This window comes from Acinonyx jubatus, chromosome A2, assembly GCF_027475565.1.
Source record: "Acinonyx jubatus isolate Ajub_Pintada_27869175 chromosome A2, VMU_Ajub_asm_v1.0, whole genome shotgun sequence".
Classification (NCBI taxonomy): domain Eukaryota; kingdom Metazoa; phylum Chordata; class Mammalia; order Carnivora; family Felidae; genus Acinonyx; species Acinonyx jubatus.
Window position 1 is genome coordinate 129535117 of NC_069383.1, and position 499383 is coordinate 130034499.

Sequence of the window (499383 nt, forward strand, 5' to 3'; positions counted from 1 at the left end):
ACTTTAAGGAAAATTTAAAGGACACCCTTCAAAGTGTATATGCTACCTTGCTATCTCAGAGAGAGAGAGGAAGGTGAAGAATCAGGAAGTGCTAAGACTTGGCTGCTGAGTTTTACTGTAATTTGGCTTTGGAGAGTTTTTTCATTGGGTGAGGTGAGCACAGCGATTAGCTTGCCATTTACCACAGTAGAGAGCGGGCCTCTGGGAGTCCAACCTCCTGTGCAGGGACCTGGAATTTCACTACGACCACCATGATGACTTTTGCCATTTCAAGGATTAGAACTTATCTTTTATGTTCACAACTAATTATCACATCATTCAGCTCTGCCCTCTAAGATATATAGAAAATTCACAAAGATAGTTCAGAGATAAAGGGCAACAGCTATAGTGTATAGTCCCTTCGTTTTTTTAAAAAAATTATTTTTAAATTATTCTTTATTATTATTATTATTATTATTATTATTATTATTATTTTACTGAGAGAGGGCATGCAAGTGGGAGAGAGAGGCAGAGGGAAAGAGAGAGAATCTTAAGCAGGATACACACTCATCGTGGAGCCAAACACAGGGCTAGATCCCATGATCCTGGAGTCATGACCTGACCTGAAATCAAGAGTCTGACACTCAACTGACTGAACCACTCAGGTGCCTCATAGTCTCTTCATTTCGTAATGCTGAACAGTGAATTTTCAACATGAATGGGGAAAAAGTGTGTGTGTGTGTGTGTGTGTGTGCACACACACACACACATATACATATGTACATAAATATATGTATTCCAACAAGAAAACCATTTATAAGCTATCTGACGTGAACTATTTCCCACCATCTTTATCTTCTCCTAGTTATATTTATGCCTCAAGGTCTTTGTTTATTGCAATGCACAATCCTGTGTTAGGTGCAAATTTTTGTGCGATCATTACTTATGGAAAGTGTTTTTCTCTTATCTGTCTTACTTAAAAACGCAAGATGAAAATGGTGAATTCGAGCATGTAGAGTTGAGAGTCTTGAGGTCCAATAACTGTCAACTGGAAAGTATGCTGTCTGTTGCGGAGAAATCCCCATATTGGTGACAATGCATTGAGGTCTGTGAAAGCAACCAAAGAAGCAAAAGTCAAACAGCTGAAGGACAAAGCAGGCATCCTTGAAGAATTCTGTGAAGGAAGAAAAGTGGCTATAGAAGAGTAAAGTGTTCGTGTGAGAACTATCACAAGTACTGCTGTATGCATGAATGTGACGGCCAGTAGAGATAATTAAAATTCTTTGCGAATTTTTTGCCAAATGCACTCAGAATTGTGCCTGTCCTTCTTACCTTGCTTTCTGTCACCCGCATCTTCCTTTCTGTCCTAAGTGCTTGTCACACATTGTGTCATGTATTTGGGGTGGAAGAGGGAAGGTATCAGCATTAATAACATTGATGTCTGGATCTGCTTGGGATCCATTTCCATTGGCGCATGGGTTTCAGTCCCATCACGTTGCCCTGTCATCCAGGAAGTAGGTCATTTTTGTTCAGGACCCCACATGGGTCAAGAATGTGTAGGGAAAAAATCAATGATCTGCTGCAGAAACCACAGAAATTTATTTCTGGAAAGTGGGTAGGGGCGCCAGTAGTACTGGATCCCCGCATCAGTTCTGCTAGTGAGATTGTTCACAGCAGGCCAATCCCTAAGGAAGCTGAGTTCTTTCCTGTCCCCCGATCTTTGAAGTGTAACTCCTCTGAGTCTTGACCAAAGCCCGCAGCTTCACTAGGGCTCATCTTTGCTGGCCGCCTCTGAACTACACACGTTTCCTTCTAAGTCCGTGCCCATAAAGTTGTTCAGCTATTTTGCAGTTCAGTTGTCTGTCCCCAAGTTCATTGATGAGTCCTGGGGAGATTGGTTCCCACTGCCAGGCTGGCTTTGTCCTGGGCTCCCTTCTTCTCCATCTTGGTCACATGTGTCTTCATGGGGTCATTAGAAATTTGGTGCATTCGCTCACATGTTTCCTCCTTTGTACAGTATTTCCTTTTGTTCTCAGGAGGAGATCAGGGCCTTTAGAGTCCCTCATTCACACTGAAAAGGAAATACTTCCTTCTCTTCCCTGGAGACTCAGCTTCTGTTAGTCCTTCCCACACCTGGGGTGGAGCCTGCTCTGTCTCACTGGCATCTTGTTTTTATCATTTCTAAGCTCTTTTGGGGAGCACGTACAGCACCCTGGCCACCTTTCTATTTTCAATCCCTTACAACAGAACCACTACATTCCAGCCACTCCAGAAAGCATTTGTTGAAGGACTGCCTGAGATGCCGGAAGGAAATGCATGTGCCTTTCTCTGTCTAGAGGTTTGGTGTCAGTTTCTAGGAGTCTTTCAATTTTGCATGTGACTCTTGAATACATCCAGTACCAAGTTGAAACCCTTTAAAGCAACACCATGAACAAAATAGTCTGAGGGCAACACAGCAAACCAGCCTTTCTAAGCATTTCCCTTCGCTGCCTTCACTGTCAATGAACTGAGTCTTGTTCAAGTACATTGGCTCCATGAAGTTGATAGTTTTCCATCTGAAATCTGTTTCCTGGAGATAAACCCAGACTGTGTGACAGTTCATATCAGGTTCTACCTCAGGTGATGTTGCTGCTCTAAGATTGGCCTTTTCCTCCACCAGGATATGTGAAGGTGGACGCAGGGGTTGTACTCCTGACTCTAGCGATGTCTGGGAGTGAGCTGCAATGTTGGGGAAGCCATATCCTGGAAGGTCGTCTTTCAGGGTGATTGTCTGTGTCAGGGTACAACTTCTGGACTGAGAATCAGGGCTCCTCACGGAGGTGTGAGACTAGTGATGATCCCTTGGTTCATCCTAATGGGTATGAGTGGTCAGACAAGGTTTTTGACACAGAACTTAAATGAGCCTTCACCATCTCAAACCAAAGTCCAGCTCTGGGAAGGCACAAAGTGCAATGTTATTTGATGATTTTTTGATGAAGGAGAGGAAACAGGTCTGAGAGCAGAGACATGGCAGCAGACAGAGGTTGAATTTTCTTTAACTTAAATGGGGTGTTCAGTTCATTTCTCTTACTGTGTTGTCAGTCTGTGCATTTATGGGTGAGGTGGGGGAAGGGATATTTGCATCTAGGCCTTCAAGAGTGCTGGGAGGTAAAAGGCAGAATTTGTGGACCTTGGCTCCTGGACTGTGTATATGTCTTTCCCATCTTAGGAAGCTGAAAATGACACAGTGTGAACTGGCGCCAAAGAAGAATCAGCTGGCAGCTGCAGGGGAAATGTGAAAATAGCTATGAAAGAAATAAACAAGTACAAGTGAGTTCAGCTACTAATTACCAGCAGCTCATGAAACCTCTCTTCATTTCTTTTGTTTCTAATCTTATTACAAGGTTAAAAGTCTATGTTTAGACTCAACATACTAATATAAACAAAACTTCAGAGGACATATGCATAGAGTATTAACAGATAAAAAGGTAAGATTTAGAAAGAACAAAACAATTAACTTCATCAACATTTCCAGATTTCAAGCAATGGCCAGACTGTGTGGAAACTTCATCCATGCCAACGTTCCTGGGGGGTGGTGTCAAGTATCATAATCTGTAGGAAAGCAGTGTGTCTTAGAATGAATCATACCATCAACATGGTAGTGCCATTTCATGGCCCTGGTCTTTGCAACCCTAGGAAACGTGGTGAAGATCTAAGTGAAAGGAGGGAAGAGCTTTATGATGAAAGACACTTGTCACATGATGAATTAGGGCACAATTGAAAGTGGGAAGGAATTATGTGAACTCTGAACCCTACGGTCATGGAATGAGTTAGGAAAGGATGGAACAACAGTTTTGATCCTATTGTACATTTTCAATCATGTGAAAAGTGTTTCATGTGTAAAATTGTATTAGGGGACACATAGGAGGAGGATGAGAACATGGGCAGATTATTGAAAATCATACCCAATATTGGGCCTTATCTGACAAAAGCAACTATAACTCACAGGCAACAAAATGGACAAAGACAAGAACAGCTGCAGCAGGCAGAACTCACCTTCAGACACCAGGTAACGTGAGTTCTGCCTGACATATGGAACCCTTAGTACCTCATGTGGGTGAATGTAGTGGCCCTTGGAATTCCTAAATATGAACTTTTCATTGTTGCTTTTTCAGATCGCAGGTCATGAGAAGAATGCTCAGGACAACTGGGTAAGCGTTTCCTTTTTTCCTCCTCCCCCTCTTTGGCGCACAGTCTGGCACGACTGAAGGTGGATGTGTTTTTCTCCCCCAGATCAAGCCTCAGATCTGGGAGAGGGAAACGGCAGAGCAGAGCCAGGAGGTCGCCCGCTTGAAACACAGGTGTGGGAGCGTGACATGAGTTTTTATGGGTGTTTTGAGGGATGACAGCGGTGCTGTTTAGTGTCTAGTCAGAGGACGTGGCATTGCAACTCTTATAGAAGTCCATTCTTTTTCTGTATCCAAGACTGGATGGGATGGAAGGAAAGAGGCTGCTTGAGGGATACGGGAGGCGGAGACCAATGCCTGGAAGTCCAGAGACACAGAACCCTCCGAGGAGAGGTAAGGAGCATGTGGTGACGTGCAGCAGCCTAATTTCTGCGGCAAAGCCTTTTCCTGTGGGTGATCATCGTGTGTCCTGGACAGAACCACAATTACTACCTAAGGATAGCAGGTGGTCTGAAGGGGTGACAGGAGGGCGTTCTCCTCTGGTGCCCCAGGCAGCGGAGCACCTGTCCCTGTGACTGGTGGAGCTCAGGCCCCTCCCCTGACTGCGGACCCTCCCACCTCCTCCAGCATCCCCTAGCTAAAGAGAGGATCCTGGAGGGGATGACGGGACATGGGCCTTAGCTTTCTTCCCACCTTGACACGATGTGAAGACTTTATTTTAGTTTTATTTCAGGAGTTCATTTCGTTACTATTTTTAATGTTGTCATTTTTATTTTATTTTTTCTTGAACCATAGCCCTACGTTCGTAATTCAGGCTCCATATAGCTTCGTCCTCTGATGTTATCAGGGCAAGTCTGCGGCTTCACTGCTAAATACCCATTGTTTTCCTTTTCTCGTTTGTATATTAGTGTAAGTACATTTCTAATCAGATATAGTTATATAATAACTTCCCATGGAGAAGGCAGCTTATAGATAAGCGAAAAGACTGAACAATCCACCTGGAGCCTGAAGAAACATACCCAGGTTGAGCATTCCCTGATGATATATATACCCCAATCAGTATGCTCCATTTACCCTTTTTTTAAGCTCATTTATTTTGAGAGAGAGAGAGAGAGAGAGAGAGAGAGAGAGAGAGAGAGAGAGAGAGAGTGTGTGTATGTGCGCGCGTCTGTGAGGAGCAGAGAGAGAGGCGGGGGGAGAGAATCTCAACACCGTCAGGGTGGAGCCGGATGCAGGGCTCGAACTCACAAGCTGTGAGATCATGACCTGAGCCAAAATCAAGAGTCAGATGATTAACTGACTGAGCCACCCAGGCATCCTTATTTTTATTCTTAATCTGTAATGAAATGGTGATTTCCCATAATGTATACTGAGAAACCTCTGTTTAGGTGATGACTTCTAGATTGCTAGTTGAGCCTGACCTGTCTACAGTTATTTGATTAAGAAAAACATGAACTAGGGCACGGTGAGGTCTTTATCAAGGTGATGGGATTGTCCCCCTTGTCCTTGGGGGTCACCTGAGGCATGTGGGATATCCTCTGCCTGTGGCCAAGGACCTGTGTATAGGGAACAGTTTAAGATATTGGAGGAATGAGGTGAGGGCTTCTTTTAATTTCACACAGTCCACTAAAGTAGAATAAACCTCTATCCCTTCCAGGGTCCTTAGCAGATCCAGAAACTGGTGCAACCTCTGTGAGTTACAGCAGCTCTGACTGTATGAAGAATGCAGACAAGGACAAGGTAAATCCTGGGACCATTCTCAGTTGTTAACACTTTCGGGAAACCCTCATCTGTCTGTACAGCACGCTCTCCTGGCCTAGTCTCGTTTTGTGTGTTGTGTGATATGCCTCCTTGTTATTTGTTTTCCAAATGCACACTCTTAACCTAGGAGCCTACAAGCTTCTCTATTTTCAGCCTGTCATCTTTTTGTGGTAAGTTTAGAAGCCCAAAGGGCTTAGAGGCTGAGTACCCTAAAACTTTACCATGTGTTTCTGGAAATAACGAGAGGAGGATGACCCCATATTCCAAACAGAAGTCTCCTGGCCTGGGTCACCCCTTCCAGACCTCAACTCTGTGGGAACAGTGTGGCTGCTGTGTCTTCCTTTCTTGATTCTGGCTAGGAGATTAACCTGCTAGAAAGTCTACCGTATTGTTTAAAATTGAAAAATGCAAAACCCCATCATTACTCCAACTTTTTATTTTGAGCCCTGTGCAATTTAATAATTTTTTTAATGTTTATTTATTTCAGAGACAGAGAGAGACAGAGCATGAGTGGGGAAGGAGCAGAGAGAGAGGGAGACACAGAATCAGAAGCAAGCTCCAGGCTCTAACCTATCAGCACAGAGCCCGACGCGGGGCTTGAACTCACAAACCGTGAGATCATGACCTGAGCTGAAGTCGGTCCCTCAACCGACTGAGCCACCCAGGTGTCCCTGTGCCCTGTGCGATTCAGAGTGGTCTTAGACAAAGTCATTATCATCACTCATCACCTTCCCGTCTTTGTTGGTAAATGAGTTGTCTGGAAGCCTTCCAGCTATACCTTAGGTAAAAATAACCTGAACATTGTGTCCTTCGATTGTGTTCATATGAGCAGTTTGTGGTTGTGTCCCCAGTCACTGTTAGAGCTGATACAGTCTCATGACACATGCCAGGAGTTTTATACCAGAAATCAAAACACACTTGAATTAATCCTGTCATGTGAATTTTTACCTCTTGTTTTCTGTAGGACTTAATTACTCTGTGTCCTGTAGTATGCTTAAAATCAGAATTCCCTATGAATTAAGATGAACACATCTGAGCTTTGGAGACATTCACCACAAGTCACTTGTTCCTTACAGAAGACTCTCATTCCCCTGCAAGATCCCAGGCATCCTCCACTCCCCAGAGGTCTCAGAGGCCTTTGACACCACTTCAAGAGGGAAGACTCTTTTCAGGGAGAGGAGCAGAGGAGGCAAAGTGAGGGTCCGGCTGCAGACCTTTTCGCCAGGAGTGGCTGTGATTCCACGAGCAGAATAAGAGCCATTTATTTGCACTCAATTTGTTGTGTTCCTAATATACCAAAAACAGAGCATCAGGAGTCACTGCAGAGGAGGCATGCAGGGTGAACTGGGACATAGATGCCTGCCTGTCTGGAGAATGCTGCTTCATTACTACGTAATTACTTCTGTTACCCCTCTAGGACGGGACCCTTGCCATTTTACTTCCGCAGACATGGGCAGTGATGTGTGGTGACAGCAGTTCCTCCTCTTGCATCTACCACCCCAAGCTGTAGGTGGTATCCAGTGGCAGGGACAGAGTTTTCAGGTACTGATGTTACTCTCTTGGATCCTGGTGGCAGAGAAGGTGGCAGGTGCTGACACGTTCTTCTCTGGGTTACAGCTGCTTTGGGTATTGGTTCTCTTGTCTGGCATAGGCACATAGCTGTCACTTCTGTTCTGCAGGACAGTGTGGATCCATGGGGACCTCCTCCATTAACTGGAAGATTCTGCAGACAAGGTCCCTAGACGCACCCCCATGGGCTATTCGGCACATCCACCTCCTGAACCATGGTGGCCCTGGGGTCACCCCAAACCCTCCACCCGCAACACTTGGTAAGATGATCTGAGCGGTATGAGTTGACTTGTAAAGCACACTCATTTTTGTTGGTGTTAGGTCTTTGGCCAAGGTGCAGAGGTGGTACCACAGACCATTATGATGCAAGGGGAATGTGTCTGCCGCCATTACCACATTCCTTGTGTTTCATGATCGACATATCTTTCTGTCATTTCCTCTACTCTGTGTTGGTACAGGTGTCTCTCGTGGAGAAGGAATGGGGCTGTATGCAGAAAAGCAGACATAGCGGTTCAGCAGAAATGCCCTGCCCGCGGGCTGGGCTCTGTGAGGCATGAGGCACAGCCTAATGTATATCCATGTACTCAAGCCCCAGCCATCCATCATTGTTTGATGAGTGATGAAAACCTCTGAATCAAGGCTTTTACAGGTCTTCATCAGGGTTTACAGGATGGGTCTTCCACTTCTTGGGGATCACCTGAGGGATGAGGCACACCCTCTGCATGTGATTTGTGATCTGATTGGAGCAAAGAGTTTAAGTTGTGTGAGGAATGTGAGGAGGGTTGTTTTGTTTTGTTTTGTTTTGTTTTGTTTTGTTTTGTTTGTTTGGTTTGGTTTGGTTTTTAATCCCCCAACAGTCTACTCAAATCAGAGTAAATGTCCATCCCATCCAGGGCCTTTAGCAGATCCAGGAGCTGGTGTCACCCCCGTGAGTGATACCAATACTGACTCTACCAAAAGTGCAACAAGTACGAGGGAAATGCTCTGGCCATTTTCAGTTCTAAGTCTCTCCTGACACCCGCATCTTTCTGTACAGCACACGCTCCTGCCAATGTCTCTGGCTTCTGTGTCGTATGATATGTCTGCTTGTGTTTTTATGTTCCAAACGCACAACCTTTACCGAATAGTCTACGGGCTTCTCTACTGGCCACCTGGCATCTCTTTGTGTAAGTTTACAAGTTAAGTGTGCTTAGGGGTGAGGACCTCAGGGCTTTTCCAGTGTGTTCCTGGAAATAAGCCAAGGTGGATGATCCCACACTCCACTTGGAAGTCTCCTGGCTTGCCTCATTCTTTCTGGATCTCCTCAATGTGGCATCACTGCTCTTGCTGTTTCTTCCTCTCCTGTTTCTGTCAAGGGTTTTAATGTGTTCAGAAAATCTGTGGATATCTCTACAATCTGAAAATGCAAACTCCCTTCACTGCAACTTATATTTTTGCATGTGTCATTTAGAGTGGTCTTAGACAGCATAACTTTCACATCCATCAGCATTCGATCTTTTTGTGGTAAACATGCTGTCCAGAATCCCTTCAGGTGTGCCCTGGGTATGAACATTCTGAACTATAAGAGGTGACATACCTGTTGTAGAAAACACGCACTGAAAGTTAAGTTGTGAAGAGAAAAAAATCCAAAATGACCTGTGTGGCAAGTCCCCACCATGGTCTTCACTTGGGTTCACATGAGCAGGTTCTGTTGTGTCCTGTGTCACAGGTACGGGTAAAACACGGAAATTTACACCAGAAATCAAAGTGCATTTGTGTTAATTTTGTTAATTAGAATTTTAGCTTATATTTTTAGAGGACAAAAGTACCCTGCAAATTTTACTCTACTTAAGCTGAGAAGTACCTCTGAATTAAAATAAATTAGCTGAGCCCAATTAACATGTATAGGCGAAGTGTTTCTCTAAGAGCATGCTTTTTTCCAGGTTCTCTGCAGGACCTCAGGTTCCCTATCGCTCCATGTGTCTCTGTGCCACTGGATAGCACTTCCAGAGAGGAGGAGACCCTACTGTCAGGAGAGCAGCAGATCGGGCACAGGCGGGGGCTTAGAGGCAGAGCTTTGAGCCACAAGGGCTATGATTCCCTGGGTGGAAACTGGGACTGTCATTCCTTCTCATTCTGTAGTTCTTCACATACACAATAAGCAGCCCTTGTGGCGGAGGGGGATGAAGGGTGGATGGTGACCGTGGACTTAGATGTCTTCCTATGGGGAGTATGCTATTTTATTAATTTAGTATTCACTCCATAAATCCTCTAGGAAAAGAGCCCTTTCTCTTTCTGCAGTGGTCACAAAGAGGGGACAAAGGAGCTGGGACAGAGGAGCTGGGTGGCGCCATTTCCCTCCTCTGCCCCCCAGCATAAACATAGAGCCGCCTACTGGAAACAAGGGAATTCCCACACTGACTGCCTAACCTGCTTACACCAAGCCCCACCTTCCTGTGCTCTGGCGAGACTGGCCTTCTAGGTCAAGCTTGCCTCGGTCCCAGTGGAGCTGAAGACCAGCAGAAGCCCCTGACCATACCACCTCTCTTGACCAGACAGTTGTGCAGGGCTTCACTTCTCGTGGCAGTCGTTCCAAGTCTCATTTAACAAGCAGATCAGAGCAGACCTAGATAAAACGCACCACATTCTGGCCAAGGACCATACATTGCCCATACAACTGGCCTGAAGGATAGTGCAGCCAGAACACAAAACAGTGCACGCAACACACACCGCAGACACTCCCTGATGTGCCTGGCCCTGGACACTAGATGACATCCTCTTCATAAAGCCATTTATCTCACAGGCAGGTAACATAAGGAGCTTTTGGAACACAGAGAAGGCAAATACTCAGCCAAAATGCCAAGACAAGAGGAATGCATCCCAAATGAAGGAACAAGATAAGCTTATGGCCAGAGAAATGGAAGGAACACTTCCAAACTCATTCTATGAGGCCAGCATGGTCTTGAGTCCAAAGTGGACAAAGATTCCACTAAAAAGGAGAACTACAGACCAATTTCCCTGATGAAACTGAATGCAAAAATTCTCACAAAAAATAAGCAAACCAGATCCAACAATACATAAAAAGAAGTATTCACCATAATGAGGTGGGTTTTTTTCCTGGGATGCACAGCTGATTCAATATCTGCAAATCAAGTGATGTGATACATCACATTAACCAAAAAAAGGATAAGAACCACATGATGCTCTCAATAGATGCAGAAAAAGCATTTGACAAAATACAGCCTTCTTTCTTGATGAAAAAAACCCTCACGAAAGGAGGGATAGAAGGATCATGCCTCAACAGCATAATGTCCATATGTGAAAAGTCCCAAAGCTAATATCATCTTCAATGGAGAGAAACTGAGAAGCTTTCCCCCCAAGGTCAGGAACATGACAAGGACTAAAACATAAATTAAAAAAAAAAAGAAACAGTACAAGAGATGAAGATGGACACTATCTCATAATAAAGGGGACAGTCAAACAATTAAGATCCAGCGATTGTAAATTTTTATGCATCCAACATGCAATCACCAGATATATGAAAGAATTAACAACAAACATAAAGGAACTCATTTATAATAATGATAGTAGAGGACTTTAACACATTACTTACATCAAAGGACACATCCTCTAACAGAAAATCAACAAGGAAACAATGGCTTTGAATGACACACTGGACCAGATGGGTTTAACAGATATATTCAGAACACTCCATACTAAAATGGCAGAATACACATTCTTTTCAAGTGCACATGGGACATTCTCCAGAATCGATCACATTCTAGGTTACAAATCAGGCCTCAACAAGTACACAAAGATGAGATCAGACCAAGCATCTTTTCTGACCACAAAGCTAGGAAACATGAAGTCAACCACAAAAAAAGGGGGGGGGGACCACAAATAAAGGGAGGTTAAACAACATGCTACTAAATGAATGGGCCAACCAGGAAATCAATGAGAAAATACACTGAAACGAATGAAAATGAAAATATACTGGTAAAAACTTTGGAATGTGGCAAAAGCAGTCCTAAGACAGTATATAACAATACAAGCCTACCTTAAAAAGCAAAAAAAAATCTCAAACAATCCAAACTTACAATTAAAGGAATGATAAAAAGAACAATCCAAGGCTAAAGACAGCAGAAGGAAGGAAATAATAAAGATTAAAGCAGAAATAAGTGATATAGAAACAAAAAACAGTAGACCAAGTCAGTGAAACCAGGGGCTGGTTCTTTGAAAACAGTAATCAACTTGAAACCTCCTAGCCAGACTTATCACAAAGAAAAAAGAAAGAATTTAAATAAATAAAATCACAAATAAGAGAGGAGAAATAACAGTCAACACCACAGAAATACAATTAGAAGACATTATTATGAAAAACTAAATGCAAACAAATTGGACACTCTGAGAGAAATGGATAAATTCATAGAAACACATAAACTACCAAAACTGAAATAGGAAGATATAGAAAATCTGAAACCAGAAAGAAATTGAATCAGTAATTTAAAAAATATCTCCCCAAACACAAGAGTTCAGGGCCAGATGGCTTCACTGATGAATTCTACCAAATATTTAAGGAAGAGGTAATATCTATTCTTCTCAAATTATTACAAAAAATAAAAAAGAAGGAAAACTTACAAATTCATGTTATGAGACCATCACTACCCTGATACCAAAACCAGATAAAAACGAAAACTGGGGCGCCTGGGTGGCTCAGTCGGTTGAGCATCCGACTTCGGCTCAGGTCATGATCTCACAGTCTGTGAGTTCGAGCCCCGCATCGGGCTCCGTGCTGACAGTTCAGAGCCTGGAGCCTGTTTCGGATTCTGTGTCTCCCTCTCTCTCTGACCCTCCCCCGTTCATGCTCTGTCTCTCTCTGTCTCAAAAATAAATAAATTTTAAAAAAAAATTTAAAAAAACGAAAACTGCAGGGGCACCTGGGTGGCTCGGTCGGTTGACTGTCCAACTCTTAATTTCTGATTAGGTCATTATCTTGCAGTTCATGGGTTCAAGTCCCACATTGGATCTGCGCTGACAGTGCAGAGCCTACTCAGGATTCTCTCTCTCCCTGTCTCTCTGCCTCTCCCTCACTTTTATGTACTCTATCTCTCTAAGTAAATAAATAAACATTTGAAAATATGTTTTTAAAAATTTTTAATAAAAGTGAAGGCCAATACCCTGATGAGCATGTATGCAGAAATTCTCGTTAAATACCTTCAAATGAAATTCAACAATACATTAACAGAACCATTTCCCATAATCAAGTGGGATATATTTCTGGGCTGCAAGGGTGGTTCCACACGCACAGATCAATCAACATGATGCACCACAGTAAGAGAAGAAAGGATAAGAAAAATAAGATGCTTTCAACAGATGCAGAAAAAGCAACTGGCAAAGTGTCACATCCATTCATGATAAAAACCCTCAGCAAAGTAGATTGAGACTCAACACACCTGCACATAATAAAGGTCATCTATAAAAAACCCACAGCTAATCTCATCCTGAATGAGGAAAAATTGAAGGCTTTTCCTCTAAGGTCAGGAACAAGACAGAGATGTCCCCTCTCACCACTGTTATTCCACATAGTACTGGAAGTCCCAGCCATAGCAATCAGACAACAAAAAGAAATAAAAGGAATCCAAATCAGCAAGAAAGAAGTAGAACTTTTGCTATTTGTAAATGACATGATGCTCCATACAAAAATCATGAAAGAATCCCATAAAAATTGCTAGAATTGATATATGAATTCCACAAGTCACAATATACAAAAATCAATGTACAGAAATCTATTGCATTTCTATAAACGAATCATGAATTAACAGAAAGAGAAATTAAGGAATCAATCCCATTGACAGGTGCACCAAATACCACAAGATACTAGGAATAAACCTAAGCAAAGAGGTGAAAGGCCTGTACTCTCAAGGCTATGAAACGCTGATGAAAGAAATGGAAGAGGACACAAAGAAATGGAAATACATTTCATGTTCATGGATGGGAAGAACAAATATTGTTAAAATGCCTACTCTCCTCAAAACAATCTATACATGTAATGAAATCCCTATGACATTATCAAAATTTTTTTAATATATGAAATTTATTGTCAAATTGGATTCCATATAACACCCAGTGCTCATTCCAACAGGTGCCCTCCTCAATGCCCATTACCCACCCTTCCCTCCCTCCCACCCCCCATCAACCCTCAGTTCATTCTCAGTTTTTAAGAGTCTCTTATGGTTTGGCTCCCTCCCTCTCTAACTTTTTTTTCCCTTCCCCTCCCCCATGGTCTTCTGTTAAGTTTCTCAGGATCCTCATAAGAGTGAAAACATACGGTATCTGTCTTTCTCTATATGGCTTATTTCACTTAGCATCACACTCTCCAGTTCCATCCACGTTGCTACAAAGGGCCATATTTCATTCTTTCTCATTGCCACGTAGTACTACATTGTATATATAAACCACAATTTCTTTATCCATTCAACAGTTGATGGACATTTAGGCTTTTTCCATAATTTGGCTATTGTTGAGAGTACTGCTATAAACATTGGGGTACAAGTGCCCCTATGCATCAGCACTCCTGTATCCCTTGGGTAAATTCCTAGCAGTGCTATTGCTTCGTCATAGGGTAGGTCTATTTTTAATTTTTTGAGGAACTTCCACACTGTTTTCCAGAGTGGCTGCACCAGTTTGCATTCCCACCAAAAGTGCAAGAGGGTTTCTGTTTCTCCACATCCTCTCCAGCATCTATAGTCTCCTGATTTGTTCATTTTGGCTACTCTGACTGGCGTGAGGTGGTATCTGAGTGTGGTTTTGATTTGTATTTCCCTGATGAGGAGCGACGTTGAGCATCTTTTCATGTGCCTGTTGGCCATCTGGATGTCTTCTTTAGAGAAGTGTCTATTCATGTTTTCTGCCCATTTCTTCACTGGATTATTTGTTTTTCGGGTGTGGAGTTTGGTGAGCTCTTTATACATTTTGGATACTAGTCTGTTGTCCGATATGTCATTTGGAAATATCTTTTCCCATTCCGTTGGTTGCCTTTTAGTTTTGTTGGTTGTTTCCTTTGCTGTGCAGAAGCTTTTTATCTTCATAAGGTCCCAATAGTTCATTTTTGCTTTTAATTCCCTTGCCTTTGGGGATGTGTCAAGTAAGAGATTGCTACGGCTGAGGTCAGAGAGGTCTTTTCCTGCTTTCTCCTCTAGGGTTTTGATGGTTTCCTGTCGCACATTCAGGTCCTTTATCCATTTTGAGTTTATTTTTGTGAATGGTGTGAGAAAGTGGTCTAGTTTCAACCTTCTGCATGTCGCTGTCCAGTTCTCCCAGCACCATTTGTTAAAGAGACTGTCTTTTTTCCATTGGATATTCTTTCCTGCTTTGTCAAAGATTAGTTGGCCATCCGTTTGTGGGTCTAGTTCTGGGGTTTCTATTCTATTCCATTGGTCTATGTGTCTATTTTTGTGCCAATACCATGCCGTCTTGATGATGACAGCTTTGTAGTAGAGGCTAAAGTCTGGGATTGTGATGCCTCCTGCTTTGGTCTTCTTCTTCAAGATTACTTTGGCTATTCGGGGCCTTTTGTGCTTCCATATGAATTTTAGGATTGCTTGTTCTGGATTTGAGAAGAATTCTGGTGCAATTTTGATTGGGATTGCATTGAATGTGTAGATAGCTTTGGGTAGTATTGACATTTTAACAATATTCATTCTTCCAACCCATGAGTACTGAATGTTTTCCCATTGCTTTATATCTTCTTCAATTTCCTTCATAAGCTTTCTATAGTTTTCAGCATACAGATCTTGTACATCTTTGGTTAGATTTATTCCTAGGTATTTTATGCTTCTTGGTGCAATTGTGAATGGGATCAGTTTCTTTATTTGTCTTTCTGTTGCTTCATTATTCGTGTATAAGAATGCAACGGATTTCTATACATTGAATTTGTATCCTGCAACTTTGCTGAATTCATGTATCAGTTCTAGCAGACTTTTGGTGGAGTCTATTGGATTTTCCATGTATACTATCATGTCATCTGAAAAAAGTGAAAGCTTGACTTCATCTTTGCCAATTTTGATGCCTTTGATTTCCTTTTGTTGTCTGATTGCTGATGCTAGAACTTCCAACACTATGTTAAACAACAGCGGTGAGAGTGGACATCCCTGTCGTGTTCCTGATCTCAGGGAAAAAGCTCTCAGTTTTTCCCCATTGAGGATGATGTTAGCTGTGGGCTTTTCATAAATGGCTTTTATGATGTTTAAGTATGTTCCTTCTATCTTGACTTTCTTGAGGGTTTTTATTAAGAAAGGATGCTGAATTTTGTCAAATGCTTTTTCTGCATCAATTGACAGGATCATATGATTCTTATCTTTTCTTTTATTAATGTGATGTATCACGTTGATGGATTTGCAAATGTTGAACCAGTCCTGCATCCTAGGAATGAATCCCACTTGATCATGGTGAATAATTCTTTTCATAAGCTTTTAAATTCGATTTGCTAGCATCTTATTGAGAATTTTGGCATCCATATTCATCAGGGATATTGGCCTGTAGTTCTCTCTCTTTTTTTTTTTTTTTTTTTTTTTGCTGGGTCTCTGTCTGGTTTGGGAAACAAAGTAGCACTGGCTTCATAGAATGAGCCTGGAAGTTTTCCTTCCCTTTCAGTTTTTTGGAACAGCTTGAGAAGGATAGGTATTATCTCTGCTTTAAATGTCTGGTAGAATTCCCCTGGGAAGCCATCTGGTCCTGGACTCTTATTTGTTGGGAGATTTTTGACAACTGATTCAATTTCTTCGCTGGTTATGGGTCTGTTCAAGGTTTTGATTTCCTCCTGTTTGAGTTTTGGAAGTGTGTGGGTGCTTAGGAATTTGTCCCTTTTTCCAGGTTGTCCAGTTTGTTGGCATATAATTTTTCATAATATTCCCTGATAATTGCTTGTATTTCTGAGGGATTGGTTGTAATAATTCCATTTTCATTCATGATTTTATCTAGTTGGGTCATCTCCCTTTTCTTTTTGAGAAGCCTGGCTAGAGGCTTATCAATTTTGTTTATTTTTTCAAAAAACCAACTCTTGGTTTCGTTGATGTGCTCTACAGTTTTTTTAGATTCTATATTGTTTATTTCTGCTCTGATCTTTATTATTTCTCTTCTTCTGCTGGGTTGAGGCTGCCTTTGCTGTTCTGCTTCTATTTCCTTTAGGTGTGCTGTTAGATTTTGTTTTTGGGATTTTTCTTGTTTCTTGAGATAGGCCTGGATTGCAATGTATTTTCCTCTCAGGACTGCCTTCGCTGCATCCCAAAGCGTTTGGATTGTTGCATTTTCATTTTCGTTTGTTTCCATATATTTTTTAATTTCTTCCCTAATTGCCTGGCTGATCCATTCATTCTTTAGTAGGGTGTTCTTTAACCTCCATGCTTTTGGAGGTTTTCTAGACTTTTTCCTGTGGTTGATTTCAAGCTTCATAGCATTGTGGTCCAAAAGTATGCATGGTATGATCTCAATTCTTGTATACTTATGAAGGGCTGTTTTGTGACCCAGTATGTGATCTATCTTGGAGAATGTTCCATGTGCACTCAAGAAGAAAGTATATTCTGTTGCTTTGGGATGCAGAGTTCTAAATATATCTGTCAAGTCCATCTGATCCAATGTATCATCCCGGGCCCTTGTTTCTTTATTGACCATGTGTCTAGATGATCTATCCATTGTTGTAAGTGTGGTATTAAAGTCCCCTGCAATTACCACATCCTTGTCAATAAGGCTGCTTATGTTTGTGAGTAATTGTTTTATATATTTGGGGGCTCGGGTATTCGGCGCATAGACATTTATAATTGTTAGTTCTTCTTGATGGATAGACCCTGTAATTATTATATAATGCCCTTTTCCAGCTCTTGTTACAGCCTTTAATTTAAAGTCTAGTTTGTCTTATATAAGTATGGCTACTCCAGCTTTCTTTTGACTTTCAGTAGCATGATAGATAGTTCTCCATCCCCTCACTTTCAATATGAAAGTGTCCTCAGGTCTAAAATGAGTCTCTTGTGGACAGCAAATGGGTCTTGTTTTTTTATCCATTCTGATACTCTATGTCTTTTGGTTGGCGCATTTAGTCCGTTTACATTCAGTGTTATAGAAAGATATGGGTTTAGAGTCATTGTGATGTCTGTAGGTTTCATGCTTGTAGCGATATCTCTGGTACTTTGTCTCACAGGATCCCCCTTAGGATCTCTTGTAGGGCTGGTTTAGTGGTGATGAATTCCTTCAGTTTTTGTTTGGGAAGACCTTTATCTCTCCTTCTATTCTAAACAACAGATTTGCTAGATAGAGGATTCTTGGCTGCATATTTTTTCTGTTCATCACATTGAAGATTTCCTGCCATTCCTTTCTGGCCTGCCAAGTTTCAGTAGAGAGATCCGTCACGAGTCTTATCAGTGTCCCTTTATATGTTAGAGCACGTTTATCCCTAGCTGCTTTCAGAATTTTCTCTTTATCCTTGTATTTTGCCAGTTTCACTATGATATGTTGTGCAGAAGATCGATTCAAGTTACGTCTGAAGGGAGTTCTCTGTGCCTCTTGGATTTCAATGCCTTTTTCCTTCCCCAGATCAGGGAATTTCTCAGCTATGATTTCTTTAAGTACACCTTCAGCACCTTTCCCTCTCTCTTCCTCCTCTGGAATACCAATTATGCATAGATTATTTCTCTTTAGTGCATCACTTAGTTCTCTAATTTTCCCCTCATACTCCTGGATTTTTTTATCTCTCTTTTTCTCAGCCTCTTTTTTTTCCATAATTTTATCTTCTAGTTCACCTATTCTCTCCTCTGCCTCTTCAATCCAAGCTGTGGTCATCTCCATTTTATTTTGCAGCTCATTAATAGCATTTTTTAGCTCCTCCTGGCTGTTCCTTAGTCCCTTGATCTCTGTAGCAATAGATTCTGTGCTGTCCTTTATACTGTTTTCAAGCCCAACAATTCATTTTATGACTATTATTCTAAATTCACTTTCTGTTATATTGTTTAAATCGTTTTTGATCAGTTCATTAGCTGTCGTTATTTCCTGGAGGTTTTTTTATGGGGAATTCTTCCATTCCATCACTTTGGCTAGTCCCTGGAGTGGTGCGGAACAGCAGGGCACTTCGCCTGTGCTGTCTTGAATAACTTGCATTGGTGGGCGGGGCCGCAGTCAGACCTGATGTCTGCCCCCAGCCCACTGCTGGGGCCACAGTCAGACTGGTGTGTACCTTCTCTTCCCTTCTCCTAGGTGCGGGATTCACTGTGGGGTGGCGTGGCCCGTCTGGGCTACTTGCACACTGCCAGGCTTGTGGTGCTGGGGATCTGGCATATTAGCTGGGGTTGATCGGCCAGGTGCACAGGGATGGGAGGGGCAGGCTCAGCTCCCTTTTCCTTTGGATATCCGCTTCGGGATGGGCCCTGAGGCACCAGGAGGGAGTCAGACCCGCCGGAGGGATGGATCCGCAGAAGCACAGCGTTGGGTGTTTGCACGGTGCACGCAAGTTCCCTGACAGGAACTGGTTCCCTTTGGGATTTTGGCTGGGGGATGGGCGAGGAAGATGGCGCTGGCTAGCGCCTTTGTTCCCCACCAAGCTGCGCTCTGTTGTCCAGGGCTCAACAACTCTCCCTCCCATTGTCCTCCAGCCCTCCCGTTTTCCGAGCAGATCTAACTTATAACCTTCCAGATGTTAAGTCCCGCTTGCTGTCAGAACACACTCTGTCCAGCCCCTCCACTTTTGCAAGGCAGACTCAGGGGCTCCTCTTTGCCAGCGGGCTGCCCCTCCACCCCGGCTCCCTCCCGCCAGTCCATGTAGCGCGCACCGCCTCTCCGCCCTTCCTACCCTCTTCCATGGACCTCTTGTCTACGCTTGGTTCCAGAGACTCCGTTCTGTGAGTCTTCTGGCAATTTTCTGGGTTATTTAGGCAGGTGTGGGTGGAATCTAAGTGACCCGCAGAACGTGGTGAGCCCAGCGTCCTCCTATGCCACCATCTTCCCAGAAGCCTCCAACAAAATATTTTTCACAGAACTTCAATGAATAATCCTAAAATTTGTATGGAAACACAAACGACCCCAAACAGCCAAAACAAAACTTGTAGAAGACAAGCAAAGCTGGAGGCATCACAATTCCAGACTTTAGGTTTTATTACAAAGCTATAGTGATCAGAACAGTATGGTACTGAGGGAAAACACACACACACACACACACACACACACACACAGATCAATAGAATGGAAACCCAGAAATGAACTCACAAGTATATGGTCAAAGTGGGAAAGAATATCCAATGGAAAAGATAGTCTTGGGGTACATGGGTGGCTCAGTCACTTAAGCATCTGACTCTTGCATTCAGATCAGGTCATGATGTCAGGGTTCGTGAGTTTGGACCCCACATCAGTGCAGAGCCTGCTTGGGATTCTCTCTCCTTCTCTCTCTGTCCCTCCTCTGTATTCTCTGTCTCTCTGTCTCTGTCTCTCTCTCTCTCAAAAATACAGATGGCCAACAGGCACATGAAAAGATGCTCAACCTCACTCATCATCAGGGAAATACAAATCAAATCACACTGAGATACCACCTTACACCAGCCAGAGTGGCTCAAATGGACAAATTAGGAAACTACAGACGCTGCTGACAAGGATGTGGAGAAACTGGAACCCTCTTGCACTGTTGGTAGGAATGCAAACTGGTGCAGCTCTCTGGAACACAGTGTGGATGTTTCTCAAAAAATTAAAAGTAGAGGTACCCTATGACCCAGCAATAACACTACCAGGAATTTACCCAAGGGATACAGGAGTGCTGATGCATAGGGGCACTTGTACACCAATGTTTATAGCAGCACTTTCAGCAAGAGCCAAATTATGGAAAGAGCCTGAATGTCCATCAACTGACGAATGGATAAAGAAGACGTGGTTTATACATACAATGGAATACTACTTGGCAATGAGAAAGAATGAAATCATGCCATTTGCAGCAACATGAATGGAACTGGAGGGTAGTATACTGAGTGAAATAAGTCAGAGAAGGACAGATATCCTATGTTTTCACTCATATGTGGATTGTGAGAAACTGAACAGAAGACCATGGGGGAAGGGAAGGGGAAAAAAATAGGCACAAACAGAGAGGGAGCGAGGCAAACCACAACACCCTTAAATACAGAGAACAAATTAAGTGTGAATGGGGGGTGGGGGAGAGGGAAAATGGGTGATGGACATTGAGGAGGGCATTTGTTGGGATGAGCAGTGGGGTTGTATGTAAGCCAATTTGACAATAAATTATATTCACAAAATAAACAAACATAAAAAAAGTCTTTAACATATGGTTTTAGGAAAACTAGACAGCAACATGCAAACAAACACGGAACACTTTCTTACAACATACACAAAAATAAATTCCAAATGGATAAAGACCCATGTGTGAAACCTGAAACCACAAAAACCCCAGAGGAAAACACAGGCGGTAACTTATTTGACACTGGCTGTACCAACTTCTTTGTAGATACGTCTCCTGATGTAAGGGAAACACAAGCAAAAATAATGGGACTTGATAAAAATAAAAAGCTTCTATAACAAAGGAAACAATAAACAAAATTAAATGTAACCTACAGAATGGAAGATATTTGCAAACAACAACTGATAAAGGGCTGGTATCCAAAACATATAAGGTTATACAACATGCAAAAAATGAGAAATCCAATTAAAAGTGGGCAGAAGACATTAAGAGACATTTTCCCAAAGAAGACACACAGATAGCCAAGAGACTCATGAAAAGATGCTCAACACTGATCATCAGGGAAATACAATCCAAAAGTACAATGAGATACCACCTTACATCTGTCAGAATGACTAAAATCAATGAATGACGAAACCACACGTGTTGCCAAGGATGTGGGGAAAGAGGAACCCTCTTGCATGGCTGGTAGAAATGCAAACTGGTGCAGCCACTCTGGACAACATCATGGAGATTCCTCAAAAAATTGAAAACAGAACTACCTTACAATCCAGCAATTTCACTACAAGGTATTTACACAAAGAATACAAAAATAATCCTTCAAAGGGATACATGCACCCTGATGTTGACAGCAGCATTTTCTACAGCAGCCAAATTACAGAAATTGCCCAAGCTTCCATCAACTGATGAATAAACTGAGATGTAGTATATGGGATGGAACATTATTTAGCCATAAAAACATGAAATCTCATCATTTGCCACGAGGTGGATGGAGCGAGAGAATGTTATGCTGGGTGAAATAAGCCTGTCAGAGAAAGACAAATACCAGGTGATTTCACTAACACATGGAAATGAAAGAAAACAAAGGGGGGGGGGGAAGGAGACAGTAACGAACAAACAGACTCTTAACTAGGAAACAAACTGAGGGTTTCCACAGTGGGATGGCAGGGGCGGGGGGGGGGGGGAGGCGGGAAGGAATGGATGAAACAGGTGATGGGGATTAAGACGTGCACCTGGGATGAGCACCGGATGACGTGTGGAAGTGTTGCTCTATATTGTACACCTGAAACTAATATTACACTCTACCTTTACCAACTGGAATTTGAGCTAAAAAATAACATAAGGTTAATGACACCTACCTACCAGGTTTTCTGTAGTTTTCAATCACTTCCCTATGTGGGAAAAATAACCATGAAATTTTTTAAAAGCATGTATGATGTGGGGGACAGTTTGTGCCCTTACCTCGGTCTCTGGTTCCAGCAGGACTCGGAGAGTGGGTCCCAGCTCATTCTTCTAGACGGTCCTGAGACAAGTATTTCATGTTTTCATGTCTTAACTGAATGCAGCTCCCATTCTTCTGAATTTCTGTCAGGATTTCTCCCCAGAAACCAGCCTGAATCTGGAACAAACCATCCATGGCATCTATGATGTGATGTCATGAGACCCCTCGATCCACGGGTCCTTTAGTAAAATACGTCTTGTTCAAATACTGTCTGGGAAAGTGAGGAATGAAACTCGGGAACAGCCCACAAAATGCAAGGGTCTGTGCTGCTGACCGACTGGCCAGTGCCCAGGGAAGCCACCCAGGGCCCTCTCCTCAACACTCAGTGCAACAAGGCAGCTTCTCTCTGGCGACTCAGGAGACACCAAGTTGCTGCAAGGCTCCCAAGGTCTCCCCTGGAGAGGGCGGCAGAACCTGCTGGAAACGCAGCTCTGGTCTCTGTCCTCAGGCAAGGGCAGAGGCCCTGAGTGCTCTGGGAGCAACAGAAGCCCTTCCTGCTCTGAGGTGCCCTGGGTCAGAAAAGCTCATGGGGCGCCCTCTGCCGGCTATCACCGCGCATGGAGAGGAACCCGCCCCTCCCGGTTTGTGGTGCTCGCACGCCCTCTGCTGGCCACCATGGGAAGTCCTGCAATGCTGAAGGCCATGGCCGCTCAGCTGAGGCATTGAAGTTGCTCTGGGCAACTTAGCCTGTTCTCCAGATTGGGATGGATCTTAGTGACAGGGCCTGGGACACAAAGAAATCTTTTCATTTTCCTTTCTTGCAAGTGAAGAATGAAACCAAATTTATTAATAGAATGACATCATTTGTAATGCTTTAAGCAATGTTCACAGAAAAATAGCCCACCTATTTACACATGCTGAACAAGAGGTAATTGTGCTTACCACCAAAATACTTAGGTTAGATAAACAAATTGACACCTTTGAGAGAGAGATACTGGCTTCCATCTATGGAACGAATAAGTACTAGGGATACAAGGTAGAGCCAACGGAATAGAGTCATTCCTGCAAAAATAGTGTGGCACGCTTTCACGTGATAGCTACACTTGTGGTTACATACAACATATTTACAGACATATGGAATCATGAGGATGTATGCCTAAAATTAGTACAAGAAATGTGTCAACAATATTTCACCCAAAAATGTGCCAATGGGGGGGTGCAGGCGTGCCACCCCTCCATCACTGTCACGCCTGCACCAGCCCCCAATAGCGATGGAGGAGTCTCATGCTTGCACCCCTTCATTGGCGATGGAGTTGCGATGCCACTATCAAATCTGATGCTTCCTGAATGGCTCTTTTCACTTTCACAGCTGAAGAAGCCAGCATCTGTTAGGATTGGGGTCAGGGGTTAGGGTTAGGGGTTAAGGTTAGGTCACACTCGTGCCACCCCATCGTTGACGGAGGCGTGTCACGTGTCACGCTTTCATCTGCAACCCATCATTGGCAATGTAGCAGTGATGCCGCTTTTAAATCAGATGCTTTCTGCGGCGCCTGGGTGGTGCAGTGGGTTAAGCGTCCCATTTTGGCTCAGGTCATGCTCTCTTGATATGTGGTTTCGAGCCCTGGGTTGCCCCTGTGCTGGCGGCTCTGAACCTGCAGCCTGCTTCAGATACCGTCTGTCTCGTTCTCTGCCCCTTCCACACTTGTGTTCTGTCTCTCTCTCTCTCAAAAAAAATGTACCTAAAAGCATCTTAAATCAGAGGTTTCCCAGATTGCTCTTTTCCCTTTCATTCCTGAAGATGCAGGCATCTGTCTCACCCATTGTTCTTTTGTTATCTTTGGGATAGGTGACGACATACACCACATTTCCCCAGCCAGCATCGGGGACATGCAACATTTCTTCTACCGGCCGGACGCCTCTCATCCACTGTGACACTGCATTCCTCCAGCTCATTCTACATCCTCCCGGAAACTGGACTCTAACTCTGGACAGCAGCCCCGTCCCATCGTCTTCTGGTGGTATTTCAGTAGGCTCTTCATTCACATCTTTGGTTACCTGAGTGTCTTCTGATATCTTCTCTTATTTTTCCACTGGGCCACTGCTAGGACGCCCGACAGGGAACCCGAAGCAGCGAGGGATCCAGAAGCAGCCCAGCTACCGCTTGGCTCTCCCAAAATGGTTGCCTTGGAACTCTTTATAGAAGAGGAGAAAACACCACTGCCAGCGTCACCATTTAATAACCCTGGACTTAATGTGGAGCAAACAACCACCCACCCCAAAAGGAAACTCTGGCAGGGTACATGTATAGTACCTACGGCATTGATCAAGTATTTTGGATCAATAAGTGAGGTTGTACTTTTGACTGGTAAGTGTAAATCTACATCCCTCGGAGCAGATTTTATTCTCCGAGGTCACCCCAACCTAAATTTTTGGCCCATGGGGAGATTTGTTGTCCCTATTGGTCGTGTTGGTGTAGGCTCTTTGGGCCAGTGAATTAAAGCTCCATAGGGCTTTCTTGTCTTCTCGTCCTATTCTTGCTTCTTCACGGGAAGGTCAGTTTCACAGGTTGGAAGTAACACACAGTAAAACCCTCATGTGGCCATTCTTACTAATCTCTATTTAGGGAACAAGTGATTTGCAGGTCAGGATACCAAGGCCATTTAATGAATGTCCCCGGGCAGGCAGTGCCTCTAACACTAGAAATGCTAGAGGTGATGTTTTTGGTGAACAGGCAGGGTTTGTGTTTGCTGAGCTCCTTTTACTTGGTTTAATCTTTCCTTGATTGCATACCTATGTTGGGTCAACAATTGGTTTGATATTTAGTTTACAGTTAGGTTATTTTCATTTTATTGTTAACTAGCAGTGGTTATCCCCTCTGATATAAGCTTATGCAAGGAGAAATATTTCTTGTTACTCATACTAGCATTATTGCTTCTATTGTCAAAGTAACCCACTATTAAGTTAGGAGTTGGGCACATATTTTTGGTTCTAACATCTGAAGATGGTATACCAATGCCTGAGCCCTACTACAAGAGCTCATCACCACATCCCTAACAGCTGCCTACGGTATGCCAGTCATATTCTTTGCCCTTCTAGTGCAGCCTTGTTTCAATTCCTTATACCCTCTCATTGGTGAGGTGGCGATGTAACGCTTGCACCCCCCTCATCGGTGATGGAAGGGTGTAATGCTTGCTGTCAGCACAGAGCTCACTTTAGATCCTCTGTTTCCCTCTTTCTGCCCCTCCCCTTCTCATCCACTCACTCCAAAATAAACATTTAAAAAGATCAATTGCCATTAGATACATTTGTGCCATCCTCACAATCCTGTTGGCTCCTGACACTTTAGAAACTACTTTCCCCACCCTTCCCCCCACAGTAGCCATTGGCCACACCCAGCCACAATCTATCCCAGATCATCCTCGTTTGGGGAGGACAGAAGAGGAGTACAGAGCGTTCTGTTGCTTAAACCAAGAAAATAGGACTCTCCTTGTCCATTCTTCATGGACCTCTCCGGTGTCCTTGCCTGAAATAATTCTTTGGCCCTTCTGAGATAGGAGTCCCAGCCAGAGCTGACAGTTGGTGGTGCATGTACCGCAGAGAGTCTGGCAGCGCTGGGGAAACACCACGTGGTTCATCCCAACAATGCTGAGTTTGCCAGAGGGAAAGTGGCCGGGGCTCTATGTCAGAACTAGAATACAAGAGCAAATGGCCTTCGGGTCCTCTGTGCATTCTGAAACCACTGCTGCTCAGCCCAGCAATGACTTGCAAACAGCAGCTGGTGTCAGTGGCCATAAGACAGATGAGCCTGCTAAGCTGGCTGGAAGAAATGACAGGTCATTGTTCTCTTCAGTGTTGACTGTGCACAGAGCAAGTCACCCCACCAGAGGCAAGGGTGAAGATAAATAGTTCTAACCGGAGTATCAGCTGAAAAGAGCAGGGAGTGGTATGGGAGAAGCAGAATAATTGTCAGGGATAGCATGTTAAATGTTGACAGTAAAACACTTGAACATTCTACTTGATTATTTTGTCTGGTGCTTATAGTTTAAAAAAAAAAAAAAAAACCCAGCATTTAGTTACCAAAGGCTTTGAAAACATCTATAAAAATTTGGTGCACGAGCAAGCATGTCCTTTGATGTGAACGTTCTAAAGTAATATAGATAGAAGAGGAAGGAGAAAAAAATCTCTTGAGCACCAGCTTTGTACTCATCACACTATAGCCACTATTTAGTTAGCCTCTACAACAACCCTGTGAGGTACGCATCGCTATCCTAGTTTTACAGAAGAGAAACTATGCTTACACAGGGTAAGTCTCCTAAAAGCATGCAGCCCTTGAATAGGAACTAGAATTCGAATCCATGTGTGCTTGACTGAAATGCCGTGATCTGTCCTTCAGGCACGCAGCCTCCAACCCACAAAGAGCGTTAGGGAAATTTTAACAGGAACCACAATTCGAGAGTCAGGTGATTTGTTCTTGTAATAATGGATTGTCCTCTTTCCTACTGCTTCTTTGTTTTCCTGTCCCCGTGGTTGCTAAACAGTAGTCTGCAGACGAACAGAGCTGGTTCCAGGGAGGAGAAGCTGGAAGGATTATATTGTGCGTGTTCACTGTTTTCCAAAGGGTTTCTTCAAGATGCATGCCATGGAACAACCATGACTGGGGAGATAAAAGCTTCATCACGGCCTATGTCACCAGCAGAGACTTTGGGGAACAAATGTTCCCGTCCAACATAATTAGCTTGGCCAGTCGGGACTGCAACTGTCAAATATGGGCGACTGTTTTTTCTTTGCCAAATCAATGAGTGAGGATCCAAAATACTAATTACGGTGCAGAAACTACCCACCACATATTACACAAGCTTGTGAAGACTACCACGGTTATTCCATCTGTTTGTACCACACAGCCATGAGACATGTCAAAACAGAAGAATAAAAGCCGTCAGAGTTTATGAGCTGATGTTAACCCATCCAGCTACATGTCTACTATAGTGTATTATGGGTGTTATTTCAGGCAAGTAGAGGTTATAAGCCCTATTCTCATTAGAGAAGACAGCAATGGATAATTTGTACCTACAAAGGTAATTGAATGTTGCATATAATTTCCTTGAGAGCCTGTGGCAAATGTATATAGAGTCTTTGAATAAAAAGCTCTTGTGGGTATTAAAAGGTTGCCTTTGGGTTAGATAATTCTATAATACTAATTCTATTGGGTCAGCCTCATTGTTTAGCGGTAATAACATAAAACATGCCCTTCAAAACTTACCTAAGGTCAAGGATTTTTTACAGAAAATAAAGTTTTAGGCTTTTTGAGTTTAGAGTGTAAGGTGTCCGGGGACGTGAAGCAAATTTTATATGTCTTGTCTTCCCTAGGACCTGGTACAGTGCATGACTAAGGTGGGCTTTTAATCAATGTTTATAGATGATTGGGCCAACATGCTGGAGAAGTAGGGGGATCCATACTTCCCATGTCTCTCAAACAAAGAGGTGCAGAAGCCAAACGACTTTGAACACCAGAGCCTGGGAGGAAAAGAGATTGCATCTACTAGGAAGAAAACGGGAAAGCTGGAGAAAAGATAGGTGGGTAACTGTGAAATGGGGGAGATTTAAAAAAAAAGGCTGCGTGGGCATGGAGGGGAGGGACTGCCTTCTGCAGAGAGACAAAGGGAAGAGAAAGAGATGCTAGGGAATTGTAGGACCATATCTGGACAGGATAAAGACCTTGGACTGAGACTGAGAGGGATCTGATCTCTAACTGTGGGGCTTTCTTCAGACTGGAGCCGGCTCCCTCTTCACACACCTGGGGAGGAGGGGAGCCAGCCTGGGTGTGATGGTAGGTCAGGGGCTCAGTCTGCAGTTGGAAAAAGTGGTTCCCTTCCTGGAGCTGCGCGATAGTACAAAATCTGCCTGTGTCCACCACCCCTAGGCTCAGTGGCTGGGTGAGGGTGCAATCTGCAGGAGGAAAAGGCAGATATCTCCCTGGAGTGCTGTGGGAAAAGACAAAGCCTGCCTGAGTCCACCGTCCACCACCCCAGGGGCTTGCGGGGAGGGCGGCGGCTCTTGGTCCACAAGAGGAGAAGTCAGTCCTCCCTGTAGTGTGGTGGCACAGACAAAGCCAGCCAGGACCACATATCCTCCCACTGAGAGGTGCTTCCCCAGTGCCAGAGTGCATGGAGCGGGACTTTGAATCCTAGCCAGCCCAGGTCAGGGGAGTTGGTGAAACGAAAAGGACCCGCCTGTCTGCCCCCGCGGTGCAATGATGATGACTCAAATGGAGTCCAGCGGTCCAGCTCCATGGAGAAGAGACTGGGGATCACCATTTCCCACCACCACCACCACCACCAAAGCGGGGCCTCAGGGATTACTCCCGGGGCCCACAGTGGAGGTGGGTCCAGACTACACCAAATCACACCCCTTTGCACTGGGTAACTGTGTAACTACCCCAGCGGTGCACACCCTGTGGAAAGCCCCTCCCGACGAGGGATGCAGCATTGTCTGGATTAAATCTAGGTCAATTCTGGATATATAGATATATTCTCCCCGCCCCCATTTCTCCTCCTTATCTCTTTCCTCCCCTAGGCTGGTTACTCTGGTTATTGGTCTGTCTAAACAGACATATTTAATCCATTGTCTTGATACACATTCTACACCATCTTCTTTACACTCCTTTCTCTCTCTCTGGAATAATCAAGCCATATAGTTTCTCTGTGTGGGTAACTTTATCTTCGTTTTGTTTGCCCTGCCTCCTTCTTTATTTTCCTCTCTCTCTCTCTCTCTGGGTTAAGCCTTTTAGTCTCTCTGCCTAGTCAATGTTTATTTTTTCTTCCCTCCCCCTTCCCCCACTCCTCATTTCTCGCTTTGTATGTGCTCTTCCATCAGCACTGCCTCCACCCTCTTCTTTACTTGTAGTTGGTGTTTTTGGGTTTTTGGTTTTAGTCTTCAGTTTTTCATTTTTGTTTGTTTGTGTTGTTTGTGTGTTTGCATGTTTTTGTCTCCTGTTTGTCTATCTGTTTTCCTTTACAGGACTACTCCAAGGAGCAAATCAAAGCACATCTGGTGGAGGGTCCAAAATATCACTACAAGTAGGGTAATAAAATAACCAAAGTCACAACAATAGAGAGCAAGTAACAATCTCCGAAAAAACACCTCCTGAAGGGCCAGGCCCTGGACAGTGTATGATCCTCCTTTAATATAACAGTGCTCACAGGTGCAGAGCACACAACAAGCTTTTAAAACACATAAGGGACAGAAAACTAGACAAAATGGCGAAAGGGAAAAATTCAACTCAAAAGAAATTCCAGGAAGTAGCGACAGTTAATGAATTGATCAAAACTGCTATATTAAGCAATATAACTGAGGAAGGATTTAGAATAATAGTCATAAAATTAATTGCTGGTCTTGAAAAAAGCAAAGAGGACAGCAGAGAATCTATTGCTACAGAGATCAAGGGGCTAAAAAATTTTCATGATGAATTAAAAAAATGCTGTAAATGAAATGCAAAATAAAATGGAGGTGGCCACAATGCAGATTGAAGAGGCAGAGGGGAGAATTGGTGAATTAGAAGATAAAATTATGGAAAAAGAGGAAGCTGAGAAAAAGAGATAAAAAAATCCAGGAGAACAAAGGGAGACTTAGAGAACTAAGTGATTCAATCAAATGGAACAATATCCGTATCATAGGAATTCCAGAAGAAGAGAGAGAGAGAGAGAGAGAAAGGGGCTGAAGGTGTACTTGAACAAATCATAGCTGAGAAATTCCCTGATCTGGGGAAGGAAACAGGCATTGAAATCCAAGAGGCACAGAGAACTCACTTCAGACGTAACTTGAATCGATCTTCTGCACAACATATCATAGTGAAACTCGCAAAATACAAGGATAAAGAGAAATTTCTGAAAGCAGCTAGAGATAAACACACTCTAACATATAAAGGGAGACCAATAAGACTAGTGGCAGATCTCTCTACTGAAACTTGGCAGGCCAGAAAGGAATGGCAGGAAATCTTCAATGTGATGAACAGAAAAAATATGCAACCAAGAATCCTTTACCTGGCAAGTCTGTCATTCAGAATAGAAGGAGAGATAAAGGTTTTCCCAAACAAACAAAAATTGAAGGAATTCATCACCACTAAACCAGGCCTACAAGAGATCCTAAGGGGGACCCTGTGAGTGAAATGTTGCAAGGACCACAAAGTACCAGAGACATCGCTACAAGCATGAAACCTACAGACATCACAATGACTCTAAACCCATATCTTTCAATAACACTGAATGTAACTGGACTAAATGCTCCAACCAAAAGACACAGGGTATCAGAATGGATTAAAAAAAAGTAAGACCCATCTATTTTCTACAAGAGACTCATTTTAGACCTCAGGACACCTTCAGATTGAAAGTGAGGGGATGGAGAACTAGCTATCATGCTACTGGAAGTTAAAAGAAAGCTGGAGTAACCATACTTAGACAACTAGACTTTAAATGAAAGGCTGTAACAAGAGCTGGAAAAGGGCATTATATAATAATTACAGGGTCTATCCATCAGGAAGAGCTAACAATTATAAATGTCTATGCACCAAATATGGGAGCCCCCAAATATATAAAACAATTACAAACATAAGCAACCTTATTGATAAGAATGCGGTATTGCAGGAGACTTTAATACTCCACTTACAACAATGGATTGATCATCTAGACACAGGATCAATAAAGAAACAAGGGCCCTGAATGATACATTGGATCAGATGGACTTGACAGATATATTTAGAACTCTGCATCCCAAAGCAACAGAATACACTTTCTTCTTGAGTGTACAAGGAACATTGTCCAAGATAGATCACATACTGGGTCACAAAACAGCCCTTCATAAGTATGAAAGAATTGAGATCATACCATGCACACTTTCAGACCACAATGCTATGAAGCTTGAAATCAACCACAGGAAAAAGTCTAGAAAACCTCCAAAAGCATGGAGGTTAAAGAACACCCTACTAAAGAATGAATGGGTCAGCCAGGCAATTAGAGAAGAAATTAAAAAATATATGGAAACAAATGAAAATGAAAATACAACAATCCAAATGCTTTGAGATGCAGCAAAGGCAGTCCTGAGAGGAAAATACATTGCAATCCAGGCCTATCTCAAGAAACAAAAACCCCAAATACAAAATCTAACAGCACACCTAAAGGAACTAGAAGCAGAACAGCAAAGACACCCCACACCCAGCAGAAGAAGATAAATAATAAAGATCAGAGCATAAATAAACAATATAGAATCTAAAAAAATAGTAGAGCAGATCAATGAAACCAAGAGTTGGTTTTTTGAAAAAATAAACAAAATTGATAAGTCTCTAGCCAGGCTTCTCAAAAAGAAAAGGGAGATGACCCAAATAGATAAAATCATGAATGAAAATTATTACAACCAATCCCTCAGAAATACAAGCAATTGTCAGGGAATACTATGAAAAATCATATGCCAACAAACTGGACAACCTGGAAGAAATGGACAAATTCCTAAACACCCACACACTTCCAAAACTCAAATGGGAAGAAATAGAAAATTCTAACAGACCCATAACTAGTAAAGAAATTCAATCAGTTATCAAAAATCTCCCAACAAATAAGAGTCCAGGACCAGATGCCTTCCCTGGGGAATTCTACCAGACATTTAAAGCAGAGATAATACCTATCCTTCTCAAGCTGTTCCAAAAAACTGAAAGGGAAGGAAAACTTCCAGGCTCATTCTATGAAGCCAGTGCTACTTTGTTTCCCAAACCAGACAGAGACCCAGCAAAAAAAAAAAAAAAAAAAAAAGAGAGAGAACTACAGGCCAATATCCCTGATGAATATGGATGTAAAAATTCTCAACAAGATACTAGCAAATCGAATTCAACAGTATATAAAAAGAATTATTCACCATGATCAAGTGGGATTCATTCCTGGGCTGCAAGGCTGGTTCACTATTCACAAATCAATCAATGTGATACATCACATTAATAAAAGAAAAGATAAGAACCATCTGATCCTATCAATAGAGGAAGAAAAAGCTTTTAAAAAAATACAGTATCCTTTCTTAATAAAGACCCTCGAGAAAGTCGGGATAGAAGGAACATACTTAAACATCATCAAAGCCATTTATGAAAAGCCCACAGCTAATATCATCCTCAATGGGGAAAAACTGAGAGCTTTCCCCTGAGATCAGGAACACAACAGGGATGTCCAGTCTCGCCACTGTTGTTTAACATAGTGCTGGAAGTGCTAGCATCAGCAATCAGACAACACAAGGAAATCAAAGGCATCAAAATTGGCAAAGATGACGTCAGGTTTTCACCGTTTGCAGATGACATGATACTATACATGGAAAACCTTATAGACTTCACCAAAAGTCTGCTAGAACTGATACATGAATTCAGCAAAGTCGCAGGATACAAAATTAATGTATAGAAATAAGTTGCATCTTTATACACCAATAATGAAACAACAGAAAGACAAATAAAGAAACTGATACCATTCACAATTGCACCAAGAATGCACAATCCCAATTCACAATTGCAAACCAAGAATTAGGTTTAGGAGTAAACCTAACCAAAGATGTAAAAGATCTGTATGCTGAAAACTATAGAAAGCTTATGAAGGAAATTGAAGATAACAAAGAAATGGAAAAACATTCCATGCTCATGGATTGGGATAATAAATATTGTTAAAATGTCAATCCTACCCAGAGCAGTCTACACATTCAATGCAATCCCAATCAAAATTGCACCAGCATTCTTCTCCAAGCTAAAACAAGTGATCCTAAAATTTGTATGGAAACACAAAAGACACTGAATAGCCAAAGTAATATTGAAGAAGAAAACCAAAGCAGGAGGCATCACAATCCCAGACTTTAGCCTCTACTACAAAGCTGTCATCATCAAGACAGCATGGTATTGGCACAAAAACAGACACATAGACCAATGGAATAGAATAGAGACTCCAGAATTGGACCCACGAAAGTATGGCCAACTAATCTTTGACAAAGCAGGAAAGAATATCCAATGGAAAAAAGACAGTCTCTTTAACAAATGTTGCTGGGAGAACTAGACAGCAACATGCAGAAGATTGAAACTAGACCACTTTCTCACACCATTCACAAAAATAAACTCAAAATGGATAAAGGACCTGAATGTGCAACAGGAAACCATCAAAACCCTAGAGGAGAAAGCAGGAAAAAACCTCTCTGACCTCAGCCGCAGAAATTTCTTACTGGACACATCTCCAGAGGCAAGGGAATTAAAAGCAAAAATGAACTATTGGGACCTCATCAAGATCAAAAGCTTCTACACTGCAAAGGAAACAATCAACAAAACTAAAAGGCAACCAACGGAATGGGAAAAGATATTTGCAAATGACACATCAGACAAAGGGCTAGTATCCAAAATCTATAAAGAGTTCACCAAACTCCACACCCGAAAAACAAATAATCCAGTGAAGAAATGGGCAGAAAACATGAATAGACACTTTTCTAAAGAAGACGTCCAGATGGCCAACAGGCACATGAAAAGATGCTCAACCTCACTCATCATCAGGGAAATACAAATCAAAACCACACTCAGATACCACCTCACACCAGTCAGAGTGGCTAAAATGAACAAATCAGGAGACTATAGATGCTGGCGAGGTTGTGGAGAAACGGGAACCCTCTTACACTGTTGGTGGGAATGCAAACTGGTGCAGCTACTCTGGAAAACAGTGTGGAGGTTCCTCAAAAAGTTAAAAATAGACCTACCCTATGACGAAGCAATAGCACTGCTAGGAATTTACCCAAGAGATACAGGAGTGCTGATGCATAGGGGCACTTGTACCCCAGTGTTTAGAGGAGCACTTTCAACAAGAGCCAAATTATGGAAAGAGCCTGAATGTCCATCAACTGACGAATGGATAAAGAAGATGTGGTTTATATATACAATGGAATACTACTTGGCAATGAGAAAGAATGAAATCATGCTATTTGCAGCAACATGGATGGAACTGGAGTGTATTAAACTAAATGAAATAAGTCAATTAGAGAAAGACAGATATCATATGTTTTCACTCATAGGTGGATCCTGAGAAAGTTAACAGAAGACCAGGGTGGAGGGGAAGGCGGAAAAAAAAGTTACAAAGAGGGAAGGAGACAAACCACAAGAGACTCTTAAACACTGAGAGCAAACTAAGGGTTGATGGGGGGTGGGGGAGAGGGGAAAGTGGGTGATGGGCATTGAGGAGCGCACCTGTTGGGATGAGCACTGGGTGTTGTATGGAAACCAATTTGACAATAAATTATATGTTTAAAAATAATAAATAAATTAAAAATCAGTGTTTATAAAATGAATGAACAAATGAATGAATGAGACATTTGTGACTCTTTGGTTTGAGTTTATAAAATTAGTTCAGTAGGTACTGCTTATTTCTACCTAAATTATTAAATCGTATTTTGTGCATTTTCCTCTAACTCACAAAATGCTTACACCTCTTTCAGTGATGTTTCTTATATAAAGATGTCTGGATACTGAAGGCAAAAACAAGCTGAGTTAGGAATGGCATATATATGCCATTCCTCTCTTCTGTATCCATGGAAGACATTTTTGTTGACACCAATTTCTCCCTCGCCTCAAGACCCTTCACAGTCTGACCACCCTGGCAGCTCCCAACAATTGCCTGGATCTGGCATAAAAGATGAACCTACTGACCCTCCTTAAGCTGGGATTTCCTTTTGGTATGGATAACATGAGAGATGATCTCAGTGCACATAATAAGACCAATTGGTGAATTTAGATTTCCTACCAAAGAGGTGATTCTACTGGCAACGCAGTTTTCTTAGAACATAAATCTAGTTTTGCTCTTTTGTTTTAGGAAGAAGACAAGGTTAGAAGAACTGTGGGGTCTGCTTGGTCCATCCAGCCTCCTGCTTAGCCAGCTTCCAAGTGGTCCTGGGTACTTAACATGTAGTTGTCCCAGCTCGTGAGTGAGGCATTTCGTGAGATATGAGAAATAAAGTATACTGTAATGATTAGATGCTGATATTTCTAAATATGCAGTCCACTGCATTGCAACCAGGAGATAAAAAAATAATATAAGAATAACTTAAGCATTTTAGAACTGAAGGTGCCTTAGCAATGGCCTCATTCAGCAGTTCTCAAACCCTCTTGGCTTCAGGACTCCTTTTCAGGCATAAAGAAATAATCTATGTCAGACCAATGAGAGCCTCCTGGGGACTTTGGGAACAAATTGATTGGGAGACATACCCCATCTTCCTCCAGGATTGCAGACTCAGAGGATCAAGTTGCCGTGAGACAACTCTTCCGGCTTCGGAGAAAACGTCATCTGTAGAATGGATCCAACTTTCTGAGGAAACCCGAACGGAATGCTGTGGACAGAGTTTCAAAGACCCCTGGACCTATGGTCCAGTCATGCCTTAACTTGGACGTGCTAGACAGCCCTGACTGGTTCACCTCCCAGCAAAGTGACTGAAGGGATACACTTTTGCTTATACTAGTTTTTGTGAAGATTCCCTTGCAGTCAAGGATCCTTATTTACACAAATACCCACACTAATTTTCAGGATTTGGTCTAATTTATGCAAACCACTTAGCACAAAGTGACAGGCTCCATGATCATTATTGTGCAGCTGATTGCAAAACTGGTCTTGATGCACCACCACCTCCAATAGCCACGCTTTTCTCTTTGTCGTCTGTGTTGTGTCCCTGCTCCTTCCTCCGCTCTGACTTTAGGCTGTGCTCTGTGATTGGTTTTTGTAATGGGATTTAGCAAGCATGATCCAAGAAAAAGTTTAAAATGATCTTGGGCTACCGAGGTTGCTCTCTCTCTCTCCGCTATCACCAGGGGAAGACAAAAGGTAGTTTCTTAAAGATCAGTTTCAATGAGGAATCTGGAACCTGATCAATAAAGTTTTTATATTCCATTTCATTAAAATTGGTCTAACGTGAACTTTGAACAGTTCCTTTAGCCATGAGTGATTTCGTAACATCATGGATCAAGCATTTGGAAGATACTGGTTCCCTGAGTTGTACGGATCTTCCAAATGTCGCACATTCCGTTGAAATATCACAAATCACATATGTCAATATTCCCACCAACCTCATTAGAAAAACTCATCATGTCATGCTCACGGAGGTGCTTATAAAATTTTCCACAGTTCCCATCTGTACATGAGACTTCAAATTCTGCAGTTGGTAACACATGCTGTCAGTTGTTTTCCTCAAAGTGATGGTCTCCCTTTGCTCATTTTGAAGAAACTGTCTTCCAAATATCCAAAACTGAATAACCATAGTTTGTCTGTAGGTAGTTTTTCAAATGGAGATCCCACCCTATGAAAAAAAGCGGTTAGTTTAGCTCTTAACCCAGTTGTCCACAAGCACTGTTCCTCAAGACAGCCAGAGTACTTCAAAATTCAGCAAAAATGCTTCCTGGATGCTTTCCATTTTGTCACACAGAAAACCGAGGGCTGTTATTCAGTAAAATTAATAATTTGGTTCATCAAGGACACTCTTCATGAAACCGGCATTTATTTTTACTTTTATTTTCAAATGATTATTTGTCCCTGTGAGTGCCTATCAGTGAAAAACAGAACGATGGCTAGAAATTCCATACCACTGCCTGGATCTATGCTACAGCCCAGCAGTTTGGCCCAAAGTTGCTTTTGCACTAGACATGGCAAATGTCAAAACCATTGTTCCACGATTAAATCATGAAGTGCAAAACATTATTCAAAATTTGAGTGTTTCAGCACTTTTTTTTTTAATCTGTTGCTGAGGATTCATGGAAAAAGATTCTATGGGATAGTGAATCGATGCTGATAGGGGCATGCAAGCAAACCAGCAAGCCCAGGTCATCTTTAGATTCACTCAGATTTGCAGGGCGCCTGGATGGCTAAGTCGGTTGAGTGTCCAACTTTGGCTGTCATGATCTCATAGTTCATGGGTTCAGGCCCTGTGTCAGGCTCTGTGTGGATAGCTCAGAGCCTGGAGCCTGCTTTGGATTCTGTGTCTCCCTCTCTCTCTCTCTCTCTGCCCCTCCCCTGCTCATGCTCTGCCTCTCTCTCTCAAAAATAAATAAATGTTAAAAAAATTATTCACTCAAATTTGCAAACTGTAAGTACAGTTTTGCAAGTGAGAAATTAATGCGTTCTTTATATTTGCAGCGAAATATTCAAATCCATGAATTACTGTTATCTCTGGAAAATGCCACTGTTGTTGTTCTTTTGACTGACTTTTCATGCAGCAGGCATTCAGCAATGTCAACAGTACAGGATTTATTAGTTTAGCAGCTCTTCTGTGTGCTTCTCAAACCAATGAAATATTTAACCTGTGAGATGCATCAGTAGCTGCTTTGTTTCTAGCTTGCAAATCTGTATCAAACAACTTTTGACTTTTAAAGAGTTTATCACATCTGTGGTTAAAATACTCAATTCTTTTTTTCTTTAAACTTTTAATGATGACTCTCAATGGTATCTCAATTGATACCACAATTTTGCACACAATAATATTTGAAAATATTCTGTTGCACAGACCAGTAAGGTAATTGTTAGCATCTATAACGATGGCTCACATTATATATTTGTTATTTTCAGCTTTGCCTGTTTTGTTTTTTGCCATCTATCCTTCCCTTCCGTGAGACAGAATTCTCTGAGGTATCTGTTTTCTCTTTCAACATCTTCAACATTTAAGCAAGCCATTTTAATCTTCCTGTTATAAGCCAATGAACCATCTTTAAATATAAAGAGAATATCTTTTTTTCATTTGAGAATAAAATATAAATCCTAAAATAATTTTGATAAACCTTAAATGGAGTTTTTTGAAAAAAAAGTATAATATTGCAAAATGAGACAATAAGGTATACTCCCATTTAGTTGTGTCTTTGTGTGTATACAAGAAAAATTCATGGATTTCAAAATTTGTTGGACGTCAATGAGATTATGAATGTGAGGGTACAGTAGAAGTATTGAAAATGTGTGAGTTCATCTCTGGAAAGATACATACTTACACCTTAAACTTACTACCTCTGACAGGTGCAGGCACCACAGGAATATTCAAGCATATATTCAATTATCCATTAAAGTGATGATGTCAACACTTGTCCTGTAGTTTGGAGAACTATTTGTGAGGGAATGACTGTAAAAGACAAATGTGTTTTAAAATTACTGTGAAAATCAGAGCTTCTGGGTGGCTCAGTTGGTTAAGTGTCAGACTCTTGATTACAGCTCAACTCATGATCTCGGAGTTAGTGACATTGAGTCCTTGGTAGGGCTCTGCACTAACAGCACGGAGCCTGCCTGGGATTCTCTCTCTTTCTGTCTCTCTCTCTCTCTTTCTCCCTCTCTCTCTCTCCCTCCCTCTGGCCATACCCTGCTCATGTGCTCTTTCTCTCAAAATAAATGAAAAAAATTGCTAGGAAAATAGTTTCGAGCTCCTAGACCCCCTACAAGGCTTGTAGGAAACTTACAGTTCCCCTAGACTGTCCTCTGAGAAGTAGTAAACTCCTTTATATTTTGGAGACAGAAAAAGAGACAGACAAAAAAAAAAAAAAAAAAAGCACTTACTTACAGTAGCTCAAAGGTAGAATTATCATGTAAATCTCCTGCCTTCCACTACTATAGAGTGCCTTCTCTGTCTCTCTGTCTCTCTCTCCTCATCCTTTTTGTCCCAACATTCCACTGAATTAAAAGTCCCAAGAAGATAGAAATCTTCATATTCATCTCTGGGTGTCCCAGCACTTACCAACTAGAGCAAATTGATACCCAGTAACTGATTTGTCGTTTGGGATTCAAGATTTGGTGATAAGAGATTGCTTTTGTATGCTCACATGAAAATCAAGGCTCAGTTAAAATTACCATGACTTTTAGAGATAAACTAAGAGTTCCTCTAATTTAATCTTTGGCCATAACACAATCTTTCTGTTTTTGTTTTTAGTAAAAATGGCATTCAATTACTAATGAGAAAATCTAGCTGAGCTAACTTAAACCACAAGTTAGGGGGACGTGGGTGGCTTAGTTAAGCATCAGACTCTTGATTTCGGCTTAAGTCATGATCTCACAGTCAGGGGATCCAGCTCAGCCTGAGATTCTCTTTCTCTCTCTATCAAAAATAAATAAACAAACATTTAAAAACAAAATAAAAAGTACTCACAAGTTAGTTCATAGGCTTAGGTAACTAACTATAAGTCCAGTGATGGGTTTGGCTTCAGGAACAGGCGATTCCAGGAGATCAAACAATATCGCCAGATACGACCACCGGTCAGACCTCATTTCTCTTCTCGTGGCATTTTGGCTTTATTTCTATAAAGATTCCTTCCACCAGTGAGGGAGGAAAACTTCTAGCAGCCCAAATCTATATCTGTACAGTCTATAATTCAAAGACAGAGACATGCTTTCTCTCTCCTAACATTCATTTGTCAGTCACATGAAAGAACTTTTATTAATGTTTCCAGGGCTCACACGCATATCTCTGGAAGAATTAGGAGGTTAGGAGGATGGGGTTCTATGATTGGCCCAGACTTTAATATGTGCTCACCTCTGAAGACAGAGATAAAATAGACCACACTTGTGACTCCCCTTCTAATTTTTCATGGAGTGAAAGTGGGTACTAAAGAAAAAACTGCTGCATTTTAATTTACAATATTTTTATGACCAATATACATATACTTCATAATACCAAAAAAAAAGGAGCATGAAAATCACCTGCAATGCTACCATACACAGAGATTGCAAGAGAAAAATGCATGTGTATATTTTCAGTTTGGAAATAGGATTGAAAAAGGAAAAAGGTACAAGTTTTTAAGTTCAATATATATTTGGGGTGCCCGGGTGGCTCAATCAGTTAAGGGTCTGACACTTGATTTCAGCTCAGCTCATGATCTCACGGTTAGTTAGTTCAAGCACCACGTTGGGCTCTGTGCTGACAATGCGGAGGCTGCTTGGGATTCTCTCTCTTCTCTCTCTCTGCCTATCCCCGGCTAACGTGTGCTCTCTCTCTCTCTCTCTAAATAAATAAATAAATAAACATTGAAAATTTTTAATAAAATAAATTAATATATAGTCAACCATTTCCTCCCATTGCAAAATATTCTCCATAACCTAACTGTAATGACTGGTTCAAAGAGCAATCTTGGGAGATGCTCACAAACTTTCCTCTTCCATAAGAGTAATTTTGATCTTCTTTTTGTAGGTGAAGTTACTATTTTCTCTGCAGCGTGCCTTGGTGTTTAGGTAAGGCTATAGGGTGGACGCTGAGCATCTCATGGAAAGCCTTTACTTCCCTATGCCCCCAAATAAATTCATATTCAAATATTGAATCTGGGGAAAGATTACAGACATACCAGCATGTGCCCGGACTTGCAGAGGTTTGAAAGAAAGCTTGGCTGGAGGCCCGTCTCGCTCCTGCCATGTGGCTGAGCAGGCTGTGAGGCTAGAACCTCACACGTGCATGAATGCCGGAAGCGGTGAGCATGGTGAGCAATATCCTGACTTGATTATTTCAGATTCTTGTTACTTGTTAAATAATGGAACAGGAACAATCCACAGCAGGCGTCCTTGAAGTTACAGGGAGCCAGTCATGCCTAGGAGAAAAAGTCTGTGAAAATGTCCTTCTTTCCTTGCACAAATACAGCCAGATGCGAAGACCTTCAGTGAAAGTCTTCCCGATTGAGCTATGGAAATGGATGCGTAGCATGTGCTCCGTTGTGAGACAGGATTCTCTTAAGCGGTATGCCGGTAAATGTTCAGCAACAAAATAAAGAAAACAAAACAGTATTTCTAAGCGTTTGCCAATATCTATGGTATAAATACTCCCGCAATGTTTAGTTTTCAATTGTCAACCTGACATCACTGAATGTGGTTTTAGGAAGAGAATCAGGCATTTGACTTCGATCACTTGGCAAAAGCGTGCAGCAGCACAACATTGATTCAGCCCTTCCCTTCAACCACGTGTTTAGTGAGTTCCTCTGCGGTGTCAGACCTGGTGCTGGCCTCTGGGGGTTCAATAGTGAGCAAAACACACACATAGTTCCCGCTCACTTGGATTTGTAACGTAGTAGAGAAGAGAGACGTGAATCAAACATTCACTAAAATAAAAGTCACACTAAAGCAGGTACTAAGAGGTTGTTACCTTGTCTGGGATCAGAGAAGACTCCCCTGACTGTTATTTGTCTGCATGCCAGGGTAGGATACTGGTTTCAAGCCAGAGGGAAAAGCAGCTTCTAATATCTGGGCGTCACCCCTTTTCTCTTGATAACCAGATCCTTGTATTAAATCCCCATATCTGAAATATCTAGGGTGGATTCTCTTTTCCTGACTAGACTCTAGATGATGTACTGAGGAAGTACATTTGAATTGAAATCTGTGAATATCTTACATTGGCTTTCTCCTCAAGCATCGAAACCTTGAGACAAGGATTTGAAGAAAAAGTAGGGGAGTGGAGAAGTAAGACAAGGGACAGAAGGAAGTAATTAAAGCATGCGTTATCAAGCAAACTAGCACCGTGAGCATCTTGAGCTGAATTCTACCTGGGACTCTCAAAGAGTGTGTTGAAAATGCCCCTCAGACTTATTTAAGGAGAGAGACAACTCCCACCAGCCATCTGTTGAGGGCTGCTTCTGAGGGGTGTAATTCCCCAGCATTTTTGGCATGCAGTACAAATGGAAAGTGTGCACACTTGTGGCCAAGGAAGACCACAGGCAAGGAGACTCAGGGATGGCATTTCGAAGTCGGGTCAACTGGATTAGAAATGGTCAGTGCCAAAGGGATTTGTGCAGGGCACTGATAATGTCTGCTACAAATAAGTAAAAATAAATTGGTGTGTGTAGAACCATGTGAACACCTTTGTAGAAAATGTATTCAAAGCTGTTGAGAGTTGGCTCAAATACTACAAGTATGCATAAGTAGTTCATCATTCTATACCGGGCTTCAGCTAAATATGTTTGGACACCACTGTAATAATAGCAGCCCTAAACCAACCTGAGTTATATTGCTACCCACAGATAGCTCTTGAAATTTCCAACCTTTGACCTTTGAAAATGTGCAGTTGGTAAGGATGTGTTGTATTAATATCATGTGTCAACCTTCTCTCTGACATTTCCCTCTTTCACTAAAGCCTTTTATTTTGTCTCCAAACTACCTTCACTTCCTCTGCCTATACGTTTTCACAAACTCTTCTACCTTTCTAGGATGCTTCTGCCTTCCTCCTCCACCCTCCCCCACACGCAAAATCACACAATCTGTCCGGTGAACCCCCATTCATTTTTCCATACCCAGGTCCAGCATCAGCCCCTCTGTAAAGCTTGCTCTGAGCCTCAGGATCAGATAAGCTTAGCTTTCCTACACTCCATTTTACATAGCAGCATGTGGTCAAGAACAAGAACTTTAGAAACAAACTACCCTCCCTTTTTATTCAGGTAAAGTTGATGGGACACAAAATTAACCATCTTAAAATGTGCAATTCAGTAGAATTAGTACATTCACAATGTTTTGCAACCATCATCTCTAACCAGTTCCAAAACATTTTTAACACCCTAAAAGGAAACCCTGTACCCATGAAACCAGTAACTGCTAAGAGTTCATTTATCCTGGATATTTCTTAAAAATGGAATTATACCAATATGCAACTGGCGTTTGTGTCTCACTTCTTTCACTTGGCATGTTTTCCAGGTTCCCCCATGTTGTAGCCTATGTTAGTACTTCATTTTTATGACTGAAGAATATTCCCTTGTATGGATATGCATACCCTTGTATGGATTCCCTTGTATGTATGTACAAATAGGTTTGAAAACCTATTTCCAATACTTCTGGGTATCCACTTAGGAGTGGGATTTCTGACTCACATGGAAATTCTATGTTTAACTTTTTGAAGAACCATTGAACTCTTTTTCACAGTAGTTACACCATTTTACATTCCCAACTTCGAGGTAAGAGGGTTTAATTTCTAGAACTGCCCAGTCTTGAATATCGGTCCAGCTGCATACTAGCTGTGCAGTCTTGGGCAAGTTACTTTCTGTGCCCAATTTCTATCATAAATAAAGAAGAGTAGAATTGTACCTACCTTATATGATTGTTTGAAGGATTGATTAAGTGTATAAGTGTATGTAAAACACCTAAATACTGCCTGGTCCATAGGAAGCACCAAGTGTTAGCTATTTTAGTTATTTACTGCTGTTAGAGCACTCATTATTCTCCATGAAAACTCAAAACATATCTCCACTTTTTAGCAGCATACCTAGCAAACAGAATATAGTCAACAAGTGTTTGGAGATTGAAATGGATGGTAAAAGCTAAGGAACTTTTCAAAAATAAGTAGGTAGAAATTTAAGCCATATTAAATATTGAAATATATAGCAACAAGTATTTAAACTGTGTGATACTCACATAATAATAGATACATAGATATGTATTTTGTAGGTAACAATCAAGTGGTCCATGATAGACCATACTATATAAGTTTTTTTCTTCAAAAAAAATGTTAATGTTTATTTATTTTTGAGAGAGAGAGAGAAAGAGAGCAGGGGCAAGAGAGGTGCAGAGAGAGAGAGAGGAAGACACAGAACTCAAAGCAGGCTCCAGGCTCCACACTGTCAGCACAGAGCCTGATGCAAGGCTGAAACTCATGAACTGTGAGATCATGACCTGAGTCAAAGCTGGATGCTTAACTGACTGAGCCACCCAGGCACCCCTATAAGTTCTTAATATATGGCAGGCGTATGATAAATTATAAAGAAGTATGAATTATAAAAAGTTCTGTATCTAACACCATATACCAGGGTCAATCCAGATGAATGTGAATTTTTATTTAAAATTAAATTACACAAAATTACAAGAAAATTTAGGCAGGGGCACCTGGGTGGCTCAGTTGGTTGAGCATCCCACTTTGGCTCAGGTCCTGATCTCATGGTCTGTGAGTTCGAGTCCCAGGTCGGGCTCTGTGCTGACAACTCAGAGCCTGGAGCCTGCTTCAGATTCTGTGTCTCCCCCTCTCTGCCCCTCCCCCCTCATGTTCTGTCTCTTTATCTCTCTCTGTCAAAAATAAATAAACATTAAAAAAAATTTTTTAAAGAAAATTTAGGCAAATATATTTGTCTCTCTACCTGTGGAGATAAAAGTATGGAACAAATCTCAAAGGAAGAGATTTGTTATTATAACAGAAAAAGGCTCTGCTCTTCAAAAAATAAATGAAATAAAAAGGCAAGCAAACAGAAAAAAATAACATAAATATTACAAAGTGTTTATATCCTTAACATAGAAAGAACTGTTATAAGTCATTAAGGAAAACAGCATGGTAGTAATAGAAAAATAGGGGAAAAAGTAGTGTTTTAAAATAATTTCCAAAGGAAAAATAATAACCAAAAAACAAATTTAAAAAAATCATGAAAATGAAAATATCTTATTTTATTAAGAAACAAAGAAATGTGAATTAAAGGAGAAGGCATTTTTACCCAATAAATTAACTGGACTTTAGACACTGATAAGCCTCAGTGACAGTGTGGGTACACTGAGATGGGGCTGTCACATATTGCTGATCGCTGTGCAAATTGTTGCAAATTTTCTGGAAATTCTAGAACTTCTTTTAATACAGTCTTATATTCTTGTTTATGCCTGGTTTCTTCTACAAGTTTAATGTTTTTGAGATTCATCCATGTTATTGTGTATATCAGAAGTCCTTTCTTTTAGTTGTGAAGCAATGTTCTGTAGTGTGAATACACAACAAATTGTTTATCCATTACTATTGGTGAACATTTGGGTGGCTTCTAATTTGGGGCTATTACAGATAAAGCCCGTTATGAACATTCTTGAACAACTCCTTATTTGGACACATGTTTCATTGGGGGGGGGGGGCGGTAAATACCTAAGAATGAAATTGTTATATTGTATGGTAAATATACATTGCAGTTTATAAGAAACTGTCAAACTATTTTCCATTTTCTGAAATATTCGACTAATTTATATTTCTACCAATAAGGTATGAGAGTTGAAGGAGTTCCATTTCTTCACCAACACTTAGTATTGTCAGTCTCTTAATTTACGCAATCTATTCGTTGTGGGTTTTTTAAAATGTTTATTTAGTTTTGAGTGGGGGGGAGAGAATGCGAGTGGGGGAGGGACAGAGAAGGGGAGACAGAGGATCCCAAGTGGGCTCCACGCTTACAGCACAGAGCCCAGTGCAGGGCTCAAACTCTTGAACCATGAGATCATGACCTGAGCTGAAGTCAGGGGCTTAATCGACTGAGCCACCCAGCTGCCCCAGGATTTTTTTGTTTTAAAGTAAGAATATTTTTTGGGTGGTGTTGTGTTTGTCATATTGCCTCCCATCTTGGCCATGATGTCTGGTTGTTTCATTCTTAACAGACTAAAGGCAGAGCAAGTTCAGGTGGCCAAAACCTTATCTTTCCAACGTTTCATCAATTGGTTCATCTACTGAAGGCCTTTGACTGAATCAATTATTTTATTAGGGAGTACAAAATGATAATTTAAAAAATTCTCTCATTCTTTCCATATTTTTACCTAGAAGGTTCCCATAAACCACAACTTTCACATACTGACCATAGCTATTTTGTTGCCCTGAAAGAGCATCTACACAGGAAACAGGAAAAATCCTTATCTTTCTCTTAAGTTGCCAATAAATGGAATTGTCAATAATTTTTTTGAAGAGTTTTCTCTTGACTTGGGAAAATGTTCACAATCTAATGTTGAGTAAGCAAAGCAGGATAAAGCTATATTTAGTAAGAGCATTCGTTTTCTCTGCTTTATGGGATTATAGGTAGTTCTTATTTAAACTACACTTACTATATTTTCCTAGTTTCAATAACGAGCAATACTTACAAAATCTGTCCAAAAAAGTTATTATAAGTTTGCTGACTTATTCGATGGATGGCTGGATCAAGTTTTTTCAACATTTCCCATTTTCACAGCTGTTTGAGGCTGTGTAGTGCACATATTATAAAGGGAGTGAAGAGCATTAGACAGGGAAAAGGCAGAGGTTCCATTAAGCCAGCTCTTGAGTTTCTCCGATCTAATCCATTTTCTTCCTTTAGGTCCTGACATCTTTTAAGAAGTGAGATAGAACGGGCTGGACTATAAATAAAACTGCTGCTGGCAAGAAGAAAACATGAGGGGTTGCTACCATAAAATCCCACCATGAAAACTTGAAAAGAAAAATGCCTCAGGTAAAAGGCCTATGTTCCTGCTTGTTGATAAGTAAAGATATTTAGAGACATAACATCACCTCTGATCTCTCTAATGTTTTTATAGCTCATGCTGATATTTAGGTATTTGGGATATGTCAAAATCCTATTCTGTTACACACTGAATCGGTCAACATGCTCCAAAGAGTGCCATTTACTGTTGTGTGTGTGCCTTTTAAGTGTTCAAATCTTTGCACCAAAATGAATTCCACTTTATAAGAAAACAACTCAGTGAGGGATCTTTATGCGAGACAAATACTGATTGGAAAATATGGCTTCCTTTGATCCAGGCACCCAGGTCTTCCCTGGAGCCATGGCTTATTTATGGAAGTTGAAGGCTAGCATTTTCACCTTTAGCATTTGATTGTCAGAATCTCAGCCTGGCATACAAAAATCTGAACTCACATTTTTTCCCCCTCTACAGGCTATTTGTTCTTTAGTGCAGCTTTCATTTCTCTTTGGACACATTCTCTTTGGCCGATTCAGCACCATTAGACTACAAAATGCCTCAAAGCATCAAATGATGTTTATTGAGATTGACAATCTCTGGGAAGCAGGCTTTCATTGTGGTTTGACTGAATTGAGTATTTCCCCCATGACAGTCACCCATGCAATTATTTGATCAGAGAGAGGCTTCATGCTGTTTACCAGCGTGGTGATCCCAGAAGTGAACATCATGAAAGGATTTCTCATTTTAGAGAAAAATACTGATATTTCAAGTGGCTACTATAAGCTAGACTTTTTTGTTGTGGCTATTTGTTTGTTTTCCTCCAGCAACCATATCCAGTTTTCCTCTAAAGAATGAGCACTCCACATTTGTAGTCATGAGGTTTAGGTATGACTGACTTCATCTTTCTGGGGATGGGCTTCCATAGCTTTCAAATAAATGTACTTCTTTTCTCTTACTATAGTGATTGATTTGAGAAGAGGCAGGTAAATAAAGCACACTGATTCCAGGTACTGAGAGAAGTTATCTCCTTCTTCCATGGAAACCACCAGAGGACAGAACTTTCTTTTGGCTAGACAGTAAAGCATGAGGATGTATGGCCTAGAACTTCCTCAGCAATTGTTGAAAGATGAGGTGAGCCATTCTGGGAACACGGTCAATGCCCAGAGGAGGCACACGACACAGAGGTAGATTACTCGTGACTCCATAAACTCTGGACCAAAGCTCCTCCGGATGTTTTACAGTGAGTGAGCCATTAAATGTGTCTATATTTCTTAAGCTAAGTTGGATTGAGTTTCCTGTTGTTTGCAATCCAAGATTCTTAGCTAATGAGGAGAAGTCAGTCTAATGTTGGCTCCTTTGGCAAGGCCAACACAGGAGTTCAGGCTACTGATTGTGTTTATAAGGAGTTCAGAATCAGGAAAGACGAATACTTGGTGAAAGAGGTAAAAATATTAGTTATATCTTGGGGAAAGGCACAAGGGAGCTTTCCGGGTGGCTGGAAATGCTCTGCATCTTGACCTGGAGAGTGGTTACACAGGTGTAGACATATATAAATATTCATTAATCTGTACACTTAGCATTTGCACATAATATCACTGCATATCACTGCACATATATTATACCTCAACTTAAAAAAATCTTTAGCTAATTGAGAAAGAATATTTGACCAAAAATGGCGGCCAGACTGAATTGTTGTTGTAGCTTCCAATAGTACCAAGAAGCAAATTGCTTTATCAAACTTCAACAAAAAACCATGTCATCAGATGCATGTCTGGCAGGAGGGTATCTGTAGATGCATGACATAATTTAGATGCACACACTTTGGGAAAAATCTCTGTATACACATCCATACATACATCCATATACAATACACATCTTAGGTGCATATGTAGCCTGTATTATATATGTGCATGTATATGTATAAATGTACATTTTTGAATCTATATGCTCCTAGTATGTGTGTATGTGTGTACATATATATACACATATGTATATACACACATACACATACATTTTGAGGAATACACACACAAACACACATGTATACACACATATACATAATACATTTGAGGAACATACAGAGTCAAACCAAGATGTAGTGACCAAAAAGAACTGTGCTATGAAATAATTTAGTGTTCACTCTTGAAATCATTTTTTTTTTTTTTTGGTCAAAGGGCAGGAGTAGATGTCATAACTTTGAGCTTGTATTGTTTCCAAAAGAAAGAAACAATACAATTCACTGGCATACTCAGTTGCTTCCAAACAAGGCTCGCCTCTGACAGACAAGTGACTCACAAATTCATCTTTTTACATGAAATTTATGTTGCACTTAATTTTTCTCAGGGCCAAAGCTATAAATAGAAATCAGGTCATTGTATCATGACAATAAAATTATGATTATTTATGCACATTGGAGATGAGAAAGCGACTTGCCTTCATAAATTACCTTTTTTCCATGATTCATTGAATTCTTCCCGACCCATGAATAATGAGGTCCCTAATTTCCTACAAAGAATTGGAGAAATGAAGACAAATTGAGGGTGGGAGGAGCCCGGAGGAAAATTATTAAATTAGGGATTTACATTTTTACATAGTAAGTGTATGGAGAATGTTCCATGGCCGTCTGTACTAAATCGATGCTGCGTAATGTGGAAAATAGCAGCCTGATGATTCTTTATTTCCCTTGACAAGTGTAAATGCTGTTATTCTAACCATGGCACCGAATACTTTTTTGGAGACTGCTTGTTATATTAAAAAAAAAAAGCCTCCTTTAAGAAGCTCTTATGTTAGTAGCATGTGCAATCCTACCAGCTTTCATACACCCTCAGCAAAAGTCTGTTTTGCCTGTCACAGGCTCTCTTTGCTCCTGACTGCAAAATAAGCATTTAAAAATGGGGTTTTTATTAAAATCATGAAATGTTCAAATAAAATTGGACTCTACTCTGTGAAATGCAACATTCACCACTGGAAAAAGTCCATGAACAAGAATAGTCCAATGTTATTATATAACATCATGGAAAGAAGAAAGAAATGTTGACCATTTTTCTTAAACTATGTACCAATAAATTCCTTAAAATGTAAGCTGCCGGAGTCATCCTCTGTCTCCTCTAGAGAATGAGAAATAAGGATGAAAAGCATTAATAGAAGAGAAATGAGTAACACTGTTATAAAATAATATCACCATTTTATTATCCCAATAAATTCTAAAAGTGTCATCATCATTTCCAATTTTATAGAAGGGCTGCAGTGTGATAAAATACAAAACAAATATGAGATTTCTTTCATTTTAAAAGTACTATTGGATCCACTATAGATAGAATTTTATTTTTTTTTCTCCAACAAAAGGAAAACAGTAAGTGCAGTGAAACGGAGATCCTTGTTTAATTAAAAAAAAAAAAAAGAGGATTTTCTGCTCTCACACTGTAAGATCTTTGCATTTCAGACTCTACTAACATGACATTCATCATCATTTGGGTAAGTACTTAGTTAAAGTCTTCCCTTGTGGCTTCAGACTGAGAACAGCATCTGATCAGCAGCCTTGGTTTCACACTGGCACAACTTCTCATTAAAATACATATGAAGACGTGGTGTGAGGTGAAAAACCAGGGCAATAACCCAAACTAGGACTGATGGCCAACCTAAGCCAATATTTTATATAAATTCCCACTTACTTAGTAATGCCTTTTTAATAGGATGTGAATGACCTTTATCTGTCAGACCTCTCTGAAATACCAGATTAGACATTTTAGTAAACTAAGCTATGTCCCCTGCCTCCACCCTACAGGTGTTCTTTTGGAAGCAGACATTGGTGGCATTCTCCTTCCGTTCTTTCTAGCTCCCTCTCTACCCCAGTAAGGTCTCTCTCTTTGACATCGGATAATAGATGAAAGCTTCCAGCAATCAAATGGGAGAAGACAAAGGAAATGCCCCCCTGGTACTAGCTGAAAATTGTACTTGTTCATTTATTTCATGAAACACTTGGCAGTGGTAATAGGCTAAGATCACATCGTGCTGCCAGAGATGCACTTGATGCAGGCATCGATAATGGAGCTGGAAGCTGTACGTGTGAATTTATTTTCCCAGGTTATATCTTAGTCCTTCATCAAGGCTATTCACACAGAATAAGAGCCTGTAGTAAGACACTCATATGTTGAGGCACCTGGCTGGCTCAGTTGGTAGAGCATGTGACTCTTGATCTCAGGGTTCTTGATCTCAGGTGAGTTCGAGGCCCATGTTGGGTGAAGAGATTACTGAAAAATACAATCTTAAAAAAAGACCCTTGTATGTTTATAGCATACAACCGGGAGTATGGATTGAGTGGCAATCCCTACACCCTGGTGAATAGCAAACAAAAGATCAGATGGACTCTGTCATTCCTATAGGCAAAAAACAGACAACCTCAAAACCCCCCAGGAATTTATGAAAAATATGGCAGGAAAGGAAAAGAAACCATTACCCTAGAAACTCAGAACTAGCCTCTGAAAATGATTCACCACAAAAGCAGGGTGAAAAATTTAGAAAATCGGCATCCTTACTTGAACCACAAGAAGTCTGCCATGAGGAAATCATACTGAAATGAAAATAAGATGGAACACAATGAAACATGAGATTAAGGGGCTAAAGAGGGACAAGGAGAAAATTAAAATTGCAATGGCAGAATGAAAAACTTGTGAGAGGATCAAAATGAAGATAGTCACTGTTGAAAATTAAATCATTGTGGGGGGAGATGAGGTTAAGACACTCTTCCATTCTCAGAAGCAAAGGACAAAGACATTAAGACAATTCAGTGAATTTGGAATGGAGATTATACTTAATCATTTACAGGTACTTCTGAGGAAAGAGCCAGACTATTTTGAAAAGAAGAAATCCTGCATAAGTTTAAGGAAGTAAACCTTCTATGACTGAAAGAAAACAACCAATAGCGAACCCTGTGTATAAAGCTGTGAAAGAGGTTGCCATTGTTTAAGTTAACCAGCATGTGCCTGGAGACTTTTTGAGTTGCAAGAATAAATATATACATCCTAAGAGAGCCTAGCAAGGTAGTGGGATGAGGTGGGGTTGTGGTGGGAAGAGGCCAAGTACAGGTAACACAAAAATTGAATTTAACACCAGATGTCTCCTTAGCAGGAAATATGAATGTCTGTAGTATTTTATAGAGAAAATATTTTAATACAAAATTGGCCCTAAAAGGGTAACATATATCTTTATTAATCATTTCTTCAAATTGTCTTTGTGACCCGAGAAATATCTAGGGAAAGGCTATTTTATAGAACTGCTCAACCTTCCCCTGAAGGCCAGAGGTGAGGAAAAGGGCAAAGAAGAGAAGGCCTTTGACTTTTTAGAGATGTCAACCAATGAAAGACAAAACTGCAAGCTGCAAAATAAAATATGTGCCTTGGGACACCTGGGTGGCTCAGTTGGTTGACGGGCCAAATCTCGGTTTCAGCTCAGCTCATGATTTCATGATCTGTGGGATCAAGCCCCGCGTCAGGCTTCAGGCTTTGCACTGACAATGTGGAGCCTGCTTGGGATTCTCTTTCTCTTCCTCTCTCTCTCTCTGCCCCTCTCCAGCTCATGCGTGTGTGTGTACTCTCTCTCTATCTCCAACTAAATAAACATTTTTTTATAGTGCATTTATTTGGGGTCTTAAAGATTGCAATCCAAGAGGGGCGCCTGGGTGGCTCAGTCGGTTAAGTGTCCAACTTCGGCTCAGGTCATGATCTCGCGGTCCGTGAGTTTGAGCCCCGCGTCAGGATCCGTGCTGACAGCTCAGAGCCTGGAGCCTGTTTCTGATTCTGTGTCTCCCTCTCTCTCTGACCCTCCCCCGTTCATGCTCTGTCTCTCTCTGTCTCAAAAATAAATAAACATAAAAAAAAAAAAAGATTGCAATCCAAGAGACACAGATTCCACTGAAATCAAAAGCATGTTCTGGGGTGACAAAGAGGTTAGAGCTTTTGAAGAGCAAAGAGGAAATTTATATAAGTTGTTTTGAATGAAATGAAACAGGTGGTGGTATAGCTACAGTTACACTAATCTATAGGTGGCTGGTTGCTAGGGCTAGTGTCAGGTGGAAAGTTCATTTGTGTCCATTCTTACCTATAGCAGATAATCTTGGCTTTGGGCTGAGTTCAGAAAAATTTCTGAGAATTTGAGATGGAAGACATGTATAAGTCCCACCTCCTCAATGTCCTCCTGGCTCCATTTTAAATAACCCTCTTAGCATTGCTTACTCCATTTTTTTCTGGGTTGTCAAAGAGGACAACCAATATTTTCCTAACAGTTCCGTGATGATTAATTTTATGTGTTAACTTGAATGGGCTAAGGAAGCCCAGACAGCTGATAAAATATTATTTCTGGGTGTATGTGTGAGGGTATTTTAGAAGAAATTAACATTTGAATAGCTGAACCAAGTACAGATGGCTCTCCTAAAAATGAGTGGGTGTCATCCAACTTGTTGAGGGCCTAAAAAGAACAAAAAAGTGGAAGGATGGTGAATTCTTTCTGCCAGAACTAATACATCCATCTTCTCCTGGACTGGGACATTGGCAGTCCTGGATCCCACCCTTTGAGACCTGAATTCTTAATCATTTACAGGTCCTTCTGAGGACTGAATTCTACCATTGGCTTTCCTGGTTCTTCAGCTTCCACGTGGATTTCTCAGCCTCCATGTTTGCATGAGGTTATTCCTATAATACATCTCGTCTTGTATGTATGTATGTATCCCATTTGCTCTTTGTCTCTAAAGAACTCTGAAAAGAACTCTGAATTGAACAAGTTCTATAACGTGTTTGGTATGGAAGTTGCAAGGGGGTGGGTGGGGAAGAGAATTCTTTCTTTTGCATTATACAAATGCCAACACGTGGTTTCTGCTGTCTCAATGTTTTCAGCACAAAGACCTGACACTCTCTATTTTCACACTCTTTAATTTTTGAAAAAAGGGTTTGGATAATTGGTAGTTTTCTCCTTAACTGTTTCACAGAAGGTAACAGTGAAGCCTTCTGACCTTAGGCTTTTCAACATAAGGTTTTTATTCATCAATTTGATTTCTTTATGTAGGTCCATGAAGATTTTCTTTTTTTCATATTTTTTTAATGTTTGTTTATTTTTGGGGAGAGAGACAGAGTGCAAGCGGGGGAGGGGCAGAGAAAGAGGGAGACAAAGAATCTGAAGCAGGATCCAGGCTCCTAGCTGTCAGCACAGAGCCCAACACGGGACTCGAACCCAAGAACCACGAGGTTGTGATGTGAGCTGAAGTTAGACACTTAAGAGACTGAGCCCAGATTTTCTATTTCTTTTCAAGTCAGTTATGATCACTTGTATCTTTCTCAGAATTCACCAATTTGTATACAGGAGTACTGATGCATAGGGGCACTTGTGCCCCAATGTTTATAGCAGTACTCTCAACAATAGCCAAACTGTGGAAAGAGCCTAAATGTCCATCAAGTGATGAATGGATAAAGAAATTGTGGTTTATATACACAATGGAATACTGCATGGCAATGAGAAAGAATGAAATATGGCCCTTTGTAGCAATGTGGATGGAACTGGAGAGTGTGATGCTAAGTGAAATAAGCCATACAGAGAAAGACAGATACCATATGTGTTGACTCTTATGTGGATATCCTGAGAAACTTAACAGAAACCCATGGGGGAGGGGAAGGGAAAAAAAAAAGAGGTTAGAGTGGGAGAAAGCCACAGCATAAGAGACTCTTAAAAACTGAGAACAAACTGAGGGTTGATGGGGGGTGGGAGGGAGGGGAGTGTAAGTGATGAGTATTGAAGAGGGCAAGTTTTGGGATAAGCACTGGGTGTTGTTTGGAAACCAATTTGACAATAAATTTCATATATTAAAAAAAATAAAAAAATAAAAAATAAAAAAAGAATACACCAATTTCTACAAAGACAGAGTTGTATTTAACAGACTTATACATGGAATTGTACATAACATTCTCATATAGTCTTTTAATGTTTGTAGAGTAGATAGCATGACACTTCTTTCATTTCTTATTTCGATCATTTTTGTCTCCTCTCTTCATCTCTTCATTAGTAACTAAAGGCTTATCAATTTTGTTAATCTTTCTAAAATGCACACTTTCAGTTTCCTTGAATTTCTTTATTGTTTTTCCATTTTCTATTGCATTGACTGCTGCTCACTTTTTCTTTTTGTTCTTCTTTTTTAAATTTCTTAAGATGGAAGCTTCTATTATTGATTTGACACCTTTTTTATGGGTTCTGTTGTATTTTTTTTTTTTTTGAGAGAAAGTGCGCATGCGTACGCATGATGGGGAAAGAAGCAGAGGGAGAGGGAGAGAAAGGGCCCCAAGCAGGCTCCATGCCTAGTGCAGAGCCAGGTGCAGGGCTCCATCAGACCAACATGAGATCACAGCCCGAGCTGAAATCAACTGACTGGGCCACGCAGGTGCCCCCTTTTATAAGCATTTGATGCTATAAATTTCTAAGTTCTCCCTTCTCTGCACCCACAGGTTTTTGATATTTTATACCTTTACTTCCATTCAGTAAAAAGATTTTCTAATTTCTTATGAGTTTTTTATAAGTATGTTATTTAATTTCTAAATATTTGGAGATTACTCAAATTTCTTTCTGTTGAGTTCTTAAGTGTAATTATTTTGTAGTCAGAGTATGTACTTCAAATGATTCCTAACATTTAAAATTGATTGAAACTGTTTTAGTCCTTAGCATATGGTCTATACTAGAAAAGGTTCCATGTGCACTTGAAAGGAATGTGTATTCTTTTGTCGTTGGGTAGCATATTCTATAAATGTCAGTGAGGTCAAGTGCTTGAAAGTGTTCAGATTTTCATTATTCTTGCTAACAAGATTTTCTGTCTTATTCTATTAGTTATTTACAATGGGATATTGAAATCTCCAACTATAACTTTCAAAGTTTTGGTTCCTCCTTTCACTTCTGTCAGTTTTTGCTTCGTGTATTCTGGACATCCTTTGTCAGGTACATATACATTTATAATTGTAATACTGTCATCATATATTGACCATTTTACCACTATTAAACCTTTCTTTTTATCTCTAGCAATATTTCTTGTCTTAAAGTCTATTTTGTCTGATATTAATATTACCACTCCAGCTCTCTGATGGTTACTACTTGCATTCAGTGTTACAGTGACCGCTTTATTCAATCTTAAATTATTTAAGAAGTTAAGAGAAAAATCTACCCACATCATCTTTTATATTTACCATTTCTTGTGCTTTTTTTTTTTACCTTCTCAAGGATTTGAATTACTGCCTGAAGGTATTTGCTCTCAGCCTAAAGCACTTCCTCTAGCATATCTTGTAGAGCAGGCCTATCTCAATGGATGCTCTCTGCCTTTGTTTACCTGGATTTGTTTCTGTTTGGCCTTCATTGTTCAAAAACAATTTTAGTGGATGTAAAATTCTTAGTTGATAAGCATTTCCTCTGAGCAGTTTGAGGCCTTCTGGCCTCCATTTTTCCTGATAAGTAGTCAACAGTTAGTTGGATTGTTTGACTCTATGTAATGAGTCCTTTTATTCTTGATGCTTTTGAGAACTTTTCTTTGTCTTTCTAGACGAGAATTTCCCTGCTAATCTACTTAGAGCTCCTGGCAAGTCTTGGATCTATAGATAAATACTTTTCATTAAATCTGGAAAGTGTTAGGCCATTATTTCTTCAAATTTTTTTTCTGCCCTTTTTTACTTCTCCTCTCTCTCTGGGGTACCCATTTTTCACTTGTTAATGCACTTGATGTTGTCCCATAGATCTCCAAGGCTTTCATTTTTCTTCAATCTTTTTTCTCTCTGTCTTCTAGACTGAATCAGTTCTACTGATTTTTATGCAAGTTCACTTTTTCTTCTGCCTTCTCAATTTTGCTATTGTGTCAATTTGGTGAGTTTTTCATTATGATTATTGTATTTTTCAACTTTAACACTCCTACGTTTTTCTTTTCTTTTTCTTTTTTTTTTCAAGTAGGCTCTAAGCCCAACATGGGGCTCAAACTCACGTGACCCAGAGATCAAGAGTCACATGCAGTCACATGTTCAGAGCACCCGGGTGGCTCAGTCAGTTAAGTGTCAGACTCTGGGTCTCTGCTTACATGGTTTGTGAGATTGAACCTATGTCAGGCTCTGTGCTATTAGTGCAGAATTCTCTCTCCTCCTCTCTCTGCCCCTCCCCTGCTCTCTCTGTCTCAAAATAAATAACCATTTAAAAAAATAGTCACAAGCTGTATTGACTGAGCCTGCTAGGTGTCCCTCCATTTGTTTCTTTTTAATAGATTCTGTTCCATTGTTGATATTCCCTATTGTTGAGTTATGGTCATCACATTTTCCTTTGTTCTTTAAACATGGCTTCTTTTAATTATTTGAACATACTTGTAATAGTTTCATTGAGTTAATCCAGCACCTAGACCCATGAAGAGACAGTTTCTACTAATTACTTTTTGTCTTGAATATGGGTCACCCTCTCCTGGTTTTCTAGTTCTCACAATTTAAAAACTGGATATTTTAGATAATTTATTATAGCAACACTGGATTGTAATTTTCCTTTTTTCCTATGGTGAGTTTTATTTGCTAATGTTTGTTTCTTGCTGTTTAAAGCAACTTGCCTGTACTTAATCTATAGAATTAGATTATTACCTCACAATGTGCAGCCTCTGATGCCTCTGTTCAGTTTTTCTTTATTTTCTTTGTTTAGCTTATGTCTACATAACCTAGCGTTCAACCAGCGATCGGCCAGTGGTTGTGCCAAATATCTTAAGCTCAAAAGGCTTCCACCATCTGCTTGTGGATCTGTGTTTGGTTTGAGGCAAGCATTCAAAATGTAGGCAATATTCAAGTCTGCCCTAACATTTGCTTTCCACCGACTCTCAGTTCTCCCATTGTGCATAAGAATAGGCTCCCAGACAGCCAGTGATCTGTAGAATGGTTATTAAACCTTTCAATGGCTAACTCATATCCCTATTAAAGTTTTTGATAGTCCTTCAGTCTATCATTCCCTTCCCCCCAGAGGGACTGAAATCCTGGGCTCAGAGAGAGGGCTCTAGCCCTTTCCCATTCACCCCAGTTGCCAATTTTCCACTCTCTGCTCGCAATCAAGTTAGCCTGCTCCTCTTGCAACAAGGCTGTCAGTTTTCATGGTCAGTCTCATCTGATAGAATTGGTGTGCTGGCCAATCTGGGGTGGGGTGTGGGAGTAGCCACAGGCAAGAAAGCCACAGACTTCTACTGTTCTTACTCGAAGGTCAGCAGTTTTTCATGAATATATGCTTTTCAAATTGTTGTTTCCTTTTGGTCCATTTCCAGAGCCCCAAAATGACTGTTTTTGACAATTTTGCCTAGTTTTGTAGGTTTTGTTGTTGCTGTTTTTGAAAGAGGATTTATCAAGCTACTCACTACTTCAAAACCAGAATCTACACAACCTCCACCTCCCTGTGTTTTTCAGTCTTTGCTTCCAGGCTACGCTTGACCATCGCATTGTCAGAGCAAATCCTAGGACACACACAACTCTTTCTAGGGCAGATTCTTAGTTGAAAACCTTTTATTGTCACTTGTTGATTCCCAAGTAATTGTGTAACCCGTATGAGATCCGCATCTTCTCCAGCCCTCTTAGTTTGCCCTTCCCTGCTTCCCCTGCACAAGCAAATGTCCTACTATCCCCCAAACAGAGAAGAATGATGGAACATTGATGAGAACCTTCTTAGGAAAGATTGTATAGAAGATTTTTTTTTTTTAATCACACACCACTCAGCAAAAAGCCATAGTAAATCCTCTTTCACTAGTCAGTTCTAATCTCATCAAAGTCCCACTTTGCAAGACTGCAGGGGGATATTCCACCCTCACCTTTTCTCTAAATAGTGTTGAGTCCTGTTACTACTCTTCTCAAGATTATCCATCTGCCAACACATACCAGATCTAACTTCTTCCTTCCCTTAATTGTGCAGACTAGCTTCCCTTTTCCTTGTGAAAACTGGACTCAAATTCTAAACCTAGATTCAAAGGCTTGCAATTGGTTTCATCAAAAAATCTTCTAAAGACTGTTGGATCTCTCTCTACAGAGATTTTGTACCACAAGATCAGTACATAAAATGTTTTCAAGTGTTAAGTTATTTTAAATTTTTTTTAACGTTTATTCATCTTTGAGAGACAGAGACAGAGCATGAGCGGGGAAGGGGCAGAGAGAAGGAGACACAGAATCTGAAGCAGGTTCCAGGCTCTGAACTGTCAGCACAGAGCCCAACCTGGGGCTCGAACTCACAAACTGCGAGATCATGACCTGACCCAAAGTCGGACGCTCAACCGACTGAGCCACCCAGGTGCCCCTAGTGTTAAGTTATTTTAAAAATCACATTCTATCACCTCATACTTGGCAGACAGTCCAATTCTTAGTTTGTTAAGAAGTTTGAGGTCATTTGACCTGAACCCCTTCATCTACCTGTCAGCTTGTGATTAACACCTATCCCTTATGCTTTCCTTGGGTCCCAAAGAAAGGAAAATGGCTCTCTACATCAATGTTTAGAGTCCCTACCTACATACTGGTTAATGTTCTTTTAGTTTCATTTAACTTACTGTACCTCTGGATAGTTTAAGCAAAGACTGATTTATACAAGAATGTCAGAAAAAAGAAAAGAAAGACCTACTAAGGACCTCGGCAGTAGAGCATGTGGTTCTTTCCTCAGGGATGGTGTCATAAAATGATGGAAGGAAGTATCTGCTTAAGTTTCAAATCTCAGAAGAAACAATCTGATTGGCTAGCTTGTTTCAGAAGCCCTTTCATTGACCAATCACAGTGGAGTGAGATGAGGTTGGGGTCTGTCACTGAAAGAAAGGGGAGCAAAGGTGCTGGATAGATAAGGGTAGTACTATAGTAGAAATAGACCTAGAGGGTGTTGAGCTAGGTGAAATAAGGCAGAGAAAGACAAATACCATATGATTTCACTTATATGTGGAATCTAAAAAACAAAACAAATGTACAAACAAAAACAGAAACAGACCCATAAATCCGGAGAACATACTGGTGGTTGCCAGAGGGGAGGAAGGGGGAGGAATAGGCAAGATAGAAGGGATTAAGAGGTACAAACTTCCCATCATAAAATAAATAATTCATAATGATGAAAAGTATGGCATAGGCAATAGAGTCAATGATATAATAACATTGTGTGATGACATAAATACACAATAAATACACTTATTGTGGTGAATGTTACATAACATATAGAATTATTAAATTTCTATGTTGACCACCTGAAACTAATATAACATCATATATCCATTATACTTCAATAATAAAAATTTTAAAAAATATACAACTGCAGTGATACTGACAAACTCTTCCCTCCTGACTTTCCCTCAATCATCAGTGTCTCTCTTTCAATTGGTTATTTCTTCTTGTCTTCAAATAAGTGCAGATACCCCTTAGCTTGAAAGAGAATTTTTCTAACTTTGTAACCTTCACTTCTCATCTTATTTTTTTCCCCTTCTTTTCATCAGGTTCCCAGGCAGCTGATTTACTCTCTGAAGAAAGCTTGCTTATATTGTTCCTCTTCACCTTCTTTGCTATCTCAAACCCTCTCTTTTTTCCAGAAAGTCTTCAGAAAGCTTTTCCTCCATCCCTGTTGACCCCAATCAAAAAATTCTAAAACACCATTTGGTTTCAGCAACATTATTAACTATGTTAGATGCTGTTTATTTGAATTTTTATGGATTTTATAGCTTGTTTTTAATTTTACTTGTTTTCTTTTTTGTTACTGTTTTTTTTTTAATTTTTTTTTTTAACATTTATTTATTTTTGAGACAGAGAGAGACAGAGCATGAACGGGGGGAGGGCCAGAGAGAGAGGGAGACACAGAATCTGAAGCAGGCTCCAGGCTCTGAGCTGTCAGCACAGAGCCTGATGTGGGGCTCGAACTCACGGACCGTGAGATCGTGACCTGAGTGAAGTCGGACGCTCAACCGACTGAGCCACCCAGGCGCCCCTGTTACTGTTTTATAGTTAAGAATAATAGGGAGTTTATAACATGCTTTTATGTTTGTACATATTTAAATAGTATTATAGTAAAAATAATTCAGGTAAACCCTGGGAGTCTGATAGAACACTTTTCTTTAAAAAAGGTCTTAAGTTTCAGGAAATGTAGGTCTATGGTGTCAATTTATTGCTTAATCACAGTATTTCCTGGTAGGTTATTGAAACTCACTTAGTGATAGTCCCCACAAAGGTACTATAAATTCTTCAAAGGTAGTGAAAATGAGGTCTGTATTTCTTTGTGTATCTTCCTCGAAATATCTAGCAGCATCTCAAAACCAGATTTTATTGAGTGAACTCATAGAAACTTTGATTCTTAAGAGTAGTTATGAAATTTTTTTAGTGATAAGAACTATCTTTTTTTTTTTAACTTTTACTCATTTCTTTGAGACAGAGAGAGACAGAGCACAAATGGTGGAGGGGCAAAGAGAGGGAGACACAGGATCCAAAGCAGGCCCCAGGCTCTGACCTGCCAGCACAGAACCCAACCCAGGACTTGAACCCACGAACCACGAGATCATGACCTGATCCGAAGTTGGGTGCTTAACTGACTGAGTCACCCAGACTCCTCAAGAGATAAGAACTATCTTTTACTGAGTCCTGCCTTTTATTCAGCACCAGGAATTGTACTAGTGCTTTAGACTATCTGAGTCTTCACAATGAACAAATAGAATAGATCTAATGAAGATAACCATTTTACAGATGAGAAAACTGAGGCTCAGAGAGATTAAATAAATTGCCTACGGCCATATACCTAGTAAATACTAGAGCTGCAATCGCATATGAAATGATTGTTAGAGAACTAAGTGCAAGACTCTTACAGCATAAGTCTCATGATAATTTAAAACTATATTTTGTAAGATTTATATTCAGTCCTTAGTCTGTAAGAATATAGCTACGTTTCTTTTTTTCACTGAATACTTGACAAATGGTAAAAACTTAGTCTGTGTTTATATAGTCATGGATGCATTTCCCCTCACTACATTTTGTACTCTTACTACCAGAAATTTATTTATACTCATTTAGTCAAACAACTTTGTTTAACTTTGCACTTGATAAGAGGATATTTTAATATTTTGGGCTGTATTTTGTAATACAGGAAATGCCATGCCAACACATCATTAACAGCACATTTCTGCCCATTGACTTTCCATCTGGAGCAAGGAAATATGTGTTGTGGTAAGTACTGTACAGAGAATCAATGTTGCTAATATTTCAACCAGTGAGTAGCCATATAAAACACTGTAAACAGAACCTTAGTGTAAATGGAATAGGCATGTCTCAGCTCAATCTTTGCCTGATAATTGCTGCATGTATCAATTTTTAAGCAATTATACATTATAAAAAATCATTCCCAAGACTTTAACTCCAGGACTTTAAAATCTTGATGACTTTGTTTCACATTCTCAATGGCACAGATTAGCTAATCGGAGGAAGAGAGGGCTTTGTGGTTAGTGCACAGTAACGTATAGCTTGGCCATGGTTGGGTTGTCCACTCCTTATGGCTGTATTCAAACATGTGGTCAAAACCACTGCGCCCCATCAATGATGCTACTCTTGCTCATTTTTGAAGAGCAAGCTTAAGAGTTAGAGTAACCCTTATTCTAAAGAATAAATATTTAAAGAGGAGGCATTGACCTTTCATGGTGTAAGAAAAAGAATCCAAAATTCTTATCATGGTCTAGAAGTTCCTGCTTACTCTAGACCAACCCGGGTAGCATTCTTGGCCTCTCCTTGACAACCTATGTAAAAACTGCTGTTTCCTCTGCCTGAAGCTCTCCACCATTCCTCTCCCTGTCCCCTGTTATCCCTACTCATTCCTCAGATCTCAGCTTAAGGGTTACTACCTCAGAGAAGCCCTCCCCAACTAAGTCTAGACTCTCATCATAGACTTTCATTGCAAGCTGAACTCTTATTTGGTAGCACTTATGAGTAGAATTAGATACTTATTTTGACAGCAGGTGCTTTGTCTGACAAAAGATCAGATGTTCTCTAGGATCTACCTGGAGAGGGAGAGAAAGAAGGGGGGAGAGACACAGAGACAGAGACTTCTTGAGAAGGGGAAAGGAGAGGGAGAAAAGTATGGAATAGCTGTGCAGGGAGAAGAAAAGACAGATAGATGACGGGCCTCAGAGAGGAAAAGAAGTCTTAGCTGCTAGGGATCCAACCCATTAATTAATTTTGTGTGGTCCAACCTACATTTCTTGCTTATGACAGAGGCTGCTACTGTGTACCAGCACCTTCATTCTCCTCTTATTCTGGGCACACAGTTAGCCTACATTTCTCAGCCTCCCTTGCTCTTAAGTGATACCATGTAACTGAGTCCCAGCCAATGGGATATGGACAGAAGGGATGTGTATTTCCAGATGTGGCTCCCTAGTACTCCATTGGACCTTTCCAGGTCCTCTCTCTTTGCTCTTTGATGGGTAGTGAACAGAATTCATCAGAGGATGTGAGACCTAGAGCAACTCTTAGCTAGAATGAACCTACGTCCCTGAATCAACTTGTGGAAGGCCACCTAGTGAAGACCCAACTGGTCTATGAAATGAGTGAAAAACAAACTTTTACTTTGTTAGGCCACTGAAGATTTAGTGTTTGTGTTAGCAGCTAACTTTCACTTCCATAATACACCTCAATATTTTCATATAATATACCTTTCTTTGGCTTATATTAGTTTGAAGCATCCTAATTATTACCAAATAGCAAAAATTAACTGGTAAAATACTTATAAAGCTTTTAATCATTACTATCAAGATAGCTTTATATTTATTACCAATATATAGGCTTACTATATAATATATGTAATTATATATATAATTTTGTATAATATCTATATGGATACATATATATATATATATATATATAGAGAGAGAGAGAGAGAGAGAGAAATATTCCTGTTATGTATTACTATGGGAAAGACAAATTTAGAATCAGTGATACTAACTCAGCAAGAGTGAAACATAAAATCTATTACTGTGTAACTGAAAGAAATCAAAAAGCCAAATTAGATGACCAGTAAAATAGTCTGCAAATACTTATTGAGCTATTATACGTGTGTGTGTGTGTGTGTGTGTGTGTGTGCATGTGTGCGTGTTTCTAATACACAGCCAGGTTGGGGGCCATTGATCCACAAGGACACACACCAAACCATTGGCAGTGTTTATTGCTGGGGAGGCCTAGAAAGGAAGAATGCTTGCATTCTTCTGTTATCACAACTTGTATTATCACATGGTTCTGCATTCTTGTTCCAAAAAGCATGTTCCTAAAATTAAGTTTTTGCTTAGGTAATATTTGCATGTGAGGCAAAATTGAAGATACAGAAGGGTTGTACTAAGAAATGAGCCTCTCTGAGCTCTCTTGTTTGTAAGGGACCCATTTCACCTTCCAATCTGAACCTCAGCAAAAGCTACTGTTATGAGCTATATTTATATGTATATAAATATATACATTTATAATTAAATATACAAAATATATAATTGCATAAAATATATTAAAGATATAAATTAACATGTGTTATATAAACATGCTTTCTTATTTTTAATATTATATATTTATATTTTATGTATGTATATTTCCACATATACATAAAAAAGGTTCATTTTGAAACAGACAAAACAGGAATGACTTTAAGTTTATCTATGTCTTGAATTGTAAATCATTCTAATTAATCTAGTCTGATTAGTATAGGATTTATATCACAGTGGATCTCTTACATTGAATTCATTATATTTTGATATATCCCAACTTAATTTCAACTCTCAGGATACCAATTAGAGATACCTTTTTTACATTCTCTCCCTTACCTCCTCCTAGGCATCTTTTGTGCTTCCAAACCCTGCCGATTACTCTGCGGGCTCCTGTGTGCTGTGTGTGTGTGTGTGTGTGTGTGGTGAGCACGCAAACGGCTTCTGCGGGAAGTGACCCCAGGGAGCAGGCATGAGAGACAGACGGGGAGTGCCACAGCGAAGGTGGGACAGACAATGTAAAGTCACTGCTCCATGTGACCATTGCAGCATCCTCTGGGACCTCCCAAGGAGCCTTGTGAAATGCATCTCAGAACCGTCTGCCAACTGGGACAAAAGGCGGAGGTATTTCTCCTGAGGCACCCATCGCTCATTGTGTACCATTCACTTTTGGATTTGCTTCTTAATGGGCCTGAGGCAAAACTGTCTGGTTGCACAGATGTTAATTATCCGAGACTATTCTTAATTAGTTGTGTGAGTTATTCGTTCTGGAACCACGACAAAACCCTCAGACGCTTTGGTCCCTGAAGACATAACCCCGGGAGCTTTCCAGGAGCTTGGTTTATGACCCCTCCTCCATGTCTCTCTCCCGTTTTGAACCAGAACATTTCAGCTTAGTCAGGCTCACAGAGGCCACCCCCCATGGGGACCTTTAAAATTAAATTCTCGAGATGTACATGATTTTTAAAAGCCCCTTGCACATACAAGCTAAAAGCTTCAGTGCAGCTGCCGGTGAGATTATTCAACTCCAGATCAAATGGCATTGTGGATGACCTGGTCTTCTCTAACTGTGAACTGACCATTCATTTTCCTTGGACTTGTAATTTCCCTCGCTCTGGTGATTTGTGCATTGTGCTGTACAATGTATTAAGCATGTTGGCTGCCTTCACGATCATCTAAAATAATTAAAGCTTTATTGAGGAGAGCACTGTACAGATTAGTGTATTAAATACTAATCTGCTTGTTCATTACAGCCTCTTACACAAAATTGGGAGGTGGGTATGCCCCAGCTCATATGAAATTACCTGTTCCTCAGAGAATACTCATATGGACAAAGATGGTTGCATAGATGGTCATTTTGAAAGGGTTTACTGGAGGACATTGCTGGTCCATTCATCTGGGAACCTACTTTTTCCGAACAGAACAATTGTTAACAACAAAGCTTCCTTCACGCTGAAGACCAGCTCTGGGCAGCAAGAAATGAAGCACTCCAGGTAATAAAATATATGCAAGAGAAAAATGATTTCCACTGGAGATATACCAGAGGGGGAAATAGAACGGTGCTCACGTTGAAGAAGTTCAGAACCAGCATTCTTTTTATGAGCCTGGTAAGAGTGTTAGACCTGCATGGGTAAAAAGAAAACATGACCTATTGGAATCACAATTTAAACTCTTCTTTACAAGATACACTGGATCGTTAAAAAGGATGAAGCAGTGTTTTATATAACACTGTGGAAAGATACCCATGATATGATAAAAGAACAAACAAGTTAAGGAGTAACAGGGTAATATAATCTCATTTGTATAAAATGAAATTACTGAAAACCTTATATATAAAACGTACATATATTTATAAATATGTCAAGTAATGTTTGAAGGATAACAAACCAGCTATTTTTGTGTTTCTTTTGGGAGAAGCAATTTATATTAGGGGAGGGAAGGGAAAGCTTTTGTTTGTTCTATCACAGCAAAATTTTAAAAATAAATGAGAGACAAATACCTCAGCAAAAATTAGCTGAAGAATTTTATTAGTGTAAAAAATTGTTTTTACAATCAAGCTAGAGTCCTAAAACATTTGGGATCAAAGGAATGGTATAGAAGATTGGTTTAGATTCCATAGTTTCCAGGAACCTTAGAGTGTTAAACTGAGGACTTGAAGGAAAGTATGTTTTTCTAGAAATCTAATTTATTTTCCCCACATCTGTCAGAAATATTTTTCCTACATAAAAAAAAAGCAGTGCAGTAATTTAAAAGGAAGCAGGCATGGGGTTTGGAGTCAAAGAGAATGATGTTGAAATCCTGCCTCCACTGCTTATGAACTATGTGACTCAGAGCAACACCCTCAATCTTTCTAAGCCTCTGTTTTCTTTCCTGTAAAATGGAGAGAATAATAAAACTAGAGCATTATAAAAATTAAGATACTATATATAAAAGGCTTGGTCTATTAGCTGATATAAACTAAGCACACAATAAATGTTAGCTACTTGTAGGTGCTATAGAATGTATTATTGTCCAGAATACCCTGTTTACCTTCTAAAGAAGGTTTATGTGTCTCAACTCTGTTGAACTCAAGAGTAGCCAAATGACTTGCTTCTGCCCATGAATCAGAGAGAACTATGGCTTTCAAGAAGACGCATTAAGAACCAACCCGTTTTTCACTATTTTTCTCTTTTGTCTTTCCCATGACATCAACAACGTATCAGATAGAAGCTGTTCCAAGAGCCTAAATCTTGGAGTGAAGACAAACATGGAACACCAGCCAATCAACAATAGCCATGGTGTGTAACAGGAATGAAAAATAAACTCTGATGGTGTTAGTCAGTGGGATTTTAGATTGTTTGTTACTGCAGCAAAACTTAGCTTCCCTGACTGATAGACACACTTTCCTCTTGGCTAAAAATTCAGGGGCAGGATTTTTTTTTTTTTTTTGCTATCTACAGCTAGAGTTATTAGTTGTAAACACCAGAAGAAAATATCAACTTCTACTTTGGGGGGACACAAACTCATAAATAGAATATTCCTCAAACACAGAAAAAGTGTTCAAATTTTAGGGATGACAAAAAGCAATAGACAAACCTGTACAATGTAGCTCTTCCAAGAAATGCACAGCTTGAGGGGTGCCTGGGTGGCTCAATTGGTTAAGTGTATAACTCTTGATTGTGGCTCAGGTCATGATCTCACAGTTCATGAGATTGAGCTCCGTATCAGGCTCTACACTGACAGCACGGAGCCTGCTTGGGATTCTCTGTCTCCTTCTCTTTCTGCCCCTCGTCCACTTGTGCATGCACTTGCTCACTCTCTGTCTCTCTCTCTCCCTCCCTCTCTCAGAATATTAAATAAACTTTTAAAAAATTACCACACAAAAAAAGAAACACACAGCTTGCTATGGTATAAAACTGCATGATTTAAGGCAGTAAACCACTAGCCACATGTGACTATTAACATTTAATTTAAGCAAAGTAAAAAATTCAGTTACCCTGTCTCACTGACACATTGCAGTCATCCATTGCCGCGTGTGGCTAGTGGCTAATGTATTGGAAATCATGGGTATAGAACATTTTCATCATTCCAGAAAATGCTCTTGCACAGTGCTGATACAGAGAATGGAGCTTGATGTTTTGAACTAATCTGCAGTGTAGAGAGCTGGCTGTCCAGTGCAGTGAGGGGAGTGCTGGTGAGGGTCCACAAGCTGGGTTCCAGTGACTAACCACCCCTTTGTGTCTTTAGCCTTTTCAAGACTTGATTTTCACATCTGTCAAACAAGGGCATGGTAACTGTCATGGAATCAGTCCCCTCAGGCAGCCCCCAAACAAGACTCCGTAATTGGCTTCCTGCTGACACTTGTACTGGGAAATTTCTGGATCATAAGGCCAGGTAGTGATGAGGAACGGGTGAGGGGTGGATTTCTACTCTAGAGGTGAATGCTTAAGGATTATAAACTTGGCCCCTTTTGTCTTTCAGGTGGGTACCTTCTTATCCATTTCCCCAGCATTATTTTGACAAAGTGTGAAGGAATTTTGAGGCCACAAGTTCAGGACTGTTAGGATAATTATCAACCACCATTTCATGTCGTATGAATAACATTTCCACTTTCTGGTGTCCTTTAGTTAGTTTCTCACTGCCTTTGAACAAATTGATGCCTTCAGCTTCTAACCTTGTTCTTTCTTGCAGAATCACCCATCCTTCGGTCCAAGGCTAAAGTCTTCTTTTTCTTATCCTCCTTTTCCAGCCCTAGAAGTCAAGGCTTTTTTGTCTCTGAGTATCGTTTAGCAACAAGACTCTAGGTAAAAACAAGAGCCAGTTCTTTCATCTTGAATCCATTTACTTCTTTCCATTTTCACTGCTACCTCCAGGTCCAAGCCACAATATCTCATTAGATTGCCTGCTGGCTTGCCTCACTGATTAATGAATTAAATAAAATCTTTAACAAGTACTTATTTTAGGGGCTCCTGTGTGGCTCAGTTGGTTAAGCGTCCGAATCTTGATTTCCCAGTTCGTGAGTTTGAGCCCCACCTCGGGCTCTGTGCTGGCAGTGTGGAGCTGGCTTGGGATTCTCTCTCTCTTCCCCTCTCTCTGCCCTTCCCCAGCTTGCTCTTGCTCTCATAAATAAATAAATAAATAAATAAACAAACCTTAAAACAAAACAAGTATTTATTTTATATCTGTATGAGAGTCATGACTTTTATCTTTTTTGACAAACCTGTTTAACACTACATTCCAGCTACTTAGATGTTTCTACACCCCACAGAATTTCCTTCTTCACCCAGCAGCCAAAGTGGTCCTGATTAAACTGGTAAACAGAACATGCCTCTCCCTGACTTTAAAAATGTCTCATGGTTTCCTGTTCCCTTTAAAATAAAGTCGAAAGTCACTGTTTGGTCCAGAGGCCATGCAGGATCTCAGTCATGACTACTTCTGTCTCATCTCCTATTACTATCCCTCACAATCAGACTATAGGAGAAACTTTGCGCTTCCATGGAAAACAATACATTATCTAATAGACTTTACAGGACGTTCTTCCAGGATATCTGAGTCTGATTCTATGGAAGCTATTTTCACAATTCTGTAATTTGGCAATGCAAAGTAGTTCTTGTCTCTAGACATGCAAATCTATTCTGCCCAGAAGATCAATTGACTTCCCTCCCCTACGGTAAAAGAAGCTAATTGTGCCTCCCTTTGCACATTCGATATTCCTTTACTCCACATAAATATGTTTTGTTGCGACTTCTTTGAAGCATTGATAACATCTACCAGGTTCCATCACAGATAAATAAAATCCTTACCAAATGTTTATTTTATATTTATATAAAGTCATGTTTTTATCCTTTTCTGAAAATTATCGTTTAGTATTCCATTCTAGCCACTTGGGTCTCCTTTTTTTCTCAACTACTCCAATTTATTTCTGCCTTGGAATCTCTGTATTTGTTGTTTTCTTCATCCCAAATTCCTTGCTCTAAGATTTTCCCATCGCTGACTTGTCTTTATTCAGGGATCAGCTCAAATGTCGCCCCCTCAGAAAAATCTTCCCTTGACACTCCCATTCCTGATCACTACCAGTTCCTCACAGTTGTCTTCTCAGCAGTTTAAGCTGAAGGGGTAGGATCATTTGGGACTGACCTTCTGCCATCAGAATTCTGTCTGGCATATGTTTCTCACCCTTCTCTACTCACCCAAGGTGAGGCCACCACTTTCCACTCTTCCCAGGTAATCTCTGCAGTTTCTTGTTGCAGCAAGTTCCTACTTTTTATCCTTCTACCGGTTGTCACTTCTCAGCTCATCCTCTTCCATGGACACCTGACCCAAAAGGTGTATTATTTGGGAGTTAATAGCAAGGGCTCTGAGATCAGAGGAAATCTGGATTTGATCCCAGCTGTGCCACTTATTATCTGTGTGAGCTTAGGTAAGTGTTTTAAACTCTCTAAACTTAAGTCTTCTTATCTAAAAGAGGACCCTACTAACACCTTTAACTCCAGGATTTTCCTGAAGATCCAAGTACGATAATGTGAAGAATTTAGCCAATGAGTGGCCTACAGGAAAGGCGCAGTAAATTAGGACTGTTGGCTTTCCTTTATTCTACATTGATTCTTGAATGTTTCACTCCTTCTTCATCTTCTCTCTGGCAACTTTACAAGGAAATTACATGAGATGTCATAGAAAGTAAGGCTGTTGAACTTGAAATGCCAAAGTGTTCTCTTTACCTGGGATGAATAACTTATATTATCCCTTCCTGGGAGATGCCAACAGAGGGTAAGTGGGACACTTCTCTCTCTCTCTCTCTCTCTCTCTCTCTCTCTCTCTCTCTTTCCAAGGAAACTCCCTATCCCTAGGATAGGGCTGATGCTCTCTTCCTTGGGAATTCTTCTGAGGTCTTCTATTTCTAGGCTTCTAAGAACTAAGGCAGTATTAGTATGGGGTAGTGGGTAAGATAGAAAGGAGTTCATTTTAATTTTAACTTCAGTAGAAAATATTTGTGGAAGTAAAAGGACATTGACAAATGAGATAGGAGGAAGTTTGATGAAAGACAGAGGAGTTTAGCATTTGGAAAACAGCTTGATGGGGTGGGAGAACTGACATCAATTTTCATTTCAAAGTGAAGGATGGAATTAAATATGCTGTAAAGCCATCCTTTGCTCCCTAGCCAGCATATTGACTAGCAAAGGTTGTGCTCCTAGAAAAGGAAGCATATGGTCACGTTCCCACTCAGAAAAACCTGATGGCCAAGACAAATAAACGTGAACCTTATGTCTGCAAGTAATACATGAGAGCCGCCATTTTTCATTCTTTCCGTACTTACAATTCTCAAATAGAATGCGAATTCTACAGTCCTGTATTTTTGCTCACAAGTGCCCAGTTCAGGTGAACATTTTCTGTTAACTTAGTCTTTATTTCTCATTCGTGGCATTTTCTCTCTTAAGATTCTTCACAGAAAAGGTTATGGAATGCACGTTTGAATTTCATTTGCTGGTAAAATATGACCAAATCCATGTACTAATGAGCTGGGTTTAACAGGGATATTTCTGTCTCCATAAATGGGTGGAATATATAAAATATGTTGCATGTGTGTTTATTTTCACCCTTTTGTACACAGAACGTAATTGTTTTAACGATAAGAAATTGGAGAGGGTGGCAGATTGCGGGGATGAGAGAATAGAAGATGCCATTGAACCCAAGGGGATCGCTGCCCACAATTAGAGGTATAAATGGCACACACCTGCTACTGACACGCTGAAAAAGAAAAGATAGGCACCCATCTTGGTTGCTCTCTCTGAGCCACCATGATCTTGAACCACATTTGTTGGAAAGAATCCTGGATTGTTTGCAGTAGAATTCTTATACTGGTTGTGGTCCCTAGGATAAATCCTACATTCTCTGCACCTCCATTTTTTTCATCTGTGAAACAAGAGAAAGAATCAAATTATCTCTTCATTTGTTTCAGCCCTAATGCCAATTCTACATGCTGGCTAACGTTTGCTTACTTAGATAGAAAAAAGAAAAATGATTTCACTAACATTTGAACCTGAATTGGAGGGTTAGAACAAGGAAAGACTTTTACATTACATTATTTTGTTTTAGATGTGATGGAAATGTCCAACAAAAGAACAGTGGTGGCATCAATCATAGTATAGCTACAAAATGGGATATTATGCAATCATTAAAAGTGACACTTGTAAAGAGGCTTAGCGGCCTGGGAGAATGCTGTCTATATAATGTTAAGTAAAGAAAAGAATCAGGAAACAAAATGGCATAAACAGAAGCATAGCAACGTTGAATATTATAGAAGATCCGTGCCCACATTATTTTAATGTTTATTTATTTTTGAGTAAGAAAGAAAGACAGAATGCAAGTGGAGGAGGGGCAGAGAGAGAGGGAGACACAGAATCTAAAGCAAGCTCTGAGCTGTCAGTACAGAGCCTGACACTGGGCTCAAACCCATAAAACACAAGGTCATGACCTGAGTCGAAGTCTGACTGAAGTCTGATGCCTAACCGACTGAGCCACCCAGGTGCCCCCAGGTCCATGCCCACATTTTAACAGTCCTTGATTCCTGTTGGTGGAATTATGGCTGAAACATTTTCGAACTTTTTGATGTTTTTTTTCTTTTTCTATACTATTCTATATATTAAATATTCTTTTTACATGCTGTTCATTTCCTACAAGGAGCATGTTCTGTTTTCTAGTCAGAGGCATGTGCTTTAAACAGTTTTCCCTAGCCATTGGTGATGGATTTCTGTGTCTGGAATCTACAGTTATAATAAGTGACAAATGGCAGGAATCTGAAAAACAGCCAGCCAGCTGTTGAGGACATAGCCTGTGGTCGGTCACTCGACAGGGTAAAGTATTCTCAACTAAACAGCTATTGAATCCCTGGCCTTGGTATTATTAAGGCCATGCACCACCCAAAGGAACTAGCTAACAGTAAATGACTTTCGAAGTATTAAAATTGAATAGGTCTTCCTGCCGCTAGAATTAGGTCAATGACACTATAGGTGGTTAGGTTGCAATTTAGATGTTTCAAGGAACTTATTTATGATACAATACTCTTCCCCTATCAAAGGGGAATAGACAGTGCCAGAGTAAGTGTCATTTACTGGATGTGTGCTTTGTGCCAAGGCTTGTGCTAAGCCCTGAGGATATAGGACAAATAAGATCCAGTTCGGCTCATCAACTTGATACAGAAATCACAACAAACAGCTGGGCTGCCATGTGATGGGAGATGATGGAAACAAGCACAGGGCATTGTGGGAACTCAGAAGGGCACATTAAGTTCGCTAAGAGATGGGGAGGACTATGGAGAACTCTCCCTAGAGGAAAAGGTCCTTGAGCCGAGTATACCAAATGCACAGGAATTGGTCTGGTACAGAATTTAAGGAGAGAAAAGCACACCAGGCCAAGAAAACAGCATAAGCAAAGTCCAGAGGCAGGAAACAGCATGGAGCAAGACCTTGCAAAGTGGGAGGCAGATAGCAGTGAGAAATGAGACCAGAGAGGAAACCGAGGGGCCAGATCAAGCAGGACCTCGTGCACCCCATGAGGAGAGTAGACTAGACCAAGGGAAGGCAAAGTAGGGCCTGATAGCCAAATTTGGGCTCCTACTGGTTTTTGAACAACCCATGAGTTAAAAATAACTTTCGTTCTCTTAAATGACTATATTTTATGTATTTATATAAGTGCTTACATAATGGCCTCAATTTTGCTTAGGTCTGCAAGGCCTAAAAGATTCACTAGCTGGTCTTTAAGAAAAGTTCCCTGGACTAGACTATACCCTGAAACTGATAGGAAACCATAGAAGGGACACGGGCTTGGGGGTTAGCTTGAATAACAGAACTGGAGTCTGGGAAATAGCTGGAAAGCTGTTGGAGTGAAAGATGAGACCTGTCTTCATTATGGCAATGGTAAAGAGAAAGTAGAAGTGGATTTCTGAGAAGGATCCTGAGTTCAGTTTTGGTTGTGTTACCCTGGAAGTGCCTAGGGACATGTGCCTAGAGAAGTCTGCCAGCTGTTGCATATATAAATTTGAAACGCTCTGAACAGAGGTCAGGGCTGAGCTCTAGTCCTAAGAGGCATCAGCAACTAGCTGGAAACTGGAAATTTGTAAGTGGATGAGATCATTTGGATTAAGTATGTCAGTTAAGTGAGGAAGTCAGAGGGCCATGGGCAGAATCTTGGGAGCCACCATATTTAAAGTGCTGGAGATGGATGATGAAATCACAAAGCAGAAAAGAATGAGTGGGCAAAGAGATGAAAGGAGAACAAGGCACATGTTTTCATGGAAGCCAAAGAAGTAAAGAATTTCAAAAAGGTTCAGGTGGATCAACAAATATTTTCAAAGCAGGAAAGACTTCCAAAGTGCTAAGGACTGAACAAATGCCCAATTTAGCAGTTGGGATGATTTGGTAAAGTTAACAGAATTTTTTCGTAAAAGAGATTGGATTTTCTTAGAAGAAAGGTTGGATGAAATTTTCCCACATAATTTCTAGATGTCTAGATTCCTCAAGTCACTTGATGATCCTCAGATTTATAGACACATGGGATTTGTTCATTGTCATTTGTAAGAAACGTTCAAAACGCAGTGTAAAAGGTATTAAAACAACCTGAATTAAGTTAATGGATCAAGCGTTTGAATCATTATATCTGGATTAGTGTTAAAATTATTGTCCAGGTAGATGTAATAGATACCTCATACAAAGATATTATGACTTGCCCAACGAATAATTAAAGACAACAACACAACTTTAAAATAAAATAAGCAGGTGGTGTAAACAAGAAGACTAACAATGAACCTGGAATCTACCAGCTGTAAATCCCTTGAGAACAAAGAAACAACCAAGATTAAGAATGTAATGATGTATACGTTTGTGGAAAAAAATCAAGGCAACAAAGCAAAGTACTGGTGAAGAAATATGTTTGAATATTAGCAAGTAGATGAGTTTTACAAGCAGTCATTCTTTTCCTGAGCTAGGCTCCCCTTCAGATGTAAATCCGAAACCTTCCTGCTGGGCAGCTACCCTTCTTTGACTCCCTGTGGTTCAAAACAAACGTGCCATTAGCAGCTCTAGATGGAAACACCCCAACTTCCGGCCCATGAGGGCCCTCATCTCCCTCTCTACAATGATTGGCCCAGAGATGGACTACCGACTCAGCCTGAGCCAATGAGCATCAGGCTTGGGTGTTTTCCCTGGCACAGGCTGGAAAGAGCCATTCCTGTTGCCTTGCAAAACCAACAGGGTGTTGCCAAACCAACAGGGTGCACACGGAGAGCCGAGCCCGCCGGTGACTGAGAATAAAACTTCCAGAGAGGGAAGTGGAGGAGAGAGAGAGAGAGGCACTTTCCTGAAGACATCATTTAAGTTACCGCATCTAGCCATGCCAGAAGCAAGCCCTGGACACTTCATTCTAACAACCAAAGAAATTTCCCTCATGCCTTTAGGCTGGTTTGATTTCAGTTTGTACCATTTGCAGTCAAAATAGTCCAGACTGATAGGCCAAACTAAGGATATTTGGGAATGGAATGTAACTCACTGTAAGGTAGCCCAAAATTGTAACTTTTACGTGTGCCCCAAAATATGGTCATTAACTTAGTCAAAGGTTTTTTTGGTTTAAAGCAGGAGAAACAGTGAATTTGCACAAATGAAGAGGAGTTCATTGTATCAAGTTAAGGGTCACTCACAAAACCCAAGGGCAGGAATTAAGGTCAGTGATCACAAAGGAGAATAAATGACCTCTGCAAAGTCATCAGAAGTCAAGAGAGCTATTCACTCTTCTCTCTCTTTCAGGATTCAGAGGATATGTCTTTTGCTCCATAAATCTGTTCTTTTCTCAGTTTACCTGGTCCCTAAGAAACCATCCTAATGTGACTTCATTCTTTACTGATGTATGCACATAAGTTCAACACCTGAGGATAACTGATCCAACCTTTTCAAGTACCAGTTCTGAATTCTTGGGGTGGGGGAGGGGAAAACAAATTTGATTAGCCTAATCCAGCCTAATCTAACCGTTGATCCAATCAGCTGGGCTACTGGCTCTATTGCCCAAAGGGTGAAGCAGTTATTACCTCCGAAAATCAGAAAATGAAAAAGACATGAGGAAGCCCTGGGGAACAGTGGGAGAGCCTAGAATACGTAACTCGAGTTCTAGGCAAAACTGACTGAGTGGTTTTCAGTGGTTTACTCCCCTTCTTGGAGCCTTAGTGCCTCTACTATGCCATGCTTAAGCTCTTCATACAACCACCATTATTGAATGAGATCATGTGCCTGAAAATACTCTGTGAAAAAAAAATTGGTTATTCAAATCAGTACATTCAAAACAAAAGTTCTGAATGAATGCACAGAGTAGAAACAATGAAACTTTGGAGTCAGGTATATGGACTCCAAATCCCAACAGGTAATTCACTTCTAGCTATGGGAACTTTGGCATGCTCTCTGAATATCTTTTCATCAACACAGAACAAGGACAATAATACCCACCTTACCAGGCTAATGTAAAAATGAAAGTGTCCCCAGATATGAATTACCTAGCCCAGTACATATGGCACTCAGTAAATACTAAGTGTCATCATTCTTCATTATTAAGGCACATTATTATTATTTATCCCAAGATGTTTCCACCCTTCACCTAAAAACTCTTTCATGGTAATGCTTCAAAGAAACACTTCTGTTGGAAAAAACTCTGTCAAAAGCATCCCTTTAAACACTGGTCCTTAACCATTAGAGATACCTGGAGGCCTTTTTAGAAATACCAATGCCTGAGTCCCTCTACATACCAGCTGAACCACAATCTCTGAGCCTGGCCCACAGTGAAAAATAAAAAGCTCAGTGTTTGTGGAATGAATGAATCAATGAATGTGCGAAAAAAACAAAGGACTGAGACAATCCTCCAATGAATGCAGTCCATTTCTAATAAATTGAGGCAAAAATGTTACATTATGTACTCTGATTTATATATATATATATATTTTTTTTAATGTTTTTTAAAATGTTTATTTTTGAGAGAGAGAGAGAGAGAGAGAGCAAACAGGGGAGGGATAGAGAGAGAGGGAGATACAGAATCTGAAGCAGGCTCCAGGCTCTAAGCTGTCAGCACAGAGCCCGTCGTGGGGCTGGAACTCACAAACCGTGAGATCACGACCTGAACCGAAGTCGGCCCATTAACCCACTGAGCCATCCAGGAGCCCCACTCTAATTTATATTTTAAAAGTAGATTTACAGGGGCGCCTGGGTGGCTCAGTGGGTTAAGCGTCCGACTCTTGATTTCCACTCAGGTTATGATCTCATGGTTCATGAGATCAAGCCTCAAGTGGGGCTTGGTGCTGACAGCATGGAGCTTGCCTGGGATTCTCTCTCTCCCCCTCTCTCTCTGTCCCACTCCCTCTGCGTGCATGAACACTCTCTCACTCTCTTTCTCAAAATAAATAAACTTTAAATAAATAAATAAATAAATAAATAAATAAATAAATAAATAAAGATTTACACACAAAGAGAACCCTTAAAGCAACCGCACCAAAGAAACAGTTCTGGTGGTTATATCAAAACACAGCTGCTTGTTTTCTGGTCATGTTTGTGTTTTCTTCACTTAGTTAGATCACTGTTGGCGAGCCAGATGTGGTCGGTGACAAGCGCATTACCACAATAACACATGGAACTGTATGAAAGTGCTGTGCAGAGGACGCAGGCATTTGCTTCCAGGATGAAAAAGCCTCCTCTTATCTGCTGCTGCTTTTGCTTTGCATTTGTTTCTCGGGTTCTCATGCCTTCATAGAGATGGAGCTGTTGACAGACAGCTTGGGAACACCCCAACCAATTACACTCCCTGAGCATTTCCTTCTTCTCCCCGATAAAGCTCTTGAGTTTTTGACTTTCACTTACGAATGGCACGCAGACCACTTTTTTTCAAGCACTTAATCCACCAAGTACTGCAAGTCAAAATAAAGGTACTTGTAAGGAAAGAATTCGAGAAGGGAAGAGCTTTATATAGACCGCTCGGCTCCGTTTAACCCATAAAAGGTCAGAGGGAGGAAAAAAGTCCTCATATAATGATGAATCAAAACTCTGAACTGTGAAGTACAATTGATATGCCCTGGCAGTGTGGCTCAAAACTACAGGTTGGGAGAGACTGAATATTTGAAGGCTTAGCAGCATGTGAATTTCAGAAATGGAGACCCTAAGGAAATAAGCAATGAATTAAAAGGATTTCCAGTTGAAATATAACATAGCTATTGGAAGAAGAAAAGAAATTGGTTTCATTTTTGGTGAAAGTAAGTTAGTCTGCTAGAGTGATCTAGAAAATAAGGGATAATAGAGTGGTAAATTAAACTGCATTCATAAATCAGTCTTTAAAATGATCACATGAATGAGTGGAAAGGAAGTGTTCTGAGGAAATACACAAGGATGTTAGACTCAATGTTACACATTGAGACTCAAATGGATCAGACACACCACTCATCAGGGGTCATGGGGTCAAATGTTTACAGGGCCTTTGAATGGAGGGGTTTGTGTATAAGACAAAAGTGAGAGCAGGAAACTTAGGCAAAATGGAGTGTGAATACAATATTATAAACAGTATCCACCACTTAGTATCAGTAGTGTTGCCATGTTGGATATAAGTCCCCAGCCTCTTATCTTTTAATGAGAATTTAGAAATGCAGATTTATTTTTCATGTGAAGATCTCCCAATTTAAATGTTGAAAACAAAATCAAATATTTTAAGTATGCCAAATTAGCCATGAAACATGTCAGTGAACTGGATGGCCCATGGGCTACTGTTTTGAGAATTTTAGGGTATGGATCGATAGGTATTGGTGTTGTACCCTTCCAGAACTGGGTTTTAATCCTTTCCACCACAAGGCAGCTGTGAGGACCGTGGGGGAAATGAATGACTTAAACGTTCAAAACAGTTGCTTTATCTGTAATAAGAGAATACTAACACTTTCCTTCCCTGGCTGCTGTGAAGGTTGTATGTGAGCACAGGGTCCAGGAGCATGGGTGACAAGGCACAGGACAGGAGAGTGTAAGCTACTCTGGATGTGTTACACTGTGCCCCCCCCCATCCACGGAAAAGGCCTGTGAATCCAAGGAAAGAAATATTCTTCCAAAATTTCAAAACATGAAAGAATCATTAACATAAGGGTCTATGAAATAAGATATACAAATGGGAAATTTTGAGTCTTCATTTACGTGATAATGATAAAATAGATCAAATTTTATCACATTAGAATGTATAAACAACAAACAAAATTTACCCCTCTCCCAATCTCCCAACCCCCCCCCCCCACACACACACAAAAGATCCCAAAAAAACAACTTAGAAGTTAGTGATCTCTTAGAGTGGTGTTTCTCACTCTCTTCTTCATTACCTCTCCCACCAAGGAATGATTCAAGATGTTTATTGTTTCTAACCACCACTCTCCATAAAAATTTCATACCACAGATACACTGCATATCTGTTTATGTATTGTATGTGTTCCCATGCTTCATATACAAAAAGAGTAATTTTCTTAATGGATTGGAATACTCAATATTGTTAAAATATCCATCCTACTCAAAGCCATCTCTACATTTAGTACAATTCCTATGAGAACACCAATGGCAGTTTTTAAACAGAAATAGAAAACACAATCCTAAAATTCATATGGAACCATTAAAGACCCCAAATAACCAAAACTAGTTTGAGAAAAAACAAAGCTGGAAGTATCCTTCAGCCCAATTACAAGCTATACCACAAAGCTATCATAATCAAAATAGTATGATACTAGCATGAAAACAGATGCAAACACCAATGGAACAGAACCCAGATCTCAGAAATAAATCCATGCATATACAGTCAACTGATATTTGGCAAGGGAACCAGGTAAGTATTCAATGAAGAAAAGAGAGTCTTTTCAATAAATGATGTTGGGAAAATTGGATATCCACATGCAAAGGAATGAAACTGGTCCCCTCTCTTATACCTCTCACAAAAATTAACTCAAAATGGATTAAAAATTTAAGACCTGAAATTGTAAAATTCCTAGAAGAAAACATAGGGAAGAAGTTTCCTGTCACTGGGCTTGGCAATGAGTTTTTGGATATGACACCAAAAGTACAAGCAACAAGGACAAAAATAAGCAAGTGGGACTATATCACACTAAAAATCCTTTTTTCCCTATGCAGCAAAGAGTCAACAAAATGAAAAGGTAACTTGTAGAATGGGAAGAGATAATGGCAAATCATGTATCCGAGAAGGTGCTAGTATCCAAAATATACAAAGAACTCATACAGCTCAATAGCAAAAAACAGAATAATCCAGTTTAAAAATGGGCAAAGAACCTGAACACAGATTTTTCCAAAAAAAGACATCTGACTAGTCAGCAGGTACATGAAAAGGTGCTCCACATCACTTATCATCAGGGAAACACAAATTAAAACCAAAATGAGATATCACCTCACCCCTGTTAAAATGGCTATTAGCAAAAAGACAGGAAGTAGCAAATGTTGGTGAGGATGTAGATAAAAGGGAACTCTTGTGCACTGTTGGTATAAATGCAAATTGATGCAGCCACTATGGGAAACAGTATGGAGGTACCTCAAAAAATTAAAAATAGCTCTACTATAAGATCCAGCCACCCTTATTCTGAGTATATACCTAAAGGAAATGAAATCACCATCTTGAAGAGATATCTGCACCCCCATGTTTATTACAGCATTATTTACAAAAGCCAAGATGTGGAAGCAACATGTGTGTATGTAAGTGAATATTATTCAGCAATAAAAAGAAGGTAATCCTGTCCTATGTGACAACATGGATGGGCCTAGCATGATCTCACTTGTATGTAGAATCCAAAACAAAACAAAACAAAACAAAACAAAACAAAACACCCCTCCTAGTAACAGAACAGATTAGTGGTTACCAGTGGTTGGTGGGGTTGAGGAAAGGGTACAAACGTCCAGTTAGAAGAGGAATAAGTTGTGAGCCTCTAATGTATAGCGTGAGTATAGTTAACAATCCCATATTGTATACTTGAAAGTTGCTAAGAGAGTAGATCTCAAAAATTCTTAGCACACACAGAGAAATGGTAACTGTGTGAAGTGATGGATGTCTTAACTAACCTTATCGTGGTAATCATTTTGCAATATATACATATATCAAATCATTGTGTTGTACACCTAAAACTAATACAATGTTATGTGTCAATAATGTTTCAGTAAAGCTAGAAAGACAAACAGAACAACAAAAAGAGTTAAGTTTCCCTCACCCCCAGACCAATACTCATCTCTTTGGGAATAATAGTCCCACTGAGAATGCATATTTTAAAAAGACCCGCAACACAGATTGAGTTCTGACGTTTTTGCCCCACTTTGGAACTAGAGATAATGGATATAAATCTTATTATTCAATGTCTGGAACAGCATAGAGGCATGATAAATTATGACTACTATAATAAATGTTAATAAGATACATGGAGACATAACATGTAACAGGATATTTCTTTGGAGCACTGAGTATCATAAGATGTCCAGAGACATGTCTACTTTCTATGTTTTATTGCCTTGCTCCCAGATCTTTATGAAGGCAATTTTATAAGACATCAGAAACTCTCCAGCAATCCCTCTGGAGATATCACTTCCCAGGAAACCATATTCTCTAAAGAATATTCGCAACATTGCTGTTCTTTGCAATACTCTGTGTATTTGTAAAATGCAAGGGGAAAAATACTCTCAGCAAATATGTCAAATAGAAAAATCACCTTTGCTTAAACTTATCTCTGGTCAGTAACAAACTATCATTTGTTTTACAGTCAAAGGTCACTCTTTTTCTTTTTCAGCCTGATGAAATCTAAGCCCCAAAGCCCTGATATGTAGGACAGGGTTCCTGGGCTTGGTTTCATGTTTTTGCAGCAGCTTCGTTGGTACATTCCTTCCAGGCCTCCTCCATGGTGTTGGGTTATTAGCCAGACTCCAGAGAGAAAGAAGTACCACTGTATTGTAACCTCTCTGTGGCCTCACCAAAGCCTAATGCTTGGAAGCCTAACAAAAGTATAAATTTAACTGTGAGGACATTACGAAAGCATACCCCAGGAGGAAATCTCTGCGGATGATGTCAGAACAATTAGATATTAAAAGTTGCAGACTCCACGATTATTAACAAGCTCAGGAAAACTAATTAAGAAGGGTAAGTAGATGCTACCTGGCTCGCTCAGAAGTGTAGCTTGCCAATGAAGATTCTTTACCTGGAGATTTGGTGAGTTGCCTAGGAGTTTCCAAGTGTCTAATAGCTGGGGGCTAGAGCTGAGGACAATGCACAAAGAAAAGAAGCTCAAGAAATTATTATTCTGGGGATACTTCTATTAGAGCTCTCATCTGGTACTTTAATCATTCATTCACATTTCTATTTTTTTTTTTTTTTTTTACAGCCTGAGGACTCGAGTGTGGCAAGACCGTTCTTTACCACCTAATTCACTGGCAGGAACATACCTCTCAGGAAGAGCTTCTTATCATGATTATTATTATTATTATTATTCAAGGAATAATGAAACTTTCACCCTGATAAGGGGTTAGTTATATATATTCCCTCCAAAGAATGTATGCTTTTAAGTCAGATGGATAAGTTTCAGTTTCGGTTCTGTTATTTATAGGCATTGATTACTATATATATTTATGAGCCTCTGTTTTCTTATCTGTAAAATGGGAATAATTAATACTGCTGGGCACTTTAGAGTTACTGGGAACATCAAATAAGCCAGAGCATAGGAGTCTCACACTGTAATATGTTTACTTCAGTGTTTAACACATAGAAGGTATTGGATAAATGACAAGTATTATTGCTGTAATTGTTACTATCATGATCATTTTTAACAAGTTTCAGCTTTGAAAGTCATGAAATAAACCAAAGAAAATCATATATATTCAAAATTTTGCCAGAAGATCCATTAATTACCCTTAAATCAATAGAGCTGGGTCTCCAGGAGGATCAAAAACCAAGAATTAACTTAATTTTATTTGTTTTGCCTTTTGGCTGTGGCTTCTCTCTCCCTGAAGCATTGGAGGCCAGAGCCTAGTTTGTGGGGTGAAAGGGAGGAGACGTAAATCAAAGGATGTTTTTCTTTTGGCCAAAACTCACATAGTCGAATATGAGTAAGTGGAGAATGTGTATGATGTGAGCCCCTATTTTATAACTTGTGTTTCTTTGAATGCTGACTTTGAAACAAGTTGGAGTCTCCACACACAGAGCAGACCTGGCTCATAAGAGAGTGAACTATCTGATAGAGAAGGCTGTTAAATCAAGGTAGATAGGAAGCTCCATTGCCATTTGTAGGTCTCTTATTTCATTACCATTCCCAAGAACTTCGAATGACAGATTTTCCAGTTTCGTTAAGTAACCACGATCAGTTGTTTTTGTCATAAGGTCAGCTGTGAAATCACCACCAGCTATGGCCATTTCCCTCTCAAAAATGTCATAATAAGCAGACCTAATCGTCTCCACCATTCAAATAACAGATCTAAAATGTCCCCTGGCACCTGTGTCAGCTGTGACCCTCATTATCAGAAACAATGGATTGTCTTAGCAATAGGGAACTGGCCCCTCTGGTCCATCAGCCCCCCAGTATTCTAGGAATTGAAGAATTGAAGAAAGAAGTGGAATATCCGCAAGACCAACATGGACCTGGGCTCTTTCAAAAGCCGGAGCCCTGAAAACTGGTGGTTCACAGACCAAAGTCACCCCACAGATATTTTTTGTTGGGTTCACACAGTGTTAATTCTTTTTTTTTAATTAGCTGCCAGTATTTAAAAATCAGGAGGTATTTCTTACATTTTGTAATTTCTGGTTTCCCTTGAAAACTTCAAAGATTGGGCCATACTGGACCTGCCTTCCCACGTGGTTCCCATTTGGCCTCAGCTGAGTGACAGATCAGGTACACTTCTCCACTTTGCCAACATCCTAAGCACTTACCATTTTTCCTTTGTTCTACTTGTATTACGTATGTAACACTACTGTTTCAACATATTATGACTTTTCTTATGGTAAAGACAAAAATAATGTGTTCCCTGTACCCATGTTTCTACCCAAAGCAGGGAACAGAAATGACTATGTGACTTAAGACTTTTACAAAGCTTGGAACACCTGGGTGGCTCAGTCAGTTAACTGTCCAACTCTTGATTTCAGCTCAGGTCATGATCCCAAGGTTGTGAGGTCAAGCCCCACATCAGGCTCTAGGCTGGGCATGTAGCCCCTTTTAGATTCTCTCTCTCCTCCCTCTGTCCCTCTCCTCCCCTCTCTCACCCTAAAGTTTAAAAAAGTATTTAAATCTTTTATCTGTCTCCATTCATGTAATATTCAGTTGATGCACACAAGATGGGACACTACTAGTTTTTCAAATAGTGAAGTACCTCTCTACTAGTTGGAAACAAACAAACAAACAAACAAACCATTGTCCCCAACTCTTCTGTATCTTCTGCTGCCATAACCATCACAACCCCTCCCTTGAATCCCAATGGTGGAGGGTTGATGCCAGCCCCAGCAGAGTGCCTTTAGGACCCTTCCGTTGTTCTGGGTACCCATAAACACCATTCATCTGGTAAGTTGAGAGTGGCAGGTTCCTTGGCCTATGTTTGTCCTTATTTCTGCCACTTTAAGACATCTCATCTCTGGAAACATTCTACACTGATGATGAAACCCATCATGCCCCACCTGGTCTCAACCCTCCAACCTAACAGGTCCCAAAAGCTTCCTGGTCCTCATTGCTACACGTGCTGGGAAAAGTATAAACGCCTCCCCAAAGGATGGTGTTCCCAGGAAATATTGCAATGTTGTCCTGGGCTTCAGGGAGGGAAGAGCCTACAAGTATTTGCTTAAAGGGTCACAAGTGAAACACATGCTTCCTATTCCTCCACTATGTTTAGTTTCCAAAGTGTCAAAGAGGATGCCACCCACCTTGGTGCCTGTGCCAAGGACAATCTTCATGGCCAACCCTGGGCTCTAGACATCTCACCAAGCTAACTCATTCTCATCTTTCAAGTCTCAAACTCATTATGTTCTCCTCCATGATCATTTCTCCAGGCTGTTAGGTGTCCCTCCCACTGTGGGCTCGCCCCCTACTCCCGCACCACGCTGCCCTCACCGATTTGCTGTGCACATTTTATGTGCACCATTTATTTCCAGCTCACAGCACAGCTCATGGCACACAGTGGAGATTCAAAAGGTATTCACTGAATGAGTGACTGACAGAATGAAGGAAGATTTCAGATTCCATAAACTGTGTGTGCTGCAGTGCAAGTGGCAGGTCCCTATTCCCACCAGCGTCTCCTGCTTGACTCTTCACTCTTCCCACATGGGACTGTCTTCAGAGGAATGCCTTTGGGAACTGCAGCCCCTTCCCTGGAAAGTCAAAGGACGTGGGTATTTCTTCCCTCCACCCAAAGAAGCCAGTGACTGGTAAAAGTATAGAAGCAGCAACTCTTCCTCCCGGTGGGATAAGGTCTGAGGTACAATTTCTGTTCCATTGCTCCTTGCATGGTCATGCAGGTTATGGGGCTGGACCTGAAATCTCACCTTTGTTCCCTTTCCTCCACTCTACCCCGCTTCTTCAGCTCTGTCTAGAGGGAGAACATGATTCTTGGGGCAGGACTGCCTTTGGGAGAATCCACTGTGGGACAAATTGGCCAGTGATCGTTTATCAAGCACTTCCTGTACACAAAACACAATTATTGGGTAACACCAGGAAGTAGATTGACTGGTGCTTCATTCCCTTCAGCCCTCATCTTTAGGGATAGTACAGTTCTAAAAATATTCAACCCTCAATGATACCATTTCAGCCAGCACTTTGTTATTTTGGCATTTTTAAAATAAAAACTTACCACAACAGTGGGTAGCCCATTTTAAAAAAATAAAGGATGCTAGAAAATCAATAGCTTTTACTCTAAAGTTGTAGAGAAGGTTCCAACTCCGGATTTTCTGGGATGATTCTTCCAGGGGAACTTGCACCAGCTATAATCACATGGTTTTCCCAGATACCAAAATAGAGGAGTTATTTTGAAAGGTCAGTAATGGAGTCTTGATGTTGGCAGTCTTGAGGAAATCATTGATTGCCCCATTAATATTTTAACCTGCATGAAAGATAAGTAAAGGCTAATCTTGTTTTAAAAATACTCTACTAAAACCCATCTATCAAACAGGTCCACATTTGATTCCATTAATGCTAGTGATAAAAATCATAGATCAGGGTTTCTCAACTTTGGCATTATGGACATTTTGGGCTAGATAATTCTTTGTTACGGGGGCTGTCTTATACACTGTGGGATATTTAGGAGCGCCCCTAGCTTCTACCCACTAGATTCCAGGAGCACATCTCCATCCCCACCCTGGCCAGTTGTGACAACCAAAACATATTTCCAGGCATTGCCAAATGTTCCCTAAAGACAAACTTGTCCCTGGATAAGGACCACTGATCATAAGTGGTAAATTCCAGAGGTTTGAGGTTCAGGGGCAGGAGAGTGGGTGTCAAAAGAGAACTCTCATTTCTTTTCCTTTCCTTTAAGTGTAATTGTGAAGAATAAAAGATGTCATCTGGATTCTGGAGATTATAAATAGAACCCCCTATAAATGGGCACTGAAGTGAATAGTTGAGGTCGGCTTTAAGACTGATACAGAGCATTTTTACACAGTGTCCTTCTTTAGAAAAGAGGTTCACATAGTAAAGAAGATTGTTTAAAAACGTGTGTCATGATTTGTCTTGATGATTAAAAGACTATCTGGGAACTTGGTAGATCAAATCTAACTACTGATTAAACAGATTTCTCCCTAACACTTTTGGGTCAGCTTTTCTTTCCCGCTTGAAAAAAAGCAGGTCGCAAACATCTGTTTTGAGTCCTTGGAAACTTGAAAAGATTAAAATCAAAAATAAGAAGAAAATAAACAAAGTTTCTGTTACCATCTGTCTCCTAACGGTCTCTCACTTCAAATTATTGTGGTTGTAGAGAAGGGCAGACATTTTAAGTCTTTTGAATCCCTAAAGTAAGGCAATAAGGAGGCCTTTGTGGATAACTTTAAAGACAGTGAGGATTACAGTAAATCTTTTTTTTTCCTTTAAATCCAATTCAACGCATGTATTTCCAGTCTCTTGGTGATGTATCTGTTTGAATGAAGCACATTGTCAGCCAAACAGTCAATGCTACATCAAGCCTCCATCAACTTAGATAGACTCTGTTAGTGAAAAGTATCCAATCAAAAACTGAATCCTTGGATATTTTGAATACTTATTAAAAGCATTCTGTCAGATGGAGGGATGTTGTTTTATGCATTTTATGCTTAGGTCCTTCTGGAATCAATTTGCTTATCCCCTCATCAATACCCGAAGCCAAAGGTATGACATGTCTTACTTATAATAAAGCCACTGCAAAATTCTTTCATGTGTTCCTATGGTTGAACATTTTATATATTAACACTTGAGTACTTTCCAGTATTTGGCTTTTTGTATTTTGGAGTTTACTTCACACGCTCTGTTAGGCACAGTTAAATGGTTAAATATCTACTCTGCTGTGTTTCTACCAAAGAGAACTAATGTTTGGCTTCTTTCTAATGTAATTCCTTATCAGCTCCATCTAGGAACTGGCAAAGTCAACAGCTAAGTGAGCTGCCTGGTGGTCCCAATTTTAAAGTGGCTGGATAAAGTTTCATGGGTTTTAAAACCTAAATTCTAGTCATTATTTTACAGTCTAGTAGGGGAGTCAGACATTAGGCAACGAGTTACACCAGTAAATGTAAAATTACCAATTTGTTTAAGGCAGCATTTCTCAACCTCAGTAGTATTGACATTTGGGGCTGGATAATTCCTTGTTGTTGAGCGGCTGACCTGTGTATTGTAGGATGCATAATAGCATCCCTGGCCTCTACACACCTGGAGAACCTCACACCCCCTCCCCTCCAATTGTGACCCCCCCCCCCCACAATGTCTCCAGACATTGCCATATGTCCTCTGGGGGACACAACCATCCCCAAATGAGAAGCAAGAAGGTACCAAGAGGACCGAGAAGTTCATGGTATTATCCAGAGTGTACAGCCAGTGATGTAGCACAGCCTGGATTTTCTGGAAAGACTTCTCTGAGGCTATGATGTCTGAGCTAAAATCTCAATGGTTAACAGGAGTTAACAAGGCAAAGTGGGGAAAGAAAGCATTTAATTCATTTGTTCATCCAAGAGATACTTAGTCTTAAAAAAGTAAGACAAAGTTGGAGGAACCACACTACTTCGTGTTAAGATTTACCATAAAGCTGTAGCAATCAAGACAGCATGATATTGGCTAAGGGATATACACATAGATGCATAGAACCACATGGAGAGTCCAGAAATACACAAAAATGGCCTGTGGAGTTTTCACAAAGGACAAAGACAACTCAAGTGAGAAATGCTAGCCTTTACGGTAAGTGTTATTAGAACAGTTAGACATTCAAATGTTTTAAAAAATTAACCTCTTGGGACACCTGGGTGGCTCAGTCGGTTAAGCATCCGACTTCAGTTCAGGTCATGATCTCACGGTTTGCGAGTTCAAGCCCTGCGCCAGGCTCTGTGCTGACAGCTCAGAGCCTGGAGCCTGCTTCAGATTCTGTGTCTCCCTCTCCCTCTGCCCCTCCCCTGCTCATGCTCTGTCTGTCTGTCTGTCTCTCTCTCAAAAACAAATAAACATTAAAAAAAATTAACCTCTTACCTAAACCTCACACTTTATAAAAAAAATTAACTCAACATGAAATGAAAAACTATAAAACATTTAAAAGAAAACAGAGTCAAATTGGCATGACCTGGTGTTGGAAAAAGAGATCTTAAAGATTACACTAAAAGCATGAGAAGGAGGAGGAGGAGAAGGAGAAGAAGAAGAGGAAGAGGAAGAAGAGGAAGAAGAACTCCTTGAATGCCGGCTCTATGTCACTTCTGTTCTAGGTGCTGGCGATACAGCAATCAATGAATCAAAATAACAGCCATGCTTTTCGAGCTTCTCTTGTAGTAGGGAAGACAGTTAATAACCAGGCAAAACAAGAGACAGGTGTAGAAGGCTATTTCATCTAGAGTGGGCAGGAAAATACTCTCTGACTACGTGATCTTTTTGCTGGTTCCTGGGTAATGAGAATAAGTCAGCCAAACAAAGACCTGGGGGAAATGAATTCTAGGCAGAGATAGTAGCAGGTGCATAGTGACCACAGGAGAGAGTCTGAGAATGTCCGGTACCAAATCTCCTTCCCACCCATTTGAAATCCTGACCGTGAGATTAAGAAACTAAAACCCAGAGGTGTTTAATGGCTGGCTAAGCAGTTGCTTACATGATGACCTATTTCTGGAGTCCATTTAGGTACAAATAGACCAGATCACCATTGGCAGAGTAAAAATCAAAGATACATTGTTGGCAGAACCTGCATTACTCTATTTTTCAGGACAATCCATCCAAGATCACACTGTTTGAGTGGTCAAGAGAAGCCATCATTGGATGTATCCATTCTGTGGCTAAGAGAAAGAGCTCTTAATATGGCATTGGCTATAAATCTAGCCCCCTTTCCTGAAGACAAAATTTACAAGAGAGATAAACAGCCTCCAATTCCTGTTAATAGAGTCTACAAGATTGCTTTATAATGAGGAAGGCAATTGACAAGATCATTTAAAAAGAAGTGATGTGGCAAATGCACCCAGAGGCTATGTTTTCTAATAAAAAGGTTGCTTTCAATGACATACAATATTTAGCAGAGCACTTTCCTGTGTTTATTTTTCCCAAAATAGCAGCAGTTTCCAAATGCTAGTTCCCTACCCCCATCCTGATAATTCCCCAAGGATTCAGATTCTCCAGGGATACTGTTGAATTTTAGAGCTATAACTATCTAACTATCCCATTTTACAAAGAAAGGAACCGAGGCCCAGAAGAACTGAATGAGTCGCCAAGGTCATAAAATAATTTGTAACATTGCCAAGAATATCCTTTTCTAAGTATTCCAGTCCATGTTTCTTGCCCTGCATGAACTAACGCCTTTATTTTGCATAGATTGCTCATTAAACGAAGTGTGTTATGAACTGAAATCCACACTTCCCTTTGTCATTGCCTATCACACTAAACCAGGGGTAGAGTTTGCCCTTCATGGGACATCTGGCAATCCCTGGAGACGCTCTGGTTATCACAACCTGTGACGAAGAGTCTACTAGCTTCTAGTGGGTAGAGGCCAAGGATGCTGCTAAACATCCTATAATGCATAGGAAAGCTTCCATAGCACAGAATTTTCTAACCAGATTGACCATAGTGACACATTTGAGAAGTGTCGCCCTAGGCTTTGCATACTGCCTTTCTTCAGTAAACTTTCAGGTCAGTGAGATCGGGGCCTTTCCTCATTTACTCTTGTCTCTGCTTCTGGCAATCTGTCCGTGCTGCTGGCAGTCAATGCATTCTCAACACTTAAATGTTAAATTAAATTAAATTAAATTTAAGACGCAGTGAAAGGCAGCAATTCCTTCAAAAACTGCTGAGAGGCAGAGGAATTGCAGAAACCAACGATTACTTCCCATAGTTAGGAAACATTTAAAAATGACAGTTCTTCATCTTTTGGAGAGCACACATCTCTCTGAGAATCTCACAAGAGCCATGGATGCTTTCCTCATAAAACTACCATCCTTAACAAAATTTCCATACAACAGGACCAATGGACTGACTCCCTGACATACTACAGGGGTCAGAAGTTCTGGGTCTCGAAAATAGTATAGAATATTTTTTTACTTCTCCTCACCCTTTGGATAGGATAGTAAACCACTGGTTCAATAATGACTGTCATTCTTTTTTTTTTTTTTAATGTTTATTTATTTTTGAGAGAGAGAGAGGGAGACACAGAATCCAAAGCAGGCTCCAGGCTCTGAGCTGTCATCACAGAGCCCAACACATGCTCAAACTCAACGAACCATGAGATCATGACCTGAGCTGGAGTTAGACGCTTAACCGACTGAGCCACCCAGGTGCCTCCCCAGGGTGACATTTTTTTTAGGAAAATGGGTTCCTACTTTAAATATTTTAAAATAAAATGATTCAAATATTAGAAATGGCCTAGACGACCATTCACTAAAAAGGACAAGTGAAATGTAGAATATCATACTGGATCCATACACCTCAACCTGGATAGACTTTGTAAAAAAGACTGGATATTTAATAAAACACACAGGCTGTGATAACTTATGTGTGGTCAGATATCACACATGTAAACTTTAAGACACAAATAAAACAACACTATGTAATATTCATAGATGCCTATATCTCTATGGAAATTTGGAAGGATTCATGCAAATTTCATAATAATAGTTACTCTTGTGGAATTGGAGGTAAGAAAAAGTCTCCGGTTGGGGTGCCTGGCTGGCTCAGTCAGTGGAGCGTGAGACTCTGTATCTCAGGGTCGTGAGTTTGAAAGCCCCATGTTGGGTGCAGAGTTTACTTAAAAAAAAAAAAAAAAAAAAAAAAAACAAACGAAAAAACAGGGACTAGGAAGCACAAGGAACTTCACTCTTCTGTAAAGTTCTATTTCTTCTGATTGAAAACAAAGGACAATGGACAAACGTGTTAAAACTTCCAATCCTGACGGGTAGCTTTAGGGATTTTTGTTATATTTTGAGATAGTCTGTATTTTGAAAACATTTCTGAAAAAGGAAAAAAAAAATCTCAGATTTACAATGGAGGTTTCCAGTTTCTGAGACTCTTAGAAAAATTATCTCTACTCCTTCTCCAAAGTGTACTAAGGTCCTTATAAGTTTACTGTGTATTTTGTTTGCTTTGGCAAAACAAGCAAACTGCACCGACATGCTCTGTATGCACGGCTTAGTTTTTACAGTTGCCGATTCACAACTGTATTTTGCTTTTCCTGCCCAACTAGTTCTTATGCATGGTAGAGAAGTCAACAAGGTTCCTCTTAAATATTTTACTGTTTCTCTTTCCTTGGCCAAATTTAGTAAAGAGATGCGGGGAGAGAAAATGTAGAGGAGTGGAGATGCAGAAAGTTTCCTTAGTACATGAATGTAGTAGAATTATACTGGTCTTCTATAAATGTTAGAACCAATTTAGATTATATGATCATGTGACTGAAAAGCCATTTATTGGAGTACAGATTGTGTGCTCCAAAGACAGTGAGTATCATCTTCATTTTTTTAAACAACATACAGCATTTGAAATCATGTAATTAGGAACATCATTTAAATGTTAGCAAGAAAATAGAAGCAGATGTTTGTATTAGAAAAGTCCTAGGCCATAAGCCAAGCAGCCAAGATTCCACTTCCTGTTCCACTATTAAATGACCGCGTGTTCTTGGGCAAATCACCTTGACTGTCTGAGCCTCACTTTCCTGATCTGTGAAGTAAAAAGGCTGAAATGGATCAGGGGTCTCCAAGTGGGGGCCCTTGAGTCATATCAGGTTTACAGATAGGTTTTGTTTGGCCAAGTGCTCAAATGGTCCCAAATTAGTCGTCAACATTTAATAATCAAGAGGTTTTGCTAAAAATCCAGGACTCTGTCTTCTCTTAGAAAGAAAATCTGGCAACACTATTCCCAAAACATTATTACTGAGCAGTGAGGGCTACCACGGGACAGGGCGTATACTTTCCAAAGTGCCACAGTCTTGTAGAGAGCAAACATTCTCCACTGTTAACACTTGAACAGTTGCGCTCATTTATCTTCTTGCCTGGCCCCTCTAGGCGTTTCAGTTTGTAACTCCTGGACCAGAAGTTCTCTAAATTCCTTCAATTTTTATCATTTCTTGCTGCTAAGCAGAAAAGGGGTTGCCATGAGTCAACTAGGCACCCAAATCGAAACAGACATATGGAAAAATGAAACTGGATGAGTTTCTATTCATTACTGGGGTGGAGAGGAAAACTATGTTGAGCTAATGGAAATTTTGTTTCCTTGTTTTATTCATTTTTTAAAGAAATCATGAAATCATGAATTTTTAATGAAATAATCCTAGAAGCATGGAAAGGACGTAGAATTATTAGAGTGGCCAGTCTATGGGGGAAAAATTGTTACATCTAGAATAACACTTAGAAATATCCTTTTAGAAATACTGTATTAACATCAAATTGTACAGGCTGGATTTTGAATCTTTCCTGAAAATACACTCAGGTACACCCACACATGAATCCAGATGTTTATGTTAATATTTCCAACTTTTAATCTCCAGCAAGTCAGAAAACACCATGTCAGTTTGCAACCTCTCCAGTGAAAAAGAGTCCTTCCCAAAGTCACTACCAAAATAGCCGCTCTAACAAGACTGGGATCTTTGTGATTAGGTAACATGGCTACAAACTAACTATAAAACATGGGTTTTATCTCCCATGGAGTGTCCTTGCCCTTTGGAAGGAAAGACGATACTCTCTGAACACTTAGATTTAAGATTCCACTGGACTCACACTATTCACTAAGGGGTTGGACTACAACACTGGCCTCCTTCCAAGGTGTTTTAGTTCGTGACATGCCAAAAGAACATTATTAAAAAGCATTTTCACGTATAAAAAAGCTTAGCGATATACCCTCAAAAGACAATTACGTATGTATCATCAGGAGGTTCCCATTCAATTACATTACTTCTGAAATCTGCAAGCAAGCACAGTTAGCCTAGTGACACAGATTCATGTTCACAGCTAATCATCAGCAACCGCTTCATTTGAGGCTGAACCCTATGAAACTGCCGATATTTGACCTTTAATCCCAGAAGGCAATTTCCTACGATTTAACTTCGTATCAACCTGTGTTGTATTTAAATGTAAGTACTTAAGTTTGTAGTTTGTTTGTTTGTTTCTAATTTCAGGACATCAAAACTAGCACACTTACAATAAGGCACTGATTTTTTAAAATTTTTTTTAATGTTTCTTTATTTTTGAAAGAGAAAGACAGAGCATGAGCAGAGGAGGGGCAGAAAGAGAGGGAGTCAGAATCTGAAGCAGGCTCCAAGCTCTGTCAGCACAGAGCCTGAGATGGGCTTCCAACCGACAAGAGGCGAGATCATGACCTGAGCTGAAGTTGGTTGCCTAACCAACTGAGCCACCCAGGCCCCCCAATAAAACACTGATTTATTGTTATTTACATCATGTGACATAGGCAAAGATTGAAGATAATATTCTAGTGCTTTTGCGCTACATTTGAGAATAAAAAAAAACAGTAGTCTTGGTTGAGTGGTGAAAGAAAAGGCTTTTAATTTTTATCTCGATATATGTGCAAAGGCCATGGGGTTAAATGAAAAGGCGAGGCTTCAGTCATAATAAACAGTCTCCATGGAAGCGTGAAGTCGCAGGTCACCCTGTTGTTCTTTATGTGTTAAGTGCTTTCGGGGTAGAGGTGTGTGTCTGGGGCTCACATAGAAATGGATAATGCTAAAAAAAAAAAGAAAGAAAAAAAAAAAAGAAATGGATAATGCTTTGGTACCCTTTAAAAAGGGGCAGACTGGGGCACCTGTGTGGCTAAGTGGGTTGAGCGTCTGACTTCAGCTCAGGTCATGATCTCAACGTTCATGAGTTCAAGCCCAACATGGGGCTCTGTGCTGACAGCTTGGAGCCTGGAGCCTGCTTCAGGTTCTGTCTCCCTCTCTCTCTCTGCCCCTCCCTGCTCACGCTCTCTCTCTCTCTCTCTCTCTCTCTCTCTCTCTCGACAATAAATAAACTTAAAAAAAAAGGGACAGAGTAACTTGGAGTGTACCAACTGCTGCCTGTGATTCTCATTAACAGTTCTTGGTTATCTAAAGTGTGCTTTAGAAAGAACACACAATTAACCTTGGACAACCAAGTACCTGCAACTATGGTTGTTGATTGGTCTAATATTACTGTGATTTAATTTTAAAGTCCCTCTTAAGAACCCTGGAAATCAGTGCAATCTACCTAAGCCATTTTATTAATAACAAAAGTACCAAAAAAGCCTGGGCCTCCTGTATGGTGGATGAGGCTTCCATTCTCAGAGTCAGAAAGTCCTGGGATCAACTGTTAGCTCCTGACTTATTGGCCATATAACCTCAAGCAATTCATTTCCCCTCTCTGGGCCTCAGTTTCCTCACATGAGGAACAACAGGGCTTTGCTTCATCGAGTGACCAACTAAGTGAGACCTCAAACAGAAAGTGCTTAACAAACATGAGTATGTGTTCTTCTTATTACAAAATTAATGAACATTTGCTCACTCACAAGCTTTTAGCTACAAAATATGCAAGCAGTATTCGTGTTCTTATTCCCAACCTGAGTTTTCAGTGGGAAATTATTAGGAAGCACAAACTCCTTTTTTTTTTTAGTCTTTTTTAAACATTTGTTTTGAGAGAGAGAAGTGGGGGAGGGGAAGAGAGAGAGAGAGGGAGACAGACTCCCAAGCAGGCTCTGTGCTGACAGTGCAGAACTGGATGCTTAACTGACTGAGCCACCCATGCACCCAAATGCACAAACTCGTTGAAGCTGTGAGGACCAGGATGCTGCAGGGATGGTGTGACTTCTTTTTAGATCTGGTTTTAAAATTGTAAATAAAGCCAAAAAAATCAAAGAAGCCCAACTGTTCACCAATACATCAATAGGGAATTGGGTGTTCTGAAGCGGGCTCTGCTCTGACAGCAGCAAGCCTGAGGTGGGCCTTGAACTCATGAACTCAAGATCATGACCTGAGCCGAAGTCAGACACTCAACCAACTGAGCCACCCAGATGCCTGCCTGCGTGTACGTTTTTAAAAGCCTAGGAGTATAAAGAGTTATAAAGGTGCTCATTTAGGGTGGTGAACTTACGGCTAATTTTCAATTTCTATTTTTCGTATTTTTTGTGTGGTCAAAAACTTGCCTAATGAATATATATCCATCTTTAGCCTAAGTAAATAAGTACATAGATAAAGAAACCAATAAATAAATCTGTTTTAATTTGGAAATAAAATATTCCTAAAACATGTTCTTATTAATTCAGTAGCTGAATCTCATGGTGCACATACTGAGACATCCTCCTTGGAACTGCACAGAACTGAGATAAAGAGCTAGAAGGTGGAGGTCCAAGCAATTCCTAGCACCATTGTGCATCAAAAATCTGGAGAGGCTGTCATTTGTCACCTGGAAATTCTCCATTTCAGGATAGAATTGTTTTCTCTTTTGCTGCTTGTTTTTTTTTTTTTGTTCATACATATTTGTCTCATCTCACCAATTATTATGAGTTTCAGAATGGCAAGACCCATTTCTTTTATTTCATTTGTTGCATGATTTCTGCACAGTGCCCAGCCCTGTGTTAAGTATTCACTAGTCATACGGAAAGTACAGGAATTGCTAGTCTCTGAGTGTGGTTCTTCTAGCCAAGCCCATGGTGGAGATGATAAATGTACAGTCCACGGGTGGATTTGACCTGCTGACATGTTTCATTTTGATCATAGGATATTTAAAAATGGTTAGTTGCTTGCCAAGGTGTTTTGAACATGGGGAGATCATGCCAAAATCCAGGTTTCCAGCTTTTCTTGGTAAATCAAAACATCTGATCAATCAGATCAATACTCCCACATGGCACAGTGTGCCAAGCACGACAGCAGCTGCCTCCTTCAGAAGGGGAGAATATGTTCTCCATTTTGCCACAGTCCCTACCTGATTACTTCACATCTGTTCTACTCTACTCCTTAGTGTTACCTACCAGGCCCTTGAGTAGGACACTTTTGAGAAGTTCTTGGGCTTCACTGCTTGGTCCATACTTTGTTCAGCCTTCTGACCATGCTCTCTTATAAATGGAGTGATTTCTTTCAGGAAAGCAGCCTAGCAGTGCTGCATTCTTTGTGAAGCCGTTTCCAGATTCCCTCTTCCAGATGGATCCTTTAAGCACTTGTGTATAGGTTAAGCACTTGTCACGGGTACATTGTACATTGTAAGCACCCCAAACACCCTAACCTTATTATTACACCTTTTTGTGTTCCCGTCTTTTCTTTCAGATCATAAACTCCTTGCTAGCATAAAGGGTGTCACTCATCTTTAGACCCGGTTGTAGCAATTGTACAAAAAAAATTGTACAAAATTGTACAAAATTGGTGCGTAATAAGCATTGAATTAGATAGGAATGCACGCACAGCACTGAATTCATCATGAGAGTGTAACAATTTAGGGTGGAAAAAAAAATCCTGGGTCAGTGAGGTTGGGTGGGCAACAAGGGATGTGGAGGGAAGAGCAAAGCAGTATTTCTCAGGTGGACCCCTGAAGAATTTGTTAAAAATGCAGTTTTCTGATCCATGAGCCTTCTGGAGCTGGGGTCTTGGAATGTGAGGTTTTATCAACCCCAACCCCAGAGATTCTGATATAATTAAAGAAATTCTGATATAATAAAAGAAAAGTAAATCCACCCTTCTAATATGTATCCAGAATTAGTAATTCTATACTACAGTAAGAATAAAGAAAACAAGTTTTGTTTCTTTGTTCTCTTGCATTGTGCTTTTTTATTTTGCTATTTTTGTATTTTATAAACATTTATCACAGATTGAAGTTGGAAACAAAGCTGTCCTTTCTCCTTTAATAATAATCACTAATATTTATTAAGCATTCACCATGTGCCTGACACTATTCCAAATGCTTTACAGGTGTTAACTAATTCAATCCTTACAACAACCCTATTAGGATGGCCTTATTATTATCCCTATTTTAGGTTGAGTAATGGAAAAGTTGGGTTTCAAACCCACATATGACCAACCTGGAGCTCCCATTGTCAAGCAGGGGCCTCTTGGCTCCAAGAAAATGCAGTAAATATCCCACATCTTGCAGAAAACTCTCTAGACTACTCTGACTGACCACATCAACCTTAATGACAACGCTTACATTCCATTTTCCATATTGCGGTCTGCATCTAGTTTCCCCTCCCCCCCCCCCCAAATATATACCAAGCACTTTTTGGATGGCCAGCCTTGTGCTATTCATTTCCCCTGCACTGTTCCACTTTGCTGTACATTCCCTGGGATGTTCTCTAGTGCCTTTGGTATGTGTATTGACTTTCTCTCCAAGGACATTACGTGCACTTATGAGGGCAGAGTAAGCCATTACTCTCTGCACTGCTGCCTTACCTGGGGCCCTTTGCTGCTGTCTACATGGAACAGACAGTATTGTGCAATGGTGAGGGAGTCTTCAGATCTGAGTTCAAAGACAGGTACAACCACCTCTAGTTTCATATTCTTGGGCAGGTCAATGAACCTCTCTGACCCTTAGGTTTCTCCTCTGCAAAATGCAAGTCCATTAACTCAACAGACATTGAATGAGCTACTGTTGTGTGGCACGGGCTGATCAAAGTCGGTGTAGACCCTGAGCTCATGGGGCTTCTAGTCTTCTCCCTTTTCTCCCAGGAGAACTAAATGGGATAATACCAAGTAAAGTGCTTACTCAGGTCAGGTCTTGGGGGCATGTAATAGCTGCTCAACAGATGTCAGTTATTCATTCAATACAGTCTATTTAATTAGAAGCAAGCAGTCCACTCAACACCAGAAGAAAATTTAATTACTTCACACCACACAGATGTAATATTATACACCACTCCATCTCAAGCCTTTACTATTCAGTTCTTGCTTTGCACTTCATGTCCATAGCAGCTATGCCAGGGCCTGGGAAAACAAGTGAGCCTTCCCTCCCCAACCCTGTCCCTCTTTTGTAGGCTGGTGATCTGTCAGAAGGAGAAGGAGGAGAAGGAGGAGGAGGAGGAGGAGGAGGAGGAGGAGGAGAAGGAAGAGAAGGAGGAGAAGGAAGAGAAGGAGGAGGAGGAAGAGGAGGAGGAGGAGGAGGAGGAGGAGGAGGAGGAGGAGGAGGAAGAGGAGGAAGAAGAGGAGGAGAAGGAAGAGGAGGAAGAGGAGGAGGAGGAGAAGCAGAAGGAGGAGGAGGAGGAGGAGGAGGAGGAGGAGGAGGAGGAGGAGGAGAAAGAAGAGGATGGAGGCACCTGGGTGGCTCAGTCAGTGAAGCCTCTGACCTCAGCTCAGTTTGATCTAGGAGCTGATGGGTTTGGTGGGTTGGAGCCCCCCCTCCCCTCCACATCGGGCTCTGTGTTGACAGTTCAGAGCCTGCTTTGGATTCTGTGTCTCCCTCTCTCTCTCTGCCCCTCCCCTGCTTATATGTGCAATAAACATTTAAAAATTTTAAAAAAATAAAAGAAGAAAGAGGAGGAGGAAAAATGCCACAACCAGGGTTAGGGAACTGGTCTCTTTCATATACTGACATTGATGTATCAGCCAAACTTTCAGCAAAGTGCAGAGGTATGATATAATTGTGTAGTCTCAAGACAATTATTTAAAAAAATAGATTTAGCTTTAAAAATGAATTCATAGCATATAGAGACGTGGTCCGGCAATAGGACGCACATGCAAGGGTGTTTGGGAACTATTTTTTCTCAGTGCCGACAGCGCATCTCCCCTCCGGTGCGCTACTCCTCAACTCATTTGGAGATGCTGTGACAATCCCAATAGCAGATCCTTCCTGAATGGTCCCCCCTTCCTCCTCCACCCTTCTCTCGTTTGCCACATCACACTCGGTATCAGATCAAGCTGCAATCTCTGTCTTGTCACTTAGCAGCTATTTTGAGTTAACCTCTGGAGTTTCTGCAGGAGTAGAGCAGAATAAAACTCTCCTGAATCAGGACCGTTCTGGAGGGAAAATGCCAGGCACGGAGTAGCCTTTTATTCTCTTTTTTACTCTACCCACCCCCCCTTCTCCTTCCTTCTTACTCTTACTTCCCTCTCTCCCTTTTTCCTTCCTTCTTCCCTCCTCCCCTCCTTTCTCCTTTTCTCTTTCAAGAAAAGCCACCAGGTTCGCGGGAATCTCAGAGGAAGTCCTTAGCCAGACCCACTCCCGTTCCAGATTAGATCCCCAGCTTCCCGCGGGCGCCCATGCCTCATCCCCTTTATTCTAAGGTCAGCGAGGGCTTGGGATGTTTGAAGCCTGGGAAGCGAACAGAGTCCCTCCCCGCGCTTTTCTGACTCAGAGCCAGAGATGGAGAGGCGCGGGCTCGCGCCCCCTCCCTTTCCCCCACTTTCGGCAGCGCCAGCCGCTCCGCGCCCCTTGGCACCAGCGCCTTTTCTCTGTCGGGGAAGGCGAGCCCAGCCCGCAGCCGCGCGGCGGGGGCCGAGGGCGCCTCCTCCCTTCCTCCCGCTCCCCTCCCCTTCCTCCCCTCCCGATACAATGACTGGGCCGGAACAGCGCATCAGCCGAGTCTCATTGGCAGCGGCCGCCCCAGCCCCCGGAGAGGCGGCGGGAGGGGGCAGCTGGGGAGAGAGGAGCCGGGAGCCGGGGCTGACAGCGAGGGCGGGCGGGCAGGACGGAAGGACGGGAGGACGCGAGGCAGGCGGCCGGGGCACAGCTGTTAAGTGTGGATCAAAGCGAGGACGCGCGGCGAGCGGCGGCGGGGGCGACGAGCGGCCCCGGGCCGGGGATGCGGCGGACGCCGGCGGTCCAGCGAGCCCGGGAGTCGGGCCGCGCGGCTCACGTGCTGAGCAGGAGCTTGGGCCGAGAGGAGAAGGAAGAGGAAGGCAGGCGCCCGGGAAGGCGCTGCGCAGGGCGGAGTTGCTTGCACAGCTGGCTCCGAGCCGGTCGCCAGGTCCCGCGCGGTGAGCCACCGAGACAATAAAGTAGCGGTCGGCAGCCGCAGAGCGAGGAGGCAGCAGAGCAGGTAGGGTGGCGACTGCCAGGGGTGCCCAGCTTGCTGCGGGGGGTTGGGGGGGGGGTGTGCGACCGCGAGCGGCGGCCACCTCGGGCGCTGAGCGTGCGCCTCGGGCGCAGCGCGCGTCCGGGGACCCCCAGCGGAGGTACGGGGCTCCGGCGCTCGCGCGGGCAGGAAACCCCGCCCACGGCTCCTGGGCTCCGGCTACCTCCGCTGGAGGCTTCGGAGCACTTGGCGCGGCGCTTTGAGCGCTTTGGTGGTGTGGGGCCAGGAAGTTTGGCGGTTTCGAGGCGTTGGCGCTGGTGGGGTTTGTAAATGCGCCGCCAGGGACCATGTGCTTTGGTTGTTGCGCGTTCGTGGGAGGTGGGAGAAACGCTGATGAATCCCAGATACTTTCAAAAGGCAGGGAAAGGACTGGCGTTAGGAGAGGATACTTGGGGTTTGTCTGCCCCTTTTAACTAGGCGTGTCTGATCCTAGCCGCTTTTCTGTTGGAAAGGCTGTGTGCGTGTGGATCGCCCTCTATCAATTTTCTGGAGTATTTCACCTTTCACCTTCGTGTGTGTGTGTGTGTGTGTGTGTGTGTGTGTGTGTGCGCGCGCGCGCGCGCGTGTCGGGGGAGGGGACAAAGATGATGTTTTTGGGAAATGCCATTCGGTTTGGACTGGAAGGTAAACTTCCTTTGCATTGAATGCCCTATGCTCCGAAAGAAACTACTGAGCAGTGGTTGGTGTTGTTGACAAAAGGGGTGAGAGCTGGTCTGAAATCTTCCCCGAGCCTGAGAAAGCAGCCGCAGGAGGAGGTCTCTCGCGCTCTCCTTTGTGTGGACGCTTCCTTCCAGATGTGAGAGGGTTGGGCTGGGCGCTCCTGGGTGGGGTAATAATTATCCCGAACATTCCTGCGATCTGCTAGGACTTGTAAACATACCAGAGCCAACTCCTCTGAACTTTTGCAAACCAACTTGGTCTGCTTGCCGGTGCCCAGACGGCTGCGTCTGGAAGGTGGCCCCTTCAGAAGAAAGACTGCGGAGTGCTGACAGCAGCAGGCTTTCCGGAAAGCTGGTGGATCCACAAAGGTTAGCTAGTGTTTGCCCCAGAAATTGACCAACCAATTTGGAGGATGTGTGCAAGGTTTTAACGCAATCCCTGACATGCTGCCTCCCGTCCTCAAGAGAATGCATCTGTGGAGCTTCCAAATCAAGTATCTGGAGGAGAAGAAAAGCAGCTTCACCTTACTTAACCTCCTCAGGCGGCACTTTCATGTGCCATACACATGCTGTTAAGAATGGTGGTTGACAGCTTATTGTGTGTCGGGCATCCCAGTGGGCACGTTTTGGGCATTATGAATAGTCCATGGAGTGGTAAGCTGAGCGCAGAGGGAGGTTAAGTAGCTTGCTGTAAGTCACACTGGTAATTTGGAGTTTACAAGACATCTGATTCCAGATGCCGGGCTCTTAACCATGACAATGCCTCTAAAGGGGATGTGCTGTAATGGCATTGATGATGACGAAGAAAATAATAGTAATAACAATAAGTCCCTCATATATTTTTTATTAGATTACATAACATGATGGTGACTGACCTACAGTAAATACTCAGTATATATTTTGGTCTCTAAATTAAATGTCACAAACTAGGTGATGGTTATATTGATAAGTCTATGATGCTTTTTTCTTTTTTATATATCTGAGAATTTTGTAATAACAAGTAAAGCACAACTACACACACACACACACACACACACACACACACACACACGTTTGAACAGTGCTTACATTTCTTAAAAGAGGGCCAGAAGAATTCAGGCAATTCCAAGGACTTATTGCCCAGGAGAGGTTAATCACTTCTTTATGACATCTGCAAATATTAATCAGACACTTTGGTTGCTTAAATTCAGTAATGCAGGTGGAATGTATTTGAAAAATATAATGAGGGAAAATGAGGAAATCTACCTAAAATGCCATTTTAGTGAGGTTTGAGTTTCATTATTGCTGGGAAAATCTCAGAAGTTGCTTCTCCTGGGTTATGCAAGTGATTGCCTTAAACCTCACCCTGCTTGGAGATGAGTAAATTTTCTTCTTAGTGGCAGGACAGTTCTTGACTTCTCAAACAGGCAGACAGTTGTGCTTGAACCTAATAATCTAGAATAATTTCGGGGGAGTTAAAGCTACAGCCACTCCAGAGTGTAAAAGCAGCTAAAGTTTTCTCAGTATTGTTTACTGTCATCACTGGCCTGTTTCTAGCCAGCATGAGAATCCTTGTTCTCCATTTGATTTCACAGATTTAATCAAGATTCTGCATTGCTTTGAGCAGACAAAAAGGAAGTTTTGGCGAACTGACAATATAAATAAGGTACATGGAAAACAGTTAAAAAAAAAATACCCTGTCTTATACAGCCTGCAGTGATTGTCTAAAATTTCAGGAACTCTTCATAGTTATTTTACACACAGTACACACATAAGTGAAGGGTTGAGGCTTGCACTGCAAGTGACCTCCCTCTCTCTCTCCATCTCTTTCCCTTCCTCCCTCTCTCTTCCTATCTCCCTGCCTCCCTCTACATCTGCCCCAGAGATCTGATCTTATCATGAACACATTATTTTTACATACCCAGTAAGTGCTGAGGCTCACTGGAATTACTATCTTCAGCCTATAGATAAATAAATCCTATAACTGAGCTCACCAGTTAAGACTTAGGTGTCTCTCTCTCTCTTTTTTTCTCAATGTATCTCTCATCTCTCTCTTTTTAGATACGATTTTTATTTTGTTTTAGAAGATGCTTTTTTTTAAAAGTAGTTTATTTATTTCTGGGTCATTAAGATTTCTCTTTCCTCTTCTGGTAAACATGTGCCCTGGGTAGTCAGAAATGGTAAGGTAGCAGTTTTCTATTGCTAGATGCTTGATTTAGGGGCCAAATCCTATTTTCCTCAATGATCTGATTGACCAAAATTATCATGATGTTTCTTATCTCATTTTTTTCTGGTACGATCCTTTTTTAAGCTAATCGCACAAGGCAGTGTTTTCTAAAATGAAGATCATGAGGGCCGCCTGGGTGGCTCAGGGGGTTGAGCTCTTGGTTTCAGTTCAGGTCATGATCTCACGGTTCATGAGTTCAAACCCCGCGTCGGGCTTTGTGCGGGTAGCACAGAGCCTGCTTTGGATTCTCTGTCTCCCTCTCTCTCCACCCCTTCCCCCGCTAGCTCTGTCTCTCTCCAAAATAAATAAACATTAAAATGAAGGTCATGAAATCGATTTAGTGGGCTGCAACCAGTATTTTTTTTTTAAAGTATAACAGGACAGAAAATATCAGCATCATCATATGTTAGTAAGTGTTCTGTAGTTTCATGAAACTTTGAGTCAGTTCTGTAACTGGGGCTGCATGCACATTCTGGGTTGCAGTATAAAATGTAATTCTTACCATGAGTTGCTGTCTAAAAGGTGGAAAGCTACTGCCACAGGGTGTATTTTCATAATAAGTGACAAACACCCAATTCAACTGGAATTAGGAGATACATATCTATACAGATATGTATATAAATATGTATGTAAATTTTTTTCATATATACAGGTTCAAGTTACTGAAAGATACATACTTAGAACTGGCCCCAAGTGCATCTTGCTCAGGGCTAAACAATGACTTCAGAATCTGATTTCTTCCTTTGGGTCTTCAGCTCTGTCTTCCTCTTTTTTCCTCTGGGTATAGGGTCCCTGTCGGGTGACTAGCTAACTATAGCAGTGGCTAGTTTACACGATTTTCAGTTCAAGTCCAACAAAAAAGGATAGACCTCCTTTGCCCAGGTGTTGAACAAAAAGCCTCAAAACTAGTTCTGACTGGCCTGATTGGCATGGTTTGGAGGGAAGCCCTGTGCCAAATGACTTCTGCAGAGGTTGAGGTCTTTGCCTTGTGGTGGAATCTCACCCAGACCACATGGACTGTGGGTGGCAGAGGGCTGGACCTCCAGATAAATACAGTTGCTGGATAAAGGGGAAATGGATGCTGAGGAAATCAAATACACATTTGTTGAAACGTACATGTGTCTGACTCAGTGAAAGGGGATTTCTGTTCTCTGTGATGCCCGAAAGAATGGAGGCTGAACTGAATTATACTGAGGCACATAGGTTATCAATATGACTTCTCATGTATACAAGGAAAGCCTTAGCTGTCACTTTTAACCTAGTCAATACCAGGACTTAGGAGATCACAATGCAGAACAGGTCAAATTGATAGCGGTTGCTCTGCTTCACAATGGCACTGAGGGAAAAAAAAGGCAGATATATTGATTAAAAATCCACTACAGACCCTAAACCTCTTGCAAGGGGTGGTCTTGACCCTTCTTGCGTTTATGTGCGAATCTTGGAAGGCGGCGTTTATTTTAATCACTTGGCTGCACTAATGTGGTGAAAGTAGTTGTTGAAGTGGTGTCTTTCAGCAAATTGTCTGAAGAATACACCTCCTTGAGGGCCAAGGCCAGTGAGTTTTCTGCTCCACAGCTCGTCAGCCTTGAGATATTTATCTGGGTCTATGTTACTCTGCCCTTGGGGATGTGCTGCTTTTAATTATCCTCTGCCACTTCGTGTACAATTATCCAGCGGGTAAGGGGGCCCTAATTGTGTGCGGCTGTGGAGATAATGTGCACTCACAGCAGAGGTTCCCTCAAAGTAGGGGACGGATCATGCTGGCTTGCCCGGGTCAGTCCTGGTTAATGCCTCCGCCTCCAGTTTGGATGATAAATTATATGGTCACCTCACATAGACTATTTTAGGGGACTGTGATTAGAGGTCTTTTTAATAGATAAAGAATTCCTTTCACCAGGCAAGATTAAATGTAACATTTAAGGATGGATGCTTGTGTGGTTAAAGTAAAAAGGAAAGCAAGAATGTGGTTACCAGAAAGGTCATGATAGTGTAGTGATTCTTAACCCAGAATGATTTTGGCCCCAAAGGAACCCTTGTCAATGTCTAGAGAAATTGCTGCCATTTATTGTTGCCATTTGGGGAAGGTGCTGTAGGCATCTAGCATGTGGAAGCCAGGGAGGCTGCTAAACATCCCACAATGTACAGGACAACCCCCAGAACCCAGAATGTATATAGTGTTGAGGATGAGAAAGCCTGGTATACTAGTTATATTTGAGGAGGAGGGAGAGAAAGTGTCTAGGAGCTTCTGAGGCAACAGAGTGATGGATACGTGGCTGTTTACGTGGAGATTATAGTGAGTTGTGTAGTTCCATTTTGTTCATTTTTCATGTATGTCATACTTAAGAATAAAAAAAAAACTTAAAAAAAATAAAGAGATGCTCACCATAACTGCAGGATAGGATGGACATCCCGATGCCTATTAGGGTCCTGTTCAGATGTGAAGGCTCAATAAATAATAGTAGAGAAGAGCTAATGGTAACAAGACCAGCTCAGATTCCCTAAGCATTCACCTGTGCTGGGAATTGCTTTGCCAGGATCCCATCATATTTGTTGAATTGACAAAGTCTATGTGTTGACCAGTATTTTACAGAAAGACAGAATGAGTTTGGGTTGGGGACACTGGCTCTCTAGTCAGATGACCTGCCCTCAAATCCAGTTGCACCACCTATGGAGTGTAGGACTCTGAGCAAGTGGCTTACCCTTTTTTGTGCCTCACTTCTCTCATCTATAAAATGGGGAGAGTAGGAGTTCCTACCTCATTGGGTTATTGTGAGGATAAAATGACAGTGTAAAGTGCTTCATACAGTGCCTGCTACGTATTAAATACCCCATAAATATTAGCTATTATTATTTTGGAGGCCAAGAAAAAACATTAATAGCTATATTTTTTTATTGGACACTATGTGCTAGATTTCAGTCTAAGCATTTTTCAGCCATCCTTTTCTTTATGCTTGCAAAAATCCTCTGATATAGGTGTTATGTACGTTTATCACTCCCATTTTATAGATGAGGAAAATGGAGACTTGGTGAAATTAGCAAATCATGGAGACTTAATTTCAACCCGAAGTCGTTCTGACTGCAGAGCCTCTGCTCTCAGGTATTATGTCCTTTTGTGAGATCTGAAAGGGAAACTTGAGATCAGCTAACCCACAAAAAATCAGCTAGTCCCAAAGAGAGATGTGATTTGGCAAGTTATTAAGGGATGGTGCAGGGCCAGAACCCAGGTTTTTTGCCTCCCACCATCTTCCAAAACCATCTGTGTTTTGCAGACAAATGCATCTACCTCACAAGGCAACTATGGTGGGTGGGAGCAGACCCAGACCAGGGACACAGGGTCTGGAATTGTGGAGATGTCTTCTAATTCAGCTACAAAGTAGCCCAGGGCTGTGTTTGCCGAAGTGGGCTAGGTGTACCCCTGGTGGTGTCTGAGTTAATTTTAGATGATAGATGGAGAATTATTTTACTTTGTTGGTTGCTTGTTTATTTTAATGTGCACCAACATATTTTTTTTCCACTTAGAACTTCAACACTTATTAAAGAATGTATTTCTTTCTGCCTTGCTGAATAAACTATTGACAGACTGCATATTACCGCTTAGGATAAGGTTTAGGATATGACATTTACATAATGTCAATGTAAAATAATTTTAAAATATTTGTTAGTAACAGAGTGTGGGTGGTGCTGAAAAATGGCTACACCCCCAAAGGGAATCTGCCAATGATGGAAGTCTGGGAAATACCAGACTAGAGAATGTGTCTCCAGCATGGTGCTCTTGAATCCCTTGGGGATCAGATTCTGATTCAATAGATATTGGGTGGGAGCCTGAGAGTCTGACGAGCTCTCAGGTGATGCTTCTGATGCTCATCTGTGGACCATACTGTGCCTAGCAAGGGATCAGAGAACCTAGAAGGTTCGTGGACATGTGCTGGGTGTTGTGGGAGGGTCAGAGATGGGTAAGGTAATCCCCTGCCTCCCAGGAGCTTAATCTAGTTGGGGAGAGAGGATGTGAGTGGGCCAGGGAGGTCTGCAGAGAAAGCTTGGCGGGAAGGGAGAGGTTCAAGTACAGGTGCAGGTCTGCCCAGAGCCGCTGCAGCAGGATGGCAGGAGGGGAGGAGGGGGATGTTTCCCTTCGGCCTGAAAGATGTGTGGCAGCAAGTGGAGAGTTCCAAGACAGGCTTGCCAAGCAGGAGGAAGGGTGCGAATAATAAGGAAGACTCTAGAAAATGCCTCTATATGCAAAGTGGAGATTTCCACAATAATGGGATCAACACAGAATTAGTCTGGAACGTTCAGTTAGAATAACCTGCCTGGGGACATCTGAGTGGCTGTCAGTTAAGTGGCTGACTTCTCTTCAGGTCATGATCTTGTGGTTGGTGAGTTCAAGCCCCACGTTGGGCTCTGTGCAGACAGCTCAGAACCTGGAGCCTGCTTCAGATTCTGTGTGTGTGTGTCTCTCTCTCTCTCTGCACCTCCCCTGCTCACGATCTCTCTCTCATTGTGTCTCTCCAAAATAAATAAACATTAAAAACAAAAAAGAGAGAATAACCAGTTTCTTCAAAGAATAGGCCCCTGCCTAGAAATAGTAGTCCCCCTTTTCTTGAGTCTCCAGAAGTGCCAGGCATTTGCCATGTGCTTTTTGTACAGTGTGTGGCACCCATCTCCATAGTGACCCTCAGTACCCCGCACTTTACAGGAAGAAACCAAGGCCTGGAGGGGCTGTGTGACTTGTTCAAAATGCACCCAGCTGGTAAGTGACAGACCCGGAATTTGAACTTGGAACAGAGTCTGGGCTGTTTGACACAATCCTGCGAGAGACTCTGCTCTTTGTGATCCCTGACAGTTTCAGCCTGAGAGGTCTAGCTTTCTCTCCTGAGAGCATACCTCCCAGGAGCTTCGTATGGCCCATCGTGCTTCAAATGAGAGTATTGCCCCCTGAGACAGATCCTCAGCAAACATCCAACATTGTCAAGTGGTGTATCCTTCATTGTTATTTATACAAGTTTATTTTTCTTGCTGCCTTGCTAGATAAGTTATTAACAGACCAGAGTTTTTGGCATTGTGACCATAAATTAGAAATAAGTTCAAAAATGCATCCCTCCACCCAAATAAACACTGGCTGTTTTGTTACAACAAGGAGGCACTTTCCTTTGGAAATCACCAACTAGCCTAGATAGACAGTTATTGGAAATAATTATGCCTCCGCCACAGTGTGGGGCCAGTCACAGCCCCGCCTGATTCAAAAGGTCTTTCTGGAATACCAGCATCCATCTTCCAGCTGGTGCTTATAACAGCCAACAGCATCGGTAGGGGACCCGACAATGGACGCAGCCCGAGGATTGTTTCCAGGCTTCCCTTGTTGGACCTGACCGAGCCCATCCCATCAATACAGTCATTGTAAAAGAGCAGGAGGACCATATGCAACCCGAAAGGGAGGCGCAAAGCTCACAGAGCCACCGTGGTCCTGGTTCATCCAGGTTTAATACATGGTACAATTATGCCAGATGAAGGAGGAGCTGGGGAGAAAAAGGGGTTGAGAAACAGGAAGGCCAGTTCTAATCTCATCTCAGCCGCCAACTGACCTGATCTGTGTTAATTAGCTGTCTGAGTTTGTCAAGTGGCTGGTGACACTTGAGGTTGCTTCCATCCTAACCCTTTACACTACGAGCCATCAAATGTGTGCCCCGTGTGCCTTATCTGCCCCTGTTGTATTATTCTCATTTTTTAAATTGTTTTAAGTCCCAGATAAATGTGTTTAAAATAAGTGCATTTACAAAGGGCTTCCTTATCAGCAGTGTGTTGGTGGAACAATTCAGTAAAATTATTTGCTGTGCAGTAAAAATAATATTTGGCACAACTTGTCATCAAGTAACCTTTCAGTATTGAGGCAAAGATCAAAACATTAGGGTAGCGTAGCTGTTTTGAGAAGCTGGGAAAGATAAGGGTATTTGAGGCCATCACAAATGAACTAATTGCATCCATTTAAATGGACAAGTTGAAATGCAAGATCCTGATCAAGTAATGAATACCATGTGCCCCTAGACTGGGAACAATGTAGAGCCTCAGCCCAGTGGGGCCATAAGATGTAAATTGAGGACATAGCAGGGTAAGTTGCTCCAACTGTGCTAAATTAATTCAATGCATTTTGAAGTGAAAAAAAAAGTGTGTTATATACCTTCCCGTTCTCAATCCAGCTGAATTGTCACTGCCTACAAAAAGGGGAGTGTCCCGTTTTCTCAAGGCCGAAGTTTGACTCAAACAAATGAAGAGTCAGAAATAATTTTTTGCAGCGATTCAGCTGCTTTGAGCTGTTTGGATCATGAGTGGTTCTTGTACTTTGTATCAGGAAGGCTTAATTACACCTGGAAAAAGCATACCAGAAAACTATCGCTAGTCTTTTTTTAGACCTCAGTGAAAAGATTTGAAAATGATCAAGATAAAGGCTATTTAAAAGTTGATAGATTGTCGACAAGTGTTCATACTATTCGGTAAATACTTTCACTATAATGATAAGGGGGGGCTGTGCAACTGTGTCCTCTTTCAGAGTATACAAGGCAAACTTTCTTCTTCTCACTTCTTATACAGTTTCATTTATCTGGGGTTGTCAAGGAATAAATAATCTGTCTCACTAAAGTGATTTTTCCAGGTGATTACAGCTTACCTCTGCCTACCCACATTATTTTTTTGCTTGAACTATTTTTGATGAAAACATGGCACATGCTTTTTTACTTTTTTTACACGGAGTATATAAATGTGGGTAGATGGTTCCCGGATTTGGGCTCCTCATGGCAAACACCGCGTTTTGTTCCTTGCCATCATCCTGTTACTCTTTGACAGCTGAATTGTGGAGCTGAGTGCCTCTGTATAAATAATCACCGATTTTTATTCTCTAACAGTAACTGGTAGCCCTAATCACACGGTTTCTCCGAGTAGTCGGCAAACCCCACGTGGGGTGCTAGGAACTTCATGTACATTATAGTCTTGGCTAATCTGCCTAACCCCCAAGAAATGAGATTATTCTTCCTGTTTTACAGGTGAGAAAATTGAAGTTTAAGAAAGTAGTAGTAAGCAGTAGGGCTGGGATTTGAACCCCTGTCTCTCCATGAGGCATGCTTGTTGATAGCTCTTATGAGAGTTGCCTCTTGCTCTCTTTCTCCTCTCTGCCTCAGTTTGGGTATTTGTGTCTGTCCCCTTGCTTTAAAGACTTTCGCTGAGTTAAGTATGCAAGATTAGGTGTCTACCTTTTTTACAGGTATCTTTTTCCTTAAATGGGGTTCTGAGGGTACTTTTGCTGATTCCTAGATTCCCAGATATATTCTGCACAGTTGCAGTTTCTGGAACTCTAACCTGTGAATTCACCATTGTGTATGCTAAGGCTTTGGGGGGATTAGAGGATTTTCTGCATTATGATTAAGCAACATAATCAAGAAACCTGCCGTCAGGAATGCTTGGCGAGTCCAGAATGCAGGGGTCAGCAAACTTTCTGTGAAGGGCCAGGGACTAAATGTATTAGGCTTTGCAGGCCATATGGTCTGTGTTCACTTACTTAACTCTGTCTTTCTAGGGCAAGAATTGTCACAGACAATACATAAAATAATGGGGGAAGCTAAATTCCAGTAAAACTTTATTTAGAAAAACAAGCAATAGGCAGGAGTTGGATGATGGGTCTAGTAGTTTGCCAACTCCTATTATAATGGGGGAAAGGACCACCAGTCAGGATATTTTATTTATTTTTAATTTTTATTTTTATTATTTTATGTAAATATTTTTTAAAAGTTTTTTCATTTGTTTTGAAAGAGAGCATGAACAAGGAGGGGCAGACAGAGAGGGAGACAGAGAATCCCAACAGCGCAGAGCCCGATGCAGGGCTGAAACTCACGAACCGTGAGATCGTGACCTGAGCTGAGATCAAGAGTCAGACACTTAATGACTGAGACACCCAGGCGCCTCCCAATCAGGATATTTTAAACGCCTAACTAGGTAGGTAGTTCAGAGACAGTGAGTGTAGAATGAGTGGTGGTTAGGCCCATGGACTCTGGAGCTAACTGCCTGGAATTTGTCTCCTCGCTCTGCCACTAACTGTTGGAATGCAGGCAAACATCTTAATCTCTCTGTGCCATGGTTTTCTTTTAAGATTAGGAAAATAATGGTCCTTACATCATAGGGTTGCTTTGAGAATCAAGAGAATTATATATAAAGTACTTAGAAATAAGCACTGTGTAACTTTCTGTGAAGTTAAGAATCGCAAGGAATCTGATTTCTCTCTAGTGATACTAAGTATTGTAATGAGTTGAGGGAAAGAACAAGACTTCGTGTGCTCTGAGTGCAGTGGAGGGCAGCGATCAGGCTGCGGCCAGTTGAGGATGGACGTGTGGAGGGAGGAGGGAAGTTTGCTAGTGAAGGCAGCACAGTGGGTCAGGAGAAAACCTGGGCTCCTTGGCTGGCAGTTACGGGGAACTGGGTGTAGCGGTCTGGTCTTTACATCAGTTCCGTCTAGGGCGCTGCTTTCCCCATCTGTAGAATAAGGGGGTTCACCTGGGTTAGTGCCTGTGAATTGTTTGCTTGCAGGTTGAATTCTGCCTATAGAGAGCTTAGTTAGCCCCTAGAGCATTTTAAAAAATATTTGAATTAATCATCGGCAATTACGAATCAGCAGATTCTGCAAAAAAACCTTTGGATTCCAGGTTTCTTTTAAAAATTCAGAAGCTCTAACAATACTGGCTGCATTCCCTCCTGGCAACAGTTGGCTAGTTCTGAGTGATGGCGGCCCATGGGTTCCATCGTTGATTACTGCAGCAGGTGTCACTGGTGCCCAGCCCATAGACTTGCCCTTCCATTTCGGTGCAGGCCAGCCTGACCTCCAGCTGCCAGCGCCTCCATTCATCTTGCTGAGGACTCTCTCTGACTGGGGGTGAGTGCCAGGGATTTGATGCCCACCTTTCCAATGATGATGGGTTCAGTGCACAGACACCTGAGCTCCCTTGCCCATCTGGTGAGACAACTGAGGTGTTATTCTACACCTATTTCGAGAGTTTTGCCGTAGGGTTCATCTCCAGTCACCCATAGCAATAGTTGACTTAATAGGACACTCCCCTTTTTATGGCGTTTCATTCCTTTTCTCATTTCCCCACTCTCCCACTGGTGGTCCCTGGGATGACCTCTCAGAGAAATACCTTAGTTGCAGGTGAATCCTTGTGCAAGGCCAGCTTCAGGAGGAAGTCAGAGTAAGAAAACCGTGGCCTTACCACTGAGGCCAAATGAGAATTGCCCTTGTTTTTCATCATGCTTGGGCAGTTTTCTTCCGTAGAGAAATAGTTGTCCATCCCATGACTATCAAAAGAGGGAGGGTTAAGGACTGAATGGGCTGTAAGCGTCCAGAAGAATGGGAGTATATTCCTTGTGTAAGTAAAGAATAGATGGAAAGCTTTTGTGCAAATGACCTTTTTCATTCACTGAAGTCTTGCCCCATAGGTGTCTGAATTTCTGATTTCTTCAATAGAAGATCCTTATGGATTCTTAAAGTGGGGACGATTTAATGGGGTATTCTGCAAGAAGCAGTCAGAACCCCTGCAATGTGATGGGTGGATTGATTTAAACTGCCTGAGGAGATGCAAAAAAAAAAAAAAAGGAGATTTGAGAATCAAGCTTGTTTTCTAATAGGTGACCAACCAACCTGGTTGACTCAGGGCTGAGAACTCTCCTGGGATGTACTAAATCTGGGAAAATCCCAGGCAAACCAGACTAAGCTGGTCACCTACTGTAGATACAGGTCACACCTAGGACCTTTCAAACTCTAACCCCTGAAAGTTTATGTCCTATGTATGTATATATATATATATGTGTGTATATATATATATATATATATATATATACACACACATATATATGTATATATATGTGTGTGTGTGTGTGTATGTATGCTTATGAGTATATATATATATACACATTTAAATAAAATATATATGTATAGATTTTAAGTTTCTTTATTTTGAGAGAGAGAGAGAGTGGGGAGGAACACAGAGAGAGAGAGTGAGACAGAGAGAGAATCCTGAGGAGGCTGCACACTGTCAGCACAGCGCCCGAAGTGGGACTTGAATTCACGAACAGTGAGATCATGACCTGAGCCAAAGTCTGATGCTTAACTGACTGAGCCACCCAGGTGCCCCAATGAAATCATATTTTTTAAATGACCCCAAATTTAAATGCATGCTGAAAGAAAATAACTCCTTTCTAGATTTCTAATTATAAAAATCTGGGTAAGTTTAACAGCATGACTTCAGTTTTCCTTTTTGTCTGTGCCTCTGCTTTGCCACTGTGTGGACTTAGCTGGCTGTGGGGTAACACAACACTGTTAGTTAAAGGAGTGAATTTGGAAATATTCAGTACCTCTTCCCTTTCAGGGCCTCCACTCTGTCATTCAAGCAGGGGCTCAGCAGCGTTGCCCCCGCATTTGACGCTCTGAGTGCTCTCCTCAAAGGTAAATAGGGAAAATGGAGAAGGTGCCTCACTTGTGTTTGAGGGTAAAACACTTCCTGGACATTTGCTCTGCCTTAAGTTACCCATCATCTTTCTTCCACTGGGTGTTTATCTATTTTTAGTCACACTGTTCTAATCAGAAGTGAACTTGTAAAAAGCTTTATGCCCAAAGTAGAAGAGTGTCACAGCTGGATGAGGGAGGGAGAGCCATGCCCCCAGACAGAGGACATAAATAGCAAAGGGTGTGAATGGCACTAGAATGTGGGAATCTCTGAGAATCAGAAACCAGATGTGTTGTCTGCATAGCACAGCGTGGAAGGAAGACCTGGGCATTTGAAATTTAGCAAGATTTTTGGCATCAAGTGAGGAAATTTAGACCCTGGCGTAAATATATAAGACTCAATGGGAAAGTTATAAGTAGATTTGTAACCAAAAATATATTGTGTTTGAACCCAAGATCCATCATTTAACTCCATTTATAATCTCATACAAGTTAGGAAACCTTTCCTGAGCCTCATTGTCCTCATTCAGAACACGGACCTGAGAAAGAACAGAAGCTGACTCTTAAGTGCCAGTAACGTACTATCACCAATGCTAGGGATGTTAGAGGAACTGCTTTATTCAAAGTTTTACAGTCCTGCAAGGTTGGTATAATTAGCCCCATGTTACAGATGAGGAAATGGAGGCACTCGCAAGTCCAATAGTTTTCCCAGCATCACTCAGCTAGTAAGTGATGAAGCCAGAATCCAAACCTGGGTCCGGCTGACTCCAAAGCCTGTGCCAGCCTGTTGTAACTTACCTCTCACAGTGCTGGCCTTCCTTGCGTCCGTCCAGAAGCATATCCTGAGGTAGACTGCAAGCAGTGTATTTGGAAAGTGCAAGAAACAGCAGCAGCGAAGTCAGGAAATGAGACAAGGAACAGAAGGCCCACAGAAAGTGTGTTATCAATCCAACTGCCACCGTGGGCTAGGAGAGCTCCATCCCACTGTGGAAACTTGGAAACCAGCACAGTCCCTACATGCAGCATAGTGCAGCCCAGTGCAGTGGTCTCATCCAACGGGTGAGGGAGCTGGGGTGTTTATACACCCATTTGAGGTGTATAACCTCACCATTTGAGGGCTGCTTCTGGGAGGAAGAGTGATAATTCCTACAGGCTTCCCTTGTATCCTGTGCTTGGCAAAGTAGGACCATCAGCCCGAGGAAGCCCTGGCAGAGAAATAAATGCAGGTGTGGTGGTTGGGAGCAGGGCACTGTAGCAGTAAGGAGAAGTAAGTCCGGAAGCAGTAAGGAGAAGGGAAAGAGTGCTGACAGCAGCTGCTACGTGGATGTTAGAACCAGTCAATATGTGTAGAGGCAGGCCTAGGGCCACCATTTATGGAGGGTATAGTATGATTGTGTACATAATTAACAGTGAGAGGACTTTTGAGGGCTTAGTCTGGGTCTTGTGAATCCTTACTTGACCTAGAATTGTTCCCAGGCACCTAGAGGAAGGCCTAAGGGAGCTCATCTTTCAGGTGTTGATCATGAATTCGGGATAAATGCCAGGCCTGCCTAGCCCTCCACATTGGGCTGTTTCTTTGGTGGCTCCAGGCATCTGAGGTCCTTTGAGATATCTACTACCCCTGGGTCTGGGTCCAGAGGGAAAAGCTGCAGTGGGTGCTTCCACACAGAACCAGCCACCACTTCCTCCATTCAGAAACCCAAAATTTACCAGCCCTGTGTTCTCTGAGGAAGGAGGGTTTGAAAAAGGATTGTGAACCAAAAACAGGAAAGGATAAATGTAGCTTGGGTGACATGATGAGCCAGGACTTATGTTTCTCTTATGATGATAACAGCTTGTTTTCCTGCCACCTCTTAAGGTTTGCTTTTCTTTCCAAATGTAATTACTGAGCACTACAGCTGTTATAGTTTTGGGTTGTCCCACTTCCAACCTTCCCTCGGTCCATTGGGGGGGTTCCCCATTTTGTGTGGTCTTGGTGGGGGCAGTGCCCATCTCTCCCTCTGAACCAGAAGATCAGATTGTTCCTTTCTTCATGTGATGCAATCCAGGAATATGGCAGAGTCTAGTTTTTGTTCCCTTCCTCCTATTAGTAACAACCCCCACCCTTTGGGTTTTCTCTGGGCTTCTGGCTGCCATGGTAGGGACTACATTTCCCATCCTCCCTTGTGTCTGGTATGGCCATGTGACCAAGTTCCACCTAATCCACCTCCATGAATGGGAGAGGAAGTGGTGTGTGCAGGTTCTAGTTGTTCGCATTAGAAGGAAACGCCTTCTATTTGTTCTTCTCTCCTTGCCTTAAGCTCTGGAACAAGGAAGAGGTAATGAGCCATCTTCAAACATGGGGATGAGGGCAATAATCCAGTCGTTGGCTTGCAACCTTGGGAGTTACCCAGGTGAAATTCGAAACTGGCCCCCTTAAATGGAGGTCAAGAAGAAATGGAAGAAGGAGGCAGACCACTGCACCCTCTGAAGGCTGAGTCCTTGAAATGGCTCCTACTGAGGGAATGCTAGGCAGAACGTATATTCCAAGGACAGTGGCGGTGAGGGGTGAGAGCAGGATACTTATGGAGCCACTGATGTTCTGGGTCCAGCTTAAGTGTCACCCAGCAGTCACATCCTCTCTATGACTTCCAACACCAGGAGATGGCAGAGCATGAAGGTTAAAGAGGTCCAGGTCCCTCCCTCTCTGTATGGAGCAAAACTACACTACCAGCCCCTGCCCCTGCCCGACCACCCTCTACTTGAACTTGAATTTGAACCAGAACTTAACTGAACAACTCTTACCTGGTCTTTGTTAAAAACCAAGAACCTATATTTTAACTGATACAAAGGCTTGACACATGACTTAGCCTAAATCAATGGCAGTTACTAGAAAAAATCATGGGAGTTGGTGCCAGGAAGACCTGGGTTTACCCTGCCACTTACTAACTGGATGATGTCAAATAAGAGATTAATCTAAACATTTTCTGAGGCTGTGGGATGCATTGTCATATTTAATACTCCAAAGCAAGTCTCTGGGGGGGAAAATGCCCGGCACAATGCTTGGCACATGGTCAGCAATCAATGGAAGATGGTTATTGATGTTATTGTATCATTATTAATTATTCACAATGCTGAATTGTTGCTGACCACTCAGGCAGTAAGGCAGTATTAGTAACCTTATACCTGCTGGCTCTGAGGTCTGCAATTCATTGTCCAAATTTCTAGAGAGTTTGGGTGATCCGTGGTAAATTAGCAGGTCAGCAAAAACTGTATGTTCCCTCAGACCACTGTGGGTAGCAGGCACTCACTTACCTCAAGTAATTAGTGGAGCAGAGGGTACGTCTGATGATGACGTGGACAGACCCCCCTGGGGTGGTGCCTTTTGATCCCTCACGACGCACACCCCGGGTAGGTGTGGAGAGTAGCAAAGCAAGTACAGGCAAGGTGTGCCTGTCAGGGGAGACTGAGTATCTTTCTTTCCAGCACTCTTCCCCGGGCTAACTGGGAAGCCGCATCTTTCGTGTCTGTGACCACTGCCAGTGGTTTACCTGATTTCCGCCTCCTCCATTCTTAGTAACAGACCCCCAGTTTTCTTTGAGGCGGTAGTATGCTTTGCTGAGAGACTACCTTTCCCTTTCTCCCGCCCTATTCAATATGGCGGTGGGAGCAAGTGCTGGCTGGTGAAGTGTACGTGTGTTTTGTGGAGCTTCTGGGAGGGTCCCAGTTGGGAGCTGACTCAGACGGGACGCATGCTCTTTTTGCCTTTCTGTCATCCTTCTGCCGCTGCCCAGAACACAGGTATGATGGCTGGAGGGAGCTTCAACACCACTTTGTGACTTCAGCAACAGCCATGGGCTCAGGATAGCCAAGTAGAAGGTATAGGGATGTGCTTTCTTCTGGAAATGGCTACCCCACACGAATACTTGAGTGCCGCCCAAAGCTCCTCCCCCTCTCACCCCTCCCCACCATTTCAGCTTTATGTGTATTAATTGGCTTTGGCCTTATTTTACCTGAAGCATTTCAGTAGCCTTGAAGGTTCGAAGCACCATGCTACAGGGCTACGAAGCTACCTCTCTCATCTTCTTGTGGGGCTGGATTCATTTCTTCATCCTTTTTGCAAATGCCCAGTCTGCCTTCTCAACAGAGTAATCTAATACCACCATTCTGCCCACTGAACTTACTCATGACTGAACATTTTGGTGCTTAATTATTCTGACTTTTTTTCGTTTGTTATTTTATGGACTTTGCTTGCGGTGGAAGGTGTTTTCTTTTTTTCCCCAAATACAGTAATGCTTCTTGTTTTCTGCTTTTCTGAATATGTGGATGGATTCCTGATGATTGTTTCCACAGAGGAGGGATCTTGGAAAAACTAACCTGTGAGGTAACCTGAGGTTTGCAGCCCCTTGGTAATCTCTGTTGAATTAATAAGCTCGACACATATGGGGCGCCTGGGTGGCGCAGTCGGTTAAGCGTCCGACTTCAGCCAGGTCACGATCTCGCGGTCCGTGAGTTCGAGCCCCGCGTCAGGCTCTGGGCCGATGGCTCAGAGCCTGGAGCCTGTTTCCGATTCTGTGTTTCCCTCTCTCTCTGCCCCTCCCCCGTTCATGCTCTGTCTCTCTCTGTCCCCAAAAAAATAAATAAACGTTGAAAAAAAATTTTTTTTTAAATAAATAAATAAAAATAAAAAGCTCGACACTCTGCTGGTTATTCATCTTTTTAATTAAAAAAAAATTTTTTAATGTTTATTTATTTTTCAGACAGAGAGAGACAGAGCATGAACGGGGGAGGGTCAGAGAGAGAGGGAGGCACAGAATCTGAAACGGGCTCCAGGCTCCAAGCTGTCAGCACAGAGTCCGATGCAGGGCTGGAACTCACGCACTGTGAGATCATGACCCGAGCCGAAGTCGGATCCCTAACCGACTGAGCCATCCAGGCGCCCCTGGTTATTCATCTTTTGATTCTCATCTCCCGGCCCATCTTCCTCTCCTCTGAACTGGGATGCGGGATACAAGTCTACAAGCTACATCTGTCACCCTCACTTTTAGCTGGCTTCTGATTAGGCTGTGTCAGTGGGAGGTAATGGCTGGTGATGGGGATGCAGGAGGATGGGGAAGGGATTTATTTCTGCTTCCAGCTCAAGTGTGTCTCTCTCCAACAGCAGCAGGTATCAGTGGAGCTGTAGCCAGGAAATGTGTACTTGAGTGGAAAGACCAACCCTAGTCTCTTATTTACAAACTCCTCTTGCATCCGAAGAATCTAAGTGAGAGAGTAGCTCAGAATAATAAGTGAAGTAACTAATGTGCCCCAAACATGTACAAATTTCACAACCTGCAGTTGGGTTCATTCATCCATTTAGTCATTCAGGAAACATTTGTTAAGTGTCTACAGCAACTGTGTGAGTGACCCTGGGGATCATAACGTAGGTGATTGAGACAGTGTTATTTGGAGAGGGAGTGTTACTTTGGATTAGCTCTGGAAGAAATACTGTTTTTGGAGTCTGTCTTTCAGCTGAGCCAGAAGGCCAAGAAGGAGCCAGCCATGTGAACCTCTGGGGGGAGAGCATTGCCAGGCAGAGGGCATGGCTAATGCACTTGCCAGGAAGTAGGAGCATGCCAGGAGAGTTTTAGGAATGGAAAATGGGTGGGTGTGGCTGGAACTAGAGAGCAGGGGAGGGCATGATGAAGCAAGATTATATTATGGAGGGTCTTGTAGAAGGTTTGTATTTTATTCATTTTTTAGAAGTTTTTTTGTATTTTATTCCTTAAAAAAATTTTTTTAAGTTTATTTATTTTTGAGAGAGGGACAAAGAGAACGCCTGGGGAGGGGCAGAGAGGTGGGGGGGCGGGAGAGAGAGAGAGAGGGGGGGGGGGAGAGGGAGAGAATCCCAAGCAGGCTCTGCACTGTCAGCACAGAGCCCTATGTGGGGCTTGAACTCATAAACCGTGAGATCATGACTTGAGTTGAAACCGAGAGTTGGACGCTTAACTAAGCTACCTAGGTGCCCCTGGTTTGTATTTTATTCTAAGGACAATGGAAAGCCAGTGTATTATTATAAGCAGAGAGGTGACATGATCTGACTCACAATTTTTTAAAAAGTTGCATGAGATATTTACTAGGTGGAGACTAGCAGTAAAAGCAGCATGTTAGCTAGGAAGGTGTAACCAGGCTTCAGGAAATGGTGATGGGGGCTTGAAGTAGGAAGAACATTCTTCAGGCAAACCAATTAAAAGAGAAGCGAAGGGAGGGGGTGAGGGCAGGGCTTGGGTGGGGGGATGGGGCAAAGAAACCAACACAAAGACCGGAAGAGGCTACTGGGAAGTTTATCTGCCAAGAAGTTTGTTGTGTTATGAAGCCACTGAGGGTCTCAGGCAGAAATCAAAGTGCCTTCTTCAGCCTTAGGGCCTGGCCTGACCCCAGGAGTGGGTGAGCATCCATTGTGAGGGAGGGTGGAGTGCCCCCACCCCGCGCCGGGTGCCACTTGCTGCTCTCAAAGCCTTGGGTCATTGTCCAAAGGAGCCGGCTTCCCACACAATCACCTACGACTTCATCTAAGTCATCTCTGTCGAGCTATACTCAGGGAACTTTCATCTGACCTTGAACACAAGCAGGATTTGAAGTGCTGATCTCCAGGGTAAAGTATGTGCTGACTCCAGAGAGAACTAGGAGTCTAGAACCAAGTGGAAAAAGTGAGAGTCCTGGGGGCCCAAACGAGCCCCGTTTACATTCCAGGTAAGAAGACCAGGAGGGGGTGACAAGCCCTTCTAATATTTTTTTTCTGACTTTAATTCTTCTCTTTCCTCGTTATGGCTGTTTGCCTGTCATAGCTTGGGCTTCCCCTACAGCAGAGAAGACAAGGGTGTCCATGGTTTATTTTGGGAAGAGGTCTCCATGAGCCTGAGCGGGGATTGTGTGACTAGGGAAGAAGGGTGCAGACCATCACCTGTGGGCAACCGGATCTCTGTCCCACTGGGGATGCTTTGAGATGCCATATAAAATGCACCTTAGAATTTTCTACCTGTGGGGAGGAAAAGGGGAGTCTTTTTGTCCATGGGCTCTTGTCCCCCTTCGAGGCCAGGCTGCCTCCTGGATGTCTGCACCCTCACACTTCCAGGCTTTCTCAGGTCTCACACAGAGTGGCTCCTGGCAGGCATCCCATGCCCAGTCCTAGGGCTGAAAGCCCAAAACTCTTTCCTTGTAGGCTTTTACATTACATGCTCTTTTAAAATGCTGGGTTTTGACTCTAGAAAGGTCAGAGAAGTTAGAGAGAAAAAGGGTCTGAGAGAAAATAGAAAATGGCTGCCAAAAGCCCTCGAGATTGCACTTAGGTCTCTCGCACAACTCCTCCCCCTCCCTCCTCCCAAGCCCCCGCCGCAGCCTTGCACACCTACGCACTTCACTTCCCTGATTCACTCTCATCACCGAAGGCGCACATCTTACTTTGTGTCAGGCTTTTCTTAATTTCCCAAATTTGGCGATGTGCAGTGCCTTAATTAGAGCTTTTTGATTCTAAGAACCAGACCCCCAAGAAAGAGGTTTAAGTTAGGGGTTCAGTCGATTGCACGTCCAACTCTTGATTTCGGCTCAGGTCATGATCTCACGGTTCAGTTCGTGAGTTCAAGGCCTGCGTCAAGGTTTGAGCTGAGTGTGGAGCCTGCTTGCAGTTGTCTCTCTGCCCTCCCCCGCTCGCTCATGCTCTCTCTCAAAATAGTCTGTAATCTACAGACTACTCACATCAGGATCACCTGGGTGTTTTCTGCAAGCCCCCATCCCTACGCCATGCCTACCTGCTTTACCAGGAGCCTGAAGGACTGGCCAGATGATTCTTCTGCACATTTGCAATTGAGAATCACTGCTCCAGGAGACTCCCAGGGCTCTGTGGAAAGGGTACACACAGCTGGGCCTCCGAGGAACCAGAACCATGTCGGCCATCTGCCTAGGTCTGCAGGACCTTGGTCTCTTGTTTCCCTGCTGGTCTCCTTAGTTATCCTGCCTTGCTTACACGTGGCTCCCTCAGTCCTAAACTCTGTGGCTCCTACAGCCACCTGGCTCAATGTCCAACTCCCCATCCCAAACACCTGGACCGATTCAGCTTGGGGTCAGGGGTCGCAGTTGCTCCAGTCAGCTGTGGCCCAGGGGATGGAAGCTGGATGGTGCCTCATGTCCCCTTCTCTGCCATGACCGTGGACTAGGTAGGTTTTTTAAAGAAGAATGGTGATCGGGAGAGAGTGTTAATTTCTAGTGGAATCTCCTGTGAGGCTTTGATTTTCTCCTATTCTACCATTTAGTATATAATATTGTAATTGGCAGTGAACTTCTTGGCATGTAGGAGAAATTTCAGGATCATTTTATATCCCCATATATTCCCAGAATTTACCGGAGTGCATGTCACCAAGAAGGGACTCAATCAATAATTAATGAATTACGATTGACCAGATATATCACTGCAGATTTATAGGAGCACATGATTCCATTAATTTTTAGAAGTTTTAAATCAATTTTATTAAAGCATCATTTACACACAGTAAAATACACTCATTTTAAGTGGACAGTTTAATGAGTTTGACAAATGTATGCACCAGAGTAAACATGTGCCAATAAAGATATGGAACATTTCCATCACGCTGGAAGTCCCTTCTCACAGACTCTGGTAGCACTTCCCCAAAGTACTCGGAGAATAGCAGCAGCTGCATCTGCTGGGACCTTGCTAGAAATGCGCATTCTTGGGCCCTACCCTGACCCACAGGATCAGAAACTCTGAGTGGAGCCCAGAAATCTGTGTTTCAGAGGTGATGCTGATGAATGCTTAAGTTGGAAAAGTTAGGTCATCTGGGGTTTCTTAACAATAGGCAGCTGGGGCGGAGCCAGATGCAGGATGTAGCACCTGAGGGTCTACCCTGGGATGAAAGGAGACCCCATCGTGGCAGGAGCCCATAAAGTGGTGCCCATCACTGTGTGGGGCCCGCAGGACGGATGTGAAAGCAAACAGTTGGAGTCTGGAGGACAGGCTCTTTTTGCAGCATGATTCTGGAAGACCGCAGTGTCACTGTAGATGTATAGGAGCACATTACCCCATTACACGGAGCCTTTGATAGCTTTGGGCTCCTTACGCAGTGAGGCCTTTGAAATGACATTATCATATGATGAGATTTGGTATTTGGGCAGTTTTCCCCCGCTTTGGAAGGATTCAGGTCAAATCTCTACTTTGCTCGTGCTACTTTGATTTAAAATTTTTATTTCCTCTGTTCAACTCTTCCTTTGCCTTTATGAGGTTCATTTTAGAAATTTATGTGTGTGACTTTGTACTCTTTTTTCCACAAGGTTGTGAACAAATCAACCCCAGTCTAGCTGGGCCACTCATCATGGAGGGAGAGTAGAATGAAGAGAGTGTGTTTATATGTACTGTATGCTACTTCAGAAAACCAGAAATATGCACCTACAGATTCCAGCTTCAGGAATGATGCTGTCTGATGTCCAGACTTGGTTTCTAAAGAGATTTTTGAAGGACAGGAGGAATGGAAGTATGTGGGTTCCTAAGAGCAGAGCAAAGAGATGTTAGGAAAGGTTATTCAAAACTTGAACATAAAGCAGAAGGATTACTATTTGTATTTTCAACATGATCTGAAAGCACTGTCCAGTCAAGCCCACCCAGGGGTCAACCCAGCTCTCTAGGGGAAGGAATTTTGACTCACAATGAGAGCCCAGATTCTGTAAAATTAAATGCTACCTTGTAGGAAACTGATGAGAGCCAAATATGTTCCCTTTAGGAGAGATTCTGTCAATTTCCTATTGCTGCCAACAAATTACCACAAATTGAGTGCCATAACACGACACAAATTTACTGTCTTACAATTCTGGGGGTCAGGAGTCCTAAATGGGTTTCACTGGGCCAAAATCAAGATTTGGCCAGGCTACATGGGTTTTTTTGTTTGTTTGTTTGTTTGTTTGTTTTTAGAGGTTCCAGGGAAGAATCCATTCCCTTTTGTTTTTCAGCTTCTAGAAGCTGCCTACCTTTGTTGGCTCTCAGCACCTTTCTCCATCTTCAAAGCCAGCAGTGTAATGTCTTCCAGTCTCTCTAACTCTGATCTCTTGCCTTCCTCTTTCTCTTATAAGGATCCCCATGATTACATTATAGCCCACCTGGACAATCCTGGATAATCTGGCCATTGCAAGAGCCTTAAATTAATCACACCTGCAAAGCTCTCCCTTTTGCCCTAAAAGGTAACATGTTCACAGGGTCCAAGGATTAGGACACGGACATTTTAAAGGGGCCATTATGCTGCTTAACTATAAAAATGCAAGTGATTTCATTCATGAAAGAAGTTAACTAACCCCAAAAGTTATGGTTTAATTATAGTTTTGGAAAATTATACTTGACCACAATGAAGGGGAGGGGTATAGCAAAGTGACGCAAGAGCCAACTGAAAGAACTCCCAGGGGTCAAAGCTGGGACAATTTGAGCAACAAAATAAATAAAGTAGTATTGGATTATAACCCAAAGTGGAAAATATCCATGAAGCAGTGGTGTAACCAATATGGCTGAATAAGATAGCCCTGGCTGGTGACCTTCTCTCAATAATAGCAATTTTGAATTCATCCACAGACAAAAGTGCCTTTGAGGTAGCTGTAGGAAATAGCACCACACACCAGGTAACCTGGGAAGGAGTCTTGCCCTCCCGTGTGCCGCGTCATAGCCAGTCAGACCTCAGTTCCAGCTGTGGACCCTACATCAGCCTGTGTTCATCCAGCTTCTCTTGGCTGTGTCCTGGAACCTCTGGAAAACACTGCCTTTGACAGTCACCCACGGATGAGAGAGCCTTGTGGAAGTCCAGGTTTTCAGCCCAGAGCTTCTAGAACCCCACTACCACAAAAAATGTGAGTGTGGACACTTTGTAAAGGGTAAGAGGAACAGTTTGTCTCTACCTGCGTCACCCCGCCCCAAGGCAGCACAGCTCAGTGCCAAGCAAGACCTTCTCAGCCTGTGATTTCTTCCTCTGTAGAAGTGAGACTATGTCAGGGACCACCATCTTCCCCGGCTGTGTCGGATGTTGCCAAGGAGGCCCGTTTTGCTCTCACTTTCCAGTGTACTGATTCACGAACTGCATGATGGGGGGTAGGATGAAGATGGGAGAGCAGCAGATGATAGGACTGTTAGTGGGCATTAAAGGGATGTGGATCCTACCAACTGTGTCACAGATTCCATCAAGAAACCCACCCACAAGCCCTTGGGACACGTCTCTTCTGCCCCCAACCAGCCCAAGCACCCCCACCACTGCATACCTCATCCACACACATTGCTACTGTGGCCAGCTCTCTGTGTGCACTCCTGACAGTGATGGGAGTGAGTTTTGGCAGTTGGCTACTGAGCTTTTGTAGAAAGCTGTCTTCAATCTGTGGGCCAGGAAGAGACCACAAATTTGGGAAAGCAAAAGGGAGTATGTTGGCAGGCCGTCTGGTGCACTGCCAGACTGAGAGAAGGCTTACAAGCTTAAGAATTCTGCCACAAGAGGGAGCAAGAAGTGTGAAATAGGTGTATCCATAGAAGCCTCAGACCCCCTAGCAGAAATGATGGAAGGTATTTCTCTTCCAAAGTCAGTTGGTAAAGACTGGAGAAGGTGACTGATATTACAAATGGGGAGACAAAGGAAAACTGACAAAAGATTGAAATAACTAAAATCAAGAATGAAAAAAGGACATCACAACTGATACCACAAAAATACAAAGATCATAAGACACTATTATAAACAATTATATGCCAACAAATTGTATAACCTAGAAGAAATGGATAAATTCCTAGAATCATGAGGAAATAGAAAATCTCAACAGACTGGTAATAATGAGTAAGGAGATTGTATTACTAATCAGAAACCTCCCAACAAAGAGAAGCCCAGGACAAGATGGTGTCCCTGGTGATGTCTTCCAAACATTTAAAGAGAAATTAATGCCTATCCTTAAAATCTTTCAAAACTTCTAAAAAATCAAAGAGGAGGGAACACTGCTGAGCTCATTTTACAAGGCCAGCATTACCTGATACTAAAAGCCAAATAAGGACAATACAAGAAAAGAAAACTACAGGCCTATATCTCTGGTGAATATAGCTGTAAAAATTCTTGACAAAATATGAGCAAACTGAATTCAATAGCACATTAAGAGAATCATGCACCATGATCAGGTGGGATTTATCCCTGGCATGCAAGGATGGTTCAATATACACAAATCATAAATATGATACACTACATTAATAGAATAAAAGACAAAAATCATATGATCCTCTCAATAGATACAGCAAAAGCATTTGAAAAAATACAGCATTCTTTCATGATTAAAAACTCTGAATAAATAGGATATAGAAGAAACATACTTCAACATAATAAAGACCATGTATGACAAGCCCACAGCTAACATCATACTCAATGGTGAAAGGTTGAAAGCTTTTCCTCTAAGATCAGGAGCAAGATAAGGGTGCCCTCTCATACCACTTATTCAATACAGTACTAAAAGTTCTAGCTAGAGCAATCAGGCAAGAAAAAGAAATAAAAAGCATCCATATCTGAAAGGAAGAAATAAAATTGTCTCTGTTTGCAGATTATATGATCTTCTATATAGAAAATCTTAAAGACTCCACCAAAGAACTGTTAAAACTAATTAAATTCAGTAAGGTGCAGAATACAATGTCAACATATAGAAGTCAATTGTATTTCCATACACTAAAAACAAAATATCTGAAAAATAAATTAAGAAAATAATTCCATTCACAGTAGCATCAAAACAAATAAAATACTTTGGAATAAATTTAACCAAGGTAATGAGAGAACTGTACAGAAAAAAACTGTAAGACTTGGATGAAAAAAATTTGAAGGCATAAATAAATGGAAGGATATCCTGTGTTCATGGACTAGAAGAAATAATATTGCCCAAATGTCCAAAGTACCCAAAGCCATCTATAGATTCAGTGCAGGATTCAGTGAAGTCTATTTCAAAATTCCAATGGCATTTTTCATAGAATTAGAAAAAAATATCCTAAAATTTTTATGGAACCAGAAAAAAGATTCAGATATCCAAAGCAATCCTGAGAATGAAGAACAAATCTGGAGATATCTCAATTCTTGATTTCAAATGATAATAAAAAGCTATAGTAATCAAAATAGTATGGTACTGTCATAAAAACAGACAAACAGATCAGTGGACAAAATCAAGAGCCCAGAAATAAACCCCCACTTATATGGTCAACTAATATTTGACACAGAGCCAAGAGTATTCAATGAAGAAGGGATAGTCTCTTTAATAAATGGTGCTGGGAAAACTAGATTATCCACATGTGGAAGAATGAAATTAGACCCCTATCTTACACCACTTACAAAAATTAACTTAAAAAGAAGTAAAGACTCAAGCATAAGTCCTAAAACCATAAAACTCTTAGAAGAAAACATGCAGAAAAAACCTCTTTGACATTGGTCTTGGCAATATTTTTTGGCTATGGCATCAAAAGTACAAGCAATGAAAGCAAAAATAAACAAGTGGGTCCATGTCAAACAAAACAGCTACTGCACAGCACATGAAAAAAACAAAATGAAAAGGCAACACATGGAATGAGTGAAAGTATTTACAAATCATATATCTGATAATGGTTTCATGTCTAAAATATGTAAGAAACCTTTACAAGTTAGCAAAACCAATGAAAAAAAAATACCCACACTGATCCATTTAAAAAATGACAGAGGACCTGAATAGACATTTTTCCAAGAGAAGACATAAAAATGATCTTGAAAGGACCTACAGGTACATGAAAAGATGCCCAACATCACTAATCATCAGGGAAATGCAAATCAAAGCCACAATAGAGACATCACCTCACATCTATCATAATAGCTATTATCAAAAAGATGAGGTAAGTTTTGGTGAAGATGTGGAGAAAGGAAAATCCTTGTGCATAGTTGGGTAGGAATGTGAGTTGGTACAGCCACTATGAAAAATAGCATGGAAGTTCCTCAGAAAATTAAAAATAGTACTACTATATGATCCAACATACATCCATTTCTGGGTGTATATCCAAAGGAAATGAAATCAGGATCTCAAAGAGATAGTTGTACTCCTTTGTTCATTGCAGCATTATTCACAAAAGCCAAGATATGGAAACAACTTAGCTGTCCAATGACAGATGAGTGAATAAAGAAGATGTGGGGTATATATACAATGGAATATTATTCAGCTATAAGAAAGAAGACATAGCTGCCACTGTGACAATAAGCATAGATCCTGAGAGCATTATGCTGGGTGAGATAAGTCAGACACATAAAGACAAATACTGTATGATATCACTTATATGTGGCATCTAAAACAACCAGAATTACAGAAACAGTACAGTAGGGGGGTGGGTGGAAATGGGATGATGTTTGCCAAAGGGTACAAACGTACAATTATAAGTTCTGAGGATTTAATGTACAGTGTGGTGACTGTAGTTAGCAATACTGTCTTATATACATGAAACTTCCGAAGAGGGTAAATCTTAAGTTTTTAACCACAAAAAAGAAATGGTAATTACATGAGGTGATGGAGATATTAATAACCCTACTGTGGCTATTATTTCACAATATATAAATGTATCAAATCACTTTATCATACACTTTAAACGTAGACAATGTTACATGTCAATTATATCTCAATAAAGCTGGAAAAAATAAAAATAAAATACCCATGAGTCTATACTGATAGCAATAAGTGACTAAGTAAGATGGACCAATATCCCTTGCAAAGAAATTACAAATAATTCATGTAGATACTCTACCCTCAAGTGTAACTTCCCACTCCTTGAAGTGTTGGCTGCATGTAGTGACTTCCTTCCTAAGAGTACAGTGTGGAAAGGGGAGGAAGAGAATAACTACATGGAACAACATGGCAAGACTACTTCAGCTGGCTGATCAAAGTCAACATCAACAGTGATGTTTTTTTATCGTTTGTACCCTTGGTATATTGTGATAATGATGACACTTTGTGTCATTGGTCTTCCTTCCAAAACACATAACTATAGTCTAATCATAAGAAAACCACAAGATAAACCCCAAGTGAGGGACATTCTATAAAATGCCTCATCATTACTCCTTAAAGCTGTCAAGGTCGCCAAAAATTAAGAAAGTCTGGGAAATTGTCATAGCCAAAAGGAGCCTTAGGAGACATGAAAACTAAATGGAAAGTGGTATCCTGGATGGAAAACTAGAATAGAAACAGTATGGAGGTTCCTCAGAATTTTTAAAATAGAATTAATTACCGTGTAATCCAATAATTCTACTATTGAGTATTTATTCAAAGAATACAAAAACCCTAGTTTGAAAAGATATATGCATCCCTATGTATATTGTAGCATTGTTTACAATAGCCAAATTATGCCATGCACCCAAGTGCCCATTGATAGATGAATGGATAAAGAAGAAGGGGTATATATACAATGAAATACAATTCAGCTGTAAAAAAGAAGGAAATCTTGCCATTTGTAACAACACGGATACATCTAGAGGCGATAATCCTAAATGAGATAAGTCAGCCAGAGTAAAACAAATGCCATGTGATTCCACTCATATGTAAGATTTAAGAAACAAAACAGATGAACGAAGAAAAAAAGAGACAAACCAAAAAACAGACTTTTAACTGTAGAGAACCAACTGGTGGTTACTAGAAGGGGGAGGATGGATTAAATAGATAAAGGTAATTAAGAGTACACTGATCATGAGCACCGAATCATGTAGAAAATTGGTGAGTCACTAAATTGTACACCTGAAACTAAATATAACTATTTTATAACTAAAATAACATGGTATGTTAACTATACTGGAATTAAAATTCTAAAGTTTTTACTTTTGATGAAATATATTTTATCCTTTTTTTTTTTTCGTTGCTGTGCTCAAATGTCATACCTAAGGAAACATGGCTCAATTCAAGGTCATAAAGATATACCACTAAGTTTCATAATTTTAGCTCCTACCTTAAGATCTTTCATCCATTTTGAGTTAATTTTTGTATTTAGCATGAGATAATAGTACAAGTTTATGTTTTTGGCATGTTAATATCCTATTTTCTCGGAGTCATTTGTGGAAAGGACAGTTCTTTCTCCATTGAAAATCCCTTGTCAAAGATCAATTGACTATAGATACATGGGTTTATTTCAATTCCACTGATACATATGTGTGTCCTCAATTCCAATACCACATAGTCTTGATTACTGTAGCTTTGTAATAAGTTTTGAAATTGGGAAGTGTGAGCCCTTCAAATTTGTTCTTCTTTTTCAAGATGTTTTTTGAGCTGTTCTGTGTCTCTTACCTTTCTGTTTCAATACAGCCTTAGCTTCTGTAAAAAGGGAATTGTCTCCCAATCCATGAACATGAGATGCCATTCCATTTATATAGGTCTTTAATTGTTTTCAACAATGTGTTGTAGCTTTCAGAGTACAAATCTTTCCCTTTGTTTGCTAACTTCATTTCTTAAGTGTTTTATTCTTTTTGATGCTATTATAAATGAAATTATTTTCTTAATTCAATTTTTGGATTATTCATTAGTAATGAATAGGAACCTACCTGATTTTTACATGTTGATCTTCTTGTATTCTGCAGTCACTCTAAAATTTATTTATTGGCTCTAATAGGTTTTATTTTGATTCGTAAGGATTTTTTATATACAAGATCATGTCACGTACAAATAGAGGGAGTTTTACCTTTTCCTTTTCAATCTGGATGCTTTTTTATTTTTGTTTAGTTTCCTTACTTGGTTAGAACTTCCAACACAGCATCGAATAGAAGGGATCAGAGCAGACATTCTTGTCTTGTTTCCGATCTTAGCAGGGATTGTTTACTTTTTTTGTCCACAGTATCTAGCAGAATACTTCTTAGCCTTTTTGGGATCATGCATCCTTTGAAGGATCTGATCAAAGTTATGGTGCCAGTTCTAAGAAAACCACAAGCATAATAAGTACATAATATTTCACTTATAATTTTTAAAAAAAATTTTTTTTCAACGTTTTTTATTTATTTTTGGGACAGAGAGAAACAGAGCATGAACGGGGGAGGGGCAGAGAGAGAGGGAGACACAGCATCGGAAACAGGCTCCAGGCTCCGAGCCATCAGCCCAGAGGCCGACGCGGGGCTGGAACTCACGGACCGCGAGATCGTGACCTGGCTGAAGTCGGACGCTTAACCGACTGCGCCACCCAGGCGCCCCAATAATTTAAGAGACTTCATAGCCTTAGCACAGTGCCAAGAGTGTAGTAGAAATTTTGTGAAAATATGTCAAATAGCTGAATTCATGTGGTATTTTAATAATGATGAGGCAAACATACCACCTTTATACTTTTACAGTACTTCGATATTCTCTATCCCTGTTGATCCTCACTGTGATTCTATGGTTTGATTGCTGAGATACTGGTAACGCCATTTATGAGAGATTAAACATAGACCCTGAGTAGTCAATAAATTAGTGATGGAACTAAGACCACCAGCACTCCATCAGAGCACTGTTTTTATAAAACCTATAGAATATATACTCATTCTGTTTTACCTCTCTCTTTCTAGCAGCTTCTCTTTGAGATGATATTTAGATTGGGCAGGAGTATAAAATAATTATAATGATAGCTAATAATTTTAGAGTGCTGTTATGTGTTCATTATTATTATTATTACCCTCAGTTTTACAAATGAGTCTGAAAAAAAGATCCCACAGCCCCTGTATTTCCCTGAAATGTATTTATATTGAAAAATAAATTGATGCTCAAAGAGTCACTTGCCCAAGGTCACACAGCTGATAAGATCTGTAGTCAGGATTCAAACTCTAGCTGCCTGATTCAAGAGCTGCCAATAAGCCTGAAGCCTGTCCTGTTATTTCTGTCATGTATTTAATTTTTAAATACTGCGGGCTTTGGGAATCGGAAAAATTTGTGTTCATTCCCTAGCTCTGTTACTTATGAGCTGCTGTGTGACCTTGGATGGTCTACACAAACATGATTGTCTTAAGTTTCCTCATCTGTAAAATGAAGATAGCAGTTACCTCAGTGGATTGTGGTGAGGAAGATAAAATGTGATAATGTCAAGTTCATAGCATGATGCTTGGTGTTCAGTTCAGGGCAGCCCCTTCCTACGATGGACACATCCCACTACTCCTAGGAATAGGTAAACACTTTAGCATAGTGAGAGCCCTTTTGTGATTGGACCCCTCTGCAGTGATATTTCTCAGCACGTCCCATCTCACTGTAAACTCTTACCATGTTGAACTGTTTTAAGTTCTGCAAAATGCATCATGTATTCTCTTGCTTCCAGACATTTGTCAGGAATGCCTTGGCCTGGCAAATCCTGCTTTTCTCTCGTGTCATAGCTGAGACAGCCCTTCCAAAAAACATTCCCTGACTATTCCCCTTTTGCATGTCTGGGATGAGCAATACTCTTGTTTGATTCCATTGCCCTTGCACTTTGCTGAAGCTCATTTCTTGCACTAAGTTGTAATTATCTGTCTCCACAATAGAAGGTAAGCTCCCCAAGACTGTGTCATATTCCCTATTGTATCCCTGGTGCCTGGCACCATGTCTAACTTGGAGTGGGCACACAGTGAATAAATAAGGAATGAATGAAGAGAGTGTCACTGTGCCCCACTAGCTGTCCCTATGTACCTGTTCTCCCTTTTGTCCATTTTTTGTAGTTAAGCTGTTAAAACTTTAATTTTACGCATACACCACACACACACACACGACTACAAATAAAGTGGAGAATCCTGAAAGAGATTGGTCAATAAATAATTGGGTAAGGGGTGCCTGGGTGGCTCAGTCGGTTAAGCATCCGACTTCAGCTCAGGTCATGATCTCGTGGTCCGCGAGTTCGAGCCCCGCGTCGGGCTCTGGGCTGATGGCTCGGAGCCTGGAGCCTGCTTCCGATTCTGTGTCTCCCTCTCTCTCTGCCCCTCCCCCGTTCATGCTCTGTCTCTCTCTGTTTCAAAAATAAATAAACGTTAAAAAAAATTAAAAAATAAATAAATAATTGGGTAAGATTAATGTCAGTATTCTAGTTGTGCTATTATACTATGATTTGCTCCCCTCCTTTTATAGCTTAAAACACTGTGGTAAAAAACACATAACATAAAATTTACCATCTTAAACACTCTTAAGCGTATATAGTTCAGTAGTGTTACATGTACTCACATTGTTGTGCATCCCATCTCCAGCACCTTTCATCTTGCAAAGCTGAAACTTTATACCCATTAAACAACTCCCCTTGCCTCTCTTCTGCCAGCCTCTGGCTACTTTCTTCTCCCTCCCATTCTACTTTCTGCTCTGAGTGTGACTGCCCTAGGGATCTCAAGTAAGTGGAATCATATGGTCTTTGTCTTTTTGTGATTGGCTTATTTTACTTCACATAATGTCCTGAAGGTTCATGCATGTGGTAGCATATCACAGTATTCCTTTACTTTGAAAGGCTCAGTAATACTGCCTTGTATGTATATACTACATTTTGTATATTTATTCTTCTGTTGATGCTCAGTAGGGTTGCTTCAACCTCGTGGCTACTGTGAATAGTGCTGCTGTGAACGCGGGTATGAAAATATGTCTTCAAGACCCTACTTTCAATTATTTAGGACATATATCCAGAAGTGGGATTGCTGGATCATGTATGGTAGTTTTATTTTAACTGTTTTGAGGAACCAACATACTGTTTTCCACAGAAGTTGCACTTTTACAATTGCACCAGCAGGGCACAAGGCTTCCAGTTTTTCTACATCCTCATCAACACTATTCTTTTGTTTGTTTTTATAGTAGCCATTCTAATGGATATGAAGTAATACTTCATTGTAGTTTTGATTTGCATTATTCTGATGATTAATGATGTTGAGAAGCATCTTTTCATGTTTGTTGGCCATTTGTATATTATCTTGGAGAAACGTCTATTTAAGTCCTTTGTCCATTTTTAAATCAGGTTATTAGATTTTTTGTCATTGAGTTGTAGGAAGTCGTTATATATTCTAGACATTAACCCCTTACAAGGTGTATAATTTGTACGCATTTTTTCCTATTCCATAGCTTTCCTTTCCACTCTGTAGATTGTGTCCTTTGATGGGCAGAAGTTTTTAAGTTTTAAGTAGTCTCATCTGCCTATTTTTGCTTTTGTTGCCTGTGCTTTGATGTCATATTCATTGTCAAGTCAAATGTCATGAAGCTTTTCCCATATGTTTTTATCTAGTTTTTAGTTTAGGATTTTATATGTAGGTCTTTAATCCATTTTAAGCCTTTCTTTCTTTCTTTCTTTCTTTCTTTCTTTCTTTCTTTCTTTCTTTCTTTCTTTCATTTGATGTAAGATAATGGTCCAACTTCATTTTTTTTCATGTGGATATCCAGTTTTCCTAACACCATTTGCTGACAAGACTATCCTTTTCCTATCGAGTGGTCTTGTCATCCTTGTTAAAGATTTTTTGACCATATATGCAAAGGTTATTTCTGAGCTCTCTATTCTATTCCATTGGCCTTTATGTCTGTATTTATTCCAGTACCACACTATTTTGATTACTATAGCTTTATACTATATCTTAAAATCAGCAAGGAGCATTCTCTAACTTTGTTCTTATTTTTCAAAATTGTTTTGGTTATTTGGAGTCCCTTCAGATTTTATAGGAGTTTTAGGATGGATTTTTTTTATTTATTCAAAAAATTTTATTGGGATTTTGATATGGATTGTATTGACTCTGTAAATTGGTTTGGGTAATGCTGACATCTTAACAATATTAAGTTTCCCAATCCATGAATACAGAATGTGTTTCCATTCATTTGTATTTTCTTTTATTTCTTCCAGCAGTGTTTTGTAGTTTTCAATGTACAAGTCTTTCACCTCTTGGTTAAATTTATTCCTATGGGTTTTTTATGTTATTGTAAATATAACTGTGTTCTGAATTTCTTTTTTGGATTATTCATTGCTAGTGTATAGAAATGCAGTTGGTTTTTGTGTGTTGATTTGTATATTTTTATACACAGAGAGTTTCTGTGTGTGTATGTGTGTGTGTAATCTTTAGCTTGTTCTAGATACAAGATCATGTCATTTGTGAACAAAGATAATTTTACTTCATCCTTTCCATTTCAGATGCCTTTTAATTCTTTTTCTTGCCTAATTGCTTTAACTAGGACTTCCAGTACTATGTTAACTAGAAGTGGCAAGAATAAGCATCTCTGTTTTATTCCTGATCTCAGAGAGGAAATGTTTTTGTCTTTTATCATTGAGTATGATGTTAGCTGTGAGCTTTTCATATATGGTTTTATTATGTTGAGGTAATTTACTTCTGTTCCTGGTTTGAATGTTTTTATCATGAAAAAGGGTGTTGAATCTTGTCAAATGATTTTTCTGCATTGATTAAGATGATCAAGTAGTTTTTGTCCTTCACTCTGTTAATGTGATGTATTATATTGATTGCTTTTTTATATTGAACAATTCTTGCATTCCAGGAATGAATCCTACTTGTTCATGGTGGAGTAATTCTTTTAATGTGCTACTGAATTTGGTTTGTTAGTATTTTGTCGAGATTTTTGCATTAGTATTCATCAGGAATATTGGCCCATAGTTTTCTTTTCTTGTAACATCTTTGTTTTCCTTTGGTGTCAGGGTAATAGTGGCCTCACTGAATGAATTTGGAAATGTTCCCTCCTCTTCAGTTTTTTGGAAGAGTTTGGGGGAAGATTGGTGTTAATTCTTATTTAAATGTTTGGCAGTATTCTCTACATTGAAGCCATCTGGTCCTGGGCTCTTCTTTTTGGGAGATTTTTGATTACTAATTAATTCTTCTTACTATTTATTGGTCTGTTCAGATTTTCTATTTCTTCATGTTTCAGTCTTGGTAGGTTGTATATTTCTAGGATTCATCTATTTCTTATAGGTCATCCAGTTTGTTGGCATATAATTGTTCATAGTAATCTCTTATAATCCTTTCTATTTCTGTGGCATTGGTTGTAATGTCTCCTCTTGCATTTCTGATTTTAGTTATTTGAGTCTTATCCCTTTTTTTTTCTTAGTGTTACTAAAAGTTTGTCAATTTTGTTGATCTTTTAAAAAAACTAGCTCTTAGTTTCATTGATTTTTTTTCTATTGTTTTTTTATTTAGTTATATCTGCTGTAGTCTTTATTTGTTCCCCTTCTTTGCTTTAATTTTGGGTTTAATTTGTTCTTTTTCTATTCCTTGAGATATAAAGTTAGGTTGTTGTTTTGAAATCTTTTGTCATTGGTAAATATGTCTTTACAAATACATACTCTCTTAGCACTGCCTTCAGTGCATCCCAGAAGTTTGGTACGTTGAGTTTTTGTTTTTATATGTCTCAAGGTTTTTTTTTTTTTAGTTTATTTTGAAGGGGGAGGGACAGAGAGGGGGAGAGAAAGAAAATCCCAACCAGGCTCCACACTCAGCGCAGAGCCTGACACAGGGCTCAATATCATGAACCTGTGAGACCATGACCCGAGCTGAAGTCAAGAGTTGGACGTTCAACCGACTGAGCCATTCAGGCAACCCCTCAAGGTATTTTCTTAACTTCCCTTTTGATTTCTTCTTTGACCCATTGTTTAACTTTTGTTCTTTTAATAATAGAACACTCCTTCAAGTTTTATGGGCATGTGGGTTTCCAACTAGAGACTAATTTCCCCAGCCTACTTTATAGGCAGCTGTGTCCATTCTCCAAATTTGGGCCTATAGGATGCTCTATTTTTTCCTCCCTCCATTCCCAATGATGAGAATTGGGGAAATTGCAACATCTGGAGCTGCCATGTTGGAAACCATTGTGAAAGATGGCAGCACCAACCCACCATCATGCGTCCCAGTGTGATCCAACAGAAAAGAACTCTTTAGACTCTTAAATACAGAGAACAAACTTAGGGTTGATGGGGGTGGAGGAGAGGGAAAAGTGGGTGATGGGCATTGAGGAGGGCACTTGTTGGGTTGAGCACTGGGTGTTGTATGGAAGCCAATTTGACAATAAATTATATTAAAAAAAAAAAAAAGAACAGAGCTCTTTACCTGCCTTAGACAACCTGCTTCTGTGTAGACCATTATATAAAAGAGAAACACATGTTTGTCTCAATTAAATTGTATTTTGTAGTCTTTTGTGATAGCACCTTGGCCTGTACCGTATTAATGCTTTAACTTTACCAAAAGTGTTACAATAACCTGAGGAATTATGCAGAGTTGGCTTTGTTCTTTGTTGGCCTTCCTTAGTAAGACATTAAAACTAAGTGAGTAAATAAATTCTTATGAAAAATTAAATGGGGCCCTGACCTACACAGCGTATTTCTTCTTAACTCTAGCACCATATTGACCTCACTATGGAGAGCAGGAATGGATATTTTTATTTTTCTCTCTTTATCTGGTCCTTGTCCACTTCTGTACCTTCTTCTTCTCATTCTCTCTCTGTCTCTCTGCTTTCTATTCTAGGCAAAGCACCTAATGTTCTTTTCTTCCTCTCTTCTTTTCTTTCCATCTGGACACACTCTTTCCTGTAACTGGAGGACCTTCGCACATGCTCATACATATCTGGAATGCTCTTCTCTTCCTCTTGGCTTCAGTGCATTCTTACAGTCATATCTCGGTTAGCACCTCCTGCAGAAGTCTTCCCTGACTTCTGAAAATTGGCGTGTTCCTCTCTCATATGCTGTATTAGTTCAGATCCTCTGAGAAGCGGATGTCAAAAAGCGATTAGATGTGCCAGGGATTTTTTAGGGGAGGAGGCAGGAGGAGCTGGAGAAGCAGAAATAGATGGAGAGAGCCTTCAGACGGTGATGCAGGTCGGCTTCTGTGAAAGATGAAGGAGAAGTGGGAAGGGTCTCAAACTCTGCACAGCTCCAAGAACACTTCAGGGAGACCAATAGAGTGTCCTCAAGCACAAGCTGCCTATTGGAGGCACAGAATTCGCCCACCACGCTCAGCCATTGGCCAAAGGATCTGGAGGAGCAGCAGCCAGGACTCTCAGTGAGCTACGCTCCCTGCAGTCAGAGATGCACGCGGTGCATTGTCATGGCCACTATATATGGTCTCTGAGCGCCCTGCCTGTGGTTACACAGGCTTGTGTGACCATACATGCACATTCTCCCTGCACTATCCACTCCATGAGGTAAAGGACTGTGTGTGTTTTGCGTGATACCCCCGGGGCCTAGCGAGTGTCAGGCGCATTTTAGAGACAAAAGCCACTAGCACACTTTTAAAAATTAATTTAAAATTCTTTTAAATTTTAAAAAGATTTTAATTCAGTCTTAAAATTTTCTTCGACCTGGTTTAAAGGGGAAAGTGCCCTAGGGGGAAATAATATCAAAATACATATAATCTGTAATTATGGCGATATAACTCTGAGAGCATGAGCCTGAAAATCTCTATTCGATGCAATTTAATGAAATAAATGGCCTTATGGCAGTTGATCAGGTCAAGTGGTAGAAAGAGCTAATCCCAAGCAAATCTTAAACCTGAAAATTTATTCATTGTTCCTGGAAAGATGGTGTGTGTTCTGAGATATCTTTATGAGTTTAATAAAATACTCTATTTATAAATGATTCCACATGTAAATAAATGCTTTATTGGTCTACATGAGAAAAAGAAGGTCAGATTTATTGGTCAACTATAAAAATGTAGATGATTCTCCCAGGCTCACTGCTTTGAAGTTAGGCAAAGAGCAAATGTCAGCAAAGGGCAGGCATGAAATCTGGGCACTATGACAGTTATGCATGAACATTCTTGATTTCCCCTATATTTTAACTGTTAGTATAAATGTGGGTGGCCTGGAAAGTGCTTTACTTATAGTATAATGTGTGGGAGTGTAGGGCCCCATGTGGCATCACCACGTGTGAGCCTGCCTGCTGTGGTCATCAACACCTTTGGCTTTCCTGCTGCACCTTTGAGCTCACTAGTCCTGTAGTCCTGGATATGTAAATTTAGACCTATAATTTACAAGTGTGCCCATGGTGCTGGGCTTATCTCCTCAGAGGATGCATGAAATCAAGTGTTTGAGAGTAGAATCCAGTTTTGCCCTTGATTTATGGTTTCAGATACATCTGAACTTCCTCTAAATTTCTTCACCCCAAATGGAAACTGCTTTACTGTTTTATCTGATGCTAAAAGTAATATTAAAGCAATTCAGGATCAAGGGGGAGAATAAAATGAAACAACTGTAACTCCACCACCAGGGGAGAAACTGCTTAACATTTTGTATAGACACTTCTGGACTGACTTCATGTCTTTCTTTCTTTTCCTTTTCTTTGTCTTTTTTAGTTTATTTTATTTTGAGAGAGAGAGAGAGGGAGAGAATGTGTGCTTGCGCATGAGCAGGGGAGGGGCAGAGTGACAAGAGAGAGAGAGAGAGAGAGATAGAGAGAGAGGGAATCGCAAGCACGCCCCATACTGTTAGCACAGAGCCTGATACAGGCCTTGATCCCACGACTGTGAGATTATGACCTGAGCCAAAATTCAGAGTTGGATGCTCAACTGACTACGCCACACACATGCCCCTGAACTGACTCCATTTCTGATCTTCATTTGGCCATGGCTTCTGATACTGTCCTTCTACGTTATGATATGATCTATCTCATTTTTTAGGAGTTCTAATCTAATAACAAAAATATGATCAGTGTACTGCATGCTTTATGGAGATTGTGTAATTTAATCCCTCAACCACTCCTTGCAGTATGTAAAATTATTCTACTCTTTTTATACAGTGGAAATGGAGAACTTGGGAGGTATTAATATTAGCTAAGAAAAACACTGACATTCTAACCTGGCCAAGTTCTCTCCGATTGGAGAGGTAAGAAGTCCTTTATTTTACATCTCCTGGCTGTATTTTATGGATTATTACAGGCTATTTGTAAATTCTTCTGGAACAAAACATGAGATAAATCCCATACAAACATACATATTTGAAGCGATTCAGGGACCTTGCTATGTGAATAAATACATGGTCTGACCTTCTGTTTTCCTGGAAGAAACCGTTTTGTCAAGGAACTGCTCTCCTAATTTATCTGACTTGTAATTTCAGGGTTTCATAAAGCAAAGGCCCAAGCGTAATTACTCTGAGTGCCCCCATTTAAGCCGTCATGTTTTTTTTACAAACTCTGATGCTTGGCGACCTAACCTAGCATGTCCGTAATGTCTTGTGTGTCTGCTTAGTTACTCACAGGCTTTCTAGGTAGGCCTTCACTGCTTTATGGCTGTTAAATATTCCCAGCTACAGTTTAGTGCTCTTGGTCTTTTAAATAGGACATAAATCCTATGTTTCATGTATGAGTGCTTCCAGTCTGAATACCCACCTCTGTATCTCAGTCTCAGATGCTCCCTTAGGATTCTCGAGTGAGTGGCTGAAGTCATTATTGAGGCAAGAGCTATTACTTGAAGAGTTGGCAGACTTACATTCTTCTACCTTGCAAGCAGCCAACGATGTGCTTTCTTTCATACACACTTGTGTATTTATCAAATTGAGAGGGAGAGGATCTCATCTATTGCCTCAAGTATTTTGAGGATTGAGTCAAGAGTTACAAAATTGAAATGCTGGTAAGGGCCAACCAGGCGGATTGCATAAGTGTACAATCAAAGCTCAGTAGAAGCAATGGGGAGGGAGGGGGCCTGGAGCAAGCTGGAGAACTATGCTCACTTGAATTATTTTTTTAAAAAATATTATGTTGGCCAAACAACACACACAAAAAGCTGCGTTTAGACCATGACGGGCTCCCATTTGAAAATTTCTAAGCACTGTAATGGAAGATTAGTACACGATAGGGAAACATTTTAAGGTCTTAGAAGTTTGACCACTGTGTCCAAGTGGATCTCTTTCTCTTTTTATCCTATTTTCCAATAGTCACTCTGTTCCCTTTTGTAGTACTTGTAACAGTCTCTGTAATTAGTTTTTGTTGTGCATTTACTTGTTTATAATCTGTCTCTGTCTCTCTCTCTATCTCCCTCCCTCCCTTCCTCTTAACTTTTAAGCTTCACGAAGGCAGGGACCGTGTGTATCTTGCTCATGGTTGTAATTAGCAACACTAGCCACGGACAGGCACATAACCGGTCCTCATAAAAATGATTGAGGGGGTAAGGCAAAGAGTGTGATACATCTTATCATCATGCGACATATCTTATTCACCTTGGTACTTCCAGCACTTAGTACCATCGTAGTGATGCAATAAGTATTTGTTGAATGAAATTGTCGGTGATCTTGGTTCACCACAGATGGTTAGCCACAGCAAAGTGGTTTACATTGGGTGGGGCCAAGGTTTAGAAATAGATGTGGTCACTAGGCTGAGGATGCATGGGCACTAGACCCAGCCCTGCAAGGAAATTCAGTAAGACAGAAAATAACCAGTTTTATGGATACTAATCAGGCGTGACTGGTAATCTGAACAAGCTGTGCACATCAGGGATGCCTAGTGATGGATAAAAATAGGAAAGCAAGGAACAATCTGTGTTCCCACGTAGAGGTGTGCAGTCTTGCCACAAGTAAGCCAACAGATGATAGAACTAAATCCATAGTAGCTGAAGGCTCAGTTCCTATGGTGGTAAAAAGGGAATGAGGAGAGAAAGGCCCAACTGAGATTAAGGCGCTAAGAAACCCTCTAGGCATCCAAAGCAGGTTTAGGATTTTAAATTTCCAGAAATGGTTGCAAGGTATAGACTCAGCCTCACCATTCATGCAGAACAATCTCTGAACCCCAGGTCAAGCTCACAGCAGCAGTAGTGTTAGTTGGTGTTGAGTTGCCTAATAAATTCACCCCCACTGAGGATGCCATTTTGCCAGTAACTGAGGGGCTAAGATCAGCACCCTTGGCTATAGGGAGAAGAGCTCCCAGTACCACCTTTCGTCCTGAGTGTCCTATGATCCTAGAATGTTTAGTTTCCAGAAACGGAGAACCCATATGGGTTAATGCTTTCACATGATAGAGCAATAAAGACTTTGGTTGTAAATAACAGAAAGATCATTCAAAGTACCTTAAGGGGAAAGAGGAATCTACTGGTTCGCACAAACACACCGTGTAAAGGCAGGAGCAGAGCCAGCCCTAGGGTTTCTGCTTTCTCTGCCTGTACTGCTGTCTGTGTGGCTTCAGTCTCCTCTGTTGTAGGTGGGCTTTCCCTATAGAGATCAGTGTAGCCTTGATGGTCAAGAGCATGAACTTGGGTAGTCCCACAGTCCAGGTATGCCCCTCATCTGTGCCCTTGACCTTAGACAAATTCTTTACTTGTAAAATGTGCATACTTAATAGCATCTATCATAGGTTATTGCAAGTGTGAAATAGGTAAACAAATGTAAAACCCTTAGCATAATGCCTGGTACCTAGAAGGTACTCTGTTGTAATTGGTGAGCAGCAGCTCTGGCTCATAACATAACAGCTCTGATGCCAGAGGGGAGAAAATGATTTGGTACACCAGTTCTGCTTAAAGACCTCTTCTCTAGGAAGACCTGTCATTAGTTCAGCCCTCGACAGAGATACTGTCCATGTGAGGGGAGGCAACTTCTATCAAAAGGGGGGAAATTGAGAGATGAGGCAGAGATGCCTCTATCTACAAAAATTTGCAAATCCCCTTCCATACGGTTGGTGCTAGGAAGTGGCTGCCCAGCCATGGACTGTGTTTCCTAGCACTTATCCCCCCTACGTGGGGGTGGGGAGGTGGGAGAACATACCTGTGACTGGTCCTTGCTTGTGTCGGGTGAGTAGAAATGCTGTATAAAAGCCAAGGCTCTGAAGAATTGCTTGGGTTTTCTCTGGGATTTCTTTAGGATGTAGTTAATGATGTGGACATTGGTTCTCAATCCTCATTACACACTGGAATCACCTGGTCATCTTTTTTTTTAAGTATGAAATTTATTGTCAAATTGGTTTCCATACAACACCCAGTGCTCATCCCAACAGGTGCCCTCCTCAATACCCATCACCCACCCTCCCTTCCCTCCCACCCCCCCCCCATCAACCCTCAATTTGTCCTCAGTTTTTAAGAGTCTCTTATGTTTGGCTCCCTCCCTCTCTAACCTTTTTTTTTTTCCCTTCCCCTCCCCCATGGTCTTCTGTTAAGTTTCTCAGGATCCACATAAGAGTGAAAACATGTGGTATCTGTCTTTCTCTGTATGACTTATTTCACTTAGCATAACACTCTCCAGTTCCATCCATGTTGCTACAAAAGGCCATATTTCATTCTTTCTCATTGCCACGTAGTATTCCACTGTGTATATAAACCACAATTTCATCAGTCCATCAGTTGATGGACATTTAGGCTCTTTCCGTAATTTGGCTAATGTTGAGAGTGCTGCTATAAACATTGGGGTACAAGTGCCCCTATGCATCAGTACTCCTGTCTCCCTTGGGTCAATTCCTAGCAGTGCTATTGCTGGGTCATAGGGTAGGTCTATTTTTAACTTTTTGAGGAACCTCCACACTGTTTTCCAGAGAGGCTGTACCAGTTTGCATTCCCACCAACAGCGCAAGAGGGTTCCCGTTTCTCCAAATCCTCGCCAGCACCTATAGTCTCCTGATTTGTTCATTTCAGCCACTCTGACTGGCGTGAGGTGGTATCTGAGTGTGGTTTTGATTTGCATTTCCCTGATGAGGAGCAATGTTGAACATCTTTTCATGTGCCTGTTGGCCATCCGGATGTCTTCTTTAGAGAAATGTCTATTCATGTTTTCTGCCCATTTCTTCAATGGATTATTTGTTTTTCGGGTGTGGAGTTTGGTGAGCTCTTTATAGATTTTGGATACCAGCCCTTTGTCTGATATGTCATTTGCCAATCTTTTCCCATTCCGTTGGTTGGTTTTTAGTTTTGTTGATTGTTTCCTTTGCAGTGCAGAAGCTTTTTATCTTCATGAGGTCCCAATAGTTCTTTTTTGCTTTTAATTCCCTTGCCTTTGGGGGAATCACCTGGTAATCTTAACAAAACTAATTACAGGCCTAGTTTTAGACCATTGGTTCCTAACTAGGGGACCTTTTTGCCCTCCCACCCACAAGTGAGCATTTGGTAGTCTGAGGACATTTTTGGTTGTCGCAACTTGGGTTAAGGAGTTCCTGGAATCTAGTAAGTTAAGGCCAGGGATGCTGCTGAACATTCTACAATGCACAAGACATCCTCTCCTAACAAAGCTTTGTCTGGTTCAAATTTTGTCAAGGTTAAGAAAACCCTTTCCTAGCGGTTGGAGAGCCACAGGCTAAGAGACCAGATTCAGGCTGAGTGCCAGAATTACTGTAGCAAAGGGGAGCTGCCCGTCAATCTGGAACACCCACTGTGGAGAGTTACCTTAATGAAGAATAGAGCTTTCTTGTCTTAAACCATCAACCATTGAAACTTGGGGTCTCTTGGCGACAGTAGCTAGTGTTGCTGTAAATAACAAAAGAGGAGAAATGTGCTAAAGACATTGTAATTATTTAGTTTATGCAATGGACAGATATCATATTACCGTCTGCCCAGGTAGAAATATTAAATTGTGGACCACTGTTTTGCTTAAAATTTACTGGTAATTCACAGCACAGATTTCCCTAATTAAAATCTCCCAGATTAGTATGCAGTGATTTTTTGTGGCATGGTAATGGAATAGGAGTATTTGCTTTGTATCCTGGATGGCAGACATTTGGGTTTGACCTTTCTAAGTAGGTTAGGTTAGGTTTCAGCTCAAAATTTGTTTTATTTAGTATTTCCTCTGTTTTAGTCAGTAAATGTTAAGTTAATCTTTCACATCATCTTATTCGTTATTGTTTGTAATGAAGACAAGTTGGATTTGTGAGGCAAGAGAAGAAAAATTGTTACAGATGGCAGCTTTAGTAAATATTGTAAAAATGCCAATCTCTTGAATCTGTTTGACTATGCAAGTCACTGTGAATGTTTTGAAATCAGATAATATTGACACTCCTCAGGGATTTTGTTATTTCAGGAAATTTAGAAAAAAAGAGGCAATACTACTCTCAGTGTGAGGGGCTTCACTGGGGCCCATATCTGCTCTAGGAGTGACCCAGGGATAGATAATAAAACACTGAACCCTCTGGCCATGTTGACTGATTGGTACCCAAGTTGGTCCAATTAGGGCCAATCTTGGGACCTGTTCAGGATCTGTCAGAAGAGGACAGGTTTCTTTTTGTTGGTTTGGAGCTCTAAGGCTATCAGCCGTGAGCCGCGGGCAGCTTGCTTACTTAAGGATGAAGCCAGCACAAAGAAAAGCATAGGTAAAGATGAGGAAAATGAGAGGGCGTAGAGAGGACAGATAGATTAGGTTCTAACGACATCATTTCATTTGAGTGTCTGGGCCCAGGTATCAAACCCCACCTCTAAGTCAATGGCACTTTCACTAACCCAAGCCAGTAAGTCTCCCTTTTTGCTTAAGCCAATTTGGGTTGAGTTTTTCTGTTGTTTATTTCTATCTACTTTCAAGTAGCATGGGTGGGATGTGTTAATTATATCTGACCCTTAGGAGCTTCCATCTTCATTTGTTTTGGTAAATTATATTATTACTACTGATTATTGGGCTCCTTTCCCAGTAATGAACTTGCTCCTCAGTTATTTCCATGAAACTGGCATTGCCTATCTTGTGAAAGGAGAATACTTCTCTAACTCATTGATGTCAAGTCTGGCCATGCCACTTGCTTTGGTTAGTAGGATGTGGGAAGAAATGACGGGTGTCATGTCCATGCAGAAGACTTAAGGGCTGTCACAGGGTTTGCCATTCCCCCCCCACCCCTTTTTTTTTTCTCTGCCAAGTGGCCGTCAAATCCCAGGATGATACCTAGAACAAAGAAGATATTTGGAGCAGAGCCTGAGCTGACCCATGGTGGACAAGTAACATGAACAGGAAATACATTTATTTTATTGTAAACCACTGATATTTTGGATTTGTTGTTACTGAAACATAACCTAATAAAAGCTGACTAATATACTTACTATTTTTTAAATGCTTGCCAAAGTTTATAACTGAATAAAAATCTAGAGCACCTATAATGTTGTCATTTATATCCTGCAAGTTATGAAAAAAGAATTTGGGATGACTCTCTCTCTCTCTCTCTCTCTCTCTCTCTCTGTGTGTGTGTGTGTGTGTGTGTGTGTGTGTGTGTGTGTGTGTCTCCTTTTGGTGTTCATAGCCCTATTATATGCAGTGGTAATCAAGAACATGGGCTTTAGCTCTGTGATTTAATAACTGGTAAGTTCTTGGGCACCTGGCTGGCTCAGTTGGAAGAGTGTGTGACTCTTGATCTCAGGGTTGTGAGTTCAAGGCCCACAATGCATGTAGAGATTACTTAAATAAATAACACGTAAAAAAAGCTAGTAAGATCCTGAACTATTCTGAGACTAAATGTCCACCTTATAATAATAATATCTTCTCATAGGATTTTTGCACATACAGAGCTAAACACAGTGCGGAGTATGTAGTAAAACACTGAGTAAATAGTAACTCTTATTCTCATCATTCATTGTAGAAGACAGGGCCCCCGATGAATGCTTTTTTTCTAAGCTTATTTATTTATTTTGAGAGAGAGAGAGAGAGAGAGAGAGAGAGCAAGCTGGGGAGGGGCAAAGAGGAGAGAGAGAATCCCAAGCAGGATTTGCACTGTCAGCACAGAGCCCAAAACAGGGCTTGAACTCACGAACCAGGAGATCATGACCTGAGTCAAAATCAAGAGCCAGAGGATTAACCTGCTGAGCCACCCAGGCGCTTCTTTTTGATGATTCCCTTGGGTGGGGTCCAAGGTAAACTTATTAACCAGTATTAAACACCACTCCTTAACAGATGGCATTCTGGGGAGGCCCCCAAGACATTACTTTGAAACTTGCAGCCATGCCATTCCAGGAAATCTTAAGTGGGGAGAATGCTTTAGAGAACGTTGGATGGGTGTTGAGGTAATATCCTGTGAAGTGGGATAGCCATTTATTCCCTGAATGTCTTTGTGCTCTGAATTTAAATGAAACAACTGCAGAGCTGGTCCTTAAATGAGAACTGAGGACACCAGAATCTAGTGGGTGCCCTTGAACATTTTTCATTTACTAGTGGTATTTGGCAACTTTGTTTTGCTAGAGTGTAAAGATTACGTTGGTTGAACTCCTTTAATGTTCTTGTAAAAGAGGATGAGGAGTTTTATGACAGCAGTAATTCTTAGGGCAAATATCTCTGGGTAATGAAAAGTAGGTCTTTTGAGTGATTTGGTTGAAGTGTGTGTGTGTGTTTGACATAGAAAGTTCCAGAACATGAGACCTTATGAGGAAAGGAGAAACTGAGCTTAGGACCTATTTAGGAATTGTGGCTAGTTCCAGTGCCAGAGTAAATTTATTTAATTACTTAGTTAATTAATTAATTAATTATTTCAGCAAATATTGCTCTCTCTGTGTTCAGGTATTGAGTCAGAGGCTAAGAATATAGAGACTCCTTCATATTCATCAGCAAATACTTATGGAGCACCTGCAATGGTGCCAGGCACTGTGCCTGACAGTTGGGGATAACAATAGCAAGTGAGGTCAGGCAGTATCTGCGACCTCATGGAACTTAAAGTCTAAGAAGTAACAGAGGTGATGAAGTCATCACATAAATGTGAAGTCAGGTGAGGATAATCACTTGAAGGAAAGGAAAGTGAGAAGAACTGTGAAGATGTTTATCAAAGGGCATGCCATCCTGTCTGATGGTGTCAGAGATATGATATGGCCAGATTTGTGTTTCAAGTGAGTAGTCTGGTTTCAATGTCCAAATGGAGATGTGACAATGAAGGCAGAGAACCGGTTAGGGGGCCGCCGCAGAGGTCCCCAGCGAGAACTGTGGATGGCCCAGACCAGGGAGGTGATCATGGAGACAGAAGTGGACTGATATCAGAAACCTTCAGGAGGTAAACTGCATTGAACTTGGTGAAGAATTGAATGAGAAAGAAGAGGGAAGCGAGGTCGAGAGTAACGTCTGGGGTTTAAACTTCCCTCCCTGGCCTCTAGAACCTGATAAATGCACCATGAAAAACAATATGAAGTATATGCCCCAGCATAAGCAAAATTAGGGCAGAGTTAAATGGGGTGTGATAAAATGTCTCTGGCAGCCTCGTGTTTCAAGATTAGAGTATAATGTGTTTGTTGCATAGTCCATGGCCAAAGTCAACACAAGCACCCGGATTGTAATGTACCACTTGAGGATGCAATTTGAATATTCCAGCCCCGGGTCTAACTGTGAAGTCAAGCTGTTGTGTGGTCCTGTAATATTCTCCATCCCATCCCACCCCTGAAAAAGCTCTGTGCTCTTTTCTTGTCAGAGCTGTTTGCAAAGCCTGAGGGATGTCACATAACAGCATGCTCTTCAAGGAATTAGCTTTGCAATTTAATGAAGAGAAACTTTTATGACTTCAGCTGGCTCAGTGTTTATAGTTTCTCAGACTATACTATAGTTAAAGCTTGGTTATAAAAGCATACACGTAGACTCATGTAAGTTATATAACTTATAACTCTACAATATATAACTTGTAACTCTTGTAAGAGTTAAAAGAGTAAACACTAGGCACTTGTTAGTATCACTTGTGAATTAGAAAACAGACTTAACAAATATTAACTAACTTGTTTATGGACTCTTGGGGACTCATTATTGTTCAATGCTTATATTTATACCCACAACTTGTTCCTTTGACAAATATTTATTGAGTATTTACTGAATGCTATGACTGTTTCAAGTAAACAATATAATAAGTTTCTGGTCCTCACAGGGCTTATGCTCTATTTGGGAAGATAACAAAGCAAAAACAACTAATATAGTATATATACATATTTATAACATGAAGAATAAAACGGGGTGAGGAATGTGGTAAGGCACATTAGAAAAGCTGCTTGTTCAAGAAGTCCTTTGTGAACGGAAGATATTTGAGCTGAGACAGGATTGATGACAAAGGATTTGGGGGGCAGAAAGCATTTGGGGTGGGGGAAACAGCAAGTGCAAATGCCCCGAGGCAGGAAACGGCTTGGCACACTTTACAACAGGAAAGAGAAAGCCATGTGGCTGGAATGTCTGAGCCTAGGAAAGAGGAGTCTCCTTGGGGGGCAAGAGATTAGAGGCTCTTTAGAGCCCCAGTGAAGAGCTTGGATTTTATTCTAAGTGCAACGGACGCCACTGGAGGGTTTTAAAGCAGAAAAGTCACGTGATCTGAGTAGGCGTTAAGAAGATCCTTCTAGTTCCTAAGTGGCAGGTGAGTAAGGTAGGTACCCCAGAGTAGAAGGAAAGTCTGGTCATTTGGGCCCTCATTTTAGAAGAGAGATAACAGAGAAATGGGTGAATTTTCTATATCTCTTGGATGTGAGCTGACAGGGCTTGCTGGTGAACTACATACAGGAGATTAAAACAAACAAACAAACAAAGAAACAAGGGCAACTTCTGGGTTTTTGATCAAAGCGATTAAATCATTAAGCCCTATACTGAGGATTCAACCCAGACCTCCTTAACATTCCAGCAATCTCTTTTGAAAGGCAAGTATCTAATTGCCTGTTCTGGTGAGGAATTCTTCCTTTTGAAGTGTTATCTTATTATTCTATCTCCAGGAAGCAGGAAGAAAGAGAGATTGATATTTATAGGGTGCATTTAAATTCAGGTTTGCCTGCCCCAGATGTCTGCTCCAAGCCTTCTGACTAGGTTAGTAATAGCTGTGGAGCACTCCCTCTGCCACTGATAGGGTCTGCCTTAGTGTCCAATTCCTTAGCTCTAAAGGAAGACAAAGAGGTTGACAGTTTTGGCCTGACTGGCCTTCTTGCGGCCCAGTGCTGACTTTCGTTTGCCGTCTACTTCCTGGATCTGGTGTCATGACTTGCCCAAGAAGACTTTGCATACATGCTTGGTAGCATGTGTTGACAGATTGGCTTCCAGAAGGGAATCTGGACTGTGTTCAGGGGCGTCTGACAGTCCCTAGAGCCCAGAGAATGACGGTCTGGCCCCTTTGTCTCCTTGCTTTCTGCAGTCAGAGGCCAGGCCCCAGCGCTCAGTGCTGCGGTGGAGCTGGGTCACCACTGTGGTTTGGACAGAGAGCGAGGTGGGGCGAGCTGTCCTCAGGCTGCTCCGGAGTTGGCTTTAGACAAGAGACTAAGGTCAGGCATGTGGTCGAAATCACACATGTGTTCCTGGCAGAGTTCGCATCAAGCTTTATGAAAATATTTTTTTTATAACTTCATCTGTGCTTAACAATGATCAGTTTCTTGGTTGGAGATGCAGGGAAGGTCCTTGGGATATATTCTCACTGGGGATGGAATTCTGAACTCTGACACTGAGTAGGTCAGCTTTACCCCTTCAAATTTTGTAAAGTCTCTTGTTTGGGCCTAGAGGAGAGTGTCAATCAGTCAGGATCCTGGCAGGAAACAAGATTCTCCTCTGATGGTTCAAATGTAAGAAAATTAATGAAGGAATTACTCTCAGGTGTGTGGGCAGGACTAAGGAAACAAATAGGGTTGAGGTGCCAGGCTAGCAGCAGGGTAAGCTGTCACCAACCCCAGGGCGAAAAGGGACCAAGGGCAGAACTGTGGTTACCTGAGCCAGGTGGGACCAGAAACCATTGAGCAGGAGCCCCCAGTAGGGGATGGAGCCCCTGAGGGAGCAGTCACTGCAAGGGAAGTAGCCCAGAGGTGGGAGGGAACAAGAAAGAATTACCCACCCTCTCCTGTCATCACCTGTCTGTCTGCCAGGAAATGGAGGCGGATGGATCATAAGGAGCAAACGAAGACCCACTAGCAAGAGACGAAATGTCATTCTTCACGCCAAATCATAAGATTGGCACTGTCTTTAAACACACGCACGCATGTAGGCAGGCACACCTCCTCCCAAAAAGGAAGTCCAACTTTGTATCTTCTCTTATTATTTGGAAATATGTATGTGTAAGACACAGTTATATTTTCGGTTATGTATCTTCTAATTAAAAAAAAAAAAAAAAAAAAAACTTCCTTGGGGCACCTGAGTGGCTCAGTCAGTTAAGTGTCTGACTTCGGCTCAGGTCATGGTCTCATGATTTGTGGGCTCAAGCCCCGCGTTGGGCTCTGTGCTGACAGCTCAGAGCCTGGAGCCTGCTTCAGATTCTGTGTCTCCCTCTCTCTCTGCCCCTCCCCTGCTTATGCTCTCTCTCTTTCAATAATAAGTAAATGTTAAAAATTTTTTTAAAACTTCCAGCAAACTACAATTTGCATATTTACTTGTAAATTGCTTGTTGTACACAGTAGCATGGCAGGTAAGAGCTTGGGTTCTATAGCTCAGGTTGCTGTGAGCATTACCTGAGCATCTACAAAGCCCTTAGAAATGTGCCTGACGCAAAGTAAGCAAATGGGTTATGTTGCAGTAGAAAACATGTCCCAAACACAAGCTTTAAGGGTGAGACAAAAGTATATAAGCAGAAGTTTAATGAGTATTTCTGTACTCCACCTTGCACACGTCGTTGGGGGTGTATGCTCTCCACCTTGGAGACCAGCAGTTAAGACTTAGTATTTGCTACCTAGCAGACTGTGCTACCTTGAGTAAACTCACCTCCTGCAACCTTACTGGCCTCATCTGTGAACTAATAGCAGTTAATAGTGCCTGCTTTATAGGGCTGTTGGAGGAGTAAATGCAGTACATCCGGTCACTTAGCCCAGGCCCTGCCTGGCACATCATGAGTACTCAGTAAAATATTACATGTGATTATTGCTGTGAAAGTCATGGTCATTGTGTTTAAATTGGCAAAGAGGAAACAATTCATCCTTAATCCTACAGATTCATATAAGATCACTGTAAGAAATATGTTGGCATATTTTTAGACCTTTTCATAAAGACTCCCTATACATAGACATATTTTACCTAATTGAATCATTGTACATTCTTCTATGGACCTATTTTTTTTTAAATTTTTTTTTAAACGTTTATTTATTTTTGAGACAGAGAGAGACCGAGCATGAACGGGGGAGGGGCAGAGAGAGAGGGAGACACAGAATCGTAAGCAGGCTCCAGGCTCTGAGCCATCAGCCCAGAGCCCGACGCGGGGCTCGAACCCACGGACCGCGAGATTGTGACCTGAGTTGAAGTCGGACGCTTAACCGACTGAACCACCCAGGCGCCCCTCTGTGGACCTATTTTTAGTGGCTATGTAACATCTTATAGGCTCAGAGTAATTTATGCACCCAACCCTATTGTTGGTTATTTATGGTTTCTTTTTTCAATTTTCTTTTCTATTTTAAGCAACACTGTGATGAGTAATATTTTTAACAGCTTTATTGGGATAGACAGTTGACCCTTGATCAACACATGTTTGAACTGCACAGGTCCACTTGTACGTGGATGTTTTATAATACAGTACTATAAATGCATTTTCTTTTCCTTAGGACTTTCTTAATATTTTCTTTTCTCTAGCTTGCTTTAATGTTAGAATACAGTACATAATTCATATAACGTACAAAATATGTGTTAATTAACTATTTATGTTATTGGTAAGACTTCCTTCCAATCAAACATAGGCTGTTAGGGGGGCCTAGGTGGCTTGGTCAGTTAAGCATCCAACTTCAGCTTAGGTCATGATCTTTTGGCTCGTGGGTTCAAGCCCCTACATCGATTGGGCTCTGTGCTGACAGCTGAGAGCCTGGAGCCTGCTTCAGATTGTCTCCCTGTCTGTCTGCCCCTCCCCCTGCTTGTGTTCTGTCTCTCTCTCAAAAAATAAACATTAATTTAAAAACAAACAACAAAAAAAGTAGGATTTTAGTAGTTGTGTTTTGGGAAAGTCAAAAATTGTACTTGAGGGGCACCTGGGAGGCTCAGTAGGATAAGCATTGGACTCTTGGTTTCAGCTCAGGTCATGATCTCACTGTTTGTGAGTTCGAGCCCCATGACAGCACGGAGCCTGCTTGAGATTCTCTCTCTGCCTCTCCCTTGCTCACGTGCATTTGCTCTTTCTTTCTATCTGTCTCATAATAAATAAATAAACTTAAAAAAAATTGTACTTGGATTTTTAACCTCGAGAGTTTGGCACCCTCAACCCCTGCATTTTTCAAGGGTCAGCTATAATTTACATACCATAATATTCAACCATTCAAAGTGTGCAATTTAATGGTTTTCAGTGGATTCAGAGTTGGGTAACTGTCACCAAAATCTAATTTTAGGGTATTTTTGTCACTCCAAAAAGAAACCTATACCCATCATAGTTCTCCCCCTCTCCACTCCTCCTCGACCCAGGCAGCCATTAATCTACTTCTTGTATCTCTAGGTTTGTCTAAATTCTGGACATTTCATACAAATGACATCATATAATATGTTGTACTTTGACACTGGCTTTATTCACTTAACATAATGATTTTGAGGTTCACCCATGTTGTAGCACTATCAGACCATCATTTCTTTTTATTGCTGAATATCCCATATTATGGACACATTTTATTCATCCATTTGTTAGTGATGGGTTAGTGATTCGGGCTGTTTTCATGATGCATGATGATCTTATAAATTAATCTTTGTACACATCTTAATTATTTCCTTTGAATACATGTCTAACTATGAAAATGCTGGTTCAAAGATTATGCACATAATTTCTAAACTTTCAAATATCCAACACTTCTGATCCAGTCTATCATTTGAGCACATTAATTACTTCTATTGTCCATTGAAGGGTCACTGCTCTTCATCTTTTGAACTACAAAGCTTTTCTTTTGTGTTCCTGTGACACCTGGAAGTATTTGCTACTCCTAATTCTCTACAGAACAATCCCTTGTGGATTCTATCCTCTTGGGTGCCTGAGACTCTCGTGGGCAGTGATATTCCTAAAGGGAGCTAACTGTATTTACGTGTATCAATCTTTATCCTTTTCTTTTTTTAATTTTTTTTTTTTAGCATTTATTTATTGTTGAGAGACAGAGACAGAGCATGAGCAGGGGAGGGGCAGAGAGAGAGGGAGACACAGAATCTGAAGCAGGCTCCAGGCTCTGAGCTGTCAGCACAGAGCCCGATGTGGGGCCTGAACTCACGAGCTGTGAGATCATGACCTGAGCTGAAGTCAGATGCCCAACCGACTGAGCCACCCAGGTGCCCCCATCTTTATCATTTTCAACTAGAAACTCCCTGTAGTGTGGCATTAATGAAAATCAACAGAGACCCGTCAGTGGCAGATAGCCTCTTTAAGTTGTTTCACTTCGCCCTATTTTTAAGTAACTTTCTGTCACTATGAACCTCTTGAAAGTGGTTAAAATCCAGAAAAATTCTTAAGTCAGTGGAATTGTGACCCAAGGTTTCACAGCACACAGGCAGCTGAGTATCGTTAAGCGCATCATCTTATTTCACCGGGCTTTTCCCATCCTTTAAGAATTTGAAGATAAGTGAAAGTTTGTTTTCTACATACTGTGGTTTTTAATCCAGCATAGCTGTTAAACTCTTGGGGTGGCCACCTGGGTAAAATCTACTCACGGTTTTCCCTTATTATGTGAACGGATCCTGCAGCGAAGCAGCTGGTGAATAAACACCAAGCTTAAGCCTTCGTCGGTGTGAATCCTGGATAATGTTTACAAAAAGAATGGTCTCTGCAGCAACCAACTAGCAGCAGATAAGAGAGCCACCTCATTTATAGCTGCGTTTAATCTTTCCAAAGCCAGAAACATATTTATTGAATGATGGTGAATACAACAGCTTATTACAGCCTTCACCCGTGGAGTCTCGTTCTCTGCTGACCTTTCTGGTCACAAGCAACAAAGGTGATTAAGATACTTCGTTCTTTGTACGAAGACCCATTGACGGCACTCCTCCAGGCTCCCGGATGTTCTTTTCGGGTTTACCTTCATCTTTACCCCACTGCCTCTTGGAAACAGCCCCACGTGTGTATGAAACTGCTGGCCTAGAAGAGAAGAAAGTGTAGCAGGTACTAGTAAGTGTTTGACTTCTCTTACGTGTCACTTAGGACAGGCATTTTTATACAGGCTATCTAATCTCCACCTCACAAGCCCCGCCCCACGCAGCAGGTGCTGTTATACCCATTCTAAAAATGAGAAAGTTGAGGCACATTTGCTCCCTGTGTCTTGGTCGCTGAAGTGTGAAAAAGTTCTAATTCAGTACAGACTTCCTATGATTTTGGCATAGGAAGTGCATTCATTTCTAAGAGTAAATAAAGGTGACCTGATTTGTTAAATTCTTTCCTGTCAGAGATAGTGCCTGCCTTGGTGGCCAAAGCCTTTTAAAATAAATGCTGCAATGTTATATTTGCCAGGATGAGGTGTTCAGAGATAATGCCTCTCAAAAAAAAAAAAATGGGGAAGTCCTATGATCAAGAAATTTGAGAACTTTGAGGTTAAACTAAATGACACAAGATTCTTGATTGCCGACCTTCTCAGAGACTCGAATATAGCACGTGCATTGTGAGTCACCAAGGTGGGTAGAAGATAAATACTTTTTTGTGGGACACCAATTAGCATTTTATTTAAACATTTTTTTTTATGTTTTTATTTATTTTTAAGAGAGAGACAGACAGAGCATGAGCAGGGGAGGGGCAGAGAGGGAGGGAGACACAGAATCTGAGCTGTCAGCTCAGAGCCTGATGCGGGGCTCAAACCCATGAACCATAAGATCATGAGGCCATCTGAAGTCAGATGCCTAACCAACTGAGCCACCCAGGTGCCCCACCAATTAACATTTTAAAGAGCTGGTTTTTGTGATGCACACAGGGTCAGAATGAACTTAATGCTCATTCCTTTTGGGTTTAATTTTTTTAATAGAGGCAAAGCACACAAAGGTATTTAGTGAAAAAAAATATTTCTCACTGTAACCTTTGCTTCGGAGATTCTCTTGAGAGACAACCATTGATTTCAAGTCTGAGATATTCTATGCATGTGCGACCATGTTTGTATGTATTATGTGCATGTATGTCTGTGTATGTTTCAATTTTGAGCACTCTATATACATTTTTCTGTGCTGTGTTTATTTTAAAATGTTTATTTTCTGAGAGACAGACCATGAGCAGGGGAGGGGCAGAGAGAGAGGGGATCAGAGGATCCAAAGTGGACTCTGCACTGACGACAGTGAGCCTGATGCGGGGCTCGAACTCACCAACCATAGATCATGACCTGAGCCAAAGTCAGACGCTCAACACTGAGCCACCCAGGTGCCCCTGCACCTTTTTTTTTTTTAATTTAATATATATTAGAAGTCATTCCATATCAGTACATATAACACTGTGTCATTTGTTTTAATATCCACATAGTATTCTATTATATGGATGTGCCCTAATTCCTTTAACCAGTACCCTTACTGATGGACGTGTAGAATATCATATTTCTAATTTTTCCTACTGGAAACTGCTGCAGTGCGTGCCCTTGTACATATGTCTTTGTCACCATGGTGCTTCTTGTATCAGCCTTTGATAAAAGCCAAGGGAATAAGAATGTAAAATAATAACAATAATAATTATAACAAATGACTCTGTGAAGTCAAAATGCCACATGTTTTCAGTCTTTTGATCGTCTGGCTTGATCCAGAAGTGTTTAGAGAATTTAGAGTTCTGGAGACTGTAGGTCCAAGCCCTAAAAGAACATGTTGTCTGAAGTTGTTTAAAATAGAAGAAACAAAAGATAGATGACTTTTTGAGAGAGAAGAAAAATTCAGGTTTTTGAAAAATTGTTTCTCTTAGACAATGAAGAGGTTGGGAGTTAATAATTGTATGTGTGTTTCTGCTCATGGCAAAATGAAACTTGAAGCACGAAACGTCTAAGAACAGGGATTTCCTACATGCATAACCTTTGAATTTGATTCAAACCTTACAGCAGACTGCTTTAGTCACATTGGTTCAGAAGCATGAGTTTTGCTTCCTCACTATCTTGTACTGGATTTCATTTCTGCCAAAGAGCATTTACCTCTCAGTCCTTAAGCCTTGTTTTTCCTCTTGAACATATTTCTCCCTTTTCTTTTTTGTGTACTGAGTAGAAAAAAACAACAACAACAACATAACAGAGAGTAACTTCATGTAACAACAAATAAAATATTTCTTCTTAAAATGATGTGGAGTCTAGTTGGAATTATGCTATAGAATTTGATGCAAGTCCGTCTATGTTTTGTTAAACGGCTCTATTGATCATGCCCTCCATACTTTTTAAATCAGCTTGAGCAACGGGGTTCAGTCTTAGAGCATGCTGGGCAAATTGCCTTGAGGCCAAATTGCTATTGGGACATCAGGTAATTTAAATATATTTCACATCAGCTGGTCCTCCTTTGGGAGAGCACCAGTATGCTATAGCCCCTAGTCATCACAAAGTGCCATCACTGGAGGTTAGGCACTCTGTGTGTGGTATCTGATCATTTATACAATATGTTCAGCATCATATGATCCTCTATTAATAGGTGGATCCTGCTATTATCCCCATTTTATCAATAAAGAAACCAAGGGACAGGATAAAAGTAACTCCTTCTGCACCGTCCAGCTGGGATCTTATCGAGCTAGAATTTGAACCCATTGTTATAAAAATCTTGCCCAAATTAGAGATGGCCTGAATCTTTAGGTCTTACTTGGATTCTTTGAAGGCTGAAGAAATGTAATCAACTGTAAGAGAAGAGGTTTTATCCCTCCTCCCGTCTAGTTATACCAAGCCGTGTGGATGGTCCCCAGTGCTCACAGCCCTGTGCGCAGAGCAATTTGTTCTCCTACATATAAGCAGGCCTGGCTCCAGAGTTGGCCCAGCTCTCTGGGTCAGAGGCCGGAGCAAGCCCAATGACACAGGTGACTCTTTCAAGGAAGGAGATGCCCTGACCCTTTTGTTAACTCCCCTGGGACAGAAGTCATCACTTGCAGTGATGTGCAGTCAAACTTGCAAGTCAGTTAGGTGGGCAGGCCCCTCACCATGCTCTAATAGAAACAGTCCCCAGAATTTTCCCTGGAGAAGTTTTACAAACATTAGCTGTTCCCTCTCTGTGTTCTCCTTTGTTGGAAATGGTTAGAACGCTAGAACCCAGCGTAACAGTAAGTTTCCGGATTTCCCCTTTGTGTCAAGCGGCCCATGCAGCGTCATTAAGTAAATCCTGAGTATTAAGGCGTTTTCAGATCGTAAAGAGGAATTTGACCAAAGGATTCCCAGAAACACAAATCTCATTTGAGTCTTAATGCTGTGCTCCTCACCACTGCCATGCTGTGGGCATCTGGTCATTTGCAGTTTGTCCTTTGGGCAGAGTAAACCCTTCTACTGCAGGAAAAATCTCAAAAACTTCATATAAACAGAACAACACCTATGGAGTGCCAGGAACTGCCAGATGCTCCATATCCCCATAAAGACAGATTCCTGGCACCGTTTCACCAAGGACACACTGCCAGCTGCCCAAACTCAAACCAGGATTCAGATGCAGGTCTTGCACACCCTTGCTTCTGTATGTGGCCATTGCCCCTGCTCAGCTGCCTCCCCAAACAAGCAAGATGCAGAAATCAGAGACCAGAGGGAGTCTTGATTGCCAGGTTCAGGTTCCTGCCAAGGCAGGATGTAATTGCAGGGCTAAGGCTAGAGCCTATGATAAGCGGATGCTAAACTTGTTTTTGGCAGAACATCTGGGATGTGTCAGGGTTAGGGCAGAAGTGGGGGAGGAAGAGGCTTAGGTGCAAGGATCCCTTCGTGATCTCTGGTCTCCTCTTGCGTGAGCATGAGGACATTTCCTGAATGCCAGTCCTCAATATTTGAGCGGTTGGCTCAGATATGCTCTGGGTCTTTAAAACGTTCAGGCCCAAAGACATGGTTACAATAGCATGAGCTTTTTTGCTGTGTCTGAACTTGGTCTTCATCTCTCTGGGGACCCTGGTTTGAGTTACTTGGATGTGATGTCTTTCATGATGGAACAGCTAACTTGTAAAGAGGCTGCTGACGTTTTTCCTATTGACTATGCTGTTCGCCAATACTGTCCCAGGTTAGAAAGGCACCAAGCACCAGTTGAATGGCTCTTGTCTTTGTAACTTTAGCCCTGTTTTCTTTCTTTTTTTTACAGAAGAGAAATCAATAGATATGTTACTTTTATATAAAATTTCTTTCATTCCTATCATTTCCTTTCTTTTGATTTTCTTATTGTCCGGAAGAATGTTAGGTGAAGATATACTCTTATGTTTACAATTTTTTTCTTTTTTCCCTTTCTTTCTCCCTCTCCCGACCCAGCCACCACCTCTCTTTCTCTCTGTATTTCTTTTCAAAGATTGAAGGGCTTGATGCTTTGTGGCTACCCGCACAAAGGCAGCTATAAATTTGAGAAACTCCACAATCTGCCATGCTTCATTCTCCTCCTTTGTTTCCCAGAGTGATCATCATCGTTTTCTCTGGGTAATCGCTAACGGGAGGACTCCAGACTAAAAGGAGGAACACAGCACAACACTGGGTGGCTTCCTGACACCTATTGTTGGAGCCCAGCTTTGATTTTCCTTTGCTTAGAAGTGTGGGCTAGCCTCTGTTATTTGCTTTTCTCTCCTCTCATCAATCTTGCTTGAGACTCTAGTTTTACTGAAATATATTGCCATCAAGCCAGCCAGGTGAAAAGGAATCCATTTTCCTGAAATCATTCTTTTGGTGAGAGGCTTTCTGTGTAAAAAGATTGTAGAGTAAATCCTTGCTGCTTTTCAGGGTAACTAGGGGGTGAATGAGGGTAGAGTTTTGGAGAGGAGGAAGGAAAGCTTTCCTTTTTTTACTCTATTGTTTCCTGGTGAAATGGGGAGACCCTGGGCCCTAGAGCCTTGACCCAGCCCGTTCCAAAGCTGTCATCGAAGGTTCTTGATCTCCTCACTAGAAAGAATTCAAGCACAAACACAGCACAGCGAACGAGGGACACAAGTGGAAAAGTTTATTAAAGCAAAGTACACTCTCCAGATGTGAGAGCAGGTGAGCTCAAGAAGGAGAGAGAGAGAGAGATGTGCGCCCCCGGGGGGTTAGGTTTTTACCTTTCATTGACAGTTGTTAACGAGGGGGTGGAATATTCTCTACTTAGGGCAGATATTTCTTGGAAGCAGGGTTTCCCACTTTTTCTTCCTAATTTGGTCAGGGGTTTCCCGTCATGGTATCTGCCATGTTGGGCCTGTCTGGTGTGATCCACCTTCTCATGGAGTGCTGCCAGGACAGGCCTCTCTGACTTTCCCAGTAACTGGCCATGACCTCCTTGTTGCTGGCCTCCAGGCATCAGGTTAAAACCTAACTTAACTGCTTACTCTGACATGATTACAAGGGCAGAACCAAGCATCTTAATGATGGCTACATCTGTCTTAAAAGTTGGGTAGCTAGCAATTCTTAATTACAGACTTCATGTGGTAGAGAAAGCGAGGGCCCATCTCCTCCCCTCAGGGAGCATAACCTCTAGTATATCCATAAACAGACAAACAAACACAGCTATGATATGGAAATAAACACAGAAGCCAGCTTAGGGACAGACGCATGCCATGAAGCAAAACGGGTGGAAGGTGGTAACTGTGGGCTGCTTGGGCGAAAGATACCCAAGTCTTTGCTTTTGTACTGAACCAAAATGGTGGGAAAGGGGCAGCCTGGTAAATATCTGGGAGAAAAGCGTTCCAGGAAGGAAGCATCACTGCAAGCGCCTGAGACATGAACAGGCATGTGTTTTGAGAGACAGGAACATGGCAGCTGTTCTGAAAGATAAGAGGGGTCAGTTCATGGTGAACAGAGTGAAAGCATTACTGACAAAGGGAAGGATTGGTTCAGGGACCTAAAGAAAGAAGACTAAAAATAATAGAAGTCCCTGTTTGGCTAGTAGCACTATATGGTGCAGATGTACTTTTTAAATAGCTTTAGTGAGATGTAGGGGCGCCTGGGTGGCTCAGTTGGTTGAGCATCCGACTTCGGCTCAGGTCATGATCTCACAGCTCGTGAGTTCGAGCCCCATGTCGGGCTCTGTGCTGACAGTTCGGAGCCTGGAGCCTGCTTCAGATTCTGTGTCTCCCTCTCTGTCTCTGCCCTTAACCCACTCGCATTCTGTCTCTGTCTTTCTCAAAAATAAATAAACATTAAAAAAAATTTATATAGCTTTAGTGATATGTAATTTACATTCCAACATCCCATGGAAAATGTTTATACATTTGAAATGTTACCAATTTGATGTATGTATGGTGACAGTTCGGTGACATTTAGTATATATACAGAGTTGGGCAACTGTTGCCATAATCTTACTTTAGAACATTTTCATCATTCACTAGAAGAAATCTAGTGCCCATAAGCAGTCACTTTCCACACTCTCAACTCCCACTCCAGACCTAGGCAACCACTAACCTACTTTCTGTCTCTGTACTATTCTGTCTCTTGCCTATTCTGGACATGGGATCATACAATCTGTGATCTTTTCTGACCTCCCTAGAATGACGTGTTTGAGGTTTTTCTATGTTGTAAGGCTGTAAGTATTTTATAATATTCCATTATATGGATATACCAATTTTTAGATAACCGTTCTTCAGTTAATAGACATTTGGGCTGTTTCCAGTTTGGGGCTATTACGAATAATGCTGCTGTGAACATTTGTGTACAAGTTTTTGTGTGGACGGATGTTTTCATTTCTCTTGGGTTAAATACCCAGCAGTAGAATTTCTGGGTCATGTGGAGACTCTATGTTTCACATTTTGAAGAACTGCCAAATTGTTTTTCACACTGACCATGCTGTTTCACATTTACACCAGCAATGTGTGAAGGTTACAATTTCTCCATATTCTTGGTAACTCTTATTACTGTCTGTCCTTTTGATTACAGCCACTCTAGTGAGTGTGAGGTAGTATCTCATGATTTGAATTTGCATTTCTCTAATGAGTAATAACACTGAATGTTTTTTTCATATGCCTATTTATTTGGGGAAATGTCTATTTAAATCCGTTGCCTATATTTTCGTGGGGCTATCTTTTTATTATTATTATTGAGTTATAGGATTTCTTTTTACATTCTGGAGGTACGTTCTTTATTAGACATATGATTTGCAAATACTTCTCCCAAGACAGCAGGTTATCTATTCACTTTCTTGATGGTACCCTTTGAGGCACAGAAATTTTTAATTTTAATGTTGTCTGATTTATTGAAATTCCCTTTTTTTGCTTTTGCTTTTGGGGTCATGCCTAAGAAATCTCAAGGGCACTATGATTTACCACTGTATTTTCTTCTAAAAGTTTTAGAGTTTTTATTTTAAATTTAGATCTGTAATGTACTTTTAGTTATTTTTTTGTTTATGCTACAAGGTAGTGACCAAATCCATTATTTTTCATGCAGCTATCCACTTGTCCCAATATCTGTTGAAAATATTATTCTTTCCCTACTGAACCATGTTGGACCCTTTGTAGAAAGTCAATTGACTATGAACATTAGAGTTTGTTTCTAGGCTTTCAGGAGAATGCATTTTTAATGCATGGCATCAAAAATGATGGCATTTTTCTAACATGGGGTGAAGCCTTCAGAAAGCCAAGCTCTGGTGGGGGAGTAAAGCAGCTGGTAACTGTCAGATAAATTCTGGATTGAAGGGGCTTCATTTTCTATGGCTATAAAATGAATTTATGGATGAAGACTCTGGTATTTCTTACTTACAGTACTGGAAAGAATCTTAAGCCAATTCTTAGACCCTTGATAGGACTATATCTTAACCATTCTTGACAGGGCGGTATCTATTCTACAGTTCTTTTTTTTCTTTTCTCTTTCCTTTTTAGTCTTAAAATATAAGCTGGGTTGAAGAGATGAGATTTAGAGATTTCAGTACACATGTCAATTGGGTGATATATACAACAATGTGAATAGAATAGAATAGAATAGAATAGAATAGAATAGAATAGAATAGAATGTGTAGATATTTGAGATCACTTGATCACACAAATTCAAGGGCAAGGATTTTTCAAGTTAGAAAGGTTTTGAAGTACGCTGGAAGAAACATAGACATTGGGCATTCATCCTCCAAGATTCATGCTCCCCTCTAAAGCCTTTCCCATGGGGAATTTCTTCCTGGACCATTCCCTTGTGGGATAAACACTCCAAAATGCATCAGTGTCCCTGGACTGTCTCCTAAACTCAGGCTCCAAATGTCTTCCTGGATATTTGCACTAGGACACCTACTAATACTGAAGATCCCAAACAGAAGAGTCATCTCTGGCATCTTCTAAGAGGAAACAGTTTATCAGTCTTGTGGATTTATCCATTGCTGCAGGTCTTATCTCATCCATGAGATTTCCATTCCTCTGGCCTCCAGCTGAATCTCCTGACATAGGGCGGTAACTTTCTGATCAGACACTTCCCGTGGAATTTCTTTATCTTCCAGATAGATTGGGTTAATTTTGTTGGAAAACCTCCTTGATTGCCTCAGTCTCTGGGTCCCTAGATCTTCATTGCCGATAGGATAACACCTAAGCTTCATCGCTTAAACTTCAGGGTTTTTGTCCACCTGGTCTTTCGTTTGCTTTCCAAGCCTGATCTCTGACTTCTTCCATACATGAGTTTGTCTTCTCACCAGACAAACTTATTCATTGTTTCCTGGACATGCCTTTACCTTTTTTGCTTTGGGGTTTCATTCACCCTTTGCCCTCCACATAGTATATTTTTTACTCTCTTTTCCTTCTCCTTATAGAAATATCCCCTTTCTTTCAAGACAATACAAATCCTCTTTCTTCTGGTTAGTTCAGAGTTCAATGATGGGTTCAAATCTCAAGCCTTAATGGCTTAGTTACATGGTGGAGATTGCAAACTGGCAATCCATGGGCTGAATCCAGTTTACAGATGTTTTCTTTCATCCATATGATGTTAATTTTTTTTTTTTTAATTAGTTGCCTGCAGTTAAAAACCTGAGGTTTTACATTTAGGAGAAAACAAACAAACATACAGATTTCCAGCCAACTCGGAAAAATTCTATTCCCACGTGGCAACTATGTATGTTTGCTCTCTTGAGCTGTCCCATTTAGCCAAGATGTGTGTGTGTGTGTGTGTGTGTGTGTGTGTGTGTGTGTGTGTGTTTATGCCAGCACCACTGCTCTGTATTTGGTTCCAGGCCAAACCTCCTTCACTGAGGTATATCCCCCACCCCAGCCTCTATGGAAAGTTGACTGGGCACTTAGTACTGTAAAGCCTTATGTTTCTTCTTTAAAGAAGAAATCTCTCTTCCCTTACTCTTCTCTTTTTGTGTATTTGTCTTGGACCCTCATTAAAATGAAATGCTCATAGCATAGTACCTCCCATGAGATCTTGTCTGTGACAGATACTAAATAAAGGCAGTAAGGTGATTTTTAACCTCTCATTTCTTGCTCAGAATATCCCACCCTTTGCTTAAATGGATTTAGGTAGTATTTTTGAAAGACCTGTACCGCAAGGGTATAGAAGAGGAATCCTAATGAAGAATTAGGACCAAAGAAAAAAGAGAATGCAATAAACATGGTTGCCATGATTTCATATATAAAGAGAAAACAGGGCTAAAATATATTTTATTTCAAGGAGAACCAAATCTGCAAGCTGAACCCACAAAAGGCTCACTGAGCAGTGTTGTGGTTTCATTATTTATGTGTTGGATGTAACTGGCTTTTATTTTTAAATGCATTTTCTTTCAAATGAAATAATCAATTCAGGGCTAGCAATAAGGTCATCATAATGGAAATTAAGTCTTCCATTTTATTTCGGTTGATTTTAAAAATAACTCTGCGGATCCACAGTTGGCTAACATTTATTGCTTTTATTTTTAGGAGTTGGCAAAGCAATCCTCTATTTTTCCACCAACAGTTTCCAGGTTTTCTTGTCTTCTCCTCCTCATGAAGCTTACCAGCATGAAATGCAGGGCAGTGCCCCTTTGGTGAGCAGTTCCCAAGACGGTCTCATATTTTTCAGTGTTTCATCATTAATGTGAGGTGAGGCAGTTCTACAATCCATTTGAGGCTTTCCATTAGTCCAGCACAGATACTTGGCAGACTTTCCTTCTACTGTGGAGTCCACAATATCCTCTTAGACTAAAGATTTTAAGAGGAAATCTCTTTAGGGCTCTAAATCCTTATAATCATCACTGTCATTAATGGAAGCACTTCATAAGGGAAAATGTTGCCCTGAAGAAAAGAAGCTCTTAAGACTCGAAGCTGACAGAGGTCTCAGAATACCGTGGTGCTCTTTCCCACCCAGAATATTTGACTGTTCCTCCCACATTGATGTGGATTAAGAACATGGGATCTCTTTTGACCCAGGAACCTCACAATCCTACATGCTTAGTCACTAAAAGGGTACGTCCTGTATGTTTGCTACATCTGGTACTACCACTCATGAACTTTTTCTTTTGCTGCCTTTTTTAAACTCAAAAAGAATTTCTAAGATAACTTTACATAAGTACTATAAAAGGACTACCAATACTCATACCCTACAATTGAACATTACTAGAGTATTAACGGCAATGAAAACACATCAGTATTATTCAATTCTGTCCCAGTCCTCCTGCCCACCAGAGGGCTCTCCTTTCACTGTGTACCACAGGGGATAGACTGGTTTTTGAGAGGGACTCAACACACAATAGCACCAAACTGAGACTGCCTGAGGGCTATTCAGAGGGGTTAAAAGACGATCACAAAAGAATACATTTGTTTTTTCTAAATGTTATTTATTTATTTGAGGGGGGGAGGGGCAGAGGGAGAGAGAAGAGAGAGAACCCCAAGCAGGCTCCATGCTGTCAGTGCAGAGCCCAATGCAGGGCTGGATCTCAAAACCATGAGATCATGAGCAAAGCCGAAATCAAGAGGCGGATACTTAACTGACTGAGCCACCCAGGTGCCCCAAAAAGGATAACTTTTTACCCTGGGATGCAGTGTTGTTTAGGGGCCCCTCTGGGGTTCCCATGACGTCATCTCAAGCAGTGACACAAGCCCCACACTTGAGCAGTCCCTGAACTGATTTCGCTGTTCCTGCCACCGCTAAAATATCTCAGAAAACGTTGGTGAAAGCTTTTATCCTTAAGTTAGAAGAAAATTGCTTTCAGTGAGCTTCCAAAAACAAAAAAAACAAAAAAACAAAAACGCCACTGTGAAAGGCTTGCATGGAATTTGTTCTTTAAAGAAAGATGTTACAGCAGTGCCCCAGAACAGACTGGTTTAATTTTCCTGCCTCCTTCCTTCATTTTTCCCCTTCCTACTTCCTTCCCTTTTTCGCCCTGTCCTTTCTTTCTCCCTTGTCTTTTCTCCCCTTTCCTGCTTCTCCTCCTCCTTCTCACTCCTTGTTAGTCATGTTCCCAGAACACACACCTGTCTGTGGGAGTGTGTTTTTGATCATTAAGCACAGGAGCAGACACACTTCACATATCTCCAGGGTATGACCTTTAATTCCCAGTTTACCTAATTCTGTGATATTCTTAGGGCTGCAGAAAAGCTCTTAGCAACAGTGTTTCTTTAGGGTGTTTGTCAAGTGCTGTATCTCACTGCAGCTTTTACTCATCTCATCTTCTAAGAAAGCAAACTGAAGTCTAAGGAATTGAACTGGGGCATTGAACTACAGGTTCATGTGGCTATGTTGGCGTGAGCAAAGCCAATATATGCATGCTCAGTGATTTCTGAACCCCATATGGTGTTTTTCACCTAAACAGAATTTCAGCTTTTATTTTTTTTTATTATTTTTTTTAATGTTTTTTTATTTTTAAGAAACAGCGTGAGCTGGGGACCGGCACAGAGAGAGGGGGACAGAAACGGGGATCTGAAGCAGACTCTGTGTTGACAGCTGCGAGCTTGATGTGGGGCTCGAACCCACGATCTCATGTGAGATCATGATTTGAGCCAAAGTCAGACGCTCAACTGACTGAGTCACCCAGGCGCCCCCAGAATTTCAGCTTTTAAAAGAATTTGTTTCATTTATTCAATCAGTTGTGTCTTCGGCATTATTTTAGAGAAGCAGTTTGCATAAAAATCTAGTCAACATTTGTTGGATTTTCTACTCAGCTCTACTTCAGTCTCCTTCTTTCGGGAATTGCCTGGCCAAGCTCTATTTCCCTATTTGCTGTAGGAGCAACCACTGTATACAGCTCCCTATTTGCTGTAGGAGCAACCACTGTATACAGCAGGACCCTGTCTCTTTTGACCCTTGGTTTGTCCAGGCACCTGACTCTAGGGAGACCACCTGGAACTCTTCCTGGGTTCCTTGAACTTGGTACCCTGAAGGTTGAGGTTTTTCTCTTTCCAAGGACTGAAGTTATAAAAGGTGAAGCTTGGGAGCCCTTGTGTTGTTTGATACGATATAGCCCTGTAAATTTATTTTTCTTTCTATGATTCTCTTAACATTTTCTTTTCTGTAGCTTACTTCATTATAAGAATATAGTATGTAATACATATAACATGGAAAATACGTATTACTCAACTGCTTTTATATTATCAGAAAGTCTTCTGCTCACCAGTAGGCTACTAGTAGTTAAGTTTTGGGAGAGTCTAAAGTTATCTGTGGATTTTCAAACGTGTGAGGTGGGATTGGCGCCCCTAACCCTGCGTTGTTCAACAGTCAACTGTAATAGTCTCGCCCCATATTACAGGTTAGGAAGCTGAGTCCCTGAGAAGTTAGGCAATGTTCTCAGAATCACCCAGTTAGTAAAGGGAAGAACTGGGATTTGAACCTATGATGGTCCAGCTTATTTGTTTTCCCAATTTCACCATTATAACCTCCCTACTGACATTTCTTTGATTTTCTCTTATTTGTGTTAGTTGCTTTTTGTTGTAAAGGATGGACTGAACATCGACTAAAATGACTGGCAGTCTCTTTCAGGATTTATAAAGATGGAAGGAACCAGCCAGGGCACCTGGGTGGCTCAGTCAGTTAAGAGTCCGACTTCAGCTCAGGTCATGATCTCACCGTTTGTGAGTTTGAGACCCTGCATCGGGCTCCGTGCCGACAGCTCAGAGCTTGGAGCCTGCTTCAGATTCTGTGTCTCCCTCTGTCTCTGCCCCTCCCCTGCTCTCACTCTGTCTCTGTCTCTCAAAAATAAATAAACATAAAAAAAATTTTCCTTCCTGGATGGAAGGAACCTTCCAGATTAAGTTCTCCAAACCCTAACTTATTTTATGGATCAGGAGCTATAGCCTAAGAAGAAAGGGTACATGCCCAAGGTCACCCATGTGTTCTAAGGCAGTCCTGTAACTTGAATTTATCTTCTAGCACCCAGATGTTTGTTCTTTCATTCAAACACATTCTTTTGGTCTAAACTTAAAAGCCACTTTCTTCACAAAACCTTTCTAATCCTTAGACTGGCTGAATTGCTTCTGCTATGGGATTTCCTACAACCCCCTCTTTCTCCATTCATAGCATAACATTCCTGGCTCATGTGCTTCTTAAACAACCCATCTGCCCCATGAGATAGTAGCCTCTGTGAAGGCAAGAACCCTTTGTGTCTTGTTCACTGTGGCCTCTTCAGTGGCATATGCTTAATGTGCCAAAATGGCAAATCACTGCATAAAAAAAAATAGCACATGAGACCTGCAGCAGTGTTCTGGTGTTGAAGACAATGGAACTATATGGTATTAGAATATATCTTCCAGTTGTAAATCTTTGGTTTTTGCTATGTTGAACATTTGCCGTTGTAATCACGTGTGTAGCATTTAAACTTGTAGCTTTGGTGTCAGAAACGCTGAGATGAATTACCAGGAACCGTATTTCTTTCTTCCTTTCATATTAACTTCGGTTTGCTGGTTCAGGGTTCTGTCACATGTATGTAGTAGTCCCTAGCAGGTACATGAGCCAAGACCACACTAAACATGAGAAAGCGAGAGGAGAGAAGGTAATTCCGACCATTATATAAATTACCGGTGGTCTTTAGCATTGCGTATTGGAAGAAGACTGGAGTGACCCAAGTGAAAGGTTGGAAACAAAGAAGAGAAGTTATATGGCAGGATGGGAAAAGCCTAGGGAGAGAAGCTGGCCTAAGGGCTCAGGCTTGAAAGATCAATAATATTTTGCTGTGGGTGTCAATGGAAAGAGCAGCCTTCTTTTTGTTGAATTGAATAGGTTTTCTCCCTTTTGACTAAACCTTGTGTTGGATAACTCCTTCAAATCTTTTGCCTAGAGTTCATCTTCTTTTTCCCCTAAATTTTCATGTCACATTCAGCAGTATCAAATTTTCATAAATTAACAAGTTTTCAAACTCATTATTAAAAAATACTCCACATGCCCGTGCAGCTGGATTACAAACCATCAGTTGAGTTTCCAACAGACACAAAAACAGAAGAGTTTTGGAGAAATGGAAATGTATGTACTGAGATGACTCTAGAGAAAAAGACAGATATGGCTGGGGAGGCAAATTAGGGTCACATGCAAGATGACTCTGTGAAAGCAATACCAGGTGTGGGGTTTGCAAGAGATTATCATATTTCAATCCCTCCAAGTTCAGAAGGAGGAGTGAGGTGAGGATCAAGACACGAGCTTTACTGACAATGAAGCCACGTTGTAGACATGAACCAAAATGGTCTACATTATATCCCATCCCCATACCTGGGCTTTGGAGCCCAAATTTGGGAAGAGTTGAGGTGGTATAGTGGACTCTTACCCACTAGTCCGATTGAAGATTGGAACTTGCCTCACCCCTGTCAAGTCCAAGAGTAGGACAGGGAGGGAGAATATGCACACTTGTTGTCAGTATGCAGCTTAGGAGTGGAAAAGGTGAAAGAGAGCTGAGGCTGTATATTAGTGGTTGGTCTTCTCCCATTCTTACTAGGTAAATTACTCCTGGAGAGAGAGTCCCAAGGTTTTTCCTCCAGCCTTCGTCTCTTTTAGGGAGCATCCTTTCTCCTTTACTTAGAACCATAAGCAATGGTGTTAGTGAGAACAATCCCTCAATAAAGAAGTCAGATCCCAAATTGCTCTTATTTTTAAGATAATGTATGCAAAGGACATTAGCCAAAAATACAATTTCCCAAAGACTCCCTTCAAGGCTTGAAAATGCGAATACAGCCACTAACGAGTATGGGCAAAACTTGCAGTCCATTTGGCGCTCTCTATTCCTGATGTGTCCGGTATGGTAATGCGGTGGCCATCTGACCCATGGCAAGTTCCTAGTAGACATCATCTTAAAATTTGGCTGGTAATTTGAGGTAGAATTTTCAAAATAATGTCTACCTATACAAATCTTTTTCCAAGGAATAGCGTCATTTGAAATGAAAAGCCAAACCAAATGATTTAGTATTTCTTACAAGCTCTTTAGGAGCATGCTGGAGAAAGAGACACATCTTGGCAAAACAATAGCCTCCCCTACTAATGTAAATATGATTTCCATAATGAGCCGCGTGGTGGTGCCTTCCTGATGTAATTGCAAGAAGCCTCTTTGGCCGTGTGGAGAAATTTTATTTGCTACCACAAATGATAAACTTGTTTTCTGCAAAAGTAACTTCTTTGGGGAATACACATCAGGAATATTCCCATCATTTGGAGTCTTTAATGTGTTTTGCAGCTGAGCATCTTGGGGTATATTTCAGCAAACCTCTGAACAAGATTTTCTGATTCCATCCCACAGAGAGCTGTGCTGCACTGCTATTAATCTGAAACATTTGCTGCATCACAGCAATTTGGTGAAATTATAATTGAAACATGGTGCTTGACCCGGAGGGGACCATGGAGAAAGGGATTTGCTTTGGTGGCTTCTCATGCATCATTTAAAGCCTGCTGCCCCGGAATCAAAGTCTCGCTTATATCTTAACTATATGAACGCTTTATTGACAGCTGCTGCAGCCCGGCTGCAGAATACTGTGCTTCTTGCCAGCCCTGTCATTTTGTTTGGTTTGTCTGTCTTTACTTTTCCATAAATTGGATTACTCTGATTAATAACAAGATTGTGAAATAAGAGCTTGTTATGGGATTCTGGTGACTATCAAGCAGAATATAATTAAACCACAGTTATGCAGTCTAATTGAGGAAAAGACATTTGGAATTAAGGGAAGTTGGCAATGTTTAGTTATTAATTTCATGTGTACAAGGTAATAAACTGGACCGGCATAGGATTACTGATTGTTAGAGTCCTTCTGAGCTCAACCTAAAAAGAAGAAATGAAAGGGATGAAGTAAATAGATTCTGTTATGTCATTTGGGGGAGTGATCAAGAACGTGTCTTTTAAATCCTGTTTACATTCTGAAGTCGTTTTAATTAAAAATTGTCAGTTGAACCAAATCAATTAACCCTCCCTGTTTCCGTAACAGAGGCTGCTGGCTGTGCCCCAGTAATTCCTTTTCCTTTTCCTTTTTTTTTTTAAGTAGTAATAGAACTGGACATATGGCCACTCAGAATCCTGTCTACATTTCTCAGCCTTCCATGCAGCTGGTTGTTGCCATGTGACTATGTTCTGGCCAGTGAGATGTGACATGTGCGATTCATTTGGGGGTTGTATCTTTAAAGGCATCGAGTGTCTGTATCATCTCTGCCTTCTTCACAGTGGCTGGTGGCCGTCTTCTTCCTGAGCAGCTGGCTGAGATGAGATGGAAGCTGTGGGCTAGGGATGGCAGAAAAAACGTGGTTCTGATGATTGTAGGGCCACCTTAGCCGGGACCACCTACGCAGATTCATCTATGAGGAAGAAATCAAGAAAGAAATCAACTTCTTTCTGGATTAAGCCAATCTCTTTTAGATTCCCTTTGCACACCATCCTAAACCGATACCTTCCTCGGCCTTCAGAACCCAGACTGTGTAGGTCATAGGTCTGTATCGATGGAAAGTTAAGTGCTTCCAGCAGCAAATAGGAGCAACCCGGGCACACATGGGCTTAAACAGTGAAACAAATTTGTAACTCCCAGAACATCAAGTTCAGAGGTAGGGCACAGTTTTTGTGTTGCATATTTAGCAGCTCAATAATATCATTAAGGCGTCAATGTGCTTCTCCCTGTCCTCTGCCATACCTGATATGAGCTTACTCTTCAAGCCAGCTGCAGATAGGAGTGTTCCAGATCTGAGCATCATGTCCAGACAGGACAACATTCATAGGGAAAAGAGAGACCATTTTTTCTGAGCTGCGTTGGGAGGGCCTAAAATTTCCCAGACGTATCTTGCTTCCCCAGCAGTCTTCCCTTCATGTTTCAGTAGCAAATTTTGACTCACATTCCTGACCCGGGCACTGACAAGGAAAATGAAATTATCCCTAAGGCAAACGGGTGCGCCACAGGGGCTTGAGTAAGGCCTGTATCTCTAGCTGTGTAGAGGAAGGGGTTGAGAAAAAAAAGAACAAACCTTGGAGGTTATGATTGAGGAAATGGATGATGGTCAGGCCACCAACAGTGTGCACTACAAAAGGAAACATTATAAAAGGATCTGGAAAAAAGTATGAATGAAAAGGTTTATACCGGAAATTTGCCGCAAAATAAGATGGGAAAGGGGATGTGGTTGGAGTACAGACAAAACAAGGCTATCCATGAGTCAATAATTGTTGAAGTTCATGGGCGTTCGTTATACGTTCTTCGCTGCTTTTGCATCTATTCGAAATTACCTGTAGTTAAAAAAAAAAAAAAAAAGACTTTAAAACAAATAATCCAAGCAAAGCAAGAAAAGAAAGAGCAGCATGAGAAATTTTACCTATTTTCATATTAGCAATAATGGGATCTAACATTTAACTGTTTGCTCTTTGACAGAACCTCTAGTGATCAGCATAGAATGGCATAGGCTAGGAAGGTAACTTATTTACTGGTGTGGCTGGCACTTGCAGAAACAACTTCAGCCTTGGTACGTGCATCCTTTGGTTGTACTTCTTCCGCCTGTGGGCTCTCTTTGTGTTGTGGTCCCATTTTGTCAGCATCCCTCCCTTATCTGCGGGTGATACGTCCCAGGATCTCTAGTGGGACAGTAACAAACGCGCCATCCTCTATGTTTTTTTTAGTACATACCTCACTAGGATAAATTTAATGTACAAATTAGACATAGTAAGGGACTAACAGCAGCAATGATAAAATAGAACGACTATAAAAATATACTCTAAAAAAGGTTATGGGAATGTGGTCATTCTCCCAAAACATTTTATTGTACTGTACTCACTCTCCTGGTGATGGCGGGAGTTGGTAAGATGCCTACGCAATGAGATCAGGTGAGAGTGAGTGACGGAGGCACTACCCTAACCCTAACTTCTAACCCTAACCCCTAACCCCTAACCCTTACCTTAACCCTAACTCCGTAGGTTTCGGTTACTGTTGACTTTCCGACAATATGTCAAGAAGATCATCCACTTCAGGACCAAGGCTGAGTGCAGGTAACTGAAACCTCAGAAAGCAAATGCGGAAGATGGGGGACTTCAGTAGTGGCAGCAGTAAGTCCCACGCTGGGATCCCATTGACGCAGTGTGAATCCCATACCCATGTCTAAGCCAGTCATGTCCAGGAGAGTGTGGTGCTCTGAGAGACCAGTCATATTCTCCCCCTGGAGCTGAGAGTAGTCTCATTCCAGCTCAAACGCCATCGACTGGGAGAGACTAATTTCCTGTAAAGAGCATCAGGACAGCATGGATACTGGGCAGGTGAAAATACCAGGTGGCCATTGTGCTTATATTATTGTTTTTATTCCTACTGAAACCCCTGGGCACCTACTGTGATTACCCCCATTTTACGGAAGAAAACCCTGAGGCTTAAGAAGTCAAGTGACTTGCCCATGACCACGTTTTTAATGATAAAACTGGGAGTCAAAGAATGAGAGTTTGATTTAGGGACCACGTGCCCTACTGTTTACAGTGAACGTCTGGCTATAGGTTTCCAAAGTCAACTGGCAAACAGTGAGATCTCATTAGTGAGGATGGTGCAGCATAGTGGTTCCAAGCATGGGTTCTGGAGTTAGATGGATTTGGGTCCAGACCACAATGCTCGCCACTCAGGTGCTGGGTCTCTTAATTAGTGCTCAAGGTAGTATTAGTCTCGTGCCAGAGATGGGGCAAGTTGAGATCAGACGTCCTATGTGATCTGCCACGATGCAGAGCCAGGGCTCTAGTCCCTGTCTCACTGGCCCCAAAGCCCAGAATCTGCCCCACCAGTGTGATTCACACTGCATCCACCACTGCAGGGGAGAGGGGTGAAGGCCAGTAAGGCACGTTCTAGGTCCTTAACTTTCACTTTTCCCGGGAAGTAGCAATTTAAAAACCTCTTTTCGAGCCTGGAATTCTACATCAGGTTTTGCTTTTTAACAGAGTTCTCTGCCTTTCTGTTTATTTGTTTTAACTTTGAATTATGGAAACGCCCAAATACAAAATCCATATATCTTCATCTGTGTACAACAACAAAATCCATATACAAAAGACAACATATACATGATGGGCATCCCTGTACCCAATCACCCAGCTCCAACTTTATCTCATGACCAACTGTGCTGTCTCAGTATTTCCATTCCCCCCTCATTGTTATTTTGAAGCAAACCTCAGATAGAAGGTCATTTATTTTGTAAATATTTTAGTGTGTATCTCTAGAGGGTAAGGTCTCTTCTTCCACAATGCCAATGTCACCTCTTTAAGTTTAACAATAATTTCTTAATGGTGTCATACATCCAATCAATGTTTCCTTTTATGTTTGCCTCATGGATGATATATAATTTTTTTGTGGATTGTTTGAATCCAGATCCAAGTAGCATCAGTCCATTGAGATTGGTTATGTCTGTAGGGCCTTTTTTTTTTTTAATATTTTTTAAATTTTACATTTATTGATTTTTGAGAGACAGAGTGAGACAGAGCATGAGCAGGGGAGGGGCAGAGAGAGAAAGGGACACAGAATCTGAAGCTGCCTCCAGGCTCTCAGCTGTCAGCACAGAGCCTGATGCAGGGCTCGAATCCACGAACCGTGAGATCATGACCTGAGCTGAAGTCAGATGCTCAATCGACTAAGCCACCCAGGCGCCCCGGGCCTTCTTTAATCTGTCAGTTTCCCCTCTATGTCTTTTGTTTTCCCCTTGCAATTTATATGTTGAAGAAAGTGAGTTATTTGACCTGTAGAGTTGCTCACTGTCTGGATTTTGCTGATATCATCACTGTAGTATAATTCACTGGGTTCTTCTGTTAATTGGTCATTGGTTATTGGATGTAGGGGTTTGATCAGATTCTGGCTCAATTTTGGTTTTTCAAGAGGAATTTATAGATACAATCTTGTTCCTTCAGAAGCCTCATGGTATGGGAGGGGTCACTCTGTAATGTTGAAAGACATCAGAATAGTGGTTGCATAGGAGTAAGAAGAATGGAATGACCAGGAAGGGGCCAGAGGAACTTTCTGGGCTGATGGACATGTTCTAGATCTGGATGCAGGTGTGGGCTACTTAGATGTTTGTGTTTGTCAAAACTTACTGCAGGTAGATTGTGCTCAGTTACAAAGTAAAAGCTTAGGTGCTGACACTTTATTGGAAAGTTCAATCCCAGGGACCAGGGGTGAGGCAGGGAAGGAGAGAAGGTGAATACAAACAAGCCGGCCATGGCTTTGTGACAAGCTGATCACTTGATCTCACAGGGATGTCCTTGAAGAAGAAATTACCATGCCTCAGAATAGTACAGGTGGAGGGAGGAAGTAGACTTTGCCTGACAGTACCCTGAGAGGCCAAGGGGGATCCATGGTCATGAGTACCTCAGCCTGTGGCTGTGACAGAGGCAACAGCACCTCGCTCTGCGGAAACTTTGTGAGCCATTGCAAGGGCCACTCAGACCAGATACAAGACCCCTGGGTAGATATTGGGTGATGCATAATTGACTCAGGGGTAGACACACAGAGGTCATTTGCTATGGTTAAGGGTAAACCCTCCAGAGCCAGATTGCATGGGTCAAGATTCTGTCTCTGGCATCTACCAGTTAGGTTGCTTTGGGCACGTGACCTAATGTCTCTAAGCTTCAGTGTCCTGGTAGCAGATGCCATTGGTGCTCCGGGGCACACACTGACAAAGCTCTTTGTGTCTTTCATCTGAGGAAAGTCATTCTCTAGTCATAGGAATGTGCTCCTGTAACTGTGGACAGGCCACATATGCAGGAGGGAGAATGAGTATCTCCAGGCATGACCCTCAACCAACACGGGATGGGAGGTATGAGATAAAACTGCTGCTTCCTTGTTCCATTGAGGGAGAAGTCGGAGGCATGCTCACAGAGCCTCTCAGAAAGTTCCCAGAGATTTTGAGCCCTGCTTATTCACAGCCATGACCAACTCGAAATGCTCTGTGTACTGGCTTCCTTCCTTTTCCTGCCTCGCTCCCTCACTCCCCTCTCAGTGCTTCTGGGAACATGTTCCCCCCCAAAACTACTTATCCCCACTTCCTTGTCTTGGGGTCTGCTTTTGGAAAAACCCAACCTCAGATCATCAACCATCAGCAAAATATTGTAGTGATCAATTGGAATAATATAGATAAAGCCCTCAGAGCAGTGTTTGCTTCTTAGTAACTATAAAATAAATGGAGCAATTATTCTATTTTCCTTCACGGTCACCACCAAGGATGACCGTTCAATTTATCATCCAGTTGAGACATGTTAGAGATGAAAATGAGTGCTATGTGAGTTAGTAAGAGACAACAGGTGGAAACTGACACTATCCCTAGAAAACCAGAAGGTATTGTCATGCGACAGCCATGACCTCAGCAGAAAGGAATTCTCTATACAAAGGAATTATAGCGCAAACACTGTAAATGCTTCTCAACTGAATTGTTTCATAATTTCACATTATTATGTATTATCCTTTCTTAAAGTGAAGGCTCACCTGTATTGTATCACTTTAGTGCCCAGAAGGGATAATATTACATTTCTCATTTGCCAGTTAGCAGTAGAATTGTCCCTTACAAAGAACTGACAAGGGATGTCATGCACAGGAAGAAGTGCTTTAAGATCTAAACACGATGAAAAGAACTGTTCAATCTTCTCCTAGAAGAGAATTGAATTTTGAAAGAGTAAAAACTTCATATGTAGGAAGCTAATACCCAAATGTGATGCGTTTGAAGGAATATTAATATTACTGTCTAAATAGCATTGACTGAGAATAGCTACTTCTCACAGTGAGTTAAGAAATGTAGAATCACAGCCCCCAGTAGGAGCTGGAAGGGGCCTTGTTGCCATCTAATCTGATGGTTCCCTTCTAGGTCATTGGGAAGAGCTTTTGTAAATATGCAGAGAATTGGTTCTTACCCTACGGAGGCCACACGTGGCCTACAGCGGGAGTCCTCAAACCGTGGCCCCCAGGCAAGCTGGCCATATCCAGCTATGATCATTTGCATATACATCATGTATGGCTGCTTTGACTACACAATGGGGGAACTGAGTATGAGCAGTTGGAACAGAGATCATATACAGCCTGCACGGGCTAAGATATTTGTTCTCTGGCCCTTTATAGAAAAAGTTGGTTGACTGCCGGCCTAGAGGATTTAGCTTTCCAGAAGCTTCTGGTGCACAACCAGGGTTAGGAATTACTGATGACAATTTGTGTCCTTCATTTATAGAAACAGTAAGCTGCAAGGCCCAGAGAGGTGAAGTGACCTGCCCAAGGTTGCAAAGCCAAGACAAGACTGAGAAGCTTTTTACTGTTTAAGCCCCATTTTCCTAGCACAGAACCCTCTGTCTCTAATGATAATCCCAGCTTCTGTTAAAATTCAGCCTCTTCACTTGACCACTGTGGAGCTCAGCTGACAACAGTTTCCTGGCCGACAACATTTGATGATGAATAATACAGTGAATTGGCTCGTCATCTGGCATCGTAACTTTCCCTCATGCCAGAATGCTTTCCTTTGTCACTGGTACCATCTGGATAGAAAACTGTATGGAATTTCCAACAAATGGCATTTGATAGACATGTGCCTGCCTTGGAAATCTCTGAAGTGAAAGTCTTGTCTAGCGTGACAGGGTCATATGTCCCGAAAGAGAATCATTTATTCATTCGTTCAAGCAATCAACAAAGCATTTACTGGGCACAATGCCGGGCACAGGGAATTTAGCGTCAGTCTCCATGGATCCTATAATTTGATGAAGGAGGCAAACAAACAAACAATAATAGACAACTCATTAACTAAATAGATAAGTATGTAGATAGAAATTGATGACTGTGATCTCTGTGAGTGTTGTAGATGAGACACACTACAATAGTAACAAAAAAAAAAGGCAACAATTATAGTGCTTATTCAGCTCCAGGCACTCCTACCTGGTTTGTATGTACTGATTCATTTCATGTTCACAAAAGTCCTGTGGTGGTAGCTGCTGTAATGTCCCCCGTTGTACAGAAGGGGAAACTGAGGCACACATTGGTTAACTGGCTTGTCCAAGATCTTATAGCTAAGAAATGGTGAAGCCGGGATGTAACTATAGACAGTCTAGCTCAAGAGTCCCTAACTACTGTGTTCTGTGCCCCCCAGTAGAGGGATGCAGACCTAAGAAAGCGCCTTTTAAGCTGATCTGGTGTCGGGGCACCTGGGTGGCTCAGGCGGTTGAGTGTCCGACTTCGGCTCAGGTCACGATCTCGTGGTCTGTGAGTTTGAGCCCCGCGTCGGGCTCTGTGCTGACAGCTCAGAGCCTGGGGTCTGCTTCGGATTCTGTGTCTCCCTCTCTCTCTGCCCCTCCCCCGTTCATGCTCTGTCTCTCTCTCTCTGTCAAAAATAAATAAACATTAAAAAAAAAGGCTGTTTTAAGCTGATCTGGTGTCTTTGGCAATGCTGGGCGCATAGATAGTGAACGTATGAATGAATTAATTAATGAAGGTATAAATATATCTATATACATATATATGTATGTTCATAAGAATTATGTCTGGCATAAAATGAACTGTTTCGAGACCTGCATTACCCGTGCTCATTTTCTTCCTTTCGGAGTGTTTGAGCTATTACCAACTATTTCAGCCAAAACACTCCTGCACTCTCATATGAAAGGTGAAATGCAATAATTAGATAGAGCTCATTAAATCAGTTAAACTATTCTGAAGTAGGAACCAGAGAACCATAATTTAGTAAAATGTTTGAAGTATTAGTATGCAGTGAGAATAATAAAAATAAGAAGTCAAACTTACAAGATTGCTACAAGAAAAAAAGGCGATCAATCATAAACAGAAGCCCTGAAACTGTATTTATTGCCTTTACTTTGCATACACAGCATTGTGCAAAAGTGCATGCATTTGGGAGGAATTGAGCTGATTCAGATTCTTGGGGAGTGCTCATGCCCTCAAGGTTTCTAAGGTTCTGATTCTCTGAGGCTACTTTGGGGGAACCAACAGGCAGGCACTCTTTAAACCAATTTCAAGTGGCATCCTTGTGAAACCAAAGCTGTGGGTCTTTGAAGCAAGTTAGAGTGCTTTTGCCACCGAGTAGAAGAGCCACACTGTCCCTGGTTAACAAGAACAGATTCTCTCAGCCTCTGATAGCAAGGATGTTTCTCGGAGCCATGTTTAAATCTTTATGGCCAGCTTTGGTCTTCTCAGTAATCAACACCCCGAAGGTGTCCAATCACCTGCTCACTTCTGGGGATATTTAACTCAGATGAAACGAGAGAGTGTTTGCTGAACATGTATTTTTTGAAATCTTCAAACCTTTACCGTGGTTTGCCAGCCGAACACATCTCCACCTTCCTTGTTCTGTCTTCGCAAACAGCGAGGATCAAAGCCTTTTCCCTTTCTTTGTCTAACTCCACTGTTAGGGCCCCGTTTACACGGTGTCCTCTCAAAAACCTCATGCTGAATCATCTCAGACTAGGTTCGTGAAGGCCAGCAGAATATGCCACCCCCAAATATGCTGCTTTGGTATGTTAATTATTTTTGAGCTGTAGGTAATTGTAAGGCAGTGGATACAGGGAGAGGCTTTCTCTGAACTGCCCTTACCTGCCTTAAGACAAGTTCTCTTGAAAATTCCAGCTGGCATAGGTGCTTCCCTGGGAGTTTCACCAACCAGGGAAGATGGTCTTCACCACTGCAGAGAATGCAGAGGAGACTGGAGGTCAACACCACACCCATATAGACTTTGTCACAAACTCTCATACCTCCTCGTGAGACTACCTCATACCTTCTAGGCACCCATTCATGTTTCCTACAAATTATTTGTTGTTCCTGGAGGAGCCTCCATGCTCCGCCCCTTTCCCTACTAAGATGATATTTAAGCCTGAATTCTAAGCTACTTCTTTGAGTGATTCGTTTTTCCCTGGGTACCTCCCATGTTTGCATGCAGTATACCTGTTAATAAATTCTGCTGGTTTTTCTCCTGTTAATCTTTCATTACAGGGGTCTCTGCTAAAAATTCAGAAAGAGGAAGATCGTTTTTCCTCCCCAACATTAATCCTTCTTATATTTTCCTATACTCTCATAGTATAGTGGGCTTGGTGACTGTTGAGCGTCTTGTGTCTTCCACGGGTATAGGCTGTGTTTCTGCAGTTCATTTTGCACCTAGCGTGTGTGTGGCCCAATGTAGAAGCCTACTAAATAGATGTACGATGAGGGAATGTATTCTAGAAATGTATGAACTCTGTTTCACACCATCTTTGAGAGCTTTCTGGGGCTCTGTGGTATAATTCTTTTTATTGGCTTTATATTTGCTTATGCGCTCTCTTAGTTTGAGTTCCTCTGAAGCAGAATCTGAAACAAGATTTTGGGTGCAGGAAGTTAATTTGGGAGGAGATTTCCAGGAAGAGGGAGAGAAGGAAGAGGGGAAGAAGGGAAGGAGAAAGAGCCAAGAAAGATGGCCTCTCTGGGCAATTGGTGTTCATCTTTGCCGGGATGCTGGGACCCAGAAACTGGGGCATTTATCCACTGATCCCTCATTGTTGAAGGTTGTCCCCAGGGGCGTTACCTTCTGCTACCTACTTTGGAGGCAGAAAAGCAGAGAGGTATACATTTGATGAATGAAGCAGGAGCTGTCAGCATTACCAGGAATGTCCATCTTGGCTAAGACTAAAACCAGGGCAATGTGATCGAGGTGGGAGACACTACAAGTGTCTGACTACTAAGTCAGAAAACCTCTTCCCTGAACACATTTTGTAATCTAGATAGAAATGGTGCACTGTGCTTTGGAAGGAATGAAGTGGATTATTGAAAAAAAAAATTTAATGTAAAGAGAAACTATCTAGATCACAGTGGGGACCAACATTAATACTTTTTTAAGAAACGTGGCCCTGGGTACTACCCTCTCTGCCTTGGCCATGATTTGGTTTTACTGGAATGCGGTAATAATAGGGAGTGTGCTGAAAGGGGTGCACCCTGTGACACCAAGAAGATGTCCCCTTGCCTGGTGAAGCCTGGGAAACAGGCTGCTGCTATTTATGTAGACTGGAACTTTATTTTTGCTGTCTTTCCTTTCAACATCACTTATTTTCTGTTTTTTATTATGTAAGTAAAGCATGTTTATGCTGGAAAATTTAGAAAATGTAACAGAGGAAAATAGGAAACAAAAGCCATTATTATATTTCCCTTGCCTCAATACAGTGAACCTAAACCTTTTTTTGCATTTCTCTTTCAGTGATTTACCCAATCATTACAAAAATGTAACCATACTTCATACCACATTTAACATTTTTCACTTATTGTGGACATTTTTCTTTTTCCTTTTTTAAAGTAGTTTTGTTTTCAGTTTATTTGGAGAAAGAGAGGGAGAGAGAGAGAGTGGGGAAGGGGCAGAGAGAGAGAGAGAGAGAGAGAGAGTCTCAAGCAGGCTGTGCACTGTCAGTATGGAGCCTAATTCCAGTCTCAATCCCATGAACCTGAGGTCATGACCTGAGCTGAAATGAAGAGTCGGACACTTAACCGACTGAGTGACTCAGGTGCCCCTCTTTTTCTTTTTTTAAAATGTTTACTTATTTATTTTGAAAAAGAGAGAGAGAGAGAGAGAGACAATGAGCAGGGCAGGGGCAGAGAAAAGGAGAAAGAATCTCAAGCAGGCTCCATGCTGTCAGCACAGAACCTGATGCAAGGCTCGATCCCACAAACCGTGAGACCATGACGTGAGCTGAAGTCAAGAGTCAGACTCTCAAACGACTGAGCCCCCCGGCACCCCTGTGGAAATTTTTTTATATTGATAAATATGGATAAGCAATTCCTTCCTTCCCTCCTACTCCCCTTCATTCCCTCCTTCCTCCTTTCCGGCAATCCTTCCTTTCTTTTGTAAAAATAATTCTGAGTTTTGTTTGGTTACAAATATAATTTGTGTTCAGTGTAAAAAAATTGCACTTATACGTATATGCATGCACACATGTATACAGACAGGCACACACACACAGATACACACATACATATATGTATGTTAGACCACTCAGAAAGAACTACCATCTAGACCAAGGGTCGGCAAACTTTTTCTTTAAAGGGCCAAATAGTGAATATTTTCAACTTTTTTTGGCCATGCAGTCTCTGTTGCAACAACTCAACTCTGCATTCTAGTGCAAAAGTAGCCATAGCTAACATGTAAAAGAATGAACATGGCTGTGTTCCAATAAAACTTTATTTACAAAAACTGGCCACTAGTCCAGGGACTGTAGTTTGCTGAGTTCTGCTCTAGGGAAAAATAGTAATAACATACTGCCAGAAATACATGTCTTTTTTTTTTTTTTTTTTTTACCAAAACAGAATCATACTACATAAGCTATCTTGTATGTATTTAAATATTTATGGGTGTCTGTTATGTGCCAGCTCATGGAAAGTAGTGTAGACAGTGGTGAACAAGACAGACCAGAGACTCTGCTTTCATGGCATTTATTGCAGGGGACACACTGTGAACGCAGTAAGTGCTCTGAAAGTCATGCGGGCGGCTGTGTTAAACGCTTTTGTGTATCATAACTTTTGCTACAAATTCCCTATTCATGGGTGTTTAATTTCCTTAATTGCTTCTGTTGTAGATTACACGGTCATAAGAATTCTTGGAATTAAATCTTTATGAAAAACCATCATTTTTTACTTAGGCTGAATTCCTTAAACTGGAATCGCTGAGTCAAAAGGCATACAATTTTTTTTTTTCAGCCTTTATTTGCTAGGCATTGCCAAACTACTTTCTAGAAAACTTACACCAGCTTAGACTTTCACCTGGGCTGACCTTTTTTCTTTCTTACTTCCTTTGTGCAACAAATTGAGTTTCATGAATCGACAAAGTAAAATGAAAGTGGTGTAAATCTAAGCCATGAAACAGAAATGAAGAGATAGGGAATCGTTTGAGGGAGAGGAGCCCTCTTTCAGATGTTTTGTCTCTGGGGACATCCTGTGATTTGATCCCTATATAATGGTTAGAATTAAATCTCAGAGGTTCTTTAGAGCTAGCGGACATCAGTTATTAACTGCCTTCACGATGTGCCAGAAACTATGCTCAGCCCTTCATCTGCCTGATTGGAATTAAGCCTTAGAACAAAATCGAGCTGAGAAGCTACAAATGGCCCGATGGTGGAACAGGACCATGACCATATCTCTTTGAACTAGAGGAGAAATCTCGAGCTGGCAGCCTTGTGGTCAGTTTTCTTTGGCTCACACAGTGTGGCCCCGTACAGTGTGTAAAATTTTGTTGACATAGCTCCAACCATTTTAAAACTGGAAAATGTCCCATAAAATCCCTTCTCAAAACTTTGCAAAACTTACAAGATCGAGGCACACCAGGGTCCCATTCCCGCTTGCTGAAAGTTGAGTGTGTCAGAGGGTTTACTCCTTCTGCACTGGGACTTACATTCTGGTAAAGATATTATTGAGCTAAGATTAGCAACCCCTCTGAATTCCATCCTCTTTCAAACCAGTAGTGACTTTACTGTTGGGACAGGGCAGAGGTGTGGGGACAATGCGTGTCCTGCCTCCTCACCCAATCCACTCCTCTTGTGTAGTTGATTGCCTGAGTTTGTGGTCGTACTGTTAATCACTGGGCTGTGGAAAAAGACAGGACTAAGGAGATGGAGGCTGATGTAGGTCCAGCCACCACTGCGACCCATCATGGGCCCTGGTGGTGGGGACACTTGAACTGTTAGGTGAGGGCACACCAGCTGTTGGGGGACAGTGGGCAAGATGACTCTTAGTTTCTCGGCTTCTGCCTCTGTCCTCTTATGTACTTCTTTCCCATTTGTGCTTTGTTCATCCTCCAGATTTTTTGTCATATGTGTCACCACCATACTTGGCCACGTGGAATAGGTCTCTCTACTCCATCTCACCTTAGAAAATAGACTTGGCCATGAAGGGCACACAAGGAGTCAGACCATCGTCTCCTCCCCTTTCCTCTAGTATCTCTCTGCCAAATGGCACTCCCCACAGCCGGGCCCTGTGCCCACCTGTCCCCTGCTTGGAGCCCAGGCACAGACTGGTTTCCTGCTAGGAGTGGTTCTGGCATTTGCTTAGCTCATAACTCTGTATGGATGGAGAAAAACTGGGGCTCTGCAGGCCTCGTGGCTCTGGGAGCCAGAGCTGGGCTGTCTCAGGTCTTTACCTGGCATTGTATTTATTTGTATGTATCTGTATAGAGCCATATTGTGCAAAGAAGAAATTGCTGTTACATATATGTACTTCCCATACCCTAAGCAGTGTGCCAGGTAAGGGGGTGCCAGGAAGGAAAGGACAATCTGAGAGTCTGAAGGTACCAGCAAAGAGTAAGAACCAAATCTGAGTGCGGTCCCTGCAATAGCAGGAAGTAGATTTAGGGTCTCCCTGGGGCCAAAGGAGCCAGGAGAAGGAGGCTTCTATACGGTGCTGCAGCAAAGTCTCTGTGCCAGGAGGGGGCACATTCCTGCCCCACTTCCCCCATGAGCCCACCTGGCAGCCTCTGTCTTCAGCAAACTCTCTCATCTCCAGATTTCTGAAACTGCGCTCTCCAGTATGGACGCCATTTGCCACGTGCAGTACTGAGCACCTGGAAGGTGGCTAAGCCAAGGTGAGCTGTAATGGAAGTATAAAATACACAGACGGCTCGAAGACTGTACGTGCAAAATATCACATTGATAAACTCATAATGGTCACATGTTGAAATGATCATATTTTGGCTATTTTGGGGTCGTATATGCTACTAAACTTGATTCTGTCTGCTTCTTTTTACTTTTATTAAGTGGCTACTGACATTTGAAAATTACCTATGTGCCTCTCCTTTGTGGCTCATGTTCTGTTTCTGTTAGACGGTCCTATTGTACAGCGCTCCCTGACTCAGCCATGTCAAATGTGCTTCTTTCTGGCTTCGCTCTGTATTTGTTACACGCAGGCACACTCACACATATGTGTGTGTATATATGTATAATAGAATAGATACTCTCAGTCTCCCTAGGTATAAGACAGGGCTCATGTCTCCTTACTCTGTGTTTTATCACTGTCTGCCCAGGTGCCCCTTTTGCTATTAGACAGCCAATGCATGTTTCATAATGATGCTTTCATGCATTTGACAAATATATATGGAACCACTACTCTGGGCCAGGCTCCCCTGGGAACTTAGTAAATTTTAACTCAATATCTGACCTCATTCCCACAGGGTAAGAGTTATTAGCTTTGTTTCACAAATCAGGAAACAGAGTAGAAAGTTGGAAGTGACTTGCTCAAGATCACCTACTGTGGCAGGAAACAGGATTCCAACACGCTTTGGTCTGGCTCCGAATCATGTCTCCTTTCCACTTGAACATGATCATACTGCTGAGGATTCTTTAGGCCAGGCCACCTGCCCCCTAAACCCTGTCTTCTTATGTGTCTATACATACCTATTACATGCTTGTTAATGGTCTGTCTTTCCCGGGAGACTTCACAGGAGGATAGAAACTACTCTTCTGAGCACTGTTGCATCCCTGGGGCCTCGCTCTCTTGGACATATGAAGGAATAAATGATAGTCCCTTCTCCTCCCCACCATTACAAAACTCATGCTGATTTCCGTTTTCCCTGGAGAGGATACAGATAGGCATAAAACTCTATAGCCCTTTTTGCAGCAACTGTAATGTTGTAAACATTCATTTTGTATTTTATTTATTTAGAGCTCCATTATGCAAAGAAAGAATCATTTATGTGAGAGTCTGGGGAAGTAATCTCTCTTTCCCTGCTGGTCCCTCTTTCTGCACGTTACGTTATCTCAGACCAACATGACAAAACCCAGGCACGTGTCTTTTGTCAAAATGGAATGTGCATCCTCACAACAGCTGTGTGTTAGATGTTGCCAGAGCCTTGGTACCAACCTAGGACTGTGGGCTTTTCAAATGATCTCGGCATAACTTACTCATTATGGAAGTGGCGAATGGATTGTAACACGCCAAGACCACTTAGTGGTGGTAAGACAGGAAACCATCCTGCCCACCAGAGAAGAAAGGCAGCCAGGCATGAAGAGAGGAGCATCAAGCTGTAAACCATAGGAGTGGTCACTGGTCTCAGCTTTGCCTTTGACTCTCTCCCCGACCTTGGATGAGCCGTGATTCCTCATGTTGTGAACCTTAGTTTTCACATCTATTAATTTGAGGACATTAAAATAGATCAGAAAGGATAGCAATGTCTACATCTACCCTGTGTAACTTTTGAGAACAGGAGGAAAAAAAAGTCTTGGGCAAAAAAATCATAAGACTCTGGAGTCTGAGTCCGAGATCTGAATTTAACACCTGGCTCCTCTCAACTGGTTGTCTGACCTCAAACTGGTCATTTCACTTGTCGGGGCCTTGATTGCCTTTTCTTTGTGTAAAATGTGATCATTAGACTGAATGACCTTTTTTAAAAAATGTGTATTTATTTTTGAGAGAGAGAGAGAGAGATAGGATGCTAGTGGGGAAGGGGCAGAGAGAGAGAGCAGGAGACACAGAATCTGAAGCAGGCTCCAGGCTCCGAGCTTTCAGCACAGAGCCCGATGCAGGGTTCAAACTCATGAACCATGAGATCATGACCTGAGCCGAAGTCAGGCACTTAACTGACTGAGCCACCCAGGTGCCCCTGGACCGAATGATCTTTAAGATTCCTTCGTGGTTGGAAATATGTACATGTATTTGGGTAGAGATTAGAGGGTGGATTTTGGTAGATGCATTCACTAGCTTTTGTCCTTCCTAGGAGGGGACAATTATTTAGGAATCAGAAAATTTTTTAGGGTCACATGGTGTAAAAAATGTACAGTGATTCCTGTGTGAATGCTCTGGAAGCAAATTAATCTCCTTTTCATTAGAGCCATGAGTTCCTCTAAACAAATGAGTCAGAGCAAAATTTTGGTTGTCATCATCAGAATCTTAATGCACAGGTTGACCTTCTATATACAGTCCATTTCTGTCATGTCTGGTTGTCTGGTCTACATTGAGTGGTTATGTAGTGTTGAGGTTGTGTAGGTTATGTTAGAGTTAAAATACATGGTCTTTTATTAAGTTGGTTTCATTTATAGATCTTGAGAGGCCTTGGGGTGATAAAAATCTGAGTTATGCATTGCATTAAGCAGAGTTATATAAAGCCTGTTGAATATTAATTTTGTAATGATTCACCTTACAGTTTTATGAGACTAGATATAAAAAGATACTGTGAATAATTGAACTTATGGTCTATAAAATGAAGTCTAGAGAAGAGAGAATAATTAGAAGTGAAGAGGGCCAAGCCTTTTCCTTCTTTGCTGAGATCAAGTTAATTTAATCTCATCCCCTTTCTGCAGATTCAGGCTTCCTGGTTTCTTAGAGCATTAGATGAATGTGCGGTATAGAATACAAAGCTAATAAAATGTGGATCTTTTCTACCATGTTATTGTTTTCATTAGTTTTAATGTGTCCTCTAAATATATTTTAACTTTATAGTCTGAATATTTTATATATATCCTTCTTCAGGTTGCGTTTTTCAAAACTGCTTCTAAAATAAGGCAAGTTCTTGCACATAAGAGATAGAAGTACTTATATTTCTTATCTTTCAAATTGTATTTTGTGTAAGTTATACAAATGGGCAATAAGCATGTGAGAAGATGCTCGATATTATTAGCATCAAGGAAATGCAAATTCAAAACGCAATGAGATACCAGCAAATACCTATTAAAGTGGCTAAAATTAAAAGACTGACAATACCGAGTGTGGGTGAGGACGTGGAGCACCTGGAACTCTCACACACTGCTGGTGGGATTTAAAGTGGTAAAGCCATTTAGAACACACTTTTCAGTTTTGCTAAAATTGAAAATGCCCTTATTAGAAGACCCAGCCAGTCCACTCCAAGGTATTACAGGAAAGAAATGAAAATATATGTCCATGCAAAGGTTTGCCCTGGAGTGTCGATACAGTTGCCTTTTTTGTAGCTCTAAACTGGAAACAATCCAAATACCCATCAGCAGGTAAATGGATAAACCGTTTGGGGTCTAGCCATACGATAGAATACCGTAAAATAAAACAAGATAATTTAAAAGAAGAACAAACTATGAGTATGTGCAACAATATGGATGTAGCTCAAAGATATCATGCTGAGTGAAAGGAGCCAAGCACGCAAAATTTAGACTATAGGATTCAACTCCTATGAAATTCTAGAAAAAGCACACTAATATCTAGTGACAGAAAGAAGAGCAGTGGTTGCCTGGGGCAGAGGTAGGAAGTAAGAGGGAGGATATCGTACACAGGACCATAATGGAACTTTTCAGGAGATAGAAATGTTCTATGTCTTGGTTGTGCTGATAAGTACAGAAGTGAATATATGTCAGCATCTGATGAACTGAACACTTAAAGTGGGAATATTTTATTGTATGTAAATTATACCTCAGTAAAGTTGATTTAAAAAAAATTTTTTTAATGTTTTTTTAATTTATTTTTGAGACAGAGACAGAGCATGAACGGGGGAGGGTCAGAGAGAGAGGGAGATGCAGAATCTGAAGCAGGTTCCAGGCTCTGAGCTGTCAGCACAGAGCCCCACACGGGGCTCGAACTCCCGGACCGTGAGATCATGACCTGAGCGGAAGTCGGACGCTCAACCGACTGAGCCACCCAGGCGCCCCTAAAGTTGGTTTTTAAAATGCCTTTTGGGGCACCTGGGTGGTTCAGTCGGTTGAGCGTCTGACTCTTGGTTTCCGCTGAGGTCATGGTCTCTGGGTTCCTGGGATTGAGCCCCACGTCGGGCTCTGTGCTGAGTGCAGGGCCTGTTTATGATTCTCTCTCTCCCTCTCTGCCCCTCCCCCACTCATGTGTGCATGCACACTCTCTCTCTCTCTCAAATAAATAAACTTTCAAAAATAAAAAATAATAAAATGCCTTTTGCAATATCTTTCGTTGGTTTATGAGTATACTCCCTAAACACTGATCTTCCAAGATTTTGATTCCAAATCAAGTTTCAGTATTTACTCATTGTGAGATGGAGTCTGATACACACACATACAATAAAATCGGTGTAACAAGTATTTGACCAACCTTTAGAATTGCCCCGAGAAACAAAAGAGATGACAAACTGGTAGAAATGATTTATAAATCATGATACTGTGCAGAAAATTGCCTGTTGCTAACCCTCCGTAGTTCACTCTGCCAGTCAGAGTGAAATTACCTTGGTATGGGGCGCATGTAAAATTAGTTGAATCTCTTATCTGGGCCCCAAATGAGCTCCCCCCGATTGAATGCCTGGCTAGTGTACAGACTATCCTAGCAGATTTCCTTAGCATTTTAAAAATATCCACCTGCCTCAGGCCATGTGACACAGTGATCCACCCACTCACACTGTAAACCCTTCACTTCCAGCGTTGACAAGCTACACAATCATTCCTCCAAGTCAAGATACACTGTACGAGTCAGCTTGTCAACGAGGTTTTAAGCTTCATCTGACATCTCCCAAGAATCTTCTGCTTTCAGAGCAATGAGCTCTAAGTTGGAGGCTCTAACCTAATTGTGGGGTAATGATGAGGTTGTTCTTGGAGAAGCATAGGTCTCTTCTGCACATTAACAACTTGTAGCATGGGCAGGTAATTGTGTTTTGATTCTGAATGGACAGGGAGCACTGAAAAGTTGGGTTCTGCTTGAATCTAAAACAACACATACATTCATTTGACAGAAAGTCATTTAAAAAAAATTTTTTTAACGTTTGTTTATTTTTGAGCAGAGAGGGACAGAGCGTGAGCAGGGGAGGAGAGAGAAAGAGGGAGACACAGAATCTGAAATAGGCTCCAGGCTCTGAGCTTCAGCACAGAGTTCGACGCAGGGCTCGAACCCGTGGACCGTGAGATCATGACCTGAGCCAAAGTCGGACGCTCAACCGACTGAGCTGCCCAGGTGCCCCATTGACAAAAAGTCATTGAGTACTGTGTGCATTGTCCTGGACTCTGAGGGTTCGGCAGTGAATAGGACAACCAAGGTCAGTCTCCTCGGGGAGCTTACGTTCTAGTGGAGGGGTGGGTAGCCATCAAGTAAACAATGTAATTTCAGGATTATGTGGGAAATACGCAAGGGTAGAGAATAACACAAATGCAGGTTGATACCATACAGGATATAGTGGTCAGGGAAGATCCTGCATGCTGAGTTGGGAAGATGAGGTGGAACCAGCTGCGTGACAGTCTAGAGAAACAGTAATCTGAGCAGTGAGGACTGTAAGTGAGAATGAGCTCGGCAAAGTAAGGAAGGAAAAGGAAGCAAATGTGGGAAATATCAAGGGTGGAAGAAGGACTGTCGTGAAATGACGCTTCAGAGGTGGAGAGCAGATAAAACTTAAGTTTTATTCCATGAACATGAGAAGATATCGGGGCACCTTGGTGGCTCAGTCATTAAGCATCTGACTTAGCTCAGGTCATGATCTCACCGTTCATGAGTTTTAGTCCCACATCGGTGTACTTAAGCCCCACTTTGGGTGAGCAGGATTTCTGCTTTGAGTGAGTTTGAGCCTTGCTTTGGGGGAGCCCCACTTCTCTCTCTCTCTCCCTCTCTATCTCTCTCTTTCTCTGCATCTCACCAACTTGCACCCTCTCTCAAAAAAATAATAATGATAAGAAGTTATTGAAGGGCTTTAAGCAGGGGGAAAAATTATCTGATGTGTAAATATGGCCACTACGTGAAGAAGGGATTGTCTTGGGTCAAGTGGGGAAATTAATAAGAAGACTGTTGAAATAGTCTAAGGGAAAGATGATTGTGGCTTGGACTGGACTGGTGGCATTAGAAATAAGGAGATAGGAACAAATCGAGGGGCGGACCATAGTGGTAGTGCTGCGAGGGTTGGAGCAATGGGAAGTGGTGGGGAAAGCATCCATAGTTTTATGGTCTGAGCAACTAGTAGCTAATGGAAGTCTTTATTAGGAGACCACCTACAGTGATTGGTTATGGTGTCTGTATCCTTGCTTTGCCTTTGGGACACTGACCAAATGACTCTGAAGATTGAATAGCAGTTAATTATTTGTAAACATCCTGTGAATGGAACTCAGGTTGCAAAGACTCTGTTATCTCTCATCTGTGATTTTCCAGACATGCTAATAAATGAGTGCTGGAAATGTCATGATTTTCTAATCACAACCTTCTTTTCCTAAAAGCCATTTCAGCCAACATCCGTCATCAGTTCAGAGCAATATCCAAACTATTTCTAGCTCTTGTTTACTGCTGATATGCCACTATTCCCAACACACTCACTGCCAAGGAAGTACTTTGAGGAGTTTACTTGTGCTCTGGAAAACTTTTGGGAAGGTTGCCTCTTTTTGTTAATTATGGCTCGGGGATTGCTTTGTCAGAAACTCAGAAGCCCAGGAGTCTATAAAAATTACAAGGTATTATTAAATATTTAAATATTGCTCATTTCTCCATGTAGTATGAGATTTGGGCTGAGATTGAATCTTGGGCTGTTTCGTTTCCATGTTTACTATCTTGTATAGAGTCACAGATTCAATTTTGCCTATTAAGCAAATTTTAAATTTGCTTCAAACAAGCAAGAATGGCATTAAATTGCCTTGACCTAGGCGCATTGAGATTTTGTTGTTTCTCTGTATTCATGGAGAGTAGTGAACATTAGCACTGAAACAGAAGCATCTCAGTTTGTGAAAATGCTGTTGGAGTAACGATGAGAAAAATCTTTTTAAATGTTTTGGATTATTTTCTTTTGCATTATAAAAATAGCCTAAGCCCGTCCTAGAAAATTTGGAAGGTACAGGATCAAAATCAGCCATAGCCCAATCACAAAGAAACCCATGTGATGTTAAAGTTTCTCATAAAATGTTAGTGTGGAAAGGGGCTTGTTGGATTATCTGGTCCAACTTCTCATTTTGCACGTGAAGAAACTGAGGTGCGGGGCAGTGTGGAGTTTAGAACCCAGGTTTTCTCAGTTTTGAGCTGTTTTCCTGATTGCTGATGTGGCTTCACAAGCAGTCTAGATTCTTGGGGTCTTAATGGAGGCTCAGTATCTGCCACACCCTCTTTCTGAGCAAAGGGGTTGTGACATCTTAACACTGGGCATGCACGTGGCTCCATCTGCCCCCTAGTGTTCAGGAGGATGCATGGTCTTAAATAAGGATGGTGTTAAATGGCCTTGACTTGGGGAGCATTTCCCAAAGGGTGGTTTTTGAGCCACCTGCATCAGAATTATCTAGGATGCTTGTCGAAAATGAAGATTTCTGGGACCCACCCCTGGTTTGTGAAATCAGAACCTCTAGAGGTGGGAGTAGGAATCTGCTTTTTTAACAAACTCAGATCCATTGAAAAATAATACTTTGTCAGTAAGAATAAAACTTCCCATATTGAGTCATTCAAATTCTCTAACCTGTGATAGATAGACGATAGCTAGATACATACATACATACAAGTAAATGGGTAAAAAGTTTCTGACTCCACACAAAGAAACTGTCGATGGTTATCTCTTGGGAGTAGAAATAGGGTGAATGGGAGAATGAAGGCTTCTCTGTTCCATATAAGCTAGAAACCTGGATTTTCAGAACACAGATGTGTTTGGAATTCCCTTTATAAGTATGCCGATGGTCAAGCTATTTCTTTGAGAGACTAGAAATGTCTGCAGATTATTATTTATTTGCTAGTATGTGGCCAGTGGGAAAAAGGGAACACTTCGCTGATATAAGAGGACATAGAAGGATCAACCAGGGGACAAGGTGAAATCCAAGTTCGTTCATTCATTCACTCACTTGTTTATTCAATACCTATTCATTGACTACTTGGTGTGTACCAGAAACCATTTGAGGTGCTGAGGACATGGGAGGGAATAAGACAGTAGGGTCCCAATTATGTAGAGCTTACAGTCTATTATGGAGAAACACCAATAGAGTTAAACAAGATAATTTTAAATGGTGACAAGAGCTGTGTGAAGAAATAAAGGAGCTATGCCATTATGAATGATTGAAGGGCTATTCTCTAGTGGGAAGGGACAGCCTGAGAGGTGACATCTGAGCTGAGGCCTTAGTGGCAAGAAGAAACCAGCCATGTGCATATCTGGGGAACAAGTTTCCATAAAAGGAGGCTGCAAGGACAAGGTCCTGAGGAGAAATTAGCTCGATATATTTGGCATGTATAAAGAAACAAGATTCAAGTTAAAGTTCAAGAGGAAGACAGGGCCAAGCCACATACTGTAATCATGCCACAGTAAGCAGTTTGGATTCTATTTTAAGTGTAATAGAAAGCCTCAGGAGACCTACATTCAGGGAAGGACAGTTGATATCTTCAGATTTGAGGTTTTTTTTAAAAAAAAAAAAAACTACTTCAGCACTCAAAATTATATAGAAACTGGGAGTCCAGTTTTAAGAAAATGTGCAACTACTTCAGGAGAAAGTTACTGGGAACCACAAAAGAACTAAAGAAATGGTAGGATATACCATATACATGGAAAGGAAAGACCAATATTATAAAATGCTGATTTTTACCGAAGAAAGGATTTATAAATTCATTGAGGTTCTGAACAAAATCCCAACAGCATTCTAAAATTGAATGGAAATGTAAAAATGCAAGAATTTGGAGCACCTGGGTGGTTCGGTCAGTTAAGTAACCAACTTAGGCTCAGGTCATGATCTCATGGTTCGTGAGTTAAAGCCCCATGTCAGGCTCTGTGCTGGTAGCTCAGGGCCTGGAACCTGCTTTAGATTCTGTCTCCCTCTCTCTGCCCCTGCCCCCCAAAGAATAAGTAAGCATTACAATTTTTTTAATAATAAATAAAAATAAAAATTCAAGAACGTAATAAGGGAGGTTTGCAAAAGAAGAAAGAATGAAGGTTTCCCCTAATTATCAAAATATTTATAAAACCATAGTAATTAAGACATTATGTTATTGGTATAGCGGTATTGAAAAATAGATCAGTGGGACAGAATAGAGACTGAACAAATATAGACCCTTCCCTATAGACACAGGAAGCATTGAAATTCAGAATGGAAAACATAGAATATCAGAAGTAAATGAGTATCAGAAGTAAGTTATTTCTCCTTATGGAAGAATAAGTTTCCAGATTTACACTTTGTACAAAAATCAATTGAGGTGAATTGAAAACCTAAGTATAAAATGTAAAAGTTCAAAACCTGTAGGGAGATAAAAAGAAAGTATCTTTATACCGTTAGGATAACGTAGATTTTGTAAGCTAGAGACACAAAACCACTCAAGAATGATGAAGTTGATGGATTTCACTATGTCAAAATGTATAACTTCTGCACAAAATAATGCCATAAAATTAAAAGGCAAGTGACAAACCCATAGAAGATATTTGCAACCTGAAATAACTGACAAAAGCCAGGTTTCTAGAATCTCTAGCAAATTCCTGTAAATCAATAAGGAAAAGTCAAACTACCCAGTAGGAAAAATGGGCCACTTACTAACAGTCCGTGTCTTGAGGGGAAGACATGAATGAGTAAGAAAAATGTGAAAAGGCTTTCCACATCACTGATAAAAGCAAGAAATGCCAGTTTAAAATCCCAGGATAGCATTTTATGCCTGTCGGAGTAGCAGAAATTCAAAAGGTTGAATTAGACAAGTAAAACTTGGCAAGGAATTGAGATAAACAGCACTTGGAGAATAAGTTGTCATCCCCCAGTTGCACTTGAGAATGCACATATTCCACAACAGATTTTCCTGTCGACAGAAAGTTAGCAACATTGTTTCTCCAAGGAGGGGCACTTGGTATTTTGTGAGGGGCAAGTCTCTGTCCCTCGAGACTTTCATGCACTGTAGAAATTTAGCATCCCTGCTCTCCTCCACCCCCAATTCACAAAAGAGCTCTCTTGCATTTTCAGATGCCCCCAGGAGAGCTGGACTTAACCAGGACAAAGTGCTGCAGGTATACACAGGGCTGCCACAATACTAATGAGCCGGGACAGCCTCTGCCACTGAACAGAGGGATCTGGACTCTGGAGGAGGATTGTGAAGGGTGTCCATCGGAGCATCCTTTGTCATGATTGGACCCGCCCAATAGCCATCAGTCCAGAAAAGGAGAATTAAACTATGGTATGGTTGTATTATAGAGTGCCATACAACAGTCAATGACCTAGATCTGTATGGACCAAAATGAAGATGTCTCAAAAACAATGTGGAGTACAGTGTAATATACAGCATGCTATACCTTATAAAAACTGTAAAACCTACACTACTGTAGGATATGTTGTTTTGGACACACACACACACAGGCATATCCATGTGTGAACTGGAGGGGTTTAAGTTCCATGTGGTTCTATCTCTCAAAAGAGTTAATGAATGCGAAGAACAACATTAGTTCATTTTGAGTGACGGCACAGTGACGCGGACAGGAGTTTGTCACATCATCCTTTGCGTAATGCTGTATTTTCGCCAGCACTCAGGCTGCTGAGTGGACAGTGGATGGGGCGAATGGAAGGGTGAGCATGGGAGTGAGCATGGGGACAAGGGGGCAGTGAGGTTGTGCTGGAAGAAGACTCGGGCCCGGGAGGAGCCAAGTGAGCACCCCAGCGTCCCTGCCAATACTACTTTGAACTCCAAGGGCACGTGACCGCTTTTCTGCTTCATTTCTCTATCACCTAAAGGTCTTTCTGGAATAACACTTCCCTTTATTGCTTCCTCTGTCTTCCAAGCTATGATGTTGTCACCTAAGCAGGCCAAAGATTTGTTGGCTGCCTTTTTTTTTTTTTTTTTAGCAGAATGAGACATTCTGTATGAACAATTTAAGCCCTCTCTATCCCCATCCCTGCAATTACGCTCCTACATTTCTTTTTTATTTTTTTTCTGGAGCATTTTTTATTGTGGTAAAATATACATAATGTAAATTTTACCATTCTAGGGTCACCTTGGTGGCTCAGTTGGTTAAGTGTCCAACGCTTGGTTTTGGCTCAGGTCATGATCTCACGGTTTGTGGGATGGAGCCCTGTTACGGGCTCTGCACTGACGGTGTGGAGCCTGCTTGGGATTCTCTCTCTGTCTCTGTCTCTCTCTCTGCCCTTCCCCTGCTTGTGCTCTTTCCTCTCTCAAATAATTTAAAAAAAAAGTTTACCCTTCCGACTTTTTTTAAAGGTGCCGTTCAGCAGCGTTAAGTACATTCACAGTGTTGTAAAACCTTCATGGCCATGGGTCTCCAGAACCTTTTCCATCACTCCAAATTGAAACTCTGCGCCCATTAAACAATCACTTCCATTCGTCAGTCCCCTATGCTCTGATAACCTCTGTTCTACTCTCCATCTGTATGAATTTGACTACTCGAGGCACCGCATGCAAGTGAAATCATGCAATATTTGTCCTATTGCATCTGGTTCATTCCAGTTACCATAGTGTTTTTAAAATTCATCCACAATGTAGCATGTATCAGGATTCCATTCTGTTTAAAAATGGATACTGCTCCATTGTATGTATATACCACGTTTTGTTTATCCATTTATCTTGTCAGTGGACACTTGGATTATTCCTGCCTTTGGGCTACTGTGAACAATATAACATATAATGCAGCTATGAACAGGTGCACAACCGTCTGCTTTCAATTCTTTGGGGTATGTACCCAGAAGCAGAATTCTTGTATCTTATGGTAATTTTATGTTTAATTTTTTAAGGAGCTTTCAAATCATTTTCTACAAAGGCTGCACCATTTTACATCCCCATCTGCAATGCGTTCTAACTTTTCCTCATTTTCACCAACATTTGTTATTTTTCACTTAAAAAAAAAATATCCCACCTAATGGGTATTAAGTGGTGTCTTATTGCGGCTTTGTCCTACACTTCTTTTATAATCAGTGTTAAGAAAGCGTCATACATGTCTTCTGTTCAGTTGATTGGTCCCTAATACCCATGTATTTTAGTATTTCTGCATTTCTTTAAATGCATGCCATGAAACACAGGTCCTATTATAAGCTTCTGGCACTGGGGGCTTGGGGCCTGAGATGGGAGAGGTTAAATTGGGAAACAGTGCAAACAACAGCAACAACAACCACCTCCTGCAAAGTCATAGCGAGTGCATATTTAACTTTGGCAAATTGAAGACGTTAGTGTGAGTTGGTATCCTGACCCTCCTGGCAGTTCTCAGTGTCTTCAAGCGTCTTACCATGCCGAGGGCGATTCGTAGGCATGTTTTTATGCAGGGGCCCGTAAAGAAAGCCAACTCTTTCATGTGGTGCTCAAAAGCAATTTTATCTGTTGCAACTTTGAAGGAAAACCTGGCCATGTTGATGATGACGTGCGATGGTAGACTGTATGGTGTGGCACTTTCCCTAAGGGATTCCCAGTGTTCATTCTGATCATTCACAGTTTTCAGTTTGAACTGACTTTAGAAATTACTTCCAATGCAAGATGCAGTTTTACTGTATATCCTTCCCTTGAAGTTTGAAGCATATATTTTCCAGACCCTGAAAAGTCCTACAATAAAACAAAAAACAAAAACCCTGACTACCATAGATTAAAGCAGGAGTTGGCAAACTATCTCTGTCAAAGGCCAGATAGTAAATACTTTTGGTCTTGGGTCTCCGGCACAGCTATTCAGCTGTGTAATTGTAGCTCCGGAGCGACCAGAGGCAATCTTTAAATGACTGGATGTGACTGCGTGCCAAAAAACTTTACCTGCAGAAACAGTCAGCAGGCTGGATTTAATTTGTAGGCGATACTTTTCTGACCCCTGGTTTAGACCGTTGTGACCAAAGGTTGTTGAATCATGACCTTTCCCACCTTTATTTTTTAAAATTTTAAACCTGTAATAGACCCTTAGGGGCCTGAATTCAAATAGTAGAGGGCTTCGAATCTTTATGGGTGACGCTGAATGTTGATGGCATGTAGCAGGTTTGTTGTTTTTCTAGTACCTGGCTTTGCACTGCTGTGGCAACAGAAATAGTTACTGAGTGGGCAGTATGGACTAAATTGTGTCCTAAGATTCATATGTTGAGGCTCTGACCCCCCGATACTTCAGAATGTCACTATATTTGGAGAGAAAGCCTTCGAAGAGGTAATTAAGTGAAAATGAGACCTTTACAGCAATCTTCGAAAAGAACAAAACTGGAGGTGTCACAATCCCGTATGTCAAGATACACTACAAAGCTGTTGTAATCAAAACAGTATGGTACTGGCACAAAAATAGACACGTGGATCAATGGAACAGAATAGAAAGCCCAGAAATAAACCCATGATTATATGGCCAATTAATCTATGACAGAGGAGGCAATAATATCCAATGGGAAAAAGACCTTCTTTTCAACAAATGGCATTGGGAAAAGTAGACAGCTACATGCAAAAGAATGAAACTGGACCACTGTCTTATACCACACATAACAATAAAATGGACCAAAGCCTAAATGTGACCCCTGAAACCATAAAATTCCTAGAAGAAAACATAGGCAGCGATCTCTTTGACATCAGCCATAGAGACATTTTTCTAGATGTTTCCTTTGGTAAGGGAAATAAAAGCAAGTTAAACTGTTGGGACTACCCCAAAATAAAAAGCTTTTGCACAGGAAAGGAAACCAGCAACAAAACGAAAAGACAACCTGCTCAATGGGGGGAGATATTTGCAAGTGATGTATCCAATAAGGAATTAATATCTAAATTATACCAAGAATTTCTACAACCCAACACACAAAAAACAAATGATCCAATTTAAAAATGGGCAGAAGACATGAATAAACATTTTTCCAAAGATGATATACAGATGGCCAACGAACTTGTGAAAAGATGCTCAACGTCACTAATCATCAGAAAAATACAAAGCAAAACCACAGTGAGATATCACCATACACCTGTAAGAATGGCTAAAATCAACAACATGAGAAACAACAAGTGTTGGCAAGAATGTGGAGAAAAAGGAACCTTCGTGCACTGTTGATGGGAAGGCAAACTGGTATAACCACTGTGGAAAACAGTATGGACGTCCCTCAAAATATTAAAAATAGAATTACCATATGATCCGGTAATTCCACTGGTAGGTGTATACCCAAAGAAAATAAAAATACTAATTCAAAAAGATACATGCACCTCAGGAGAAATCAAACCTTGTTGCCACCTTGACCTTGGACTTCCAGCCTCTAGAACTGTGAAGGCTGTTCAAACCACTCAGTATATGGCATTTGTTATGACAGCCTAAGCAAAGAGGTGATCATATCTCAGGCATCCTAACTCACTGAGACCTGGAACTTATTTGCTCACCTGTAGGTTCTTAATATGACAAGTATCCTTCACTGAATTTTATGGGTGAAGTTACATGATATGTTCTAATTGCATTTGCATATTTGGTATATTCAAAGATCTTAAGACATTTCCCTCCTACACATTAAGAGTTGAATTGTTGAATATACTCCCATAGTGCTTTTAACTTATGTTTCCTCTGTTCTCTTCTTTAGTCTTCTTTAAAACACTATCCATTCCGTTTCTATTCTTGGGATCTGGAGTTTTCAAATAGATGCATATTTCCTGGGTTTACAGTTGCTGCTCATTACAGGTAGGAAGTCAGAGTATATCGGGCCATGGAATCAAAGAACTTACTAGCGATTGTAGATAAGGTTGCTATAAACATAAGGGTGCATGTATCCCTTGGAATTAGTGTTTTTGTATTTTGGGGTAAATACGCAGTAGTGCAACTGCTGGCTCATAGGGTAGTTCTATTGTTAACTTTTTAATGAAACTCCACACTGTTTTTCCAGAATGGCAGCACCAGTTTGCATTCCAAGTGTCCATCAATAGATGAATGGATAAAGACATGGTGTGTGTATGTGTGTATATAAAATGGAATACTATCCAGTTATAAAAAGGAATGAAATATTGCCATTTGCAGTGACATGGATGGAGCTAGAAATTACAATGCTAAGTGAAATAAGTCATTCACTTTCGAATGTCCCCTCTCTGTCAAGAGAGATTTCCTGTTATTCTTCCTTTCTAATCTTACTCTAATAAACTTTTACCTGCTGCTAAGAAAGAAAGAAAGAAAGAAAGAAAGAAAGAAAGAAAGAAAGAAAAAGAAAGAAAGGAAGGAAGAAAGAAATCAGTCAGTCAGAGAAAGACAAATACCATAGGATTTCACTGATATGTGGAATTTAAGAAGCAAAACAAATGAGCAAAGGAAAAAAAAGAGACAAATTAAGAAGCAGGCTCTTTTTTTTTTTTATTAGTTTTCTTTATTTTTGAGAGGCAGAGAGAGACAGAGTGTGAGCAGGAAAAGGGCAGAGAGAGACGGAGACACATAATCGGAAGCAGGCTCCAGGCTCTAAGCTGTCAGTACAGAGCCCGATGTGGGGCCGAACTCACGAACCGAACCGTAAGAGCATGACCTGAGCTGAAGTCGGATGCTCAACTGACTGAGCCACCTAGGCGCCGGAAGCAGACTCTTAATAAAAGAGAACAAACCGATGGTTACCAGAAGGGAGGTAGGTGGGGGGGATGGGTGAAATAGGTGATGGAGGTTAAGGAGTGCACTTGTGATGAGCACCAGGTGATGTATAGAAGTGTTGAATCACTGTATCATACACCTGAAACTATTACAACACTGTATATTAACTGTACGGGAATTAAAATAAGAAAACAAAAACAACAAAGAACTTACTAGCTGTGTGTCACCTCAAACAAAGTATCCTCTTGCCGTGACTCAGTTTCCTCATCTTCATAAGATAATGATTCCTATATGATTTTCACAGTTCCCGGAAGCATTAGCTGCAATGTAAGTGCTATGCCCTGGGCACTAAATGGCTTATGGTGGGCACTCAATAAATGATTGCCTTTCTCTCTCTTCTGCCCTGTGATCCAGGCTGCTTGTTATATCACTATTTACAAGGTCTAACCCCGAGTCCAGGAACTTATGTAACCTGGTGGACACATGGAAGTTGTAGTGAGACGTTTTGATAAAGCAGAAAACGTACGGAGTCACGATGCTGCCAGTTCTCCATGTGGTTCTACTGCAGGTCCCCTTCCCTCTCTCGAAGCCTCAGTTATCTTACCGTAAAGTGGGGGCTGGGACTACACTATCCCTCTCGTATATTCTATACCCAGTATTTTCCCTGGAAGCCACGGGGTCTAAGGAGATGGCTGGATGTGAGAGGTCTTCATTCTGATTTCATCCTACCCAAACCATTACGGCAGTCCCATGGCTACACTCTATCAACATTAGATCCCACTATTTAAATTTAATTTTTTTGTTAGCATTTTAATATTGAATTTAACACACCTCACATAAAATTAGGGTCTTACTGGCTTTAAGATTCAAAGATAAGTAAATTAGTTTGTTTCCTAAAATCTATTTTTGTCCTAAAAGGATACTGCAAATATTGCCCACAAGAAACTCCCAGCTGGGGTACCTGGGTGGCTCAGTCCATTAAGCATCCAACGCTTGGTTCTGACTCAGGTCATGAGCTCATGGTTTGTGAATTCGAGCCCTGCATCAGGCTCTCTGCTGACAGCGCAGAGATTCTCTGTCACCCTCTCTCTGCTCCTTCCGCACTCATGCTCTTTCTGTCTCAATATAATAAATAAACATTAAAAAGAAAAGAAAAGAAACTCTCAGCTCTCATTGTGGTGGAGCCCCTGGAATATCTCGTTCCTGTTAGAAAAGATGGGTGTATCATATGGCATCAGTAAGGAGACAGGAGCAAAGGTGCTGATGAACAAATTGTCCTGAATTCTTTCTGCTTCCGGCCGCCATCTTCCACTTCACGCCTGTGTCCATGTCCAGGGAGAGCTGAGGCTCAGGTGGAATGGGGAGGTGCAGTGCGGGATGGTTGGACAAGTCGAGTTTTATCCACTCACACGGCAAAACAGTGAATGCCACACCTGCTGCTTCCGCCTTCTTGTCCACTTTTTACACTCTCCTGGGTGTGAAACAGTTTGGCCCACAGCTGACAAGAAGCACACTTCCCGACTTAAGGAGAGCTTCCGAGGGATAGCTGTTTCCTTTTCTTTTATAGGAAAAATGACAAATACATGTAAATGAGCATTTTAGGGCGCAAGACACACACTAAATTTCATCAGTATTCATGACATGTGCTTCATTCTCTCCACAACTGACATCTGTTAAAAACGAGATTTCGGAGTGCTATCCTGGTTCCAGTAATTCTGTAACATGGATTCTGCAGTGATGCTTTATTGATTTCTCCCACTTTTGTCACCCTGAATTTACAACTACTGTAGATAACTTTCAGCCCTGCGGAATCTCCTTCTACAGAGACGGTAACACTGTCTATTCAATGAAATGCATTATGTAAGAGGCCAAATCACTTAGTTGTTGAGAACAGCCTCAATTTCATTTGTATGTCGAGATAGCTCTATTTTAAATCTCGTTAGGTAAATTTCTAAAACGGTGATTAAACCGTAGCCAGCCAAGGGAAAACTAGAAATAAATTAGAAGTGTCACTGATTTGAGAACTCTAGTTCTTTCCTGCGTGCCTACAGAAATTAAGGAGCGTCTCTTTTCTGGGTTACAGGCTTTGGTGAGAAATCCGGAAGAAAGAATGTGTGAAAGAAAAAGATGACAACTATGCATGGCAAACAAAATCCGAAGATTATTACAGTGAAAGCAAGAGGAAGTCAGAAGAATACCTACTACTAAAGGTAAGTGGACACCTGTAAATGCTGAACTCTGATGCTGAACAGGAAAGTGGGTTTCTACACGTATGTGTGTGAGTGTACAGAGACTTACCAAGTGGGGAGAGGAGAGGAGAGGAGAGGAGAGGAGAGGAGAGGAGAGGAGAGGAGAGGAGAGGAGAGGAGAGGAGAGGAGAGGATACATAATATGATCTACCATCAAAATATCTGTGTTCTAGAAATGAGGAAGAAAATTAGTAAATACAGTTAATTCCTTACTCTCAAATAAAAGCTAGCTGCCCAAAAGTTGAAAAATAGACTTACCTTTTACAAAGGGGTTCTCTTTTCAGAAAGCAAAACAAACAAAAGCCAAAATAACCGATGTACTAACTGTGCTGTGCCATTGACACATTTCCTACAATATATTTCCAATATTTTATACACACAGTTGTAAAGTTATTATCTTTTTGTTCTCAGTTGAACACTGACCGGCTTAAGTCCAGAGGACAATTGAGCAAGCTAATAGTTGATTATTTTTATACATGCAGTGATTTTCATCCTTAGCTTTCTTGTAGTACAGGTGTGCTCTGTACCTTTAGTGTTAGTCCTTTGGGTCTTTCCCCTATTTTCCATGGCTTTTTACAATAAAATAAGAGGGAAATTGAAATATTTCAGTGGCAGCCCAAACTGGAAACCAAACTGCCAGGCTCATGGGCAGTGCTAGCCTATGATGTCTCAGGATGTTTCTACATGAGGTGATCTCAGAAATCCATATTTGACACAGCCCATATTTGATTTGAGGGAGATTGATGTATAATGTGAAAAGTATGAGTTGTATCCAAGCAGAATGTACAACAGTTCAGGACAGCATTTACACAGTCTCTCAAAATGCTTCCTTGAGTGAAATAAACAGGTGGATTGCAATTTCCATGCACCAACCCGGCTGGAGAGGACTATCTTTGAGCAGTCAAAGACATGGACTCAAGATTCTTGGTCTTCCACTGACCACTTCTATGACTGTGGTCAAAATGGCTCATCTTCCTTCGCCTCCGTTTTCTTGGGTAGATGAGGATACGTGGATGAAATGAGTTAATATTATACAAAGCACCTGGGAGAATGGTGAGCACATAGAAAGTGCTCAATAATTAGTGGCTGATTTTATCCTTGAGTAAAGTGTCCTTCAGAGATGGAAATCTCTGTTGTTTTCTGTGGAGCAGAGAGGTAGAGGAGCCTAAAGGGTGCAGAGGAAGTGAAGGCGGATATGTCTCACCCTGGGCGCGTATGCACCGTCCGTGCTGCTATCTTGGGAACCCACGGGCACTAGGAAGGATAAAAGAAAGCTACAGGGGGCTCAGTGTGTCTCTCAAACTCGTAGTCATAGGTGCTTCGGGAACAATTGGAGAATATAAACTTAAGTGGTGTAGGATCTTAAATTACAAAGCAGGTCATCTCAGACTCTTGGCTGCAATCTGTAAGGCACGGTGTGATCGGCCCTAGCCGGATTTATCTCCAGCCTCTCCCACTTGCATTCTGGGCTCACTCATACCTTGTTCCTGACCCTTTCAATCACAACAGATCCTTTGCACACACTACCCGTGAGCCTTTGCACACACTGCCCAGTGCAGCCTGTATACTCTCCCTCCCTGCACCTGACTCCTTTGCACTTTCCTTTCCGTCTCAGACCTGTCTACTAAGGAGAACCACCGCCCCCCCATGACACTGTCTTCCAAAAATATCACTGTTACATTTGTTGTCATTCTCATCAACACTAACTTTGAGGGTCTTTTTGTCCATATCCTTGCAACAAGGGGCATTCAAAAATTTTCTCATCCTTGCCAGTCTGACAGGCGATGAGCTTGGCTATTTAAAGTAGGTATAAGTGGGGTGCCTGGGTGGCTCAATGGGTTAAGCGTCTGACTTCGGCTCAGGTCATGATCTCACAGTTTGTGAGTTTGAGCCCTGCATCGGGCTCTGTGCTGACAGCTCAGAGCCTGGAACCTGCTTTGGATTCTGTGCAACACCCTCTCTCTGCCCCTCCCCAACTCGTGCTCTGTCTCACTCTGTCTCTCAAAAATAAATAAATGTTAAAAAAAATTTTTTTTAATTTTTAAAAGAAAATAAAGTAGGTATAAGAAAGGACATACAGATAGGCAATGAGGGCAGAAGTTAATCATTCATTAACTTGTCATCAGAGCCTGTTTCCTTTAGGGCACTCATTCTTAATGGGAATTATTTTCTTTATTTGCTTCCTCAGTTATTTTTCCTACCTTTCTTACTGGTCTGTAGGTCCTGTGAGGCTGGGATGATGTTTTCACAATAATATTCTGGGATCCTGGTCCAGCAACTGCTGTATCTGATGTACTTGAAAAACATTCTGGGAGTGAAAAAATGAATGAGAAGGACAGGGTCCCTGATCTCAGGAGCACAGGTGTTGTAATTGAGTCAGATGATCGCTTTACAGGACTGGAGATTCAGAATTAGAGCAAGGAGATAATCAATGGGTCTCACAAAAAAATTTGACTCATGGAGGCAGGAGAAAGATTCTAAACATTAACTGCACAGCACAAATAAGGACCAACTTAAATGGGTATAGGCCGTAGTGCCAGGCAGGGTGTTTCCCTTCAGTTGCTGGATTGTGTGGAGATGGGCGGGGTTCGAGGGTAAGGCTCAGGGCAGTGATCGGTTGCCCAACACTACGGAGAAAATTTTGTATTTTAATATTAAGTGCAGCTACACGTATGCATTGCTACTGAATATCAGCCCTGATTATAGTATACCTTATTTAAATAACCAAGTGCACCTGTCAAACTGGCAAGAATGAAAGAAGTTCTAAATACCCCTTGTGGGAAAGACATGGACAGAAAGGCTCTCATGATCACTGTCGATGAGACTGTCAACAGTGGCCATATTTTTGGAAGCTAACTTGGCAGTGTTTGTCAAAATGTTAAATGCACATTCGCATTGACCAGATAATAGAACTTTTAAGAGTTTGTCTTCCAGACAAACTGGTCTGAATACAAAACACTGTATGCACAAGTACGTTCGCTCTAGCGCTGTTTTAATAGCAAAAATATGGCAGCAGTTTATGTGTCTACTAATAGAAGAGTAGTAAATAAGTGGTGGTATTTCCATCCAATAGGACAAGGTAGCCCCTGAAATGTATTAACTGAAAGGGGAAAAGCTCCTGAAATTGTGTGTATTATGATCATGTCTGTCAAAAGCGAATGAACACAACTTAAGTGTCATCAGCAGATGAATGGATAAACAAAATTTGGTCTTTGATGGAATATTCTTCCGCCATAAAAAGGAATGAAGTTCTGATACATGCTACAATATGCATAAATCTTGAAAACAGGGGTGCCTGAGTGTCGGTTAAGTGTCCAACTCTTGATTTTGGTTCAGGTCATGATCTCACCGTTCATGAGTTCGAGCCCCATGTTGGGCTCTGTGCTGATAGCACAGAGCCTGCTTGGGATTCTCTCCCTCTCCCTCTCTCTGCCTCTCCCCCACTCACATTCTATCTTTCTCTCAAAATAAATAAACATTAAAAAGGGGGGAAAAAGCAAAAAAAAACCATGAAAACATTACAATAAGTGACACAAAAGGACAAACACTGTACGATTCAACTTATGTGAATTATCTGGACTAGGCAAATTCATAGAGCAAGTAGAGATTACCAGGAATTGGGACAAGGGAGGAATGGGGCATTAATGATTAATGGGATTAATGGCTACTGTTTGGGGTGACGAAAAAGTCTTGGAACTAGATAGAGGTGATGGTTGCACAACATTGTGAATGAAATTAACGCCAACGAATTGTACATTTAAAAATGATGAAAATGGCAGATTTATGTCGTATCTATTTTATCAGAATTTTTTAAAACTTGAGAGAAAAAGTAAATGAGCAGACAAAAAATAAAAGGAGGCCCACACACACGTGTGCCCACAGGCACCATATAGTCTGGAAAGTTACCTTCAGATTGTTGACAGTGATTGTCTAACAGATGGAATGAGGGGCAGAGCAGGAGAGAAGAAAATTTTATCCCCTATCCTTGTATATTTTTTGCATGTTTCACAGTAAGCATAGATTTTAACATTTTTTCAATTGAAGGGTTTTTTTTTAAAAAGTCATCCTGACCTGTGGTAAAACCCTAGAATTGGTACCATTTTCCAGTTTACAACCTAAACAATCCTGAAAGGTCTGTTTCCAATTGAATGTGTTCACATATAACATCCCTGTGTGTGCAATGTTTAACCTGGAGTGAGAATTTAATTACAGTTTAAAACAAGAAATAGTTTTCCTTTTCTAAATTAAACTACATCTTGTGGAAAACAGGCTCTCGATATAGAAAGAACTTGATCTTATCCCTCCCTCAAAGAAGACCAACTCCTCTATCTAGTAATTTCCTGCAAAGGAAACTGCTTCTATTCGTAGTTTTACATCCCCTTTGTTGGTAAAGCATCTAAGGCATGTTGGCTATAAAATAATGAGACTTAATATCAGAACACCCAGAAGTTTTTATGCATAATAAGAGATTTTTTTAACCATAATAAAATTCCGTGAAAATAGCATTTGAATGGGTCATCCATTTTGCAAAATGTGTAAACCCTATAACGTAGTCACAGGTTCATATAAGTAAAGAGAATATATGGAAGGGCATGCACTTCATGTTGGAAACCTCAAGGAGATGATCTCATGAATGGTGTCAGATGAGTGGAGATTACTTACTTCTTTATATGCCTGTGCCATGTTTAATTGTTACAGTTAAGGGCTTTCTAATAGCTTTATTAAGGCAGAACTGACCAGCAATTAAACTGCACATATTTAAAGGGTAAAATTTGAGGAGTGCCTGATGGCTCAGTCAGTAGAGCATGGGGGTCATGAGTTCGAGCTCCAGGTTGAGTGCGGAGTTTACTTTAGAAAAAAATAAATTAAAACAGAGTGTCAAATTTGAGGAAAACACGTTGTAACTCTATGAGGAGGGAGATGCTAACTAAACTTACCCTGGTAATAATTCCACAACGTGTGTATGTCCAGTCATTATGCCGTCCGCCTTAAATTTACACAGAGCTGTATGTCAGTTATGTCTCAAGGAAACAAAAAAAAGGCAAAGAGAAGGATGAGGGGGAAGATGAAACTGGCAAAATATTTTCAAATATAATTAAGAAAGAGGATCCTCTGAGAATTCTTAAGTGTCTTGCTTTTTGTTGCATGTTTGGCACTGCTTAGGCAGTAAAATAAAGCAGCAGCTCAGAGCTGAGAAGCCAAAAAATAAAAAATAAAAAAATAAAGTGGGCAGCCTTGTAAGTTTTGGCATATGTTTATACTCATGAAGCCATCACCATAATCAAGTTAATGAAAACATCCATCATTCTTCAGTCTTCTCATGCACCTTTGTAATCTGCCCTTCCTGCCCTATCCCACTCCTCTCTTACCCCAGGCAACCACTGATCTTGTTTCTATCACTGTGTATTAGTTTGCGTTTCCTACAATTTTATATGAATGAAATCCTACACTACAAATTGTTTTGTCTGGCATCTTTCACTCAGCATAATTATTTTGAGATTCATCCATGCTGTACTGTGTATGATGTTCCATTCCTTTATATTGTTGAGTTGGATTCCATTACCTGAATAACCTCCATTTGTTGAGTTATTCACCGCTGATGGGCATTTGAGTTATTTCCAGTTTTCCACTATTACAAATAATGCTACCACGCATATTCATGTAGAAGTCTTTATGTGAATATAGGCTTTCAGCTCTCTTGGGTAAATATCTAGGAGTAGAATGGCTGGATCCTATGGTAGGTATATGTCAGCTTTTTGAGAAATTGTCACACTGTTTTCTTAAGTGGTTGTACCAGTTTACATTCCCACCTGCCCTGAAAGAGAGTTCCAGTTCCTTCACCTTCTTATCAGTAGATGGTATGACCAGTCTTTTTCCATTTCATCCATTCTGATAGGTATGTAGTAATAACTCTATGTGGTTTTAACTTGCTTTTCCCTAAAGACGACTGATGCTGAATATCTTTTCACATTCTAACTTGCCATCTGTATATTTTCTCAGTGAACTGATTCAATCTTTTGTGCATTTTTTAGAAGTCGGTGTTTTGTTTTTTAAGTTTTATTTATTTAAGTGATCTCTACACTCAACATGGGGCTTGAACTCACAATCCCAAGATCAAGAGTCAGATGCTCTACTGACTGAGCAAGCCAGGCACCCCAGGTGTTTTGTTTTCTTATTGAATTTGAGAGTTCTTTATATATTCTGGATGCAAGTCCTTTCTCAGATGTCTGCTTTGCAAATATTTTCTCCCAGTGTCTACCTTGTTTTCTCTTTTTCTCAATGGTGTCTTTTGAAGAGGAGAGGTTTTTTTGATGTGTTTAATTTGGGGTTTTTTTGTTTGTTTTTAAAAAAAATTTTTTTTTAATGTTTATTTCTTTTTCAGAGAGAGAGAGAGACAGAGCGTGAGTAGGGGAGGGGCAGGGAGAGAGGGAGACAGAATCTGAAGCAGGCTCTAGGCTCTGTGCTGTCAGCACAGAGCCCAATGCGGGGCTCGAACTGACAGAAAAAGATCGGGACCTGAGCCAAAGTTGGACAGTCAACCGACTGTGCCATCCAGGTGCCCCTTGATGTGTTTAATTTGTTTTAATTTGAATTATTACGGTGAGGGACATCTAAGGATATTTGTCAGCCCTCACAATTTTTACATTTAGATACCCACCCTACACGATATCAAGCATATTAAAACTCACATGTATCCCACATTAAAGTTAATCTTTTACTCTCTTCCCTTTTTAAAGGCTTTTTAATTCATTTTGAAATTATTTATTACAAGAAACTCATTTAGTTTCTTATTGGCTATAATTCTTCAGGATTCATCATGTATCCTTGATGATTCATGCCGAGTAAAAAATGTAACTTGAAATTACTTTAAAACATAATGTAATTTAATATAAGCTACACTTTATCAACTAACAAAGTTTGACAATACATTAATTTTTGTAGATATTAATTTAAGTATTTATTACTTTAATTTGGGTAGTTTTCTTTTTCATATTTAGAAGCCAGTAAGTTTGTTTGCTTATTTTTTAGCTCTGGAATATATGTAGCTTCTAGAATTTGAAAAAAAACAGTCTGGTTAAAGTACATTTAAAGAAAAATATAATAATTAATAAATTCAAAAGAAAACAAATAAGGATGTTCTCAAGCATGTAATAGGCAATCATTAGGTGTGAGTAACCGGGTTTGAAAGAGATACCTGGAGACTGACTGGCATTCAGAACACTAAATGTTAAGGGGCACCTGGGTGGCTCAGCCGGCTAAAAGTGTCGACTTCGGCTCAGGTCATGATCTCGCGTTTCGGGAGTTCGAGCCCCGCATCAGGCTCTGTGCTGACAGCTCAGGGCCTGGAGCCTGTTTAATATTCTGTGTCTCCCTCTCTCTCTGACCCTCCCCCATTCATACTCTGTCTCTCTCTGTCTCAAAAATAAATAAATCTTAAAAAAGAAATTTAGAACACTAAATGTTGAGGAATTTGATGTGTTTCTGCTGGTACTCAAATTTCCTGCTGAAGTTTGGTTAAAACAAAGAAACAAACAGACTCTCTTTTGGCTCTGAAGTCTCACAAAATGATGGTTCTTATTTTTTAAATTTTCCTATTTTTAAAAATGTTTTTATTTCAAAATTATTGCATGATTTATGTAAAGATAGTCAAACAGGAAATGTATTTTATGATGTTGAATATTAAAGGCTCTCACTTCCATTCTTCAAAGTTAACTGTTAAACATTTTCTTTAATTAAAATAAATAGAAAACAGATGCAAGGTCTTTTATTCCCTTCAAAGCAAGAAATAACTTTAAAATCATCAAAGATATATACAAATATAGGAATATCTAAATGTCAAATGAATGATAGATATTAAAATATGTGTCCTTCATATGGAAGTCTGCTTGAAAACCATTTAAAAATGTTAAACGATCATTAGGAAAATGCAAATCAAATCCCACAATAAGATACCACTTCATCCACTAGAATGGCTATTATATATGTATTTTTAAAAAGTGCTGGTAAGGCTGTGCATAAATTGGAATCCTGTGCATTGGTGGGAATGTGAAATGGTGCAGTCACTGTGGGAAACAGTATGACCATTCTTCAAAAAAAATTGAACTAGAATTAGAGTGCCTGGGTAGCTCAGTTGGTTAAGCATCCGACTTTTGATTGGGGCTCAGGTCATGATCTCATGGTTTATGAATTCGAGCCCTGCACTTGACATGCTCTCACTCCTCCTCGCTCTGCCCCTCCCCTGCTCACGCTTCCCCTCGCTCTTTCTCTCTCTCAAAATAAATAAATAAACATTAAAGAAATTTTTTGAAAGAAAAAATGTTAAGCTAGAATTACCATATGATCCAGCAGTCCACCTCTGAGTGCATACCTAAAAGCATTGTAAACGGAGACTTCTTTTTTTTAAAAAAATTTTTTTAACGTTTATTTATTTTTGAGACAAAGAGAAAGAGAGCATGAACGGGGGAGGGTCAGAGGGAGGGAGACACAGAATCTGAAACAGGCTCCAGGCTCTGAGCTGTCAGCACAGAGCCCGACGCGGGGCTCGAACTCACAGACCATGAGATCATGAACTGAGCCGAAGTCGGCCACTTAACCGACTGAGCCACCCAGGCGCCCCTGTAAGTGGAGACTTCTTGAACAGATACTTGTACACCAATATTCATAACATTACTCACAACCGCCAATGGTAGAAGCAAGCCAAGCATCCATTGACAGGTGAATTGATAAACAGAATGTGGTCTATACATACAATGGAATACTATTCAGCCTTAAAAAGGAAGAACATTCTGGCACATGGTACAATATGGAAGAACCTTGAGGACTTTATGCCGAGTGAAACAAGCCAGACACAGTAGGACAAATACTGTATGATTCCGTTTATATGAGGTTCCCAGACTAGTCAAATTCATAGAGACAGAGGTGGAATAGTGGTTGCCACGGGCTGGGGGGGAGGGGAAAATGAGGAGTCACTGCCTCATGGCTACAGAGTGGCCTTTGGGGATGACGAAAATGTTCTGGGGAAGGATGGTGATGATGATTGTCCAACAATATAAATGTACTTACTGCCACAAAACCCTACACTTAAAAATGGCTAGAATGGTAACTTTCATCTCACATGTGTTTTACCACAACTTTGAAATAACATTAAGAGGAAAAATTTCCGAATGTTTCCAAATTAAAAAAAAAATAGCTAAATTACCACCCTAATGCACTTTAGTGATAGCCAAAATTTCCTAATGGTCTCATGGCCCAAAATGAAAGAGCAATATTTTCAAAGGGAAAAAAATTATTTTCCTTTCAAGTGATCCTTTAAATGATACTTCTGACTTTAGTAGTGCCGCTTCAGAAAGAAATTACCAGCCACCTCACAGGCATTCTTTAAAGACTTTACACATATTAACTCATTTAATCTTCAACAGAGCCAGGAAAGGCTGTTATTTCCATTTCAGAGATGAGAAAGGACGTGGAGACCAGAGAGGTTATGTAACATGCCCAAGGTTACACAGTTGGTGAGAGGTAAAGCTGGCTGTCAAGCCCTGGAAAGATGGTTCTAGAGCCCACAGTGCTCTGAGCCACTACGTTTTCCCATCTAGTAGTATCAGGGGAGCTGTCTATATACTGGGGGAGCATGCCTAGAATTTCTACCAGGTGGTTATACCTGGAAAGCTTAAGAGTATTGATACTCTTTTAGCTTTTCTTCAGTAAAAGCTTGTGCCTTGAAATATGTAAATTTATCTCCAGCTGGAAATTATTCTTCAACATTTACCTGGTTTTTTAGTAATGCCAATCTTGAAGGAGGTGCAAGAAAATGCTATACACAAAAATGTAAGTTTTCTAAGCTTTATCAAGGAAAAAGCTCTGGAAAGACTATCTCCATATTGAAAGAAGATTCTTATATTCTTTCTTTCATCCTAAGATTCATGCCTCCCACAACCTTACATTAATTTAAAAAATAATCGGGGCGCCTGGGTGGCGCAGTCGGTTAAGCGTCCGACTTCAGCCAGGTCACGGTCTCGCGGTCCGTGGGTTCGAGCCCCGCGTCGGGCTCTGGGCTGATGGCTCAGAGCCTGGAGCCTGTTTCCGATTCTGTGTCTCCCTCTCTCTCTGCCCCTCCCCCGTTCATGCTCTGTCTCTCTCTGTCCCAAAAATAAAATAAACCTTGAAAAAAAAAATTTTTTAAATAATCATGTTTATGTTCAAACAAATTTAGGAAATGGTGAATTACAAAGAGTTAGAATTTCTGTACTGTGGGACTTCTTAGGGATTAACATACTAAGAAACATTGTGTTGAGACTCCTGGATGGCTCAGTGGGTGAAGCATCTGACTCAGCTCAGGTCATAATCTCACAGTTCATGAGTTCGAGCCCCGCATCGGGCTGTTTGCTTACAGCTCAGAGACTGGAGTCGGCTCCAGATTCTGTCTCCCTCTCTCTCTGCCCCGCCCCCACTCACCCTCTTGTCTTTCTCTCTCAAAAATAAATAAACATTAACAAATTTTTTAAAATATTGTGAATTGCCAAGAAAGGGAAATCATATGTATTATGTTAAATAATATATTAGTATATGTTATATAATATACAGTTGTTTCCCAGGGTTCTTTTACCACTACTGCTCCCATGGAAGAGCATGAGCGGTTGAGTGCTTCCTGGAACACTTTTGGGAATCTGGGACATAACTAGGGATTTTCCAAATCTACCACCAGGGGGCACTCCCCTCCCATTTATATTCTGACAAACATTGGCCAAAACTTCATTTTCCCTCAGCACCCATAAGACAGGCAGACATTTTGAAGCAGACTTTGCTAAAACCTTTCAAATGATGAAGAAAAGAAATAAGAAAAATGAGAAGTTCTATAGTCACACCTCCCAAATCCATGAGGCTGAGCTGAAGAAATAGCAAGTCTGCTAAACTCGCCTGGGCCAGTATGGAATACAAGTTGTCAGCCATATTGCTTGCCTTTTTCCACTCCTGTTTCTTAGCCAAGTGACCTGTCTGTCATCTTGACCCCCAAGAGCATCTATGGGCTTACCTTCTCACATCTGAGGGTAAATCCCATAGACCTTAATGTTTTCACAGGTTAAATTATTCTCTAATTTAAATTTCCCAGGTCTGCACTGTGATCTTTCCTCTCAGTCCTGGCTGGCAGTTCTGAGGTACCTCTGTGGTGGTGAACCAATATGGCAGTTCCATGAATGTTCTAGTCATGATTAAATGTGCAGTAAATGTGTCACCCTCATGTCGCTTGCCAGAGCACACTTTATTAATCAGCAAAGCATGCTTTCTTTGTAAAACTCAGAACCAGTCCCACAGTCCTTCCTGACACTGGGCCCCAGGCAGGCATTACCAATGGGTTGCTGTTAATGAGAATGGAAAAATCCTTTCATCCAAGCTTAGGATATAAATTCCACCTACCTCTGGAACCTTCTGTGTTGACTCTCTCAGATGAATGTAATCTCTGGTAGCCTCTACTGAAAACACAGACACAGACACACACACACACGTTTTAAAAAGCCTATTTTGGGGGCACCTGGGTGGCTCAGTCAGTTGAGCGTCCGACTCTTGGTTTTGGCTCAGGTCATGATCTTACAGTTCGTGGGTTCAAGCCCCGCGTTGGGCTCTGTGCTGACAGTATGGAGCCTGCTTAAGATTCTCTCTCTGCCCCACCCCCACTTGTGCACATGCTCTCTCAAAATAAATAAACTTGAAAAAAATTTTTTTAAGTCTACTTTAGCTCCACAATAATGAAAGTCTCTATTATAAGCCCATCCGAGCCTTATCCGTACCTTATCCATAGAGCACTGGAAAGATACTGTACCTTATTGGAACAGGAGGCTTGTTACATCCCAGCATGTGCCAGAGGCTTAAATTTGGCCCATTCTGTTGTTTAACTCTGACTGATATGGATATCATGTGCTTATGCCCCATTTTGATTAGCATGTCCTTGGAGTTGACTTTGTACAAGCTGCTCAGGAAATAGCCTCTGCTCTCTGTCGAACTTTAGCAAGTATCAGGCATTAAAGGGCCTAACCTGTTATGGTAGGCTTTGAAATGAATTGTCATCTTTCAGGTGTTTTTTTTTTTCTTTTAGCATTGACAAATAAGACGGGCAATACTTTGTAGTCACTAAGCTTGAACTCTGGAATTAGATGGTGTTCCACTCTTTGCTGCCTACTTAATTATTTTAGAGCCTTTGGCGAATTTCTCCTTCACCGCTCCAAACCTCCTGAAAAATAGAGGCAATAATAATACCTATCGTGTTGTGGTTCATTTATAAAATTAACGTTATTGTGTATCTGTTTTGTACCATGATTGGGTGGATTTAATGGAATGGGACATGTAACTAATTCACTTATTAAATGATACTATTGTTATTATTCCTCTTCTAAAGCACTGGTGTTTCAGCTGAAGCCCTCATGAAAGGTGGGGGCAAAAGATGGCCCTGGTTCTTGAATTCCAAGTTGATTAGAAATGAAATGTAGGTGGTAGACCAGCAGTCATTTAATTTTAAAATTGTGCACGGGAGGTGAACTTTCCGCAGTGGCCAGCGGGGTGCGCTGTGTGAACAGAGTACGCGACTGCCACAGCGGGGACAAGGGCGCGCTTGCCCTCAGGGGAATGGGGCTCAAAATGGTGAGCAAGTTCAACCTAACCGCCAATTCTCTAGCTTCTGTTTCCTGCTGAATTGAACTCCGTCCACATTCTAATGGCAGCAGAATTGATTCACGTGTACTAGATGTCCTCTCTGACCAATACTGCTTTTGCAAAGAAAGCGATGTGCTTGGGGAAGCGTGAGGAGAAAGTGACACTGATACATTGGCTAATTGTTAAGAAAGCATTATGGAAATACTGTAAATGAAAAATTGACTACTGAGGAGAGAGGATAACACTGTGGAAAATAATAAGACAAGGAAATCTTGGAAAGCACTAGTTCATCAGCCACTTTCCTACTGTTCAAAGTCACAGTCTGGCCACAGTGGCCAAGTTCTAAGGACCAAAAGGTGAAGTTTTTATTGACAGCCTCTATGATTTTTTATATTGTTTTTATTGGATTTGCGATTTAGAATCTCGCATTCTTTTAGTCTTGCCTCTTGAAATCAGCTTCAGAAAGCAACCCAGTCACCTGAGCAAATTTCAAATTTATCTTTTTTTTTTTTCCAAAAGAGCTGTTTTTATTCCAAATATGAATTTCCACATTGGGACTTAAGGTAGTCAGCATATGTCTTACATCAATTACATTGTCTTATAAAAATAATTCAGCTTCTGACATTTGGATAAAAGAAATATTGTATCTTGTTATATAATATTTATTCTTGATTATCAGTGAAATCAAGGTTTTTTTTCTTGTATTTACTGGCCATTTTTATCCCTTAGGAAGTTGCATATTCCCATCCTTCTTTTTCCAATGATTTGTTTTTTACATTAATAGATTAATGGGGCACCTGGGTGGCTCAGTTGGTTAAGCATCCAACTCTTGATTTCAGCTCAGGTCATGATCTCACAGTTTGTGGGACCAAGCCCTGCATCAGGCTCTGTGCTGACAATACAGAGCCTGCTTGGGCTTCTCTCTCTCCCCCTCTCTCTCTGCCCCTCTTGTTTGTGCTCTCTTGCTCTTACTCTCAAAATAAATAAATAAAGTGAAAAAAAAATTGATCAAGAAGGAAATCATTGATTTGGGGGTGACGGACCATAGTACAAGCAGCGGGCCTTAATAATACAGTCCTGATCACAAAACAATTCCAAAATATTGGAGAAGGTGAATTCTCAGCTTCTGCCTAAATTTGAGAGTTAAGTGTTGTGTCTTGACTTCTCCCTCCCACTTGGCGTCAATCTGGAGCTCACAGATGGCTGGTTCCTCTTCTTCAGAAGAAGGTGTGTACATTCTCTGTGAGCCCTGTGGCAGGTGCAAAGTGCTTGGAGAGAGGGACTCTTCCACATTCCATGCAGAGCCCCGTAGAAGAGGTGGGTCGTGCTGCTTGGCCATCCTCCTTGAGAGAAGGCAGCAGGGGCATTTGTCTGTGAAGGAGCACAGCTCGGCCTACGAAAGGGAGGTGCATAATTCCTTCATCAGCCTGGGCAGTGATTGGATTATAATCGTTTCTGTATCTTGCACTCGGGGCAAGTGTTGGTTGGGATGATGGTAGAATAAATTACCAGGGACTCCATCTGCCGCAATATCATTCAGGTAGTTGAGTGCTTTCACAGACAACAGTTTTGAGATTAAATTTAATGATATTTAGTTATGAAAACATGTGCGATATTAAAATTTGTGATATAATAACAAAGTGCTTATTAATGCATTCAAAAGCAAGATCTGATGTACCATAATTTCAAACTAGTCAGGAGTGTATACAATATTTTGGGATGTAAGTAACCACATAATGCTATCAAAGACTTTCTCTGATTTCTACTGAGACTGAGTGATGGGTTCTGCTAATATTTACGTAGTTTGTTACTCATATTCATAACTGAAGAAATTCTCCTTTTTAAGTAGACGTTAGTGAAAAAAAAATTAAAGATGTAATTTTTACACTTATCCAAGTTCCATTCTTGAATCCTGTAGAAGGATGCCCTGGGGATCCAGGACCCCTGGCTGAAATCCCTTGGTCTCCAGGCCGGTGGGCGTTGGTGCTGGTCGGGACTGGTGCTGACTACAAAGGGGTATGGTGGATGATAGAACTATTCAGTCTTGGATATGATGGTAGTTCAAGTACTATTTATTTTTATCAAAAACGAGGAATGCCACATATGAAAGAACTCAAAGAGAGAGAGAGAGGGAGGGAGAAAAGAAAGGAGGGAAGAAGATGGAGAAACGGAAAAGGAGAAAGAGTGGTTATGACTTGAATATTGCTGCTAATAGAAGCAGCCACTGTAAACTGTCCACAATTATCCAGTGCTTTCTTAAGAGGCAGTGTGGTGATAACGGTCAAGGAAAAGGACTCTGGAACGAACCTCCCCGAGTTTAAATCCTGGCTCTGCCAGTTATTTGCTGTGACCCAGGGCAAGTTACATGACATCGCTCTGTCTCAGTTTTATCATCTTTAAAATGAAGATGGTAATAAGTCTGCCTACCTCATATGATTATTTGGGGATTAAATGGGTTAATATATTTAAAGTTGCTTATTAGAATAGTGCGTGGCGTATATTAAGCACTATAATGTCATCTAATATTTAGAAATGCTTGAGGAAGAGGCCAAGGTCATAAAGAAGAGCTCAGTCAATGCCAGGGTTTACATCAGCAATCATAGAAAGACTGTTCAGTCAGGAGAAGTTAGTCATTAACAAAAAATGTCCATGTTTATGTGTTCAGAAGACACATCAGCTTACTTGTTAATATTCTTCTAAATGCATTTGCAACTTTTTTTTTTTTTTGGCTCTGCCTGCACCTCACCTCTCAGATGTATCAACTCCCAACATCCTCTTCCTTTTCCAAATAACTTCCCCTGCTGGCCCACCTCACATGATGTGTTTCCAGAGGACAAAGCCAGTGCATTTTTTGCAACATTTGCAAATGAAAATCATACCCATAATAAAGGCTCCAGGTCTCCTATAAAACCCTGGTTGACTTAACGATGAATACTTAGGTTTAGGTTGTTAATTATGATTGATATTTAGTATCATTCAGATAGTCTCTAAAACTGTGTTGGATATTTACAACATGGCAAAACGTTCACCTGCCAAGTCTCTTAACAGAACCCTGCTGGGATTTTAGTCTTGGGGTGTTTTACCACTAGGAGCATAGTTTGTGAGCTTTCAAATCATCTACAAGTGAAGAATTTATTGAAAATAGGTTTCTATGACATATACCCAGGCAACAGCCCATTTATCTGGAGAACCAGAAACTAGGGAATCATGGACACCTAAAATCATGAAATAACCCAAAAACTTCATTTGAAGTAGTTAAAACTGGGACACCTGAGTGGCTCGGCCGGTTAACATCCGACTTCAGCTCATGTCATGATGTCACAGTTGGTGGGTTCGAGCCCCACGTCAGGCTCTGCGCTGACAGCTGAGTGCCTGGAACCTGCTTCGGATTCTGTGTCTCCCTCTCTCTGTGTCCTGTCCCCCTGCCCCTACCCTCCACCCCTGTTCATTCTCTCTCTCTCTCTCTCAAAAATAAACAAACAAGCAAACAAACAAACATTTAAAAAAATAATAGTTTCAACCTTCTTCAGTAAGCCTTAAAGGCTTAAAGCCTTAAAGGCAATTTATAATGAGAAAGGATGGGAGATCACCACAGCAACTTCTTTTTAACGTCAGTAAAAATATAGACAGCCAGTTCTTATTTTTTGTGGTAGTTAGGTTGTAGAAAGTTGCCTTGAGTACCAAATTAGCAAATGCTGAACCAGCTCCTAGGGGAAATATAGGGTTAGACTCTGATGAATCTCTGGTCACAACATCCTCATCAGCCAATCAATACATAACCTTGTTTTATGTGTGTTTCTGTTTGAAGACACTTTATTTACTGTATATTGTGGTTCCATTAACATTGAACTCATAGCCAACAGAACTGGAGCTTATGCCTAAATGAAACTTATCCAATACACCCATTTTCTGAATAAGACACATCGCAGTTTTCTTATGCTTAGGAACTCTCACCAGCATTTCAGGGCTATGCTTTGGGACCATTTAAAACAGCAAAGTCATGGGGCGCCTGGGTGGCTCAGTCGGCTAAGCGTCCGACTTCAGCTCAGGTCATCATCTCACAGTTCGTGGGTTCGAGCCCCGCGTCAGGCTCTGTGCTGACAGCTCAGAGCCTGGAGCCTGTTTCAGATTCTGTGTCTCCCTCTCTCTCTGATCCTCCCCCGTTCATGCTCTATCTCTCTCTGTCTCAAAAATAAATAAACGTTAAAAAAATTTTTTTGAAACAGCAAAGTCACCAACAAAAAGCCCAAAAGTGCAAAAAACACGGTGCTAAAAAAGACCATGTAAAGGACACTGGTTTACGGTCTGTGCACTGAAACAAGAAGGCAGGGTGTTATCTTGTTTGACCTTAGCTAAGGCCTCGCTCCGAGGGTGACTCACGTTTTTTGCCCCTCCGTACGTGTCTGAGAATGACTGCAAATGCAGCACAAGTTTGATCTTGGGGTGGCGAGTAAATTTTAGCAAGTAGACGAATTTGCAAATATGGAATGCATGAAGAACGAAGATCGATTCTGTTCATAAGAAAAAGAACAAAAAAGAACCTATGTGGTCTGTTCCTCCATTCCCGAACAGCATTAGCTAAGTATAGAACGTACATTGGATAAATGCCCAGTGAATCATATGCCTGTGCCAGAGTGCAACCCTCCCTGGCTCAAAGCCCACCCATCTCTCCATCACAGAGCCTCCAGAACTTGGTTAAAAGTGAGCAGACTCCAACCTGTGGGCCACATCCCACACACTGTGTTTTGGTATGGTACCAAGCTAAGAAAGGGTTTTTTTTCTCTTTTACTAGGGAAGACCATTTCTTGGCCTTTGAAAATTGTATGAAATTTAAATGTTGGTGTCCAGAGGTGACGTTGTATTGGAACACAGCCCACACCCATTTGTGTATGCACTGTCAATGACTGCTTTCATGTAATGAGCCAGTGGTATACATCTGCCACAGAAACTGTGCGGTCCCCAGAGCTGAAAAGATTTCCTGTCTGGTTCTTTATAGAAAAGTTTAATGACCGGTGATCTCAAACAGTGCTAGTGGTCACAACGTAGGGTCTTCCGCAGGCAGCTAAAAGCTCTGTGTGGCAATAAAACTTTATCTAGTAGAGGAGGAGTAAGTTTTGGGCAACAGAAAAGAGGGTTTTCCCTTCCTCCATCCCATGTCCTCCTTTTCAGACAAGGTTAGATTTCAAATCACTGTTAATGAAATGATTCAAGGATTTACCTCACATGTTGAAGCAAACTAGAATCTATCAGGCCATTCCTGTGAACAAATCTGTTGAAACTGATTTAAATGTAAGTGGCAGAAATTCATCAAGGAGAAGAAAAAATGATGACACCAATCTTTTTGTGTTAGAATTATGCACTGAAATTCCAGGATCTTTGTTTCCTGTCAATTCAGAGAGTACAATTCATTTTATTTTGTCTTTAGTTGGAGTTTGCCTAGCTGAAAGTTGTCTTAGAGATCGTTTAGACCCAGACAATGCAAGAGAATTTTCTGCATGGTTGGGCATGATCTATGTCTGTGTTATCCAATATGCTAGCTACTAACGCACATGGCTGTTGAGCATTTAAATGTGGCTGGTATGACTGGGAAATGGAATTTTTAATTTTGGTTCAGTTTTAAGTAAGCAGAAATAACCACATGCACCTTATAAACAGGTTGTGTTCAGATTCGGTATCACAAACTGGCCAGCAAAATTACCTGAAGTTTGCCTTGAATAGGGTTTTTAAGGAGTTTGGACTTGTCGCCAACACTTAAAGATTAGGGGATTTTATATAAAGGCCCCAATTCTGACTTCTTAGGGGAAATTGATGTATCTGGAGACACCAGGGATGCCCTTTCTGGACAGGACGTGGGATCTCCAGTCCCCACTGCTCCCTGTTGTCTTATACTTAGCCTGCTACATCATTATCATTACCTTCTTGGTCTCTCTTGGCATATGAATGTGCAATTGCTCATCTAATTCAACCCCCAAGTTTTCATATGGGAAACTACAGCCCAGAGATAGTAAGTGCCTTACCCAAAGTCATTTGGTAATTAATGGTTGGACTCACCTCAGAACCCAGGCCCCTGGGCGGTGCTCTCTGTACTCCAGGGCTCTGATTGAAATCTCTGGGTATGGATGTGCAGTGGGACAGGGGGTACCATGGGTGTGTCTGAGCTGCGCTCACAAGCTTCATCCTCCACTGGTTCCAGGCCATGGAGAGGTTGGACATTGGGTGAGGGAGGTCTCTGCTTTCCTCCCATCTGGGTTGACTCAGTGAGAGTCACAATGGGCAGTGAGGGCGTGGAAGGGATACAGGGCTGAACTTTCCCTGGCCGTTTTCCTCTCCAACTTCCTGTCTCATTGTTTACCTTTGACATTTCCAAAGTTGTCGGTGAGGGTGCATCTGAGAACCCATTGTTGCCTCTTATCCTCCCTTGTTTCTCTGTGGTTCCTCTGCTGTTTTGGATCCACCTTTCTTTTTCCAAAGGCCTTTGACTTACCTCTGAAGTCCTAGTCAATTAATTCTTGGGCCAAAATACTTACTTAGTTGCACCAAAAAAGGTTTGAAATAGTCTTTCACAATGTGAGAGTTAAATTTTATTGGGTATTTCTCTATTCTCTTGTCCTGTTCAGGTCAGGACTAATTCAGAAAGAAGAGGTTTAGCTTAGTGACTTTGGGAACATATTTACCTGGATTTGAACATACTTACCTGCTTTGCCAGTTACCAGGTCCCTGACGTTCGGGGAAAATCCTTAACCTCCTGGGCCTGAATTTCCTCACATGTCACACTACCTACTTCATAGGGCTGTGGGTGAGGAATAAATCTGATAATGAATGTAAGGTAGAAAGCATGACACCTGTGACATAATGATTGCTCCATAGATGGAAAGGATGGGAGCATTCATTTTTGCCATGTCACTTTCCATAGATTTTACATTCTTTCTCTAGAGAGGGATCCGCTGGGTTCATCAGGCCACATGCCTTTGGAAATCCCTCCCTAGCGTCACCTTGTTTATCAGCTCAGCAGATTGGGGTGCCTGAGTGGCTCCGTCGGTTAAGCGTCCGACTTCATCTCAGGTCATGATCTCACAGTTTGTGAGTTCGAACCCTGCGTCGGGCTCTGTGCTGACAGCTCGGAGCCTGGAGCCTGCTTCGGATTCTGTGTCTCCTTCCCTCTCTGCCCCTCCCCAACTTGTGCTCTGTCTCTCTCTGTCTCTCAAAAAATAAATAAATGTAAAAACAAAAAAATTTGTAAACTCAGCAGATCAACTACCTTGACTCATTTTAGCCCCAAGCATTTCTTCCCGCAGCTCATTCTCCAAGTTCTGCTCTATGCACTCTGCATGGAAATTTCCGTTTACTACTTGATTCCTGACTTAAAAAGCCCTCTTCCCACCTTTTTCCATGTGAAGCTGGCATTCGGATGCATCTGCCGTGTTGCTTACGGGAGAATGGGCATCTGTGATTCTTGACTGCCCAGGATCTAATCCCTCTTCTTCTCATAAGAGAACCCCACCCAAATGGCCTTCAGGCTCAAGTAAGGCTGGCTGCTCCCTCAGTCTTTTCTGGTGTGAAGGTCAGACATGTGACTCAGGTCTGGCCAGTCAGAGCCAGAGAAGAAGAACTGAATGACTCATGTTGGAATTATTAGGAAACAGAATCTCTTCCCACAGGAGTTGCTAAACTAGCTGTGTGTAAGTTTGGTCCTGCTAGCGGCCACCTCTGGCTCCACTGAGAAGCCAAAGGAAGATCAACACGAAGGAAACAGAACTGGGAGACCGAGAGGGACACGGCCCAGAGCTTCAGTGCCTGAAGGCAGATACCCTTGGTCTTTCCAGATGTGTGAGCCAATAAACTCCCCCACGTTCACCATTACTGGATTTATTTATTCATGTCTGCTTTGGTTGGAGTTGGAGTTCTATCTCTGTAACTACAAGAGTTCTGCTTAAACTCTGCCCTTTCTAAATTTCCCCCCAATCCATCTCCCAGTGTATTTCCAGTTACTGTGAATCCCATTTGCTGGCTCGGAATGCCCTCTGGTTTGCAGCACGCATTTTTCCCCCAGGGTACTTTGCTCTCTGGACATTTGGGATGGTTGACTCTTTTCATTTGAGTTGTCTGCGATTATCCATTCTCTACCTCAGATAGAGATAGTAAACACTTGCAATCAAGCGTATTAGTTTTTTGTCTCTACATGACAAATTACCACAAAGCTGGTGGCTGAAACAACACATACTTCTTATCTCACAGTTTCTGTGGCTGAGGAGTGTGGGCACAGCTTCACTGCGTCCTCTACCCAGGTTGATATTTAAGGTCTTGGCCGGGACTGTGATCTTGTCTGAAATTCAGGGTCTCTTCCAAAATCACTGAGTATTGGCAGAACTCAGCTCCTGGAGGATATCTGCAGTTCCTTGTCATGTGCCGCCATCACCAAGATGGCAGTGTGTTTCTTCAAAGACAGCAGAAAATCATTTTTCCTTCCAATTTGCTAATAAGATGGAATAATAACGGGAGTGACAGCCCATCACCTTTGGTACCTAAGGTAACCTAATCAAGGGAGTGACAGCCCGTCATCTTCTCCATATTCTCCCAGCTGAAAGCAAGTTTAAAGGTCCTAGCTACATTTAAGGGAAGGAGAGTACATAGGCCGTAACGCCAGGGTGTGCAAATCATGGGAGCCATGTTAGAATTGTAGCTACCACACCACGTTTACCTCCCACCAAATGATCTAAACCCAGTTGAGAGCAGTAAGATATAGTGATGAGTAAAGTTGTCCTGCATACATGTAGATTTTTAGTAAATTAGTTATAATGTATGTGTGCGTGTATTTTAGGGTTGAAACAGATGGCTTCAGTAGGCTCAATAGTGCCCCCTAAAGATCTCAGGTCTTCATCCCTAGAATCTGTGAATGTAACCTTATATGGCAAAGACTTGGCAGATGTGATTAAATTAAGGTTCTTGAGCTGGGGGGATTATCCTAGATTATCTGGGTGGGCTCTCCATGCCTTCACAGGTGTCGTTACAAAAGAGAGGCAACAGGAAGTGAAAGCGACACACAGAAGACAAAGCAATGTGAAGACAGAGGTGGAGGTTAGAGTGACGTGGCCACAAGTCAAGACATGCTGGCAGGCACCAGGAGCTGGAACATGCCAGAATGGATTCTATCCTAGAGTCTCTGCAGGGAGTGTGGCCCTGCTGATGCTTGATTTCAGCTGAGAGAAACTGAATTTGAACTTCTGACTTCCTGAACCTTAAGAGAAGAAAAGGTTGATGTGTTAAGCTGCTCATTCTGTGGTAATTTTTTTTTAATTTTTTTAATGTTTATTTATTATTGAGAGACAGAGAGAGACAGAGCATGAGCAGGGGAGGGGCAGAGAAAGGAGGAGACAGAATCCGAAGCAGCCTCCAGGCTCCGAGCTGTCAGCACAGAGCCCGACACAGGGCTCAAACTCACAAACTGCGAGATCATGACCTGAGCTGAAGTCAGATGCTTAACTGACTGAGCCACCCAGGCACCCCCATTCTGTGGTAATTTGTTACCACAGCCACAGGAAATGAACATAATGGCCATACTGACTAAGAGTCAGGTTTGCATTTGAGGCGTTGTAGCCTATAGACAATTTAGCCAGATTTTAACCTAACTTTTAAAGTAATATTGTTTCCCATCAAGGTCCTTAGAGCACCCGTTTCGTATCTTTTGGGGTGCTTGTTTAGAAATGGGTTACTCAGAGGTGCCTGGGTGGCTCATTCAGTTAAGCGTCTGACTCTTGATTTTGGCTCAGGTCATGGTTTCACAGTTTGTGAGATCGAGCCCCAAGGTCACCCCCACTGACAGTGCAGAGCCTGCTTGGAATTCTGTGTCTCCCTCTCTCTCTGACTCTCCCCCACTTGCTCTCTCTCTCTCTCTCTCTCTCTCACTCAAAATAAATAAACTTAAAGTTAAAAAAGATAAAAAAGAAAGCAGGCGTACTTTAAAAAAGAGAGAGAAAGAAAGAAAATAAATGGGTTACTCAGGACCACCTGCTAAACAGTGTCAGTTATTAAGGGCAGACCACAAATTCGGCCTCAAGCTACTTGGTGCTACTTGGTGGTCAAAGCGAAAAGCGGTCCCCCGATCTAAAACTTTTCATATTGAATCTTCCTAGCTTTCTGATCTTTCTTTATTACTTTATTCAGCGAGGGAGTCTAATTTTCTCCTTGGGTAGCTGATTAATTCCACAGGCACTACCATCTTTTATCTGGTCTTTAATATGTCATCCAGATACCTTGAGTGTTTCTTCATTCAGCAAACATTTCTGGAGTCCCTGCAATGTACCATGAGGGATGGAGATACAATAGAGACCAAAAACTCACAGTGTTTCCTCTTCTCAAAAACCACAGCCCCGTGGAAATGACATAAATTAAATAATCCCGTGAATACATGTGTAATTGCAGACTTCAGTAAGCCCGAAGAAAAGAAACACATTTCGAGGAGGTTATTCGGCATAAGCATCTTGCCTAGTCTGGGAGAATCATGGATGATTTTCTCCTGGATGTGACTTTTCAGTTGGAAGCTGAAAGTAAGTGGGAATCACCCAGGAGAAGGGGAAGAGACCAAGGTTCCATATGGAGGCAACAACGTACGATGGCCATGTGGCCAGAATGCATGGCATGTTTGAAGACTGATTGGGAAGTGGGGAAGGGGAGCAAGGTGGGACTGAAGAGATGGGCAGAGTCTGACCATGGACACACAGAAGACTCTTGAAGGAAGACCAAGCACATACAGTTAAAATGAAAACTGGGGGCATAAATCTGTTCCCCAATCTACCACATCATGTGACCATACTTCCCTTTGGAAGCAGTGGCCCAGCCTCAAGAAGCTATTATAGGTCTTTCTCTATGTCCACTTGAGTGAGTCACTTGTATCATTGCCTGTTCGCGAAATACACATGTCTAATATTCCTTTCTTCTCCCTGGGCAGTGGTCAAGGCCTCAACAAGCTGGGAGCTGTGGATCTCAGCCTCAGTAGTAGGGAAGATTAGAAAGAGAGGTCCCCGTGCAAATCCTTGGAGGACAAAACAGCTGCCTGCAGAAAGCCAGTTGGGTCTACTTCCTGGGCACACCCTCTGCCTCAGGTGAATACTTGTGATGGTATTGAAACGCAGGCCCTTGAGATGTGCTACACGTCAAACCAATTTAATGGCAGTGTTAACCTGCAGCAACAAACAGTGTCTATTGATTCAACCCTGTTGGAGATCTAAGTACACCATTGACTTTTTCTGCCCATGGACCACTAGACTTTCATTGAAGTAACATCTTCTAATTAAAAGGGAAGCATTTTTTTTTTCCTTGCTCAAAAGCAGAACCATTTATTTTCTAAGATAAATTCTCGGCCACATACTGTAAACTCGTTGGAGGGTGGGGGTGGGGCATGCTTCAAGTATAGAATGGTTTTTGCTTCTCGTCTGCCCCATGGGCAGCTTTATTCTAGTGTTTATCTCTCTGTTGTTAAAGCAGTGTATTATTTCTTCCTGACTGAGGTCTTTTGAGGAGAGTATTGTGTATTTTATACAAGACGAGCTCCTGTTCTATTCAGATATGCATCTATTCCCTGTAACCACTTTTCTCCTTTGGATTCCCTCTCTATGTGAATGAAATATTGCTGTGGGATAATTTCTTGCTCCCTGTAGATGTAGGAGCATACATGTCATGAGAAACAGTTGAAACTATTCCATATGCATGCCTCTTCCGCAGGCCAATGTCAACCTTATTGAAAAGAAACAAATCCGGTGTAATGAAAACCCCAACCATATAGGCAGAGTCAAGAAATTCCAGAAGGTTTCAAGTCCCCAAGGAAGGAGAATGGCCTTGGTAGAAACACTTGGGAGAAATCAAGCAAACAGATTTTTCTGCTCTTTGTTTCCTTTACATCCCTGAGAAATAACAGAAGAGTTGGCACTGTTTTCTTCTTGTTGTCCTTTTCCTCTGCAATTCACAGCATATGAGATGCAGGGTTTTATTATCTTCATTCTGCTGCATCTCAAAATGCTGCCCGTCTTTGGGATGCATGGTGAATTCATCATGTTCCCTGGAGATTACCGAGGCAATCAAATCAAATGCGAAAGCTAGTGAAAGAGAAGACGAGGGGAAATCTTGATATTCCAAGCATCTTACATATTTGTCTCTGCCTTAAAGCTGCTGTTAGGATTGGATGACATTTGGGAAAGCCTGGATATGAAGTGGGGTTACGGTGATTTGTGACTGTGTGCAGGTGAGTTTTGAGAGGGCGGGATGGTGGGAAAGTATCTGAGAAGAATCGGTGGGAGAACATGAGATGCTAACTGCCTTCAGGCCGACAGTAGGTGAGGGAAGATCTGAGGTGGTGCCGAAAGATCTGATTCTAACATCAGACTGCCACAGGTCAAATCCAGGTAGTACCTCCTGGCTGAGTCCAGGCTAGCTGAGTGATCTTGAGTATATCACTTTGCTTCTCTGTGCCTCAGTTTCATTTACTGTTAAATGGAGATAATCAGGGTAATGTCTCCATTACGGAGCAGTTGGGAAATTAAATGAAATTATTGTACATGTAAGTGCTTGGCTCATTAGTGCCCAATAAATATACTAGCTGTTGTTTTTATTGATATTATTGACCAGTTTCGTATGTTGATCTAGTTGGGTATCTTTAACCAGTCACTCAACAAACTTGACTCTTGTGCCCATTATATGCCAGGGACTGAGCTAGGTGTTAAGAATGTAATGAACCATTATCATAGATGACGGGAATTAGTGTAATAGAGATATGAGTATGCTACTGTAGTGGATCCAGAGAGGAGACAGGTTAACTCTGAGACTCACCTGTACTATAGAGAACCCCAGAGAAAGTTTTAGTGCCCAGAACGTATGAAGTTTCCCACTGAACTTGGAAGGTCTGGGAAGAATATGGAGTTTGTTATTGGCATTCACTCAAGTATACTCTGGCTTCCCTCTAACCCCGCCAGCACCCCAGTCCCCTCTCGCTCCAGGGCTCTCATCCCAGCCCCTTCTGTGCGAGGTCCCAAGTGGAGCATTTGATACAAAATCACGCTTTCCTGCAGTACAACGTGGATGATTGGAAAGACTCATTTCAAGTTCTAAACCTCAGATACCTTGAGTAAATTCATGGTTGGGAAGGTAGGAATGCCTGATAAGCTCACATTACAGCCTTTTGTGCTTTAGACTGAAACTCGGCCATGTGGGTTTCCCTTCAGCTTCAGCAGGGAAGAATGTTCAACAAGGGGCTCTCTTCTCTTGCTTTCTTCAGGCCACCCACCCTCATCTCTTCCCCTCCCACATCTACCCATGTTCACTCTCCTGTGCGCCCCAACTTTTTGAGTTATCCAAAGAAGGAGAAGGAAAAGGAGAGGGAGAGAAAGAAAGAAAGAAAGAAAGAAAGAAAGAAAGAAAGAAAGAAAGAAAGAAAGGAGTCAAAATCAGCTTTCTGAAAGCTGGACAATCTACATATAGTCTAACTCCAAAGACAAGCTCTTCTAGGTGTCCTTTTCCTATGACATCAGTGGCCTCAGTTTATCTTCTTTTTGGTATAATTCAAAAGATGTTTTGAATCTGCATTTCAACCCAGTGGGGCAGTTAAGCCTGGGTTTTGAAACATGGCTCCATCAGTCACTGGCTGAAAAACCTTACATCATTTTCTTAACCCTCCTCCATCTCCTCTGAAAAAATGGGGTTAATAATAAAAGTACTCACTTCGCAGAGTTGTTGAGCACATGAATAAGTTAACAGATGAAAAGTGCCCAAAGTAGTGCCTGGCACATAGTAAGCATGCAATAAATGTTAACCATTATTATTGTCATCTAGAGAGAAGTGAGATTTCTAGCTAGATCAGCAAGTGGAGAATATTCCTGCTTTATTTCTGAGCAATCAGCCACTTGTTTCTGCAACTCGACTTAAAGACAAATTTAAAAATCACTTAGTCAGGGATTTGTTTGGATTTGATATAGATGATTGTTCAAAAGCATGATCCTTGGAAATCTTCCACTTTACGCAGAGTATGTTGAAACTAGGACTTGAAGCTAGTCTGTCATTAACTGGAATTTCAGTGTGAATTGTATTATAGCCACATCCCCAGATGGTTGTTCAGGATGTTAATAATTACTCACTACTTTAGTTGTGATGGACTTCTTCAAAGTTCCCCTAGAAAGGAGTGGAAAGTCAGCTTTGGAACTGGAGACTTTGTTCAGGCAAATGTTTTTATGAAGTCAATGAGACAGAACAGTTTCTAATTCCTCATGCTTGTGACAAAGATATTTACCCTGTTGAGAGACGGAGCCCTGCATGATTCATATCCTGTGGGATGAAAAATAGAATTCAGAAATTCAGTGCTGTCAGCCCCTCCCTCCCTATCCTAGGTCTGAATGGTGTTGGTCAGGTGCAATTATAATCACCTAAGCATACCTCGCTTCAAACTGAGGTGGAACAGCCAATTGTCCTTTTTGTGAGTTGAGTCATATACGTAACAAGAATTTAAAGGAGTCATAAGTTATAAGTCATAAATCTCTTCGAGTCTATAGAAGCAACTAAACACACAGGCATAGGTGGTACAATGGTGATTTACCATTGAAATACCATGCAGAAGGGTACCTGGGTGGCTTAGTCAGTTAAGCATCTGACTCTTGGTTTCAGCTCAGGTCATGATTTCGTGGCTTGTACTCTGCGTGGACAGCTTGGAGCCTGCTTGGGATTCTCTCCCTCTCTCTGCCCCTCCCCCACTCACACTGTCTGTCTCTCTCTCTCTCAAATCCATAAAATTAAAACATAAATACACATATACATACATACATACCAAACATAAAATTGGGAGGGTCTGTGTAGAAACCTAGATAACTTGTCTGGTGCGCTCTGTTGAACATGCAGAGTTCTGGCATCCTGGGGCCATTGTTAACACTTGTCAACATTTGGGGCCGAGGGGCTGTGCCTGCTTTCAAAGGAGCATGCCATCTCTTTTGATGCAGGAAACCATGGCCCTCCAGACTCATGAGTTGCACGGGGCTGACCCTCTAGGATCTGCAGCCCCCATTCCATTAGGCCAGGTACAGATTTCCAAACATTAGATTGTAGCGTTTTCTATCACAATAAAACTACCATTGTTTTTTTTTCTTTCTTCCACAGCTGTTAGCTTATCGACTCTTATTAAAAGACACTGCCGTGGGGGCACCTGGGTAGCTCAGCCGGTTAAGTGTCCAACTCATTTTCTGCTCAGGTCGTGATCTCCCGGTTCATGAGTTCAAGCCCTGCGCTAGGCTCTGCGCTGATGGCACGGAGCCTGCTTGGGATTCTGTCTCTGTCTTTCTCTCTCTCTCTCTCTCTCTCAAAATAAATAAATAAACATTAAAAAATAAATAAAAGTCACTGCTGTGGCCTCTGGGTAAATCATCATGCCATTTTCCTTCTCAGTGGCCTCTCCTGGGTCATATCTACTTCCCGTCTTCAGAAGACATCGTTTTGACAGTTCACCCTGAGGGGGAGTACTCTTCCAGAAACACTTGTACACCCACCGTATATGCTCCCACATGAACTCACTCGCACACACGTGTGCACACTTCACCCACACCCTCACACTTTTCACTCCTTTGCACAGGAATACCAGTAGAACGCTCAGACTTATGGGCATTTCAGAGCTGATATCAGCTTGAACCCTGATGTTGGTCAGTCTTGGCTGATGGCAGATCATTCCTAAAAGGATGTCAGGACTGAGAGGAACAGTCAGGAGCACTAACTGGGCTCAGAGAGGAAGGTGGAAGCTGTCAACGTTCCACTTTATCCCTTTGTCCTTTTACTGAACCAGCCTGAGGGCAGCAAGCCAGGGTCTGCTCTGTGTACTAGGAAACTGCATTTGTTATCAGGAAATTGGGTACATTTGAGGAAAGGGTGGAGTTTTGCTGGCATTGCAGGAGGGCCTGGGGGTCCTGGAGTGAGAACCCTTTTGAGCGACAGAAACCCCAGTTTGAACTGTCTTAAACAATAAGGGGTGTTTATTGGCTCATGTAACTGAGAAATCCAAAGAGTTCTAATTTCAGGTGAGGTTTGATCAAGAGCCTGGTGCAGTTCCTTGAATTCTCCCTGTGCTGCCCTCTCCACGTGTGGGCATTATTGTCACATTTTCTTCCCTTACAGTGGCCAAGACTGGCTGTGGCAGTTTAGTCCTCACGTGTGCTCCTTCCATGTACTGAGAAGAGAGGGCAACTTTATCCCAGAATTCTAAGCAGTATTCCAGAGACTCTAATGAACTGGCTATGTCCCAAGTCCACTCCCCTACTAATCAGTTTATGCCAGTTAGGTTTGCCCCTGAGGGTGAATTGGGGTCAACACATGGGTTGTGTGAGGGTGAATAATGTATAAAATTGGAATTATCACACCAAGAAGAAAAATGGATGCTAGTCACCACTCCACCATCGGGCCAACCCCCTGGCAGAAGTCTCCTGCCTTATTGAGACCGATGGATAGCACACTAATACCCCTCCTCCCTGGTGATCATAACATTTCTGTGGTAGACGCAGGGAAATGGAGCCCTGTCTAAGAATCTCCCTGGTTTATTGGTTTCCCGTTTTACGAATTTTTTTCCAAAATCTCTCCACAGCCCAGTAGATTTGCCTGTCCACCTTAAGGAGAGAAGTTCAGGCATCTAGCTCCTGGGTAATGACTAAGCCAGAAGTTGCTAGTAACCTACACCTTTTTCCTTTTGTGGCATCTTATTTGCAAAGAAGTGATGAACCAAGTGACAGTCAATGTCCGGAGAAATAGACACTGCTTTATTGAAAATTCACTAGGGGCCAGAGACTGTCGCTATAGACGCCGTATATATGTTCCTCATTAACAACATTGGGAAGGAGGTGCTTTCTCTGTTTTACAGACGACAAAGCAGAGCCTTAAAGGGGTAACATAATTCCTCCAAGGCCTTAGAGCAGACAGAGCAGAGCTGGGATTTTACCCCAGCTTGGGTAGAATCCGACTTCAAACCTGCGCTTCTTACCTCCCTCTTTTTCTGCAGGAACACACTCTGAGCATTGTCCTCAGCTTGAATTTGGGAGCGAGCGCTCCAGTCTTGACCTCCCTATGTGAAATTCTCCCCAACGACAGCCACCCTCACCCTGAGAGTGGCCCCAACCCTCTGCCAAAACCCATGTGGTGTCTCCACATCATGATGGCCTCCATCTCAGGGTTGCTGGTGTTGTCTACTGCCCTACCCACACCTACCCTGTCCATCCCGTGCGGCGAGCCCTGACTCCTCTCGGATTTCATTTCCTTATTTTACAGCACTTTCCATTCAAGATGTGTATGCCCCAAGTCGACCTCCACCACACCCCTGCCGTCTATTAGCTAATATGTTCCCCAAGGCTGGTGGGTTGTTTTATTAAGTGTTCCATGGAGACAGGTTTAATTTCCAACAAGGGCCTTCTGGAGGAAGTGTCTTGCTCACTACTCAGTGGAAACCTCAGATTACAAGGTGGTGCCTTTGAGGGCTTTGGGCTCTTGCACAACAGAGGGAGGGGTTTTTTTGTTTGCACGTAGGGGTGGGGGGAGGGCATGTTTGCATTACTATTAATTGAAAGGCATGTTTCATGTGTCAGAAATGCAGAGTTCTCCATGACTTCATGGGGAACTGTTCAGGTTTGCTCCTGAATTCCTTTTCGGACACAGATTTCCTCCTGATTGCACCTCCCCATTTCGTCTGTGCCTTCTCTCCTACCCATAATCTTGATCAGGGGTCAGCAGGCTGTGACCTGTTTCTGTAAATAAAGTTTTGTTGGCATGCAGCCATGCCCATTGGAGTCTGTGTTGTGTCTGGCACTTTTCCACTATGAAGGCAGAGTTGAGTAGTCACAACTGAGACCCATTTGTCCCACAAAAGCTAAAATACTTACTATCTGGCCCTTTACAAAAAAAAAAAAAAATATGCTGTCCCTGATCTAGGTCATTAAGCTCCATAGAGAGTCGTGCCCAACCCCCTAACTCTCTTTCCCCTCACAATACCAAGAATAAAAACCTCACATGGCCTGGGCTCCAACAGGAAAAAAAAAAAAAAAAAAAGAAATCAAATTCCTGATGTTTGGAAAGGAAAAACGCAATCTCATGCTCAATCCAATCTCAAAAAAAAAAAAAAAAAAAAGTGAATGACACTTTTGTTGCCACTCCCTATTTCTAGGCCCTATCCATTGACAACTGTGGGGATGTACCCCACAGGCCATATTTGCTGCCACAAAACAAACTGAAATGGCTTACTAGGAGGAGGTGATAGGTAAATTGCAAATGAAGAGGTGTTATCACTTAGCAGTTTCTTGCTTCTTTTTTCCTCCAGAAGTTGGAGAAGAAGACAGGAAGGAAAGTGCATATTTTACAAAGGAAATGAGGCAAGCCTATTTAAAGGGGAAGTTGGCAGGAGAAAGATGCTCCTTCCTTGCCGGAGAGCATCTGAGCCTGTAGAAGTGATAACCATTGACTGGAAGGGTCCAGACACTGAGATGCTTTGGTTTGAGCTTGGCACCACTGGCGTCTTTGCAGCAAAGTTGTAGGCACCTCTGTGGCGTGTCGGCTGGAATCCAGTGCAGGTTTTTCCAAGGGCCTTTGTTCATCGAAACTGGAGCTTTGTAAGTTTTAAATGAGTGAGAGGGTGAACATGCCTTTGACCATTTAGAAACCTTAAGCCAACTTTGGCAAGAGGTTTTAGCATTTGGCACCTTGTGTCTTTTTATGTGGGACTTATGGAAAGGAAAGTGCCCTCCCAGATGGCGGTGGTGAGGGCCTTTTTAATAACATTTTAAGCTTTTAGATTTATGGGATCCCAATAAAATTAAGAATGTGGTGTTACTGATATTCTGTGGGTGAAAAAATAAAATAAAAAGCAACGCATCCATTCCTGGAACAGATGGAAGAATTTATTGGGACACCTGGGTGGCTCAGTCAGTTGAGCGTCTGACTTTGGCTCAGGTCATGATCTCACAGTCCATGGGTTCAAGCCCCCTGTCGGGCTCTGTGCTGACAACTTGGAGACTGGAGCCCGCTCTGATTCTGTGTCTCCCTCTCTGTCTCTGCCCCACTCCTGCTTGCACTCTGTCTCTCTCTGTCTCTCAAAAATGAATAAACATTAAACAAAATTTTTAAAAAGGATTTATTAAGTATTATACCCAAGATGTCCTAAAACCAAATCATTGAAAATGCAAAAGAATGTTTTTTGAAACCACATATATATAAATACCTTTACTATTAATATTGTGCATACTGTTTCACTAGGAGAGGCCAAGTTAAATTTAAATTTCAGTTGGATGGGCTGCCATGAAATTAGAAGGCCCTTTCTGCTGACCAGAAAACATGTCACCATGGATTAGTTAATTTCTGGCACAAATGAAGAAAGGACTAGAAAATAATGGTATCAGAATAAGCCAGACACTACCGTGTGTTCCAAAAAAAAGCACATTATGGTTTAGCAGTGGTTCTGCCTTAGCTTGGATGCTGGTTTTCCTCAAAGGCAAGAGGGAACATCAGCTGTTTCTGCTGCCCAGTGTCCATTTGCCTCCTTCTTCTGGTAACAGAAACTTCCTTCACTGAAGGAAATGATCTTCCCACACTCTGACCAATTGTCCTGTAGGGGGCTGCCAGTCATGCTACCCCACCCTCCTGGACCCTGGAATGACTCCTGCTTCCTGATTGGCTGAGCCAATCACTATGCACACCACCACCCCCTCTACCCCAGCCACAGGTCTTATGGTAGTTAATCAACATGGTATCCCATGATTTAACCTACTGGGGCTGGCAGGGAAGAGCTGGCTCATTAGTAGGTTGGAAGGACATGCACCTGGAGCTTTCATTGTGGTTTTTTTATACCCTGTTGAGATAGCACACCTTAGAGAATGAATGGACCATACAAAGGAAGTGGTGTCAAAGGCAAGAAGAAAGAAATAGTTCTTGGCATCCTCAAGGCCCATTTGACCCTTCCTGTCCCCCTATTTGGGGAAGTTAAGAGAGCCACAGGTCAGATTCAGCAACTGGAGACAGGTAGACATTAGGGTACCCCAGACATCCAGACAATACCAATACAGTTCCTGTTTTGCTTAAATTAGTTAAATTTATGTTTCTAACATTCGGAAGCAAAAAGTTTTGTCAGATAAAGACATTGCAATGTCTGTGTAGCTGGCACCCCACATTTCTCTCCTAGGCTGCTAGACTACGTTCCTAACCCCTTTCATTCCTGTCTGCTTCAGCAAGCTTTCTTTGGCTGCCTGTTAATGTGCCACCACTGAGATAGCACTGGTCCCCGCTGATATACATGGATATAACAAGTCCTCTTGCACCCTTTATCCATTCCTATGGAGTTTTGAGTTCTGAACCAACCAACTCACCTTTCTCCATGCCTTGTCCTCCTTTCTTGGTGTCCCCATTCCCAAGTGCTCATGTGAACTTGACTTCTAATCTTTCTTGACCCACTGTGTTTGGGCCCAACTCCACTCAGTACCAAGTGCTAAACTCACTATTCTACCTTTACTGTTATTCTCTGGGTACCCCAATGTCTGTCTCCAGTCTCTGAATCTAACCTGTCACTATCTTCACTGCTCTATGCCTCAGTTTCACTATCTGTAAAACTGAGATATTAATAAAATCTATTTCATAGATCGTGGTGAGGATCAAAGGCTTAATGAGTGCTTTATATATAACAAGAAATCAATACATTTTTAAAAATGTTTTAATGTTTATTATTTATTTGAGAGAGATAGAGAGCGTGCGCATGCATGAGTGAGGGAGGGGCAGAGAAAGAGAGAGACAGAGACAGAGACAGAGACAGAATCCAAAGCAGCCTTCAGGCTTCAGAGCCCGATGCAGGCCTCCACCTTATGAACCATGAGATCATGCTCTGAGCCAAAGTCAGACAGTTAACCGACTGAACCACCCACACGCCCCAAGAAATCAATGCATTGTAACTCAAGTTACATCTGATATTTCTAACTTTAATAAACAAGTTTAAATGTAGAGTCACATTTTTTTCATACTTAGTATTACTGAAAATGATATGATGAATATGATTAGGTTAGAAAACCTATAACTTTTAATTTTTCAGAGTTCTATTATTGAACAGAAATCTCAGGGAGATTTTCACAGATTTTCTTTTTGACTTTTCTTTAAGAGAACCCAGGAGAAAATATCCTTAGGAAAAGACTGGTCTCTGATTTTAAGTAGAATTAAAATGTGCAAAGAGAGACCAGTGTGTGTGTGTGTGTGTGTGTGTGTGTGTGTGTGTGTGTGTGCGCGCGCGCGTGCATTTGCATGCACACACAAAGGTGTGGAATAGAGAGAGAACTATACTAATATTTCATAACTAGAGTACCTTGAATTTGTAAAATTCTACCATGTCCTTAAGCCTCTTTTATTTTCAAGCTGATTGCATTCGACGCATATTGAAGGTTTCCACACTTCAAAACCTGTCCAGCCTGTTTTTCCTCCCTGTGTAGAATCCTGTGACTGTACTTGAATAGCACCTGATATTCCATAGTCTCAGGGGTAAGCAGTAATGGCAAGAATGAGGCCTGCTTCTCCACTTACCTGATGAGGAAGGGTTCCCTCCTTCCTTCTTTACCCATCACTGAATGCTTCCCTTTCCTAGAAAAGATTCTCTTGGAGAATACTACACTACATGGCATTCCTTGTTGTGTTTACCACTCAATGAATTCTTGGTTGATGGAAGAATCTGTCCAGGTTTGAAAGGGGGATGGTGATAATACTTAAGAGTTTCTGAGGACATTAGAATGGGTTGATGTGTGTGCAACTCTCTGAATCAATGCCTGACACGTAGCTTCTTTTCTGAGGAATATCAGAAAGGAGTAGATCTTCCTTTTCCAAGGACTATCTGTGGGTCCATTTGAGCCCCCTAAATCCATGCTAACCCTCAAAGTACCTCTGAGATCCAGACAGTTTGTACTAATGAAGTACTAGGGATCTTACCTAATCTTTGGGTGTCACCAATGTAGGGACATCAGTATTATTTCCACATCCAGCTGCTACTGACCTGTCCTCCTGGATGCTCCCACAAGTAAATGAGCACTGTTCCTCTCCTGCCTTCTGTATCTGAATGAACTGTGCTATAATCCAGACATTCCAAGGTTGTGCTTTCTTTAAACCAAATTAATCACTCTGGATCTTCCTTACCCCTTCTTTAGCCAGCTGTCTCCATGCTAGCATCTCAGGTTCCTTTTCCCTTTTGAATACTGTTTTTCATGTATATTATCAATAATATGTTGAGGTCATTTGTAGTACTATCTCCTAATACCAACAACCCCCATCTCCCTTCATGTCACAGTGTTTGTAATCTGGGTTGCTCATTTGGATCTTAGGTGTCTCGGAGGCCTAGAGTCAGCTGGGAAATTCACTTTGTACATCGTAAGTTTGATAATTGGTTCATTTTCATCCTGCATATATTAATTAGGATGCTGTGTTAGACTCTAGGATGCAAAGATAATAAGTCATACATCTTGCCCTCCACAAAGTTCCAGTCTAATGTAACGTATATTGTTAAAGACTTCCTAGAGTAAAAGAGAAGTCACACGTTAAATTGGCTTCATTAGCAAGGAAACAGTATTATCTCACAGTAGTGAGCATCCCATACAATGCTTGAAGACTCCAGTTTCCCTTGTCGGTAGTTGTCTTGCTTAAATGGCATGTGTGTCTGGCTTCATCGTCAAACTGGTGGTAAGGTAGCTGTGCCAGTTCTAGGAAAAGTTTCCTAAAAGCTCCCCCAGGAAACTTCTCCCATTAAACTGGGTCTTAATGGCCAGGACTATATCACATGCTGTTTCCTAAACCAATCACGTAGGAAGGAGAAGGGGATTACCAGAATTAGCTTAAGCTATTTATTTTGGGTACAGTGGATGTCGGGTAATTGCCCTATGACCACAGCAGTTGAAGAGGCGTAAGAAATGAGAAATTCACTATAGTGTGGTATGTGCCATGATAGGAATCTCTGAGATTCCAGAAGAATTGTCTATACATCGATTACCATATTTAATCATTTGTTGATGGAAAAACTTCAACTAAACTAAAAGATTTTCTGAAGTTTGTATAAAATACAAGAATTGTATCCCCTAATGTCTAACGCTGGCTTCTTACACTAGGGTAATGCATTGTCTTCATCAGGGTATTAAGAGGTGCCCTAAGGGATTATGGGAAACCCAAAATAAACATGTTGCATCCTCTTCCCCTACCATCAGTTTTACTAAGTGCATTTTTGGAAGGAAAATCAAAGATCTATTTTGGAGAAGATTACAAAATCTACATGAATCTTTAAGGTAAAATCAGGGAATTCAATTTCCCATTGCTAAAATTGCTTTGGGTCCTGCCCCTGGCCTCTGAAGGTACACATTCCTCCCCTTTGCCATGTAGTTTACTTGAATGGAATAGTTGAAGAGGGTCAGTCTGCATACATTTTCACTGTTTTGGAAGGGAATTGAATTAATCTGGATGCCCTCCTTTCCACACAACCATATTTCAATGATTGCGGGCCTTTGAAAGTTCTTCTCCAACTTGAACTCCAGTATTTATGGTAGCTGTGTTTTATCATGTAAATATGTTTGCATTGTATTTATTTCTTTTTTAATCTTTTTTTTTAAGTTTATTTATTTTTGACAGAGAGCAAGATAGAGTACGAGCATGAGCTAGGGAGGGGCAGAGAGAGAGAGGGAGACACAGAATCAGAAGCAGACTCCAGGCTCCCAGCTGTCAGCACAGAGCCCGACGCGGGGCTTAAACTCACAAGCCGTGAGATCATGACCTGGGCCGAAGTCGGATGCTCCACCGACTGAGCCACCCAGGTGCCCCACATTGTATTTATTTCTAAACCGCATATCTGAAATTACTCATTTCAATTCTTTATCATCTCTAAAACTATGTAGTGGCATGTATGGAAAATGACATTCAAAAAGAATGCCAGTAACTGTTGACATTCCCAGCACTCTTGTAGTTAATCAGTTAACAGACTTAAGTATTCTGTTGCAGAAATAGAAACAGAGAGCAAATCCACAAGGCAAATGAGTTCAGGTCTTCTTAACCTGCTCCTAGCATAACTTGAAGTAATAGAAACAGAACTAGTTTGAGAACGTCTCAAAGCACTCTTGAAAGGGGCTTTAGAGAATAAGCCACTTAGGAGGACAAATATATCTTGGATAATCCCACTGCTAATGTCAAGACCTCTTTGAATCAGGTCACATTAAAATCGAGATGGTTCAACATGTCACCTTCTTAGCACACAGTGTCCTCTGCCTGTAGTAGCAATATCTCACACAGAAGCCACCTGATCACCTTTCTAGGTCCCAACCATTTTATCCCAGTGTTGTTGTTTTTCGTCTGAGAATTGCCCTGATTCAGTACCAGGCTCATGTGTCTCCCCAATTCTTCCTGGGAAAACTCTTCTACTCCAAAGTAGGTTCCAAGCCTTATTATTCTTGGCTTTCAGTTAATTCTAAGCTTTCTTTGAAATGGCACTCCATTTGGGGCTCCTGCGTGGCTCAGTCGGCTAAGTGTCTGACTCTTGATTTCAACTCAGGTCATGATCCCAGGGTCGTGGGATTGAGCCCTGCATTGAGCTCCGCACTGAGCATGGAGCCTGCTAGAGATTCTCCCTCTCTCCCTCTCTCTCTGCCCCTTCCCTGCTTGTGCTGTCTCTTTCTCTCTCTCTCTGTCTCTCTCAAAAGTAAATTAATAAACATTAAAAAAAATAAATGACACTCCATTTGTTTAAATGAGTGAGGGCTTTCCTGGGATCATGGATAGCTTTTGCATTGCCATCGACTCATTTGTCTGGTTTACTGAGTATCTACTATGAGCCAAGCACTAAGTAATGGCAGTGCAATGGTGACAAGGCAGGCATTCATGGAGCATATGGTCTGGGGGTGAGATCCAGCTGCTGTGATGAGGTGCTCACCTGCTTTGAGGAGTCAACATTCAAGCTAAGGCTGGAAAGATAAACAGGAGGTCATTGGGTGAAATCCTGGGGTGGAAAAGAGTTTTTAGAACTGAAAGACCTGCAGAGGAAGAGCCTGAGGAAAAGAAGACCAGTATTGCCTTCTGTAATGAGGCAAAACATGGAACAGAAACCCAGGCAAAAAGCCTAAAAGGTTACTCAGAGTAGCAGAGCAATCCTTGCAGTCAGATCTCATAATTTGAAGTATTTCCTGATTTAACCATCCTGTTCTCTAAATAAGCAGAAACTTCAGCCCAAATTTAATGACTATACAGGTGTTAGAGTACAGATGAACAGAGTGCCCTAGGTTTCTGTTTGAGCAATTCTCCTAGTTTTCAAGGACTCTGGTGTGAAGGACACAGAAGTGTCAGGCTTCATATGGGGACGCTCATTCCCAGGTGTCTCAGCAGATGAAAATCCTCACGCTCCCCACAGTGGGAGCTGGACTGCATGCACCCCACACTCTCCTAAGCTGTGCGGAGCATGGTGAATAAAGTACCAAGCATCAACCTGCTTGGCAATTGCATTTCAATCAATTTCATTTGCTGCTTAAACAATATATGTGAATTGGAGACTGGTAAGTGGTAGAAGACAGTCCAGCAATCAATCCTTGCTCTTGGGATTCTTCCCTTAAGACTTGTTTGTTACAAACACTATTTTTTTTTCTCTTCCTTTTAATTCAATTTTACCTTGAATGACTTCTCGAGAAGTACTTGAATTCTGATTATATTGTATTGCTTTTCCTGAAAAGTCTTTATTCTTTTAAAATAATTATTGCATGCATACAGCATGACGTGTATGTTTGGATAACATAGACGATATCTGGAGGGGCACGCGAAAAACTAGGCATAGTGGCAGCCTTTATGGAGGGGACAAGGGCAGGGCTGTCACTTCCTTCCATAGCATCTTCTTGTGGTTTAGATGAAAAAGATTGTTTCCTCAGAGCCCAGAGTTGTGGCTTATCCAGCAGAGCCCAGGCTAGATTATAACCTCCACTCACTGCCTCGGCTACATGCCATCGTGCAGTAAACAATTTGAGCAATCTTACATGGCAGGCCTGAAAATGAGGAGCTGGGGAACCAGGATGGGAGAGAGACTTACATTTCATTCACTCCATAACATTTTGTATGATTTCATGTGCATTTCAAAATTAGAGACCAAAAAGTGATATGTGCTGATACAGAAAATAAGGAAAAGAGAGCCCGCCAAAAAATAAATAAAAATCATCCAGTGAACCCAACTCAAAATCACGGTCAATAATTTGATGTATTTTCCTTTAGTTGTTTCCTGTCTACGTTTAGTGAGTTTCACGGTGGAGTTCACGTGCAGTACTGATTTCCGGCTTTTATTTTTACTGTGTTTTGTCCACATCTTTTTCCAGTCAAGAAATTTGAACACCTTTTCCTGACAATATACCTATTGCATGCTCTTTGTAGAATATTTAGGAAATATAGGTAAAGGGTTAAGATGTGTTCTATTTTATTTATTTGTTTGTTTCTTGGTAAGAGTTTTATTGAGATACAGTTCACATATAAAGTTCACCTGTTTCAATTGTGCAACTCAACAGCTTTTAGTATATTTACAGAGTTGTGCGACCACCCCTATAATCTAACTCTAGCACATTTTCATTGTCTTAAAAAGAAACCTTGTCATCCCCCCATTTCCCCTACCCTCCCTCCAGACCCCCTCAGTCCTAGGCAACTGCTAATCTACTTTCTATCTGTGTACACTCGCCTAATCCAGACATTTTATGTTAATGGAATCATAAAATAGGTGATCTTCTCTGTCTCCTTTCACTTAGCACAGTTTTTTCGAGATTCATCCAGTTTGTAGCAGGGATCAGTATTTCCTTCTGTTTTCCGTCATTACTTATTTTTTTATGATTGCTTGATTATTTATTCTTGATTTATATATTTTATTTCTTCACAAATCACAAAAATCACCCTTTTAAAATGTTTACTTATATATTTTGAGAGACAGCACAAGCAGGGGTAGGGGCAGAGAGAAGAAGCGAGCGAATCCTAAGCAGGCCCCACACTCAGCATGGAGACCCATGTGGGGCTCTATCTCATGACTGTGAGATTATGACCTGAGCTAAAATCAAGAGTTGGATGCTGAAATGACCCAGCCACCCAGGCCCCCCAAAGTTGTTCTTTTTAAACACATGTTTTTACTTCTTCAGAGTATATACCTAGGAATGGAATTTCTGGGTCGTATGGTAATTCTGTTTAACCTTTGGATAGATCGCCAATCTTTTGCACAGTGACTGTACTATTTTACATTCATACCAGCCATGTGCAAAGTTATAATTTCTCCCATCCTTGCTGTCACTGGTTATTGTTCTTCTTTTTGATTGTATCTATTGTCATGGGTATGAAGTGGTATACCATTGTGGTTTTGATTCGCATTCCCTAAGGATTAATGACGTTGAGCATCTTTTTATGTGCTTAGTAGGCATTCATATATCTTTTTTTTTTTTTTTTTTTTTTAGTTAAAAGCAGGCTTCATGCCCAGATTGGAGCCCAGTGCGGGGCTTGAACTCACAACCCCTGAGTTCAAGACCTGAGCTGAGATCAAAAGTCAGATGCTTAACCGATTGAGCCACTCAGGTGTCCCTCATATATCTGCTTTAAAGAAATGTTTATGCACATCCTTTGCCTATTTTTAAATTGTGTTATTTGTCTTTTTCTGACTGAGTTGTAGCTCTTTATATATTCTGGATATAAATTCCTTATCAGATAAAAGATTTTCAAATATTTTCTTCCAGTCAGTGGCTGTTTTGTTTTGTTTTTCATTTTATTTATGGTATTCTTTGAAATGCAAAAAATTTTAATTTTGATAAAGTCCAATTTATTTTTCTCTTTCGTTACTTATGCTTTTCATAGCATACCTAAGAAACCACTGTCTAATTCAATGTCACAAAGGTATACAATTATGTTTTCTTCTAAGAATTTTGCAGATTTCCCTCTTACTTTTAGTTCTTTGGTCTACATTGGGTTAATTTTTGTATATGATGTGAGGTAAGAGTTCACATTATTGTTTTGCATGTTTGTATCCAGCTGTCCTAACAGCGTTTGTGCAAAAGACGATGCTTTCCCATTGAGTGGTGTTGGCTCTCAAAAATCAATTGACCATAAATGAGAGGATTGATTTCTGCACTGTTGATTCTCTTCCATTCATCTATATATCTGTCCTTATGCCAATGCCACTCTGTCTTGATTACTATAACTTTGTGGTAGGTTTTGACATGTGATCTGTTGAAGTTAATAAAACATCCAATTAAAAACAGCTTAAACTATATAAGGCCCTTTATTGTTTACATCTCATTGCAAGCCATCTGAATGTGGGCTGCTTCCAGCTTGGTTTGACATCTCAACAAAGTCAGCAAGAACCCAGGCTTTTCCTATACTTTTTTTTTTTTTTATCTTTGCTGTCAACACATGTCCTCTTGGTCACAAGATAGCTGCTGTGGCCCAGAGCATTGTGTCTTCCTACAACAGTGCCCCAAGCAGGAATCAAGGAATATGCTGACAAAACTCTGTGTTCTTCCTTTTTTGTTTTCAGAGGGAAATCTTTTCCAGAACTCTTTAGAAGGCTTCACCGTATATCTTACTGACAGATGGGGTGTCATGCCTTCCCTCAGATCAATCATCGTTGATTCTAGGGGTATGGAAAATGAAGGCTCTGAAAAGGGGGATAGATGGTTGATGAACAGACAGCCGACACCATCTGTGGAAATATATAAACATGCAGAGAATAAACCAAAATGATCTGAAAGCCCACCAGACTGAGATGCTAATGGAATCTTTTTAGAGTGAGGAGATCTGCCTTAAATTTCTTTGGTGCCAGTTCCTTCAAAAGTGAAACTCCTGTTTTCTTTCTCTGTTATTGATTCAAGACCAAATGATGAAGTTCTTTTCTTCATTCCTTTCAAATACTGCCTAGAGCTCTCTGAACTCTTGATCTGAAGAATATACATCTGTTTTCTCAACTCTATAAAATATCCATAGGACTTCAGCCTGTTAGCATGCAGCTTTCAGCTTCTTTCTCCTGTTGACAATCCATTTTGTAGTTGAGAACAAAATGTCACTCATGTCAACTTTCAGTTAATTTTAGAATAGTAAGATAAAGTAAATACCTTTACATCTTTTTTCTTTCCTTCTTTCTCTTTTTTTTTGGCATGCCAAACTTTGCTTTTATTTTGTTCTTACTGCTCAGGGCCAAATAGTCGAAATTCCTAGCAATAATCCTACCAAATCATTCTGTATTTTTTAGCAATAACAGGAAAATGATCTATTTTTTTTATAACTTACTTGTTTGATGGCCAGAGTATACTGGTCTTGAAAGTTTTTACTACTTTGCAAGCCATTATCTTGGCTGATTTCTCTTATTTTGTTTTACTACAGTTATTGGCACATAGATAGTATGATTGATCTTTGGAGAGTCAAGATTCCTTACGTATCTTTTTGTTTTCCTTCTGTCATTTGTTGTATAGAAGTGAAGTTCCACTGGGTTTCAAGTAACTACTCTTAACTCCCATAAAAATGATTCTATTACTTTTCATCACAGAATTTCTTTTTCTTCTTATTGCTGTTTATTCTTACTTAAATTGGGTAAGTCCAAAGGGTGGGCATTTTGTCACATTCACTTCCTGGAGGAATACACAAGTCCCAGAGCCATTCATACCCTGTAAACTGTAGTGTGAGGCCAAAGAAAATAACTTATAAGTGCAAAAGAAATTAACCTTCTGTCTCTCAAATTAAGAAGGATTGGAAAAATTAGCAGTATATCCTTTAAGATGCTTTCAAATGCTTTTCCCACTGATCTTCAGCAAATTACCCAGCTTCTCTTTATCTCAATTTGTTTATCCATGAAATGGGGCCAGCAATGCCTTTCTCCCTTGGAGCTTGGGATAATACTGTGAGAATCAACTGATGCTCTATGTGGGGCTGCCTTTATTTATTTTGAACATAGGGTGCTATATAGACCAATTATTACTATTTTAAGTTTGTCCTTGATGGTGTGCATGTAAATTAAGTATAAATAAGAGGTGACAAATTATGGGGGTGAGAGGTAAGTCACAACATTGATCCTATTTCTTCTTCCAAAATGAAGATCAGCTCTTTCCCTCTGATCCTATGTGGGCTTCTTGGGAACCAACATCCCCTTCAAGTGCTTTTCACATCGACACAAGATGACTTCTAAAATTTGACTTGGCAAGAGCTTCCAATATCTGTTCAATGGATTAACCAGTAAAAATGGATACAGTGTGGAGTCTAGCATGTTGCTCCCTTTTTTGTACCTCATACAATAAAGATAGCACCGCTCCTTTTTCCTTTGAGGAAGAAGAATTTGGTTTAGTAAAATAACAGATGGGATTTTTGAAGAAGATGAGAAGGTTTGGTTTGGTTTCTTCCTTTTTTTTTTTTTTTTTTTTCCTCTAGGAGTGGAATGAGTTTGCCAAAGAGTAGAAGCTGGATAGATGCCTTAGTGCTGGATATTATTTAGTTTGTAGTGTTTTTTAGATCTTTGTGAGGCCAAAAGCCATCCAGAGTCATGAAGGCAGCTGTAGAACTTAACCAGCCTCCTGGTCAGCCTTGACCAGGCTATTGGCAATAACGACTGGTTCCTTCCCTTTCAGGATTCTACTACTTCTGCCTACTCCCTTCCGTCTCCTCCTGCTTGAGTCCAAGACTAAAGCTCTCCTTGCTCTCTCAGCCAAGGGGAAGAGGAGAGAAAGCAGGAGTAGAGGGAAGAACAAGACCACGTAGCCTCTGGATCAAGTGGGATTGAAGCAGAACTTCTCTTCCCTTTACAAGCCCTCCTGCCTCCTCCTTGGGGTGAGATGGAGAAAGGGGAAGGTCAAAGAGAGCCCCTGAGTGAGAAGCCTGACTCTGCACAGTTGCTGTGAAGGGGACATCTTCACCCACCAAACCCTCACCCTGCTCTGCGGTTAATGCCCTGTGGTCCTGGTGGGATGAGAGACCTGTTGGTCTCCTTTGGCTTAGTTATGCAGACATTCCCACAAGCCTACCCTAAGCCTTTTCTTCTCACCCCTGGAATTCTGCAGCTGTCACCCAGATGGGCTTCCCTGGCCCCCTACTGCTCAAGCATCCTCTTCCGCCATTTTACCTAAGCTCCACAAATCTGGGATCTGTGTTGCCCTAGGGCCTTAGTTCTTTTTGCTCTTCTGCCTTGGAGGACTATTTGTGTCTCTTCCCGCATCACCTAGCTCTCTTCCATTCAACCCTTTGTCTCAGCTGCTGTTTCACAGCCTCAGAGACGCACTCCCTGACCCCGCCCCACACCGCCATCCTACATTACCTGTCTCCCTTATAACCCTTGCGGCAGTGCCTGCTTCCTCGGTATTTCTTGTTCCCTTGTCTGCCTTCCCCCCTCTACTCTAAGACCCACTTAGACAGAGATCATCTCTGTTTTGTCACAGTGCATTCTAGGTACTTAGTTCCCTGCCTGACACATAATGCAAACCCAGTACATAATTTTTTTAATGACCAAGACGTATGTACTTGGGGAATGGATGAACATCTTTCTGTATTCACTGTCGAGACAAACGGTCATTCATTTGTCAGTTCAATAAACAGTTACTGATTGCCCGCTATGTGCCAGCCCCTGGGGAGACAAATATGAATAAGACCCTTCCCCTATTTCCACCAGTGGTTTCTGAATGGGGGAAGTAGGTACCACCATACCTAGGGACAGTCACAATGTGTGCAGGCGCTTTTGTTGCTGGTATCGTAACGACTGGGAGCACTTCTGGGGATGTAGTGGGCAGAGCCCAAGGTCACAAAACATGTTCCAATGCATGGGGTTCTCCTGTACAGGGAGAAACCGTCCAGCCACGCCACCCCCACCTCACCTGCAGGGATTCCTGATAGAGCTTCCGGTCTAATAGAGAAAAGAGGAGAAAGGAGAAATATCCTGCTGCAAGAGAAACTTTGTAGCAGTGCATGGCCCAAGGGAGACATCAGTATTCCACATTGGGGTCATTATGGGAATTTTTTTAATGTGCCAAAGAAGGGCTTCACCCCAGGTAAGGCCCTAATTTAAGTGAAACAATGAGGCTCCTGGGTGGCTCGGTCGGTTAAGCGTCCAACTTCAGCTCAGGTCATCTATCGCGTTCGTGAGTTCCAGCCCCACATCGGGCTGTCTGCTGTCAGTGCAGAGCCTGCTTTGGGTTTTCTATCTCCTCTCTCTGTCCCTCCCCCACTCTTGCGCTCTCACTCTCTCTCAAAAATAAACATTTTTGAAAAATAAAAGTAAAAGAAATGAAATGATAAAACCAAAAATTAAAGTGCTAAAATATAGTTTGTGATGAAAATCACTGTTCCCCATTTTTAGGATAAATCACAAAAAGGTAAGTGAAAATAATAGAAAATGACATTCCAGTTCTTTCTCAACGGGCTTTGAGTTGATTATAGCTCTTTGTGAGTGCATGAAAACCATTATAAAATGATTGCTGTATCCTTCCCCAATCTGCCTTTTTGGGGGACTATCAAGAGGAAAGAATGTTTCCCTCAGTGAAAGTCATGTGAGAGGAAGACCAGGGTATATAGCATTTAATTAGACAAGGGATCATCAATCCTTGCATGACCGACACGTTGGGCAGGAGAGTTCTTTTTTGTGGAGGCCGTCCTGGGCATTGTAGGATGTTAAGCAGCATCCCTGGCCTCTACCCACTAGACGCCAGTAGCCTCCTCTCTCTCAGTTGTGACAACCAAAAATGTCTCCAAACATTGCCACATGTCCCAGAGGGAGGGATGCAAAATTTCTCCTGATTGAGTGCCATTGAACTAGACCTTGTTTTCATCCCCCTCAGGCCCGATGTCAGACGTTCAGAGTCTATCAGAATTTAGCCATGCTGGCTTTTCAGGTACGTAGACAATACAGCTTAAAAATGTCCACTGACAGTGAACTCTGTCTTTTTGATGGGCAGAGGGGACCATTGGAAGCTGCTATGTTACCAACTGGCTATCTCTTTCTAGAGACAGGAGTTGGCATTTTGTGTTGTCTTTCTGGCATCATGCTCTTCTTCCTGCTGATTGCTCAAAGGAGAACTCCAGGAGCCTCAGGGATAATGACAATTTCTCTTTTACCTCTGTAGCCGAACTCTCAGGTGTCTGAGTAATGCTGTCACCCGAAGCATCTCTTTAAGTCTCCAGAGAGAGCTGCAGGAAATTACAGTGTATTGCAGAGAACTCTGATGTTAAAGAGGAAGGAAAGTCCTCAGAAAGAAAGGAAAGAAAGAAAGAAAGAAAGAAAGAAAGAAAGAAAGAAAGAAAGAAAGAAAGAAAGAAAAAAGAAAAGAAAAGAAAGGGCAAGATAATTTTGAAACAGGCTTGATTTAGCTCCCTTTCCACTGGAAATTTTAGACCAGCTTCAAGGGTGTGTGCCTGGGATCTGGTTTGTCCCATGTGGTTAGTCCATTTTAAGAATGATGCCACACTTGGGTCGCTCTTTTCTCCACTGCTGCACATCTGGGTTCAATTGTTCCCCCCACTTCCCTCCCATTGGTACCTGGTGTGGAGGAACTTGACCTTCCTTCCTTCTTGTCCTAGAACTTCAAATCTCTCCTTCCACAGGAGAGGAAAGCTGTTTGGCTTAGAAGCAGCATCAGTGTTGACATTGGTGGCAACAAGATGTCTTGTCTTGTCTTGCATTCAGCTCTGAGTGTCCACCAGCTCTCCAAGTCCCCAGGGAAAGTTGGCTGTGCTGGGGAAGACCGAGCTTCAAAAAGCTTTTTGGGAACTCGACTTTTTTTTTTTAATGTTTATTTATTTTTGAGAGAGAGACAGAATGTGAGCAGGTGAGGGGCAGAGAGAGAGGGAGACACAGAATCTGAAGCAGGCTCCAGGCTCTCAGCTGTCAGCACCGAGCCCGACGCAGGGCTCGAACCCACAAACCGCGAGATCACAACCTGAACCGAAGCTAACCGCCTAACTGAGCCACCCAGGCGCCCCTGGGAACTTGACTTTAGACCTATGCACAAAGAGAGAACAGTCCCGGTTTCTAGAGCATCTCTTCTGAGAGCATGGTGTCATGAGACAGAGATAATTGACCTGTTGGAGGTTTTATTCTGGTATTCCCTTTGCTGCCCGACATTTCCGAGAATACAGTCATACTGCATCATTAAAAAAATAAATATACCACAACCATTCACTCATACTAATATGCCACTTTTGAAGTTCAGTAGTTTTCCATTAGAATGATGACATTTTCATTTTCAAACCAAGTTCAACTTCTTTTGATTCCATAAGACCTAGTATATTCTGATTTTGTATAAACACCGTGACTATTATGTTGGGAAATATCATCAGAATGCTAATACTAATGAGCCCATAGAGGAACTTACTGTGAAGAATTGTTTCCAAATCTTGGAACAGGTCTTGTGTCCAGTGAACTAACCAAAAACTCTTAGGTGATTTTATTAGTAATAAAAAGAAGTAAAAAGTAGTAAAAGAAATGTCATTTAAAAGTTTCGTGATTATGGGCACTTCAAAAACAATAGGCACTTTGAGAACTCATTTTGTGTTCTGACTGATTGAGTTTCAACTGAATTAAGATTCCAAAGGCACATTTGAAACCTGAAATAAAGCTGATTTACTTGTCGATAATCTGTCCTGAAGCCTTCTGAGCTAGTTCAGGAGACAGGCTTTGGCACCTTAACTTTCTGCCACTTAATAGCAAAGATTACAGCCCAGGTGTGAAACCATCAATAAAATACAGACAATTGTCCTACAGATGGATTCTGGGGGAAAAAAAACAACATCCTGGAATTTGCTCTAGTGCTTTTGCTGTAAGAAATGTCATATAGGGGCACCTGGGTGGCTCTGTTGGTTAAGCGGCTGACTCCTGATCTGGCCCAGGTCATGGTCCGCGTTGGTGAGTTCAATCAAGCCCAGCATCAGGCTCTGCACTGACAGTGCAGAGCCTACTTGGGATTGTCTCTCTCCCTCCCCCTCTCTCCACCCCTCCCCCACTCACTCACACTGTCTTGGCCTCTCTCAAAATGAACATTAAAACAAAACAAACGTTATACTATTATATGCGACTGAAATGTACACATATTCTAAAGGAAAATAGACACTGGTGGCCTATGAGGCTCCTTGAGGGCTTTTTCCCAAATGCCTTAGGCAATATCAGTTCCTGGGGGAGAACGTAAAAAAACAAAAACAAAAACCATTAATTATCTGGTGACTTCATGAATGGTCAAACAATTTCCTTCAGTTTGAAGTCGAGCATAAACTACCTGTGCTGTTTTGCGCTGGCAACTGCTGCTAGACATATCCAGAGGCCGAATTCTCCAGAACCAAATCAGGGATTCTCCTGTGAGCATGATTTCCCAGCACATAATAACTGGAAGCTATCTGCTAAAGACCAAGAACACTCTTTGTTTTTCTCGAGAACGGACTGCTGCATTGGAATTAGCACAGTGTGAAGGTGAGGGAACCTGCCCTCTGGCTGGCAACAACAGGCGGGGTGTCATTTTGGTGGAGACCCTCAAATTAGAAGCCAAGGCAAGTTGTGCAGGCGCGCGCACACTGTTGCTCTGAGACCGTTGTCTTCATCTCCTGCCTCCAGCACAACCAAGGAGACGTTCAGGGCTGTCCCCCAGGGAAGTGAGGTCCCAAGGGATGCTTCGGAGGATTTTTTTTTCCTCCTGCATCTGTGGCTGCCCAGAGGTATTTATCAGCGTGTACAGTGTGTACAAAGACCCTGTAGTGTAAAGTGAGATGCTCCCCAAAGCGGTTTAGGAGGCTCAGGCTGCTGCTGTGTGTGCGTGTGTGTGCGTGTGCGTGTGTGCGTGTGTGCGTGTGTGTGTGTGTGTCTGCAGAACGCGCAAGCAAGAGCGCTGAAATGCAGCTCTCCTCTCTGCCTGCAAAGAGTCGCTCCACTTCCCCCTCTGCCCAGCGCACTCGGGGAGCGCCAGGGGGAGTCCTCGCCGGCCAGGGCTTCCCGCGCCCCGGGAGCGCCGAGGGCTCGCCTGGCGGAGCTTAGCGCAGCTCGCTCGGCGCTGCCAGCCAGCGGAGCGGGCGGGGGTGGACACTGGGCTTCTGTGTGCCAGCCGCAGCCGTTGGCTGGCGGGCGCCCAATCCCGGGGCATGCCGCCGGAGGCTGGCCGGGACGCACGGTGAGAGACGAGTTTGGTGGAAGGCTTGACCCCCAGGCTGCCCGCAGAAGCCGGCGTCGGGAACCTAGGCGGTCGGGCCGCCGCGGTGGGGGCTTGCTGCGCTGCAGCGGCGGGGAGCTGGGCAGCCCCGGGGTCCCAGGGAGGAGGCGGCATGGCTTCGGTGTTCATGTGTGGAGTGGAGGACCTGCTGTTCAGCGGCAGCCGTTTCGTGTGGAACTTGACCGTGTCCACGCTGCGAAGATGGTACACGGAGAGGCTGCGGGCTTGCCACCAGGTGCTGCGGACGTGGTGCGGGCTGCGGGACGTGTACCAGGTGAGCCAGGGCGCGCGGCGCCCCAGGGCCCTTGCAGGATGCCAGGCGCTCTTGGGAAGCCGGTTCCACCTGTATGATTTTATTCTCTCTCTCTCTCTGTCTCCACCTCTCTCTTACTTTAAAACTCCTAGCGGGCTGCTTGGCTCCTGGGTCAATTTTCAGCAGCTGTGGATAACTGTTGCCTGACAAAGCTCGTGGATTGTCCCCCGTTGGGCTCGGGAGCACTTGCGAGTTCCTACCAGCATTTGCAGACGTCTGTTACAGAGTGATGGTGTACTGCCTGGCACTTAGCTAAGAAAGCTGTGGCTTTGCAGCGGAAGGTCTGCCCGAAGCGACTTTGACATTCAGACGATCCCTTCTTTTTCTTGTATTGGGGGTGGGGTGGGGGTGAGCATCTCAGGATCAGCCATGTCACACCAATTTACCATCAGAGGGGCCTTGGTGGGTTTTCATTCTTTGTATTTCAGTTTTCCATCAGGCAGCCCCACGTTGCAAGGCAGAGCCAGGAAAAGCTGATTCTGTGTCTACTGGCTTTTGGAGGAAGGACAGCAAATTGTGAATACTTTGCAGGAGGAGGATGGCTAGGGGAGGGAGGGGTGGCCTGGCTGATCGTTGTCAGAATGCTTACATTTGGATTTAGTCCCCTCACCCAACACAGCCTCTTTATTTCTCTGCTAGGTCCCATCCTGCAGACAAAAAATGCAGCAACTTTATTCAACTGGGAGACCGTTCATCTTCTCTGGGGACTGAAGCTTCCCTGGGTTTTGTTTTTTTTTTTTTTGGACAGTCATTTGTGGGTTTAAATAAAGTCCTCTGCTTGGGTTGTTAATATCTTTGAGGTTAAAAAAAAAAGCAAACTACATTGCATTTAGGAAGATTAAGCCTGGTGTTTGCTATAGGAATATATCATCATGTTTTCTTTCCTGAGATGTGGAAAGAGCTTTGTTGCAGTTCCTGGCTCCCCCTACTCTCACCCCCTTCCCACTATGGCTATAATGTGTATCTCATTGTATTGAGTCCTATATGGGATCGGAGCCTCTGGTTTTGACAGGCTGTAGTCTTTCATCAATCAAGCAAAATTAGAAGATCAGCTCTGGGGATTAAACTGTGGGTGTGTAAAGAATCAGCATCCCCTCGTCATCCTTGATGTCCGTATCAGCCTTGTTAAAATGTGAGGAACATTTGCTTCTTGCTTTCACGACTCCTACTTTGGGTAATATGTCTCTGATGTTTTGCAGTTTGTGAGAATCCCACAGCCAGGCTGAGAAGCGGGGCAGCCTGTGGGGGTTTGAGAGTAGTATGGAGCTGTGGTATAGATCCCATCTGGCTACATACAGTCCACGGATCACCTGGCATTTCGGAGCCTGAAGTGTCTGCCTTTGAGCATTTTTCTCTTTGGGGAAATCATTGTTGCGTTGGTCTGTAGGAGAAGTGACCCCGATAGAGTTTTGTTTTTGCTTTTTAAGGTTGGAGAAACTTTTAAAAGGAGAACACAAGTATTGGAACCAACCAGACAGCCTTTATGTGTCTCTCCCCAAGTTCAGGGGAGCTATAGTTTATCTCTTTGCGGTCAGTGACCAGATAAAAAATGGAGGTTCCAGGATCTGGAGACCCCATGGACTCTTTATCAGTTTTATCAATAATTATTTTTAAGAAGCACAGCAACTTGAAGCATTATCCTACTAAAGTGAAGATTTTTTCTTCTTTAAATGGATGGGGACTGAGCCAATACCCTCTCATGATAATAAAAAAGGACATCTAAAATAATGATAAGTGGAAAATGATCTCTAAGTTTAGAGTTTCCTGTACATGAGAAAAGAATTTTTAGAATATTTTAAAACTTGCAAGGACCATAGATTTCTTAATTGCACAATATAAACTAATTGCTAGCAAAGAAACACCATTTTTGGGACGCCTGGGTGGCTCAGTCAGTTAAGTGTCCGACTCTTGGTTTCGGCTCAGGTCATGATCTCATAGTTTGTGAGTTCGAGCCCTGTGTCAGGCGCTGTGCTGATGGTGTGGAACCTGCTTGGGATTCTCTCTCTCTCTTTCTCTCTGTCTCTCTCTCTCTCAATAAATAAATAAAATTTTTAAAAACTTAAAAAGAAACACTATTTTCATTAATGCCTTTTAAATAATGATCAGGAAAATAGTCATTTAAATTATATAGAACTTGGGGCGCCTGGGTGGCTCAGTCGGTTAAGCGTCCGACTTCGGCTCAGGTCATGATCTCGCGGTTCGTGAGTTCAAGCCCCGCGTCGGGCTCTGTGCTGATGGCTCAGAGCCTGGAGCCTGTTTCGGATTCTGTGTCTCCCTCTCTCTCTGACCCTCCCCCGTTCGTGCTCTGTCTCTCTCTGTCTCAAAAATAAATAAACGTTAAAAAAAAAAAAAGTAAAAATAAATAAATAAATAAATTATATAGAACTGAAAGGCAGTATAATAAAGTAGTTAATACCTTAGGCTCCAAGTTCGAGAGACATAGGAATAAATCTGACCTCTGCCTACACTTGATCATGAGTAAGTTACTTACCCTTACTATGCTTCAGTTTAATCATGCATAAAATGGGAAATATGATAGTGCTAATCACAGAGTTTGATAAAAGAATTAATTGACACAAGATATTTAGCCCAGTGCCTAGAGTTTAGGAGACATTCAACAAATGTTATCTGCTCTGTCATTTTAGAAACTCAACTCATACTAACCTACAAATTAAAGAGAAGGCACTTTTGACACAACTGAGAAGTCTAGCAGTTGGATGAACTTCAGGTATGGTTTGATCAGAGCACTATACTTGTTGCCCATGATTCTTCCAGCCTTGTTCGTGTGTTGGCTTTTTCTTCGGCTGGTTTCTTCCATCATGATAGCAGATAGCTGCAGCAGTTCCAGGGCTTAGATCCAGATATCAACCCATTCAGGAAGAAAGAAAACTTCTCATATCCACCAGCTATCAAAAAAAAAAAAAAAATTCCAGTTTTCACTCTGATGGGTTAACTTAGGGACGGTGCCCACCCCCAATGCCATGCACTGAATGGCACAGGGAATGGGATTATAATTCAGGCATTCTCAATGGGAGTGACATGACCCCCAAGAGGCAAACATTGTTTCTTAAAGGTAGGAGGGTGGCACAAGAATCTTACTCTTTTTTTGTGTATAGAGCACAGATGTACATAGAATACCTAAACAGATATACAGGATTCTACAGGCATTAGAATTTGCAGGGGGAGGAGGTGACTAGCAAACAAAAAAGTATCTAAAAGGCTCCTTAAAAAGATGATCGTGAATAAAACTGTTGAGAAACACTAATTACACTGATTGGCTTAGACCAGTGGGAGAGCAGACCCATTTGTGAAGCTGGGAGTGAAGTTGGTCCCAGGCGGACCACACAGCTGCCAAACAGTGGGGGAGGGTCAGTGCTCAGTTGAGCTGCAATCAGCAATGCCCCCTACACTTGAATTATTAGAACCTCAAATCTAGAGCTCTCTAATATAATAAAGATTAATGGCAAATATATTTCTAAGTATTTCGCCGCCGTAATTTGAGTTAAAGGGGTGGGGGCTCATCATTAGAATACCCTTATTGCTATCCCATAATTACAAATTCTAAAGCACGAAGGGGAGTGTTCAGTGGTACTGTCCAGTTTAGTGGCAAATGGACTGGAAACACCACAGGGTTACATATTTTACTGAACTCAGTTTTTTATCATCTTGACGATAGAAAGGTGTCATCTTTCTTGCTTCTAGTCTGAATAGTCTGGTTTGTAAGGAAATCCGGGCTCAATCACGCCAGAGAGAAATAAGGGTGGTGCGGGAGATATCCATTACATGAAATACCTGACGGTTCCCTGGGGGTGTTTTGTTTATTTATATACTATACGTGAAATAAGATCTCCCACCTATTCATAAAGGAATCTGGCAACAACGTTATTGCCTGGCTGGCACAGCCGGGAAGGCATCATTTCTTTGGAATTGAACACTTCCTCTACATCTAGATATTGGAGAGGCAGGAGACTTAATTTGCCAAAAGCTATGAATAATTAAGGCGCTAGCTATAAGGCATTTCTGTAGTAACGCGACTAAATAAAAAGCAGGCTGAAGCGGCACTGAGGCTGCCTTTTAACAAAGACTTACTTTATGCGTGAAGCTTTGAATTTGGTTAAAGTAGCAGACTGAGACATTCACCTTCAATTTGGGGCTAAACCTTAAAAGCTGATTCATCAGCCGTATATCTATCCTGCTGATATCTTGCCTGGATGGGTTCTGTTATAGCAATTAATTAGGGTTAACAAACAACTGAAGTAGAAAATGGTGGGAGAATGTGGTTGAAAAAAAGATCAACACCCTTTGCTTTTTATTAAGCATGACATGTTCTAACAAAGGCCTCAGCTTGTTTCTTGGGATTAAGCTGTCCCCTCATCCCCAACACCTCAAAGCTAGAATTTCTTGCAAACTCTGAATGGAGTCATTGCCTTCCAGCAGGAGGTAACTTTAGACAGAATTTGAGATATTCAAGTGACCATAAGAGGCCGGGTCAGCTCCCCTGTGGCAGGCAGTTGGCACTGAGTGGGGAGCATACAGTTCAGAACAGCAGAGGCTATAGACTCAAAGTTTAGCAAATTTGACCTTGACCAAACCGCTTTCCCCCCTTGAGCCTCCTGGGTATAAGGGGAGAACTGTAGTACCTGCATTATGAACAGGATGAAAAATTCATGAGATAGTATCTGTAACACTAAATGCCCTTCCTGATATAAGCAAATGCTCAATAAATGTTAGCCCTTGGGTATGTACCGTACTTAACAGCAGACCCGTAGAAGGTACTTGATAAAGTAGCACCGGGTATTACTATTATTTTTTTTGTAAGTGATACTAGTTCTCTGGAAAGTACATTCCCATCTTTACAGGCAAGGATGTTCACTGAAAGAGACTGTGGTTTCCCACAGCGTGTGTAGGGTGGGCCTTGGGTATTTTTTCTTGTCTTCACACAGTAGACCCACATTTTAAGCCATACAAAAACTCTAGGAAATACAGGCAGCTCCCATTAGGGTCGCTAAGGAAATAATCTCTCTTTGTCCAACACTTTGATGATCCTGATAACAAATGAACTTTGCATCCCACCGCATTGGAAGGAAAAGACCAACGCCCCCAAAAGGCAGGTTCCCCATTGAGCATTCAGTGGCCTGTGTGCTTCAAACCCTGTATATTTTGCTTGTCCCCACCCTTCACTCTCCACATTACTCTGAGTTACACAGACTAGAAGAGGGGCTGACAAACTGTGACTCACAAGAGAAAACTGTCCTGTCTCTCGTTTTTGCAAATAAAGTTTATTGCACACACAGCCTTCTGTTTTTGTAAATAAAGTTTTATTGGCACACAGCCCTGCTCACCCATTTGCTTGCTGTCTGTGGCTGCTTTTGCATTACAGTGGCAGAGTTGAGTAGTTGTGACTTAACTACTTACAGTCAGGTAGTTCATACAAAGATGATATTGGCCACAAAGGTGAAAATACTTACTGTCAGCTCCTTTACAGAAAAAGTTCAACAGTTCCCACTCTAGAAAAAAAAGCAATGTATTGGGTACAGAATGCTAGAGGGGAAAAGGTCCAGACTTCAGTCATAGAAAAAATAGAACTTGAAGGAATATGAAAGAATTTTCTCATCAAAAACTTAGTCACCAGGAAAATAATAAATAAATATTCAGGATGAATGTTCAGTTTACCTTTACGAGGTCCTTTGTTGTAGAACATGATTGGAGTTACAGATTGACTCGTTTGTTTGTTCATTTATTTGTACCTAAAATAATGATCAGAGTGCTTACCCCATCCCTGCTACTGTCCCAAGGTGTCAGCCACACAAGGTCAAGATAGGCGTTTTTCCTGACGTCAAGAAATCTATTGTCAAGGAGGAGAGACAGATAAGGAAATGAAACTCTGTGGGAGGCCCTTGGCCAAGGTGCTCTAGGCACACTAGTGGAGGGAATCTAAGTCAGACTGGAGAAAAGCAAAAAGGGAGAGGAAGAGAGCCAAGGAGGCTTCCTGGAGGAGGCAATTCTCAAGCTGAGGTTTGAGGGGAAAGTAGGAGTTGGATAGATGAAGAAAGGCAGAAGGGCATTTCAGGCATAGGAAAACATGGCTTTGGTGGAATTATAAACAGTTTTTTAAGGCCGATGGGGAGAGAGGGCAGGAGCAGGGGAGAGAAAAAGAGCGAGTCGGAATCAGAGGCAGAGATTTTGATTAACATCTGAATTTGAATGATCTTTTACTTTAGGATTTTGATATTTTTCTGCAGAACTTCGGGGGCAGGGGAGAGGTTGATTTAGCAGTATCACTGGCAGCAGTGAGGCTGACAGATTTGGGAGAGGGTGACATAGTGGAGGCGGGAAAGGAAGGGGAGCTAGGGGGCTGCTGCAGTGACACAGGTGTATAGGTCAGGATAGGCTAGGTTTTGCCATGGCAACAAACGGCCCCAGTATCCTAATGGCTTAAAGAAGTAAAGGTTTGTTTGTGGTTCACACTACCGTCCAGTCACAGTTGTCCATTAGCTCTGCTCATCACTGTCACTTAGACTCACAGAATGTTCTTTCACGGTGCCAGTTACCATGATGGAGAGTGAAGAGCTCCTCGGGACTTGGCACTGGCAACTAAATGCTTGGCCTCTAAGTAGCTCCTGTGACTTCTTGTGGGTCCTTGGTCAGAGCTGATCAGTCACGCACTCAACTGCAGGGGCCAGGTAAGCAGTCCTACCCTGGGACAGCGTGAATGCTGATGCAGATTTGGTTCCTGAAACAAATTAACGAGCAGGAAGTTTACCAGAGAGCTCACTGGGATCAACACCTGTAGAAGGGAATAGAAAGAAGCAGGAGGAGCAGAGGAGAAACGGGGCTGTAATTCAGGCTCAGCAATGCCTTCAGCTGCCCTCATGGGTAGCTCTGGAACTGAGAGTTGTCCCCATTTGGAACAAGAGGGCTGTTCTTCCCTCCCACCTACATCAACACGTTGTTGGCAGTAGACTGCCCTTGAGAACGCGGAGTGACCTTGACCTTGAGGTAGGCAGCTCTATAAGGGAGGGCAATCCCCAGAGGGAGCTGAGAGCTGTCAGCTTAGAATGTTCCTGGTAGCTGAGGGAATAAGTCTGGGCAGCACATCATGGGGTCTTCTGCAAATGCCTGCCCAACAGGTGCCGGGATCAAAGCCTGAACTGAGGAAGGACCCACAGGAAGGAAGTGGAAAGTAAGGATTGCGTTGATTTAAAGGATGTGGAATCTGGCTTCAGGACACAGTCTCACTCTCAGGGCAGCCTCCTGATTGGATCCTACACTGTTGAAGGGATTGGGCAGCCATGGAGTCAGTTAACAGCAGCAACACATACAGAAAGGAGAGAAAACTTGGCAGATAAATGAAATACGAGTCTCCTTATCGCCGAGCAAATTCATCTCCCACCTTTTCTGGTAACCAAAGACTAGGGTTTTAGGGCAAGGAACTGAGATGTGAAGATACCCCAAAACTGAGAAGGAAAGCGGTCTTAATGTTCTAGCCCATCACTTGACAGAAGTATACTTCTGAAAGACTGTTGTTTAAAATCGACAAAATCAGTCTCAGTATCTTTGAAAAGCATTTCGGAGCCTTTGTCGTCCAGCTTGAGAAACACCAAGTTAAAGACTCTCCTGCCTTTCAGATTGGTGTTTGTTTTTCCTTCTACCGTCCTTTCTCGGTGGAGTTGCAGCACAGAGTAACTTCCTGTTTAGCCCCCTCTTCTGTTTATTTTGAACATTGGCTTTGTGATGTCTGATTTGGAGGCTATGGAAAAGTGTGAAGGATTCGAATAGGAAATCAGACCTGTAGTTCTAAACTTTACAGCAAGATGATATGACTTCAAGCACAGAAAGGAGGCAGAAAATTAGACCCTCGTGAAAAAAATTAAAATTGCCATCTCTATGTAATTACACATATGTGTGCCTCTAGGTGTTCATATGTAACAGATATAGATTCTGGCATCCTTGAAAATAAACTTGACTTGAAAGAGGCTGATGAATGCGATAAATAGTACCATTTTCCCCCTAATGTCCTAATCTTTTTTAGTCTCTTGAATTTTGTGTTTGGGCAAACCTTGTTGATTAAATAACTATTTTTCCCTAACTAGTGCTTTTATGTAGTGTCCCTGCCTTAGCTAATAGCTACAAATTATGTAGCAGCCGCTGTGTGCTGAGTCTTCTGCTTGGCACTTTAATTGCGTTATCTTAAAACAAGACAAAACAAGACCAAAACCCCTGAGGGGTTTTTTTTTCAATATACAAACATATAAAAGATAGTATGAGTAAAAAAGCCATGCACCCACCACTCGGTTTTAAGACATCTTAATATCTTGCCATGTTTGCTTCAGATACTTTTTAAAAATGTAACCAAACTATATAGAATCAGTTGAAACCACCCTCGTACTTTTCCTCTCTCCCTAAAATCCTACCGCGAAGTTCATGTGTCTCATTCCTGGGCATGTTTTGATAATTTTGACACCTATGTTTGTATCTATAAATAGATAACCCTTCTATGTTTGTCAAATTTATAGAAGGATATATCATTCTACTGCCTTATTATTCTCTCAACAAGCTTTTGGGATTCATCTCTAAATTCATTTTAATCCCTATATTCCATCACATGAATATAACCAATCTTTTGTTGATGGATACTTAGGTTGCATACAATTTTTCACTGTCTCAAAAGACAATAGTGAAAAGTTCTGTATTTGTTTCCTTGGGCTTATGATCAAGAACTTCTCCAGTGTATGTACAGAAGACTTTTAGCTTTATGAGATGTTGTGTCTTATCTTTGTCCTCGTAACAACTCTACAAGATGATATCATGAACCCCACTTTATTGGTTTTATATACTTATTAACTAATAAGTCATGGTGCTGGAATTTGAATGGAGTTCTGTCTGATTCCAGTGCTCAGCCTCTTGCCACTGACTTGCTACTTTATTTATTAAGAGGTAAACAGCACATAAAGATAGAGTCTTATCAATTTATTAACTTAGTCTTTCACTCAAACAAACATGGGGTGGAAACATAGCCTCGTGCTTTAAAATGAAGTCCGTGCACTCAAACTGCCTGAATTCAAATTCCTAACTCACCTTTTTTAGCCATGTGAGTTCTGAGACTGATTTTTTGGGCTGTAAAATATAGGTAATTAGAGTATCTCACTTAAAGCGTTTCTCTCCTGGGATCACGGTAGACATTAAACATATTGGTATTGTCAGTAAATATTGTTAGATATATGTGGGGGTAGATGGTTGGTTGGATGGGTGCATGAGTGCCTGGTAAATAGTCATCTTTATAGGTTCAGTGTTTTCAGTTTCTTATTTATGTGAATAACCATTGGAACCCCTAAAGTCTGCAGAAGCCTTGGATCCTCCCTCCTCCTCTCCGCATTACGAAGCTATTAAACTTTCCTCTTCTCGACCCTGAACCCTAGACTCTTACGCACGAAGGCTATGGAACCCCACTGACCGCTGTCTTTCTCATCTGTGTAAGCTCTCCTTTGATATGACCCTGAGATTTGCAACTGCTAAGGAGACCCAGTTATTACAAGCATCATGCTACCCTTGGGTAATGTAGCCAGCAAATATTTTTACAGAAATGAGTTTGTCTCATTAAAATGTGATTAGATGCTTATTATCTGAGAGAGAAAAGGGCCTTGATAAAATAGGGAAATAGAATGAGCTGTAGTTAGCTGGACCCGGTAAAATCAAGGCTTCCTGACTTAGCAGCTGTGTGACCTTGAGCCCAGCTGCTTAATTGCTCTGAGCCTGTTTCTTTACCAATACAAAGATAAAATAATACTCACACTTACATGGTATGAAGGTTAAAAATAACATGGGTTGAAAAACTTGATCCTAAGCTTAATGTTATCATACTAGGAGTTATGAGTGCAAAGTCTGACCAGGATGTAACTCCAAACACTTTTCATTTAATAGCTGTGTGGCATGGGCAAATTATGGGACCTCTCTGTGCCTCATTTTCTCGTGTTTGAGATGAGGATGATAATAGGGCCTACCACCCGGGGTTGTTGAGGGGACAACACAAATAAATAAAGATTTCACTAGGGTGCCTGGCTCATGGTAAGCGTTTCAAAAGTGTTATGGTGGGGCGCCTGGGTGGCTCAGTTGGTTAAGCATCTGACTCTGGATCTCGGCTCAGGTTTGTGAGATCAAGCCCTCAGCTGGGCTCTACGCTGAGAGTGCAGAGCCTGCTTGGGATTCTCTTTCTGCCTCTCCCTATTCGTGGGGTGGCGCTCTCTCTCTCTCTCTCTCTCTCTCTCCCCCCCTCCTCAAAATAAATAAACTTTAAAAAAAGTGTTAGCTATGGCTATTTCTATTTAGCGAACATTTTCAGTGTCAGACATAGTGCTAAGCCCTTTATAGTTACCATTTCATTTAAGTCTCCTAACAGCGACATGTAATAGGTATTACTGAACCCACCTGGCAAACGCGGGACCTGTTTAGAGCTGCTAAGTAACTTGCCCACGAGCAAAGATTGGAGCTCCGTTCTGTCTAAATACAAATCCCATTCACTCAGCCATCGTAGGGAATGGGCTTAGTTTGCAAACCATTCAGCCTCTTCCTTTGCCACCTTTGCCCGCCTGAAGTCCTAGGACTGCCATAGTCTCCATTCTCCTCTGCCAAACCCTAGCGGCATAGCAGGGATTAATGACCTGGTTGAGCCTCAGTCGTGAATAGTCTCAATCCAGGCTCCAGAAGCAACTCAGATCACACCATTCTCTTATGTGAATCCCTCCTGTGACGTCCCAACTCAGAAAAGCCTAGGCTCACCATACCCACAAGGCTCCACGTGATCAGCGCCCCTTTCTCTAGGTTCCTGTACCCCCGCTGTCAGCAAACACACTCAGCTTCTGGTGTTCACTCCTCACACTTGTCCCCTAACTCTTCTCCAGTGACACTGGCCTCCTGCTGTGGCTTAAGCCCACCAAATGCGTTCCACCCTCAGAGCCTTTGCCCTTGGGTTTTTCTCTGCCTGGAACCTGGGGTTTTCTCTTTTCCTCCTCTCCACCCCAGACTAAGAGGCCACCCCTGACCTTTCTCTTATCCTGCTTTATTTTTCTTCCTAACCCTATTGCCACCTAATGTTAGAACTTTATTTAGACGCTCACTGGTGTCTGCCCAACCAGAACATTAGCTGAAGACAGGTAGGGACTTGGCTTTGTTGGCTGTAGTGTCCCCAATGCCTGGAACCTAATCTACCCTTCGGAGATACTCGTTGACTAAATGAACAAAGGAATCTGCTTCACACTTTAAGAAGCTCACTCTAGCCACTCTGCGGGGAGTGTCTAGGGACGGGTAAGACAATTACGAGGCTGTTTCTAATGTCCAGTGAGACCTGCTGGGGACCTGGGTAGGAGTGACGGCAGCCTGTGGTGTAGGGAGATACCAAGAATTCGGAGGAGGCAAAAAGTAGCATTAGGGGAACTCTGTCTAAAGGGAATGTTTGCGGTCTATATAGTTGAGGAAACTTCATGCAAGGAAAAAGCCGTGCAGGTAGAAATGTATTTGTGTGTGTATGTTTATTGCTTTTCCTTATTGAAAATAGCCCCCAGCCAACGTAAGTATTGTAGCTTGAGAATAAATTTGTTTGGGTTCTCTGACGTGTTCTGTGATGTGCCTGTGGTTCCAGTTCATTCAAAAAGCAGTGTTTGAGATCGGAGACTAGGCTATTCCCTCCAGGGCCTGTGAAAACGGGCTCGCCCAAGGACCCTAGCTTGTGTGGACGGCCAGCTTGCAAGTCCCGGTCTGTGCCCAGCCCAGGGTGGGGAAGTTGGCAGTTTCTGCAGCTCTTGTCAGCTCTGACTGTCAAGTGATCGCTGTTTCCTGTGCCCAGCCCTGTGGTTAGGTTCTGGAAGGTGCCCTGTGTTGCCTGACCAATGCTGACAGACACTTCAGACGTTGTGCTTTCTTTTTTTTTTTTGGCTTGCTGTGGACGGCTCATCATTCTGACCCTGTCTCGTGTCATGCCCATCCATTGGAGTTACGGATAGAAGGAAGGACCCTCTGGATTTGCCTGGTTTCTTGGGAGAAAAGAAAAAAACAACAACATTTTTTTTTTCTGGTCTTCATTAGTGTTTAATTAAAAGCTTGCTTTTCCCTAGGTCTTTAGCCGTGTCCAGGCTTTTTAAAATTCTGCAAGCACAGACAATATAAAGAGAATTTGACCCTTTGAGTTACAAGAGCTGCTTATTGTGTCTAATTATCAACCTCAAATAACGACAGAATCATAAGCCCCAGCAGAAAAAGTAATACTAGGAATTTCCCAAATAATTCCTGAAGGAAAAGTGCATCTACCTTTAATAAATACTCTAATACCAGTTTTTAAAGGAAATTAATGTTTTAAGTTTGAAACAATCTGGTCAGGGTATAAAGAGTCTTAACTCTCAACTCATATTTAAATTGATGGGCTTCTTTCTTCCTTAACTTTTTATATGTTAATATTTCAAGGTCTTGATGCCAAATATTGGTCCAGCCAAGCTCATAAGACTTGGTTCTCAAATACCTTTTGGAAATGATATATTTTAGCGAATGTGTTTTTCCTTTAATAAACTTCAGAAGCCAACTCCCAGTTTCAAAAAAACAAATTTTTTCTGAGATGTTAGTGCCAGAGTCTGAACAGTGGCCTTTATTCACAACCAAGTCGGATCAATTTAATTTTTTTTCAGACTCCTATGCTACATTAGGTAACAAATACAGCAAAACTTTGCCACACCTTTGTGCTGTATATTGTGCGTGTTTTAAGTAAATCAAATTTAATTATGGTCTTTCTATCCTTTTCTCTTTCCTCCTGACTTTTTTTTTTGTATATTTTCTCTGAGCTAACTAGGTCATGTTTAAGCATATGAATAATTTATAATGTATATGTATATGCATGTGTGTGAGTACCAATATACAAATAAATGTATAAATACGTGACTGTATCTGAAGTTTTTCCAGAAAGTAGAGCCATGAACCAACATTTTCACCAAACATAACTTCTGCTTTCTTTCCCCCATCTTCAACATCACTTTTTTTTTAGATTGATTTATTTATTTTGAGAGAGAGAGACAACCCGAGTCGGTGCGTGAACCCGTGAACTGCAAGATTATGACCTGAGCCAAATTCAGAGTCAGACGCTTAACCAGGCTCCCCCTTCAACATCACTTTTTAAGTTATGTTATGACCCTGAAGTAATTAGTCAGTGCCAATAATCTGGTTCCGTAACAGATGGTCTTTTTTAGGAAGTTGCTGTCAATTTTGATGAAGTTTAGGAAATGAAAACCGATGAACAACCTCATCTGTTTCCAACAGTTTAAAGAGAAGAAACCAGACAACTGGTTCTGTGCTGAAGCTCCCATGTCATCTCCCAGCTCAGCTTAGCTCGCCTGCCTGTGAAATGGAGCCATTCCGTAGCTGCTGCATGGGGGGTACCGAGCATTTAAGTAGGGGGCAGTAGAACGAGTTGCTCACAAGGCGACACTTGCCCCCTCTCCTTCCCCAGCAACCACCCACCCTCTGCAAGACCAGGTAGGAGGTTCCAGGCCTGAGGAACGTGTGAAGAAAAAACACAGATGAAATGGGCAACAACAGTTCGAGGTCTCTACACCGAAGCAGCTCCATTCATTATTTACAGATATTTAATGACATCTGTTCTGTTTTAATGGACCTTGTAATGAGATGAAAAGTGTTATCTACTTCCTTTGAGTGGTATGCACATATCCTTTGGGAGCTGAGGAGTTGGCATCATATGGATGTGAGCCTTAATCCAGTGCCTTATCCCTGACTGGCTGTACTGCCTAGGACAGGATGCCTAACCCCTTTGAGCCTCAGCTGCATCATCTATAAAATGGGGACAGAATATCTCAAAGTATTGTCGTCAGGTTTAAGTGAAAGAATGCCATTGGACTGCTCAGTTCAGGACTGGGAATGGGACAAGAATTCAGCAAATTATAGCTTACGAAAAAGGCCCTGACTACTAATATAGGCAGAAAAGTCAAGGAAAAGTATCCTAGAAATAAGATGCTGTTTTCCTCTATCATCTAAATGAACTTACCTAAAATAAGGATTAGAGAGGCGATGGACATTTTGAAGCAGGAGAATTAAATCATAATTGACCTGGTAAATTGCTGCAACCTTTTCAGAGGAAAGCTGAGTTATAGCCAATCAAAATATGAAGTATGTGCCCTCTTTGACCAAACATTTCCACTTTAGGAAGTCATCTTAAGGATATTCTCACATAATGTTATCTGTGCAAGATTTTCGTTTGCACCATTATTTGAAATAGCAACCCCTTGGAGATGTGAATAAGAGAACAAATGATAAAATGATAACACTTCTGTACCATGGACTCCATGAAATCAGCAGGAAGAATGTAGAACTATATATCACAGCCTACCCAAATTGCCAGTGATATAATTTCGAGTGAAAACAAAGGCTAAAGACGGAACAGTATACAAGATGAGTGTGTGTGTGTGTGTGTGTGTGTGTGCGCGTGCGTGCGTGTGAAGAGAGTGAAACAGATACAGATATTATGCAAGAAATGTGTGTATGTATTCCTTTACATTGGAGAATAGGGTTGGAAATATATTAAAGACCATTATATAATGGAAATTATATAATGGAAATATATAATAAAGACCATTAAAATTTTTACCCCGGGGAACTGTAAGTGGATGAAGGGAGAGCTTTCTACTTGTTTTACGTTCCTAATTCTTTTTTTTTTTTAATTTTTTAAAAACATTTATTCATTTTTGAGAGTGAGAGAGACAGAGCATGAGCGCGGGAGAGGCAGAGAGAGAGGGAGACACAGAATCAGAAGCAGGCTCCAGACTCTGAGCTGTCAGCCCAGAGCCCGACGCGGGGCTCGAACTCACGGACTGCGAGATCATGACCTGAGCCGAAGTCGGACACTCAACCGACTGAGCCACCCAGGCACCCCTACATTCATAATTCTGAATTTAAATTTTTTATTGCAAGGATATATGTAATTTTTTATAATCTGTAAAGCATCCTATTCCAAACAGTTGAATTCTGGGGAACAGGGATCTGTCCCATGTAATCCTGTGTCATTGCATCCAGTGTGTAGTATGTCTCCCCAAGTATTTGTCTTGTGTGTCCATTTAATAATGATTACTAATCATTACCGGTAGGATTACTATTGAGTAAAAAGTAATATTTCTCCTCATCTGAGTACCACAGATTTTTTTTTATCATTAAAATAATATAAATACAGGAACACCAGGGTGGCTCAGTTGGTTAAGTGTCTGACTCTTGATCTTTGCTCAGGTCATGATCTTATGCTTCGTGAGATCAAGTCCCATGTTGGGCTTCACAATGACAGCATGAAGCCTGCCTGGGATTCTCTCTCTTTCCCTCTCTCTGTGCCCCTCCCCTGCTCTCTCTCTCTCTCTCTCTCTCTCTCTCTCTCTGCCTCTCTCAAAATAAGTAAATAAACTTTAAAAAAATAAATAACATAACATAACATAAATCCATTAATACAACTGTTATAGAAACGCATGGCCTAGGGGCGCCTGGGTGGTTCAGTGGGTCTTGATTTCAGCTTAGGTCATGATCTCGTGGTTTGTGAGTTCGAGTCCTGCATCAGACTCTTCGCTGACAGTGTGGAGTCTGTTTGGGATTCTCTCTCTCTCTTTCTCTCTGTCCCTTCCCCGCTCTCTCTCTCTCTCTCAAAATAAATAAATAAACTTTAAAAAATGAAATAAATGCATGGCCTAGAGTGAAGCTACTTTATCAGTGGTATATATTCACCAGATATTTTCTAAACCTAGAGTGGCATACATATTTACATTAATTTTTTACGAAGGTGAGATCATCCTATTCATCTTATTTTGAAATGTATTTATTTACTGATATATTTAAGTTCTGATCTCTCATTATTTTTCATAACTGTGATATGGAATATCTATTCCATATCATATTTTATGACATGAATATACCATAATTAATTTCACCAATCCCCCATTACCAGGAATTCAGGTTGCTTCCAGTTTTTACTAAGTGCTAAAGTGAACATCTTTGTATGCAAAACATTTGTGGGAGAATTTCAGCAAGATAAATACCTTGTTTGGAAATAATTTGGATTTCCAAAAAGGTTGCACCAATTTATGCTGCTGTAGAATGAACAAGAATCCTTCTTTTCCATACCCTAGCCAACAACTTTTGATTTATACCGCTCTCCTAGCCAAAAAATTTATATTGTAGACCTTTGTTTCATTTTATTTCACTTATTAGTGGAGCTGTCCCATTTTCAAACTTTCTTATGGGCCATAATGCTTGGAACACTGGAGTTGTTCTTGCCTGAGAACATCAGGAGAATCACATTCTGCATTTTATCACAGTGTAAATTGGTTTGCATGCTTTCAGAGCCAGACTTGAGAGCAAATTTTAGTCTCTTAGAAAATGTCATCTCAAAGTAGTATGGTATTCTCTTGTATAGTTAAAATAAGTTTATGTAGAGCATTGCTGGGTTAAAATCCAAGTATCCTAAAGATACATTTTCATTTACCCTCTCTGTCATGCACTGTCATCTTAAGATTTAGAAATAGTGGGGAATAGTTCTTTCTATGTTTGCTATCCTGTTTGGTTTCATACTGTGGTTTCCCCCATTTACTATTTAGTGGATTTCAGCAATTTTTTTTCTCTTCTATGAATGTTCTGTACTCCATTTAGATAAGCTGGAAAGGAATCACAAAGGCCTTTATTTATTTATTTTGTAACAAGGGATAAAGCTTGGGGCAGGAGTGCAAAACGACACCCCATTTATTTTCTCTTTTTCATCTTAGATGCCCTAGGCCTTTGAGCTTATTTGGCCCTCTAAATCCATATTTGTTAACTTAAATATAATTTTTCCAGAGTTGAATTGTCTCGATGAGATTTCACAGCCACAAGCGACCATGAAACTGTCTTTTGTCTCATTTTGGGAGCCACCAGAACTGAGGACTTAGGTGGTGGAAACTGCTGGTCCCATTAATGTCGTGGCTGTTCGGAAGCTAGCGCCTTGAGGGTGATGATGGGTTGACCTGCAGACCCATTTGCGTATAGCCTTCCACCAGGGCCAACCTAACTCAGGTAAATTGGAATTGCCACAGGAAACCCTTCAACGAGGGCTTGCCTCATGTTTTAGCTGTGCAGCACTCCCCATTGGCATTCTGCCAGCTCCCCACTCTCTTTTGGAGGTGCCCACCATGCACATGGCAAAAGGGCAGGTCCCCGTGCAGGTTTCCTACCGTGGCTGCTAAGGAGGCTAGATCTTACTCTGTCTGCCTTCCAGTTCAACTAGAGGACAGGCCCAAGGCCTCAACCTGGCCCCCGGGCACCTGTGCACTCCTGCTCTTGGAGTGGTGAGCTGGAGGAGCAAACATTTGGAAGTCAGAACCACAAAGGCAGCAGTGGCCATGCAGCACAGACACGATCGTTGCATGACATGATACTGGCTGTGTTTGTTCCCTTATGGGTTCTCTTGTTCTCCATTCATTTTCTGAGCCTGCTTCCAAGAGCCAATTTTTGCCCCTTCTTCCATCCTAAGAGGCCTGATTTGGTCAGGAATCAATATCACCCTCCATGCAACTTGGGGATATACTGGCTACTCCCTAAGCTCGTGCTTCCCAACTTTTTTTCATGTCATGGAGCACATATGATAATGTTGGTATGGCACCCAGGGTAAATGTTTATGAGGCTGCTCAAGGCTTAAAGTCACCAGTGCAGAGTCTCAGGAAGATATCAAAGACTTCTAGGGTCACGTCCAGAGGACCCAGGAGCTGACTCAAAGAATTGACCAAGATGCAACAGTTCAAACATCAGTAAAGACAATACTTTTAATGGTTTAAAACACATATAATGTATTTAAATGCAGTTTTTATAAATACATAAAAAAAATTTTTTTAATATTTATTCATTTTTGAGAGAGAGTCAGAGAGCATGAGTGGGTGAGGGGCAGAGAGAGAGGGAGACACAGAACTTGAAGCAGGTTCCAGGTTCTGAGCTGTCAGTACAGAGCCCAATGCGGGGCTCGAACCCACGAACCGTGAGATCATGACCTGAGCCGAAGTTGGACGCTCAACTGACTGAGCCACGCAAGCACCCCAGTGTTTATAAATACTTAAAAAATCATTTGGGCCACCATTGGAAGTGCCAAGTCATTATCTTGAAAACTGGTAAATAAAGGTAAAGAGTCAAGCATTTGCCCTATGTCTCCTATAATGAATCCTATCACTAGGTAACCTGTTAATAGATGAAGGGAAATTTCTTTTTTTTTTCAAGTTTGTTTATTTATTTTGAGAAAGAGAGTGAGAGTAAACAAGCATGGGGGAGGGAGAGGGAAAGAGAGAGAGGGAGAGAGAAAATCCCAAGCAGGTTCCATGCTGTCAGTGCAGAGTCCAAGGCAGGACTCGATCTCACAAACCATGAGATCATGATCTGTGCTGAGATCCAGAACCTGATGCTTAACCGACTGAGCCACCCAGGTGCCCTGAGGGGAAATTTCTCATTACTGAAATATTCTTGCTAATAAGTAAAGGGTGACAAATAGAAAGTCACCATATTGCAATCCTTAATTCATTAAATGATGTAGCTATTGAGCTAACATCAAAAAAGAGAAGGCCCTCCTAATGGAAGAACACACTTGGTAACCTAACACTTGGTAGTCTGAAGACTCAATCAGATTCCAGATGCATCATCTTTGGAGACAATCTTGCCAAAGATGATGCATCTGGAATCTGATTGAGTCTTCAGATTCAACCAAGTTATGGGAAATACAGTGGATAGAGGACCATGTTAAATGACACCATACAGATATAATCAGCAAAACTCAGCTGGTGAAATGTACAGGATAAACAGCTCAGTTTCTTCAATAAGTAAATTACAATGAGATAGAAGAGAGAAAGAGAGCAAGATGAGTGGAAGGGAAAACTATAGGTTAATAGAGATTCAGGAGAAGTATCGACAAATTGTAAAGTATGGACCTTTTCCGGGTCAACATGGAAACAAACTTGAAAAAAACACATTAGCAAGACAACTGGAAATTTGAGCACCAACTGGAAATCTGATGATACTAATATTGTTACTTTTTTTTAACATAATTGGGGTTATGCTTTTAAAAAGAGTCCTTATCTTTGGGCACCTGGGTGGCTCTGTCATTAAGCATCTGACTTCGACTCAGGTCATGATCTCGTAGGTCATGAGTTCGAGTCCCACATCAGGTGAGCTTGAGCCCCACTTCTTTCTCTTCCTCTCCCTCCCTCTCTCTCTCTCTCTGCCCCTTACTCATTTGCTCCCCTCTCTGTCTCAAAAAACAAAAGAGTCCTTATCTTATACATTGAAGTATTTACAGATGAAATTATTTGAATGCTTAGATTTGCTTCAGAATAAAAGGACAGAAGGACAGAAAGTGGATGAGAGCATTAATGAAACAAGATCAGCCATGTGTTCATAAGTGTTGAAACTGGGTGAAGGATACATGAGGGTTCATTGCACAGGCTGTCACTTTTTGTAAGGGCTTGGAATTTTCCATTATAAAAAGTTTTGTTTCGTTTTTAAAGAAATGCAAAGGGAGAGGGGAAAAAGAAAAAAACAAAAACAGAGTCTTCAGAAATACAGGAAGGAAACCTAGCAGCATGCCTGCCTACTAACCCCTGGACACATTGCTCATTGCCTGCAGTGGCCAAACGGAAAGGCTGTATAAGAATGTCAGCCCTGGGTTCGAATCCTGTTCTGCACCCAACTGGGGGGACTTTTAGTGCCAGATTCGCTAAGGCTCAATTTCTCATTTGTAAGATAGAGATGAACTACTCCCCATTTCAGAGGGTTGTTGTTCGAATAAAAGAAGATAATCTGTAAAGCATGGGGCCTTGGACCTAGTACCAGTTCGCACTCAGTAAATATGGGCTCTTGACTGTTATTTTATTGCGTGTAGCATTTAAAATCAGAAAATTAGACAAAAGTGAATACGTGCACTTTTCAATGGATGTTGGAACATTTTTGATGATTTCTGAACTCCAAGGCCTTTTTTGCTTCCTTTGTCCAAACATGGGAATGAGATCAGATTTTGTAGTATTTATGTCCATCGCCTGAAAAACTGCATGAACCTTATGATGGCACCGGTCCTGTGAAGCAGACAGAAAGGAAACCCTCACATTGCTTACCTTTCTTCCTCTGTCTTTTTCACCTCTGTTTTTCCATTTATGGTTAAGAAAGTGAGAGAATCTGCCTAGAACAAGAAACTTCCCTCTTTTTCTTCCTGGAGGGGAACATGAGTAATGGACTTTTCCATCAGGGTTGTTTTTCCTGGACATGGTGTCCCCCCTCCAACTGCTAAAACATGTGATCCTGAAGGAGACCGTAAATAAACTTCAAATACTCCTTATCGGTCAGTGATGCTGTCCCAGTTTCTAATAAATTATGAAGTAGTTTTCTGTATTTGGTGCTCTTCCTTTTAAGTTTATTTATTTATTTTGAGAGTGAGAGAAAGCACAAGTCAGGGAGGGGCAGAGAGAGGGAGAGAGAAAGAGAATCCCAAGCAGGCTCCACACTGTCAGCACAGAGCCCAGCGCAGGGCTTGAACCCAAGAACCGTGAGATCATGACCTGAGCTGAAGCCAGATGTTTAACCAACTGAGACACCCCGGCACCCCGGTGCTCTTCCTTTTAAAACAGAAGTTCTATTTGGGACACCTGGGTGGCTCAGTCAGTTGAGTGTCCAACTCCTGATTTCAGCTCAGGTCATGATCCCAGGGTGGTAGGATCAAGGACCAAGTTGGGCTTCCGAGCTGAGTGTGGAACCTGCTTGGGATTCTCTCTCTCTCTCTCTCTCTCTCTCTCTCTCTCTCTCTCTCTCTCTCTCTCTTTCTAAAATAAATAAAGAATTACAAGACAGCAGAACTTTAAATCAAGTATGGGCCATTTCTGAGCATGGGATCCTGGAGGGACTACACAGGTCACACACTCATTAGGCCGAGCGCCTAATAGACACCCAAAAACTAGTTATTGGAGTGAATGCAAATCTAAGAAAAACCAGCCTCCAAAGAGCTCTGACATACAAACTGATAAAAGATTATGAACAGAAACCAGCCTGTGTGTGAAAGGGGTGCATAATTTCTCAACTGCAGGGTTGGCCGTGAGGTGAAAAAGAAGATGTCCACTCTGTTCTCCTTGCAAAACACCAACATAGGCTGTAAATCCCTTGAGGGTCTTGACTGGAGCATTTTCATCCTGACTTCCCTCACAGGGCCCTGCACGTATGTGGTGCTCACTGAATATTTGAAATGAACTCAGCTGGTCCTGGGTGTGGAAGGAGAGAAGGATGAGGAGTTATAAAGGAAATACACCTTTCTTTAGTGCAAACCTCACTAAATTCAGGAGGAGGGGAGCTGGCCTTCAAGGTTGTCCTCTTAGTATATGGCAAGTGGTTCAGAGCTAGACTCGGCCATCAGATTTTTAGAAAACCAGTACACTGTGGGTGTTGGGATCTTATGGTGCGTCTGGCATTTCTCCAGTATATGAAGTGCTCTGTAATGAGAGTGATCATTTTGTGATTAATGCAAAGCATTAATCCAGAACAAAAACACACTTACTTCTCTGATCCCTCTAAGTGAGGAGTATGGGATAGAGTTGGTTGTTTTTGGTTTGTTTTTTTTTTCACTATTCCCGAATTACATGTTGATCCCATGATAGGGGGGCATGAGGTTAATCTCACCCTAATCATTTAGATGATGCCCTCATAGAAGAGCAGGGATCTGTTATTAGAAAAAGGTGAATCAGACTCTGAATAGGCAAAACCAACAGACACTCAGACAGTCTCCTCGTTTTAATCCTCCCTCGTGCTCTCACGGCCATAACCTGACCTTGCCCCAGCTCTGTATTTGGGATGTGGGCTTTCACCTGACCCTCCAAGTTGGCCCGGCCTCCTGGTTTTAGTCCATCCTGTTGCCCCAACTCTGAAACTGGTTGTCCAAACTCTGATTTTCTTTCAGCATGAAAAATCTCTTCGCGTACAATCAGAAATGTCTCAATAGTTATCTCAGAAGGCTCTCCAACCCAGGGAGAAAAGTTGACGGTTATGGCGTTTCTACTGCTATATATATCAAATAGAAGGTTCCCCAAAACATGAAGTAATTCTCCATTTGCCCAGTAAGAAGATTCAAAACACATGTTTGAGGCCAACTTGAATATATGCAAATTTAGGAATGCAGATTACATAGTGGAATATCTGCTTCTAATGTTTTAGATCATTTGTTCTATAAACTGATAATTTGAGTGATAGTTGTCTGGTGCTGTCCCTCTTTTTGAAGTGGTTTTATTCAGCCTCCTCACCTGCACCTATGTGTTGGTCCTGACACAGAAGCCCCTCCTGGACTCATCCTTGTAGCTCTCCTTGGAGTCACTCCTGCCAAAGGCATTTGAGCTACAGCATTTTTTTAAAAATCTCCATATATGGTATTTCATTGGGAAAACTATTGCATGACATTTTTTTCCTTCCCCCATCCATGGTCTTCCAGCCTAACCACCCACAGCATGGCCTTTTAAAGTGAGGTATAAGTGATTCATTTATTCCATTTTTCTTTCTTTCTTCTTCTTTCTTTCTTCCTTCCTTCTTCCTTCCTTCCTTCTCTTTTTCTTCCTTCCTTCCTTCCTTCCTTCCTTCCTTCCTTCCTTCCTTCCTTCCTTCCTTCCCTCCCTCCCTCCCTCCCTCTCTCTCTCTCTCTCTTTCTCTCTTTTTCTTTCTTTCTTTCTTTCTTTCTTTCTTTCTTTCTTTCTTTCTTTCTTTCTTTCTTTCTTTCTAACTCATTTATTCTAACATCCAGGCCCTCCAATTGTGAGATCCCATGCCCACAAATAATTACTAAGTCTGTATTGAATTGTTTGCCATCTTTTCCACTGATTTCATCAAGTGACCCGTATAAGCATCCAAATTTGGCACTGATTGAGATTGTTTCAGGCTATTGTGCCTTCTCAGACTGTATATTGTGGTTCAAAGTAAGCAGAGTCTTTGAAAGGACTTCAAGGTAAAATCACTTACTGCTCAGGGGTAAGATATCTTTTGGTAGAGGGAAGGACGGAATATTTCTTCATTAAATACATGTGGTATATGCCTATCTGTCAGGCAAATTCTTTGTGTTCTGCATGCATCATGTCATTTAATTCCTCCAACACCTCTAATAAGACAGGGATTTTTATTTCCATTTTACTAAAGAGGAAATGGATTCTCAGAGAAGTCAGGTAGCTTTTCCAAGGACAAACAGCTACCAAAACCCAGGTTTGAGTCTAGAATTCATGTCATTAACCATACCACACACTTGCACAAAATTTCAGAAGGTTCTTTTTTTGGGGGATGGGAGAAGCATGGTACCATGTCAGAAGCTATTACTTAACTGTTCTAAAAATAATATATATATTTATTATTTTTCCTGGATTCTGTATATTTTTCTTTCCACCCCACTTTGGAGTGTAATGTACTGTGATTTTTTTCCCTGGCCATTGAGTTAGTTCAATAGTATTGAACAAATGCCTTTGTTAAAAGCAAATAATGAAATAGATCTTTCTGTGAGACCCCAGTCATCCTGCCCAGATTTTTTGTTTGTGGCTGGCATCCCTGCCATTGACTGGTATTAAGATTGTCTCGTGGAATTCTGGGTCTCTTTCCAAGTGTAAACGCTGGTGACATAAAATGGCTATGAGTACACAGTTTGAGTTCCGTATTATTTCTGTTTATAGCATTAAGTCACCTGCCTTGTGCAGAATGTGTACCGACTGAAGAGCCAAAAGTGAAGTTTGGATTCTTAGATAGCATAGCCCACCTATGAATGATTATCCATCCCCGATCATGCATCATCCGTGATGTTTAGAGAACAGTAAACAACGTTCCTTCGTGTATTTTAAAGATGTAATGAAGAGAAACTTTAGGTAGCCAAAAGAAATAGAAGTTTTGGGTTTTTTTCCTCCCTGTTGCTCTCCTGACTCATGTTGAAAGGCTTTTGTTTCTAATCAAAGCAACAAACGGTAAGGTCATTTCCTTGCGATTATATGGCAGCGGAAGGCGTCAGGGTTTTTAGGTCCCTACTTCCACCAGCTTGTATTTGGAGAAAACACACACACACACACACACACACACACCCCACAAGTGCTTAATACATGTGTCCTTTGTCCTGCACATTCTCTCCAGTCCCTTTAAATGAGCCGAGATCATGGTTCGGAGGTAAGAACAATTTCTCTTACAATATTCTGACAGTGTAATTGTGCTTTGTGAGCTCTTACTGGCATTTCTTAGGAAAATCTTGGGCAGATTTTAATATTATACAGCGGTGGAGTAATCTACGTACTAATGTTCCAGAATCTAACTTTCAGAAAAGGAAACTCCAAGAAAAGTTTATCTCCACTCTTTGCAAAAAAATTACTCCTTCCAAAGAAAATTGGAAATGCTCCAGTTTGATACCAAAGTGAAGATGGTCCAAACACCCATCTTTTGGAGGGTTTTCCTGTAATTGTTTTAAATGCTATCTCTGCTCCCTCAAAGGTCCTAAAAGGGACCTTTACTTTGTTTTTAGTTGGGATTTCTTGTTTTTACTTTGAAACTTTGGCAATTGTTGTTGAAGTGTGTCCTTCTACCTTACCGCTCCCCACCCCCCAGCCCTTTTTCTTTTCTGTCTTACTTTCTTTTTTTGTGGGTGTTAATTTTGAAGGCTTGAGCTCCTTTATGAATATGGAAAGGACAGGGAGACGGCAGGAACTATGTCAGTAAGCAGCACGAAAATGCTTTTGGATTTCCAGTTGTTAATCATGCCCTCGGCACAATGTGTTTGGAGCCTTCTCTATCTTTGTGAGCGCTTGGCAGCAAAGATTCTGTGGGGATCTAGAACTCATTAGTAGCCTTTCTAAAAGGACCTATTAATGTCTGTCCCTGTCTTGCCTGGAAAAAAGAAGCAGGAAAAGTGAATTTTGTCCCTGAGTCTAGTTAATGGTGAAGACTCTATGTGATCAGAATTGAGCAGCTCAAGGCAGTGACCTTGGGAATATCATTTTGGGGGATGGCTATCAATTAATTCATAAAACTTGCATGATTTGTCAGAGGAAGTTCTACATCCTAATTTCAGGGAGGCTGTTTTTTTTTTTCTTTCCTTCCTTGTAAAGTGGTGTTGGTAAATTCATCGAGTTTAACTCCGAGTGTCCTTTTTTTTTTTTTTTTTTTTTTTTGCCCTGATAGGTAGATGTTGGATATGGAGGAGGGGAGGGAAATCTGGGTTGACTTTAGAAAACAAAGGAAATTGTCTCATCCAGGAGACTGCAAAACCCTTGGGTATAGAAGGAAGTCTGTGGAGGAAGTGGGTAGGATTGGGTACAGAAGAGAAACCTCAAGGAAATAAATACATCACAATAGGGACTGGGATAATACTCCCTTGCCATAATATAACACCACATGTGGCCTGAGAAACAAATCAGTGCTCTCTAAATCAGCTCTATCTAAAGGTATCTAATGACCTGAAGGTCTAGAAGGGAATATAGTCTTATCCACAATGTAGTCCTTTGACCTGCTTTTCAGACTGGCATTATGGTGACACAGGGTCTCACATTAGATGATCCAATTCTTTAGATTCAGGCCATAGAACCTCCCTAAACTCTATTGCAATGCAGCCCCTTCAGAAATCAGAAGCTATACTTCTTAGCAGAAGATCTAAAATATTCCCAGACATTCCAAATCCCAGTCCGAATCATATTCTGTGTATTCCAGTGTATCATTTATTCAGCCCTCCATTTGGAGCCTACAGGCTCCAAAGTGGTGGCTACTAGAAGGGAGGTCCTTACCCACAGATACTACACCCCCTGCCATGGGGCTCAATTACTTTTGGGAGAGCAGGGAATGGGTGGTGGACAATTAAGATTGGTTGAGTAGAATTGTAAGGTACGTTTATGCCATTATTGGAGCCAGAAGAAACCTTGTAAGTCGCTTTGTCTGGTCCCTTCATTCTATCATTGACAAGATTAAAATTCAGAGTAGTGGGAGAATGTTCTGAAGATCTCACGTCCCATTAAGGGCAGGGCACAGCCTACAGTCTTCAGAGTTCTGATTCTGTATTCTGTCCACCACTGTGTTGTTTCTAGGAACAGCTGATTGCTTTGTCTAATTTCCAGCCTCTCTGAATTACATGCAACTGGGGTTATTTCTCGTGTATGCATTTCTGTCTTGGAGTACAAATGTGGAAACTACATCCCAGATGAAGTTTTGCTTCTTATTCACTGCTTACAACTGCTGGCAAAAACCAACAGGCAAGTGGGTGAAAGACCCCAAGAAAAGGAACCCGCTGTCCTGTCACTTTCACCACAAGCTGTAGTACTAGGTAACAACATACTCAAACACTTTCTCCTTGCTTTGAAAATATTGTAGGAACCTAAAAATATTAGTGAGTTCTTAGTGAAGGACTGTGTCAAGATCAGTTCAAGTAGGAGACCTTTGTTTTGTCCCTGATATGGATTTCACGAAACTCCAATTAAGACTTTTGGGGGGGCAGGGGGAGGGTGCCTGGGTGGCTCAGTTGGTTAAGCCTGTAGCTCTTGACCTCAGCTGAGGTCTTGATCTCAGGGTCATGAGTTCAAGACCCGTGTTGGGCTCTACACTGGGCATGACGCCTACTTTAAAAAAAGGATAAAGACTTTTTTCTTTTGCTTGATGTTGGAAAACTGCAACATTTTTTTTAAGTTTATTTATTTATTTTGAGTGAAACAGTGATCAGGAGAGGGGCAGAGAGAGAGGGAGAGACTCCTGAAGCAGTCAGAGCGGAGCCCAATGTGGGGCTTGAACCCACGAAACCGTGAGATCATGACCTGAGTCAAAAACAAAGCCAGACGCTCAACCTACTGAGCCACCCAGGTGCACCAAGAAAAACTGCAAACATTTTTGAATGAATAGCTTTTTAAACTAGAAAGATAAAGCTGAATATAGGCTAAAATATACATTAACATATGTTAATAGAATCTGGCAAGGATAGGCAGACAGTTTATCGTTCCAATAAAAGCAAGTGGAAAAAAGCAAGATATTGGGCACATTCTGTTTATTTTAGATTTTTTTTTTTCTTAAAGGAAGCCTTTGTAGATGGGGCTGTAAAGATAGGTTCATTTCTGTTCTCTTACACTGGTTTATTTTCTCTTTTGATTTTGTTTCCTTCTGTCCCTGGGAGTTACAATGAACAAGTATTTATGTTCAAGATTTTACTTAATGCCACCTTTTCAATTTGATGTATTTATATTCAGGTTTTCGAGGCAGGAATGGAATCAGTGAGAAACTGACCCTCCGTAATAGAAAATCTTTTTCTGATAGAACAGTGGGACGTAGCTGAACAGCACAGTGGACAGAGAGGGGCCTGGATTCCAGGTCTAACTCTGCCGCTTACTGATCTGCTCTGTGGCCTTAGGAGAGTTACTTCTTCCCATCCAGGCCTCCAGGTCCACATTTGTGGGTGTAGAAGTTAGACTAATGCTGAGGCTCCTTTCCACCTCTAATTATTTGTAGTTACTGCCCTGTCACCCAGAAAAATTGGAGCTCGGTCTGTCTGCTTACTCGCATCTCCCTCTCCCTCGTTCCTCTCTGTCCTCTCTCCTACTCCTCCACTCCCTTCTTTCTTCCTCTCCACTGATATTTTCCTTTTCGCCTGGAAAGGAGGTCAGAGCTTGTGCTCCAATGACTCAGGTGCCTGTAAGAGCCAATGGCAGGAGATGAGGGAGGAGCAGACTAAGGTTGGAGTTGGAAATGGTGAAATTACTGAACCTGGAATCAGACACTGAGATCCCCTCGAGAAAAAAATCAGAACCTTGCGAGTGGTGGATACAACTCTTGTACTGAGATGTAACGCTGCTCCTTGGACTCCAAATTCCTTAAAAGTCAACACATATCTCCCGGGTGTGTACTGCATCCATGATGGGCCAGGTGTGGGCTCACAAAGGTGAATAGATGCATCCACTACACTTATGAAGCCTCAACCGGCAGGAGAGTGAATAGGAAATCTCCAATGGCTCAGTAGCTCTTACAAGCTTCACTTGTATTTCATTTGCCACTCACTCTTGGGGAGTGTAAAAAGCTTTCGGCAGGAGGGGCGCCTGGGTGGCTCAATCAGTTAAGCGTCCGACTTCAGCTCAGGTCATGACCTTCTCCGTTTGTGAGTTCAAGCCCTATGTCGGGCTCTGTGCAGACCGCTCAGAGCCTGAAGGCTGCCTCAGATTCTGTTTCTCTCTCTGTGTCCCTCCCCCACTCATGCTCACGCACACTCTCTCTCTTTCTCTCGAATATAAACATTTAAAAAAAAAAGCTTTTGATGGGAAATGGCTGTGAGTAGTGGAATTTCATCTGTTTTTGAGGTCAAAGGGCTAAACTGACAAGGGTGTATTTAGGTAGAAGTCAGACAATGTCGACTGCAACAGTGACACCTAACATACCTAGCGGCCCACTGGTAAAAGTTCTGTTTTTGATGGGCTCTGTCTAAATGAAACCAGAAAGAGAGGAAGTGGTAAGAGTGCAGTGTTCTGCACCTTAGCCTGTAAACCCTGCTTTGCCACTTAGGAGCTGACCCTCTGATGGGGATCGTTACAATTACCTTATAAGGTTGTTGAGATTAGAGCTAGCCTCTGGCACTGAAGCCACCCCCAATAAAGGGCAATTAATATTAGCTAGTATATTATGATATACATTCTTATTATAGGTTCTTAATATATATTATAATGTCTAATACATTTTTATATATACATAATATAATATATTAACTTAATATTATTTAATAGTATTATTTTTCATGTAGCCCAAGTACAGGAAATAAAGTGTCATGGAAATAGACAGACAGCAGCAGAAGATAGGGTGTGCACAGTAATGAATGGGTAATTTTTTTCAGGGCCCTTTACGTTCACGGTAGCGTAAATATGAATCACTTATTCATCACCCCACATTTGGATCTCTGCACATCTTGCCATTGTAAGAATGTTTACCAGCCTTCCATCGTTTTGGACACATGGGGCTTACCCGACCCTGTAGTCATTTGTCTGGATGTCACTGGGCACAAGTTCACAAATCAGTAATTGCAGTGTGTCCATTGCAGCCTTCGACCTTGACCTTCAGGTCAAGTTGTCCACCTTTTAAAGGACCTGGTTCTAAATGACTTTAAGGATATGGACCCAATACAAATCTGATCAAAGTTATAGAAAGTCTTCCTGGCAAGATTCTCACCAACACATTTTGCTTATGTTGGGGGAAGGGACGATGTTTTCAAGCCTCTCTAACCTCATTAATAGACCTGTGAGAGGTCTGTGGATGCCAGCTAAAGAACTAGAATAAACAGTGTGTCTTTCAGAGAAATGGTGAGAAACGAGTTGGCCTCTGTGTGATGCCTAAGAAACGAGTTTTTCTGGAACTTTTGAGCACCTAACCTTGTTTTAGCCCCTACAAGTGTGGTGTCCTGGAATTGACACGGGCTCTGTAGAAGGGACTTAGAATCCAAGAGCGAGTCCTGCCGCCCCCTCCTCCTCGGCTGTTTATTCTGCTCCTCTGGGGACAGGAGTCGTACCTTTAGCAACAACCAGGGTGTGGAGGAGGCTGGCTCCATCTTGGTACTTGGCCTTGTGTTGAGTTGAGAGTAAGGTCACTCTAGCGGAACCTGAAGGTAATTGCTCTGTTCACCAGTAGAACAGCCATCTGGCTTCAGGGATTCATCTGAAAATCAGATTTGGCAGTTCGACGTAGAGTAACTGAACGTTGTTTGCGGAAACCGTGCACGTCCCCAAGCGCCCACCTCAAGCTGCAAGCACCCCTCTTTATTAGAACAAGTACTGAGCTCCTACACACCCACAAATCCTGCTTTGCATCATCCTCTTTTCCTTCTTTTTAAAATAAACTACTCATCGGGGCGCCTTTGTGGCTCAGTTGGTTAAGCCACGGACTCTTCCTTGGTTTCAGCTCAGGTCATGATCTCACGGTTTGTGAGTTCGAGCCCCACATTGGGTTCTGTGCTGACAGCTCGGATCCTGCCTGGGATTCTCTCCCTCTCCCTCTCTGCTGAAAAGCACAGTGCCTTTTCAGGGCGAATGCTACAAGCTAAGAAAGAGAGATTAAGAGGCGGATAGGGTCCCTGGAGAAAGACACCAGAAACAAAGTACATGGTTATTTAATCACAACTGTAAAAAGTACTACAAAGAGAAGTACAGAGAGCTAAAAGAAAAAGTAACACCGTATCAGTGACAGAGCCAGGAGCTATTCCAGACACGCTATATGCACCAGCTCATTTAAACCCAGAGCAAGACACCACTATTGTATCCATCACGCAGATCAGGAAAGTGAGTAACAGAGAGATGAGGTCCTTTGCTCGTAGCCATGCCGTTAGCAAATTAGCTAAATTAGGATTTGAGCCTCAAGCAGTGTGAGTCCCGAGTCTTTAATGGTAACAACGACACAATGGCTTCTACTACGATAAAATGACTTTTAGTCTATGTTTTTAAGGATAAATGGCATTAGATGGGCACTTGCCACCCTCTCTTGTGCTTTGAGGTGGGAAGACTATCACACAGAAGAAAAACTAGGAGAGAACCAGGTGGCTGGAGCCCCAAGAGGGAGGGAAGACTAGGCAGGAAGTGGGGCGGGGGGTGGGGGGAGGGTAGTAGGGGCAAGGCCAGGTGGACTGTGTAAGGGAGGGGAGCTTTCTTCTGACTGAATTCGATCAGTTCTGAAGTTAAACCCCCGCCCACTCCCACCATAAAGACCCTCTCGGGAGCCTATAATGTAAAGAAATCCAGGGGAGTTCTCCTGAGCTGACTAAATTATTTCAGATCTGCTTACTCTTATAGATAGAAAACAACCTGCTTGAGGATGTTTATGTGTGTCAGCCACCTGTCCCATTGGTGTCTTTTCCAAGCCAAACATGTTTTCTGCCTTTCCTGGGGCCTGCAGAACTACAGTGTTCCATAAGGGTCCACACAGCCACGTTGCCCCTGTGGCTGGTTCAATCATCATCATCATCATCATCATCATCATCATCATCATGGCTCACACTTTGTGGCTGATGCTGTGTTGGTCGCTTCCCGTGCATTCTGGTGTTTCAGCCTCAGATCCATGAGGTAGCCAGGTTCTGTTACTCTCCATACTTTTCAGATAAAGAAACTGATTTACTGGGGCGAAACACGACTGCCCAACGTCCGACCGGCAGAGTCAGGGCTGGCATCCAATGTCCAAGCCCACCCAGGCTTCACCCTACACCATGTTGCCTCCCCGTGCAGGGCACTTCTTATTTTACAGAAAAACATCCAACGTTAATGATAGAACCGATTCTCACGCTTGGGTTTTACATTAAGTTTCATTGTCTAGGCCAAAAGTTAGATTTCATAGGGAAAAACAAAACAAAACTAAATAGAACACCATGGATCTTCCCCATGACCTGAAGCAGCCTGTAAACATGTTACAGATTTACTAGCCCAAGAGATACTTTACCAGCCCACCAGCACCTGAATTAGCAACACTGGCCAAAAAAACCAGAGGGATCTCAAGGGGGTGGGGCATCTGTATTTGGATACTAACCAGTAGGTGTTTATAAGAGAGAAGTAAGAGGCAAAACAATAGTTTTAATAGGCATTGGGTGCAGACTGTGTGCCAAGCTCCGTGCTAAGTGCCTTACATGTATTCATTCATTTATTCCTCACAACTAACCTTTTGAAGTTGGTCATATTCATATCTCCATTTAACAGATAAGAACCAGAGGACTTGTTTCTCTTTCTTCCGCTTTTGTCCCTCTCTGCCCTAATCTCATAGTAACCAGATTTTTCTTGTATAGGTGTCCCCAGATCATGTCTCCCCTATACCTAAAAGCCTCCAATAGCCTTCCCCTGCATTTAAAATAAAGCCCGTGTTCCTTATGACAGCCCACATTGAAGTCAATGACACAGCCCAGTGTTTTTCAGACTTCTGCGTGTATCCGAGTGACCTGGAGGGCTTGCTAAAGCAGATGGCTGAGCGCCACTCTGCATTTCTAACAAGCTCTGGATGGTAGGGACCACACTTCGAGAACCACTGATGAACTCTGTGACCTTGTCTCCCCTGTCCTTTTCCTTTTGGTGGCCAAGCTCCAGCCACACTTGCTGCCATTTTTTTTTCTTTTTCTTAAACTGTTGAAGTCTCTGAGTCTCATCACTGAGAAGTGATGAGTCGTCACTCCCAAGGGAGTGAACCTTGGTTCTTGAGGGACAAAAAACAAAACAAACAAAAGAAAACCCCATAGACATTGCACTCCACCCAACAGGAATACAATATATCTGTGTTATCAAAATTTCACGGAGAGGGAGAGCACTAGGGGGGAAAATGTCTAGAGAGGATCCTTAAGAGTGCAATAGTGAAAAAAGTTGTGCCATGTATCTTAAACAAGGCATACTCCTGCCACAGGGCATTAGCACTTATTTGGCTGTCTGTCTGGAATGTTCTTTTCCCAGATATTCCCAAGACTAACTCCTTATCATTCCCATCACAGATTAAGTGTCATTTCCTCAAGTAGCCCCTTCCTGACAACGCTAACGTAGTAATTTTCTTGCATCACGTTATTCTGTGTTCTTGTTTTCATGGTCCTCAGCGTGATCTGAAATCATCCTGTGGATTGGTTGGTTTCTTTGTTGGCTGTCTCCTCTACTAGTGAGCCTATAAGAAAGGAGCTCCTTGGCTGTGTCCCTGCAGAATATCCCGACTCTGTGATAAATTCTGGCACCCAATGACAGCGTGATAACTATTTGTGAATCCCGGAATGGATGGTAATCACATACTGGATAAAATGGTCTCGCTGAGATCTGAAGCCGGGCATTCAGACTTTAGACCTTCGGCCTAAGTTCTCCTGAAACCCGAGGGCTGTTGACTGAAAGTACCTCATGGGAAGGATGCAGTCAAAATTTACTGGGCCCCGCAGATTACTCTGCTCAACCAGAGTTATCCAACAGGCAAGGGAAAGGAGCAAATTTTCCAAGGCTTTTTCCCAAATTACTTAATTCCAGTCCTATCACTTAATTTTCACCCCAGGTTATCACAGGCAGGAAGAAAAGGGCGGGGGGAGAAAATCCCATTCATTTGAGGTGAGGAGATCTGTGCTAAGGATTACAATTTTATCCTCCCATTTTACAAATGAGAAAATGATGGCTCAAAAAAGTTTAATCAAATGCCGAAGGCCACAGAGCCAGCAATTAAAGAAGCTGTGAAGCCCACCATTTTCTTTCTCTTTGTCTGGGACGTCGCCTTGAGGCTGACACACGTGATTATCCACTATCGTTAGAGGGTCGGCCATATCCAAGAGCCAACACACTCCACATCATTTCCTGCATCACAGAGAGTTCTACTGAACAGTGATGCAAAAGATTTGCCATTTTGGGGACACCTGGGTGGCTCAGTCGGTTAAGCGTCTGACTCTTGATTTCGGCTCAGGTCGTGATCTCACAGCTGGTGGGATCGAGCTCCGCATCAGACTCTGCTCTGATGGCCTCAGAACTTGCTTGGGATTCTCTCTCTTTTCTGTCTCTCTGCTTCTCCTCCTGCACGCGCTCTCTCTCTCTCTCTCTCTCTCTCAAAATAAATTAAAAGAAAATATTTTTAGAAACCTACAAAAAAAAAAAAAGATTTGCCCTTTTCACTTCTGCCCAGTCTTGATTAGGAAAGTGGGAAGGTCACTTAAAATGACCTATCTCATTATCTGTACACCAAAGAAGAATAATTTCTGATCACTTCCATTATGGCATTATATTTATTTGTCTGATTCCCCACCCACCAAACAAAAGGTACAGTTATTATTTTATCCCCAAGAGCCTGACACACAGTAGGTGGTCAAAAAATATTCATTCACTGCAAAGCAAACCAAATAAATCCATGAATGAAGCCAGCAAAATGGAGAGTGTTGGCAATTTGGTGGAAATTTGGTATTCTGTAATCAAAGGGAAGCAATGATAAAATGGAATACTATTGGGGTGCCTGGGTGGCTCAGTTGGTTAAGCATCCAACTTCGGCTCAGGTCATAATCTTGTGGTTTGTGAGTTCGAGCCCCATGTCGGGCTCTGTGCTGACAGCTCAGAGCCTGGAGCCTGCTTCAGATTCTGTGTTTCCCTTTCTCTCTGCACCTCCCCTGCTCATGCTCTCTCTCTCTCTCTCTCTGTCTCTCAAAATAAATAAATAAACATTTAAATTCTTTTTTAAATAAAATGGAGTATTATCCAGTTACAGGGAAAAAAAAATAGCCCAGGTTGCCTTCCATGCCATTTTCGTTAATAACTTAACCATTGTGGAGGCGGGGAAGGAGACACACATGAATCTCAGTAAGAACTGAGCGAAACATCACTTGCCTGTAGCACAAAAGGAAAGGCATTGTAATGGAACAAAACAAAGTTCTACAAATACTCCTAATTCCCAGCCACAATGTTTGTGGAAACCTATGGGTGACCTCTGCAGGTCCCCCACTTTCAGTCCCTGCCAGCACTGCAGGGGCCACTTTCTTTGTATAAATAAATCACGTCTCTTTGATAAAACTGTTCCCCGCTCCAGTGCCTTAAACCCTCTAGGACTCAAAAGGTGTCAGTAGTTAGAATAATAGTTCTCAAGCCAGAAAAACCAGGACTTTCATCACCAGGGCTGTTATAAAATTCTCCAATTAAAAAAAAATTTTTTTAACGTCTATTTATTACTGAGAGACCGAGCATGAGCAGGGGAGGGGCAGAGAGAGGGAGACACAGAATCTGAAGAAGGCTCCATGCTCTGAGCTGTCTGCACAGAGCCCAGTGTGGGGCTCGAACTCACAAACAGTGAGATCATGACCTGAGCTGACGTCAGATGCTTAACCAACTGAGCCTCCCAGGTGACCCAAAATTCTCCAATTTTTTAAAAGTGCATTTCTTTTCATTGACTTTAGTCTAAGAAAAGGCTTCAGGGATAGGCAAAGTGAGCACTTGAGGCAGCCAGGAACGTGCTGATGGAGCATTGAAGATTCCCAAAGGACCCATGGGTTGGGAGAACTGTATTCTTACAATTCTAATTTCCTGCTAATGAAAGTCTTCCCACTGTCAAATGCACAAGATGAAACATCGCATGTAGGAGCTAACATGTATTTTAGTTGTTGTTGTTTTCAACTTGACTCCTTAGTGAATATTTTGTAAAGGTCAGGAGAATGGGGCAGTAGAAAGCAGGAACTACGATCTAGAGTCTCGGCTCTGTCTAGCTGTGTGACCATGAAGAAGTCACATCCCTTCTTTGGAGGCTTCTGTGGCCTCATCTATGAAATAGGGACAGGACACTCTGGCACGTTAAAACTTGTAAAGTTTAAAAGAAAAAGTAGAAATGAAGGCACTTTGAAAGTTTAAGCACTGTAGACAGGAAAAGTGGCATTAGTACTAATATAATAGTAATTTATATTACTTGCTCCTTTCTCTGTGGTAGAGTTCAAGGGCAGAGTAGGACCTGCTTAGCGCCGGAACATGGCCTTTGAGAACATCTACCCTGAAGGAGTGTGTGTAGCAATTGCTTGGTTTTTATTAGTGAAAGGTATAATAATACTCTTAAAACGTGCATGTGCTCTGCTAAGTATTTTATGTATATTATCTCATATGACCCCCCCACCCCCAGCCCTAGGAAGTGGGTACTATTAGTATTCGCATTTTCAGATGGGGAAAACAAGGCTCAAAAGAAATAAGGTCACCTGAACAAGGCCACACAGGAGCTGAAGAGCAGAGCTGGGGTTGAAACCAAAGTCTGTCTGACTCCAGAGCCTATACTCTTGACCTTCACCCTTCCAAATAATACCCTGTATTTTAAAAAGTAACAATAGCTGCTTCTTATGGAATGCTTACCATGTGTGAGGCAAAAATATTCCCGTGTCACAGCAGCTACTCAGACAGTAGCTGAGTGGCTTGTCTGAAGTCTCCAGCCAGTTAGAGGCAGAGCCAGGCTGAGACGTTATATCCATCTGACATCTGCGGGGCTGTTCCCAAACCACTGCCCTGCACCCAGTGGCTAAGTGGGCAGGCTCCCCCCTGTGTTATCCCCCTGACTAAAGCAAGTAATGATGGAAAAGGCACTAGGAATTCCAGAACTTAATGATTTCCCGGTGAGTTTGCATAAGCTCCCATCCAGGCCGCTCTTTCCAGAAGCACCCATGCTTTTTTAAGTGACCCAGCCCCTCACCGCCCTCAGAGAGGCTATTCCAGAACAGCAAGTCCAAGCAGCAGTGCTGAGGCAGGGCCACAGGGGAAAATATTTGGTTCCCTGGATACAGCTGCATATGTTGGGTGAGATTTCCTCTCACAAGACTTGGTCCCTTCTGCCGGAGGCCGAGCGGAACTGAGATCCAAACGGCAGCAGTGCAAGCGGGGAGAAACTTGCCGACAGAGCATAATGATACATGCTCAGTTCTGCTTGTGAATGAAAAAGCTGGAAATGCCTTTCACCCATGCTGTAAGGTCACGGCGGCCGCCCACGGCAGGGAGAAGAGTTCCACTGGTTTGATAGATTCCAGAAAGATAGCACCACAGCTGGTTGCGATCTGGTGATTAACAGGCAAAGGAGTTAACTCACTTGCCAAGGAGACCTTGACAGAAAGAGGGAGAAGACTCAGAAGCAGAGCAGCAGATGGAAATAAAGGGAAAGTCATTCATTCCATACGTATTTATTAAGCCCCGCGATGGGCTCAGCACTGTTTCAGGAGCTAGGAGAGCAGCAGTAAATGAATCTTCCCTTCCAGTGGCAAGAGAACAGGAAAAGCAAACGGCCCTGAGCATTTGAAAGGAGTGCAGTCCTTGATCAGCAGACCCTCAGCAGTGAGCTTGTGTCCTGGGGATTTGGGGAGGTATCATACTAAGGTGTAACAGGTATCTTTTTTGTTGGCCTCTGTCTGCCAGGCTAGGTGCTCTGTTGGTAGGTATCATTAGTCCCATTTTATTTATTTTTTAATACTTTATTTCTGTTTTGAGAGAGAGAGAGCACAGGCGGGTGAGGGGCAAGGAGAGGAGGACAGAGGATGCAGTGGGGGCTCTGTGCTGACAGGGTGACAGCAGCAAGCCTGATGTGGGCTTCGAACTCATGAACCGCGAGATCATGACCGCTGAATTTCTCCAGGGTTATTCTGGTAAGTGTTTAACAAGAGGTTCTCTGGAGAAAAGGGCCCGGATGTATAGCATTTGCCAATTTCTGTGGTGTATATACTCTCACCTTGGCCGACCTCATGTTACCGCTGTTATCTGACTGGGAAGAGGTGAACAATAGCCTGCCGCCATTAAATAGTATTGCTGCCCTACTGACTCAGTAGACATAAATAACCTCATGAGCAAAGATAATCGTAAAACACAAATAACTGGAAAATGATGAGTTTTGAGCATTTATTACCTGTATTTTTTTTTTTTTAATAAGCTCCATGCCCAACGTGAGGCTTGAACTCATGACCCAGAGATCAAAAGTCACACGCTCCACCAACTGAGCCAGCCAGGTGCCTTTTATTACTAGTATTTTTAATGTGATTTATTTTGTTATAAGTTTATATGCTGTAATTTTTAATATTGGGTTGTGCTTAACAACCAGCTCAAAAATGAGACTGTAGGCTCTCATGGGTTGCCATGACACAAGTCCACATCACCATTGTCTCTCCTGAAAGATTCTTTTCCCCTCATTGTATTTTTCTAGTTCCGGCTCAAGAAATGGCTTATGGCTCCTTTTTCATATTTCCTTTGTCTCCTTGACCTGTGGCCTTCCACAGCTTTTTTGTTTGTTTGTTTCATTTTAATCACTGAAGCCTGAGTTAACCTCAAAAAAAAAAGGGGGCGCACCTGGGTGGCTCAGTCAGTTAACCATCCGACTTTGCCTCAGGTGATGATATCACAGTTCCTGGGTTCAAGTCCCGTGTCGGGCTCTGTGCTGACACCTTTCTCAGAGCCTGGAGCCTGCTTCAGATTCTGCCCCTCCTCCATTTGTGTGCTCTCTCTCTCTCTCTCTCTCTCTCTCTCAAAAATAAAGAAATGTAAAAAAAAAATTTTTTTTTTTTAAGAAGACTTAATCCCATTGAAAATGCAAGCTGCACTAAGTGACCAAGAATTTTCTTCACTAAATGTTAGAAGCCTGTAGGTTGAGAAGGGAGCGTTTTTTCCATGACGGTAAAATGAGTCCTGGACATTATGAGTAAGACATTTTCTACATTGTCCAGCACGTGCTTGACTTTTCTGTTTTCGCAATTTGGTGATGCTTTTCTAAATTCCCTACCCAAATGTGACTTTTCTACCAACCCAGCTAGTGCTCTGGAACCTAATACAATCCGTCTGTATTATTTATAAACTTCCCAAGGACTGATTTCAGCCTCTACTTGTACATGGACCACAAAGAACAAAGAGACTTTGAAAAGCATAAACCAGAGACATTCTAACAGGGGTTGGTGAAAAATGGAAGCAAGAAAGCTCCGACAATGAAAGTGTACTCCAAAACAAATGGAAAGTTGGTTTTGGTTTTCTAATTAATTTTTGTGCAGCTTTAGGTTTCCTGGGCAATAGACGTGATTTATGTGCTCTGTGGATGGCATACGTTCGGCCCAGATTTCTGAATGGGCTGTACAGTGAATAAACGGTACCTAGAATATCTTTCAATTGCCAAATGCTGCAGTTTATTTTTAAAATCCCTTCACCCGAGCTGTGCTTGTCTGAACGTTTACGTTTTTGAAAGACGCAGTACTTTCGCTCATTCCTACAGGCTGTTTTTCACGGGAGAAGAGAAAACTGACAGTTGGCAAAGCAGAAAGTTTCCAAACCACAGGGTGTCTGCTCCTTGCATAATCACCAAAGCCAAAATTTCCATTTTCTACAAGTTGATGGGAGAACTTCATTTCTGGTCGAACCTGAACTGCAGACAAAAGCTAAAATCCCCCACCCCAGCCCGTGGGCTGTGCTCTTGGCTTTTCTTGGTTACACTTGGTGACTTTTCCTGTTTACAATGTCCGTGTCCTCCCATTTTTTCTTTTCTTTTTCGACTCGATACTGTACCACGACTTCTAAAAATACAGCCTAACAACTGGTTTTAAGTAAAGAGGATGTTTCTTTCTGGAAAGGAATGGCGGATATATCCTGCATGGTTTTCTGAAAATAAACATTTGACGGTCTCTCATCGGTGCCTAACCTGAGTTTCTCACTGGAAAAGTGCAGAGTATTTCTAAAGAGAATCCTGCTTTTCATTGCAGCTTCGCCCATGACAGTATGTCACCTGTTTCCCCCACTTGCTGTTGGGTGAGCTCTTAGTTGAGTTTGCCTCAGTCCTTTAGTAGCTAGGAAGCATGGGGAAGTTGTTCTCAACTTCTTGGGGTCTCTACTCCTTCAGTGTGAAACGGAGGGCCAAAAATACCTGCTTCACAAGGTGGCTGTAAGAATTCAGAGCATGTCATGGATGTCAAAGCACATGACTCAGACATAACACTCATTTCCATTTCGTGTGGGTTGAGAACAAAAGCAGCCGGTCAGGCCCAAGACACCCCCTGGTCACAATCAGATAAGAAGCAAGGTTTATAAGTGTTTCCCCAGCTTTGGGTACCAGGGCAGCTAAAAATGGCAGTTTTGGGTTAGTCTGTTGATTATCCCTGAGAAATCAGAATGGCATTCATCTTCAGCTCTGGGTCGACCACTCTCTCCAGGGTTTAACTGGTAGATTGACTTTCAACTCAAATCTGACAGCTTGGCCTCTTAATAATCCAAGAGAACTTTTTCCTTGAGAAAAATAATTGTTTAAACAACTTAAAATAACCACTTACAGTTAACATAATAGCACGCAGCAGCTTACAAATCATTTCCACTAGTCATAGTACTCGGTGCACTAGAGTAAGAGTAAAGCTGATAATGCACTCCAGGCACTTAGCACAGACTCTAACACCTAATCTATAACCAATAAATAGAGCGTGTTACTGGTGATAGGATTATCATCTGTACTTTCGAGGTAGATTTGAGGTTCAACCTGTATTAATACAAGAGACAAACAAAGCTAAGTAAGATTGATTCTTATCATTCTCATTTCACAGGGGCAGAAACTGAGATTTAGAGAGATACCATGATATTGATGCCCTACTCTTAGTTAAATGGCAGAGCTGGGACACAATCCAGGCCTCCTGATTCTAAATCCTGGCATACCTCGCAGACACCGGGCTGGGGGCTCCTGATGGCCTTCAGCTCCAGATATAATAAGTAGTTTTGTTTCTTTTCCTTTCTTTCTTCCTTTGAAAGTTGGGCTTTCTTTTTGCCAGCCTTAAGAGATCAGGCTATAATCTGATAAGCGATTGTCTTTTATGAGACTGCCCTCCCCAGAGACTGTCTGCTAAAGCTGACCAAAATTCCTTGCCAGGTTTATGCCGGAGCTGCAGAAAATGGCTGTTCCCTGACCAGCCTTCCTGGTTTGCTTTTCTTCAGCCGCTGCCTGAAAGGAGTTTGCAGTTGAATGCTAATGTTCGGAAAACAGCGTTATCCCTTCCATCTGTAGTGGGTGCCTCTTGTCAAGAACAGTGGTCCAATATAAATTCTGTCTATCAATTTCCTAATTTCTCACACTTCCAGGGTAAGATACGGGTTGTACAGATGCTCAGAACTTAATTCCGTTGCTAGTTGAGCTATTTCAGAGCCCTTACAATAGTCTGAAAATATTTGTTTAATTGTTAATAATTTCTTTTCTTCCCCTTATGTCTAGAGCAGTTGTTCTCAACCAGGAATGATTCCCCCACTCCCACCCCCAGGAGACATTTGGCAATGTCTGGAGATATATTTGGTGGCCACAAGCAGGGTGGAGGTGTTACTGACATCTGGTGGGTAGAGGCCAGGGATGTTGCTAGACATCCTACAATACACAAGACGGCCCTCATAGAATTATGATGTCTATTCCTACCCAGAGCAGTGCTTACACTTTGAAAGTGCTCAATAAATATTAGTCGAGCAAATGAATGAAAACCTGTTTCAGACCGACACTATGTTAATGGCATTGTGTTCTAGACTGTATCTTAAGCCCAAAGTGTTGTGGAGTCAGACCCAAATAAATGATAAGCGTCATTGATAAATGTCATCCTGTGCCCAGAGCGTTCACATAAGCATGACAGAGCCAGCAGCCCAAGCAGGGGGAGCAGGGGGGATGAAGTCCATCCTGATGTTCAGTGAAAATCAATAACGAACATATAGACACTGTTTTTAGCAGCTGCCCGTATTTTTTTTTTTTCAGTTCAGGGCCAGGTGGTAGCCAAGAAATAGTGATTGCAAAAGCCTTGTGCCTCTTCTGGCCTCGGTGCCACATAGTGACCTGAGCCCGGAAAGTCTGGTTTGGTGAGTCTAAATGCGGCTCTTCCAGAACAGTGTTTTACTTGGTGGTCAAGATGATATGTTAAATGCCTCAGCTATGTCTTTTAACATATAAGCCCTATTAGATGGGAAATACCTTACAGCAGAAGTAATATAGCAGTGAAGGCCACAGATTCTGCAGTCAGAATGCCTGTGTTTCTACCTTTCTGAGACTCCTCCCATCTCTGTGCCTTTGTGGAGTTGGAGTCAGTCATTTACCTTCTTGGAGCCTCGATTTTTCTCATCCACAAAATGAAGCTAGTGTTGGAATCTGCCTCACAGGCTTGTTATGAAATGAATTCAGGGGCACGTGGCAGGTTCAGTCAGTGGAGCATGTACTTCTTAATCTTGGATCGTGAGTTCAAGCCCCACATTGGGAGTTGAGATTACTAAAAATAATTTAATAAGATGAAATAAAATAAAATAAAATAAAATAAAATAAAATAAAATAAAATAAAATAAAAACATAATTGAAAATGACTTTAAATAGCCCATGTAAATAAAGGAAAGGGCTCGGATTAGTGCCAGGCACGTGGTCAATGGCCATTAATTATTGTTAACATTTTTCCTAAGTCCGATCACTCAGTTACCCAGTTTTGTCTTTGGAAAACGGAATTTGCTTCTTTATCATTCTCGTCACCCAGCCAATTTTCCTTTCTCCCTTTGCTGCTTTTATGCCACCTGCCCCTCTCTCTCTCACTGCCTCCCTTTTGCCCTCTACTCCCAGTGAACCTACAAGACACACAGGAGTCCTGCTCCTATGCAACTAAGGGAACCTGAGATTCCACCCCAGTTCATAGTAACATGACCCAAGACAAGTTACCTAACCTCTCTGCACTTCACTTTTGTCATCTACAAAATCTAAATTGTAAAACTCTTCACCTCCTAGGAATGTAAGTAGCATGAGAGGAGAAACTTGCACGTGCACTCACATGACATAGTAAGTGGTTATAGAAGCTAGGAGAATTGTTCGTTGAGATTCGTAAAAGAGGTTCCCAATGATTGCACATTGGGAGGGTAGGCACCATCTTGAAAGAACTCGAAGGAAAATCACAGCTGACTCGGTATGGAGACATCTGTGTCAGTCTAGGCCATTCTCTGAACGGGAGTGTCAATAGCTCATATTCAGTCAACACCCAGAGATGATATAAAGGAGCCCCTGTTCAGCTAGGATTGACATCATTTGGGAGAAATATAAAACTCCATCCACTCAATAGATCCCAAAGTAAGAACGTCCTAGATACACCCTTCTACCTCTCTCCAGTTCTTCCAGAATATCTCATCTGATGAAGAGTTTAATAGCACACCTTGTTTTCAGGGTAGAAAGCTTGTTTGTTATGTAGAGAGTCTGTCTGGGCCAAGGCTTGGGAGGTGTTTCGGAACATCCTCACTTTACATTATGCTATGCAAATTTAAATCATTTGTGAACTTAATTCATTATTAACTGTGTCTATGTTCTGAGCAGTAAAGGCATTCCTTCACTCAGGTATTTATTGACCACATTCTTACCCTGCAGACACTGTTCTAGGCCCTGGGGATACAGTAGTGAACAAATCTATCAAGGTCTGTGCCATGAAATTTAACATTCTGATGGTGAAAAATAAGGACAGAGTGATGCCTGGGTGGCTAAGTGGGTTAAGCATTCGACTCTTGATTTTGGCTCAGGTCATGATCTCATAGTTCGTGAGTTTGAGCCCCACATCAGGCTCCTTGCTGACAGTGCAGAGATTCTCTGGGATTCTCTGTCTCCCTCTCTCTCTGTCCGTCCCCCACACTCTCTCTGTCTCTCTCAAAATAAATAAATAAGCTTTAAAAAAAAAAAAGATGACAGAAAAACAAAAAACTAACAAAAAGTATTAGCTATAAAGAAAATAAAGCAGCATGATATGAGAGAGTATCCAGTCTCCACTTTATTCTGAGGACAGTCCTCTTAGAAACAGTGGCTTTTGATTTAAGATCTGAAAGATGTGAAAGGACCTAATCATGCAATGACCCAGGGAAGGGCATTCCAGAGGAACAGCAAATGCAAAATTTCAAAGGAGGAACAACCTTTATTTTGAAAACGAAAAGAAGGCCAGTGTGGATGGTATGTTAGTACAAAGGCAGATGGCTTGGAAATAAAATTAGAGAGGGTAAGGGGTTGGTTGTGTGGACATTGTTGACAAGGTAAGGAGTTTGGGCAATTTTAAGAAAGTGAAGGGATTTCATCTGTATTTGAGAGGCATAGCCATGTGGAGTTTGGATCCTTACAGGACTCAAATAAAAGCATGGAGCCTGGTTAGACAGCCGGTTTTGCACATATCCAGGCAAGGGATGATGGTGAATTAGACTTCGGATGGGTCACCCCGCAAAAAATCCTGAAGAGTCATTTTTATGGGGTAGACCCTCTCATGTTAGGCTTTCAGAAAAGGTCAAAAGAACAAGAGAGAAGAAGAAAGAAAAAAAGAAAGCAGCTTGCCGCTTCCCTTACCAAGCTTTCATATTTCCTTGTTCCAAAGAACCACTAGTGCAAAACCCAAGCGGGGCTGAGGTTCTGGTCTTTTTCTGTAGTTGTGATTTCCTCTTACTTTATGAGTTGACCCCGGTTGTTATGAATGGTCCCACACTGCCCTATCTGGACTCGCCTTTGGATTTCTTACCAAGTCTTCCTCCTCTCTTCTCTCCTAAATCAGGTCGTGGTATTGGGGGTTGGGGGTGGGGCATTTTCACACAGACTTGAACCCCACTATGGGCTACAGGTCAGGGCCTCAGGGCACACCCCGAAGCCAGAGGTCTGGCCTGTGCCCAATTCTCACTTCCCTCTGCTCTTCCTCATTTGACCGGTGACCAGATGGACAAGGTCCTTCCACCAGCACCCAGCGCTTAGCATCAGAGGACCCGCTCCACCAACTGGGGAGCAAACACAGGGCAGCCACAGACTGAGGTGGGAGTTTTAATCCAGTATGTACGATTTTTAATCTTCATCTTCCTGGGGTTGAATGGAAGAGGAAGTGGCAGGAAGGGTATCAAATCTGTGTGGGTGGTAAGTGAAACTTTCTGAAGAGATGATTTTTTAATGTTTTTATTCCACGTGAGGAAGGGTGCCACTGGGGTGGGATCAAGCCTGAAAATGTTCGGATGGTGTCTGTGGAGTTCAAAAGTGATTCTGGGGGCGCCTGGGTGGCTCCATCAGTCAAGTGTCCGACTCTTGGTTTCAGCTCAGGTCATGATCTCACAGTTCATGAGTTTGAGCCCGGCATCAGGCTCTGCGCTAATAGTGTGGAAACTGCTTAGGATTTCCTCTCTCTCTCTCTCTCTCTCTCTCTCTCTCTCAAATAGATAAATAAACTTAAAAGAAAAAAGAAAAATGTTTAGGGGCACCTGGGTGGCTCAGTCAGTTAAGCATCTGGCTCTTGATTTCAGCTTAAATCGTGATCTCAGGGTTCAGGGTTCATGGGATCGAGCCCCTCACTGGGCTCCTCTCTGACAGCACAAAGCCTGCTTGGGACTCTCTTTCTCCCTCTCTGTGTCTCCCCCTGCCCCCCACCCCCACTCATGCTCTCCATCTCTCTCTAAATTAAAAAATAAAAATGTTTTTGATGGGAGAATAAATGAATTATAGGAAGGTTTATTAGCTATTTGTTAAATTTTAGGCAAATAAGGAGTATAATAATTGTCTTTGTCGAAGTGGTTTATTTCATTCTCAGGGGTATCAGATTGAAAGCTACCAGGACATTGCTTATGAGGCTCAGAAAGGTTAAGTATCTTCTCCAAGGTAACACAGCTAATAAGAGATAAAATATGATTTTGAGCCCAAGTCTGGCTTAGAATGCTTATGCAACTTACATCATTTCTCAGGCCGTGGTTTCCTGGTGCTTAAATTGAGGATGTCCCCCAAAACAAAACAGTACAAAACAAAATGAGGATGCCCCTTTCATAGGCTTGCATAGTAGTTGAAATACTATATGTTAATGAAGGTCAAGTGTCAGGCAGTTGGCCTGGTGCACAGCAGGCCCTCATTTGACATTGTTTTGTCTCTTCCCTGGTACCATGTGAACTTAAATAGGGGTTTGCTTTTTCTCATGACAGGACTCCTAGGAACCTGGCGGGTAATAAATTTTGGGGAAGCAGAGACCACAAACCCCATCTAAAGAGGGAGCTGCTCTGCCCTATCCTGGCCAAATGTTGCCATGGAGGACATCCAGCCCAGTGTTTCCAGATCATACCATCTACATTTTTAAGTGGCATCTTCTGATTTCTAATGTCATCAACTAAAATTTATTCATAAGCATTGTTCTGACAAAAAAAAAAAAATACATCCACAACTTTTCAACCTCTGATTTAAGCAAGTGACAAGGGCAGGCCTCTCTATTGCTTAGAGGTGATCAAAGCAGTACTCTGGCCTCCCCGAGGAGGCATCCTCCCACAGAGGAAAGGGCTCGGTGAATACTGAACATGGATGTGCCAGTATGGGCATAAAACTGTAGCATTTTTTCTCCTCCGGTTCATCTGCATTGCCGTTTTCCAGCTTGTCTTATGTGGCAACTTGTCCTTTCACCTACTGGGATGTTTGTTCATTCCCCAACCCCCCAATGTCAGCCTTTCTCTTGGCTGTTGTATTTGTTGATCAGTGATTATGAGTAGATGACTTCTCTATATTAATGATATCATGTGGGGAGTCCATCCTTTGGAAACCTTTTGTTCTGATTTAGGTATAGATACCTGTGGTATCTTACAAAGATGCTTTTAGTTGCAAGAAGCAGAATCTGACTCAAGTTAGTTTCAATAAGAAAGAAGAAGTGTATTTATTAAAAGAATACAGAGGTGTTTCATGGAACTCAAGAACAAGAATTCACCCGAACCAGCCGAAGTGACTACAAGTGACTAGAAAGATGTTAGGAACCCAGACAGCAACTCTCTCGAGCTTTCCCTTTCAGATTGCGTGATTTCTCTTGGCCCCGTCCAGCTGCTTGTCTCCTTCATTCTCTCTGCAGATTGCTTTCCTTTTTGTCCACACACCACAGCCCCTACAGCAACCACTTTCTCATCCTCTCCGACCCAATTCCAGATTCTCTGGACTGAGGCTCTGATTGGCCCAGCTTGAGTCAGGTGTCTGTTCCCTGGTCCAATCAGCTGAAGTCTGAGGCTGAAGGGCTAGGACCAAGTTGTACAAACATGGCCACCACTGACTGTGATTGTCATGAGATGGGCAGACATGCACATACACAAAAATACATTTACTATTTAATTCTCTAGGATAGAATTATGTGTTGACAAAAGGAAAATTCACTAGTCTGAGCAAAGGAAAAGGAAAAAGGAAAAAAGAAAGGAAAAAAAGATGCTTTTTTAAAATCAGGAAATAAAATTCATTTGGATTATGCGATAACAGAGTAACTTGAAATATTGTACGAGTTTGACATACTCCTTAATGGATTCATGTTGTATCAGTTGATCTTTTGAGTATTTGATTTTTCTCTTTCCATAGTACATGTTTTTGGGGTTTGTTTGTGTGGGTTTTACAAAAGAAGTAAAGTGATTTGAACTGACATATTTATTTCTTTCTTCCCACTGTATAGAAGAAGAGTATTTAAAAAGATGACTTTTTTTGTTGTAGTCCAGTTAGACCTTATTTTAAATCTTGCTCTGGCTTTTTTCTCACTCAGGTAATGTCCAATATAACAATATTCAAAGCAAACCATTTACTCTGAATTTTTTGAAAATATGTATATATCTATATCTGAACATACATGTAAAAACAGTGTGTATGGATTATCCTCAAACTCACAGGGTGGTGATTTCTATAGGTAAAATGATGTGTGGAGTGTGAGTTAGTGAAGGGGGATCTTTGTATTCTATGTATTGTTTAAATATTTGACAAAGAATATTTCCCAGTATTGCAATTATAAGTGACAATAAATATAATTAGAAATTTATGCTGATGGAGCGTCGCTCCTTATCAGGGAAATACAAATCAAAACCACACTCAGGTATCACCTCACGCCAGTCAGAGTGGCCAAAATGAACAAATCAGGAGACTATAGATGCTGGAGAGGATGTGGAGAAACGGAACCCTCTTGCACTGTTGGTGGGAATGCAAATTGGTGCAGCCGCTCTGGAAAGCAGTGTGGAGGTTCCTCAGAAAATTAACAATAGACCTACCCTATGACCCAGCAATAGCACTGCTAGGAATTTATCCAAGGGATACAGGAGTACTGATGCATAGGGGCACTTGTACCCCAATGTTCATAGCAGCACTCTCAACAATAGCCAAATTATGGAAAGAGCCTCAATGTCCATCAACTGATGAATGGATAAAGAAATTGTGGTTTATATACACAATGGAATACTACGTGGCAATGAGAAAAAATGAAATATGGCCTTTTGTAGCAACGTGGATGGAACTGGAGAGTGTGATGCTAAGTGAAATAAGCCATACAAAGAAAGACAGATACCATATGGTTTCACTCTTATGTGGATCCTGAGAAACTTAACAGGAACCCATGGGGGAGGGGAAGGAAAAAAAAAAAAAGAGGTTAGAGTGGGAGAGAGCCAAAGCATAAGAGACTGTTAAAAACTGACAACAAACTGAGGGTTGATGGGGGGTGCGAGGGAGGAGAGGGTGGGTGATGGGTATTGAGGAGGGCACCTTTTGGGATGAGCACTGCGTGTTGTATGGAAACCAATTTGACAATAAATTTCATATATAAAAATAAATAAATAAATAAATAAATAAATAAATAAATAAATAAATAAAAAATAAAACTTTTTCACCCCCCCCCCAAAAAAAAGAAATTTATGCTGATGGATATTGTTCTTAACTATGTATCTTAAGTGTTTGTAATTGTTCTTAATTATGGTAGTGATATACTATAAAGGGGACAGACATTTCAGAGATAGAGACTTTCAGTTTTAACTGTAATGTCATCTTTTCCTTTACAATTATGCATGTATTCTATTTATTAAAATACATCAATGAATATAGGAATTTTCCTTTGAAAAACAAAATATTGATTCAATGATAAATGTAGTAGTTTCCTCTAGGAAAGAAACGAACTTTTCATAGTATAATCTTGTATACACTATATAGACATTATTTTTCAATATATTGGGTTGTCTTTGCTTTTCATTCTTTTTTACATCCAAGAGTAAATTAATTAATTGATTGGTTGACTAATCCAACAGCTAATGCCGCCTCATGAGTCTGTTTGTGATCGAGGCTGTCGATTGACTCAACTGAAGGCATTTTTAGGCTGAACACATCACATGTAAAACAAACTATAAATCGAGGTCAGGGGGTTGCTTGCCAGCCCCAGCACTGATGCCACTCTTGCTATCTTGTCCCCACAGATGACAGAGGGCAGGCACTGCCAGGTGCACCTCCTGGATGATAGGAGGCTGGAGCTGCTGGTTCAGGTAGGTGTTGCCCATGAAGAGACAGCCCATACTGACTGGTTCCCTCCGTGAGCCTCATGGCCTCTGTTCAGGCTACTCACTTATCTGTGCCAATGACTTGGGATTGTTTGAGGGGCAAAAGGACAGCTGCTAAGTCAGATGACTTGGTCTACCTGTGAGAATAGTTATATCCTGGGGATGTGGATTGGAGACCCTTGCGTTCTAATCTCAGCTCTGACCGTCAGTAGCTGTGTGACCCCCAGGAAGTAGCTTTACTTCTCTGAACCTCTTGTGGGTAAACGGAGCATTGTAATCTTTCTCCGAAAGGGTTATTGTCAGCTGCAAATCTGCATCCTGCCACTTTGCTGCCACACGGCAGTGTCCAGGTTAAATACCCCACTTCATCAGCTGTGCACCGGGATTGAGACTCCTTACTTTCCCTCAAAGAATTATGGCTAAAATCAAGCTAGATTACATATGAGAATGAAATCTTTTTGTAATATATATGGAGTATATGAGTGGTGATATTTTAATTGTTGATCCTTCTCTCTTCATTTACTCAACACTGTGGCCCAAGGACCTAAAAAGAAATTGTGGAAATTCCCTTTGATAGCCACACTGTAGCTATAGCCAGAACTCTCTCCTTTGACCAAACCTAAATTCTTCTCCCTTCTGTGGCTCGTTTCTCACCCACTATGCATAGGCTTCAATTAGAATAAAAATAGTCAACACTGTTTAGCCAGAGTGGACCTTTTAGTCCAGATTTCTGCCTGTTTCTTTATTTCTTTTTTTTTTTTTTAATCATGACCATTCTTTCTTCCCCAGCAGCAAACATCCAACTCTCAAACCACCATAATGAGCCCTAAACTGTTTGGCTCTAAGTTCAGAAAGAGTCTATGTAGATGCCCTCTTGCATATCACCCTTTTCTTCCCTTGTTCCTGCAAATCAGGCGTCTGCTATCACCCGGGATGTTCCCCCTGATTCCAAAACATGCATTTTGCCACCAGGCCCAGTGCTTCTCAAAAGTTCATAGATTAGATCCTTCTTCTAAGTGTTTAGGAAACACTGGTGACAATCGTATATGCAATGGGTAAGATCACTCCATCTCAAGAGAGAGAGATGAAAAGCGTAGGCTTTGGAATCAGACAGAACTGGGTTCAATTCCCTGCCCTTACTGACTGTAACATCAATCCAGGTGCTTAGCTTTTCTTGACTTTGGCCCCCTCATCTATAAAAGGGCAATAAGAACCCCTATCTCATAGGCTCATCCTGAGCACAAAGTGAGATAATGGATAGAAGGAGTTTGGGACAATAAATGGTAACGAGTAGTAGAGTCATAGTTTTATCTCTGATCCCACAGCCTTGGGTCTCCAGCCTCTTCAACTGGCACCCTGCAGGCAAGATTATTCCTACAGTCCACGTAGTGAGGTGTTTGATATTCTTTGTCTTGGTCACTAGCACCATAGTGCCTATAAAAGAGTATTTTTTCAGGAGCACCTGGTGGCTCAGTTGGTTAAGCATTCAACTCTTGATTTTGGCTCAGTTCATGATCTCACGTTTTGTAGGATTGAACCCCATGGCAGGCTCTGTGCTATGGGACTCTCTCTCTCTCTCTCTCTCTCTCTCTCCCTCCCTCCCTCCCTCTCTGCCCCTCCACTGGTGGTGCACCCATGCTCTCTTTCCCTCAAAAATAAATAAAAATAAACATTCAAAATGACTTTTAAAAAAAGTATTTTTCCAAAACATCATCATGTTAGTAAATACATTGTCCCCTGAGAGGAAAAAGTAAATTACTGGACTGAATTGCAAATACATGAAACTGACGATCTCATTGATGTTTCTATTAACATTTCTCCCCCTTCCCAATCTCTTGGAGAATGGTCTATAGTAGATTAACCTAGGCAGCCAAAGGGGGCAGATATTTAAAAACAAACAAACAAAAGCTGCTTTGAACTATTTGGGGCAGAGAAGGGTGGTAGCAAAAAGAGAGTGAGGCAACGAAATTGCTTTTCTGATAACATTTTATTTTGACAGCCCAAACTTTTATCAAGAGAATTGCTGGACCTTGTGGCTTCACATTTCAACCTGAAAGAAAAGGAGTACTTTGGAATAACATTTACGGACGACACGTAAGTCTTTTAGTAACGTTCATTTCTTTCCCTTTCATCTGGACTACCTACTCACTGTCATTCACAATTAGTAAAAAATTGCTGGAAATGCCCCAAGAATTAGAATATGCCCTGCTTAGTTAAAGATTGTTTAATAACAGGATTTCTCTCCTAGGACTATTAGTGGAAAGGGAGAAGAAAGGGAATATTGATCATTTTTAAACACGAAAATATTGCCCCAAGTGTTTTAGAAATTTGTTTTGTAATGAGGTTGTTATTGTTGCTAGTACATCTGCACATTTTTTTAAATATAGATGTGTATGATTGATATAAACACTAGATTTTTGGGGTGTGTGGGTGGCTCAATCATTGGGCATCTGACTCTTGATTTCTGCTCAAGTCATAATCTCACAGTTTGCAACATCAGCTCTGCGTAGGGCTCTGCATGAGCCTGCTTGGGATTCTCTCTCTCCCTCTCTCTCCGCCCCTTCTGCTCGTGCTCCATCTCTCTCTCTCAAAATAATAACCATAAAAAGAAATACTAGATTGTTACTCACTCATATATTGAAATGAGAATTAATGTCGTGGGTGTTGATGGCAAGGAAGTTTAAAGGCAGATGTGTGGCCCACCTGAAAAATACTGTAGAATTTTAATACAGAATAAACTTTTCCAGTTCTGCTTAGGTCCATTTTATGTCATCTCTTCACTATCTTTTTTTCTTTTACCTTCATTTTTTATGTTAACTTGGACATTGCATATATTTATCAATAATTTAAATGCTTTCTGAAATTAGACCTATATATAACAATAAAATCATAAGAATTTGGGGGCACCTGAGTGGCTCAGTCAGTTAAGCATCTGACTTTTTGGCTCAGGACATGATCTCACGGTTGCTGGGTTCAAGCCCAGCATCAGGCTGTGTGCTGACAGCTTAGAGCCGGGAGCCTGCTTCAGATTCTGTGTGTGTGTGTCTCTCTCTCTGCCCCTCCCCACTCATGTTCTTTCTGTCTCTCTAAAATAAAGAAACATTCAACATCTATAATGCCATTTTAAAAGTGTATAAGGATGAAAAGATTGCTTAGGCTTCAAAGACAAAATTTGTTGCATTTTGCTGGAAGTCATTTTGTCAGGAAATAAATAAATAAATACTACAGTACAAATAAGTAAATAAATAAATAAATAAACATTAAAAAAAAACCCCAAATATAAAATTCAAGAAAATGCATTCCAGGCACAGAATATATTGGCCTACCAGTGAGCATTCTTCTTGTACTCCAAGAAGTTCAAATGTTACCTCAGTTCTTTAGTTTAACCAGGCAGAAAATAATCACAAGAAGGGGTTACTTTTTTTTAATATCTTGCTTCTGATTATTTCCAGCCTAGGTGGGCCACTAGCCTAGGACCCCCCCAACCGCAACAACCCCCACCCCCCGCAGGAAATGCCATCAGGCTCAGGACTTGGGCTGGACAACACCAGGCAATCACTTGCTGGGAGACACAAAAACCTGAAAACTTTGATCCCAGGCCCAGGATGCTTCCTGAATAGGGTTCCACAAACCAGAAAGAAAGTAAACTAGACATCACTCACCTCACTCAGAATCACAAAATTATCAGTTCACGCAACAACTATTTGAGACCCTGTATGATCAGTCCTCTGCTGGGTGAAATAGGAAGGGCAGATAAACCTCTGACCACAAGCTCTTCGCTGGAAAGACAAGGCTAGTTCATGTGAATCAGTGATTAGACGCATGCACAAATACACACACACACACACACACACACACACACACAGGTTGTAAGTGATTGTGAATGCAACAATAGCAAATAGAATATGGCGAAATCCTAAAATACGTAATGGCTAAGTTATATGGTTAAACTGTAAGTGCTGTAAGCCCTAATTTAGAGAGGTCACATAGAATAGAGACAAAAAGCATGAATATTGGAATAACTTATTCATTCAACAAATATTTCTTGAGTGCTTACCAATTGCCAGCCATTGTCCTAGGTTCCAGAGATTCAGCTGTGCACAGCAGAGACAAGGTGCTTGCTTTCCTGGAGCTTATATTGCAACGGTGTGGTCTAGCAGAACAAACACATAGATCGGTGAGAAATCACTAGAAATGATACATGCTTGGAAGAACATGATCAAGGCCATAATCAAGAAAGGTTGGGGGGGGCAGTTTTAGATCGGTGGACAAGGAACACTTCTAGGAGGTGCCATGTAATAAAAAGCAAGAACCAGTTCTGCAAAACTTGGAAGGCATTCCAGACAAAAGCCGGTGTGAAAGCCTCGAGGTGAGACTGAGCTAGACTTTGTGGGCGGGGGGGGGGGGGGGGGGGGCAGTTATTTTGTAGTTTTGAGAAAGAAAAAAAAATCCACTGTGACTAGAATATAGAGGGTAAGGAGGAAAGTGGTGCAAGTTAAAGGTTGAAAGGGAGGCAAGGAGTAGATGTTTTAGAATTGTGGTAGATATGTAATTTTAGGCCAGTTACTTAACATCTCTGACCCTCTGCTTTTCTCATCAGTACATCGGGCATAATAATAGTACCTATATAATAAGGACTATATAGGACACGTGTAAAGGGTACTAGTATGATGTACTGTTAAGGCAGGTCAGGCGTGCACAGGCACCCACTAAAAGGAAGCTGTCATGCTATTTTTGGTACTGGCAGTAAGTTCAGTGTCCAGAAAGGGCTAAAGGAGGACTTGAGTGGAATTCACACAAGAGGATGACTACAGGGGTACCTGGGTAGCTCAGTCGGTTGGGCATCTGACTCTTGATTTTGGCTCAGGTCATGATCTCATGGTTCGTGGGTTCAAGCACCACATCGGGCTCCATGCTGACAGTGCAGTGCCTGCTTGGGATTCTCTCTCTCACCGTCCCTCCCCCACTTGCAGGCTCTCTGTCTCTCTCAAAATAAATAAATAAATAAATAAATAAATAAATAAATAAATAAATAAATAATTTTTTTAAAAAAGAGGGTAATTACCAATGGACAGTGCAAGGCAAGTAGACTTGGGGTAGAGTGGAGAGGAATGGGAGATGACATTCCAGGGAAGACTTATTCTATGGGCCAGTGCATGAGCATGGTAATGTATATGATTACACGGTAGAGCAAGATATAAGACGGACAAGATCATAGGTGAGTGAGCCCTGCGTGTCACATAGATCCTAGGCCACTGCAGGATGTTATGCCCAGGAGTTACATAATTCATGACTGGTGTTGCAAGTTCCCCAGGCTCCAGTGTTCATGGTGGTCTGGAAAAGGGGGTCCTGGCTACATGGATGGCTTCTGGGAAGGCTCCCAGTTCAGGTGAGCATAACCAAGCAGTGTATAAATCAGGCATGCAGATATCAGACTTTCTCTTCAGAAGGAAAAGGAATAATATGAATGACTTTCTTTAATGCCTTGGGCCACCCTCCCCCTCTTCTCCTCTGGGATTTCTTTCTAAATCCTCTCCTGGGAGAAGAAAGTCTCACTCAGGCACCTCCTCCAGCTATCTCCTTTGGCGACAGTGGTTGATGGTTATAGTCTTTCCAAGAAGCCTGGCTCCAAACTGTCCTCTGTGAACTCCCCTGCAAGTGACAGCAGAGTCTATTTTTGAATTATGACCAGTTTGGAAGGTGTCTTCTGGCTCTAGCTGTGTTTATTTTCAGAAGAAGTATGAGCAGGGCTTGGGGGGGGCGGGGTAGATTTGGCCATTTCCACCTTTCTGGGGAACAGGTCTGGAAAATTGCTTCTGTCTAAGGGTGTCTCTTTGGAATGTCTTGGTCACAAGCCTAGCTCTTTTTCTTTGTCTGGTAAATATTTTTGGAAAGTATTTTCTTTCAGCACTCCCTTTCCCCCGCCCCCCATAAAACCACTGAGTCGGATCCCTCCCAGGATGCTGTCTGAATTGTATTTTCCAACCTAGATGCCACATCAGCCTTTTGCCTTCAGTGAACTTCTCTAAACGGAGTAAGGCAACGCTGAGGGGAACATTTTGTCAATGAAACTAGCCACTGTCTATGCCCTACTCCACAGGCCAAGAAGAGAAATGGAAAAATAGAGTTGTGCCGTTACATAAGAAAGGTAGTGATGGTGACCAACAAAAATAAATCCCTGGCCCTGCTGGAGGGCGGGGTAGAGTTCCTTGAGATTATGCTTGGAAGTACCTCCTGGTGATCGGTGTGCAGAGGCAGTCTTTCACCCCTAGAGGGCAGTGTTGCCCTCCTGAGATAGCCGCCTTGAATTTCGCCAAAATGGTTCCCATCTCTTCAACTCACTTGATTTTTTTTTTTAATTCCACTGTTTTGAAAGGCTTTGTTGAATAAGCTTTGTTTATGAAGAAATAAATAGGTTTTACAACACAGTTGTGAGTTTTGATTACCATCCCGTTCGATGGATGTGAGATGAAGGGCTTTTTGACCCATATACTTCTATATATACTTTGTCACCCTCTCGCCGAAAAAGTTTGCTTTAGGGTTGACCTGCGTGCACAGTTTCATAGAGGTGAATGTGTAGATTCAACTTCGTGAGATACTGATTAGATCTAGAATATTTGCTGATGGAAAAATTTGAGAAAAGCAGGTTATAAGCAATAAGTGCTTTTTGATCTCATTTTAGTCTCAGAGACTGTAAAACAACACGTTAACCTTAATTATATCTCGGTGATAGAGTTATGGGTAGTTTTCCACTTTTTGTTCTTCTAATTTTATTTTGTTGTGAGATTATGGATGGATTTTTTTTAAGTTTATTATTTTTTTGTCATAATCTCTACACCCGATGTGAGACTCAAACTCATGACCCAAGATCAAGAGTTGTATGCTCTTCCAACTGAGCCAGCCAGGTGCCCCTGGGTAGATTTTTTAAAATATAATATTTAATTTATCCTTTAAAAAATATTTTTATATTACATATACATAAATGTGTTTTTATAAAAATCATTTAACATGATAGTTGAAGCCAGTCCCTTTTGATTATCTTCCCACTCCAAATGTTGCAGTTTACTCTAGACCTCTCTAGAACTATAAGCATTTCATCCGTAGATAATGGTGTTTTCAGTGTGCATCTTTGTTTAATATAATTGATTTATGCTGTATATGGTATTATACAGCTTGCTTTATTCATTCTTGGACATGATTCCATGCAAGTTCATGTAAATATACACTGTGCTTTTTTAATGATGCCACATCTTTCCTATATAAAAGCAAGAAAAATGATTCAAAATTAGTCTCATTTTCCCTAAAATCCTTTGAGACCTGATAGTATACACTATTTTATGTATTTTAAGACATATATTTGAACATGTCTGAAGTTGGCATATGTGTTTAACTCAGTGCCATTCCAAACTGCATGAAATACAGGGGAAGAATCTCTTACCTTCTAACCCCCATGTTTCTATTTTTTATGCACAAAAGAAGTATTTCTAAAAACTTCCCCTTATATCATTTATATCAGCTTATTTATCTTTGTAATAGTCCTCCAAGTAAAGCTAGGGACAATTATCATAAGCCTCATCTTAAAATCACAGAAACAAAGACACATTTTTTCCAGTGTTGAGACTAGTAAGTGACAGAGACCAGCCCAAAGTTATAAAAGCTGATTCAACCCTTTAGTTTCCTGTATCCAGTCTTGTACTCAAAGCCCTGAACTTAAGTCTTAACTTTGCCACCTTTTTTGCAACCTTACTGTAAAATATAGCTGTAATATGTAAAAAGTTCCAGCTTAGGTGGCACAGAGTAGTTGCTCAATAATGAGAAGCCCTTCTTCTCCTCCTTCTCTTGCTCTTCCTCCTCCTCCTTCTTCTTCCTCTTCTCCTGCTCCTCCTCCATTCTCCTCCATTCTTCTCTTCCCCCTCCTCCTCATTCACTCTCCTCCTCCTCCATTCTCCACCATCTCCTCCTCCTCCTCCCCCTCCTCCATTCTCCTCCATTTTTTTCCTCCTCCATTCTCTTCCATTCTCTTTCTCCTCCTCCTCCTCCATTCTCCTCTTCCTTCTCCTCTTTCACTCTCCTCCTTCTCCTCCTCCTCCTCCTCCTCCTCCTCCTCCATTCTCCTCTTCCTCCTCCTCCTCTTTCACTCTCCTCCTCCTCTTTTACTCTCCTCCTCCTCCTCCTCCTCCATTCTCCTCCATTTTTTTCCTCCTCCATTCTCTTCCATTTTCTTTCTCCTCCTCCTCCTCCATTCTCCTTCTCCTCCTTTTTTCCCTCTTCTTCTTACTCTTTTTCTTCTTCCTCTTCTTCTTTATTATTACTATTGTTAGTATTTCCTATCTACTTAAAATGACTACAGCTTAGAGTTTTCTGAGTTAAAAATTATTTACTCAAAGACCAAAATAGGTTGGAAAATATCTTCTGGCCCATTACAGGTTTTATTATAATTTTACACCCCATCACTATTTGCATGTTTTTGAGTTTTACATAAGCAAGCAAAATGGAGTCTATGCCTTCTGGGAATATACAGTCTAAAATGGCCCAACTGGTTGGACAGCCTTGGAAAAGTCATGGAAATGATCCCAAGTCATCAATCCTTTTAATCCCTGAGAGGTCACAATTTAAGGAGAACTATTTATATCCATGAACTTTAGTCTTTTGAGTAAATAAACAAATACAACCTTAAATATTAGGAGGTCCATAATATATGTATAGAAACAGCACTCAGAGAGCCTTTGACCCTGTACTTTTAAAGAAACTGTAGTATTGTTATATGTGTCTGATGATTTCATTAAACCAGTTTTCTCCTTCTTGACTATCTAAAATATTCATATATCATATTTAATAAGAATTTAAAGATTAATGTATTAAGGTTCAATTAGTTTTCTTTTTACCTCCAAAGGCACCCAGTGTTAGTCTCTTATTTATCATCTCAGAGATACTTTGTGTGTGTGTGTGTGTGTGTGTGTGTGTGTGTGTGTGTTTTAATTTTAAAAGGGCTATATTCTGTACTCACAGTCATGCATCTTGCTTTTTCATTCAACACCATGTCTGGAAATTGTTAAAAATAGGTTTGTAAACATACTCTCCCTGTTTTGTGTGGCTACATTGTATATTATTTTTCAGTTTAAATTATTTTTTTAAACATGACCTTGTTGGACATGTATAGGTTGTTTTGAGCCTTTTTCCTCTTACAACCAATGCTAAAGTAAGTGACTTTATACTTAGGCCATTTTTCACATGCACAAGTTTATCTTGCTAAACTCTTGCACGTGGACAGTCTAGTTCAGAGGCAGATGCTTTTATAATTTAGATAGTAATTGTTAAATTGGTCTTAGTACCAGTTGTAACAGGTACTACATACCATCCGTGTATGACACTTTCCCCACAGCTTTGCCAACCTTGTGTGTTATTGAACCTTTCTCTGACTTCTGTTTGATCCTTTTTCTTTGCTTTACTCTCACAGAGGTCAGCAGAACTGGCTACAGTTAGATCACCGCGTTCTTGACCATGATCTGCCCAAGAAACCAGGCGCAACCATTTTGCACTTCGCTGTGAGGTAGGTATCGATAGAAACATCCAGCATTCTCACCTCCCTTAAAAAAAAAAAAAAATCTGTGATCCACTAGAGAATAAAAAAAAGAACAGACCCATCAAAACATTATGTGAAAAAGATTCTCTACTGTCTTAGTCTGGAGACTAAGTTGCCATAGATACCGTGTAGGATTGTTTTCTTTGAAGATGAAGGGTAGAATCACCTTCCTTTATTCCTCAGAGTCCTCTGGATCAACTTAAAGGTGAAAAATACATTGTATTTTAGTACATAACTTGTTTCTGACTCAACGTACCTTTAGCATTTTTTTCATTTGAAATATGGCAAACATTTACTGTTACATGTTATGTATGGACATTTCCTAGACTGTGGAAAGGATTGAATTTTATACAATTTCACGCCTTAGTTTGAATAGACGATAAAATGCAAACAAATGCTCATGGAAAGAATTATCTTAACCGTACAGAAATCTGAATTCAGCTTGCAGGCAGAGAGATTGCTGAGAAAGATGTAAGGAGTCCTTGACCTGTTCTCTGAGCTCTGCTTAATTAGGAAATTCACTTACCCATACCTATGGGCCTCCATGTATGTTTCCTCCAGAAATGGATGCATTCAACTCAAAGAGCGATTTCTTAGAGCCCGCCCATGATGGGAATGTTTTTCCACATGAAATATGCACACTCTACGATAAATACAATGTTATAAAAATTAACACTTGTGTTCCTGTGCATAGTTTAAGAAATAAAACACTACCAGTCTTGCTGAAAGCCCCTTTTTGTGCATTAGCCACTCTTCTCACTACCTGAATTTGATGATAAATTTCATGATAAGTTGTCTTCTTTGTCTGAAGCCAAATATGGTAAAATAAGGTAAGGTAGTACATTTCCCAGGAATCTAAATAAGCTTTCGTAACGCTAGATCAACCTAAAGCATGTTTCTGTATTCTGGGCTTATGTTATTTTTTGGATGTTGAAATATGCTTTGTTTGAGGCACCTGGCTGTCTCGGTAGGGCATGCAGCTCTTGATCTCTGGGTCGTGAGTTCAAGCCCCACATTAGACAGTCTAGTTCAGAAGCAGATCCTTTTATCATTTTGATAGCAAAACTAAAAAAAGAAAGAAAGAAATATGCTTTGTTTTATGACATCATCGTGGAAGCTTCTTCTTATCCTTTTTTAGAATTTATATACTGATTACCTAACAAAATCATATTGATTTACACGCTTTTTAACAAAATTTTCACTTGAGTCTGCTACATTAAATCCAAAGTGTGGTAATAAGATGTCCCATCTTTTCTTAAGTATCTTGTTTTATATGAATTGATGGTGATTGGGGATGATAACTGCTCCTTACTCAGTAAATAAAGTATGGATGATCCCCAATTTGTTTTTTGCTTTTCGCTCTGCACGCTGGCCTAGAATTTCTTTCATGTCACCAGAAATCATATTTTTGAAACCCAGGAAGGAGGTCGCATAAATGGTGATTTGTCCAGGAGCATAGCTGGTGTGGAGAAATGGGTGGAAATCCTAAAGAAAAATACAGGACTTTCCTGGCAAGAGTATGACATGAGTGTGTGTGTTTGTGGAAATGGAGAAAAGGGCAAACACAAACTAGCAAGCAATAGGAAAAAGTGAGTATTAGTAATTAAGCAGGGGGCAGAGAACAGAGAAATTTTCACCTTGTGTCTGAGCAGTGGCCCAACATCAATATATTTTTTCACAAAATGTTATAGTGTCACTGTAAACATTTCAAATTATATGAAATTACTCTCTCTCCCCAGCCTTCCTCCCTCCCCTCTACCTCCAGCTCCCTATTATTCTTAGAGAAAAGTAAGGATGATAGTTACTTGGTGACTTACTTTGTTTTTACCTGGAGATTTTTCCTTGTTTATGTAAAAATCTACTTTATTTCTTTGCACTTTCGTAATTGAGGTGTCCAGTCCCCTATGAAGCACCTAGGCTGCTTCCAATTATGTGTATGTTAATGTAGGCTGCAGTTAACAGCCTTGCTTTTTTTTTTAAATCTTGTTTCAATTAAAAAAAATTTTTTTTTAATGTTTATTTTTGAGAGAGACAGAGTGTGAATGTGGAAGGGGCAGAGAGAGAGAGGGAGATGCAGAATCTGAAACAGGCTCCAGGCTCTGAGCTGTCAGCCCAGAGCCTGATGCAAGACTCCAACTCAGGAACAGCAAAATCATGACCTGAGCTGAAGTCAGATGCCTAACCAACTGAGCCACCCAGGCGCCCTAACATCCTTGGTTTTTTATCTTTGCACACACATGTAGTATTTACGCAGCATACCTCCTCAGCAAAACCCTTTGTCTTTGGAGAACTTAACAACTACCATTTATTTAGTCACCAGACTGTGAACTCGTTCTTGAACAGCTGATATCTGGTCTAGTTTTGGTCTCAAAATAAGAGGGGAGAAAGCTCTGTCTTCCTTCCTATTCAGTCATTCATAAGGCAGTCCTATCTTTTCGAAGCAGGTTCCTGAGATACCCAAGTAGCCTGCTACTCATTCCGTGAGTTTCAGCACTTACTTGAGTGTTATCTCGAGAGTATCCCATAATCACAAACCATTACTTCCCCTAACTACTTGCATGTTTAAAACCCTTATCAACTTTTTAATTATTTGCGTAATTTTTCCTCCCAACAGTACAGTGAGATCATAATAGTCTTTGTTATTATTCCAATTAAGTACTTGTTGTTACTGCAACTTAATTAAAGGAATGATAAGGCAAAAGCACACAAAGAATTAACTGATGGAGGTCACTTAGTGGAATGTCATTCTCTGGAGATCTCAGGAAGGGGATTACATGCATCCCTGTGAAGTCCAGTGCCTCCCAGAGGGCCTCTAGCCTTCTCTTTTGAGAGAACAAAACTGTTGGTGGGAGTTATATCCCAGTAGACACCGCCAATAACCCTCGAGGTCTTGCCTGAGTTGGCTACACATTTAGTCAGTGAAGAATAGAACAAAAGATGGCTTTTGGTTTTGTTTGGATATTGGTCACTACAGGAGCCTCTGGAAATACGCAGGACCTCTTTTTTTTTTTTTTTAATTGAACTATAGTTGACACACAATGTTACATCAATTGCAAGTGTACAACATAGTGATTTGACAACTCTATACATTATGCTGGGCTCACCACAAGGGTAGCTACCCTCTGTCACCATAGAGCGCTGTTACAATACAGCTGACCGTATTGCCCATGTTGTACCTTCCATCCCTGTGATTTACTCATTTCATAACTGAGAGCAGTCACTGAGGTGCAGTCACCAAGTAGTTAATGCACAATGAGAAAGGATTCCCTACAGTGGTAGCACATTACAAGGATATGCATCCCTGTTATTTTTGTTGCAAACAATTAGAAATATCCAAATGCCAACAATGAAGATCGGTTCAGTAAGTTATGGCATTCTCACAGTGAACAATTGATCACTTTAATAAAAGAGATTAGATTTTTTTTTTTAAGTACGTTTCATTCCAGTACTTCCCCAGAGGGAGAGGGGGCACATTTCTGAATCGTCCTAGGAATTTCTCAAACTATACGGTCACACCCCTCCAACTCCCAAATCCCCCACATTCTGGCCCAGATTCCGATATGGTGCACTAAAGACAGTGAGTAAGGTATTGTTCAAGTTGGTGTGACAAATAAAGAGAGATTGGGATACAAAATAATTTTGCAAAGTGCTATAAAGATATAAGAAAATATCAATTTTTAAAAAGTTGTAGTGTTTATGAAAAGGAAAAATACCGTACGGTTTTGCTCTCAAGAAGTTTTCTCTCTATTGAAATGTAGTATTAACCCTATGGAGGGCACTGGGCTAAATATTTGACATGCATCATCTCACTGAGTCCTAAGCTAAACATTGGGGTCCTGCAGTCAGAGAGGGGGGTCTCGGGGAGAGGGCGACTTTCTCTTGGTTAGTTTCCCCCAGGACGCAGGGAGCAGCTCAAAAACACGTGCTGCTTCTGCATGGAAGAAAGAAAACATTGAAGGTGAGGGCACTTAGCTTTCCCTTTATGAACTTCAGGATTAAACCTTTGTCTTTTCTTTAGTTATAAAAGCTCAATGATACTGCTAAATACATGTGTGCCACATGGGTGTATAGAGGCCCCATCATTTATTTCTGCACCGTAATTCATGGAACCAATTCTCTATTTCCATGTGAGTCCAAACTCCCCCGGTTGCGGGGGGACTTCCCCAGGCCAGGGGTTGTTATTTGCTGCTGTAAATTATCTTCTGCAAACACATGGGCCTCTTTGGTAATGCAGCCCAGATGTGAGCATTTGAAAAGCTTGATAGTGAGTGAGCACACAAGCATTTAAATCAGAGAGCAGGGACTTGGCGTGACCTCATTGGAAAACCTCCCATCCCCTCTGGGGAGGGCAGGCGGAGGTGGCTCAGGCTGGTACCACCCAGCTCCACACAAAGCAGTGTCTCAGGGTCTTGCACTCCCTTATTCTTAGACTACTTCTTGCTTGCTCCCCCACCCCCTCCCTTTCTGGTCTTCCGTCTTCTCCTCCCTGCTTTTCCTCCTCCTCTTTCCAAGTCACCTCTGCTATGCCCCAGGACTGTAACTGGCCATTCAGAGGTAACCCTTAAAGTGTTGTCTGTAACACCCAGGGCTGAGAACTCTCTGTGTTCATTGGAGAGTAGTAGAAATGTGGGGGATGGAAGGGAAACCACTCCATTTCTGTCAAAGTTGCTGCAAATATGGAGCATTTGAAAGACTTTCTCAGGCTTTCAGCACCCCCTGGCCTGGTTCTGGAACACTCAGCCTTTAAATAAGAGCTAAACTTGGGGCGCCTGGGTGGTTCAATTGGTTTAGCATCCGACCTCAGCTCAGATCATGATCTCACAGTTCATGAGTTCAAGCCCCACGTTGGACTCAGTGCTGACAGCTCAGAGCCTGGAGCCTGCTTGGGATTCTGTGTCTCCTTCTCCCTCTCCCGCTGCCCACTCACACTCTGCCTTTCTCCCTCTCAACAATAAATAAGCATTAAAAATTTTTTTTAATTAAAAAAAAGAGTTAAACTCAAGGAAGCATCATGACTGTAACCTGTGGGTCCCCATCATTCCACCTGATTTTTTTTTTTTTTAAGAAAGTCAAATACATATATGGAATACAACACAACAGGTTTAAAAAAAAAAGAGACTGGTGAAAAAAGAGACTTGTTACTATGGAAAGACACCCCAATATATTCAAGCAGACCCCAAAACAATATGTGCAACATGATTGCACTTGTGTAAAATCTATGAGTAGGGGAAAAGTGTAAAATGTCAACAGTAGTTAATCTCTGGGTAGAATGATTATGGGAATGATTTTTTTTTTTTGCCTTTTTGTTTATCTATATATGTTTTTTCCTACAGTGAACACATTACTTAAGCACTTTTTTTTAATGTAAGCATTACGATTGATAAAAGGAAGAGAAGTTAGAAAGTTTGTGAGTGGCTAACCCTGAGTTATTTTAAAGCTATCAAAGAGCAGGAGAAGACAGCAAAGTTTATCTCCTCAAGGAGGAATGTGATCAAAAGCCCAGAGGAATAGCTGATTCCTCCTAGTGTGGGCCCAGCAGAGATTCTTTGAGCAGATGTGTGGGGTCAGCTGGTGCTCTGGGCCACCCACCACACTCCCATCTGAGTGCGCAATATCCCAGAACCTGGACAGTGTGACTGTTAATTGCCTTAATATTGACCATGACCTCCTAAATGGCATAACCCGTCTTGAATTTCCAGGCACTTGTTAGAGGCCTCCATCTGTGAGGACCCAACATCCTAATTCATAGGAGAGCTCCAGAAAGACACAGAACACCTCAAAACTCGTACCCAATCCCAACTGCAGTTTCTTACAGGATTATGTTCCTCAGTGTGCTTTCTGATCAAAAGCAGATCTCGTTTGTGGGAATCGGCTCCCTCTCCTACATAACCGGTCCTCAGGGTGACATTGAAAGGGCAGAAGGAAAGAATGAGTAATCTGACTTGTGCAGAGAGCTGTAGGGTGCAGAAGTTAAAGCTTGGCCTTCAGCACAGAGTTTCTTAATAGCAGCACTATTGACATTTGGGGCAGGTAATTCTTTGTCATGGGCAGTTATACTGGATTGTAGGATGTTTGCAGGGTCCCAGGCTTCCGCCAACTAGATGCCAGCATGCCCTGTAAGTCAAGGTAATCCAAAAAATGTCTTCAGCATTGCCAGAGGCACCCAGTCCACCTACCGAAAATCAGTGCTTCGGCATCATTCCTGGGTTTGAATCCCAACTCTTCCATTTATTAGCTCTGTGGTGTTTTGCACCCTCTATTGGGCCTATTTTCCTCAGCTGTAAAATGGACCTTGTTGTTGGAGGATTAAACCTGTAAACATATAAGGTGGACCCTCAGTAAATGTTAATGATTTTTATGGTATAAATGACAGACACTGTTGAATGAATGAAAAAAAAATGTCATGATGTGATATACATACAGTCTTTGAATGTGGAAGGTTTGAGACCGTCTGGCTTAGGTCACTTTTGCCCTGGGTAGAGGATCTCATCATTCCATGTTCATCATTCACGGTGCCCAGCTGTCCCCACCCTATCCATCTTACCTCCCCTGCCTCTCTTCCTGCCTCCTTCTCCAAGCCTGTGTCCCTACCTTCTTCAGGGAGGACAGGAGCAGACTGTTTTGCAGTTTTGAAGGGAAGAAGCAAGCACTTGGATACTTCAGATTGCCTGGGGCTGGAGACTTCCTCGCCTTTCCAACAGGTCACAGCAAGGCCCTTACCCTCCTGGGCCTCCAGCCCTTCCTCCTGCAGCTCACAAAGAGCCACAGCGTGGCAGTGGAGCGACAGGGCAGGTTCCTACAGGCTCCCCTAGAGGGCTCTCTCTGGTTCTCCTAGAGAAATTCAGAAGTGAGAGAGTGTCTTCCTGGCGGGGGAGCACATTGTGGAAGCAAACAGTGCTTTCCTTGGGGAATTCTCCCAGACTGCACCCCTCCCAGAGATAAAAGGAGCATCTGAGACTCCCACAAGCCCTGCATAATAGCTTGGAGAAAGTGCAGTACATCTTAAATTACTCTGCTGTCTTCAGCATGTGTTACAAAGCGAGACTAGGAGGTTGCAGGGTCATTATAAGCAATAAGCAGAGATCTCCCTGCTCAGAATGTGGATTGGGATCTGATAGGAATCTCCTTAGGCCCGCGGCCACAGTGAGTGCCTGAAATTACCCACAATGATGGACTGAAACCCAGAAGGAGGCCCCTCGCGGGACGCCAGTCACAAGCTCAGCGTTGTTCAAAATGCAAAGTAATTGAGCAATTCTTGCCCGATTCACCATCTTCAAAGATATCACTGAGACATAAGGAAGCCTTGGAAGACAAAATATGCTCAGTTGGAGAGAACAAGTTGTAACTGGTCCGAAGGACTGCTGTTTCACAGCATTTTCCTATTCTCGATTAAAATGGACACTTTGAGAGCATTTTGTTTCCTTGAGAGAGAGAGCTTAGGAAAGATAACCTGCTGAAGTTTTAAAAAGTTTCCCAACTCAGTCAAGGCCTTTTGTTATCGTCCCATCAATGGAGGAATAATAATAGTACTGTAATAATCACCACCACTCATTGACTGCTGAATGGCCTACCACCCATTATGTTGAGCACATGTAGAAACATCTCATTTCTCTGGTATGTGGTCAAGTAAGGAAAGTGAGCCCTGAGAGCCCAGGTGGCTGGTTCAAGGCCCCAGGACGAAGCTCAAAGTAGTCTCTTCCCCACTTTATGGTGTTGAATTTTGATCTCTGTGAATAAATGCCCCAACAGGAAAATATTGGCCACCTACACGTAAGTGACTATTGACAAGTGGCCCATTCCAAACAATTCCCACGTTCTGCTTTTTGCCACACATGTGTTGTCATCGGACAGTCTTCCCTCTCCCCCGAGCCATCTTTATCACACCCCTGAAGTGTTACCATTGTTCTGTTACCATTGATGAATGGTTAGGTGAACACCTGTCCCGTCAAGAAGGAACAAAGACCACTATTGGAGGGAGCACACACATTAGAGACAAAACCTCTCCAAGCAAATGGCTCAAGCAAATTTTCTTCTCAAAAAAATTGTAGTTACTAAGCTGTATGAGGTTTGTCTATAAAACATATACCAAGTCAAAAAGCCTGAGTTCATTTCGAGGCTGAAAATGTAGCCGCAAGTGTGAACTTCACAAAATCTTGGTGAAATCACTCAAAGTAAGTGTTCAGAAAGGAAACAGTAGCCTTTTGCCAAAAAGCGGCTGAAACAAAAGGTCTTTATTTTATGAGTCTGGGAGAGTTGGTTTTATTTCATTAAGAAGCCCTGAATTTTGTTTTCACTTCACGATACGTGTTGAGAGGTGTGCCTGGGGAGCCATTCTCCCAAAGGACGATACGCACTTTTCATACACTCCATAAATATGAAGTCATTACAGTGGCCCCCTTGGGGGAGGGAGAGGATTCTGGATTGAGAGAACAGGTAATCAGATGCCTAGGAAGAAAAGTAGAAGGCAACAGGGCAGGTCGCCAGAAAGTAGTGGGAAACAAGATAGGGACCTGTTTACTGGAACTAGGGTATAGTTAGGGGCTTAGGCTTCAGAAACAAGGTGAATCCAGTTTCTGATATAAAGCTATCTGTTCAGAGTTAGACAAGCCACAAGCTGATTTGGTGCTAAGCCACCCAGCTCCCTGCATGTGGTTTCTTAAATTCATGAAAATTAGCCAGAGGACTGGCCTGGCTAAAATGCCCTCTCCCTAGAATGCCTTTCCTCCCTTCGCTACCTGGTGAACTCATGCATTCTTTAAGACTCGGCTCAATTGTCCAAGGGGACATTTAGTGTCCTGTGACACTTAGTGCTCCGGATTTCAGCTTGGCAGCCTTCTGATTCATAAGCTGAGTTAATTGTATCCCTCCTTCGGGCCCCATGGCATTGTAAGCATGTTACATTTCATTGTGATTGTTATTGTAGGAAAGTATTATATCATAGTGATTTGGAATGTGAACTTTGAAGTCTGACAGGCCTTACTTTGAATCGTGGCTCCACCACTTCCTACCTGTATGGCTTGGGGAAGATGACTTTACATCTCCATCTCTCAGTTTCCTCATCTGTAAAAGGGCCTCGCCACCTGCTACCAATGGCATCCAGCTGTACTACAGATTAAATGAGATGATTCTCCGAGAATGAAATCAAACGATGCATGAAAAGCGCTGAGTGTATCGCTAGCCAAAAGAAACAGTAGCTGTGATAGCTGCCAGCCAGAAACCTACATCTGTTGACAGGCATAAAAGTCCATGTAGAAGCAAAGAAAGCAGGAAACTGCCACCACCAACACCGAGTTGACCTGGAAGTTCCTTCAGGATACAGCCGTTGAGTTAACTGGCCTGGAAGGAGGAGAGATCAACCCAAGAGAGGCTCCTAATGTGGGATAAGGAATTGACAAACAATTGACTTGCATTCGCTCAGAGGGAGTGACAAACAGTGGAGATAGAGGGAGGCAGGAGCAAAGGCACCCAGGCAGAGAAAGAAGGGCAAGTCCACAGCAGGAGCTGACTGGGGCAGAAGGAAGTGAGTCACTGCCCTGATGGACACCAAGCAAGGGGGCCTCTGAGGCCAGCTGCTGCTGCCTCTTGTAGGGCTGGGATCTTAGACTCAAAGCTTGAGTCACTTACCCCTGGGCCACAAACCATTACGTGCCAGAATGTGGGGTTTTATTAACAATTGTTAATATGTTTTGAGTCTTTTCCATATATTATCTCCTTTAATCCTTTCCGAACCCTCAAACCATGAGATAAGCATAATCATGACACCCATTTTAGAAAAGACACAAAGAAACTAATGAACTTACCCAAGGCCACGCAGCTAATAAATGATGGGGGAGGGACTCCCTATCTAGATCAGAAACTGATTTATATCAGAAACTGGTTGGTTTCCCCCAACCCCACATTTTCCTCCCTGTCTTAGTCCTTCACTTTCCTCCCTCACAAACCTAGCAGGCATCAGTCTTCATTAATCTCACTTAGAAGATAAGCCCTTGTTAGTGAAAATATAAGTGGATTTATTCTCTTTCTGGTTAGAGATGGAATTTTTCAAATGATTTTGCCATCTCAGTGATTAAAGCATTCGTGGTCCTTTCCAAGTTCGTGTATTTATCCAACATTCTGTCATTGTTGGGGGGAGGGAGGTGGGGAACAAATGCCCAGCAACGGTCATGAGGTCATGACGGTGCAGAGCTAAGGTCAGGCTCACCAAGCCACTTTAGCCCTGGTAGATCTGCACTCTCCCCAGTCAGAGGGCAAGTTCCTCTTCCAGTGAGCTGTCTTGGGGCGTTAAGTCTCTTCATGCATTATTCATCAAATGAGCCTCCAACACTTGAGAAAAACTTCTGGGCCTCAGCTGGCCCACTGACCCTCCCCCCAAACCCCCCAGAGCTCAGCCTTCACTGGCCAGCCTCATCCTTTCAGGATTTTGAAAACAGAGGGGTAGGGAAGGACCCCCTCCTCTCCTTACAGGGGCTGTGTGAGCTCTCCTTAGAGCAGGGACCTGCATGCAGTCTGTGGCCTCACACACTGAATGAGCTAAGTAAGGCCCTGGCAAGGGGGATGGGGTAGGCTTCGAATACTCTGATTTGCATGAAAAAAGTCCAAGGTTAAGTGCTACTGAGGGCTTGGCTTCCAGCCAAGAGAAAACCCTGGCCTGGAAGGAGGACGGGGAAGGAGCAGGGTGTGATTGAAATTTGCCTGGTGGACAGGAGTGAGGTGGGCATGGGGCCCTCACACCCACGTCAAGCCTGACAACCAGAGCAGACCGCCCAGTTCCATTATATAGTTCTTACTCAGTCCACTTCCACTTTCAACCTTCAAAGCTCACCTGGGCTTTGTTTTGAAGCTGCCTGAGGGATTATGAACACCCAGGACATGTGTCAAAGAATGAGCAATGCAGAGAAAGCTGGGTTTGCAGTTGGTTACCATTTTGGATTTCTCTTGAATTTGCCGTCCAACACACAAAAACTTTCTGTTAAGAGATTTTATGTGCATATATGTCTACATTCATGTGCATATATGTGTACATGCATGTACATATACATACAGGTTACAGATTTCTTTTAAAAGGAAAAAAAAAAGCACAAGCATTTCCTGGTTCCTTAAAATCCTCTGCACCTTTGGGGATGCCAAATGAAGACATAAAATCATGCTGAGAGAAGGAAAAAAATCTGAAGAAACACACTTCTGTACTGTTTTCCAGGTTTTACATTGAGAGCATATCATTTTTGAAGGATAAAACCACCGTGGAGCTTTTTTTCCTGAATGCAAAGTCCTGTGTACTCAAGGTAAGGCACCCTATTTGTTATTTTTCAGTGAATGACTCCAGGCAGGCTGGAGTTGGGGGAAGAAATGGTATTGCCTATACTTGCATGTTCAAACAAAGAAAAATGAGCATAATCTTTCTCACTGGTACTTCCTACCCTGCCATAAAAAAAAAAAAAAAAAAAAAAGCTTTTTAAAAATTTAGCAAAAGGCTGCTCTTCTCAAATTCTGAGCGAGAAAGACAGTCATCTGCAGGGGAATCATGCTCACAGACAGTTACCACTACCTAAATGCAGCTAGCTAATCCCCCACACAGAACAACCCAGAAAGACACAGAGATGGATCAGTCAGATTGTGATTGAAACCTCAAAAAAAGTCAGGCTGGGAATCTTTTTTAATACAGTGTGCCCTACATCTATCATAATTCGAAACCAATCTTATTTAGGGGCCTGTGCTCAGAGCCACGTGTTTTAAAGCAGTGTCCCAGTTATCTGTGGTGAGGGACGAGTTTTGTGCTTTATTGTTTTCTGTCTAATCTAATCTTTGGAGGACACCTTGCTTTTGTAAAATTCAGTACACATGAATTGCCAGAAAAATGATCCCATGCTTGGGTGTTGCACCTGTGTCAAATTGCTATAGAACATTCTCAAGATGTTACCACCTTGCAGACTATCACTGCTTTCAAGGCCTCCACTCTGGCCTCCTTAGAGCACACCCTTGGCCAGAGCAGGGGGTCTGGGAACCCAGAGATGCTCATCTGGAACCTGGCTTCTCCATTCTAGGTTGTAGTCTCAGTGTTCCGGAAGTCCATGCCCACTTCCGGGGCTGGGGGGGAGCCCTTTCTGTCCGTATACACCACCCTAAATCTGAGCAGTGACCAAGGACAGCTGGATGGTGCCTAGCCTAGAAAGACAAGGGGGCAGGCTGTATACAGATTAGGGTACAGCTCCCCTGAACTTCCAGAATGTTAATTATGGCTCACTGCACACATACAGCTTTAAATGATTGAGGACTCGGTACGGGCAGAGTTTTTGTTAAAACTCATTTATCAGAAATAATTGAATGCACATATTTAAAGTGTGCAGTTTTGTTAAGTCTTAACATATATAATAGCCATGAGCTGGTCACCAAAATCAAGACAGTGAATAGACCCAGCAACTACAAATCTGCTTTTTTTTCACAATAGTCTACATTTTCTAGAGGTGTATATAGATGGAATCATACGGCAGATAATCTTTCTGGTCTTCTTTCAATGAGCATAATTATCTTGAGATGCATCTCTGTTGTTGGGTGTGTCAGTAGACCATTCCTTTTTATTGCTGAAGTATTCCACTGTATGGAGGTACCTTAAATTGTTTTTCCATTCCCCTGTGATTTTTTTTTCGTTTTTTTCCTAGCTTTACTGAGATATAATTGACATAGAACATCAAGTTTATGGAGTACAGTAAGATGATTTGCCACACTTATATACTGCGAAATGATGCATTCATTGGGGACAATTACAAATAAAAGTGCTATGAACATTCATGTGCAAGTTATTGTTTATACACATGCTTTCTTTTTTCTTGGGCAAATACCTGGGAGCAGAATGGCTAGATCACATGGCAGATATGCTTAACTTTTTAAGGTACTGCCACTCTGTTTTCCAAAGTCGTTTTCAAAAATCAGTTGTCCACATGTGCATGAGTTTATTTCTGGACTCTGTAGTTGGTTTCGTTAATTGTCAACGTTTATGCGCATGACATACTGTTTTGATGACTATAGCTTTATATTGTGTCTCAAAATCAAAACAAACTCTAGCATGGTTCTTTTTCAAAGTTGTCTCGTTTATTCTGTTTTTACATTACCATATGAATTTTAGAATCAGCTTGACAATTTCTAAAAACAACAAAACAAAACAAAATGAAAAACACCTAATAAGATTTTCATGAGGATTGCACTCAGTCTGTAGACTACTATAGAAAAAATTGACAACCTAGAAGTATGGAGTCATCAGTCCCATGGCACACAGTATATATCCCCATATATTTCGGTCATCTTTTATTTCTCTCAGCAGTGATTATAGTTTTCAGCATATAGATCTTTTGTCAGATTTGTCCCCAAGTCTTCCATATTATTTTATAAAATCGTAAGTGACATCTTTTTATCTCAGTTTCTGAATGTTCATTACTAATTCTATAGAAATGCAATTGTTTTTGTGTATTATTCTTGAATCCTACAGCCTTTCTAAACTCACTTATCATTTTTGGTAGCTTTTTGTAGATTCCATCAAATTTTCTTTATAGATGATCATGGCATCTGCTTAGTTTTACTTCTTCCTTTCTAGTCTGCATGCTTTTTTATTAGTTGTCAAATTTGTGGGCATAGTTGTTCATAATATTTCCTTATTGCTCTTTTGATGTGTGCAGTCTGTAATGTTGTTACTTCTTTTGATCCTGATATTAATAATTGATGTCTTTCTCTTTTTTTTCTAATTAGTCTGGCTAAAAGTCAATCACTATTGAGCTTTTCAAAGAACCAGCTTTTGGTTCAATGGTTTTCTCTGTTGTTTTTTTGGTTTCTATTTCATCAATTTCTGCTATGACCTTTATCATTTTTCCTTTTATCTTTATTATTTCCTTTCTTCCCCTTTCTTTGGGCTTAATTTTCTCTCCTTATTCTTGCCACTTAAGATAGAAGCTGAGATCACTGTTTAAAGATGTTATTTTCTAATATAGGCATTTAGTATAAAAATTTCCCCCTAAATAGTGATTTTGTAGTGTCCCACAAATTCTGATATGTTGTGTTTTCATTTTTATTGTTTCAAAATATTTCCAAATTCCTCCTTCCTATATCTTCATTGGCCTCATGTTATTTAGAAAAGTGCAGTTTGGTTTCCAGATATTTATTTGGGGATTTTTAGAGATCTGTCTGTTATTTATTTCTAGTATAATCCCACTGTGGTCAGAGAACACACTTTGTGGAAATTAAATCCTTTTAAATTTATTGAGACCTGTTTTATGGCCCAGAATATGCTCCATCTTGGTAAATTATCCATGTACACTGGGAAGAATGTATTCTGCTGTCACTCAGTGGAACGTTCTATCAGTTTTATCACTGCTTTCAATTATGAGGTGTGCTGGTATAGCTTTCTTTATGTTTCTTGTGATTGATTTTTTTTATGCGTTTTGGCAATCACTGTATTTTAACTGGTTTTATATACTATTTACATTTAATGTGATTTTTGACATGGTTAAGTTTAAGTCTGTCATCTTCCTATTTATTTTTTGTTTGTCCCATCTGTTATTTTTTTTCCTCTCTCTGCCTTCTGTTGCATTTATTGTGTATTGTATGATTCTATTTTATCTCTTTTATTGGATTATTAGCTATAACTCTTTGTTATTTCCATGGTTGCTTTAGGGTTTATAGTATACATCTGTAACTTATTATGTCTACCCCGAAGTGCTGTTGTACCATTTCACATGTAGCACAAGAACCTGACAATAGTATATTTCTGTCTCTCCCCTATGAGCCTTTATACTATCAGGGCAATACATTTTACTTTTTGATATGTTATAGATGCACATGATGTTGTTTTTTGTGTAAACATTTGATACTTCTGCCTGCTCTTAAAATTTTCTTGTTATCCCTGCTTTTTTGATTACGAGGTGCTACAGTATAGCTTTTTTCATGTTTCTTGTTTTTGATGTTTATTGAGCATCTTAGATTTGTGTGTTTTTAGTTTTCATCAATTTTGGAAATATCTCAGCTATTTTTTTCTTCAAATATTTTTCTCTGTTCCCATCCATACCTCCTTTGCAAATGCCAATTACACATATACTGGGTGACCTGAAATTATCCCACAATCCAGTGATGCTCTTTTCATTTAGTTATTTTTGTGTGCATGCTTTAGTTTGGCTAGTTTCTATTGCTCTGTCTTCAATTTTGTATCTTTTCTTTTGAAATCTAATTTGCCATTGGTTTCATTCAGTATATTGAGTTTTTATCTTTAGAAGTTTGAGTTGGATCTTTTTTGTATTTTGCATATGACCCCTTTTTGAAATATGAGATACAGTTATAGTAATTGTTTTAATGCCTTTCTGTGCTTATTGTAATATCTGGGTCAGTTCTGGTACATTTTGACTGATTCAATTTTCTCCTCATTATGGGTCATGTTTTCCTGCCTATTTCCTGCATATTTTGCATCCCTGATAATATTTGAATGGATGTTGGACATTGTTTAATTTAACTTTTTGGGTGCTGCGTATTTTTATATTCCTATAAATATTTTTGACATTGGTTTTGGGATAAAATGTAATTAGTTAGACCTTTTATTGTTGTTGTTGTTTTCAACTCTTAGTTTTATTATTTGTTAGACTGGCCCAGAGCAGTGTTCATTCTAAAACTAATTATTTTCCATTACTGAGGCAAGACCCTCCTAAGTACTCAATGTCCAATGAATTATGAGTTTTTTCTATGGGGAACCAGTCTTGTGAGAAAACCAGGTACCCTTCCCTTCCATCCTCTTGGATAATTCTTTCCCCAACCTTGGGCAGTCTCCTTCCATGTATGCAGTGATCAGTACTTTGCATTTCTTCAGGATTCTCTCTGTGCAGCTCTCCTTTCTTTGGCATTCTGTCCTGCAAATTCTATCCATTTTGGTCACCCCAGTCTCTCAGCTCTGTCTCCTCAACTCAGAGAATCCACCATGCTCCATCTGTGTAACACCTTCACAGCCTAGAAACATTCTCATGGCAATAAGTGGGTGCTGTCATGGGGTTCACCTCATTCAAGGTTCACTGTCCTTTGTTGCCTTTTATTCAGTGTTTTTTTAAAAAAAATTTTTAACATTTATTCATCTTTGAGAGACAGAGAGACAAAGCATGAGTGGGAGAGGAGCAGAGAGAGAGGGAGACACAGAATCTGAAGCGGGCTCCAGACTCTAAGCTGTCAGCACAGAGCCCGATGCGGGACCTGAACTCACTGACTGCGAGATCATGACCTGAGCCGAAGTCAGACGCTTAACTGACTGAGCCACCCAGGCACCCCACCTTTTATTCAGTGTTTTCAAAACTTTTGTTTCACATTTATTGGCTGGTTTTTTAGTTGTGTAGTTTTTTTGGGGGGGCGGGGGGGTGGCTGGTGAGAAGGTAAATCCAGTCCCTGTTAATCCCTCTTGGCTACAAGCAGAAGTATTCAAATCAGAGTTTTTGGCTAATTCTATGGGGAAAGTAAAATGTCTTCAGCACTAAAGACTTTATTAGAGCCTCTCTTTGTCGAGACTTGAGCTTTCTGAAGAACTCCAAGAGTTGACTGATAAGTAGATACTTATATAGCAAATACAGGATTTACTGAGTCAGAAGAAAACATTTCATAAACCACAGTTGGTCATCATCTCCTATGTGGAGAAATACAATTGCCCCTTGTTATATTTTTCACCACCTAGCTGGCCATGGTCCAGTGAAACAGTCTTCTTGATTGCTTCTTCACTGCGTTGCTATGTAAAGAAAGATAGGATGTAAATTTAAACTCATGATATTTCTCTTGTAGCTTTGTATGCTAAATTCCCTTGGTCTTCAGAAAGTACTGAAAAGCAGCGTTCTTTTAAATTCTTCTCCATCTTATGAATGTCCGTTCCTGAGATTTCCTTTCTAAATGGGAGTGTTTGGTCACTTGTCAAAGAATTTAGAACTTTTACAAAATATAATATTGAAAGGCACTGTAACCTATGAATGTTATTGCAATAATTTTTTTAAAGTGAGTTGTAAGAATTTAGAGTTGAACATTTTCTAAGTAATACACAGATGACTACTAAGAAACAATCCCAAGAGATGTTATAGAATCCTGTAAATGGTAACAGGATCAGGTAGCCGTGTGGTAAAGCAGCTTTTAAGTAATTTCTTAAGACATGATAATTTAAGAATATTGCCCATGAGGACTATCATCTGAATCATGGACACAGGAGTAAATAAGTTTTTTGAGAACACAGTCTCAGCTATAGAACACATGTAGGTGGATTCCTGATGGGTGAAAGTCAGTCACTGACATGGTTAATTCGGGACTCATTGCTGGATAAGACAGTGAATGGGGCTTCCTTCCACACTGTGCTGATGTGTTCAGCACCTCTGATCACCCCTATACATACTTCTTCCTCCCTGACAGATAGCTGTCCCCTTCTGTCAGTTCCTTCCTTCCAATGAGGACAGAAACATATAGGTGGGAAAAGAGAGCTCTTTTTGCAAATATTGACAAAGCCACAGTATCTCTTTGCATGCTTGGTGAACAAGAAATATGACTTGTGATGAAGTTTCATACAGTTGCTGAAGCTCTGCATAGCTATGTAAATATGGATTCTGTCTTTTAAAAATTCACCCCTGTGAGTATGTCGTTTGAAACACTGTGTGGTTCCCAATGGTTTTGTATATATTATTGCCCATACTGCATAGTGAAGAAGCCATTGTTAACTTTGTGTTGAAAGAAATATTGGGCTTCATTTTTGAGTTTGGGTATTCCAGAAGAGTCTGAAAAAAGGGATAGATATTTTTCACTTTCGCTCACTCCAAAGCAAATCCCCATGTACACAGTGTGGTACAAACTGGGCATTCAATGTATTGTTGTTGACCGACTCATTAAATGAATGAATGTTTTTGATGATGAATGCTTGTTTCCCAAGAAGTCAAGGGATAAACAAAACCACTGGTCTGTTGTATAATTTGACTAGTATTAACTATGAATGTATATAAATTTACTGCGAAATTAAACGCCTAAAATCCTAAAAAATTCACTTTCAAGGTATTACTGAATAATACTTAGCAAAGCTCTGATGACTCTAAATACAATTTTCAGCAAAGAATGAGTAAGAATGATTCTAAAGGGAGAAAATTTAATGTATCGTCTGATATTTTATTTTAAAAAGTCAAAAGCCTTTTGGATTTTTCTCTAGTCATTATAGATATCAATTAAATGTCAATAACAGTCTTACAGAAAACCAGTTCTGGTCAACTTCAGTTATTAAGCCATCGGCATATAGACCAAAGTCAATGATGGCTAGAACTGAGTACATAAGAGAGTATTTATTTAGCAGTTATTTATTGGATGCCTGCTACCTGCCAGCACTGTTTGAGACTGCTTATAACTGGAAATGCTCTGAGGATGTCTTGTTTTTTCTCCCGGTTTTTTAAATCCCAATTTAAACATCAGTGAAAATGAAATTTGTTCTCCGAAAAAGAGTCTACGTTAGCTTAGTTACGACAATAACTTAGCTTCATGTTTCCTCGTCCTTATGGAGCCATTCACTTGATTCGGTATTTCTGTTCTGCTGTAATTTGCAACATGAGAAAATATGTTAAAAATCATGCTGTTGTGTTTGCTCTTGTCAATGAAATGTAATTCTAAGGAAAAGTTCAGGGCTAGGGCTACCTCTGAAACATACCAGCTGTATGATCGTTGCATTGCCGAACCATTTTTTTCCCGTTTCAAAATGATCTGGTGAGGTTGGGGCAGCATTTCTCACTGTGTGACCTTTGACTACTTTTATCAGATATACAACAAATGCTCATTTTGAATAAGCAAACTCCTGCCTTCTTGCCCCTCTGCCAACCACAGAATCAGAATTGAGGAGGGAGCTGGAAATCAGCCTTTTCAACAAGGTTCTCTGGTGATTCTCCTGAGCACTTTAGCTGAAGAACCCCTGGATTTTCTGTGTGTTAAACATGCAGAATGGTTAAATATGGGTTGAAACTGGCCTTGAGAAATATGAATCAAGGTCCACAGAGAACTCTAGAAAGATGCCTTTTCATTTTTCCTCTTGTTTCCTGGCAGTTAAAACAGAAAAAGGCATTTTGCCTTAAGAACAGGAGAGCAGAGGAAGGTATGAAATTGCTTTCCAGCTCTGAGACTACTTGAAAGGAAAGAAATGTCTTCAGAGCCCTTTCTGTACATTTTTTGTGTGCCAGTACTGTGCTAAATGGTACACATTTCACTGCATTTTATTCTCACTGTAGCCCATAATGAAGAAAACCTGTGATCCTCTTTTAGACATAAAAGAACAGCAGTACAGACAGGTTAAGTAATTTGCTTAATGTCACAGAGCTAGTAGGTGGGCAGAGTGTCCTTGGAAAATTACAACAGCAAGAGACCCCGGCCTATAAAAGCACCTCTCATTTGTCTGGACTTTTCTTTGGTCATCGCTCCAGGGAAATAAAAGTGTCCTCGGTGAGTCAGAACTCAGGGGCTGTTGTTAAAGAGCAGGCAGGTCATAGCCACTAACGAGTACTGAATACATACGTGCGTACTCCGTATATTCATTCCTTTACTTCTCACTCCAAACCATACCTACGTTCTGCTGTTGTCTCCCATTTTACCAACGGGAATACTGAGGTAGAGAGGTTGAGTAATGTACACAAGGTCACATAGCTGAATTAGTGGAGGAGCCAGGATTCATCACAGGCAGTATAATGCCAGAATCTGACTTTCACCACCACACATACTGCTTCCAGATGGCTGGGGGTCGTCTGTCCACTCCCCATGGAGGTGGTGTATCCGGGTCATTTGGAGCATAGGCTCCCTCTTTCCCTTATTCCGAACTGTGTTGTACATGCTCATGCTCTTAGCCCAGGGTGGTTAACAGGTGCCTCTGGACGCTAGGAACCACTGGCTCCACAGGTTCGCCTGGGGGACAAAGCACTCAGATCCTTTCCGAACTGCACAAGCACTCACGGAGGAACAGAGCCCGTCAGAAAGTTACAAACGGCCGTGTGGGTCAAGTGTTCCCCAGGAGAGAGCTGTTGTCTGAGTCGTCCATCAGGTGAGGGCTCTTGAACCTGTTTGGCTTCCTCAGTGAGGATGGAGAGGGGCACACCTTCCCTTTGCAAAACAACCACCTGTGCCAGGTGGTGATTATGTGGAAACGCCGAAACTGATACCGGGGAAGCCTGGAAGCACTCGGCGTGTGGGCAGTGGTCCACCTTGGACGACCTGTTGCCCGATGGAAAAGCCTCGATGCACAATACAGGACCGGAGGTTTGGCCCCGGTTGTCATTTGCGGAGGCCCCCTTGACCATATCTGGCTTTAGTACTCAATCAACATTTGTCACCACCACCCTTTTTTCAAGTCAGTGATTTGAAGACACGCTTGGAAAATTCAAATAGTATCGGCCGCCTTGTCCCTTTTGCTGTGTTTAAAATTTATATGTTAAAGAAAAGGCAGGAGAAGGCAAAGCAACTGGGGTTCAGGAGGTGCTCTGGGGTCGAGATCATGCCCTGGGGTGAAGAGGAGGAGAAGGATGGCAGCTTGACTTCACAGAGAGCTCCCCAAGCAGCAGGCATTGATTTTTTTTCATTCATTAGCTCATTTAATCCTGGCAACAGCCAGGATTATTATTTATTATTGCTTTAACAAATGAGGAAAATGGAAACATAAATAAATTATGTAATTTGGCCATGGTTAAATAGGTCGTTAGTAGTGGAGTAATTACTAGGCAGCCTAGCTCCAGAAACCATAGTACTTATCATTCATTCAGTCAGTCAGTCAGTAAAAATTTATTGCATTCTTGTTAAGGGCCATTATTTGTGATGAGTGCTGCATTATTATAGCACCAGTACCTTCCCATGGCCTGTCCTAAATCATAAGGATTCTTGCCTTTGTATGTTTGTGTGTCGATGTGTACTGTGTTTATTTTAAGGGCAATATACTATGATGATACCTTCAAGGACATAATATTTCTGAAAGATGCCAGGGACCTTGGAAAGACTGAGCACACCCAGCATCCACTGATGCTTCTTGTTACTCCTTCATAATAATCTAAAAAGCAGTGTCAGACATTTTCCTAGCTCCGCAATACTGCAGTACAAGGAATCTCACAAACAGAATTGAGATTTTTTTTTTAAGATTTATTTGGAGGCTGATGAAACAAATTTTGTTGCGCGAATTTTAGATATACGATTTATCTTTCTCTTAGGCTTTTTCTGTATTGAGAAGTTTTGGGTTTTGAAAGGTATTTTTTTTATTTTTTTTTAATGTTTTATTTATTTTTGAGAGAAAGAGAGAGAGTGCAAGCGGGGGAGGGGCAGAAAGAGAGGGAGACATAGAATCTGAAGCAGGCTCCAGGCTCTGAGCTGTCCGCACAGAGCCCGATGCAGGGTTGAAACTCACCAACGACAAGATCATGACCTGAGCTGAAGTTGGACACTAAACCGACTGAGCCACCCAGGCACCCTCAGAATTAGGCTTTTGTAATCACACACACACAGATGAATACTATAGTTTAAATCTACAGCTGAAGAATCTCTCTCATGAATATAAGCTACTTTCTTGCCAAAAGGATTTTAAGAAACTGAGTATTAGACCACTTTCTTGGAAATTCACCACATGCCTTGAACATGTTCAAGACTTCAGGAAGTTCTTCAATAAGCAAACGTGTGATTTTGTTTAACCCGATATTGTCCAGACTTATTTGCATATGAAATTTTTCTTTCAAGCTATACTTATTAACTGACCTCAAACTATACTTGTGAAAATGCCGCTGTGAATATATACTATACCATTAAATAATAAAGCAAAAAGTGACAACTGTAAACCTCCTGGGTATTAGTCTATGTTAGATCTGACATAGCTAAAAACCTGGTCTATTCTGATTCTTTAAATGAAACATCTTCGGAGTCAGTAAAGAGATGCTGACCTGGGTACTAAGCCAGTAAGGACTTCCTCTGCTTCAGACTGAGCAGGAGTAGATACCAAACCAAAAAGGAGGAGAACTTGGGTCATTAATGCCTTAATAGATTTCACTATGCTCTCTTTTCTTTGCTAATAAGTTCCCATCTCTTTGTACCTCAAATAAATGTAGAAATACAAATGAGCCAAGCATTAGTAATCCTATTAAAAATTAGAGGTATTGTAAGCCTATCCAATCACATTTATTCTTATCCTCCTTCTTACCCCATTTCTTGACTGAGACCTTTTTAGATGTGCCCTTTCATTAGTAGACTTAGTGAGAGTCTCAGCCTAACACCCCTGATACACACTCTTACCACACTTAGAGTGATACAACATATTGCATAATTGCCTCAGAATCTTAATGCCATTTGCACTTAACTGTGTGAACCCAGAGGCGCCAAAGCTCTCTTAAAAGTCCATGTGGCTTTTGAGGGCAGTCTGGTCATGTCCATTAAAAGTAAGTATATATCGGGGAGCCTGGGAGCTCAGTAGGTTAAGTGTCCTGGCTCTTGATCTCGACTCAGGTCATGATCTCACTGTTTCATGAGTTCAAGCCCCACACACTGGTCTCTGTGCTGACAGTGTGGAGCCTGCCTGAGATTCTCTCTCTCCTCTCTCTCTTCCCCTCCCCCACTCACGCTGTGTCTCTCTGTCTCTCTCAAAAAAAATAAACATAAAAAAATTTTTTCAAAATATAAGAACATATCTTTTTACCCAGCTGTCCATCAACTTTAGGAATTATTGAAATATGAAAAGATAAATATAAAAAGATCTTAGATAATTGTTTCTAATAGTAGGAAACTGGAAACTGCCTAAATACACTTTAACGGGGGATTAATTAAGTAAAGGCCAAATCATTCATGTGATTGGGTATTGTGTAGTCATCAAAGAGTAGATTAGTCCTGCTCTATTGATATGGAAATGTGTCGAAACTACACTGTCACATTTAAAAAGAATCAAGTTATTGGGGTGGCTGGTTGGCTCAATCAGTTAAATATCTGACTTCAGCTCAGGTCATGATCTCACGGTTCGTGAGTTCAAGCCCCGTGGCGGGCTCAGTGCTGACAGCTCGGAGCCTGGAGCCTGGTTCGGATTCTGTGACTCCCTCTCTCTGTCTCTCCCCTGCTCACACTCTGTCTGTCTGTCTCTCTCAAAAAAAATAACATAAAAAAAATTTTTTTTAAAGAAGTTACAGAGCTGTCAATATAGTGTGATTGTAGTTAACTTTATTATTTACTTTTATGTATATTAAATGTACCGAGGGGCGCCTGGGTGACTCAGTCAGTTAAGCGTCCGACTTCAGCTCAGGTCACGATCTCTAGTCCGTGAGTTCGAGCCCCGCGTCGGGCTCTGGGCTGATGGCTCAGAGCCTGGAGCCTGCTGCCAGTTCTGTGTCTCCCTCTCTCTCTGCCTCTCCCCCATTCATGCTCTGTCTCTCTCTGTCTCAAAAATAAATAAACATTAAAAAAAAAATTTTTTTTTAAATAAATGTACTGATAAGAAAAAATAGAAAAAAGTATGGCATCGCCTAAATTTCTATTATCTCTGAGAGAGAGATTATGGAACTTTTGCCTCCTAAGCAATGCTTTTATAATTTTCTTTAACAAGAAGTTTGGGGGCACCTGGGTGGCTCAGTCACTTGAGCATCCGACTTCGGCTCAGGTCACGATCTCACAGTTTATGAGTTCGAGCCCCACGTTAGGCTTGCTGCTGTCAGCACAGAGCCCACTTGGGATCCTCTGTCCCACTCTCTCTGCCCCTCTCCCACTTGCGCTCTCAAAAATAAGTAAACATTACCAAAAAAAAAAAAAAAACAACAAAGAAGCTTGAATGAGTTTAAATCATAAAAATAAAGACAAAAACAATCAGTGTGTTCACTGAACTTTACCTCTTTAAAGCTGTGTGAAGAGAATAAAGATATTTTCTCATCACTTTCCTTCTGTTAGAAAAACACTCCATCACCTTTCTTGCCGGGCAAAGCTAATGGAAGTCGAAAATTCCTAATTGCTTTATCTGGAAAAGCAAAAGGTCTTCTCTTAAAGACAACTGGCAGAATGGGTTTTTTTTTTCCACTTGTAAAAATCACACTTGTCAATTGTAGAAAATTTAGAAAATGAAGAAAAATGCAAAAAAAAAAAAGGTGTTGATTCATAATCCCAAGACTAGGGCATTAATTGTATCATTTTGACATCTTTCTTTCTTTTGAGCATGTCTTTTTCTTGGTTGAGATCAGTTGCTGACTACATTTTACATTTTGTTCGACTTTAAACTTTTTATGTATGTTTAGGCTTTAGCTGTACCTGGTCCACTTTTCTTCCTCTATTCTGTAGGTTCTTATGTTTGGGGACTCTGTGCAGTATGGGGAAGGAGTGCAGAGATGCTTGGCAGTGACAGAGTTCTATTTCATTAAATATAAATTCATACATTGAGGATGGGACCAAGTTTTCTTTATGTCGGAATCCCTAGGCGTACATCGTGGGTAAAAGTTTGTTACATGGCTGAAAAAGTGAATGAGTGAATGATTAAAGAATGGACAAAGGGGTAGCAGGGTTGAGGCATTTTAGAAAGTAAAATCAACAAGACTGAGTGCCTCCCTAGTCTTAGCTGGCCCCTGCTGCCTACAGAGGCCGTGTGGCGCAATGACTCTGCAACCGGGCAGAGTTTCGTCTCCACCACAGCCTCAGCTCAACAACATAGCCTTGGCTCTTACCTGGCCATGGCGCCTCCACTTTTAAGCCTCTGTTTTATCAACTGGTAAAGTGAGGGCAGTAATCGTTCCTGCCTCGATGCATGAGTTAATATGTGCAAAATGTATCAAACAGTGTCTGGCACAGTGTGTTACGATTAATATTTTTGCTATCATTAATAATCCATTATTACTACTATCAGCGCCTTACGTGAGGACGCGCCAAGCCTGGCTTATTACTGGAGCCTCACTCACCCTGTGGTCAAACTGTAAGAACACCTCATTCCCTGACTCTCCCAGCCTTTCTCAAGCTTCTGTGCCTTTTTTTGTAGACTTCGCCTGCTGACTGCCTTTCTCCTCCCTTCATTTCCCCCTGGCTAATTCCCACTCATCCTTCAGAAATCAGCTCCAATCCCTGCCCCTTAAGCAAGTCTTTCCTCCCCTTGTGGCCGTCCACCAGCATGTCCTACAGCGGCCAGTTCTTCCAGCCTCCAAAATATCCTTGAAAGACTTCTCCTAACTCTCCTTCCATTGTGTTGAATTGGTTGTCCCTGTGTCTGCCACCAACAACCAGACTACGTTCTCGGGACCGGGGTAGCTCTTGCTCATGTTTATGGCCCACCCATTGGCACAGAGCCCGGCCTGTACCAGAGCCCCCCCCCCCCCCCAGAGAATACTGGCCAAGTGTGTAAACGGAGTTTACACTAGCAACTCAATGGGTCAGTTTTTCAAAGTGGGCTTGTGAAAAGATCCAGTTAAATTGAAAATCAGTTCTGAGTAACACCCATAAAATTAGACTTTTTCAGCTTTCAATCTTATTTTGTTTTCACTACTTAAGATGTCGCAGCTCCCTAATTCAATTTTCCAGAGTTGATATTGTACTTGTAACCTTGAAATTTAATATACTGGACTTATTGGAATACAATTTGGGCATAATGTGATCAGATTTTTAAAGCACAGCAGTCTCCGCATATGCACTGTAACTTTTGTTGCTCTATTCGCTGTAAATATCTTTTGGAAACATTTAGCAGAATCACTGTAAAATCAGCTACAAGGATAGGTGAACGCACTGCTCTGCTCTTCTATTGAAACATCTTCTCTTGCAATTCCAAAGAAATAAGTCACCAACTTTTGATGGCCTCTGGGAATCTTTGAGAATATAGGCAGAGGGAATCCACTTAATCCTAAAACTTCACATTATCCGAGTCTTCTAGCATTTTCTCCCACCTACCCATTCAGCAATACTACCTTGGATATCACTGACTTTTCTTTTTCCTTCTTACGGGAGCCACCATTACCATAGAGGCAACAAAAAAAGCAGGGATGGAAGAAACATGGAGAAATGAATCTTCCCCAAAGTTAATAAATGATCTTCTGAATAATCAAAACGTGACTGTTTTTTGAGAAACATTCTCCTACAACCTAGAAAGGCACTTTGATAATTCAGTACTGTTCCAGCTGCCTGTTCATGGCAAAGAGATTTTTTTTAAGTATACATTCATGAAAAGCCAGTTACTATCCCTATTTATAACAGAGAGGAATTGTCTCAGTTCCATTTAACCTAACAGAACATGAAGCATATTCGTCTGTAACAATCCATTACTTCAGCACCCCATTCATGGTTCTTGTCCCAGAATTATTGCGTGTAGTTCAACAAACAACAATTTGAGTAGTCACCAACAACTAAAACATATTCAGTATGTCTGCTAACCTGGCGGCTTTAGCATTTGGGATTTGAGTGAAGGGGTGGGGGTGTGTGTGTGTGTGTGTGTGTGCGCGCGCGTGCGTGCATGCACGCACATGTGTTTTAATCCTCAAGCTCTTTTCAAGATGCTGAAATAATTTAAAGGATCAGTAACAGAAACTGAATTTTGCAGGCTTTAAGATCTGTCTACACATAGGGAGCGTGCCTTCTCATAATAACCAGCCATCAGTATTTACCAAGTGAAGTCACTAAACATCAGAGTTGGTTTGAAGACTAGCCAGTCTATGAGGAACAAAGAAATCTAATATCCTATTTTAAAGGGCTATTGCGAGTTTTATGATAAATATTTCACCTTTGTCTGTTTCATGTGGTTTTTCCCTCTGTTTTCCTAACATTGAAATTATGTGCATCTTAAGCCATGAGCATTTGGATATATGCTACCTTGTGCATTGGTGAGAATCAAAGTTTTCATAATAATAGCTTATAACGCGTGGCAATTTTAATCCTCAGGGACTTTCCATATGTGCTCTATCATTTGCCTTTATCACCTTCCTGAGATGGTAGAGGGGAAGGTATTTGGTCCTCAGATGAAAAAACTGAGGCCCACAGAGGTAAAAGAACCTCGTCACAGAGTAAATAACAAGGAAAATGCCCTCCAGGTAGCACTAGCCAGAGTAAATTTACAAAGTGAATTCTTTGTTCACAGATAGAATATATCACCAGCACAAGTAGGCACTCAAATATTTGTTGAATACATTGAGAAGAGCTACTAAAAATGCAATTGAAAGGCCTGTATTTCATAGTGGTGCCATTTAGCATGAATTATCTTAAAACATTTAAACTCAGTATTCAGACTTTTGGTAAAACGTTATCTCAGAAATCAGATATAAGAAGAGCATTACAGCTAAATTTGACTCAAAAATCATAAAAATAGTATGAGAAATGTTTGGACAGGGGAAAGAGGTGATAGATGGTCTGTTCGGCTGAAAATGCAATGTGTTAAAATGTAGGAATGAGTGAAAAGACTCTGTAAGAAGTTTTCTCGATTTATTCTAGAAATCAAATTTCTTCATGTTTCCTGCTTTTGAAAATGCTTAGGTTGACATTCTTGAAGACACACATCTTGGATTTCAAAAGGAATATGGCAAAGAAACTCTCAAAACAAATGTATCCACACCAGATCTCTCTCTCTCTCTCTCTCTCTCTGTCCATCTGTTTACCTCTCTGTCATCTTTTTTTAACCCATACTAGAGCCAGATGTATTTCGCCCCCTTGAAGTGTTACACATGCTTAGGAGGCTTTAGGAGGAGGTTTGAAGGGCTAATCTTTATATTTTTCAGATAGAAGAAATTGAACAGAAGACTCCCATTTCATAATTAAGTAGGCCTAATACTGATGTGTTAAAATATGGATTCATTAGGAAATAGACTAAGATATCCATTTCAGGTAAACCTCTTGAACTGGCCACAAATAGTTACACGTGTAATGTGTACTGTAAGAGTGCCATTTACTTTTCAGCTAAAGTCAGTATTTCAAGGGTGTTAGACACCAACCAAGATGGTTCACTCCTTAGAGAGACTGTCTGAAGTTTGGCCCAATGCACGACATGGGGAAGTGGGGAGAATGAGAAGAGAGGGTCCCAACTGGCTGGCTTTGAGTCCTGGCTCCTCCATTCACAGGTTGGGTGGCCTTGAGCAACAGTCTCTGCTCTCTTCCTCAGCTTCCGTCTCCCCACATTATTTCCTCATAGGGTTGTCATGACGATCCAGTGAATTAATACTTGTCAGCCTCTGGGAACAGATAATTAGGACTTCACTGTTTCTTGTTTTCGTTGTTGTGTTTAATAGTATTATTCCAAAATTCTGTTACAAGATGTTCTCATTTATAAGAAGTGGTTGAGCATAAAAAAACTCACAATTATGGCATAGAAGGAGAACGCTGGTGAAAATATTTTAAATGTGGCATGATCTGTTGGGAAAAAATAATAAATAATAACTAACCTAATCGGATAGATGTACAATAGTCCTGAAAATAAAAGTATCATCGTACATTTACTCATGCCAAAAAAAAAAAAAAATCTAGATAGGGTACTAACTTTAGCATAAAGTTATTTATTTTATTAACAGGCTTCTTTATTAAAAGGCTTAATTTTAACATCACGACCACAACTTTCTCCTGATTCGTCCTTCCTTCTCTATCATCCTTGATTACCTTGTAAGCACCTTGCACTTTTTTTTTTTCTAAATATGACTAGTTTTTCATCTGAATACCCTACTGCTACAAATTCAAACTGTAATCAAAAATTGGTGCCAGGGTGCATTTAAGCAATTAGAATGCTGTCATTAAAGTCTGCTGTGTATGTAATCTTACAATGCACAAGAGTAAGTACAGAAGTAGAGAGCTTGGTTCTGAGGGTTTACTTAATGACAGTTATTCATCTGTTCTCCAATTGTCTCCCCTCATATTTATCAGATGTGGGTGCCTCAGAACCTCCATACTCATTAGCAGAGCCTGACCTATTTAGGCTCCCTGCCTTTCTTGCATCGTATAACAATTTGATGGTAGATCACCACACCTAATTTTCAGGGCAGTCTCATAAACATTCACTCCCTTGCTTTGAGACTGTGTTGGTGTAAGTGTTTATACAAAGGGATCAGGTACTGCAGAATGGTGGAGCCAGTCTGTCATACTTAAGATGTGACTGACTCGTTCTGCCTGGGCTTAAAAAGAATAAAGAAAGCGAGTTTCAGGATCTCAGAATGGTGGGGGGAGGGGAGGGGAATAAAAATGAGAATTGAGAGGAGGAAGAATCATACCTCTGATGATATTTTTTGCAGCATTAACTGGTAGAGCACTGTCATTGAAAGGTGTAGGGCTTTTTTTTTTTTTGAGTATAGATCAATTCATTTAAAATATTTGTGAATGCCCACTGTGGTAGGCACTGTACAGGTGCTGGGTGTACAACTAAGCAAACAGATCTCTGCCTCTGGAGAGTGTGCGGTTTTGTATGATTAATAGCCCTATTTCACAAATTGTGTATGTCTAATATCCAGTTCCCATTCAATTTTCTCTCATTGTCTCGGTAATGTTCTTTACATCTTTTGGGTTTTTTTCCCGTTCTGATCCAGGATCACACATTGCATTTAGTGATCATGAGTCTGTAGTCTCTGTAATTGGGAACATATGGCCAGTCTTTCTCTGGCTTTTCTCAAACTGGTACTTTTGAAGGGTATAGGCCAGTTGCCTGGTAGAATGTCTCTCCATTTGTGATATATGGATTCTTCTAATTTGCTGGTTGTAAACCTGTATCATGTTGGACGTGTCTCACAGCCATCTAGGAACATGGTGAAAATACAGAGACCCACACCCTGTCCTATTTCATCCTATCTCACTTCAGTGAGCCTGAGCCTCTTTATTCTTTGTTAGCTCTCCAGGCAATTCTGCTACCCACCAAAAGTTGAGAGCCACTACTGTAACATAATTTCCCTGTGGCAGGAATACCAAGTAGGTGACGTGTGTTCTCCGTGTATCTCACTAGGAGGCTCGCAATGTCAGTATACTTTGTTTTTTGTTTTTGTTTTTTTTTTTAATTTTATTTTTAACGTTTATTTATTTTTGAGACAGAGAGTGACAGAGCATGAATGGGGAAGGGTCAGAGAGAGGGAGACACAGAATCTGAAACAGGCTCCAGGCTCTGAGCTGTCAGCACAGAACCTGACACGGGGCTCGAATTCACGGACCGCGAGATCATGACCTGGGCCGAAGTCGGCTGCTTAACCGACTGAGCCACCCAGGCACCCCCAGTATACTTTGTTTTTGAGTAAGGTAGTATATGCCAGTTTTCTCTTCCCCTTTGTGATTTGTCTGTAGTTGACACTTGACCGCTGTTTAAGCATCCTATTTCCCAATAGTATTTGAACCAATGGACTTGGCCTCCAATGGTGGTCTTGCCTAAGTCAATTCATGCTGTGGTGATTGTAAATGGTGATTCTCCAATTCTTTCAATTCGTCTGCAAAGAATAACTTTTCTTCTCCTCTGTCTCCAGCTGTTAATAATACTATTATGGGTTCCTTTTTTATTCAATGTATTATCTATTCTGCCATTCATTTTGATGATCAGAATGTTCCTATTGCTATAACCTTGGCGTTAGCCATTTTTCCTTTCTGTGGAGAAATGGTATTTAGAAATCAAGATCTGGCCGGGGCACCTGGGTGGCTCAGTTGGTTAAGTATCTGACTTCAGCTCAGGGCATGACCTCATGGTTCGTGAGTTCAAGCCCCACCTGGGGCTCTCTGCTGTCATCTCAGAGCCTGCTTCAGATCCTCTGTCCCCCGTCTCTCTGCTCCTCCCCTGCTCGCATGTGTTCTCTCTCTCTCAAAAATAAATAAACTTAAAAAAAAAAAAAGAAATCAAAGCCTGGTTTCTATTTAAACTAGTTGGAACTTCACCCCAAGGAAAAAAAATGTGCTACCTGTATACCTAAAAATGAAATGTATTGCATGAACCATACCTGGGTTGATCCTTGAGAAAGTGTGGTCTGCCTAGTTTCCCTTCTTTCTCATTTCCGTATCTGTATATTACTTTGATTATCCTCCCACAAATGAACACTAATTCACATGCTGCCAAACTTTCTCTCTTGGCTCCTATCTTCATTGTGATCAAGTTTCTGAGAAGCGGTATGCCCAGATACTTTGATCATAATGCTTATATCTTTGAAACTGTGTTACACATCCACGAAAACACCTGTACATGTTTGCTTTCTTTGTAATGCTTTTTTCCCTTATCCAAAACATTTTTCAAATTATTTTAAAATTTTTTTATTTATTTATTTTGAGAGCGAGAGCATAAGCAGGGAAGGGGCAAAGAGGGGGAGACAGAATCCCAAGCAGGCTCCACACCCCTAGCATGGAGCCCGATGCAGGACTCAAACCCATGAACTGTGAGATCATGGCCTGGGCCGAAATCAAGAGTCAGATGCTCAACCAAATGAGCCACCCAGGTGCCCCCTTCCAAAGCATTTTTATATCTTGTTTTTCTTTTTGTCCTCTAACTCCATGAAACATGTAAGACAGGTTATTACTATTTTCCTTTTACATTTCTAGAAAGTGAAGCCAGAAGAGCAAAAGGCTTCTTAACATCTAACACCAAGTGTGTTTGGCGTTTTAAGTTTGCATATCTAGTCCCTGACACCTAGTACTTAGTTTACATTTCCCATAGCTGGTAAAGCCTGGGCTATGTTCTCATGGTTCTGAAACTCATTCTGAGTTGAAAATTAAGTCAAATCAACTATATAGTGGATCAAGAAACACAAGAAGCTTTACCTTTAAAATAAATTTTTTTAATGTTTATTTAGTTTTGAGAGAGAGAGACAGAGATAGAGAGTGAGCAGAGGAGGAGCAGAGAGAGAGGGAGACACAGAATCCGAAGCAGGCTCCAGGCTCTGAGCTGTGACCACAGATCCTGACATGGGGCTCGAACCCACAAACTGTGAGATCGTGACCTTAGCCAAAGTTGGATCCTTAACCCTTTGAGCCACCCAGGTGCCCTGAAGCATTCCCTTTTAAAGAAAGGAAAGGTAAAGGGGCGCCTGGGTGGCTCAGTCGGTTGAGCGGCCAACTTCGGCTCAGGTCATGATCTCACGGTCCGGTCCGTGAGTTGGAGCCCTGCATACGGCTCTGTGCTGACAGCTCAGAGCCTGGAGCCTGTTTCAGATTCTGTGTCTCCCTCTCTCTCTGACCCTCCCCCGTTCATGCTCTGTCTCTCTCTGTCTCAAAAATAAATAAATGTTAAAAAATTAAAAAAAAAATTGAACACATCTGTGCAACTAGCATCAATATCAAGTAAACAGAATATCACCACCAACTGAGAAGGCCCTCACATGTTCTCTTCCAGTCATTAATGCCTCCACTCCCATGACTTTTAATAGCATTTATTTGTTTTGGCTGACTTTATATTTTATAACTGGAGTCATTCAAGGTGCCCTTTAATGTTTGGCCTAATTTGCTCAAATTAGGTTTGTGAGATTCATCCATATTGTAGTTTAGGCTAGCTTCACCCTTGCTGGGGAATAGTAGTCCATAGTATGAATATACCATAGTTCATTTGCTCATTGAAGAGCATTTGAGTAGCCTGCAGTATTTAGTTATTACAAATAGCACTGCCGTGAAGGTCCCAGTGCCTGTGGCTTAGTGGATTTATGTAAATATGTTAGATGTATACCGAGGAGCAGAATTCCTGACCCATAGTGTATATTTGTGTTAAGATTTGGTAGACCTTGGGGCTCCTGGGTGGCTCCGTCGGTTAAGCATCCAACTGTTGATTTCTGCTCAGGGCATGATCTCACGGTTCTTGAGTTCAAGCCCCGTAGACTCTATGCTGACAGTGCAAAGCCTGCTTGGGATTCTCTCTCTCTCTCTCTCTCTCTCTCTCTCTCTCTGTCTCTCTCTCTCTGCCCCTCCCTTCCTCACTTGCTCTCTCTCTTCCAATATAAATAAATAAGCATTAAAAAAAAACGGAGGCACCTGTGTGGCTCAGTAAGTGTCCGACTTTGGCTCACATCATTATCTCACGATTCATGGGTTCATGCCCTGCGTGGGGCTCTGTGCTGACAGCTCAGAGCCTGGAGCCTGCTTCAGATTCTGTGTCTTCCTCTCTCTCTGCCCCTTCCCTGCTAATGTTCTGTCTCTCTCTCTCTCAAAAGTGAGTAAACATTTTAAAAAATTAAAAAAAATATATTTGGTAGACCTTGCCAAAATGTTCGTCCCAGAACTAACTTATAATCTACCAACAGTGTATGAGAAGGTGTGTTAAACAGAATGTCTATTTCATGCAGTGAAATCAGAGGTACCAAGTACATTGCAAAGAAGTGTACCAAAATAGTAGTTGAAAACAATTTCACTGCGTGCCTACAAAATGAAAATAAATAAGCTAAAACTTGTTGGCATTATAGGCTTTGGTGAAGAAATTTAATGGTACTCAAATACGCTAAAAATAATAATCCTATGGAATGATAATCAGGTAAATAATATAATGAAGAAAATGGCCCATTTATAAAGGAAAATATAAAATCCTGAGTAGTGGGGCAGCTGGATGGCTCAGCCGGGAGAGCATGCAACTCTCGGTCTCAGGTTTGACTTCAAGCCCCACACTGGGAATGGAGCCTACTTAAAATAATAAATGAAAATAGAAATCTTTTTAAAATAATTTTAAAGATACTGAGTATTAACCCTAACACTGAATGTGTATGACCTTTATGGGGTGTCATAAAACTTTATGGTTACTATATAACCATTTCAATAATGACATACATGGTTCCAAAGAGGAAGGAAAATTATTATATATTTTTTTAAATTCATAAATATTCATTTAAAAAAATGTTTCAAATAAGTGAAAGAGAATGTCAAAGATTATTATGGAAAAATTAAAACCCTTAGATATTGAGATATGTAGTAATGGAACACCAATTAAATGTTACAGAACTACACAAAAATTGAACAGTGTCCCAGAACAAAGTAGATTCCTATCGATATAATAATATTTAACAATGTAATAAGCAACACGGTGCATAATGCAGAGAGAAAAACACTGAGAGAATCTTTTTGGCTAGGCTTTATGAAAATGCTTTGTATTTGTCCTTCATAAAATGATCTCAACAACCCAATACATTCAATATTATCATCCCCCATTTTGTAGATGAGGAACTGAGTTTCAGAGAAGTAACTTGCTCAGGACCCCAAAGATTCTTTCAGTGAGGGTGATAGCCCCCACTCCAGTCTGACTTCGTAGGCCTGGAGAATAGATCGAAGAATACAATTTGTACCCAGTAGCTGAAACAAAGGGTTAACACTGGTAGCTCAAATAAAACATGAGTTCTCAAATAGGTAAGTGAACAAAGGGTCATTTCGCACATGAGCAATAGCAAATAATATGCAATTGCAAGAGAGATATTCAAGTTGATTAGTAATCAGAAAAAATTGCAAGTTTCAATGTTGCAGTATTGTTTTCTACTTTCCAAATTACCAAAAATAATTTTATTTATTTGGTGTGGCTTGTAAAACTACGTACATTTCCCTAAGCTGGAAACATTAGTAAGAATGTTTACTATCTTGATCCGGGTGATGGGTGCATGAGTATATACACGTGTCAAAATTCATCAAGCTGTGCACTAAGATTCGTGCATGTTACTATATGTACCTCGATAAAAAAGAAAAAAAGCACATTACAGTATGTATGGCAGGTGATGAAATCAGAGTTGCCTGTGAGGAAATAAAAGTAGAAATAATTAGATCCTGCCAAGGTTAAGGTTGATATAAAACATTTAGCATGGGTAGTATAAAGCGTTTAACCCACAAATTCGAAACTCAACTTCTCTTAAGAACCACAGCAAAGAGGAAGTTATGACCACTTGCATAACTCACGGTGGTCTTTAAGGTAGAAACAGAGCAGCTGCCCAGCGGAGCACAGTCACTACTGCTCCTAAAAATCAGAAACTTCTCCCAGGGGTCCTGGTGAAGGACTGGTCTATGAGGTAATTAACAATGCCCTCAACAACACACCCAGAGTTATTAAAATACTGAGGTTCTGAGGGTTGCTTCTTCTATTGTTCCTCAACAGAAGCCGGTGGAGTAATGCCAAAACACAGTTACGAAAAAAGCAGTTTTACCTTGGGACAAAACTTATGGTTCCATTTTGTAAGTTTCTAATGGTTCTCGGTTAGTCCAGAGACCTCTGAGAGAATCTAGATCAGTGGTTCCCAGGTGGGGACCTTTGCCACCCAGGGGACATTTGGAAAATGTTTGGAGACATTTTTGGTTGTCACAGCTTGGGGGGGCGGGGGTTGCTGCTGGAATCTAGCGGATAGAGGCCGGGGGCACTGCCTGATACCCTATGATGCACAGGATAGCCCCCACAAAAAAAACAATTAACTGAAAATGTCAGTTAAGCCAAGGTTGCCAAGCTCTGGTCTCAAGGAACAAAATGGAAAATATACCAGAAACATTACTACTGTGTATCATTGAGACCAGCTTCCAGACACATTACTTCTCACAACTAGCTTGGACAAAAAAGGACAAAGTGTTTGGTTCATTTACAAGGGGAATATGGGGTGCAGATGTGGTAGTTATGGCCTGGTCTCCTAGGGGCACAGTAATCCCAAAAGACAGGAACTAGCCCCGGGGAGTATGCCTTTATGGTTCACCAAGAACTGCCTTGTAAGAGAGTAGGTAAGTGTTGAGTGTTGATGTGCACACTGCCCCCCGCAAACAGGCTAATAGTATGAAACCAGTGAGTCCAGAGCTCTAGAATTCTCTGATCTGTCAGGTTCCTCCTCCATGTAGATGTGTCTACAGAAGGAATTAAGAGGTTTCCAGGGAGCTATATCCGTTCACTCATTTGTGCACTTCTCACGTCTATTGTTTGCACCCTGTTTGCTGGCTTAGTAGTAAATCAAAATGAGAGCATCTGAGCACCCAAGTCACTGTGTTTGCCAACTTTTGAGTTTTAACCAGACTTTGAAGTCTGGCTTGGCTGAGCAGTGGATGCAGTTGACTACCCATGTCCGGAAGTCCCTTTCTCTCTATCTGTGGGCATTGATTCCCTCTGGTTCACATCTTCCCAACTTTGTCTTGAGACGCAGCAAGACCCTTGGCCCTAATTTGGAAAATCCCTGGTTGTGGCTTTGGACCAGCTTCTGTCACTTGTCCACAGAAAGATGATTGTGTTTGCATGTAAGCCAGTGGGGAAAGAAGCAGTTCTGAAAAGATTGTGATATTGGGACATCCTGCCCAGAAACAGGGATGGGTACCAGGCAGTCAAGACAAATAGATAGCCAGCACTCTGGGAAATTATGTCAATTTTTTACAAACTTCTTATTTTAGAATCATTTCAAACTTACAGAAGAGCTGTAAGAATGGCACAAAAACGCAGTATGCCCATCAAACCAAATTCACCAGTTGTCAACATTTTGCTACGTTTGCTCTCTCTCCCCCTGCCCACGGATGTGTCCTTTTTTCTGAACCAGTTAAGAGTAAGTTACGCTCTTTATCCTTACATAATCCATTGTGTATTTCCTAAGATCAAAGCCACCCTTTATAGAACCCTGTTACAATGATCACATTTAGAACATTTAACAATTGAATCTGGACTGTTGCCTAATGTACCCTCCAACTTTCCCAGGGGTGCCCTTTGTAACAACTTTTCCTCTTGACATGGGATGACACATTTCATTTGGTTTTTACGACTGCCTCGTCTCCTTTCCTTCGAAACAGTTCTTCAGCCTTTCTTTGGCATTGATCCTATTTACATTTTTGAAGGCTATGGGCCAGATATTTTATAGGATGTCCCTCAATTTGAGTTTGTCTCATGCTTCCTCGTGATTAGATCTAGTGATGTATTTTCGGCTGCAGTACCACCCAGTGGTGTGCTAGCCAGCTAGTACCTGCTGTAAGAGCCGATTCTCACATCTCTTCCCAGCAGCGTGTCCTGTGATGTCATATCGGTAGCTTGGTAGCTACTTCAAGCTACTACTGGTAGCTTGAAATCGGCTGTGGTGGGGGTATTTGCACCTTGGAAATCCACAAATGCTACAACTGAGGGATCGTTTCCCCCCCCTTCCCCATTTCTGGCTGTGAAACATTTACATTTACCAGTACAGACATGTATACAAGTGACGTTATGTCCTTCTCAATGCATATTATCAGGAGGCCGGTCTGTACGGTTATTGGTAATGTCTCATCACTTCATTAAGATTGTATCTGTCAGGTTTCTCCACTGAAAAGCTACCATTTTTCCCTCTTGTAATTAAATTTCCCCAATAGAGAGATGCTTCGTGATTATATAAATACCCTGTCCTGTTTCTCACCAAACTTTCACCCAATAGTTTTTGTTTATTGAAAACTGTTACCTGAACAATCAGCAGTATGATGACTGCAAGTGCTAATTTTCCATTCCTCTCATTTCTCATATATTTATTTGTTGGTGTTCTTCAAGTTGCCTTTTTTAATAGACTTAACCCTAAAATAGCTAGATAATTAGTAATATACTTGGAAATAAGCTGGCTTCCCTCAACAGTTTGTCAAATAGTTCCAGATCCTAAGTACTTGTGAGCAAGTGTTTCATGCCCATTGTTGTTGTGCAGAATAAGCTTCCATGAAGTATTACTTCAATACAGATGAGTCTTCACAAGGAATTTTCCCATTCCTATTATGAGGCGTTTATGGTTAATGATAACTTACCACCCACCAGCAGTGGAGGTGGCATTTGGAGTCATTTTTCAGTCTTACCTGATTATAGTTTTTGCCAAAAGCCTACCTTTAGAAGATTCCTGGTGAGAGCTTTACGTTGGAGTCAGAAAGGTAACTAGTGGCCACGATGGACTCGAAAGAGCCTGGAGTCACCATCTGCTGTGGAGTTGGGTAGGACACTTCATGTCCCTGATTCTCAGTGCCATCATCTACAGAATAATAGGAGTCATATTTTCACTAAATGCTTTTTCAAGTTCTAAAACTTTCTTTTATTCTCTTCTCCTTGTGAATCAAAACGTATAGTTCTCACTTCATTAGCAAGATGTTTTGGTCAACTGAGCCAACAAGCCAAACACAAAATAAAATGTCCAACATGGATCCTGAACCTAGTGACCTAGAGACTGGATCCGTAAGCTAGCTAAATTAGCCATGAGGGTAGAACACCAAGACTTGATACTGTTTCGTATTACCCTTGTGCATTCAGCCACATCATCTGACTTACTTCTCTGCTCCTCTTTGTTTATCCATGACAGTCATGGAAACCCACTGAAGGATCCCGTTACCTATCTCTTTGAGGAGATCCCTCTCCGATGTTAGCTTGCCCAGTACCTATAAGGTTACCTCTGTTACCATGGTTATAAGTAAAAGAAATCTTCCATCCCCGGGCAGACGGCAATTTCTAAAGAGCATTTGCACTTTATGCATGAAATTCTGGAGTTCTCTAGAAGTCTTAATTAAATTTCACCATATGAAATTGCTGAGAACGAGGCAGATAGTATTAGTTTTGCTTGGTCTGTTGCTTGGTGAGCTCCATGCACAAGTAACCTTGGCAATCAGTATTAGAACTCAAAATATGTTGCATTGTATTTCCAGAACAGTGGTTAAGAGGAAGGTGAGGTAGGGGCTGAGATATATAAAAGAATGTAAGGCTTAGGGTTGCCTGGGTGGCTCAGTCAGTTAAGTGTCTGTCTTCGGCTCAGGTCATAATCTCACGATTGGTGGGTTCGTGCCCCGCGTCAGCTCTGTGCTGACAGCTCAGAGCCTGGAGCCTGCTTCGGATTCTGTGTCTCCCTGTCTCTCTGTCCCTCCCCCGCTCGCACTCTGTCTCTCTCTCAAAAGTAAATAAACACTTTAAAAAAATTTTTTAAAGATAAAAGAATGTAAGGCTTGGCCAAACCATGCATTCTCCTCTCTCCCAGGAACGAGATTTTGGTAGGCCCCACCCCTGCACCCCTCCGTCACCCTCCTGCACCAGAATTGTGTTGGGGCAACTAGTATGGGTGAATAAAAGTCCACAGGTGAGTTGCATATGTGCCTCCCCACTCTTCTGGAGCTGCCTGAGCCTGGTACTTCTCATGCTTCAGCTCCTCATTTGATCATTTTTAATATTTAATGACCCTTCTAAGGTAGAGAATTCTTTGGCAGCATTCTTAAGAGTTTCTGTCTGAGGCCTTTTTATCTGCTGAAATTCCATTTACGAAATTGAAAAGTTAGTGTCTAAAATATTGTTTGGATGACTCACCTAAGGTTCTGAAGAGGCAGAGGCGGTCATGGGGGGCCAGAGGAGTTGGTCATGGTTTTCAATAAATTTTATTTAGCTTTTGTTATTTTAATGTCTGAAATAATCCAATTTTTTTCTCTTTTGTAAGACTTAAAGACAAACTGGACTGTAAATTCGGGCATGATTTCAAACTCAAAGATGGTTTTGAGCATTCCTCCCCCCTCCCCATTACCCCCCTCCCTTAGCATGAGTTTTTTCTTTTTTTTTCTTTGAACATAAGGAATTTCAGCTTTCTAGAATTTAATCTCAATCAACACTCATCTCACCTGTTGGATTAGCTGCTTCATCATCTTTCACCAGGTTAGAAAACCACTGTCTCTCTAGCCTGAAAGACAGAGGGCAATTGATGCTTACAACCAGCCTGCCTTTTCTTTGATTTTGTAATCTGTTTCTAGAGATTATAAGCGAGCTTTGAATTCCAAGGCTCTGGACCTGTCAGCTTTTAAAGGAAAAACTTTGAAGCAAATCCATTTCCTCAGGTTTCAGAAGGGAAACTTAGATGTTACAGGATGAAAATAATTTGTTTTCATTTTGTAATATAAGGGAAACACAGATAATTATCACAGCTGACATTGTAATGCCCTAGGTTTTTGGTTTCTTTATTTTATGGCTTTTAGAAGAATGATTATTATTTGTTTTTGGTTTTTTTCCTTTTTTTTTTTTTTTGAGAACCCCAATCAAATCACTTGGAAACATGAGAGAAAAGCGTAATCCTTTCCAAAATCCTCAGTGAGCTAACTGCTCTGTAAGCCTACCTAGTATGCGTTTACTTTAAAGCTACTTTTACTCACCATTAATGCTGTTGGTTTAACTGCAAAAACTCTGCAGCCCAAATTCAACGGGTAGAAGGGAGAAATAATGAGTTCGGGTTCATTTCTAGGCTCATGAGTTCTATGATCTCAAACAATATGCACTTTCAAGTACTAATTATGTAAGACTTAAGGTTATATGGAATGGTTTTAGTGTGTGTGAATGCCCACAAGCTAGCATATCACAATTTTTTAAAAAATAAAGATCCTTCTATACCACTCATCGACTCGTTGTTGCAATATATTACATGAGGCAATAATGGTGTTGATGTATATGGTCACATATTATTTATTAACCAAATAAATGAAGGCATATGTGAGTATTATTGATAGAGGCAAAATTCCCTCCACACACACTTATGCATCTCTATCAGGCTAGTGAAAAAGCATTCCTGTTTTCCAAAGTCCAGAATTCCTATATTTTTGGAGGGGGGGGATCTTAAGGGATGAAAAAATAAAATAATGGGTAAAATAATAAATTAGAGTCATCAAACTTCAATATAAAGGAACAGAATTTTAGTCTTCTCTAAGTATTTGCTGTAATCAATTCTTAAGGCTTTACATTTTATCTCTAAGTGTATGCGTGTTAATTCAACAATGTGTCATTGATGCAGTAGTGAATTTATATTTTTAGTAATAGTTGCATTGTGGGCATACCAAAATAACCATGCATTGACACAGAGGGGGGAAAAAAAGATCTCAGGAAAACACCAAGTGAAACTAAGAAAATCTTCAGAGCTTAACAATGAACTTGTAGGGATAAAAATTATTCGTTGGGAAGTTGTCTGAATTTTCAGCCTCAGAGTCATTTGTATTTCTTCCAGGATACTGCTGTCTGAAACAGGCGCGCGCGCGCGCACACACACACACACACACACACACACACACACACTTTGTGGCTTCCCCTGACCGCTGGATGCGTCCCTCCATGCCCCCCTCCCTTTGCCTTGCAATGGTATGATCTGCGTTTGATTGTAAACTGGAGGTGCCAAGCTGTGACAGCTTCCCCAACTCAACAGCCATTTGCTACAACCTAGGGCAGCCTTGTTCAGCGATGCTTTTCTTTTCCCCAACAGGGGCAAATCGAAGCGGACAGCGAAACCATCTTCAAGTTAGCCGCACTTGTGTTACAGGTAAGAATCAGCACACTGCCTCTTGCCTGCGCCTTTTTGTTTGCTGGTTTTTGTGAACCGCCTGCAACTCTGAAACTTTCGCATGGGCCAGTTGGCTGATAGATGTTTAAGCCAGCTGGTTGTTTGCCAATGAAAAACGTGAGCCACCGTTTTCTGTTTGAGCGTCACTTGCGCAGGCTATAGTGGGATGTCGCAAAGGAAAATGAAATTTAGACTGTTCTGAGGGAAAAGAATTAAGACTGTACTTCAGGAAAAGAGCTCTGGGTTACTTGGATTTGGGAAGCAGCAATTGTTAACAACAGCTGTAATTTTCATTTAAATTGAGTAACTTTCGCCTGCATTTTCTGGAGGCAGAGTGAAAGAGCCCCTTAATTCTTAAAGGCACTAGTAGCTGAGAAATCCAACGTGTTCCATGCTTGTTTAAAAAGAGAAAACAAATAGCATGGGTTGATTTACCTACACCCTGGTTTAAAAAGTCTGCGTCCAGACTAAAAAATGTGCTGCTCGGATAAACAAGCATGTATCACGTGATCTTAGAAACCTAAAAGAAGACCTAGTCACCTGTGCTTTTTCAGATATATCTGTCTCTTCTGTTAAGAATAAGAAATATTTCATGGATACTAATGTTTTCTCACCAGTGCCACATTCTCCGTGGCCACAGAGAAAGCTTCCTCGTGCACATTCCTCCAAACAAAATTGAGGCACTCAAAGTGGGAAACGGGACCCAGAGTGAAATTCATTCGCTTAATCCACATACATACATATTGATCGTCTATCATTGTGTTTTATTTCAGGAAGCCAAAGGGGATTATACCAGGTAATGTTTCCTTTTCTGATATTACTATGCAAAATAACCCTAGCTGAACCGTAGCTGAATGCTGTTGCTTTAAATAACAATGGATGCAAACTCAAAAGAAAGTCGATCTCAGAGCGGGAGACTGAGATCTCTTCCCTCTTCAAATAGGGACCTATTCTTTCTGTGAATGAATCCAGCAATGAAGCTTTCTTACCATTTTTCAAGCCAGAGTGACAGTGAATTGTAAACAGAAGCCCTCCAAAGTTCTAGTTTCTGTTATCTGTTAGCAAGATGAAGAAATCCGCAAAAAGCTTTGGTAGGCTGTGCTTTTTTAAACTTATAATAATCCTGTGTTGGACAAAAAAAAAAAAAAAATCCTGTGTTGGAAGAGTTATAACACATGCACAAAAAGATAAACTCTATCAGCTGCTTAGTTAAGGGATTAATAGGGGCTTTCTTTTTGCAGCTGCCCTGAAGGGGCCTCACCCTTCATACACTTGACCTAACAGTTGTATTGTCGCCACCGGGACACTTACTGGCTCTAACTGTCTGGCTGGCCACCTCATCAGAGTATTTGTCTTTGAATTCATGCTCTACCTGCTCCTTTCTGTCCTTTTCACACAGTAGCTGTAGTTGGAGAAGCAGAAACGGTTAAAGGCGAAAGCAGGGCCTCCAGTTAGGAACAGACCACAGGCCAATGACCCATCGAAAGCCTCACCTCTTCCACGTTAATGTTCCACTCCTGGTAAACTTTACCCGTAGATTATTTACAGATCACCTAGTACTCGTTCCCAGCCAAGGTTTTGAGTAGTATGCTCCTTAAGGGACTGCTTACCGAACAATGCCTTCCAAGCTTGAAAACCTCCAGTCACGGAGTACTCCTTCACCTCAGAACCTCCAAGTCTGCCTGTTCAGTCTGGGAAAATGACTGAGGAGTCCACTTAACAGGCCATGATCCGTTCACCACATTCGTTAACTTTGTTTTGCACCGTGTTACTTTTTTCTTTTTTTAATTTGTGTTCAAGTTAGGAAAAACGCTTTGAAAAAAACCAGGAAGACCTATAAATGCCAATTTTGTTTTTAATCAAAAGGAAATGTTGGGATACGAGGAGGATAAATTAGTTTCTAGATCCTTGACACGACGCTGCTGGGTTCTCCGCGCTTGGCTTTCTTGGAGAAGCCCTATTCCCTAGGAGGATCAGACATGTGAGGAATGTCAGTCATCATGTTAGGGGGTGAGTCTGAAGTTGATTGATAAGTGAGGGCTTTAGGGCCAGAAGCTCACTCTGCAGTCTGTGAACTGCTAACCCTTCCTTCTCCATTTTCTGCCTGCCAGGCATGTGATGGACACTCTCTGAGCCTCATTTCCTCATCAGGAAGATGCTACCTGCCCCCTAGATTAGCAGCTGTAGATTGGGAGATCAAATGTGTGTAAACATTGCCCGGGGCAGTTTCTGGCATGGAGTAAGCTCTCTGTACACTTTGGCTATTATTATCAATTATTCTAGTGTCATTATTGCCTTCCTCATTATCATCATCCTGTCCTGTCTCTTGGCAACCTGGGAAGAGACTTTTGGGACCAAGGTGGTTTTGAACAAGCTGAATCGCATATTAAGGGGAAGAACAGAAGAGACAGGCTGATGTCACAAACTTCCTTAGGGAAGATCTCTTGCCTAGGACTGAAAGTCCTTTGGTAGTAAGTCCAGACCTTTTAGCCCTAAGACTTCAAGGTTGGTGAGTTAGTTGCTCCAAGCCCGAACCAATCCTCCTTTTTAACTTTGCTCTGTGCCTGCTGGTTTTCTGAGTGATTACTAGGCTGATGAACTGGAGGACACTGTTCTGAACTTGTCTGACCCACACTGAGGAGTAGAAGGAATGGGAGACCGGCCACCAAGGAACTGGCAACATGACCCTAAGTGAGCCGCTTGTGCTTTCGGGGCCTCAGCTTCCTCATCTGTAAATTGGGATTAATGAAAGTAGTGACTTGGCAGGATGGTTTTTGAGGAGATGAATGGTGTGGAACAACTTTGGAAGTACAGATTGTTTTGCAAGCAAGCATTAGTGATTGCTGACCAGGATAAAGGAAAGAATAAGGCACTGTGAACTGTTGACATTGGGTTTATAATGAGGCAGAATTGTGATTCCTTGCTACCACCCACCCCCTCCCTGTGATGTGATTGTTCCTCCTCTGAGTGGAGAGACTATATTTTTCCTCCAAAGTTTTGTTATAAAACTAATTTAAGACAATCAGGCAAAATTAAGTACCTCAAGGCAATGTTACATATTGGTTAAAGCAAAGACATAGAATCAGACAGACTTACTCAGATGCCAGCATCTGCTGCTTACTCCCTGTGTAATGTTGAGCAGGTTATTTAAAGTGCCCAGGCCTTAACTTCCTCCTCTGCAAAATGGAACTTATATTCATAGTATACACCCTGTAGCATTGCTATGAGAATGAAATGAATTAATATTTGCAAAGTGCTTCGAATAGTTCCTTCCGTCCCCCCTGTTGCTTCAAATATGAATTGTTTGGTATATAAATGATGCTGTGGTGAACATCTAGGTGTAGTTGGGAGGTGGTTATCTGTGATTATTTTCTTATAGGATATTTCTCAGGTCGAAACAGGCAGAGGGATGTTCCTTAAAAAGGCAGAGTACAACGTGCTAAAATGGAGTTTGCACATTCTTGATCACTAAATTAAAATTATACAAAGTTTATAGCTTTATCCAGTAACATCGACTGAATGCCTAACATGCGTCAGCCCCAGTCTAGGCACTGAGGACACGATGACACATAGGTGCGGGCATCTCATTCCAGGGAACTTGGCCTTCTGTCAAGGGCTACCTCAAGGGCCATTCTGAATTCCACGTTTCTGTTGGTTTACATGTGGGTGGCTGTAACTCTTGGCTTTTAGAACTAAACTGAGTTTACTCACTGAGGTTTGAACCTCCAAAAATGTCACCGAGTAAGTTCCAAGACCAGAGCGATGTGGCTTTCTCAATTAAAAAAGTGATTGAACACCTACTTCTTTTTTTAACTTCATTTATGTATTTTGAGACAGAGAGACAGAGAGAGAGGGAGGGAGAGGGAGGGGGGTAGGGAAAGGGAGGGAGAGGGAGAGAGAGAGAGAGAGAGAAAGAATCCCAAGCAGGCTCCACACTGTCAGCACAGAGCCCCACATGGGCCTGGATCCCGTGAACCGTGAGATCATGACCTGAGAGAAATCGAGAGTCAGACACTTAGCCAACTGAGCCACCCAGGTGCCCGGAAACTCCTACTTAATGCTGCTCTGGCCCACCCACTCCTTGTGAATTATCTCTGGCTGTCTCAAATTCAGCATTTCCAAAGCTGAACCCACCAGGATCCCAGCCCCCAGAGCAGCGCCTCTTCCCTGTCTCCCTTTGTATGACATCACCTTTCTCTCTTGAATCATCACTGAGGATTTCCCCTTCTCCCTCCTGCCTATTTCCTCCGTCTGTCAGTCAGCTCCTTTCTCTTCCTCTATCAGAGTGCTTGCTTTCTCAGCCCTCATTCCCCTCCACTCAACCCGACTGGAGAGCTTTGTGTGTATAGTTTGAGTGCTTCCGATGACATTATTTTCAAAGTCCACGCGTGATTTTATTCAGTCCCCACCACAAATGTTATTGCCATTTAACAAATTAATGGATGGAAAATCAGGCCCAAGGGAGCAATGTCCCAGAGCCAGTGATCTGGGTCTTTTCTGATTCCATCACCCACAACCACCCACAACAGACCCCAGTCATCTTCCCCAGACATTAATGGGATCATCATTTTCACCTTCTAAGAATCTCTCGGGTTCCCATTGCAGAGACCCTCCAACACCCTAACCTGGCCTCGAGGCTCTACTTAGTCTATATGATGTACTTAAATTTCCTATACTCTGCTGTTCATATCTGTTCATGCCTCTCTTCTCCTTCCTCCACATGTCGCCCCTGCGTGGCTTTGCTCAAACTCTTCTTCTGGAATGCCTTTAAAAAACAACAATCCTCCCCTTCTTATTTAGCTTCCTGCCATGCTTCCTTAAGAGTATTTTAAGTGAACATTATCATAACCAGTAGGAAACCTTGCTCCCTGAAAGTTAATTAAAATAGTAGAGGGGAGGGTGGACTTTCATTCTCTTTAAATAGGTGACAGTCTGAATTCCCAAGTCAGCCTTTAAGCTGCAAAGATAACAAGCTGCTTGGGTAACAGAACACAGACAAACGCAGAGAATTCCTGAAAGCTGACAAGGCTCAAGGCTTTATCACTGAGCCAGCCACAAATGAGTTTATAAAAGCAAAGCCTTTTTTTCCCCCCCTTTTTTCTTAAGATCCTGAAAGGTGGAAGTTACCAAATAACCATGTGATTAGGGCACTTCTGCTTGTAAGAAAAAGTGAGTGACTACAATTTGCAATTCAGTGCTGGGTCAGAATGAGAGTACATTGTCACCCAGCTTCAAATGGGAAGGAATAATTCACAACTTACAGCTGTGCTCCAAAAAAAAAAAAAAAATGCATTCATTTCCCATGGGAAAGGAACTTTTGTGGAGTCCCTAAGAGTAGTTAATGAGGGAGGGGAGAAAAAAATCAAAGACTTTAAAGTACTTTCCGGCCTTGGTCCTGTATCTCTAGAGCACTTAAAAGCTCTAAAATATTCTTCCATTTCCAGAACCTGTAACATCAGTTACAATAATAAAAATAGCAGCTCCCGTGGGCTTGGTGCTGTGCCCAGTGCTTACATCAATGGGGAGGCAGTAGTGAAAACAGGAGCTCTGGAATTTAACTGCTTGGGTTCAAATCCAGGCCCAGACCCTTGCTGTAGAACTGTGGCTAGCTAACCTCTCTGGAACCCGGTTTCTGGGTTCGGGGTCTCCGTAAATGTTACATGGCATTGTTATTGTTCCTAATATACATCACATCAACCCTGTGATGATAGGCAGCTGTTAGTATCCCCATTTTACAGATGGGAAAGCTGAGACTTGGAGCAAGCAAGTGGCTTACTGTCTAGGTCACATAGCTAGAGAGTGACAGAATTAGGACTCCAGAGCTCCTGCTCTTTACCGCCGTCAGGAGTCTCCCGTTTTGGATTCCAACACAAACTGTAAGAATCATTACCTTTCTTGCTGGCAGAATGAAGAAGACTGACTGGACAGAAATTGAACATTTCTGTCTTGTTTTGGGCAAGGGCTGTCATGAATCAGCAAAAGACTTTTGTGAAGAAAAACTGTCAAGAAGCAGCTTTTCTCTCTCCCTGTGAAATGACTGTCTTTTCAAGTTTGACCTAAAGATATAGACAAGTCCTTCTGAATATCAGTTCAGTGCTTTAATGCTTCATTTTTAATGATTTGTAAATACATCTAAGTGTTTGGTGGTTTTACATGTTTTATAAACATTAATTCATTAATCGTCTTCACCCTATGAACTTGGTATAATATTATCCCCATACTACAAGCGAGATTAAGAAATTCTGTGCAGCATTATATTTATATTACCATATTATGGTTTCATGTTTCCCAATGACTTGGCCAGATGTTAAGAGTTATGATGAATAAACAAACAAGGTAACAACACGTAGGGAATCATGGACAAATGATTGGGAAATACTTAGTCAAGAGTTAAACAAAATTCAAGTTCTTTTCGGTAAGTTTCCAATCTGCTCATGTGTATAGTGAATCTCCTAGAAGAAAACATGTAAACAGTGTTTCCTACACTTGTTTGTCCCTGATGTATGAGCCTCTTGTTCAATGTTCTCTGGACCTTACCTTGTTAAGTGTGGGTTCATTTATTTGCTGAAAACTCAGTATTAAAATGCCTTTAAAAGATAAGCAATTTGGGGAAGTCTGTTCTTTGTACTTCCTGCCAGATTCATTACTACCCTAGATTTTAATTCCATTAACTCTTAGGCAGGATAAACATTCAGCAAGTTCTGAACTTGCTTTTTCCGAAGAGCTCTGAATTTGGAAAAAATCAGCCATCCCACACAATGGGCACTTTTTCATCTCTTCTAAGCACAGGATGTTAGAGCTGCCCAATACCAGGCATTTGAACGCTCATCTTATAGCTGATGAACTAAGGAGTGACGTATCCCTGACAATTCAGGTAGACAAGACCAGACCTGCAGTCTGTGTACCCCAACTGTCTCAGATTTACCGTTTTCACTTCCATCTATGTAAGCAGACCTATGTGCATCCCTGCTGTCCCTGCTGGAAGGCAGCAAGGGACAGCAGGCAGTGGACTCTACCCTGGTAAGTGGTGTTATCAGCGCAGTAGCCCCGAGTCTAATATTAGTCACTCGAGGAGACAGTTTAAGAGTGAGAAGGCAGGAAGTGAGCTCTCGATCATCAGGCCCTCGGATGCCTTGCCTTTTTCTCATCGTTCCACTCCATTCATTTGTGTAGATTAAATACCTAATGTATATGAGGAGCCGGACCAACCAAGGGCTGTGATGGAAGCAGACTGTATTTCCTGTCTCCTTTGTAGGAGACGCTGGGGAAAGGCATGCACTCTGGAGTCAGAGAGGCTGGTGTGAGTTTGAGGCAAGCCCTTCCAATCTGCAGGTGGCATGACCTCCTGAATCTAAGGTCCTTTTTCTTTAAGAGGTTTGTTTTGTGGAGTAAATGAGATAATGTACCTTTCAGGGTGCCTGGTACAGAATGGAGATGTAGTACTTGGGAGCTGGCTTCCACTTTCCCCTGAGTCCCATCAATTATAGTGAGATGTGGGTGGTTTTTGTGGCCTTTTTTTTTTTTTTAAACCATCTTAGCAGTTATTAAGTGCACAGTTTAGTGGTGCACATTGTTGTGCAACCATCCCCACCATCTGCCTCCAGAATTTTTCTTCCTGCAAAACTAAAACTCTGTACCCATTAAATAGTAACACCCGTGCCCCCCTCCACCAGCCCCGGGCACCCACCATTCCACTTTCTGTCTCTGTGAATTTGCCTGTTCTGGGCACCTCATGCAGTATTTGTCTTTTAGTGACTGGCTTATTTTACTTATCATCATGTCCTTACGGATCTCATCTATGTTGTACCGTGAGCCCGAATTTCTTCTATTTTAAGGCTGAATAATATTCCATTGGGTGTATAGACCACATTTTGTTTATCTGCTCATCCATGGATGGACACTTAGTTTACTTCCAATTTTTTATTCTTATGAATAATTCTGGATGGACACACGTACACAAATATCTTTTTGAGACCCCGATTCCAATTATTCTGGGAAGAGAGATGCATTTTTTTAAGAAGAGTCCCTGGCTTCTAGGTACTTGATTATATTCCACCATTCATTGGAGTAGGATGGGATGAGTTAAGAATAGGAATTTAGGACAGAGCTCAGATTCTTATTGTAAATCATCAGGTCTTACTTAGCAAAATTAATGCTTAAGGAGTCTAGCATTTATATTAAAACTATTGTTGTAGATGAACGTCTATTGACATGGAAAGATCATTACAATATACAAAGTGGAAAATACAACAGAAGTATATATATTATCCCTTTAAAAAAAAAACAAAAAACGTGTGCCAGGATATTCAAACACGCAATACATGCTTGAAAACCGGTGTGTAAGTTACAGTATAGTGCAGTATCCTCTGAATTTTTTTTTGTTCATACAGCACAAGGTAGGGGCAGAAAAAAATTAAGCTATTGTTATGTTTGTCATGACTTAACAATTGTCTCAGGACGGTGGAAGGAAAAATGTTGCTAATTTTCCTTCTTTGCATGTCAGTGTGTTTTTGTCGATCAGCCTCCAACACTTTTGGAGCCTCAACAGCTTTTGTCAGAGTTGTTTTAGACGCCATTTTGTATTTTAAAAACCTCAAAGTTCCACACAGTCACGTCCACCTCTCGGGCACGGCGTCCTCTTTCAGAATGAATGTAAGATCTGTGGCACGCTACCCACTTTGCCTAATGCAACCTTCCCACACCAAGGCTTCAGCTTCTCCCTGCCACTCAGAGCCGGGAGGCCATGACTCTCCCCAGCGTGTGGGAGGCCCTGTCCAAAACCCGCTGGCGCCCAGAGGCTCTGTCAACAAGCTCATTCAGTTTGGGCACAGGCACCTGAGGCTGGGCAGGCGGAAAGGAAGCAATTAAGACAATGGAAACCTACCGGGGGAGAAAAAGCTGTTGGCAGGGTTGACTTCATGGGTGTGTGACCTGTGCAGTCACACGGGGCCCCCCGGCTCAGCGGGGCCCCAAGCTTGGGTGATGCTCTTCTGTCCGCATTTTGAAATTGGTAATGATTTTTTTAACAAGGGGCTCCATGTTTTCATTTGTCGCGGGGCCTTGCAGACTGTGTGGCTGGTGCCCGTGGTGAGGCCTGGATGTTGAATAGATTATTGAAAGAAGGTGACTCTTCTGGTGTCTAAACAGGTCCTCCAATGAGAAAGGTGGAACCACACAGAATTCTACAAATCAGCTTTTTTTTTTTTTTTTTTTTTTTTTTTTTGCGTACGTGTGGAAGGTCTTAGCCCTTTCTTTTCTTTTTTTAATGTTTTTTAATGTTTATTTTTTGAGAGAGAGACAGAGACAGATGGCGAGTGGGGGGAGGAGCAGAGAGAGAGGGAGACACAGAATCCAAAGCCGGATCCAGGCTGTGAGCTGTCAGCACAGAGCCGGACGCAGGGCTTGACTTCACCAACCACGAGATCTTGACCTGAGCCGAAGTGGGACGCTTAACTGACTGAGCCACCCAGGCACCCCTTGCCCCCCTTGCCTTGCCCATTCTGATTCCATTTTGCATGATCTCCCAGGTCTGAGGCAGGAGGTGTAACATAACCTCTACCTCATGGGCCTCCTGTGAAAATGAACAGACGTAATGCACGAAAAGGGGTTTAGAGCAGTGCTTGGTGCCTGGAATACTCATTTCTAAAAGCTTCCTAAATACTCATGCCCTTAATCCTTGTATCAATTCCAAGAGCTGGCTATGATTATTATCCTCATTTTACAGCTGAGGCCCAGAGAAGTTGAGTTAACTTGCCCAAGTCACACAGCTGGTAAGATGTGGAGCTGAGATTAGAACTGAGGCCGTGGATGGCAGAGCTCATGCCCTCACTTCACCGTCATGCACATTGCTTTTACCATCATCTACTAGGTCCCAGGCACTCTTACGTTCTTTGTATCATTTTGTCCTCAAATGGTAGCTACTGAGATGCTCATTCTGCAGATTTGCAGGCTGAGGCTGGCAACCAAGGTCCCATATCTTGCACACCTGGAATTTGGATCTGAAACCTCATACTCTGAATTTCCACTCTGCCTTTCCTCTGGATAACTCCTCAAAAGTGAATCGAAAGGATGTTTGATGAGATGTTTGATATTTGATGAGATGCATTTAGGCCGAGGGGCAACTCCTAGAGCCCGAGGCGAGACGACTTTGCATGGCCTGTTTCTGGCAGCAATGTCCCGTCCTCTACGCTGGCGTAGGCCCTGGGGTCTTGCTGGGTCCCCTTCCCAGTTCCATCCTGAGGAGCTAGGTGTGCTCCTGGAAGTCTCACCTCTTTATTTCTCAGTTTTTCCATCTGTAAATGGGGGTGGTAATCCTATTTGTGGAAGAGGATTCTTGAGTGGATTATGGTTATATGCTGAGTTGAGTGCCTAGCGTATTTTCAGTATATTTCAGACTGTAAAAGCCGTTTTGCTGTAGCTTTTAGAAAAGAAAGGTATTGCCATTGTTTGAATAGAAGCAAATATTTTTGTCTGTTTTGACAGTTCTTAGCAGTTCACAGAACTCATTCTCAGACTATTATCTCGTTTGGACTTTTAAAAAAGTTTTTCTAAATGCCTGTACAGTCTTGTTCGGACTTTAAAATGACCCTGTGAGGGGCACCTGGGTGGCTCAGTCCGTTAAGCGTCCGACTTTGGCTCAGGTCATGATCTCATGGTTCGTGAGTTCAAGCCCTGCATACAGCTCAGTGTCTGGAGCCTGCTTCAGATTCTGTGTCTCCCTCTCTCTCTGCACCTCCCCCCACCCCACCACTCACATTCTATCTCCCTCCCTCTCTCTCAAAAAATAAATAAGCATTAAAATTTTTTTCTTAAATGACCCTGTGAGGAAAGGGCTTTCATGTCTGTTTTACAGAAAACTAAGCCCTGATTCACCAGCTACGGGCAGAATCAGGCTAGGAATCCAGGCATTTGTATTTCACAGCTTCAGTATTTTGCATTTCAGAACAGTTTGCTTTGGACAGTTTTAAGACTTGATGCAAGTAAACGAAAATAAAAGACCCGAAGTTCCACCTTTATATAACTTAGACGGCTGCTAACACCACAGTGAGGATCAACCCCGTGCCAGGAGGGATCCGGGTCTTTGCACCGTCTCTGCTACTTGGTAGTAATATGAAACTCAGTCTTGCCTGGGCCTTTCAGATAGCAGCTAAGACATCTGTGTATTTGGGGTTCAGTAGGAATAGAAAGTAGCATGACAGGTGCTTCTCTCCCCGAAGGGCAAGCCATTCAGAGTCGGCCTGAACTAAGGGATGGCATTTTGAGGAATGACTTCTACATCCCCTCACTGATACACATTTCAGTGGCTTTGCATTTGGCTCAAGAAACACTGAGTAAGAACACAACACGTACTCAGTCTTATTATCTATTCAAATGGCTGATGTGGTTAAGTCCACTTTTGGCGTGATCAGGAAGGACACTGAGTCACACATCTAGGACGAAGGGATAAATTTGTGGGGCTTCAACCTGACCGTAAATAATTTTCACTTGCCTCGTAGGCAGTTTCCCAGGAGAGGAACAGATTTCTTTGTCTTTACCGTCTTTATAGAAAACATGATTTGATTGATTATTTTTCTTCCACGTGTCCTTTTTTCTAACTCAAGATTTGTACGAGAGATCGTTTTGAAAACTTACAGCAAAATATACTGACATAAAATTTACCATTCTTAACCACTTTTAAGTGTGTAATTCAGAAGTGTACGATATATTCTCATTGTTATGCAACCGATCTCCAGAACTCTTCATCTTAGCAAAACTGAAAGCCTATGGCCATTAAATACCCTGCCTTATCACCCCTACCCCAGCTCCTAACAACCACCATTCTACCTTCTGTCCCTATGAATTCGTGAAATGTTTTTATTTTGCTATGTTTACAGATTTTCACCTTAACCTGCTTCTCAGCCTGAGTCCTTCTTACGAATTTTCTTTCTTCTGAAAGAGTAGAAGTTTCAAAGTAGACATGATTAGAATCCTCAGTGAGCTGGCTAATGTTTAGAAAAATCTCTCATCACATTTTCATTATTATCAGAAATTCTTTTGACTTAAAAAAATAGTTTGATAGTTGATCACTATCAAGCATGCAGATGGACGGAGTTAATTTGCCCTGTGTTACAAGTTAGGCCATGGACAAAAATCTAATGGCGAAAGAATTCAAGCTGAAAGGATACGGTGTTTCTCACCAAGCAGATTCCTTGCATCTTGGGTACAGCACTGAGATAAGGAAGGTCCCATACAAATTCTGTGGACTGGTCATGATGTGGGAAGAGCAAGATTCAAAGCTGAACTTGAACCAGTTATAGTGGACACTGCTGAACCAGTCCTAAAACTACTTACAACTTGGGACTTGGCAAGGTGCTTCCATAGTTTTCTCCCCGTGTTGTTTATTACCAACCCTTAAGGGGTGGCAGGTTTAGCAAATAAAAGTAGAGGATGCCCACTTAAATTTGAATTTTAGATAGATCATGAATATTATTTTTATTCCACTATACTTAACATACACTATTATATTAGTTTCAGGTGTACCTTATAGTGCTTTAACAAGGAATAATTTTTTTTAGTAGAAGTGTGTCCTAAGTATTTAATCTGGCAACTCTAACCTAGACCACCCACTGGGGATTCTTGGTGGTAATAATCCACCCCTAGCCTGGTCTGAGCACGGGGGGAGTAAAGAGTTCAGTAAGCTCTCTGGTCACTGTCAGAAACGAACGAACGCAAGAACACGTTTACTGAATGTAGGCAGGTGCCGTCACAGCATTCTGCTGACAGACAGGACACCGTCCCTATTTTTATAATAAGGAAGCCAAGGCTTACAAGGTTAGTTTATCTGAGACCACAGAAGGCCTACAGAGCACAGAGACCTGGGACTGAATTCAGTTCTCAGACCAAACCTTATTACTGCACATCACAGGTGGAGAGCCAGCTGCTTGGTTGGTTGGTCTGTTGATGTTTCTAAGCAGAAGCTTTGCAGTCGCCCGCATCCAAGCCCTGGCTGCCTCTGTGCAAGTTCCGGTGGCGGGAGCAGCCAGGCGATTTTTTTTGAAGATTATTTATTTATTTTCGGGGGGGGGGAGGGGAGAGAGAATCTCAAGCAGGCTCTGAGCTCTCAGCGTGGAGACTCATGTTGGGCTCAAACTCCCAAACTGTGAGATCACAACCTGAGCCAAACCCAGTGAGCCACCCAGACGCCCCACTAGGTGACTTTTCTAAACCTCAGTTCCCTTATCTATGAATTGGAAATAGTGCCTATGTCTAGGTTTGCTAAGAGGCTTCAGTGAGTTCCTCTAAGTAAAATGCCAAGCCCTTGTCTGCCACACTGCACCATCCAGGACAGTCCCCTTTAAAGCCAGTTTCTTTTATTGTCCTGCTAAGGAGCTGAGAGGTCCCAGGGAGCTGGAGATCAGAGGCGGCCTGGAAATGCATGTTCACACCTGAACCCCAGTGAAAGGGCTTCATTCGCTCAATGACGAAGGGGGGGCACCCCTTTCCCCGGAAGCAGTGGGGACTCGGGAGCTTCAGCGGGAGGCTTGGAAGATGACTTCTGTAAGGCTCTCAGTGATTTGGCTGGAGGTGTGATCCAGAAACATTTAGAGGGGGTGGGGGTGGGGGGAAATTCCAAGAATGGAAAGATCCTGTGACCTGGGAGGGGAGCGGTCGAGGTCTGGACCAGCCTGCCTGGCCTTTCCGGCCCCTCCCCGCTTCCACTACAGCTTTCCAGTCCCCTCCTGCGCCTCCTCCCCTCCTTCCCCGTCCGCCTCCCGGACCTGGAGTCCCCGGGGCCAGCTCCCCCGCTGCCGGCGCTCGAGACGTAGCGCCACCTCCCTGCGGGGCCTTTGGTTAAGTCTTCAGACCTCCGTGCGCCGGTTTCCCGTCTGGGATCTCAGCGTTTGGACCCAAGGAGCTGAGCTCGCCCCGCCGGCCGGCTGCGGTTTGGTCTGGAGGGGTGGAAGGCAAGGAGGGCGCTTCGTCGTAGCTACTGGGAAATTACCTCGGTCTGTAAGCAGTTTTTCTGTCCTAATTATTTGCAGTGGTGACATTAGACAATTGAGGGAGTTGCAGCCTCGCTTTCTGCCCTTGCAGACAATTGAGTATGAATGAACGCGTCTAGGTGTTTCCTACTTTCTCCATCCCGTCCCAGGACTTGGACTCCTGTAACAGAGATAACTGGTCGTGAGCAGAGAGCTTACTATGAAATTTTGAGGCAGTAGCAAAAAAATTGGGGCATCAGGAATACTTTGTGGGGTTGAAGAAGCCTTTGTTGAGGTGGAGAGCTTCTTTTCTGAAGTGAGGTTCAGGTGAGTTTGGATGTAAAATTCTGCTGAAAATGACTGGGGTCTGATTCTGTAGCTTTTTAAGAAAAAGAAAAATTTTTAATGAAATTTGCTATCTTTGCTGTTAGGGGACAACTGTGGACTGAGGGTTGTTTTGGTTTGGTTCAAGAAACACGAATATGTGTTTTGTTATCTGTGTTCAGATCTCTCGTTCAGTTTAATTCAGCCTTTGGCTAATCCAGATTAATCTAACTTTAAAAAGCCACCTATCCTCCCCCAAGAAACTGTCATAGAACCAGTCAGTGGCCACCATGTTTATAAATTGCAAAGCCCCAAGTTAAGCTGATGAGTCTTTCCTTCCTCAACTACCCTTTCCCCATTTTCTGACCCTTCTCTTTAGAATCTGGAGGAGTTAAGCAACGAGGGTAAAGCACAGGTTTGGAGTCACATCTGCTACTTTCTTACTGTGCCAGTTTATTTTTTTTTTAATTTTTTTTAATGTTTTTATTTTTATTTTTGAGACAGAGAGAGAGCATGAATGGGGGAGAGGCAGAGAGAGAGGGAGACAGAATCGGAAGCAGGCTCCAGGCTCTGAGCCATCAGCCCAGAGCCAGACGCGGGGCTCGAACTCACGGACCGTGAGATCGGGACCTGAGCTGAAGTCGGACGCTTAACTGACTGAGCCACCCAGGCGCCCCCTTATTGTGCCAGTTTAAATTAATCTGTCTAAAATCTCAGTTTTCACATCTGTGAAATGGGGGAGCTGATGATAACAGCATAATACACCTGTAGGGATAGGCTTTCACCCAGACTCTGCCATCTAATAATGCTCAGTCAGTGCGAAACTGTTATTCAAAGCATTTCTTTTGGGGACTAAATGACACGCTCACCTGGCATCAGTGCTAGGTCAGCCACCCAGAGTCTCCAAACTAGGGTCCTAGACTGTCCTCATACTCCTGAACCTTCTTTTCTGTTTTAAATGGTTGATTACTGTCTCTTTTTTGAAAATCTCTTTGTGTTTTATGATGTGTATATTCTACTATTCTATTGCTAGGTTCCCCTTGAGCCCTTCTGATTCAGCAGGTCTGGGGCAGGACTCAAAAATTTGCATTTCTAACAAGTTCTGAGATAATACTGATTCTGCTGGTCTGGGGACTATGATGTGATAACTTCTGTGTTTCTTATGCTTGCGAGTTTAATGTCCCCTTACCTAGGAACTGGCAGAAAGAAATTTGCCATTAGAACTCCCTCGTTATTAAGTCAAGGAGCTAATAAACCAGACTCTTCATAGAAGACCAAGTTCAGAGATAACTGAAAGAAATGCAATTTTTTTTTTTTTTAATTAAAACAGGGTGGTTTGAAGGCGTTCTGGCCGGTGAAAAACCACTCGAAGTAAACTGATAACACCTTAAATTGCTGATCACCGAGTGTTAATCAGTCCAGTAGACTGCTCGAGGAACGTCCTGTTTATACACAGTAACCGATACCTTTTAATAATGACATGGTTAAACAAGCTATCATCCTTAAATCCTGGATCCAGCAAGTAGTTGAGTCGGCACATAGTCCACCATGTAACCGACATTCTGTGCACTTTTTCTACCTAGTATGATCATGACCATGTCCTGGTCGGTCAGTGAAGTGCATGGGTTTCGAGCAAGCATAGATAAGGAAGTAGCTTATCATCAGGGTCTCTACAGGGCAATGCCAGGAGACTAGCAAATGTTTTTAATTAGCACAATTCCTAATGATGGCAAATCTTTAGTTTGCATGGAACATAGCATTAGAACTCCCAGCTGTGACAGCTTGCCCAAGTCCCTGGATGTCCCTTTTCACACCCTTTTACTTAATTTCTTTTTTCCCCCTTATTTAATTTCTGATGATATTTAGACTACATGGTAGACTTAATCTTGAGTGTTTAAATAGGCATTAACTATAGTGTTTTTACATTTACATGTACATTTTTTTTCTTTTTTTTTTTAACGTTTATTTATTTTTGAGACAGAGAGAGACAGAGCATGAACAGGGGAGGGTCAGAGAGAGGGAGACACAGAATCTGAAACAGGCTCCGGGCTCTGAGCTGTCAGCACAGGGGCCCGATGCGGGGCTCGAACTCACAGACCGCGAGATCGTGACCTGAGCCGAAGTCGGCACTCAACCGACTGAGCCACCCAGGCGCCCCTACATGTACATTTTTTAGCAACATATTGTATCTACCCAGAAGTGTTTTTTTTTAGTTATTTATTTTATTAAATGTTTTAAAGTAATCTCTATGCCCAATGAGAGGCTTAAGCTCACAGCCCTGAGGAGTCTCATGCTCTACCAACTGAGCCAGTCAGGTGCCCTGCATATACATTTTTATGAAATACGGGTTTTGAGTTATATATGGAGAAAAAGACTCCAGCCCTAAGTTACTTTTTAAATAGCTTAGTTTATTTTTTTGTGTAGGAAAGTTGCTACAGTCATTTCCATTGGGTCCTTGTATTTAACATGTGCTTTCTAGGCACTTTTGCTTTGGGTTTCAGGTAAGGAAGAGCTTTAGCATCAAAAAAAAAAAAAAAGGGGGGGGGAAGGTTGGGGCTGGGGCTTGTTTTTTCGAAGTGTCCTAGAAACCTAGGGATGCCCCTACACCAAGCACAGACAGCCGCCATCTTCAAGGGAACTCAGTGATTGGCCTGCTCTGGAAAGCAGTAGCACGGTTTGCTAACTGCCTGCACTTCAGCCTCAGAATGGCAGGTGGCTGGTTGTCTCTGTGAGCATGTGCCCAATTAGCCACAAACAGGTGCACACATTTGCTGGGGGTGGCTGTTGGCACACAAGTGCTCCCACGGACACAAAGGGTGGCCTCAGTTTTGCCAGCCACGTGGCTTTCTCAAAAATGAGTGAGGTTGGCACATTCCTACAGGGTTTTTGAGGTCAGCGAAGAAAAACAAGAGCCCAAGACAGGGGGCTTGAGAATGCCAAAGGGAATCATCGCCTGAAAAAATAGTCACATTGGCGAAATGGTGGGTCATGGGCTGCTTCCTCCTAGAGAGCTGTCAGAATTGGAATCTGGAATACCTAAATGGAGGGGTTCTACCTAGGTCATCAGATGAAGCACACGCATGGTTTTCAATGTGACATCTACATTCCTGCCAACATGATGAAGAAAAGCAATTTCTGGTTTAGTTACTGAGAAGTAACAAGTCCTATAGATTTATGAGTATTCTCTCTGGCCAGGACCTTGAGAAACCAGTCCCTGTTGGCAATTCTGGTCAAGTGCATCTTTAAAATAACATTTCCATTGCCATTAAGGTCAAGAATGCCCCGTCAGGGTGAGTTCACTCAGTGCTGGAGAAAGGCAGAGACATCTCCATCCAGGGCTGCTCACCCCCCAGCTGCTCTCAGACCCTCCCTCTGGATTCTCAGGTTGATCCTGATTCATATAAACTGAGCCTCCTTGCCCTGCCCTGCCCTGCGCTGCCTGCCTGCCTCCTTGCCAGCCGGCTGGGAGGGGCCTTCAAGCTCAGTGGATCCACGTGGCCTCAGGCTCCCAGGCAAATTCCCCGGCTGAGTTCTTCCGAGGGTGAACAAAGAAGCTCTCAGCTACTGTCAGTCCACTCAGACGTGAAATCTTTCTTGGTCCTAAACTCTGAAAATGATCAAGATTAACCTTAGAATAATGTGCCCTGGTTTCTAACACCCTGGTTGGGTTCCCTTTTTGGTTAGTAAGTTACAGCCTCTTGCTTTTGCTGGCCACTGGTGCTCTTGGCCTCTACACGACAGTGAGCTTGCTCTTCAGTTCCTCGCTTCCACCCGCTCGCCACGTCTGATTTAGTTTTTGATGTAAATTATATCACACAGAAGAATGCATAAAACAAGTAGGTTTGGTTTAAAGAGCAAATTCGAAAATGCACAGCCACATGGCCACACCCAGGGAGGATCCTCTAACCCCTCTCTCCCTACCACCCCCCCACTGTGTACTAAATACACTACAATTCTATCATTTCTATTGTTAGGAGATATTCAGGTTGTTTGTTTGTCTTCTTATGAACTGTGCTGCTATGAAGCTTATTCTTTGGCATGAGTTTCTTTAGGGATATACCTGAGAAAGGTTCTCTGGGTATAGGGCATGCAAATTTCCAAAATGATCGTACCAATTAACATTCCCACTAGCAAGGGATGCGAGTTTCTATTGCCCTACATCTTTGTGTAAACTAGGCATTGTCATTGTTGTAAGTTTGGCAGTCTGGTGCTTAGTGATGATTCACTGAGGGTTTAGTTTGTGTTTCCCTGAGTACTTATGAAGCTGAATACTTGATTCTGGCTGCTGGCCGTTTGGATTTCTACTTCTGTGCACTGTTTGCTGAAAGGTTTAACCCATTCTTCTGGGAGGCTGCCTGCCTCAGCCATCTTTGGGTCCTTCTGGTACTCTCTTTTAATGCTTATAGCTGATGTCCACAGCTCAATCATCTCAGTATTGGTGGTGGCTTATTAGAAATGGACTATTAAATGGGTTCTTACAAGAAAACGATGTTATGTATTCACAAGGAAACGATGTTTTACAACAGTACAAATGACTAAATTTGAAGGGACGATAGGAACCTTTTTTAATACAATTTAAAAAAAAAAAGAGCTTTGTTCTTTCCTGAGAATATAATCATTTGGGATGGTCCAGATTCCACATTTGTCGAAATCATTTATGTATCTCTTTTATTTTTGTACTACTGACAATTTGCACTGTTAATACATTTTCTAAAACTGGAAACCAAATTGAATTGCTGAGAAGGCATCTCCCTGTTCATTCTGTACTAATCATGTATGTCACAAATTGCAAAGCAACAGTGATGGTCTCCAGTATATTTTATATGACCTGCACAGCATTTTAGCTCTTATTTTCATTTTTTGGTGGAGGCAGTACTTTTTTTTTTAATTTTTTTTTCAACGTTTATTTATTTTTGGGACAGAGAGAGACAGAGCATGAACGGGGGAGGGGCAGAGAGAGAGGGAGACACAGAATCCGAAACAGGCTCCAGGCTCTGAGCCATCAGCCCAGAGCCTGACACGGGGCTCGAACCCACGGACCGCGAGATCGTGACCTGGCTGAAGTCGGACGCTCAACCGACTGCGCCACCCAGGCGCCCCTGAGGCAGTACTTTAAAATTCAGATATCTTACATAAAACTCTGAGATTTTTGCCTTAATTTTCGGAAAAAAGAATGTAACCGTCAGGCAATAGTGGATCCACATTCCCACATGGCAGAAATCACCTGGATCTAAACGATGGCTCTCGATCAGCAGTGGAGTCTGATGGTTTTCCCCCCATATGCAATCTTCTTTTTCCTCCACGGTACTAGAGTTTTTAGCTAGACATGTGGCTGCCCCAAGTGAAGATTAGCTGTGGCAGTGTCTTTTCAATTAGGGATAGCTGTATGATTGTTCCAGCCAATAGTCTTAGGAAAGGTGGGCAGATTTCATGTTCGGCCCCTAAAGTAATAGGTTTGTAGAGTAATGTTGTTCCTCCACCTGATGGCTGAACTGTGGACATGGTAATGGGCTATCTTGGACCCTGTGAAGGATAGCAATACCCCAGGAGTGGTGAAGCAACAGTAGACGAGTTTGGGCCCCTGAACACTGCATGCCCTTCTAGGACTGACTTGTACATAAAGGGAAATTAATTAAAACGTTGATCTCTGTCATACACAGTTAAGTCTCCACGCTAAGTAATATATCAAATGGGCAATGTTTTCTTCTTTTCTTCATAGTCACCACCATCCCCCATTGTGTTTCTGTTTCTCATGCTAAGTTTGACCTGCCTTTTTTCAGCTAGCTTAAACAGTTGGATTTCTTTTTTTTTTATTTTTGTTTTTTTTTTAATTTTTAAGTATATTTATTTTGAGAGCGAGAGAGACAAGTGTGAGTAGGGGAGGGGCAGAGAGAGGGAGAGAGAGAATTCCAAGCAGGCTCTTCACTGTCAGCACAGAGTCAAATGTGGGACTCCAACTCAGGAAACCCTGAGATCATGACCTGAGCTGAAACAAGGAGTCATACACTTAACCAACAGAGCCACGCAGCCCACCCCCCCCCCCCCGCCACCGACAGTCGAATTTCTAATGCCTCTCTCACTTGACTCCTGATAGGCATCTGTATCTAAGATGTACTTGTATTCTGATATTTATAGTCTGAGAGTGACACAGGAGAGTAATTCTTTAAGTCTAAAAGATACAAGTTTTAGGGTTGAGGGGCACCTGGGTTGGTTGGTTAAGCCTCCGACTCTTGATTTCGGCTCAGCTCATGATCTTGCAGTTCAGGGCTTTGGCCCCCTCGTCAGGCTCTGTGCTGACAGTGTGGAGCCTGCTTGGGATTCTCTCTCTCTGTCTCTCTCTCTCTCTCTCTCTCTCTCTCTGCCCCCCCCCCCCAAGTTGAGCTTTCTCTCCAAATAAGGTTAAGAAGAATAAATAAGCTTAAGAAGAAAAAGTTTAAGGGTTGAATTATCAGGAGTTTTATAATAATTCAAGTCAGGGTTTCTCATACTCAACATTGCTAACATTTGGGACAGGGTAATTCTTTGTTGTTAGGGCTCTATCCTGTGTGTAATAGATGTTCAGTAGCATCCTGGCCTCTACTCAGCAGATGCCAGTAACGCCTCCTTTCAAGTGTGACTATAAAAAATGTCTTAAGGGGTGCCTGGCTGGCCCAGCTGGTGGAACAGGAGACTGTTGGTCTCAGGGTTTAAGTTCGAGCCCTGTGCTGGGTGTGGAAATTACTTAAGATTAAAAAATACGGGGAGGCACCTGGGTGGTTAGGTCAAGTAAGCCTCCAATTCTTGATTTTGGCTCTGGTCATAATCTGATTGTGGTGAGATTGAGTCCCGCATCAGGCTCCACACCAGGCATGGAACCCACTTAAGATTCTCTCTCCCTCTCTCCCCCTCTCCCTCCCCGTCTCCCTGTCCCTCTCCCTCCCCGTCTCCCTCTCCGCCTCCCCTCTCCCTCTCCCTCTCTCCCTCTTCCCCTCTCCCCCTCTCCCTCTTCCTCTCCCTCTCCCTCCCCCCCTCCCTCTGCCCTGCTCACAGGTGCACAAGCCCGCTCATTTGCGCATTCTCTCTCTCTCAAAAAAAAAAAACTTTAAAAACAATGTATTAAGACATTACTGAATGTCCCCCAAGGGGCAAAACTACATAAGTTAAGAACCACTAATCTAAAGTGAATTTCTTTCTTTTTCTTTCTTTCTTTTCTACATTAATATACCTTATTATTTTAGAGCAGTTTTAGGTTTCAGAAACTTGGGGCAGGAAGTCCAGGGATATGCCCCCTCTTTCTTTCCCCTCCTGACCTCCCAGAAGTTTCCCTTATTATTAACATCTTGCTTTAGTGTGGTTTGCTTGTTACAACTGAATCAATATTATTACATTATTGTTAACCAACGTCCATAGTCCAACTGGGATTCAGTCTGTATATTGTACAGGTTTACAAATGTTAACAAATGCATAATGTCATGTGTGTCATTACAATATTCAGAATAGTTTCACTGCCCACACATCCCTGTGCTCCACCTGTTCGGGTATATACCTTTGAAACTCTCCTTGAAATGATCCCTAAGCTGCCTCCCTATTAATGCACATTTTAGTTGCTTCCTGTTGATTGATTAGTACCCTAGCCGTCTTAGTGAATGCATACTCATTGTTATTTAGGATACTGGCCTCTGGTTAATCTTTGCTTGTATGTTGATTACTCAGCCCCCATGTCCAGATGAATAACGTCTTATCACATCTGATAACCAGGGCGATTCTGATTGTCTATAGTAGTCCCCACTTACCTGAGGTTTCACTTTTCACGGCGTCAATTCCCCAAGGTCTGGAAGTAGATGATCCTCTCCCTGACGAATCATCAGAAGGTCAATAGTAGCCTAACACTAGGTCACAATGCCTGTCATTCACCTCCCTGCATCTCCGCATGTAGGCATTTTGTCATCTCACATCCCATATGAAGAATGCTGAGTATAGCACAGTAAGATACGTTTAGAGAGAGACCACATTCACGTAACTGTTACGATGGTACATTGTTACCATTGTTCTATTTTATTATTATTTTTAATCTTTTACTATGACTGATTTACAAATTAAACTTTATCATGGGTATGTGTGTATAGGAAAAAACGTGGTATGTGTAGGGTTTGGGACTATCTGCAGTCTCAGACACCCATTTGGGTTCTGGGAACGTGTCCCCCATGGATAAGAGGAACCATTTTATAGTTAAAATTACTCTTGAAAATTCCTTGAAAAGATGACATATCAAAGACCAGAGTTTATCTTCAATAAATTCAACACAGGTAGTATTTTTCTCATGTTGAACCACATAGCTGTTTCTTTAGTTAGGCTCTAAACATGTAAGTTGCTTGTGTTTAGCAGACATGTATTAAATGCTTAATACATGTTTACAGAATGCTAGAAAAACCTCAGTGTTGTGAGATGCTGGTACTTTGAGGACACAGGAACTAACACCTTCTTGAAGGGCATCAACTTCAAACCTTCGGTTCTGCATTTATTCTCAACCATGAGCTTATTGAAAAGAATGATGGATAAAATCTCTCCCTTACTTCTGTCCCCTCTCTCCTCTCTCTTTTGGCTGACTACTCACATAAGTTAAAAGCAACTCCATCAAATGACACTTGTTTCTACATGCTAGGTATGCAGTATATACTCTATACATATTTGCTGAAAAAATAAATGAGTCTAAACTGAATAGCAGCCTTCACTCTGGTGAGTCTTAATTGCTACAAAATTAACTATAATCCAAAGAAGTAAATGAACGCTAGGCTGAGTTCTTGGAACATAGCATACAGTTCACGTAGACCCAGAAGGTAACAAAACACATGTAATTGGTGGTGATGATTAATAACAAAAAGTTATTTGTCCTTAGCCTCTCATTTTAGAATATGTACATGTATTTGCCCTTCATAAAAAACTCACAAGCCAACTTCTTTGAAAAGGAAATCGAATTTGAAGGACAGAGCATAAAAGAAATTATTAAGAAAAATAAATATTATTACTGGGAGTTAACAGATGACCTTTAATATGAATAAATCGGATTGTGGTCTATTTTGGTTTTCAGGAAGCCCAAACCTGTTTTCCGAGATTGTCAATGTCGTTAAGCCGTACTGCTTAGATTTCAAATGAATAGAGAGATTTATCGTTACGTAAGAACAACCGAGTGACTTCTTGCTTCCTGTAGTCATTTGTAAAGCCGGATCTTTCACCTCTAAGATGAACCTTAAGGCCACAACCTTCGTTTTGAATGTAATGTTGACAGGTGCAAATCATGGTGTCTCCAAGCGAGGGGATACTCCACTCTATCTGTTCTTAGTGAAAGAGAGTAAGTGTATGTATAGGTTGCTCAGTGGCATGGTTAGGAAATGAGACAGTAAAACCAAAACACAACATTTCTGTGGACATTGACGGAGAGCCATGTATACACCAAGCCTGATGTGGTGACAGGATGAGCAATTTCTAATACGGCACCTACACTGTGCCTCAAACAGACCCTGGTCGAAGCCCGTGCTCGGTTTCCTGGGTTAATCTGTGACACTTGATCTGCAAGTGTTGAGTGAATGCTTCCGGAGGAGATTCACTTGAAGTTCAGTGTTCCATCATCCAGCCGAGACATTCATCGCTTTGAATGTGAATCACTGAGGCGAACCCCCGGGAAGCTGGTGTGAAAATGCATAAATGATGGATCTTGAAAATAATTGGTTCCGTGTTTTCCTTTGTAACCAGGGGGTGAGGGTGAAGGGGAGCTATGCCTTGCCCAAGATGAGAATGTGCTCTCTGGAGTGCCATTCCGAGGGTCTGTCAGGGAATCAGGTTATGGTCTTGTCATTTTTTGTGAATGTTTATTTATTTTTGAGAGAACAGGAGTGGGGGGGAGGGACAGAGGATCCAGAAGCGGACTCTGAGCTGTCAGCACAGAGCCCGATGTGGGGCTCACACTCATGAATCACGAGACTGTGACCTGAGCCGAAGTGGGATGCTCAGCCTTCTGAGTCACCCAGGCACCGCCTGATCTCGTCTTTTAAAGCCAAGCAGACTGGGTTTGCCTTCTGGCTTCTCTACATAGTGGCTGTGAGACACTGAGTGAGGGGCTTACTTCTGGAAGCCTCTCCCTCTTACCTGTAAAGCATGGATAATAACAGTACCTACCACCTGGAAGGAGTCATGGTGAGACTTAGGTCAGGTATATAATGCCTAAAAAGTGTCTTGCATGGTGCCTGACTCTCCACAAACGATAGGTTCTGGGAAAGAGATGAAGCAGTGGACAGTTGAAGAGCTACCAATGGGCTGATGGATGGATGCCAGTTTGGTCAGGATTTTTTTTTTTAATATTTTTTTAACGTTTATTTATTTTTGAGACAGAGAGAGACAGAGCATGAACGGGGGAGAGGCAGAGAGAGAGGGAGACACAGAATCGGAAGCAGGTTCCCGGCTCCGAGCTGTCAGCCCAGAGCCCGACGCGGGGCTCGAACTCATGGACCGCGAGATCGTGACCTGGCTGAAGTCGGACGCTTAACCGACTGCGCCACCCAGGCGCCCCTGGTCAGGATTTTTAATAGCTGTTCATGTACTTATCCCAGGCTCTGATAGACCCCAGAGAGTCATGTCTGTTTTTTCATAGACTACCCTTAAATACTTGGGGCAGTTTTTGAGAGGACCAGCTATGACTGCATCGTATTACCTGTTCTTCCTTCTGTTAAGTTCCATGAAGACCACACCCCTCTCTTTTTTATTTATTTATTTTTAAGTAAGCTGTATACACCCAACATGGGGCTCGAACTCGCAACCCCGAGATCAAGAGTTGCATGTTCTCTTGACTGAGCCAGCTGGGCGCCCCCCAAAATTGTCTCTTTTGACAAGTAGAATGTTGCCCTTTTACAGTGAGATAATAGCTGACCTTACGGAGGTACATTTTTAGTTCACTTGATGCAATTTGAAGGATATCTGGGGTTTCATTAGACACACGTTTTCAAGTCCTCTTCTTTCAAGTGTTTTTCACAAATGGCCAACTTGATCCATTTTATTTCAGAGCATGGTAAGGAAACAACAGACAAGTAATAGTAAAGTCTATACCAACCTTTTTATTGAATTGATACCTTTTATGAGAAAGTGATAATACTATATGAGTGGTTTTATGATAATCAGTATTCCAGCATGGTGAATATTATGTGCCACTGAAGATCAATATGGGAGTGCTATAGGCACACAGAGAAGGTGTATAATAAAATTTGAAGAATGCTGTGTGAAAATGGAATATGGGATATCCACAGTTATAATAATAATTAGGTAACAGAATAGCTATACATAGAAATATACAATAAAAGTAGCTGCAGGTTTATCAGGAGGGTAAGGAAAATGGGATTATGGCACCTGAATACCATTATTTTAATTTGTGTGTGTGTCTTTTTAAAAACTTCAAAATGTCACATGGTTCGGCGGGTTGTCCTTTGGGGGAATTGAATCCGTAGCCTTATATGTACTGACCACATTTTGCTAGAGCCCGGTGTAGTGTCATTACTTACCAGATTTCATCTGGTGACTAGCTTGGATGATAGTTTAGGTAACAGTGACTGACATTACTGCATTACTCTTCTTTTCAGTGATGAAAATGCCAGGAAAGACTTAAAGACATTACCAGCCTTTCCAACCAAAACCCTTCAGGAACATCCATCCCTGGCTTACTGGTAAGCCAAAGCAGGACAACAGGTGACCCCGTTGTCATAGCCTCCATTGAGAACTGTGTGCTTTTCGGGAAACTAAAAGAGATACGAGTGCAGAAAGTATCAAATCACATGTGTCAGGGTGACCATAAGTAGACCTGATCCTTTCCGTGAAAGGGTCTTGTCAGAACTTACTGGAAATCGTTGTACCACGATTGTAGCCATTAGTAAAGAGTGGCTGCATGCTTTCTCATTCGCACACGCAAAAAGTCTGTATAGAATATGCTTTTAAGGGAACATAATGCTCAGTACGTGTGCAGTCACTGTGTGATGTGGCCTTAATCTAGCAATGTATAATATACGTGTCATAAAATACAAATTTCCTTGGATACAGGTTTTCTCACTACTCAGAAATTACCTGAGTGAACAGAGGTTTCTCCCATGGCCAAAAATCGTTGTGTATTTTGAGTGATTCCATTTGTTGGGATTATTTTAATTCCATTAAATGCATTAATTCATTAAATTCATTAAATTCGTTAATTATTTTAATGAAGCCATAGTACCCATTTTCCGTTCAACGTTTTTCCTGGTAGGATATGTTTTTCCCCCTTGAATTAGTTACAGCCCCTTTAAATATAGTTTCCTTGATTTAGGGCTTTGAATCTTGAATATAGTTTTACTTTCCATAAAAAAAATGGATTACAAAATAAATATTCAACATGAAGAGTGGTTTTTTTTAAGTTCATTTATTTTGAGTGGAGACGTGGGGGACCAGCAGAGAAAGAGAGAGAGAGAATCCCAAGCAGGCTCCACGCTGACAGCACAGAGCCCAACACAGGACTCAAATTCATGAACCATGAAATCATGACCTGAGCCAAAATCAAGAGTCAGACGCTTAAGTGACTGAGCCACCCAGGCTCCCCCATGAATAGCTTTAATAATGGAAGTTGGACTGCAGTTCCCAAATAAAGAGTGAAAGTGTGTACTGAGGCTACATTCCTTCCTCAGTCTGGAATCTTCCAAACAAATCATTGTTAAGTGATAGTTTCTTAAGAAAAGAGAAAAAAAAAAAGGCCTTTTACCACTGATTACTGGTTGTGTAGAGATAAAAACATTTATCTTTCTAGGTTATATTTGAGATATGATAGGTATCTGAAAGAAAAGAACAGTAGCTCAGTGACAGCAAAGGTGACAGACTTCAGAGGTGCCTGGGTGGCTCAGTCGGTTAAGTGTCCGACTTCGGGTCAGGTCATGATCTTGTGGTTCATGAGTTCAAGCCCCTCATCTGAGTCTGTGCTGAGAGATCAGAGCCTGGAGCCTGCTTCAGGTTTTGTGTCTCCCTCTCTCTCTGCCCCTGCCCCACTTATGGTCTGTCTCTCTCAAAAATAAATAAAATAAACATTTAAAAAAAATTGTTTTCTAAAGGTGACAGACTGCAGCCTAGCTCTGCCTTTCTCGCCAACAAGTTGTTTTTTTTTTTTTAACTTTTTTTTTTTATTAAGTAATCTCTGCCTCCAATGTGAGGCTCAAACCCATGACCCCAAGATCAAGAGTCTCATGTTCTACTGACTAAGCCAGCGAGGTGCACCTCCAGTCAACAAGTTTTATGCTGGGACAGTAATGAAGGGTTTTCTCTGAAAACATTGTGTCCCCAGGTAGTGAGTGACAAGAGAGTGTTTTGGATTGCACAAGACTCAGAACAGTTTTAATCCTTTCTAAATCTTCATGGATAATTTTTAAAAATATATTTAATACTTGCTGATCTCTTTTTTTAAGCCTTTTAATTTCCCTAGCAAGGCTCACTACTTAGCATTTAGTGACATTATTTTGTATTTGTTTTGTCCCATTCAATTATGGCAAAAAATACTAGTTTTTCATTTGATAAATTGAAATCCTGTTCTTTTCCAATAGATTAAGTTTTAAAACATATTAATATATTATATAGCATATAAAATTTAAATCAGAAATCATGATGAGGTAGTCCTGTCTGAGGTTCAGAAATCCATGTTCTACGAAAACAAAAGTCATCCAGCTTCTGTATCCCTAACGAGTTAGTGAAGGCATTTTTCTTGTTTCTCAATAAGCCACCTGAGAATCTTGAAAATGAGTCTGTATCTCATATAATCATACATTACCATATTTCTCATTTGCTTGTTTCACAGTGAGGACAGGGTGATTGAGCATTATTTGAAAATCAAAGGTCTGACCCGGGGTCAAGCTGTGGTTCAGTAAGTATCTGTCTTTCCTTTTGCTTAGATATAATTTTAATGTCTCCTATTTGAAGAAATCATATGAAATGATTTCTGTTGTATATTTTGTTTGTATATAGTCCCCATCTGGTTAGAAATACCTTCATATGAATTATAAAATGCCTTGGGTCATTCCATAGTTGATGTCATCAATTCAGAGGCCTACCAGTGTCAGGTAGGTAGCAAAAATGAGACATGTAGGCCAGGTGTAGGATAATAGGGAATGGTGGGGATTGAGGTGATCTGGAGAGCTATTACCCTGGGTAGAGGCAAGGTGATTCAGCTCCGGAAATCAGGCCTAATGTCAGACCTGATACTGTCTAAGAAGTACTGGAAATTCTGATTTTTAAATCCCAATTTAAACATTGCAAAGCAATTTTAAGAAAATTTTATTACAATCTTAGCCAAAGAAAACCTATCTGGAGGCCATGTGTGGTTGCCCGGCTTGTGACTCTATTTTGGGTGGAGCATACAGTGTTGGTGTTAGGTTGTCTATATCTTTGTGCTACCAATAACGGACCATAGTGATATATTTCTGCATTTTATTCTATTTTTTTTTTAGTTTTTATTTTTAAGTAATCTCTATACCTAATGTGGGGCTTGAACTCACAACCCAGAGATCAAGAGTCACATTCTCTACCGACTAAGCCAGCCAGGTGCCCCTATTTCTGCATTTTAGACTTATAGAGTAACCATTCATTTATTAACAATAGTTCACAAGCTACGTTAAAGTTTTAAAATTATAAAAAACTAAATTTATAAATTTAAATTTTAAAAATTATAAAAATGAATATAGCATTATTGCTCTAGTAATTGTAGAATAACTTTTATGGCCATAGACATTCTTGTAAAAACCTGCTGGAATGTCGCTCCGAGCACGTAAGAACCAAAATAAGAACTTGGAGATTGCTATTCCTCTGGCCAGTGTGTAGATTTCCCTCACACCTCCACCACTGGCACTAATCTCCTTTTCATCACAAAACACCCTGTGATCTCCAAGGCAGAAATCAAAAATTAGCAGTCCTGAAATTGAACCCTTGACGTTTGAACTCATTGTTCCTGTTTTCTGGGAGAGACAAAAGAGGTGTAAAAATTTTCCCTGAAGGATTTTAGGTTAGGCTAATGAGCATGTTATGAAGTGCCCTTGCTTAAATGCAGAGTCCTTTTACTTCCCCTGATCATTATCGTTGTGGCTCCAAATATGAGACTAACTTGGTGGTTAAAGCTCTAGACCGTAGAATCCAACTCTCTGTTAGGATCTTGGCTATGCAGTGTACTTGTTGAATGTTGTTGGCACATTTACCATTAACCTCTCTCTCTTTTCTTTAATGTTTGTTTATTTTTGAGAGAGAGAGAGAGAGAGAGAGCACAAGCAGGGGAGAGGCAAAGGGGGTCAGAGGATCCTAAGTGGGCTCTCTGCTGACAGCAGAGGGCCCAATGCAGGGCTTGAACTCACAAACCGTGAAATAACGACCTGAGCTGAAATCGAATGCTTATCGACTGAGCCACCCAGGAGCCCCCATGTACCTAACCTCTTCTTACATTCATTTACATATAGGTCATTTACTTTTTAAAAGTATCGAAGTATTGATTACAAAACCCAGAGCAATTGATATTCAAAATGGCATTAAAAAGTCCATGTGAGGGGCGCCTGGGTGGCTCATTCAGTTAAGTGGCTGACTTCAGCCATGATCATGATCATGATCTCGTGGTTGGTGAGTTGGTGCCCCGTGTTGGGCTCTGTGCTGAGCTCTGTGCTGACAGCTCACAGCCTGGAGCCTGTCAGATTCTGTGTCTCCCTCTGTTTCTGTCCCTCCCCCACTTGTACTCTGTCTCTCTAGCTCTCAAAAATAAATAAACATTTTTTAAAAAGTTAAAAAAAAAAAAGTACACTTGTACTAAACAGGAACCTCAAGTCTTTGTGAACAGAGAGGAAGTCTTACACAACATAATTCACTCTATAAAACCTTAGAAGTACACAATAAATATTTGTTGAATTAAAAATAGTAAATAGTAGCATCATTAATTTTTATTTTGGGGAACACATTTTTTAAATACAACAAAATTGTATATACAGTATATAATAAAATTCACCCTTTTTAGGTACATATTTCTTATTAGAGTTTAGACCTAAGAGGAGTAAAGCATATATTCCTGAGAGTTTAGTAGTCAGTAAATGGGATCAGTTTATTTTTTTAACTGTTTATGTACTTATGTATGTATGTATGTACGTGTGTATGTAATCTCTATGCCCAACATGGGGCTCCAGCTCACAACCCCAAGATCAACCCCATGTGCTCTACCGACTAAGCCAGCCAGGTGCCCCAGAATTGTTTTATTTTTTACTTACTACAAGCATGACCCAGAAGCTGATTCTCATTGCTTTGCATCATTAAGTGCTTAGTTTAAAAAATACTTGCAATCTGGGTTTACGATACAGTACAGTATGTTCTAAGCCGTAGAAATCTTAATATGCAGAAATTAACATTTCCTGTAGCTTTTGGAAATTGACGTTTTGTTAGCAACTTCCTAACATTTGGGTAAGGTAAAATATATTACTCCCTAGAATGGCTTATTCTATTTCTACTGTAGTCAGACATTAGTCATGGTTGTAATGAGGAAAGTACATACAAACTGTGCTTCTGTACATCATTTTTCCCAAAAGGATCCTCTAATTTATGAAGAGATTATAATATATACTATTCATTTTTCATAGGTATATGAAAATAGTAGAAGCTCTACCAACCTATGGAGTCCATTATTACGCAGTAAAGGTAAATACTTTTACATGACAAAGCTTTCATAATACCCATGTGACTTTGGGAATTAGTGAATAGCACCAACTTCTAAAATCACATAAATTAATATGCATATTTGTGCAAATTATCTCTGTAAATTTCAGCATAAAAAACAAAATTAATTACTTATTTAAAAAATAATAAAATAAAATACGATTGATTTTTTTTTTTTTTTTTTTACAAAAGCCTGATTATGCCTTGTCATTGATAGCAAATTATAAAGCACGCTCTTTTTGCAAAATACTTGCTGTGTTCAGATGTTTTCCACAAATCCCTATTAATCCTAACATACTCAGATTATTCTCTTTTGGCACATCTATTCCTTTTATCTATTTTAGCTGCTATTTCTCTTCCCCAGTTGTTCACCTGCCTAATGCTACCAGATATTCTCTTTGTTTTTAATTAAAATTTTTTTATGTTTATGTGTTTTTGAGACAGAGACAGAGCATGATTGGGGGGAGGGGCAGAGAGAGAGACACACACACAGAATTTGAAGCAGGTTAAAGACTCTGAGCTGTCAGCACAGAGCCTAATGTGGGGCTCAAACCCTTGATCTGTGAGTTCATGACCTTAGCCAAAGTCGGACCCTTAACTGACTGAGCCACCCAAGCACCCTTCTCTTTTTAAAATAAATTTTTTAAAATATTTATTTATTTTTGAGAGAGAGATAGAGACAGAGTGTGAGCTGGGGAGGGGCAGAGAGAGAGAGGGAGACACAGAATCTAAAACAGGCTCCAGACTCAGCTGTCAGCACAGAGCCCAATGGAGGGCTCAGACTCACAAACCGCGAGATCATGACCTGAGCTGAAGTCAGATGGTTAACCAACTGAGCCCCCTAGGCGCCCCCCCAGATATTCTCTTGATAGCCCCTTTATCTGGGAATCATAAACTTTCTTTGTCTTTTAAGATTTTATTTTTAAGTAATCTTTACACCCAACGTGGGGCTCAAACTCACAACCCCAAGATCGAGAGTTACATGCTTCACCAACTGAGCCAGCTGGGTGTCCCAAGAATCATAAACTCTACATTGTCATTTCAATACTTCATAAAGTTCTCAAATTTTTGCAGGATTTGCAATACCAATTTTCAATTGGTATAGTTTGTATTTGTGTATTGTTTTCAGGTGTTTTCAAGCAGGGAGAGACTAAGAAATATTTTGAGATGGTAAGGGATAAAGCAGTGTTAAGGAGGGAATCTTGTTTGAAGGGAATAATTTTACCGTTGATCAATCTTGAGTGACTTTTCCAGTTACAACAGTGTTTGCAATTCAGAATGGTAGGGGATTGAATAATAAATACTTGCATAATGAGGGCACCTTGTACTAAAAATAAGTACCAATTCAACTTTAATTTCTACAGATTATTTTTTTTAAGTTTATTCATTTTGAGAGAGAGAGAGAGAGAGAGAGAGAGAGAGAGTGTGTGTGTGTGTGTGTGTGTGAGCAGGAGAGGGGCAGAGAGAGAATCCCAAACAGACTCCTCACTGTCAGTGAGTAGCCCAATGTGGGGCTCGAACTCATGGACCATGAGATCATGACCTGAGCCAAAATCAGGTTGGACACTCAACCGACTGAGCCACCCAAGCGCCTCTAATTTCTCCTGATTCTTAATTTGTTTGTATACAGGTATATGTTTAAGCCTAAATTTTTCTTTCCTTGTGTCAATGCGTCCTTTACTTTGGCAAAACCTAAAAGATTTTGGAAAAAAAAAAAAAGATTTATGAAAAAAAAAATTCCTCCCCTCCCCATATGTACCTCAAAGTGATTATTCAAACATCCTGCCATTGAATCATACAATTCTCCAAAAGAGCTTTTCAGTATTCCCATGCTCACTGTTAACTGGATTATAAACATCAGGTTTGGGACCTCTTTTCTCATCTTTATAATTCTTTGGAAACTTCCCTGACCTTTATAGTTGGTTTCTAATCAAGAGAGCAGAGAGCTTTTTTTTTTTTCTTTCTCTTTTTTCTTTCTTTTCTTTTTTAAATGGATAACTGGCTTTATACTCTGGATTAGTTTTTATATTTTATTTCTTCTCTCCAGCTGTTCAGTCAAGACAGTAATGTTTCATTCTTTTTGGTGGTATTGATAGTATTAATCTGTTTTAACTTAAAGATCTTATTTGAAGGCATTTTAAAAACAAGTTAGGTGTGTAAGTAATGTTTTGTTTACCAAGCCAGCTTTATTTTGACTAGCTGATACTTGGTAAATTATGAAATTGGTAGATCTTCAGCTCTAGAAGATTGAACAATTAAGGGCTCGGTTCTCATCCTTTTCCATTTTCCAGGATAAACAAGGACTTCCTTGGTGGCTTGGAATCAGCTACAAAGGAATCGGCCAGTATGATCTGCAAGATAAAGTGAAACCTCGGAAAGTAAGTATGAATCATTTTAGACACTTAGGAGAACCTGAGCTGCTCTGGATTTGGCAACATTGCTTTAAGGGGCACCGAACAGTCTCAGACAAAGAACTTTGGTTAGTGAAGCTGTGGGTCCAGAGGAGGCTCAGGTTAAGTGAAAAATACTTTTTATAACTAATTTATGTACCTTTATACAGTGATTCTGATCTGATCATTTACTCTAAGGAAATAAAGTTATGTACTAAGATTTAAGGATGTTGATCACAGTTTCATTTATAAAGGCATACAATTAGATTACTCTCTTTTTAATGTGTATTATTTATTTTGAGAGAGAGCGTGAGCAGGGGAGAGGGGCAGAGAATCCCAAGCAGGCTCAGCACGTAGCCCCATGCAGGGCTCGATCCCCCAACTCTGAGATCCTGACCCAAGCTGAAATCAAGAGTCAGATGCTTAACCTACTGAGCCACTCAGGCACCCCTAGATTTCTATTTTAAGGCCATTTGAACATGATGATGGCATTTTGTTTTCTAAATTTTATATATCGATCTGTTATATAGATACGATATATTTATTTATACACATAATTATATGTAATGTTAGTATAAGTTTATATGTAAATTATGTAAGTATGTACATACACATACATACATATGCTTATTTGCACTGGACGGATAAACAGATGGATGAATTGTGAAGAGAGAAGCCAGATTCTTTGGTGCTGGTTCCCTCTCCGTAATACAGTTACAACTAATCTTTTTACTACTGCTGCTATTTTCAGTTATCTTTGTTTCACAGTTTTCTACGCTAAACCTGCCTGCTATCTGTAAAGAAAATTATGTCACATGCTGTATATGGAAGGGAACTCTATCAGGTTTGGGTTTTCCAGAGCTAATAAATTGCATTATTTTCGTTTTGGACTTTGGCTATGTAGCTCTCCTGATCCAAGCACAGACGTACCATACTTTTTTGCCCACGTGAGAATGGATGAGTCCATATAGATCGCCACCCGCCTGCCCTGGCCCCCTGTGTATTATAATGACATAAAGGCTTACTCATACAGCTCTGGCTGCTTTTGCTGCCCTCCCTATGCTCTCCTGCCATCACTGGGAGTCACTGCAGTGGAACAATGGCCTATAATAGCAGACCATGTGTTATCACACTCTGACATCGCAGCCTTAAATAACTCCTACCATTCCATCTGTCTCATGCTTTAATGTCTATTAGAAAAACAGCCATATTGTTCCTAAAGCGACCCTTGTAATCATACCACGGTGTTCTTCATTCTCTGTGCGTTTTCAGCTTCTATCAATGTGCACCATCTTTCTTTAAGAAAATAAGAAAGCTCCTCTTTTCTCCCCACTTTGTGGTTGTGAATCTCACACAAACAACACAAAAGGGTGGCCAAGGGGAGCAGACTATTGGGCATTGAGGCTCTTTATCAGAAATCATAGCTAAAAATAATAACATATCATGTCACAGCCGATATCCATCTGTGTGAGGGACAGTAAGAGAGCATGTATGCAGTCATATAATTACAATTGTGTCTCTGTGAGCCCTGTGACCAAGATCAATTGAAGTAAGATATACTCAGTTTCCAGGAGGGATATGAATAATGTTGTTCCTAGTTGAAAATTTGCCTTGAAGACCAAATCTGTAATAAATAATGTTAGAAATGACAGGCATACACTTTTGTTCAAAATCATTTCTATTTATAGTTATTTATTTTAACTGTTTACCAAAAGCTGTACATATCCATTGTGAAAACAAATGAAAAAAAGCAAACCACGGAAACATGTGAACTAGGGTAGTCCCCATTCCTTTCCCATGATAGCCGCTGTCAAGAGAAGGATACTGGCTCAGTGAGACTTTTCAATGTATATCCCAAGCTTTCCAGAAAGAGAAAGCTTTCTATGACACTATTTCATACCATGTCTTACTTGTTCAGGTCGTTTTATAAACACATCTCTTTTCATTCTTTTTAAAGCTGCCTAGCATCCACTATGTGAAAGACAGAATTCATTTAACTGATTCTCTTTTGATGGACATTATGATTGGTAACTGTGAGAGTCCATGGCTGGTGGGGGGTTGGGAGGGGACAGAGAGGGAGAATAATGAATCCCAGCCAAGGCATGTACCTAACCCTTAGTTGATCTATTTAATAAAACCAAATTATTGCTTATCATGTTTCCTTAAGGTAGACCTCAACCTATATTAACATTTTTTTTTGTTAATTTATTTCTCCTCTGAATTTTGCTTTAAGAAATAACATGTAGGAGTCTCACTGGTTTTGCTGAATCCTGCGTGTAATATATTACTTAAATTGACTCACAAGTCATTTCTTTGCTAATGTTTCTTCATGAAATTGAGAAGCCCACGGAATGTAAATGCATTGACTAAAAACAACCAGGCTTTCTCCCAAAATAATGGTGAATCAGAGTCTGCACAGTAAATACTGCAGCTAATTTCCTCTCAGTTGCTCATGACTCACATCCCTTTCTTTACATTCACAGTTTCATAGAAATCGGTAAATATTGTTTGACACTGATCACAATCAGCCTTGCTTGTTCATTCCAGAGTTTAGACAAGGATCAGAAGACATTTGCTTTTTTCAATTTGCAGGGCTTTCCTATTTCATTTTCAAGACGTGCCATTCAATTCAAAAAGGACCATTAACAGGGCATCTTGTGCTGTGACTGCCTCATCCTCTCTTTTCTGGTCATTTTTGCAGGTGTCCACTCCATGCCACTGTTTACTTTCTCCTCCTTCTGTTAAAATCCAGTGATGGATTTTTGCTTCCATATGTTTATTTTTCCATGTCCAAGCAACTTGCGGGTTTAATTGGAGGGAGGATGTTCCATATGTCACTGCCCTGGCCCAGTTGGTACAAATGAAAGAATCCGTGATTTCAAGGGTCATGAGCATTGATTTATAAGAAGAAGGATCATGCTTCAGCTGTTTGCATGACCTATACATGCAGCAAGTTACCTGTAGCCGAGCAGGAATGAAGGTCGGATGGGCAGATTCTGAAACAGGCTGGAATGGGGGACCCTGGAGATCCTTAGCCTCTTGAGCCCTTTGTTACGCATGCCCACTGGCTTGTAATTATGTAGCTTAATGGGGCGCCTGGGTGGCTCAGTCAGTTAAGCTACCAATTTCCACTCCGGTCACGATCTCGCAGTTCATGGGTTCCAGCGCCCCATCGGGCTCTGTGCTGACAGCTCAGAGCCTGGAGCCTGCTTCCAATTCTGTGTCTCCCTCTCTCTCTGCCCCTTCCCCGCTCATGCTCTGTCTCTGTCTCTCAAAAATGAATAAATGTTAAAAAAAATTATAATTATGTAGCTTAAGCACAGGCCAGGAGGGAGAATGTTTGCCAATAATAAGAGACTAACTGATGCCGAAGGCTATTTTGAAAAAAGGTTGGTCCAAGACCCACAAGCTGAAGCTTTCTGTCCTTTGCACATAACGTGTATTAGTGATAGCCTATGAATGTTAAGGACAATGTTTGTTGTATCTCCCAGTGGTATTCTTCGTGTATTTTGCCTGTAAGCCTTTCTCTAGTGAAAGGGCAGCATTGTTTTCAGTCTGTGTAGTATAAAGATGTAGATCAAGAGGTTGGGAAGCAACCCAAAGCCTGTCTTTGATGTTCCATTTGCTGCGTAACCTTGGCCATGTTGTTTAATCTCTCTTTAAACTCAGTTTCTTCATCTGCAAGATGGTAATGCCACCAACTGCATAGGGTGTTTGTAAGAATTACAAGAGATTATGTTCAGCACTGTGCCTGATACGCATTCATCACTCCATAACTGATTGTTGTTCATTGGTAGTGACAGAGAAAGACAATTTTTAAAGGTATGAGATCCTGCAACCCATATACTCTATATGTTAACTAACTACAATTTAAATAAAAACTTGAAAAAAAAAAGGTTTGAGAAATATTCTTGCATCACTGTTGGTTAGAGAAGGACCCAGCATTGCTACAAACTCATAGTCCTAGTGTTCCTCTAAGAGTCCACACGCAGATGTTCTATTTTCAGAGATTCTTAAGCACTCTGCGTGAATTTGTTAACCACAGTGCCCTAGGGCGTGATGCAAATTAAGAGAAATTTAAGATTCTGAGTTACAAACCACAAAAATTCAGAGTATTAAAAATTCAGTTCATAAGCAGTTTTTTTTTCTTTTTAATCCTCCCTTTATGCATGAAATGTGTCATTGCAAACTCTTATGGAATGTGAAAATGTACCAGAACTCAACTTAATTTCAGATCGTAGGACCTTTGAACTTAAAAATTGTGAAGCTTTACAATTAAAAAAAAAAAAAAATGCAGACTGTGTTCCTACTAGGTTTTTATTGTTTGCTCAGTATTTCACGGAGAAATATAATTTCTTCACAAAGAAGTAGAGTGGCTCAGTGGCTAAGTGAAGCCTTGATATATGTCATGACTGATTTGTACCCCTCCAGCAAGTTCTTTGGCCTGAAAAAACCACAACCTGTCAGAGAAGGGAGAAATAAAAAAGGCATGCCAGGCAAGGTGTCATAGGCAGACCTTAGTGGGGTAAAATGCCTTTCACGATTTGTATCTTTGTGCATTATAACTGCTAACAAAGTCTTCTGATGTGCATCATTACCCCAGGGCATTTTGGGGTGGGGAAAAGGTTCCTAGCCTTCAGTTAACTAATTTCTTTTTTCAACTATTGGCATTCCCAAATGCCTAGAGCCAGATGTATTAAGTAACAAGCACAAAAGTCTTCCTGTTTCCTGGTCATAAAACTACAGGGTTCATTTCATTTAAACCCAGTGACTTGCTTACTTTTCTAAGCACAGCCATCTCAATCATTTCTCCCCGCTCCTCGTTTTTCCACTATTGCCACGTGGCCAGGGAGCTCAATCGGGAAGCTCCTTCTGACGCTGCTTAAATTTTAGATGAGGTTAACTGCGGGAGAAAAAGGAAAATGTGCTGCCCGGTCACACTTTATACTTCAATACCAAATAAAGTATGGTGTGGAAAAAAAAGAATGCAATTACAGAATGTCAACTGGCGACCGGTCCATCCTGTTTGTAAAGTGTATAATTACCTCCGGCCACACCAATAATCAATCTGATTGTTAAAACCTTCTGCAGAGTCACCGGGAGGAGAACTCAAAGCCTACAGCATGGGTTTCAAATAAGAACCAGTTGGCTGGTTCTGGAGCTGTGTCTCAGCCTCTCTGTGTCTTTCTTTTCTCAGCTATCAAATTCTAGTAAGTCTGTCTGCTCCCTCCGCTTCAAAGATCATTGGAAGGACCCAGTGGGTTAGTGAGTTCCTTTACCAAGTAGATAATTTTTCCCTCACACCACATTCTGGTTTATAGAAGGGTTACTGAATACCACAGGTGTTTTTCTTCCCCTCCTGTAAGCTCATCACAGTTAGGATTTTAAGCGGTTCTTCTAAGACAAGGAACTCTCAGAGAATTGGTTCAGCATTGGGCAGTCTCCATTTCCATTTTACAACTGGAAGCAGGTGGAAATAATTCAAGGCAAGCATCCTGATTAGTCATAAAGTCTAATTGCAAGGGAGGCTGGGAAGGGTAGTCTTTAGGTGGGTGGCCATGGGCAAAGCCATAAGTCAAGGTGTTCTTTTACTAAAAGGAAGGAGGAAAAAAAGATCCTGAGAGTGATAAGTAGTTTCTGTCACACTGTGTTTCTTTTCTCTGAAGTCTTTTCGGGGGATGGTTTGTGAGAAACTAATCAGTGAGCAAAGAAATAAAACATGGTGATAGATTTTTGAATGGTGGAAACAAATGAGATGGAGGGTCGGTAGCGGGATGGGTGGAGGACACTTAGTGGGGTCAGGGATGGCCTCTAAAGAAGGTGACATTTCAGCTAGGTCCTGAAGGGGGTGAAGGAGTCAGGCTATGAAGAATGGGATGGCATGTTCTGGTCAGAGAACAGTGTGTGCTGATGGGAAGGAGGTAGGGACACTATAAAACTGAGAGCTTCAAGGCTTAGAGTTTTCTCTGTAAAAACAGAAGATGATGTGTGAAGAAGAGGAAGTGGCTGGTGGACCAGCAAAACCATTAGATTTCATTACTTAATCTATTAGTTTGTATTTCTAGGCATTTACCAAGTGGCTGAGTTGTTGGTGCATGTAGAGAAATGAAACATAGCTCTTTAATAGAATTGACTCGTCCAAATGCCGAGAAAACAAATTAGTACATAAAGCATGGAGAAAAACAAAGTTCTCTGAAAGGGGATAAACAGGAAAGGCTTCTTTGCTTTGTACTTGTGACTAAACATTGGTTTGGTTTTAATTTGTTCATCCTTACGGAACAAATTTCTAATGAGAGAGTGCAGTGTACCCAGTTTTACATTTTAACAACAACAACAACAACAAAAAGAAATAAGCCCATGCTGTTTAGAAGGACCTTGAGCTAGTACTTTATATTCTTCATTCCTTTTAAGGAAAAAGCCAAGTCCCTGTCATTAAGGACACGATGGTCCATCTGGAAAGAGAATTATATTCAAAGTTGGGGATTTTACTGAAGTATTTAATACAGTTTACAACTGTATGCCAGGTGTGAACCTCCAAAAGAGCCATGCAGGTGCCCGTGAACAGCAGGTCAGCCCTGGTTGTATCATACACGTGCCGTGAGCACTCTATTGCATGTATTAACAGGAAGTCATTAGGTCAGTCCTGGGAGGTTAGACATTCAGCTGCAGAGGAAATCTGGGGAGATGACATCCTCTTGGATGGCCAGAGTTTTATATTATGCATTTCCTGATGCCCAGAACTTCCTCATCTGAACTTTTCTAAAATACTCAGAATGTTGTACTCTTTGCATTTAAGATGTGATGTTTTATGTATGGAAGGTTATGATATCACATCTCAAAAGGTAATTTTTGTTGCCTGAGTGTGTCCCATTTGGGTGTGTTGCATAGTTTTTGTTCAGCACATGTGACACGGTTAGCATGGCCTCTTCTAGTCTGATCCGTTGTTTCCAGTCCTTCTGGTGGGTAACATTTCCATTTAGAAAATCTGAACAACCGTTTGTCTCTAAAGGGATTACCTAACGGAGAAAAACAGAACCCCGATGTTCATTATCTCGGAGGAACATTTCATCTTCTTGAACACACTCTACCTGCCAAGTCATAGGCATATCACCAAAAATTCTCCTCTGGGTCAGACTTTCTCAGTTTTTGCACTGTTAACATTTTGGGCCAGATCATTTTGTCCTGAGCAGGGTACAATATTCAGCAGAATCCCCGGCTTCTATCACAAGATGCTAGTAGCACCTACCCCTGCCGTGCAATAACCAGAAATGTCTCCAGATATCACCAAGTGGTCTTTGTGTTGTGGATGAGAGTAGGGAGTGATGTAAACCGTTGTTAGCTTGAGAACCACTAGTCCAGTAAAATGTGAGGGCCCTAGAGTCCTTTCCTGCAAATGGCTGTTGTAATTGCTGGGTTCCCCCCACCCCACCCCATGAGGTAGATCTGAGAATTACTCCATATTTTTATAAACTCCATCAAGTCGTCTTCCCAGATGAGAGAGTCATGATGATGTGCTCTGATTGGGCACTGTGGTTTTTGAGGCTGGTTGTGCCATATCTGCTCCCATTTAGCTTTGTGACCTTGGCCAATTTATGTAAACCTCTCTGAGCATCAGTTTTCTGTCTTGAAAAATGGGGCTAAAAGTAGTAACTCCCCATAGGGTTGTTGGGCAGACTCACTCTGGGTCACAAAAGCACTTGATGGATGGAAGGGTGGCCGGATAAAAGGTGGTCATTTGGCTTTCTTCTTTCTTTTTTTTTTCCGTTTGATTTATTTTAGAGAGAGAAAGGATGGGGGAGAGAGGAAGGGGAAGGGAGAGAGAGAATCTTAAGCAGGCTCCATGCTTAGCGCAGAGCCTGACACGGAGTTTGATTCCACAATCCTGGGATCATGACCTGAGCTGTAACCAAGAGTCGGACACTCAACCAACTGAACCACCCAGATGCCCCAATGGTCAGTTTGCCTTTCTAAAAGCCCATGATCCTGCAAAATTCTGTTTTTTGTGGGACTCCAGAAGGCAAAACATATCCACTAGCTTGATCGTGGGTACTCAGAGTATATTCATCAAGTATAACTTTTTTAAAATGAAAAAAGAATATGTCACTAATACAGTGATTTGGTTTTGCTTCATGTTACAGCAAGGGATCGCCCGATGTGAGTCATTGTTTGACGTACAGTCATACACTACAGCTGTGACTATCCCAAATTTAGTCATTTCCAGGTGAACCTGCAGCTAAATGATTAACCTATATTATAAGTGCTATTTAAAAAAACCCTCTGATCATGTCTTTCCTATTCTTTCTTGGTGGTATACCTTTGAGTGACATCTAATTTTGATTTGGTAAGATTCAGAAAGGTAGTTTGTTCCTTTCTGTCCAAAGCTTTCCCGGAGTCTTTTATTACCCCGGGAGCTCCCCCTCGCCTGTGGCAGGTGCATACTCCTCAGCATTTTTGCACTTGCCAAGGCACGTTCCTTTTCTGGGTACCCCAGACAGGAGGGAGCTTGCTGCCGTGCGTCTTTCTGTGGGCGTGCCCCTGACCCGCCCCTCCCTCCTCCTCTGTGACCTCCGTGGTACAGGAGCAGTGAACAGATTTCCTACCTAGAGGGTGTATCAGGAAACCACCGATGAAATCAACAGAAATAACAGCAGTTTTGACAGAGGTTGAAACTCGCAGAATTGGAACCTGAGTGACACAAATGTGTCAACAGAAAAACTTGATTGTTTCTCATCAGTGGAAAGACAGATGGGGATCCACACGGCTGTTTCTATGTCTGTTTCTGCTGTTAAATGGCTGTCCTCCACCTTCACAAAGACATGATAAAATTAGGGAATCGGGCTGAGAGTCCTTCATAGCAGTTGTAACTTGCTTTGTCACTCTGAATGTTTACTCTAAACCAGGCCCTGGGCTAAGTGCTTCATGAACATCTACTCACCCAATCCTTCCAACAGCCCCCTGAAGCAGGTGTTGCTCCCATTTTACAGATGAGAAAACAGACACAGTAAAGTTAAGCAATTTACCACCATCCCCCCTGCAAATAAGTGATGGAACCGGAATGCAACCCGTCCATACACTCTACCATCCTCACCCTAGTGGCCATCACGAATTAAGTCTGCGTCATTCCAGCTCACCTATGCTGTTACAGGCACATGTATGGAATCACATTTTCCGTGAACGTTTTAAGACTTCAGGTGGGGAAACGGCTTTGCCTTTTAGACTTGAAGATTCAGGCTCGGTCCCATAACTTCTTTTGCAAACCCAGTTGCCATTTAATTATTTCAAATTCTTTAAATAAACCGAAGCCCTTCACCTTTTATGTACGGTTTTTGCTTGCAGGCGGCACGTTTGCTCTCAGTGCAGGGACATGCCGAATGAAGGCAAAAGTGCTAGTGTTTCACATTTGTAAGTGATAAGAGGGGGGAGGTGGTGGCTTTCAGAGATCATGTTTCAAGTCCAGCCCTGGTTTTTTTATGTGTGTGGGAATGGACGCAAAGAAAAACACAGCTGAGCTGCATTGTGGCTCTTCCTGTAGAACCTGTTCGTGCCCAGGGTGAGTAAACCCTGGTAGAAATGTCTCCCTCAGACAGCCTCCAGTGAAATCCAGTGCCTGGATTCAAAGCAACTTACTTCCCAGCAAGTAGCATCTGGATACGCACTACACCCCCTTTAAAAACGTGGGTCTCTCTTCTGGGAAGATCTGCCAGGGAAAACTTTGCTCTGTATCTCGCTGATCAGAGGAAGGAGTAAAAGTGGGGAGGTGTCACTGGGTAGGCTTGCTGATGTCAGCCGTGGGAGGCTCTGTTTGTGAAATTGAGTTACACCTAGGTGTCTTATGAAACTCCGTTCACAACTCACCGGAGCTGCTGTCTGGGAGAGGGGAGGTAGAGCCTTGGGGCTTTCCCTCAGATTTCTGTCCCATTTTTGGAATCTCTGGATTAAAAGAAATGAAAGCGTCTTGCCTATGGACATTTTAGGAAAGTGGTATGTAGCCTTAAACTTTCACTAATAACTCTCTCAGCCTCAGTGATTGTAGTTACGCTGTCTGTATGTCGGGCAAGAAAGGGCTGTGTTTTTAGTGCGTGCTGATTTATGTCACTGTGTTTGGGATTGGGGGTTCCAATTTGCATGCTTTTGTATCCTAGTTACCTGTGCGTAGGGACTTGAGGTTCACACATTCATGAAAAGTCTTGGCTCAAATGGTGGTGCTGAGGGTGTGTTGCAGAGAACTTATTATTATTATTTAGAAAATTGAAATGCTCCTCTGAGATTCTTTGAACATAATTTCAAACTCCAGCCAAAGTGTAATAATCATCAATGGTGGGACAAACTCAACGATGAAGTCCAAGTGGAGACGAAAAGCTGAGGCTCGGGCTAGTACAAGAGGGTTGGGAATGATCCCAGAAAATACAGCAGGGCGTTCAATCTTGTTTGAGACATTATTGGGTTTTCAGTCATTTGCACACTGCTAGTTAATTCTGTTTCTCCCAACCAATTGGCAAATGATACTGAGCACAGCATTAGTGTGTCAGCAGTGGGAATATACAAGTGGGTTCTATTTACAAAAACTGGAGGCTCCAGTTCAGAAACCAAGAGGGCAATCCCGCATTTACCCCCATCCGACCTTTGTTCCAGTTCCTGGAGCTAAGTTTCCGTCACATTTAGGGGAACTCTTGCAGGCGGGAAACTGGTATCACAGAGAATCACCCCTGCTTGGGGTTCCGTTTTACTTTCACTTTGCCTCCTTTTGAAATTTAATCTGTGGTTCTACTAAAACACCCCTTTGAATATCTTTCCACTTATATATGAAGTCAGCATCTTTGATCAGAAGGCATGTGCTTACTGGAATGTGTGAGGATTTCCTTACTAATTCTCTTTATTTAGTTGAGTCAGGGGGAAAAAATAGTATGCATGTTCCCTATACTTGCCTGGTTTTATAGTTCAAGGAAGATTTATTAGTGAGCTGCAGATTAGTCAGAGAAAGGAATAAAATGGTTTCAGGTTATTGATTTGTAAAAAGACTGTGTCACATATTCGTGCTTTGTCTTAGTGTACCTTCTTGATTATTTGGTGATTAAGATGGGTTTTAGGGGCGCCTGGGTGGCTCATTCAGTTAAGCATCCGACTTCAGCTCAGGTCATCATCTCACAGTTTGTGGGGTCCAGCCCCGCATCGGGCTCTCTGACAGCTCAGAGCCTGGAGCCTGCTTGGGATTCTGGGTCTCCCACTCTATCTGCCCCTCCCCTACTCACACTCTGTCTCTTTCTCTCTCTCTCAAAAATAAATAAACTTTAAAATTTTTTTAAAAAAACAGATGGTCCTAGCTTTGGTAAAAATTAGTGTTCATTAAAGCTCTATGTTTTTGTTTTGTTTTGTTCTTAATTGCTTAGTTATTCCAATGGAAACAGCTTGAGAACTTGTATTTCCGTGAGAAAAAATTTGCCGTTGAAGTTCACGATCCACGGAGGTGAGGATGACAGCCTTTTCTTTGTTTGGACTATCTGAATAACACTACTGGGAACATTCATGTGCAATTTTTTGCGTGTGGACGTATGTTTTCATTTCTCCTGGATATACTGGGAGGGGAATTGCTGGGTCAAATGGTAATTCTTCCTTTAACCTTTTAAGAAACTGCCACACTGTTGTCCAAAGCGGTTACACCATTTTGCATTCCCACCAGCAATATGTATGGTTCCATTTTCTCCACATCTTCCCTGACACTTGTTATTTTTAGTTGTGTTTTGGTTGCTTTTTTAATAGCCATCCTGGTGATATATAGCGATAGCCCTTCTGGTTTGGATTTGCATTTCCCTCAATTCAAAATGGTGGCCGAGCATCTTTTCATGTACTTCTTGGCCGCTGGTGTGTCTTCTCTAGAGAAATCCCTTGTTCGTATCCCTTGCTCACTTTTTAACTGGGTCTTCCTGGGCACTTTAAAACAACGGTTGCCAGGTTATCAACATGGATTGAAGTCAGGATTGGAGGCGCTCCAAGCTCCTCAGAGGAATTCATTTTCAGTCCTCAGTGTTTGCCTTTCAGACATGTTGGTGGATGCTCAGAGGTTAGAGGGATGGGGGGAAACAGCTGTGACAAAAAGATGACCCCAAGAGACAAGTCAGATTCCTGCACAGAACACTGTACCATTGTCCCTTCTTCCCCGCAGCATCTGCCTGCCCTCCCCCACCTTCCTTCTCCTTTCACTCTCTCCTCCTCTCACCCTTTCTCTTCTTTTTGTCTGGTGCATAAGCCCTATGCTGGACCAGTTTCAGACTTGCATATCTTCAGACAACATTATCATGTTCATCCTCTGATAATGTCATAGCTGGACAAGTCAACCTAGATCTGAGCTGTTCTTTTACCTTGAGGAAGGCGCTGACCCTCCCCTCTTGGCGGTTTTGTCTTTGAAGTATTACCACATTTATTCCCAGACTCTTCTGATGGCCACACATCCTGTGGTTTTTAACCAAACATTTCTGGTACAGCCTCTAATTTGCCTAGTTCTTATCTGCTTTTGAGTATGCGTGTACGCATTTTTGAACATGCTAGTTTTCTAAAAAAAAGAGACTATCCAGGTGCAACTGGTTTTGTCATAAAAGGAGAAAATCAGAAGCGTGGCCCCTGTTGGCATCAGTAGAGCAGCAGAAAAACAATTAGGTAGATGCTTCGTGATAACATGACTCACTGGTTACATTTTGTGTTGTGCTGGGCCAGAGGTGAATAATTCAAATGCTTTCCTTCATCTTTCAGGATTTCTGTGTCAAGAAGAACCTTTGGGCAAAGTGGCCTCTTTGTGCAAACGTGGTATGCAAACCCTTCTCTCATCAAGTCCATCTGGGTAATGGCAATTAGTCAGCATCAGTTTTATTTGGACCGGAAGCAAAGCAAAGTAAGTAACAGGAGTGCTTCTTATGGGAGCCGACTTCCCTCCCTCGTTTGCTTTCTGTTCGGAAGATAAGCTTTCTCAGAAAAGATGCGAGCACGTGGGTTTTTGGTCTTTGAGTTCTAATAAACTTTTTGACCACCTGTTTTAATTTTTCTTACATTTAAAAGATGGGCGGGGCGCTGGGTGGCTCAGTCGGTTAAGCATCCGACCTCACTCAGCTCAGGTCATGATCTCGCAACTTGTGAGTTCGAGCCCCGCGTCGGGCTCTGTGCTGACAGCTAGGAGCCTGGAGCCTGCTTCAGATTCTGTGTCTCCTTCTCTCTCTGCCCCTCCCCTGCTTGTACTCTGTCTCTCTCTGTCTATCAAAAAAAAAAAAAAAAAATTAAAAGACGGGCAATATATACCTGATTTAAAAGTTCTAAGACTCGTCAATTTTTTGGCATGTGGGCACGTGTCCACAGGTGATGTGTTCAGATTAATGGTTGAACTATACCGTGAGAGGGATTCATGCATAGTTATTTGAACATTTGAGCTATAAGCTTAAGTCTCCTATGTTTTTCTTCTTAAGTGTCACGTTAGCATATAAAAATTCTGAGTTGTCCTTCGTGTGACATATTTATCCCATAGCAACTTAATCATTGTATCAGTTTGAAATAGGTTCAGTTGAGTGAATTCTGTTTCAATGTTGTATACCTCTTAGGCAAAAATTCCTTCAGCCAGGAGTTTGGATGATATCGCGATGGATTTGACAGAAACAGGAACACCAAGGGTCTCCAAAATGGTGACACTGGAGGCAAAAAGTCAGTTCATCATGGCGAGTAATGGCAGCTTAATATCTTCAGGTAATGTTTTGGGAAAGTATGAACAATCTTTATTTCACTGTTTTGTAGGGGTCAGCAGCCACTTAAATGCATTTTAGACCCATTATTTGGGGAATAAATAAGCATATCAAAACCTGCAGCATTGCAGCATAAACCAATTTTTTTTTTTAAGTATAAGGAAAGTTAAATTATAAAAAGCTTGTATAAATAACACTAGATACAACGATACTGAGTGCTCAGGGTAATTTGAAAGGACATTTTCTCCCCATACGTTCTATCAGCTTCTTCTCCCAATAATTAGTTTCTGTTCAGACACTCGGCTAATTCTCTACTTAATATATAGCCAAACGTGACTACAAGCTTCAAACTTGACCCCAGTCCCACCCCCCCAGTGTGATTGCTGCCAGAAGCCCTTCCTCTGTAGAAATTCTGGAATCTCTTATCACCAACTATATGTAACTTAATTCAAATGAATTTTCCCATCTAAATCCTATTGTCAGCTCTTAATCTGAAGCACACAACATTCCTTTGCCTTGCTTGCTTGCTTTCTAAAAGGACATTCTAAACAATTATCTCCAGGAACATCTTACCTTCTCTCCTGCTCAGAAAACTGAAATTCGTCCTTGGGTGTGTCTGAAACATTAAGCATTTTATCATCGCTTCTAAACTGACTGAGCCAAAATACAGAAGGTATATATAATTACCAGGCTCTGTTGGATGCCCAGAAGCCTGAGAAAATGTTCTCCAGTTTCCTTTTATTATGTTCAGAAACAAGGAGAAAAGAAATAAATTATGATTTAATAGCAGGTTTCACTTAGAAATCCTTTGTCCTTTAAAAAGGAAGGAAACATGCCTCGGATAAACCTTCCCTGCCCTCCCTCCCAATCCCTCCAGGTTCTCAAGACTCAGAAGTTAGTGAGGAGCAGAAGAGGGAGAAAATCCTCGAGCTCAGGAAGAAGGAGAAGCTCTTGCAAGAAAAACTCCTGAAGAAAGTCGAGGAGCTTAAGAAGATCTGTTTGCGGGAGGCTGTGAGTGTCTTCTCTGGTCTGGGGGACACTTCACTTTGTGTTTGACAACCCCGGCCTGTGTCAGTTAATCCCCCTCTCAATTCGGTCCTGTTTTACAGGAGCTCACGGGCAAAATGCCAAAGGAATATCCGCTGAACGTCGGTGAGAAACCGCCTCAGGTCAGAAGGCGTGTGGGTGCCGCGTTCAAACTGGATGACAACCTGCTGCCCAGCGAGGAGGTATGAGCATCAGCGTGAGCATTTCTACTCACCACACGACAAAAGAGCTGTCAGCTGAACGTGGTTGACTTGTCCCTTTGGTGCTCGAGTCACCGATGTACATTTTTATCTTCCGCTCGCCACTTAAACGTGACACGGTAGACCACACGATTCTTTCTTTCGTGCACCGTCTCCGTACATTTGAGTTGTTTCTCACTTTTTTACTCCTCCGCACACAGGGAGCTTGAAACAAACTCCAACTGTGGGTAAACTGAGGAACGTTATTATGAGAATTAAGAACTCTAGCGTTAGACTCTTCTGAGCAAACAGAGAAACCTTTGACAAATAAGTTTGCCCATTCTGAAGTCTTATTTCCCAGACCTCAGTTTCTTCATCCATAAAGTGGGAGTAATCTTTGTTCTTCCCACTGAGGGATGCAAGGAGTTTCAATGAGATAATACGTGTGCAGCATTCGGGTATAATAAAGTTCCAGTATACAGTGTTTTTTCTCATCTGAGTCATCAGACAGTAGGACCCTACTCCTGCTTCTTGCCCAAATTTAGCCATCTTGGCTTTAGAAATGATAGCAGTTTCCATCGTGATTAGAGTGAGCTTTGCAACTTATAGAGTATACCCAGTCCTGAGCTAAGTAATGCACATATATTATTCTCATGTAACCTTTGCCGTATTTTTATAAGGTAGATGTTACCTGCATTTGAAATGGAGATGCACAGAAAAAATAAAAACGAAAGAAAGAAAGAAATGGAGATACAAAATGAGAAAAACCTGTAACATTAGAAAATTTCAGCAGTGTTTCCAGGGTCATGCAACCAGGAACCATTAGAAAGAGAAATCAAACTCAAATGTATCTGTCTCTAAAGCTATGTGTGTTAACATAACTAACTGTCTACGTCTGTGAATCTTGGATTAAGAATCTCTCCTTGAAAAATATCATCATCACCCAACCAAGTAACTGATTGCAGGGGCATTCCCTTCTTTAAAAGAAAAAAAGCCGTATTAGTGATAAGTTGAGGTAAATAGATGAGGAAGGTTTGTCTTCCAGGAAAGTGTTTGAAGTTACATATGCAGTAAACTTAGGAAGGTTTTATTCTCAAAGAGCACCTGATTTGAAAATGTACAAGAAACGGTATCATTGTATAAATGCAGGACCCTGCTCTACAAGAACTGGAGAGCAATTTCCTAATACAGCAAAAGCTGGTTGAAGCTGCAAAGAAACTTGCCAACGAGCCAGACCTTTGTAAAACCGTGAAGAAAAAACGAAAGCAGGATTACACGGATGCTGTGAAAAAGCTTCAGGACATTGAAAACGCGATAAATGAATACCGGATCAGATGTGGAAAGAAACCCAGCCAGAAAGCAACAGTGATTTTACCAGGTTCGTAAGAAGTAAGGTTTCTTGAGTCACGTAGTCGATATATCCTTGATGGTATCTAGCATTTCCAAATTAGTTCATTTGGTAAGAGATAAAAGAAAGAACACGATTAAAGGTAAGTTTCTTAGGGTAAAAATGGTTTGGGAATTCAGTGTTACAAGTATGTGAACTTGGTTTGCGGTGACCTTCTCACTGCTGTAACACTACACTATTGCGTTGCTTAAATTTTCAGGATGAAACAGCATTCATGGCCATATTCGTTCATGATATAACAGATTCACCTTTTTTTTTCAACGTTTATTTATTTTTGGGACAGAGAGAGACAGAGCATGAACGGGGGAGGGGCAGAGAGAGAGGGAGACACAGAATCGGAAACAGGCTCCAGGCTCTGAGCCATCAGCCCAGAGCCTGACGCGGGGCTCGAACTCACGGACCGCGAGATCGTGACCTGGCTGAAGTCGGACGCTTAACTGACTGCGCCACCCAGGCGCCCCTAACAGATTCACCTTTAACTGGCCTGATGTCATTGCAAGAAATACACTCAACATCACGGAGTAGTAAGAGAGCTGGGCCTACCCAGTAGTTTCTGAAAGGTTTTTAATGCAGGGACCATACATTTTCTTAATACCTATGTAACATTTGTGAATAGAGCTTTTACAGTTCCTGCCATGTGTGGAGGCTATTTAAAGATAGGGACAAATGTGATATACCATGGAGTGCAGAAAGCGGGGTATAAAATTGTAACCACAATATGATCCTGATATTATATAAATATGCGCTTACAAGAACTGGTTGGGAAATATTTCAAAATACTAGTAGCTGTGGAATTTCAAATAACTTAATTTTTTTAAGTAATTTTCTGTATCTTCAAAATTCTCAACATTATATACCTAAGACTTTCATATTCAGGGAAAAAGTACACTGAAAATCTCATTTAGGTAGATTCCAAGTCCAGTTGGCCTTACTTTATCAGCATGGTTTTCAGCCTTGATCACTGGTTGAAATATGCTTATATTTCTTTGATCCCAAGACTATTTTTTCCACATTTAAACATCTGTGAAATTTGAATAATTTTTATACTAGATGGTGTATTACCATTGTAATTGGCAATACTTTTTCTTTTTTAACGGAGACATCAATAGTTATATATCTTAGATTTGATGAAATATGGTAACTAGGCTTATAGAATATATTTGGGTTTAGGGCCGTATGATTTATGAAGCAGAGATACGGCTTTTGTGAATGCACAGACATCAACGCACAAATGTTAGTCAGCTACAGCTGGAGAATTTAGGATGGCTTTGACTCTGAATGAGAAGTCCAGTTGGCCTTGGAGGTGGTTACATTCTGGACCTACAGAGATAGGTGATTAGCAGTGTGCTTAACTTTCATAACCATTTGTTGTGGCCCATGCATCTCCAAACTGTGCAAGATTCAAGTGATCTCCTCTATAATGAGTGACATTTGGACAGCAGATTATTGGGTAGATTTTTTTTTTTTTTAATGTGCCTGACAGCTGACTGTACTGGCACCTTGCCTTCAAGCTCTACTACTGTGTGTCCAATTAAGAAATAGTCCGCCTGGCTCTGATGGAGATTAACATCATTTGAGATCAGATGGGAGAGATTTCCTTCATAATGGCAAAAAAAAGTGAATACGAAGGTGCTGTATTTGCCTGTAATCACGCCAGTACTCATGCCAATACATGCCTGTGTATGGAATGTTTTGCCAAGGCAGATCAACACATCTGAGAAGATTGTTATTTCTAACCACATTTTTTAACATTTGATGGGCAGCGGTAACACTCAGGAGCATAATGGGCATTTCCCGCCACCAGAATGCTGTGTCTAGGTAATAAAAGCAAGAAGTGTAGCTAACATTTATTGAGCATTTGCCCTGTGCAAGGAGCCAGGCTAAGGGCTGTACATCCATTACTTCACTTACTGCTCACCTTGGCACTGCAGACCACATCCTAGTCATATTCCTGTGCCAGTTGACCCAAAGGATGCTCAGAGAGAGTAAGTCATTTGCCCAAGGTCTCACAGCCAGTAAGTGACAAAACCAAGAATTAAACCCAGGTCTGTCTAATCTGTTGGTTCTCAACCAGGAGCAATTTTGCACCCTGGGGAAACCCTGGCAATGTCTGCAGGCATTTTTGGTTGACACAACCAAGTGTGGAGGTGCTGCTGAGAGAGAGTAGTGGAGGCTGAAGATCCTTCATTGCGAAGGACAGCTCCCGTCAGCGAAGAATTGTCCAGTCCAAAATGTCCGTAGTGCCACATAGACACCCGGGTCTCACCGAGAAGGTCATGCTCCACAAAGTGTTCACCTATTAAGAACAGTCCCTTTTCTTCAGGGAGGATTCAAAAATTAATTTACACTAACGGATTTTCACATGAAGGTTCAAGTGTATGTTACATAACATTTAGTATTTATGACACGAATGGCATGATTTTTGTTTCCAGTTCGTTGGTTACAAGCCCTCAATGTATAGGGTACAGTTTTCGTCTCATGTAGAAGCTAGATTGGAAACTTGCTGCATACGAAAACTCCCTTGAAGTCGGTGCCATTTTAAGAAATAGTCCATATCTGTCCATATTTGTATGGACTATTTGTATATGACACATAGTCATATTTGTATGACATCTAAGATGTTTATATTTTTGGCAGGAAATTATTCCATTTTTATGATTGTTAATTATCCTCAATGCACTGTAATTAGTTACGCTTACTAAATAAAAATAAGATGCACTCTGTTGAGAATTGCTTTATTAAACTCACTGTAGGTATATAAAGGCCCAGTTATTCTAAAGGCACTTATTTTTATTCACAGAAGACATAATCCCATCAGAGAGCAGCTCCTTGTCTGACACTACCACCTATGATGATTGTAAGTATGTTATTTTGATTTAATATGTTATATATTTTGAACTAAGACAATTGCTTTAATTTGGTAAAGCCTACATGTTATTCTTTTGGGAAAAGTAGAATCAACTAACTTATGCAGAATGGTTAGGGAACAGAGACGATGATTAACTTCTATCCAGGTTAATTCAGCATTAAATAAAATACAGTACCATACAAATTGCATGACTATTACTCGTGTGATAGTCAGTTTCTCAGTAAGCATTTGTGAGGCTCTGTAGGATTTTTTTAACAGGATTTTTATTTTATTTTAATTTTTTTAATGTTTATTTATTTTTGAGAGAGACAGAGAGACAGTACGAGCAAGGGGAGGGTCAGACAGAGGGAGACACAGAGTCCGAAGCAGGCTCCAGGCTCTGAGCTGTCAGCACAGAGCCTGATGCGGGGCTCGAACCCATGAACCATGAGATCATGACCTGAGCTGAAGTCAGACGCTTAACCAACTGAGCCACCCATTTTATTTTACTTTTATTTTATTTTTATTTTACTTTACTTTTTATTTTATTTTACTTTTAACTAAGCGCCATGCCCAATGTGGGGCTTGAACTTACGATCCTGAGGTTGAGAGTTGCATGCGCTACCTACTGGGCAAGCCAGCCTCCGCTCTATAGGATTTTTTTTTTTAATTTTTTTTTTTAACGTTTATTTATTTTTGAGACAGAGAGACAGAGCATGAACGGGGGAGGGTCAGAGAGAGGGAGACACAGAATCTGAAACAGGCTCCAGGCTCTGAGCTGTGAGCACAGAGCCCGACGCGGGGCTCGAACTCACGGACCGCGAGATCATGACCTGAGTCAAAGTCAGCTGCTTAACTGACTGAGCCACCCAGGCGCCCCTCTATAGGATTTTTTTAAACATTTTATCTTGAAGTGATTACAGGTTCACAGGGATTTGCGTAAATAATACAGTCTTTCACTCACCTTTTCCCAATGGTGACATCTTATATATTTGGAGTCTAATCTCAAACCAAGAAATACAGTGTAAACTTTGATTATCACTGTATTCTGGATAGCCAGGAGTTTATTTTATTTTCCTTAGGAAGACATACACATTTTGGAAATTGGGTTACATGTCATTGTGTTGGTTTCATAGAGGAAGGCCATTAGTGTTGTGATGGCCTGTGTTCCACACATTTCCTGATGGAATGGATTTCGTATCAAGTGATAGAGTATTTCTTTGTAATCCTTTGTGCTTAGGCAGAGGAGTGGCTACCTGAATGACATGATTTAAAGAATTTTGGGAAACTGCTACCCATACTGTTTTATCTCCCCCAGCCCCGCCCCACCCCAAGTGTTAACGGTGAATGAAACTCCAGCATTCCCAAATTCTTTCCTTGAGCTGAAATTGGGTCATGCTTGCCATTCCTCTTTGAAAATGCACACGTCAGTTGGGGGGCATAACAAGGCTCTCATGACTCAGCATCGATCAGTTATATTACTTTCAATGACAGGATGAGCCTTTCTGGTCAGCCAAAGAGGCCGAAGAACTTGAAAGGTGAACAAAGTGATCCACTCCAGCTTCATAGGCTAGCTTCCCTTTGGCCTTTTACACAGTAGGGTTTTTCGTTGTTTGTGGTGGAAGGAGTGTCTTTTTTTTTTTTTAACAATTATTTATTTTTGATAGAGACAGAGCACAAGTGGGGGAGGGGCAGAGAGACGGAGACACAGAATCCGAAGCAGTCTCCAGGGTCTGAGCACAGAGCCCGGTGCGGGGCTCGAACTCAGGAACTGTGAGATTGTGACCTGAGCCGAAGTTGGACGCTTAACTGACTGAGCCCCAGGAGCTCTTTAATATAACTCTCGAAAAGCTCTAGTATCACCCATTCCACCTGAGTAGTTTCTTTGCTCAGAGTGGCACCTACTGAATTGGCAAAAGTTGGATCAGGCCCCACACGAGTGCAGTTGACCCTTGAACAATGTGGGGGTTGGGGTGGCCACATCCCCCATAGTTGAAAATCTAAGTATAACTTTTGACTCCCCCCCAAACTTAACTACTAACAGCCTACTGTTGGCAGAAGCCTTACCATTAACTTAAACAGTCAATTAACACATATCTGTTACATGTATTAAATACTGTATTCTTACAGTTACGTAAGCTAGAGAAAGGAAAATGTTATGAAGAGAATCCTAAGGAAGAGAAAGTACATTTGCAGTGCCCTACTGTATTTAAGAAAAAAAATTCCTGCTTATGTGGACTTATGCAGTTTAGACCTGTGTTGTTCAAGGGTCAGCAGTATTCAGTAATTTCTTTTTTCTAGTGTATAAAGTACAAAAATAAATTTCCTGAAAGTAATATACTTCCAAAACCATCTGTGGAAAAACTGTATGTTCACCAGGTCTTCTGATTTGTTTTTTGGTTTTTTGTTTTTGTTTTTGTTTTTTGGGTGCTGGCAAGGTTTTATTATCTATTTACCTACTTATTTATCCATTCATTAATTTACTTACTATAGCTGATGCCTTCACTCTTGCTGGGCAGCGACCAAGTTCAGTACCTCATTCTCCAAGAATTCTTCCCCCCAAGTCTCTCGGTATCGAGCGAATCCATTTCAGAAAGTCGTCTGTCAATGAACAGTTTGTGGATACCAGGCAGTCCAGGTGAGAAGTCACATCATCAGTATCCTCACAGCCATGAGATCTTACCTTCAAAATGGTTCAGCCTTTTTGACATTACCCTATTTGTCCTTTCAAAAGGGATTCTCTTTTAAAACCAAAGCCTAGAAACTAACCCCATCATTTGTTGTTGACAGCAAGTGCAAGTGTTTCTAAGAGATCTTTTCAAAGCATTTGGCAGTTTCCTATATTTTAAAGTCTGTTTGATTTATGTTAGGTTCTAGGGGACCTTATTTATAGTGTGGGTTTGGATATAATGTCCAAAGTTTAGTTTCATAACCCATGGTCTCAGGAAACCGTCATTAAATATCACTCCATCAGTGCAAGTGACAGAAATGACTTCTAATCTTTCAAATAGAAATGAGACTTCAACTCATTTTAATCTGTAAAATAGATGATATGACTTTTTTCTCAAATGACTCAGGTAAATATTATCAGGCAGTAACACCAGCTTGTAAAAAGATGACGACAGGCCAGTGATTCTCAGAATTTGACTGCGTGGGTCAATAGTATTAAAAAAAGAAAAAAAAATAAATAGCGCCCAAGATAGGATTACCAAATGTTTACTCTGGCTACTCAGAATGTTCAAATAACAATACTATGATTTCACGGGGGAACAAATGACATTAAATAAAAAATACAGCCATTGTCATAAAACTAAGATGATGAAGTTAACATTTTGGACACTGACGGTACGTCAGACACTGTTCAAAGTGTTTTAATATCGTTACCTTTTACAGAGAAGCACACCAGGGACCAGAAAGCTTGAATGACCTGTTGGGTTCATCAACTAGTAAATGTTGGAGTCAAGATTTGAACCTCAGCAGCGTCACTCCAAAGCCTGTGATGTGATTTTTAGCTAGCACATGACACTGCATCTCAGCAAAGGTAGAAGTTTGTCTTAAAATATAGGAAGATTGTTTAGATTAAATAATTCTTCCCTATGAAAATAAAGCTAGCGCTTTGTTGTATTTCTCATTTCTCAAAGACCAGTGACAGCTTTTATCACCTCTCAGCCCCAGTTGTTAGCATTTAGAACTGTTGCCTTAAATAATAGAAATCCAAGTGTTTAGAGCTGTGCTGGCCAGTTGAATTAAAAGTAAATAAAATTAAAAATTCACTTCCTCAGTCATGCTAGCCATATGTCAAGTGCTAATAGGCACATGTGGGCTAATGGTAGAATATTGGACAGCACAGATACAACACATTTCCGTCATTGGATAGCACTGGACAAGTGTATTTATTATATTAGGGAAAACAAAGCTATTGCAGCAAAAGGAAAAAATTATAACCAGAAATCTTATCTTAAAAGTTATTATACCTACTTCCTTAATAGCTTAAGATAGGTTTGCTCTTTGATCCAGCAATTTGACTTAGAGGAATTTTTCCTGTTGAATTAGTTAACTACAGGATGCTCATCACAGCACTGTTTACATTAGTGACAAACTGAAAATAACCCAAATGTTTAACTAGTAGATTGTTTAAATATGTTACAAGTCCTTACAGTGGAAGGCTAAACTGTCATTAAAATAACATTGTAGATGAATATTAACCAACAAAGAACATTAGATAGAGGTGTTTGGGTTTTTTTTTTTTTTAATGTTTATCTATTTTTGAGAGAGAGACAGAGCGCCAGCAGGGAGGTGCAGAGAGAGAGAGGGGGGGGAGACACAGAATCCAAAGCAGGCTCCAGGCTCTGAGCTGTCAGCACAGAGCCTGATGCGGGGCTCAAACTCGCGAACTGCAAGATCATGACCTGAGCTGAAGTCGGACGCTTAACCGACTGAGCCACTCAGGTGCCCCATAGATAGAGTTCTTTTTAAATGTGGGTTTTGAAAGAGAACATACAGTAAGATCTTATTTTTTTATTGTTAAAAACTGTAAATGCTTGTAAGTAAATATGCTTAGTAAAAATATCTGAAAATGTTCAGTGTTGACTGCCTATATCTGAGGTTCAAGATTATAGACATTTAAATTTTTCTTGTTTTTAATCTGTATTTTCAAAATTTTCTGTAATGAACTTGTGCTTTAGTACTAGTAAAAATGTATTCAAAGTCATGTTTAATTAAAAAACTGACTTCAAATTGTGCTCTCACCATGCTGGGAAGTGGACAAAGTGATTTAAGTATGTTGCCTTTTCATCCACGGGCCTGAAAACAACAACCCACTGGCCAAATTCATCCTGCCACCTGGTTTGTGTGGCCTGTGAGCTAAGAATGGTTTTTGTACTTTTAAATAGTTGGAGGGGAAATCAAATGTGAAGATTATATGAAATTTGGCTTTTAGTATCCACAGCCAAGCTTTACCAGTACACAGCCACTCCCATTCACTTACATCTTGTCTACACTGCTTTTGTACTTCAGGGACAGAGTAAAGCAGTCAAGACAGGGCCATCTGGCTGGCAAAGCCAAAAAAATTGACTATTACACTCTTTACAGAAAAAGGCTTTGCTGCCCCTGCTCTAGTTGGTTGGTTTTTCTGTTTGTTTGTTTGTTTGTTTGTTTGTTTGTTTGTTTTGAGAGAGAGAGGAGAGAGCATGAGCTGGGGAGGGGCAGAGGGAGATAGAGGGAATCTTAAGCAGGCTCTGTGCTCAGCACAGAGCCAGACGCAGGACTCGATCCCATGACTATGAGCCGAAATCAAGAGTCTGATACTTAACTGACTGAGCCACCCAGGCATCCCTCTAGTTGCTTCCAGTCTCTTTTATTCAGTATACTCTTTTAAAAAGTTTTTAAAATTATTTTCCTTCCTATTTATGACTCAGAGAGATCACTCATGTTTTCCCCTCAAATTCACCTAGGACATAACAGGCTACTAAGACACCCTTCCCACTTTCCTCCTATGCTCCCTTCCTTCAGCTTCCAGTAAGTTTCAAAGCACCTTAGGATGTTTGCCAGAGATGTGGGGAGGCTCATCATTTCCGCAATTCTTCTCTTTACCATCACAGGGAAATGCTGTCGACACACAGCAGCCCTTACAGAACCCTGGAGAGGCGGCCCCAGGGAGGACGCAGCATGCCCACCACACCGGTTCTCACCCGCAACGCCTACAGCAGCAGCCACTTGGAGTAAGAGCGCTTCCTTCCAGTTACTTGGACTCTGCTGATTTTTGCTTCAAAGTTTTGCTTTACTTTCTTGTGTTTTTTAATCATTTTAAGGGACTTGAGGCAGCAGGACTATTTTACAGGTCTACATTTTCAATGTACTTTTTCTTTTAAGTTTATTTATATGTTTTGAGATGGAGAAAGAGAGAGAGAACAAGCAGACGAGGGGCAGAGAGAGAGGGAGACAGAGGATCCAAGGCAGGCTCTGTGCTGACAGCAGAGAGCCCGACACCGGACTCGAACTCATGAACCTTGAGATCGTGACCTTAGCCGAAGTTGGATGCTTAACTCGCTGAGCCACCAGTCCCTACTGCGTGTACTTTCAAGTACAAAGGAAATGTACTTGAAAATATCCTTTGTTCGAATAGATATTATATTTTTGTAGGTATTATATTTTAATTGTAAATATCAGATACCATTTAACCCCCTCATTTTCCAGAAGCGGAAGCAAGGTTGAGAGAGGTTAAATGTCTTACCCAAGCTGGCACAGCTGGGAAATGGCAGAGCCATGACTCAGCCCAGATATGTCTGGCGTCAGAGCCAGACTCTCCCCCATGCCATGCTGCCTTCACCTTAGTCTGTCTCCTACTATCCCGTTGGAGGAGAGGAACCTCCCAAGACCCATTGGGTTTTTTTTTTTTTTAGGCTTTGATACAAGTTGCACATCATCAATTTATCTTCCCTACCCTCGAGTAAGGCTGTGGATTGCACAATTTATAGAACCTGGTTCTTTTCGCATTTGGACCATGACAGTGAACTTGCATGGGAACCAATGGATTATGTGAACAAATGGATTCTCTTGTGCAGTCTGCTTTGGAAACCTTAAAAGTTTCCGTTTGTTTGTTTTGAGAAGGGGGGCAGAGGGAGAGGGAGAAGGAGAGAGAGAATCTTAAGCAGGTTCCACCCCCAGGGCAGACCCTGACACGGGGCTCGGTCTCACAACTGTGAGATCATGACCTGAGCTGAAATCAAGAGTTGGACACTCAGCTGACTGAGTCACCCAGGCGCCCATGGAAACCTTAAAAGTTTTATAGTAATTCAAGGGGTGATTAAATCCTTCAACCATGTCTTTGTGTTTTTAATTTCCATCCTCCTTCCCCTGATTCTCTGTTACAAGTTTGCCTTTCTCCTCTTGCAGACCCGAATCTTCTTCCCAACACTGCCGCCAGCGGAGTGGAAGCCTTGAGTCTCAGTCCCACCTGCTGTCTGAGATGGACAACGATAAGCCATTTTTCTCCCTCTCCAAATCCCAAAGAAGCAGTAGTACGGAAATCCTGGATGACGGGTCTTCCTACACCAGCCAATCAAGCACAGAGTATTACTGCGTGACGCCTATTGCTGGCCCCTATTACACTACTCAGACTCTGGACACTCGTGCCAGGGGCCGGAGAAGGTCTAAGAAACAGAATGTTTCGACTTCAAATTCAGGAAGCATGCCCAACCTAGCACAAAAGGATAGTTTGAGGAATGGCGTCTACACAAAGAGTCAGGAACAACCTTCTTCTAGTTACTATATTGCCGGGTACACACCATATGCAGAGTGTGACCTTTATTACAGTGGCGGCTATGTCTATGAGAATGACACTGAGGGACAGTACAGTGTCAATCCTTCCTACCGGTCCTCGGTCCACTATGGATACGAGCGCCAAAGGGACTATAGCAGGTCCTTTCATGAAGACGAGGTCGACCGGGTACCCCATAACCCATATGCAACTCTCCGGCTGCCCAGGAAGGCTGCAGCTAAGTCAGAGCACATCACCAAAAACATCCACAAGGCCTTAGTTGCCGAGCACCTGCGTGGCTGGTACCAGCGGGCCTCTGGACAGAAGGATCAGGGGCACAGCCCCCAGACTAGCTTTGACTCGGACAGGGGATCGCAGAGATGCCTGGGGTTTGCTGGGCTGCAAGTACCCTGCTCTCCCAGCAGTCGAACATCTTCCTACTCTTCAGGTAAGAATATGGCGGAGGCGCTTGATACCCAGATTGGCTCATGCCCACCGCCCACCCACCCCCTAAACCACTCCCCTCAGGGATCATGGGACCAGTACCCAAGGTCATGAGCTGGGTAGCCGTTCTGTGGCACCACAGTAAGAATTGCCAACTTAAAAACAGTTCGTCTCTCTAGCTTTCCAAAGAACACAGCCCACAGGAGTCTGATGGAGCAAGTTGTAGCTTCAAATGCAGCAGGTATTCATTGAGCACTTACTCTATGCCTCTCGGTGTTGGGGGCTTTCAAATATTGTATCTTTTCTAGGTCTTACCTTGATAGCCACATCTCATAAAAGTGTTCTGGTCACGGATGTTTGATATATTCAAAAGCAGAGTAAACCCTGCGGGTAAGCAGAAAACATTAGGATTATACACCCTTCCCTGTTCACCAGCAGGAACTTGATCATCTAAAGGCAGTTTGGTTTGAATGTTCAGGTAGCTACGTGAGGCTCCTAATAATTATGAGGGGAGCCAGCATTTAATAAACACTGTTCCTGGCACTGTTCTAAGTACTTTGCATGCCTTGACTCAATTCAGTAATCCTTTAGACTTTACTTTATGGCTGCTTTAAGGGATTCTCCAAGATAATTTTGATTAGAGATATTCCCTTCAGGCATTGACTTTGGCCCCTCCATCCACTAAAACCCGTGAAGAACTTTCTGCTTATCCCCATGCCCCCCAGCTGTGCGAGCTGCCCTCAGTAGAGAAGTGGGGAGAAAGAGGAGTATCTGCCTATGGTTTCGTTTATTCAGCAAACAAGCAGGCATATCGCAGATGCTGAGGAGACAACGTTGACACGGTTTCCAGCCTTGAGCACCCAGTCTAGTTAGCAGCCAGAGGAACATATACAAAGAAAACACTTTTAAAGCTCTGCAGCCCTGGACTGGGTGAAAACCTGAGGTCATGCATTCTTGCCCCTGCTTTCAAGCATGACCCCTTAGTAAGACAGCACAGGGATTCCCAACTCATTGAGTAATAAATCTGTGAAAACTGTGTCTTTAAAAGTTTCATAAGCTTGTTGGCCAGAGGCATTTCCATGGAGATTTCTATTTGGGTTTAATGTCTCTTCTGTTTGCGTAGGACTTTGGACTTCCGTTAGGGCTTTCCCACTTATTACCGTATCTAACATACAAAAAGCGTCCTGTCATGTATTCCTTGTTATTTATGGCTCACGTCTATACAGTGCCTTTCTTCACCCTACAGTTCAGGGTGTTGCATGAGGTTCTTTCAGAAACCAAACCCGGGGATAGTGTTAGAAAGAAAGAACCAAACAAGGAGGGCTGAGATGCATATAGAAGCCCATTGGGGCACAGGGCTGGGGTAATGCCTATTTAAATAGGCCAGAGAGAAGCAGGTGCACCTCCCAAACCACAGCGTTACTAGTGCTTGGCTCAGTGTCTCAGGCAAAGGTAAGAACGTAGTTAATGTTTCCTGATTCAGACCCAGTGGGAGGTTACCTGGTAGCAGCAGGATTTGGCCCCACAGACCAAAAAACGTTACACTGTAGTAAGGAATCAGAGGGATAAAATTAGACCTCCTAGAATTCCCTTTTGGAGTTTTCTTCATTCCTGTCTACATTTAATAGCTACAAAAATGTATTACAACAGACATGCACACATGCATCATGGAGAGTTTCCTATTATTTGCCAAATTAGGGGTTTGGTAATTCCTTCCAGCTAGTTGAAGACTCTGTTGATGACTCAGTTTTAGTAGAAATGACAGCCATCGTCTGTTGGCAACTTAACCCTGGGCCACACAGCATGCTCACTGTTTTATGTGCACTATCCCATTTAATGTATGCAACACTTCTGTACAGTGAGTGCTGTTGTTGTTTATTATGAGTATCCTAATCTTGCCATGGAGGCAGTTCTAGCTTAGCGAGTTCAAATGACCCTGCCTGAGCCCCAAAGCTGGTAAGTGCTGGAATGGGAATTCTGCCACGGCTCTGACACCTTCACCACCAAGCCCGCCAGCCCCTGACTCAGAGTTATGAAACATTCGTGGAAGCTCATAGTGAGAGAATTACATCTTTGAGTCAAAATCTCATGGCATCCGGGGCCACAGATGAGTTTTGAAATGCGTCTGTCCTACACTGGTCACAGGGGTTTTGTGGGTGTGAGAAAGAAGAGGCGGAGGGTGGCTGCCAGGAACCGAAATGGAGGGGAGCCGGAAGGATCCATGAGCAGTATGGGTCTTGGACCACCAGCCTGCCATTGTGGGCACCTTGTGCGTCCTCAGCATGCGGCAGGACTGGTTTTAGAGGGGGAACAACAAACACCAGTGCGACACATTCACTAGGCTTTGTTCTGCATTGTGCCCTTGTCTTGCTCCAGTTCAGTCCCTCAGTAGAGCTAATTCTCTTCTTCCTGAAATGCCTCCCCACCCCTTCCCACACACACACACACACACACACACACACACACACACACACACTTTTTTTTTTTTTAGGCAAAAAGTATGCATTGATTCTGCTAGTGGCTGATGTTGCCTTGGGCCGAGGAACAGTCTTATCCCAACAGGTCAATTTATGGAGTGCTTTTCCACCAAAGGCCTCCAAGAGACTCAAACTCATTGCCTTATCTTTACAAATAAAGCCTTCTATATATCTAGCCACCATAGCCCAAGTGGAAAGACTCTCTTCATATATGAGAATTTTTTTTCTACCTGCCTTTTAGGTTATTTTTTATAGCATGCCTTTCAATTAACTTCATTCTCGTTTGTAATGATATCAATAGTTACCATTTTGGGGTGCTTACTCTGTACCAGGCAAAGTGTTAAATATTCTCATATATGACCTTATTTAATCATGATACCATCCCTATACAGGATGTATTTGTATTATCATCCCCACTTTACAGGCGAAGAAACTAAGGCTTAATGAGAATAAACTATTTGTCCAAGGTCACATGGCCAGTAAGTGACTATACTTGAATAGAAAAGAACTCTGTTGATTATAACCATTGTCTCTTAATCTCTGCACACAGATAATTATAATGTACGTCTAAATGGCCTAAATAATCTTCACTTTGAATATTCTCACTAATTTTGTCTCTTTTCATTTTTATTTCCAGTATCTTCTACAAATGCTTCTGGGAACTGGAGGACCCAGATAGCTGTAGGGCTATCTGAATACGAGACCCCGGCACATTCTTCCTACACCAGCTGCTATGGCAACATCTATAATCCTTTGCCCTCTCCAGGCAGGTGAGAAAGCAATGCTTCGAAATTCTACTAGCCTATCCCTGGTCAAAAGAATTCAGGAATTCTATGTTATTTTATGAATGCTCAAGGATCATAAGACCATAGCCTATAGGCCCAAACCAGGTGCCACCTGTTTTTGTAAATTAAGTTTTATTAGAAAATGGCCATGTTCATTCATGTACATATTGTCTATGTCTGTTTTTTTTTTTTTAATGATTATTTTTGGAAGAGAAAGAGACAGCATGAGCAGGGGAGGGGCAAAAAGAGGGGGAGACACAGAATCTGAAACAGGCTCCAAGCTCTGAGCCATCAGCACAGAGCCCAGTGCAGGGCTCAAACTCACGAACTATGAGATCATGACGTGAGCCGAAGTCAAATGCAGAACCAACTGAGCCACCCAGGAGCCCCATATCTCTGGTTGTTTTTGTGTATCAGGCTTTTAAAGAAAAGGTTTGTTCACTCCTAATCTAGATCATTCAAATTTGACTCTATTCCTAGACATGTATACACTAAAATCTGTGTCTCAAGGTTTTTTTTTAAATCGAAGTGCTTAAAACCATAGTATAGATAATATCCATTTAAGACTCTTCTGAAACCTTGTAGGAAAGATATCTCTACCCCAGAAAAGGTTGCTCACACCAAAATTCCTCATAGACAGTTGGTAGGCTTGATTTCAAACATTTGCTGCCTTTTTGTGTCTGACCCTGTGTTCATTAAGAAGCTACAGACACAGCCAGCTGTTCTATTTATAATCATTGTTCTTTGTAAACATTTGGAGGAAATGTACAAGAACAATTTGTTAAAATGCAGTTTTAAAAAAGATTGCAAACTCTGCATTACACGTTTTTCACTTCTTGGGATATGCAGGATGAGTTAAGTTTGAAGAGGTCACATCTCCCTGTCACTTTTCACAGAATATAATTCAAACCCATGGTGCCAAGAAATGAGCATTTTCTGTTTGTTTTTATTTAAATTTGCTTGAGGCCAAATTGCTTCAGGCATAGGGAGACTTACACAGATAATAACTTATAAAAGTGTCTATCATGTTGATTTTAAGAGTTTAGTTTCTTGCTTTCCTTTTTTTTAATTTCAATTTTTATTTAAATTCTAGTTAGTTAATATATATGGTAAAATTGGTTTCAGGTGTCCAATTTAGTGATTCATCACTTCCCTACAACACCCAGTGCTCATCACAACAAACACCCTCTTTAATATCCATCACCTATCTAGCCCATCCCCCACCCACCTTTCCTCCAGTAACCCTCAGTTTGTTCTCTATAGTTAAGAGTCTCCTATGGTTTGCTTCCCTCTCTCTCTTTTTTCCCCCTTCTCCCTATATTCATCTGTTTTGTTTCTTAAATTCCACAAATGAGTGAAATCATAATTTAATAAATTACTCAGTGTTATAAGCGAATTAGAGCTATTCAACCCCCAAAGCCTTTTTTTTCTTCTCCATGCTCAATGAGAGTTTTTCTTGGCTGGAACTGTTAGGCCAATTGTCTCAACTCAACAAAGGGTGTGCTCAAAATAGAATGTCAGTGAAAATATACCTCAGAGGACTTCATATATCTTGGGGTTTTGTAAATAATGCAAATGAGTTAGGAGCAAGAACTAAAATGGCTTTGGCCCAAAATTGGAGCTGACGGTTTTCGATTCAGTTCTCATCGTTTTGTATAGTTCATTTGCAAATTGTTTTCCTATTTGTATATTTTTACTTTCCTTTTTTTGTTGACTGAGTTAGACACAACAGAAAACAGCACGTAAGACGGTTCTAAAATCCTTGACACCCCTTTCACTGGACCCGGGAAGGTACTAAACATTTTTAGAGAAAACGTGTTTTTGCCAAATGTGCCTTTCTATTTCAGCCAGCCCAAGATGGCTTGACACGGGAGTCTGACGTCAGAGGGGCGGCGACGTACAGGAAATGAGAAACTATTTAAAGATCCCTATTGTGTGCATTATATGAGCTCGCTGTGGAAACTTAGGAAAATGATAAAGGGATAAATAAGTAGGAAATAATTTACTTATAATTCCACCATCTAGAGGTAGTCTCTGTTAGCATCTTGACACATTCCCCCACTTTTCTGTATCCGTTTTTAACGTGGTTGTAATGATAAACTTATGTATGATTGTACATCTTTCATTGTCTATGAATCCCAGTTTTTTTACTTAATATCACAACATACACATGTGCTCATATTTTTTAAAACTCTTTTTTTTTTAATTTTTTTTCAACGTTTTATTTATTTTTGGGATAGAGAGAGACAGAGCATGAATGGGGGAGGGGCAGAGAGAGAGGGAGACACAGAATCGGAAACAGGCTCCACGCTCTGAGCCATCAGCCCAGAGCCTGACGCGGGGCTCGAACTCACGGACCGTGAGATCGTGACCTGGCTGAAGTTGGACGCTTAACTGACTGCACCACCCAGGCGCCCCTTTTTAAAACTCTTTAAGCCTTGTTTCATGGGAGCAACATGATATTCCCCTCATAAATATGCCATACTTTATTTCCTGTATTTTGAATTTTTAGATTTTTTTTTTCATTATGATTCATTGTAATGCTGCTGTTAACATCTTTCTACAAAATATTTGTCTCAATCCCAGATTATTGCCGTAGGATACATTCCAATAAGTAGAATTAATGGGTTAACTTGAAAAATGTATTTTTTGAAGCCCTTGCTTTCCAGAAAGATTTGCCAGTTTACCCTCCCAGCAACAGAGGTACAGGTGTGCTTATTTCCATCTGTTTGCCTATTGAGGATTTTTTAAAATGTTTTTATTTCTTACTTTTGAGAGAGAAGGAGAGAGAGTGAGCGCATGCTCTGCGCAAGCGGGGGAGGGTCAGAGAGTGAGGGAGACAGAGGATCCGAAGCAGGCTCCATGCTGACAGGAGAGCTCGATGCATGGCTTCAACTCATGAACCATGAGATCATGACCTGAGCCAAAGTTAGATGCTTAACCCACTGAGCCACCCAGGTGCCCTAAGGATTTTTTTATTACACCCCAGAATGATCAATTTAACTAGACCTGTTACCAAGGCAAGTATAATAACAGCCATCCACCAAATTTTAGGAATTTGCTGTAAAATTGTGTTTTTGATGGAAACATAATTTTTTTAAATAAGAGGGAAATTTGGTTTCAAGATAAAGATAAAAATAAAAAACTTTAGATCTGCCCTTAAGTTAAAGATTTGAGTATTTTTTTTAAATAAATGAAGTATATATTATTTAGAGATCCTTTCTCCCAGAGTGTCTGGCTCTTGATATTACAGAAAGCTATAAATTTTTACCAATAAGAGTTTGTTTCCAGGTCTGATTTGATATAATTGTCAGTGGCATAAACTTTCCAGCATCACAAATGTTGAAGTCTCTTATCCTACCTAGTATATAATACAGTCCAATTCTTGTCTCTGTGCTACAAACTGTGTTTTCAAATAACTGTTTTTCTTTCACTTCCGGTTTTCCATTGCCCGTTCTCTTCCTTATCTAACTCTACCTAAACTAGGCAAAACCGAGGGCTTCTTTCCCGGAGAATGGTTGTGTCTCCAGAAATGAGATCAGTTTTAAATTCTCTTTTGCTAAGTGTAGCCAGCAGTAGTAAGTACAGCCCCTCAGATCTGTGTGTTGCTTCTTGCTTAGCAGGTGTTTTGCTCACTGACCGATGTGTGAAGCTGTGGAAATCTGACTTTGTGTTTATATTAGATGAAAACACTAAATACCTGTTTTCACGGAGCATTTCTTTCCAAAGCTCTTCTTCCAATGACTTTTTAATCCTTTTTACTAAAGAAATTTAAAATAAAAAGAAACCTACTAACTATCTAACCTATTCTAAACTACTACTGTAGGAATGAAGTTTTGCTGATTGGAATGGTTTGTATAATAGGATGCCTTCATTTGGATCCACCCTCCAAACATGCCTGTGATTTTTATATGTGATGCTGTTTCCAATTTACTCTTGACCAATACACCCTACGGGTGTAAAATGTGTCCCTAGGTGCCCCTGCCTCTAAATATATTCCTTTGTCCCTGAGGAAAGGATCTAGTATAGTCTCTTAATTTGAAGAATACTTAAAATGTGGCTGTCAGGAATACTTTTTAAAAAGTTAAAAATATGACTCTCCCACAAAGAGAAAATGGGCGTGTGTCAAAGATTTACTTAACCCATTAATGAGAGAACTAACAGAACGGTAAAGTTGCTTCTGAGACAATTCAAAAGACTGAATTCAATACACTGAAAGATAAAATGCTGGAATAAGATTACGAAATTAGATTTAAAAAAAAAACAAAACAGTTAATGGCTCACAGGGCGATAAAATTTTAACCATAATCTTTTTATACTAGACAGAAGTTATTTGTATTTCTCCCAGACAAAAACCCTAAAAATTAACATGTAACTTACCACAATCTGGGTCCTTATCAATGGTAAATGAAAGTGAGACAAAGGAATATCTCCCTTGAGAATTAAGTACACCTTGCATGGGCCTTTTCAACAATGCTCCAGTAGGACAATGAGACAGCACACAGTCATGCTTTGCCTATTTCCAAGTGTTGGATATTTTCTTGACGGTGCTTTCTACTAATTCTTTGAGTAATCTTTGTACTCTGGGAATCAAAATGACCACAAGTAACAACTTTTCTGGTTTCCTTTAATAGACAGTACACAGAGATCAGTCAACTGGACAGTACAGATGGAAACCGGTTGGAAGAAAGCCTGAAGAGTAGAGAGCAGAGGCTCTTTTGGCACGAAGATTCAAAGCCTGGAACATTAGTCTGAACTGCACTTGGACCTCTTGACCAAGCACCGCGTTCTCACACTAGTGTGCCTTGCAAAATGTGTTCGTCTTCCCAGAAAGCTATTTGGCTTTAGAAAGCTAAAAGCATCAAAGGTTGAAGAGAGGACTCTTGCTGCCCTGGAAGTGAATCACACTCTAAGGCCACGGAAAAGCCCCTGAACCACATGCCTTTCCAGCTCCGGGCACTAACCTAACAGCAAGGTGGAACCATTGCCAAGGACAGACTCAGCCTTTATCAGTAGCAAGCACTTGTTAAGGGAATAAAAGTTGTTGAAGGCAAACCGTAAAACTGTGAAAAGTGTGTTCAGGGTCTCCAATAGGAAGGAAGGTTGGGAAATTTCAGAGCACAGTTCAGCATGATGAGAAGAAGAACAACGAGGAGCTCCTCAGTCATTGCTCACCATCAGAAAGTTTGGAGTTGTGAGCCGGCGAAGAATGACATGGTATTTCTACATGGACGTCAACAATTGAGACAGTATTGGAAAATTACTTGAAGAGAAGCTGGATTTTCATGAAGTTCTGAATGAGTGTAAATGTTTTTAGGATATTATAAAGAGTGATGGTTTTCATAAGCACCATAAAATGGGTTCCGGAAAGACTTACTGCCGGAGCATCCTGTAATATAACTTTATGGTAGCAGATTGGGGAAAACACAGCAGCCCACTGAATAATTGACAAACTCTGCTTGGAGAATTTTCTAAGGTCCAATATTATTGGGCTCCTTTTTTCTTTCTACACCAGTGGCCTGATAGGTTATTATTCAGGCTGGTAACTCTCCAATTTGGTTGTCATTTGAAATGGCAGACCTGACATGGAGAGTTTTTATAATCAAGAGTTTGAAAAACTATTTTAAGGTAATACAACACAAAGAACCCAAAACAAAACAAAAGCCACATCATTTTAGATGAATTGCGTGCCTTAAAATGGTGAACATTAGGAAAGTAAGCATATTGTCCAGATCCCACAGAGGGTTCTAATTCACCAAGTGACAAAAACAAGATTAGTCATTAAAAAGGAAAAAACAAAAGCAAAACAAAACAAAAAACAACAAAAAACAAAAAACTCCAAGCTGCAGATTTAATTATGAGGCTAAAACTACCTCATACTTCACTTGGAAGAACTAATTAGCTATGGTTTATGGTAGGGTTTTTAAAAAAAAAATTCCATATTCTAGATTGATCTTTTTTGTCATCTTCACTCTGCTTCAATATTCCATAAAAGGTGCTCCCTACCCCCCTTTTATACAGGTTTCATGTTCCTATTGTGAAGAGAGAAGTTTCTGAACAACTTTTTTGGAACATTTTCTATCTATATTCCAAAGCATGTAATATATACATAAAGATGATTTGTTAAACTGGTCCTTAGTCATTTGTATCATTAAAAATGAAGTTTGGGGAACGAATTTGGAGCAAAACAGAAGACATGCAGAAAAATAATAACTTATTCCTTTTTGCATATTTGTATAGCCTTCTAGAAACAGAAATACTTTTGCATATTCTTTTACTGTTCTGACTTTTTAAGACCTATTATTTTTTTACATAGGTCAATAAACTGAAGGTGTGCTACTGAAAATGTTTACGTATTCTTCCATTATATTCAGGGTTCATCCAAAGCAGTTTGAAGTGTTCTACTTCATGTAATCCTCTTGGACAAGATTGCAGATTTTTAGTTGTAGTATTACCGTATTTTACTGATGCCAAGGTGCCCATCTTTTCACATTTACATCCTTGAAATCAGGATGCATCTTTTGACTGATGGCATGCTCTAAAGGAATTGGCAGTGTTTTTTTCTTTCTTAGCGCTACATAAAATGATGCTGTGTCTCACAATAAAGTTGTCTTAGAACTGATGAAATACGGTAGTTTATTGCCTCGCTGAGGATGACAGATGTGAATTTTTAGGCTTCCCGATCTTGCGAATGTTGTTTGTTTGTAACAAGCCCTTCATCCTAGTTTTGCAGAGTCGCAAACTGGTCTTTTAAATTCAGGAAAATGTTTCATCTGGCATGTATTTGTCCTGCACAATGGGGAGAAGGGAATGGGAAATGAAACGTAGGAAGACCTTAATACTTCCGTGCAAGTATCTTAAATGGAAATAGCCTTCTGTTCAAGAAATGGAATGCTCAGAACTGCAAGTGGGCCTGGAAAGAACGTGTGGAACTTGGCCCCCAAATATTTAAAGAAGGTAAAGAAATAGAAGCACCGGGGGCTTGCTGTAAGATTTTTTTTTACCCGCTATCTTTTTAGGAAAACCTCTCTCAACTGCATTTTTGGTATATTTATTAATAACCAAAACATGACAGAGGTAAATTGTTCAACATCACACATCGATCTGCTTCATATTACGGTGTATCATATAGTCATGATAAAAATTTGAAGTTCAAACACAAAGCAAATATATAACATGAGAACATAATCGCCCCTGGGAGCCTAACATTTCAGATGTAAGAACTGATTTTTTTTTCAGACTGGTTAATTTATATTAGTTCAGGTTTTCTTCTATGTATATAGTAATTTTTTTTAATACAGCATCATATTACAAGTACAGTTTACAACTTGTTTCTTCACTGAACATACCTTGGGCTTCTCTGTATCAGTATATATTTTGATCTACCTCATAAAAATGTATATTTTACAAGGTGGATTTTTTAAATTGCCTCACCTTCTTTGCTGTTTATATTTTTTTCTATATTTCAGAAAATTCTTCAAAATCTTTCTTGTACTCATAAAAGCTTAATGTTATAAGCAATAAAGATTCCAGAATTGTCTCAAACTATTAAGTTTGGCCTGTTCTTAGGAACAAAGGTTCAGACTAAAGAGTTCCTTCAAATGTTAGTCCTTAAGAGCATTCAGAAGTGGAATAATGACTATTGTCAGGACTGTAGAAAAATTTGGATTATTTTCTAGAGTAGTTATTTTCAAAGGACCAGTTGTGAAAGTCAAGTTTTTAAAATTTTGAACTATTGTGGGCCTATAGTCTTTTGAAGGAAAATAAAAATGAATTACTAAGGAAAAAAGTTAATTGAAAAAATGAATTCCTAGAGATGTGGAAAAAAATAGACCCAAAAATACACATTCCTCCTGCTCATTATTACATTCATCAGACAAAACGATTCTGTCAAGTTGCAGGGCACCTGGGTGGCTCAGTTAAGCATCTGACTCTTGATTTCAGCTCAGGTCATGATATCATGGTTAAGATCTGAGCTGTTCGCTCAGAGCCTGCTTGGGATTCTCTCCCTCTCCTCCCCTGCTCACTCTCTCTCTCTCTCTCTCTCTCTCTCTCTCTCAAAATAAATAAACATTAAAAAAAAAAAAACTACTCTGTCAAGTTGCAATCACAGCTTCTAAACGCAGACTCATAACTTTCTGTACTTACCTTGATCTACATTCCAGGAACAGAGCTTCTTAACTACCCTTTTAAAAAATTACCTTAGAGAGAGACAGTGAGAGTGGACAGGGGCGCGGGGAGAGAGAAAATCCCAAGCAAACTCCATGCTCAGCGTGGAGCTGGATGCAGGACTCAAGCCTACAACCCTGGAATCATGACCTGAGCCGAAATCAAGGGCTGGATGCTCAACCGACCGAGCCACCCAGGCGCCCCACTACCTACTTTTTTAATTGAAGTATAGTTAATCTACAGTGTTTTGTTAGTTTCAGGTGTACAATATGTTAACTCAGCAATTATATATAGTGACTCAGCATTCACCGTGGTAGATGTATCTAGACTACCCTTTGAGCACCATTAACCTGGAGTTCTGTCACGGGAGGTGCCCCATCCATTCACAGTCATAAGGAAAGTCATTCGTTGCCCCCTGTTACCTCACAGGGCATGGGGATACAGTTCATTTTCAGTGAGAAAAAAGTTTTAACATATACACAGAGCCCAGAAAAGGATACAGAACTCAACTCCTCTTTCGGCTCAAAGTGTGTCAAGCCCCTTGTCTCCTGTGTTTCTCATGTTTCCTATTCTAGTCCAGTCCCCTCCTCTGGATCCTTATGGGACTTTTCTGCCTCCTCTCCACCCCCATTTTTGCGCCAACCCTGGAACAGCAGAAAGAAAAGCATGTCCTGCTGCAAAAAGGAGTTGACATTCATAGAATTCTAGTTCAATGTGTGCCAGGCTGGTGTGCTAAAATGCTTCGCATGTTTACCTACTGCTTTACTCCCCACAACAGCCCAGTGACTTGCTATTATCTCCATGGCACTGAATTTGAAAATTGGGAAGGTCAAGTAATTTGTCAAAAGTCATGCAGCTCTTAAGAGAAAAGCAGGAGATAGATTTTGACTTGGCAAACACTAAATCCTAACTACTGCAGCCTTGTTCCATGAACAATTTCTATACAGTCAGGGGAGCAAACAAGATTTTTTAAAAATATGTTAATGAAAATGGAGTGAACACATGCTAAGCTCAGCTGTTACTGGTTGTTTTCTTTTGTTTTGTTTTGTTGTTTTTTTCCATTACCAGTGGCAAAAAGGCAGAGGCAAGTCTCGGTCTGAACACAGATGAAGATAACCCTTCTCTGGGTTACTACCCAGGCTTGCAGCCTACTGGACTGCATTATTTATTGCTGTGTGAGCTCATCAGTGGACCAAGTACATTTGTTAAATTCTTTTCAAGTCAATAAAATGTCTCACACCAGTGAATATACTTGTTACAATCACAGGTAACCATAATGAACTAAATATTGATCAGTAGCACTGAAAATATCTATTGATCTTTCCCCATTTCTGATGGTTCAGGACAGGATGATAATAAGAAGTTTATATGCTCTTCTAACATAACCCCAAGGACTCCTCTCTGAATAGACCTCTATCAGCTGTATGTGCTTGTGAGTTTTTACTCTTGATTCTCCTTGGAAAGAGCGAATCAGGGATTAGTCTCCTCTTAGAATCTGAGCCCAGTCCCAAAAAATCCTTCTAATACTTCCAACCTCTTCTACTTTTGATGATTCATGAATGTATCTCCCTGCAAAAGAAAATAGGAAATATGCAACAAGATTTATTTTGGCAATACTTAGCTGATTCTTTTAACATTTATCTATCTTCTATCTATCTATCTATCTATCTATATGTCTATCTCTTTGAGAGAGAGAAAGCACAAGCAGGGAAGGGGCAGAGGGAGAAAGAGAGAGAGGGAGAGGGAGATGGAGAGTCTTAAGCAGGCTCCAAGCCCAGCACAGAGCCCAACATGGGGCTCCATACCATGACCATGAGATCATGACTTGAACCAAAATCAGGGGTTGGACAGTTAACCAACTGAGCCACCGAGGCACTCCAATACTTAGCTGATTGTTAACGTTAGCACACACACAAACACGTTTTCTCCCTTTTGTTTTGCTTTTGAATAATAGCCGTCTTGACGATAAGGGTGTATTGGGACCAGAGAAATGGGGGTGGAAGCTGACCTAACTGCTGAGTTTTAGATAATGATCTCTCCTTAAATGCTTGTTACACTTATGAAGTCCCAAAGGTTTAAAAGTTCTGTGATTTTCAACTGGGGCTGTACCACCTACTTCGGGGCATTTGGAAATGTGTTGCTACACTTTGGATCCCCCAATGATTTGGAAATACTACTGGCATTTAGGGACTATGGACATTAAACAGCTACAAGATATGGGATGGTCCCACACAACAAACAGTGGTTCTATCCAAACCGCCCAAAGTGACCCCATTGAGAAACCCTGGGCATCTCACCTGGGAAAAGGTGTTAAATCCACTTTATGGGTGCTGCCTTCCAGTGTTCCAGCAGAGATGTCTCATTTTGAAGAGTCCAAAGGGAAAAGTATAGGAGATGATTGTTTCTTGACGGTGGGGGAGAGATGGTATGTGATTTGAAAAACCATGCATGCAGCAAATATTAGAACATCAACTATATGTCAGTCATTGTCCTAGGCGGTGAGGATAGAATGTTTTCCTGAAGCCAACAGTCCAATCAAGGAGGGAGAAACAGAAGTGACCAATGTGAGTAACTTGTCTTATGAAAGCCAAGTGTGGTGAGAAAAGAAAGGATGTAGAAAATACCAAACGTTGCTGGGACATAGTGGGGCGTTTGGGGCAGTGATGCTTCAGCCCAGACATGGGGGTTGGTAAGAGAAGGTCCAGTTAAACACGAAGGGAAAGAAGCTCTTCCAGGCTTAAGAGAATATCATCATGGCATTTGCCAAAGTCCTAAAGCTAAAACCAGCTTAGTTAGTTTCAGAAACTTAAAGAATAGGAGGATGTATTCCAGGATTGAAGAAACAGGAAAGTAGAAAGAACACTGCCATTTTTGAGCTCTTGCTATAGTCCCAACAACCAGGCTAAGTGCTGTCATTTGATTTAATCCTTCCTACAACTCTGTGACAAAGGTGGTCTTATCCCAGAAAAGAATGTAAAGAAAGCGGCTCAGAAAGGTTACCTCTGACCTCAGTTACATGGCCACGCAGTAAGTAAGTTGTAAAACCAAAATTCAAACCTGTTTGTCTGAGTCCAGACCTCATGTTCTTTATTAACCATGACATTATAAAAAGTAATTGCTCATCAAGCACCTCTCTCAAATGGAAACCAAAGAAAATGAAAAGAGGAAGGAACAAACAAAAGAGCTGCCCTAGAAGGAAGAAGGAGCAAAGGTCAAGGGGAGGGGTGGACATCTGATCAGCAAGAAGAAAATGGCCAAAAAGACAGTCCAGGGCAGGCTGCAGTGTGTGGGTTTTCAAGATAAGTGCTTCAGACACTTCTGATTGGAATGTAGCTTCAAGATGTTGCTAATGAATGGCCAACGGGGGGGAAATTCTCTTCGCAAAAAGATGGAGGAAAAGAGCCGATGCATTTGAGGAATGTACTCAAAAGGTTGTGAACAGTGAATTAAACTAGCCAGTGCAGCCTATCACCCCTGCTCCCTTGCAAAACGAATGCTTAACTTTCCCCAGAAAACCATGTTTTACGTTGTCCTCTCCTCATTTTGAAAGAGATTGGCTCCATAAGGAGATTAAAGACTGGGAAGTCAGAGTGAGAAAGATCTCATCAGGCAAATTTCCCAGAGACTGGGAAGGGCATTCTCCACAGCCCTTCAATTATCAGAAGATACTGGGTGTCAGGGTAGACATCACCATCTTCATAAAGCAGTGGTTAAGTGCATGGGCTTTGAAGTCAAGCAGACCTGGAGACAGGCGGCGGGCTTGAAATCAATCCCAGCCTCAGCACTTACTGGTCGTATGATCTAGAGTAAGTTTTCTAACCTCCCTGGCCTCAGTTTCCCCGCTAGTACCCATCACACAAGGATATTTGTGGGCTGAACAAGATATTGCATGTAAACGGAGAGGTATAACATCTAGTCTCTGGCAGGTGCTTTGTGAGATACATTATTTCCTGGAAGAAAAAGGTGATGTTTAATTTTACATGAGATCTAGAAAGTTGGGGTTTCTGAGGATTGGTACTGCCTTCGTTTAGCCACTGAAATGACAACACTCTTGAAAATATTCATCATTGTGGAGAGCCGATTACATCTCAGGCACTGTCAGGGACCTACTGGAAGACTGGAATATTTTTTTCCTGTTGAATCCTTACAGCAAATTTGCAAATGTTAATCCCAAACAAAAGCTCAGGGAGGTTAAGTGCTTTACCCAAGTTGCATATGTAGAAGGTACCCAGGCCTAGACTGCAATTCACAAATGCATAGAACAGAACCTTTGCAAAGAATGAATGTGCGTCACTCTGGAAGCTGCCATGGATGGAGGAGGCACCAAGGCTTATTTAACCCACGGAGTCAAGCTGAGTAAGGTGTTTTCCAGACCTGGGGGCCAGAGCTCTCCTGCAAGGCCTGAAGTAGGGCAACAGGCACTTGCAAGAGCCTGAGAGTGAGAGCCTCCTTAAAGTGGGTACCCTAGAGGCCTCTCTTGCTTCACTCTGGGCTTGGCCCCGGCTGCTGGCTCCAAGACGACACCTGCCTTTTTCTGTGCAGAAGAATGCAGAGGAGTGGCCAGATTCAACAAAGGAAAATCAAGGTGCTAGGTTAAGTACGAGAAACAGCTGTAACTGCCAAATTTTTTGTCATTAACTTGAAAAAAAAAAAAAAGTAGATACATTTAGGGCATCCTGGAAAAAAAATCTCCAAGCAACACCAAAGGAAATCATGAAATTCAGAGCATGTACCATAGATACACAGGCCACCGCCCACTGGCAGGTAGGACAATAACAGACACCTGAGAAGTTCTTGAAGCTGGTTCTCCAGAAAGGTAAATATCACACTCTCTGGGCCCATGAAGAGGTTTGCCCTGCTCAATCCAGAGTTTTTCTTCAGACCAGGCACCTTCTAGAGCACACCTAATTTGGTCTGAAAACATGCAAAAAATGTATGGAAGTTCTTCTGAAGAGGCTGGCTGAGAAACACCTTTCCTACAAAGTGCTTTTCTCTGGCCTGCAAGTCCGGCTTTTACAAAATTGGTCAACGAGGACACCTAGAGGCCTTCTTGGGTTATCACAGGCAGGAGGTTTCTGATAGACCGCTATGTGATAATGAATTCAAATCCTATGTGTACAAATTTCAGTAGCCCTACAAGGAAGAAAAAAAAAAATCAATTTTGAATGTCCAAAACCTTGATTTGTTAGCTCTGTCTTCTTGGGGAAATTGTTTAAATTTTTTAAAATTTCACTTTTCTGTAAAAGAGATAATAGTAATTTTAACAATGTGATAGTATTCTAAGAGTTCAATAAAAGTATGCAGTTAAGGAGGTTAGCACAGTGCTGGGAACATAATAAGCTCTTATAAGTGTTTCTTGTCGTTTCTAATGTGACTGTTTCTAATGTGACACTACAAGGAAGTGTAATATAAGAGAGGTGTTATTAATAATATTTAATGTTATTATTAAATTTAAATGTTAATACAATTAAAGTACTAAATAGTAATATTTAATAGGCACTGAGTGCCAGGACCAGGATCAGTGTGATGTGATGAGCTTCCTTCTCAGGTGAAAAATATAAAGGGGCTTAAAAAATCAAACTGAGAGGCACCTGGATGGCTCAGTCAGGCATCCAACTTCGTCTCAGGTCGTGATCTCGTGGTTCTTGGGTTCAAGCCCCTTATCAGGCTGTACACTGACAGTGCGGAGCCTGCTTGGGATTCTCTCTCTCTCTCTCTCTCTCTCTCTCTCTCTCTCTCTCTCTCTCTCTTTCTCCCTCCCTCCCTCCCTCTCAGTGAATAAATAAACTTTAAAAAAAAGAAAAAAGAAAACCCAGCTGACAAGGTAAACAATATTTTAAAGCAGTCCTTTTTTAAAATAAAAACTTAGGCAAAGAAAATCGTGACGAACAAAATATTAAAATTTTAAATAAAGGCAGGTTCAGGATTCCTGGTTATACCTTTTTCTTCAGCCTCCATCATTGCTCTGCGCTACACTGAACTGGGCTAGAACTTAATCCTGACAAGCAGAAGAGGCAAGCGTTACATATACCCATGTTACAGATGAGAAAATAGAAACCCGGAGGGACTGCTCAGGTACATTGCCCAGAGCCACATAATCAGGTACAGGACCAGAAATATCCCCCAGATTTCAATGATTCTAAAGCTCGTGTCTTGCCTTTTCTATATTGTTCATACTTTCCATTCAAGAAGTGATGCCAGGCTCAAGGCTCTCGACCCCACGGTATAATTTCACTTGTGCTGTGTTTAGAGTTGCCAGATTGAACAAATAGAAGGGTGTCCAGTTAAATCTGAAGTTGAGCTAAATCGCAAATAATTTTTAGTATGTGTATGTTCCATTTCATAGCCTTTATTTTATCTGGCAGCTCTCCTCCCCAGCCAATCACCAAAGAGACCAGACATTTTAATAAATCGAGCTCACAACTTCAAAATGGAAGAGATCTGCTGGGTTAACCCCGCCATTTCTGTACCGAGCCCAGATCAGGAATGGCTTTTGTAGAGTTACAAGCCCTCTTCCCCCAATAAAATAGAAAACTGGCTCAGTGTTTTAGGCTTAAAGGCAAAGGTACAATTGGAGCCTCATCTGGCCTTACAAAGCCCTTCTTTTGGTCTTTACTGAGATGTTCTGCGATGAGAAATTACAAGCCTGAGTTGAAATAAAATAAAGAAACTGCTTTAGGCATTCTTTGTTGCATGTCCTACAAATGTTGTTTATTATTTTGAGATCTCTGGCTCCAGGCAACATAAATTATTTCCTTGGCAGAATAATATTCTGAACCCTAATGATTTGCTTCCATTCACGGCGCAATGAAGATGATTGAGAATGGATGAAATTCGTTCTTAAAAAAAAAAAAGGCAATGATGTTACCCACCTGGAGCTGAACCATTAGCAAATTTCAGCCCCTTAGAGCTCAGTAAATTGAATACATTGTCAGAAATTATTTCTTCTAATAATGTGACTGCATGCAGATGAAGGAGAAAAATATTTCAAGGCTAACCTGATCTTTAAGCACTATTTGAATTATTAGGTTTTTAATTATGTAAGAGTGAATCATTAAAACCTGTCAATAGATTTTTAGGCAATGGCATGACTTGAACAAACATTTTAGTTTCTAATTCACACCCTACCTATTCAGTGAAAATTTCTTAGATCCCTCCCAGATTGATACCGGGTGTGTGTGTGTGTGTGTGTGTGTGTGTGTGCGCGCGCACGCGCGCGCGTGTGTGTGCCATTAGTCTGTGAGCTCTTAGAGAACAGGGACCATGTCTTATTTAAATATGTGTTCCATTTAGAATCCGAAACCAATTCTTGTCTAGCAAGTGCTTGTGGAATTGCATGGTAGTTTTTCTAGGGCTGCATAAATAAAGAACCACAAACTGTGATTTAAATAACAGAAATGTGTTGCCTCAGCTTTCTGGAGTCCAGATAGGGTGATGGCAGAGCTGGTTCCTGCGGAGGCTGGGAGGGGGAGTCTGTTTCATGCCTCTCACCTGGTTTCTGGAAGTTTGCTATCAACCTTCAGCATTTTGTGGCTTGTAGACACATCACCGTGTCTTCTACCCCCCATCTTCATATGGCGTTCTCCCTGTCTGCATGTCCCCGTGTCCAAATTGACCCTTTACTTTAAATTTTTTAATGTTTTTTATTTATTCTTGAGAGAGACAGTGTGTGAGCAGGGGAGGGGCAGAGAGAGAGGGAGGCACAGAATCTGAAGCAGGCTCCAGGCTCCAAGCTGTCAGCACAGAGCCTGATGTGGGATGCAAACCCTCGAACCACTAAATCAACCTGAGCCGATATTGGACTGAACTGCCTAGGTGCCCCCAAATTGTCATTTTTTATAAGGACACTAGTCATATCAGTACAGGGCCCGTCTAAACTCGACATCGCTAAAGAAAGACTCAATTTCCAAGTAAGGTTACCTTCTCAGGTACTGAGTATTACAACTCCACATATCTTTTTGGGGAGAGACAAACTCAACCCATAACAAATACCAAACGAAGAAGAAAAATCACCTGACTCTGCAGGACGTGTTTTCCAGGTTCAGATAAGACAAAATTATAGACTAACAAGCTCTAGCTGTTTTAACATTTTAACAGTCTCAGCAGATTCTTGAGAGGATTTGGGGAGGTAAATTCTTTTTCAAAATTGCCCTGAATAATGATATTGAAGTAAAGATAACTCAACCAAGTCAGGATATGGACAGCTGAGAACACATTATTGATCAGCACCGACCTACTGAATCAGAATCTGCATTTGCATGAGATCCTTAACTGGTGCTTAGGCACATTGAAGACTGAGGAGGAATGAAGCACCTAAATCAGAACACCTGAAGGTGAACCCAATGGTTGTTTGTTCTAAATTGTCAGCTGATGCTCCTATGCATCGTGAGACACGAGAACAAGTGAGCTATGGCTGGCCCCTCCCCTGCGTGTTCCCTTCATCTGGGAATCCTCTTCCTCCTTTTTCAGTGTGCCTGCCTGTCTCTTGAAAGGGGACATTTGGCCAGTTGTCCGGCCATGGGGTAGCCATAGCACACAGTTTCTCTGGGCTAGATCACCGTGAGACAGACCTCGACTGTCCGGACCTGCTTGTGGAACTTCAGGTAGTGTTGGCTGATCCGAACTCTATGCACCCCTGGGACCTTCCTTAACGTGCAGGTTCTGATTGTCGCGAGCTCTGAGGCCCAGAGTCTGACAACTTGCGTTTGTAACACATTCCCAGGGCATGCCTTTGTTTCTTGTCCCCGGCCCACACTTTAAGTAGCGAGATGGTGCCATCTTAAACTGTCCCCTCCGCACCAGCTTTTATCTGTTATACATGTATACCTTGCTTTCTTATATGGCACTGGTGTCCTTTTTCTGAACTTGAGTGGAAAAAGTTGTGGAATTTATTGGAAAATTACTAAAACTCCAGTAATCGAACTGGTCTCCACCTTGATAATGATTCATAAATACTAATGTAGTACCAATATATTAAATCTTATAGGGTGCAACTGCCCAGGTGACTGTGATTCTTCCTCTGGGATCTACCCTTCCTCCTTATCACGAGGGATCTCAGCTCCTCTGCTAAACCTTAAAGTTAATTAGAGATGGGGGCTCCACAGACAGGCAGTGTGAGTTCAAAGCCCAGCTGTGACACCTGTTACCTCTGTGACCTTGAAAAAGTCACTGGGCTTGTCTAAGAATCTGTTTTTGTTCCCTCTCTTCCAAAGGCTGGTGTGCAGATTAAAGATGATACTTATAAATTGTATAGCACAGTGACAGGCTCGGAGTAAACATTCATTGTATGCTGCTGGTGGTGGTGTTTTTGCTATTTCATGACCTGACTCCCTAAGCTAGGGCATTCACACCCTCTCTTGGGAGTTTGAATCTAGGAAGTGAAAACGTCAGAGACCGGATGGTGTCAAAACTTGATAGTTGACATTTGAATTTTTCTACTAAAATAGCTGTCAGAGGAACAGCCGTATGAACATTACCTGGAAGCTTGTTACACGATACACAATCTCAGGCCCCAGCCTAGACCTACTGAATAAGGATGCATTTTTAATAAGGTGCACATTACAGCTTGAGACGCACTTAGAGGAAAGCCTGCTATCCTCTCGGAAGGCATTTCTGTGACCTTTCATGTTCATACCTGCATGTACAAATCCACACCTTTATAAAATACTCTCAACTAATGCCTTACCTTTTTTAAGCCTGAGCTAGCTCTAAAAATTAGTAAAGGCTATACAAGTTAGTAAACAAGCTCTAGTTCATTTCTGCTACCTGAAACCCCCACATCTCAATGGCACTGCCCACTATATTCAAGAAACCTTGCAGGATATTAGGGCTTTTCCACCATATCCTGTCATGAAGATGAATGAACCTAGAAGTGGAAGAGACATTAGGTTCTAAAGTCAGCCCATAAGGTGAAACTTGTGTCTGGTCAAAATATGCCAGAAAATGTATTGGAGATGTACCACATTAAAAAGTGATACACCCCCTTGCAGTAAGTCCCAATAGGGCTGATTCTGAAAACACTGATATTTCTTCACTTGAGCCACAGATGAAGAGAAGTAGTAGCTTCTCTTGCATGATGGCATTGGATGAAAAGTACTTACTTTTAAACTTTGGACTCACAATCTCAACAGGAAGATCACACTATGGAAACGGAAAAAAGAGATGCGTATCTCCCAGCTTCTATCCGTTCTGGAGCATAAGCCCATTGAGTGAAATGGCAATCAGTCACTCATGTAATTTAAAATTGTTTTCCCTTTTTTCTCTCTTCCCCCCTCTGTCTCTGTCTCTGTCTCTCCTGGGCATGTAGAGTTGACTTTTCACAAATTAAATGGGGGCACATTATGACTCTATGTTGGATCACGTATTTTTTGCATACATAGCACACTCTCAAATTCTAGCATTTTGGGCGGCCACTAAAAAGTATTAAAGGCTATGCAAGTTAGTAAACAAGCCAGCAGTAATTAGCCCATAACCACTGCTGGAGCACAGTGGTGCTCATATCCCAAAGCATCCGCAGTTAGCACACCCTTGGCTTGCTTTCCAATATGATGTCCACTACTCCTGTCCTTTCTCCCCGTTGTATTGCACATTGGCCATGTCATTGTAACAGGTGTCACTGTCTGACAGGTTTCACTGTGTGTGTTAAACTATGTGTGCCCTCAGTCCGAGCAAACTTGAATTCTATATATTGATCAAGATTTGGTGACACACTTGTGAAATGTTTAGGTTTCTCACCACTTAAATGTATGGATATGCGCCTTCTCACGCTGTCTTTGCAAGATATTGCTGTCTCTCTTTGACTCCTCTGCTTAAAAATTGTCCTCCTGCCGCGTTGTGAATAAACCTTGGAAGTGTTTTGCTAAGTAAAATAAGCCAGACGCAAAAAGACAAATACTGTATGATTCCACTAGGAAATGTCTAGAATAGGCAACTGCATAGAGACAGGAAGTAGATGACAAGTCGCCAGGGGCCAGGGGAAGAAGAGAATCAGGACTTCTTGCTTAAAGGTTACTGAGATTCTATTTGGCTTGAATAGTTTTGGAAATATATACTGGTGAATGCAATTAATGCCCCTGAATTGTATATGCTTAATGCAAACTTTATATGATACATGTTTTACAACAGTAAAAAATGTGGGGAAAAAATGGTTCTGTCCACTTTATGAGGTCTGCATACTTAAGGTTCTCTATTCTAGCTACCCTCACTGCTTAATAAATCCAAGGACCACCATCTCCCACTTTCAAAACTCTCTTCATTCTCTCCAATGCCAAATACATTATGTGTTCATTCTTATTTCCTTGGTTTTTCACATGCTTTTCATTTCTTTATTAGGTGAATTATTTATAAATTATTTATCAAGTTATTACCTGTAATGTGCCAGGTGATAGGAATACCAGAGTCTCAGACATGGACTCCATCCCCTAGAAATTTGCGGTCAAATCAGGGAGTCAGTCAAGTTCATAGGTGATTGTAATAGTATGCAAAATGATATGATCGGGGGCCCATAGGGAATTGGGTAGGGGCAACCAACACAATTGGGTGCAGAGTGGAGTCAAGGAAGGCTTCCTGGAGGAAGTCTTCTGACTCCCAGAGTCTTGTGACTCTGTATTTGTGTGTGTGTGTGTGTGTGTGTGTGTGTGTGTGTGTGTGTCGAAGATTACTATTGTTAACTTTTTTTAAAGGCGGCATATCCTTTTTGTAATATTCAGCATCCGGCAACACTGGGAGTAGCCATTCTAGAACAGAATCAACAGCAAACTGTTTGTGGTATTATAGTTACAAGGCAGCAGCCAATAATGGATTCTTGTCCAGGTACTGTATCTACAGAATCAGCCTAACTATAATGGCTCCTTTGTCTTGCTGTAGTCCAAGCACGACAGACTAAACAATCATGATTTTCTAAAACTGTGAAGGAAAGAATACCTTAAGATTAGGGAATAGCATGCACATCTTACTTGGTCTAAGATTTTTTCCCCTTCTATTCTGAGGTCTCTGCCAGAGGGAGGGTTCTAGAAATTAAAAAATAAACTTGGGGATTAAGGAAAGTCCAATGCGTATCTGAGCCATCCCTAAGATTACATGTAAATAAATGGATAAAAAATGTGATTCCTGTTATTTGGCAGTCTTCTGGCATAGTGGGAAGAACAAAGGCTTTGGGGTCACTAAGACCTAACAACAGTTAATGCTTTTGTCCTATAGTTAGGTTCCCATTCAATCCTCACAATATATACATGAGGTGGGTACTACCATTACTCCCATCCTATAGATAAATAAGCTGATGCTTTATTAGGTTACATACCCAACATCATTTTCCTCATCTCTCCAATGGGAATGAAGAAGTTGGTTTGTTTTGATAGAAGTGGATAGGAAATGTATAGTACCTAACGGAGTAGGTGATCTATACACATTGGTTCCTCTCCCTGGGATTACTGCCACTGGACCACTTTAGAAATGAGCTCTCTCTGCAACCATGCCCTTTGGTTTCTTAAGAAACCAATAGCCCTTGGCTAGAACCCCATTTGGAAAAGGCTCTTGGAATTCATGTCTTTAATAAGTTTAAAATTCTGGCTCCAGCTAACATAAGCACTTCCATAATCAAATGGTGATGTATAGATTTGATGAGTAAATAATGCTAGACTAACAGTGAAGGTCCAATCAAGCCTGCAAAAGCTATTGGCTTGTTAAATACTGTAGGTCTGGCAAGGTCTCAACAGAGCAAGAAGGTTTGGGCTGGAGATCTACCAAGAATCTCAAGGGATAGAGACACCTAGCCTGGTGTCTTTGTTCGGTCAGTATCAAAAGTTACCATCCCATAAGACTAACAAGGCAATCGGATAGACCCTCCAAGAGAAAGAAACTGTGAGTTCAAAACTCAAAGTGCCTAGATTCTGATCAACAATATATTTTTAACAAGTAGAAAAATAGCCTAACTCTAGCTCTCTGCTCTCAGTCATCCATTAGCCACATTAATAAAGCAAATGTTAGCCTTCTTTGGAGATAATCTATGAAAGAGGATACATACATTAATTTAGATTGATCTATGAATCAACACATCAATAATCTTTCCTTGACACAGGCTGTTCCTCAATCCAAAACAAAGCCAATCTGGGAGGATCAAATTTGTGTACACCCTAATGTTCTAGATTCATTCCCCATATAGAGGATGAAGGTAGGGCAGGTGGGCCACAGAACCTGAGTCTCTATTTGGTTTTATAAATACGGTTTTAAGTAGCATATTTACTTCTACTTATGCTTGGCTTTAGTGAAGAGTTAAACTATGTTAAATCATTTGGGTACATACTGCAATTTGTTTTAAATAGTTTCACAATGGTGCCAATAGCTGTTCTCACAATTGTAAATTCTAAAATCCCTTTATAGGGCTTGGTCTCTCTGGCTATAGGACATCTTCTCCTGGAATATTCTTTTCTTTTACTCCTGTGTCATAGGAAAAGTTAAAATATGCAAATATGGGAAGGAAAATAGAATGTGACTGAGTCTACTCTAAGACCTAGATATAGGGGATTTCTCACGCTTGGGTCTTTGTCCAAGCTCCCTCTGTGCATTTGGGGGGTTTGTGATAGGGAGTATGCTCATACTTCTTTCCTCCAGGACAGAATTTGCCAACCTCCACAGTACTGACGTTTTGGTCTGGATGCTTCTGGAGCAGGGGCAATGTAGGACATTTAGCACTATCCCTCTCCTCTATGCTCTAGAGGCCAGTAGCATGCCCTCCCCAGTTGTGGCAACTAAAAGGGTCTCTAAAAATGACAAAATGTCCCTTGCGCACAGTCCCCCTTCAGTAGAGACCCACTGCTCTAAGCGGAGGAGTTGTTAATTTGATTGGTGACAATGTTACTTCCTTTGGGGCCGCATTTCACTGGCGAGTTGGCCACTATGTTAAACAGCCCTTAACCTGACCTCTCTGTTGCTTTCTGAAACTTCTCAAGTCACAATGGCCAATAACATAATGGCTAAATGACACTGGGTTTGTGGACACTGGAATCGAATCCAACTTTAGCCCTTACTAGCTATTAACTTTATTCCTCCTTTTCTCTAAGTCTTAGCTTCTGATCTGTAAGGTGGGCATAATAGTATTTATCTGTGGCAGATGTCGTACATCCCATACTCAATATTTGTATCGCCCTTCTTCTATACTGAAACCCTCAGTTTTGCCCAGGGAGCAAGGTGTCCAAGTTAGAATGATCAGATTTAGCAAATAAAAATATAGTAGGTACAGTTACATTTTAATTTTAGATATTACAGGGTTTTTTGTGGTGGTGGTGGTGGTAAAAGTATGTCCCGTTTACTAAAAATGTACTTGGTAGGGGAGCCTGGGTGGCTTAGTCGGTTGAGTGTCTGACTGGGGCTTGGGTCATGATCTTGGGGTTCATGAGTTTCAACATCTGGTGGGGCTTTGCGCTGGCAGGGCAGAGCCTGCTTCGGACTCCCTCTGCTCCTCCCCTGCTCACACATGGTCTCTCTCTCTCTCTCTCCAAAGTGAATAAACATTTTAATTTTTTTAATGTTTATTCATTTTGGAGAGAGAGAGAGGGAGAGCATGCATGCGCAAGAGTCGGGGAGGGGCAGAGACAGAGAGGGAGGCAAAGAATCTGAAGCAGGCTCCAGGCTCCTAGCTGTCAGCACAGAGCCTGACATGGGGCTTGAACCCACAAACTGCGAGATCATGACCTGAGCCGAAACTGACTGAGCCACCCAGGCGCCCTCTAAAAAAATTGTTTTAATAGACATGGTATACTCAGGCCCCTCTTAGAGCTTGACCTGCCCTATTCATTCTTTCCTTCTCTTTGACGGTCCTCTTCATCCCTCCATCTCGCGCCTTTACGCCCACGCTTTAGGTGGGTCCCGAGAAGTAGATTCTGCAAGAGAAAATAAGAAGGAGGAGTCTCACTTCATCCTTGAACATGGCCAGGTCCAGCACTTTGCATTAGAGTGTGTACTCTTAGCAAGCATTGAACAATCTTGCACTTGGCTTTTATTTTTGCATCAACATCTCTATATGCTCCATGGATGAGAGCAGGGAAAGGGAGAAGAAGTAAATCGTCCCCCAAATCCGTAAGGGTACTTGCAAGAACAAAACCTAACTTCTGGATAAATGTGGGTTGTTTTTTTTTTTTCGGTTTTATTGAGATATAATTGAAATGTAGCATTTTTTAAGTTAAATGATCACCACAATAAGGTTAGTTATCACATCCATCACTTCACATAATTATAATTTTTTTTGGTTGGGGGAAGACATTTAAGATCTCGTCTGAGTAATTTTCAGGTATAAAATATGGTATTGTTAACTGGAGTCACAATGCTATACATTAAATTCCCAGAATTTATTCATCTTATCACTTGTACCATTTGATCAACATCTCTCCATTTTCCCTTTCCCCAGCCCCTGGAAACCACGATTCTACTCTATTTCTATGAGTTTGGCTTTGTTGTTTGTTTTTTATTTGATTGATTTTTTTTAAGTTTATTATTTCTGAGAGATGGGGGAGGGGGGGACATCAGAGAGAAAGGAGAGAGAGAGAGTGAGAGAGAGCGAATCCCAAGCTGGCTCCACGCTATGAGGGCTGAGCCCGATACAGGGCTCAAACTCATGAACTGTGATATCATGGCCTGAGTCGAACCAAGAGTCAGATGCTTAACTGACTGAACCACCCACGAGCCCCTTTGTTTGTTTTAGAAATAAGTGAAATAAGAAAGAAGTTTGTCTTTCTCTGGTTTACTTCGCAGTGTAATGTCCTCACGGTCCATCTACATTGTCACAAATGGCTGGATTTCCTTCTTTTTATGACTGAATAATATTGTATTTAGGCCATACTGTCTTTAACTGTTTATCCACAGATAGTCACTGAGGTTGTGTCCATGTTTGGCTATTGTGAATAATGCTGCAGACGGTGCAGGTATCCCTTTGAGATGCTGATTTAAATTCTTTAAATTCTTTTAGCTATATACCCAGACATGGGATTGCTGGATCATATGGTAGTTTCTTTTCTTTTTTGTTTCTTTTAAGATATTAAGGAATCTTTGTACCCAGCATGGGACTCTAACCTACAACTCCACAACTCAAACCCACAACTCTGAGATCAAGAATTGCATGCTCTACCAACTGAGCCAGAAGCTGCCCCCTATTTTTAATTTTTTGAGAAACTTCCATACTGTTGTCTGTAGTGGCTGTACCAATTTATATTCCCATCAACAGTGCACAGGGGTTCCTTTTTCCCAATTTTTGCCAGTATTTGTTTATCTCTTGTCTTTTTTGTAATAGCCATACTAACAGGTGGTTTTGATAGGCATTTCCCTGATAACTAGTGATGTTGAGCTTCTTTTCATGTACCTGTTGTAGGTCTTCTTTGGAAAAATGCCTATTCAGGTCTCGTGCCCATTTTTTCATTGGATTATTTGTGGGTTTTCTTTGAGTTGTATGTGTTCCTTATATATTTTGGATATCAACCTTTTATGGTTGCAAATATTTTCTCATGTTTTGTAGTTTGCCTCTTTATTTTGTTTGTTACTTCTTGTGTTGTGTAGAAGCTTTCCATTTGATGTCGTCCAACTTGTTTTTACATTTGTTACTTGGACTTTTGGTGTCATATCCAAAAATTGTTACCAAGACTATGTCAAGGAGCTTGTGTTTTCTTCTAGGAACTTTACAGTTTCAGGTCTTATATTCAACTCTTCAATCTTTTTTAATTTTTTTGAATGGTGTAAGATAGGAGTCCACTTTAATTCTTTTGCATGGGACTATCTAGTTTTCCCCACACTATTTCTTGCGGAGACTGTCTTTCTCCCATTGAATATTAGCCCCTTGTCAAGTATTAGTTGACCATATGCAGATGGGGTTTTTTCATGAGCTCTCAATTCTGTTCCATTGGTCTATGTGTTTATTTTTATGCCAGTAATATACTAATTTATTTTTACATCAGTAACAAACCATTTTGATTACTGTTTTGTATAGCTCAAAATCAGAAAGTATGTTTACCCCAGCTTTGTTCTTTTTCAAGATTGCTTTGCCTATTTAAGGATTTTTGTAGTTCCATCTGAATTTTGGGATTGTCTTTTTCTATACCTGTAAAAAATGCCATTGGGACTTTGATAGGGATCGTATTAAACCTATTGATGACTTTGGATAGTATAAATATTTTAACAATATTCTTCTGATCCACAAACATGAGGTATCTTTCCATTTATTTGTGTCTTCATCAGTTTCTTTTGTTAGTATGTTACAGTTTTCAGTGAAGAGATTTTTTCACATCCTTGGTTAAGTTTATCCCTAAGAATTTTACAGTTTTGACGCTATGATAAATGAGATTGTTTTCTTTATTTTTTTTAGATATTTCATTGTTTCTGTATAGAATTATAACTGATTTCTGTATGTTAATTTTGTATCATGTAACTGTTTTTGTGGAATGCTTAGAATTTTCTATATATAAAATCAGATCATCTGCACGTGGAGATAATTATACTTCTTTTTCAATTTTGATGCACACATGCTCTCTCCCTCCCTTTAAGAATAAATAAATAATAAGATAAGATAAAGATTTGTCAATATCATTTACCTTTACAAAAAAACAACCCTTAGTTTTATTGATTTTTTTCCTATTGTTATTCTAGTCTTTATTTCATTTATTTCTGCTCTAATCTTTATTATTACCATCCTTTTGCTAACTTTGGGCTTAGTGTGTTCTTTTTCTAATTCAGTGAGATGTAAAGTTAGGTTATTTGAGATCACTTTTTGTCTTAATATGGGCATTTATTGTTACCAGTATCCCTCTTAGAACTGCTTTCGCTGCATCCCGTAAGTTTAAATATACTGTGTTTTCTTTTTCTTTCTCTCTCTCTCTCCATCTCTCTCTCTTTCTTTCTCTCTTTCTCTCTTTTCTTTTCTTTCCTTTTCTCTTTCTTTCTTTCTTTCTTTCTTTCTTTCTTTCTTTCTTTCTTTCTTTCAAGCTCTACACCCAACGTGGGGCTTGAACTCATGACCCTGAGTTCAGGAGTCACATTTTTAATTGTCTCAAGATACCTTCTGATTTCCCTTTTGATTTCTCCTTTGACCCATTGGTGGTTCTGGAGCATGTTGTGTACTTTACATGTATTTGTGAAGTTTTTAGTTTTCCCCTGTGTTACTGATTTCTGATTTCACACCATTGTTGTCAGAAAAGACAGTTGACATGATTTCAGTTTTCTTAAATTCGTTAAGACTTGTTTTGTGGGCCAACCTATGATCTGTCCTGTAGAAAGTTCCATGTGTGATTGAGAAAAATGTGTATTCTGTTGAATGTTCCATATATGTCTCTTAGGTCCATTTGGTCTATAGTGTAATTGAGGTTTGCAATTTCCTTATTAATTTACTGTTTGGATGATCTTTCCAATTTTGAAAGTGGGGCATTGAAGTCCTTTGCTATTATTATATTGCTGTCTACTTCTTCCTTCAGTTCTGTTAATATTTGCTTTAAATATTTAGGTGCTCTAAGGCTGGGTGCATATATGTTTACAATTGTTACATCCTCCTGATGAATCAATACCTTTATCACTATATTGTGACCGATTTGTCTCTTATAGTTCATTTTGACTTTTGGAAGACTGTAGTTGGGGGATGGGCTAGAGCCAAGTATAGGGCTCTTCCAGGGCCTCCAGTAACACAGGTAGGAATGTCTCCAGCAGGGTCCCTGTGCCAGCAGACCTGCTCATCGACTATGGCTGAGACAGGCTGGGATCTCAGTTTCATGGCCCTTTCAGAATCTTCCAAAGTTTGGCAGACTTATCTCCAGGGCCTCCCAGAGTGCAGCTGAGATGGGACAGAGCCAATTCTGGGTCCATTTCAGAGTCCGTAACTGGGACTAAGATTTGTATACCTATTACCTGACGTATAGAGGGGCATTACTTCTTCTGAGCCTCTTGGTATACAGTGCTGGTGACGGGACAATAGTCACATGGGGCTGTGGCTAAGTTCTTGAGATTATGGAGCTGTTTCTGGATTTGCAGCCAAGACCAGGTCTGAGAACCCGATGTGAACCTGCTCTACTCAGTCCTGGACTGCATGGTGTGTGTATGGGACAGGGGTTGCTCACAATCTCCTACCTGGATTTCAAAGTATCTTTAATCCATGGATGAAAGTGCCAAAAGATTATTGTTGAAGAGGGGGATATAAGTGAGGGACACCCTATTCAGCCATCTGACCCAATAAATGGTTTTAATTAGGGGCTGAATATAGATATCATCTCAGACACCACACTGATAATGGCTGTCTGGTTGGGGCTCTGGGAAGGTTTCTGAGGTTGTTTCTGGGCTTAGAGAGAGTGCCATGATCAGTTAGCAATGTCTGCCATGGACGTGACATAGGGGAGTGGCAATACAAGTGCCACGTATTTGTCATCCTGATCTGTAATTTAAGCCTCAGCCAGTGGCAGTAGTTGTAATTTTCTGCTGGGTCATGCCCTCACATGGCCTTGGCAGGCTATTCAGATGTCTTGGTAGCAGTTGGGTAGTTTTGTTGTTTACTAAACTAAATTAGCACTAATTAAATTTGTATTTTAAATAACTAATTAATGAGCATTTTGTACACATGTATTTGGAGCTCTCGTGAGGTGTTTAAGTTTTTTAAATATATTTTGATGCCAAGAAAGATGGGAAATCTATTAAGATCAATGCAAGATATACATTTCTTTTAGATCAAAATGTACTCCTGATTACCTTAGTTCTATTTTTTCATGAAACTGGGAACATTCTATCTCTTCAATCTTAAAACATTCATTTTGGAAAAAAAAGGGAAAATCTTGGTAATAGAAAATACACATGCCATGACATATAAAAAGCCTCACAATTACTTTTTTAAACACTATAACAGAATGATTTCTCTGCTGAAATGAATGCCTCTATTAACATTAAACATTCAAAAACCATGTGCCGGTAGCCTTGCCTCTTTCCCAGAGCCTTGCCCTTTTATGCCTTCAATTTCTGGGTGGTTGTTAGCGTAAAGACACCATCTGACCCTCTATAATCCCCAGATTGCATTTCAGTGGATTGCAGTTGGGCAGAGGCAGAGAAATATTTTTTTCAATTTTAGAAGCCTTCATCATACCTACGAGTATTTTCTGAAGTGATGCTCGTTTGTGTTACATGGAAACATTGGCTGAGCCAAGTCAGGGACTGTCTGGCAACCAAAGATAGTGAGCAATGGCTAAATCGATCACTTGGTGTTGTTTATCAGGGGAAAAACTGAAGCCAATGGTGTGATATTTGTTATAAAGCATTTAGCATATGACACTTTCATTAACTTAAAAATAGAACCCACAAAGCGTGTGAAGTATGTAAGGAATGACATTGGTCATAGGATTAGGGAGCCAACCTCACTGTGACCAAAAACAATGGTGGTGGTCGGGAGACCACAAGTCAGTGCCCAGTTGTAATTCTCCTAATAGGTGGGTGGCTGTTTCTCCTTTGTGGATGGGTTAAATTCATCTGAGCTTGTGGAAGAAAACATGTGTTTTCAAATAGGGAATTCTGTAGACAGTAAGAACTGTATTGCTAAAAAGATTTCATGACCCAATGAAAATGGTTTACTGAGGAATGGAATATGAACCAGTGAAGCCATAGAGCTCTGAAATTATCCTGGGTATCGGCTGTGCCTTAAAAACCGGGAAAACAGCACCTGACTCGCTTCTGGTCATCTGTGGCACTCTCAAACCTCTGATTCCACGCTTTGGTCTCGAATCATAATCGCTCACCAAGGAGAATTGATTGGGACTTGGAGTCACAGCTTGAGCTATACTACAGTATAGTTGGCTCTTTTGAACTACAATCGGTTCAAGTGTTTTCAAAGTTGTCACACAACCTCCAGCAGCCTTGCTATGCAAGCTGACACTCTGGTTTCTCTCCAGGCTGCATACAATTGCAAGGTGATGATATCTGTGTCCTGAGAGAGTGGAAGGCAAAATTCCCTTGTGTAAGCTCTGTTCCACACCAGAGACTCTGAAAGAAAGGTCTGGTCCAAACGTCAAGCCAGAGAGGGGGACACATGAGTTGTGGCTTTCTTTGTGTTCCTATTGACCTCATAAATTTAGGAAATTGTTATTGGTAAGCACTTGTGATACTTTTGATAAACATTATATGTATCTTCCTTTTCCTCCCCAACCACGTAAGTGGTTCATAGGTTCACTTCTTAGTTCACTCAGACAAAATCCTTGATAACTTTGTGTGTGCACTGAACAATGGAAATACATAAAGAACGCTGATAGCCCTTGTTCTTACAAAGCTTTCTGATGCATGAGACTTTGGCATATCTTACGTTAAAAAGAATGCAAAGGAAAAAAAAGGAATGCAACAAACAACCAAGTAAACCTTTATTCTTTTTGCTTTTTTAAATTGAATTATAATTCACATACAATATTGGTTTCATGTGTATAACATACTCATTCCATATTTTATACATTATGAAATTATCACCTTCAGAGGTCTAGTTACCCTCTGTTGCTATACAAAATTATTTCATTCACCAAGTAAATTTTATATCATCTTACTAATAGTTATCTTTTTGATGTTAGGATGTCCTCTCCCTTTTACGCAGCAAAGAAAGAGAAAAAAATAGGTTGATGGAAAACATTAGTTTGGTTAACTAACTACTGGCATATCCTGCCCAGCAGCTTGCCAGCCCCTTACTGGTAATCCCTCTGGTCAGACTGCAGTAGCAGATGTTAGCATTCATGAGCGGTAACAGCGTATCTCAAATATAAAGATGAGCACACACACACACAAAACACTGAACAGATGAGGAAACTAACAGGAGAGGAAGACGAAATCATGAAATGGAGGAATTAATGCATGGAGAAATAGAGTTAATAACAGAGAACCTTGTGTCCTTGAAAGAGTACGGTGTGACACGTGTTCTGATAGGGGTAGCACAGGTAGCTGAGGATCCAAAGAGGAAGCGTCCTACACAGACAGAGGAACAGATTCAGGTTCTTTGAAGAGATGATAATGAAGCTGGTTTGTTGGGTTTTTGTTTTTTTTTGTTTTTTTTTTTTAGATGGAGGGCACCTCAGAAAATAGGGCACAGAATGTATTTCAGGTCAAATGTGTAAATGAGGAAGGTAAGACAGAGAACTTGATAGGAAATTCGAAGAGGTTAGGATTCCTGATTTTGAAATAATCTGCATTAATCATAATTGACATGCGTATAGTTCTTTACAATTTTCTCTGTGCCTTTCAACTGCAACCTGTTACTTGCACACATTTGATAACATTTAACAGATGAAAAAAACTTCACTTAAAGAGAAAAAGCAAGGGACACCCAGATTGTGCAGTCGATTAAGCACCTGATTCTTGATTTTGGCTCAAACCATGATCTCACAGTTCACGGGTTCAAGCCCTGCATCAGGCTCTGCATTGGCAGTGTGGATCCTCCTTGGGATTCTCTGTTTCTCCCTCCCTCTCTGCCCCTCCTCTGCTCACATACTCGGTCTCTCTCTCTCTCTCTCTCTCTCTCTAAAACTAAGTAAATAAACTTAAAAAAAAAAGGGTAAATGATTTGCCCGTGGGAAAGAGCTTATAAGAGATAAGCTGCAGCCTTTCGATACCCAACTAATTGTTTTTTCTACTTTACAGCTGTCTCCACCTTGTGTTAGCTGGCATAATAGAAAGTGTCATGTATAATGTTGGCTATGGAAATAGAATGAGATGGAGAAAGCAACCACTGGTGTGCTCTAAAAAAACAGGATTTTATCATTGAACCTGGAGTTTTCTTTTTTTTTTTTTAATTTTTTTTAATGTTTATTTATTTCTGAGACAGAGACAGAGCATGAGTGGGGGAGGGGCAGAGAGACAGGGAGACAGAGAATCCGAAGCAGGCTCCAGGCTCTGAGCTGTCAGCACAGAGCCCAACGCGGGGCTCGAACCCACAAACCGTGAGTGAGATCATGACCTGAGCTGAAGTCGGTCACTCAACCGACTGAGCCACCCAGGCGCCCCTGAACCTGGAGTTTTCATCTGAATTCTGGAACGCCTACTAGAATGTTTTCAAATGCAATGGAAGGGACTCAAAATTTAAAAAGATAGCAAAATCTTGCCAATTTGAAGTTGACTTGGGAGGAAGCACAGGTGTGAGAGAAAAACATTAATGTCCAAAGTTGTTTACACGGCTATTTTACTTGGGTCTTGCACGGCTGCTTTCTTTATTAACTAGTATTAATATGTTCAGTAACATGCTATGACTTTGCTCAGCGAAGAATCATTGACGTGGTTATAAATCTAGCACCACATGTAGGGGATGTCTATTGTATTTTTGCCAATCCAGCCACTATGTCTTCTTCTCCAGATAGCAGCACCCCAGTAATTCTTGGGGCAACATCCTTTTCCTCACTGGATGTGACTTTTTGTGGAGTGCCCGGTCAAGGTGCCCCACCCTCCCCATGGCGTCTAAGCTAAGATAATCACATGCCCATTCTCTGAAATTTTCATCTTAAGCTGAGAAATCAGAAGACTGAAATGGTAGGGATTCTTGTCTGCATAAAGGCATGTGAAAGACACTGCTGCTTCGTTCCTGCTGACTAGATTCCTGCAGCCCTGTCTGATCTCCCCCCGAAATGCGTTCAGAAACCATTCACTTCTCACCACTGATACGATGGCCTCTCTGGCTCACACTGCCATCTTCTCCCTTACGGGTTTCTGCAGCAGCTTTTTCACTATCTCCCTGCTTCCACTTTTGCCCCCATAAAAATCTATTCTCCTTGTGTATTCAGAAGGATCTTCTAAAGACACAAATCATCTTATTCCCTTGCATTTCTCTTGCAGTGGCTCCCATTTGCATTTAGAATAAAATGTGAACCCTTTACCATCCACATGTTACCTGACCTTGCCTACTTCCCCAGACCCACTCCTATCACTCTTACCCTTACTCATTAATCTCCAACCTCACTGAGAAAAGAGAGGGGAAGGGAGGGGTCCTCTTAGGAGACTATATATTACTGCGGCAATCAAGCAACCCTCAATCAATGAAAATTTGTTACCATTCATTCAACATACCAGTTCTGAGCTCTTCTAGGCAGTGGGGATAGCAAAGCAGATGAAACAGACATAGTCCCTGATTTTACATCGCTTGTATTCTAATGGAGAATAGTCAAATTGAAAATATTTAACAGAAGCCACCATAGGTTAATGGTTGCTCTCAAAGAGACATTGCAGAGATGCTTTGATGAATGGCAGAACCGTTTAAATAAGTATACATCCTACCGAAAAGACTGCAGATAAGAAAATGCTCATTTGGACTTGTAAACGTTAGCGTGTTCATTCAAAAAATCATGTTTTAGGGGCGCCTGGGTGGCTCAGTCGGTTGAGCGGCCGACTTCGGCTCAGGTCATGATCTCGCGGTCAGTGAGTTCGAGCCCCCGCGTCGGGCTCTGTGCTGACAGCTCGGAGCCTGAAGCCTATTTCGGATTCTGTGTCTCCCTCTCTCTGACCCTCCCCCATTCATGCTCTGTCTCTCTCTGTCTCAAAAATAAATAAACATTAAAAAAATTTTAAAAAAATCATGTTTTATAGCTATTTATAGTCACATTTGATACACAAGTATAGGTAATGGTGTTTTTATATTTGGGAAGAAATCATTCATGGAAAAATACCACTACTTTGAAAGTAGAGTATACATTCCAAGTATTAATGGTAACATTTGAAAGACAAACTTAATTTCTCTTAGAGGACAATAGACCCATTAAAAAAAAGAAACTGAGAAAAACACTTTAAGAACACACAGTGAGTGTAGGGGCAAATATGATTAAATACATGATCAAACTGTTGAGTTCTCCCCAATAAAGAAAGCCACAGGTTTTTGCAAAGTGGGATTTGCAGAATCTCACATGGCCAAAAAGATAGGAAACATTTTTTTTAATGTTTATCTCTTTTTGAAACTGAGCATGAACAGGGGAGGGATAGAAAGAGAGGGAGAGGGAGAATCCAAAGCAGGCTCCATGTTGTCAGCGAAAAGCCTGACGCAGGACTCAGACCCACAAACTGTGACATCATGACCTGAGACAAAGCGGGACACTCAACTGACTGAACCACCCACGGACCCTGAGATACAAAACAATATTAACAGAAAAAGTTACAGCATTTCAAACACACACACACACACACACACACACACACACACACACACACGATATGTTAAGAGTAGTTTTCTATTTCAATCTTTTTTATTTCTATTGATCTGTAGTTCCATTTTTTTCTCTAATACATCTGTATGATTTATATAATTAAAATCAATTTAATTTTAAGCGAGGAAAAAAATTAATTTTCTCCAATGACCATATTCTTTAGCCCTTTCTTTGGAGAGTCATGTAAGAGGAGGCTTGTTTGTACCTTAGTAAGATTTGGTAAAATTGTGGAGACACTGAACGTGGTTTCAGGTTATGCTTCTAAAGTTTCTTGAAGCTCTGGCCTTTTCTCCAATGTCCTGGATGCTTCTTGAGTAACAGAATTGTGATCTCTAAATTTCTCCTTGCATTTCAATCAACCCCAGTGCCCTTTGTCTCGTATCCTCAGGTGTTTGATGCCACCAATATTGTGGTTCTTTTCTCCACGTGTAAATGGCCTGGCTTCACCTTTTGTTTAAAGTTTTATTTATTCATATATTGAGGTGAAATGAGCATTGAGTGAAACGCTTAGATCTTAGATGTACAAGTAGGTGAGCTGTGACAAAGGTATTCCCCAGTGTCGGCCACAATGCAGTCAAGATAAAGCTGTCACCCCAGAAACTCCCCTAGTGCCAACCTGCTGGTCAATCCCCACCCTCCAAAAGCAAATGCTCTTTTGATTTATGTCTCCAAGGGTTTGCTTTACTAGTTTTTGATCTTTTTAAAAAAGAATCTTATCGCATGTATTCTTTGGTATCTGGCTTCTTTTGCTCACCTGATGTTCTTTTTTTTTTTTTCCTTTATTTTGAGAGAGAGAGAATGCTCACGCATGCACTCGAGCTAGGGAGGGGCAGAAACAGAGAGAGAGAGAATCCCAAGCAGGCTCACGCTGTCAGCACCGAGCCTGACTTGGGGTTTCATCCCACAAACCGTTAAGATCGTGACCTGAGCCAAAACCAAGAGCCAGATGCCTAACCAACTGAGCCACCAGCTGCCCCACTGATGTTCTTGAAATTCGGTCCTGTTGCTATGTCGATCAGCAGTGGATTTTTATTGTTTTGTGGTCTTCCTTTGTATCTATGTTTACACCGCAATTTGTTTATCCATTCTTCTGGTAGACTTAATACCCTCAACTTTTTAAACAGGTGGCTTTTTATTTTGTAAAATGCAGAAAAAAAGAAATAGGATCTTTTTTTTCTTCCTGTATTGGATATGTTTATGTGAGATTCCAAGCGATCTTCATTTCTTTCCACTTGTATTTAAATTTCAGGTAGTTAACATACAGTGTAATATTAGTTTCATGTGTACACTATAGTGATTCCACACTTCCATAGAGTACCCCGTGCTCATCACCACACTCTTTAATCTTTGTCACCTATTTCACCCAATCCCTCAACCACTTCCCCTCTGCTAACCATCGTTTGTTCCCTATTGTCAAGAGTCTGTTTCTTGGTTTACCTCCCTCTGTCTCTCTCTCTCTCTCTCTCTCTTTCTCTTTGTTTTAACCTTTGCTCATTTGTCTTGTCTTTTATATTCCACACGTGAGTGAAATCATACGGCGTTTGTGTTTCTCTAACTTATTTCACTTAGCATACTACGCTTTAGCTCTATCCACATGGTTGCAAATGGCAAGTTTTCTTTCTTTTTTATGGCTTACAATTCTAATCATGGAATAGTATTCCATTGTAGGTATATGCCACACCTTCTGTATCCGTTCATCAGGCACTGGAAACTAGGGCTGAGTCCATAATTGGGCTGTTGTAGTTAATGCTGCTATAAACATCGGGGTGCATGTACCCGTTTGAGTTAGTATTTTTGTAACCTTTGGGTAAATACCTAGAAATTCAATTGCTGGATCATAGGGTAGTTCGATTTGGAACTTTTTGAGGAAGCTTCATATTGTTTTTGGCAGTGGCTGCACCAGTTTGCGTTCCTACCAGCAGTCCAAGAAGCTTGCCCTTTCTCTTCTTACTCACCAACATTTGTTGTTTCCCGTGTTGTTGCTTTTAGCCATTCTGAAAGGTGTAGGGTGGTATCTTACTGTAGTTTTGTTTACATTTCCCTGATGATGAGTGATGTTGCGCATCCTTTCATGTGTCTGTTGGCCATCTAGATGTCTTCTTTGGAAAAATATCTATTCATGTTGCCTGCCCATTTTTTATGGATTATTCATTTTTGGGTGTTGAATTGTATAGGTTCTTTATATATTTTGGATATTCAACCTTTATCAGATATCTCACTGGCAAATATTTTCTTACTTAATAAACAATAGTGGGCACATCTTTATCATCAAGTTACTTTAAATATTTTTCACTCAACGTGTTTTCAGATAATTTTTAAATTGTGGTAATAAGCACATAACCTAAAATTTATGACCTTAATCATTTTTTATCACCTTATTCATTTTAAAGTGTGCATTCAGTAGTGTTAAGTATTTTAACATATTTGTGTGGCCATCTCCAGAGTTTTTCATCTTACAAAACTGGAACTCAGTATCCACCAAATAGCTCCCCACTTCCTGCTCTCCCCATTCCCTGGCAATGACCATTTTACTTGCTGACTCTATGAATATGACCACTGAAGATGCCTCCTATAAGTGCAATCATACAGTATTTGGGTTTTTTTGTGACTGGCTTTTTTTCACTCAGCATAATGTTTTCACGTTTTATCTATGTTGCGGGACATGACTTTCCTTCTTTTTGGCTGAATAATATTCCATTAGATGTATATACCACGTTTTGCTCTGTTGATAGACATTTGGGCTGGCTCAATAGCTCCCTTTGGGCTATTGTGAATATGCCTGCCATAAACACTGATGTGCAAATAACACTTTGAGATCCTGTTTTCAGTTCTGCGTATACATCCAAAAGTGGGATTGCTGGATCATGCGGTAATTCCATTTCTCATGTGTTGAGAAACTGCCATTCTGTTTTCCATAGAGGCTGCCATGCCCATCAACATTGCTTCAAATATTTTTTGAACAAGTCAAACATCATAGTTGGCATTGAGGTGTCCCAGGTTACCTTTCCTTTTCACTCCTCTCTCTCTCTGCCCAAGGACAGCCACTCCCCTGAACTTGGTGCTTCTCTTGCCTTGAATATCTTTTGATATTACTCTATTGACTTTTTGCACCCATTAGTATGACTAAGATGTCTACTGTCACTCTGAGTCTTTGTTATTCTGTAGATAATGACTTTCCTCTCTCGTGGTTTCTTTGGAGTTCTCTAGTTTTACTAGTTGTCTAAGTATGGCCAGATGCAGATGTTTTAAAATTGCAGATGGTTTTAAATATTTCAAAACCTATTTTGCTCAGTATTCAGAAAACACTTTTATGCAGAGGATGTAAGTCTTTCTTAAATTCTGGAAAATTAGCAATAATTTTCTTTCAGATGCTGCTTCTTCATCATTCTCTCCACTGTTTTATTCTGGAATTTCTGTTAAACAAATATGGGAGCCTTAGAATCATCCTCTGTACCTTAGCTCTTCTGTAATCCTTCCATACTCTGAACATGTCAGTTCTATGTTCCCATTCAAAAATGCACTCTGTGTCCAGGTTGGCTTTATCCTACTCATTGTATGGTTTATTCCCATAACCATATTATTTATTTCCAAGATTTTTATTTTTTATATTTTATTGTTTGATAATTTATAATTATGTTGAAAAAAGTTCTATTTTCTTTCTCTAAACATATTAAATAGGATTATTTTAAAAGTTTGTCAAAATCTATAAATTAACTTAATCTGTAGTGACCAAATTTTCAAAATACTGATTTTGCTGAGGTTCCCCCCCCCCATAATTTGACTCCCTGACCCATGTACTTATTGTCTTCCCCTTAAAAAATATTTCCTCCACTCTTTTTTTACACTTTATTTTTTTTATAGAAGTATAATTAATCTAGAATGTTCTATCAGTTCCAGGTATAACCCACTCTTAAGTTTTCACTTAAACATAGTAAAACAGGGGCGCCTGGGTGGTGCAGTCGGTTAAGCGTCCGACTTCACCCAGGTCACGATCTCGCGGTCCGGGAGTTCGAGCCCTGCGTCAGGCTCTGGGCTGATGGCTCAGAGCCTGGAGCCTGTTTCCGATTCTGTGTCTCCCTCTCTCTCTGCCCCTCCCCCGTTCATGCTCTGTCTCTCTCTGTCCCAAAAATAAATAAACGTTGAAAAAAAAAATTAAAAAAATAAACATAGTAAAACAGGGGGCATGCTAGCCCTTCCATGATCAGGCCTGTATAGAATAGTCTATATTTTATTTTATTTTTTTAATTTAATTTAATTTTTTTTAATTTACATACAAATTAGTTAGCATATAGTGCAACAATAATTTCAGGAGTAGATTCCTTAGTGCCCCTTACCCATTTAGCCCATCCCCCCTCCCACAACTCCTCCAGTAACCCTCAGTTTGTTCTCCATATTTATGAGTCTCTTCTGTTTTGTCCCCCTCCCTGTTTTTATATTATTTTTGTTTCCCTTCCCTATGTTCACCCGTTTTGTCTCTTCAAGTCCTCATATGAGTGAAGTCATATGATTTTTATCTTTCTATGACTAATTTCACTTAGCATAATACCCTCCAGTTCCATCCACGTAGCTGCAAATAGCAAGATTTCATTCTTTTTGATTGCCGAATAATACTCCATTGTATATATATATACCACATCTTCTTTATCCATTCATCCATCGATGGACATTTGGGCTCTTTCCATACTTTGGCTATTGTTGATAGTGCTGCTATAAACATGGGGGGTGCATGTGTCCCTTCGAAACAGCACACCTGTATCCCTTATATAAATGCCTAGTAGTGCAATTGCTGGGTCGTGAGGTAATTCTATTTTTAGTTTTTTGAGGAACCTCCATACTGTTTTCCAGAGTGGCTGCACCAGCTTGCATTCCCACGGAATAGTCTACATTTTAGTGATAAAAATTGACCCCTATCAGGATATCATTAAAATAGGTTTACTGTTTTTCTAATCATAAAAACACATGTATCCTTGCAAAATATTCAAATAATTTGGGCATGTTTATTTTATTTAAGTTTATTTATTTATTTAGGGAGAGAGGAGGGAGCCAAAGCAGGGGAGGAACAGAGAGAGATGGAGAGAAAATCCCAAGCAGGGTCCGTGCTGTCGGCACAGAGCCGGGCACAGTGAACACAGGGCTCGATCTCATAAACTGTGAGATCATGACCTGAGCCAACATCAAGAGTCAGATGTTTAACCATCTGAGCCTCCCAGGTGCCCCTAATTTGGAAATGTTTAAAGAAGAAAATAAGGATCCCCGTTTCATATTGGTATAGATTCTGCCAGGCTTTTTTCTATGTTTATATATAAAATATATGTGGATTATATTTACATGCTTTTTAAATTTAAAAAATTATTCCACTTAATATTAGGGATTTTCACACGATAAACTGTAGACAAGATTCCATAGTAAAACAGCTTTATATCAATTTTTAAAACAGGTTTTGTGGTATTAAGTGGTAGGAATAGGATATAGTTTAATTAGTTCCCCATTGCTGGGCATTTAGGTTGTTTCCAGGTCACTGTAATACATTTTGTGAACACATTTTTCAATATTGAAAGTTGTAAGGATCTTTCAAAATAAAATATGCTACCTAAATGTATTGCACTATTCTTAATTTTTGTTACTTTGGGAAAGTACACGTAACATAAAATTTACCAGATTAGCCATTTTAAGTATATCGTTCAGTGGCATTACGTACAGTCACAATGTGGCACAATCACCCTTGCTTGGTGAATGTACGTGAATGCATGAATGTACTTAAATCTGCATTGTGAGTCTGCAGCTTGATGGGAGAAATCTTTTTACAGCAAAATGTGTTGTAGACATCTATCAAGAAATCTTAAGCCTGGGGCCCCTGGGTGGCTTAGTGGGTCAAGTGACTGACTCTTGGTTTTGGCTCAGGTCATGATCTCAGGGTCACGAGACTGAGTCCTACGCAGGCTGTGGTGGGCATACAGCCTGCTTAAGATTCTGTCTCTCTCCCTCTACTGCTTGTACTCTCTCTCACTCTAAAAAACGAAACAACCCAAAAGAAATCTTGAGCTTGCTCTCAGTTTTTAATTTTTTTTTTTTTTTTAGTAACTCTGCCTTTGAGAATGTGGACTTTAATCAAAGGAGTTGGGGAATGTCATGTTGGTGAAGCATCCAAAAAGAAAATCTTGACATTGCCTGTTGCATTTACACATGCCATAGAAAAGTATGAATGGGTTGTTTTAAAAGACACTGATGATTGAAGGGTTAAAGTATTTTGTTCTGCATGCCTGATCAGACCTGCATTTATTTTTTCCCTGTTTTAACAGGATACCCATGGCCCAAATTAGAAGACTAAGGCAGTTGTTCTGAAACTGACTTAAAGATTATCTGGGGTTATTCCCTGTGTTTAAAATGTAAACGCAGCATTTATTTGTTATTCTGGAAATGTGGAAAAGGCTGGATCAAAAAATGAAACATGGGCACCAGGGGGGCTCAGACAGTTAAGCTTCCGACTCTTGATTTCGGCTCATGTCATGATCTCACAGTTCCTGGGATTGAGCCCCGAGTCAGCACAGAGTCGGCTTGGGATTCTCTCTCCCTCTGTCTCTGCCCCTCTCCTGCTCAAGTGCATGTGTGCTCTAGCATGTGTGCACTCTATCTCTGTCTCAAAAATAGATATTTTTTAAAAAATGAAACAAAGTAAAAAGCATTGGTAATGCCTCCCCTTGGAGTTGGAACATTTTAAAGAATTTTTTTCCGGCCTGTTTTCCTATGGAAACACGTATATCCTGTTTTCTTTATTTTATGTGACCTGGTTAGATCAGCATGTCACAAAATGAATTCTGAGGAACATTACTCTTATAATATGTCCTGTGTTACAAAGTTTTTTGTGGTCATCAGTTCAGAAAAGACAAATACCTTCTCAGTCGAGAGATTCACAATTACCATTAGGGAACAACTTTGGGGCTAAGTAATCTCTCTAGCTTTCTTTAACCCAGCCTTCTCCAGACCAATTTGATCCAGGAAATCTTACAAAGTCAACATTCTGAATAAGTGTTTGGGTTGATGATGATAGCACTGCCATCGATGGTTATATGACTTGGAATGGACCAGTGGTCGCCATTTTTAATTTGCACCAACAAGCAGAACAATTGCTGTCTGTGCTGTGTGACTGCAGTCTACCATGAGATGTCACTTCTGCGGGACTGAATAAGGAAGTAACAGAGTACCAGAGGACACTGCTTAAGAGCCCCGAGTCGAGAGGCAGTCAGTCTTTAGCTCAAGTGCTTATGCCTCGGTTTCAATATTCGTAAAATGAGAATCACAAAAGTATCCATCTTGCAGTATTAGTAGGAATCATGTCCTCACACCCTTCAGAGATAGAATTAAGTCATCACTGAAATTAAACCGAAATCCGATGAATTTAATTTCACAATTTTGAGATGGCTTATAAAAACAGTTAAGATGAAATAGTAAATACCCTCCCGTCACTCGAGCAACTCTGGGAACTGGTAAAAAGCAAGGCAGGCTGGGTATTTTGGCTGTAGAGAAACAAGGGCCTCCCGAATCTCAGTCCATCCTGAGGCAATGCAACCGTGGGTCAGGGCAATTTGAGGAGAGAGCCAGCCATTTATTTCGCACTCGCAAAATCTTCGGGCAATTTGCAGCCAGCGAGCAGAATGTTGGCGATCCAGATGAAATTGCACAAGAGAATAGCATGCCACAAACAGGACAGAACTGATTTATTTAGTAACATTTGGAAACCATTTATAGAAGTCAGGTTCATTGACACCTAGGGCCCGGGGCTGTGGGAGGATGCGCCTTATCCACGGTGTTCCCCATCCCCAATGAATGTGGGATGGAAAAATAAATGGATCAGAGGAAGTGCTTCCTCTTACCATCAGGACTTTTCATAAATGTAGCCAGCTTTACATCTTTCTTTTTTTTTTTTTTTTAATATTTTCATTTATTTTTGAGAGAGGGAGAGAGAGCAAGAGAGCAAGCACAAACAGGGGAAGGACAGAGAGAGAGAGGGAGACACAGAATCCGAAGCAGGCTCCAGGCTCTGAGCTGTCAGCACAGAGCCATGCGGGGCTCGAACCCACAAACAGTGAGATCCATTGTCAGACACTTAACTAAGCCATCCCGACACCCTTACATCTTTCTTTTACATGTATTCTATATACTGTTTGGAAAGAATAAAACTGAAAGCCATTTATTGCTCAGTCTTGAACAATATTTCTTAGGGATTGGGCACTTTCTAGGCAGAAAAAAAATCCATACAATTTATTTGTGAAAATGTAATCATAACTAATGTTAAGTGTTTACCACGGATTGTGTCTTTCAGGTTTTTCAAAAATCCTAAAGTAGGTACCTTATATTATCCCACTTTTACAGATGAAATAACTGAAGCATAGTGGCCCCTGGGTGGCTCAGTTGGTTAAGTATCCAACTTCCGCTCAGGTCATGATCTCATGGCTCGTGAGTTCGAGCCCCGCATCGGGCTCTGTGCTGACAGCTGGGAGCCTGGAGCCTGCTTCGGATTCTGTGTCTCCCTCTCTCTCTGCCCCTCCGCCACTTGTGCGCATGCTCAACGCGCGCGCGCGCGCTCTCTATGATAAATAAAAAACATTTAAAAAGAGAGAGAAAAAAAAAACTGAAGCATAGAGCCGACATGACTAGTGTAAGTGAGGAAAAAAATATTTTCTTCCTACTTTCAAGGTTCTCCAGCTACCACCTTGTAAACTGACAAAAGACAGATTAACAAAAGAAAAGCATACAAATGTACTGAATGTAAGTTTTACATGACGAGCCTACAAATGGAAATGAAGACCCCAAGAAACATTAAACCTGAGTGATTTTATGTTAAGTTTAATGAAGAGTAGAAAATGAGGGAAAAACATCACCCGACAAAAGGATATGAGCTCAAGGTAGTAAACTGGGGGAAATCTAGCAAGTCTTGTCAGTTTGGATTCCTCTTGGAGTCCTTCTGTCTTCTGAGAGAAGGGTGCTCCTTCCCTTTGGGTAAAGGGAGATCACCTCTCATGGGAGGGACTTCTGACCTGTTGGGGGCAGGGAAGAGGTCAGAGAGTCCCTCCTATCCCTGCCTTTTCGCAAGCACCTTCAGGTTAAACTATTCCATATTCCCAGGTGCTGTGTTTTGGGGTAGTGCATTGTGAACTTCATCGAATGCAGTTCCTTAAGCTCTCTGAGCCTGATCTGTAAAATGGGTGGCTTGCAGTAGCACCGTGATTCCCAGGCTTATTGACACATCACATTCACCTGGAGAGCTTTCAAAAAATACCGATTCCTGAACCCAAACCAGACAAGTCTGAATCAGTAGCTTCTCTGCGGGCCACAGGGCGTCAGTGCAGTTAATAACCTCTGCCAGAGATTCTGATCTCCGATGCCCTACCTGACGATAAAACTGAGTTGTGGCACAGCTGGCTGCTCGCTTTTGGTATGGTGGTTGGATTCTGATGTGAGAAGCTGCTGAGGTGGCAGCCGGGCCACATCATTAAGAGAAAGCACGGCTAAATCATCTGTGTGTCAAATGAGGCTAATTACACCAGCGAAACCCTCTCAGTCAGCATGTGAGTAAAATGCACACTGGAAGCAGCTGGGAAAGATGTACTCACTTCCTAAACTCATTCAGCGAGACTGAAGGTAGCTGAAACAGTACCCTTTACAGCAGTTCCTAAATCTGCTTTTGATCATCAAAAACGTTCAGTCACCAGAACGGAATTTCCATCTGAGAGCTTATACGCCACAATTTCAGATCGTTTTCCTTGGGAGAGCTTTATATTTACATGCAGATGGTGTTTTTCTATTTTCCTTATACACAATCCCATCTAAAAGCCCTGTGCTTTCTGTAAAAGCAACAAGATGTTTTAAAGCCCTTTTGTTTATTGCCGTTAATATAATGGTTTCTGTCACGGAAATGGTTTATAAAATGAATTAAACTTATAATTGCCTTTGTTTTTCTTTAAATGTTTCTGTGGTGATCCATGAAAGATGAGGCTAGTAATATTTAACACTTGTTGAGGGCTTGCTCTGTACCATGGACAATCCTACTTAATTTATGTATCCGTATTTAATCTCATTTGTTTCTCTCAATAATTGCATATGGTAACTATTTTCAGATCCTTTTCTTAATGTTTATTTATTTATTTTGAGAGAGACAGAGAGTGACAGCACACAAGCGAGCAGAAGGGAAGGGCAGAGAGAGAGAGAGGAGAGAGAGAGGAGAGAGAGAATCCCAAGCAGGCTCTGTGCCTGCTCAGAGCCCCATGCTGGGCTTGATCTCATGGACCGCAAGATCATGACCTGAGCCAAAACCAAGAGTTGGAACTCAACCAACTGTGCCACCCAGATGCCCCTCAGATCCTTTTTATATGATGAGGCAATTGGGCTAAGTAAGTTGTCCAAGAGCACATCGTTACTAAAGAGTTCAGCTGGAATGTGAATCCAGCAGGCTGTTGCCAGATCTTCCTCTTTCATATTTAGACCAGTATTCCCCAAAGTATGCATTTTATAAAGTTATTTGCACAGGATATTAATAAATGATGCTTGGGGTGGTAGCATGAATTAGGTTGGGAAATACTGGGCTAAACAAATTGGTTTATTTTGTGTGTGATTTCTCCGAGGCTTTAAAAACTCGGGTGCTGTACAAATCTCTAAAAGGCAAAAGCAGAATTTCACATTTCCCAAACTTCCTTGAGCACAAAACTCTTCTGGGTCAAGTGTCTTTAGACCACTGTCAAACTAAGTCTATGAAATAATGGTTTGCAAATCAGTTATGTGGAAGCTGGTCTACTTCCCTGCCCACTTAAGCTAAATGTATTGGTCCCTTTTATAGGGATGATGGGAAGACCTGCAGGCAAGAGGCCAACAGTGTGTTGCCACTATGTGCCTGTGTTCTTGACTTTACAAGTGATCATTCCAGTAAATTGGTATACCAATGGCTATACATAGACGTAATATAGCCACGTCTATGAAAAGCTTCTCAACCTTGGGGGTTTCAGAATAAATCCCTGGGATGGGAAGAAAACATTAGAACATCCATTTAAAAGTTCTCATGTTTGCCTTTTGTGCATATGTTTTGTTAAATAGTTGTATATGTGTGTGCACGTGTGTATATATGTATATGTCTGTGTATGTATATTATATACATGAAACATGCCAAAAATCAAGATTTAGAAATATGATAAATATATATATTTATATTTAAGAATATTTAATCAGGGGTGCCTGGTGGCTCAGTCGGTTGAGCGTCCGACTGCAGCTCAGGTCATAATCTTGCAGTCCGTGGTTTCGAGCCCTGCGTCGGGCTCTGTGCTGACTGCTCAGAGCCTGGAGCCTGTTTCAGATTCTGTGTCTCCCTCTCTCTCTGACCCTCCCCCTTTCGTGCTCTGTCTCTCTCTGTCTCAAAAATAAATAAATGTTAAAAATTTTTTTTTCTTAAAAAGAGGTTAGAGTGGGAGAGAGCCAAAGCATAAGAGACTCTTAAAAACTGAGAACAAAATGAGGGTTGATGGGGGGTGGGAGGGAGGGGAGGATGGGTGATGGGTATTGAGGAGGGCACCTTTTGGGATGAGCACTGGGTGTTGTATGGAAACCAATTTGACAATAAATTTCATATATTGAAAAAAAATAAAAAAATAAAAATAAATTTTTTAAAGAATAATCATATATATTATAAATCTAATATCTATAAATGAAATATTAGAATAGTAATATATATAACTGGCAAATAATGGAATATATATATGTACTGGAGATAATTTGAAAAATTATTGAGCAGATCACTTAGTCATATGAAAAGCCTTTCATTTCTTCGTATTCTTGGACCCAGCCATTTCATTTCTTAGAATGGATTCACCTTATCCTAAAGAAATACACTTACATGTATGTAATGATTTAACTATATGAGATGTTTACTGAAGAACTCCTGTGCTGTGAGCACTGAAGACAATCCAAACAGTGGTGGCTGGGTGGCTCGATCGGTTAAGTGCCCAACGTAAGCTCAGGTCGTGATCTCATGATTCATGGGTTCCAGCCCTGCGCCAGGCTCTGTGCTGATAGCTCAGAGCCTGGAGCCTGTTTCAGATTCTGTGTGTGTGTCTCTCTCTGCTCCTCCCCTGCTTGTGCTTACTCTCTCTCAAAAATAAATAAATAAACTTGAAAAAGAAAAGAAAACAGCCCAAATATTCGACAGGTGGGGATAGGTTAAATAAAGTATGGTATATCCATATAAAAAGTCTTAACAGACTGCTATTCAAAATTATGGTAGCATGTAGGTGGTTCAGTCAGTTGAGCATCTGAGTCTTGATTTCGTCTCCGGTCATGATCCCAGGGTCGTGGGATTGAGCCTCCTGTTGGGCATGGAGCCTGCTTAAGATTCCCTCTGGCTCTCTCTCCCACTCCCATGCACTAAATACATAAATGGATAAATAAAGTAGTAATAGTAGTAGAAAAAATCCTATGGAAGAAATCCTGATTTTGTAGGTTAAAAAAAAAAGATGACAAAAGATTATTTAGTTCATATGCCTGGAAGAAAGGAGTGGGATGATGAACCAAAATGTTAATAGTGGTAGCTCTTAGTGATGCCCTAAGGGGAAAATTTTATTTTCTTTATACTTCCCTGTGTCATCTTAACTTTTGTACAATAAATGCAAAAATAAGCAACAAATAAGCATTAAAATAAGCATTAAATGCTTGACTAAGGATTCCATTCATAAAGTCCCAAAGTTGGTGATTATAGAAGGGTATACAGTAGCAAAGTCTTTCCTAGCCCTGTCTCCCAGACAAGGAGCTCCTCTCTCCAAAAGTATGGAGGGTAATGGTTTCTTGTGTATCTTTCCAAGGATCTGTTATGGTGATAAAATGTGTATGTATGCATACTTTTTTTTTTACCCTTTATCATACAAATAACAGTATACAAAAGTTCTGTACTTTGCTATATTAAGTAAGTCTGTGCACCTGTCACTTCACCCACATCTGCAGTCTATGTGTAGGATACAACTCCCAAGAGTGGAATTACCGAGTCAAAAAAATGTGCATTTGTCATTTGGGTAACTATTGCCATATTGCCCTCTGAGATTTAAAAACAAAAAATCGTTTCATCGTTTCTTCCAGTACTGGAATGGTTTGGGTGTTGTTTTTGTTTTTTGTTTGTTTTGCTTTGTCTTTCATTTGTGATCCACTTTAATTTATCCCGGCTTGATGGATACTTAGTAAGAAAAACAAATCATGTAAAATATTAAACTCCTCACCTAGAGGTGGAAATTCAAGTGCCGGTTGCCCCCATCTGTTTGATCACAGGATCTAGATGCAAACAAGGACAGCTTGCGAAGGTTCAGCTTACGCAGGGAACGAGTAACACAGCCAGACCTCTTCTCTGCTGTGTGCAGGGTTGCATCCAGAGTCACACTGTAGCGAAGAGGGAAACCCTGAGAGCTCCCGTTCCACCTTCAAGTGAACTTTTCACTTCAACAGAACTCAAGTCGCTGGTTGGATCTTCCTTCCAAAATACTGTAAGTTGCTTTCATCCTCTAAATACAAAGAAGCGGTCTCCCCCTGTGGGGTTGGGGTATGTGTTTATGGGCTGGCGTGCATTTGGGTATGACCGTGTAAGAGCACACGGGAAGAGCGCTAATTTGATTCCTGTAGAGGTTGTCTAGACCGGTTACTCACTGGCAAACCTAAGCAGCTGCACTGAAATGTCAGATGGATTTGCACAGCTGACTCAAGTTGCCAAAATGAGAGCGGCAGAGTAGTTCCATAAACTGACCCTATCCAGTCAAGTCCTGCTTAATATAGATACAGCATAAGCGTAGCTCCAGTCACCCCTAGCTGCTCAGCACACGCTGCTGGGATTCTCAGGGGGGAAAAAAATCTCTCAAAGCAGCGTTAACCTGGATTGCTTGTTCACTGGGGGAACTCCTTGAGAGTCGATGATTTTGAGAGTCTTTGGTTATTTCTCCTTCTCTAGTAACACAGAGAAATATCGAGAAAAACAATCATGTCAGAACACAGCAGGAATTCAGATCAAGAGGAACTGTTTGATGAGGAGATTGATGAAGATGAAATCTTGGCCAACTTGTCCCCTGAAGAGCTAAAGAAACTGCAGTCGGAAATGGAAGTCATGGCCCCTGACCCCAGGCTTCCTGTGGGAATGATTCAGAAGGATCAGACCGACAAGCCACCCACGGGAAACTTTGACCATAAATCTCTTATGGATTATATGTATTGGCAAAAGGCATCGAGACGCATGCTGGAAGACGAACGTGTCCCTGTCACCTTTGTGCCATCCCAGGTAACCAGGGATTTGTGTACAACAGAGAAACGGCTGCCTGGGCCCGAGCGACAGGTGTCCGTGTTGCGACTGTCATTTCTCAAGACTCCATGGTTTTCTCTTGTTGTGTTGCCTCTTCTAGGTTAAATCCATAATGTTTAATCAGATGCCAGATTGAAACTTCCTGAAACACTTACATGGTAGAATTGGGAAGAAAAAGTGGCAATTGCTTGTCAATGTCTCTTTTTTTAAAAAAATTACTATGGGGTTCACCGTGTAGGAAAGCCTGTATTCTGCAGACATGATACTTAATGAATTAACTCATAACCCAGAAGCATTTGTCCTTGACTCTTTTTTTTTTTGGCTCAGAAGCTGTTTTAAGAAGCTGATGAAAACTCTGTACCCCTCCTTCTGCATATGCATCCATATGCAGTATTTCACATACAACGGCCAAGGTCTTAAACCCCTCTGAAGACCCACCACACAACTTACAGTTAACCAAGTTACATAACTAAAAATTCAATATTAACACAGCTTATTGGCTATCAGTAATAAGTTTAGAGACTGATAGCTATGAAAGAGTTGTTTTAAGGATGGTTCTTTCTTAAATATGTTTTTTATATGAAAACTAGAATTTATGGTCGAATCTATGAGACGATTGTGTATTAGCATACTTTTTTTAATGTTCCACTGACAAATGACATAGAAAGAAGAAGACAGAGATCCCCGCAGGTAAAGTCTCTTTTTGTTATGCCTGCTTATATAGATATCTTGTCTCATTGCTCTTATGCAGGCTGTAATTAAGGAAAGTTATAAACTATCTTCATGGTTAGGAGAGTTTAAACATGTACTAAACTTAAGAAAATAAATTGCTTGCTTGATCAGATTCCAGTTTCAGGTATAATCTCCAGATATTTTACAACTGGACTAGAAGACAATTCTATATGAATGTGAATTTCAGAGAAAAATAATTGAGTACTTTGAACACTTTGTTCCCTTGGTAGAATTTAAACAGCTTGATGATTGGCTCCCCCTCCTGGGACAGATGAGAAATGCAGTGGTGAAGGCTTTAGGTAGTTTTAGGATAACTGTTGTCAACGGTGACTTCCAACCTACAATATGTTAGAAACAATAAGAAAGCTACTGCTTGAAAATGCTACACGAGCTTTCGAAATGACACCCACGAGTTACACATGTGGTATAGGAAAGCACCCTGATTGTTGGGCAAGAATCTAATAAACATTATTGATTAAAGGCTGCCATTTTCTTTTCTACATTAAGCAATTGTTGCTAAATATCTAAATAATCCTGCCCTCTTTTGTAGCTGGCTCTGCCTCTAGATACTTTGTTTCAAAAGAAACTGACTAGCAAGCCTGTCCTTGGAGTTGCCAGGGCAGTTACAGAGCTGAGGAGACCAAAAAAGAAAAAAAACAAAAAACAAAAAACCCAAGTCTAGGTCTTTGATATATTTCAAAATACTAAGGTGCTCTCATTTTCCCCACAGTATGTTACATTTTCAGGATAAGTATCGTGATGTACACATTATATTAGGTTAGCAAGAATTTAAGAAACGCAAATTTTGTTGAAGGCAATAAGTAAATTATTCTGTAACCCGGGACTATGAGTACAAAAATGCCTATTCAGCTACATATAAAACCAAGAGTTCAATGTATTGATAGATAAGCCTGTGAGGTTTTCACAGCAAATCATTTTTGGGTCACTTCCAGAATTGAATACCATTTTAAAAAACAATACAGAATCTGAAAACAAAATTAGGTTTCAGTTTAATATATGGGATGAGATAAACACAACCGAAAAAAATGTGTGTTTGTATGTACAGTATGGCTATAAAAATTCATCTTTATTTAGGTTATATTTGCTTACAAAATGAGTATGCATACTTTGTTTTAAAAAGGAAACCACTCAAACACTTGAGAATTATAGAATGTAAAAAGTAAAAATCCCCCAAATGCTTCCCTTCCCCAGTTATCTTTTTTTTAATTTTTTTAAATGTTTATTTATTTTTGAGAGAGACAGAGACAGAGTGTGAGTTGGGGAGGGGCAGAGAGAAAGGGAGACAGAGTCCGGAGCAGGCTCCAGGCTCTGAGCTGTCAGCACAGAGCTTGACGCAGGGCTTGAACTCACAAACCACGAGATCATGACCTGAGCCAAAGTTGGACGCTTAACCAACTGAAACACCCATGTGTCCCGTCCCCAGTTATCTTTTTCTTTTTCTTTTTTTTTTTTTTTTAAGATTTTATTGTTTGGGGCACCTGGGTGGCTCAGCTGGTTAGGTGTCCGACATTAGCTCAGGTCATGATCTCACTGGTCATGGGTTCGAGCCCCACATCAGGCTCTGTGCAGACAGCTCAGAGCCTGGAGCCTGCTTCAGATTCTGTGTCTTCTCTGTCTGCCCCTCCCCTGCTAGTGCTCTTTCTTTTTCAAAAATAAAATAAAAACATTAAAAAAATATTTTATTGTTTAAGCAGTCTCTACATCCAATGTGGGGCTCGAACTCACAACTCTGAGGTCAGGAGTCCTGTACCCCGCCCTTGATGAACCAGCCAGGTGCTCTTCCCTTCCCAGTTAGCTCTCTTTCTAAGAGATAACTACTAATTTGGTAAACATTACAAGAGACTTTTTTCCCCAATATTTTATAAACTTGATATGTTGTGTTTATATACGTATACACATATAAACGGAATGCTATACATACAGTTCCTTTTTTTTTCCCCCACTTCATAATAAACCTTTTTCTTATTTCTAGTAGCTACTGCTCTACTTCATATCTCTCCACTGCCTGTGTTCTAACCCTGCTAAAACTCTCTTTTAGGTGGACACTCAAGAGCAGCATGAAGAAAGAGACACAGGTAATAGACACGTGTCCCACTATTTAAAAGAAAAGCTCAACAATGAAATCACAGCCAATAAAAGAGAACCAAAAGGCAGTGACAATGTCCAAGAACCAGATGAGGAGGACGGTGAAGAAGATGAAGAAGATGAAGAAGATGAAGATGATGAAGATGATGAGGAGGATGAGGAGGATGAGGAGGATGAAGATGAAGATGATGAGGATGAAGATGGCAGGGAAGATAAAAAGCCGCAAAGAGGAGAGGAAGGTGAGGGAAAGGAGCAAATCAGAAACGGCGAGAGCAGCTCCCCACAAGTAGCTAAGAAAGCATTCGAAGAACAGAAAGACAGGCCAGAGGTCCAAGAAAAGAGCGAGAAGAAAGTATCAAAATTAGATCCTAAGAAGTTAGCTCTAGACACCAGTTTTTTAAAGGTAAGTGCAAGGCCTTCAGGAAACCAGACGGACCTGGATGGGAGCTTGCAGAGAGTTAGACAGAATGATCCCGATATGAAGGAGCTCAATTTGAACAACATTGAAAACATCCCCAAGGAAATGTTACTGGACTTTGTCAACGCAATGAAGAAAAACAAACACGTCAAAACCTTCAGTTTAGCAAACGTGGGCGCCGATGAGAACATCGCGTTTGCCTTGGCTAACATGTTGCGGGAAAATAGGAGCATCACCACTCTCAACATCGAGTCCAACTTCATCACAGGTAAAGGAATTGTGGCCATCATGAGGTGTCTCCAGTTCAACGAGACGCTCACTGAACTTCGGTTTCACAATCAAAGACACATGCTGGGCCACCATGCCGAAATGGAAATATCCAGACTGTTGAAGGCCAACACCACCCTCCTGAAGATGGGCTACCATTTTGAGGTCCCGGGCCCCAGAATGGTGGTAACCAACCTACTCACCAGGAATCAGGATAAACAAAGGCAGAAAAGACAAGAGGAGCAAAGACAACAGCAACTGAAAGAGCAGAGGAAGTTGATAGCCATGCTGGAGAACGGGTTGGGGCTACCTCCTGGAATGTGGGAGAAGTTGGGAGGACCCATGCCGGATGCCAGGATGCAGGAGTTCCTCCAACCTCCTCCTCAGCCTCCCAACCCCCAGGCAGTCCCCTTCAGTCGGCAGAACGAAATGATGAAGAAGCCATCACAGCCTCCGAAGTACAGGACGGACCCTGACTCCTTCCGGGTGGTGAAGCTGAAGAGAATCCAGCGCAAATCTCGGATGCCAGAGGCCAGAGAACCCCCCGAGAAAACCAACCTCAAAGACGTCATCAGAACACTGAAGCCAGTGCCGAGAAATAGGCCGCCCCCGTTGGTGGAAATCACTCCCAGAGATCAGCTCTTGAATGACATTCGTCACAGCAATGTCGCCTACCTTAAACCTGTAAGTAGAGGTTTTAGTAGATGAAGAGAGACTACGTACAATTGCATTTATATATTCTTCACTTTTTAGACAGCCAGACAAATGGCAAACTTCAAGTTAGTGTCTCCATGAATTAATGGAGTTTTAACTACTATTTCAGTTTTAATATTTACAATGATTCACTATTGCTGCTGCTGACACATGAAAGTATTTTATTCCTTGCAGGTTAAGTTGAGGAAATAAATTTTTTTGGTCATTACTAGGATAGCATTTATGGAATCTGAAAGGTGTGTGTCCCAAGGTCACAGGTAGCTGATAATTAACTGTATTATTTAAAAATTTTTTTAATTTTTTTTAATGTTTATTTATATTTGAGAGTGAGAAACAGAGTATGAACGGGGGAGGGGCAGAGAGAGAGACACACACACAGAAACCAAAGCAGGCTCCAGGCTCCGAGCTGTCAGCACAGAGTCCGACGCGGGGCTTGAACCCACGAACTGTGAGATCATGACCTGAGCCCAAGTCGGACGCTTCACCGACTGAGCCACCCAGACGCCCCAAAATTTTTCTTTTTTTTTAATGTTTGTTTATTTTTGAAGGAAAGAAGCAGAGGGTGGGTGGGGGAGGGGCAGAGAGTGAGGAAGACACAGAATCAGAAATGCGCTCCAGGCTCTGAGCTGTCAGCGCAGAGCCCAACATGGGGCTCGAACTCAGAAACCGTGAGATCATGACATGAACTTAAGTCGGTCGCTTCACCGACTGAGCCACCCAGGTGCCCCAGTTTTAAATCCTAGTGTGTAATTCAGGCAGAATAGTCTGTACATGATTTCATCATAGGGAGCCTCAATTTTTTCAAGATGTGTTCTACATATGTATGTTCCTTATTCCCATCTGCTAGTAATACAGAATTGACAACATTCCATTCCTCCAAATCAAAGATGACTTTCCTGTGTCTGGTAGGATTCTGGTTCTTCCTAGGGCAGAAACCAGGGTGAGAACACTAGAGGTCCCATGAGGTCAGGCAAGAGTTCTTTGCCTGCCTTTGGGTACTACATCGACTTGCTGCACCTGCTCCTCTCCCCGGCAGCCAGACCTCTGTAGGGGGTGGATTGGGCTGTTGTTTTGAGAGAAACTAGCTCTGTTACTGTGCAACCAATCATTGGTAAAGCATCTGGGAGCTGTCTGGGAGGCTGTACCATCAGAAAATAACAGTCTAAAAAGAGTGAAGGGAAGTCTTTTTACAATCTACATTAGAGGTGGCCTGTGGGTTCAGAGTAGAAGAGATAAACAAGTTCAGATGATCATCTGACCCAATTCCCTGCCTTCCCAGGGAGTGTTGTAGTGTGCGAGTCTCCTTTTCCTAGAGTCTGTTTCATTGTACCCATTCACTTATTCATTAATGCTACACATATTTACATAGTACTTTTTACATGTCAGGCACCATCCGAGGGGTCAAGAGTACTGTGGTGAATAAGACAGGTGCAGTCTTGGCCTCATGGAGCTAAGGGTCTTGGTTTTGTAATTTCCATAGTCAGGACACTGCCTTTTGGTCAGTTGAAACCAATTCAACTCTGAGTTCAGATTCCAGAACAGAGGGCAATAAAATAAATTCCCAAGGATACTTATAAAAGTGCAAAGTCCTGCTAAGTACTACATTTTCCCCTTTTGATCAATTCTAGGAAGTTACCAGTTTTAAGCTGTGTTTTGTTTTTACGGTCCACTGAGAAGGAAACATGCTTCAAAGTAAACTCTGACGTGATTTTTGAATGATGCCCTTGCACATTGGCCTCTGCTTTGAAATGTCTTTTATCTGCTCCAACAGATTGGCAATTCTGCCTGCTTTCCGCTGCCTGGTTTGGCCAGCAATAGGTATCTCTTTGCATATATTTAAGATACAGAATGTCACGCAACTTCATCCACATAGTCCTGGAAAATGCCCTGCAGAAATGTGAAAATGCATCATTCCACTGACAAACCTTCACTCCACTAATGTCCCTTTGCTCCCCGCTGATCAAATTTTGTGCTTTGCTACATGCACGATAAGTCTCTGCTTTCATGATGAATCATAGCGTGATCTTAAAAGCTATTCTTGTCATTTTGAAATCATTTTAGGCTTGCGGAAGCTCAAAAATAGTGCAAAGAACTGGTACATACCCATCACATTTTGTCAACTTTGACATTCTTCAAAAGCTACTCTATTTATTAAGTTTCATTTGGGTAATCTACACCCAATGTGGGGCTTGGGCCCATGAGCTCGAGATCAAGAGTTGCTTGCTATCCCCACTGAGCCAGCCAAGCACGCCCAAACAGTCTTTTGTTTAGACTAGGCTCCCCACCCAGTGTGGGGCTTGAACTCGCGACCCAGAGATCAAGAGTCGCATGCTCTACTAACCCAGCCAGCCCGTGTAGTTAATGGAAGCGCTAATAGGGTTCAAGGCCATGGTGTGTTCGTGCTTGCATGTGCAACCAGCTATTGTAAAACATCATGGCATGCAAGATGCTTTCTGGTCTGGGGACTGTGGAAATGTCACTGAAAACGCCCCTGGTGATGGTATCACAAAATCTGAGCAGAAAGGGATCTTTTTAGCCAGCCAAAGGAGACATCACAGCATTCATTTTGGAGAGCTTAAACTAAAGGTTTTTAGGTTTTTCTCCCCACGCTTGCGTTGGTAGACAGAGATGCCCTCCAAACCCCTGGGTTTTCAAATAGGAGGTTAAGATGAAAGAATAATTTTGAAATGTGATTTTTTTCCCCGTGTTCCTCACTGGAATCTTGAGTGTCCAAAAGCATATGTACAAATTATTTAGTATTATTATTTAGGAAACTTGAAAGGGAAAAACAAGACTAGCTCTTTTCCTCTCGTGGACTTGGAAATCCTCTTTTTGCATTTGCCAGAGGAGATCTCATCAAGTAGTCAGTTTGTATTTTTTAATCGTATTTTTTCATTTCCAATGCCTATTCTGTCCCCATGCTTGCTTCTGGCCTGGGAACTTTGAAATGAAGTTGCTAGCAAAGAATAAAAGAAAACCTGTACACTTGCTCAGCTTAAATGCTACCTCCTCCAAGAAGCCGCCCATTTAATTCAGCTTAAGAGGAATGTATGTATTCTGTGGGCCAGGGATAGAGAACTGACAGATTGCCAGCCAAGCCTCCAGGCCTATATTGTTTGGCTTGAGTGTTGTTGTACAAAATTTAAAATACCACGTAATAACATCGAGACATCTGGCACCCCTGGAAGCATCCGATCTGGCCACAGTGGGCTCGCATTTGCATGTACTAATCAGGTGGATCTGGGATTGGCTTCTCCCTTGAGATAGATGATGGACTCTTGAGTCTTTCTGTCTCCACCATTCCCTACCGCCTAACACCTGGCCTGTTCCACTCATTTGCATGACTTAGTTGGCTCCAGTAGAGTTTTTTAGGTTCTTCTCTTCTTGTTTTTAGCTGTGCTTTTAAACTCTCTGTCTTGTCTAGCAAAGTGAATTTATTCGATAATCACTAATTCCTTTCCCTATAAGTTAATAACTAGTCAGTGTGATACCAGCCCAAAACAAAGATGTTAGGCTTATACAGGCTTATCCTTCCCTGGCAAATGTATGATTTTTTTTTTTCATCTTGAAAATTTTGTGGACCACTCACTGCCTACCATCCCAGATGGGTCTTTGTACTTCTCCCTGAAATAAAATTCCATCTGCGACAACAATTTAATTCACTGAGGCTAAATGCATTTATATCTTACACAAGCTTCAGTGCCAATCAGAAAAGGCATTTTAACATTAACTCAGTTTCACTTTGGGCTCACCTATGTATTCCTGGATTGCTTCCACTCAATTGCCTAAAAACACAGCTAAATTTCTCCTTCGGAAAGACTTCAGTTTAATAATATCCTAAGCAGCCTTGGTTAGCCAAAAGTCTCCATGACGCATTGGCAGTTGTTGTGATTATAAGATGCAACATTATAGACTCTTGAGTCTTTATCTTTATTTCTAGCCATTTCTTCTTTGCCTCATTAACAAGATCTTCTTTCTCTTTAGGATTTCTGGATTCTCTCCTTTCACAATTTTCTCCTTCCTATTTTTATCTTTTCCCTTTGTTTCAATTGTCACATAATCTGGGACACTCCCTGGATCTCTCTTTCCCCTTAGATCACTGGGGTTTTCTTGACTACTTCGTTCAATTTGTCCCCAAGCCAAGCTCTTGAGTTTAGTGTTCCATGCTCTCTTCCTTCTCTCACGCGTTCAGGTCTAAAGCCCCAGCATTATCTTCAACAACTTTTTTCCTGCCTTATTCTTTTTGCTCCTTTAGAGGATATCTCTCTATAGGAAAAAGCTATGTCACATCTCAGACTCCCCTAGAAAGAGCCTATGCTTACGGAATTACTTAGTCTAAGAGCTGCCATTTCCTAATACCTAGTGTAGAAAAGAATCTATGGTATACAACGTTTCTGAAGTCTGTGATAGTGATTCTTAAATTTTAGCATGCATCGGAATCACCTAGAAGGCTAAATACGGATTGCTGAGCCCACCTCTAGAATGCCCCATTCCATAGGTTTTAGATGGTGCCTGAGAATTTGCATTTCTGTCAACTTCCTTGGCGATGCCGTTGCTACTTTTTTGGATGCCACACTTTGATGGTCACAACTCCGTGACCTCCACGACAAACCACATCTTTTAACAGTTCCCCTAAAGGAATTTCCTTCCTTGCCTCTATACCCTCTACTCAAATGACCTTTAATTCTATTTCTATCTGTTGAAATCTATCCCAACAGGCTTGACTCAAATACGACTTCTTACAACAAAAGAAACCAAACAAGTTACCACTAGTGAATACTTTCCCTTTCTATTTCCATTATCCTTAATCGGCACCTCTCTTACTGAATCTCCCACATTCTGCTTCAGGTTCAGCCCTCTTAAGGGTACAGTGTAGGTCTCCTAGGGGACTGTGAATTCCTCAAACTAGCCTTCCTCTTCTCTGTCCTGGATACCCACTGAGGTGTTGACTGAGAGCAGGAATTCACATCCACATGCCAAGTTAAATAACCCCTACTGAGATGGATCTTCTCTTCCCGGCCCAGTCTCTGTGAGTGTATGTATGTGTGTGCCTTATGTAATGCTCTCCACACATACTTTTCTTAAACTAGTTTTAACCAACAAGTAAAGGGGGGAACAGGACCCCTAACAGTACTGCACGCTGATTCTCATGTGTTTGTAAGTTTTAGGTATTTATAACAGCGAGGCTAGCTATCTTTTCCTTTACAGTTTCTGTCTTTTGTGTTCTGCTTAGAAATGGCTTCTTTTGGAGATTACTAAGATACTTGCCCATCTTTTATTCCTGCATTTGTAGTTGATTTTTTAAAAATTTTCTAATGTTTATTTTTGAGGGAGAGAGAGAGAGAGAGCACGTGCACGCGTGAGATGGGGAGAGGGGGGCAAAGAGAGAGGGAGACACAGATTCTGAAGTGGGCTCCAGGCTCTGAGCTGTCAGCACAGAGCTGACGCAGGGCTTGAACCCATAGACGGCAAGATCATGCCCTGAGTCAAAGTCAGACGCTTAACCGGCTGAGCCACCCAGGTGCCCATGTAGTTTTTCGTTTTAAAAAAAGATTCCATATTACAGATGAGTTAAAGGGTTAAATTTTAGAAGTAAATAGAAAGCAAAAAGCCTCCTTTGTTATTTCTTTTCCAAAGAGCTGACCAATGACAGCTAACCAATGACTCATTCTTTTTCACAGTGAATTGCCAACGTGGTCATATTTTAAATATATCAATATGTATCTGGGTTTACTCTGTTGGGCCAGTGCCACATTCTGCTTTTTAAAATATTTTTATTAATTTGGAACCCTCCCATGCATAACATTATATAACATTATGTAAATAATAACATTATGTAAAATGATTTTTTCCATTCAACAATACAAAGAACACACTGTTCTAGTTATTTGTTTCAACTTTGTAGTCGCTTTAAATACTGGGCAGTGCATTTTCTGCTCACTGGTGTTTACTGTCGGTGTCTCCATGGTTGAGCCCTACCAAAGTGCTGTCACAGCTGTCGCATCCTGAAAGTCTGACACCAGGAGGGAGAGGGCCAAAGCACATGGAGAACCCCTTGGTTTGAAGGCTGGGCAGGCAGCAGCAACCCATCAGAAGTCTCCCCAGGAGGCAGGATGTTGGGAAATTTCCAGCCAAAGGTCATGGGCAGAGAACTGCCTGTAGGAGGGGCCATAGCAGATGGCCAAGATGGCTCATCACGCTGGCAGGTGGACATGGGGAATAGGAGGAGGAACATTCTTAGTCATTATTGTACAAACTCTGAGTGTCCTCTGGAAGGTACATGCATACGAGGTAAGTCACCCTCCTAAGATGTAACACCACTTGAAAGTGTTTAACAACTTGCCTTATATTTAAGTTGTTCCTATGAAGCAAAACTAAAATAGCAGTCAGACTTTTGCTACTCTTTTGTAATTTTTTTTTTTTGCCTTAGGGCTTCTCCCAGTGATGTTTTATTTTTAAAATTTAATTGAGCTTCAAATTAGAAATGCATTTCACAAGGAAAGACCAGTCTTTATTATTTTCTATTAGATTTTTTTAAATGTTATTTATTTTTGAGAGAGAGACAGAGACAGAGTGCCAGTGGCGTAGGGGCAGAGAGAGAGGGAGACACAGAATCTGAAGCAGGCTCCAGGCTCCAGGCTGTAAGCTGTCAGCACAGAGCCCGATGCAGGGCTTGAACCTGTGAACCGCAAGATCATGACCTGAGCCAAAGCCGGATGCCTAACTGACTGAGCCATCCAGGCGCCCCAGAAAGACCAGTTTTTAAAAGAATATATGTTTTATACTTTTGTGGTGGTATTTTTTTGTGGTTAAGGCTTGGGTACTGATATCAGGCAGATCTCGATTCAAATTCTGCTCTGTCACTTACTAGCTGCGAGGCAAATTGTTTCTCCTCTCTGAGCCAGTTCCCTCCTTACAAGGCTATTGTATGATAGCCTTGCTTTTGAAGTGTTGATCTTGACTACTAGCTTGTATTATATCACTTCATCCTTAAAATAGCCTTGTCTGTTAGACACATACTGTTACTGTCGTTTTACAGTGGAGAAAACTGATGTTTAGCACCACACAGCTAGGAGTGCCAGTATCAGGATTTGAACCAGGCGGATTCCAACATCTGCCCTTTTGTTTTTATAATATGCTTCACCATGTGCTTCAAGCCCTTAGATCAGTCCCTGGTATCAGTAAATGCCCACTGAATGGTGATTGTGGTTGTTACTGTTGTTTTATTATAATTTGAGTGGCTCTCTGGCCCCAATTTCTCATCCATTCTGTAACTTTTCAGACACATAGTAAGTTTTTGTCATTTTTGCTGTAAAACTCTTGAATTTCCAAGATTAATTTTTTTCCCTTTTCTTCAACTACTTCAATCCACAGGTGCAACTGCCAAAAGAGCTGGCATAAGTGGCAACAGAATCATCTAGAAGAGCAAGGATCTGAGATAATGACTCTTGTATCAGAGCTTGGAGACTCTTTGAGCAGCATACTTCTGGAGCCAGGTGGTGGAAGCGGGACGGGCTGACATCTGATAGGAGCATTTTGTAAAGGCAGAGGCAAAATAGGCACTGAAAAGGGAGGAGGAGGTAAAAAAAATTACTATTCTGGGACACCATTCTCTATGTCCAATCAGTTTGCATGACTGAGATAAAAATGCAGTCACGCTTCCAGCAACAGAAGTTTCAAAGAGATTTTTGTTTTCGTAAACGTTTGTTTTGCTTTCTTCTGGAAAATAACAATAAATACTATAGAAGTGTTAAGTATTCCTCCCTCCATCTCCTGCTGTAATTCATTGCATGGTATCTTAAAGGGCACAAATCATGTTTCACTCTCTGGATATGTGAAGGGTGAATTGGGCTCCAGGACCTGCTGATGCTTTGAAATGGAAGAATGGTGAATGAGCTCTTCTCTGGAGAATCATGTGAGGATTTTCAGTCCCCAGCCCTGTTTAGCTTGCTCTCTTGGTCATTCCCCTGGTGGATCGTACTTCAGAAAGGGGTGTGTGTGTGTGTGTGTGTGTGTGTGTTTATCTGTGAGGAGCAGAGCAGTGAAGGCACAGGACATGGAGAAAATAGTGTTTCCAGGGAAAGCAATGGGAAAAACAAACCGTATATGTAAACACACACATACATATACATATACATACTCATACACGCATATACTTCCGTTTCCATATATAGAGGGAGAAAGGCAGAGAGCATGTTAGTTTTGTTTTGTTAAAAGTTTTGTATAAATAATTATTGACAAATTTTTAGTTTTAGCTAATATATATAAAACATATACATATATACACACACACATATATGTGTTTAGTCTATGCATCTAATTTGATCTTGTTGCTCTCCGCAAAAGTCTTCTAAAGGAAATTTGCTACAGGGTTAGCTTTTAATTTCTTACTGTATTAGTCAAGGCCCTCCACTGTCTGTTTCCGATTTAGTCATATTTGCCACAGATTCTTTATGCTCCTCTTGATAAGACATCCTCATGCACAGCCTATGCCTTTGCTCTTGTTAGCCCTTCTGTAGAACACCTTCAAAACACTTCCCTCCTGCTCTCCATTACAAAAGGCCTACCCATCTTTAAAGACCAGATCAGGTCATAATCCTCCATAAAAATCTTCCAGACAACTCCAAACCCAGTGTTCTTTCCTCTTTCCAAGTTCCTAGAGCCCTTAATTATCCATTCTAGTCACTAGATGCATAGAATCTGACTTCAAAACATTTTTTTAATGTTTTTTTTTATTTTTTGAAGGTGGGGGGGAGGGGCAGAGAGAGAGGGAGACACAGAACCCGAAGCATGCTCCAGGCTCTGAGCTGTCAGCACAGATCCCCATGCAGGGCTCAAACCTACCAACCATGAGATTGTTACCTGAGCTGAAGTCAGACCCTCAAACAACTGAGCCACCCAGGCACCCTTAGAATCTTTTTATATAGAAGTGGCGTGAACATTAGAAATTAGAAAACCACACATTGACGCCTTTTCTCTCTTCTTTACCCAAGTGAGTAGTTAGTTGTGCCTGCCTTCTTTCTCCTTTTATATAATCATAGGTGGTACATAACAAGCAAAACAGGCTAGGAGAGAATAGGCCTAATTGGGAAAGTTAAAAAATACGTTATTTAGAAGGACAGGCCATGGGAAAGAAATATGGTGTTTACATTTTTTAAAGATAGTTTAGTGTGTGCAAAAGTATCCACATTTGAATAGCTGTAGTTTCAATCAGGTTTTACAATAGCCAGTGGCTGAGAGGTTTTTTCCTCCAATGTTACTGTTTCTATAAACATCCTTGCATGCAAAGCAGGTTAAGAAAGGGCTGCTGTAAATAAAACTTTGTGTCTAGCATATTCTACATCGAGAGGCTAAATGCTGTTGGGCAAAGTGCTCTAAACATGTTTAAAAGCTTACTGTTAGTAGTTGAAGCTCTTGAAAGCCCGGTGCGTTTGTTTGTATAGCCACAGTATTAATAAAGTCAGGAATTTAAACGAGTGCTAATAGTCCTAAAAGAGGTATTTATTCTTAGATGTGCAAAGGGAAAAGAGGATTCAAATTCATAGCTTACTGCTTCAGTGCACAGATTTTGTCAAGAGACAGGTAAAGCAGCTTACTTATGCTTTTTCCATCAACCGACTCCTACCCTAAAAATTAGGTGAAGATTTTAACTTCTTCAGTGTCCTCTGGAATGTATGCACATAGATAAGTCACCCTCCTAAGATGTAACATCACTTGAAACTTGGTTTTTTCAATTTCTAAAATTTTATTTTTAAATAATCTCTCCACCCAATGTCGGGCTTGAACTCACAACCTTGAGATCAAGAGTGGCATGGTCTACCAACAGAGCCAGCCAGGTACCCCTTAACTTGTTTTTATTTTTTTTTTTTTTAACGTTTTATTTATTTTTGAGACAGAGACAGAGCATGAAAGGGGGAGGGTCAGAGAGAGAGGGAGACACAGAATCCAAAGCAGGCTCCAGGCTTCGAGCTGTCAGCACAGAGCCCGACGCGGGGCTCGAACTCACGGACTGTGAGATCATGACCTGAGCCGAAGTCGGACGCTTAACCGACTGAGCCACCCAGGCACCCCTTTAATTTGTTTTTAAAATGCAGTAATATATAGCACTTACATGCTACATGTGTATATCGTTATTATTCTAGAATTGACGACCAACTGTTAGTAATTGTAATGAGTATAGTTTTTATTTAAGTTGTCACTTTTCCCAAATAGATTGCATTCTTTCTACAGGATTCATGTAGAAAGTGGAAGGGGCTAAAGTGTGTCAGGTTTAGAACAGGATCCCACTGGAATTCAATGTTATTCGGCTGGAAATTAATAAAATGTTAAAGTTTTGTTAAACAGTACCATAGTCCCCACCTAATCCAGTGGGGATATGTCCTAAGACCCCCCTTGGATGCCTGAAACCACAGATAGTACAGAACCCCCTATATATTACTGTTTTTCTCCTGTACATAGTAGGAGAATGTTTAGCTTCTAAACCAGGCACAGAGATTAACTACAAAAATCATAAACTAGAGCAATGATGCTGTAATAAAAGTTAGGTGAATGCAGTCTGTCTATCAAAATTACCTTATTGTACATACTCACCCCTCCTCTGTGATGACGTGGGATGAGAAATATTCTACGCGATGAGATGAAGTGAGGGAATGTTGTAGGCGCTCTGATGTGTAGTGTTTAGCTACTGTGGACCTCCTGACGATGTGTCACAAGGAGGATCATCTGCTTCTGGACTGAGGCTGACAGCAGGTAACTGATGTGTGGTGGGGGGACCTAGTGTATTTGAAACACGAGCAGAGCGGGTCGTGCAGTATAGCACATCCTCGTTGTTTAAAGGGTTGTCACCGAGTCTCCCAGATATTTAGCACAGATGTGCATTAATAAACAACGTCTTTCACACACAGAAAATCTTTGATAAATTTTATTCTCCGTATTTGGGTAAGGGTACAAACTCTAGACCGTGGCTGTGAAGTCACGGTGGTAACGCTGTGCTAGAGATGATGGCTGCAGGTTGGCTGAGGAATAAAAACGCAAGAAAGATGGGAGTGGCATATGCAGTTGCTTCTTATTTTAGGATGTACAGAGAGTCTCTCCGGTAAGTACCACTCCAGTTGTCTTCATAATTCAGTGTTAGGGAAACCCAAGTGTTTTCTACTCATCTATGAAATCACCCAATTGGCAAGCAAAACATCTTTGTATAACCTATTTCTAAATACATGAGAAATAAAAGGAAGAAAGTAAAAGGATATATAAACTCATGCTGTAGTAATTCTAATGCCTATCTGTAAAAACATGTGGTCGTAACAATTGCTATCTAAAATTTTCATGATTTGCAGAAGCCGCTGATCACTCCCACGTTCATGTCTGTTTGCTTGGTCATCTAAAGATGCTTTTCAGATTTCAAAAGATTAGCCATTATTGTTCTCTTTGTGCCCCTAAGGAATTAATAAAATGCACATTGATTTCCTTCCTTCTCAATGTTCCAGTTAAAAGCTAAATAGTGAAAAAAATACAAGAAACATTATCTTGGACACCTTTTTGCCATAACAGCAAGAAATATGCAATATAAACAGAACTCAAGTTTTATTTTTTTGTTGTTGCTTTTTTTAACAAGACTGTCAAGAATAATACAGGTTCCGTAGCTCTAACCTCCTTAAAGAAGATGACATTTAATTTGCAACAAATACCTGCTAGCGAAAAGGCATTACTAGCATTTTAAAAATTTGTAAAAACTTGACAAAATATCTCCTAAACAGCAATCTTTCTATTTGTAAACAAAATAAAAACAACTGGTTTATCCAGTTTTCACTGCACGTCAAATGGGTGGTAAAGTGATACAGATCATCTTTGATTTTAAAAGAAGAATAATAAAAGCTAAACTAAATTAGACTCCACATATTACAGTCCCAGGGAATATTTTTGGAGGAGAATGATGCGGGTGGGGGCGGGGGGTGGGGTGGGGGGGAGGGTGGTGCTTAAAACAGGCTAACACATGACATCTATTTTAACAGTCTTTTTTCATTTACTCATATTGCCTTGATACTTTACAATTATTTTTTTCCTACAAGTTAACAGTACTGTTGCTGTACAATCCATAATTGTTTTTATTTCTCTAAAGAAGTAAGTGTGATCCATTTCCTATCAGTTGCATAAACACACTTGAAACTTCAGGCATAATAGGAGGGTAGTTTCTTTCGGTTTCTGAGGGCTTCCCTCTGTCACATCAGAGATGTTAACAGCTTGGCCTATACATGCATGCTGCCAGAGATAGTTGGGTGGTACAGGCACCTCCTATTTCAAGAACACAAATGGAAACTAGGTCTGCATGAGGACAAACCACACCTGGATGTCCGTGGCAGCCCTTATATTTATTCCTTCACTTTGCTGATATAGTCAGCGAATTTGGAGACATTTTCTTCCTGCTGTTCTAGGGCATCTAGGACAATGCCCATTGGTGTCCTCTTCAGGCCTATTCCCTCCATTTTATTCTCCAGTTTGTTCTTGAGGTTCCGAAGTCTCAATGACGCATGGATGAACATCACTACGGAAAAGAGAAACGTGGTTAGCACGGAAGCAACGGCTCTTTGCCCATTGCAGCCTTAGGCTCCCCATCTTCACACTTTGGGTCAACTGCCACGGTTAGCTGTAGTCCAGTCTGGTTCTCTAATTTACCCAAGTCCTCACATGGATCCTTGGACTTGATATAAAGCTGTTTAAGTCATATATTAAGTGTCCTTTGTGTGTGAAGGAAAACACAGCAGGCAGGACTGTCATCTGCCAACCACACCTTCTCTTTTTCACGTTGATATTTACCTTTTTAGCTGCCACTTAAATGGCTTGAAATTCAAAATGAATCAGTGTGATTCCAACTTACATAAAAACCTTACACAAAGTTTTCCAGAAAGGAATTCATGCTCAATTCAGGGATTATCAGGGATGATCAGGTGAAGTCCTCCTTGGAGGCACCTCCTGAGGCATTTTTCCAAAGTGATGGATATAGATGTATAGATAAAAACTAAAGGTTTTACACATGTCAGGTACCCTAAAGTTTCCCGAATTTGCTTGATCATTTAGAATTACTCACGTTGTTTATTGAGAAATATTCCCTGGCCCCTCTCCTGGACCTCCTGAACCAGAACCTTAGAGGGATGGGCCTGGGATCTGTATTTTAAATAGGCATCCCACGTGATCTACCAGGAGCGATTTTTCAAACTGCGGTGTATATATAAATTGCCTGCAGAGCTGTTACATAGGCAAATCCTAGGTCTCCACCACCCAAAATTCAGACCAGTAAGACTGAGGTAGGTTTCCACAATGTAAAATGCTAATATTCACTCTGGATGAATCTCATATAGGTGATCTTGGACCATCATTTTAAGAAACACTGGTGTGCATTTTATCTGGAGGCTCCCAATCTAGACTGGCCATTGGAAACATTTGAGGAGCTTCCTAAAAATACAGGTTTTGGGGAGGAGCACTGTCAACTCACAGACTCAAGATCTCTAAGGGATATGGCTGGGAAATTTGTGCTTTTTACAAGTGTCCTACATGATTCTCAAAATCATCAAGGTCTGGGAGTCACTAATCTTGTCTAACTTCCTTATTTTATAGATGAGCGAATGACAGCCCATATAGGATACCTGGTCCAAAGCACACGGCTGGTTTCCAGCATGTCTAGGAAGAAAAATCTGGACTCTTGATCTCTACCTATGATACATTTCATTACACTGGCCTGTATATAGGGTAAATGTGAGGAAAATATTTAAAAGTCTTGACTTAGCTGATTGAAATATGTTGTCCAACAAGGTGTGGGATCCATCTATAAATATTCTGGGCTTAATCTCACATATCCCCAAACAAGCAACTGATTTTATTTAATGGAAAAAATACACATGTGAAATGCTATTAATAAGTTAAAAGACTGTTGCTGTCACTTAATATAATCGAATTTTAAGTAGATTTCTGCTGATGAGACTGGAACTATATCTGTTCTCTATTTCAGGTTTCAAGTGTTTGGGATCTCAGCAAACAATGCATGTAAAATTTAGAAAATATCTAGTTCTCTTCACCAGAACTGGAGTACTTGGTAACTATATTCTGGGCCAATTATTCTTACAGACTTAGGAAAGTTGGACACTAAACACGATATGCTGAGTAACTAGAGAGTAACTAGTTTACTTCCCAATGAAATACATTCATTCTTGCATCAGTATGAATGCATCAGTATGAATGGCACTTAAAGATTGAGAACGGACTTGAATATCAGACCAATCTGGAGGTCAGTGCAGGCTGTACAACTTTCTTGCTGTGCGACTTGGGATTTGTACTTCTTTTGTTTATTGTTGTAGCCCCAGAAGAGTGTCTGGCACAGAGCAGGCACCCAGTAGACATAAATCTATGGACTTACTGCACCATTAGCCTTGATCTGCTGTTTCAGAAACTTGTGATAATTTTGCAGACATGTCAACATATGGAAGAAACAGGGTAGGATATTCCCAGTGAACAATTGCTCCTACATTTTTTTTTTTAAGGCACAAGAAGACTGAGGTTCACTTACGCAACAAAGGAAAAGTGATGCCAAACACAAAGACCATGACTCCCCCGAACATGGATATGAGGAAGTAGCTGGCCAACATGACCACCATGACAAATGCTGTGGGGTACTGCTTCTTCATCCGGCGGAGGATGTCTTTGTTGTGTGCTGCCCACACAAACCCCGTGAACACCAGCACCACTACAATGCCTCCAAGGATCATGTTGAAGGGGCTCAGGAACCTGGAATGCGAAAAAACGAGGGAGCCTGGGTCAGCAGTAGTGGGAGCAGGAAGGGAAGATCAGAAAGGTAAGGAAGAGCAAATCAGGTGTTGAGTACTTACTCGGCATTCTATCTAAACTGGCTCATTTAATCCTCATAACCCGATGAGGCAGATGCTATTAATTTATTTCTCAAATGAAGAAAGTGAGGCACAGAGGTGAGAAAACGGTGGAGCCAAGATTCACACTTGGGTAGTTTGACTCCCACCAAAGCGGTCAGTCCGTCTCATTAGAGGTCCACAATTTTCAAAGACTGCCCCCCCCCCCGCCCCCGCCGGCCCCAAATCCATACATGGCTTTTATTGCATCTGTAAAATATCACAGACAAGTCTGAGGACACTGTATGTCCCTGCAGCGTGATGTTGACATTTTCTGAAACGTCAACAGTCCTATGGCCGAGAGTGGTCCTCATTCTTATAGTAATGGTAGCAAAGAGCTAAAAGGCCTCTTAAAATTTAAAAGAGACCGCCTCTTTTGAAGGGGCTGTTTCACTTTCATTATCTCCTGGGCTCTGGTGCACATCCAGTACAGTGCTCACATATTTTCTGAGCTCTGCAGACTTATTCAAATCCTCACAGGAGTTGCCACAACAGATGCAAGTCACGTGACGGCCTCCGTGGGCCAGATCCAGCCTATTGTCACATATATGCTTGCATTGGATGGTGTTTACAGAACTTTTATTTGAATTGCGCTGTGTTTAGAAAGTCCATAAAACTTGGGATTTCTAACTTCTCCTATAAACAAGAAAATCTAACAACAGTAGGCCCACTTTTCCACATGTCAGCCACTGGCTGGAGCACCTTCTCTTTCAGATAGAACAAACGCTCTCCAATTAGCTCTTGTCCTTCCACCATCTCCTGCATCTCTGACACAGAGGCCCCCATTGAGCTGCCATTGATCGTTGTTTTTCTAACAGCTGCCCTGCATTCTCTCTTACATAACCTGCCTGGCCCATGGAGGCATTTGAGTATATGACTCTTGGCAGAGAGAATCCATTATAATTCTTTAAAAGGGCTGAGAGTATCATTAGGGGATGGGTTATCAATGGAGATTTCCAAGCACAGAGCCTCTGGCTTCATTGTTACAGGAGTCAAAGGTTACATTATTGTTGATAATAAAGAAGAAAACTTAGATCCAGTATTTCATAAGAAAGAATGACTGGGTGTTACAGCCCCCACGCTTACCCAAACCCACAGTGAATACAGAACCCTGAATGTGACATTTGTGATCAGCAAGTCCCATGAGCTACTAACTTCTTACCCTCACAATAGGCTTGACGCGTATTTTACTTGGGAAGGACAATGAGGGTCAGTGTGTTTTCATCATGCTCTGAATATCAACATAACAGATTTGGAAATGAGGGACAGAAGCAAACGGGGCAATGGAAAGTGAAGCCAAGAGCTTACTTTCACTGAAATAAAACAGACGAAGGATTCATACTCAGAGCAGGATTCATATTCAGGATAACTAAGATTCTTTTTTTTTTAATCCCTTTAAATTGTAGCTCTGATTCTACCTTCTGAAACATAAAAGCTATCTGAAATAGTTTCAGATAAGAGTAAAAGTATCACATGCCTTAATGGGTAAAATTGGGGGTATAATCAATGTGAAAGTGCTTTGGAAAAGTTAAAAAGGTCTATTAAAATGCATGCTATTAAATAATGGTAAGAGTAGTATAGGAGTACATAATTTAAAGTTAAATCCCATAATAGTAAGTTGCTTATTTCATTCAAAACTCTTGCAAATACTTATCCTCCTACAGGCCATAAATCTCTTCCTCAGAATAGAGTCTACAGAAATAAACAAAAAGGCCAAGATTGAGTTGTAACAATATTCACATGAGTGGCATATGATTAAAAAGTTTTAAAAATAACGTGTATGGCCAACAATTGCCTAGAGGTGGTATATACAGCTATTTTAAATACTTAATAATAAAAGAAGACACTAATAATATATTGAGTGGGCAAAAGCAACTGTAATTCTGTTAGGTGGAGATAGATATATACATGTGATAGATATATATACATATATAGATATATACATGCAATAGATATATATACATATATATGTGTGTATATATATGTATGTATGTATATACATATAGTATAGCTCAGAAGTAGAAAGCTTCACAATTAGTATATTATTTTGTAATTAGAAATAAAATGAACATGCAACAAAGGAAAATATAAAAATATAAAAGCAACTGCTCCCTGATCCCAACCCAGGCTTGGCACAGGCTTGCTACAACAGCCTATCTTTACTTCCGTCATCTCTCCAATAACATGAATGCAATTTCAATTCATACTTCATAGCGAAGCTGTTCCTTCTCCGACCCAAACCTTGGTTCCCTACTCATTCTGCAGATCTTCTTCTAGCCAGGGTTCACCACCCCACTCTTCCAGGCTTTTCCAGTACGCAGAACATGAACTATTCTGTCTGTCCTTCACCACTTCTTTGTCATCTGGGGGCCACAAGTCACTCTGTACTTTTCTCTCTTTTAAAATTTTATCTGGGTTATGCCCTATCCGCTGATTTAAGCCCAGAATCTGGGAAAGACAATTATAGGCCTGGAGAAAGGAAGAATTAGGACAAAAATAAAATCTTTTTCAGCAGGCGGTGAGGAAATGGAGTGGAGAGGCCCAGGAACTGTCACCGATTAATAAATCTCATTCCTAGCTCTCAAGAGATTCCAGAAGAAATTATCCTGAAAGACTACATTGGTTATACAGGGGTAGTAGCATCATGGGTAGCTTACCCCTAGTTGTTTATTAGTTTCACCCAAATATTTTTCAGCTGTAAAGAAAAGCAAAGATCTACATTAACTCAAAAAACTACAGTGGAGGGTTCAAGTTAAAGGAAACACTTTGCATAAAGTGCAAATAAAAGATGGATGGTTGGATGGTTGGTAGCAAAGCAGCAAAGGTATCCTACTCAGTTCTTTACAGAACAGCTATTAAAATGATTCATGAGGTGAAGCATAAAATCAAGAGTATGCCAAGCTTTGTCTATTTTTCTCTGTTGAAGTAAAATAGGCATCTATGCTGAATGTCTAAATAAAACCCAGGACAAAGAACAACAAAAAATCCAAGCCTGACTCAAGCAATTCCAAATCTGCTTGTCACCTGTTCCTGTTCTTCATAGTCAAGGGAAAAGAACAGAGCACAGAGCCCTATAGAACTGGTTTTAGCTTACAACACGCCCAGCCACACAGTCTATAATTAGAAAGTAACCAAGTTTCCAAGCTGGAAAAAAATGAACAAAGTTACTCGGAGCAGAAACGATTTCCCCCCTTCTTCTGAAGGGCCATTCCATTCTAACAAAGAGTAAAATTTGTACCGCTCTAATGCCTTGGCGCCTTCCTGCACTTGGAGGAAAATAAAACACCTACACCACCCTCTAGAGTTTAATTTCATTTTCCAATGAGTGCAGGAACTGGGGAGCCAGTTCTTGTCTGAGATGAGCAAAGCTTTTAGTCAACAGCGGGGCTCTTAGTCACAGCGACCCACAAGAAAGCCCAAGAACCTTTAGGAAGAAAAACTTCCATAAATATGCTACCCCAGCTTTCGTGGGCACAACTGCCACTGGGCTCTGATGGTGGAGTTTCACTTACAGGTAATCCCTGAAGGAGGAAGGGAGGGAGGGAGGAAGGAAGGCAAAGCAGTAGAAGGGAGGGAGAAGGGCAGAGAGGAGTGGAGAGGACAAAGGGAGAGGACAAATGTAACTTTCTGTCCTTGGTGGAAATGGGACCTAGTTTAACAAGTCAAAAGCATTCAGTATGTTTTCCTCTTGTGGGATAAAACCTCTTGTGGGATAAAAATATATACCTATATGCATACACATCCTATTCCATAAGTAAGTCAGTAAATAAATAAATAAATGTAATGGTTAAAAATTCTAGTGGAAACATCCACGGTTGTAAAGAGGTCTACAGTCCCATCACAGAATCCTGTAGCAGCGCGTTCAAAAATAAATCAGTTCAGTCCCGTTGCACAGATGAATAAACCAAGGCCCAGAGAAGCGAAGAAACCTATTTCTAGGGGTCTAGGGGAGAGAAAAGGGTGCCAGCTGATGTAAGTGTGACAGCAATTCATACTATAACCCGTTGTGCATTGTTGAGCAGCTTCAGGAACCTCCCCCATGCCTTCTCAGTATTCTTCCAGTTGGGGTCAGCAATGAAGCATCGTTCTGGGAAATCCCGTGGCATTCTCACTTCTCTCTGAAAGAAGGTTGCTGTAAGCAGATGTGGACACATGTCCTGAATGTACCAACATGAGTCGGGTAGCTATAGCTATGGTTTTAGCACAAGTCCCTGAAGGGGGAAGAAAAATCTTGGCTGGTCACAGAACTTCAGAGCTAGGACACATCTTGAAAAATGCATCTCATTCTACATATAAACAAGCTAACGAACGGACAGGTTAGTAAGTACGTCCTCAAACCCATCAACTATAGAGTTGGCGATAAAAGTTTACCAAAACAGAGGTTCTCAGATCAAGTCAAGGGCACACCTGGTAACTCCTGTGACACTACAATGCCAACAAGAGTCAAAAAGGCAGTGAAACACTTTCCGGGCAAGGGAAGGAGCTTCGCATCGAGTTCCAATTTTCTAACCCAAAAAGCTATTTTTGTAGTTTGGTTCCTGAGGAAGCCTGACTCACCAAGAAAGGGAGGGAACAATTTACTCACAGTGGATCTGTCTAAATTGGTGATGTTTTGCTGTGGTCCTGAAACAGCCAGAGGAGTCACTGCAAATATGAATCCACCCATCCATTCTCTTGCTTCTCCTTGCTCTTAGAATAAAAACACAATTCGTTACACATTCTCCACGGCCCCACAGGGTGTGGCTCCTGCCTGCCTGTACCTCCAGGGCTGCTACAAACAGTTGTGTAGTTTGAACCCAGGACACGGAGGCGGAGGCCCAGCTGAGGTAAGCGGGGGGGCGCCAGTCCAGGCCACAGTTCACTCACTACACAATCTAGCTTAGACTGCATCTGCCAGGAGTAAGGGGTGTTTTTAATAATGAGTATGAGGGGACCAAGGGCTGGTAGCCCAGCCTGTGCTCTCCACGTACACGGCCTCCTGATTCCACACCCCGTCCTCTGGGGTTTCTAGAACTCGCCCTGGGTCTGGCCCCTACAGGCCTGCACACAAGCCATTCTTTGCCTGAGTCACTCCTACTGCCTTCAACTCCCAGCCTAATCCATCTCTCTGACCACGTGATAGCACCATAGGCCTCACTTTCATTGCCCTGATCACAGAGGTGGTTTTACATTTACCTGACTGAGTGTTGGATGAATGTCTGTCTCGCACTACAGATGAAGCTCTCTGACGACCGGGACTGTAACATTGTCTCCCTGGCACCTGGTACAGGGCCTGGCATACAGTAGGTATTCAATACGTGTTTGTTGAAAGAAAGAAGAAAGGTAAGTAAGGATCTAGCGTACTTTCATGTTATTTAAAAGAAGCCCAGGAACTTTCCATGGCCACGAGTGAAGCGATGGGAGATTTGTCTTGGACGAGTCACTCTTACTCTCATTGTACACTAAATATCACTGGAGAAATAGTCCCTGTCTTTGTACCTTCACAGAGTTGTGATGAAACAAACAGAGGAAAAAGAAAAACAGGAAACTTTATGTCAATGCCCGTGCAGATGGGAGTTCTAATGACCATGACGTGTTCGGATGGGGTGAAAGGGCCCTTTGGCTGGCCGGCAGGAGGAACTTGGTAAGTCTTGCCACGAGTATGGCTGGGGGCCAGGAGGGAGAGTGGGGTGGCGCAGAGGGAGACTTGTACTCCTGCACACCTGTCTATATAGGCCCCTCTTGCTCTGTGACTCCTCTGATAACCCCGAGGGTCTCCCATGGTTGCTTTAGCTTCCCTACCTGGCTTCCATCTTGGCAGGAAATATTTCTGACTATAAAGTATAAATGGAAAGGTACAAATCAGTTTCGAGTCAACACGATCAGTGTCGCCTAGGCCTAATAATCACCAGGCAAAGGAGCCTTCACGGCACTGAAAGTGGGATGGGAGCCTGTCTCTTTTGTCACAGAAAGGGCATAGTAACATAACGTTGAGATTTTCTTAACCAACTGAAGTAGGAAGACCCATAGTATTTATTGCATTCTTGCTGTGTATGTATAGCTATTGCATCCTGGGTACTTGGCAACATGAAACTAAACATTCACATCCAAATGATTTATCGTCTTTGCAGCAGTTGGCAGGTCAAAAGTATTCACAATAAGACATGTCTTATGAACCTCCATGTTTTCTTTTGTGTTTATGAAGCTAATGGCTTCTTTTATTTTTAATAAATAATAAATTGGGCCTGGTTTAGAAGCCATACATCTCATACTTCCCTCAGTGATGCAGCTTCAAATAACAGCGTACAAGGCTCTGATTAGATGGCAACTAATCCCTTTTAAACGTTGCATCACGGCAAATTTCTAACATATACAATGGTAAAGAGAATAGTATAATGGACTCTCGTGTATACTAATCATTGCTTTCAGCAATTAGGAACCTATGGTTACCCTCACAACAAATAATGCTTTTAAGCTGCAGTAGAGAGATATTTGTTTACAAACTGTTCTTTCTGAATCCTTTTAGTAAAGTAAATTAAATCGCCTTCACCTGGCAGGTTCTTACAGCGCTGGCTGAGGAGGCTGGGGTTGGGCAAATGCAAATGAGCCTGGTGACACATAATCTTCCATCTTACAAGTAGGCTCCTGTCCACCTCCCACCAACACCCAATTTCTGCCTTCCCTTCTGTTTCTCTGAGGGACGAGCCACACTCACGGCACACTGAAGCAAATAAGTAGAAGCAGGAACCAAAGCCTCAGTTTCCCACTCTGGATGGATTTTCTGCCATCTCGGTGTCCCCGTTAGTGAAGGCTCCATCTAAGAGCAGGCTGAGAAATCCTATTTATGGTAAACACTTGCAGAACAGAGAGGCAGCCTGCAGCTTTTGTCCAAGATCACAGGCTTGAAAGTATTCTCTGAAGTAAGAGAACAAGCCCAACGCAACAGACAGAGGAGGATCTTATGGGTATGTATTCTGAAGCTGAGTGATAAAGGAGAGAATTCATTTGCCCAAAAGAAAAACAATAAGAAATTCCCAATAGTGCTGCACAAATTTGGTATTAAGTGGATAGGTCAAGTTCATCTTTTAGAACTCAATTTCTTATACAGAGGTCTTGGCCCCTACTAAGTAGATTGAGAGCTTTTGCCTTCTACAAAAGGGGCCAGGAATCCCAAATATGCTCATTTGCACACTTATTCAGAATCACTGTAAATCCTAAAGTAGGAAAAGGAGACAGAAACAACCAACCCCCGACTGATGGTGGCGGGAGTGTTTTTTTTAAAAAGTGTGTGGGGAGAAGCCAAGAACAAGGTTGCATAAATGGTGTCCAAGGATTTAATGAAAGACAACCCTTATTAGATGAAGAATTTTGAGATTAAAATTTTATTGGGTGTTGACAGACCTCATAAAGTTCTGTACTCATAAGAAGCACATCACCCGTCAGGGAAAGACATGCCAACATTGCATGTGCATACCTCAAGTGTAGATAAAGAGGTATGGGAGAGCAGGAGAAGATGAATTCTGGGAGGATTAGGAAGGCAGGGTGGAGTTGTATTCCTGCTCATATCCTCAGGGCCTAGACACTGTATGACATGGAGTAGGTGCTCAGTAAATACTCGTTGAACTGAGTAAAAGACATGTCAGCTGCAGGTGAGGAAGAGAAAATTATAATTACCCTTTCCTCTGTCTACATACTCAATGCCTTCCCCATTTTTAATACCTGAGTTTTGAAATTTGGCATCATAATGTACAGGAGAAATGAGATAAGTCGGGTTGAAAAGAATCTGTTTGGGGCACCTCGGTGGCTCAGGAGGTTAAGCTTCTGACTTCAGCTCAGGTCATGATCTCGCAGTTTGTGAGTTCAAGCCCCGGGTCGGGCTCTGTGCTGACAGCCTGGAGCCTGCTTCGGATTCTGTGTCTCCCTATCTCTCTCTGTCCCTCTCCCACTCGTGCTCTCTCAAAAATAAACAATGAAAAAAGAAAAAAAAAAAGGAAAGAATATGTTTTTGTAGGTATTTCTGCACACTTGCTATGCTTGTATAAATATTAATTATTATGTGTGTAGTTTCATCTTGTAGCCTCTAGATACTACGCATGATGAAGGTAGGGATTACAGATTCTTATTCTGCACTGTATCTCCTAGCACAGTGCCTGAGAAGTCAGTAAATGCTTCATACTCTGTGGAGTGAATGGATAAAACAACAAAACTAAGAGTAATATTGTAGCATTGGTGCTGAAGCTGATTAATCTCAAAAACCTTTCCACTAGGTTTTGGCATAAAAGCACTGCAATTGATTTCATCTACAAATGTTTTAATACATTCCGACTCAGAGCATCCCAGGGCTCTCTTACCCTGCTCTTCCTTTACCATCTAGAAACTTGGGGTTTTCATCCTTGCAGCATTAAAAGGTATAATCCATCTGGCCATTTTTTAATACCAAAGGCTGTAGCCAGAAGGCTTAGAATGTATTATAGGACCACACTCATTCCGAAGAGATTAAAGCAATGCTCTTTTCAAACAGAAGTACCAGCCTTCCAGAAATCCCTTGCCATTTCAAACAACAGGTAGCATAAAGTGGCAGCTGCAGGTTTCACCCTCTGGTAACACCTCCACAGGCCACATGGTGGAGAGGTGCTTCAGGAAAATACAGGCTCATTTGTTCAGCGGCTACACGGTGCTGTCTTAAAGGGGAGGCCTGAACGTACACAAATGAAAATAAATGAGCCTGTTGGCTACAGATGCACTGGAGTCATTTATATGTTTGAAAATTCTGTGTGTGGTTGGCGCTTCTGATGCCATGCCAGGAAATAAGAGTCCCGATGGCAGGGGGGAATTTGTGAGAATAAGACGGGCCAATAATTACAAATGTATGAGAGTCGGCTGTTCAGATGAATTAGGTTAAATAGGAGATGCAGAATATTTGCAGGATGATTTAACAAAAAAAGTACTTCATATCAATAAAAGAAGCTACTATTTAATAGCAGTTTTTGGTTCTAAGTAGCCACACGAACTCCAGCCTTTACATTTGTGAAATTGGGGGTTTGATGGGATCAGTACTTCTCAACTTCCACTTGGGGATGTATATCAGAAACTACTTGGGGAGTTAAGATCCTGGACCATTCCAAAAATGATGTATGTAGAATTTCTGAAGTTAACACCTGCACATATCGGGACCTTTATTTAAATTTTCTCAATGTTTCTTTTGAACCAGACCAGACCAGTGTTTCTTAAATTTTAATGTGCCTATGAATCATCTGGGAGTCTTGTCAAAAAGCTGGCTCTGATTCAGTAGGTCCCAGCAGCTGGGAAGAGGCCTGAAATTCTGCATTTCCAAACTCCCAGGGTGAGAGAGGCTGCTGTTCCATGGCCCGGAACAGATTTAGATTTCTCCAGCTCCACTCTTTTGGCATTCTATTAAGCACAAAGCAATTTCCATCCACAATCAGACTGTATCCCATACTGAGCATTTAAACTTCAAGTGTAGTTAGGTGTTGCCTTTGTGTTTCACTTTGAAAATAGAGGCAGAGACTTGTATTGCTTTGTGTGAGGTAAGAAGAGTATCTAGGGGTTCCTGGCTGGCTCTGTCAGTGCGGCACTTGACTCTTGATCGTGGGATTGTGAGTTTGAGCCCCATCTTGAGCATAGAGATTACTTAAAAAAAAAAAAAAAAAAAGAATATTTAGTGCCAAGACGTATCGTGTCAAGGATGGAGATGGTAAGTTAGGTCCTCTTCAATCTTGATTTTAAAAATGCAAAGCCACTTTCAGCAAAACACACATTTCCCAGCTTGTTATTTACGCTATTCCTTTTAACCTCTTCTGAAGTGATGCCTGAATCTCAAAAGGAAACTGAAGTCTTCAAGGAAAGCAACCCAAGTGTTTACAAGAAGCACAAGTTGCAATTATGGCAAAACCACTGAAGTGTATTCATCCTCTAATACTTCTAAGAGAATACACAAGTTGTTAGAATTTCAAGTATACCTGTAACCTAGAATTTAATATAATAACAGCAGCTAATGTTGAATTGTTATCACTTGCTAGGTTTTAATGTACTTTATATTAACTAAAGTCATACAATTCCTATTTTATAGGAATTCCAGAGCAAGTGAACTTTTGAGCAGAAAACTAAAAAAGCAACTGCCAGAATTCTGTCAAAAAATAAAAAGTCTGAGTCGGTGGAATCAGTACAGTCTTCCAGGCAGATTAATAAAAGAATGATAGCATAACAAATTTAATAAATCAAGGATAATCATCAAAGCCGTGTAAGTTTCAAATCTGCTCCATTCTTAGGTTTGAAAAGTCAGAAGCTGGGAGCTAAAACCAAACTGTTTTGCTAAGTAACTGCCAAGAACTCTGTTTTTGTAACTTGTTATAAACCAACTTATTTAGTGAAGGTGATCACTAAATTATCATGATTTTCCTGGCTACAGAAACTTGAGCAGGTGTAGTTCAAAGCCAAGGTTACCACCCCTGTGATTTCAGCCAGGGGTGATTTTGACCCCCAGGGGACACCTGGAATGTCTGGAGGCATTTGTGACTGTCACAGCTGAGAGCCTGGTTGCTGGTGTCATTCAGAAGGTAGACAGCAGGGATGTTGCTAACTGTCCTACAATACACAGGACAGCTCTCTACAACACAGATTTATATGATCCAAATTGTCACAGTGCTGATGTTGAGAAAACTTGCGGGAGAGTATTTCACCGAAATTCGACAAGGGCAATAGGAATTAGTGAAGAGCTTGACTTCTGATCTTTTCTAAATTGAATGTTTTACATGACACTAATCCTGACCAATGGGTAGCAAGTGCTGTCAGCAACGACCCAGTTGGATTCACTTTAGGAGCATCTCCTTGCTATGTACTAACTAACGTGCTGCTGTGTGCTTCAAAATAATTTGTTCCATTAGGTAGGTTAAAAGCTGCCCCCGTGATTACGTTGAGGCCTTCTATTCATTTATTTACATTTGCATTCACCAACTAAGCATCTGCTATATAGTAGGCCTCAGGGATACAGCGAATAAAAATAATGATAACCACAACAAGAAAAAGAAGAAATAATCACACACTAAACCCACGGTCTCTGACCTCAAGGAATTTATAGTCCAGAGTAGAGACAAGGAAACAGACAACTTAAAAGCCTGTGAGGTAACTACCAGGAAAGATAAAGACACAGGTGTGTGGCCCAATTAACATAAGAGAGTGAGGGGAAAAGGGAAAATGTTTCCTCAAAGACATGGTACCAACCCTGCATCTTGAAGGAGAAGCAGGAGTAGGTAAGTTGGCAGCTGGAGCTTGGGTGGATACAGCTGCTGGGGTAAAGATGCTGTCTACGTTTTTCAGTAATCTCCATGATCATACCAAATGATGAAAAAAATAATAAGTAACATTTGTGGAACAAAAACTAAGAGCCGGACACTATTCTAAGAACCTTGTTTGTATTAACTCAGGTAATCTTCATGGAAGCTCTATGAGGGCGGGTATTATAACTAGTCTCATTGATAGATGAGGAGGCTGAGGACCAGGCGTAGTTCAAGTCCACGCTTACAGAGCTAATGACTGGCAGCTGGGATTTAAAATTCACTTAATCTGGCTCTGTTGCTTGCACTCTTAACCACTACTTTCTACTATTTGAAGAGCCAGGAGATAGGACGCCTTCAACAAGGGCTGTTAGCTAAGAAACTTACTCAAAACTAATGTGCTAGCTTAGTGCTAGAGTAGACCTACTGAGAGGAAGTCACATGCCTGGTAAACCATGCTTTTAGAATGAAGACCGACCTTATTCTTTTTTTTTTTTTTTTCATATGGAACACTTAACAAATTTGCATGTCGTCCTTGCACAGGAGCTATGCTAATCTACATATCATTCCCATTTTAGTATATATGTTGCTGAAATGAGCGTGAAGACCAAACTTCTACCCATGGATTGATTATGAGGCCCTGCCTGATCAGCCCTCATGTACAGATTTATCTTATCCTAATCCTTCTTACTGTCCATTTTTACCAAGGTAGCCCTTTGTGTCTTCTTTGGAGCTAGATGATAGGTGTTTGGTTTTCCTTCTTCCTTTCTGCAATCCGCAAGAACGGGCTCTCTCCATCCTCACCCAAGCCAGTTTTCAACACAGGAGCATTGACAGTTGAAGCTGGAGCCTTCTAACAATGCCCTGGAGGCCCCTCCTTACTATTAGGGGACAGAACACCCTTTGAACACGGTTCCTTATCCAGTAAACACCCAGGCGACATTTTCACACACACTGTACCAAGATGTCATAGGAACTATCAGATGCCTGTAGAGGATCCAGATAAACAGCTTCTAATACTGCTCTGACCCACCCATCTATTGACATCATCAAGAGAGGAGAGTTCTCTTTAGAATGAGAAATGTTCCAAAATCAACTAAGCTCTCTGACCCTGAAGATACTTGGTTTCTTCCAGGTTTAAGAGATTATAATTCTAAACCTCATGACTCATAAGAAGATGGCATAGTAGTTAAGAGCACAAGACTGGGTCTGTGACTTTAAGCAAGTCATTTACACTCTTTGAGCCTCAGCAACAATAATAATAACAATGATGATAATATGTCATCTCACCTCATTGGGTTGTACAAAGTAATACAGGTAAATTACTGAACAAAGTACCTGGTACATGGAGACCTCGATAAATGATTGCTTTTGTTGTTATTAGATTATAAAGAAAGAAAAAAGTCATTTGTGGAAAAATTACCGAATGTGTGTTTGTGGACACAGAAAACAGTCAAGGATCATATACCAAATTCTTACTGCAGTATGGAGGAAATCTCCTATTTTACACGCATGTAATTTTCAAAACAATTTACTTCTGGCCTGTATCTTTTGTATGGCTTTAAAAATAAGGTCAATAAAAAATAAAGATGGCTCTTTTTCACTTTTATCTTCAAAAATGTCACTGCCAACCAACATTTCCTATTTGAAAAGGAGAATGGGAAGGCCAACACTCCAAACTGCCCGAATTGGTAGGCTAAGGCACCATAATGAGGGAGCTATATTTAGCCAGGGGGCTGGACCCTGACCTTCACAGTGAAAAATGGATTCCATCAAAGCCTGTGTCTGGTCTGGGCAGTACACCTCTCTGAAAAGCAACCGTTTCCTTGAACATTTGATGGGTCTGGGTCAAACTTTGCCGATTAACGAAGTTTGGGGGGCCACCTCAAAAAAGCCTCACCTCTAGATCACCAGACAAAATGTCTGTATTGCTTCTTTCCCAAGGGGGATCAAAGAAAAAGAAAGCAAACCAACGGATACAATCCTATATACTACTTGGTTTTTGTTTTAAAGACATTTTTTTAGCATTCTGGCAAAGGAGCCTCAAGCATAAGGTTAGGGGAAGGTTCTGGAGGCAGCTGCCTCAGGCCTCTTGGCAGCCACCCTCCCTCAAAGAGGGCTCAGAACCTGTGCCCTCCACACACTGAGCCATTCTCAGAGTTGGTGATTCCTCAAGCAACACAGAATGAGGGCCTGTGTCACTGTCTGCCAAATCCCACCAATGAGCGTTCTCTTCCGCATGGGGGCAACTACTCTGAACCACATCTGGAAATTGCGAACTCTCTCTCTCCTCTGTGCTGGGTACTTGGTCCTACGGCTTCCCAACAACTGCCACCTGTCCATCGGCTAGAATTCATGTCTGATTGATCTTGTTGTGTTCCGAGCCTGGCACAGAGAAGTGACTCAATAAGCCAAAGACCAGTAAAGCAACTCAAGAAACCACCCTCTTTGGCCTTTCCCACCCCCTCCAAGTTTGGCTCTCTCCTCTTTCTTCCAGGCCAGCTTGCACTTCCCCTCTGTAATGGCAAGCGCGTTCCTTTATAAAGTCTGAGGCTGCCTCTTTCTTTAGAGGGGCGTAGAATCGGCCAGATCTAGAATATCACCATCCTGCAAAAGTAAGAGAAGCATTTCTTAAGGGGTAAACTACAAGAAAACGTGGTTTCTAGTAAAGCAGGTGCGTCTGCTGGAAGCGGTGGAGTCCTATGTAACACAGAACACTTTCAGATCAGGCACTGAAAAGGCCTTGAATACACCGACACCAGGAAGTGAAAGCAGAAAGAGTAACCACGTCTGACAACTCCTGGATGAAAAAGCAAGAGAACCCCATTCCTGGGGTCAGCGCAGCCGTCACCCCACACCGGGAGATGCGTCACCAGGGAACACCCACCCTCTTGCTCCCAAGCTCAGATTCCTTGTACAGTGTGGCGGGCACTACGCAGAGAGATCGACAAAACACGTCCCTCCTTAGGTACCCTTTTTACACTAACACCCCAGAATGCAGAATCCGGATCCACACCCCGTCGCCCAAGTCTCCCAGGGCGGCGCCCATTCCCGCCAGCCCCAGGATAGGGTTTCACCACCTCCCTCTTTCTTCTTATTTTTACAAGACAGGGGCACTGCGAACATCTCCTTCAGCAAGTGCCTAATCAGGGTACAGAGAGGGGGAAAAAAAGTCATTTTTCTTGTCCGAAGGTGGCAAAATGTCCTCACCCCTAGGAATCCCCCCACTTCTGGGCCCGAGGCGCGGGATGGAAAAGGGGACCACAAGACGGCTGCGGCCTCGCCCTGACAAGTTTCCACTGGCTTGACCGCTTGCACTTGCCAGGGCGGAGGCTGGGTGTGGAGAGCTTTTCCACATCCCGGGATCTTGTGCACCGGAGCCCCACAGTACCGCCCTCGATCGGCGCCCCGGAGGGGGACCCCACTTACCCCACAACGGAAATCATCATGGCAGCCACCACCAGGTAGTTGGTCTGATAATACAGCAGGTTGCTCACCACGCGGTTGTTCCATTTGGAAATGTCCCTGAAGTCCGGCCGGGCAAAGCGGTCAGAGCCAGGGAAGAAATCGTCCCAGGCACGGAGCGGAGCGAAATTCACGTCCATGTCTGGTCTCTCAGCTTCTTGTTCTTCCCCCTCTGGAATCTGGCGGCGGCGGCGGCGGCAACCGATCAGCTGAGCTGGGTTGGAGTTGACAGCCGCTCTGGCTCGGTCGGCTCTGAGGTTGGTGAGCAGCGGAGCGAAAGAAATTGGGAGCGGGCGGGCGTTTTTCCTCTTCTTTACTTCTTGATTGGCTCTGAGAGGTTGGTTACAGGAAAAGTGGGGCCTCGCGGCATAGCCAGGGGCAGAGTGCAAAATAGAGATGAAATGATAGAAAGAAACCAGCGGAAGTCCCCAGGCTGAAGCGAGATGGCAATGACTTCCCTACCAGTCCGAATACACACAGCCTCCTTTAAAATATCCCTTTTGAGTCTTTAACCTAAGAATGTTCTAGACTTTAAGGAAATTTTTTGCAGCTGTTCAGATGCCAGTCTAAGAGAAATGGAATGGAAGGCAACTATAGTGTTACTGAAGATGAGCTGTTTTTGAAAACTAACTAGTTACTAACCTCTGCACATCTGAATGCAATTCTCATGCTTTCTGTTTCACCATGAGTCACTGAGTGAAATCAGATTGGCAAAATGGGAAAGAAGGACGTGTAGAATGGAAAGGCTGGCTTGTTTTTTCACTTCTCTCTCTTCTGCAACTCTGTCTTTTCTGGACAAAATTATTGAACTACTGTGCTATTCTGATACTGCAGTCACTCGAGTCACATCAGCCTTGAGCTGGGAGGTCATTCACATTTGAAAGCAAACAATGGTCTGCAGTGACCAATAGTGTACAGAAATTGCTTACAATTAGATATTACTGCTATTGTTATTAATAATAGCACAGGCCATGATTCATATGTATGGTATTAATAGTGCTTTAACCTGATTTATTCTCGGTGCTTTATTATGAACATCCTCTGATTTTTCTCTATCTTGCTGTTTTATTGGTGTGGCTGTATCTGAGTAGGCTTGATAGGGCACTAAAAGTTTGAAAACTTCAGTAGGATGCCAACAGATATTTTAAGTCCTTTCAAGGCACTATAAAAACACTGTGGGGGATTTTTAAAAAGGTAAGAAGAATTCAGCCTTGCCCTGCCTTCAGGGATCTTGCAATGCAGTGGAAACTAACTTAAATATATTACAGTAAGAGGAGTGCTCCGGAGAGATGTGCCAGACCTTGGTGATCAGTTACAGGAAGTAGGAGGGTGTGGAGGAATTCCCTGGGGCTTAAGAATTTCAAGCGGCAGCACTGTGGGCTAGCTGAAAAAATGATCTTGGTCGTGACCAGCATACCAGCCCCATTAGGACCCTGCACCTGTTGGAAAGATCAGTGAGCATTAGGAGCTGTGACCAAGACCCTTCCAACTGCTCAGGACTGCATGACCATAAGCTGTCACATGTCTTTTAGTAATAGTATGATTCCTCATTGATCATAGGCAATTGATATGCAGTAAACGTTTGTTCAGCATATATTTATTTATTTGTTTAGGGGCACCTGGCTGACTCAGTTGGTGGAGCGTGTGACTCTTAATCTCAGGGTCTTTAGTTCAACCCCCTCCCCCCTCCCCCCCCCCCCCCCCCCCGCCGACATTGGGCATGGAGCTTACTTTATTTATTTATTTTTAATTTTTTAAGGTTTATTTATTTTTGAGAGAGAGAGAAAGAGACACAGTGCGAGTGGGAGAGGGGCAGAGAACGAGGGAGGCACAGAATCCGAAGCAGGCTCCAGGCTCTAAGCTGTCAGCACAGAGCCGGACGACAGACGACGCGGGGCTCAAACTCACTAACCGTGAGACCATGACCTGAGCCAAAGTCGGACTCTTAACCCACTGAGCCACCCTGGCGCCCCAAGCATGGAGCTTACTTAAAAAAAAAAAAAAAATGAATTTGTTTGTTTAAACCTCCAAAGAGGTTTAAAAATAAACATCAACAAAAAAAGCTGGATATAACTGTATTTACCATGATTTCCTTCTCCCTCTCTCATAAGATATTAATCATGCTTCTCTCTTTGGCTGCAGATGAGAGAATTTTTTTTCCACTACACATTTCTACCTTTGTCAAAATCATTTCAAATAAAAATGGACACATGTGGAATCCTTACTTTATGTCAGGTACTATTTGAAATGCTATTAGTAGCAGCTTTTTGCCACATTTCATTCAGGGGGTCAAATTCAATGTAAAGGTTTTCCTGGGGCTCTTATGTCCACACTTATGCTTCTAGACAGGGCCACCTGAGTATTTATCTGTCTGTATACAAACCACAGTGGATAGTCTAATAGTTTATGATATATTCCATTCCAATGAAAAAAAATCTGTTGCATGTCTGTTACTTTCATTGCTGGCTGTCTCTAATTGGTCAGTCTGAGCCAGTGGGAGTGCCTGGTGTCATCTACCAAAACACCACCACAGGAGTCTAGGTGTTAGATCCAAGGCACACAGATGCAGGGCTAGATGCCTCTGCAGACCTCTTCTCCATCCAGCAGCACCCTGCTCCTGGACCTCAGCTTCCTCCCTGTGAAATAGGTAGGTTTGGACTAGGTGATTTCCAAGGCACCTGTTGGTTTCTATCATCTGAGGGGGCTGTGGTGCTTGCTGCCACTAATCAAAAGATCTCCTGAAAGTAGCATTGCTGGGGTCCAGCCCACATGAGCCTGTTTTGAAAAGCACCGGTTTAATCTCAGTGGTTTCTACCTGTAGAGTAGTCTGGAGGGGGAAAAAAAGAGCTTTCTGGGTTGATGTTGAGACACCTGACCTGGGAAAGTGGCTGGTATCTCCTGCTACTGACTGTGGACTGTGAACTCTGCCCTCTCCCATTTACTGCCTGGCACTAATTTTCAGCTCAATGAATGCTATTAAACTCAACCTGATTGGGGAATAATAAAGGACAAAGAGGAGACAATATCATAATTTATTAACAGCAGCTACATTTACTGAGTACCCATTAGGCTATATGTATTCCACGTCAGTAGTTCTCAAACTTTATTTTGAATAGAATCATTCAGGGCCTTGCAGAAGGTTGGGGGTGGGTGTGAGAACTTGCATTTGTAACAAATTCCCAAGTGATGCTAATATGCCTGATCAGCGATTATATTTTGAGAACCATTGTGTTTTATCCAATTCTCAGTCTTACAAAGTAAATATTTTACAAATAAAGACCCAGAAGTGCCGAAGGTCTCATAGTTCATAAGTGAAGAGTTAAGGATTTATTATTTTTTAAATGTTTATTTATTTTTGACAGAGAAATAGAGTGCAAGCAGGGAAGAAGCAGAGAGAGGGGGAACACAATCCGAAGCAGGCTCCAGGCTCTGAGCTGTCAGCACACAGCCCAAGGCAGGGTTGGACCTCACAACCCTGAGATCATGACCTGAGCTCAATTGACTGAGCCACCCAGGAACCCTGAGAGTTAACGATTTAAACTGTATTCCTGAGTCTATATCTCATTTTTCCAACCTTCCGCTCCAAGAAAGGATACATACATGTATGTATATTTTAATATAATCTTTTTGTATTGTCATTCAAACACACATGTGCGTGCGTGCACACACACGCGTGCGCGCGCGCGCGCACACACACACACACACACACACACTCACACACACACAAATGTATCTATCCATCTATCAGTGTATGTCCGACTGTGGAAGAAAATAGGCCCAAATGTTATTACCGTTTATCTTCAGGTGATGAGATTATGGGTGTTCCATAGTATTCATTAATTTTGTGGTTTTTTTCCTTTGTACTTTTCTTTTGCCTAAATATATATATTTTTCCCCCAAAAAAGTGTTTTTCAATTCAGTTCCATTTCCGCTTAACTTCTTATCTGACAGAATGATGTGACATTAAAAGATTACCACTGATATTCACAAAGGAAGAAAATAATCTCTCCATCCCACCACTATAAACCGATTTAGATACGTTTTATTCTTACAGTGAGTACCCTTATGCAAAAATGTTTCCTGAAAAGTAAAA

At 41.4% G+C, this 499383-nt stretch overlaps 4 protein-coding genes and 1 non-coding gene across 27 annotated transcripts; 3 read left to right on the plus strand and 2 right to left on the minus strand.

Moving 5' to 3' along the window:
* Nucleotides 1-1073: 1073 nt before the first annotated feature.
* Nucleotides 1074-90066, plus strand: LOC113593602 (transport and Golgi organization protein 1 homolog). 10 transcript variants are annotated; one of them, XM_053219093.1, is made up of 8 exons: nt 1074-1196; nt 3188-3288; nt 3967-4027; nt 4134-4169; nt 4252-4319; nt 4444-4538; nt 5803-5885; nt 9398-9672. In XM_053219093.1, exons 2-8 carry the CDS (start codon nt 3266-3268, stop codon nt 9533-9535), a joined length of 504 nt encoding a protein of 167 aa, XP_053075068.1. In that variant the 5' UTR covers nt 1074-1196; nt 3188-3265; the 3' UTR covers nt 9536-9672. The 10 variants fall into 10 exon arrangements, 7 of the variants coding, with proteins under 7 accessions (XP_053075068.1, XP_053075069.1, XP_053075071.1 ...); XM_053219094.1 differs by lacking the exon at nt 1074-1196 and having other exon boundaries at nt 1458-3288; nt 9398-9673; XR_008297050.1 differs by lacking the exons at nt 1074-1196; nt 3188-3288; nt 9398-9672 and adding exons at nt 46152-46283; nt 84356-90066 and having other exon boundaries at nt 3295-4027.
* Nucleotides 90067-99665: 9599 nt separating this feature from the next.
* On the plus strand, nt 99666-421311 carry FRMD4B (FERM domain containing 4B). 14 transcript variants are annotated; one of them, XM_053219080.1, is made up of 26 exons: nt 99666-99806; nt 201553-201679; nt 257367-257502; nt 299452-299517; nt 301532-301626; nt 308990-309082; nt 320313-320397; nt 350146-350202; nt 350997-351019; nt 376112-376195; nt 378334-378399; nt 381137-381194; nt 383504-383590; nt 394990-395066; nt 396347-396485; nt 397183-397324; nt 398198-398331; nt 398430-398549; nt 399696-399924; nt 402755-402811; nt 405296-405440; nt 408403-408522; nt 409697-410508; nt 413619-413751; nt 417253-417344; nt 418401-421311. In XM_053219080.1, exons 4-26 carry the CDS (start codon nt 299452-299454, stop codon nt 418460-418462), a joined length of 2976 nt encoding a protein of 991 aa, XP_053075055.1. In that variant the 5' UTR covers nt 99666-99806; nt 201553-201679; nt 257367-257502; the 3' UTR covers nt 418463-421311. The 14 variants fall into 14 exon arrangements, with proteins under 14 accessions (XP_053075055.1, XP_053075054.1, XP_053075060.1 ...); XM_053219079.1 differs by lacking the exon at nt 257367-257502; XM_053219085.1 differs by lacking the exons at nt 99666-99806; nt 257367-257502 and adding an exon at nt 153678-153782.
* Nucleotides 421312-460442: 39131 nt separating this feature from the next.
* LMOD3 (leiomodin 3) lies at nt 460443-473394 on the plus strand. Its single transcript, XM_015072438.3, has 4 exons — nt 460443-460600; nt 461059-461382; nt 464195-465610; nt 473015-473394. Exons 2-4 carry the CDS (start codon nt 461089-461091, stop codon nt 473039-473041), a joined length of 1737 nt encoding a protein of 578 aa, XP_014927924.2. The 5' UTR covers nt 460443-460600; nt 461059-461088; the 3' UTR covers nt 473042-473394.
* A 3151-nt stretch (nt 473395-476545) lies between these two features.
* ARL6IP5 (ADP ribosylation factor like GTPase 6 interacting protein 5) lies at nt 476546-495906 on the minus strand. The gene is made up of 3 exons (XM_015072439.3): nt 495255-495906; nt 480198-480415; nt 476546-478181 (listed from the first exon to the last, which is right to left on the minus strand). The coding sequence occupies exons 1-3, from the start codon at nt 495428-495430 to the stop codon at nt 478009-478011; spliced, it is 567 nt and encodes a 188-aa protein (XP_014927925.1). The 5' UTR covers nt 495431-495906; the 3' UTR covers nt 476546-478008.
* Nucleotides 492324-492427, minus strand: LOC113593618 (U6 spliceosomal RNA). The gene has a single exon (XR_003413897.1). It is a non-coding gene; the product is annotated as a U6 spliceosomal RNA (small nuclear RNA).
* Nucleotides 495907-499383: the final 3477 nt, after the last annotated feature.

Excerpts from the sequence above, each read along its gene's own strand:
- LOC113593602 (XM_053219092.1), top strand. The coding sequence starts at position 3,899 with ATGGGCAGATTATTGAAAATCATACCCAATATTGGGCCTTATCTGACA. Across the intron at positions 4,028-4,133 it reads AACTCACCTTCAGACACCAG|ATCGCAGGTCATGAGAAGAA; the intron begins GTAACGTGAGTT and ends TTGCTTTTTCAG. Across the intron at positions 4,320-4,443 it reads GTCGCCCGCTTGAAACACAG|ACTGGATGGGATGGAAGGAA; the intron begins GTGTGGGAGCGT and ends TCTGTATCCAAG.
- LMOD3 (XM_015072438.3), top strand. The coding sequence starts at position 461,089 with ATGTCAGAACACAGCAGGAATTCAGATCAAGAGGAACTGTTTGATGAG. Across the intron at positions 461,383-464,194 it reads TCACCTTTGTGCCATCCCAG|GTGGACACTCAAGAGCAGCA; the intron begins GTAACCAGGGAT and ends ACTCTCTTTTAG. Across the intron at positions 465,611-473,014 it reads ATGTCGCCTACCTTAAACCT|GTGCAACTGCCAAAAGAGCT; the intron begins GTAAGTAGAGGT and ends TTCAATCCACAG.
- ARL6IP5 (XM_015072439.3), bottom strand. The coding sequence starts at position 495,430 with ATGGACGTGAATTTCGCTCCGCTCCGTGCCTGGGACGATTTCTTCCCT. Across the intron at positions 480,416-495,254 it reads ATGATGATTTCCGTTGTGGG|GTTCCTGAGCCCCTTCAACA; the intron begins GTAAGTGGGGTC and ends TTCGCATTCCAG. Across the intron at positions 478,182-480,197 it reads CATCACTTTTCCTTTGTTGC|TGATGTTCATCCATGCGTCA; the intron begins GTAAGTGAACCT and ends TCTTTTCCGTAG.
- FRMD4B (XM_053219077.1), top strand. The coding sequence starts at position 250,619 with ATGGCTTCGGTGTTCATGTGTGGAGTGGAGGACCTGCTGTTCAGCGGC. Across the intron at positions 299,518-301,531 it reads GGCTGGAGCTGCTGGTTCAG|CCCAAACTTTTATCAAGAGA; the intron begins GTAGGTGTTGCC and ends TTATTTTGACAG. Across the intron at positions 351,020-376,111 it reads GCCAAAGGGGATTATACCAG|TGATGAAAATGCCAGGAAAG; the intron begins GTAATGTTTCCT and ends TCTTCTTTTCAG.